The 566,638-nt window shown below is 50.7% G+C and overlaps 7 protein-coding genes across 14 annotated transcripts in view; 3 read left to right on the top strand and 4 right to left on the bottom strand.

Annotated features, from left to right (window-relative positions):
- Window positions 1–25,772: 25,772 nt before the first annotated feature.
- Chst3 (carbohydrate sulfotransferase 3) lies at window positions 25,773–28,124 on the bottom strand. Its single transcript, XM_038341163.1, has 2 exons — window positions 27,976–28,124; window positions 25,773–27,057 (listed from the first exon to the last, which is right to left on the bottom strand). The coding sequence occupies exons 1-2, from the start codon at window positions 28,122–28,124 to the stop codon at window positions 25,773–25,775; spliced, it is 1,434 nt and encodes a 477-aa protein (XP_038197091.1).
- Window positions 28,125–107,812: 79,688 nt separating this feature from the next.
- On the top strand, window positions 107,813–134,734 carry LOC119823016 (prosaposin). 3 transcript variants are annotated; one of them, XM_038342751.1, is made up of 15 exons: window positions 107,813–107,947; window positions 122,898–123,031; window positions 123,833–123,907; window positions 124,911–125,036; window positions 126,122–126,322; window positions 126,610–126,753; window positions 127,683–127,739; window positions 129,232–129,240; window positions 130,776–130,907; window positions 131,973–132,053; window positions 132,274–132,526; window positions 132,608–132,762; window positions 132,933–133,013; window positions 133,186–133,293; window positions 133,822–134,734. In XM_038342751.1, the coding sequence occupies exons 1-15, from the start codon at window positions 107,908–107,910 to the stop codon at window positions 133,855–133,857; spliced, it is 1,632 nt and encodes a 543-aa protein (XP_038198679.1). In that variant the 5' UTR covers window positions 107,813–107,907; the 3' UTR covers window positions 133,858–134,734. The 3 variants fall into 3 exon arrangements, with proteins under 3 accessions (XP_038198679.1, XP_038198680.1, XP_038198681.1); XM_038342752.1 differs by having other exon boundaries at window positions 129,235–129,240; XM_038342753.1 differs by lacking the exon at window positions 129,232–129,240.
- Window positions 134,735–134,882: 148 nt separating this feature from the next.
- Cdh23 (cadherin related 23) lies at window positions 134,883–466,242 on the bottom strand. Of its 5 annotated transcripts, XM_038342223.1 has the most exons (69): window positions 466,176–466,242; window positions 462,104–462,181; window positions 399,380–399,522; window positions 399,055–399,102; window positions 398,834–398,926; window positions 346,677–346,871; window positions 343,117–343,245; window positions 336,273–336,351; window positions 307,185–307,297; window positions 305,609–305,797; window positions 301,204–301,209; window positions 286,171–286,320; window positions 285,581–285,739; window positions 261,323–261,387; window positions 259,132–259,369; window positions 256,915–257,020; window positions 256,190–256,317; window positions 251,622–251,694; window positions 249,927–250,043; window positions 244,542–244,654; window positions 243,578–243,685; window positions 237,787–237,976; window positions 237,310–237,455; window positions 234,841–235,060; window positions 233,219–233,371; window positions 231,333–231,446; window positions 228,438–228,586; window positions 217,343–217,403; window positions 216,436–216,584; window positions 212,103–212,238; window positions 210,363–210,751; window positions 207,958–208,059; window positions 207,694–207,696; window positions 204,137–204,286; window positions 203,684–203,812; window positions 202,502–202,630; window positions 201,630–201,857; window positions 167,024–167,245; window positions 166,555–166,674; window positions 165,571–165,751; window positions 161,098–161,231; window positions 160,561–160,770; window positions 159,153–159,260; window positions 157,463–157,565; window positions 156,124–156,249; window positions 155,027–155,230; window positions 153,916–154,374; window positions 150,326–150,442; window positions 148,707–148,931; window positions 147,968–148,137; window positions 147,586–147,723; window positions 146,544–146,663; window positions 145,499–145,676; window positions 145,143–145,354; window positions 143,627–143,818; window positions 143,363–143,476; window positions 142,527–142,656; window positions 142,181–142,432; window positions 141,943–142,104; window positions 139,622–139,878; window positions 139,217–139,314; window positions 138,284–138,404; window positions 138,123–138,202; window positions 137,836–137,876; window positions 137,685–137,745; window positions 137,156–137,285; window positions 136,921–137,043; window positions 136,532–136,636; window positions 134,883–135,845 (listed from the first exon to the last, which is right to left on the bottom strand). In XM_038342223.1, exons 1-69 carry the CDS (start codon window positions 466,240–466,242, stop codon window positions 135,519–135,521), a joined length of 10,065 nt encoding a protein of 3,354 aa, XP_038198151.1. In that variant the 3' UTR covers window positions 134,883–135,518. The 5 variants fall into 5 exon arrangements, with proteins under 5 accessions (XP_038198151.1, XP_038198150.1, XP_038198153.1 ...); XM_038342222.1 differs by lacking the exon at window positions 301,204–301,209; XM_038342225.1 differs by lacking the exon at window positions 136,532–136,636 and having other exon boundaries at window positions 343,108–343,245.
- Window positions 171,632–197,108, top strand: Vsir (V-set immunoregulatory receptor). The gene is made up of 7 exons (XM_038342227.1): window positions 171,632–171,816; window positions 182,561–182,989; window positions 183,687–183,743; window positions 189,061–189,168; window positions 192,439–192,466; window positions 193,177–193,370; window positions 193,528–197,108. The coding sequence occupies exons 1-7, from the start codon at window positions 171,735–171,737 to the stop codon at window positions 193,563–193,565; spliced, it is 936 nt and encodes a 311-aa protein (XP_038198155.1). The 5' UTR covers window positions 171,632–171,734; the 3' UTR covers window positions 193,566–197,108.
- Window positions 225,479–225,865, top strand: C9H10orf105 (chromosome 9 C10orf105 homolog). The gene has a single exon (XM_038342228.1). It carries the CDS (start codon window positions 225,479–225,481, stop codon window positions 225,863–225,865), a length of 387 nt encoding a protein of 128 aa, XP_038198156.1.
- A 52,366-nt stretch (window positions 466,243–518,608) lies between the features above and the next one.
- On the bottom strand, window positions 518,609–552,350 carry Slc29a3 (solute carrier family 29 member 3). The gene is made up of 6 exons (XM_038342887.1): window positions 552,280–552,350; window positions 549,807–550,105; window positions 532,973–533,055; window positions 526,367–526,593; window positions 523,328–523,490; window positions 518,609–520,346 (listed from the first exon to the last, which is right to left on the bottom strand). Coding segments are annotated over exons 1-6 (1,437 nt in total). The 5' UTR covers window positions 552,281–552,350; the 3' UTR covers window positions 518,609–519,682.
- Window positions 552,351–560,130: 7,780 nt separating this feature from the next.
- The window catches only part of Unc5b (unc-5 netrin receptor B), a 67,777-nt gene continuing 61,269 nt past the window's right edge, over window positions 560,131–566,638 (bottom strand). For both annotated transcript variants that reach the window (XM_038342265.1, XM_038342264.1), the window contains 4 exons: window positions 565,404–565,553; window positions 564,544–564,708; window positions 563,356–563,537; window positions 560,131–561,432 (listed from right to left, as the gene is read on the bottom strand). In XM_038342265.1, coding sequence (XP_038198193.1) covers window positions 561,267–561,432; window positions 563,356–563,537; window positions 564,544–564,708; window positions 565,404–565,553 — 663 coding nt within the window. In that variant the 3' untranslated portion in view covers window positions 560,131–561,266. The remainder of the gene's footprint in view (window positions 561,433–563,355; window positions 563,538–564,543; window positions 564,709–565,403; window positions 565,554–566,638) is intronic.

The following is a 566,638-nucleotide window of genomic DNA, read 5'->3' on the forward strand; positions in this document are numbered from 1 at the left end:
ATACACTTTGCCAATGGGGTTGACAGATAAATCCAGTGCCAGCCCTTATCCTCTTGATGCCCACTCTTCAGGTACGGAGAAGGGGGCGCCAGAGACCAGAAGGTGAATCAGGGTCACCTGAGAGCCATGCAGACTGAGTCTGAACACCCGGGTCAGGTCACTGGAGGACAAGGCTAACGGAGACAAAAACAAGCCTGCCCATTTCCTGCTGGGAGCACCAATACTTTTTTTGCTCCACAAATAAATTTTATATTCAAATAAATACAGGCCAGCATGACGTCTTTTTCCCTTCTGAAGAAGAAAGATCATTTTTCCACCTCCAAAAGCTGAGCCCTCAGTCCCCACTCCATGGTGACATCCCACAGGGCAACCAGGGAGGAATTTTCATTCTCAGATGCAGGTGTGCCTGGGCCAGGCGCTAGCACACAGTGAGGCCACAGCATGTAATGAGGCAAGATCAGGGTTCTTCTCTCCTAAAGCCTTCCAACATGCACGCGCCTGGCTTCCTTCTGAAGCAATTCTGGAGGTGGGTTTTGATCCTGGGCTAGACTAATGGGCCATTGTAGAGGCAGAAGGTGTTGAGCCTGCTTTGTTCTGAATGACCCATGGGAGGTGACTCCATTTCTCAGCTCCCCACATCACCAGTAGGTGATCTGGAAGTGTGTGTGTGTGTGTGTGTGTGTGTGTGTGTGTGTGTGTGTATGTGTGTGTTTGGGTCTGCCTTAGTGATGTATATGTAGGTGCCCTGATATGTGTGTGCATAGATTTGGAGGCCAGAGGAGAACCTTAAGTGTCATTATTCAGAGCTATGCATTTTTTTTTATTTTTGAGACACAGTCTCTCATTGGCTTGCTAAGTAGGCTAGACTGGCTGGCCATCAAGCCCTGGGCATTGGCCTGTGCTCACCTCCCCAGCACTGGGGTTAGTGTACCACCATACATACCTGTTTGTAGAAACCATTTTCAGATGTATTTATTTTCTGTGTGAGTGTTTTGCCCATGTGTGTATGTGCACCACACCTGTGTTCAATACCCGAGGAGGTGAGAAGAAGGAAGTACTTGGATACCTTGGAACTAGAGTTTCAGATGTCAGGAGCCACGTGTGAAGGCTGGGAATGGAACCTAGTTCCTTTGCAAAGCGACAAGGGCTCTCAGCCACTGAGCCGTCTCTCCAGTCCCCACGCCCAGCCTGACCTGGGAGATTCTTTCAAGAGTGGGCACTTCTGGATGTTCACAACAGAATCCAAGAAGGTCTTCCGGGTTATCTGCATAACATAAGGCCTGGGGACAGGAAGAATATCCCCTCTGGGGAAGATGGCAGACCCGCTGCTCACTGACTTTGGAGAATAATGAAGACAGTGTCTCTTTCTAGAATCCAGGTTTGCTATAATAATTCAGAAGATTGGAAGCTGTCTGAGAACAGTGACTCTGGACTTGCACATGAACTGTAGGGAGCCAAACGGAGCTTGAACTCATGCCCGCCATACTCCAGTACCGAAGTCCTTGGCCTCTGTCCCAGGAGTCCTCTGTCCAGATAGGCCAGGAAGCTACATCAGGAAAATTTCCTGGCTTGTCAGCAGGGTCAAACCTCAGAGTCTCCATGGTTTTTTTGTTTGTGTTTTCTCTTTTATTTGAGACAAAGTCTGATGTAGCCCAGGCTAGCTTTGGACTCACTATGTAGTGCTGGGATTATAGGCATGTGCCACCATACCTGGTTTATCCAGTGCTGGGTATTGAATCCTAGGTCTCATGTGTGGCAGGCTGGCATTCTACAAACCTAGCCACATCCCATTCTATCCCTCTGTTTTGACATTTTTTTTCCTGGCTAGCCTGGAACCCGCTGTGTATACCAGGCTAGCCTCAAAATCTGTTTGCCTCTGAGTACTGGGATTAAAGATATGTACTAGCACACCCAGCTTTTTGGAGTTTTTTTGTTGTTGTGTTGTTTTTTTTCTGAGACAGGATCTCATGTTTTCTGAGACAGGATCTCATGATGTAACTCTGCCTATCCTAGGACTCACTGCATAGACCAGGCTGGCCTCAAACTCATGGAGATCCTCCTGCCTCTGCCTCCGAAGTGCTGGGATTAAAGGCGTACACCTGGCTTTTATTTATTTATTTACTCATTTATTTTTTAAAGTCAGGGTCTCAAACAGCCCTGGCCTGGAACTTGTGTTATCACTGAAGCTGGAACTCCCAGGTCCTCTTGCTTCCCCTTCCTGAGTTCTGGAATCACAGGCCTTACCCAGCGTCCCTTCCTCTGTTCTCAGTGTGTTTACCCTGTGGCTGTGAGGGTGAGAAGCAACACTTCCCGTCTGGGTTCTGGGCTAACGGCTGTCACCAGCGTACTCTGGTTCATTCTCTGTGGCTGGGAAAGTTGGTTGTGCACAAGCCACTCAGAATGGCCACTCCGGTGGCAGCACCGCCGCCTGGCCTTGGCTCTGGGGTTACAGTAGGACAGGCTTGCTCGGCCTAAGGCTAGTGCTTCAGGGTGCTCGGTGAACATCTTCACTGGCCACCCCGTGAGGCTTTGGAGGCTGTAATAGTCTATGTATCTTTCCAGACCTTTCTCTATGTATGTGTTGAGAGTGGATGGTCTGTTTTTATGTAAGTGACTTTTGACACACACATTGTTTTGCAATGCTGGTTTGTCATTTATTTTATGGATACCATCTAACGTCAGTGTGATTACCTTTAAAGAGTTACCATGTTTATTGCTCATAGTCTGTTTGCCTCAGAGTCTCGCTATGAGACTTTTATATAGTTTTATTATATTCTCTGGTCCTTGGTAACGACATGCTCAAATCACTGTAGGTATAACTCATACAATCCTAACTCCAGAATATTATTTTGGGAGGCTGGGATGGAGCTCAAGTGACAGAGGACTTGCATAACATAGAAGAAGCCCCGGGTTTAATCCCCAGCACTGTGTACATTGGACATGGTGGTGTGTGCCTAAAATCCCCGGAGGTGGAGACAGGAGGATGAGAAATTCAAGGTCATCTTTAGCTACGTAGCAGACTGGAGGCTGTATGAGACCTTGTATCAAAAAAATAAAAACAAAGTAAAAAAAAACCTCACTCCTCCCTCCAAGAGTATAATTCTTCATTAGTGACAAATGGGTATCCAGTCTCCAGAACAATTATGCCTTCATATAATTCATCCTGTCTTCCTTTAGAAAGATCTCACTTGATGCCCAGGCTAGCCCCTAACTCCTAAGCTAAACGATCTTCCTGCTTTAACCTCCCCAGTACTTAGGACTATGGAAGTGTGCCACCAAGCCTGGCTCCTCCTATCTTATTCTTTAACTTAAAAATATTATCTTTTAGGTCCAGAGAGAGGGCTCAATGGTTAAGAGCATTACTTTTTTTCCAGAGGACCCGAGTTCAATTCCCAGAACTTACATCAGGCAGCTCACAACTGTCTGTTACACCAGCTCCAGGAGATCTGATGCCCTCTGGCCTTCCACCAGCATACAAATAAGTAATAATTAAAATCAAAACAGAAAAAAATATATTTTAAAGATTTTATTTAATTTGTATGCATGCGTATACATGTGTCTACATGAGTTTGTATGTACTACATGCCTGCAATATTTCATGGAGGCCAGAAGAGGATGTTGGATCTCAAAGAACTAGAGTTCCAGGTGTCTATGAGCCACTGTTTGTGTCCTGGGAACTGATCTCAGACCCTCTGCAAGAATAGTAAGTACTTTTAAATGCTGAATCCTTCTCTCCAGCCCTTTATATTTTTATTTCAAATTATGTGTGGAGAAGGACATGTGTCAGTGTGGGTATGTTCCTGTGAGCATAGGCACCTGCAGAGGTACCTAAAGCAGGAGTTCCAGGCAGCTGTGAGATACATGATATGGATACTGGAAACCAAACTCAGGTCCTCTGCAAGAGCAGTAAGTGCTGTTAACCTGAACAGCCCTCCATACCCATCGCTATTTTGAACAGGATCTCACTATGTAATCACAGCTGTCCTGGAACTTGCTCTGTAGACCAGGCTGGCCTTAAACTCACAGAGATCCACTTGCCTATTGTGGAACAATTTTTTTATACACTGTGAAGGTGAGTTAATAAAGAACTAAATGGCCAATAGCTAGGCAGGAAGATGTTAGCCTGGACTTGCAGATAGGGAAAGAGCTCTTTGGGATGAAGAAGGGCGGCGTCTCCAGGAGACATGCAGAGAAGCAAGATGACATGCTGTGTTGAGAAAACGTACTTAGTCATGCATTAGAACATAGATAATAATATGGATTAATTTAAGTTGTAAGAGCTAGTTAGTAATAAACCTAAGCTATCAGTCGAGCTTTTATAACTAATAATAAATCTCTGTGTAGTTATTTGGGAGTGGGTTAGTGGGACAGAGCTAACTGGTGGAACAGAAAAATCTGCCCACACCTCTACCTCCTGAGTGCTTGGTTTAAGGTGTGCACTACCATGACTGGCCCCACTTTTTTCTTGATGGACACATTGTTCACTTCCAATTCTTTCTTTTTTTTTCTTTTTTTTTTTTTTTGGTTTTTCGAGACAGGGTTTCTCTGTGGCTTTGGAGCCTGTCCTGGAACTAGCTCTTGTAGACCAGGCTGGTCTCGAACTCACAGAGATCTGCCTGCCTCTGCCTCCCGAGTGCTGGGATTAAAGGCGTGCGCCACCACCGCCCGGCTCACTTCCAATTCTTGTTTGGGGTTTTTATTTTCTTTTTGTGTTCCTGGAGTCACACCCAAGGCTCTCACACTCTAGCCAGGCACTCTACCATGGAGCTCCATCTTGGGTTAATTCCATTTCCCCTCAAAATGAACACACAGATGGGCAGGTGGTGCGTGGGGTGGGGGCGAGACTTCTGCAGGACAGAAGTAAACCTGCTCCATTTTCAGACACATGAGTGGAGACCGGCGATGCTGCAGCTCCCCGGAGCCACACTAGACACCACAGCCCCACTCTCAGGCCCCCTCCTTCCTCTCTACTGTAAATCTCCACCTAGCAGGGTGGAAGAGGGGCTGCTGTCTGTCACATGTTACAAAGTAGTTAAGATCATTGTGGATTGGCTTTGCCAATGGGTAAAGATCGAAGTCCAGCCGAGTCCATGTAGGCCTGTCCCTTCTCCTATCAGGCCTGTTGACTGCAATACCCGCACATGTTCCTTAGGGCCCCTGGCAGGCTCTGTGTGGACCTACTGATGATGTTTTCATGGAAGGCATAGCTGAGATATTAAGATGTTACAGAAACGGTACAGTGGTGTAGAGACTTCATTGTGACATCAGACATAAGAGCAGAGCAAAGTCACCTGACTGCTCCCTAACCACCAACAGGCCAGTGCCACACTCCACTCTCCTGTCCTCCCAATAGCCACACAAGTGTCACACCATACAGACAAGACATAGCCTCAGAAAGCTCAGAGACTTGAGTCGGGCCCTGTGGCTATAAACAACACCCCATTGTTGGGAGCATTTGGAGTCCTGGCCTCCAGCTGCTCTTCCCTGCTAGAGATCTTTACTTTCCTTCTGATCTGAGTTACTGGAAGCTGTGTCAAAGTTGTTTACCAGCTCTGCTTCACGAGCACGTGTTGCCTTGGCCTTGAGGATCAGAGGATAAGGTTTTCACCTGTTGGCCCACCTGACTGTTGGGTATATAAGCCTCCATGGCACTATTGAATAAAGGGCTTCTTACCAGTGACTAGAGGTCCATGTTTATGTCTCTCTGTCTGTGTGTGTCTCTGTGTGTTTCAACCTCCAGCCCCTTGCCCGAAGCTCACGAACTGTATGGTAGGGCATAGAGCGCAGACAGGCGCTGTGTGCTGCACCCCATGGAACTCAAACCTACTTGTCTGACTTTGGTCTTCCGTCACCAAATGATTCTGAACATCTTAAGAACCACAGCCCCCTGGGAGGTTCTAACAAAAGGCTGGTGTCCTAATAAGAAAACAGACATAGTGTCAGCTCCCAGCACACATTTGTAGCCTGTTTCCTGCATGCTTGTGACGATGCACAGGGCTCTGTGATGGTTATTCAGCATCAACGGCATGCAGTGTGACCAGCTGCCTCACACTCTTCGCTGACACGCCTCCTCCACCGTGACATCCCACCAACTACGTGGGTTTTAAAGTTCCAGCTGAGGTCAAGTTGACACTAAGAACAGCCATTACACAAGCCCGCAAGCCAACCTGGTCTAAACAATCCCTTGCTGAGACTCCCTTTCCAGGTGGTCCTAGATGTGTCGTTAATAAAACTTAACAATCACAGGTGCAGAGAAGGCTCAGTGGGTAAGAGCACCACCCATTGGAGAGTACCTTCCAACCGTGAGCCAAGCAGGCCACTCCTTCCTTAAACCGCTTTGGTCTGGTATTTTCTCACAGCAGTAAGAAAAGTAGCTAATACAGAAAACTCAGGAGTGGGGTTGTTGCTGTGCTGAAAATGGCCATGCGGTTCTTAGGCCTTTGGAGCTGATTTGCGGGTAGAATATGGAAGGGTTTGGAGTTGCAGGCTAGAGAAACCCTAGAATATAGCAGAGTTTAATGAACCATTCTAGTGGTAGAATGCCGAAAAATGCAGACAGCAATATATTGATGTATGGGGTTTCAGAGGTGAGCAAGGGCTCTTTTGAGAACAGGGCTAGAGGTCACTGCTTCTGTTTGCATCCTGCCCGTGTTCTGAGAAACTAAAATGGGCCGAATTAGAAAAAAAAATTGTCTTATTTGATTGGCTAGGGAAATTTCAAGACCGAATTTGTATTTAGACTGACAAGCTGCTCACAGATGGCATCCAGGATAAAACAATACGGGTGAAGATGATCAGGTCTGACCCAGGGGTGGGCAAGGGTCACACACCCCAGCCTAAGCAGGGTACACATACCCTTCCTGCAAAAGGTTATGCTAGGGATGGGCATACAGCTGGGCGGTGGAGTGCTTGTCTAACACTTGCAGGGTTCTGGGTTCAATTCCTGGGCACCATAAACAGTAAGTCTCTTTAAAAAGGGAGCGTATACTAGGAGTGGAGACGGTTTGCTCAACAAGGGCCTCCCCCAGCACCCAGGTGTGGTGGGTGGAGAAGCAATGGCTGTTGCCACAGGCACTAGTGTGGAGCCATGGTATCTCTAATCAAGACACCACCCTGGGCAGCGGGGGAGAGTGGGACCAAGTTTCCTCTCGGCCCTACGTAAGGATGTGCAGCTTGAACCAGACCCACAGAGTTCATAAGGGGTGGAGAAAGTGCCAGGGTGTAGAAACAGAATGGCTCAGAGAGAATGACTAAGACTGTGGAGAGCCGAGTTAGTGCCTCCAACCATGCTCCTGTCCCCAACACTGATCTATCTTCAGGACATTGCGTTGTTGTCCTGCCCATTCCCTGGAAGAAGGTTTTGTTGTAGAGACGACACCATGCTAGCCCCTGAGTGTTCTCAAGATTTGAGAACCCACTTGAGAAACAGGAGAGTGGACCTGAAGGGGTAAGCATGGGAAATCGGTTTACAAAGGAAACAAAGGCTAGGTAGAGCTGTGGCGTTCACGGGAGCTTTATAGGTGGGTGAGGCATAGGTGCCATCCACCAGGATGATTGAAGAAAATCTGCAACAGCCTGTGCCTATAAATGTTAGAGTCAATGACAGGCGCTTCCAGAAGGTGGTGAGTTGGGACTCCTGACGCTGGAACAGTTACCTCCCTTGGTTGTTGGCTACGGACACCCTGGAGGCACCTAAGATAATAAAAGGCTGTTTTTATTGCTGTTGATTACATTCCATAATTGAATGCTGAGCCCCTATTGCTGAAGACAGCACATGCTTTGTCTAAGGCTAGGACTGAGCGGCCAGTGTCCCCTCCCTGCAGCCTCGCCTCGCGCCTGTAGTGCTGGAAGGTCTAAGATTGCCGGGGAAGAGTTACAGCCGGAAGTCCCAGTCGGCTACAGTTCCTGCATGCATCAGGATGGAAATGTCAACAAGATGGATCGCCTTGTACGAGCATGGCATGAGTAGATAGGACAATTTCTTGATTGGATTTAGGCCCACTACCTGAGGGAGATTCACATCGGGCGCTGGGAACTTAGAGAAAAGCCTGTACCCCGGGAAGTGATAGACTCTGGCGGGGAAGCAATGCCACTGCTTTGTTAAATGCTCTACTGACTGAGGTGCTTCCCCAAGCTTGTGTTTGCAGCCTGTGTCCGTTTGGGTGTTTTTTTTTTTCCACTTCCCCATTTTCTTCTCTTCCATTTGTGTTTGTAGCAGGAGGGTTACCACTGAGACTTGCCAACAACTGCACTCTGGATTTGGAGGGATAATGAGAGGGTGCAGGGCTTGGTACCTCACTGGAATTAGAGGAGAATATTTAGACATCTATGTCATTTCCTCCACAGCTCAGGGACCTTTTGGAAGGGGTGGGAGGATGGGAAGAGTGGAAGAGCTGGAGGAAGCTGCCACCCTGCCCATTAGCTCAACTGTGCCCACTTACAAACATCACAGCTGGGCTTGGGGACTGCCACCGTCCCTCAGAGAAGGAAGAGTCTTTGGTCCCTCACCTTGGGTATCCAGCCACAACTCCCACCCAGCTGTGTACAAGTCTGCCCCAATTGCATGTGGCCTCAAGTTCTGGGGAGGGGCTAGGGTACATGGGCCAGAGAAAACTAGAAGAGGGGGCTCTGTTCACACGCTAATGGGGGATCATCCAGATTGGGTGCAGACCAAAAGTCACCCATGCGTGTGTCCACCACTCCTCACCCACTGCTCTGCAAGTAAGCACAATAAGAACGTCAGCGCCCCAGAGTGAACTTCGGTACAATGATACTTCGGTTTTGTTAGGTCTTAAGGAAACCCTGGACAACTCAGGTGCCTAATACCATACCAGAGCAGATGCTGGCCACATCTGGATATCAGCAACAACCTGTTACAGGCTCATTCTGGCTGGCACACACCAGCCCCTGCCCTAAACTCTCCAGCCCAGGGAATGAGCTGGACCCCTTTAAAGCCCAGTTTCTCTTTCCTGTATAACCCAGCCATTTGGCTACGACTGTCTCTGGGGTTGCAGGTGCTCTCTTTGCTCCCTCTCTCTTCTCTCCCCGCCTCCCATGGCCATGTTCATTCTGGACCCTCCCATAGCCTCTGTCTACACTCTCCCTCGTAGCTACAGCGAACCTTCTCAACCACACCTGGGAGCATGACGTCCTCACTTTTATTTGTTCTTTCAGGTTTGTCCAGGGCCTCAGGCGGAGACGGTAGAGGAGGGAAGCAATGTTACCAACACCCGCTTCCCTTGCTTGGTCTGCACTGGAGTTTTCTAGGCCAGCTGTGAGCAGGAGGTTGGTTTGTGTTTTGTTTTTCCCTTCCTCCTGCTTAATTATATCAGCCTCGGGTTTTCTTGCCCCTGAGATGTTTCCTTCCTGGTTAGACTTTCTGTGGGTTTGGGGACCAAGGGACGGGTCTGACTGAAGTCACACGCAGAGGGGCCTGACTGTGGTTCAAGTGGTGAGCTTACGCCTGTGCGCACTGCCCGCCCTTCATCTTCTGAGCTTCACTGATAAGAATGTCTGGATCCCTAAATTCACATGTTGAGATGTAACTTCAAAAACAAGGGTGTAAGAGGCAGAGACTTCGCGGAGGGCAGCAGAATGGTGTTTGCATGATTAGGGTTTATGCCTAAGAGCCCCAGAGTGCTTGTCTGTCCCTCCCTCCTTGTGAGGACAGTACCTCTGAGCCAGGCCCACCGGGCTTCAGCCTCTCCCGACCCTGACTTTCTAGTCTGCCTACAGGGATGTTCCCCATGGCTTTCACTGTGACCACTGCCTTGCCAGCCCCTCCAACTCTTCTGTTGTCCATTGTTACTGTTTCTGGAACAGTGGGGCTCACAAAGCAAGAATGCAAAGCTCATGTGACCAGAAGTGCTATCCCTTTCCACTGTGTGGACTGGACACATGGTAAAACTGGGCCTTGGAGATGTCACTCAGAAAGTGACAATGCTGGGCTCCAACCTCTCTGTTTGTTATCCTCTCCTCTCCACCCCTTGTGGATTAAGGGAACCCTGACACAAGCCAACATTTCTCCTGAGAGCATTCCCTGAGTAGAGACAGTAGGTGAAGATGTTTAAGGAATTGAGTCAATGGACTCCGGGAGCAGGGAAAGACAGGGAGTAGATGGCAATAGCATCCACAGGCACACACAGGCGTCTCTGTTTGGAGTTGCTGTCTTTAAGTGGGGACAGGCGGGAGATGATGGCTAACTGCTCCCCCTTCCAGATCTAGCATGGTCTCTGCTCCCCGTTGCTACCCAGCTAGCGATGCTGGAAGACAGAAACCAGACCTGTGTTGGGACCGTGAGCAAATAGTTCATGTCCAGTGACTGTCCCAGAGCAAACAGTGAGTCCCATTTGGGAAGGGGAAGTAAATAAAGAGGGGAATCTTGGTTTCTCAAAGGTTTCAACATTAGCTTGGAAGCCTTGAAACGGATTCTGGTTTATTGAGCATTGGGAGTGGTTGTCTGGGATTTGGGTTTTGCCGGGAAGGAGCTGGCAAGGACTTCCAGGGCTTTCTTATCATTATGGGTAGGTAACGCCAGATCAGTGGTTCTCAACCTGTGGGTCACGACCCCTTTGGGGGTGGAATGTCCCTTTCACAGGGGTCACCTAAGACCACTGGAAAACACAGATTCCTTACAAAAACATTACAATTCATAACAGTAGCAAAATTACAGTCGTGGGAAGTAGCAACGAAATAATTTGATGGTTGGAGGTCACCACAACATGAGGAACTGTATTAAAGAGTCCCAGCCTGAGGAAGGTTGAGAACCACTGCTCTAGACATTCCATCCCGGAGAGGTTACATCACCTTGGGCAGAAAGTTACATTTATAGATTTGAGTTCACATTATCGTCTACTTAACCAAGTGTTAGGGATTAACTGTTGGTGTTGTGTTGCCCCAAAATTCGTGTAGAAATTCTGGGTCCCAGGAGCTTAGGAGGCAGTTCAGCAGATAGAGTCTAGCAAGCATGAAGCTCCAGGTTCAGTCCCTGGCACCACATAAAACAGGCATGGTATAAACCCAGCTCTGAGGAAGTAGAGGCAAGAGGATCAGAAAGTCAAGTTCATGGTCAACCATGGCTACAAAGCAAGGCTGGGCTAGGCTAAATGAGACCTTGTCTTAAAACAAAACAAAGCAAAACAAAAAACAAAAACCCAAAATAATTCAGTGTGTCTGTGCTACCGTCTTTCTACACTGATGCGTGGTCACCGTATATTGTGCTTGCCAGCTGTCTCTCCTGGAGAGTCCCCTGGGTAGGATGTGGCCAGCTTGCCCTTCCCCCATGTGACTGGGGTGTCCCTACCCCATGGTGAAGTCATTGTTCTCACCATCTGTTCTTTGTTCCTTCTTCCCATGGTGGCCTGCATCTATCTCCCTGCTGCCAGGCCCCAGATGGAACAGGGCCACTCTCTTTGAGCACCAGGGGGGTTTATGCTTATGCAGAGCTGGGGGTCAGTCCCTCCCAGAGCTGGCTTGCTAGGCAGAGGACCCTCAGACCCTGGGCTTTTTCATGGACCAATGAAAGTGACTTGTTTTGTGCCCAGTCCTAAGGAAGGGGGACTTGTGTGTCAAATGCTATGGAAGGAACCTTTTCTTTGGGAACCCAAGGATCAGGGGAGGCACTGGAGAGAAACTTAGCGCATCAGGGCACAATGGTCCTGAGAACTGAGAGCCGGGACAAGCGCTCAGTTCCAGTTCTCAGTCAAGACTCAGGGATTCAGAACTCCTTAAAGCTGATTGCTGGCCAATGAGAAAGAGAGAGAGAGAGAGAGAGAGAGAGAGAGAGAGAGAGAGAGAGAGAGAGATCTCTTGACATAGGAAAGGGGCTGAGTTCAGGCCCAGGTTGAGGATAATGGGTTTTAGTGAGCACTTGCCTGAGAACTGAACATCTGTGTTCCATGCTGGGGCAAGCAGCAGCCTTATCCTTCCCAGGCCTTGGTAGATGGGCTGGGTGGTTTTGTGTCAACTTGATATAAACTAAAGTCATCTTAGAAAAGGGAACCTCAGTTTAGAAAATGCCTCCATAACACCCTGCTGTAGAGCATTTTCTTAATTAGTGATTGATGTGGGGAGGGCCCAACCCATGGTGGGTGGTGCTATTCCTGGACTGGTGGTCCTGGGTTCTATAAGACAGCAGGCTGAGCAAGCCAGAGGGAGCAAGCTAGTAAGCAACATGGCCTCTGCATCAGCTCTTGCTTCCAGGTTCCTGCCCTGCTTGAGTTCCTGCCCTCACTGCTTTTTTTTTTTTAAGATTTATTTATTTCGTATGGATACTATGCTTTGCCTTCATGTATTATAGATGGTTGTGAGCCACCATGTGGTTGCTGGAACTTGAACTCAGGACCTCTGGAAGAGCAACCAGTGTTCTTAACCTCTGAGCCATCTCTCCAGCCCCTGCCCTCACTGCTTTTGATGATGAACTATTACATGGAGCTGTGAGTGAAATAAGCCCTTTCCTCCCCAAGCTGCTTTTGGTTGTGGTTTACCACAGCCATGGTATCCCCCACTGAAACAACAATGGTCGCTGTGAACATTCTGTATACTCTTTTTATTTATTCCCCTTTGGCTTTTTAAAAGTCAGCTTTCCTGATGTAGTCCAGGCTAGCCTGGACCTTGTGTGTCTCCTGCCTTTGCCTTCTAAGTATTGGGGTCACGGGCATGTACCTACTACATCTTCCTCTCTGGACACTTCTAAGCAACTTAAACCACACACTCTATTCTAGACCCCCCCCCCCAGGGTCCCTCTCTTAGGATAAGGGGAAGAGATGGGTTTCAAATCTGTAGAACCAGCTATATTAGTGAGTCCTCACAGTGCTAATACGGACCTGCTGGGTCAGAACCAGCTATATTAGTCCTCACAGCTGGGATGGGTCCAGCAATTGGGGTTTAACAAGCCTCTGGGGATAGGATAGTGTGAGAGCCAGAGGGAGATTTTAAAATGAAGCCAGGGAGTGGGGTTGGGGGAAGGGCTGGAGAGAAGGTTCAGTGCTTATAAGTGCCAGCTGCTCTTCCAAAGGACCCAGGTGTCAAACCCGGGTCCCAGCATCCACATGGCAACTCACAATTGTCTGTAACTCCAGTCTTAGGAAATATGACACCCTCTACTGGCCTCCAAGGGCGTTAAGCACACCTGTGGTGGCACAGACATACAGACAGGCAAAATGCCCATGCAAATCAAAATAAAATGAGTAAAAAAAATTTTAAATTAAAAAAACTAATGTAGCCAGGGCTAGCAAGCTGACTCGGGAGTTAAAGGCATTCACTGCCAAGCTTGGCAAACTGTTTTGATCTCAGGAGTTCATCCCACATGGTGGAAGGAAAAAAACTGATTCCTGTAAGTTATCCTCAGACGTACACACGAATGCCATGGTGCACACAACTACACACACACACACACACATACACACACAAATAGTGAGTAAGCAAATACTGGAGTAGTTCAGAAAGGTGGTTTTTTTTTTCTTTCTGTATTTTTAGACAGGGTCTCTCTGTACATAGGCTAGTCCAGGCTATCCCAGACCTTGCAATGATCCTCCTGCCTTGCCTCTGCTTCCCAAGTGCTAGACTTGCAGATGGAGCCACCTTGGTCTTGCTTGGTTTTAGACGCAGTCAAAGGAGAAGCATTGACTCTGGCATCTTCTTCAGCAGCCCCGAGCTCATCTCCTCCTGAGGGGGAGCAGCCTCACTCCCTGAGGGGAACAGTATGATCTTTGGACAGCTTTGCAAACATAAGGGAGAGCGAGGCCATAGCTGCCATTCTGTAAACATCCCCACACTGTTCTCTGTCCAGGCTCAGCTCTGGATGCCTGTCCCTATCCTCCCCCCTCTCGGCAAGCTACCCTGCCAGCAATTGTAAAACCTTGACAAAGCCCAGCTTTTGCCCTCAGCAGCATCTCAGCTCCATTCACACCATGTTCACGCCCTGCCAACCCTCTTCTTGGATTTTGGCGCCTTCCTGGTGCTGATTTAGGAGGAATTAATCTCTCACCCGGAGCAATAGACAAGGGGTGGACGTGGATGGCGTGGGAACTTCTAGGAATCAAGGCGTCATTTTGGTTGACTTCTCTTCAGTGTTCTCAGTCCAGCGCTTTCCCCTCCGCCCTTCCCGGGGCTCCTGCCAGCTACTTGGCCCTGTCTCGGGTCACTAGAATGTTATACTCACCCAGATGTTCCCAAGCAGATGGCTGCAGTGTCAAACCAGCGGGATGGCGAAGTCAGCTGCTACTCTCTGATTCTACTGCTTTTCCAGCATGTGTGTACCTGTGCTATAACCAGAGGTGACTCCTGGCATCTCTGGTGTCTAGCCCAGTCTACCCATCTCTACTTCTGTTTTTCTTTTTCTTTTCATATTTCTTTGAGATGGGACATAGCCCAGGATGTCCTTGAACTCCCTATGTAGCCAAGATCCTCATGCCTCTGCCTCCTAAATGCTGGGGTCAGAGGTGAACGCCACCACACCTGCTTTGTGGAGTGATGGGTACTGGACCTAGAATTTCAAGCATGCTAGGCAAACACTCTATCAACCGAGCTATGTCCGCAGCCCTCATCTCTATTTCTGAACACATGTCACATGTCACCACATGGGTGCTAGTTCTTCCCTTGGTTATGAATCACCTCCTCTTTCACATCCAACTCTTTGCCTCCCAGGGTTCTTGGTGACAGCACCACAGGCTTCCCCTTGGCTCCTTCTCAGTCTGTTGAGCTGAGAGAGATGTCTTGGATTTATTAAAATCAGCCCCACATTGGAGCCAGATGTCTTCCATAAAAGGGGCCACTGCCATGAGTGACGGGCTCTCTGCTCAACTATCCCGAGTCCCTTTCTGTTCTCATCTCCCTCCTGCTACAGTGTCTCTCCTCCCAAATCAAATGTGAAGTTACACATTTGCATTGGCTTCTGAGTCTCATGCTGGGGTCAGCCAGTGTTTACTGGGCTGTTCTTCTAAGCCTTCTCTATGGAAAGGTAGAAGAAGCTGGGATACCAAGGTGCTGGTAGATGTGGGCCAAACCTAGGAAGCCAGAGGTGGGTGCCAATCTTGTAGAGGAGAGCTGGTGGGGCCAATTTTTGTGTAATAGTTTGTATTCTGACAAACAAACCTTGCCTGGAAATCAGAAGGCAGAGCTAGCCACTAGTTAACTATAGAAGTCGGGCAGTGGTGGTACACACCTTTAATCCCATTACTTGGGGGGGGGGGCAGGATCTGGCCCCGTTTTGGATGCAGGAAGGAGACAGGAAGCAGCTAGAGGCTGCTCCCATTCTCTGACCTTCCTCAGTCAACTTTCTTTGAGACTGAGTGGGCAGAGGAGTAGGGAAAAGCCCACCCCAACTGCGTTTATTATGTTAGTAACTGTAACGGTAATTGGCCAGAATAGAGAGAGAAACGGTAAGGGATGTCACTGGGCAGCGTGGTGCAAAGACCTCTGTTAGGGCATCTTTGCCGCTTCCTCTCACCACATCAGACTATTGGGCTTAGTCAATATTGCCTCTGTTTTGTATTTCTGCAGAAACCTTGGGAGGTCTTAGCTGCTCAAGGATGGCTTTGAACCTGGACAGCCAGGCCCTAGAGTTATACTCTTCAGAGGAGTTTCCTCTTAAAAAGTCAAATGACTTTTGAAACAGGTCTCACTCTAGAGCCCACACTGCCTTGGAACGCACTAAGGAGGCAAGGATAGCCTCAAATTTGTAATGATCCTCCTGCCTCAGCAAAAACCATAATGTATGCAGCTTTGCTCTCTTGCTAACAGAGTCTCATATTTCATTCTCTTTTAAACAAGGTCTCAAGGGCTGGAGCAATGGCTTAGTGGCTAAGCACTTGCTCCTCTTCCAGAGGACTTGAGTTCAGTTCCTGATACCCAAGTTAGGTGGCTCTCAACTCCCTATAACTCCGGCTCCAAGGGATCCAAGGCCCTCTTCTGGCCTCAGTGGAACCTACAGGCATACGTTTGTTCAGACACATACACATATACATACATATAAATAAATCTTTGAGCCGGGTGGTGGTGGCGCGCATGCCTTAATCCTAGCACTTGGGAGGCAGAGGTGGGCGGATCTCCGTGAGTTCAAGGCCAGCCTGGTCTACAGAGTGAGTTCCAGGACAGCCATGACTACACACATAGAAAATCTGTCTCAAACAAAACAAAACAAAAAATAAGATCTTGAAATTTTTTTTGTATTTAAAAACTAATTTTACTATGCAGGGAACCCATAATGTGGGAAACCATAAGTCACTTAACCATCCTATTATTCAACACATAGTGGGGGCCCAATTTTCTTGACTGGGTGTTGACTTTGAAGCAGTTTCCTCCCGGGGTAGGGGGGAGGAGGCGCAGCCCCTGGCTCCCGAGCTACCAATGCGTTCATGGGAGATGTCCTGTATCAGACTGCCCAATGAGGGAAATCCACCAATGTCAACAGGACCTGCATTTATAATCATCTACACAAACGAGATCCCCCACGGGGAACAACAAACTCCCTGTCAAAGTTTCTATCAGTCCCTCTCTAGTGTACTGGATGGGCTGCGCAGTGTGAAGAAGGTGGCTTCCTGTAAGGTAGGCTGAGACCAGGGAATCTCGAGTGGTGACCTAGGCAGAGCTCTCCACCTGTCTTTGTGGTGCTGCTTCATCTGTACGATACCTAATAGGACCAAGGATGGTGTCTGCTGCACAGGGTAAGGTGAGGCTTAGACGCAATTATCATGCGCAAGTGATATCGACCATTATTACACTGGGGACCTGGCCGGAGGTGGGGAAGGAAGCCAGCATTTTTGTGGGGAAAGGTGTCCACCATCCCTGTTTCCATTGCCCTCTAAGGGGTCACATATGGCACCCCCTGGCTGTGCCAGCAGCTCCCACTGCTTCTGTGCCTCAGGCCCACCTGAGCTGTGCGGTGGGGAGAGCAGGACAGAGCGGGTGAGCTGCCCTTGAAGCCCCCCCCCCCCCGTGTCACTGAGGCTGGTGTGGGTTTTGCATTCAGTAGGTTCTCAATCAGGGTTTGTGGGACTGGACTGTACCTGTGGCTTCCTGCTTTGGTTCCAAGGAAATGGGGACCTCCTTTAAGGATGGTGACAATGTTCTAGAACCAATGTTGAAAACAGTCCATTATGAACAGCAGGAATACCATGATATGTAAATCTCATATTGCATGCACTTTATCACGGTGAAAGAAAGACAGGTACTTCTCCCAAGCACTTCTTGGTCTCTGTCACATCCATTCATCCATTCTGTTACTCATTCATTCATTCATTCACCCCCTGCCCTGACTGGTTGGGCACAGAGTGGACCCTGAGAATGAATAAAGTATTAGGTGCAGTCCCTCTGGGATTCCTGCGTCCATGGGCAAGTCCTGACATATGTTCTCTCAACCATCCCTCCATTTCCAACAGAATCAGGAAGCCATGGGATTGGAACCTAATGTGAAGGTGCCTGCCTCTTGGCAGGCAGGTCTCCAGGACCAAGGCAGGGAGAAAGGCTGTGCAGGGGGAGATGCTCTGGACAAGCCAGTTCATCCTTCCCTCTCCACACAGAGACAGAGACAGATGGCATCCCCCCCCCCCCCCCCCGGAAACCGCTTCAAAGTCAACACCCAGTCAAGAGAAAGAGAACATTTACAAAAGCTGAAGGAGAAATGGTGTCAATGAGAACAGGCTCTGTGTTACATCCTGGTTGTGGTTTTCAGTAACTACCTGCAGGGCAGGCATTCAGGCCTTTCCTACTCCGTGTGTATATTTGTATAATATGTGTGAATATGTATAGGCACATTTGCGTGTGTGTGTGTGTGTGTGTGTGTGTGTGTATTCATGCACGCATGTGTACACATGTCTACAAATGCTCTTGAAGGGCTGGGGCTGTCTTGGGGGTGTTCTTTTCAGCCTGAACACCCCCCCACTGTCATTCTCCTGCGCTCTTTCCCTCCCCCTCCCTTCCTCTCTCCCTTGCTGAGGCCTCTGCTGCTGAGGCTTTGGTTGTTCTTAGAAGGCACTGTGACACCATGGTCAGCAAAGGAGTCACTGGTGGTGACAGCAGGACTCCCGAGAATGTCCTCCATGTTAGTAACCTGCTCAGCTGTTTCAGTAAGGGCTCCTTTAAGGGCTATTTCAGACACCGTTTTCTCTGAAATAGCACCCTGATATGTTTATGCCCAGCCTACTTCTGAGCCTCCATGCTCTAGACTGGTCCCCACACATAGGAATTGACAAGCCAAGGACCAGAGGTTTGGGTGCCAGGAGATTTTACGTGGCAGGGGTGTAGGTGTCATGAACTCTGACCCACAGTGTTTCACGGCAACTCCCATCACAGTTATACCCCCAGTCCCTGTCCGAGGTTTTGATGAGGCACAAGGATGGGTGGGGCCCTTGAACATGACCCTGGGGTTTTTTTTATCCCCAGCCACTTCCCCACCACCATCTTTGTACCCCTGAGTCCTAATGCTTCTCTCTGGGGTGCCTAGAAACTGTTCTAGAGAATGCCAGGGTCTTAAAGTAGTTTTAAAATTTATTTACATGATTTTCCATGCCTTTTTATTGTACATATATCACAGGCGTGAAGATGCCTTCAGGGTCCAGAAGAGAGCATTGTATCCCCCGGAACTAGAGTTACAGGAAGTTGGGAGCTTCCTGATGTGGGTACTAGCAGGTAGGGAGGACCAAACCCAGGTCCTCTGCAAGAGCAGCAAGTACTCTTAAACACTGGGGGAAAAAAGTCATATGGGTATTTCACCCTTGATGGTTTTTTAGGCTAGAAAAAGGGACCAGGCATGGTGATGAATGCCTTTAATTCCAACACTAGAGAGGCAGAAGCAAACAGATCTCTGTGAGTTCAAAGCCAGTTTGGTCTACATAGTGAATTTCAAGCCATCTAGGGATACATAGTGGATCTCTCTCTCTCTCTCTCTCTCTTTCTCCCTCCCTTCTTCCCTCCCTCTTCTTCTCCCTCTCTCCTTTATAGGGGCCCAGTATGCATGAAGTTCTGGGTTTGATCCCCACATCACATATGCTAACATGGTGGTTCATGCCTGAAATCCCTGCACTCAGTAGTAAAGACAGAAGGATCAGAAGTTCAAGGTCATCCTCAACCATACAACAAATGCAGCGCCAGCCTGGGTTATGTGAGATGCTACCTCAAAAAGCCCAAAAGCGGTGTGAGCAGGCACAGTTCTGTGGAGGAATCCTTGATGTTGATCAAAGGAACTAGGTCTTTCTCAGCATCTTAGATAAACTAACACACTCAGTAATTTCTCAAGAGCAGCTGGGGGTGTGCTGGAGAGATGACTCAGCAATTAAGAGCATTGGCTGCTCTTCTAAAAGTCTTGTGTTCAATTCCCAGCAACCACATGGTGGCTCACAGCCATCTATAGTGGGATCTGATGCGCTCCTCTGACCTAAAGTCAATAGAGCACTCTTTTTTTTTTTTTTTTTTTTTTTTGTTTTTTTTGTTTTTTTTGTTTTTTTCGAGACAGGGTTTCTCTGCAGCTTTAGAGCCTGTCCTGGAGCTAGCTCTTGTAGACCAGGCTGGTCTCGAACTCACAGAGATCCGCCTGCCTCTGCCTCCCGAGTGCTGGGATTAAAGGTGTGTGCCACCACCGCCCGGCTAATAGAGCACTCTTAAATAAAATAAATAATCTTTAAAAAAAAAAGCAGCTGGGACACAACCCTAAATGTACCTGGGGACACGCTGCTTCAGGCTCCAGGCTAGACAGGTCCCAGATGATCCAGCGGCTTCCTCAGTCTTTGTAGGTAACCATCTCAGGACCTCATGGTACCCAAGTCTTGTGTTGATGGTTTGGGATGTAGGGCAAGAAGAGTCAAGAGCCCTGAATGGGGTGAGAGGAAGGAGACGGTGGGGTAGGGACCAGAAAGAGGCTTCCGGCTGTGCTGGTGGCAGAAGGTGGTGGGTGGGTGTCCAGACCTCTTTACTCTGTGATTAAACCAATTTATTTCTGTCGGGGTCATTTGTGGCAGGAAGCCCAGCCCAGATCAGATGGGTCAGTGCCCACCGTATTGAAAAGGGGATCATTCGTGATGGGTGTGATGGCGCAGGCTGGAATATTGAAGGCTAGGATGGAAATGCTTCCATTTACCAAGACTGGGACCAGGGAAAATACTGTGACTGGACATGAGTTTTAGGAGGCAGGGAGTTCCCATCAGTCCGCGCTGTGCCTCGCTGCTGCCATTTCTCCACTTCTGGAGCCTCTGCCCTCAGGGTTCAGCTTTTTCACCTCTGCCCAGCTGCCCCCTAGCTCCTAGACCCCAGCCCCCACCCCAGGTTGGTCTCCCTGTGACCCAACACGAACCTTCCCTTCTCCCTGGGGAAACATCCGTCTCATCCTGAAGCATCTTAGGCGACAAGAGGGCTTCCTATCCTTTGCATCCAGAGTGCTCTCAGATGCCCAGAGTTACAGTCATTACTTGGCATGTGGGGGTGGGAAGAAGTGGTGGGGCCCAGTGGGAGGTCCTCGGGTCTCTGAGAATGCACCTGAAAGGGACAGTGCGCCCCCGCCCTTTCCTCTTCTTTGATTTTCACGTCCTGGCCACGACGTAATGGTTTGGCCCATGGACTAAAATGTCCCCAACCCTGAACCCACACAAACCTTTTCACTTTATAAGCCAACTTCCTTAGCTGTGTGTGTTCTAGTAACAGGAAACTGACTGATACAGGGCTGGAATCTAGTTCACGCCAAGGCCACGATTGGCAGAGAAACACAGCTGCATCTTGAAGGGACTCCACGACACTGCTCAGCAGAAAGGGTTCTTAGCCTTTCTCTTCTCACGGGGCTGTTGCGGGTTTAGCAGTATCTTGGCATGCAAAAAGAGCCACCCTTTAACTGACTTTTAATTTCCTAACACGGCTTTGGGTGACAATGTTTGTGGGCAGTTACACATTTCACCCCCAAGAGAAAGTGAACCCAGGTGAGGTAAGTCCAAGGCCAGACTGTGACAAAGCTGGACCTTGTCACCAGGTCCTCTGACAGTGGGTCAATGTCCCTGTCCCTGCCCCGTAACATCTGAGTGTCTCAGACATCATGATTCCATCTGGCGCCACCGAGCAGGCTCACGAAACCTGCCATCCCGGGATCATAAATAACATTCTTCAGGCCCTGACACCTATATTCACCCACGTTCCTCGTGGGCTTCTGGCACTTGGGAGTGGGTGGGAAAGGGTCACGGTGTAAGTCACATGTTCCTCACCGCCTCGAATGGTGTTTCTTCTGTTCATTTTTATGGCTCAATTACTGCTGAGAACAAAAGCAAAGGATCGTGACAGAATTTACTGCATGTTCATTTTTAATTAAATAAGTCAGGCAGGCAAGCCACCAGGAGAAAGGTTTCACATTCTAGTCCATGAAGCAGACTCTGAACACAGTTATCAGCACTCAGACGAGAGCAATAGAACCGGGCTTTGGAAGATTATCTGCGGCCACAATGAGAACATTCGGGTCGGTGACAGAGAGGCTGGGGCTGTGTGCGGCCGCACCGGAGGCAGAACAGGATGTATCCCCCTACACACACATGTATGTACTCCTGAGCACACATGCACATGCCATGACCATACAGACATGTCCTGTACCATGTAGCCACAAGGCAGGGCACTGGGTCCAGGAACTGGCACAAAGGAAACATTTGTAGGACCCACCAGGAAGGGGAGGATGGTGGTGAGACACAGGGACTAGAATATCCAGGGGAGGTGGAGACCACACGGGAGGCAAAGTTCAAGCCCAAATACAGTGGAGGCAGGTGGCACGGATGCTCTGTTCGCCTGGTCAGAAGCTGACCCACAGCGAGGCCACGGTAAAGGAACACCGTATCTCTATCTTCAGGAATACGTAAGGAGTCTGTACCCACACAGTGACAAGGGCACAGGTCAAAGGATCTTGACACCTTTTTGTTTTGTTTTTGTTTTGTTTTTCGAGACAGGGTTTCTCTGTAGCTTTGGAACCTGTCCTGGAATTAGCTCTTGTAGACCAGAACTCACAAATAGCCTCTGCCTCCCGAGTGCTGGGATTAAAGGTGTGTGCCACCGCTGCTGCCAGGTATTAAGACACTGGAAGTTACAGGCTCTGCCTCGTACTTTTGAGGTAAGGCATGGTCTCACTGTTTCAGAGAATGTTTGGAGTTGGGAGGGGATGTGGCTATGCTCCGGGAACTCACTGCCTCCTCGCGTCTCGCTGAGCCAGGATCTTCACAAACAATACATCAGCTCCAGGCCCCCAGGTTAGTGAAGTTCAAGTTGGGAGGACCCATGTGGCTTCTTGGAAGTCTCTACCCCCCTCCCCCACGTCTGAGAACCATCTCTCTACTTTTGTGGTGGGACTAACAAGAGACTGCCTTGGGGATGCTCCTGCCCTCCAGAGTCCAGCACCTCTCAATGGACAAGCCCCTGGTCGACTGAAGCAGACTCTAGTGTGGAAGAGGACCAAGGGATTTGGGGGCATGGGAATCAAGCCATCTGCTACTCCCAACTCCTCCTACCCTCCCCTCTGGCTAGAGAATGGGTGCATCTTCCACCATGGGCCAGACACCAGCAATGATAAGAGTCACTGCGATAGGCCACCTGGATGCCCTTTGATCTTTGGGGTTAGATCAGCAGTTGTCACATCCCACCAACAAGGCCATTTCTCCATCTAGTGCTATGCTAAGAGCCCCTAAGTGTGATTCTAGCACAGCACCCAAAGAGATAGTTTTCTCTACATTGTCCTTCTCCAAAACTGAGGGTTTCCCCTGGATGGCTGAGCCTCAGGGGATGTTTCATGGCTATGTCCACCCACCCATCCACCTGCCTGAGTTGTTCTGTTGCTGCAGACAGCTGAGCAAAGGCAATACAGCAGAGGGCCCTCGTATTGTACTTCTGAACAATAAGAGACCTACAGAACCTCTTTATCATCCTGGGCTTCCATGAGCTGGTCCTGTCTCATCTTCTGCATGGTCCTCGGGTGTCCTAATGTGTGTGCGGCATGCGAATTGTTCCTATTATTAATGTTACTATTATTATTGGTACTTCTTGATTAGGGTACAATTTTCAGTCCCGGCAAATAACACTGTCTCTTCTTTCCACGAAATAAATAAAGTCAACTTGCAGTGCACACAGGATTGTCAACGTCCTGAGATGTCCCAAAGGTCCACTGTGGGCATCTGTCCTCAGGGAGCTGAGACACGGATGCCTTGGCCCCTGGGACAGGGAGAGGGAAGGAAACTCTCAGCTCAGCCCCTCCCACTTCCCATGTGCTGAGAAGGGAATGTGCTCTGCATGGGGGGCATGGAGAGAGGACCCCTGAGCATGCCCACAACATCATGTCCCCATCGAGTACCAAGAGCCGATGTCCCTTTGACCTCAAGCAGGAGCCAGGCTTCTACGCACTTGCTCTTAGATGATCAAAACCTATAGTAGAGACCGGCTGTTTGGGACCCAGCAACTGAGCAGGAAGGTCACAAACCCTACAAAATGGAGACTGTGCCGCCATTGTCCCTTCCCCACATCGGTACTAGCCATGCCTGCTTCCACACGACTACACGTTTGGTGTCTGCATGACTCACACAAGCTCAGTCCTGGGCTTTGACGGTGCCAGCTGTAGCAGTTGTCCAGAAATAGCAGAGTGGTAACCAACCCCCACTGTGGAAGTTCCGAGGCTAGCCTGAGTTCTGTGCCTCCACTTATACAGGGAGGGAAGAGCTTCTGCCTTGGGACACCTAGCCGCTCAGTCAAAGGCCTCTGAACCCGCCTCCCCCCATCTCCTTCCCTCGGCCACATGTTGGGGCTTTTAAGAGATTTTCAAAAAATCCATTCTGGAGCAAGGGTACAGGCTTCTCTGGATGCTCAGAGATGCTAGGCTGGGGTTTTAATTTTTTTCCTTGCAGAGTCTGACCTCGAAATCGATATGGAGCTGCACCTTGAACTTTTGGCTGCCAACCTCTACTTCCTGAGTGCTGGGGTTACAGGCATGTGCCAACATACCTAGCTAGTGTGGTGCATGGAACTGAAACCAGGGCGACGTACACAATAGATATACACTATAGAAGCTGGGCTACCCACCTAGGGCCCAATGGCAGCTTCTGAGAGTCATTCTACACGGAGTTCACACAGACATGCATGTAGGCCCCTAGGGGGCGCTGAGTGGCTCTGCTCCTCCTAGGGGAAGTCCCCTCCTTCTGGTTTAACCTTTACCAGGAACCAAGTGTTCCCTGCCAGTATCAGCCTCAATAAGCATGGAGGAATGCTCCTACAGAAACAAAGCCCCCTAACAGCCTTAAAACAAAAACAGAAACAAGCCATAAATAACTTAAAAAACCCAAATAAAATACCTACTCATCTTGAGTTGAGCATTCCTCTTTCCCAGAACCCTAAAGTAGACATTCCTTTTAGACACTAGCTGTAACCATGGCAACCCGAGGGCTGACCTCTGTCAGCTAGGAGGGAACTGGCAGGCTGCTGCTCAGGGAAGCTGAGTCCTGGTGTGGCTTCTTCCTGTGGAGCACTCTGAACTTTGGCTGGCTCTAGAAGGTGCTGGCTGGAAATAGTAGACCTATGAGCTGTCTTTTGCTTTCAGGGACCAAAGCTAGGCCTGCTGATTAGGCCTCAGGCAGTCTTCAAAAATGGGCGTGCTCCTGAGGAGTGATCAGGATGGAGCCTTTGGACGGCAGTCATGTGAAGGCTGGTCATGCCATCTCTAAAATATTTTGCCTCCCAGCTGTGGCATGTGGATGGGTCAGAGGAGGTAGCCATGGCAACCCCAGATGCTTAGCGGTGATTCAGAGACCAGCATTCCGTTCCAGCTCTAGTCAGGGCAAAAAAAAAGTATCACTGTCCCTGATTATGCCCCCTCTTCACATAACCCTAAAAATGTAACTTAAGGCTCCTGTTTAAATACGTGATACAGGAAAAACAAAAACAAAAAACAAAACAAACACTGCAAGCAAAAAGAATGGGGACACTTTTCTATATCAGTGTGTGAATGTGCATATGATTGTGTGTGTGTGTGTATATGTGTGTGAGAAAGAGAGAGTTTATGATGCTTTCTTGTCTCTGTGCTGAAAGTACACATGTTTTATTTTTCCTTATGTTTGTGGTGCTGGGGATCAAACCCAGGGCCCTGTGCACGAGAGGCACGAACTTTACCACTGAGCCACACCCCCAGCCTTGCTCTCTCTCTACATGCACTTTGGCTGATATTCTTGAGTAGCCAGAACAGCTAATCAAACCCCTTTGTATCAGTTGGTAAACAGCCATTGTCCCCTCAGGAGCTGCAAATGTCCCCTTCCTCACCCTAGGCCGCCCTCCTTCTTCTAAAGACTCAGCCAGATCCTAGGCTTTTCTGACTCAGAGCGGAAAAGGTTAACATTCAATAGAGTAGGAGATCTGAGTGAGTGGAGCGGGCCTACGCCCTTCTGGTTGTTAAATATTTGGACTCTGGCCCACACAGCCTACAGGCCTTTGTGTGCAGCATGTTTCTGTGACAGTGTGAGGCAGAGCCGGGGAGGTGTGTCCATACACAGGGACCAGCCTGGGTCTGCTTAGGACACTGCAGGTCATAAAGTGTGTGGGAATGACCAGTACCACCAAGGACACAGGGCACTGCTGTCCTCAGAGAAGCCCTGAAGTCCTAGCTGCGGCTGGGCTGGGAAAACTAGTTGGCCGAAGGCCTGCAGCTACAGCCAGGGCCTATACCCCCATCACCGTTCCCCATTCTGACTCTCTGCCAGGGCTGTGTTTCACTGCCAGGCTGGGTATGGGGGAAGCAGGGTCAGCATTTCATGAGAAGGGATTCCCAGGGTCCCAGGCATCCCTCACTACGTGACCCAGAAGGTGCCCCGCTCCTCCAGCAGGCTGATGGAGCGGTTAGTGAGCGAGGCGGCATCCCTGGCCAACTTGTAGCCAAAGAGGTGCATGGCCGGGCCGCAGGCAGCCTGCACCACCTGCGCCAACTTGAAGGGCATGCTAAAGCGCCACTTCTCAAACTGCTCAGAGGAGTTCTTCTGAGTCGAGTAGACGTCGCTGCTGTCACGGGCCGCTTGGGTGTTCTTCTGGATCCAGTCCTCCACCTGCGGGGTCAAGGGGATGCCGGCGAAGCCATACATCTCTCTGGCCTTTTGCAGTGGCCTGCGTGCGACGTCCTCATAGCGCACTAGCATGTAGCGCCCACGTAACCAGGCTGGCTGCCGCAAACCCAGCTCGGCTGACAGGCGGATGCTCTCACAGTTGCCCCGCAACCGCTGCACTTCATCCTCGCTTAGCGGGTCCTGCCCCTCTGTCAGCCACTTCTTCCAGCTCTCGTACTTGCCCGCGAAAGCCACCATGCGTGAGGCCAGCACGGCCCGGGGGTCGCGCACCAGCTGGATGACTCGCAGGTCCAGCCTCGGATCCTCTGCCAGTGGCTGCAGGAACTCCAGCTGACGGATGCGCACAGCCTTGAGGGCCATGTGGTCCTTACTGCGGCAGGCTTCAGCCGCCAAGGTCACATTGAGTGGCCCGCAGCGACGGTTCCTGCAGTGGTATTTCTCGAAGACCTTCTTGACGAAGGGTGTGCACACTGGATCCTCGCAGAGCGAGCGGCTGGATCCCCGGCGGAAGAGGAACTGAGTCAAGTGGTCCTCCGGAGGCGGGCTGATGAAGGGCTCCAGCACGTACAGGTCGCACAGCAACAGTTGCTTGAGGACATCGCGGTAGACGAGTGCTGAGCCCGCCGCGCTGGCGCCTCCCGGCTGGAAGGACACGGTGCGCTCGATGTGCCACAGTGGCTCGAAGAGGTAGAAGATATTGCCCTGCTGGTTGAAGAACTCGCCCACGAATGAGGAGCCGGTGCGGGTGGTGGCCATGAGGAGCACGTGGCGCCGGTGCCCTGCTGCAGCTTGGTGGGATGGTTTCTCTGCCGCAGGCTCCTGCCCCTGGGCCTCCATCGCTGGCTCCACGCCCAGCTGCAGGCTGAGATTGTGCAGGCGCCTCTGCAGCTGGGAGAAGTCAGAATCCAACTCGCTCAGGGACAAGAGAGATGCGTTTTCTGATAAAAGCAGGGTTGGGTCGGTGCTGTTGGCATCCGCCACAAATTGAGGGATCTGCTTCAGCTTGTCCGAGACCCTGAGCAGGAGTAAAGGGACAAGGTCTGTGACTGATTTGGGAGGCCAGCCCCTGTACTAGCCTAAACAGTTTTAGCTGGGTCTCTCCAGAGCATGCCTAGAGGCTAAGGATTGAGTGTGGTTTCTTTGGCATAAACCCAGGGGTGACTCAGTCGGGAAGCAAAGCAAGTTCATGACGGCTACATATGGGCCCACTTTCACTAAAGAACTCGGGCACTTTCCCCTCTGACGCTTCTTGCTTGTCTGGTGCAAGTCAGTAGCAGCTTCAGGAGAGTTAAGACATGCAGCAGGCATGAGCTGATTCATCTCCAGTCCTTACCCTACCCCTCCTTCGCTGAGGCTGTTCTGCAGGGCTTTGAATCTGGGAGATCAGGACTAAGAAATGGTTCTGTGTCTAGCAGGTTCACCTCACACAGAAATGCACTGCCAGTTGTCCAGGGTGGTTCTACCCACCAGAGTGACCCTAGCAGAAACTTGCTTCCCATGGGCTCACCTTCACTCATGACATCAAGACTTGAGGAGGGGATAGGCTGCTAAAGGGAGCCTCAGTGCTAGAATAAAAAAGTAGGCCATAATAGCAAAGGCCAAACATCAGCTATGTGGCCAGGCCCCGGGCAAAACGTGATTACATTTTTGCATGACTGTCTCCACAAGGTGGCATCCCTAGTCACAGACTAAAGAGAACTACCTCACCCAAGTGAAGTGTTTCACCTAAGCCCTTGCAGCTGGGAAAGGACCATAGGTGGGGTGGTGCCAGCCTAGGCTGCCCAACTCTCGCTACCGAACACATGATCTCAGCCTAAGACACAGGAGGGGCTGGTAGAAGGGATAAACTTCTTGGTCCCCTGAAAACCCCAGTGTCACCTCTGTCATCAGGCCCCTCACCTCGATAAAGAAGACCTGTGGTTGAGTTTCTTACCTGGATATGATTTTGTTTTCCTTTTCAATGAAGACAAAAACTATGAGCACAAATGCCAGAAACAAGGCATATTTGCCCCGGATCTTCAGACTGTGTACAAAGTCCTGGGGCAAAGTGAGTCCTTTCTCCATGGGGACAGGCGGTGCCATGGATCTCCTCAGGTTGGCAGATGGCACTCAGCTCAGGGCCATGGCTTGGCACCCAACTTGTCCTCTTCAGGTGGGGATACCCTCATCCTGTGGAGAGACAGGTACTCAGGGCTATATTCCCTTTTCTATTAAAAAGGCCCTCTATAAGAGGCTGGTCTGCACCTCTTTATCCACCTGCCCCAACCTACTAAGAGCTGGGATTAAAGGTGTATGCCACCACATCTGGTGGGGATTTCTTTAATAGGTTACATTTAAAGGTCAGAGGCCAGCACTCTGGAGGGAAGGCAAGAAGATTAAGAGTTCAAGGCCTGCTTCAGCTGCACAGTGCATTTGAAACCAGCCTTTTGTTTCTGCCTCCAAACAAACACACACCAAAAACGGGGACTGGAGACGTGGTTCAATGATTAAGAACACTCCATGCTCTTGCAGAGGACACAGGTTCAGTTCCCAGCACCCGTATGGCAGTTCACAGCCATCTACAACTCCAGTTCCAAGGGATCTGATGTCCTCTTTGCCTCCATGGCCACTGTATGGATATGGTGAACAGACATACAAGCAGGCAGAATGCTCACACATAAAATAAATCTTTTAAAAAAAAGCCCACGGTAAACAAAAAGCACAGCTTCCAGCAGTTGATACTCTATCCAATAAACATTGTTTATTTTCCCTTAAAAACAAGACAGCAATAAGACGCCCAAAACCTTAACAAGGAGCCAGGATGTGATAGTACAGACTTGAAAACCTAGGAAACTGAGGAAGGACTACTTTTTTTAATTCAATGCTAGTTTGAGTTACAGAGTTCTGCTGGGTCAGTCACCTACATAATGAGTATTATGAGTGAATGAACGAATGAATGGCAAACCCTTTTATCTACCCTGTTTCCCTGAGTTTCTCTGTTGCCCACAGAGGTGAAAGGCTTGCACAGTAAGCACCACACAGGATATTTAGATAAAGGAGAATTTAAGCCACTGGTCCCCACAGTTATAACGGAGCCATGGAGCTTCAGAATCCTGATCAGTTAATGACATCGCAGCTACCAGTGCCACGTGCTGTGATACTAGTGTAAACTAGCCTGCTGAGCTACCTGTCACACGAAAGCACAACACATGGCTGTGGCTTGGTTGGTCCAGTGTTTACATAACACAAAGGCCTGGGTTTTCGAGTCCCAACAATGCATAAAACCAGAAGGTGGTGACCTGTAATCCCAGCATCCAGGAGCTGGAGGCAGGAGGATCAAAAGTTACCTTTAGTTACAAAAAAAACCACAGTATGCTGTGCTGGGCTAGCTTGTAGGTCTTGTGTTTTCAAGAGTCTCTGGGTCGCACAAAGAGGCCCAAAGGAGCTGAGGCTTGTGGCTCAGTGGCAGAGCACTTACGGTAAGTGCTCATATAAAGGAGATGAACCGGGGGCATGACCCAGCTATCTTTTCACTCCGGAATCTAGTACCTTCGGCAGGATTTGTGGGTTGACTGGACCCGAGGGCCATAAATCTGCAATCCTAGCTACTCAGCTGGTAGAGGCGAGAGGGTTGCAAGTTCAAAGCCGGTCCCGGCAACTTAGTAAGACTGCACTTCAAAAACAAAAAGGGAAAAGAGGACAAGGAATGAAGCCCAGGGACAAAGCGCTTAGCATGCTGGAGTCTCAGGTTCGATCCCGGGCACAAGCAGAAACAGTCAGGTCTGGGGGTTGGGCTGCTCTGAGGGCAAGCTTCTAGCTTCTTCTCTCCCCTGTTTCCAGGGCCCTTTTCTATTTTGGAGTCGCTGGGCCAACTCTTCCACCCTCACGGCAGCACAGTGTTCCTGGGAGCTTCCGGGCACTGCCAGGAAGAAGGAAGGCACAACTGAGCAGAAGTGAATAGAGTGGCAGTCCTTCCCATTCCTGTGTAGCACTGGAAGCCCAAGGGCCAGGTAGCTGGGGAGAGGGAAGGATGTAGGTTTGGGGGGTTAGGTGAGAGGACCCCAAAGCCAGAAGTTCACAGGGTCCCGAAGGGGAGGGAGGGGGCCCAGATAGGGACTCACTCAGCAAAGGCTCAGGCAGAGCTTGCCCTGCAGGGTGGTAACATGGATAAAATTTTATGCTCCCTCCCTTCTAGGGCAGATAAACACATTGGGGTCCTGTGTCCCTTATGTGGCTGTAAGTCTGGGTTGCCTCCTCCAGCATCTCCTACTCCATAGCGCTCATCTCTCAAGTCTCCTTGGCAAAGCACCATTACAAGTCACCCCTCCAGCGTGTAATGGACAGTGGTGAAAGCTGCCAGGATCCCACGCCCAGCCCAGCTCAGCCTGGGCACAGCTCATGATAGGACAGTACCCTCTACCCAGATGGACAGCTCTCTGCCTGCTGGATGCAAACAGAGACAGTAAGAGAGGACGGAGTGCCGAGTTCCTCCATAGCAACTTCCATTTGGTGAAGGCCATTGTATGCTGGACCCTTGCTATATTGGGAGCCACCTGAAGGAGCAGCACCCAGGCTTCCCGTCTGGGAGATGGCGGTGGATATCGGCTGGGACCCATCCTCATTCACCACTCATGCCAATCAGCCACATGGTTCTCAAGAGTGTCATCCTCCTGCCTCATACCTTCCCCTGGCCTTTGCGTCTCCTTCTGCGATGACCTTTTCCCCTTAAATAACATCCTGGGAGGGTCCTCTGTCACCTCCAGTGTGAGGGTGACCCTTGCTGCATTTCATCCTGGAGGCTTCACTGCCTGCCCCTCCCTCCAGCCTATCTCTATTCCTCTCCTGCCCTCTGGCCATTCTCCGTTGAAGCGTCCTCTGGGATGGCCTGGGTACACTCTTCCTTCACTCTTTAGTTTCTCCTTAAGCAATGGCAGCCCCATTTCAGCATCTCACTCCTTTCTTCTGGACCATGAGCAAAAAAAAGTCTATGTCTTCTCGTTCCGGTTCCTGTACATATTCCTCTCCCAAACTCTTCTCTCCTCTAACACAAGGGGGCGCCTACGAGCACCTGAATTCAATCTCAGTGGGCACAACCGAGAAGTGGGGAGCATCTAGAACACCTAGCCCAGTACGCGGGTGTCTCTAGCTGCTGAAAACCCTCCAGAGTAGAACACAAGTCCTCCAAGGCCTTAAGGATGGGAGCCACATCTCACTCCCAGCCTCTGTGGGCATCATCCAGCCCCAACCCTTCCCGCTTCTCGCCACCTGGGAAGGCCTAGGCAGTGTAGAAAGTGGAAGAAGCCCCTCTCCCATGGGAATCAAGTTTAGGTTTCTCATTCACACAACTGACAAAATCAGTAAAAATTGCGACACGTTCAGGACTCGTTTTTCTAAGATATCTCAAATGAGAAATTTTAAACAACAAACATGCTACATTTGTTTAGAAACACAGGGCTGAAGGCTTCTACGACCTTATCCGCACTCCCACCCACCACAGACCCGAGCAACGCACCGCAGGAATGCCTTACAATTCCATTTCATTTACAAAAGAAAATTCCTTAAAATAAAAAAAAAGAACAAACCAAAAAAAAAAAAAAAATAAAACCTCCAGGCTTGGTGGCACAGGCCTTTAAACCAGAACTTGGGAGGCAGAGGCAAGTGGCTGAGTTCAAGGCCAGACTGACTTACAGAGCTAGTTCCAGGATAGCCAAGGCTACACAGAGAAACCCTGTCTCGAAAAACCACAAGAAGAAAGAGGAGGAGGAAGAATGTGGAGGAAAAAAAGAAAAAGAAAGGAAAAGAAGAAAAGAATACCACATCTTTTGGACACTATAGCATAAAGCCACGAAGTCTCACTAGTTGTTGAAACAACGCTGAACCTGTCCATGCTTAGACTTCATGTGTGCACTCACATGGTTTCTCACCTCTCCGTAATAAACCTAGTTCTGTCCCACACAGACTTGTCCTGAAATTATTTTTTCTGAGGGGTGGTCAGCAGCCCAGTGTCACCCCAGCGGAAGTTGTTAAGTGGGAGACATGAGTGAAGGGATGGATGGATGCCCTTCCAACAATACTCAGCCCGGCGCAAGATGCTCAGGCATTCTGTGTCTATAGGCAGTTCCGAGAGAAAGGAGAATGCTCGCTAGTTCCACGCGTGAGTGAAGCATGCGGGAGAGAACAGACTGGACATCTGCGGCGGGTGTGTGCTAGGATGTGGGGTAGGCGGACCAAGGGCAAAACGTCAGCCTTCATCCTCGAATTCTCATCTCCTGGGAGCCTTTATCTAAGCGTCCAACAGCTGTGTGCTCGTGAGGGGGAGGGTGGGAAAGCCCCATGGCAAATGTTGGGTCAGAAAGGGAGGGAGGCAGCTGGGTGGGCAAGCATTGCCAAGTAGGGCACCAGCTTCCCCACTCTCCTCAGGGGTCTTTCTGCTCCGGCCTCTCCCATGATTTGGCAAACCGCCTCACTGGAGAACTGGTTCCCCACATGGATGGCTTCCAGCCAGGCTCTTCCACTGAGACCCCGATGGATTGCAGTCCAGTCAGCCCTGCTTCCATCCTTTTGGAGGGGTCCCAGTTGTCAGGACACTGAGAACGAAGCTATGATAAGGGGCTGTGCCTTGCCAGACATTGCATCAGGTGCCAAGACTCCCCTCCTCTCTCTCTGGGACCCAGAGCACGGCAGAGACAGCCTCAGCTGTTCCGTGCCTGAACGCACAGCCTTTCCCAGTAGAAGGAGGGAGCTCCACAGGCGGAGAGGAAGGATTGACCACAAGAAGTATGTCCCCTAAGTGGGAAAGCCTTGAGTCCACTTATGGAGAACTGAAGGCTGATCTCTCTTAGCGGCCCAATTGAACGGTGAGCGGTCCCTGAATCCGTAGAGAGCAGAGACAAGGGGTGGCTCTTGGGACTCTTCCAAGCTGCTGGTCAATCAGGATGGAGAAAAGAAGTTACCTGTTTCTGATGAGCTGGGTTTGTCCATGCACTGACCTGTCCGGGCTAGACCCTATTTCATACCGAAGCATCTAGAGATGGCCTGGGAAGGTCACGCCCCTCCCTACCCCATCCCGGTGTCATGACTTTAGTTCTGTAAGAACAGTGTATGCTCAGAGGATGCTGGTGGTGATGTAAGTGAAGGAGGAAGAGAAGGAATGAAAGCAAGGATGGGAGGGCACATCCGGCCTAATCTCAGGGTCCCAGCATCCCGCATCCCATCTAGAATGCCAGCATCCCAGAACTGCAACAACCTAGCATCCCAGGGCTCCAGCTGCCTTCTCTATAATAAACACATTTCCCCAGGCACAGGGCATGCTTATAACCCCAGCACTTGGGAAGTGCAGGAGGTAAAATGACCAGGAGGTCAAGTGCACCCCCAACACACACAAATAAATCAATGTAAAAAAAAAAGAAAGAAAAAAAGAAAAAGACAAACAGAATGAGTCCATCTGTTATTTCTTATATGTGTGTCCAACCGCAGCCAAGACAGAAGAGCAGAACTAGTTAGTCAAAGGCAAAGGTGCCCATGGCCTTATAAGGCCTGTGGGCCTGAGTCATGGGGATCTAGAGAGCTAAGGGCTAGCCTGATAGAACGATGAGGTAACTCTGGTAAAATCAGCCCAAGGCACTCCTCCACCCTTCATGCCCATGCATGAAGTCGCAGTGGCTTGAAGCGCAAGGCCTGGAGAGCAGTCCCTTGCCCCACCCCGCTAGGCCTAGCAACCTGCAGCTAGCTAGCCAATGCGACATGGTGACTGGTGCCCAGGCTGCCTTCAGTCACACAGCAGACAGTCTGGGGAGCAGTCTGCTCCATTCGAAATGAACCCTGGACACCGGCCAGGCAAAGAAATGAAATGTTCCTCCAGAGGGAGTCAACTGCTACCCATGGGGCTCAAAACGCCGAGGCAGCTACAGAAGCACTGTTGACAATTCTCATGCCTTTCTATGGTGTTAGTAATTTGACAATCACATGCTTGCCTCACTCGGAAAAACTTTCGAGCTTCAAAAAAGGCATGCAGGATCATCGTACGGGCAGTATGAGAAAGGCAGGGATCGGGTTGGGGCCGTAGCTCAGTTGGTAGAGGACTTGTCTAATATGCATGAGGCCCCGGGTTCCAGCCATAGCACCCCATACAACTGGGCATTGCAGCATACACATGTGATCCTTGAGCCCTCAGAAGGTGGAGGCAGGAGGATCGAAAGTTCAAGATTATCTTCAGGCTACATAATGAATTTGGCCTTCGATATAGGAGACTTCATAAACAAAACAAAAATAAAAACCACACAACTAAGTAAACAAGACGGATGCCAAGTGCAGGAATGCCATCTGTCGTTCTTGCTACCCAGGAGGCAGAGGCAGAAGGATCACTTGTCTGTGTGCAGAGCATCAGTCGGAGAGATAACACGGGTTCTGGGGATGGATGCTGGCGGTGGTGGGGTCTGCATTTAATACTGGGAAACTGGGCATTTAAAGAGGTGGTTGCTTGTTTTAAAAAGTTTTATCTATTTTATTTTGTGTATGTGTATGAGTGTTTTGTTCGCACGGATGTATGTGTATCGGGTGCACGTCTAGTACCTGCAGAGGTCAGGAGAGAGTGTCATATTCCCTGGAACTGGAGCTACAGAGGGTTGTGAGTTGCTGAGTGGGTGGTAAGAAGTGAATCCAGGTCCTCTACAGCAGACAGTGCTTAATGACTGAGCCATCTCTTCTGCCCCTAGAAGTTGTGAGTTTTATGTTATGCTATGTATTATTATTATTATTATTATTATTATTATTATTATCATTATACTAATTAAGTATGTGGGCAATGGGGTACGAAGGACAAAGGAATCTGGGAGGATGCTGGTTCTTTCCTTGGACGGTGATCGTGGCTTCTAATGCCCACTACAGTAATCACAGCTCCTGGTTGTGGCAGGTCTCAGTACACATCTGTGGAATCAATGAATGAACTTGCGTGGTGTGTGGAACATCAGTTCCTGCTTTTGGTATGTGTCTTTTCTTCCTATGTGAACAGAGTGCTGGGCACCGGTAAGATGCCTGATTTGGGGCTGGGGATGTAGCCCAGTTGGCAGAGGGCCTAGTGTGCATGAAGCCCCGGGTTCTACCCCTGGCACCTCCTACAGCTGGGTGTGGTGGGACGCAGCTGCCATTTTCAGAACTTGGGAGGTGAGGCAGGAGGATTAGAAATGGAAAGTCACCCTCCTCTGCATAGCGAACCGAATGCCAGCCTGGGCTACATGGGATGGTATTAAAAAAAAAAAAAGAAGGCTTGGTGCTGGTATTGGCAAAAAGCTCAATGGAAGATGCTCACATTAGGTCACTGAAACAAAGAGACCCGAGGGTCTCCCGGTGGTCACAGTTACAGTCCGTTTGTTTTTGTTTGTTTGGTTGATTTTTATTTTATTTCATTTTTTAAAGAGTCATGGTGAATGTCATCTGTCACCCCAGCACCCAAGAGACTGAGGCAGGAGGATTTCTGTGAATTTAAGGCCAGCTGGGGCTACATAGTGAGATCCTATCTTAAAGCAAATATCATGAGCTGAGACAGAGAAGGCAGGGTGGGGGGGAGAAGTGATGCTGTGGTGGCTTTGAGCTTCTTGCTTTCGCTTGCTATCTTCTGAGTGTAGAGCCAGTCCACTAAAGGTGAGCTGGAAGGCAGAGCCCCTTCGCCCTCCCAGCTACAAGTAATTCCCTCTGGTTAGCAAAGAAAGCTTTCCCATCCTTTAGCATCCTTCTGTAGGATACCATGCCACGACAGCATACCAAATTCCAACTGTCCTCTTGCTCCTGCACGCCAGCCTTCCATGCAAGAACATACACCCTGCAGGCTCAGCGTCAAGCTCGTAAGACCACAGGCCCCAGGGTCACAAGAACCTCAAGGTTAAGAATGGTCAAAGCCTAGAAGTTTGCAAAAGCTGGGACAGAACACCAGCGGACAAGATGCTCACTTTATCCCTCTCTGTATCCCTTTCCACCGCTGGCCCTCACTTGGTATGTGTTTCCCTGAAGGAGAGAGACAACGCCTCAGAACGGCAGGGAAGATGGTTGCCAAGCCAGGCCGCCAACAGCTGGCACAGATCTCGACACGGCTAATTTTACGTCGCTACTCACATGCCTTTATATGCTTTTATGAATAACAGCCAACATTTTTTAAAAGTCTTGAGGCTTTCCCACAAATGGATTTTTGGGTTTGGAGAAATTTGGGGGCAAAGCCACTGGGGTGTGTCTTGATCATGAACACAATCTGCTTTGGATATTATAGCAGGGAACTTTGGTGTGCAGCTGCTAGAGAAAGCATGGGAGGGTAAATTGGAGGCATACTTGTATTAGTCAGGGTTCTCTAGAGGAACAGAACACACACACGTGTGCATTCACACACACATACATACCCCATTTATGGGATTTATATTAAAGTGCATATTAAAGTGGCTTACAGGCTATGGTCCAGCTAGTGCAGCAATGACTGCCTACCAACTGAAAGTCCAAGAATCCTGTAGTTGTTCAGTCCATGAGGCTGGGTGTCTCAGCTGGTCTTCAGTACACACTGAAATCCCAAAGAAGCAAGCTCTAATGCCAGTGAAGGAATAAATTTGTCAGTGAGAATAGGCAGGCAAAGAGCAAGAGCTTCTTTTTTCCGTGCTCTTTACATAGGCTGGCACCAGAAGGTGTGGCCCGGGTTAAAGATGGCTCTTCCTACCTCAAAATATCCAGGTTAAAAATGGGTCTTCCCACTTCAAATGATTTAATTATGGTAAGTTCCTCACAGGTGTATGCTTGGGTTTTAGTGAATTCCAGATGCTGTCAAGTGAACAACCAGGAATAGACATCACAACACTCGATGCCATTTCTTCACGTAGTCTGCAAAGAACAAGACATCCTGGGGTGTTCCGTGAGTGTGAAGTTCCAGAGACCCCACCCACACAGCTACGGCATTCACCCAGTCCCGTGTGCCACTCCCCATGGCCCTGCCTTGCTGGAAGTGAAGTGAAGACCACATGGCTGGCTCTGGTCTGTGGGATGTGGGCGGAAGTGATGTAGGCCACTTCAAGGCCTGGTCCTTAAAACAATTCCACACATTCCCCAGAGGCTGTGCTGAATGGCTGGCCATGTGTGTGGGTGGGCTTAGTTCAAGATAGAAGCAGCTGGATCCACACTGCTGTGGGAGAGCCAAATGTGCTTTCGCGGTGTCAAGGTATTCAGATTTGGGGTCTGACTGTTTCAGCAGCAGACCCTGTCCCTTTCCTGGCTAATACAAAGGATTGTCCCATAGTACTGATGAGGGTGTCCTTTTGGAAGTACTGTTTGGTCAAAACAACTTAATTTACATTATTATTATGGTTTATTATTATTATTATTATTGAAAGTGAGGACAGAACCAAGGGCCTTGCCCTTGCTAGACTGTACCACTAAACTACCCCCGGTCCATCATCATCATCATCATCATTATCATCATCATCATCATCATCATCGTTGTTGTTGTTGTCGTTATTGTGAGCCAGGGTCTCATAAAAGTATTGCAGTCTGGCTTAAAACTAGAAATATTGCCAAGGATGACCTTGAACTTCTGATCCTCTTGCCTCCACCTCTTAAGTGCTAGGATCCCCGCTGTGAGGCACCATACCTACTTTTACTAGTTTGTTGTGTTGGATATTTGTCTTCATTAGTTTCTATTGCTGCGAAGGGACACCATGACGATGGCAACTCTTACAAAGGAAAGCATTCCACTGGGGTTGCTTTCAGTTCAGAGATTTAGTCCATTATCATCATGGCGGGAAGCATGGTGGCATGCATGCAGACATGGTGCTGGAGAGGTAGTGGAGCGGTCTACATCTGGATCTGAAGGCAGCCGGAAGTGATGGTAGCACACTAGCTGGGCTTGAGCTTCTGAGACCTCAAAGTCCTAGTGACACACCTCCTCCAACAAAGCCACACCTCCTCCGAAAAGGCCACACTCCTAAGAGTGCCAGTGCCTATGGGGCCATTTTCATTCAAACTACCACAGCACCTCAAGTACTTTTTTTGTTATCACAAAGAGATACTGTGACCAAGGTAGCTTATAAAAGAAAGTATTTAATTTAGGAGCTTGCTTATATTTTAGAGGGTGAGTCCATAAACATCAGGGCAGGAAGCAAGGCAGCAGGCAAGCAGGTATGGTGTGGAGCAATAGCTAAGAGCTCACATTTTATCTGGAAGTTGGAGGAGAGGGAGAGTCTAACCGGGAATGGTATGCTTCTTCCAACAAGGCCACACCTCCTAATCCTTCCCAAACAATTCCACCAACTGTAGGCAAGGCATCCAAATATATGAACTTATGGGTTCCATTTTCATTCAAACCACCACACTGAGTATTGAACCCAGGGACCCATGCAAGCTAGGTAAGCACTCCACCAGCTGAGCTATATCCCCAGCCCCTATTATTTCTTGAGACAGTGTCCCACTTGAATGCCACAGTTCAGAATATACATACTCTTTGGTGTAGCTTAAATGTTGATGCCACTCCAAAATTCTTAAAGTTGAATTCCTAATGTACTAGTGTTAGAGATGACATCTTCAGAGTGGCTAGGTCAAGAAGGCAGCGTCCTTACACATAAAATTAGTGTCCTTGTAAAAGAGGTGTGAAGGAACTTAGTCACCCCTTCCGCCGTGTGAGGACATGGCATGAAGGTTTCATCTTGGACGTAGAGAATGAGCCCTTTATTTTATTAGTTGCTGGATAAGCTGGCACTTTGATTTTAAATTTTCCAACCTCTACAACCAAGTTTGACAACTTGCTGTTACTTTTAAGTCCCCCAAGCAATGACATCATGCTAGCTGCCCCAGGAGACTAACATACTGGCCCAGAAATTTCTAGTCTAGGAATGAAATTACAGCCAAACTCATATGGGTGACACTAGGGATACACGTGACAGGAAACAGCTTGCAACAGTGAAAGGGTCACTGACACCTTAATGCTTATCAATACCCTCTCTAATGCCCCACTCATTCGTTGCTCCTGGAGTTTTTCACGGTGTCCTTCATTAGCAACCTTTCAACTAGATATGCGTCTGTGCAGCGGCTGTATCGGAGGTGCACATGCTCAGGAGTCTCATGGAGGGAGAGGGGCAAGGGCTGGCCTTCCGTGAGGACACAGCTCTTCCTTTCCTGTTCTTCACCTTCATAGAGACAGCCCTGTTACAGGATTTTGAGGTAACTGCTCCGATGCTCAACTTTGATTGGGATATGGAATCACAGTGCCTGTCAAGGATTTTCCAGATTAGGCTTCACTGAGATGGAAAGTCCTACCCTAGATGCTGGCAGCACCATTCCGCGGGAATCCTGACTGAATCAAACGAGGAACACCCGGGCATGGTGGCACATGACTTTAATCCTAGCACTCAGGAGGAGGCAGAGGCTGAAGTATCTCTGTGAATTTGAGGTCAGCCTGGTCTACATCATGAGTTCCAAGACAGCCAGGGCTGTATAGTGAGACCTTGTCTTAAAAAACCAAAGGGGAAAGTGAGCTAAGCACAAAGATTCTTCACTTTCTGCTTCTTGACTGTAGAGGCCATAAGACTGCAGTGACCACTGGTCTCCTGCCTTCCCTGCTACGACAGACTGCCCCCGGAACTGTGAACACAGACAACCTTCCTGCTTCCTTAGACTGCTTTGGTCAGAGACAAGAAACCAATAACAGGGTTGCAGTGGAAATCAGCAAAGTGTGTATGAGGTGCTCAATATAGAGGAACCTGTATCCAGTTGGTTGTTATTGCTAGTCTAGACAGACGTCAGCCGGAGCCTGTCTGTCCTATAGCACCATTAGTCTGCATTCCTTGGTGTATTTTTCCCAGCTGGGCAGCAATTTACTGCAGGAGAGGGACATTAGCTGACTCACTCTGACTATTCCTAATTGGTCCAAACAATCTTTACATAACTGTAGCAGTTATTATTTCTCGTCAAGGGTTCAATGTTATTATTTTTGTCATTATTTTGGTCCAGATACTGCTGGACACACACATGGGTTTGATGCCTAGTGACATCTTCTGCAGCTAAGTCTCCCTCTGCCTCCCTTTTATAAGGACCCATGTGGTTCTATGTGGGGTCACCCAGCTAATCCAGGGCTCTTTGCCATCCCCAAATCCTTAAATGACATCTACAAAATCCCTTCTACCATGTAAGGTAACACATCCACAGAGGTTCGAATATGGACAAAACTATGTGGTGCTGAGGATTCATAGCTGCCTTCCACAAGCCCCTGCCTCTTTAAGCGGGGATACTGTGGTGATATGCTTAGCACGGTTTCAGTTAGGAGGCCCCAGGGGTGTTTAATCCCAGCTGAGTATAACAATCCTTTAGATGGCAGAGCCTAACACTGCCAGTGTCCCAAAGATCCACAGCGAGGAAGCGGGTGGCATTAGCTCCCTGAAGCCTGCGGGGCTACCAGAGTAGGCTCACTGTAAAAGCTCCAAATCCAGAGGGCAGCGATGCCCATTATCCCACACCTATTTAACACCAAACCTCAGGGCCCAGGAGTTTGTTCAATGAATACTTGTTGAGGCAGATGAACTGAACCATTCCTGGGCCCCCCTCAAGAGCATCCCTGGTTTAGATGAGAGGGGTCAGAGCCTAGAGAATGAAGAAGAAAGAGATCCTGTGGGCGGACAGAGGCAAAGGTCTCCAAGTTAACCTCACACCCAGCATTGACTGCCTGGGGGTGGGGGCAGGGCTGGTATCCTTTCTCCTCCCTGAAGTCCAATAGGAGTGAGGGGACCCGATCTAGCCATCAAGGGGCCATTGTTACTGGAACAGAGGAGGCTCTGTGCCCACTTAACGCTCCCCTCCAAGCGGAGCTGCTCCCAGCTGAGCTGGCTGCTAGTTTAGGGAATGAGGCTAGGGAGGGGCTCAGGGGACCCCACTCGGGACAATCATCCTCGGGCCGAGAGTTCCACAACCCTGTTTCGGAAGCAGACAGGCTTCAGTGCCAGGGAAATTTTCCAGAGAACACTGGAAAGCCTGGAGATGGCCAGTGAACCCCAGCAGACCCCAGTGGAGACAGAGGGAGCACCTCCCCACTGGGTAGTCACGCCTGACCTACCATCTCCCCCTAGAAAAACAGAAATGTGAAGCCACTGAGTAAATAGCGCCTTTCACAGCCTCTGGAAGGGCTTTCAGAAGACTGGGGCGGGGGCTTTATGTTCTGTGGGTTGGGGATTCGAGAAGCCGGTCACTCAGCCAGGGCTGGGCACAAGTGCTCTTTGCGTGAAGATTTCAGCGTTCTGCACTTTGCAGAAATGGCATGCGTAAGCTAGATTTTAGGTAGACCATGTTCAAGATGCTCAATGATAACAGGTCAGGCTGCCACCAGGGGCCACCTGAACAATCTGAGATCATCTTTCCCTCTTGTGTTAACCAACGTCTATTCTTAGCTGTTCCATAAAGCAAACCCAAGGGAGACTGCTGGCTAGAAGCAGTCCAGTAGAAAGCTGGATGCAGTGGCATACAACTGCAAGCCCAGAATGGAGACCAGCCTAGGTTAGATATGTAGAGTAAGTTCCAAGCCACCCTGAGCTACAGAACAAAACCGTCTCAAAGAGGCTGCCAGGCTGTGGTCACAGTGTCACCCCAGTGCCACACTCTGGGGTGTGCAAATCTCTGGGCCAGACCAGGGTTACCAGCAGAACTCTGGAGGTGGAATCTGGCAGGCTGCTCCTGTAGGTCGGAGGCAGGTCTGAAATACACTAACATCAAGATACTATTTCTTGTTCTCTCCTGCTAGGGTCATTTTTCAAGCTAAAGGATGCACAACCTATTTAACAAGTCAGGCAAGCCTGTGTCCTCCTTTTTCTCCTTCTTCCACGGAACAATATTGTATAAAACGGAAGACACCAGAGTGACTCGTGTGTTGTAAGGATGCACACGGGGTTCCTAAGACATCCATTTCAGTTACGCGTGTCTGTGCTGAGGGTTCAGTTAGAAAACCTCAAAAGTGCCAGACAGTGGTGGCACGCGCCTTTAATCCCAGCACTCGGGAGGCAGAGGCAGGAGGATCTGTGGGTTAGAGGCCAACCTGGTCTACAAGAGCTAGTTCCAGAAAAGTCTCCAAGGTTTTCGAGAAACCCTGTCTCGAAAAACAAACAAACAAACAAACAAATAAAATCATACTTTTCCTCATGCAGGGAAACCTTTCTGTCCTCTACCCACTGCCGTTGACCAGGTTGCTAGTGCTGGTCCGAATGGTTAATTAGTCACATGGGTAGCCACACTAGGGGTGATGCAGTATACTGGTTTCTATCTATGGCTTTTGAACTTGAACTCTTGCTAGGCATCTGCCATCATGATAAAGCGAATAAACTAGCCTCTCTTAAAACCTTTGTAAGGAGCTGCAGACAAAAGGAAGCTGTCGCCAAAGGCAAGCAGGCTGCCATTCCCTCTTCTTCATCGCCTGAACGAGAAACAGCGGTCCAGAGAAGTTAAGTGATCTGCCCAAGGTCACCTAGCTTAGAATCAAGGCCAGACCATGAAGGGTAAGGTCCCTTGGCTCTGGCTGGACATTCCTCCTTGACATGTTTATCTCTGTGTCCTCTGTGCTGATCATTTTCACTCTCAGAGGTAACGCCACACAGACCGTACGTGTCCGTAAGTAAAGACAGAAGCGAAGAAGGAAGCAGGGAGACAAAATGTGTCTAGTATGTTGTTGGACTCCACCTTGACACTCCACCCCCAAGATCAGACACGGAGGAGGGGGACAGCCTGGGAAGGGCCCACACCTCCCTTCCCTGTGCCTTGAATGCTCTTAGCTTGGGCCCCACAGAACAGTGCCCCCACCCCCACAGGCCACCTCTAAAGGCTCGGTGGAGATGTGTGCTTCCCCACCCCATAGGCTGCCCCTTAAACTTGAGGGAGCTCACCTCAGAACTCCGAAGCTTCAGCCACATGCAAAAAAAGAGGCAAAACTCTGGCCAAGGCCCTGAGGACTGATGATGGCTGAGCTGGGGTTTCTAGAACAGCACCCACTTAAATGTCAAGAGAGGACAGCCACCTGGTTACCCAGGCACTACCAGGAAAGCTGTGGGGGATGAGGTCATCTGTAGCCGAAGTGACCTAGCAGAGAACCAGGCCACCCCACTGGGAAGCCTGCTCCTCTAGGTTAGGAACGCACAGCTGAGCTTGAAGGGTGCCAAGGTCTTATTCTGTGGACGCCTTCCTTTCTGTCTGTTGTAGACGGCAATGTCTGTGTCAACCGACCTTTCCCCACGTGCACAGACTGTCTGCTTTTCCTGAACACTGCCTTTGCCTGGTAGGGTGGGGCTCCCAGACTTTTTGCTAACTGGATTCTTCATGTTAATTTTTATGTTTCCCTCTCCTGGATGCAGCAGGACACCTGTGTTTGAACACACCTTTCTCGGGGGCAAGAGAAAGGCTCTCATTTGCCTTGTGGGGATGAGTTGCCATTTTCCTGTAGCATTTTAATTTTATTTATACATGTGCGCGTGTGTGTGTGTATGTGTGTAAATAAGGAAAACTTTGGGAAGTTGGTTCTCTCCTGCAGCTATGGGTCCAACGATCCAACTCAGGTTGTCAAGTTTAGACTACATGAATTTTTGCCCTCTGACCCATTAAATGCCATTCTGTAGCAGTTTGTAGCTTTAGAGGCCCCCATAGATATCTAGGGCAGATCCCTTCTCCACCCAGGCCACCTGCTAACCTGGCCCTGACTCCATTTCTCTACAGAAGGGCTTGGAAACAAATTGCCTTCACCAAGGGCCTGACTATAACTACCCAGAATGCAGCACGGGACCATTGCACGCTCACCCAGAGTTCTGCCGGCCCAAAGCCTTTTGTGGTATCCCAACCTCTTCAGTGGCCAGGTCACTGTACCTCAACTCCAGTTCTGTGCAATTGGCACAGTTCCAGTAATTCGTCTCCAGGGGTTTCTGGGAAATGTCCCCCCTTCCCAACCTCACCAAGAATTGGGCTGTCAGGAGCCTCTCTTGGCTCCACCCTCTCCTGCCACTAGTCCCCTTGGGATTAAAGGTGGTAAAACCACCCAAGCCTGAGTCTCCCCTCCTCTCTGGCTCTGCTCAGTCATCACTCTGGAGTTTCTGGAGAACTGTCCCTATCCACGCTGAGAAATCTGGCTCTCTCTCTCTGTCTCTCTCTTTTGTTTTTCAATACCGGGTTTCACTGTGTAGCGCTAGCTGTCTTGGAACTCTCTCTGTAGCCCAGGCTGGCCTCAAACTCAGAGATGGGCCTACCTCTGCCTTCCGAGTGCAGAGATTAAAGGCGTGCACTGCCACCACCCAGTGCCTTCCCTTTTTAATAAACAAACCGTCTCCGCCTCCACCTCTATTCCCGTACTTCTGCTTGAGTTCACTGGGAATCCTACTCGGCGGTGCTCTCTGGACTCACACATGTATCAGCGACAAAAGTATCAGGTGTCGGGAGAGAGGATCAAATAGCCCATCACTGCCCTTTGTTAGGGGGTCATGTTGGTTCCTACCTCCAGGAAGAAAGTGACCCTCTGTCCTTGTGTATACAGAAAGGGGACTCAAGTCTCCTTCTCCCTCCTCCTTCCATCTGTGGGAGCTCAGCCAGAAATGTCTCCCTGTGTTGGTGTTCTCAGTAGGGAAACCAGGCTAACTGGGTCTCCCCTGCAAGGTGGTTGGAGGGTGTTACAGTGCCATTCTGTACGGAGCTGGCACAGACCCCTTCACCTAGCTTCTGGCTGAGGGCAACAGGAACAGAGCTTTGAGTCGCAGCAACAGCTGCAGCAGCCTGGCATCCTGCACCCACTGCCTGGGCAGAGGAAGCTGGCACCCCGCCCCAGTCTGACTCACATTCTTTTTCCAGGTCTGACCCACCAAACCCTGGACAGGCGCCCCTCTGACGCATGGAGAGGAGGATCAGCAATGGTTTAAGCAACCCTGTTGCCCAAACTCTCATATCCAGAGTTCCCATGACCAGAGAAGCCACTGCTCTGTGCCACTTCCTTCCTGGGTCCACAGTTTCTAGGACAGCGTACAGTGACCCATCCAGACATGGGAGCTGCCCCGGGTCTCATTGTTGGCATCCATAAAATGCTACTAGATTGAGGCACATAGAGCAGTTGGCCAAAGATGCTCAAACAAAGGTCTCTCAGACACTCAGCTGCATCCTTGGAAACAGGGGCTTGATTATCAGCTTCTCGCTCCCATCTGGGGCACAGCTTAGTGCTGGGCACAAGCCCCACTAGCTTTACTTTCTGAACACCGACTCCTAGGCTGGAGGTGTACTTCAGTAGGTAGAGAGATACAACTGGCACGCACAAGGTCCTGGGTTCAATTCCCAGCAACCTATAAACCCAGGTATGACGATCCACACTTGTAAGCCCAGCATTTGGGAGATGGAGCGAGAAATCCAAGGCCGTTTTTGGCTATATGGTGTTTGAGGCCAGCCTGGTGTCTCCAAAAAAGCAAACAACCAAGCACCAACTCTAATAGGAGACCAAGCATCTTTCTCAAGGAAAAGAGACTAGAAATTCAACACAGAGGTTAGGTACCACGATGCTGGTCTGGACTCCTCACAGCACTGAGGAAAGGTGGGGAGGTGGGAGACAGAATCTGGGAAGGGGAATGCAAGGCAGGTTGTGGCCCTGACAGCTGAGGGTGGATCCCCCCCCCATAGGACTACGGGCACTGAGGTCTCCAGGACCCAGGAAGGGCAGGCAGACAGGTGGGCAGCAGACAGAGCGACGCAGTGATGCAGTGATGTCAGGTTTTCCACCCAATGACTCAATGGCTCGTCCTGGGCTATGAATAGTGAGCTTTATTCTGTGGTCTGCAGGCCATCCTGCCCTCTGAGTTGTCCTGGCTTCTCTCCCTTGTCACCTTCCACCCTCCCTGCTGTGGGGACTCACAACTATAGCCTCTATACACTGGTCCTGGGCACAGCCTCAGGCTCCTCAGCCAGCCTCTCCAACTCCACTGTGAGGAGAGATCTAACCACAGATAAACCCAGGGAATCAGGTCTGTCTCTGAGTCCGCACGACTCGGCAGCCTCAGGTAGGCTACTCTGCCTCTCTCTGCCCTGGGGTTGGCTTGTCTGAGAAAGGGGACACTGCTTCCAGTCTTGATAGGTTGGACAGGGCTTCGTGAGCACATCAAGCATGTGGTATTCAGCAAAGTATGTTGTGCCAACTATGACATCTAAGGGCAGCAGATACAAATTCAGTGTACTTCCTAACTGCTTTCAAAGTACATACCCAGTCAGCAGCATAGCACAAAGATGTATACTGGGCGGGCAGGCAGGGATGGATGGATGGATGGAGAGATGGATGGATGGATGGATGGATGGATGGATGGATGGATGGAGAAGCCTCTCAAGGGTTTCATGTTTATCCTCAGAATCCTTGCCCAGATCCCACTGAGTAATAAATAGGTCATGTGTCTGAGGGTCCCCATTTTCCCTGCCATTCCCTGCCACTCCGACTTGCCATGACTCCCCTTGGCCTACTCCCTAGCAGGATCATTCTGGCCTGGAACATCCTATCATCTCTGCCAGCTGCTCCTTCAGAGTCCGACTTCACATCTATAGCCCTTGCCTTTTGTAATCAGACACCATATAGCATGTTCTTTGCATGCCCTGGGACAGTGCTCAGCAAGGGGACACAGATGACTAAGGCAGGACCATCCTGTCATCAGAGTCACTAACCAGCTGAGACCACTGGCCACAAAACTAACAGCCACCCATGCTATGGGACAGCGTGGACATGCAGGCTATATGATGGGGGCTACCCAGCCAGGCTCCCATGAGAGAGTGACATGCATGCTAAGGGGAAGGAAAGTTGGAATGGGGTGTCCTAGACAACCAAAAAGGCTATGTGCCCAGGAAATGAGGGGAGTTTGGAACTCTAGACAGATCAAGTACAGACAGAAACAGGAATGTTCCACAGATCACAGGCCATGGAAACCACCAATGACTCTGCATTATTGGAAAGACCCTGGGTACACGGAGGCCTTGGCCTGTCCTCTCCTCCTGGTGCAGATATTAGGCCCAAAATAGATGCTGTTTGATCTACAATGGGGTCATCCAGTGGCTGCCAGGTCAGACTCAGGGAAGTCAGTGACATGTGACACCACCTCCCTGGAGTCGGTTCCTCAGATGGAGCCTTAGGCACATTCCGGCCCCTTCCTCTGGATACAGCCACATCAGGACAAATACACACCAATGATGTCATGGTAGGGTAAAGATCTGCCAGCTTGCCAGCCATGGACGTGGATGGCACAGCCTGACGATGGCGGTGGTGTCAGTGACCAGCTCAGTGGGAAGCCAGTGAGGGCCTATGAGAAGGATCTGGTATGGTGTGGACATACCAACTGTTGCAGCTTCCAGTTCCTGTGGACCCTGCCCTCCGACATCAAAGCAAGGTGCAAAAGGAATTAGCCACAAGGGGAGTTAGCATTTGCAAATGGGCCAGAGGAAGTCCATTCATTCTCTGAGGAAATGATCTCTTCTTCTAGGAGTTTCTTCAGACTTGGGCATCTGCCCTTAGCACTCAGGCCTCTGGCTGTCTCCAGAGGGGAGCTGAAGACCACAGCCAGCCCAGCCAGCCCATGGGGTTGTGCTTTGAGCTGTGAAATTCTTTCCTGAAAATTAGCTCAGTCGCAGCTGCGGGGGCGCGGAGCATTTATTTGCAAAATGTTTCCTCAGCTAACACTGCTTTGGCTCAGGCATACTAGCACTTTCCAGGATCCTGCAGATGGTGAGGCAGCTGGAGAGGAAGGGAGACAGGGAAGCAGGGAGGAGAGTGTATGGGTGGGGCCAGTTCACAGGTAGAGTGGAGCTGGTTCAGGCATCTGGCTGTGGCCTGTATGAACACTAGGTACATACCAAAAGCCCATCATCCTGCGGAGGCTCTGGCACCATCTAATCTGTGGACCTGTGATCTCCTGTCTCTCTCTCTCTCTCTCTCTCTCTCTCTCTCTGTCCATCCGTTTATCCGTCCGTCTGTCTATCTGTGTATTTATCAATCTATCCATCCATCTGTCTATCCATCTATCTATCTCCAGGGTCTCATAGCCCAAACTAACTTCAGACTCTCTTTGTAGCCAAGGATGGCCTTGAACAACCCTGAGTCTCCTGCCTTTTCCTCCAGAGTGCTGGGATTACAGACATGTCCCATTATATCCAACTGTGAGCCTTCTTATGACCCAGAACTGTGCTCAGAAGTCCACTACGTAGATCAGATCAGTGGGAACAGGGTCTGCAGTCCCACCTGCCTCTGGCCTTGCAGACTTCCCTTGCCAAACTGGGAACTTCATGCAACCCTGTTTTTAAACTGCTGCTGAAGGAATTCCGCTAACTCTTGGAGGAATTCACTCCTGCATTGTTTGAGCTGCCCATGGGACAACAAGGTAGTCTTCCTAATAAATTCTAGTTGAGCGTCTAGCACAAGGAGCCGCTCCCATCCTGGAGCCTCAGGGCTCATCTAGTAGATTATATTGATCTGTTCACTGACATGTGAGATGACCTACATCCTCAGCTCTATAAACAGTTGGCATAGGGTGTGCCAGGAGAATGCCAGTAATAACACACATCTAGCATTCACTGTGTCCATTTCTAACCTCCATATACACTGGGACTCACAACAGTCAGCCACACTATTCCCAGTCCCTTCTTTTTTAAAAGATCTAATTATTTATTATATATACAGTGTTCTGCAGACCAGAAGAGGGCACCACATCTCATTACAAACAGTTGTGAGTCACCATATGGTTGCTGGGAACTGAACTCAGGACCTTCGGGAGAGCAGTCAATCCTCTTAACTTCTGAGCCATCTCTCTAGCCCCCCAGTTCCTTCTTATAGACCAAGAAAGAAAGGCCCCTGAAAGGGTTTAATAGCTAGCCCAAAGTGTTCTTAAATATCACATAGCTTGCCTTTTCAATGAACATGGCATTGAGTTTGTGGGTCTGGGTTTGTAGACATTTGTACCTACAAATGTTTTTGGAGAATATCCACATGTTTTGTATTTACCTAATATTTTGTATGTGGGGGCAAACCTGAGTGTGCGTGTATGTGTGCATGCATTTCTGCCCAGTGTGAAATACTGGTCTATATGTGGTTTGGGGGCCTACCAGCCCTTTCTCCCCACCAACTCTGCAGGATGGGTCTGGAGAAGGAGTTCACTGGGTAGAGTTTGCCCAGTGGGCGTGTAAGGCCCTGGGATCCACACCCAACACCAAAGGAGGGAAAGTCTACAGAATATGGAACCCAGCCCCTGACTCCCATCTCCAGCAGCCTGGTGGTGGCCATACTGAGCGCCTCAGGCAATGTCCCTCTCCCAGACTCTGGAAGTGTTGGATTTATAGACTAAGCTCACACTGCCACACATGAGGTGAAGATCCTGAGCACTAGGAAGCTGCCCTCACCTAGAGCCCACCTCCATTTCTGCGGGTGTATGAACTTTCACTTTATTAATAAGTTGCAGCTGCCCTCAGAGGGCCGGTGACCCATCTCAAAGACACAGAAGGTCCATTTAGAGCTTGCACTCTGTGAGGACATGGGTGACCCCATACCACCCGCCCACCCCCTGCAGACCCAGTTCTGGGACAATCTGGTCAATCCAGGCCATATACAAAGGAAGTGAGTACATGATCTCTCACGGTCTTTTCACAAGTGGGCCCCACCTTGGAGATATGTAACCCAAAAATAGCTTTGGTCCACCCACCCTGGAGCAATGTATAAGATGTCCCAAAGCCGCCAGCGTTCTCTACCCACCAAGGAGGTACCAGTCTTCCTCCAGACAGTGTACTCACCCGGATAGAATTGAGCTGTGGCCCCAGGCTATCCTTTCTCGCCCAAGTTCTGCCTGATCCCAGCCACCAGCATCTAGTCCAGCAGCACAGGACAGGCCTGGCCAAGATATGCTCCCTGGCTTTTAAAGCTCCCAGAAGTCAAGGGGGTAGGTATGGTGGGGCAGGGAGGGGCAGGCATAACCTTCCAACAGTCCGTGCTGGCCCCAGAGGTGGCTGTTTACTTGTGGCCACCAGCGGCGGCTGAGTGGGGAAATTGGTTTGTTGGCTTCCCACACTTCCTCCAGACTTCCCACAGAGCCCTCTTGGACCCCGGTGATGAATGGCCCAGAGTTTAGAGAAACCCTCACACAGTCATCTTTGTGAGACGCTAGCAGCACTCCGGAGGAGCCAGGCCTATGCTAGAAACTGATTGAGGAGATCCCCTGGCCAGCTCCTCCCTCCGCACTGGCTGGGGACCAGGAACAAGCAGCTAGAGTTGGGACAATGGAGACAGAAGGTGCCTGAGCCTGCAGAGACCCACACCCTGTTCCCCACCACACACACCCAGCTGTGGAATCTACAGATTTGGAGCAGGATAGGCGACTTCTTATCCTCTCCTCAGGTCTCAGAGAAGAAAGGATGATAAAAATCGGTGATTAAAATCGGTTTAAGTGCTGTTGCCGCATGACTTCCTGAGGCTGGAGGCTGCTCTACCTCTCTGATCCATCTCTCCCAGGTGAGATGCCCACGGTCCTTCCCAGCTTCACCCATCACTTGAAAACATTCCCAGCTCCCAGCTCCCTCATGTGTCAGGCACCGACATGGGGCTGAAGGTACAAGGACCAGTGGGATTCCCAGACATCCTCTCTCCGCCCAGCATGTTTGTCTATTCTGCCAAGGTGGGGCGGAAGGCTCCTGGTGCCCTGCAAACAGAACTTCACTGTTCTTGGACCTCACCCAGGGAGAGTCTGTTAGATGAGGGTGGGGGCAGATGTCAGCTGAGCTGTGTTCATTCAAAGCCTCTTGCATCCTTTTAAGGGTATCTACTTTTCCCATATCATGGGTCATATCAGAGGCTCTGAGTAGACAAAAATCCTGCCCCCGAAGGAGTGATCCTAACCCTCAGAAGTTGGAGGAACAGAACATTAGATATTCCCAAACCCCAGATGCCCAGCCTAGGCATCTGCAGGGAGGGCCAGAAGCAGTGTGGCAACAAGTTCCCAGTTCCTGAGTTTAGGCATCCGTTCTTGCTCCTCATGTCCCCTTGTGTCCAATGAGATTAGACAACGGCTACTCTGTGGGCCCTGTGCACACAAGCATAGCTGGGGACAGGGTGAGGCATTGCTGTCACCTTCCCTAGCTGCCTGGCTCTGCCCCACCTTCCCTTCTGACAGTCTGAAGACTCCAGCTCTGCAGGGCACAGGGTATGGTAGGAACAACAGCTAGGACCATGACCCCTTATGTTCACCAGGGAAATTATGGTGTGAGAATAATAATTTATGCTGTCAAGGGGCAAAGGGGAAGGAGTATAGTGACCCGCTTAAGAAGGCAGATGACTGACAGTTCAGCCAGGGGACAATTGTAAGGGACAGCTTTTGTCTCCATTGAGTGGTAGCTACTCACTTGAGTGGCAAATTGTCTTTCATGGGGTTACCGTACCATGCCCCTGCACTCATACCCAAACCTCCAGCTTCCTGACTCCTGAACCACATTGAAGAATCCAGGAACTGGGTACCACCCAGCCTTTGGTTTCCATGGCTCCACTGAGACTGGAAAAAGATAGATAGTCAGAGCCCACAGAACCAGGTTAGGAAATGTCACCGGTGTTTCTTCCTTGTTGTTATGGAGACCTATACAGACAGGCTGGCATGGTGAAGCCAGCACAATTCTGAAAACAGACTCTCCAGGTTCAAACCCCGGCTTGGTCTCTTACCAGCTGTGAGACTTTGAAAGATATCTAATTTTTCTGAGGCTTAGTTTCCATCTGTAAAAAAGGAGATGAAATGGAAATTCTAGAGGAGAGGAATGACTTAAGGGGACAGTGTCTGTGGGGCTCCAGAAGGCATGACAAAGGGGGCAAAAGGGTAGGAGAGGGGACCGGCTATTGTATTCTACCCAGAATTGGGCCAGCCAAGCACAACCTCCCTCCTTTTTCCTCTGGGACTACAGGCCTGGCATGACCCACGCACCTTGCTAATCCTGGCATCTAGGGCCCTGGAGCGTACATTGCTGCCAGTCAATATTGTTCAGGAACAGGAGTGGGAACTGACGCATTTCTTCCCAGTGACAGGCCAAGACCACCCATCCCCACATCTTTGTGAACCGTCAGTCCCAACTGCTGGCGGTCCCAGTTCCAGGAAAAAGGAATGTTTCTGGCCCTCTGGGGAACTCACGGCAGCTGCACAAGAACCGACTTGGATACCCAGTACAGGGACAGACCGTGATCACTCCCTCATCGCCACCAAGTCAAGGCCCTGCTGGAAGACACAGCTTCTACCAGACCTTTCTCCAGCCAGGCCAGCAGGAGCTAGCAGGGGTTGATGACCCAAATTCCACATGTCCTGGGGACTCCATCCCAGCATGTGCCCACCAGCCCCTTTTGGGGCTAACTCACCTGCCCCCGTGGTGAGGGCATGGGAGGACTAAAGGAATCCACTCATACTGTCCCTGGCAGAGTTCCCTGTCCCTGCCAAAGGCATCCCATTCCACCCCACTTAGCCTGAAATGGAATCTTCCTCTCCTTCTGGGCAGGGAGAGGTAACTGTGAGGCATAGTGGGACGCTTGGGTCACTTCCCCAAGGAGCCCATGTAGGGCTTCCCGCAGCCAGTCAGGCCTTTTCCTCTCTAGAAGAGCTAACTGGGCTCCACTCACACCAAGTCCACAATGCATTCATTACCGGTGCCATCACTCGTCTGGCAGGCACAGACTAAGACTGTGCCCTGCATTGCACTAGGCCCAAGAAGATTCTTGGGAAATGACAGGACACTATATACCCTGGTGTGAGGAACGATTACTCTTCCCAACAGGCCAGGTTTCACCCTGACTTTTGAGTCTCAGTTTAATTCATGGTCCCACATATATATAGCCCATAGCTGGGACCCCCGCCCCGCCCCTGGAAGTCCCTTCGAGGAAGCACATCCGCCGGGGATGGGGGTGGGGGTGGGGAGTGTGGAAGGGTCTCTGCTTCCTTGCAAGGCCCTGTCACGGCCACCACGCAGATGTCAGCCAGACGCAGCGCCAGCACGCAGCCTTTTCCTCACAGCCCAAAAGACCCCAGTCCAGAAGAACTCTTTAAAAAGTTTTCTGAATCACTGTCTCTGGTCTCCCCACCTTGGCTCCGGAAGGGCTGCGCACACGCAGACACCGAATTTCCACCCCGAGTCCGCCCCTGCTAGCCCCGGAGACAGCGGTGTCTGCTTCTTCCCTCCCCGTTCCGGGGCCTCAGTGGGTCCCAATCACGACTTTCCAAAGCCCGGGGAGTTAGTAGTCGCCTGCTGTGGTGTTTGGGGAGGGGAGCTCCCTTTCGCGGTGGAAGGAACTTCGGGGAGCAAAGAACTCAGCCTGGTTTAAAAGTCCCCAACCCTGCGCTCCCAGGAGCCTGCATTTCGGAGTTTGCAGGGTGGTCGGGGTGAAAGTGCTGAGATTCTCGCCTGTGGCTTGTGCCGTGACTCGGTGTGGGTACCAGGCAGATGGGAATCTGGAAGCAGGGAGCTATCCCCGCTCAAGGAACTCCCCTCCCACCCTCCGCCTGTCCCCTTCTCCCAAAGTTTGGCGCGCGTTCTGGGATGCGGTCGGCTCCAGGCTGGGGCCCAGGAGGCGGTACCGGGACGCGGGCGCCCCACTTACCCCGGCCGAGCCTCCTCCTCCCGGCGGGCGGATCAGATTCTCCGGAGGCCAGCGTCCAGCGCGGGCAGCATCCGCCCCAAACTGAGCCCTAGGCTCAGAAGATGCTGGGGCCGCGCTTCTAACAGCGCCCACTCTGCATCCCCGGCGAGTGCGCGGAGGGAGGCGCGGCCGGGCCGGTCCCCTCACTGCGCGGGAAGCGGCGCCAGGCGGGCGGTGTCCTAGCCGGCGAGTGATCGGCTCTGCCCACTACTCCGATCCCGCTAGCGGTCGGCGGCGGGCCCCTGATCCGCAGCCAAGGCTCCGGGAGTCCCGCGCCCCACCGCTTCGCTCCCCGCCTCACTCCACACGCGTACCCGGCAACTTGGGGACGTTCAGCCAAGTTGGCGTGGCCGCCCACCCGGCCTCTAAGAGAGGATGGAGGAGGCGGAGGACGCAGGGAGGAGGGAGGAGCCGAGAGGAAGGGCAGTAGCCTCCCCCCTCGCCCCCCGGGAGCCTCGCGCTCCACGACCCCTCTGCGGGCCTTTGTTCCAGACGTGGCCGCGTCCCCGGGGACTAGCCCGGGCTGCTCCTATCCCCCTCCTTGAGGACGAGGCTAGGTGGAGCTCTGAGTCCCAGGAAAGGGAGTTCAGGGAGAGGCTGCTTGGAGGGCTGCCCTGCTGTACCCCCAAGCTGTTGCCCACCCTCGGGGCTGAATGTAAGGATCTTCCTGTCCCTCTATGGCAGAGGAAGCTAAAGGACGCTCCCGGGGATTTCAGAAAGTCGCCGCACTCCTTCCTTGGGCAGCAACAGGTCAATGAAGCGCCCTTAGTGCTTTCTCACGTAGCCCCCGGGGCAAGATGCAGGAAGGGTCCTGGCCAAGATGCGCAGAGAGAAACTAGCACAGCAGCTACTTGTATTATCTTACGGGCCTTTTGGACTGCTGATACCCCTGAGGGTTTTTTTTTGGGGGGGGGGCTGTCGTCTCTGTGTTTTGGGCAGTGGTCAGTTGAGTAGAGAGTAGTGCTGAATCTGTACAAAGGCCAGTTTCGCTAAGACCGCTGTAAGGGGCTCCGAAATAGAACACAAGCGGAACCTCACTCAGGTTACATGATCCAATCCTGGTGATGTATTCTGTCCTTGATGCTGCCCTGCCCAGCTTTCTTCCCGGGATTTCACAGCCCTCTGCCTCTAGCTAAATTCAGGCCTAAGACAGCCCTCCTGACATTTCATGGGTTTTTGTAAGGTTTAGACAGAATGGGCAATTTTCTATAAAGGAGAAGTGAGAATACTAAATAAATAAATGAAAAAAAAAGAAAGAAAATTACAAATCTGTCCTTAGTCCTCCTTTGTCATGCTGAACATTAAGTCAGGGAAATAAGTTCACAGACTTGAGGCAGCAGATGAAGAGGCAGACAGAATGCAGTGAGACCCAGGCTAGTCCAGGACCTTTTGCTAGGGTCCTAACTAGAAGGCTGGTAGACTCTGCCAACCAGTTGGATAGCAGGGTGTCTGATCAAAGCGCCCCCCACTATGAGATGAGACTTCCAGTTTGCTCTCAGCAGAAAACCCTCACAGGCTGTCTGGGTTATGAGGTCATTTGGAGAGACATGAATTGGAGAAAATTCAGACCCAGCTCACTTCTGGGGGTCTCCCTGGCTCCCTTTCTCTGCATTGTTCCCTGATAAACATTGCTCGAAAGTCAGTCACCAAGATCTTCTACTGGTCTGTGGTAGTGTGTGTGTGTGTGTGTGTGCTGGCCTCACACAGAAAGCTTTCCCTTGGGGGGGGGACACAGGGAATTTATCACCCAGAAATTTGTGATATACCTGAGAGTACACAAAAGTCAAAAGTTAGAACGGTCAGCCTGGAGATGTAGCTTCGTTGATAGAGTGCTTGCTTAGCATGCCCAAAGCCGCGGGTCCCATCTCTAGTACCACATAAACGGGTGTGGTGGTTCGCACCTGGAAGCCCAGAATTTGGGAGATGGAGGCAGAAGAATCAGAAGTTCAAGGTCATTCCCTGCTATAGGGAGTTCAAGGTCAGCCTAGAATATATAAGACCCTGTTGCAAAATAATTTTTTTAAAGATAGAACTATGTCATCAGCTTATTATAGACAGAGCTATAACCAAGCCAGTGGTTCTCAACCTGTGGTCACGACCCCTTCGGGGGCCAAACGACCCTTTCCCAGGGGTCGCCTAAGACCAACAGAAGTATCAGCTGTTTATGTTATGATTCATAACAGTAGCAAAATTACAGTTATGAAGTAGCAACAAAAATAATTTTTGGTTGTGGGGTAAGCACAACATGAGGAACTGTATTAAAGGGTCACAGTAGTAGGAAGGCTGAGAACCACTGCTCTGAACAAATCCAAGTCATAAAGCATGGTACCTACTCAAGGCTGAGGAAAGGCATCAAGCACAAGACCCCGGAGGACCCCAGATACACCATTATGTGATAATGGGCTCTCTGAACCTACTGGGATGATCAAGAGATGTGAGAAGCACCAGGCTTTGGGGTAGTAGGGCAGCTGGTGCCTGGACTTCAGGGAAGGCCCCTGACTTGCCAGAGAGTGCAAAGGTCTTAAGCCAAGAGACTGAAAGCATCTTTATTCTAAAATACTCTTTAGGATCAGTATACAGTATCACTCAATTGAGGGAAGCCTCCCTTTCTCCCCTCCCCTCTTCTATCTTACAATTTGAAAAAAGGAAAGAACTAGCTAGGCATGGTGGCTTATATCTATAATCCCAGTGCTCAGAGGGCTGAGTCAGGAGCATTGCAGTGAGTTCCAGACCAGCTAAGTATGCAAAGCAAGACCTTGTATCAAATAAATACATAAATAATCAAAGCAAGTGGAACACATCTTGCAAGGCAGAGACGGGTGGATCTCCGTGAATTCGAGGACAGCCTGGTCTACATAGTAAGCTCCAGGACAGCCAAGGCTACATAGGAAGATCTTGTCTCAAAAAAAAAAAAATCAAAATAGTCTGGGCATATGGCAAAGAAGCTACATTGTCCCCTTTGAAAGAAGAGGTAATAGAGGTTCCATGAGGCACCACGCTTGAGGAAATCCCTGCTGCAGATGTCCTGGCTCAAAGAATGTAGGCTGCCAGTGGGTGGGTGCAATTAGGTGCCAGAGCATTTGCCTAGCACCTGCGAGGGCATAGGTTTCATCCCTAGTACTGCCAAACAGAGAGAAGTATAGGCACGGACCGATATGTGCTTTTAAAGTCTAGTAGTGTGGTGGGGCTTGGAACAGACGGCTCAGCTACTACTCAACAATGTCGTATAACAAGCACTCTCCAAATCATGGTGATATGTCACATCAGGTGTTGACTCTCCTCAGTCAGGTCTCTGGTTGCAGCTGGGTTCTGTTTCATGCAGGGAATGGCAGAACTTGGGACAGACTGGACTTCTGGGTGAGTTCAGGTCTCTGTTACATAGAATCTGCCTGGATCAGTGGCTGCACTGGGATATGTTCTTCTCAAATTGATAAAAAAAAAAAAAGAGTAGAAGGTGCATGAGAAAACACACGTGCACACCGAATGCTTCTGCCTGTGTCACTGGCTAAAGCAGAACCCACAGCCACACCGAATGGAACATCCCTAAACCTAAGGTAGAGTCTCTGTCCGGCCAGGCAGAAACCATAAAGCCAGGGGTACAGGAGGGAGACCAGTGGTCCAGGCTGCTATAGAAAAAGGGAGGAGTTGGGTGGGTGGGGTGGAAAGGGAGGAGGAAGAGGGAAATCGAGGCAAAGGAACAGCATACCTCAATAACCCTGCTAGTTTAAGAAAATATAAGATGGGCTGGGCATGGCAGCACACACCTTCAATTCTAAGAGGTGTGTGTATCTCTGTGAGTTCCAGGCCAGCCAGGGTTGCATACTAAGACTTCCAAGGAAGGGAAGGGAAGAGAGGAAGGGAGGGAGGGAGGGAGGGAGGAAGGGAGGGAAGGAGAGAGGGAGGGAGGGAGGAAGGAAGGAGACAGGAAATAAAGGAAGAATAGAAGAAAGAAAACACAAAGGACAGAAAAACATTGTATTTGGTGGGTAGTGTGGTTTATTTGTATGCTTGTATTTTGAAGCAGGGTTTTACTGTGCAGCCAAGCCTAGCCTAGAACACTGTAGACAGAGTAAACTGTCCTTGAACTCACAGAGATGCACCTGCTTTACCTTGAGGGCTGGAATTCAATGTGTGAGCTCCCTTGCCCAGCTCCCCTCCTTCTAGTTTTAGATTTTGTTTTGTCTGTTTGGTTTGGTTATTTTTTGAGTCAGGGTCTCACTATGTAGCCCTGATAGGCCTGGAACTCACCGTGTAGACCAGGCTGGCCTTGAGCTCACAGAGACAGGCCTGCCTCTGCTTTCCTAGTGATGCCTTTAAAAAAATAAAAGCAGGTTGCCGGGCGGTGGTGGCACATGCCTTTAATCCCAGCATTCGGGAGGCAGAGGCAGGCGGATCTCTGTGAGTTCGAGACCAGCCTGGTCTACAAGAGCTAGTTCCAGGACAGGCTCCAAAGCTACAGAGAAACCCTGTCTCGAAAAACCAAAATAATAATAATAATAATAATAATAATAATAATAATAATAATAATAATAATAAAATAAAAGCAGAAATAGGGAGACTTTATTCAGCAAAGGAAATCAACCCCGGCAGTGGGAATGGTCTAGTGAGCAGGGAAAAGCACATGTTCCAGAAGCTTGTGTGAGAGAGTCCCTAGCCCAGTTTAGCCTCAAATTTGCTATGTAGCTGAGACTGGCCACGAACTCTTCCTGCTTTTCCTCCCATACACCAACATGCCTAGATCTTGCTTGTGTTAGTATTCAGGCATCTGTACTGGCCTGCCCTTAGGGTCCTGACAGGATATGTCCTCAGCTGCAGCCACTAAGAGCGCCTCCTGTGCAGTCATTACCCTCCCTTTTAAAAGGCGGGCATTGCCCACCGCCCATCTCTTTGTCTCTAGGTCAGTCTGTTTCTCTCTCTCTTCTTTCCTCTTCTGCTGCTCCTGTCCCCAGAGGCTGGTCTCCCCAATCCTGTACCCCCTTTTTCCATTCTCTTTCCCTTAATAAAAAACAAAAACAGCCGGGCGGTGGTGGCGCACGCCTTTAATCCCAGCACTCGGAAGGCAGAGGCAGGCAGATCTCTGTGAGTTCGAGACCAGCCTGGTCTACAAGAGCTAGCTCCAGGACAGGCTCTAAAGCTGCAGAGAAACCCTGTCTCGAAAAAAACAAAAAACAAAAAACAAAAAGAAAACCAAAAAACAAAAACAACCACAACAAAAAACCTCCATGTGAGCTCTGTTTCATGGCGTCTTTCTCTCTCACGTTGCTTTTTAAATTACAACATTGGTTTCCTAACCGGGAGATGCTCTCCTGGCACTTCCTTCTGCCTACAGGCAGTTTGAGGCATGCTGGGATCCTGGAACCTGGTCCACATGAGACAGCTTTGCTTCTTAGGATGGCTGGGTCCTTTCATCTGGATTGGCATGACTGGTGAGCCCCTCCCTCTTCTCCACCTCTGGCTATTTCCCACGAGTGAGGACTCATCTCTTGAGCATGAGTTTTCTTCTTTTAGCCTCGTTAAGCCCTGGGACCAGGCAACCACACTCTTTCAGGCTCAGAGCCCTTGGCCACCACCCTTTGCATGAGGACTCACTGGGGAGCCTGTGCCTATCTCATTTCTCGGACCCTCAAGTCTTTCAGTGCCCCCCCCCCCCACCTTGAGCGGCTTGTGCCTTTCTCCTGATCCGTGCTTAATGAAATGTCATTGGATCTTGTTCTGCTTCACTCATGGGAAATAAGCCTACCAAAAATCTACTTCCCAGCACCTTATATCTTGATATTTTACGGGACCTTTGCAACATTCTGCCAGTGATCCCAATAGATGGAAGGAGGTATCACTCTTTTCCCCTACCCCTTTCCCCATCCCGCAATAAACCCCTTACACTAACTCTGTTGCATGAGGCACGTTTGCTCAGTGGCAGAACCCACCGGAAGGTATCACTTCACGATGGACCCTACCCATCTGCTCCACCCTCAGTAGATCTGCGCTCTTCCACCTGAAATAATTCTGCTGTCTCGTTAACTGGCGGCTTCCCCTTCTATTCAATATTGGCAATCGGGTCTCTGCTGGGGCTACCCGCCTCTGATCATTCCCCTTGATGCGAGGCTTCCTTTCTCGAGCACAGTCCACTCCTCGCCTTTGGCTTTTCTCCAAGTCCTGGTACCAGGCAACTGTGTCTCTCTCGGACTCAGAGCCCTTGGCCCCCGCTCTGTGTTTGAGGAATCGCTGAGTAGCCTGCACCACCTGGAAATCGACGGTCTCTGAATTCCTGGGATGTTAGGAATTGCAGGCCCTTGGGTTCTCTCTGCCTCTTCATGGGAACTGTGTCTTCGTTTATACCTCCTTGATCCCACTGGGATGTTTCTTAGAGACCCACTGACCGTTCCGAATCAGCTATTGTTGCAGAATTACCATCAGTTAGCCACAGCTGGAGGTGCAAGGCCATCAAACACGTCCGGGTGAGGCTGCGGTAATGGGAAAGGTGATGGGTAAGCCCTAGGGCGTCGACTTGGATCCACCTCGAACAGCATTTTGCCAGGTCCAAGTGGCCCCTGGTGGTTCCAGAGCCTGGACAGTGAAGTGAGACAGCCCGCTACTCCAGGACGTGACCAGCACCCCAGCTTTCCCGGGTCCGCCAAAGATGAACGATGCTTCCCTAGGTCAGCAAGAAGTAATCTCAAGAACATGGGGTCCTCATCCCCACCTCACCTGCTACCCCTTTCTAACTCCTCACCTTTTTATAATAAACAAAAAAGGGAGGAATATTATTATTCAGGCATCTGCACTGGCCTGCCCTTGGGGTCCTGACAGGACACAGCCTCAGCTGCAGCCACTAAGAGCAGCTCCTGTACACATTCGCTGTGTTCCCTTTTTAAAGGTAGGCCTTGCCCACCTCCCATCTCCTTGTCTCTCTCTCTCCCTCCTTTTCTCTTCTGCTGCCCCTGTCCCCAGAGGCCAGTCTCTCCCATCCCGTTCTCCCTTTTCCCATTCCCTTTAATAACTCCACCATGAGCTCTATCACTTGATGTCTTTCTCACCCTGGAGACAGGGTCCTGCTACGCAGTCCTCGCTGATCTAATACTCCTCAGCCCTGGCAGGCTCCCAAGTCTGTGACAATTCTTCTGCCTCAGCCTCTTGAGCGCTGGTGTTCCAGACGTCCCGCTACAGCCTGGCTAATGTCATTAAAGGAGTGACATCATCCAGTGTCTGGAAAATTCTATGGATGACAGACTCAGACTTTACAACCACCACCAGATAAAAACTGCAAGGGGGTGGGGGTCGGAGAGAGAGAAACAGGAAACAGATTAAAAGAGATGGTGGGGAGGAGATTTACAGGGCACTGTGTTGGGAAGCTGATCTTCATTTGTTCCTTTAATTTCAGTGCTAGGTCTTCCACAGGTCAGACAGGTAAGATGCCATTAATCTGCCTCCCCTTTAGTTTTCACTTTTTAAAATTAAAAATGAAAAGATTTTTTTTTTTTTTTTTTTTTTTTTTTTTTTTTTTTTTTTTTTTTTTTTTTTTTTGCTGGGCAGTAGTGGCGCATGCCCTTGATCCCAGCACCTGGGAGGCAGAGGCAGGGGGATCTCTGTGTGTTCAAGGCCAGCCTGGTCTACAGAGTGAGTTCCAGTACAGCCAGGGCTACAAAGAAGAAAAAAAGATTGTTAAAAAAAAAACTTTTAGAATTTTTATTTATGTATGACACATGTATGCAGAGTACCAAGGAGGCCAGAAGAGGGCGCCAGATCCCCTTCCAAGAGCTGGAGTTACGGCCCATTGCTGGTCACCTAACTACTGAGCTCTCTCTTGTGCCAGTTCCTCCACCAGACTTTAAAAAAAAATAATTCTTGCAGACGATTGGGGTTCAGTTCCAAGCACCCACATCACACATCTCACAACTTCCTGTTACTTCTGTTCCCCAGGATCTGATGCCCTCTTCTGGCCTTTGTGGGCTCCTGCATGCCTGTGGTGTACATAAACTCACACAGGCACATACACATAACTAATTATATTTACATATTTAGCGTGCATTATGTGCACACAAGCCACACCACCCGTGTAGAGATCAGATGGCCATTTAAGGCAATCTGTACTTTTTTCCACTGTGTGGGTTCTCGGGATCCAACTCGGGTCATCGAGGTTGGTGGCAAGCACCTTAACCCACTGAGCCATCCTGCTGGCTTACTGCTCTCCCTCCCCTGCTTTTCTTAATTTTAGAGACAGACTTACAGTGAGCTTCCCGGACTGGCTTTGAACTTGCCCTGTGATCCAGGCAGACCTTGAATGTGTGGTCCTCTTACCTCGGCCACCCTGCAGTTACAGTCTGTGGCACAATGAACTGTAAAGAATTCAAACTTCATAGCCCCTCTGGGGCCTCAATGTCCTCCTCTCCTGAGCAGATCTGAACACCCTGCCCAGGGGGTAGGGCCTGGATGGGAAAAGAATGTGCTTCTGTGTCAGAGTGGGGGTGATCTGAAAACCACACACACACACACACACACACACACACACACACACGCACGCATGTATGCATGCATGCATGCATCACCCAAGAGGCTTGAACTCAATGCCTTACTCACTACATGGTGTTTTACCTCTTAACCACATACTGGTCAGCTGACTCAAAAACGAGACAGTTACTTTTAAAGATCAAGCAACTAATTTGGCGGGCTGTAGCATCTGGTGGGGGTTTCACCCCTTTCAGGATGGATTACAAAGTGGATAGGTGGGATACTGCATGGTGATTCTGGTTTTGTAGAGTCCTTATCTTAGAAATTAGATCTGGAAATGCAGATGATGTGTGCCGCGGGCCATGTGTCCTTCCAAAGACTAGTTGGGGAGCTGTGGGTTTGTGTGGCTGAAACGCAACAGCCGTGTGGTGACTATTGCAGCCAAGGAAAGGTCCGCTCTCCTCACGAGACCACTCATTTGGTGTGTGCTTGAAATTTTCTTTAAGGATCCTAGGCATGGTATCCAACACCTGTAATCCTAGCACTATAGTAGAGACGGGAGGATCGGGAGTTCAGGACCAACCTTAACTACACAGTCAGTTTGAGGTTAGCCTGGTCTACCCGAGACCTTGTCTCAAAAAATAATGTTCTTCAAGCACTGGGGGCACAGCTCGGCAGTAGAGTACTTGGCTAGCACGCACGATATCCTGCATTCAGTCTTCAGAACGTCAGAAACTAAATGGGGAGCTGGGGGTATAGCTCAGTTGGTAGTGTGTGTCTAACACCCCAAAAGCCTGGGTTCAACCCCCAGGACCACACGAACTGGGTATGTCGGTGTACCCCTAAGATGCTAGCACCTGGAACGATGAGATGCTAAGAGTTCAAGGCCAGCCTTGGTACACGAGAGCTTTTTTCAAAACAAAATAAGCAAGCTCAAATTGCACTCGGGACTACTTTTTTGGGCTGAAGTGTGATGTTAGCTGGACCAAGAAGGAACTGTAGCGGAGGAGAGGGTTGTAGTTGTGGTTGTGTCTGCAGGGCATCCAGAATCCTTTTTTAAAAATCCATATCTCTTTATGTGCAAGTGTTCATTGCAGTGAGTCATCAGTCTGGTTCAAGGACCCTGGTTTCTGCTACGCTATCAATATTGGGCCCTCGCTGAGACTCCTCTTGGATATCCTGTTGCCCTGTGTTGTGGAGATCCTGCAGCTTTGTGTCTGCAGGACTGGGCTCCTTCACATGCTCCAGCAGATCACAGATGGAGAGGATGTAGGGGTGGGTCAACTCCTAACCCTGGTTCTAGGTCTGGGTAGTTGCAGGGTTGGTCAGCCCACCAGCTGTGCCCTGTCTTTACCACCAGGGTGTGCTCTCCAGCGTTGCCTCGGCTAGTTTACTCCTTGCAGCAGTGAGCAAGGGGCAGGGCCATGTCTCCTATTTTCACAGCCTCAGCATCAGCTCGCCCACATGTACACCTTCAGGACTAGCTCTACTGTGTTGCCCAGGCGAGGTGTATGACCTCAGGACCAGCTCTCCCACCTGCTATAGGCAGCGAGGGGCAGGGATGGGGGAGAGCGGCTCTCTCTTGCCCACACTACGATATGGCAGATGAGGGGCAGGGTAAGATCTGCCATGCTCACATTCTTCAGGGGGTTCACCCGCCACACACACACACACATACACACACACACACACACACACACACACACACACACCACCGTCAAGAGCGTCAGCTCTACTGTGCTGCCCAGGTGAGGTGCACTTTCCCGAGTGCTGCAGCTGGTGAGGAGGAGGGTCGGCCTTGGCCTTGCCCTCTACAGTTGGCATGGGCGAGTGGGGAGGTCTAGAATCCTTTTTTTAGCAGCACTGTGAGTGCAGAGTACAGAAGAATTGGTGTGAGCCGGACCATCTGCGGTCCCTTGGGTGGGAGGGGGTGGCGGTGGGGCCTGGGCTGGTTCGGATATAGGGAAGAAGAGGGAGAAGATGATTCTGAAAAGACAGGAAGTCCAGAACCAGGCCAGCTGCCCTTTCAAAACCGTAATATTGTTTATACTTTGAAAGTTCCAAGCTGGATGGGATGGCCCATACCTTTAACCGCTGAACTTGGGCCATCTTCAAGTGCAGTACACGCTCTTAACTACAGAACCATCTCCACAGCCTCTGTCTTTTCTGGTCTTTTGAGACACGGTGTCATGTAGCCCAGGCTGGCCTCAAATTCCCTATGTAACCAGGACAACTTTGAACTAAATTTCTTGCCCCTATCTCTCAAGTGTTAAAATTACAGGCCCGTGCCACCAGGCCCAGCTTCCAAGGCCATATCCTTAGCCATAGAAAATCTAAGCTCTTTTTGGGGAAAGTGGACCTAAGGATTCTCAAAGCATTGACATTTCTGGGAAATGGAGCTTCCAGGATGGGCTTACTTACTGAGGAGCCAGGAGGCAGGTAGGATGGGATAGGGGGGTGGGAGGGATTGACTTAGGGTATCTATTGCTGTGAAGAAACACCATGACCTAAGCAATTTGGGGAAGAAAGGGTTTATTTGGCTTTCGCTTCTGTATCATACTGTTCGTTGTTTAAGGAATTCAGGACAGGAACTCAAACAGGGCTAGAACTTGAGGCGGGAGCTGATGCAGAGGCCTTGGAAGGGTGTTACTTACTGGCTTGCTCAGCTCACAAGCCTGGGTGTCTTCAGTTGATCTTCAGTATGTGTTGGAATCCTGAAGAAGTAGGCTCTAATGCCAGTGAAAGAACCAACTGGCTAGGAAGGCAAGAACCAGCAGGCAAAGAGCAAAAGCTTCCTTCTACCATGCCTTTATATAGTGTTAGAAATTTTTCCTAACGCGAGCTCTCTGCCAACGCCAAAAATCCCAATCTAGCCAAATCCTAAAGAATATCCAGAAATTGCTCTCGGGTGGCCCCGAGGGGAACCGGGAAGCCGCAAACGTGACTGGTGGGGGGAGGAGGGACTGAACACCACACAGGGACTTTCCATGGAGTAGTTTAAATAGACTGGGGGAGCGGTCAAGGTTTGACAGGCTGCCTCATCTCTCCTCGGAGGGCGGGGCCTCCAAAAATGGAGGCCAGAGACCGGGACTTACATATGGGCCTCCTGCAGAATGTATGGCCCAGATTAGATCTGACTCAAAGATCTTGATTAAAGGTCTTTGAGATTAGAAGTATGTCTTTCTTTCTCAAAGATCTGGATTGAAAGTAGATCTTCCTACTTCAAATTAGGCAGAAATCCCTCACAGATGTGCCCTCCACTTTTGGGTTTTAGTTAATTCCATATGTAGTTAAGTTGACAGCCAAGAATAGCCACCCCAGGGGTGCAGGCTTAGAGGCCAGTTCTGCCCCTACTGGTTGCAGGTTTCTGGGACTCAGTTTCCCCACCTGTAAGATGTGTGAATAACAAATTCCACCCCAGAGACGAATGGCACATGATGCCTGACACAGAGACTGACAATGTTACTGTCCCCCCTTTGTGGTGACCCAGGGACAGAACTCCTTCAGAGATGCCATGAAAAACTTTCCTGGCAGAGATGCAGGCAGGTTTGGTGGTACCCGCTGTTGGGCATCCCTGGCTATGTGTTAGCTGGGGCTACCCCATTCTGCCCATAATGCTGTGCTTTCATGAGAGTCTTTTATGCAAAGACTCTGGTAAAGAGAGGACAAGACTTTGGGCAGAGGGAACAGCATAAGCAAAAGCACAGAGACAATGTTTGCTCATTCCTTCATCTAAACATCCTGGCTAAGTAATTCATGAGGCTCAGCACAAAGAATGAAGATATGTTATGTTTGTTCACAAATTGTTAAGAACTTCAAGACAACGGTGGGTAGAATATTAAACCAAGTGTGAGCTGGGTATTGTGGTGCACACTTTTTATCCCAGCACTTGGGAGGCAGAGGTAGGCAGATGTCTGTGAGTTCCAGGTCAGCCTAATTTACATAGTGAGTCCCAGGGCAGCCAGAGCTATATGGTGAAATGCTTTTCCCAAAAGACCAAAAGAAAATAAAAACAAAACAAAAAGGTGTGGACTCTTCTAATTCTGGAGCACAGGTTTCTCCTGATACCCCTGCCTCCCCCTTCAGAGAGTTGGCATTACAACTATGTACCATCACACCTGCTTCAGGGTTGAAACCAAGAGCCAGGTTGACTTGCCAGGAGCACCTCTACCTCTCTAACTTCCACCAACACCCTGCCTGGCAGCTGTTGGGGGAAAGCTTGCATCTTTCTACCCTCTCTGAATGTTTCTAGAATACTCCCCATGGGCAAACTTGTCCTCACATGGGATCCAGGCAGGCCATAGCCTGTCATGGCACTGTCTGGTTTCTTTTGACTTTATACTGTCCCCTGCCACTACTTCCCTGATTAGATGGATGCCTGACTCCCCCCACAGGGCCAAGTGAAACACTCGAGAGGCATCTCAGACAAAAAGATCCCAACTGAAGTTGGAAGCAAGTGAGTCTGGCCCAGCTCTGGCTCTGGCAGCTACAGAACTATGTGACTTCTTCAGCTCCTTCTCCCCACAGCAGAGAGATAGAACTGGGTGCTCTCTAAATCAGGTAGTGTGTTCCTCATGTCCAGAGACGGGAAGAAGCTCCCCTTAGGCAGTAGGGTGGGGCCCATAGTAGATAGTAAGCAAGTCTCACAGCATGTGCTGACTCCTGAATAGAGAAGTAATTCTCTAGTGCTGTGTACAATGCTCTTGTACACTATATAGATTTGTCACTTGTATTGGTTTAATAAAACACTGATTGGCCAGTAACCAGGCAGGAAGTATAGGTGGGGCTACCAGACTAAAAGAAACCTGGGAAGAGGAAAGGCAGAGACACAGTCACCAGCCAGACGCAGAGGAAGCAAGATGAGAATGCTGTAGTGAGAAAAGGTACCAAGCCATGTGGCTAAACATAGACAAGAATTATGGGTTAATTTAAGTTGTAAGAACTATTTAATAATAAGCCTGAGCTAATAGGTCAAACAGTTTATAATTAATATCAATCTCTGTGTTTCTTTGGGGCTGAATGGCCGTGAGACTGGATGGGACAGAAACTTCCTTCTTCACTCTAGATGGCCTCAGAGAGCCTACAGAGCTTGTCGCTGACAAAGTCTCCACAGCACCACTTCAGGTCCTTGCTTTTGTGCCCTTCTCGAGGCCCCCAGAGCAAACTTAGTCAATAGGACAACCCTGCCACTCAGGGACCACAAAGTACTCCCAGCCTCTTGCCAAAGTCAGTATGAACAGCATCCAAAGATACCATCCAAACAAGCCACAGAGACCATTGTTCTCAGAATGCCACAAGAATTGAATGGGAACCCTGCTGACTGTGGCCATATTTCTGGCACTGGAAGCCTGCCTTTGTTCTAAATGGTAGAAGAACGCCTACTTCCTTGACTGTGGAGGAGGAGGCCATGGTAGCAGGCCACATGGCAGTGGAACATGTTAAAAGGTCGTGAAGCCATGCTCAGACATAGCTCAGGCACAGATAGTTCCTTCCCATGCCTCACACTTGCGTGTCCTGACAAGAGCCAAGAGGAGGAGGCAAAGATGCCCAGGCTCTTCTGTAACTGACCCATGGGGGACTCTATGATGGAATGGCCTATGTTTAGATCCTGAGATGACCTTAGTGGGCTCTGCACCCTGAGCCCTTAAATGGGCATCTATATGTCTAGTGGGGATTATAGTCTAGGGGTGGCCAGGCATCCAAATACAGGGTTGCCAGAGAACTGGTGATTAGGGTGGAGAAAAATGACCATGGGTTGGCCAGCTGGCATGGCGCCTTTAATCCCAGCATGTGGGAGGCAGATGCAGGTGGATCTCTGTGAGTCCGAGGTCATCCTACAGGTCTAAAAGAGAGTTTCAGGATATCCAGTGATACACAGTAAAATGCCATATCAAACAAAACAAAGAAAAAAAACCACCCAAAATCCTGGGCCAAGTTCAGGAGGGGAAGGCGACATCTACATAGACATGGCTTCTACCATGCATGGGTGGCATGCTCTTCTGCATATTGCTCCACAGACAGTGCTTCTCAACCTGTGGGTCATGATCCCTTTTGGGGGGGGTGTCAAGAAAACCCCTTTCACAGGGGTCACATATCATATATACTGCATATCAGATACTTACATTACAATTCATAACAGTAGCAAAATTACAGTTATGAAGTAGCAACGAAAATAATTATGATGGAGGAGAGTTATCTGTCTATGTTACTTTCATTGGTTAATTAATAAAGAAAACTGCCTTGGCCCTTTAAGAGACAGAAAATTAGGTAGGCAGAGTAGACAGAACAGAATTGTGGTAACAAGGAAGCAGAGTTGGGGAGACACTTCAGGCAGTCGTCATAGTGAGTCGCCATGATTCTCCTCTCTGAGATGGACGTAGGTTAAGATCTCTCCTGGTAAGCCACACCTCGTGGTGCTACACGGATTACTAAATATGGGTTAAAGGAAGATGTGAGAATTAACCAATAAGAAGCTACAGATAATGGGCCAGGCAGTGTTTTAAAAGAATACAGTTTCCGTGTAATTATTTTGGGTAAAGCTAGCCGGGTGGCGGGACCAGCCCCGCCACTTCCTTCAACATAATTTTATGGTTGGGGCCACCACACATGAGGAACTATACTAAAGGGATGCAGCAGTAGGAAGATTGAGAACCATGACTCCAGACACAGATGACACAGCCACCCCCTCTTTTCCATCTCTGTCCTCCTGGGGCCTGTTCTCAGAGACCATCTGGACACACAATCTGCGCTCTCCATTTGTAAGGATTCTTTTTTTTTTTGTTTTTTTTTTTTTTTTTTTTTGCATCCTGGAAGGCAGAATAGCCTGCAGGATGGGGCTGTAGTTTTTGCAAAAATCTGGCTGGGGAGAAAATGAAGTCTCCTTCCCACAGAAGCCGGTGTTATCTCAGAAGAGACTCCCTGGGACTAACATCACCCACCTCTAGTGTGGGGAAATAGGAGAGGCAGCTGCCCTGGCTTGCCTTTGCTTACTGTGGGCTAGCGTCCCAGAGGCACTACTTGAATACAACAAGTCTCATGCTAAACATGGGTCCTGAGAGGTAACAAGCCACTCAAAGATGTCAACACAGGTCAGAGTCACTTCGGAAGAGAGAACCTCAACTGAGAAAATGCCCCCCTACCCATTTGCCTGTGGTGCATTTTCCAGACTGGCACTTGATGTGGGAGGGCCTAGTGTATTGTGGGTAGGGCTACCCTGGGCTGGTGGTCCTGGGTTCTATAAGAAAGCAGGCTGAGTAAGTCATGGGGAGCAAGCCAGTAGGCAGCACCCCTCCATGGCCTCTAAGTTCCTACCTCCAGGTTCTTGCTCTGCTGTAGTTCCTACCCTGACTTTCTTCACTGGTGTATTATTGCCTGGAGGTATTGCTGTTTGGTCATAGTGTTTCTCACAGCAATGGGAACCTAAATGAGACAGTAGCATTCACATACAGCTGCAATCGGGGAAAGATGTTGATGGAAGTTTCTGCCCTGCCAGGTCCCATGACTGTTCAGTCCCAAATAATCACATAGAGGCATATACTAATTATAAACTGTTTGGCCTATTGCTCAGGCTTACAACTAACTAGCTCTTACAACTTAAATTAAGACATAATTCTTGTCTGTGTTTAGCCATGTGACTTGGTACTTTTCTCAGTAAGGCATTTTCATCTTGCTTCCTCTGCTTCTGGTTTGCAACTGCGTCTCTGCCTTTCCTCTTCCCAGAATTCTTTGAGTCTGGTTGCCTCTGCCTATACTTCCTGCCTGGCTACTGGCCAACCAGCATTTTATTAAACCAACACAAGTGACAAATCTTTACAGTGTACAAGAGCATTATCACATAGCAGACAGAAGCATATAGCACTCAGGAGGCAGAGGCAAGCGGATCTTTGTGATTTTGAAACCAGCCTGGTCTACAAGAGCTAGTTCCAGGACAGGCTCCAAAGCTACAGAGAAACCCTGTCTCAAAAAACCAAAAAAAAAAAAAAAAAAAAAAAAAATGTCGACAAATCATAATGTAAGTATCTGATAAGCAGGATATATGACATGTGACCCCTGTGAAATGGTTGTTCAATCCCAGAAGGGGTCCCGACCCGCAGGTTAAGAGCCCCTGCTCTAGTGGGTCAGGTGAGAGAGTTACAACCTTTACGTTGTCTAGCGTGTCCAATTAGCTCTTGGGCCTGTTGTCTTTTACATGATTTTAATAAGCCCGTGTGATCTACACAGTTTCGATTAACCCCAATAAACTTATTTAACTCATCTCCCAGCTCCCTGTCTTGGTCCCAAGCAAGTTTCCTGACTGGATTTCATCGCCAGCGTCTCTGGTCTTGTGGGATCTGAACTCATCCCCCACCCTTGTCTTGAACAGGAGTGGCTTTGTGATTGCTTTCACTCTTGAGTATTTTGTTTGGGCTTCCCTGATGGCAGAGCCTGAGATGAGGACTGAGGGCAAGAGTTGGGGCTCGGGGTGGTGTTTTCAGGAAGCGGGGACAGAGGAGGGAGGAAACAGGAGAGGAGAATCAAACGGTAGTGATTGAAGTCAATGTGTCTCATACCGGAAGCATCCTATAATGGCCATTACTCAACGGAATCTGGGCTTTCAACATTGCCCCTACCCGCCTGAGCCCAGGCTGTTCCTGCCCGGGGGGTCATCAAGTGCCCTAGACTTGGAGAAAAGTCCGGGGACAGCGTGGTGGTTAGAAGAGAGTTGCCCACCTAGGCCCCTGTATCTGAATACTCGGTCCCCAGGTGGGAAGAATTAGGAGGTGTGGCCTTGTTGGAGGAGGTGCGTCACATGGGGGTGGGCTGTGAGTTTTAAAAAGCCTCTGCCATTCCAGGTAGTTTTCTCTGCCTCCTGCTTGTGAGACACATATGAGTCTCAGCTGCTGCCCCAGCATTATGCATGCCCGCCTGTGGTCATGCTCCCTAACAAGACCATCGTGGACTCTAACTCTCTGGAATTGTGAATCCCATTAAATGCTTTCTTTTCTTAGTAGCCTTACTCACGGTCTCTTCCCATCAGTGGGGAGGTAAAATGGGGAGGTATCTAAAGACAGGAAAGCCTTGTACAGTGAACTCTGCACAGTGAACTCAGCATCTACAGTCAGGGACACACGACAAAGGCCACAAACCCATCTGCCATGACAGGCGCCTTGGTGCCTCATTGTGTGTTCTATTGGAGGCAGAAGAACAAGCCTGCCCTTCCTTCCAGCCTAGCGCTTGCAAGGGTACCCAGGGACACCCCAGACTACCCAGCCTCGAGATCTATGCTGCCCACGCAGGTCTGGTCTCTCGGAGTGCATGCATCGAGGCTGTTTTCTTCTTGTTCCCAGAATTGGGTGGTGGAGGCAGGACATGTTGAACTGGGCTGGCGGAAGAAGAGCCTGTCAAGAGCAGGCAGCTGGGCCTTGTTGGTGGAGACTCAGCTCCGACACCAGGAAACCCCTGGGGGCTGGAGCGTTGCCGTGAGACCACAGTGTACTGTCCACAGCATTCTTTACAGGAAACCACCAAGCCTCTTGGGCCTAAGCAACGAGACTGGAGGATAAGTGGTCTGGGTCTGCTTTGTTTTCTGCAGTCACCGTAGTGAACAGACACAGGCTTCTTGGTTTTATGGGTTACACAACGCTAGAACCTTAAAGCAACGCAAGCCAGACTCTGACAGTTCTAGATGCTGGAACTCCCCAGGAGACTCTCTTGATGGAAGCAGAGGTATCCTGGGGCTTCCCTCTCGGGGAGAAGTGGTTCCTGATCTCTCCTAGTTTCTACAGGCCCCATGGCTCTGGTTCCCAGCCCTTCCTCCATCCCCAAAGCCAGGACTGTACATCTGCTGATATCAGCTGGAAAATACCAGGAAGGCCTATTAGTTCCATCTCGCAGCCACATGGCTGGCTCGGGAGCTCCACCTCACACTTTGGTCCTGAAGTCATCTTTTCTCCCCCAGCCATCAGACTGTCTCCAGCCGCTTCAACTTTCAGTGGTTTCCTGACTCCATCCTGACGTCAAAATCTATCCAGTCCAATCATCACGAAGAGGCATCCGAATCCCAGTGTTCCTGCAGCGTTTGCCACGGTAGCTAAGAAACAGGCCCCTAGGTTCAATCTCCAAGAACGCCTCCCCCTACAAAACACCCCAAACCTACCACCGCTACCACCACCTAAACAGAAAACCAAGCCACCCAAACCCAAACCTAGTTACACTGCACCCCGTAAATGTGTACAACTCTCATGTCTCAATACAAGACTGCCCAAGCTGGGTATGGTGTCACACACCTGTGCATCCTAGCTCCCAGGCTGAGGCAGAAGAAATGCCACGAGTTTGAGACCCACATGAGCTACAAGAGTGAGATGCTTTCTCAAAAAACTAAAACAAGGCACACAGCAGCAGAACAACCCCACAAACTGATTTAGTTTTAGTGAATGGTGGCAGAGATGAGTCAGCACTCATTGCTGATGTGGGGAGGTGATGGGATCTTTTCCTACCAAACCAGCCTCCTGGCTTCTCTTCTAGAGCCGTTCTCACCCCAAGGCCTTCCACCTTCCATCTTGAAGTTCCCTCGAGCCAGCTTTCCTTCCCTGCCAACCTGCTAAACAACCTTCTCTGCCCTCAGCATAAGTATTATTGCCCCCCAACACACACACACACACACACACACACACACACACACACACACACACACACACACCAGGTTTTAGCATGGGCTCTAACCAAACTTGGTCTCTTGATTTTTCTTAGAATTTTTTTTTGTTTTGTTTATTTTTTTTTTTGTGTGTGTGTTTGTTTTTCGAGACAGGGTTTCTCTGTGGCTTTGGAGCCTGTCCTGGAACTAGCTCTTGTAGACCAGGCTGGTCTCGAACTCACAAAGATCCGCCTGCCTCTGCCTCCCGAGTGCTGGGATTTCTTAGAGTGCTGGCTTTTCTTAGAATTTTTGTCTGTCTTACCAACTGGGTTAGAAGTCCCATTCCACTGGGCAGGGGTGGAGTACAGTTTTAATCCCAGCACTCAGGAGGCAGAGACAGGTAGACCAACCTAGTCTACAGAGCGAGTTCCAGGACAGGCTCCAAAGCTACAGGAAAACCCTGTCTCGAAAAACCAGATAAATTAAATAAATAAATAAATAAATAAATAAATAGAAAACTAGTTGAATAGTTGTTCCATTCCTTAAGAGACTAGGATAGCTCCTCTGTGGTTAGCAGCTGCTTCCTCTTCTTTTTCTTCTTTTGACACACTTTCTGTACCCTAAACTGGCCTCAAATTTCAGGTCATCCTCCTGCCTCAAAATCTCCAGTGCTGGAGCCGGGCGGTGGTGGCGCACGCCTTTAATCCCAGCACTCGGGAGGCAGAGGCAGGCGGATCTCTGTGAGTTCGAGGCCAGCCTGGTCTACAAGAGCTAGTTCCAGGACAGGCTCTAAAAAAAGCTGCAGAGAAACCCTGTCTCGAAAAACCAAAAAAAAAAAAAAAAAAAAAAATCTCCAGTGCTGGGATTGCAGACAGGAGCCAAGTTTGGCACTGTGCATTGGGTGGGTATCCCCGTAAGTTCTCTTGGTTATAAAGGTGAGTGATTTTATTAAGCACAGACCAAAGACCAAAGGGTTTAGTTCCTTAGATGTGCGGTTTCCCATAGCTAGGAACAGCCTTACTCAGGGGCGGCATCCACAAGCTTGCAGGGCTGCTGTACCTCGTTCGGCACCTCCTTAGACTCTGCGGGGTTGGGAGATGGGGAATCAGGGCTGCACCCCTTCCCAGAGCTGCTGTGGAAGCCAGAGAGGGTGCTCTTGCATCACCGCTTTGGGCGCTCACTCCGACTGAGTCCTTGCTCACCAGGCGTTGGGGAAGGATCAACGCAGACTATTGTGTTATCTGCCCTCTGGTGGTCAATATCAGAATAGCAAGCGGCACGTCTTCGCTTCTTCGCTGCTATGCTAAAAGTGTCCACCAGAGAGCAGCAGTGTCCTTAACACGCTCTCACAGGACGTGGTTCAACCCTACTACCAAGTTGTTTTTTGGTTTTTTTTTTTCCCCACAAGACAGCGTGGGACAGTTCGCACAAGCAGCACACGCACAGACACGACACTACACGGGATTCGAACTCGTCGACACACACACGCACCCACACGAGAGCCCTACACGATGAGCCACCGCGCGGCTCGCTTACCAAGTTGTTTTAAGATTGTCTCAGGTAACCAGAGCTAGCCTCCTACTCTCTACACAGCTGAAACTGGCCTTGAACTTCTGATTCTCCTGTTTCCATCTCCTAAGTGTTGATAGTATAGTCATATATCAGTATGCTGAACTATAACCCAGTTTTAAATTTGTATGTAGGTGTCTATGTATGTATGTATGTATGTCTATATGTATGTATGCATGGATGGATGAATGTATTACGTAAATGTGTGCATGTATGTATGTGTGTACGTATGCATGTCTGTCTGTATGTATATATGTGTATGCATGTGTGTATGTTTTGTGTGTATATGTGTGTGTATTATGTGTGTGTATATGGGAGGGAGTGTGAACTTGGATTGGTATGTATAATAAAAAAGATAGTTTGTTCTCTTTTTTAAATAAATAAATAAAGTAAACAAATAAATGAAAATATAAATGGGTCTCATGTATCTCAGGCTGGCCTCAAATCTGCTATGTTCCCAGGGTTGACCTCTAACTCCTGACTGTCTTGCTCCTCCCCCTTCCTAAGGGCTCTGGTCACAATCTACGCCCACCACATTCACACTTGGCTTTCAAATATTAATAATCATGGTTTGTCTGTTGGTTCTTTGTTTTGAGTGAAAATACTGCTCCCTAGACAGAAAATAAGTTCAGCTCTGACCTTCACCAGTCCCCAAGCCTGTCCTGGGGACTGTGGCCTTTCCCCACCTGGCTAGCCGTGCTTCAGTCGTGACTATCAAATCATTAGAAAAATCCCAATGAGAGGGCCGAGGTGTACACAGCTCAGGAGGAGAGCCTGCACACGGCATGAGCAAAGCCCTGGGTTCGAGCCGCAGCACCGCAGCACAGTAATATCAATAAACCATATGGAAACAGAGTGATGGAAACCGTCGTGTGGGCCGGGCTAGGGCTCAAGCGCTCGTAGGATGGATACCCCTCCCACTTACGTTGTGTATGTGAGGGTGCACGCACACCACAGCACTCTTGTGGCAGGCAGGATTGCAGCTGTGAAACCCTGAAAAGCAGACAGGAAACAAAGCCACTGTCACTTAAGAGTGTCCTCGGGGCCCAAGAGATGGAAGTTGTCTTAGTTCCCACTGTAAGCAGGAGTCTGGCCGCGGGGTCCCGCCAGCTGTTGGGCGGACCGTCCCCCCAAGTCCCATCACCGTCTCCATCAGACTAGCTGCGTCCCTTGCAGAGGACCGACCCAGCTGGCCTTGCCAATTCACTCCAAGAAAGAGGGCAGAGCAGCCAGATGTGCGCTATTCCGTTCTAATTGCCCTGCTTCTTAGGAAGAGGCCAGGGCGGGGACTCCGTGTAGGAAGCCATGAGCGTCGTCGGCATCCACGCCAGGCATCCAGTACAGCTGTTTTCAGGCTCCCCGGGTTCTTGCTCACAACCTGTCAGTAAGTAAGCTGAGTAGGTTCCTTAGTTCCCCAGAGTGAATTCTGGGGGAATCTACCTGTTTGTCCTCGGGACCTTAGGGGGAGGGCTAGACCTTGTCTGTATCTTCCATTGGGAAGGAACGTTCCATTGCCAGCCCTGGTTAAGGTCATAGCCTCATTTCCTGCTTGGTTCCATGAGCTTGACCCACAGTAGCCTCTGTGCCAATGAGTGTCGTCATGAAGAAAAGGCGTTTTGGTGGCACTGTGGGGGAGGGGCCTGGGGCCTCTAAGAGGTGGCCTAACTGTAGAATCAGACCCACAACTGAAGTTTGTTGTTTTGCTGTACGGGTGGATTGTTTATTTGGGGTTCTATTGTTGTTTTATTTTGTTCTGTTTTTGCTGTGTAGTCCACAGCGGCCTGGTACTCCCAGTATAGCCCAGTCCTCTTAGAGCTGGAGGCAATCCTCCTATCTCCTCCTGCCAGGTGCTGGAATTAGAGCATGCATTGCCACATCCAGCTCCGGTTTGGGGTTCTGTTTGCTGTTTTGTTTTAATAATTCATTTATGTATTATGTACACAGTGTTCTCCCTGTATGTCAGACAAGGGCACCAGATCTCATTATAGATGATTGTGAGTCACCCTATGGCTGCTGGGAATTGAACTCAGGACCTCTGGAAGAGCAGTCAGTGCTCTTAACCTCTGAGCCATCTCTCCAGCTCCAGCCCCACACTGGTTTTTTTTTTTTCAGTTTTTAAAAAACTACTTTTTAAAAAAGTCTCTCTCTCTCTCTCTCTCTCTCTCTCTCTCTCTCTCTCTGTGTGTGTGTGTGTGTGTGTGTGTGTGTGTGTGTGTGTGTGTAGCACATGTATGTAGGACTCCACAGAGACCAGAAGGTGGCAGCAGATTCCTTGGAACTGGACAAGGTCGTAAGCTGCTCTGTGGTTGTTATTGGAAAGCAAACAAGGGTCCTCTGCCTGTGCAGTGTGTGTTCTTCAGGGCTGTGCCATCCCTCTAGCCCATAAACACTATCCTACTGGGGGCCCAGGCTAGCCCTCAGTTCCCTAGGTTAGCCTTGAGCTTCTGGTCCTCCTGCCTTCACCTCCTGAGTATTGAGATTCCAAACAAGCACCACTATGCTTTGACAGCAACACAGAAAGCTTTGAATAAGGAATTAGTACAGGACCAGGGACACGGCTCAGTGGTTAAAGACTTTTGTCTCCGAGCCTGATATCCTGAGTTCCATCCTGGAGTCCACATGGTGGGAGCAGACGACCAACTCCCAACTCCCTCTGTAAATTAACTTCTGACCTCCACACAAGCACCCCCAACACACATACACACGCACACATGCACACACACTAAAACATTTTTTTAAAAAAGTAGATCGATGGGCATAGTGACATACATCCTGAATCCCAGCACTTGGGAGGCTGAGACAGGTAGATTTCTGTGAGTTCAGTCTGTTCTACACAGCAAGTTCCAGCACAGCCAGGACTACATAGTGACACCCTGTCTCAAAAAGAAACAAAAAAAAAAGGAAGAAGAAGTAAAACAATTATAGAAACCCACAGCCTATCAAAATGAGAACAAGAGATCGTATGGTTCCCAGTCACAACCGATCCATCCACAGCACACTCCTGCGCCTGCGCGGTGATCACCGTGGCAGACAGAGTGGAAAGACCATAAAAGCCAGAACATGAGGGAGTTTGCTGTGAGATTCTGTCTCCTAGAAACCTCAGAGCAGTTAAACCCATGACGTCTCACCAACTTGTCTGCCGAAACAAGACCTGTACAAGGAAGGGCGACGCCAATAGGTGTGTGAACATGGAAGGAGGAGTCCTCAATCCTAGACCCAGAATGGCAGGGACTGAGGAGCGCAGAGTGGGAGGAATGGTCTTCGAGGAAAAGACCCTTAACTGGTTACCTAATACCAGATGGTCAACCCAGAAATCACACTCATGTCACATCCTACTGACTGAGCAGGTTATATTTGTATGCTTAGGAATATATATGTAACCAGTTAAAGAAGAGCCCATAGGAGGAAATGATTTAATTAGGTTATAATTTTAAAAACTTATTGTAAAAAAAAAAAACAAAATCAAAGAATTCAGGCCCAGGAGCACACACCTGTAATCCCATCAGTAGGGAGGCGGGACAGGATTACAGAGTGTGGGCTAGTTCAGGCTACATAGAAAGTGTCTCTCACTCTGAGACACACAGTGAGATTCAGTCTGACATTAAAATGACGGGGTGGTGGGGTTATGACCCAATGGTTCAGAGCTGGTCCAGCGTGTGCAAAGCTCTGGGTTCAATCTCTAATAATGAAAGAAAAAAAATCAAAGCTAAGCATGCTGGCAGACACCTGTGATCAGCGCTCAGGGTGACCGGTCCAAGTTCAAGAACGGCTTTATCTACTCTGTGAGTTCCAGGCCAGCTAGGATTACAAAGAGGGATCCTGACTCAAAAAAAAGGTGTGTGTGTGTGTGTGTGTGTGTGTGTGTGTGTGTGTGTGTGTATACACTAGTCAGGCAAGGTGGTTTAAGTCTGTAATCCCATAGTACCTCAGAAGCTAACATAAGACAGTCAGAACTGAAGGCTAGCCTTAGCTATGTGAGATTTAGCTACCTGCCATTAAAAAGAAGTCAGTATGATGACCCAAATAATATAAAGAAAAAAAAAACAAATAACTGGCCATAAATGGAGAATCCTCTCAGTAGGTGAAGAGCCAGTCAGACTGCTCCACAGACTCAGGTACAGGTAAAAGTTTGTTTGTTTGCTTGTTTGTTGAGACAGGGCTTCTCTGTGTAACAGCCCTGACTTTCTTGGAACTCATTTTGTAGACCAGGCTGGCCTTGAACTCACAGGTATCAATTTGCCTCTGCTTCCCACATGAAGGGATTAAAGGTGTATGGCACCTATGCCCCACAACCTCTTTCCTTTTTAAATCATTACTGTATTAATTATCATATCTGTCTATTAGTGTGTGTGTGTGTGTGTGTGTGTGTGTGTGTGTCTGTGTCTGTGTGAACAATCTTGTGCTGGCTAGTTTTATGTCAACAAGCTGAGGTCATCTGAGAGGAGGGAGACCTCGATTAAGAAAATGTCTCCATAAGATCAGGCAAGCCTGTAGGACATTTTTCTTAAACAGTGATTGATAGGGAAGGACCCAGCCCGTTGTGGATGGTACCACCCTTGGACTGGTGATCCTGGGTTCTATAAGAAAGCAGGCTGAACAAGCTGGTAAGCAGCATCCTTCCATGGCCTCTGCATCAGTTCCTGCCTCTAGGTCCTGACTTCCTCCAGTGATGAACAGTGAGGTGTAAGTGGAAGCCCAATAAACCCTTTACCTCCCCAGTTTGCTTTTGGTCCTGGTGTCTCATCACAGCAATAATAGCCCTCACTAGGACAGTTCCGCGGCACACGGATGGAAGTTAGAAGGCAATTTTGTATGTGAGTTCCGAGGATGGAATTAAGTTCACCAGCCCGGTGTGGCAATTGACTTCACCTCGTGAGTCATCTTGATGACTTTGATTGTTTTTTTTTTTTGTTTGTTTTTGTTTTTGTTTTGTTTTGAGTCAGGGTCTTTCCACGTAGATCTGGCTTTCCAAGAACTCATAGTGTCACCCAAGCTGGCCTCCGAACGCATGTAAAACGCCAGGGTGTTTCCAACCTGGAACCTCAGAGCTGTGGCAGGCAGACCCGGGATGCCCTGCCTATTTAGCCGAAAAGAACAGCGAGTTCCAGATTCAGTGAGGGACCCTAGCTTAGCCAGATACGGAGGTGCATACCTGTAATCCCAGCACTTGGGAGAGAGACATGCAAGTGGGTTTCTGTGAGTTCAAAGCCAGCTTGGTCTACTTAGCTAGCTACAAGTTCAGGTCAGTCTGGGCTATAAAGTGAGACCTGGTCTCTAAGGGGAGGGGGACAGAAAAACAGGCTGAAATATATTCCTCAGGGTCATTGAGCTGTACTCTGTCTAGAACACGACCTGTCTTACCAGCCCCCTTTCCTTCCTCCTGCCTCTCCTCTGAGCCCTCTCTCCAGGTGGGGTGGGCGCCTCCACTGTCTTGGTCTCTCTGTCTTCCCATTGCAGGGAACTTATTTTCTTAAGATGGTCAGTAATAGGGTGCTTTACCTAGGTTGGGAGTTTTGCTTGTTTTTTGGAACCCAGGGCCTCATGTATGCTGGGCTAGTACCCCATCACTATGTACCTGCTTCATGCCTGCTTTCTTAGTCTTGAAGATTCCTTTTTTATTATTTATTTATTTACTTTTTCGAGACAGGGTTTCTCTGTAGCTTTGGAGACTGCCCTGGAACTCACTCCGTAGACCAGGCAGGCCTCAACCTTACAGAGATCTGCCTGCCTCTGCCTCCCGAGTGCTGGAATTAAAGGTGTGCGCCACCACCACCTGACCCCTTTTTTATTATTTTTGATTATCCGTATGTGTGTGTTCATGTAGACATGTGTAGGTGTCCATGATTCCCATGGAGCTGGAGTTACAGGTGGCCATGAGCCACTGAACATAGCTGCATAGAATACTTTTATTTTAATTAAAAAGATCTTTAGGGGCTGGAGAGATAGCTCAGCACTGACTGGCTGCTGTTGTATCCTGTTTTATTCCACGTCAGCTCTTTACTGATTAGGGGATTGAGAGTGGAGAGAGGAGACTCCTTCCAAGGTTTCATAGACACCAGCAGTACAAGCTGGCCCAAGCAGGATTGGTTCCTGCAGAAGAGGGCCTGAACAGTCGGAAAGAGGCGGCCCTTGGAGCAGATGGCTTCTTGGAACAGGTGGTCCCAGAAGGAGCTGCCCTGAGGACAGGAGTGGCATGTGTGAACGCACAGTATCCGAATGACCTGACCCTCAGCAGCTAGTGCTCCAGCTGCGGTGCTAGCTGGACAGTCACACCCTTCCCAAAGGTGCTAGCATACGTGTGACTTGGCCAACTCAGGGCCTGGGGGCCTGCCATCTAGGCTGTGAGGGTGCTTCCGCTCTGGCCAGGCTAACCCACCACCCTCTGGTCCCGTGGGTGAGGTTTCTCATCCTCTTTCTCATCAAACCTGCAGCGCAGGCGACTGGTGTTGCACACAGATGTAATTTCGAAAGCGGATGAGTATTGCAAAGGGCCACAGGGCCGGAGTCTTGTGCAATGTGGGTGGTGGAGGAGAGGGGTGGTAGTGGCCAGAAAGCATTGGAGTCGCTTCCCTAAGCACCCTGGGCCCCCGCTTACCCCAGCCTAACCGCTAAAAATGCCATGTGCGGGGAACGAAGGTCAGGCTGTGGCCTCAGTTTTTGCAGAGAGGGGATTCAGGTAGCAGCAGACAAAAGACTGAATGGTTAAGTTAGTCAGTTTAATTGATTGCCTGACTGATTTCTAGGATAGGGTTGCATGTGGCTGAGGCTAGTCACAACCCCTCTAGGTAGCTAAGCTGGCCCTGAACTGATCCTGCCGCCTTCACCTTCTGGGCACGCACGGTTTTAGGACATCGTGCCTCATTGTTCAGGGCTAGGGCCCGAATGAAGTACCTCTTGCACACCGGGCAAGCACTCCATAAGCTGAAATAAGTTTCTAACTCTATTTATTAATTATTTATTCATTCATTTGTTTGTCCATCTATCTATCTATCTATCTATCTATCTATCTATCTATCTATCTATCTATCGAGACAGGATTTCTCTGTGTAACAACCCTGGCTGTCCTGGAATTTGATTTGTAGACCAGGCTGTCCTTCTACTTACAGAAATCCCCCTGCCTCTGCCTTCCAAGTGCTGGGATTAAAGGCGTGTGCCACCACTACCTGGTCCTGTTTATTACTTATTGAGACTGAGACTCACTCTGTAGCCCAGGCTGCCTCAGCTTCTTTAGTATTGAGGCATCATATCCATCTGGAATTCTTGGTTTCTAGGGGACTCACCTCAGAGTGACTAGTCAAAGCATACCCTTGGCATACCTATGATCCATTTACAACAGAAATAGGTTTATTTTAAACAGAGCCTAGGGTTGCGCTCCTATAATCCCAACCCTCAGTAGGACAGAGAAGTCCAGGCTAGCCTGATCCATATGGCCAGATGCTGTCTCCAACAACAAGTTTTAAATATTCAATCAATTAAGGTAACAAAATATGAGATGCATCCAACTCTTTTTTCCTCTTCTTTCCTCTCTCTCTCTCTCTCTCTCTCTCTCTCTCTCTCTCTCTCTCTCACACACACACACACACACAATATTGCTCTCCATAGATGACAGCAAACTGCTGCAGTAATCTGTAGACTTTAAACGTTGGCCACACTTCAAACCTATCTGTAACCCTAGTTGCAGGGAAACTGATGCCTTCCCCTAACCTCTTGAGAATACAGGCACATACACACATGCATGTGTGTATACACACACACAGACTCACGCATGCACAATAGTGGTGCGCATTAACTAAAATAAATATATCTTCTTACCAAAGTTGGCCACCAACAGATTCTTTTTCGTGCAAGAGCACAACCCCCTCAAGCCGGCTCCTTAGACAAGCCCGTCAAGGACAGTGCCATGGCTGCGGCAGGTCCACTCTGAGGCCCGACTTTATCATTCCATTCAAATTCCCAGCATTTACAGCAAACGGGACCATCCTGGGGTCTGTTCTTCAATGGGGGGTATTGGGAGTGCAGGGAGGGTGGAGATGGGGCAGGCCAGAGCTGGGTCTTCCCCTTCTCTTTCCCTGTCTTCCAGAGAACTTTTGTTTAAACATCCATACATATCAAGCATACATTGCTTGCTTATCTCAGAAGCTCCCTGGTAGGAGAAACACATATGTGCTTATCACAGAGTTCTGTACCAGTTAAAAATAACAGGCCATAGGGCTGGGGCTCAGAGGCAGAGTACAGACCTAGGGCTTGATCCTCAGTTCACCCTCCAGGCCAAATGTGCGTATACACGAAAATATAGATAGACCAGATTGGTTACAAAAATAACCATTGTGAGACAGGTCTGGTAATCTAAGCACTCTAACCTAAGATGCCAAAGGCCCAGGAGGTCAAGGTTGTTCTTTTTGTTTTGTTTTGTTTTTGGTTTATTAAGACAGGGTTTCTCTGTAGCTTTGGAGCCTGTCCTGGAACTAGCTCTTGTAGACCAGGTTGGCCTCGAACTCACAGAGATCTGCCTGCCTCTGCCTCCTGAGTGCTGGGATTAAAGGCAGGCACCACCACCGCCCCAGCTCAAGGTGGTTCTTGAGAATGTAGGGTGAGTTCAAGAATACCTCAGACTACATGGGACCTCGTCTCAAAACTAAGCTAAATCCAAGTGTGATGCATGTCTGTGATCACAGCGCTCAGGAAGTGGAGGCAGAGGGTCAGAGTTCAAGAGTAGCCTTGGCTACATAGTGAATTTTAGGCCAGCCTGGGTTATGTGACAGCTTGTCTCAAAAAAAAAAAAATCGCAGGAGTTGGGGAGTTGACTCAGTAGTTAAGAACACTGGCTTTTCTTCCAGATGGTGCATGCCTTTAACCCCAGCACTGGGGAGGCAGACGCATGCAGATCTCTGAGTTCAAGGCCAGCATGGTCTACAGAATGAGTTCCATTGAGTTACAGAATGAGGGCTACATGGAGAAACCCTGTCTTAAAACAAAACAAAACAAAAAAACCCGCCAAAACTAAACCAAGACAAACAAGCAAACAGACGACAAAACCAACAACCATAAGGTTTTCTGTGTCCACAACGGCACATTAAGAGGGATGAAGCTGTTGTTTGTGAATGACTGGAGATCGATCCCACAATGGTTCAGGAACTAAGCGAGGGCCTTGGACTAGACAAATGCTCTCCCACTGAGCTACATCCCTAGCCTCCCTATGTAGCTCTGGCTTGCCTAATGAAACTTGCTATGTAGACCAGGCTGGTCTCTAACTCACAGAAATCCACCTGTCTCTGATTTCCAGGTACTGGTATTAAAAGCCACCACATCCAGTTAGATTTTTATTACAGTCGTGTGTGGTGTGTGTGTATGTGTGTGTAAGTACTTGTATGTGTCACCAAACTTGCAGAGACTGGAGAGTCTGAGAGTTGACTCTCCCCTTCTACAGTGTGGGTCCTGGGGACCTGAACCAAGGTCGTCAGGAATGGCTTGCTGAGCTACCTCACTGGCTCTGTCTCGATCCCCGCCCTCCCACCCTAGACTGGGTTTCTCTGTAGCTAGCTCTAGTAGACCAGGCTGGCCTCAAACTCACAGAGATCCACCTGCCTCTGCCTCCCAAGTGCTGGGATTAAAGGCACGTGCCACCATGCCCGGCTACTGTCTTGGTTTTTGGAGTTATTCTCTTAGCTTCAGACACATGGGCCACCCCTAGTCTTTGGCCATTCTCACTTCATGTCACCATAAACATTCCTGATGGCCCATTGCCTTAACCACTTGGACCTCATTCTTCACCATAGATATTTCTACACGGAGGCATTCTTGGCCTTGGGCCTCGGTATCTGCTTCCCACAGTGCAAAGGCTGGATTAAAGGGAAGTAGCGACTCTAGAAATTTAAAAAGCAAGGAGCAACCTGCAAGATTCCTGGTGCTTCTTGACAAATTGCCCTCTGTAAGGGTGAGTGAGGCTTGTCTGCACCACCCTGTGCATGCTAGCACCACCTCTACCTGCGAGGTCATTGTCACCTGCCTTCATGTTCTAGTAAGACCGGTTTGTTCTCTTAGGGATTCAACCCACCTCAGGGCCAGTTGAGGAAGTGATAACACTTATCTTTTGCTGGAACTGGAGCCAAATTCTTACCTTGGACCTGTTTTTCTGTAGCAACTTTGCCGCCCCCTCCCAACCCCCCCCACCTCCCCACCCCCTGCCGAACGCTGTTTGTCACAGGGTCCTGTTCCTGACCCAGACAAAGCGAAGACCCTGATCACTAGGGACCTGTTGAAGGGAGAGGTCAGTCCACCTTCCTGGTCAATCCAACTGAGCATTGGTCAGGAGAAGAGGAATTACAAAAGGTTGTAATTTTTACTCCTTAATTAAGCTTTTCTGTTTTTTAATTATTTTTCAAATAAAATTTACTTTTAAGAATCATATAAATGGGGTACAGTGGCATATGCCTATAACCGTAGCAACTGGGTTGCAAAACAGAAGGATTAGGATAACCTTGGTTATTTGGTTACGCAGTGATTTCTAGACCAACCTCTGTGACTTGAAGAAGCAACTAACCAGTCAGACCAACAAATGAGCTAGTGTGGAGGTGAGTGCCAGTAACCCTACTTAGCACCTTAGCATAAAAGCAGGAGGGGAGCATTGCTCCAAGTGGGGGGGCAGCCTGGGCTACATACCAAGACCCTGCTTCAAGGAAAGAAAGAAAGAAAGAAAGAAAGAAAGAAAGAAAGAAAGAAAGAAAGAAAGAAAGAAAGAAAGAAAGAAAGCGAGCGGTGGTGGCACATGCCTTTAGTTCCAGCACTGGGAAGTATGCAAATCTCTGCGAGTCCGAGGACAGCCTAGTCCACAGGGCAAGTTCCAGGACAACCAGGAAGGGGCACACAGAGAAATTCTGTCTCAAACAAACAAACACCCTTGTTGGTTAGAAAGGTGATTGTCTAACATGCATAAAGCCTGTGCTCTCTCTCTAGGACTGTGCAAGCCAGGCTTGCTGGTACATGCTTTTAATCATAGCAGTCTGGAGCCAGAGGAGGAGGGGGAGGAGAGGGAAAGGAGAGGGAGGAGGAAGAGGGGGAGAAGGAGGAGGGGGAGGAGGAGGGGGAGGAGGAGGAGTTCAAGGTCATCCCTCAGCAGTATGCAAGGTGGAGGCAGGTCCTCAAGGTGGAGGCGGGTCCTACTAAGAGACACTATCTGAATTATATACTTTTTCATATACATACATATGTAATACACATACATATATATATATATATACATACATACATATATATATATATATATATATATATATACATACATACCCTATATATAATTTAAAATGAAGACTCAGGGTTGCTTCTGCATCCTGGAAAGCCATGGGATTTGAAGAGTGGGTAAATGAATGCCGAAGTCAGGATCAGCTGCTCTATCTCTGTTTTTCATTTTCTATTTGACCATGAGGACATCATAAAGAGTCTACCGTACACTAAGCATGACTGGTGGATGGGGCTCCTAGGCTGGTGGCGAGGTCCTGCTCTGTTTGCATTGTTGGGTATCCCAACAAGTTGGGCATACGTCCTGTGCATTCGCTCACTGATGGGTACAGAGACTCTCATAAAGAGCAGGTGAGCTGGGTCTGTCTGTTTGTCTGACCATCCCTGTAATTCTGGCACTCAGGAGGCCAAGGCTGGGAGATTGCTGCAAGTTGGAGGCCAACCTGGGCTACATAGTGAGTTCAAGACCAGCCTAGACTACTTATTGAGACTGTCTCAAAAACAAACAAAAACAAAAAACAGAAGGGGCTGATTGAGGGTTCAGGTGTTCCAGGCCACGATTCCACAGCCCCTCTCTCTGTTTCTTCATGTCCTTGGTTATGGGGCAAATAAGGCCACCCAACCTGGCTGGAGCTGCCCTGCCCTGAACGCCCTGAACACCTGCTGCTGGACACCTAGCTGAGCACCTAGCGAGCATGGGACATTCTTGGAGAAGATCTATATCCTTGTCACTCAAGTATAGAAGGCCAGATAGCATGCTTGGATAGGATGGCAAGGTGACACCAAGGACAGAGGACAGGGGACAGACTCCCCACTATGGGCAGAGAGAGGCATAGAGGTCACGTGGGCCAAAATATCAGGGAGAAGCCACTGGAATGGTCATCTGGAGGAGGGACAAAGGGTGATCGTTTTAGGTGGAAGTGACCTGGGTTATGTGTTCAAATTTTTTTTTTTTTTTTTTTTTTTTTTTAGCTGAGGACTGAACCCAGGGCCTTGTGCTTGCTAGGCAAACTGTCTACCGCTGAGCTAAATCGCCAACCCCACATGCGTTCAGTTTTTACAAGGGTCACTGTAATAGCAGGGCAATCAGTTTTTCCCCCAGGATCTTTGGGAGCCTCTCAAGAGGCTAGGGTTTTATCTCAGTTAGTAAAGTGCTTGCCTGAAATGAACAAAGTCCTGGGTTCGACCCTAGTGATGAAGAGAGAGGGTGTGATGTAATATCCCAGAGCTGGGGAGGTGGAAGCATGAACATCAGGGGTTCAAAGTCATCCTTATCCTCAAAGGGAGTGTGAGCCAGTCTAGACACCTGAGATTCTGTCGCAAAACAAAACAAAAACAACAAACAAACCCCCAAACACTCTTGATGTGTTTCTACCATTGTTTTAAATTTGTAAGTGGAGCTGGGAGGGTCTCAGTGAGAAAAATGCTTGCAGTTCAGATAAGAGGATCTGAGTTCAGATTCCCAGCACCCACATTAAAACAGCAGCTAGAGCAGTAGCTGGCGTACCCCAAAACTGTGGTGCTGGGGGAGGCAGAGACAAGAGAATCGCTGGGGTTCACAGGCAGCCAAACCAGAGAACTCCAGGTTCAATGAGAGACCCTGTCTCAGAAATAAAGTGGAGAGGAATTGGAGAAGACCCCCCAATGTCAACCTCTAGCTTGCACACATGTGACCTCACAGACATGCACATACCACACCCATACCAACACATGGATGTGCAACTGACATGATCTGTGGCTTCTATGTTTGCTGTTTATGATTCTTCGGGTACATCTACAGATTAGGACTTGAATCCACGATTCAAGAAGCATGCCAACCTAGAAAAAACTCATTTTCCTTCAGAAAGTGGCTGGATCCATTTTTCAAATTAAAATATGTGGACTGGAGAGATGGGTCAGCGGTTAAGGCCGCTTGCTGCTCTTGCAGAGGACCCATGTCCTGTTCCTAGCACCATGGCACCATACATCAGTTCACAACCGTCAGTATCTCCAGTTCCAGTAGATCATATGCCCTTTCCTGGCCTCTGTGGGTACCAGCGCATGGCACACATACATGCAGGCAAAACGCTCATGTATAAAATAAAAATTTAAATTATGTTGTACATAATAATTTATATGTGCGTAATAAATATTATTTATTATTTGTATGAGTTTTTTTTGTGTTCATGTATATCTGTGTATCATGTTTGTACCTGGTACCCGCAGAGGCCAGAAGAGGACATCAGGTCTCCTGGAACTAAGTTACAGACAGTTGTGACCCAACATGTAGGTGCTGAGACTTGAACTCGGATCCTCTGGAAAAGCAGTCAGTGCTCTTAGTTGCAACTGGTGTTCTTAGCCACTGAGCCATCTCTCCTGCAGCCAATAAAGCTTTTTAAAATCTCAAAAGTATGTCCCTGACAGCCCTGTGACTTCTGAGAGGTGTATGGAGCAAATGTATGTGTCCCTTGCCTGTCCTCTGAAAGCCCACAGCTCTGACTGACTTTCAGTTGCAGGCAAGAGAGTGAGTGAGGTCTCTCCTGCATGAAGCAAGAGGACACAGGTGGAGAGAACATGGGACATGTGAAGGCCTCTATGCATTCTGGGGTAGAACCTTCATCCAGGCACCCCAATCCCAGACCAGGGAGGAAGTCAGGAGGTCAGCAAAACCACTGCTTTGAGAGAGCTGGTGGCCAGACGACTAGGGAGGGGACCATGTTACAGGGACCTGAATATCTACCATCTCCCTGTATTCTTCAGCTTGGTACTTCTTGAGAAAGGGCACCTACCTCAGCCTGGTGCTAAAGCAAAGGCCCAGGACCTTTCACAAGGTCAAACTTCACCCCTGAGCGTTGTGTGACTTTCACAAGCCACCTCATCTCTCTGGGGCTCATTAGGCTGGTAGGAAAAGCTAGCTCACCTTGTCTAGCCCTCACTGGGTTGTGCAGAGGGTGGTGTGATGGAGCCAGGGCCTAATGTTTGGCCTAGGAGAGTCACAGCCTGCCTCTGCCTCGGCTCTACCTACATCTCGAAGACTCCGAGACTCAGATGTTCAGAGGACTAAGAAAGAAGAACTCAGAGATGGCACTTGGCTGGCTGACGTGGCTACCACTCTGGCACTGCTTGAACGTCCCACAGCCCACTTGTGGGCATTTCCTTAATTGGTAATGTCGTTGAGCTCTGAGTCAAGTGGCCGCACATACAGGGCAAAAGAAAACCGAGTCCCTCACGCGTGGCACATCTGGCCCTGATTTCCTTATGGAGGCTCTGGATCATTCCAGGCTGACCCCTGAGGTCTTGCAGCTGAAGATCTCGTGGGGAAGACACAGGCCCACCGTGTCCCTGGAGCCCTGCCATATGCAGGGCTCATACAGGGTAGGAAACCTTTCCCAGCTCTAATCTGTGTGCCCACTTCTGGATGTGGGTGATACGGATCTAGGTGAAAGGGAGAGCCATCTACCCAGTTCACTCTGTGCTGGGAGCACTGAATTCAAGCTCCTGTCCCGGTGGCTGCTGGAGTTGTCCATGCCCATGTATAGTAGGGTGACGGCTTAGGCTGGTCTTAAGCCTTGATGGTTTTGGTTCTGCTTTCCTGGGTCACATTGGCAGTGCGTCCCTACCCTCACACCCACTCCTGGGACTACAGTTCACAGGACCATGACTTGGCTCCTTTTCTTACCAAGGGTGAGGTGACAGGTCTCCAACCCTGCGTTCACTGACCCCTGACCCACTAAGATGATGCCCAAGGCCCCTCACAAAAAGCATTCTAGGGGAAGGATAAGTTTCAAGGCCCCCCCCCATCTCAGGCTGGGTGTGTGTGACTCATTTGGTAGAGTGACTATCTAGTACGCATGAAGCCAGAGGTTTGGTCCTCAGTGCAATATAAATGCGGGGTTATGGCCCATGTCTGTAACCCCAGCGTTCGGGAGGTAGAGACAAGGGGATCAAGAATGCAGGAGCATCCTGAGTGTTGCATTCTGAGTCTGAGGCCAGCCTGGGCTACAAGAGACCTTGTCTATGAAAGAAACGAGGAAGAGAGGAAAGGAGGGAGGGGAGTCCTCCCATTTTTACCCTGGTCCCCCTGCATCTGGTCTCCAGAGGCCCACAGAAGGTAGAATTCAGCAGGGACAGTGAGCGTCAAGGACAATTGAGAGTGTGCTACCAAGTGAGCAGTCTCCCTCCAAGAGCCCCCACCTGCCTTCCAAAATGAAACCCTTTCTAGAAATGCAAGTTGCTCCCTGCCTAGGGTGAGCGTGGCTGCGGCAGGCAAGCTCCTGCCCTGCTAAGCATCCTATCCCTGGCTCTCAGAACAAAGCTTTCTCTTTCCTTCACAAAGCTCCTTAGAACTCCAAGATTAAAGGGAGTCGCAGGCTTAGGTTTTAAATAGATTATCACCAGGGCAAAACACTGCCCACAGTGCCAGGAAAATACTGTCCATGGTGCCAGGGACATAGAATCTGTCCCAGGTCTCTCCTGGCCTGGAGTAGCATCTGGCCTCTTCTAGGCCTGTTTGAGAGAGAGAGAGAGAGAGAGAGAGAGAGAGAGAGAGAGAGAGAGAGAGAGAGAGAGAGAGAGAGAGAGAGTCCAGTTGGGATGAGTGTGTTGACACACATACCTGCAATCTCAGCACTTGAGAGACAGAGATAGAAAGACCAAAAAGTCAATGTCATTCTTGGCTACAGAGTGAGTTCAAGGCCAGCCTGGGCTGACAAGATACTGTCTTAAACAAGTTTTAACCCTCTTTGAGGATCTGAAACTTTTAGGTGGATTTTTGTGTCCCATAAGACCTGTCTTCTCAGCTCTCCTCTGCCTCTACACCAGTACCTTCAGCCATTACTGGTTTTGTTGTTTGTTTGTTTTGTGGTAATTGTCTGGTTGGTGTCCCTTGAGACAGGGTTTTTCTGTGTGGTGATCCTCCTGCCTCAGTCCGCTGAGGGTTAGGATTGCAGACATGAGCCACCACTCCCCTTTCCTGAAAGTGGTGGCACTTGGCTGCGAGGCACAGACCCCGTGATCCTGTCCTGCTGACTCACTCATGGGCCACAAAGGGAAAGTCTGTGAAGGGCCCAGCCTCAGGGCTTGGCATGACCCCAGGCATATGACTGGGCCATTGCAGGTGGTGGCTTCTGAGTTTGTACTGTGAAGGGCGGTTTCCTCTCTCAGAGTTAGTGCCCAAGTTCTCCAAGATGAGGGGACACTTTTGCAAAGCCAGGGTGGGCCGGGAGTGTGTGTGTGTGTGTGTGTGTGTGTGTGTGTGTGTGTGTGTGTGTGTTACTTCCTCTCGACATTTCTTAAACTTTCTTGATTGATTTTTGTGTATTTGTCTTTTGGTCTATGTTGTCCAGTCTGTTCTCCAGGCTGAAGTACTCCTTCATCCTCTCTAGTTCGTAGGTGTGCACCACACACCTGGCTCGCTAGCTAAACTATCACTAGAAACACCTGCCTGTGGCCGGACAGTGGTGGCGCACGCCTTTAATCCCAGCACTCGGAAGGCAGGAGCAGGCGGATCTCTGAGTCTGAGGCCAGCCTGGTCTACAGAGTGAGTTCCAGGAAGGCCATAGCTACACAGAGAAACCCTGTCTCAAAGAAAGCTAAGAAAAAAAAGAAAGAAACATCGGCCTATGGTGATCATGAAGAAACAATCCTATTCAACTATTTTAGCCCTGTTGAGACCATTGGAACTCACCACTCCACTGACCTCAGGACTCTTTCTTAGATTTATTCATATATGTGTACATGTGTGTGTCTGAGTGTGCCTCTGTGTACCATATGCATGCCGGAGCCTGTGGATGTCAGAAGAGGGTACTGGGAGCCATTCTGCATTTGCTGGGAACCAAACTTGTATCTTCTCTGCATCTCTCTCGCTCCTAATCTCAGGATTTAAAAGGGAAACAGAAAACATCAGTGCTGGCTTCTGGGTAAAGTGGATCTGGGGTGAAGTCTTGGCCCCACGATTTCCTAGCTGTGTGTCACTGGGAAGTCACGTAGCTTCTCTGAGCCCCAAGTTCCTTATAGAAGGGAAATGACAACAGAACCCCCGGCCCTATTGTGCACGTCACATGTGCACTGGGTTGCTCTAAGTACCATATTTGCATTAACTCAGTCACTTAAAACAACATAATAAAGGAGGTACTTCTCTTGGCCCCATTTTATAGACGAGGAAATCCAAGCACAGAGAGACTGATGTCTTGTCAAGGTCACTCGGCAAGACCGTGGCAGCTCTGGTAAACAAGCTAGGCTATCTGACCTCAGCCTGGAAAAGCCTGTCATCTCTCACTGCCTTCCATTCATGGAGAATGCATGGGGGTTGGTTCCTCCCCTCCTTCCTGCCACGGCCGGAATGAAGCCATACAGTGCTCAGTTATATCAGGGACAGCCACTACCCAGGATACTGAGCTCTACAATAGACATGCTACCTGGGGGTTGGTGCTGGGTGGGGGCTTGGGGTGGGGTGCCTCTTCACAGTCCCATCAGTGATGGGAACAGGTTCCTCAGCTCAGCCATGATGAGCAGGATTGGGGGTCAGGCTGAGTCCCTACCACAGCCTCCTGGGGATGGGGATGGAGGAAGGCTCTGCCATCGTGAGCTGCAGAGGTGTCCCAGGTCCTCAGCAGCTGGGCAGGCGGGGAGGGGTTGCAGATGGCGAGGGGCATCCTCAAGTGGTCAGAAGACCAGAGGAAGCTGGAACCCAGAGGTCTAGCGCACAGGTACCATCGGCAGCTGCTACTGGGATGGCTGGTAGCTGGGAACTGGGTGGTCTCTCCTTCCTCCAGGGTTGACCCTACTGTCAGTGCAGCTACCTCAAGCCCCCCCTCCCTTGCCCCCAGCACAGGATGGGGTGACCTGACAGAGGTGCTGCAGGGTGGCTCTAGATTGGGGCACTGTCATGGGAGTTGGGATGAGGTAGGAGCACAGCTGTCCTGCAGAACGCTCATGCCATCACTGACCTCTGACCTCTTCCTGGGTTCTGACAAGTGTGTAGCAGACCCTGGGAGTGACATGCCTCCCCTAACCATCCTGAAGGTGCTGTTGTCCCCCTACTTTCTGGGTGGGAACACCGAGGCTTGGCTAGGTCCCCATATACCTGCAGTGGGTACAGCAAAGGTTGGATCTGGGATTTGTTTTTTTAGACAAGGTCTCTCTAAATCTTTCTGGCTGGCCTAGGACTCTGCTCTGTAGACCAGGCTGGCCTCAGACTCAGAGATTTTCCACCATTGCTTCCAGAGATTGAACTCAGGCTGTGGGACTTGTGTGGGAAGCATCTTTACCGACAAAGCCATCTCACCAGAACGTATTGAGCTAAAACTCACACACCGTCTAAGTCAGACATTTGTCGTTTTCTTGTGTATCTGTAGGAGGCTGGGAGCCTGGGCATGGAACCCAGGGCCCAACACAGTACTCTGCCCCTGAGCCACCTGCCAGGTCTCACAGTCAAACCCATGGAGGCCACAGTCCACTGCCTTTATGTTAAGTGCATTTCTACAGCTGTGTGGCCCTCACTGTGGTCAATCTGAGAACTTTTGTTTGCATGTATGTACATATGCATGTATGTATTTATTATTTTGAGACAGGGTTTCTCTGTGTAGCCCTGGCTCTCCTGGAACTCGCTCTGTAAACCAGGCTGGCCTTGAACTCACAGAGATCTGCCTGCCTCTGCCTCCTGAGTTTGGGGATTTAAGGTGTGTGCCAGGCTGAGAACTTTTTTTTTTTTTAAGAAAGTTCTCATGTTATAGCTCGTGTTGGCTCAGAAACTCACTTTGTAGGCCAGGCGAGGCTTTAGCTCCAGGCAGACAGGACTCCAGGGAGGGCAGGAGCCAACTCTGTGTGTGTGTCCATGTGTATCCCTGTGTCCGTGTGTGTGTTGAGAACAGATAACTATTATGCTCCGATGGAGCCCCTGAAGAAATCACACGCCGCCTGAAGCTCCCTGGCAAAGGACGCAGACAAGTGTCAGGAGTACGACCTTGGCTTCATTTTATTTTTCTCATTTTGGCCGAGAATATAAGAGAACAGATACCCATGTCGTAACTCCTCAGTACTGTTCCCAAGAGGAGGAGATAGATCTAATGCAAACACTCTAATGAATATTTACTTTAAATCTTTAACAACCAGTCCTCAGGACACAGGCCATGGTGCTGGAGGAATGATCTGGAAGACTCCAGCTGGGGCACGTGGCTGACTTAGAAGGGATGAGTGATTCGTGGGGATGAGCCAGCAAGAGGTGACGCGGGGAGCCAGCAGCTCTTTACAGCTGACTGGGGAGAATTTTCAAAACGACTGGGCCAGCTCTCTGGATAGCAGTTAAATAGCGGCCCAGGGTCCAGCCTCATTTCTTCTTCATGCTGCCTGGATTACAGATAGAACGGCAGGTGGCAAAGCCTTGTTGAGGCGGACAAATCAAGACGGAAGCTTGTTAGGTACGGTGGTGTACGCCTTTAGTTCCTGCACTCGGGAGGCAGAGATTGAGTTTGAGGCTAGCCTGGTCTACATAATGAGTTCCAGGCCAGCTACAGCTTCACAGAGAGACCCTGTCTCAGAAAAAAAGATGCTTGTTCCAGGTATTCAGGAGATGAAAGCAAGTAGATTACTTGATTTTAGCAGTTCAAGGCTGGCCTGGCCAGCGGGGTTTTGCCCCGTGTTCCCGTTTGACACTTTTTGGTTGTTGTTTGTTTTATCAGTGTCTCAGGTTCTCTAGCGTGGCCTGGAATTCACTGTGTAGCCAAGGGTGGACCTTTAACTTGGGATCCTCCTCTGGCTTTTACCTCTCAAGTGCCGGAATTACAAACCTGTACCATCAAACCAGGCTCTCCAGGCCAGTTTAAATTTACTACTTAGCCCAGGGTGGGTTTTTTTTTGTTTTTTTCTTTTTGTTTTTTGATTGATTTGTTTTGTTTTTTTGGTTTTTTGAGACAGGGTTTCTCTGTAGCTTTGGAACCTGTCCTGAAACTAGCTCTTGTAGACCAGACTGGCCTTGAACTCACAGAGACCTGCCTGCCTCTCCCTCCTGGGTGCTGGGATTAAATGCGTGCACCACCACCACCTGGCCAGGGTAGTTTTGTACATAGAGCAATCCCTCTGCCTCAGCCTCCCGAGTATGGGTATTATAGGTGTGTATCGTCGTGCCTTGTGTCTCCTTTCTCTTAAAAGGTAAACTAAAGGAGCTGGGAGACAGTTCTCTGGGTGAAGTGCTGGTTGTGCAAACACAAGGACCCGAGTTTGGATCTCTGGCACCCACGTAAAGGAGGGTGTGGCCTGTCTGTAAATCCAGCTCTGATAGACAGAGACATACGATCCTGGGGTCTGGCTGGTCAGCCAGTCCAGACAAAGCTGTGAACTCTGAGTTTCTTATTGAGACCTGGTCTCAATAAAGAAACAGGGTGGAGAAGAGATTGGGGAAAGCATCCAATGAAGAGTGGGTGTGCTTGCACACATGTGTGCATACACAGGGATGGATCTATCACACGCAACAAACCAACTGATTAAATACATAACAAGATAATTGGCTTTGGTAATCTGTGGAAAGGAGAAACTATTAGACATTGCATCTTCTCCAGACAAAATTTCATATGTCAGTGATCTCCCCCGGCCCTGGCCTCTCGAGGGCGGGATTGTCTGAAAATACTCTCCACCAGGCCTCACCAGGCCATGAAAACTTATCTGTTGGATTAATGGCTGAATGGACTAATCTGACCTTGAAAAAGGCTCCCGCACCTTCTGTGGCAATGAATTGCCCTTATGTGGGTACTTTTCTACTAATTGGTCAAGTAGTCAACCGGTGGTGCTGATAGGCTAGAAATAAAATAACCCCAAGTGCCTCCTTAGAAGAAGGCAGTGAACCGGAAGCAAGCCAAGACCTTTTGAGCTAAGCAAAGCTTCCTAGTTCAAGTGAGGGTAGACACTCTGTGTGTGTGTGTGTGTGTGTGTGTGTGTGTTTGTATGTGTAGATCAGGCTGACCTCAAACTTCACAGTGATCCTTCTGCTCCGAAGACAGGGAGGACAGGCCTTCTACACCAGCCCCACTAGAGAGTTACTATCTCGGTCCAGGCAATTTGGACGCAGAATAAGAACAGATAAAATGCCCAATGGGCTGAAATACTAAATAGAAATCTCCAGAAAACCTAAAGATTCAGAACCTTCTTGGTTCCAAAGACATAAAGCTCACATACTTCCAGCCCAAGAAAGTTTTATCAGTCCACTTCCCAGAGGACTAGGATAGGTGACACACTGGTGGCCAGAGGCTAGCCAGAAGATGTCTTCATAGGGTGTCATTACCTTGATGATGTTACCTTAGCCAAAAGCCTGAAGCCAGACACAGTGATGCATACCTATAATCCCAACATTTTAAGAGGTAGAGGCAGGAAGATCAGGAAGTTTAAGATTCTCAGATACATAGTAAGTTTGAGCCTGGGATACACGAGACCCTATCACAAGACAAAACAAGAACCAGAGGCCTGCAGGTGGTCATCATTGGTAGTGTGCTTGCCTAGCATGAACCAGGCTCTCGGTTCTGTCTCCAGTGCCTCATAAACCGGCCATAGTGGCATATCACAACACAAGGAGTTGGAGGCAGGAACACCAGAAGTTCAGGGTCACGCTTAACTTCACGGCTAGTTTAAGGCCAGCTCTAGATACATGGGACCCTGTCTCAAACATAATGGGGGTGGGTGGCAGATGGCTCATCAGGTAAAGGCATTTGCCTTGCGCGTCTGAAGATCTGAGTTCCATCCACAGGACCCGGGTGAAGGCAAAAGGGAAGAACCTGACTCCATGGAGTCAGGCCTTGACTGCCACACTTGTTATCCCTGCCCCACATCATACACAATAGTAATAAAATGAAGTTTAAAAAAATCTGGGATCAGTAAGATGGCTCAGCCGGTAAGGCACTGGCCTCCAAGACTTGACTACCTGCGTGGCAGAAGGAGAGAACCAGCTCCCAAAAGTTGTCCTGTGACCTCCTCATATGCCTCCTGACAAGTATACACCCATACCTATGCACACATACAACAAACACACCAACAGATGCTAAAACAAAATTTCACGTCTGACACAAAAGGTAGGCCAATTGCGAGGACCGGCCTGGTCACTTGAACAGAATCATCAGACTGGACAGCTGCCAGAAGGTTACACCAATGTAGTGATGAACTGCGGGCAGGCCTGCTTTTCATCCCGCCCAGCTCCCGGCCACCAGCTAGCTTTACACCCGAAATAACAACACACAATTAGTATTCATTTAAACACTGCTTGGCCCATTAGCTTCAGCCTCTTACTGGCTAACTCTCACATTTTGATTAACCCATATTTAGTAATGTGTGTAGCACCACGAGGGGTGGCTTACCGGGAAGATTCTAGTTTACGTCCATCTTGGGTCGGAGCTTCATTGCATCTGTCTCAGAGAGGAGAGGCACTACGATTGCCCGAGGCATCTGTCTCTCTTCCTTTTTCCCAGCATTCTGTTCTGTCTACTCCACCCACCTATATTCTAACCTATCAGGCCAAGCAGTTTCTTTATTAATTAACCAATGAAATCATCAGATAGATAGAAGACACACCTACATCACACCAAGGCACAGAGTGTGCTCAGAATGGTGCTCCCGGCACAGAGAGGGGCGTGGCAGCCTCAGACACAGGCCCTGGGGCACCTGTCTCTGATGCCTTCATGTCTTGGGCACTAAACATAGTGTTCAACCAAGTCACTCTGGATTGTGGAGACATCAAGCTGTAAACTGCAACAGCAACGATCCTGTGTCTGCCAGCTTGGTCAGCCTCTCTGAGACTCAACTTATCTGTAAAGTGGGAATGATCAAACCTCAGTTCAAAGGTTGGGCATCATGGGCTCAGAGCACTATGGCAATAGAAAGTCAGTTGGTTTTGTTCGTTTTTTTTGTCTTTTTTTTTTTTTGACTGAACCCTGTGCCATAGGGATTGACCCTGTGCCATAGGGATTGACCCTGTGCCATAGGGATTGACCCTGTGCCATAGGGATTGACCATGTACCATAGGGATAGAACCCTGTGCCATAGGGATTGAACCCTGTGCCAGACAATGGGAAAGCACTGCCTCTGAGCCACAGCCTTAGGTTTCTTTTTGCTTTTTATTTTGAAACAGGGTCTCACTAAATTCCTGGACTGGCCTTGAGCTTTCTCTGTCACTCAAAGAGGCTTTGAACTTGTGACCGTCCTGTATTAACCTCTGATATAGCTGGAGTGGTGTTCTGTGGTGTGTGTGTGTGTGTGTGTGAGAGAGAGAGAGAGAGAGAGAGAGAGAGAGAGAGAGAGAGAGAGAGAGAGAGAGAGAGAGATTAAGAGATTCATTATGTAGCTCTGGCTGGCCTGGTGTAGGTCTGTAGACCAAGATAGTCTTTAACTCACAGAGATCTGCCTGCCTTGCCTCCTAAGTGCTGGAATTAATGGCTTGTACCATGGCACCCAACTCTTGCTTGTTTATTTTATGTGTTCGCCTGCATGTGTGTTTGTGTACCATGTGCATGCCTGGTACCTGAGAAAGGCAGAAGAGGGTGTTAGATCCCCTGGAAGGCTAAAGATACAGAAGGTTGTGAGCCACCATGTGGGTGCTGGGACTCAAATCTGGGTCCTCTGGAAGAGCAACCAGCGCTTTTACACTCTGAGATGTATCTATAGGCCCTTGTGGGTGTCTGTGACAGGGTCTTAGGTAGCCCAGGCTAGCTTCAAACTTTCTAGTATCCAAGGATGACCTTGTGCTCCTGCCTTCACCTCCCCAGTTCTGGAAAAGCCACTGCCACCATGCCCTATTTTGTGGTGCTGAGGATTGACCCAGGATCTTGTGAATGTTTGGTGCAAACCTGATACCAACTGAACTTCATTTCCCATCTTTGTTTTGTCTTTTCTTTTTTTCTTTTCTTTCTTTCTTTTTTTTTTGTTGTTGTTGTTTTGTTTTTGCTATAGGGTCTTAACTTTGTTGCCTAGGCTGATAGGCTGACCTGGAATCTACTATGTAGCTCAGGCTGGCTTTGAACTGGTCTGAAAGTTCTTGCCTCTGCTCCTCAAGTTCAGGATTGCAAGTGTGAACCAGCATGCTGGGCTTAGTCCAAAGCTCTCAACAGCTTTATTTTTGACTCTACCTTTGGGCAATGCTTTGGCCTTCAGATTGGAATAATTGTCCCAATGGCTGGTTCTGCTGGCAGAGAAGGTCTGACCACGAAGAAAAAGTGAATAGGTAGACTCAATTATTTTCCTTCTCAAGTGGGGACAGAAATGTGCTAAGATAAATACAATAATTGACTGGTGGGGAGGAACTCGGAAGGCCCCTCCCCTCCCTGAGGACGTATAGGCCATTAATAGTTGTTGGGACAGCAAGAGACACTAGTAGGGTGCCCATGCTCCTATAAATAACCCTTGACCCCTGCTTGTCTAAGTAAACCTGATGAGACAGAGACACTGGCTCACACACATACAGACAAAACCCATGAAATCTGAAGGGAGACTAGATGGGAGGGAGGGCAAGGTGGAAGGAACACAATATGATCAAAATGCATTATATAGATGTAGGAAATTATCCAAAACAGTTTTAAGAGAGAAAAAAAGAACTTTAGGTTACTATTTTATTTTGCATTTATTATTATTATTATTATTTTGGTTTTTCAAGATGGTTTTTCTGTGGCTTTGGAGCCTGTCCTGGAACTAGCTCTTGTAGACCAGGCTGGCCTCGAACTACAGAGATCTACCTGCCTCTGCCTCCCAAGTGCTGGGATTAAAGGAGTGTACCACCACTGCCCAGCTTATTTTGTGTTTATTTTTAAGGGATGGGGGTCTTGTTATGTTGACTTCCAGAGCTTAAGCAACGCCCCTGCCTCAGCTTCCTATGTAGCTGGGATCACTGTCCAGTGGGTTACCTCTTTGGAGCAAGGATTAAGGTAGAAGAAAGTTCAGAATCTCGCTGACTCAAAGTGGTCCGTATGGGACATGGACCCCTCCCGATTTCTCCTGCTTTCTCAGAAGTTCCAGTCAGTAAGGTAGTTGGAGTTGATGACGCGGAGCTTCAGCTTGTAATTCCCCAGTGCTGATGCTTAGGTAAAACAATGGCCTGGTGCATGTTGCAAATTTGATGTTTTTGAGTTTGTTTGTTTATTTTAGACAAGTTCTCATGTAGTTCAGGTTGACCCGAACTCCTGTCTCCACGACTGGAGTGCTAGGATTACAGAGCATGTGCTCTGCCACACACAACATCAGTTTACCCCTCTGATGGTTCTCTCCTCTACCTTCCCGACTTCTAAGCCCTTGGGAAGTCCCACAGTGTAGAGACAGGGTCACAGACACATCTGGACAGAGCCCTGGTCTCCCATTCCTTCCAGGCTCAGGGACCATTTGGTCTCTTCTCATCAGCGTCTTCCTTCATCTGGTGAGCCCCAACCAGAGCCAAGTCTCTGAAAGCAGGGGCCTAACTGGAGGAAGAGCACAAACCTGAGGCTTGAGGTAGCTGGAGCTTCCCAGGTTGGAAGCAGGACGCTCGCACAGATGGAGGTACTGAGTGCAATTCTCAGAACTGCTCTCTGTCTTTATGTTTTTATGTTTAATTGGCTAAGTCGTCCCCATCTCAAAGGCATGGGGGTCATCCCGACATGCGCAGGAGGCCTGCACCCCTCTTGAAGGCTGTGCTTGAGCCTGGGTATTATTCCAGCAACGCACACCAGCCTCTTCTGACCTCCCTGACCTGCAGGCGCTCAGGAGTGACTCAGCAGCCCTTGCCTGCTTTGTACCGGCTGCTCCAGCACCCCGCCCTGCCTGTAGCTCTTAGTGGATGTTCTCAGGGGAGCAGCAGTGGGTAGACTTGGCAGGCTGACATATGACACTGGGGCAGAGCAACATCCTGGATCTACAGGGCCTTAAGGTGCCAAAATGGGACCTGTGCGTCAGGGGTGGATGGAGCTGAGGGCCTGCTGGGTGCTGACTTCCCAGGGTGGTAGGGTAAGAGAAATCTCCTTGTGTGATATTTCCACTCTGTCCCTAGTACACTGTCCCCATATATAGTTGGTGCAGTGATAACAAAATGTAAACGCTAGTGAGAAGCAGTGTTCAAGGAAACTTTCCTGAAGCACAGGAAAGGCTTCCCCAGCTGAGGATGTAGCTCAGTGGCAGAACCCTTGTCCAGTATGTGTGAGGTCCTGAGTTTAAACACTAAGAGGGAAAAAACGGGCAAGGGGGATTCATGAAAATTCAAAGTCAGCTTGGGTTACATAGCAGGTTTTCTTTCTCTCTCTCTCTCTCTCTCTCTCTCTCTCTCTCTCTCTCTCTCTCTCTCCCTTTTTTCTGAGACAGCACCTCCTTATGTAGTTCTGGCCGGCCTGGAATTTACTATATAGACCAGGCTGGCCTAGAATTCACAGAGATCTCCCCTCTGCCTCCTGAGTGCTGGGATTAAAGGTGTGGGCCACCACACCTGGCTACATAGCAGATTTTAGGCCAGCCAGGGCTACATTGCAGGATCTGTTCCAAGCCAGACCTCTGGGCTGATGATGTAACTCAGTGGGTACAGTGCTTACCTAGCATGCTAGAGGCCCTGGGGTTTGATCCCCAATACTGCACAAACTGGGAATGGTGGAGGCAGAGGACCGAAAAGTCATCCTCAGCTACATAGCAAGTTTGAAGCAAGCCTGGGCTGCATGAGACTCTCACAGAACAAAACAAAACACTAAACCAAAGCAAAGCAACAAGGACAAGAAAGGGAGGTGACAATATAAAGAAGATTTAAAAAATCTCTTTTTAAAAGCCTGGATGGATTGGCTGCTGTTTAATATTGAATCCCTTCCTTCCTGTGTCTTTGACCAGAATGACGTCTTGTGACTGTGAGGGAGGATGGGAAATGTAGTTTTACTGTAGATGCTGCTGTACCAGGTTAAAGGGTTTCTGAGGATAGCTGACTGTCAAGTTCAAGGAGCAGAGGTGAATGATAATGGAATAGAACAGCCATGAAGAGTGTGACAGCTTCTGGTATTACCATGAGAGGTTGTTGATGAACCAGCATTATAGACAAAAATGGATGCAGGCAGAAAAACTAGACGCTGAAAGCTGTGGGGTGCTTGCTTGGTGTTGGGGTACTTGCCCAGTGTTTAATAGGAAGAGGCATCCTTGAGATGGCTAAGCCCATATTTAGTGACATATAAGGTCTCCAGGTCACAAAGGAAGGCCAATACAGCCAAAGAGAGTTAGGCTGGGATCCTAACTGAGGAAGAGAGAGCCTGTCCCTGGGACACTTCCAGGGGAAGGGACCTCAGGGATGAGAAGGCTCAAGGCGGCAGTTTGGAAAAGTGGTGCTATGGGCCCATTGCTGTGGCTTGGGGTGTCTGGTGGCAGTAGTGGCAGCCCTCTGGGAATCTGCCATATAAAACCAAAATTTACCCAGGTGGTGGTGGAACAAGCCTTTAATCCCAGCACTCAGGAGACAGAGCCAGAGGAATCTCTCTCTGAGTTTGAGGCCAGCAAGTCCTAGAGCTGTTACACAGAGAAACCCTGTTTCAGAAACAAACAAACAAACAAAACAAAACAAAACAAAAAACACCAGGAACTCTGTTGCCATTGTGGCTCACGGTTCTTGGGCAAAATATCTTTTCAGTTCCCTGCAAACTTTAGCTTCTAGGAGATGGTGGTAGGGATGTTTTCTTTTTAGACTTGCATTTCCTTATACATGTATTCATCTATTTTTTCCTCTCAATCCCTGGATGAGTGGTTTGTGTATGAGCTAATATAGTAAGGTCACTGTACTGTTTCCAGATCTCGGTTCCTCTCCTCGCTGAACAAACCACACTTTTATGAGGCTGGCATGGTTTCTCACCCACCTGTAGTCCTAACACTTGAAGAACAGAAACAGGAGGATGATAAATTCCGGGCTAGCCCGGTCCACATAAGGAGATCCTATTTCAAACCCACAGAAGGTAGTATGGCAGGCATGGTTCCTTGTTGTGAGGCTTCGGGATTGGGGGAGGCCAGTTCCTCTGGGCAGCCTGCGAAGTCTGGGAGTGCTTGACTCTACCATAGAACTTTGGGGTCCTGCTTTGCCAGTTGTCCTTGGATCCTGATTCCCTTGCAGGCTGGCTGTGCACCAGTCTTGCTGCTTCTGCCTCCCTCTTGAAGTCTGGTTCTGCACATTGTTCTCAGCAGCCCAGTTTCTTTATCACCTCAGTGTTCTTTGGCCATTGGGCTTTTTCCTGGTTCCATGCCTCTCATAAGGAACCCTTTGTGAATATTGCTAATAAGTACTTCCCTGGAGGTTCCTAGAACAGTATAACCAGGGCCCAGGGGTTCATAGCTCTCAATGCCTATGTAGAGATCAAGAGGATTCTTTATTTGTTTATTTAACTTACTATTTTGGGGCTTAAATTTTTACTTTTTATTGTTGTGTGTATGCTGTATTGGGAAAAGGTGCATGCCATGGTGTTTGTGGAGGTCAGAGGACAATTTTATGGGTTCGTTTTCATCCTCCATCTTGAACTCTGGTTGGTTATTGTTGGTAAGCAATTACTGATGGAGTCATCTTGCTGGGCCTATTTTTTTTTTAATTAAAATGTTCATTATGTTCAATATATTTGTCTGAACAGTGGTGGCGCACGCCTATAATCCCAGTACTTGGGAGGCGGAGACAGGCAGATCTCTGTGAACTCAAGGCCAACCTGGTCTACAAGAGCTAGTTCTAGGACAGCCAGGACTGTTACACAGAGAAACCCTGTCTTGAAAAACAAAACATTCAATATATTTAGCAAAAGAGTACACGTGTGTGTGTTCATACAAATGCAATATTCCTGTGGAAGTCAGAACACAAATTTGAGAATCAGTTTTTTTTTTTCTTCCACCAAATGGGCCCCGGAAATTGAATTAGGTCCTCAAGCTTGGGACAAACACTCATTAAGCCATTTCAGTGCCCCCTCCCACTTTGAGATAACCATCTTTGAACTCCTGATCCTTCTGCCTCCACCTTCCAAGTTCTGGGCTTAAAGAAGTGCCTCACCATGTCTGGCTCTAAGAGGGCTTTTATAAATGATTTAGGTACCTGCTGATTTGGCAAAAAAAAAAAAAAGTGGTAATTCCCTCATCGTGTATACACATGTACACACATCTTTCTTGAGATGGTGTCTCCTCTGTCCTAGGCTGGTTTCAAATGTGGTGTGTAGCAGAGAATGACCTTGAATAGTCTGATTGGCTTGCCTATTCAGCACGGAGCTACTGTGTTCTGTGCCAGCAAATCTCCCAGCTCTCTTCAGCTGCTCAGGGTCCTGCTCAGTGCCCACTTCCCCACTTCGCTCCCCAGGGGAAGTGGGAGCTGCTAGCAGGAACTGCAGAAGGGAATTCAGAGGCCTGAGAGCAGACTACAGGCCATTAGGGCAGGGCTGGGTTCCTGAGTCAAGTTTCCTCTGTCAGGAGACCTGCTTGCAGACAAGATTGTCGCCCAAAGTGCTGTGATCACTGATGGCTGTCTTTTTCTCCCCAGGCCTTATTTTACATAATACAATGAAGGAAGGGACTGATATCTTCTAAGGGCCCATGCCAATGTGCTAAGAGGCCTCTCCTCACGTTGTCTGGGTGTGTGTGTCTCATTCCGCTCAGTCCCAGGGTCAGTTACCGAAAACTGTGAGTGGGTTTGTTGGGCCATCTTAGACTTTCCTTACCTGGGCTGGAATGTGGTGGGGAGGGCTGGATAGGGTGGGGAGGGCTGGAATGTGGTGGTGGTGGTGGTGGTGGAGGGCTGGATAGGGTGAGGCGGCCTCTGCTACTGTAATCCTCAGAGGCTGTCTCCAATTCTGGCTCACTTCCCGTTCCCTTTTCTAGTGGCGGTAACTTCCCTACCTTTTTATGCTTCTGAAAAAAAATCACATTTACTTATTATATTATTTGTGTGTATAGGCACACATGTGTCACATCTGTCTGAGGTCAGAGGACAACTTGCAGGAGCTGACTCTCTTCTTCTATCCTGTCGGTCCCAGGGTCTGAACTCAGGTTTCCAGGCTTGGCAGCAAGCACCTTTACCCACTGAGGCTATCTTGCCTGGTCCACCGTTATTTAACAAAATGCTATTAGACTACACTAATTATAATAATGAGTTTCATGATGACATTTCCATGTTTGTATATGATGCATTTGGCCACATTCACCCCACCTAGTCCCCAACCTGGTGATCTCCTCTTCTATGTAGTCCCCTTCCATGCCTCTGTGTGTGTGTGAGACCCACTGAGTTTCATGAGGAACATGGGTGCTTCTATGAAGAAAAGGCTTCTAAACTCCATAAAAAATATTACTTAAATGCTCGTTCTTTGCAGCACCATACTGGTTGCTCTAGAGCCGCTGCCTTACAAATTACCACCCAATGTTCTGCCTGTGCTCCTTTTCATAAGACACCCATTGCAGGAGTTAATCCTCGTGGCTTTAAACCGAATGGCATTTGGTAGATGGATGTTACCCACCTACCCTTAGCTGGAAAGCTGAAATACATACATGTTTCAGTAGATACTTGCTCTAAAGTAGTTTTTGTTTTGCTGCATAGTGAAGAGAAAATTAAAGATGTATAGCCCTTTATTCAATAGCACCACGGAGGCTTATATACCCAACAGTCAAGTGGGTCAACAGGTGAAAACCTTATCCTCTGATCCTCAAGGCCAAGGCAACATGTGCTAGTGAAGCAGAGCTGGTAAACAACTTTGACACAGCCTTTAGTAACTCAGATCAGAAGGAAAGTAAAGATCGCTAGTAGCAAAGAGCAGCTGGAGGCTAGGACTCCAAATGGTCCCAACAGGTGCTAGCTACATGAGCGTGGACACCTTACCAGTGACTACACCACCCAAGAAAACATCTCCCCCTCTGCCAGCAGCCACTATTGACCTATAGATCCTCAGGAAGGGATGGGACCCCACGAGTCCCCTCCCTTCTTTGTTTTTTTGACCAAAGGGTCTCCCTCTAGTTCCTACTGACCTTGAATTTACTCGTAGCTCAGGCTGGCCTGAATTTGTGATGGTCCTCCTATCTCAGGCTGGGGTTACAAGCTTGAAACACTGTGCTTGGATTCTTCTTTTTTGTTTTTTTGAAACGGGGTCTTAAAACCTGTAGCCAGGTTGGCCTGGTACTCTAGATCTTCCTGCCTTGGTCTCCCAAGTGCTGGGATCACAAGCATCATCTACCAGGCCAGCTTGGTAGGGACTTTGTTTTTTTTTTTGTTTTTTTTGTTTTTTTGAGACAGAGCCTCACTGTGTAGCCCTGGCTGACCTGGGACTTGCTCTGCAGTACAGGCTAGCTTTGAACACACAGAGATCTACCTGCCTCTCTGTCTTCCAAGGGCTGGGATTAAAGGCCTGCGCTCCCTACCCCAGCTAATAATAAAAACATTTTTTAAAAATTTATTTATTTATTATATATACAGTGTTCTGTCTGCATGTATGCCTGCACGTCAGAAGAGGGTACCACCAGATTTCATTACAAACAGTTGTGAGCCACCCTGTGGTTGCTGGGAATTGAACTCAGGACCTCTGGAAGAGCAGTCAGTGCTCTTAACCTCTGAGCCATCTCTCCAGCCCCTAATAAAAACATTTAAAGATCTATTTTGTTGCCAATACCGTGCATGACTGCAGGTGTACAAGAGGCATCAGATCTGCTTGGAGTTGGAGTTCCAAGTGGTTGTGACACCCCTCTCAGTCCCCACCATGGGTGCTGGGAATTGAATGCCAGTCCTCTGGAAGAGCAGCAAGGGTTCTTAGTAGCTGATTTTTCCCACCACCAACCACTCCAAACCAATTTTTATAATATTATTCTTTTGTTTTTTGAGACAGAGTCTTGCTATGTGGCTTAAAGATCCTGGAAATCCTCCTGCCTCAGTCTCCCCAGTGCTAGGAATACAAGCACAGGGTGCCACACCCAGCATGAATTCTTGTCTTCATCTTCCATCAGTCATGAGTCCCTGTTATGAAGCATTTATTCTTCCTCTAAGCCACACAAGCCTCCTGAAGATAAATTTTATTTTATTCTTTTACTGCTTTCTCGTTCAGACTTCTATGCCCACCCACCCCCACTTCTCTAGACAGGGTTTCTCTGTAGCTTTGGGAGCCTGTCCTGGAACTAGCTCTTGTAGACCAGGCTGGCCTCGAACTCACAGAGAGATCCGCCTACCTCTGCCTCCCAAGTGCTGGGATTAAAGGTGTGCACCACCACTGCCTGGCTCCCCACCTTCTCTTGACACTGATTCAGAGACCTTGGAGTCTACCTTGCAATCTATCACCCTAAAGTTCACAAGTAAAGGCTTCTTTCGTTTACCATTTTCTGAGTCTGGATTGATTGACAACTACAGAATGGTGGGTGGTGAATTTGAATCCTGAGTGTAAGGACTTCAGTAAATCTGTAACCTGATTGCTCTTGATTCTCTCCTGTAAAAATGGGAAGAGTCCTACTAATTGGGGGCTGGAGATGTATCATCTCAGTTGGCAGAGTGCTTGCCTAGCATGCATGGAGCTCTGGGTTTGGTTTGTAGCGCCAGATAAAACAACTACGGTGGCATCTGTGATCCTAGCACTCAGGAGGCAAAGGCAGGAGGATCAGGAGTTGGAGGTGGCAGATGGCTACATAATGAGGTTTGAGGTCAGCCTGGGATACATGAATCTTCAGCCACACAGCCAGTTTTAGGCCTCCTTGTGGACTACAGGAGACCCTATCTCAATAAAACCAACAACCACTATACAAGAAAGAAAAAGGTTGAGGCACAGGGTCACAGGTTCAGGGGCTTCCTGGAGAACTTGGTGGGACCCTATCTCAAAATAAAAACTAGGGAGTGGGCTAGGGGGCTAGGGGTGGAGGGATGGGGAGAATACAGCTCAGAGGTAGAACATCTGGCTAGCAAGTATAAGGCCTTGGGTTCAATACCCGGGACTGCCAACAAAATCAGCTCCCCCCCAAACATTGCTCTGAGGGGTTGAGGCTGGAGGATTGAAGTTGTGGATTCCAGGTCTGTCTGGGCAACACAGTGAAATGGTGGCCAGCAAGGCCATAGTGACACTGGGTCTCAAAATTAAATAGTGTCCTTCAAAGGGGGAAAACACAGACTCTTAAGATGTTAGGGGCCCCGCAAACTGCAGTTCAGTGCTTGGTACTGTCCCGGGGCTGGATTCCTCACACGGAAAAGGCAAAAAGACACGTTAGTTACTAACCGTAGAACTCCTAACCTTGATTTAGTCACCAGATATGGCTTTCCTTTTCCCACCTCAGCCCCGCCTTGCCAGGCCAGGCCCTCACCAGGCCCTCTCCGCACCCTCCCTCCCCGCAGGCGCGCTGCGCGACGCTGAGTCAGGCTGCGCCCAGTTGGGGCGGGGCCCGCGCATGCGCACTGGCGTCCGCGTCGGGGCTGGGGGTAGATTTATAGCCGCCCGATCAGCTGACGATCTGCATTGCAGCCTGCGGAGTGCAGCGGCGCCATGTACGCTCTGGCCGTCTTCGCGAGCCTTCTGGTCACCGGTGAGCTTGGGCGGTACTCGCTCTGGTGGAGAGGAACGCTGTAGTGTGTCCCCTGAGTCCAGGTTGCTGGGCAGTCCGGCCGAAACGGGCCTCGCCCTCGGCTCGCTTCCTGAGACGCGCTTGGCGAGGCCGCGCAGTGCGCAGGCGCAGGCCGGGGCCCGTGTCTGAGGGGACCTGGTCCCGAGTCCCTGAAAATTCGAGTGGGCAGATGGGGGAGGCGGCGTGTCCCTTGTGTATGTGTGTGTGGTGTGTGTGTGTGTGCGCGCAGGCTTTTGCCCAAGGCCTTGCGGGTGGCCTCGCTTCTCCCTGGGGTGGGTGGGAGAGGGTGGGAATCGGGGTGACCTCTCCCTTCCCCCACCGCCTTGTCCCTGTCCTGGCGCTTGTGAGAGACATGGCCTGAAGCCTGGTTCTGCAGGCCAGGTTGGCTCGTGACCTCTGCCTCAGACTGCACGGTGTGGGGATTGCAAGAAGCTCCTGTGTGTCTGCTTTTGCCTGTGTTTGACATGTGTGTGAATTCCGGAGCATAGTAGGTCTTGGGGGGGGGGGGCGTTGTGTGGTCCCCATTGCATTGAGCCTCTTATTTTTGCTGTTTGATCTGGCGAAACCATTGGCCAGCCTTTATTTTGTTGTGTGAGAGCTGGGCACAGAAGTTGGGTTTCTAAAATGGAACCGATGGTTTTGTTAAAAAGCACTGCAGGTTACCATGGCAGCACCAAGGGACCCACTGCATCACCTTGATTCTAGGTGAGGCCGCCTGGTTCGCTGTGGCGGATCTTTCCCTTACGTCTTGCCGTACCTGGCCTCATTTCAATCGTGTTGCGCAGACAGCTGTGAATTGAGATTTTAACCCCTACAGAGGGGCTCATCTCAAATTGGCATTTTCAGGTCATAGCCCGCCAAAGGAAGTAAACAACTATAGCCCCCAACTTCAGGGTCTGCTTATTTGTAACTAGTCAGTGGAGGAGGGGGCTCTTTCTAAGACAGGGTCTGGTTAAGTACCCCAGAGTGGCTTTAAAATTTCTTGGGGACGACAGTGTCTTATGTAGCCCATGCTGGCCTTGAACTTGCTACACAGCTGAGAATTACCTTGAACTCGTGATCCTCCTGCCTCCACCTAAGTGAGGGGGAATTACCTGTGCTTAAAAGAATAAAGTTTTGATCAGGTTAGGGTAGTGAACACTTGTGATCTTAGCATTTGGAAGGCTAGATGGGAGGATCTTGAATTAGAGGCTAGCCTGTGCTACACAAATTTCAAGGCTAGTCTGGGCTATGTATTGAGATTGTGTTGCAAGAAAATGAAAAGAAATGCATTTGATCTTGTTGGCATTGAGTCATCCCTATCCCTCGTGAGTTCTGATTCACCCACACCACCAAAAACAGACTTCTTTTTTTCTCTTTCTGCAGTATGGGGCATTGTGAACTTGGACCCTCCGACCAAGTCACACTACAGCCCTTAATTGTTTTCCTTGGAAAACTAAAATCTATTTCTAATGCATATGTAGTTTACCTGCCCTGGTTAACTAGGTCCTGTCTTCACTGAGCACTTAGGTTTGAAGGGCCTTGGTCTAACTGCAGGCTCTTCCTGTAGCCAAGGTCACACTGATAACTGGAAGAATGCTAGCTTGAGTACTCTCCACCGAGTTGTCGGTAAAGCCCGGGGTGACTCTTGCCCGTGTGTGCTCGCTGAGGCTCTCAGGGCCTGTGGGTTCAGTGTAGTGCAGGGTGCCAATCAGGCTCTGGAGAGAGTTCTTGGCTTGCGCTTTAATGACATCCTGAGTGCTTAGTGTTGCAGGTCCTGTCCAATCTTCACAAAAGCCTGGAGGTACTGACGCCTGTACCGACGCCTATTTTGGGCTACTCTTCACCATGCTTCCAGCTTTCCTGCCTTTCCCACCTAGACAGAAAGTAGAGATGTGCTAAAAGAATTGAAGGCTAGTTTAACCTCTTCATAGGGAATGAGGAAAGGTGCCCAGACTTAAGCTGTAGGCTGTTGTCTGGAGGATGTGAGACTATGTCTCTTTACATGTTCCATTAGCAGGACTGTTCAGGTACCACAGCAGGTGCTCGATGTTAGGCCTGACCTCGGTTCCATTTTCAGGCTCCACATGGTCGAGGGAGAGTGAGCCCTGACTCCTACTGGTTTTCTTTGATCTCATTCTTCAGAGCACAGGTGCACATGCATACACACACACAATTTTTAAAAATATATAAAGAATAAAAACAAACAAAAAAAAAACCCTGTGCTGGCTGTAATTTTCATGCATTCGCTCTCCAGAATGGTGACATGGTGCCAGGGTCAGCCTAACCAGCACCCGGGCATCATTAGCTATCTGCAGTGGCAGCCCCTGAATCCGCTCGTGCTGTGTCTGGGTCTACTTGCAGGAAACAGCTCTGCTCCCTCCAGTGTCCGGGAATCTTAGTGTCAGGATGTCCAGTGGGGGTTCGCTCCAGTGGGAACAGGTGGGTCAGGGTTGGTGAGCAAGGTGCTGGCAGGGGAGAGATTCTCTCGCCAAAGCTAAGATGCCATTGCCGCTGTCGCTTGGGCTGTGGCTAACCCCTTAGTGTCTGTACACACAGAGGCTGTGTATTGTAGCCTAGCCTGCTTAAGTTATAAGTAGCAACAGGAACCCCCAGTTTCACCTGCTGATTATGCCGAGTAAATCCTGTTTAGCAAAAGGTAGCTTTTTTTTTTTTTTTTTTTTAGGCAGGTTCCTGCTTGTAGGCTACTGTGCAGCACAGGTTAACCTTGAACGTAATCCTCCTGTTTCACAGGCCGGAGTGCTGGCTGGAATTACAGGTGTGAGCCACCATGCCTAGCCTCTGTCATTTTTGTGTTTGGGTGTGTGTTTGTGTGGTGTGGGGGTATGGGTACCTCTTCAAGGCCAGGGGAGGCCGACGGCATACTTTCTCATACTTCTTTATCCACGAGAGTCCAGGTCTCTCACTGAACCTGAGAGCTCAGCTGGCAGCCAGCAAGCCCCAGGCATCCTTCTGTGTCCGCCCCCACGGTGCTTAGGTGAGGGTGTGTGACCGCGCTCGGTTTATGTGGGTGCTAGAGATCTGAACTCAGGCCCTGAGGCTTGTGCAGCAGAACTGCTGAGCCGTCTCCCCAGCCCATCTTGTCAGGTTTTTGATGTATATTTGACAGGTTGTTTTGAAGTGTATTGGCTTTGAGTTGGAGGGAATTGTCTAGCTCAGGGAAGGGGAACCTAGCTTGTATTTTTTTCTTTCACTCAAGGGCCTTAGAAGCTTGGCAAGCACCTTAGACTCTTAACCCTATCCCTCTATTTTCTTACGTAAAACTGGAATGTCCAAGCTATTGGCAGGATCTGAAATGGACAGGAAGAGGAAGGGCAGGTTGTTGCTCTGTGGGGTTGGGACACTACTGGAAGTCCCTAAGGCCAAGGCCTGCTTCTTGGATAATGGCTGGCCTTTTTTGACATGAACTCTAGAGTATTGGCTCTAAGCCTTGTACTCCATTGCAAGAAGTTACAGATCTGATACACCCCCCCGCCCCCCCCCCCCCCACACAACTGGGGGTTGAACTCAGGGTTTCCTCTCTTGTCCTAGGTATTCTGGATTTGCTTAGAAAAAGAATAGAAGATCACTGATTGCATTGATTGCATTGACCCGCCTGCTTGTTTTTGTTCTTAGTCCTGGGGAACTGAATTCCGGACTTTGCAAGTTAAGCACCTACTCTCCCATTGAGCCACACCTCTAGCTCAATTTTTTTTTTTTAAAGAAAAGGTTTATTTTATGTGTGTGGGTATTTTGCCTGCATGTATATGTATGTCCCCAGGAACTGGAGTTACAGACAGTTCTGAGCTACCAAGTGGATGCTGGGAATTCAACCCCCGTCCTCTCTCTCGAGATGCAGCCAGTGCTCTTAACCTCTCAGCCATCCTTCCCACTTCCTTCAGCTCAATGTTAATTTAAAAAGCTTTTTGAGACAGGGTTGTTTTATTGTCCTGGAACTCACGATGTAGACCAGGTTCTCCTTGAACTCAGAGATTCAGCCCCCTCTGCCTCTGCCTTCTGAGTGCTGAGACTGATGGCCCCGCTCAGGCCTTGAACTCAGAACCTCCTTTTTGGTCTTGTTCTGCCTCTGTCTTCCTGGTCCTGAGGTTTTGGGTGTGTGTTGATCACTGTGTCTTGTTTCAAATTACACTGTTTTATTTATTAACTTAATTGGTGGTGGTACTAGTGATGGAAGCCAGGACCTTGTGATTGTTTGCTAGGCAAGCACTTTACTAGTGAGCTAGATCCCCAGCTGCTCTCAACTTAAGACGGTGGGCACAGCAGGGCGTAGTACCATGAGCCTTTAATCACAGCACTTGGGAGGCAGAGGCAGGTGGATATCTGTGAGTTTGAGGCCAATCTGGTCCATGTGGAGTTCCAGGCCAGCCAGGGCTGCATAGAGAGACCCTTTAATTAATCTCAGCATTCAGGAGCACAAGGGCAGAGCTCTTGTGAGTTTGAGTTCATCCTGATCTACATCGTGAAACTTGGTCTCAAAACAAAACCAACAGTGGTTAAGTGGTTAAGGTGGGGGTGGAGACTTTGACCATTGTAAAAGCACTAGTTACTTTATTTATTCCTTTTTTTTTTTTTCCCAGATCCAGTGAAGTTCCATAATAATCCTTTGGAGTCTAGGTTTTTGAGAGAGGGTTTTGCCATCTTGGCTGGCCTGGAATTTGTTAGGAATTTGTTGCCATCTTCCTGCCTCTGCCTCCCAGGCTGGGATTATAGGTAGTCCAGGCTGGGTGCGGGGCGAAGTGTTGTCTCGCTGTCAGCACTGTGACCTTAGGCCAGGCACTTGATGTCCTGATTTCTTCATATGCCTCCTGGCATCCATTGCTACTCCCTCGCCGCAGTGCCCCAAGCATTTAATGAATTTTTGAGGCTCCACACTGATAAGCACGATATCCGTTTTTTTTTTTTGTTTGTTTTGTTTTTTTTTTTTTTGTTTTTTTTTTTTTTTTTTTAATCTTTGTCCCACCAGCATGGAAACCCTCCTCTGCCCTTGGCTTGGCGATTTCCATGGCGTCTTTTCATATCAAGGGTTGCTGTGTAGATTATTTAAACAAATTTAAAAGACTTATTAAAAATGTGTATTGGGAATAATTATGGAGTTAGTAAAATAAGTAGGGTAGTTGGGGTTTGGCTACCAGGCCAGCCTTTAACGCTCCAACATCAGTGGATCCCAACTGCTTTTAGAGTAAACACTTGCATGTAGACCTGTTGTCAGTAACTGTGGATCTTGGGGGAAGTCTGTTTTAAGTCCCGAGCCTGGCATTATTCCCCATACATGATGTCAGTACGCTGTTGGAATTAAGTAATAATAACTACATACAGAAAGCAGGTTCAAGGGCTAGCCGGGAACCATGTGTCCCCACTGCCATCTCCCTGCCCCACTCAGTGCACACTGTGTCCCTTCTCCCTCTTCTCAGAACCTCACACATAGAACTATACCCGCAGAGCTACCGTTTTTCCTTTCCCCTTCTTTAACAGAAATGGTAGTATGTGGGCTGTTTTTGCTTCTTGGTCTTTTTAGACATGCAGAGAAGCGGGAGGGGAGTTTTGACCCCATGGATTTATTCAGTGACCAGCTTAAGAAATGGTCTCCTCTGCCAATAACTCTAGCCTGGGTGCCAATCATACACTGAAGCAGAACCCTCTGCCCTATGTGGTCTGTTTGTTTTGATCTCATTCATGAGACAGCATCTCACATTCACCCCGGCTTCCTTGTAACTCACTGTGCTGCCCAGATTGGTCTGGAAGTATTGGTAATCCTGCCTCAGCAGAGCGAGTCACTTCTGTTCTCCAAGGCTTTTGATTTATGAACCAGTTACAGAGGCAGTGTAGCCAGTTCCTGAAACCTTTGACCTAGCTTATTTTTTTCTACCACTTGTATGCACTGGTTTGTTTTTGGCTTAAGCAACAGGAATTTATTTCTTATAAATAATTTGCTTCTCCCTGGAGGGATCTCTCTCTGGCTTGCAGTTTGCTTTGCTATTATAGGGTGGGTGGGCAGGTTGGGGCTGGGGAAGACACTAACTTACTGACCAGACTGCAAACTTGGAAGATTTTTACCAAGTTCCCCAATAGTCTCATTTCCCGTTCCAGTATTCCTGTCCAGTTATCATGTCCCCTAGCTGGTTAACAGTGGTCAGGTGGCATTGGTGGTGGTAAGATGGCTCAGATTTGAGTCTGATCCCCAGGACTCATATAGTGGAAGGGGAGACTGACTTGCAAGTTATCTGACCTCCACTCGTCTGCACAGAGAGTAAGTTAAGTTAAATCCTTTTTTTTTTTTTTTTTTTTTTTTAAAGTGTACGTGACCTTGTGGGTCCTTCCTAGAACATATTCCCTAGAAATAACGTCCCTCTGTGCCTTCATGTCTGCTCAGGTATATGGCCTTAGTGTTCCCGCTGCGCTGCCTGAACTAGACTCCCACCCCAAACTCGGCCCTGAAGCTCTTCCGGCTTAATGGCAAGCTACTCACGTGTGCAGCTTATACCACAGTGCTCGGCATTGTCAGGGGGCAGTGTGGGTGGGAAAGGATGAAGACTGAGGTCAGTGTGCATGAAACTGAGTGCTGATAGTGCCAGAGAGGGCCATGAGATGGGTCAGCAGGTAAAGGCGCTTGCCACCAAGCCTGCGCTACCTGAGTTCCGTCCCTGGGACTCAGGTGGTGGGAGGAAGAGAACTGACTAGTTGTCCCTTAGCTTCTGCGTGTGTGCAGTGATGAGAGTCTCTGCATGCACATAGAAATAAGCAGATGTGATGAGGGCTGGAGAAATGGCTCAGTGCTTAAGAGCACTGGCTGCTTTTGCAGAGCACCTAAATCTTGATTCCCAGCGTCCCCCCACCCACCCGGGGGGGCAGCTCACCACTGGCTGTAACTCCGTTCCTGGGAGCTGGGTAGTCTTTTTTGGGCTTCACTGGTACTTTTCTCACACATACATATAAGTAAAATAATCTTTAAAAAATGTAATTAAGAATAGTGTTAAATCTAATTAGCTTTCTCAGTGCTCAGGTGGAACCCAGCGGCTCTCAGATTAGACTGTTAGAGACAGGGTCTTTGTGTGTGGTTATTGCTGACCTCAGGCTGATGGCAGTTCTCCTCCAGCTTTCCTCGTGCTGGAGTTACAGCTCTTCTCCACCGTACCTGGGCTGTCTGCTTCTCTGTCTTGTCCCTCCTGGAGTCCTGCTAAGCAATCAGTCGCCCTACCGATGAGCTACATTTCCAGCTCTTTTATTTTGAGACAGGGTCTCAGGAAGTGTGGCAGTTTGAACTCCTAGTTCTGTAGCCTTGCCAGGCCTTGGATTTGTGACCTTCTTGCCTCAGCCTTCTGAATAGCTGGGATTATAGGTCAGCGTCCTCATGCTGGGTGTATCCAGTCTTTATCAGGATTAAGTGGAGCAGTTTATGTTCTGAAGTTGACATTGAGACATTGTTTCTGGGAGCTGACAAACCCAGTGTGACTCTCTGGGCTCAGATGAAATATACTTTCACAGTAGTTTGTGGTCAGGCTGGAGGGACACCCCCGCCAATGCCTGTGGGAGATGGTTTTTCTGTGGGTTGTAGGACCCAGAGGCAAGATGAACCTGAAAAGGGAACCAGCTATAATTTGGGGAAGTGACATTTCCCCACCCTTCCAGAAACTGGTGGTTCTCTGTGAGTGTCAGGGTTTTGATTTGAGTGGGCAGTGCAGGGAGGCCTCTGCTACCAGACTGGAGCGATGCCTGAGAATGGCACCGTGAGACCTGTCATTGTGCTTGCTAATAACAGAAAAAACTAATTAGAAACTTTTATTCTTAAAGACTTAGTATCTGGACAGCTGCGCGTAGCTGTGCGGAGACCTGCGGAACACGTGTGACCAGGGCGGCGGGTCAACAGGCGGTGCAGCGGCAGGTTAACGGCATAGACACAGAAAATAAACAAAGCTATATTAAAGGAGAGAGGGAGAGAGGAAAAGAGAGAGAGAAAGAGAGAGGGGGGGCGCGTGTGCACACGCAAAAAGGGGGCAGTGAGAAGAGAGAGGGAAGAGAGAAGATTCAGGATGACTCCAAGAGACCAGAGGTCGCTGGGAGTGGGCGTGGAAAGGGGCGGGGACCAAAAGAATAACAGAAACCCTAGGACCCCCTTATGTGTAGAAGTCACTGCAGACTCCAGAGAGCTTGTGGATTATTGTTATTAATAATTCCTGTGGATTATTGGTGTCCGTGTCGCTCCCTTTACCCTTCGGGTATGTTTGTGTGTGTGTGTCACTCTGTGTGTTTCTGGGTAAAGAATGAGGGCTTGTGCATGCTAGGCAAGTGCTTAACCACCGAGCCCTGTTCCCCTCCCCCATAACCACGACACCTGGCTGGTGTTATTTAACACACAGCTGCTGCTGTGTTGGGTCTGCTGAGCCACATGTCAGATACTTCTGGAAAAAAGAATTGATGTGAGGAGCTTGCGGTATTCCCCCTACCGTACCTCTTTGGGGTCTCTGGGACCTGCATTTTAAGCCTACACCTTGAACAACTGAGGGGCATGGGCTGCAGCCAGAATATCCAGTCCTTCCAGAGGTAACTTTCTACTCAAGGCAGATTGGCTTAGGTCCTCGTGATGGCAGTGGCAGAGCTGAGCAGCCAGCCTGAATGCTGGCTAAAATGTTAGTTTTCAATCAAAAGAATCCCAGAGTGAAGTTGTAGGTGGCTTGCTTGTGTCCGAGACCTTTGCTCTCTGGGAAGCCACACAGGTCAAGTTCAGATCACAGCATTTGCCCATTGGTAGGGTGTGCCTGGTGTGTCATCTCCAGTGTCCAGGCTGCATGGCCCAGTGTGCAGGGGTCCGTGCTGGTGAGTGAGGCTGACTGAGTCTGTTTCCTAACCTGGACTTGCTGGGCCAGCAGTGGAGCATTGCCATGAATGACCAGCTCTCCTGAGGTTCTAGAACCGTGCTGCTGTGCCTCTGGGCCTGCCTCTATCTTCTCCCTGGGCTGAGCCTGGGCTGTCCTTCAGGACAGGGTGTGGTGATCTTATCTAAGTATATGGAAGTTTGCCTCCTCAGCACCTGCTGTGTAACTACTTGAAGAACCTTGTCAGAATCGGTTTGTTTTGAGTGGAGGTCTCACAAAGCCAGGATGGGCAAATCAGTAAAGCTCTGGAAGCAGACTCTGTAAGGAGACAATTACATGTCATGCCAGTGAAGGCCTCTGGAAGCCTAGCCAAGTGGGGAGACAGGCGCTGCAGTGTATCCACTTCCCTGAGAAGTGTCCCTAAAGGGAACCTAGGGCAACACTGGCTCTCCTATTAGTTTCTAAGCAACTTAACTGTTGCCATGGTGATGCATTCCCCAGGCACTAAAAGCAGTAAGCTGTGGAATGCAGTTGCTCAGGCAGACTGAGCATTTTCCTCTTACTCTTTTGGTAACCAGATTCAAATGATATTAGCACAGGTTACATTAATTGTTAAAAGGAAGGGCACAAGGATGGTCCAAATATAGAGGCTATTCAGTGAACAACAGATAGGTGCATGTTCTAGGCAAGATGGTTGCATTGTATCCATGGTTTGCAGAGCCCCTGTGGAGGCACGCCTGATGAGTGACAGACTCAGATGCCCTGGTAAACAGCAGCTGATGAGCATGTGCACCAGTAGGGTTTAGTTTTGACCGCAGCAAACAGACCTAGAATTAGAGCTGCTGCAGTCTGGTAGAAGGGGGTATCAGTCATCGCTCAGCCTGGTGGTCTAGCTCTGCCTCTCCTAGGAGACCTCCGAGACAGACCCTCAGCTTCACGCTTTGCATCTTTGCGGTCTGGCCCTTTTTTCCTTCATGTTCCAAGATGGCTGACAAGGTTCTAACCAGTGCATCTAAGTTTCATGAAAGATGTAATGGCCTCTCCAGACCCTGCTGCAGAGGAGATTGCATAGTCCCTCATCCTGGCATCGGTGTGAGAAGGGAGAAGGGAGATGGATGTGGGGAGTGGCTCATCTTCTGTACAGAATAGTAGCTGTTGAACCAGTTGTAAGTGTTATTCTGATTTAAAATGGTTTCATGCTGAATTGTAAACACTAGAACATGAACAACTTTCCCTTTGGTTCTCCCCTTTGTTCCTCCCCCCACGGTTTATACTTGGCCACATAGATCTCAGAATTTTCCAGGTACCAGAGACCCCGTGTGCTCCCTAATTTCATCTTCACAGAGGCCCACAGATGGTTTCTATCTTTACAGATGATTGACATGAGTAAGTTATCAGGGTTAATATACAGTCAGGCTGGGGGTTCGATTCTGGTTGATCTCGGCTGTAGTCCTTGCCCTTTGAGAAGAGAAGGCTGTGTAGAAGAAGTAGGGCAAATGTTTCTACATGTGATGGGTTGCCAGACTGGGTGATGGCTCAGCAGGCATGAGGACCTGAGTTTGATCCCTAGAACCCACAAGCCACATAAAATGGTGTCTAACCCCAGCACCGGGGAGGCAGAGACAGGTGGATCCTGGGGCTTTCGGGTCAGTTGTGGTGATATAATATGTGATCCTATTGAGATCCCATGTCAAAAAACTAGGTGGATGGCTCCTGAGGAATAACACTTAAGACTGAACTCTACACATACATGCATGTGTACTTGTGACATGCACATACATGTGCACAAAATAAAGAATAAGTTCCAGGTATGTGTTCCAAACAATGTCTGGCGTAGGGAGTTCCTTGGAGGGTAATTAGCTGGTGGCTACTGCCCAGTGTTACAGTTCACAATGCATTGTAACTGCAGTGTTTGCTCTTCGCATGGCTCCCTTTGTTCTGACTTGTGGTGCAGAACTTGTTTAGCTCCTAGAGAAACCAGAACTGTTTTCTTGGCTCCTGGCAGGTGTCCTGGGGCTCACTCCCCTTGCTTGACTCCTGGGACTTGGGGTCAGTAGCTAACAGCCTACGAGATGGTTGGCCTACAGCTGTCCAGGTCTCTGCTCTCCCATGTCCCTGATAAATGTCCAGTGGACCGAGAGAACAGCTTCTGTCCAGCTGTGTGATGTGAGCCCTCTGTTCTGATCAGGAGAGTGGGTCACCAGGAGGTCCTGCTGCTGTCAGTGCTGCAGGTGATTACAGTGGCACCCGCTGTTGTGTGACGGCACTAGAACACCCCATGTGCAGACTTGAGGAGGCCAAGCTCTCCAGGGCACATGACTAGACGCGAGCTCCAGTGCTAGGCCACGCCAGCCAGGCTGAGATGCGCTGCTGGTGACAGTCCCCGAGGGATGAGGGTGGTGGTTGTGGTGAGCTCGGGCAGTTGGGGTGTTTGTGTATGATAAGATCATCTTGACTCTTCAGTCACCTGACATCAGAAGCTTTGGTTTAATGGCGCACACACAAGCTTGGGAGAACAGTAGCTTGCTTAAGGCTGTCTGCATAGGAAGTGGCAGAACTAGACCGGGAGGCGGGTCATGTTCTGTGCCATGTCTAATTAAATGTTGCTCAGTGCATGGGATGAATCTAAGGAATCCTAGTTTGAAGCTTTAAATCCTTTAAGATATCTCAAGAGTGCCCAGGCCACACAGGACTCTGAGCAATCCTTGCCTCCCAGCCTTCTGTTTTATTTGTATATATAGGGTGGAGTGTGGCAGGCGGTAGGTGTACATGTACCATGGTGTGAGTGTGGAGGTCAGACGTCAACTTGTGGGGGTTCTCCCTGTCACACAGGTCCCAGGGATCTGACTCAGGTTGCCAGGCTTGGCAGCACACATATCTTGTCCATTGAGCCATCTTGTTAATTCATTTTATTTTGTAGACAGGATCTTGTTAAATACCAGTTGACTTCCATAATCCCTCTGTCTCAGCCTCCCACATGTTGGACTTTCAGGTGCAGACCACTACACCTAACTTCTGAGTGTTTCTTAAAGAATAAAAACACCTCCCCCAACCCCTCCCATTTGTGTGTAGACACACATACCACATGTGCAAATTGTGAGTGTCAGTTTTTTCTACCATTTGGGTTCCAGGGGTCGAACTTAGGTCATCAGGCTTGGCAAGTGAGTACCTTTACCCGCTGAGCCGTCTCACCAGCTCTCCGGGAGTGTTTTGAGTCTGGCATCAGGCTGGACTCCCATCAGCCATTCTTTTTTCTTTTTTTCTTTTTTTTTTTTGGTTTTTTCGAGACAGGGTTTCTCTGCAGCTTTTTTAGAGCCTGTCCTGGAGCTAGCTCTTGTAGACCAGGCTGGCCTCGAACTCACAGAGATCCGCCTGCCTCTGCCTCCCGAGTGCTGGGATTCCATCAGCCATTCTTAATACCATATGATTCTGTTGATATCTAGTTTTATCTTAGATTATTTTATTATTATGTTGTTTGTCAGAACTGGAAATTGAGCCTGGCTCCCACCTCTACTAGGCAAGCACCCTGTTTGCCATCTTAGGCACTTTTTGTTTTGTTTGAGACAAGGTCTCACTATAGCCCTGGCTAGCCAGAGAACCACCTGCCTCCTGGTGCTGGGGTTAAAGCTGAAACCAGGTATGGTGGCTTACCTCTTCCCCTCAGCACTAGAGCGGCTGAGGCAGGAAGATGGGAGTTTGAGGCCGGCCTGGGCTACAAATGGAAGCCTTATCTCAGAAGAGTAAGGCGTGGGGGGGTGGGGGGAGACAACAGTGCGCTCCTCTTCCCTCCCCCGAGGACAACTTCTCCAGCCAGGGCTTTGACTCCGGTGCCAGACCCTTGACTTGAAGTATGGTTTAACTTGGGCCTGCTGAGTGCTGTTCATGTCTGTAAGGACATGCATAACAGCAGGTTGAACCAGGACCCGCTAGGAGCTCAGGCAAACAGTCTGAGAACTTTCTTAGAGGTTGTTAACCAACCACCCCAGAGGGAAGTTGATTTTTAAGGACAGGCTGTGGGAGACTGAGAATGGAGGCCAAAACATTGCCTGGGAACATATTTTTGGGAAATAACTGGACAGAAAGTGGTTTGGGGTAATTACTTGAAAAAGATTTAGTTTTGTTTTTGATTATGTGTATGTATGTATATGAGTATAAGTGCCCACGGAGGCCAGAAGAATGAGCTCTTCTGGAGCTGGAGTTATAGGTATTAATTCAGGTCCTCTGCAAGAGCAGTCTATGTTCTCAACCGCTGAGCCATCTCTCCACCCCGGGTTATTTGGTTATTGATGAATACCCTGGGACTGGGTGTCACTGCTAACACGGCAGCCCGGGCCTTTCCTTGGTGTGTCCATGTTGTGTTAGTGGCCCTCTGCCTTTAATTTCTCAGTGTTCTGGGGTCTGGAAACAGCTCCACTCCCCTGTCATAGGCAGGGCAGCCTCACCTTTTTGAAAGCCACCATGCATGTCTCTGAGATATTTTCCCTGCTCTCCTCCCTTGTGGGTCCTGGAGCCAAATCACAGCCTCCCCCCCCATTATTTTCGCTCTCTGAGACAAGATCTCAAACAAAACAAGTCTTAGAGCTCAGATAAACCATTCTCTTTCCTCCTCCTCCTCCTCCTCCTTAGTGTGGGGTGTGTGGGCATGTCATCGTGCCTCGGTTTTCTTATTTAAATTTCCAGTGAGATGCTCTGCTGTCTGTGTCCCCTTTTTCACTTCTGCATCCTTAGGTCTTGTGGTTAAAGTGCAGATGTGAACCTGCTTATTCTGTGGCCTCACGTCCCTAGCCACTGCTGGAACGTTGCTCATAGCGTGGACTCCTGTCCTGGGGACAGGTCGTTTGATAGTGTGCTCAGGGATCGAATAAGATGCTGTGTGTTACCTGGGTCAGTGCTCCTTTCAGACCTCAGCCTCCTGGTCAGAACAGACAGCGTCATGATGGAGCATGGTTTCTATGTCAAGTTCCTAGAGGGCAAAGCAACCTCAGGGTTTGGTTTGTCTGTGGCTTGGGCTTGTGATAGCAGTCGGTTCAGCAAGTCCCTGGTGACGGTGGGGGAAATAGGCAGTGCAAGCAGTCAGCTGTCCCACTGGCCCTGCCTTCCTGGTCTACTAGCATTTGAGCTTGCCGGCTTCTGGTTCCCCATGTGCCTGCCACTGTGCAGTCCTTTACCCAGAGACCCAGTTGGTACCTTCCTTTCCTCACTGGGGAGCACCAGACCATGTATTCTTGTGTTTGGGAACATTGTTTTCCTGTAGCCCAGACTGGTCTGGAACCCAGAGCAGGTCTCTCAGGCAATGTGTATAGCTTAGCTTCTAGGAACCCTTTGCCTTATGACCCCCACTCCCCGTTTTCAGTCTGGCTTGGTCTCTCTCTCTCTCTCTCTCTCTCTCTCTCTCTCTCTCTCTCTCTCTCTCTTTGTGTGTGTGTGTGTGTATAGGCAGGAGGGCGGGCAGCAGATTCATGGTTCATGTGATAGTATCTGAAGAGATGAATATCATCAGGTGAACCTGCTTCAACTGTTGAAGGAACCTTAGTGAAGCTTATGGATGCAGTGATGGAGCATATCATTCATTCCCTTAGTCTTTAGGAAGCGCCTGCTCATGGATCCGTGTGTGCCCACGTGTTTGTGGAATGTAGGCAGGTGGCTCTGTCCAAGGTGAAACAGTGTCCCTGAGGGCTATGGGGTTTTCTTGTTTACTTAGGCCAAGTATCTCCAAGGTTGGTCCTCCTGCTAGCCCATCTTCCTTTGTGTCTGATAAAATCTCTGCATTGATTTTCTTTTTGTTTTGAGATATCTGATTGTGTAGCTCAGGCTGGCCCCAAACTCACCATCCCCTACCTCCTGAGTGCTGGGATTGCAATAATCAGATTTTGATTTTGGGGACTCGAAAACCTGATACTGTTTCTAATAGGTAGACAAGACAAATGTGTCCTATTAGTCCATGACTAAGGACAGGTTCTCTACCTGGCCAGCCATTTGTGTGACGCTAGTGAGGGCCAAGTGACTGCTCAGCCGGCAGGCAGGGCAGGTCCTCAGCGCTGTGGACGTATGTACCAGGCTTGTTGGAAAGGGGCCCCTCCTCATATTGTTTCTCCCTTTAGCTCTGACCTCCCCTGTCCAAGACCCGAAGATATGTGCTGGGGGCTCAGCAGTGCTGTGCAGAGACCTGAAGACGGCAGTGGATTGTGGGGCCTTGAAGCACTGCCAGCAGATGGTGTGGAGCAAGCCCACAGCGGTGAGTGCCAGCCTCATACTCCCCTCTGTGGCCTCTCAGTTCTGGTTCTGTCCTGCGTACCTCAGAGTCCCATCCCTTAGGCACCTTGTCTCGTGGTGGTCCTCCACTCCCTGTGGGCCTTCCTCAGGCCTACTCCCCTTCCCAGGTGAGGAGCTGGTGGGCTGTGATGCAGGCACACAGACATACCCAGCCTTCATTGTTCATCTCAGGACGCTCAGACTCCATCTGCTCACCGTCCCTCATCCCTCAACCAGGCGGACCACTGACTGAGCCCCAAGACCCTGCTGTAGCTATGCCATTTATTCCCAGCCATAACTGCACTAGGGAAGATGACGATAAATGAAGCATGTGAATGTAGGGCTCTGGGAAATGGATGGAGAAGGGCAGACTTCCCATGCATTCTTATTCAGGGACCAAGCACAGAGTAATGGGGCTCTTACTGGCTTGTGCTGGGACATGTGGGTGGCACAGGCTCAATTTGACTTAGTGGAGTTTGGGTTTGAACTTGTCAGGGCTGATCACTCACTTTTAGCAAGAGAAGAAAACTTGATTGAACATTGCCCAATCACCCAGTAGAAAATCGTCGTGTGGCCAGGACTTTACCTGGATCTCATTTGCTTTCAGTCCTATTTTGAGTATTGCTTCCCCTTAGTGAGTTTCATGTGCATTGAGTGAGGACCGTGGAACCTGCTGGATGGATAGCATGGCAGTGATTTAGGGCAGCACCGTGGGAGTGGGAGAGGAGGGGTTTGTTGGGTGATTGTGTTCAGAACTGTCTCTGTTACGTTCTTTTCCTCTTAGAAATCCCTCCCATGTGACATATGCAAAACCGTCGTGACTGAGGCTGGGAACTTGCTAAAGAATAATTCCACTCAGGTGAGCTGTGGTGGAGCAGGGTGGGTGTGGGCTGTGGCTGGAGGCTGAGTGTCTTTGGGGACATCTGTCTGTGACTCTGGGCTCCAGAGAGGAGTGTTATTGGCCCAGAGGCGGCAAGCACTGACATGCCGGGCCTTACAGGACTCACTAAATCTGGCAGCGTGAGTTTGTTTTGCTCTTAAATGTTTTATTTTTAATTTTTAAAGAGTTTTTAAATATATTTTTCTCTTATGTGTGAGTGTTTTGCCTGCATGTGTATATTTGTGCCATCTATATGCCTGGTGCTCACAGGTCAAAAGAAGGCATAGAACCCCCTGGAACTGGAGCTGCAGGTGGCTGTGAGCCAACATGTGGGTGTTGAGACCCGAACCCCAAACCCAGGTCCTCTCAAGAGCCGCACTTGCTCTTAACTGTTAAGCCATCTCTCCTCTTTATTGATTTATTTTTATTTTAGGCTATGCAGAGAACTATCTATGCAGAGCAGGCTGCCCTTAAACTAAGATATGCCTGTCTCTGCCTCCTGATTGCTGGGATTAAAGGCTGTACAGTACCAGCTGTTGTGTTAAGGCAGAGTCTTACTAGGTAGCCCAGGCTTTCCTTGAACTTTGAACTTGCTGTCTTTTGCCATAGCTGTCTGAGTGTTGGAATTGTAGGAATATACCACCACACCCAGCTTTAACACATCAATTGTTGGTGTACATATGATGAATGGGTTTACTTATCTATGTGGGCTGCTGTTGACTTTGGGTGTCTACCTCTCTCTTCATTTATTTCACTAAAAAACGGGCTTGTCTTTTCAGCTAGAATGTCTGGCCAGCTACCCCTTGGGATCTGCCTGTTTTTATAAGCATGCATATCCCTGCCTCCCCAGCACTGGGTTTGAGGTGTACTTGCCAACTCTGACTTTTATGTATATGGATACTGAGGATCTAAACCCAGGCCTTCGTGATTGTTGCTGGTCACCGATGAAGGACCTTTTGCCTTGTGCTGTGTCCCCTTGTAGGAGGAGATCCTTCGTTACCTGGAGAAGACCTGTGAGTGGATCCATGACTCCAGCCTGTCGACCTCGTGCAAGGAGGCAGTTGATTCTTACCTGCCCGTCATCCTGGACATGATTAAGGGGGAGATGGTAGGTGATCAGGGAGGGCCCAGAGCAGAGGTGCTGAAAAGGGAAGTGAGTTCATGGCTTTGCTTTTCTCCTGCAGCTCTTCACAGGGCTCCTTGCCTGGAGTAGCTACGGCATGGTGGCTTTCCTGTCTGCTTTGCTGGGGCCAGGGTGCCTTGAACTCTCGCATGCTCTCGATAGATAGATCAGTAATTCTTGTCAGGCCTCTTTCTAGAGCAAGCGCAGGGCTTCACCTCTGTGCGTGTAGACTTGAGGAATAATCCTGGGGATGCAGTGTGGGGACAGCTGCTGAGGCGGTCACTGTCACAGTGTGTGTGAGTGTGTGTGCCCAAGCTGGGTGCCAGAAACTTGTCAGCAGTGAACCAGGAGCTAGTTTTGTGGAATTTGAAAGGCCTTCAGGAAGGAGAGGTGCTGAAGAAGCCAGCCACTAGGGCTAAGAGTGCCAAAGATGGAACCAAGGTTTTGTGAGGAAGGTGGGCAGGCGACACAGAGCCTTCTATGTCCCATGGCAAGACACCCAGGAAGGACATTACAGCATTCATTACTGGAGGTGTGGTGAGGATAGTGGAGATGGAGAGAAACACATCGCATTTAAAGAATGAATAGACCAGCCATAAGCCTTATTCCTGGAGTAGCAATACAGAGCCTGCAGGGCTGGGAACATCTTCTGGGTCTCTGGGGAGTAGGCTGGATGGGATAGAATTGGGTGTAAACTGGAGATGTTCCTGAGGTGGTCATGAGTATAGTTACAGTAAGGGATGAGAATTTGAGCCATGTGGAAGGTGTTTGAAACCAGTGGATTTTGTGTTAGCGTGCAGCTTGTGAGTGGACGGTGGCCATTATTCAGTCGTTGACCTTCCTCTGTCAGTGGCTCATCTTCCTTTATGGAAGAGCTGATAGTGAGCAGCAGCGACCTTTTGGGGATGCGAGGCCTCTGGGGTAGGATCTTTGGTAACCTTCCTACTTGTCCTAAGTACAATGAGTGGTGTGATGTTCTTTTAGTGGACTTGAGGGAGGAACTGACTAGATGGCAGCAGGCTTCTCTTGCTCTGTGGTGCGGGCTTTCAGCTGTCTCTTCTCCATTCCAGAGCAACCCCGGGGAAGTGTGTGCTGCGCTCAACCTGTGCCAGTCTCTCCAGAAGTACTTGGCTGAGCAAAACTACCAGAAACAGCTTGAGTCCAACAAGATCCCAGAGGTGGACATGGCCAGGGTGGTTGCCCCCTTCATGGCCAATGTCCCTCTCCTGCTGTACCCTCAGGATCAGCCCCACAGCCAGCCCCAACCCAAGGTTAGCTGAAGGCGGGTGGAGTCAGGGTGAGCGCAGTGGGAGCATCATACACAGTGCTGAACAGAACTTCTCTGTCTGTCCCTTGACTCTGTAGTTTCTAAAGAATGGGATATTTTAACCATGCAAAGATTCCCACCCCTTTCTGAAGCACAGCCTCCCACTTCAGGCCATGCCCCACTGCCAGTCTCACGTAGTACTGATAGCAGAACGAGGGACCCACAGGTTATACGCCTGGCTCACAGTCAGATGTGACATTCTCCCAGAGCTTGCTGCTGGTCTCTTTGTAGGCCAACGAGGATGTCTGCCAGGACTGTGTGAAGATGGTGACTGACATCCAGACTGCAGTGAGGACCAATGCCACCTTTGTCCAGGGCTTCGTGGAGCACGTCAAGGAGGAGTGTGACCGCCTGGGGCCAGGCATGGCTGACATGGTGAGCCTCTGCTTCCCACACTTTGGTTGTGTTCTGGGCTAAGGTGGGAGTAAGTAGTGACTACCGCACTGGCTCTGAGGGTGTGGTGCTTCGGAGTTTCTCTTTTCTCACTGTCTTAGCGGGGTGTAGATTGATTGTGGTTAGGTGAGTCGGAACTGGAAGAAAATCACTTTGGTAAAGCTGGTGTGTTTTTTTTCTTTGTTTTTTCCTTTTCTGTCACCATATATATTAGAAACACTAGAACCATTTTAATTTTTGTTATTTTAAAAAGTAGGGGTGTGTGTGTGTGTGCCACAGCATACGTACGGCTGTCAGAAGACAACCTGTGGAGTTGGTTGTGGGTCCTCAGGGACAGAACTCAGTTTGTCAGGCTTCGTGGCCTTGCCTTTACCCACTGAGTCCTCTTACCAGCTCTAGAACCTGCTTTTAAAAGCGTGGCTGTGGTCTGTGAATGAGGCTTGTAGTTCTTCCAGGAAGTGGGCCACCTGATAGCAACTTGCAGGATGGCAGGCTATTCGATTCTGTGGCCTCAGAACCCACTTAGTATCCTCAGAGGTCCCGAATGGCTTTGGAAGGTTCTTACCAGTGTCTTACAGCTGCATTCTCTAGGTTGCTAACAATGGTGACTCTGACCTTGGGGCATTTAGACAGACAGACACTGAGGACTCCAAGGTCCTTTTTTTTTTTTTTTTTTTTTTTAAATAGGAGGTAGAATAACCAAATTGCTGTATTTATCTTAGTTAATCTTGAGTAGACACTTAGATCTATTCTGGGAATTTTTCCTTGTGAGAGCAGGTTTCTCTGTGTAGCTCAGGCTGGCCTCAGCCCCTGGTTGCAGGGATTATAGTCCTGTCGCTGTCTTTAAGTCACCATTTGGCACTGTTGAAAGGCCATTTGGATGGTGACGAGCTGAACCCTTCTCTCTGCAGTGCAAGAACTACGTCGACCAGTATTCTCAAGTTGCCGTCCAGATGATGATGCACATGGTAGGTGGCCAGGGGCTTCTGGTTGGCATTCTCATGGGGCTGCTCCGTGCTTTAGGATCCTCCCTTTCCACTCGTGGGCCAAAGTAAACTCTCTTTATCCAGCAAACTCCCTACTCATGTCCCAGCCCATCTTCCTGCCAGCACAGTCTTCCTTAGCCGATGTGACCCTGGACTGCCCTGTTAGCTGCCCTAGTTGCCTGGGACCTGCTAGTCTGTGCATGCGTGAGCTGGCCATTAGATTGCTAGTATCTGGCTGAACGCTGTGATCTGTAGGAGTATTGTGGCCTGCCACTAAACCAGGGTGGGAGGATTCAAAGGGCAGCTGTGTTGTGTCCAGGGAAGTAGGGTTAATTATAGTTGCTGCTCAGTTACCCAGCTTCCAATGGCATCTGATGATGTCCAGGTGTTTGTTCATTGCCTGTGAGAGGTGGGAAACATGGGGCATGGGAGACAAACTATTGTCAGACCCCAGGGAGCAGGAAGGAGTTGGCTCTATTCTAACTGGTAGAGCTGGGGCGGGGGTTATGCACCTGTCTTAACTCTCAAGGACTGCTGTGAGTCCCTCCTTATTCATGCTTGAACATAAGCCCTTTCCTACTTTGTGTGCGTTACCACCCAGCTGCTGCACTGACCTGCTCCAGAGCAGTCCTTCTTGCCCAGTGGCTCGTTTACGAGCATTGCTCATTCCCTGCATAGTAAAAACATCTAAAGCTAGCTTATAAAGACCTCCATGGTAAAGATAAACCTTTGATGTGAAGTGACCGGGCGAAGTTCTTCCTTCCGGGCAACTTCAGTCATCATTATATAGTATGGGGAAAAAACGTTTTTATATATTAAATATTAAATCATTTGAGTTTTGAAAACAAATCAGTGAAATATATTTTATATGCCATGTTAGTTTTACTTGCTTTTTTTCCCTAAAAATATTGATCTTTTTTGGGGGGGGCGGGAGGATATAGTTTCATTTGCTTTTTTCTCTAAAAATAATGGTCTCATTTTGTAGCTCGGCCTGCCTTTACCTCCCAACTGCTGGGATTAAAGGCGTGTACCATCATGCCCAGCTGGTCATTACCCTTGTATTCAGCCACAAAGGACATAATTTATACGACCATTTCTCTGACCTTTGGCTTTGGAACATGAGCTTCCTTACAGCCATGTATATGCACCCATCCCGGTTTGTCACTTAGGATAACTGAAGCTGGAATTTCTAACCAAAGCCCACATACCCACCTTCCAGACTGGCATCTGGCCTGAGCTGATGGAGGCCCTTTCCAGGGGCAGTTTACACCAGCTGCATGGCATGGCCTGTCCCTGGAGGACTGGGCTAGCTTCCTGTGCCCCATCTTTCCCTTACTGCCAGATGTTGCCCTTCCCCTTTATGACATCCTTATGCCTGAGTAACTGCTTGATTGTTGTTTTAATTTTTCTTAACTGTTGTATCCTTTCCTTTCTCTTATTTTCACCTCCGATTTCCTGTTTTTTTGTTCAACAGCAGGATCAGGTATGTGATGAGAATTTGCTTGTGGTAGTGGTCTGCTGCTTCTAGTTGTTGGCTCTTCTGTTTGTTTTTTTTCTTTTTTCTTTTGGTCTGGCTTGGTGAGCTCTGACAGGTAGCACGAAGGATCTCCCCATACTAGGACACCCTTCCTCCCTGAGACTGAGCATTTTGGGTCATGGTGCTTAACTCCCCCTTTTGGAGGGCCAGAGGGTGGTGAAGCTAGCAGGGCCTATGCTCAGGTCAGCACCAGTACGCATGCTGTTGCCAGGGTAGCGATGGCGATAACTTAGCTTTCTTCAGTGAAGGCACCAGTCCTTCACAGTGGGTGGCATTGCATGACTTGGTGCTGTTTTCCTAATTCCAGAAATGCTTCTGCACGAGCAAACTAGTTGCAGACATGTGGCTTTACTTGCTGGATGGAGAGACTTAGGCTTGTACGTGGTCTCTCAATTGTGACTTCTACCCTTTAAGGAATGGGTCATGGGGCCTCACTGGGTAGCTTGCTGTGGGCATCAGTGTTGAGCCATTGCCCTTTTGGGTCTGTTCTGAATATTGCCTGCAGGCTTTAGGATTTGAGTTTTAGATGCTGGAAGGCATTTTGAATCTCACAGGAAAGGACTAAAAATTGAAATGCCTGAATTTTTATTTATGCTGCCTCAGAGAGATGGGCCCCCTAAATCTTGGCACACACCCTCAGCCCAAAAAAAAAAAAAAAAAAAAGCTTTTGTACCTTTAGTCTCATTCTGACCCCATCTCCTAATCTTAAGACATGTTAAAGACAGGGACTTTAGGACAGACACGTGGCCTTAGTTCTCTAGCATCTGTTGTACAGGTGGACCATGGCCATGGTCTAGCTTTCAGCATCCCTGCTCCCATGCTGGGCTCAGAGCAGAGTGCTGGCTGTAGTTGGTTCACACAATACACAGGGTCTGTAGATGGGGCTTGCTCTGGGCTTTGGCAGTGTGTCGGAATATTCATACATGGTTCTCTGGCTTGGTCTCTAGATGGTGAGGGGATCTGTGTGAAGCCCTTGTGACTGGAGATGCCTCATCAGCTTGGGTCCTGGGCTCTCACATGTACTGTGTGCAGTTGTGAACATAGAAAAAAAAAAGCCGGCATTTCTTCCCCTTAATGCACTGTTTTAAATGGTGCTGTCTCTGAAGGGGATCCATGTGGTTTTAATTGATACATTGGGCTTTCTGTGAGATCCTGGGCCTCGTGGTTCCCTCTAGAGAACTTATCTCAGACAGTGAGCTGGGACAAGTATGTAGCCCAGCCATCCTTGGGGGTACAAAACATGCTAAAAGGCTCTTCTGTAGCCTTGAGTAGAGCAGCAGAGGCTGAGGGCCGCCTCCTCCAGGTGGAGCTGGGGTCCTGGCACTGCCCTTTATCTGGAGTCCTTTGGATTGAATCTGAAAGCTCAGCCTGAGGGGGAGGAGTCAGCTTTCTGCCAGGGTCGTAGCACCCTGACCTTGGTGTCTAAGGGAGGGGATTTGAGGGTAGCAGGCACAGCTGGCTGACAGTGACTCTTTCTTCAGCAACCCAAGGAAATTTGCGCTCTGGTTGGCTTTTGTGATGAGGTCAAGAAAGTACCAATGAAGACTTTGGTCCCTGCCAGTGAGGCCATGAAGAACACCTTCCCTGCCCTGGAACTGATGGACTCCTATGAGGTACCTTCGATCACTGCTGTGTGCTCCCGGAGCCCATACCCTCCCCTTCCTTGTTGTCATGCCCTCTCAATCACAAATTGAGAGCTGGGGGATACTCCTATTCTTCAGCTGCTTGAGGGCCTGGCTCCAAGCTAACCATTCCACGTGTACTTTCTGGGTCCTGTCTCCAGAGCCACAGTATAAACTGGAGGCTCCCCGAACACATGTCCTCGGGTAGAAGCTTCTTTGGCCTTGTTGCCTGTGTGTGTATGTACATAGGCAATATTGTGTCCTTAGAACCCCTCCTTGGCTAGAGTATCCTGCTCCATGCTATAAGTCTGCATTGAACATGACTGTGGGTCAGGTAGTATTTTGGGATACTCTGTCCATGGGACCCTTTCTGCCTGCTCAGGACCTGACACCTTCATGCACAGCATGTACACACTCTTCTGATCCAGGAATACCTATGTTGTCTGGCCACCAGCTGTTCCCTGTCCTGTCTCCTCTGTGTGTCAATGTGTGGCCACAGGAGAGATGGCAAGGCTTCTCCAGTAAGGGAATTATCTGGGTACCACTCCCTCGCCCTTCCCTGACCCCAGTTCCCAGAGAGAAGGCAGTCATCTGAATTAAGAATTCCAGTCTTTGGAATAAATGCCTGTTGGACAGCAGAGATGAAACTCAGCAGCTACAGAAGCCCCCTGCCAGCACTATATTACTAGAGGTGGATTCCGGAAATTAAGAGCTTACATTGACTTCTAAATAGGCAGACACCAAATTTGTTCACACCGCCATCTATTTCTCTTGCCTGAACATAGGGTAGTGGGTGATGAAGCATTCAGGGGAAGTGTTCCAGGAACGAAAGGGCTGCTGTGTGGTTTTGGGGGTAGAGGGAGTTATAGAAGGTTGAGGAAAGGGATGGGTTTCCCCACCCTGTAGTTAGGGCATTGTACTGAAGAAGCCACCATCACATTGCATTCGGTAGGCAGTGGCCATTGTTGAGGTTACTGGCTGCCCTCTTTGCCATTCTGTGGCAGGAATATGCCTCAGGAGGTTCAGTCTCAGCCTTAAAACATTCTCTCTTCACAGGCTCAAAACATTATTTTCTGCAAGGCTTGTCATCTTGTGATGGAGAAGTTGTCTACACTAGTGGCTAACAATGCCACTGAGGTATGCTTGCTTCCGTCTTGCGTGGGGTCCACTTGCTGTATTCCAGAGTCAAAAGATGCCCATGGGACATGGTCTCCTGACAAATGTTTGCTTCAGCACCCTGTGCATTAGCCAGTGTGCTCCAGGGGAGGGATCCCACTGTTGGTCTGTTCCCTAGTGGGTCTAGGGTCTCGTCTTCCTCGCTAGCTCCAGTCTGATGCCATCTTTTCGTCTGTTGCAGGGACTAATAATTCAGGCTGTGGGCAAAGCCTGCACACTGCTCCCTGCTCCCTCTTCCACCAAGTGCAAGGAGGTGGTGGAAACATTTGGCCCCTCTCTGCTGGACATCCTTCTGCGTCAGATGAGCTCGAGCTTCTTGTGTGGTGCGGTCCACCTCTGTTCCGGCAACCCTGATTCAGTGGAGACACTTGAGCAGCCCGCAGTGCCCATTATGCCCGCACTGCCCAAACAGCCCAAACAACCTGCTTTGCGCGGTAGGTCCAGGGCACATAGAGGGGCAAGGGGGCCGGTTAAGGAGAGCTCTGCCAATACTGAGCCCTGTGTCCTTTGTGTAGCACATGTACCTCAGAAGACCGGTGGGTTCTGTGAGGTGTGCAAGAAACTGGTCACCTATTTGGAACACAACCTGGAGAAAAACAGCACCAAGGAGGAGATACTGGCTGCACTTGAGAAGGGCTGCAGCTTTCTGCCTGACCCCTACCAGAAGGAGGTGACTGGGCATGGCTGTTCCCTAATGTCCCTTCTAACTTCAGGGGGTCCTGTGTGCTCTAGGCTTGAGGCTGGGAGGCAGCAAAGAACCTAGGCTCGTGAGGTCAGTCCCCCAGAATGTCTACCTGCATGGGTACAGCCAAACCCAACCCATGTCCCTTTCCTTGGCAGTGTGATGACTTTGTGGCTGAATATGAGCCCCTGCTGGTGGAAATCCTGGTGCAAGTGATGGATCCTTCTTTTGTGTGTTCGGTAAGCCTCACCAGGAGCCTGGCCATGTAGCAGCATGGATGTTGTCTAGCAGGGGCGGAATGGGGTCAGGGAGCACGATAGCCAGGCTGCTGTCAGATTCTGGGACTCCTTTAATCTCAGCCCTGAAGGGGCTCGGCTGGGCAGCTCATTTTCTTTTGTGTTTATCAAACAGAAAATTGGGGCTTGCCCTTCTGCCACTAAACTGCTGCTGGGAACTGAGAAGTGTGTCTGGGGCCCTAGCTACTGGTGTCAGAACATGGAGACTGCAGCCCGGTGCAATGTGAGTGTCCTAGACTGCCTTCTGGAGAGCCACAGCCCTCAGTGCTCTTGTCAAGGGGTGGATACGTGGGTACTTACGTGACATGGTAGCTAGCAGTCAGAGGATAAGTTTGTGGAGTTATCTTCTCCCTCCATTGCATAGTTCCAGGGATCAGGCTTTTGGATTAGGCTTGCATGCTCTTACCCACTGAGCCATCAGTGTCCTCTAGTATTGTTTCTCCCTTGTTTCACACGTGATCACTAGGATTGTACCAAACCTGTAGGACCCAGAGCCTCTCTGCACAAGTCCTCGTAGGTCCCAAGGGACCCAACATGAGCTTTGACTTAAGGGCACTCCAAAGGTGTTTATGAGCAGGGGTTGGGGGAGGCTGGCTCTGAGGACCACAGGTTCTCTTTTGATTGTGTCCTAGGTTTTCAGCATCTGTGACTTGAACAAAGTGAGGTTACATTTTGGAGTGATGCTGATGTGCATGTGACCCATGAATGTTTCGTCTTGTGCAGCCTAACCTGTCTCCTTCTCTCCTCCCAGGCTGTCGACCATTGCAAACGCCATGTGTGGAACTAGTTTTCCGGCTTGCAGAAGTGCAGTCTACCTGTGGGTCTAGCATAATGAACACACAGATCTATTTGACTTAATTCTAAATAGGACCCCCCCTTTGTCCTTCCTCCATCTTGTAGCATTGCTGTCATGTGAGAGGTGCTGACAGCCCCTTTCAGTGTCCCCTTTCTGAGGACACTCAGGGATCAGCCCTCCAGCTGCCCTTTCACCCGTCTACTGGAGGGGGGTGGTAAGCCAGAGGGCAGGAGCATCTTCTGAGCCCTGACTAATTGTATGGGGATGGGGCTCTTACGGCCACCTCCTACCTTGAAGAGGGAGCTGCTCCCCTTCCTGTGGTACCAAGGAGTTTCTATGGATAATTAGAAACACAGAATAATCAGGTCTTTAGGATGATGAAATTGCCGTTGTCATAGCACAGAGATTTCAGAAGCACCTGCAGGTGGCTTGCTTGGGATGTTGCTGTCTAGGTCAGCCTTACCCCTCTGCTTTCCTGTATTCCCCCGTCTGCCTTGTTTGGGGTTCTGCGGGCTAGGGTGGGGAGGGGAAATTGCTGAATGTAACTTGCCCATGTGGGTCTGGCCTTTTTTTGTTGTGTGAGGCCCGGGAACAGTGTCGTCTGCCCAGCTGTCGGGCCCTGCATGCCCCTTTGCTACCTTGTAGCTCTTGTTGAATTGCCCTTTCGCCACCTCATAGTGGATGAAGCATCTGCCTGGCAGCAGGTGATGAACTGAGGGGTCCCCATGTAGAGTAGGTACCGTCTGTTGAAGAGCCTCCAGTTGCCAGGAGACAGCCAGCAGGATGGGCATGGGCAGCTGAATGGACCTAGATTTTAATTTGTTTTGCACTAAAGTTTCTGTGACTTATTAAAGTTCTGTTAACCAGATCTGGGCTTGTTTCTTTGACACCTCAGCCAGAGACATGTGGGTTCTGAGTCCACTGCCCCTGCCCCTTATAGCCACTCCTGGCCAAGAGGCCCCTCCCATCCCCCAGAACCTCATACGTCACCAGAGTCAGTGCATTGCTGGTTCCACGTGAGTCGCTTTTCTTTTTAAACAGAGCATTCCAGAAACTTTCATTGAGTATCAGTTAAACAAAACCTGGAGGAAATCTTGAGGGAATAACTTAATTTAGAAATACACACAAACACTCTACATTCGGAACCCAAGGGAACATCGGTCATGTCTCTCAACGAAGCACGTCAAGAAGACAGGGAGATGGGACGGGTACTGGGTTGCTGACATCAACCTGGTGTGTGCAGGGCAGGGAGCCACTTGGATGTCCAGCAGGCCAAAGTCTAGTGGGACCTGAACTGAGGCAGGGGTGTGCCGGCAGAGTTGTCGCGTCTGTGCGGGACCTCTGCCCCGTTGTGGTTGCATAGGGAGGGTCTGCGCTGGTCCTCAGTCTCTGGGGGCTCCCCCAGCGACCCTCCTTACCTTGTCCTTAGACACTTAGCATTTTTAAAGTTAAGTTTTCTTAAAAAAATAACCGATTTTATGAAGGTAGAGATCAGATGCTGAACCAGTATCTGGCAGGAGGCCGATCTGAACAGCCGTGCAGGCTGTCAGGGCCAGCCCAAGGTCGTTCACGAAGGCTGGACTGGGCAGAGAGTTGGCCATGCTCCCGCCCTGGAGGGTAGTGGGTGGGCTGCTCAGCAGCGAGGCTCTACATCACAGCTCTGTGATTTCCAGGGGGCTCTCCATGATCACGTCTCGAAGCTTGTGCAGAGGGGTGGACTTGGCTGACTCTGTGCGGGCGTTGCGCTCAAAGGCCACTGCCTCTGAGGCTGTCAGAGTCTCCAGCGAGCGGTCCAGCCCCTTCTGGTCATCCTCCGGCAAGCTATTGAGGTCAGTGGCCAGCAGGGTACCTGTGCTGCCGTGCACCATGTGGATTCCGTCTGGGCCCTTGAGCTCCATGGGTGGCTTGTGGCGGAAACGGAGGCTGCCCTGGCCTGGGCTGTGGTCCCCTGGCTCCTCCTCCAGCTCAGTGTGGATCAGCTGCAAAAGGTGGGACAACCTTATGGATACAGAAACCACAGAGGGCTGTGCCTAAGGTTTGAGTAGGTGACTCCAGAGCTGTACTGGCTGTAACTGCTGCTTCACTGTCTCCTCTAATGGATCCACTCAGCAGGCCTGCCAGCCTTCTCAAATGGAGGGCAGAAGCTGGATATTAAAAGGGTTACCACATATCATCAAATGCATCAATCTGTGGTGTCTGGGTTTGTAACGAAGTTGACTTTAAGCATGGCCAGGTAGAACCTCCCCAGAAGTGGGAGGAGCACATTGGCTCCGCCCAGGCTTCTGTCCCTGTTGGTAACACACACTGGTGAAAGCCAGTGTAACTCAATCTCTAGTTGCTGGAATAGTAGCTAATGTAGGACTACTTGGCCCCTTTGACTCATTTCTTAAAGTGAAGATCCCTTAGTAGGTGGTTTGGGGTTCTTGGGTGGAAAGATCCCAGAGTCCAGACAGTACAACCTTCTTACTGAATTCTGGAGCCACCTCTAGCACCAGCCTTTGGGCTTGACTGTGAGGTGAGAGAGGGGAGGGGGAGAGGAAGAGGAGCAGAGATAGAGAACTCTCCAGTGTCAGGGTGGTAGAGTGTGGGAAAGCAGCAGCATCCCCAGGAATGGGGCACAGCACACTGGCACACAGACCCCCCACTCCCGAGGCTACCTCGCTACCTCGGAGATGGAGGAATGGCAGGAGGAGGCTTTTTGCACCATCCGTTGTGCAAAGAGTTTTTTGAGCCGTAGGTAATCCTCCAGGACCACCTTCAGCAGCGAGCCCTGAGGGAAGGAGAGGGTTAACTCTCCACTTAGGCTGGCACCTGCCTTACCCCCCTTGCACACACTCCCGTGGCAGTGAGGGGGGCACAGGTGTCCAGCCCTAGAGCAGAGAACATGGGAGGAGAACACGATCACTGGCCAGCCTTTGAGACACCACAGACCTCACTAGTCCAGACTCCCTTCAGTCCTGATACAAGGCAGGTCCAGATAAACCTACAGTTTCTATCTCCCTGCATCCTTAACATTCAGATTCTGGTTACAGGATTGCACAAGGAAGGGCTCACCTTAATAGGCCCCTCTCGAATGATCTGGCCCAGCTTGGCAATGTTGTCATATTCTTGGATGGCTGCACGCAGGTATCTGTCATCATCAGGTTTGACTGCTGCCGGCTCACGCCCAAAAGTCCCCTGGAGAGAGGGAGCATTGGCTGGAGCCAAGAGGTTGACATCACATGCAGACAGCAGAGGGGACCACCCTCCAAGGTCTCCAGCTTGATCACAGGCTGCTACCCTGGCTCACATGGGTGCGGGTGGGGCTGTTCCACAGATCTGCAATCTCACTCAGGTTCTCAGGCAGGTCATCCTCATGCTCAGCCTGCGCAGCCAGCTCCAGGTTCCGGCAGAAAGGGTCCAGCCACACAGGGTTGGCTCTGCAGTTGGGGAGTGGGACAGGGTGGGCAAGATGCCTATAATTATAGCTTTGCTTCTAAGACCCGCCCATTTCCTTGGCCAGCCATGGTGCCTCCCACAGGTCTGCATAAGAACTCTGCCATGGTACCTGTGGCTACATCCTTCTATCCTAGGATCCTGCTAGAGCCAGGACTGCACACCAGTCTGGGTCAGCTTTGTCAGGGAAGCCTTACCCACTCCCTATGCCCCTTGTAATCTAGACCCGGACAGCACATTTCTGAGAGTGCAGAGAAGTGACTAGCCCACTAGGGGGTGCCCACACTCCATGTTTCAGCCAGTGGCTGCTACAGATACTTCTCACTAGCTGGGGACTGCGGGGATCTCCAAAGGGGATCCACAGACTTGAGGAGCCCACACACCCGTCAAAGGAGTATTTGTTGGTATTGGGCATGTCCATGATGTCAATGAAGCCACGGTTCCCTGCAGGGAGAGGATTTGAGTGAGGAGGGAAAGAGTCCAACCAATAGGAGCACCTGGCCGCCTTACCGGGGGCCCCCAGTCTTCGCTCACCTGCAGAACCAGCCACAATGGCCTTGAGCTTCCTCTTGTGTCTGGAGAGAAAGAGGGGGAGTGGGGAAAAGAGGAGGAGAGGGAGAGGGGAGGAGAGGGAAGAGTAGAGGGGGAAAAGAGAGAAGGGGAGATAGGAGAGGAAGGGGAGGGGAGGGGAGGGGAAAGGGAGAGAGAGTCAATCAGGGAATCTGTCCTGCTATCCCTGGTCATTGGCCCTGTCTGCCTTGGTGCCTGCTGACCAGGAGACCTTGACCACTCTGGTTCAGGCCAGAGGTGGAGTCACTCACACGGTCCTGTAGTACCAGTTCATGAGGACGAAGAGCATGGCAGCCAAGAAGAGAAGGATGGCTAGGACAATGATGGCCATCTGTGGAGACAGCAGGCCAGCCATCAGCAGGCAGATTCGGGGGCACGGCCCAGACCCCAGGGACTGGCCCAGCAAGGTTACCTGCAGGGCAGACATGTCATCCGGCAGTCGGACAGAGATGGCAGGCTGCACGTCCAGGACATTGTAGTTCCGGAAGAGGTTCCGCAGCTGCTCCTTGTTCTCATCGATCATCTGGATGACCCTGCACAAGGGCCGCAGTCTCTGCTCCATCTCTGCCACCCACTGCCTCCAAGAGGCCACCACCCTCCACCCTGGGGGCAGTGTGCTCCACTCCCACCAGTTCACATTCTGCTCTGAAGCTTCGCAAGAGAAAAGCCACCTAGCTGGGAGAGCTTAGCGTCTTACAGGCCCCCCAAGCCTGTGTCCAAGAGAAAAGCCACCTAGCTGGGAGAGCTTAGCGTCTTACAGGGCCCCCAGGCCTGTGTCCAAGGTCTTAATGGACTCCAAATGGACACTTTAATGGACAAGAAGTGTGTCATGATTTCAATAGGAAAGGCACCAATAAGCTTATTGATTTGAATGCCTGGTCACCAGGGAGCAGAACTATTAGGAGGTGTGGCCTTCTTGTTGGAAAGAGTGTGTCACTGAGTAAAGGTGGGCATTGAAGTTTCAGGTGTTCAAGCCGGGTCTCTCTGTCTGCTGCCTGTGGATCTGGATGTAGACTCACAGCTACCTCCCCAGCACCATGTCTGCCCTTGTGCCACCATGCTTCCCACTGCGACAACCATGGGCTAAATCTCTGAACCGTAAGCCAGCCCCAACTCAATGTTTTCACTCATAGAGTTTCCACTATCATGGTGTCTCTTCACAGAAACCCTAAGTCAGAGAGTGAGGCCCAGAAGGATGAGCATAGCTCTTGGTGTCTCTTATTCTTCCCCAGCTCTGACCATGCACAGAGGCCAATAGCAGAGTTCCTGTCTCCTTTGGAGGTTCCTATCCCTCAAAACAGGCAGGCAGGCCAGGCACTCCCCCCCCGCCCCCACACACACCTACCTGTCCACATCCAGAATGCGGTTGGTGTCCCGGTTCACCACGTGAATGAGTAACTCTGTCTGCGCAAAGTTCACCCGCCCCTTCTTGTCCACGTGGAACTGGGGGAGAAGGGAGTTTGTGGGGTCAAGCTTATATAGTGGAGAGGAGGGGATGGGAATGGGATGGGCAGGCATCTTGCAGGAGCCCATCCAGCATATCTGATAAGACCTATCACTACCAAGTCTCCCTGATGTGGGCACTAACTTCTACACAGGGCTCATTCCTAATTAGCCTTATTTATAGATAAGGGGATGGAACCCCCAGGCCTGGGACCATCCCTCAAAGCCATGAGGATATGAAGTGACTAAGAAGAGATCTCATCTGCCCCTTCTCTTTCCACTGCTCAGTCCCAGGGCCCCGGGGCACCTGCACATCATCAGTGTTGACAATGGCGCCGGTGATGTTGGAGAGCAGGCGGATAAACTCCTCCTCAAAGCCACGCACACGGTCTGGGATCTCATTGATGACTATCTTAACACGCTGGTCGTCCCTCAGGATATAAATGCCGATGATGGCAGTATCATTGTGACCAGCCAGGTCTCGGGCCACAATGTCTACCACAAAATATCCAGGACTGTAGGCCATGAAGAGATCAAAGGTACGTAGGATGCCATCGACACTCCCTGTGAAAGAATCCGGGGGGATGGCACAGCTCAGGGGCTACACACTGATGCTGAACCCCATCCCCTATGCCCACATCCTTGGGAAGAGGTCATTTTTTCACCCCCTCACCCTGAGTACTGGGGTTATGGGCATATGTCACCATGCCTGGCTGAAATCCCCTTATTTTAATGATTACTCCAAGTTTTTGTTTAAACACTTCATTTTAAATAAAATAACTGCAGTCTCTCCTGTCCAAAAACGATTACCAATTCTGAGATCCATAGAGCAGTGGTCCTCAACCTTCCTAATGCTGTGACCCCTTTAATACAGTTCCTCAGGTTGTGGTGACCCCCAACCATACAATTATCTCATTGCTATTCCATAACTGTAATTTTGCTACTGTTAGGAGTCTTGACGTAGATATGTGACATGCAGATGGTCTTCGGCGACCCCTGTGAGGGGGTTGCTCGACCCCCAGAGGGGTTTTGACCCACAGGTGGAGAACCCCTGTACTAGCCACATGTACTTCAGAATCCCACAAACACAACAGAGACACCTGGAGATGGCACAGCCTAGATGATTGTGAGAAAGACAGGCCTGGAGTTAAAACCTGCTGCTTTCTATCTGGCGGCTAGCTCCCTCACTTCTCTGCAACCGGGTTTATTAAAGAGCAGCGAGGGCTGGGATCATAGCTCAATGGCGGTGCCTGCCCATCACACCCAAGGCCCTGGGTTCAATTCCTGGCTTCACATTAAAGAAAGGCAGTGAGAGTACAGGGAAAGGGGCTGGCATCCGGCTATATAACTCGAGCAGGTGGGATCTAAACTAGACCTTGAAGGACAAAGGAGGCATATCAGGCACGAGGGAGGTTGGGATGGCATCGAGGAAGTAGAAAGGCAGAAGGGTCAGGGCCTAGGGGCAGATGGAGTAGACTAGCCAAGGCAGTTTGGCTTATCCGGAGACAGCCCATATGGATGGTGGAGGGCTATGAGGCCAGAAGCAGGGACTAGAAGGAAGACATGGGAGCCCTGGGTCTCAGGCCAAGTCTTCCTGGCAGTCAAGGCTGACACACAGATGAGGAGCCCATGTAAGGTGGGAGAGTAATGGGTGCCTTGCAGGCCCTGCCCCATAGTATCTTGCCCGTACACACAGGGAAAAGCTCTAGCAATGTGTACATTCATAGCTGGGCTGCCAGCTCCCTGGAGTGCCTTGCCCGATGCCTGACATACAAGAGAAGGGGGACAAATGCAAAGATGGGGAGCATCGTGGAAAAGGGGATGGGGAAGGGGTGGATGACAGAGAAAGGGAGGGGTAGTTGGGTAGATGAATGGGTGGACAAGAAGATGAGAAAAGCAAGAGGACTTAGATGCAGCTCGGTGATAGAGCTTGCCCAGTCTGCATGAAGCTCTGGGTTTCATCCCTAGCACTGTGTAAAATAGGAGTGTGACCCCAGTACTTGGGAGGTAGAGACGGGAAGATCAGGCACACGAGATTTTTTTTCTTTTTTTTTTTTTTTTTTTAATTGAGACAGGGTCTCACTATATGGCATTGGCTGTCCTGGAACTCAATACCTAGACAAGGTTGGCCTCAAACTCACAAAGATCTGTCTGCTTCTGTCTGCTGGAATTAAAGGCATGCACCACTGTGTCTGGCTCAAAATTATATAGAGATCTCAAAGCTGGCTGGTCTACACAAGACCCTGCCATTTAAAAAAGTAAAATAAAAAACAAGGCTGGCGAGATGACTCAGTGGGTAAAGGCACTTGCCACCAAGCCTGATGACCTGCTTTTGATTTCTGGGGACTCACAGAGTGAAGGAGAGAACCAATTCCTTCATGTTGTCTTCCGACTTCTCTGCATGAGTTCTGTGGGCACGTACCCCCGCAAATAAATAAAAATGTACCCCCCCACACACACACATAGAAAAAGAGTTCATGTACAGATGAAGGGACAAATAGGTAAAGAACAGACAGAATAGCAGAAACGGGTGGGCGGACAGAAGGGCTGACGTGGATGACCACCTAGGACTGTGCCAAACAGACTCCATCTCAGGACTGAAGTCCATGCACTGACTGGGGCTCCTACCCATGGTGAAGACCTGGCCCACATCCTCAGAGTCGTTGGCAAGGGCCCGGAAGTAGTGGATAGCCAGAATGCCGTAGAAGACCAGGCTGTTGTTGCCAATATCCGCATCCAGGGCCAGCACCTGGATCAACTCCGAGCCGACCTTGGCATCGGTGGCCACTCCTGTGGGAACAGGCAGGCCACGTAAATGTCAGGGAAGGAGCCACCCACGCCCTCAGGCCCCGGCTGGTCCCTGCACCTGCGGTGTACTCAGCCTTGGTGAAGCGCGGCGGCTGGTCATTGACGTCCTCCAGCACAACGCGCACCTCCTGCAGGGTGAGATCAGTCAGCAGATCGAGGGCTGGGGAGGGTCCTCGGGGAGGGGTCCAGCTGTGGTTGCTGGACGCTTTGACAATGAAGGAGAAGACGGCTTCCTTTTCCCGATCTAGGTCTCTGAGCACCAGCAGGCGCCCGTCAGGTTGCAGGTGGAAGTTCTTGTCCTCGTTACCAGCTGTGGGCAGACGGGGCACAGGGTGAGTGGAGGGGCACTCAGAGGCCTCTGCAAACCCGGGGCCGATGGGGCACTGGCTCCATTGACCCCCCACCTGCAATGAAGTAGTACACGATAGCATTGGGACCCTCATCTGCGTCCACAGCGCCTGTCACGTTGCCCACCAGGGTACCACGGGGTGAGTGTTCGGGCACAGTCAGCAGCTGATACTGGGGGCTTCCCTTCTATAAGAGAGGAAGTAGTTACAGGAGGCACAAGCTCCAGCTCTGGCCAGAGGACCTTGGGTATCGGCTTTGTGGGTTTGAGGATTTTGTTGCCTAGAGAGTAAGCAGAATTACTATAACCTCCGTGAGGACAGGATTTAACCTCTAGTTTATCCCCAGGGTCTACGTCCCAACAAGCGTTCTCTTATGCGCATGCACACAGCCTCTATTGGACACCCATCCATATATGTATGTATGTATGTACGTACGTATGTATGTATGTATGTATGTATGTATGTATGTACGTATGTACGTATGTGTGTGTGTATGTATGTATGTACAAATACACAGACACTACCAAACTCGTACCATTCAGTTTTGCTGTCCACTTTTGAGTTTTGACTCAAGACTCCAAAGTCATTTTCATGCTGTGTGCATGCACACATATGATGAACATGCCTATATGTGCATCCAAAGGCAAAGGTGTTGGACATTTTTCCTTTTTGGATCACTAAGTGAGGCCTTGCATTAGTGCCCAACTTTGAATGCCCTAGGGGTTTGAGGGAAGCACTGTTTCTGTAGTCAGGAAATCTAGACGGAGGCTCACTGTGTGCTAACCAGATGTGTATCAGGGCAGAGTACAGGCATGTGTGGATGGGCATGTGTGGGTTCACAGATGGTGAGACCCTGTGGGGGTGTCACTGCCACAGGGGATGGGTAAGCTCACAGGAGGCCTCACGAAGAGGGGCTCATTGTCATCGATGTCTTCCAGGGCCACCTGCAATGGCTGCATCGTCTCGTATGGCACTGGCTGGCCCAGGTCACTGGCCACCAAGATGAGCTGGAGGTGAGGGAGCCCAGTCAGAGGGGAAAGATAGGGTTGGAGGTTGGCTTAGGGCCCCAAGGAAGCTCAGTGGAACAAGTCTCCCTGAGGTGGTCCAGCAGCAACCCACATACCCGACCCCCTCCCGACTTCAGCCCCTCCCCTTACACTGTACACTGCCTGCTTCTCGCGATCCAGGCGCTGAGCCGTCTGGATGAGCCCGCTAACTGGGTCGATGGTGAAGTACTCCCAGTCGCGGTTGCCTGCTGTCTTTAGGAAGCTGTATCGCACTGCCCCGTTGAGTCCTTCATCCTTGTCGGTGGCATAGACCTCATACACATTGGAACGTAGAGGGATCTCCTGTGGGGGTCATGGGAGGGGGTACCTGGGCATGAAAAACCCCAGAGCCAGTACCCTGGTGAGCTCTTAAATCCTTCGTTTCCTCATTTCTCCAAGCCTCAAGGGCCTGCGTTCTTTTAAGATTTGTCTATGACATGGAAGACTGTAGTCATTTGCTGGCCCCGCCCTCAGGGTGCCCCAGCAAGAACATGGTTCTTGACTGTTACAAAACTCTCAGCGCAGCCTGGCTTCATTGTTTTCTCATTGTTTATAATAAGTAGAAGCTCCAAGTGGCAGTCATCTGGATCTCCCCAACTACAAAGCCCTTGAAGAGAAAGCTTAGCAAACAGAGCCTTTGGTGCGGAAAAGAATTAGATTATTATTAATTTATGTACCATTTCCCGTCACAAAAAAAGATTTGAAGCGATTGACAGGAATATATGAATTTAAATGAGATTGAACGAGTTATAAAAAAAAATAGGGTAAAAGAAGAATATAATTAGCATAAGATAGAAGTGCCCCAATTCTCTGGCAGGGTCATTTGAGGGGGTTACGCCACTGTGAGCTCCCTAGTGGGCAAAGCGAAAAGGACCAATGTATCACAACACCAGGCCCAGTGTTCCCCAGAGCTTAGTCTTGAGATCATTTTCTCCCACAGGACCTCAAAAGGCAGACGACTAGATGACCTCAGCATTGGTGTTCTGAGATAAGGGATTTGCTTGAGTCTGTGGGGCAAATTGGGTCAAGCCAGAGATATCCCAATTATACCACCAAGGACCACTGACTGGGGCCTTAGGGTGGAAGGGACGAGCAGAAGACAATGCATTTCCCCTAACTGGATCAGCCATCTAGCTAGACTAACTGGCGTTAGACCAAAGAATGAGAAAACCCGAGCTGTGCATTTTGGTATCAGCAGGACCAGTAGACAGACGGAAGGGCCCTGTGTTTATTTTGAACTATGTCTGGGGGAAGTGGGTGGCAGGAGACCAGATACTCCCTGGTAGAGTCGACGAGCAAGAGATGATGTGTGTCCTATTATTAGGTCCATTCTCAGATGGAAACAAGACTTGCAGAAGGCACTTGCTCAAGGTCATTGCTTGAGCAGCCAAAGAGTTACGCTTGCACCTAGATCCTTTCCTGGCACCACCTACAGAACTACCCAACCCTCAAGATCTTCTTTGAGTGGCACTGGGCAAGTCCGCTCTCCTTGTGTGGACTCAGTTCCCACACTCTCACAGTGGCAGTCTCTACTCTGCCAGATGGTGAACGCAGGATGGTTGCAGTCAGTGGGCTGAAAGTGGGAACTGAGCGTCAGAGAGAACACTGGCCCCAGGATCAGGAATACCTCTTTGATGTGCAGGATAGTACCATTGGGTGGACGCACAAAGACAGGGCGGTTGTCATTGACATCGATGACCTCCACCAGAAGCATGGTGGTGCCCCAGAGGGGGGGCTCTCCACCATCCGTGGCCACGACAGTCAGGTTGAACCTCTCATAGGACTGGAGTGGCCGCTGCGTGGTCACCAGGCCAGAGTCCATGTCCACGGAGAAAGCCTCTGGCAGTGGGAGAGAACAAGGGAACGGCCTCACTGAGATGGCCTTCCTGTCTCCTCCTCCTCCTTGCCCCAGGACTGTAGACATGGCAGCTTGCCCCTCCCCACCCTCTAAGCCCTCCTGGGCATCAAGGGAAGGCCATATACCCATTCCAGGGCCCTCGAGAGAGTAGGTCAGTTGCCCATTGGAGCCCTCATCCTGGTCAGTGGCTAGCATGGTAATGACCGAGGTGCCCGCTGGTTCATTCTCGTACACACTCGTGCTGAACTGCGGTTTGGAGAACTGAGGCCGGCAGTCATTGACATCGAGTACTCGGATCACCACCTGGGGAGGCCACAAGACAGTGAAGGGGCTTCCTTGGGAGACCCCATCCCACAAGGGCAAAGTGGAGTAGGGGAGGGACAGGGCACTATGACCGTGGAAGGCATTACCATTTAATTAAGTAAATTACTTTATGTTTTGAGACAGGGTCTTAAATGGGCTCTCCTGGAACTTGCTATGTAGACCAGGCTGGCCTCAAACTCACAGAGTTCCTCTTGCCCCTGCCTCTCAACTGGTGGGATTAAAGGCGTGTGCAACCACAACCATCTGTATTTTTACTTTTTGAGCCAGGGTCTTAGGCTGGGGGTATAGCTTGGTTGATAGAGTGCTGGTCTCTTTGTAGTTAGGTATTCATGAGGTTCTGGGCTCATCTCCAGCCCTTCATCCACTAGGCCCGGCTGTACAGCGCAATAAGCCTAGCAATTGGGAGGTAGAGGCAGGAGGATCAGGAGTTCAAGGTCACCCTCAGCTGCATGAATCTTAAGCTACCTTGGGATACATAAGAACCTGGAGTCACAGCATCTCCAAGGTTGAGGCAGGGAAGGCCTCTTGTATGAGGACGACATAAGGTACACAGTGAGACTTTGTCTCAAAAACTGAAAAAATAAATAAAAAGGAGCCATAAGTAGTTTTCACTACCGTACTGTTTTGTTGGGACTGGACCGTGAAGACACACAAGTGCCTTCTGCGTCACACCTAGGTGTACTAGGCTGTTCATGCGACATTTGGGGATGAGAGGCTTCTCCCAGACAGTCAACCTCATTTCTTTCCTGGCAGTTGGGGGGTGGTGGCCTTGTTCCCACTCAGAACAGTCAGTCATTCTCTATGGACTTAGTTTGCTGCTCCCTGCTCTAGGCTGCTGTTCCTCACCTGCACCGAGTTCTCTCGACGGTTACTGGCCACATCCCCTGGGTTGTCTTTGGCCAAGGCAGTTAGGATATAGTGGTCCTTCTTCTCCCGGTCCAGAGAGGACAGCACATAGATGTCACCCTAGTTGGAAGAGGAGGCTTTCAGGCGATTCATCAGTTTGATGTGTTTGCTTAGCATCTACTATGGACAGACACTATTAGAGTCTGGAGGTCATGCTGGGGGGGGGGGGGGGGGTGACCTCTCGTCTCCATGATGCCCGCGTTCTTGCCCTTACTATTGTGTTCTATTTGAGATGGAGTGATCACCCAGGCTGCAGCCAACTGCCTGACCAGCATCTAGCATAGAGTATCTACTCTGATAACAGGCACTGTTCTTAATGCCAGGCACCATACCCGAGTGCTCACACTAAGCAGGGTAAACCCTCCTGAAGGGAATGCACACAGAGAAACAGGAGGGCAACTCCTGGAACCTGGGGAGGCTCGCTGAACAGCCCTGCGCTTTGCGAGGCTGTCTCCTCACCTTGCAAACAGCAGCTCCTGGACCAAGAGGCAGACGCTTGGGCCCCCATCCCATCTTTTCCTGGGAATTTCTACTCTCACGGAAGGCTGAGACTCATGGGGACTTGTGGGTCCCGCCCTTTGGAGCACTTTGCTTCTCTCCATGAAGTACGGGGTCGTGCATACAGCAGATGTTCTAACAACACGCCCAGTTCCCACGGCACGCCTCATGTGACACTTTCAAGAAGTGGTCCCTGGGACTTGTTTCAAGTTTTGGGGCACATCCTGTCACACCAAAGGGCCAGTTCCTAAAGCTGGTGGCCACTTCCTCCCATTTGTACTAGGATATAAGGGGCTGCAGGCTTAACAACACCTGGGACTCTGCAGAGAGTTTGCTGTCCTTAGATAAAGCAACCTGAAGTCTAAAAATGTGTAGGAGACAGGACCCAGAAACGGGGATGTGGGGGGTGCTTTTGGTGACTCTTTAGAGCAGGACTCCGGGCTTTCCCACTCCCAGGGTTAGACCCTCCCAACGGCCTACTTACAGTGTTGGGGTGGATGGCAAACTTGCCCTCTCCATCACCCAGGCTATATTCGATGAGGGCAAAGTTGCCCGAGTCGGCATCGGAAGCAGTGACCCTCAGAATGACTGTGCCCACAGCCACATCCTCAAAAATGGCCTCCTACAGAGAGGGAGGGAGGGGAGAGGTGAGGAGGGGAAAAGGAAGAGGGGAGTATGGTCATCCCTGGAGCCTATGCCCTGCTTAATAATTCCCTGATTGCCATGGTGTTCTGGGGTAGCACGCTGCTCATGTATTTAGCATTCCTGAGCTTCATGGGGGAGGGGGCAAGGAGGAGCAGAAGGCACACCAAAGACCCCAAGGACTAGGTATAGATCTTGACCCTCACGTTGGTCTGGCCACCCACCTGGTAGGAGGGCTGGTCAAAGATGGGGTTGTTGTCATTAATGTCCACAATTTCCAGGTAGACAGGGATCTCAGCTGCGCGGGGTGGGGACCCATTGTCCGAGGCCCTCACTGTGAAGTTAAGCCAGTGCACCTCTTCATAGTCCACTGTCCGGTTGGCGATGACCTTCCCTGAGACACAGAGGCACCACCGATGAGGTGTGGCCACTCTTCATCCTGGGCTCTCTAGACTTTGGGAAAGATCTGGGGCTCTGAGGGGAGGAGGGGCTCCTGGCAAGGAGCATGAATAGGTAACACTGCCCATCGCAGGACAGAGATGGAGGAGAGACTGTCCTCGGTTGTCCTTCTCAACGAAGAGCTAAGAAAGCTCCCTGTAGTCACTGGAATGGGTACCTGTAACCCCAAGGCAACCCTGAGGTACCTCCGTGTCTAAGACCCCATTCCCAAGGGGATATGCTCATAGGAGCTTGGGTGGTAGAAATGGTAGAGGGGGCTCTCTAGGGTTCTGACAGATACCTGTGGGCCTGCGTCCAAGCCAGGACTAGAAAATTCTATCTGCTGCTGGGAGCATCAGAAAAGGATTGGCATGCCAACCATCTTGAATCTGGCCTAGGCCACCACAGGACAGGGGTAGGGGTGGGGCCCCAACTAGATATTGAGAAGTGAGTCACAGTCCCTCTGGGGGCTAACAGGCATGGGTATGCATCCCCTACCCTCGCTCTCGGAGACCCCCCACCTACCTGCGGAAGAGTCTTCAAGCTGGACGTAGCCTGGGGGTGTGAGGTCCAGCAGGGTATAGGTGATCAGCCCATTGAGGCCCTTGTCAGGGTCAACGGCAGCCACAGCAATGAGTGTGGTACCCGGGGTGGCCCCCTCCAGGACCCGCTCTGTGTAGTAGGTGATCCCAAAGGGCTTGAACTGGGGTGTGTTGTCATTGACATCCAGGATGTTGACCGTGAGCTTGGCTGGGGTGCAGGTGGGAGGGAATACCAGGCATAGATCTGTGTTCCACCCTGGTGCCCGCTGCTCCCTTCCCAGCTCTACTGCTCTTTCTTCCCCCCAGCCTATGGCTGCCAAGCTCAGAGGAGAGCAATGTCTCATGTTATTTTATGTGTATGAGATTCCATGCTCGTGTGTGGTGGTGGTGAAGGTGTATATATGTACACATGCATATGTGTATACATTTGTATGGAGGTCAGAGGTCAACCTTAGTGGCTCTTCAGATCTGTCACTTGCCTCGAACTCACCAAGTAGGCTAAAGTGGCTGGTTAGGAACAGTTCAGGGATCTGCCTGTTTTCACCTCCCCAGTCCTGGGATTACAGGTATGTGTTACTGTGCCTAGATTTATTTTAAGCGGGGTGGGGAGGGTGTTTTCGAGATAGGGTTTCCCTGTGTAGCTCTGGCTGTCCTAGGACTTGCTCTAGGACTGGTCTCAAACTCAGAGATCTGCCTGCCTTTGCCTTCCGAGTGCTGGGATTAAGGGTACGGGCCACCACCGCCAGGCTAATGCCTGGAATGCTGTGTGGGTCTTAGGATCAAACTTTCCCTCTGATCTGATCACCGTTCTTCCATAAGAGGAGGGATTTGTATTCTACCAATGGGCTGGGGGCTCTGATGTGGCCTTTGTTCTTTTTGTGGCCACAGTTTTCCAACTAACTTTGAGAGCTAGGATGAAGATGGTTTCTGGCTATTCCTTTGATCCAGCCTTCCCTAGCCCCTCTGAATGATCCCCGCCCTCAGCAGAAGCAGCCTGGGCCTCTGACCTTAAAATCTCAGGGTAAGAGATAAACACACTTCCCTCTGAAACACTTGGGCCTCCAGGCTGAGAAGATAAGCAGCTCAAGCCACCCCAACAACTGTCCTTGTCTTCTGACAGTAGAATGAGACTACCCCATCCCTACGTTTTCCACTGCCCCCTCTGCCTAGCCCAACCATTCCAGCCCATAATAGCTTCCCAGCACGTGCCTCTTCTCTGTCACTGAGCCTGCCCCCCACTGTGGTCTGTGGCCTTGAGTCCCCTTCTTTAGCTCTTTGCTTCCGGCCCTGACCCCATGGCTTCCTATCAGATCACAGTTCCTGCTCCTATTCTAGCCACACCTTGGATTCCAATATTACACTGACACCATCCCCCCTCCCCCTCAGAGTCTAGAGGTTCAGATCCCACACATTTAGGGGCACAGTCACCTTGTGTTCCAAGGTGGTTGTCACTATCCTAAGGTACCCCAACTCCTCAGTAGCCCTGGCAGCTGAGTCCTGGGATTCACCTCCTTACAGCCAGACTTACACTTGGTTTCTAGCCCCTCCCAACCCTCAGATAGCTCTGAGTGGCCCATAAGAGATACTAGCAAGGCATCTTACCATTTGGCACACTGACGGCACGCTCTGGGAGGTCGCTGGCGTTGTCAATCACTGAGAGCGTGACCTCATAGGTAGCAACCAGCTCGCGGTTCAGGGGAGACTTCACCATCACAGACCCTGTGGGCCGGACCAAGTCAGATTCTGCTAGAAGGGGAACCCCATGAAGTCTGGGCTCAAAGCCCCTGCCCTACCACACCCAAATCCTGATAAAGGGCACTAGTCCCTGATGGACCAGGAGACCTGTAGCTGGGATGGCCTATATGTAGCCACTCAAAGAAACTGGGACCCTTTAGTTGATGCTGGTGACCTTTCCTCTCCTTATTGACAAAAGGGGCAAGTATAGCACCACCACAGAGGTTCCAGGGAATCAGAAAAATAAAATGAGACTCTACCAATGAAGTACTTAGAACTTTGCCTGGCACATAAAAGTTCTATGTGATCTTTGAAAATAAAAAAAAAATAACAGCATGATGCAGAACAGCGTTCTGCAACAGCATGAATGTTCTTGGTCCTGCTAAAGAATACACTAAAAAATTGCTGAGGTGAGCCATGCCTAGGAGTGCATATCTGCCATCCCAGCCATGGGAGGCTGAGGCAGGAGGCTTCAAAAACCAAAGCAAGCTGAGCATGGTGGTGCATGCCTGTAATACCAGCTACTCAACAGAGTAAAATAGGGAGCTGGAGAGGTGGCTCATTAGTTAAGAGCACTGGCTGCTCGTCCAGAGGACCCGGGTTTTATTCCCAGCACACACATGGTGGCTCACAAGCATATGTAACTCCAGTTCCAGGGGATCCAACATCCTCTTCTGGTCTCCATGGATATTACATGCACTCAGTGCACAGACACATAAGCAGGCAAAACACCAGTGCACACAAAATAAAAATTTAAGAAACAAATTAAGAAACAGAGTCATTAATTTTTTTAAAAAATGAAACAGAAGTCCAAGATAACTTATCTTAAAATATCTATCTTAAAATAAAAAAAAATGTTAAATATCAGGGCTGGGAATACAGTTTAGTGATGAGCACTTGTTTAGCTTGCCTAGCATACATAGGAAAGGCCTGGTCAATAGTCAGTACCAGAAAAAAAAAAAGTAGATTTTATGCTTTATGTCACAGTTTCACAAATGCTTATATTCCAAAGAAGATCTCCTGGCATCTGGAATGAGTACAACTACCCTAGGGGGACAGGCTAGAGACCCTAGGCATGCCCCTTTGTCCTAAGTATAATGTGACATGGTGCTGATTACAGGACAGGAGTATCTATGTTGATGACAACAGGTTCCTTCTCTTCCCTGATATCTCCCAGAGTCCCCAGCTGCTCCATAAACCAGAGAGAAACTCTTCAGAAGTTCTGGTTTTGCTGGACAGTCAATCTTGTTGGGGCCTTTTTGCCTGTTGGGGCCCGAGTGGCTCATCCTGGTCTCCCCTCATTGGCCCTAGACCAAGATCTCCTCTCTCTTAGCTACCAGGGTCTTACGATACCCTTCCCCCTTGGCAGACCCCCTGCTGGGTTGCTGTCCTCCACAGGTCCCCAGCCATGGGTGGTCACTTACCCTGGGTGGCCGCCTCCTCCTCCTCCTCTTCCTACTCTCGCTCCCCGTCCCCCGGGCTGGGGAGCGAGGTTGGGGAGAGGGCAGCTGCGTTCAGTCTGCAAAGGCTGGGCACGGCCTGGGCCGGCCCCCAGGGCAGGAAGGGTTGGGGTATGAGGCATGGAGGAAGGCAGTGGGGGTGAAGCAGAGAGGAGATGAGGTGGGAAATGACAGAACAGAGCTCAAACCTGTAGGCCTGCCAGCCGTGAGGGAGAAAGAGAGGGTTAACATTGGTTAGTTCAAGGGTGTAGCGAGGAGGGACAGGGCAGGGTGTGGGGGTGGGGTGGTGGCTGTTGGCCAGGGCAGGAGAGGCTAGGATGGCAGAAGGGGTAGAGGGGAAGGGGTGAGAACCCAGCTGAAGTGGAGGGGTTGGAGGATCTGGGAAGAAAGTGTAGGGAAGCCGAGCAAGGGAACTGGGGGCCATGGGGAAGGTGGACAGAGAAGACACTGGAAAGAAAAAATAGAGAGAAAAAGAATCAGTGGAAGGTAGCGGGAACAAGGCAGAGAAAAGTTGGGGGAAGCATGCTATCCAGGGAAGCAGGGGTGGGGTGGCTCTCCATGGTCCTGACAGACCAGCTGGGAACCGCTTTGACCTAGCCCAGACTAGCACAGGATACTACATATTTCAGCAACTTTTCCTTGGGCTTCAAGGGTTATATACTCCCCCCCCCCTTTTTTCTTTTTCTTTTTGGTTGGAAATACAGGTGAGATTGATCCCACTCTGGCCCACTGCATGCTCTGACTGTAGGCATTTCTTTTGGTTTTCATACCTACCCCCAATTCCCTCACACCCCTCCTCTCTCCGACAGAGTGTGCATGTGGTCTATGTGTGTTGAGACTGAGGGTGTAGCTCAGTTGTAGGGTACTGGCGCAGCATGCAGGAGGCCCTGGGTTTTACCCCTCCCATTCTTTGTACAACAGTCATCTCTCTTGGGAGGTAGAAGAAAGAGAATCAAAGTTCTAGGTCATTTTTGTCCATATTACAAGTTCGAGGCCAGCCTAGGCTGCATGAGACCCCATCTCCAACATAAATAAAGTATTCCCAAAAACCATTTTGTTCCTTACAGTTATGCAAATGCTGCCGTGGTATGTAGCTCACTCTACATTTTACTCTTAACAGCAAGCACCTATGACGAAGACACCCCTCACTCTCCATTGCTGTGTGCCCAGCCAATGTCTGCTGCCGCCTGGTATCCCATGGTGTGAGCTCACCACTCTTCCCCCTCTATGCTGCTAGGTCCTGAGGTCTGAACACTCTGATTGCTGCCTGATGGGGACCCTGGTCTGGACTCTACAGCAGTGCAGGAATACCAATGTCCCCATATCACCATCATGACAACAGCACACTGATGTCTACTCGCTATCTATGGGACACTGTGTCGCCTCACTATACATTTCTTCCAATAACAATGATTTTTAGCATTTGTCACTGCCATGCTAATTTTTATGACACTCCATATAAGACTCATGCCCTTCCCTGACTCCCCAGAGGACCAAAACCACTCAACTGTTGGACAAACAGCAAACTGTCAAAATTATAGTAAGCTGGATAAACCACAAAAGATAAAATCATGATTCTGTTTTTATGATAATGGAAGATAAGGGCACAGACATAATTTATAGAAGATTTAAATGCACCCATCAAAGGTGTTTGGCCAAATCTCCTTATTAAGGAAATATGTGCTATTACTGTTTTCCATTTGAACTACAAACACTGAAACTCTGTAATAGCAAATGCCAGCACGGATGTGGGGAGATGGGCACTTCTGCAACACTGTAGGGTGAAGGAGCCAGAAAGGGCTGAGCAGCTTGTCAAGGAGATGGACGGCAGAGGCGAGAGGGAGGGAGGCAGCAGAGGAGCAAGGAAAGGAAGAGGGGTGGAGAAAAAGACAAGAGCACAAAGGGAATGGCAGAGAAAGAGAAGAGGAGGGGAGGGAGACAGAGGGAGGGAGCTAGGATTCTGGGTCCGGGTCAGGAGAGCTAACGCCATTCTCGTACCTGTATTGATATTCACGGCAAAAGCATCTTCCTGGTCAGGCACCAGGCGGTCAGTGTCGTCCTTAGCCACGATGCTGATGATGTGATACTCCAGTTTGGGGTTGAGGTCAAAGTCGATAGCAGTGACGTTGGCAATGACGGTGCCTGGCTCTGCAGATTCCAGCACACTCACTGTCTGGATGGGGTTGAGGAATTCAGGGCGGGAGTCATTGATGTCATCAATCAGGATGGTGATGATGGCTGTGCCTGACAGGGGGACAGTGCCCCGGTCAGTGGCCACCACTGTCAACCTGTAGGACTCCTGTTCTTCTCTGTCGATGGTGGCATTGCCAACACGGATGACTCCGGTGGCTGGGTGGATGAGGAAGCGGTCCTGAGCCCCGGCTTCTATTCGGTAGACCAGCTCCCCGTTGAGGCCACTGTCCTCATCTGTGGCTGTGACTTGAAGGACTGAGAATCCTGCGGGAAGGAATTGGGGAGTAGGTGAGCATTGGGGCCTCTTCTAGAAAGATCAGGGCCTTTTGCTCATTGTGTGGTGTATGTGTATGTGTACATGCGTGTATACGTACATGCCTGTGCATACATGGGAGGATGCCAGACATCATCTTCCATCAATCTCTGCCTTATTTCTTTGAGACAGGGTCTCTCACTGAACCTGGAACTAGACTGGTACCCACTAAGCTCCAGTGATCCTCCTGTCTCCACTGGTACCCACAGCCATGCCCAGTGTTATTTGTGGGTGAGGGATTTGAACTCAGATCTTCATGTTTGCTGAGCAGGCATCCTTATCCTTGGAGCCATCTCTCCACAGCCCAGAACCCTTTATTGATGCTGCAAAAGAGACCTCTCCTCACCAGTCTTGACAGCACATATCACAGTGGTGGCCTCATGTTTCAGAATGTTCATATTATTCCAGGCAACATGTAGCTCCAAACATCCCCCCCCCTTCTTCCCATTAAACTGGATTATGATGAGAATGCTTCTGAATCTATGCTGGTTTAACAGGCAGGCTTAGATGGGCACCACCTTGTAATCCCATCACCACATAACCTCACTTGTGCTCACCTGAGCCTATAAGCCCACACCCCTGCCAATCAGATCCTGGCAGTACCTGGAGGGCAGTTCTCCAGTAGGTGGACAGTGTAAGCGGCAGGACTGAAGGTGGGCCAGTTGTCATTGTCATCTAGGATAGTGACAAGCAGGTGGGCGGTGCCGTTGAGTAGTCCAGCATCCTCAGCTAACAGCAGCAGCTCCAGGAGAGGGGGCGAGAAGGCCTCCCGGTCGATGACGACCCCAGACCTCACAGTCACCATGCCTGGTACCCAGCACCACCAGCCAGGGAGATGTACAGGGTAAGGGATGCAGTGGATAAAGAGAAGAGCCACCATAGCAGGGATAGAGGGGAAAGACACGGTGACTTCTATTTCCTGAAGGTTCAGTTATCCACATCCAGGGGGCACCCATGTTTGCCACGGTTGTCCCTCCTTGGTGGCCTCTGCAGTTCTCAGGGGTCCTGTCTGCTGGGAGTGACCAGGGTAGAGGATTGATCTGCCCATAGAGAGACAGCTCCATAGAGAGACATGTTCCTTAGAGTGACATGCTCTGTAAATATCCGTCACTAGACTAGCCTCCTGTCCTGACCAAACTGTCGGGACATGGCTCTGGGGAGCGAACAGGAGTACTACTTTGGCTATTTCTGGCTGATCAGGGGGTGTTTCTGTCTAGGACACAGGGCATACAGAGAGAAGATGGGGGTTGTTTGCTCAGGCCAAGAGTCTATGCAGCAAGAGGTCCCTAAAGTTGCCTCCACGCTTCTTCTTGGGTTCTCCCACTGAGACTCCTGGGGGAGTCTCCATCCGGTTGCAGTGTGGGTTGTGGGCTATGAGGAACAGGGTCCATACTAAGGAAGAGCCCAAGAGCAGAGGTTCTCAATCTTCCTAATGCTATGACCCTTTCATACAGTTCCTCATATTGTGGTGAACCCTAACCATGAAATTATTTTCGTTGCTACTTCCTAACTGTAATTTTGCTACTGTTATCAATCGTCATGCAAATATCTGTGTTTTCCAATAGTCTCGGGTGACCCCTGTGAAAGGGTGGTTCACTCCCAAAGGGGTCTCAACCCACAGGTTGAGAACTGCTGTCCCAGGCCCGAGGATGGGCCAGTCCCATCCCAGGTTGACTGGAAAGCTTCAGCTCCGTCCTTACCTGTGCTGTTGTGGATATCAAAGAGGTCGCTGTGAGCACCCAGCAGCTGGTAAGTGACTATGGCGTATATATCCTCGTCAGCATCCAGGGCCAGGATAGGCCCATTGAGCACCGTGAGGGGTGTCCCTGAGCCAGAGGAGAGGAGTCACCACAAGCCAGCCTGGTCCCTGCCCTCCCCCCTCCCTGTCCGTGTCCCCCATGACCATGGCTGACAATGGATGAGAGGGGAAGAAGGGGAGGTGGGCAGGGAGCGGGTAGGGAGGCCCTGGGGCGGGCCTGCGGCAGCCTTGGCAGACTGAACGCAGATGCCTGGGAGCGGCCTCAAAGCTCTGCTGGGGAGAAAACACAAGAGCGGTGAGCAAGCCCCTCTGGCCTGCCTATAGCCATGCCTACTTCCCAGCAGCCTTTGAGGCTGGCCACTCCACTGGAGGATCTAGGGGGCTCCCTGGTGTCCCCTCCATGTGTGAGTCTTGTCTGTCCACATGCAAGCAGGTGTTGCTCTATTATAAGGTCAGACTGTACATGGCTATAAACACACATAGTATGTGGGCCTCTGAGTTCATGTGGTAGTGGTTACAAGGACACTGAGAACATTTAAGCTTAGGAGCCCCGGGTTGTGCCCTTGTCTCTCTCTCCTGACGGGCACACTTGCCACGAGTACATCATAGGGCCACCTACATGCCTACGTGTGTCTGTGCCCACGTGTAACTCCACACACATGCCTTGAGGTGGCAGCATACTGGTAAATGCGTGGACGTGTACACCAGCAGATTTAGAAGCCACGTCCACACAGAGGTGACATCCACTCAGAGACAGTACTATCTCACTTATCTCTCCTTCCTGATTCAAAATCAAGGTCTGGGGTGGGGGTAGAGAAGGGTAAGAGGATCTCCTGGAGGCATCAAAGGGAGACAAGGTTAACTAGTGCTGTGCGGACGGTAAGGGCTATGCTGACTAGCTAGGATCCTTGAGCCCACCTCTGATGCCCAATTCCAGGGTTTCTACCCTACATGACTGGGGAACAGGAAAGGTGGGTCCATCAGTCCTCGGCATTCTTTTCACCTTGGATTCCTCTCTCTGAGGGATAGTGAGGCTGCTTTCAGGTCACTCCAGGGTGATCAATATCAATGACTACTCTCATCTCTCCCAAACAGACTAGTGGCCTCATTAGCAGCCCCAGCCCCTGAGCCTTGGAGCTACATACTCCCCTCTGGCACCCTTCTGCACCCCGAGTTCTTTGTCCAGCTCTGGCCCCAGGCACACAGTGCATCCTCAGCCCCCATGGTCCCAGCGGCGTTGCTTGTACAGTAAGAGTTCCCTGAGCGGGCCCAGCACCTACCAGCAGGAGAGTTCTCCATCACCTCTGCCTGGTACGTGCCCTCAGTGAAGAGAGGGTGATTGTCATTTTCGTCAGCCAGACGGACCAGCAGTAAGTCAAAATCCTGTGATGGGCAGAGCAAGAGAGGATGAATGCTGTGTTTTGGACGGAGACCACGCTGAGAGATGGGGGACTGAAAATGCGTCAAGCAGGGATCTAGAGTTCTAGTCTTCTCTTTGTTGGCTGCTCACTGGGTGATCCTGGCAAGATGCCTTTCCCCGATTGGCCTGTCTCCACTTTCCACTCTGATCAATAAGAATCTTAATTGGTTTATGGAAATGGTATGTGGTTGTGGGCCAGTGTGGGTGAAGAAGGTCCTTAGCCACCTACACTGCCTGCTGATTAGGATTTTAGGTTGGATGGTGAGCCCCGGCTTTCAGACCTTCACATCTACCTGATGTTGGCCCAAGTTCACCCATGCTCTCATACCAAGCTGTGCCTCAGACTTATATCCTCCTGGTGCCCCTGAATATGACTCAGCAGCACCAGGATGAGGGCACAGAGAAAGTAACCCTTGCTTTGAAGCTCTGTGACGGACTTGAGGGTAAGATGGCAGCTTAGAAGCCACATTGGACAAGCAACTCATTATATTTAGGGAAACAAAAGAAACAGGAATAGCTGATCACTCTGCCAGCTGATTCTCCTGTCTCCATAGTCCACTTGATTATTGCATCCAAACAACTACCCTAACCACAACCCACACAACTGCCACCACTGCCACAGGCACTGTGGACACGGCAGATCAACCTTCAGTACTTCCATGAGATTTACGGAATTGACACTAGGGCTCCCTGAGATGGCTGCCACTGGGACAGTTTTCTGTGCCAGCAGGGAACCCTGTTCAACAACCACAGACAGCCTACAGATCAATCTCCTTAGCGAATACAAATGCAAACTTCAACACTTGCAAACCTAAACAAAAGACACATTCACGATGATCAACACGATCAAGCTGGTTTCCTTCCAGAGATGATGGGATGGTTCAACATACATTAATCCACAAATGCAATCCATCACATGAATGGACTCAGAGCCAGAGAAGTCATATGATCATCTCCACAGATACGGATGTGACGAAATGACATCTCTTCATGATAAAATCAACCATCTTATCATGGATGAGAGAGGGGCTCACAGGGGACTGTTGCCAGAGGTGGGAGTGTTTTTTTCTTCAGTGGTGTAGCCACTGGCAAGTTGTTTGTACTCCAGTTCACAAACCAGATGGGGAAACTGAGGTACTAAGGTACTTAGAACCTTCAAGTGCAGGCCTGAGTCCCGTGGGCATGCACACCCATCTGTGGTTTGGGGAAGGGGTGTCATCTGGCATTGGCTGAGTGTTGGCCCTGGGCCAGGCTCTGTATTGAGGACTTAGGGACACAGCGTTGAAGACAAAAGGGAGTCTGAGAAAAATGAATTGGCTCCAGCACATACCTGTGGACAGGAGAACTCAGATCTGAAGCCAGCATTTGCTAAGGCAGATGTGCGCTTTTAAGCCTCTGGCAGGCTGCCACCCTCTCTCCAAAGGAGAGGTGCCTCTCACTCTTACAACTCTCTCACACACTCTGCTTTTCTCTTCTTCCCCTCCCTCCCTCGTTCCTTCTCTTCTCTCCATCTCTCACCCCCATCCACCCTCAGTCTCTCGTAGCCTTACCTTCCTGGCTATGCGTGGGTTCTCCGGGTTGTCCTTCACAGAAACTGTCAGTCTGTATTCTGGGATGCGCTCTCGGTCCAGGGGCCGGTTGACAGTGACGATCCCTGTCTGGGATGTGCCTGGCTGGTTAGATGAGCTGGCAGCTCCCCACACCCCCAGAAGCCCACGCTCTGCCCACAGTTCCTAGGTGGCTGGGAGTACCTTCCCCAGAGTGCCTAGCAGAAAAGGGCCACAGGAGGGCACGAGGATCTTTCCAGGGTGAGGGTAGGTCAGTGATACTAAGTTCTTGACATCCCCAAAGAGGGGACCTTCCAAGGACCCTGGATGTCAACAGTCTACACACTCTCCAAAAGGCCAGGAAAGAAATTCAGGTGAACGGTGAACTGGCTCAACTAATTACAGTTTAGGGTTCACGTGTGCCCAGAAGCCGCCTTTGGGGTTGGTGGCTGATGGAGACCAGAAAACAGCTGTCCAACAAAGCCAAAGGGGGCTGCTGTCCTGGACTGGGCCGCTCACTTAGACTGGGTTCCTGTATTGTGCACCACACTCCACATGAGTAGTGCTGGGTCAGGGAAACTGTGTGCTGGTGGACACAGGAGACCCTCCCTGGTGCCTGTGAACACAGCTACAACCAAATGACGGCCTTATTGACAAAGGATGAGGCCAATTCAGTTTCTAATGCCTCCCTTAAGCTGTTTAATGAATGCTGATGGGGTGCCTCTACTGGCTGGAATTCCCACAACCTGTTCTGGCTCTAAGAGGTGACTTTGTTTTTTTTTTTTTTTGTTGTTGTTGTTATTGTTTTTTGAGACAGGGTTTCTCTGTGTTGCTTTGGAACATGTTCTGGAACTAGCTCTTGTAGACCAGATTGGTCTCAAACTCAGAGATCTGTCTGCCTCTGCCTCCCGAGTGCTGGGATTAAAGGTGTGATTAAAGCCCGGCTTGAGTTTATTTTGAGCAGATTTTTCATCATACTTTGTTGTCTTTCTTATTTATTTATTATTTATTTATTTATTTATTTATTTATTTATTTATTTATTTATTTATTTATAGGCAGGGTCTCTTATAGCACAGACTGACTTCAAACTCACTATGGAGCAAGGATGACCCTGAACTCCTAATCTCCTTGCTGCTATTCCCCAGGTGCTAGGATTATAGATGTAACACCGCACCAAGTGGAGGCTTGCTTTTTGAGTCAGGGTTCTTATGAATCCCAGACTAGCCTTGCACTCACAGCAATCCTCCTGCTCAGCATGGCAAAGGCTGGCCAGGATTTGGGTGCACACTACCACTCATGGCTTCTCTCTTCGCTTTAGAACTGCGGCTGCTCCAGCCCTGGGGTCTGGACCCAGGAACTCCTCTCCTCGGTGAGCCTTTAGTAGGAAGTACGTGGGGGCCCCGACCCTACCGTGGCATTGATGAAGAAGGCCCGCTCTCGGTTGCCGGCAGTGATGTTGAAGGTGAGGAGGGCATTGCAGCCGCTGTCGGCGTCGCTGGCCAGGATGTGGGCAACGAAGCTCGAGACAGGGCTGTTCTCGCTGATGGTGACGTTCATGGGAAGGTTCAGCAGCACCGGGTCATTGTCGTTGATGTCCAGCACGCGGATTCCCACCAGCATCTGGGGGAAGGGAAGAGTCAGGGGTGGAGTGACAGCAGAGGAAGAGGGGACAGAGACAGAGACAGAGGAAGGTTGTGGAGGGAGGGGAAGATGGAAGAAGGAAAACAGTCGAGCAGAAGGGGAGGAGAATGTACGCAGTGGCAGGTTGGGATCAGGGCCAGAGGTCTAACAGGAAAAAACAATCTCTTCAGAGGGGATTAGAGGGGAGAGTCCCGGAGAGCCAAGGACCCCAAGACTAAGGCGTCTCTGGTTTCGTGGGGCCAAGGGAGTCAGTTTGCGGGCATTCAGTGTACAACAATGGATGCCATGGAACTGGGCCAGACTTACCGTGGAGCTGAGAGGCGGTACCCCTCTGTCTCGGGCACAGATGGTCAGGTTGTAGAAGGCAATGGTCTCCCGGTCCAGCTCCACATCCTTTCGGACCCTTAGCACACCCTCCACGGGAGAAATCACGAACTCCCCTGGAAGCCATCAAAATAGGCCTGTGTTAGCTTGTTCCAACGGAGAGCCCCCTTCCTTCAACCAGCCTTCCTCATGAATGCCAGGGCCAGCTGAGGTATGCGCCCTCCTGAGGCCCCTTATGGGCATAATGGGAGCGTGGCCCTGATAGCCACATGTGTATGTAATTTGTGACCAATCAGCTTCCCTCCCCGGGCCTCGAGCTGGTCAGAGGGTGACCCAGGTGTGATAGTTATGTTGAAAAGCAGGGGTGAGATTTCTTTGTTTTTCTCTGTTTTGAGGCAAAGTTTCACATAGTCCAGGCTGACCCTGAATTCCTGACCCTTATGCCTCAACGTCCCAAGTGCTGGGATTCCGGGAATGTGCCACCACCTCTGGCTTACGGGGCTTCCATCCTACGCTACACACTCTCCCTGGCTCCTTATGGTCAGAAACTCACAAGGGTATTTTAAGCACTTTGGAAAGTGTGTTCTAGACGGGTTAGAAAAAAAAAGCCCAAGGTGAGCTGTAATGGCGTCTGGAGGCTGAGGTCACGCCTGGGCTGTGTCACAGCAGAACGTTACGCAAGTGTCTAGGTGGGCCGACACACAGGAACCAAAGAAGAGCTCGGCCACCTGACCTTTACTTTATGCAAATAACATCATCGGTATTGCAGAGCTGGCTGTTTGTTTCTTCCTAGAAATCTCTTTCCTTTTGCTATAGGTTTTTGTTCTGTGACCACACTTCCTCCCTTGGTGTAGGAACATGGCTGAGAAGTTGGAGCACTTGCCACACAAGCATGAGGACCGGAGTTCGGGTCCTCAGAAACCCCTGGAAAGGCCAGGAGGCTGTGTTGTCCCACCTGCAATTCCAGCCTCAGAAGGCAGAGACAGGAGGTCCCCTAGCACAGGCTGGCCAGCATATTGGCAAGTTCTGGGTTTGATTGACAGAGCCTGCCTCAATGAATAAGGTGGCAGATGGCTGGAGGCTGATTCCTGGCATCGCCTTCAGGCCTCTGCATGCGTGTGCACACGTGCACACGTACACACACCCACGCACTAGAAAGGGAAGCCCCCTCCCAGTTCCTTTGTCTCAGAGTTCTTTGTCTGGTGGAGATAAGGACCTGGAATCACCCTGGGCTGGGACGGTCAGCCTGCTGTCTCTAGTCTCCCCAGCCTCCACTGCTAGCAAATACGACTTCCCAGGTAGGAAGTCTTGTGAGAAGGGAATGCACCTTCTCTGCCATAAAGGAGTGCTATTGCTGTGAGCTCCAGCTAGCAGGTTGGTAGGATGAGGGGCCCTGGTTAGCCCCTGTCTGGAGCCCCCAGCTGGAACTCGGGGAGATTTTCCAGGCTTGTGGCAATGCCATTTTTAACCCTGAGGTTCAGATCTGGACCCAGCTGAGGGGCCAGGTACTAGTGTCTAACGCAAGAACTCAGATTCGCAGATTCTGGCCTACCCTGTGGCTTGCGCTCTTTAGAGAATGAAGCTAAGGAGGCAGATAACAGTGTCCTCTGTGCTTTCAGTGTGGTAACGGCAGAACTGAGGTTTGAGTCCGCTAGGACTCGGAGGCTTTTTAGATAACACGCCTCAGGACTAGAAGTTTGGGAGAGAGTGGGGTGGGGGGACAGGGATGTGAGGACTGAAGGGAGCCAGTGGAGGAAGTGGGCGCCTCTGTGGAAATGGAGAAGGGTTTGGGGCTCTGGTGAGAACCTGAGGAATGGGTCATTTCTCCTCTGTACATGCTTCCAGGAACTGAGCTGGGGAGAAAGCCATCCCTCTTCCTTTTGGCTTTTCCTTGAAACAGGGTCTCATGCTATAACCCAGGTTTACCTGGAATTGGTGGCAACCCCCTGCCTCAGTGCTGTAATACAAGTATGACCCACCACCCAGCCTTTTCTCTTCCTCTTAGCACTTGGGGCCCAGGCCCACAGTAGAGATCATTGCTTGGCAAAGATAGAGGCCTAAGCACTCTGGTGGCTTTCTTTTTGGCCTATCTCTCACGACCTACGGCACTGCCACCTGTCTCCAGCTTCTGCCACAACAGCCCTGCTACCCGCCTACAACTGGGATTTCCCACCAGCTCTTCCACTCCCAGGCTCCCTAAGCTCCCTGGCTCCACTCCTGCCTAAGGCTGAGGAAGCTGTAGAAGCAGGATTTCCTGTGCTTTTGGCTCCAAGAGCTCCAAAGCATGGGGATTCCCTTTCTTGGGGTTTCCCAGCCCTGTTGACACCCTGCTATGTGCTGGCAAATGGCTTCCCTTCACACTGGCAAAGGCAGGGGAGACCTGATCACCCTGAAAGGCTTGGGGGAACAGACCTGGAGTAGTAGTGGAAGTCTGGCTAGACTCCCCCAGTTAGATATTAGTCTCCTCAGCAACTAGCCCTGGCCAGAACTCCTGACCGCCCCCATCCCACACACTGGGAGACAAGAGGCCACAACCTTCTGCCCAGTTGTGTCTGGGCTACAGTCTGATTCTTCCCAAGGCTTGCCTTGATTGACCCATCTGGAAAATGGGCTCCCAGATAGGCATCCTCTCAGATTGGGCTGGCAACAAAGCAACTCTTAATATAGGAGGGGGATCCTGAAAGGGAGGTCCAATGTTCTCTGGGGGACTGAGATCTTGCAAGGAAGATAGAGAGGTGGGCAAGGCCTCCTAGGACGGCTTGGTCAGAGGTGTAACTGGGAGGTACCAAGTGGGAGGAAGGGTTGGTGGTAAAAGTTCAAGTAGGGATAGCATGTTTCCCAATTCTTTTCCCCCAAGAATTGATGAGGATTGTAAGTGCAAAGGTCCTGAGGTCTGAGCATCTCTGGTAGGCTCAAGGAACTGCAAAAAGACTGTGTCTAGTGGGAGTCTGCATAAGAGAACGAGGGGAAGGAGATGCTTTCTGTATGGCTTTGAGGACCACTGGAAGGACCTGGCACTTCCCCAGTGAGGTAGACACCCCGGGGCCTTTGAGAATGGGAGGGACAGGACTTGACAACGGTCTTAAGGAGTTCACCATGGTTCCTATGCCTGGGACCTTTCGGAGTGAAAGTGGGGGGGTCAGTTGAGAGCCGAGCCACAAACACGTGGGCTAGAGATTGGGTAGGTGACCTGGGGTGGGGAGCAGGCCCTGCAGGCTCAGGCTGCAGTGACCTTTGTGCTGAGTGGCCTGGGTGTGTCCCTTTATCTGCTGTCGGGACACAGACACAGCTGGAGTCTGTCTACATTTCAGTTTCCAAGATGAGTCCTGGGTCGGGGAGTGGTGAGGGGATTGAGTGAGGGAGGGAGAGATAGAGATAGAGATAGAGAGCACCTGAGTCAAGTCACATCCCTCCCTTAAAGCACCATAGCGTCTACCTCATTCTGTAAATACCAAGAGTCAAGATGGCATCACTTCTTCGCCTCCTCTTCTTGCTCAAGTTCACACCAGACACAGGGCCTTTTTGACAATCCCATCATCCTTCCACGCAAGCTTGGACCTCAGGGCCTTTGGGCTGGATGTTCTCTCTGAGTGTCTATTCCCCCACATGCCCACTTGGCTCATTTCTCTTCTGTGTCCCCTGGCATCTGACCAGCACATAGTAAGCCCTTATGAATAGTCCTGGAATACTCCACTAGAAAGCAGGATATTTTTACAAATATTTGATATCTGCTTTGGGTCTTCAGAATGGGGAGTCTGGCACCCCATGTGGGTGACTAGTGACTGCTACAGCCTCTGCCTCTTCCCCACTACAGTGAGGCCCCCTTCTTCCATGGAAGTTTTTGTTTTGTTTTGATTGATTAACCATGCCCCTGAAATTCCTGCTTTAGCTAACACATGTCTTGAGAGAAAGTGTTCTTTCAGGCTCTGGCCTCTGAGCCAGGTTGGCAGCCATGCTAGCTATGTAGGCCTTTTGGTTTTTACGGTTTGGGGGTTTTTGTTTTTAAAGACAGGAGTATCTTTGTCTGGTATTGAACTCAACTCATAGAGATCCACTTGCCTCTACTTTCTGAGTGCTGGAATTAAAAGCATGGGTCACCATGCCCAGCTGTGTAGGCTTTTGTTGGGTGTCAGAGACAGGTATTCAGAGAAGCCCAGTGCTCCCCAAATGTATACCCTGGGTTCTGGGGTCCTGAGGGACATGTGGCGAGGAGGCTTGCCTTCCTCCATCTGGGTGTTTCCCTAGAGAGCTATGACTCTCCAAGGCTACCAGCCTGTGCCCCACATGCCATGGCGTTCTCCTCATAGCCCTGTGACAAAGGCATGTGTAACTGAGGCCCAGAGAGGGAAGGTCACACAGAGGTTGGTGGACTGTGTGGCAGACTCCCTCACCCCAGCCCTGAGCAGGTGAAGGAAGGTCATGCCCGCCCCACTGACTAGCGCAGGCCCCACTTACCCAGTGGGTCTCCAGCCACAACACTGTACTCCACCTGCCCATTGGGACCCGAGTCCCGGTCGTGGGCCAGGAACGTCCACACTCTGGGCCCTGGCTGGCCCTCAGTGACATCAAATGGTCCTTCATAGTCTCGAGGGAAAGTGGGCACGTTGTCATTGATGTCATTCACATTCACAAGCACCTGAGACAGCAAGCAGCTTAGCCAGGATTGGCCCCAGACGCCTGGGGAACCTCAGCAATTGTACCATCTGGTGCCCATAGCCATGGGCTAAGGTGGGTGCTGTACAGAGTAACAGGGTGGGGGGCAGCTAAACGGTGCGTGTGTGGGGTCTGCTTCAAGTCACCACATACATTTGTGTGTGTGTGGTGGTGGTGGTTCTGGGAATCGAACTCATGACCTCGCACATGATAGGCAAGTACTCTACCACTGACCTTCACCCCAGGCCTTGGGGGGTGGGGGGACACAGAGTCTTTCTACATAGCCTGGGCTGGTCTTGAACTTGTACTTCTCCTATCTCTACTCTCTGTGTATCTTTATGAGCATGACCGATTGACACTACCACCATGGCCTCTCACATGGCTCCCTTTGCTCCTCCTGTATCCTGAACCATACCTTTCGTTCATGAGGAAACAGAAGCTCAGGAAGGTTAAGAGATTTGTCCAGGTTCACAAAGCCAGGAAGTGAAAGAGCAGGGACCTGAGTCACTATTAGCTGGACCAGAAGGCATGCTTTTCCCATAAGGGGTGGGGGTGGGGCACGCAGGTATTTTCACTCATGTGCTAGACACAGTCACAGAGAAGCTAAGTGACTACCTCACGGTAACACAGCAAGTCTGGACAGGCTGCTGAGCTGGCCATGAGCCCTTGCATTCAGGCACTTCCTCCCAATAGGCATTTCTCCTCCTTCCCCTTCTGCCATGGAGCCCCCTGGGTCCTCTCTGTTCTCCTTCATCTCCACATTGGGGTTGTATTTCACCTACATACCGTGGTAGTGGAGGTTAGGCGGTGGGACAAGATAGGACACTGGTCTGTGGCAGTGACAATCAGGGTGTAGCGGCCATGACTGATTTCATAGTCTAGCTCCTTAGCAGCAGTAATGACACCCTGGGGACACAGGAAGTACAAGGGGAGGGGTGATGAGTGATGGCCCTGGGCCACTCTGGATTATACCAAGTAATCCCTGACATCCTAGCCACAATTGCTGTGTCTGTGCCTACGACAGACAGCACTAATCAATAACAGCACAACTGAAGGCAGATAGGTCCTATCCACTAAAATTGCCCCCCCCCATCGTGCTGTCCTCTCATGCTGCCCCCACCCGTCACTCCGTCACCTGGCACTCCAATTTCCTTTTAGTCTATGTTTGCTCCTTATGCCTTATGACATCACCAAGATTCCCACCAAGCCCCAGAGAGACTTTGCCCCGTCTTGGACCCCACCCCCAGCTGCTGACCGTGTGTCTGTTGATCCGGAAGGTATTGATGATGTTGCCTCCTACGATGGCATAGGTGACTGTGCCATTCGGCCCCTCATCCAGGTCCAGTGCCTGGATGGTGATAAGGCTGGTGTTGACTGTATCCGGGCCCTCATCCAGCACCACCTCATACTGTGGCTGCTGGAACACAGGTGCATTATCATTCTCGTCCACGATGGTCACGTACACATGGGTGGTGGCCTGGAGAGAAGAGCATGGTCAGGCACCTTGGTTATGGGAGCCAGAGAGGATCAAGGTGGATCCAGATGGCTATTTGGGTTAAATTCACTCAGCGTGATCCATTATAGGTTCCAATATAGGGAAGACAAGAAGAGAGATGGGTTGGGGAGGAAGTCACAGATAAAGCTCAGAGGCTTTGTACTCTTCTGTGCCCTGACCCAGAATAAAACACACGTGTATGCGTGTGTTGTGGTGAGCATTTGCTGAAAGCAGTCAACAGATTAAAAGCAACATTCTCTCTCTCCTCTCTCTCTCTCTCTCTCTCTCTCTCTCTCTCTCTCTCTCTCTCTCTCTCTCACACACACACACACACACACACACACACCAGGTAGTCACAGACAAGATGTAAGATACACAGGCACAACAGATAGGTACCAGGGCCTGACCAGATACACACCAGATACCAGACAGGCCAACAACCACAACTACAGACACACAGACAGCCCACAGAGAGAAGTGGGGAATTCAAATTTGGGCTCTCTCTTGGTCAACTTCTTCAAGAGCAAAGCTAGTTTTCATCCCTTAATGTGACATAGACACATTTGGCCACTCCCTCTGAGGTTTCTTTAAGCCATGCGCCCAATCAGGAACCTGGAGACAGGAACTAAAGCAGAGACCACGGAGGAATGCTGCTTACTGGCTGGGTCAGTTTGCTTTCTTATATAGCCCAGGCCCAAATGGTAGCCCCCCCCCCGCCCACCCATAAGCTGGGCTGGGCAAGAAATTGCCCCACGGGGATGGAGAGATGGCTCAGTAGTTAAGAGCACTGTCTGCTCTTCTAAAGGTCCTGAGTTCAATTCCCAGCAACCACATGGTGGTTCACAACCATCTGTAATGAGATCTAGTGCCCTCTTCTGGCCAGCAGGCATGCATACAGGCAGAATACTATATACACAATAAATAGATCACAAAGATTAAAACAAGAAGAAAAGAAATTGCCCCACACGCTGCCTACAGGCATCTGACATAGGCGATCCCTCAACTGAGGTTGCCTCTTCCCAGATGATTCTAGCTGTGTCCAGTTGATAGAAAACTAACCAGCCCAATCGTTAATCTGAATCTAGGATCACCTAAGAGACAGACTTCTGGGCGTATCTATGAATTTCTATATGGGATTGAGATGGGAGAGCCGGCTCTAACTGGGGGCGGCACCATTCCATGAGTCGGGGCCCTGGACTGACTAATAAAGAGAAAGGGAGCTGAGCACCACCATCTGTCTCTGCTTACGAACTGTGGATGTGAGCAATGGCCGCAATATGAGCAGCCGCCTTAACCCCCTACTGACACAACTTCCTAGTCATGGAAAGCAAATCCGTACAGGAGCCTCTAAAATACCCAAAGCTCAGCATTTCTCCTTTAAGTTGTTCTTTCAGAAGGTGTGTGTGTGTGTGTGCGCGCGCGCGCGCGTGTACACACACAGGCATATGCATGTTCAAGTGTGTGTGGCAGGAGAGGTCCCTAGTAATTCTCCATCACAATTATTTTTTTAGCACTAAAACTAAATATTTATTCATCAGTTAGTTTTTCAAGACAGGGTTTCCTTGTGTAGCCCTGGCTATCCTGGAACTCACTCTATAGACCAGGCTGGCCTAGAACTTGGAAGTCCTCCTGCTTCTGCCTTCCGTGTGCTAGGACTAAAGATGTGCACCGCCCCCGCTCTGCGGTGATTTGGGTCTTAATTGAAATACATCATTAGCAATAAATTATCAAAAGTTGGATGAATTTATAAGTGAATTGAACAATACAAAGTAAACACCTTCCAGTTTTACTTCCTGTGCATGTAGATGTTTAAAACACAGATGCCTGGGGCTCACCATTGAGTCATTGCTCTAGCCCCTTCACCTTATTTTTTTTTTGAGATGTAGTCTCTCATTAAACCTGGAGCTTGGGCAGGGAGTGGTGGTGCGTGCCTTTAATTCCAGCTTTTGGGAGGCAGCTGTGCGCGGATCTCTGCATTCAAGGTCAGGCTAGTTTACAAGAGCTAGTTCCAGGACAGGCTCCAAAGCTACAAAGAAACCCTGTCTTAAAAAACAAACAAACAAAAAACCAAAAACAAAACAAAAAACCTGGCACTCACCCGTTAGGGCAAAGAGCCCCAAGGATCCTCTTGTCTCTGTGTCCCCAGTGCTGGGATTACAAGTATCAGGTGTTTTCTTTTGGGACACCAATCAGCTAATAATGGAGACTCATTAGTTTGGAACACTTGGCCTCAGTTTAGCTCTTTTCTGGCTAGCTCTTGTAATTTAAGCCTGTTTCTCCTTAACGACCATTTGCCTCGGGGTCTTTTACTTTTTCTTACTTTCTTGCTGTCCTTCGCCTGACTCACGGACAGCTGCCTGGCTTCTGGCCCTGGGCATGCCCCTCATTCTCTCCTCTTTTCCTCTTTTCTCCATCTTCCTTCTTCTTTCTCTCCAGCCTAGATTTCTCCTCTTACTTATCCTCTCTGCCCACCAGCCCAACCTATCCTTTTCCTGCCTCGCTATTGGCCGTTCAGGTCTTTATTAGACCGCGGCACAAACATATTCCTTAGAATAAACAAATGCAGCGCATCTTTGCCTAGTTAAAGTAATATTCGATCACAAGTATAGGGACAGGCCACCACATCCCACTTCTTAGGGTGGGTCCTTCCAGGTCCTCATGCTATGTGACAAGCACTTTACCAACTGGGCCGTCTGCCCAGCCCTCCCTCGAGGATTTTGGTCTCAGCTATATAAAAGTGATAAACCATCACTGGGTGTTACTGTGAAGTACGGAGGCTGGAAGAACCGCAGAGAGAGCTGGGTGAGGGGAAGTGAGCAGGCCACCGCCATGGACACACGGAAGACAGGTGGTATGAACAGGGCCATCCACACAACATGGCTGCAGACTTTTTTTTTTCTCTCAGTGCATCTGGCCCTGGAACTACGTGCACAGGGATCCCACCATCCTGATCCCTGACACTATGCTTGTTCTGTCCTCTATCCTTTAGCCAGGGACCACGAGGAGGTCAACATTCTCCTCGGCACTCACCACAGGTCCCCATCGGTCATATCTCTTCAGGCAGTGTCTACGTTCAGGTCTGCCACTCAGGAGGCCAAGCAGTAAACAGTCTTTTCATGTCTGTCCTGTCGAAGGCACTCAATCATAGTGGGAAGCTGGGCCTGTGTTGGACAGGCCTGCAATAGTCAGATACTTGAGAGGCTCTGATCACAAGTTCGAGACTGCCCTGTGCAACTTACTGAGACGTTGGACGAGAGAGGAAGAAAAGGGTGGTGATCCAGTTTGGCGGCAGAATACTTGCCTAGCATGTGTGAGTCCTGGGTCCAATGCCAGCACCAAAAATAGGGTGAATATGAGGATCACTGGGAGCTGGGATACCCCTCAGTTGATAGAGTACTTGCCTAGAATGTATGACTCTCTGTGTCTGACTCAAAACACAGGGCATGATAGCACATACCTGTAATCCCTGCACTCAGGAGGTAGAGGTAGAAGAATTAGAAGTTCATAGGAAGGTCAAGGCTAGTCTGAGCTTATGAGAATCTATATCTATATATCTATAGAGGGCAGAGGGCGCGGAGTTCTGCACTACTATAATCCCAGCATGCGATAGGTGGAGGTCGGAGAATCTTGAGGCCAGCCTGAGCTACACAGCAACGCCCTGCCTTAAAAAGCTAAAGCCCTAAAAACCACAAACCCCCAACACAAACAAAACACAAACCAAACAAAAATAAGCAACCACTTGTAAATTAAATTAAAAAAAAAACAGAATGAAGTGAGTCTAAGGATAACTGGGCACCAGTGGGCAAAGCCCTGGGGTAAAGAGCTATGGGGCATGCCAACAGATGTGGCTGCCCGTCCTGAATTGGGAAGTTCTAGCCTGGTGAATGCCTTGCTGCGTTTCAGGTGTGTTTGCATGCAGGCACAGGTGTACCAGGGTATACTCAACTGCAGTGCATACAAGCGCAGAGAAGGCCAAGCTCCCTCCCACTTGCTGAACTCACTGTAGACTACAGATTTCACTTATCCATCCTTACACCCACACACCCACCCATTCCTTCCTTCCTTCTTCCTTCTGCAGCAGGAACTTAACCCTGGATTTGCTGGAGCCAGTAGAAACAAAGTTCCGGCCTCCAGACTGTGCGAACTGTAAATCAGGCCGGGTTAGACTGGGATTCATTCCTTAGTGTGCATGGTATGCATGCATAATCTCTGAAAAGCACCGAGAGAGACAGTAGAAAGGTCTTTACAGAGGGAAGCGGCTGGTTGGACACTTGCCACGTCTATCTACTTGGAGACACAGTACCGTCCGCCGCCCCTCGGGGGCGCTGCTGGGCGGGGAGCTGGCGAGGGTTACGCACGCACTCACTCAGGCAGGCGGTGTGTACAGCAGGATCCCTGCACTCCCGGAGCCCCGCTTGCTCCACGCGCACCCCAGCAGTCTGTGTCTGCTTTTGCTCGGCTCGACGGCGACATGGGTGTCCCCACGGTCCCAGAGGCCTGCGGCTTGCGCTGTGGGACCCTGCTCCTCGCTCTTTTCCTTACTGCATCTAGAGGTAAAGTCTGCTGGCGGCGGGGCGCAGGGGAAGAGTGCCTGGGAGTACAGCCGGGTAGGGTGGAGGGACCCAGGCAGGATGGGAGTGCCCTGAATCCCCTCAGCCTGCGGTGATCCCCACCCTACCGCTGCTCTGGGGCTGCTGGGACAGCCTAGCAGGGTGTAGTGGTGGCCGAGCACATCTGTCGGGTGCTAACAGCTGCCAAAACTGCAGGCAAAGGTGTCTCTAGGGGACTGCCTGAGACACTTCCCTGCCCAGAGAGCCCAGAGCAGGGGTCATGAAGAGCTTCTGCAAGGCAGGAAAGGGACGTGGAGAGAGTCACCCTGCTTCTTTAGTGGTTGTTGACTGGCTTTTGACACCTGGGGAATCTCCCTGGCTTCCTGCTCCACAGTCTCAGAGGGCTTGGGGGGTGTGGTGCTGTAACCCAGTACCCCTTCCCTTTGACACTCTTGGATGAGTTTTGATGGGCACTCCCAGATCTGGGCAGTTTTGTCTCTTGCTCTGTACTGAAATTCTGATGACCCATTTGGGTGATCAGTGAGTCTTGCCATTTAGCCAAATTGCTGCTGAGCAGCCAGTATGGAGTACTGGGGAAGACACTCCCTGAAGAACCACACACAGGGAGGTGTCACTTCCAAAATCCAGCGTCCCAGTTTTTACCTTGTCCCAGGACACAGATGTTCCCCAGAGCCTGGTCCTTACTTGCCCAGAGCAGAAGAGCTTAAAGAACAAGGGGGTATTCTGATAGGTGGCCAAGTGGTAGCCAAGGGTGTCCCTTGGAGACTGCCTGCCCCATCCTTCCCTGCTCAGAAAATCCAGGGCACAAGTAGCTTCTGCAAGCTGGAGAAAGGGTCAGTCGTGTCCGGGTGGAGGTGGTGGGCTCGCCAGAGGGAACCAATGGACCGATCAGAAAAGAAAGTAGAAAGTTGACATAAGGAAAGGGAGGAGAGACAGAGAACTTCTTATCAACACTGGGAGGCAGGCCTGGACCTCTGATAAGGAAGAAGGCACCCACACCCTACAGACAGAATAATATGAGCCCTGGCCTGGATGCTCCCTGACACTCAAAGGGAGAGACTGAGGCAGGGATGGGGTGGTACAGGCCCAGCACTAAGGTCAAGGCTCCTTGAACGGTATGGCTTTCAGGAATGGGGGACAGCGGCTGGCAGGAAGACCAGTACTGTATATACTGAAGGCTACCATCTTCCCCTCAAGTGACTCCCCGAGGCCCACTTTCTTGCCCCAATTTGGGGAACTAAGTCCCAGAGATTCCGAGTAGAGGGGCACAACTTGCAGAACATTCAGCAGCAAAGAGGCCCTGAGGGGAGCTGGGAATCCGCACCCTACTGTGCCTCCAAACCCAGAAGACTGCACAGCCATGGCTTTTGGCTACTCAGTCTACTTGGTGAGCTGAGGGCCACCTCCCCATGGTTCACCTCAGGGAGGTCATTAGGGTTCTGGGTGGTTTTCAGGAAAGGGATGAAGGAGTATTTTAGTCTGGAGCTGCTCTGACCTCAGTGCTGGCTATAACCTCGGTTCTAAACACAATCATGCATCCTTTTCTTTCCTATAGCAGACATGGTGGTCAGAAGGTGTGGGGGCTGAGGACACTCACCACTCGGCTGAGGTGCTGGGTTCCCTTGGGCAGAATGGCATTTGGGGCAGGGTGAAATGGGAGTCTGCGGAGGGGGCAGGGGACGGACTTCAGGAGGTCAGAGCTTAGGAGGCACTTGGAGCACACAGAACACACTCCTTTCCTAGCCTGTCATGGGCTGAGATGGGGGTGGAGGGAGTGGGGGTTGGGGTTGCCCTGGGAGTCAGGAGCCAGCAGCCCCCAGGTGGTACAGGATCTCTTCTGCACAGCTTTCCTAAGGTTTGAGGAAGTTACTACCTTGCCTGTCCCCAGTCTGACCCAGGAGCCCCTTTCACACAGGCACTGGTGTGGGAGACTGGCAGTTGTCTTCCCTTTCATGGTAAACAAGGCTGCAAAGCCCTATTGAGTAAACTCAGTGCTGCAAGCCTCTGACCGGTAGTGGTCAGCTCTTAGGAAATCTAAGCCCAGCAGCCTGAGACTAGAGATGGCCATGCTATGGGATGCCCATGGGCCAGAAACTCCTATGAGTACTGAGCTAGGCTGGCTGCAAGGCAGCGCTTCCCTGATGTGGATCTAGGAAAGGGGTACCAGATGAAAGCTACAGGATACTACAGGATCTTAGGCCCAAGCAGGAGAAACAGAGGGTTCTCAGGGCCCATGTGGCCTGTTGGTACTGGCTGAGTCTTGAACTTGAGGTCCTAGGTTCAAAGGCAACTATTGGCCTTTGCCAAAAATTAGTACTGGCTTTGACACCTATGGATCCCTTTTGAAGGACTGGTTGGACCATGGCCTTCCTGATGTTTAAGCAAGGGGTTTGGGGTATAGCTGCATGGCAGAACTTCCTCCAGCTCTAGCTTAACTGTGTCATAGTCAGACCTGTGTTCAAATCTTAACTTTCCTTCTGTGAGCTGGGCAAGCTTCTTAGTATCTTTGATCAAGTCTCCATCTATACTACAGGGCAATGATCCACCCTCCCTTAGACACAGCTGTGTGAAGGAGCCGATGGGCGAAGCTTCCCATGATGCCTGGTCTTTGTGATGTTGGTAGTGGGTCCTCTCCTGGTTTCTGGGGACTCCATTCCAGTGGCTTTCTGAGTTTTTACTGCCTACAGAGCCCCCAATGAGCGTCCAGGACATAGGAGGCAATGGGAAAATATCACTGGGAATTTATTTCCTAGACTCCTAATGCCTGAAGAATGCCCAGGTTGGTCTAGATACCCGTCTGGACCAAGAGTCTGAAATGGCCAGGTACCTTTAATCCCAGCAATTGGGAGGCAGAGGCAGGCGGATCTTTGTGAGTCTGAGGCCAGCCTGGTCTACAGGAGCTAGTTCCAGGACAGGCTCCAAAGCTACAGAGAAACCCTGTCTCAAAAAACCAAAACAACAACAACAAAAGAGTCTGAATGGCCATGGGGTGCCTGTGGTTTTCTTCCTAAGTCCTCTAGAGATGAGGCCACAACAGCCAGCCTGGCCTAGGGTGGGCTTATCTGTGGGCTTTCTCTCACATTCCGTTTGCATATTCAGCCCATTCTCTGTTGACCACCTCCAGAGCAAAGCAAGGGCCATCAGTCATTCAGTCATGAACTTGCTGTGTTCGGCTACAAACCAAGCCCTCCCACCGGCCTTTCTATCTAGGGTCTCAGCTTCTAAAGGAGGCCCCCCGGGGCCAGTCCTGCCTGAGCTACTCCCTCACCATGGGGCCCCAAGCACACACCTCCCCCAACCGAGCCATGAACAGGCTGGGTGACATATAGTTGCAGAAGGCCGCTGCTCTCCGGGGAGGGTAATTCCCCTTGGTGCATTCTGGGTCCGTTTGCTCATCACCTGTACGTAATATCTGACGAACATTTACCTACTTGTTTTTCCTTTAAATCTACACTTTTCTTTAAAGTAAAAATTTTAAAGGACATTTTAAGTCAGTGTCACGAAGTGGAAAGCTGGTGTCATCGGCCACAAATAGAACATATAAAAGAACCCCACTGGCAAGCCAAATAAGGGAATTAAACGTTAGTTGGAAACTTAAGCTGAACCAGACTCAGCATGTAAAGCCTGTTGCTGTTTCTTTGTAGAAATAAATTAAGTAAAAATTTAAAAAAAAAAGGACATTTTGATGATATAGTGGCATCAGCTCTGACTTTCTCTTTGATAGAATCGGGGCTAAGAGAAGACTGAACGGGGACCAAATGTCTCTCTTTATGATTCCGTGTTCTTTAATGTAAAATCAAAAGTAAAACTACTTGAGTTATTAATGCTGCCAGGCAAACTAAGCCCTCATTGGCTAGGTCAGCTGTCCATCTGTGGGAAGGAGGTGGAGCCAATCTCTGGTTGCCTCTGGTTTCTAGAGACAACATCTGCTCCCAGAGGCTGGGGTTAGAATTCTGTACACAACATATTCTCTTTGAGACTGTAGACAGGTTTCTTTTGTGTTTTGGCTTCCTAACCCAAGCTCCTATTTCCACAGGCTTGGGAATTAACTAAATAACAAGTCCGTATCTGTGTGCTTAGAACAATCCTACCAAGGGAGCCCCTTGCATGGATGGAATCAGATCTTAGGAAGTCCCCGTGGTTGTAGCGGCCATGAGGTTGAGTCCTCCTCGGAGAGGCCTTGAGTCAGGGTTGGAATCCTTCAGAGGAGTCTTCCCAAGCCAGGGCCTTGGCCCACTGCCCACACCACTCCCCAGGAGGCACAGTGACTAGGGCCTCTATCCCTGGATGCAGGCCGTTTTCCCAAGGTGCTGGAAGTGTGGCTTCCTCCCATAGAGCCCTGCTTCCCCTTCCCAGCCTCCTTGGTCCATGTGAATGGACACTTCCTGCTGGGGCAGGGATCAATAAACACATCTGAGATACCCTTTGTCCTCCCTAGCTAGACAACCCTCTGCACAGACTTGCTGGCTTCAGCCTGCAGCCTTCACCCTGGGGCACTTCCTCTGGGTTTGGATTGGACCCTGCCTCTGTTTCCCTCCTACTGTAATGATATAGCCCAGCCTTTCCCTTCAGGCACCTGGAGACCATCTGGGAAATGGAGCCTCTGAGCTGGGACCTGTTCCCATGCCTGGGAGGCCAGAGCTCCCATCTCTCTCCTCAGTTTAAGACTAGCAACTGTAGACAGTCAAATAATTGTTTACTTGGCAAGCTAACAGCTGGACAGACCTCAGCTGTCTGAGTGGGGCTTTCCTGACCTGACCAATCAAGCTCCAAAACTTTGGACCCACCTCCAAAACTTCTGTGGGGGGGTTGCCTTGGTGACTGTGGGTAAAGCTAGCTCCTGTCAAGAAAAAAATATAATACAAAAGCTTGTCCACACCCACACACACCCATCCCCTGTACGCCCACAGAGCCTGGTGTGTGGCAAGAGGTGACGGCCTCAAAAACAAGACCGGAGGGAGAGGATGCCGAGGAAGAGTGCCTTTGAAACTTTCCGGCAGAGGCTGTGCTCTGTCGTCTGTAGCTGGATGCCATGGCTAGGAAAGGCAGCCAGGGCTGTTCCCTTGGGGAGCCCTGAGCTCCACAGCCTCTGCCTTGAGCCCGACTCATGTTAAGATCTTGCTAAATATTTGTGGAATGAAAGAATGTTCTGGTTTGGGTCCGAAGAGTAGAAGAAACAGTTGTTCTGAGTCTAGGGGTCAGCTTGGGGTCAGCTGAAAGATGAAATGTGGGCTCCACCCACCCTGGGAGGGTGGTTGGAAGGAGAGCTCTTCCTGTCTGCCTGCTGAAGGTGTGTGTCTCAGCTCAGTCACAGGAGCCTCAAGCAACTCACTCTGTTTCTCCAGGCAGTTTATCTTGAAAAGGAGGATGAGCATCTGCCTGTTATGCAGCGCTCAGAAGGCAGCAGCAAGAGGATCAGAAGTTCAAGGCCAGCCTGGGCTACGTGGAGTTTTAGACTAGGAGTTTCATAGCCAAAAGCTTTCTCAAAAACCCAAAAACCAACCAACTAACCCCTAAGACCCAGTCGAACAAGAAACCCGACAAAAGTACAAATAATAGCAATAATTCTTTAAGACCTGAAATACACGGAATAGGGGATTATACCCACATTAGAATAAAGTGCCTAACATATAAGAAGTGGACCTTGCCGGGCAATGGCGGTGCACGCCTTTAATCCCAGCACTCGGGAGGCAGAGAGAGGCAGGCGGATCTCTGTGAGTTTGAGGCCAGCCTGGTCTACAAGAGCTAGTTCCAGGACAGGCTCCAAAGCTACAGAGAAACCCTGTTTCAAAAAACCAAAAAAAAAAAAAAAAAAAAAAGAGTGGACTTGAGGGGCCTATAGAGATGGTTTGGGGTTAAGAGTACTTGTTGCTTTTCCCGGGGGCTTGGGTTTAGTTCCCAGCATTCTTCACACCAGACAGCTGACAACTGTCTATAATCTCAGCTCCAGCTCTGGCCTTTGTGGATACCTGCATTCATGTGTACATACACACACACACACACACACACACACACACACACACACCTATCATGCTATTCTGCGCACACACAATTAAAAACAATAAAAGTAAAAAGAAGTGGACCTGAGAGCAGAGCTGAAGGGCTTCCGACACGGGACTCTCTCAAGGGCAGCTACATAGGTCCACATAGCAAAGGCCTAGCCCAGGAGGCCCCAGGGCCCAGGAATCTTGCTGTTTAGGACAGAGTGATAGCAGTCCCCAGATCCGAAATTTTCCTAGCTCACACAGAATCCCTCCTGCATGTACAGGGTGGTCTTACTCAGTGGCAAATAGGACAAGGTGAGGGCTCAGGGGACCTGTCCCCAAAGGCCGTGTTCCTCACTGGTACACGGTCAGGCCAGGGCTTGAGACACTTTCCTGTCTCATGTGAACTTGGCTACCCTAGAGTCAGGAGCTTTCCTCCCCACCCACTTTCCTGGTCTCTGACAATAACCCAGGTGGCCTAAGGGCTCTGCAGCGGACATTGAGCAACATCCTCCCGACAAGTAATTATAATTCCAGTCGGGCTGCACGAGGCCCAAGAGTGTGTGTGTATACGCAGGTATGTGCCCAGGCCCTACTGCATGCCCGTGTGCTGTTTTCTGTGTGCCAGAGTGTTTCCCCAGGGACCTGCTCTGAGCTTCAGACATGAGGGATGTTTCTGGCCCCACTGTTCAGGACAAACCCCGTCTTTTCTGCCCACTCTTACCTGACCTTCAAGCCTAAAATAGGAACACCCTCCAACCTAACCCCAATCCAAGGATGCTTCTCCAGCCCTCTAACTCAGGAAGAGGTTTTGGTGATCTTGGGAATGAGAAGTCAGCGTGGATGGGTGGGGTGGAGCCAAGCCCCTCCCCCTAATCTCCTGCACTCTCTGAACCCTGCTCTCTTTTCTTCATGGCCCCTTGTAAATGAAATGGATCCTTTCCCCCTGCTCTGGTGCAGACCTGAGCAGGAAGTACCACTGCCTGGGCTCTGACAGCTCTCATCTTGGCACCCCTCCCCCCCGCTGCCACGTCTCCCCGCAATTCAGGGGACACTCATGCCACACGTGAGTCCCCCCTCATCCACGCCTTTGGCCTCTAAGTGTCTTGCCATTTGTCCTGTGTCCCTGAGCCATTGCAGGCCTGCACCTCTGGTCTTCTCTGCTCTGCCTGCCCTCCTGATAGCCCCCAGGGGATGTGCGCTAGGCAAATGCTGAAGAACTGAATTTGGCTGCCTGGATGGTGGTGGCTCCCAAGCTGGAGGTATTGAGCAGAGGAGAAAGAAGGCTGGGGTTGCAGCTGTGTGGCTGCAGGGGTAGGGCAGAGGTATGGCTCCCTCTGTGGATGCCTGGGGAAAACAATTTCCTTAGGTAGCCCCCTCCTGTATCTGGCAGAGCCAGGGTTTAGCGGCCATATGCAGTCTATACAGGCCTGTAAGGGAAACTCTGGGTAGGTGTGGATAAAACCAGAGACCTAGCCAGCTGTTCACTGTTTCAAAGAGAAACTGGGAGTTAAAATTTTCCTATTAAATCCCCACTTAAAATTATTTTATGGGTATGGAAGTTTTGTCTGCATATATATGTTTACTATATACATGCTTCATGTCAGAGGAGGCCAGAAGAGGGCATCAGATCCCCCGGGGACTGGAGTTAGAGATAGTTGTGAGCTACCATGTGAGTGTTGGGAATTCAACCCATGTCCTCTGGAAGAACAACCAGTACTGTTAATTATTGAGCAAACTCTCCAGAGCCATGAATCCATGCCTTTTTAAATGTTAGCAATTCCAAACAATAATAACAACAACAGAACCCTACTTTAAGAATTAGATGCAAAGTCTGAAGGCTGGAGGGGAGTTCCCGGCTTGCGACAGTACACACACCTGGATTGAAGTTAGTCTCCAGCGGTCCCTTGCCGTGGGATGGCGAGCAAGCAAGACCCTGTCTCTGGAGTTGGTCTCCTCACTAACGAAGGGGGAAGAATCCAACCCTCCTCTCCTGGGCCGTCACATGCAACACAGACTCCTGGGCATAGTCACTGCTTCTCCGTGTTCTGGGAAGTGTGTTTTACACGAGGTCTCCAGAATCTCTGCAAACTTCAGCCAAACCACTTTCCCTTCCTGGGCCTGCCACTGCCTGAAAAGGAGATGGTATCTCCCCAAAGAAGGTTTGAGATCTGCACTCACCTTGACAACAGCATTCCAGAAATCTCTTTTGTGTCTGAGCAGAGCTGGGGGTTGGCTCTGGAATGTCTGTCTGTCTTCCTTACCTCGTAGGCCTAACGCTCCTCCCCTACGGGCATTCTTTGGGGCCATGCAATCATTGTCCCCCTCATACTTTCTTGTACATACACAAGCCCTTCAGTACTAGATCATCAGCTGCTACTTGTCTTTCAGACTTTTGTGGTGAAGGGTTTGAAGCCAGCTTCTCCATTCCGTTGGATTTTGGCCCCTGTCCTCGGAAGTGTTTCTTGAATAACAGAGAGAACACTTTGAGGACACTCGTGCGAATGATTCCTGTCCAGGCCTCAACACCCACTTTTTCTCTTGATGTTTTTATTTTTGTCTTCCAGTAAGCCTGACGCTCAGCCTGATGACTCAGTGTCACTGGACTCCAGGGTGTCCTGGTTCAACTCCAGAAGTCACGCCAGGCTGCTGCCTTTTGCACTGGGCTGGGCTGTGAGAACTTTAGGGGATCCCAGCTTGGTACCAATGGTCCTGGGCTCTGAGAGCAGGGAGGGAGCCTCAGAAGAGGAGGTCCAGGTGGTACCTCTGGATGGGGCAGAGAGAGAGAGAGAGAGAGAGAGACAGCAACAGAGACAGAGAGAGTTTGTGTGCGCACATGTGGATGCAAGTGTATGGAGGTCAGAGGACACCCTCAGGTGTCACTATGCACCTTGTAGAACATTTACGTACTTATTTTGTGTGTGGGTGCATGTGTGTGTATGTGCACTTCATGGCATATGTGTGGAGGCAAAGGACTACTTGCAGGAACTGGAATTGTTTTTCTCCTTCCATCATGTAGATTGAACTCCAGTCATTAAACTTGGTGGCAGGGGCTGGAGAGATGGCTCAGTGGTTAAGAGCACTGGCTGCTCTTCCAGAGGTCCTGAGTTCAATTCCCAGCAACCACATGGTGGCTCACAACCATCTGTAATGAGATCTGGCACCCTCCTCTGGCGTGCGAGCATACATGGAGGCAGAATGTTGTATACATAATAAATAAACTTAGTGGCAGGTGTCCCTCCTACCTTTTCGGACAGGGTCTCTCATTGCTCTGGAACATCATCAAGTCCAGGCTGGCTGGCCAGCAAGTTCTCGGCATCCACCTCTTTCTACCTCCCATCTCGCCATCACTGGAATTACAGGCCCGTTCTAAGGTTCTAGGGATCCAAACCTAGGGCCTCATGTTTTGGAGGCGAACATTTTTCTGACTGAGCGAGGACTCCGGCCCTCCATTCATACGCTCTCTGTATTCTAAACCCTCTTCCCCTGACCACCAGATCACCTGCAGTCCCTGCAACATGAATGAGAAGCAAAGCAATGCTAAGGTGTGCTGACCAGAGCCCCTCTCATGTCAGAGCCCTCTGCACCCCACCTTTCTTCTCCCAGCCTGTGCTGTAGCGAATGCCATTCTCTTCACAGGGGTGGTGGTGGGGGAACAGGCTCACATAGTTAGGGAGTGGAGCAGGGGCTCTGGCTCAGATTCTGGTCTCAAAAAACTGGGTCCAGGCTGGGGATGTGGCTCGGTGCATGAAGCCCTGGGTGTGAGACCCTGTGCTGGGCTGGTGGCACATGTCTAAAACCTCACCATCTGAGAGGTAGAGAGAGGAAGATTAGCTCAGGGTCATCTTCAGATACATAGTATGTCTGGGGCCAACCCAGGATACATTAGCCCCTGTCTAAAAAACAACAAAACAAAAACAACAACAAAAAACATGCCTTCATGCTTCATCAGGTTGAGCAACAGAGGAACTGGGGGTTGAGATGGGGCAAGAGGATTTTTTATGTGCTTAGGGAAGATGGATGAGGTGCATGGATGAGGGCCTGTCATGTATCCCTGTCCCTCAGATGCTCTGAGTGTCCCTGCTTTCCTACTATCATGCCTAGGTAGAAGTGCTCACTTGTGAAGTCTCATTCAAAGTCCAAAGACCCATCCCTTTTTCCAGAAGGGCCACGCCTGTCCCTGGAAGGGCATTTCTTCCCTCCCAAGTCTCTGAAACCCAGACACTGGCTGGCCTCTGCCCACAGGGTCATGAGCGCAGGTTTGTCTGTTCAGTTGGGTCACTGGCTCCCAAGTAGAGACATGGTACCTGGCACTGGCCCTGTCCATGCAGGTATTGGTTAGTGCTCAGTGAGGAGGAACTGGAAGAAGGTGTGGCCTGGCTGAGGAGTCGGGGTGAGCAGAAGATGTTGGTACTCTCTAGGAGCATGGCCAAAGACTAAGATCATTCATTCTTCTTTGGACCTCCTTCCTATGCAGGGGAGAAATGTCCAAGGTGGAGCCATTGCCTGCAATGGGGCTGGAACCAAGGTTCATGTTCTACTTGGAAGAAGGCCCTATCTTGGCTGGCTAGTTTGTTCTTTGGCTCAAGTCCCTCCTCTGCCCCCATCTTCTCCCCTTCCTCCCGTGAAGGTTGGAATGGAGCGTGTATTAAGCAAGGAGCCAAGGCTCAGGAGGTCAGTGAACTTTCCCAGGGTGTCAACTACAGCTGGGGAGTGACTGACAGAGGCTTTCCTCTGAGCAGGTCTGGCGGCGGGCTTCAAGGTCACCACCCCGTATTCTCTGTACGTGTGTCCTGAAGGGCAGAACGTCACCCTCACCTGCAGGATCCTGGGCTCTGTGCCCAAAGGGCACGATACGACCTTCTACAAGATATGGTACCTCAGCTCACGAAGTGAGGTTCAAGTGTGCAAAGAACATCGGCCCATACGCAACTTCACGGCCCAGCACCTTCGTCCACACCATGGAAGCCACCAGACAGCCAATGCCAGCCACGACCAGGCTCAGGCCCATGGGCTTGAGTTAGTTTTCGACCACCACGGTAACTTCTCAATTACCATACGCCATGTGACCCTGCAGGACAGTGGCGTCTACTGTTGCCAGGTGTTAGAAATCAAGCACCACCACCTAGACCAACGGTTCTACGGGTACATGGAGCTGCAGGTACAGACAGGTGAGCGTTCTGTACAAATACCTATGGCTGGGGGTGTGGGGAGGAGGTGTCTGCATCTCTGCCACGTGACTATGAGACTGTGGGTGGCGTGGCCCTCAAGGGTATGTTGGCTGTGTAAGGAGTGGGTGCAGACACGTGATTACCTTGTGTGTGCCTCTTTTTGTGGCAGAGTGACCTTTTCATGTGAGAGGGTAGCATTTCTGCTCCTGAGAAAATGTAGGCCATAGGGCGGCTGACCGTGTACTTAGTTTGAGTTGATCATGGCTAAATGGCTGTGAGGTGTGTATATTCTCAACTGTGAGGTGTGTATCTTCTCAACTGGGCCTGTCTGCCCAGTTGAGAATGCAAGACCTGACTGAATCGAGATGTACCAGTAGGTACCCATTTGCCTTAGAAGGTGGCATGAGAACATCCAGGGTAAGAAAATGCGCGCGCGCGTGCGCGTGCGCACGTGTGTGTGTGTGTGTGTGTGTGTGTGTGTGCATGTGTGTGTGTATGCCTGTGTGTGCGTGCATGCTCATATGCTCACACTTGCATGTGTTCACACATGCATAGGTGTACAGACTCCAGGGGCCAGTATTGCCAGGCACGCATTAGCATGGATTCCTATGACAAGAGAGGAGTCGCTAGCCTGGACCAACCTCCATGACCCCACGAGCCTCACACTTGCCTAATAGCCCTCTCTTTGTTCCCACAGGCAAAGACTCACCATCGACGTGCACCGCATACCCGTCTAACGAGCAGGAGAGTGACAGTAAGGATGGCCACCCCTGTCTCTTCTGGGCACTCTGTTCTTTCTGTACTGACCGTGGGCCTGGACCCTGTTCTGGACTCTCACCTCGGGACCATACGCCCACAGACCCCATTCTCTCTGCTGCTTCTTCTATTCTCCTTCTCCTTCTTGACTGTGGCCCCAGAAGCCCCAGCCCCTGCCACTGCTTGCTCTGTGAAGCACGGATTGCCATTCCCACTTGGCAGAGGTGACACATGCTCACACTTCCCAGTTGCACAGCAGGCCTGTGACTGTAGCCTGTCCAGTTCTGTTCACAGTCCTTCTTCTGTGCACGTGGAAGGGGACTGGGCATGCAGCGTGCAGGGCAGCCCCGGTGCTGGCCGAGAGAGAGCTGGAAGGCTCTGCTCTCAGGGAGGCTGGGCACATAGAGGTCTGTTGGCGAATGCCCTGTGGCATATACAGTAGGCAAGGGGACATGTCTTAGAGTGCCCTCCACTTCCACAAAAAGAGGGCTGTGATTTATAGATTCATCAGGCATAGGCATCTAGTGTGATCTAGCTCTTGCTTAGGCTCTGGAGGGGCAGAAGGGAAAACCCTGACCCTGACCTCATGCATGAGGGTTTGAGCCAGCCGAACAACAGCCTTGCGTGAAGCCTCAAAGACCAAAGCAACTTTCTAGTCAAATTACACATATTTTCAAACCAACCATCAACCCCACCATGTACAAAACTGAGTGAGAGCCAGCCACACCAGTGTGGCAGGGAGGCCTTTGGTTCACGCCCTTCTGCTACACACTGCTGAGCTCCAGTGTGTCCTCAGCACCAAGCCGCGGTGCTGTCCTCACTTCCCCTCTGAGCATCCTCTTCCTTCCCACCAAAGAGTTCACACTGTGTGCCCACATGTATGTGTTTGAGGGACAGAGCGGTGGGGCATGGGCGATGGTCACTTCCCCATGGCTCCTTCACTCTGAGCAATCACCCCAGCCCCGCTTCTTCCTCAAGAATCTCTTTGCAAACTGCTACTTCTGCTACTGCCCGGCATGTCGTGGGGATGAGGGTTCAGGCAGGTCGTGGCTGACCTGGAACTTGCTATGTAGAACAGATTTGCAGCAAATCCTCCTGCCTTTGCCTATGGAGTTCTGGGATTTCAGGTGTGAACCCCTACACCCGACTTCAACGGGACTTTGTGGAAAGAAGCCGTATGTTTTCAGTCTTGGGGGAACAGAGACACAAGATGGTAGAGGGGAGAGCGCTGGAGAAGTGTGAAGTGGACAGGCCAAGGAGGTTGGGGACTTTCCTAGTCCCGAGACTCTAGAAGAAAAACGCAAGGGGGGAGGTGGAAGTGTAAACTTGCCCTCCAAGGTGGTTCACCCTTCTTTTCCACACATCTCCGCCCTTGGGTTTCGATGTCTTAAACCCTTGCCAATTCTTGGAGCTGTGACATTGCTTTCTGGCTCCGGCTTCCTTGAGCTATTGTCCAGTGAAGTGTCTTGTTGGGGACCAAAAGAACATGCTCCATCCCACTGTGGTTATTGAGGGCAGGGGGTGACTGGTGACCTCGGATGTCCCCTTCCACATTCCTGGTTCATGCAGTCTCCACACTGGCCACTAAACCTGAGTTGGTTCCTGGGTAGACACTTGGGAGTGTGTGTGGAGTCTGGGGAGCACTACCGCTTTCTGCATCGCTTCTCTATGGAGGAACGGGACTACCTGCGTCATGTTACGTCATCTAAGCACATGTCACCTAGGACATGGGATGGGAACCGCGTTGTGTCTCAGGTCCAGGGAGCTGGAGAACAAAACAGCAGGGAGGGGGTGAAGACTGCGATGAGCACTCAGCCACCAGTCTGCAAGGGTAGCTCCATCACCACGGAGGGGTGGGTACCGATTTCCTCTTGACGCACAGTAGGCCTAACATCCCAAGGCAACTCGTCCGTCCCTGTGCTAAGGGATGGGAACTGATGGTACACACAGGTGGGTTTCTGAACCCATTTCTAGAATCGTTGCCTGGCCACCCATGCCATTGCTAAACAGGCCCCAGGGCCAGCTGCTAAGCACGATTCCCTGTCCTTCATTAACTCTGGAAGGCCCCAACCTCAACTCTCATACACAAGCGCTCAACCGCGGCACTCGCTGGGCCTGTTAATGATGCTTCCAGGCAAGCTCTTTGTTTTTCCCCTTTTCTAATTCCAGTCTGAGTAGCTAAATGCTACCCTGTAGAGAGTAGAGCTTAGATTAAACCAGGACCAAGTCCAAGAGCGTTTCAGGTAAGAGGAAGTGTTGGGGAGAGGAAGGAGCCTGCCCAAGGTGTGGGCTGACATTTCGAGGCATTGCCGAGGGGCTGTGGATTTCCCCTGAGATCGGGACAGGGTGGGGCAGCCCGTCTCTGTACCCTTCCCATCCTGTATACAGCAGGATATGCCAGATGCTTTCCTTAGCCTCATTTGCACACACCCACAGGGTACCTGGCAGGCCCCGAATGTAGACTGAGCAAGCTGGGCCTTCCCATCCTGCCTACTCTGAGAGGACCTGGCACATGCCGTGGGGGTGGTTTTGGCAACTACTTCCGCCAGTATCTCATCCCCTTCCCAGGAAGAGCATGGCTCCAGATGGTGACTAAGCTTTCTCTGCAATGGGTGCCACCTTGGAGTAAAGGCAACCGCAGTCGGGGTGGCTTTATAAAGATGTCCTAAGCCTCTGGGGTGCAGCCGGGCCTGCATACATACCTCTAGAGCCTGCCCCAACAGTAGCCTGGACAAGCCCAGCGTATAAGGAAACAGGCTCTGGAAGTGAAACCAAAGAAACTGTAGAGGGCAGGATTGCCACTTGCAGACAAGAGGGTCAGGCAGGGAGGTCCTGGCCAAATCTCCAAGGCAGGTTGTGAGCACCTGGCTAAGTGCACCACGCGTTGCTTAGTAACTGTGGGATGAGAGAAGAGTGCTTCTGCAGCCAGCTTCTCAGGTTGCCCACAGTAAGGTCCTTGGATGGGGTTTAGCCACATTGAATGGCATGAATTATGGACCGTTTTCACTTTCAATATTCCGTGTTCAGATGCAGCCGCATTAAAACCGGCAGGGATGCCGCTTTCCTGTGGATTGGAACGTCCTTTGAAATTCGCCTAGCAATTGGTACTGTTTCCATACCAATGGGTACTTCTGAAGTGCCTGCCAATGGTCTGCTCGGTTCCATACACCTCACTGCGAGCCCATTTATGCTTCCACATTGCTTAGCCTGACAGTGGGATCAAAATGGCCTTTGTTCCCAAATAAAGTGCAGAGACAGCAAACGGACCACGGCACATCCGGCTCCTAGAGCTCTCTAGAGGTGAACCCGATACTGTGACAAGAGATCCTAGCCATGCTTTGGCAGAGAGAAAGGCTCAAATTGGGAAGGAAATGGCCTTACTCTAGTTGTGGTTCCAAGGGCTCGTCTGTTCCCAGCTAAACTCCTGGAGTCAGCAGACGGACTGAAATAAACCAACCCCCTACGATATGGGGCTCATGCAGTGCCATGGCCCTTTCCGAGATGATTTTGCAACAGCCTAGGAGAAAATACGCACAGGATGGTCTGTGGCTCAGTGCTTTGATGCTAAGTGCTTAGGTCCAGATGTACTGCCCGGGAGAGCAGAAATCTGAGCCCAAGGATTCTTTGTTGCAGTATGAGGACTGTTGAAAATGGAAGTAAACGTCCCCACCAGACAGGGATGTTTCCATCCATTTGGGACAAGTTGTATATAACAGAGCCCTGGGAAGAATGAAGTGGGTCTCTGTGTAGACAGGGAGATATCCAAACTATGTTTGGGGGTCGGGAGAACATTCTGTGTTCCCGTAAGGTAAGACCAGATCTAGATAGAGGAGGACTGTGGGCTGTGAGGGGCTCCAGGTTGAGGGGAAGGAAGAGACTTTTTTAAAAATGTGTTTACATTTCTGTGTGTGCATGTGTGTTATGTGGACATGCAGAACCAGAGGTTGACGTTGGGTATCTTCCTTAATTGCTCGCTGCTTAAGTTTTTGAGTTAGGCTAAACTGGCTGACCAGTGATTCCCACAGATTCTCCCATCTCCACAGACCCCGACCACCACCTCAGTTGACAGCTACATGTGACCATACCTGGCTTTTAAAAAAGGTTCAGGTGACCGTGCTTGAAAAGCAACCACTTTACCGACTGAGCCATTTTTCTAGCCCCTTTGTTTTTGGCTATTTAAAGATTTTTTTTTTTAAAGGACATTTCTCTAGTCTTCCTGTCTCGAGTGCCGGGAATGGAATTCAGGGGCTATGCACACTAGCCAAATGCTACACCCCTAGCCCAATTCTCTAATTCTTGTGGCAAATTTTATTCTCTTGTAACTGGTGTGTGCGCACATGTGCATGCGTGATCATGGGGTCAAGCTTCCAGGGTTCTCACCCTAGAAAGATCAAAGATCCTCTCAAAGGATGGGTGAGGGTTTGTTTTTATTTTTTGAGGCAGGGTTTTTCTATGTAGTCCTGACTGCTAGAACTCACTCTGTAGACCAGGCTGGCCTTGAACTCACTGAGATCCACCTGCCTCTGCCTTCTGAGTGCAAAGTGGAATTAAAGGCGTGCACCATCATGCCTGGTAAGGCTGGAGTATTCTGTCTTCATTGCAGTAAGACATTCATCTTTAAAAGCAAATGGGGTGGGGGATACAGGGCTGTCTCTGAAAGGAGGTCACTAGATGTTCCTGGCTTCTTCAGGTAACTAAGGGTATGGATATGGGACCCGGATGCCTGGGCCTCTCATCCTGTCTGCTCTGAAACCATGGGTGTGGTTTGGACAACTACTTTTTTAAAAAACATTTATTTATTATGTATACATACAGCTATGCCAGAAGAGGGCACCAGATCTCATTACAGATGGTTATGAGCCATCATGTGGTTGCTGGGAATTGAACTCAGGACCTCTGGAAGAACAGCCAGTGTTCTTAACCTCTGAGCCATCTCTCCAGTCCTGGCAATTACTTCTTCCAGTGCCTCATCATCTTCCTATGAAGAGCCTGACTCCAGATGGAGACTAAGCTTTCTCTGCAATGGGTGCCCCTTGTAATAAAGGGAACTGCAGTCAAGGTGGCTTTACAAAGGTGCCCTAAGCCTTTGGGGGTAGCCGGGCCCACATGCATACCTCCAGAGTCTGTACCCACAGAGCTTGGGACTCTTCCCACAAATGCTGTGTGGATTCCATTCCTGCCCAGCTCCCTTCTCCCATCTAATAGAATCTGACCACCTCTGCGTGTGTGTGTGTGTGTGTGTCATTCTGTGACTCAGTTTCCCTACAGGAGAAGTGAGAAGGGGACCCTCATGTCTGCTGCTTTTGTCCTCCCAGGTATCACAGCTGCCGCCCTGGCCACGGGTGCCTGCATCGTGGGGATCCTCTGCCTGCCGCTCATCCTGCTGCTGGTCTATAAGCAGAGGCAGGTGGCCTCTCACCGCCGTAAGTACCTTAGGCCGGGATGGTGATGGGGTTTCCTGGCTGCGAGGCCAGGGAAGGCATGGGACATGAGGGTTGCACAGGCCTTTCCCACTTTTTTTTTTTTTTTTTTTGCACCCCTGCAAGGAGCCGACTCTGGCTGAGAGAGAAGGGCACCTACATATGCCTTTCCTTCTGGTCCTGATGTCTGCCAGCGGCTTCGGTGCCCAGGCAGGGCTGGCTTGGCACTCCATATGAATGAGTAGGGAACCACACTGAATGACAGGGCTAGCTCAAACTGGTTTATAAGGATGCTGCCACTCTGAGATCTCTTAGAGACCTGCTTGTGTCTCTGGGTGGGTTTGTTTTGTAATGAGCAGCAGTTGCTGGGATAGAAACAAGTTTTGGGATGTGAGAACGAGCCGAGCTTTCAGCTGGAGCTTCAGTTGTCCCTTTCCTTCCACAGACACAAGCTCAGACTCTGCACGTTAACTAGCCGAATGCCATAAGACATTGGGAACGCAGAGCTGAGGTGGCCCCCAGTTGCTGGGGTCACCCTGCCAGGCACTGTGCCAAGTAGGCACATCTGTGATTCACTTATTCACCACAGCACCCCAAATAGGGGCCATTGCTGTCCTCATTTTACAGATGGACAAATCGAGGCTAAGGGGCAAGGGGGGGGGGTGTCCCTGACCTGCCCGGGATGGGGGGGGGCGTTCCCTGACTTGCCTAACGAAACCCACTGCAAATAAACGGCGGAGCCAGGCTTCAAGTTCATGGCCACAAACACCAGTCTCATCCCTTTTCTGGGTGACAAGGCCCCTTGTATGCCCCAGACTCTCCTATGAGCCTTGTTCAGCCGACATTCTCTGAGGGGTGGGAGCCCGGTGGGTAGGGGGAGCTCTGTTCTTGCACTTCCTCCCTCTGCCTAGCTGCAGAAGGTAATTGAGGGAAGACTATTGTCACCAGGTCACACCAGATTTCCTCTGCCCTCCCCTTCACCTCTCAATCAGCCTGCCATCCCCTTACCCTCTTTCCTGGAGGCCCCCAGTGAGCCCCTGTGGGCTGTGGCCACCTCACCCTTCCTCTCAGAAGGTTTCTTCCAGTTTTAAACCTACTACAGCCTGCCCGTGGGCATCCCTAAAGGGGCAGCATGGAGCACGTGACAGATTACAGTGAAGGAGGAACCCAGGGCTCTGGAAGGGGAGAAATGGCAGAGGGGGCAGCCGGGGAGATACCGAGTTAGGCTAGGTTCCGGATGGATTCCCAGGTGCTTTCTGTTTTCTCTTCCCTTTGCCCAGACCACGGCAGTGTCTGGTCACGTGGTCAGATGGTCACATGGTCAGATGGGACCAAGAACTGGGAAGCAGACCCTTCTGGGCTGGCAGCTACAAGTGTGCTGGGAGCTTCATGCAGCCTTTCTTGGGCCTGATCTTTCTTGCAGGGCATCTACAGGGTTCCCATTGTGCTCGTGGGACCTAGTGGAACAGAGATGGCTGGAGGAAAGATTGAAGTGCGTGTGTGTGTGTGTGTGTGTGTGTGTGCGTGTGTGTGTGTGCGTGTGTGTGTGTGCGTGCGTGTGTGTGCCCATGTGATGTGTGTTACCATTCATGTGGGGTTCTGAAGACACAGGCGCCATTCACTTATACCATATACCTTCAGTCTAAACACTGGCTTCCAACTTCCCATCTGTCCCAGGAAAGCGTGTGACCTGAACTTAGAGACTAGCCCTGTGATGACAATGGGCTAGTTGAGTGCCTGTGGAGAACAGCCTTGTCCTGTAGCATGCTCCTGTCCCAGAGTAAGGATGTCTCACGTACAGTAATAGGAAAGGGGACAATAATTTTTTTTTTTAAAGATTTATTTATTTATTATGTATACAACATTCCTTCCCTGTATGCTTGCATGCCAGAAGAGGGCACCAGATCTCATTATAGATGGTTGTGAGCCACCATGTGGTTGCTGGGAATTGAACTCAGGACCTCTGGAAGAGCAGTCAGTGCTCTTAACCTTTGAGCCATTTCTCCAGCCCCCATGGGGACAATAATTTATCTCCTAGCACGCGCCTTTAATCCCAGCCCTCGCGAGGCAGAGGCAGGCAGATCTCTGAGGTCAACCTGTTCTACATAGTGAGTTTCAGGGCAGCCAGAACTACATAGTGAGACCCTGTCTTGAAAAAAACAAAAAACAAAAAAACCCAAAATTATCTTCTAAAGCAGATACTTCCAAGTCTCTTCTCTGCCTCCGAATGGAAGTCCCCAAATCCATCCTGTGACTTCTGACTTACAACAGAAACACATGTCAGAAGTGTTAATGCCTAGACAAACAGAGCTCTGAAGGACAGGCCGTGGTGTCTGGGGAGTCACTGATCCATACAGACCCCAGAGTAGCAGCTTGTGGGTGTTGGGAACCAGAAGCAACCAGCAAGCCTCAGCACTCGGGCTGCAGAAGGCCAGCAGCAGGTTAGCTCCTAGGACATGGTGCACTCTGGGCAGAAAGCTCCTGAGTGCTGGGCTGGGGGCTGGGTTGCCTGGAGACGGGCAGCTCGGCATCCCTCAGCTCTAAAGTGGAGGTCTCCATCTTTACCCCAGAGCAAAGTGGTAAGGACGGGCTTGGCCCACGCAGCCTGACACGCAGAGTCACTCTGTCAGCAGAAGTGACCTAGATTTCAGGAACTTTGTGCAACTTCCCTGTGTTTGTCTTGCCGATGCCCCTCCCCCAGGCCATTTCCCCATGCAAACCTCCTCCTATAAGAAGGATCTGTGAGAGGCTGTGGGGAGCTGCAAGGAAAGAGGGAAGTTAGTGTCTTTGCATTTGGATGATGGGCAGTTTTAGGGGGACCCCAAGGATGGTAGTGGCTTGTGGGGGAGAAAATGACAGAAAGGATAGGATGTGATGGAGAGATCGAGGAAAGAACGGACCTTCTAATCTTAGGAGCTGACCTTGAACCCTCTACCCAACAAGCTGTGACTTAAGACCAGAGAGGCAAACTTCCTGATAGGAAGTGATTGTCAGCACATGTGGGGACTTGGCCTTTGGCTGAAACTTAGATTCTCAAGTTGTGACATTGTCAGGCTGCAGGGAAAAGTGTAAGCCTGGGGCCAAACATCATCCCACATGTGGAAAAGGCAGACGTATTCCACTGGTACACAAAGGCATCTGCGCCTTGCGTCCACCTGCTAGACAGACACATGGAACTCGGGACTCTTCAGGGAAACGTACGGGCTCCTAGTGCAGGGGGTGGGGCCTGCAGAAGGCTTCCTTCCTGTGACCAGCTTTTCTGTCTCTCTGTAGGTGCCCAGGAGTTGGTGACGATGGACAGGTAAGGCCCACAGTGACTTTGAGAAACTTTCTGGGACCCAGACATCAGGAAAGGGGTGTTTCTGTGTGACATGGGGCCCCGGCTCAGCAAGACACAGTTGATCAGAGCAGCATCTGGCACATGTGGCCTGGTGGGCTGCTCTGTGTGCCACCTTTACCCCTGCTAGGCCCTGATTGGAAAGTGCTTGGAAGTGCTTTAGTGGGCACCTTTGGGTCTCAGTGGCCACCCTGGCTGAGGATGAGCAGGAGCAGAAGTAGTTGGCTAGGGCAGACATTACAAATGCATAGGAGACCCATGACCCAGGCCCAGCCCAATGCACGGGGGATGGCTTGGTTGTGCTCGGCATTCCACAAGAAAGCTCTCAGGCTGAGCAGGCATGAACAAGTCGATGGCTGCTCTGAGGGAGAGGGATCAGAGACGGACAGTCAAGACAATGTTATCTGTGCTTGGGCCTTGGGCTGGCTTGGATGGGTTTTAGAAATTAGTCACCTCCAGAAGCTTGGTCCCTGTCCTACAATGTGTTTGAAGGAGACAGCATCTCAGATATGCCAAAGGAGGGTCTACCAGTGATCCTACTAGAACCTTGGAGTTGAAAGGCTTTCACAGGCCACCCCTGTCCCAGCTAGAAAGAGAAGAAAATAAAGGGGAGGCAGGGAGGATAGAAGTTCTCTGAGTGGCACTGACCACCCCTAATTCTGCTTCTCTGGCAGCAACGCCCAAGGTATCGAAAACCCAGGCTTTGAGAACACCCCACCCTTCCAGGGGATGCCCGAGGCAAAGACCAGACCCCCACTGTCCTATGTGGCCCAGCGGCAACCTTCAGAATCAGGACGGCATCTGCTCTCTGACCCCGGCACACCTCTGTCTCCTCCAGGCCCTGGGGATGTCTTCTTTCCATCCCTAGGTGAGTGTCACCAGATTTTACAGTACCCTGACTAATAAACATTAGAACTGCAGGCTCTGCAGGGCCCCCCCAACATTGGGGAGTCTTCATGGTGCAGAATTGAACAAGGGGATGCAGGCACCTCCCCATATTCACTTCTTTGTCCTATCTTTTACAGATCCAGTCCCTGACTCCCCTAACTCTGAAGTCATCTAAACCAGCTTGGGGACCACGGACAACGGTACCTGGATTAGGGGCAGGTGCATTTGCTCTATGGCTGGCCTTTTAAACAGACCTTTAGGCAGTGACCCCAGCCTCCCCTCTCCTGATCTGAGTCTAGAATTTGCTTTACAAGATGCATGGACCCTCCAGGCTACCACTTCTGGATGTTACATGGGGTTGGGGCGGGGTGGGGAGAAGATGCTGGAATGCTCATTGCTGTTCTCAAGATCTCGGGATGCCCAGTGCTCCCTAGAGACTTCACATTGCCAGCACAGATGCCAAATGACTTAAGAAGTCCCAGAGTGTCCGGCTTGGTAGCAGCCTTTCTTCATGGGAACCAGCGGCCCAGATGGGATGAGGTAACCACCTTGCCACCCTCTGAGGCAAGGGACACAAGCTATCAGAGACTCCTGCCCCACTGTGGATGTTGGTTGACCTGCTGTTTTGTCTGAGGATGCTCTGTTGGCTTGACTCTATCCCCCAGACTCTGGAGCGTGGCTTGCCTATGCCCCATGAGGGGATCTTCCTCAACAGCCTGCCAGCCATTTGAGGGTCTGTCAACAGTTTAAGTGACTCTGGGCTCTCATGGCCTGTATGGCAGTCCACAGAGTTCAGTGGTCAGAGGCTCTGAAACAGGAAGTACATGTTGTGTCCATTGCCACTGTGTCTTGAGCCACGTCGTACACGAAGGGTGGTGAGGGCAGATGGGGAAGGTGGGATACCGGCCTTCCTGTCCTCATCACCGAGCAGTGGGGCAATGACAAAGGTGACCTCCATGATGTCCTATCTATACTGGGCCACTTCTTGGTGTGAAAGAGATGCTATTAAAAACAGTACGTGGCAACAGCTGTACACAGCAAAGAGGGAATGGTTTGCATTAGCTTTAAGGCCCTGGGGATAGCAGGTGCAGGGAGGGCGCGGGATGGGGGCATCTAGGGCCTGGGGATCCTTCCAACCCTGACCACTGATCTTCAGGGTGACCTGCAGGCACATAAAAGAGCTTGTCCCTGATCTGATCTTGCTTTTGGTTCCTATCTCCATGGTCTGGCTTGACCCAGGCACACAAGGAGAATCCTTCATGAAGGATTTAAAGCATGAACAGGAAAGACAGTCCCTTTGAGGTAGAAACTGCGCAGCTGATGTCTGAGAGTGAGAAGGGGTGAGGCTGGGCAAATCGCCCTTCAGCCTCCAGTGGGATGGTAGCCCCATCAATGGAAAAGCTGCAATCCCCCCCCTCTTCCTGCAGCCTCCCCTGGCAGGAGTGAACTGGGCCTGGGTAGGAAAGCTCATACCCAGGGCCTGTGGGCAGGAAGAAACCCACTTCTTGCCTGCGGACAAATGGGTAGGGGTACAGAGAACAGTTCCAGGCTGGATCACAGCAGTAAGCTACCTGCTGGGAACTCGGACAGGTTGTCTGGTAAGGTCCAAGAGCATAGGCCCCTGTGGGATGCCAGCTATGTCTGGGGCTTGGAGTTCCTGAAGGCTCTGTATCATCGCAGGAGTGTTGGGGTAGTCAGGACACCAAAGCCATGACTCCTCTTTTGTCCCCAGGGTCCCCTCTTCCACCCCATCTGTTGCTGTAGACTCTATGCAGTTACTATAGATAGAGTGTGTTGTTCTTTTGGCCTTTGGGGCACCAGGCTGGAGTGGGGGAAGTGCCAGCTGTTTTGGGGCCTCTGTCAAAGAAAAAAAACCTCACACACACACACATCAGCTATAAGATGAGTATAGCCTGTCCCCTGGAGGAGGCTGGCCTGTCTCCAGCCCCAAGCTTCAGACCTTGCCACCCAGATGTCTTCTAAGAATTTGACTTTCGAGCCCCTGTCTGGCTGCTGCTCTGTAGAAAGGGGAGGAGCCCCCCAACCTCCCCAGCAGAACAGCCACTCACTTCCTGCCCAGCTTCAGCTTCCTTCTGCAGGGCTCTAGTCTCTTAGCTTCTGGACCCTGCAAGCGCAGGCACGTCAGCTTCATGGTTTCCTGTTTTTGATGCAGTTTTTGTGTGGTCCAGGCTCTGTCTACATCCATGAACTTGGGTCCTACCACCTGGCTGCTGCTGTGGAGGGGCAGGGTCTGGGGGTTGGGAATGGAGATGTCCTGCCCTGTGGGGGGAGGGGGAATTGCGTGGTGATGAGACGCAGTGGGAAACTGAGCTTCCAGGAGGAGGAAGGAGCCCTGTAGTCTTCCAAGCCATATTGGACTCCTGGTATTAGCAGGAGCCTAGGAAGAGAAGTCATATGTTCTGAAGAACTAATTCATCCTTAGGAGGTATATCAGAAATCAGGGGGTGCTTTGCCTGTCTCTAGAAAAGCTCTCCTTGGGATTGGGATGGGAGGAACCAGTAGGAAAGGTTTCTGATGCAGCAAGGACGTCTTGATGAGCCAAAGGACCACTATTGGCTGTTGTAGACCCAGCAGGCCCTGCTGGAGTACTACAGTGTGTCTCAAATCAGCTTCTCCAAAGAGCAGTCCTGGGGCTACCCTGCTTCTGTCTGACCAGTATTTTCCCTGTATGAGGTAGCTGAGAGCCTGGGCAGAGGCTGGTCCTTCAGGAACTGCTCCCCTCAGGAATGCCTTGGAGGAGGCAGCTAGGCTGAGGACTGCAGAGGGCTGGTCATCTTTGATAATCTCGGTCCTGGTAATAGGCTACCTCCTGGAAAATGGTTTCCTGAGTGTGAGCTGGAGCAGCACCCCAAGGCTGACCTGGCTATAGTGGGAGCCTCAGGGAACTAAAATAGGCAAAAGAGGAACTGGGGGTGCCAAGTAGGAGAGTGGGAGGCACAAGTCCCTTGAAAAAAAAAAAAAAAACAGCCCAGCTGAGTGCCAGTCCCAGACCATAGAGAGCATGAACCATGTGGCCCATGCCCTGCATGGGCGCTCCTTTCCCTTGACACTTTTCCTTGCCCACAATGAATGTGAGTCCTGGAAGGGCAGGGAGTAACAACAGTTTGAGGCTGCCTGGGGAACTGATAGCTGATACACAATCCTTGGGTAACTGAGCTGAATCAGGACCCCAGGATTATACTCTGGGGACCTAGCTTTGTCTGGGCCTGCTAGGATCTCCATAATGGCATTACGGCTTTGAGCTCGTGATGCCAAGGGATAAACATTTCACTGGGTTTCGTGGTTCTGATCTGTTGGTGTGGCTTCTGGGAATATATGGTAGGAGGAATTGAGATGTGATGATACAGCCGATCATAGTGCTAAGATTGATTACTAATGCCTACCTTGGATACAGGAAAAGGAAGTAGCAGTATGGATGCCAGTTCTTAATCTTTTTTTGTTAAAATATGCTTCCCAAAAGATTTTTATGTGTGTTTTTGCTTATTTGACATCAACTGAAAGTCTTTTTTGTGTGCATGTATATGAAGGATGCATGAATATATGTTTATGTGTATGTTTATGGAAGAAGGAAATCACCATTGGGCATCTTCCTCCATTCCTCTGCAATGTTTGTTTTTTTTAAAGATTTATTTACTTTATGAATGTTTTACCTAAATGCATGTATATGCATCATGTGTATGCCTGTTGGATCCCTTGGAACTAGAGTTATAAATACTTATGAGCTACCATATGAATGCTGGGAATCAAACCCGGATCCTTTGCAAGAGCAACAAATTAAAAGATAGATTTTAATTACTGAACTATCTTTCCATCCCTATCATTTTATTTTTGGTATATATTTAAATATTTTATGTGCGTGGGTTTTTGCCTGCATGTATGTATGAGCACCATATGTGTGCCCGGTGCCTGTGGAGGCCGAGGAGGGGAACATTGGATCTATCGGAAATGGAGTTATTGACAGCTGTGAGCTGCCATGTGGGTGGAATCAACCTGGGTCCTCTGGAAACAGAGCAAGTGCTCTTAACTACTGAGCCATCTCTTCTAGGGCCTCTGCTTTATTTTTGACAGACTCTTCAGTGAATGCGGAGCTCACCAATAGGCTGGGTGGACTGAGCAGTAAGCTGTATGGATCTGCCTGTCTCTGAACCCTGCCCACCTCTACCTCCACCCTACCCCCATGAACTGCTAGGGTCACAGACCACATGCAGTCATGTCTGTGAATACTGGGGATCTGAACTCGGGTCTTCATGCTTATGTGACAAGCACTGTATCTACTGAGCTACCCCACCAATAGTCTTTACTGTCCCTTTTAATGCAGAAGGAAATGGTGGTTCTGAAAGGCTTCTCCTGTGTGGCTGGTGGGAGTACTGGTGGCTCTCATTGCCTCTCAGGCCTGTCCCCCCTCCCTTCATTGAATCAAACAGCCTTCTTGCCCAGGACCTGCTATTGCCCTCAGCTTGTGCACACTGGGCTCCTGAGAGGTGAACCTGAACCCACAAGTTTGTGGTTCCAGTTCATTCCATTCCAGAAATATATTCTTATTTACGCTTTGTCTTCTCTGGCCTTCTCATGACCCAGAGGACCTGTGCTAATGTGTAGGCTCCTTCTATACCACTTGTCACCCCCTTCCTGCCTCCTGACCTCCAAGCCAAATGACTTTTGGTGGACACTGGGGGCCCATGCACTAGACATGTTGGCATCAGGGGAAAGGTAAGGGACCAGAGCTCCGTCTGACCACTAAGTCCCAGAAACTCAGCCAGCTTTGTGTACAGCATCTGGGGAGTGGCAGAATGCCTCTCAACCAGTAAGGTGAGCTACGGCTGGAGCTTTAATGACGGCACATCCTATTGCTCTCTGACAGCGTATTTGATAGACTGTTTTAAAAAAAAGTCAAGGTGAAAGGCCAGGGGCTGGGTTCCTCTTGCTGACCTGGGGCAGTTCTGCCTTCCTGATGTGAACACAGGGAAATACCCAAGCTGGGGGCAGAGGTATTGCCGGTAAAACTGGGGTCCTTATTGCAGAGGCTTGCTTTAAAGAATGTAATGAGCTCTAGGGCAGCGTTCCCACCTCACGGCCCACCTTGGAGCCTCCGCCAGGGGTGTGGGTTTTCTCTCTAGTAACCCGAGCAGTCAGGGTTATCTGCGAATGTATTTCCTGCTTCTGGCTGCCATTCGTAGGTCAAAAAGGGCACCTTCTCTCCTAAATCTCCTGCCAGAGTACCTCAGGGCCAGGGCCTCCTCTTTGCCTTCCGTCCTTCCTCACTGGACCCAGCCCTTCCTCCTGCAGGGGCCCCTTGATTGCCACTTGGGCCTTGCCATAGTCCTGCCTTTCCTGCCCATGGCTTGGAGCTAACAGAGGTCCCAAGCAATACAATGATTTCCTCTGGCCGGGTGGCAGGCCATTGTGTGGCCGGCCTAGGACTGGCCAGGATGGCCCTTGCAGCCCAGCTGTCCCTGGCCTGGGTGATACAGGGTAAAGGCTGCGGATAGGAATGTCCGGCTTTGGGAAGCGAGGGGATGTTACCCAGGGAAGGAAAAAGGAGAAGGGGTGTGGACACAGGGGTTCCTCTGGGATATGGGGACTTTCTTGGCAGCCGATTCCTAAACCCTGTGCTACAAATAATATCTGTGAAATGACTCAACGGGCAAAGACACTTGGAGACAAGCCTGATGATCTGAGTTCAAAACCCCAGAACCCACATGGTAGAAGGAGAGAACTGATTTTGATAAGCTGGCCTATGATTTTCACATGCATGCGGTGACAGGTGTGCACCTGTGCGAACACACATGCCCCTCCCCTCACAAAATAAAAAATAAAAATAAATAAACATTTTTAAAATGATGATATGACCTAGATAGTCTTACTGATCTCTGGCTCTGAGCTCCGAGCACTGGGTCACATCATGCCCAGGGTGTCAATTTTGTCCTATGTCCTTCCCCCAGACTGTCTGTCTGTGGTGTCCTAGCCTGTGGCATGGCCTTGCTGCTGCAGACTTAAAGGATGAATCAGCTCTCCCAGATAAAACAGCTAAGAAGAATGTACAGTCAGAGGTCTTGTCTGAGGCTGAACACTGCCCAGGGCTGACCTGCAACTGTGGGGCCCACCTCTTGCCTCTGTCTGGGAGGATGCTCAAACCGTATCATGGGTTTGCTTAGTAATTCCACCAGACTGGCAGGCAGAGGGAACCATTGACCCCATCTCCAGGCACAGGGGAGGATTTTGTGCTTGTCTCTCAGATTCTGCCCCTGAGGTCAATGTAGCTTTTCCATGAGGTGACTACAGGGATTTCAAGTCACAGGGCTAGGGATATGGCTCAGTTGGTGGAGTACCCCCACAACATCTATTCACTCACAAATCATGGGATCAGTCCCCAGCACTGTATAAACCGGGACATGGTGATACACACTTAAAATCTCAGCTTTCTCAGGAAGTGGAGGCAGGAGGACCAGAAGTTCAAGACCATTATCAGCTGTATTCTGAGTTTGGACCAACCTAGCCTACATGAAAACTTATCAAGATGCTGATCAAATAACAGAGCTCTTTCTTCAATGCCAAGAAGCCAGGACACCCCCAAAGAATGGATTTTCCCACTTCATCTATTTCTCCCTTGATTCTTCCACTTAGCACCAGCTTTCTTTCAAACCAAGAAGTCCAAGAAATACCAACTGTTACCGAGCACAAAATCAATCTTGCAATTATTGAGGCTGTATATGTGAAAGAATGTAACTGACTTTTGACTCTGTAGCTGAAGATCTGGTACTTGTAGCCAAATGTATCACTGAAGATGAGACTGAAACTGCATCCTTCCACGACATCACAAAAACAATACTCCCCCACCCCCAGTTACCCATGTCCTTTTGAGCTCACTAGCATGACTGCCTAAGCTAGCAGACACCAAGCTGCCCTGGAAGTGAGGTTAGGAGGCAGGGCGGAGTGAGTCTTGTTTCCTACTTCAAAATGTGATGAGTGTTCTTGAGGCAGCTGGCCCATTTCCTACCCCCTTGTCAGAGTTACTCCAGATGAATGCCATCCTGGACCTGCTATGTCCTCCCGCAGGGCCATTGATACCGCGGGTACCTAGACATCTCTTGGGGGTCAAGAGCAACTAAGTAAAACGTATCCAATCTTCACCTTCATTGAGGCCACACTCTGTGTAGTGTGACTTGCTCTGGCCAAGAGAAAGTCACAGAGGAATCCTGTGCCAGCTCAAGTCTGGCAATCACCGGGCCTTGTATGTATCCTGTGCTCTTTTCCTTCTTGTGCCTTCGGAACAGGCATAGGTTTGCTAGTTAGAGGAGCCGTCCCTGTCACCTTCGATGGATGCCAGTCGACCCCCAGAAGTACAGCCTTACCGGCTGACATGCAGCAGCATGCACAGGAAAGGAACCCCAGCTGAGATCAGAACTGCCTGGCTGAGCTTGGTCTATACCACCTGCCTGCAGATCAAGGCCCTGCTTCACGCCAGCCCTGAGTTTGATCTGCCTCATTATGGGAGAGATGGCAGACGCGATTCTCCCCGCATCTTCCATGTTTACCAAGCCCTTGTGCCAACCCGAGCTAATTCAGTTTCCCAAAACACCAGCTCTGCAGATCTTATCTGCCTTTATAGGTAACAAAGGTGAGGTTCTGGCAGGCTCTGACTGGCCAGCTTTCAAGGTCGCAAGTCACAGGTCACTCACTCCTCCAGCATGTGCCCTGTCTCCAGCCAGTCTACCGGCCATGCCTCCTTCCCCAACTCCGCAAACCGCATAGCCGTGAGCATCATATAATCATGGGCTGTGGCCCTGGCCGCCCAAGCATCAGACAGGACTATAGCCGTCAGGCTTTCCTACCTCCAGTGTTGTGACAGCACCATGCCAGTGTGCAGAGAGAGGGCCAGAGGGCTGCACTGCCTTACGGTTGAGTGTGGCCCTGCAGTGCACAGTTTGCTCACCAGTTCCTCTTACTCCCTGGCCAAGGCCTGATGTCAGGCTCATCTGATAGCATCATTTAGTGAGACCAGAGGATGGGCAGAAACCCAGAGCAGTGCAGACTAGAGAGACTCAGCCCCCTGCTTGGCATTCACCTGCCTGGTGAGGCTCCTGGGCTGTGAACTAAAGGCCTACAACCTAGGAGGTATCAATAGTTTGAGGGCTACGCAGGGCTTCAGCCCTGTTCTTTGGCTTCTCACACACAGGGATCAGCGATCAGCACTATCCCATCCACCTCCATTGCTTACCGACAGTGTGGGGGTGCCCTCATCCTCCACAGTGACCACCAGATGGTAGAAATTCTGGCGTTCCCGATCAGGTGGGGCAGGCCGTGTGGCAATCTCACCACTGATACGGTCCATGCGGAAAGTCATATCCTCGTTGCCCTCGGTGATGTAATAGGACAGGACACTGTTGATCCCAATGTCACGGTCAGTGGCTCTCACCTGAACCACAGAGGTGCCTCCGCCCACATTCTGGCAGGAAAGCAGAAAGTGGTTATCCCAGACTCACAGCCTTCAAGGGATATCCTTGCCCTGCTCCTGGCGCCTCAAGGCTTCACTTGGGACCCCTGGAAGCTCTGCTTTGTGTCCCCTGGGGGCAAGGATGAGGTGACAGGATGCTGGTAGACAATGTGCTTTGGACACCTCCTACAGGACAGGTCCTGGGTGAGAGCCCCTTGGTTTTGGTCCAGACTTGCAAGCTCAGATAGGATGCTCACACTTATATATGGGAAAAACTTCAGGTGCAGGGGAAAGATGCATGCACAGCCACACAGTCAATCAGAGGCTAGTGTGGGTATCTGCCCTGAGAGTGGGGCTCTAGCTTAAACCACCTTCCTTCATGAGCTGCTCCTGGCACTATGCCCAGCAAGGCTTAGAAAATGTCTTCTTGCAGTCAACCAGCCTTAGTGCCAGGTAATAAATATGTTTGTTTGAAAAAGAAGCTATTACAGGGTCTCTGCTTCTACCACAAAAATATAATGAAGGGCTGAGGATTAGGGCTGCATCTATTTCTGTTCTGAGGAATGAGGGACCAGTGGGCCAGGCAGACGTTTAAATGGGTGTCTCGTGGTCAGCTTTTGTCCATGGTCCACTCTGGGTATCTGGAGTATCTTTACCTCATTCACGCTGACGTTGTATCCAAAGGGGCTCTCAATCACTGGAGGGTTATCATTGACATCCAGAACGGTCACCTGTAGGATGTGTTCTTTCTTCCGTGGAGGGGTGCCACGGTCGGAAGCCACAACCTGTGGGGCAAAAGAGGAGGGGGTTCACAGTCAGGACTATGGAGCTCAAAGGCTGTCCCTTTGATAGGGAGGACCCGAGAGAGCCAAGAGACTCACTGATTCATCTTGGTCCTATGCCTGTCACTAAGCTTTCCTCTTCTGCTTATGCTGCAGACAACCCTTGCCTATGTCTTGCCAGGTTCATTTGGCATCTGACTACAGTGTGAAGAACCAGCACTTCCTGACCTGCCTGTGTTTTGGGCTCTGTTAGCCCCTTGACCTTGGGTCTGAGATAGGATTCAAGCCTTCTGTCATTCCAAGGTGGCACCTGGTGCAGAGAGAGGCCTGGAATTTTTTTTTTTTTTTTTTTTTGCAATCCTCTGGAGTTTTGACCACCTGCTGAGCCTATCCTGGGGGACTTCAGTGCGGCCTTGATGGTCTCTAGGTACTCAACCTCTGCCGAGGAGCAGTGCGGACACAGAGATTCAGTGACAGCTCCAGTCAGTGTGTCATTCACTCTGCAGCAGAAGCAGGCCAGGTAGGGTTCTTTGGCCTATTGCATATGTGGGGAAACTGAGGTCTAGCCAGAAGAAATAATTTGCCCAAGGGTCTACCATGTTCTTAACAGGGTCAAAGTCCCCGTGATTCCACTAGGCATTCTCCTGGCTGTTTTTGTTTGTTTTACTTTACTTATTTATTTTTAAGACAGAGTCTCATGTAGCTCAGAGTGGTCTCAAATTTATGAGAATATCTTGAGAATAGCCTTGAAGTCCTGATCCTCTGGCCTCCACTACCTCCTGAGGGCTGGGATTAGAGGTGGGTACCAAATACCACCATGTCTGGCTCTTCTGACTCTTTTGATAGGGCTAGGCACCTCAGCTGCTTCTGCTGGGAACAGAAGCATGGCTCAGGTCACCTTCTCCCATCAACCTTACTGTGGTTAGCCTTGTATGGGCCACATGTCCCATATCACTTGGTGACAGCAAGGAAACTGACCACCCAGCTATTGTGTGAGGTGGGCTCCCTCCTGAGTGCTTGGCTGCAGCAGTCCAGGAAAAGCCAATGGGTGCTCACCTTGAGGATGTAGTGGTCCAGTTCCTCCCTGTCCAGGGCTTTAGCCACAAACACTTCACCAATGGAGTCATTGCTGGTGACAATCTCAAAAGCCCCAGCAATGTTACCGGAAGCCAGGGAGAAGACCACCTATGGGAGGAGAGAAGGGGCAGGGAAGAGAGATGGCTGGTCAGGCTCAAGAGACTGCCTGGTCTCTATGCCAATTATTCTTCCGCTCTACTGGGTGCTGGAAGAAAGAGAGAATGCTGAGGAAAGGGATCAGGCCCAGCAAGGCTGGATGTGCCTGGCAGGTATGTCCAGGGGATGTTAGCAGAGCAGCCTGGGAGCCTAGAGAATAGGTCTGAATCTCACCACTTAAATCCCCCTTCCTGCTTGGTGACAGGAGTGGCTCAGACGTCCCCAAAGAAGTAGGAAACACCCTATAGCCTGGGTAGACCCTGGCTTGGTGCCCACCTGTCCATTGCTGCCAGCATCAGGGTCCCGAGCCTTGACAGTGGCTACTCGCTGGCCCACAGGGCAGTCCTCAGGCACACTGATGGCCGAGTCAGAGGTGAAGTCAAAGCGCGGGCTGTTGTCGTTCTCATCCAGCACAGTGATGTAGACCTGGGGACAGACACCCTCAGCTGCTTGCCTCTGTCCCCAAGATGTCCTTAGACCATGAGGTCAGCAGGGACCTTCAGCAAGCATTCAAGCCCAGACCCATCCTAGCTGCTAGCTTCTCCGAGCAATATGTGTGTGTGTGTGTTCACGTGCAGGCATGTGTATGGTGCACACTTAGCACCAGGGCCAGGGCAGGGACAGCTGGGAAGCTGGGTTCTGGCTCATGGGAACAAAGGCTGGGAATACCTCTCTTGGCACTGGTATCACTTCCTGTTTTTCAGGAGAATTAAGGAGTTCAGATTTTTATATGAAATGAGCCAATGAGTCACAGAAAGGAAAATCAAGTCCAGGCTGGTTAAAACACAGCTGCTGGCCAGCTTCTGGCCTCCTCATTAAAGGGAGAGGGCTAGGTCAGGAGCAGGGAGCTACTGTGACCTAGCGGTCCCAGTGGGGAGGGAAGCTCCATGAAATTGCATATTCTTTCAAGTCTATGGTCTGGACCTCGGGTGGACAAGGGCACCTTGAGCAAGAAGAGAGATGGCGCACTGTGGGTGTGGCCACGAGCCCTGAGAAGACCACAGGCCACAGAGACTACAAAGGCTGCTATGCTTGTCACGCTGACTGCCAGGGACAGGTTGGGAGGTGGCCTAGGAACCCCAGGCAAGGCCTCCTCAGGCTGCTCCACCCCAGGCTAGTCCTTATCATCCTGATTGGGGCAGTGACTTCCGGATCCCATATCTGTCTTTTGGTGTGCACAGCGCTCGCGGTCCTTGTGGGCCCTTTCCATCCTACAGAACGAACTCACTGTCCCCTCTCTCTGAGGCAGGCTGCCTTTCTTGGTTTCAGCCACACCCCACCATGTCATCATGCAGCTGTCAGGACCCAGGGAGAGCTGGGTCACCTCCTCCATTTCTGGCTGTGTGAGTTTGGACACGGTTATTCAACCTCTCTGGCTTTCCATTCTCTCAGCGGAAAACTTTCGAAACAAGAACACGCGCTACACTGGATGCCAGAAGCAGGAAGTGAGAAAATACAGGTGCGGGTGGTGTATAGTAATCTCTGTTGTCCCTCCTTCCTGTCTGATGGACGCTCAGTCTTTTCCCCAATCAGTCCGTCCTTGCCTATCAGGGAGTATTCTGCATCCGCTAAGCAAGCAAGCTGATATGGGAAATGGAAATGGTGATACCCAATGTCCTGTGCTCAGGGCAAAACCCAGCAGAGAAAACTGCTGTGGTTGGACCTTCAAATTCTTTGGCCAGCCGAGGTCCTCACACCATATAGCCTGAGTACATCCTGTTCTCTCTGCCAAAAAAAAACCCAAAAACCCTTTTCTTTGTTGGCTTCATTAACTCATTCTGCAGAGCTCAGCTTGAGTGGCCTTCAGCAAGCCTACCTGGGTTCCCTGACATATTACAAAGCATATATTAAGTCACAGGGATGCTGTGACTGGGGTTTTTGCCTCAATCTAGTTCATGCTGTGCAGGCAGGGTTAGATCTGCGCTGGGTTTCTGACATGGCTGCTACTCTGATCTCTTAGTGGTGGATGTGAGAGCGGGTGGTGGATGGGAAGGGAGCCAGCCTTGGTGAGTGAGAAGAGATGGGGCCTTCTCCAGCTCCCTGTGTCAGAACCTCATTTTTTTTCCCTGCCCATCCCCCAGCACCCAAGTGTGTAACTCAGGAGCTCCTAGAACTGAATCTTCCTTCCTGCCCCTCCCCCATTGCTGGGGCAGGGAGGAGTCAGGTGGAGGTGAGCTGTGGTTTGGCTCCTGGCTTCAGAGAGGAAACTGTACCACCTTTAAAGGCCTTCTCCTGCACCTACACCCTAGTGTCTCACACAGTGTGGGGCCAACTGGGCTGTGTATCTGGGGCATGAGGAGAGCAGATAGCTGAGTGGGAGAGAATGCATGAAGTACTTGCCAGCCACATCAGACAAAGGGGTACCTGGACACCAGAGTGACATCACATTCTCATGGGATACCCAGCCATCCCAGCCTCCATTCCCTGAACCTTCACCACCACTGAGGGCTGAAGGGCAGCTGGACCCACAGTACTGAGGATGATGTTAAGGTCTGCTCAGAGCCTCCACCTATACCCCGCAGGTCTCAGGCCATCCTGCTGGGAGATTTAGGACCTGGGACTCCTGCCTGCTGCCCCAGGGGTAGAAGAGAGGCAGCTGTGTGGGGATCAAATCCCCATTCACTCCTGAGTGCCACCCCAGGCCCAGTTCATCAGGGGCTTTTTCCCACACCTTTGACTATAGTAGTCACTGTACCCAAGGGCCTCAGCCCAGAGTCCTGGTAATGGGGCTCACCCAGCTTACCCTGTAACCATAGCTACCATCTCAGGTACTCCCTGGGCTCTGGCCCTGAGCATCCTCCTTCACCTCCCCCTCCTAAGATCTGCCACCCCTGCTGAGGAGGACAGGGATACTGGAAGGATCCCCCAGTTAGGGGTTCCCCCCAGTTAGGGAGGGAAGGGAAGCCCAGAAGTTAGGCAGCTTTCTTTGTCACATAGATACTGAGGGGGTCTCGGTGTCCCTACCTGTGCATGTTCCAGGTATTTCTTTGTTATCACACTTCCATCTTATGGTCCCATAGGGACTAGATAGAACATGGAGAACAGAGCTTGGGATGGGGAAGAGGATGGGATGGGGAGGTCCTGAAGGGTCTGAGCAGAACGCCTGCTGGAGATGTCCATGTGCTTCTCGTTTTCATTTTACAATGATGGATTGGTTCAGTGTGTGTTTGGGGGTAGCTGGATGGGAGCAGGTGGATGGGAGTGAGCACAGATGTGGGCCACGGCATTTGTGTGGAGGTCAGAGGACGACTTGGGATTGGCTCTATCCTTCTACCACGTGGGTCCCAGGATCATACTCAGGTCATCAGGCTTGGTTGCTGTGGGCAATGGTCTGGTACCCTGTAAAGATCTGTCATTTGTATTGCTTTAATCAAACGCTGATTGGCCAGTAGCCAGGCAGGAAGTATAGGCCAGGCAACCAGGCAGGAAGCATAGGTGGGGCAAGGAGAACAGGAGAATTCTGGGAAGAGGAAAGGCTTAGTCTGCAGTCGTCACCCAGACACAGAGGAACCAAGATGAGAATGCCTCCCTGATAAAAGATACCAAGCCACACAGACAAGAATAATGGCTTAATGTACCAGATAAGAGTTAGTTAGTAAGAAAGTCTGAGCTAATAGGCCAACCAGTTTATAATTAATGTAGGCCTCTGTGTTTCTTTGGGACCGGACGACTGCAGGACCAGGGGGGAACGAAACCTCTGTCCCCACTTGGAGGCAATCACCTTTACTTGTGGTAGCATCTTGCCAGCCCTCCACCCTACAGACCCTATTTCTGGGGAAGGTGGGAGGGTCTGTGCACCAGCAGTGCTGTGAGGCAGTTCATGGGCAACTCACCTTCTGTAGGCAGCACGAACAGGAGATAGAAGGGAGAGAAAGGCAGAGTCAGAAGGTTATTGGCTGGACTGATACACTCCCCCACCGCCCATGAGGTCTGTGGCCCATGCTACCATCTCATCTGACCAAGGTCTCAGCCCAGGTGTCTGGCTGCAGGATGGTCCTGGACCCCGCCCTTGCCCCAGCTATGTGTTAGGGGCTGGAGAGACTCTGGGCCTGGACAGGGTTGCAGTTGAGTGGGGTTCTCACCCAGGACCCACTCACCACAGTAGAGTCCACCTTGGGGCCACCGTCATCTGCTACCACTGTCAATGTGTAGAAGTCACCTTTCTCCCTGTCAACCAAGCCTTTGACCGTGATCACACCCTGTGGGGGATGGAGGCAAACATCATAGTGACATCAGACAGCAGTTCCATGCTCAGCTGGATTCTGCCATCTTCTCCCACCCCACTCTGCCGGCCATGTTTCATTTCATTGGCCCCGGCCCTATTTTCCCATGAGGCTGTTGGCTGAGATCCCATTGCATTTGCATCCCATCCAGATGCCTGCCATCTCCTCTATAAGGTTTCCTACCTCCTAGCCAAATAGGTCCTCTCTAGGTAGAGGGCCCAGCAGTACCCATCAGCCCACCATGACCCTTTCCCCACATCTTCTCCGACTACTCAGATTCACATAGTTTTTATGCTCTCTTCCATTCCCTGTCTGAGAGCCCTTGTTTAGCTAATGTTCCCAGTCTTTCCAGGGGCAAGGCCTGTCATGTTGCAGACACTGAGCGACTCTCATCCACCTTGACCAGGGCAAACAGCACACGGGCAGGCTGCTGCATCAGCTCCACACTAGTTCAAAAGGTCGGTTCTGCATGTGGAAGAGGCTGGCCTGACTCTGCTGGAACTCTGTGCACAGCAAGACTGCCTTTCAGGAAGCCTAGGAGGTTGACGGTACTGCCCTTCTGCACTGTGATGGTCCAGGGTGCCAAGTTGTGGCCCCCCATCAGACTGGCCAGCAGGGATTCATATGTTGCCTACAGTCAAAGAAGGGATTCTAGAGAAAGGCTCATTAAAACAAAGGGGACTAACTAGCTCAGGATAGCTACTGAAGAGATAGAAAGGAGTTAGACCCGAGTTTCCCAATAGACAAAGTGAAAAGGGAGGTAAGACTCCTTGTATAATGGTAGGTTAGAAAATAAGACAGAATGCACGACCCCTTAGAATATCCTGGTACTAGGAGCATCTAGGGAGAGGAGAGGAATGGAGACGGCATAACAGAGACTGTGCCTTCATGCTGGAGCCTTCAGAAAATCCCATGGGAAAGCATCTGGACTGATAAATATTCGTAGGTCCTTGGGTCCTTTATTTATTTATTTATTTATTTATTTATTTATTTATTTATTTATGTCTTTTAGAGACAGGGGCTTGCCATGGAGCCTGGGCTGCTCTGGATGTCTATATCCTTCTGCCTCAGCCTCCTGAGAACTGAGATTACAGGTGTCCTTCCGGGGACAGGGTTGTGCCTGGAGGGCACCCAGAAGCACCCAGAGCTTGCCTTATGTATCTCTCAGTCTGCTCATATGAATCCTCTGGAACAGCCTCCGAATTGGCCATAGGAAGGAAGGAAGATATTTCTGACGCGGCTGTAAACAGTTACCTGAACTTCAGAAGGGGTCCTGGGAACTCTTATTGCAGGCTGTAGTGATATTTTATTTGCGCTTTTTTTTAAAAAAAAAAAAAAAAAAAAAAAAAAGCTTGCCTGAAGATCTGAGACTAAAACAGCCCCACTAGCCAGCCTTACAGACCAGGCAGTGGTGACACACACCTTTAACTCCAGTAGCCACACTAGTTTGCCACAGAAACCAGGTAGTACTGGTGCACACCTCTAATCCCAGTACTAGAGAGGAATATAAGACAGGAGGAGACAGTTCTCACACACAGTCTCATTCTGAGACTCCTGGAGGCAGGATCGCCATTTCTGACTGACGTAGAGTAAGAGCCAGTGACTGACTGGCTGTTTTGCTCTTCTGACTTTCAGGTTGAACCCCAATTTCTGTCTCTGGTTTTTTATTAATCGTACTACAGCAGGTTAGTCAGGGAACACAGTAAATGGCTGGTGGCCTGCACCTGAAGTGAGGCAGACTGGCAGCCATCATTACCTCCCCCCCACAGATCCCACTCAGTGGAGCTGCTCCGACTTGACCCAGTGGGCAGCAAGAACCTAGAGTGAGGGGATCCCTATACATTTTGGTACCCAAAGAAGTAGCCTATGGCTGTGTGAATTTAGCAGGGAAAGTGTCTGGCTTTTCCTATTGTAACTTCCGTTGCTTAATAACAAGGGTGCCAGACTGCTTGGCTTTCAATATAGCGCCTTAAAATACTAGAAGAAATAAATGTACCACCAGGATGTTTATCTTAAGGAGCGTGCCGTGCATCCAGAAGGAGCTCAATAAATGCACACTGTGACGGGGCGGTGGTGATGCACACCTTTTACCCCAGCACTCAGGAGGCAGAGGCAGGCAGATTCTCTGTGAGTTCGATGCCAACCTGGTCTACAAGAGCTAGTGCTAGGACACGTACGACTGTTACACAGAGAAACCCTGTCTCAGAAAACAAAACAAAACAACAACAAAAAAAGCACACCGTGTTGGGAGAGCCCTGCCGTCCTACATGCCTCCTTACCGTGACGGCATCTATCCTGAAGAGGGCTTTGGCCTGGGCACTGGTATAGGCATCAAAGCGGTAGGTGATTTGGTTGAGGTTATCGATGGAATAGGCTTGAACCCGCACAATCTCCGTGCCCAGAGCAAGGTTCTCCATGATGACTGCCTCGTAGGAGGCATTGGAGAACTGAACAGCCTCATCCAGCTCATTGAGAAGCGTCACATAGACGCTGCAGAAACCCTGATTGAAGGGGGGCGCGCGGTCTGTGGCGGACACATTCATCAGGTAGCTGGTCTTGGTCTCGTAGTCCAGATAGTCCACTGTCACGATGAGTCCTGTGCTCTCGTCAATCTCAAACTTGCCCTCGGCGCCAGACAGGATGCGGTAGTTCACCAGGCCACCGTCCCCTGCGAAAAGATACAAACTATGTAGGCCCAGATGGGGGTGGGGCTGCCCTGTGGCTTCTTCAGTTGTCTACACCAGGGGCTATTCCTGAGAGACCTTGGCTGTTCCCTCCTCCCACCCCCAGTATACATTATCCCGAAAGTTGTAACAGAGGAGGGAGCAGAGGTCAAGGCAGATGACAAGGCCCAGTACACTGATGACCCCCTCTGGGGCTTGATATTGGCACTTGATATTGGAGATGTGTCAGAGGGAGTTGGCTCTGCTCCTAGAACCTCAAAATTTAAGTTCAGACACCTGTCTTGACTGTTTGGAAAGGCAGGCATCTTGTAGCGAAGTTTTGATCTAAAAGCATTAGATACCCTCAGAGCAGTCAAGCCTTCATTTGGTTCCTTGGTGAAAGAGACTCTTGGTGCCAAGGAGTTGCCCATCCCCATCTACACACTACTGGTCAAGCAGGAGGCAGGCAGTTTGGGAAGGTAGGCAAGGAGACAGGCACAAAGCCAGTCAGCTAGGCAAGAGCATCCAGGACTTTTACCAGCTTCTCAAAGGGTTACCAGAAGAGACCTCAGCAACACACAGTGCCCCTGACCCTGTGCTGACGTCCATTCAGAGACTGGCTCAGCTAAGAAGCCTTAGAACTATGTCCCTGTCACTCATCCTGGGTGGCAGGTAATCTCCAAAGCTGAGGGGGCATGGGGACTATTGGGGTAGTCAGTTAGAGGCTTGGTCTGCAGCCAGAGTATCAGAGGTGGCTTGGGAGCCTCTTTTGGTGGCGGTGGAGTGGGGAAGAGCCCTCTCCTAACTGGACGCAGGCTCAATAGAGAGGACGCAGTATCCTGGAATCCTCTCCCCTTTACTTTTTACACTGATTGCTGTGGCCACTTCCAGGGCTTGGGAACCTCTGCCAGGTTGGGGCTGCCTTCAAAGCAGATCAGTTCCCTACAGGAAGGATGGCTGTGAGGAGACTTGCAAGTACCAGTCTCTGGGCATCCCCTGTGCAGCAGAGGGTGGCAGCTGCATAGAGGCATAGGCCTAGGCTAGCTTTATGTTATGACTTTGTTACTTTCCTCAGCCCTTTCTGGGTCCACGCCAAAGGCTAGCACTGGGCTGCTAGGTCCTGGGATGACCAATCTGGATGGACAATACGTTCCACTCTCCTCTGCCCATCAGAGGTTGGATAACTTCCCAGACTCCAATCTTCTCTGGCCTGGGCATTTGGAAGGAGTGAATAACACCCAAGGAGCTCCTCCTGAGCCCGAGTATGGCTCCCTGGAGCCTAAGGATGACAGAACCCCTTGGGCAACTGGAGGGTCACTCTGAGACATAGCACCCCTGCCCACCTCACCGCCTTACCAGTGTCTCTGTCGGTGGCTCGGACGACGATGACCGAGGTGCCGATGCCTGCCGTCTCTCGAAGGCCCAGGCGGTTGTACTGTTGCTGTGTGAACACGGGGGGCTCATCGTTGACATCCTCCACATACACGATCACCTGGAGGGACGAGCCAGGGCTCAGCTCCAGGAGAGTGGAGGCTGGCAACCCACAGTATGGTTCCTGCTCCCTCTGGCCCAGTTGAGGACGCCCTCTGGAGGCCCTGGCACTGTCTTATTTCCCCCTGAACCTGGTTCCTCCAACAGGACCTAGCACATGGTGCCAGACACCTTTTAGTTCTGGAGGAACGGGTGACTATCAGTGACACTTTGGGGTAGTCAAGATTCTCTAGTACAAAATGGTAATTCACTAACGGCTCATGCCACACTGCTCCTGAGGTGGTTAGCAAGACAAAATATGCCAAGTGTGGTAGTGTGAATGTATCGAACCCCTATAAGCTCATAGGGAGTGGCACTATTAGGAGGCACGGCCTGGTTGGAGTAAGTGTGTCACTGTGGGGGCAGACTTTGAGGTCACCAATGCTCAAGCTATGCCCAGTGTGGACACAGACTCTTGTTGCCTATGGATCAAGATGTAGAACTCTCAGCTCTTTTTCCAGCACCATGTCTACCTGTACGTCTCCATGTTCCACCAAGATAATAATGAACTAAGTCTCTGACATGGTAAGCCAGCCCAATGAAATAAATGTTTTCCTTTATAAGAATTCTGTGGTCATGGTGTCTCTTCACAGCAATAGAAACTGTAACTAAGGCACCAGGCCCATGGAAATGCCAGACAGTAAGTGTGGTGGTTTGAATGAGAATGGCCCCCAAAGGCTCATGTGTTTGGGTGTTTGGTTTCCAGCTGCTGGAAATGTTTGGGAAGGATCAGGAGGTGTGGCCTTGTTGGAGGAGGTATGGCCTTGTTGGAGGAGATGTGTCACTGGGAGTGAACTTTTAGTTCTCTCTTCTCCTTATGTATCAGATGAAAGCTATCAGCCTGCCGCCATGTTTCCTGCCATGATGATCAAGGACTCTAGCCCTTTGAATCATTAGTCCTCAAATAAAATGCTTTCTTTTATAAGTGGTCTTGGTCATAGTGTTTTGTCACGGCAATGGAAAAGTAACTAACTCTACCCAAAGATCAAAATGCATCTAGGTCAGACACAGGAAAAAATGCGGTGTCAGCAAGAGCAGAAGTCATCATGCTTGGGGCCTTACGACCCTCACACAATCTTCGATGATTTCAGGCCAGATAACTGTGTTGGGAGAACTGATCCCTGGCTCCTTCTAGGGACACTTCTCCCTACCCATGGGGGTTTCCTGGTCCCCCCTCCTGCTTTCCTGTGGACAGCACAGGTCACAGTAGTCAGTGGCAAGGACAGAAGTGGCGTGGGCAAGATGGCCTCAGAGCACCTGCCTTTGGCACTTTGACTATATTGATAGCTGCCTCTGGGATTATCCCAACACACACACACACACACACACACACACACACACACACACACACCACGCCACACACAAACACACCACACCACACACACACACACCACACACACACACCACAAACACACACACCACACACACAAACACACTACACCACACACACACACACCACACACACACACACCATAAACACACAACACACACACACACACACACACACACACACACACACACACCCCTCCGGGGTTAACAGGGAATTTACTCAGGGTGGGTAGGGTGGCAAAGCAAGGGAAGTATGTGGTGAATGGGGAGGTTCACAGAGGGTTCCCTACTTCATTGCCTTGAGGTTCCACAGCCTGCCATGCTCGCGGTCTTCACGTCCAGACATCAAGAATCTACTATGCAAATGACAGTGTCTCTACCACAGAGCACAGCTTTAGTAGGGAACCTTCTAAATTTGGCTTCGCCCACAATTTGTTGCAGAAGATCTTGGGTGTGGTGGCTGTGGTAGGAATTTGCACAGACGATTTTCGGGAACTCCATGTAAACAGAAACAAACCCTCTAGCTTTCAAAACTCCAAGCCCTCCCTTTCTGGAGTCTGCTTGACTGTGACTTCTGGGGACCACGGGAAAGAAACTGCCAACCTGACAGTACGCAAGGAACAGGAGGGAGGTGGCGTGTAAGCTTAGCTACATGTAGCCAGGCTTTCGATGGTTCTGACTGCGTTTTTAGCAGTAAGTAGAGAGAGGAGTAAAGATGGTGTGTGGTTTGTGAACCCGAGAGACACAGCTGAACAGGAAATATAGGCCATCTGAATTCTTGCTGAACAGGAGGAAGCTGCCAGCTGCCTCACAGAACCAGACTGCTTTCTGACCAGAGTGTGTGCACAGAGCTGCCATTCCCTCCAACAGGGACAAGAGGGCAGGTGCATGTATACACTTGTGCATGTGGGCATGCATAGACCATGTGTGCCCAGAGATGCCCAACAGCTCACCTTGCTTCCTGGCCCTCCAGGGACTGTCTCTAGCCCCTAAAGCGGGGATGACAGCCTGCATGGCAAAGCTAGAGTCTTCACATTGCCATCAAAGGTTCCTGGCTTTCCTGGGTCTCTTAGTGGCATGGAGGTTCTATATGGAAAGGGCCATCAAATCTCCAAGTTGGGAGACAGCACCTGAATTCTTAAAGTTTACTCCTTGGGGACGAGGCTGTAGCTCCTGTCAGGGCTCTGGAGAGCCTTCTTGGGCACTGTGGTCCAGAGATTAGTATAATATAGAGGTTATGACAATAGTCTAGGCCACCTGCCTGGGGGGTAAAGCCTGGCTCCACCCATACTGCTGTGGAATCCTAACCCTAATCAAGTTGGCTAATTCCTCTTAGCCTCAGTTTCTCATCTGCAGAACGGATGTGATGCAAGACCTATCTCAAAACTGGTCTGATTTCTTATTCCTCTGGGTCTTGAAGACAGGAGCACATAAGGGGCCTGTGGCTGTGGTTTAGGGACCTCACCCCTGTGGTAGTACACGGTCTGCCTTTGATCTCTTTTACACCCAGGGGTGTTGCAAAGAATCTGGTTTAACAACAAGGTTGGTGGCAAAAAATGACATGTAGCAGCCGCAATGATCAGGCACCAGGAGGAGGCTCCTGGGGAGGTGAGGAACCACAGAGGGGGCTGTGGTCGGGAAGCCTGAAATGCAGGGGTCCAGCCTGAACCTCATTGATGTCAGCCACTCTGTTACCTGAAGAGATCCTGCCAAGGGAAGACACAGTCACAGGCATGCTCATGGATAAGAGCATGTCATGTGAGGGACACTACTGTCAGGACTTCCTGACATCATGTCTGCACCACGCCTGTGTCAGCCACCATGATCTGTAGGATCCAATGGATCTGATCCCCTCTGCCATGTCCACTTGGACTGGTATTCATTCACTCAGGGTAGCTTGTTGGGAACCAACTTTCTCTCCCACCTCCTCCAAAGTGAGAGCAGAAACTGGGGGAATCTAGCTTTGGTCCCACTCTGACAGATCTGCATGGGTCCCAGTTCCTGTTTGGAGATGTCCATCATGGGCATGTGGGGAAGTGTCCCCTGAGTGAGTTGAGTGACAGCTGGCTGGGTATATTCTGCTAGGTGTCTCCAGTTTCAGGAAACAGCAGGTACTGGCAGGCTGATAAATCCAGCTGATTTAGCCACACTCATGTCTGGGTAGAAGTCCCTGCCTGCTCTATTCCCAACTCCGTCCTATTCATGACAGGGACCTTGGCTCTCATTCACTTCCTATGGCCTTAAGGGGCAGGGCCTATGGGCTGCTGTGTGTGTGTGTGTGTGTGTGTGTGTGTGTGTGTGTGTATGTGTGTATGGAGGGTGAGGAGGACTGAACATAAATAGCACAGACAGGAGGCAGATGTGTGTTTGTGTGTCCATTAGAGAAGGTCCCTTGACCTCAGCTGCCTAGTGAGGGTGGGTACAAGGAATGCAGTATTTTAGGAGCAGTTTCAAGAGAAGGAACATTGATTTGGACCCAAAATACATAGTCACAAGCCCTGTTTCTGCCTCTAGATAGCTCTCTGTGTCTCTCTTTCCTCATGTTGGCATCTAGTCCTCCTCGCTTATGTCTATGAGGTTTCCTCAATGCATTGTGCAGAGCTGGGTGGATATAAAGAATAGATTGGTGAGGAGCCCTCTTTCTTCCCTTAGGACAGCCATAAGTATCATGGATCCCCTTCGTCAGCTGGAGAAACTGAGGTACAGAATAAAAGGACAAATCCAAGATCCCTGACTGGGCTGGGCCCTTGGTATCCTCACCAAACTCCTTGTCCAAGATGTCAGTCAGTACCAAAACCTGTCCCCACCACGCCACCACAGGTGGTCTCACCCTGACAGTGCTCCGCATGGGGCCTAGGTCATGGTTGTAGGCCTCCACCATCAGCACATGGGAGGAGTTCCGCTCTCTGTCCAGGGGCCGAGGGCCTCGCATCAGGAGCCCGCTGCTGATGTGGATCCGGAAGTTGTTGCCATGGTTACCTGCATGGAAGGACACATGAGATGCATGAGCTGGACTAAGAGGAGGATTACCTATAAGATGGAGGGTAGTGAGTGCCAGGCCCTAAGGCATGTAGCACCTGCTCACAGGACTTAGGAACTTGGCTGAAGCCCACAATAGCCTAACAGAGGGGCGCATGGGCCTACCTCTTCCTTATATGAAACCTAGGGCCTTACAAGGCCTTAACCCTCATCTCCATGCCTCCACTTCCCTTAGGGAAGCTTCAGGAAATTTCAGAAGGGTCTTGGACCCAAGCCCTACTGTCTGTGGGTGAGGAATCTAGGGTACAGCGAATTCAACTGGGTTGGGTTGCTACCCATGATCTTGGTTTCTCTCCAAAGACACACTTATCCAGTCAGCCCCTGGAGTTCATCACCCTTGATCCTAGAAGCCAGCAGATGAGTGGGCTTCATGCTCTGGATGCAGTGAGTGACTCAGGAAAGGGCTCCGGATTCTAGTTGGCCCAAGGACAGTGAATCAACAATGAGTTTCCCTGGATTCCCCTCCATCACGGTGACAACCTTGGGACCACTGTAGCATATGGAGATCTTAGAAACATGGCCAGTGTGCTGCCCTTTGCTTAGAATATATTTAACTTGGTGTAAGCAATCAGAAAATCCACTTCCTTCCTGGGCTCCAGACTGTGGATACAATGCTTGGGCATCAGCTCTGGTCAGTCAAAGAGAGATATTGTCTTAGGGAAGCGGCCATCCCTCCTGTCCTGTGGCAGCCCACTCACCATGGAGAATGCGGTACCAGACACGCCCAAACTCGCCCTCATCTGCATCCGTGGCTTTCAGCTGAAGGAGAAGAGACAGTGGGGGTTATTCCTAGTTCCAAGGCGGGGGCGGGGATCTGTTTTTGCATATCCTCTAACCCCAAACATAGGTGTGCATCCTTTTTATCGTCCACAAGGACACCCTACTATCTATGGTTTATGCTGGCACCAGGACCACCTATCCTATCCCCTCTTCATGGGGTACAGGGGCGCATGTGAGATATTTCATCATCCCCCTCTGGCCCAGGCTGGAAGAGGCCACTCCATGCCTCTATGATCCCCTACCTATGAGGCTTGTGATATCTTAGGACCATCACTTGGGTGACTGTGAAGAAGCTGTGTCTCTGAAGAGCCTACCCTAGCACGGGTGAAGATGTTTAAAAGCTGCATCCCTGGAGCTCCCTGACCACCCTGCAGAGAGTTCTCCTGAAGAACTTCCTGGGATCTGTAAATAAACTGTTGCTTCACCAAGGTAGCATTGGGTTGAATCATTTGTTTTTTCATCAGTGTTCTATCCGGGGTGAAGAGATGTTTGTATATATCTCCCTGGGGAAAGCCTGGCAACAGAGTTGGTATCTATTCCGATCTGAATATGAAATGTGCCTCCCACCTCCAGGTTCTTGTGTTTGAATACTTATCCCCGAGATGGTGGAAACTTTAGGGGGCGGTGCCATGTCCTGGGGGAAGTGGATCACTGGGGGACTGGACTTGAGGCTTTATAGCCTGGCTCTACTTCTGATTCACTCTGCCTTCCCAGTGTAGACGCAGTGTGACTGGCCAGTTTCAGTCACCACGCCTTCCCTGCCTGCTGCCTTGATGGACTGAAACTGTAAAGCAAAATATGCCCTTTACCCCTAAGAAGCTCTCGTTAGGGTACTTTCTTAAAGCAATGGGAAAGTAACTAAGACATTACCCGTACAGGGACCAGCAGACCAGATCTGCCACGGTGCTAAGATGGACCTCGGAGGCTGATCCATCTGAGGGGGCACTGGAAGCCTTTGCAACATGCAACTGCAGTTCAGATGTCTGTCCAAAAAGAACTTGCCTGTGTAAGGGAGGGATTACGATAGGAAAGTGGCATGTGGATGCTTTCGATCTGGGAGGAAAGATGCTGAAAGGGGAGAACGAGATGGAGGTGTTAGCCTGCTGCCTCCTACGGATGGCAGGATGCAAGGGAGAAAGAACGCAAGTTAGAGCTGCCATCAATAGGTTTCCTGGGAGGCAAGGACTTGGGACCCAAAGAAGGGACAGGAGACTAAGGAGGAGTGACATGGAAGGGAGAGAAAATGCTCCTCAGTCAAATCTTTAATACAGAGAAATTGGGGGGGAATAGATGGTCCAGCATACAGGCAGAGGCCTTAATTAAGGCCCAGCATGTTAGACCATGAATCGGGAAAGACTTGCTTATTATTATTTTTGTATGTATGCATGCGGGTATGCCACGAGTGTGTGAGTGCCTGCAGAGTTCGGAAGAAGAGGGTGTTGGATCCTGGGAGCAACCAGACATGGGTGCTAGGGAACAAATATCGGGCTTCTAGAAAGCAGTGAGTACTCTTAACCACAAGGCCATCTCTCAAGCCTCAGGGGAAAGACGTTTATACAAGGAATAAAAGAGTCTCTCTGTCTTATGCGTGAGGCCATGGGACACAGAGGCGGATGGGGACGGCCTGAGTTGTGTGGAAATAAGAAACTAAGCGATATAAACACTCTTCCTCCTTGAGCTGAACACGGCATAGACCGAGACAACAGGAGGAAAACAAGTCCCTCAGACAAGCCAATAGGGACCGTTGGTTATGCCTCAGATCTTCGTGGCTGGCAGAGACTGGAGGACAAAGAGGAATGACAGACATTGCTAAGGGAATGACTAGGCATGTGAGAGGTGGTGACTAATGGCCAGTTTGTGGCTTTGAGTTCTGTGTTTACCCAGAGAGTTACAAAAGAAGTTGATTTTCCTAGGGACAGGTTTGGGGCTTTAGTGTCTCTGCTGAGCTCCCTGGTGGAGTATGACCTTTACAATGTAGGAAAAGCTCTGGGGGATCTAAACGATTTAGACCAACGTGTAAACTGGCTCTGTAAGGCATTAAAGAAAGGATGAGGGGATGACAGAGGGCCAGAAGGCTATCTCCAGGTCACTCAAAGAGCAAATGCGGAAAGATTTGTGTTGAGCCAAATGCACCAGGGAAGGGATCAACGGAAGGGCAGATGCTGCGCCAGAGAGCTTCTAGAAGGCTTCATGGGAGAGGAGCAAATGGCAGAGTTGAAATAGGTGAAGAAGATAAGACCGTCCAATGAATGGGCGCCTATCCTCTCAGAATAAGCTGTACACATTTCCCCCTTCAAGAAAGGGCACTGGGCTGGAGTGGTGGCATATGCCTGCAATGCCAGTATAGCATGCAAGACCTGGAGGATTGGCGTAATTTTAAAGCTAGCCTGGTCTACGTAGTAGGTACTAGCCTGGACTGTAGGAGATTCTGTATCAAAAACCTCATGGAGATTGGGGGCCCCTTTTAGTAACCCGGTGTTGCCAACGGACAGTGGCCATGGTACTGATACTGAGCCAGAGAGTCAGTCATCTGGCAGGCATGGCAGATGACAGCATGGACACCATTCGCCCTCCACTGCCCGTTCAGCCAAGAGGCCCAAGCTTATCAAGGCCATCATGGGCAGGGAAATACATGGCAACCCCATGGCAGAGCCCCAAGATGAGGCCCTAGGGTGGCTTATGGAGAATGATTGTGCATTCTGGAGGGACAGATAGGGTACCGCCCCCACCCATGATGTGGTGTCTAATATCTTTTTTTTTTTGAGGAAACAATTGACAATAGTGACAAGATCTTCCCATGATGCATTGGACCTTGCTAGCTTTTTTTTTTTTTTTTTTTTTTGGGTTTCCCCCTCGCTGCTACACCACACAGCCAGTGGTACATGTTTATAGTGGATAACCATAGGTCTCCAGAGATCATGCCCAGCCTCTGTGAAAAGGTCTCGTTGCTGAATGCCAATCCTGAGTGTCTTACAGATTTGGAAAAGCGTCTGGAATAGCAATAAACACAGCAGCGAAGGAGTCTGAGCAAAGCTATACCACACGGGTGGAAATGGGCATGCCCAGAAGCCATAAGGTTATTGATGAATGATCCCAGTGCATGAACACAGGGAGGTCCCCGAGATCCTCCACATGGGAGGCTCTTGTGGCTGTTGTGGGTTGGACACTGGCATCAGGTAGGAAATTCTTATTGTTGGAGATACTGAACACTTCGGTGGAAGAAAGCAAGCTAGAGCAGAGCTGGGAGCTCCCTCCCCTTTGCCTGACTTCTATAGAGCTGGAAGGCACTGTGTAGGCTGTTAAGAGAAAGGTCACAGTCCTATCGCTATGAACTCTCTATGGGCTACAGGCTAGGCCAAAATGTGCCCTCTGGAGTAATAGTGGCATGACTGTTAGAGGTGCTTTTCCTTTTTTTTTTTTTTTTTTTTTTTTTTGGTTTTTCGAGACAGGGTTTCTCTGCAGCTTTTTTAGAGCCTGTCCTGGAACTAGCTCTTGTAGACCAGGCTGGCCTCGAACTCACAGAGATCCGCCTGTCTCTGCCTCCCGAGTGCTGGGATTAAAGGCGTGCGCCACCACCACCCGGCTTAGAGGTGCTTTTCTATTGGATTTAAGGCCCAGGCCACAAGACAGAACTCATATTTGGTACCATATATAAATCATGAAAAACCTCGTGACTGGGGAGATCACAGGCCTTCATAGCAAGGCCACAGCTGTTGTTCTGTTCAATGGATGTGATGTTCTTGTCAAATTGCCTTCCAGGCATTTATATTATATTTTACAGATTACTGCTGTTGCTATCCTTGAGCAGGAAAACTTTTTTTTTTTTATAGTGAACAGTAATTACCGAAAAGACTCTTGGGTGGAGCTGCTGAAAAATTAGTCAGGAAGCTACATCTTTGGTAGTCATCATCCATGCTGGGGTGAGCTTTTTGATGACGCAACTGTTTTTGAGTCTGTTTTGGCACTCAAAAGCTGTACTGCAAACTTTACTATCCTCACTCACTGGACACACTTCGAGAAAGGAGAACCGAGGAGGGGTTCTCCTTGCAAAGATCAAGTTGGCAGAAAGACAGGGGGCCGGGGGGTTTCATGTGGCAAGGGCTCTTGTCCTTTAATTAGGGAGACACTGGCTTCCTACCCAGCACTAACTCATTGGATAACTGGAGTTTGGGCTTCAGGAGTAATTCCTCCAGCTGTTCTTGGCTGGCTGGCAGCAGGGAATCCAGAAGCTGGGTTTGCCGCAAGCTCCTGGGCCCCCAGAGTCACTTGTCACCTGTTGGGAGGGGCCATGTTGGGTCACCAAGGCTCTCTCCGTGTTTCATAGTACACTGGAAGGCTCTTGTCCATGTCAGGGGAGGGAGACAAGGCTTTGTTTTGTAGCGAAGGGCTATAGGCCTTAGATGTAGCCGTGACTGCTATCGTGTTTACAAGCCTCTGGTAGAAACGCTGCACAAAACTCGGGCCCCCTAAGCAGGCAGCTGGTTGCCAGGGAGGTTTGGGATTCTTGGAAGAAAGGAGGGTTGTGGGGGAGGGTTGGCGAGAAACTGGTACTCCACTCAAACTGTAAATGGCCTGTCCTTGGCCATCCCTCGGTCCAGCATTTTGAAATTTGAAAAATGCTCCTTGCCCTCACTTCTGCAGCCAGACATCTTAAAAGGGACACTCTTCTGAGAATCCAGGAAAGACAGGGCCTAGGGACCCTGCAGGGGAGGTCTTGGGGGGCAAGGCTCCGGGGCCCATCACTCCTTCTGCTGTCTCTCTGCTAACAGACCCTCTCCCTGGTAACCTGGGGGCTGGCAGGCATTGAATAGTCGACCATACCATTCAAATTTCCAAGGGGGATGGTGGGAGCCCCAGGCCCAAGAGGCAGTTAAACACAACCCTTGCTGTCATTAGCAGTTATACACGTGAGAGGGCTCCAAGGAGACAGGCTGGAGCGAGCCACACAAGAGGGCTCCCCTCTCCTTCTTCCCACTCAGTTGCCATCCCTACTTCCCAGTTGTCCCCTCCCCTAGGCATGCCAGGACTCTCCCAACGAAACCAGGCTCAGCTGAAGAAACGGGGAGAAAGCCTGCCCTGTTGCAGGCGGATAATACAGTCGGCTGGTACACCTTGGACCTCCTGGGACAGCTGAGTGACCACACCACTGAGAATACAGACCTCCAAGGGTAGGCCTGAGACCAATAACGAGGGACTGTAGAGAAAGCCAAAGAAAGAAGTAGGGAAGACCTTTACTGGGAAGTGGGGAGGACATGAAGGTGTGCTCAGATTTGGGGAGTCCTTCTATTGTTCTGAGAAAGGAAATAAGGCCCAGTAGAGGGGAATGACTAAGTCAAGGTCACACTTTCTCTGTGGGGTTCTAAGGAAAGTAAGAGAGTTCTAGGCAGGGCTTGAGGAGAGGGGCATTCAGTGGAGGGCTCTAGTAGGAAGGGGGCTCTGTGCTTGGGCTGCAGGTCCTCTAGAATCAGTGTTCTTGCTGGCTGGCAGCAGGAAAACCAGCAGCCAGGTTTGCCTCAAGCACCTCAGATTCACGAGCTACCACGAGAGTGGCTCAGATGCTGAGGCAGAAGAGGCCCTGGGCTATTGCCTCACGGCTTCTCTGGGTTCTGTGCTAGTAGGATGGAGGCCTTTCCCAGCTGGGACTGCCCTTTCCTTACTGGGGCCAAGTGCTGAGAGCCAAGGGACAGCTAGTTTCTCTCCACGGGGGATGGCAGTGGGTATGCCCCATCCCTACTCCAGCTCAGACTCCAGGAAGGGCTGATCCGTAGATGCTGTCTACTCAGAGGGCTTTCCAGGCTCAAGGCCTGAAGGGTGGAGGCCCTGAGCAGTTAGACAAGCATCAGAATTTCCAGCGTGGAGAAGCTTCAAGGGCTGGGAGGGGTTGGGGTAAGAGATGGGAGGTAGGTGGGTGGAGAGTACCGGATGCCCTCAGTCAGCTGTGCCCAGGAGCCAGGAGTTAGGTCCGGGAGTTGCTGGTGAGTGTCTGTATGGGACAAGGGCTGTAGGGGCTAAGCGGTCAGGGTGGCCATGCTCTGTGATTCCCTATGGCTGAAGCAGGACTTCAGCATAACTGAGCCTCCCCTGTGGTCCTGGTTTTGGTGCCAGAGCCTGAGGGAGAGGCCAAGTAATGTGGGAAGGAGGAAGCCGCCCTCCATCTGCCTCAGGTGAGGTTCTAAGATCAGAGTCCTGTTTGGATCTTTGGATTTTTCTCTACCGGGTTGTGCAATGCAAAAGGCGTAGCTGCTGGCCTGTCAGCTGGACAGAGGCCGTGTGTGTATTTTTATTGGCCTGGGGAGCACATCCAGCATTTGAAAATTGATTTAAAAACTTTTGGAATCAAATTTATCTGGCATTTTGTAATACCTGTCTTTCTTCTGTGCTTCAGCCAATATTTAAATAGCAGGGATTTTTGCCTTAAAAAAAAAACCCCAAAATGTTTCTTGCCTCAGTTGAGAAGCCTGAAGAGCCTTGCAAAAAATTCTGTGTCCCCAAGGGCCAGCCCAGGCTGTGGGGGCAGCTAGGGCCCTTTTTGGAATTGTCTATCTAGCTTCTTTGGCCATGCATTACCTGCACCGAGGCTCTGGAATTATTATTACCAGCTACTACTAGTCATCCAGTTTAGCCTGGTCCTCTGTCTATGAGGACAGTCTGCAGCATTCCCCACAGAGGATGGATACCCTGAAGGCATAATGGAAATGCCTAGAAGGTGAACAATGTCACAGGGCAGGTTTCTGGCTACACTCTGTTAGTTCTTTGGGTTTATATTTCCCGTGTGTCTGAGTGACGCAGAGAGGGTTGGGAGCCTAGTGGGGGTAGGCACGGGACCAGGAGTCAGAACGTCTGGTCTTTCTCCTCTTTGCTTGCCTATGTGGCCTTGGGTTTGGCCTCTCATGCTGAGCCTTGGCTTCCCTGGGAGCAGGTTAGGCTGCATCAGGAAATAGAAACAGAAGTACTCATGGATCCAGGCAGGTGGAATAGGTATGTGGTGGGCATAAGGGAGTGTGGCCAGCTGGGGCCAGTGACTTCTGTAAAGGGGACATCAGAGCAGCAACTAGTGAGATTATAATATGGAAAGAGAAGCTAGGCACTCAGATGTCTATCTATCTATCTATCTATCTATCTATCTATCTATCTATCTATCTACCTACCTACCTACCTATCTATCTACCTACCTACCTACCTACCTACCTATCTATCTACCTACCTACCTACCTACCTATCTATCCATCCATCTATCATCTATCTATCTATCTATCTATCTATCTATCTATCTATCTATCTATCTATCTATCTATCTATCTACCTACCTACCTACCTATCCATCCATCCATCCATCCATCCATCCATCCATCCATCCATCCACCTACCTACCCATCCATCCATCCATCCATCCATCCATCCATCCATCCATCCATGTATGTCTCACATAGCTCAAGGTGGTCTCAAATCTCCTAAGTAACGAAGACTGGCCTTGAACTCCTATTCTCCCCCCCTCCCCAGAGTGCTGGGATTACAGGCATGCACCATTACACCTGATTTGTAAATCTCATTTTAAAAATAGTCACAGATAAATTAAAAACACACCAATCAACCACCAAAACACACGTGTGGGCCCCTGGTCTACAGCCTTGGCCTTAGGCCACTGCGAGGGTCCCCACCAGTCCACCACAGCATCTTACACTCTGACTTGTTCTTGATCCGTAAAGTGGCTTCCTGATAGAGTTGGGCTTAGATTTGTGTTTTTAGGCTTAAGTCTGTATGGTAATTTCCGAGAACTGATTATAAAATGCCAGAAAGCTTTCAATACACTATGCTCTTCATGGCTGCACAGCAGGGCTATAGCAGATAGAAGCCCCCGGTTCAAGACCCAGCCCTATCACTAACCAGCTTACTAACTGTGCCTCTCTGGGCCTTGCTGTACTGTGTGACAAGAAGATCATGAGAGCATGACCAACTGCTCAGCCCTCACTGGTGTGCTCCAGGTGAGTCTCTCCTTCCCCTGCCTGGGATGCAGTTGCTTTGCCCTCATTCTCTGTCCTGCCCTTGCAGGCACCATGAGCACAGGGGGCTCCAGCCTCCCCAGCCCTCCAACCTTCCTTACGACTCCGGCGTCTTCCGGGACTTACACCCAGGCTGCCGACCCTGTACCGGTTCTTATCGCCCTGGCCTGCATTTTTCTGCTGTTGGCCTCTTGCCTGCTATTCATGATGCTGTGCAAGCCCACTGCACTGGACCCTGGCCGTCAAGGGGCTCGGGAATACATGCCACATCACCCAGGGAGCCCCAGCGAGCCCAGGCTCCGGCTCTGGAAGCGCCTGGGCTCGCTACGCCGATCTCTGCACAGCTTCCGGCGAGGCAGGCCTGCTACCCAGCAGTGTCCTCTGCCGGGCCTTGATGACCAGCGAGGTGGCTGTGACTTCACTGAAGCCACCGAGATGTGATACAGTGGCCATCTATATATAGGCCCACCCAAGACCCCTGATGGCTGCCTCTGATGGAGCCTGGCATTGTAGGCTGTAGGACAATGATACGCTAGACCCCTATATCACCCCAGTGTTTCCCTGTGTGTCCAGCCCATGTCCTTTCCAGGAGACTCTGGTGGCCCCTACTTCTGCTTGCTAGCAGACCCGTGGCTCAAAATACCCACAGGTCTTTAGACCTTTACTCTGTGGCCCTGAGGTATAACTTGGGGATACTGCAGCATCCCCTTTTGAAAGCAAGGTATCTACTGATCCCAGGGATACCATCCCCTGCCCTTCCAGAAACCTTGCCCATCTTCTGAAGACCCAGCTGAGAGCAGCTGCTAAAAGGCCCAGACACCTTAAAAAGTGGGATATTTGCCTACTCTGAGTCTACATTAGCTTGTATTTGTGCTAACCTAATACCCCAGGGAAAACAACCCAGGGATCCCTTTGTTGACCTTTGCGCCCCTTCTTGTGGATCTGGTTAGTTGCCAGCTAGGGGACTGGCAAGTGTCAAATCATGAGCCTGGGAACCCCCTTTGTGGCCTCCTGTCAGGACAAATTAGGAGGACTTGAAGATGTCAGCTTACAGAAGAAGTTTCCTATACGCCAAGTGCGGTAGTTCACACTTGTACTCCCAGCATGCAATAGGCTGAGGCAAAAGGATTGTTCAAGACCGCCTGGCTACAACATAAAATCCTGATTCAAATGAAATCGAAACAAGTCAGACAATCAAACAAAAATGAGGCTGTTGTTCAAGGCTAGGTGGAGGCTGTGTCACCGTGGCAGGAAGCTGGCCACTGCCAGTACTGGAAGGACCCCATCACAGGGCTGTTCCCCACCCCGCTATGACCCAGAGTGAAGTCACGCAATATTCCCAAGGACTAAGTGCTGGTTTTGCCCTTCTCCAGATCCAAAGCCCCGACTGGTTTCCCTTGCCCACTAGATGTATCCATTCTACGGTGTGCAGCAGGATCTAGGCAGTAGCTGCAATTTATCTTTCTAGCCTCACCCTGACCAGACACCTATGGCAACTGAACGATCTGTCTTCCCTGACTATGGTTGAAGCTATACTGGCACCTGCATTGTGAAGCCTTCTTTGTTTTGCAATAGAACTGCCCTTCCGTCTGGAGCTCCTCTGGTCTCTCATCTGTCTCAGGGAGGCCAGCAGCATGCAGAGTCTTGTCTGTCTCCTTTCCTACAAGCCTGGGAACTGCAGGGAGCGACATCTTGTCCCAGCACCCACTGCATCCCCAAGGCGGTAGGTATCTGGTGTGAGCCTGACCCACACCAATGGCCTAATGTCCCCTGTGATATCCCTAAAGGAAAGTGGCTCTCCAAGCATGCTATGGAGGTTAGGTCACTGTGCCTTCCTCCTGCATCCTTATGACAAGGTAGAGGTACCTTTGCAGGGCACTTCTATGGCCTGGGGGAAAAAAGTGTCCTGAGACCCTGAACATCTGAGAAGTAGATAGACCAGCCCCATGTCACTCAGGGACTCCAGGATGCAAACCCAAGTCTTACATACATAGAATCCAGGATTTCAGGACCAGGAAGCAATCTAGCTTCTCCCCAAAGGACTTTGAACACCCCCTTGCCTCTTTACCCTACCTGAAGCATCTTAGGCTAGACTCCCCCACGGCCTGCTATGCCCTATGTTGGGGGGCGGTGTTACAGGTTTTGGGGTGCCTATGAGATGGAGATAGCAGGTGCTAAGTTAGGGTGGTGTTCCATTGCTTCCTGGGTGGGGGCTCTGGTTTCTTTCTTAGCTGAGGCCAGGGACTGGGTGAGGAACCATTTTCTCCCTCTCTCTGGGAGCCAGCCGCCGGTTTCTTACATGTCTCTGGCCTTTGTGGACTCTATTGAAGTCAGCTTTCTGTTCCTTTCTTGACCATCCCCAGTCCCCCCCCCCCTTCCCTCCTTCCTGAGCTAGGGAATGGGCCATAGCAGCAGGCCCATCTTTGTTGAGTTTGGCTTACTCTTGGGTTGTGCAGAAAACACTGAGGTTGATGAAGTGGGTCATTCAGTCCCTGTTTCTCCCCCAGCAACTAAGTACCACCCCCCCCGTGTGTGTGTGTGTGTGTGTGTGTGTGTGTGTGTGTGTGTATGACACTCTCACACACATACATACGCTTCATTTTCAGGGTCAACTCCCTCTGGGCCTCTTAGCTGTGACTCCTACTCTGGGCCAAGGAGCGCTGTCTTCTTTGGCCTGCTTTCTTCCAAGAGGGGAGCCTGGCCAAGACGCAGTGAAAGCCTCTCTGTCTGGCCTTGTTGAGCCCTGGCTCTCTCTCCTTGAGTCCTTTCCAGGAAAGAGTTACTTTTCCCTCCCAGATGCTCTGAAAGGCTCTGGGGGAAGCTAAGGCGAGCCAGGGCCCTGTCCTCAGCTCACACAGAAAGGAGGAGGGACCATGCATTCCTTTTCTTGAAGTGCAAGCTACTTCCAGGCCACCCTAGACGGCCGCTGTCGCTACGGCTTATGATATGATGCTCCTGAGCCAGTGCCCTCAGGGCTGAGCACAGCCCAGTCTGTCCCCAGTCTGCCACCTACCTGCACGATGCTGTGACCCTCTGGGATATCTTCTGGGACGCTGGCTTCATAGCTGCTTTGCAGAAAGATGGGACGGTTGTCATTCACATCCAGAACGGTGACAAACACGGTGGCCGTACCTGTGCGTCGCTTGCCTACAGGGCCATTGTCTGTGGGAGGTGAAGAGAACAGGCATTAGAAGCCTGACACTCCAGGCAATCAACCAGAATTACACAGACCTACACCAGCCTCAAGGGATAGTGGCTCATCGCCCTTCCAGATGATCAGCAACACTTAACAATACCCAGGGATGGCCTAATGCCACGTCACAGATAAACCTCTCTGGCTCATTCAGTTCCCACAACAGCCTGGGGAAGTTGGCAGGATTCTCTCTCCCAATTCACAGCAGAGCTAAGCAAGGCTCTGAAGAAGGTGGGATGAACGGTCAGATTTCCAGGAACCTATACACCCTGGTCATGTCATAAAAGGGACTTTTGGAGATGTAATTATGCTAGGGATCTTGAAGGGAGGCCAGTCCCATTATCCATTTACCCAGGGATTAAGTATCCTTGGAAGACACAGTGGGTACCTGTCGTCCCTAATGGGAAGCCAAGGCTGGGAAATTGTGAGAGACCAGTCATTTGAGTGCCGCCTCTCTCAAAACATAACCACCAACAAAGAGAAAGTCAGGCAAAGATGGGGCCACAAGCCAAGGGACCCTGCGGCCACCAGACATGGAGAAGAGCAAGGAGGGATTCTGTGGAGGGACTGTGGCTCTGCCAACACCTTGATTTTGAACTTCTGGAACCAGAGACACCACAGCTGTGTTCTTTTAAGTCACCACAGTTGCATTGATTTGTCCCAGTAAGGCTGGGACCCACACAGATGAGGAGACACAATGCTGCCTGCTGTTCAAGTCAGGGTGCAGTGAGGGGCAAGGGAACAGGGTAAGACACTGGGTCAGCCACCTCAAGGGCTGGGGTTTGCTGCTCCAGTCACAGATGATGGGCAAAATGTGGGCCCAGGGACACCGGGCTTCTGATTTCTCAAAGAGACTGAACATCCGAACTTTGGAATAAAGGCTTTTTAAAAAAATGTCCCCCACTAAGTATCATTGTTCCTTATTAGACATCGGGCTGGCCAGGCCAGCAGGCCTACAGGATGAGCTTAGCTCTCAAGCCTAAGGTATGCTGGGACTCTTCAGGAGCCAGCCAGGGTGGAGAGCGGTGACACAGGTGTCATGGCCCCACCTGGGAAAGCTTCCGAAGTCCTCCCCAGAAGATGACACTCCCGCCAGAGCTGTATGTCCCAACCAGGACACTCAGCCCAAGGGGCAGCAGGGGAGTATGGTTGGTTGGGGACCGATGGTTTTTCTTTCTAGTTGAGCACATTATGGGTCATTGACCACAGGGTGGTCCCTTTTACTCCTCTAGGTTCCTCCCTTTCATCCCAAAGGCCCTGCCTCAGCTGAAGATGCTGAGCTAGGAAACCTTCATGGATGATGGGACCAGAGCCCCGTGCTTCTGCCAGTTCAAGCCACGGCTGGCTCCAGTCGGGTGATGGCCCTCCAAAAGGCACTATGTTCCCAGGCTGCAGTCAGGATGGGCAGAGAACAGAGCAGGGCATGGCTGAGCTGGGTGGGACATATCTCACTCCTGCTCACCCAGTGCTCTCCACAAACACTATAGAGGGGGCTCCTGGGAGGACCGAGAGCCACTGGGAGGGGGGAACACGTCTCCCCATATCCGTCTCCCCTCCAGAACCCTCGGGGACTTCCTACTTATTAGAGAGCAAAGGCAAAGTTTTTAACTCAAGATTTAGATCTCCACATCTTTCTTCCCTATCTGATTATAGCCTTTCTTTCTAGAGTCTGCTAGACCTTGGGCAGGTGGCTAGCATGTACTGTGGGACACATATGCATGCAAGCCCCCCACACATGCATTCATATGCACAAACACACACAAAGACATGCACACGTGCATGTGTACACACAGAGACATACACAAACACATACATGCGTACAGACACAGATATGCATGCATATACACACACACATTATAGCTCTCCTGTCTGCCAGGCAGCACACCCTGCCCTTTGCAGGGAAGACTACACCTGACTGTCCCCTTGATGTTGAAATCTCGGGTGGGATACCCTCCCGGTGGGATACCCTCCCCGCCCCATCACCCTGTCTGTAGCACTAGAGATGAACAACTTACAGGCATAACTGGGAACACCTCACCTCCCTAGCCACAATGAGGTGCCCAGCAACCAGCACAGACCCGATGGAACTAACCACAGCTAGCCTAAAGGCTGAAGCTGGGAGAAGGCTTCTCTACAGCTATATTTGAATCTGGGAGGATGTTGAACTGGGGTGGCTGTCACGAATGGCCATGATGGTTCATTGAATGACACAATTAATACACAGGGGCAGAACAACCAAGGCAGGGAGACCAAGGTCCAGTGTTGCCCCCTAGTTCTGACCAGTCGCTGCCCATTTATTTTAATTTTGGGTTGTTTAAGAAAAGTCTCATGTAGCCTAGGCTGGTCGCAAACTGGTTGTGCTGTTGAGAATGGTTCTGAACTCTTGATCCTTCTGTCCACACCTGTACTAGGATCACAGGTATGTGCCATCAAGCATGGATGCACGATGCTCATACGTCACCTGTCTACCCTTCTGCATTGTTCCAGCATTGCAGCAATGAGTCTACTTAGTGGCCTGCATGTGGCCTTACCCTTCTTAGCACTTGGGAGCAGAGGACGGCAACCACCCACCCCACAGTGCCCAGTGATACTATGAGTGTGGTGGGGCTTCCTTCACTGGCCTGAAGGCAGAGTTTGGGCCCCAAGCCTGGTTCCCCAATGTGCACTTTGCCTAGGATAACGGTACAGACAATACACAGGGCAGCTAGCCCTTACCGATGGCCTCCAGCACGAGCGTGTATGAAGCAGTGGTCTCACGGTCCAGGCCGACGACGGTTCTCACCACAGCATCCCGGTAGCCTACACTGAACTTCCCGTCCACATTCCCCCCTGCAGACAGAAGTGAAGGAAGATTTAAGTTGGGCAGCAGAGCTCTACATGGGACAAAGGGAGGCATTGTGACTCTGTCCCTAACCGGGGACCTGCACAGGACTCTTCAAAGGATACTATTAACTTCTTACAGGTGGAGGGCGCAGCCTAAATGACTGGAAGCCTAAGTGTTCAGCATCTGTTGTGCACCACAGTGTACCAGGTACTCCAATTATGGACCAGTTCATCTAACCTCCACTTGATCTGAGGGAGGTTCTGTGCCCTGTCCTGGCATCTTCCTGAATGTTAGCTCTAGAGCTTGGGTCCTGCCCATATTGCCCTAGCCTTTCTTTCAAAGGAGACTGAGCAGCTGACTTGGGTAAAGGCTTTTACTTGTGGCCAAGGACTGACTTTGGGGTAGGGCTTTCGTATCTCCCAGGACCCTCATCTTCGGGTATAGAGAGGGGTTAAGGACTACAGCTCTCTAGGCAGGGACTCTTGGAGGACTGGAATGGAACAGAGGGGCAAGTGGACCGGAGACAGGTGAGGCTTGGTAGCCCTGGATGGTGATCCCCTTGTGGGGTGGAGTCAGGGGAGGGCTCTCTGGGACCAGTGAGAGAGAGAGAAGCAGCCAGAGTGAGCTGGTTGTAGTACAGCACTCTAGACAGCAGAGGGGGCTGTTGCACTGTGCTTGGAACAAGTGGGGAGGCTCTATTGGTTTCAGAGATTGGAGATCCAGGAGGGCTCAAGGCCAGTGAGCAGGAACGGTCACTTCGCCGCTCCTGGGAAATCTTTCTCTTTATATGGTTTGCACCTGAGGGAAAGCGCTGGCAGTCAGCTTTCAGACTCCTCACAGTCTAACATGTCTTCTGCGATGGACAGAATCTAGTTCTGCATGGGGCAGGGAGGAAATAAGTGGCAGTTAAGTGTTAGCAGCAGAACCGATGCCATGTGGGAGTCTCGTTAACCGTGGCTTCCAGGAACCATCTTTGGGACAGGAGGTGAGCATGAGTAAGAAAGGAGGGAAGGGCCTGGGAGGGAGAGCCTGGGAGCTGAAAAGTCAGTCACTGTGGCTACAGAAAGCCATGAGTGACATGTAAGCCCAGGATCCCGTACTGCTGAGGCGAGGTGTCAGGGAGGGCACTGTGTCCACTGTACATGTGTTCGGGTTCGTGTGCACAGGTGTCGTATATATGTGACAGGGACCCAGGCAGCTCAGAAGCACAAAGAAGGTGGCTAGGGGAGGGCTGACGGACGGGGAGGGCTCGTCCCACCTGCCCTGTATCCTAGGGCATGTCAGGTGGGCCACAGCATTGAGAAACGCTGAGAAACGGTTCTAGCTCATGAGATGATGACCACAGAGCGTGTTTATCGTACCCAACAGGTTCCACTACTGTGGCAGGTTCTCTTTCCCCAGAGAGCCAGGCCAGGATCTCATCAGCTTTCATCACAACATGGTGGTAGCTGCCAAACATGTTCCAGCCCAAACTAATCCATTTAGGGAATTTTCAAACAATCTGCCTCTCAAAAGATAGGCGTTCTCAGGGAAAGATGAAACCACATTCCTGCAGTGACTGCCTTCTCACCCTGAAGTGGGGTGAAGGGACACCCCAGTCAACACTGTCCCCTCTGCTTACCCCCTCCCCTCTACACCTTCAGTCTTGAAGCTCCCTGAGAACCAGGAGCGAGTCCTTGGGGGAGGCATGAGGGTAGAGGTCCATGCCTCCTTTTCACGCTTCTGTCCCCACCTGGTCCCGGTCCCTGTCAGGAGGGCGGGGCAGCAGGGGAACTACCTGTGATGAAATAGCTGAGCTCTGCATTGAGGCCCACGTCATTGTCTGTGCAGTTCAGCCAGACCACACGGAACTCGCGGGGGACATCCTCAGACACGGACACATTGTATACAGCAGGGAAGAAGGTGGGTGTCTCATCGTTCACGTCCAACACTGAAAGCAGAAGAGACACTAGGCTAGGCCTTGCAGCAAAAGATTTCCAAAGGGGTCATGGGCTCCAGGTGACATCTGTGTCAATGCTGCCTGGTTATGAGCCCAGGGGTCCTGTATGATGGCTGAGCTGGAAAGGTCCAAGCTGAGTGGCGCTGGCACACACACCATCCCCGACTATCATATAGGCGTGATAAGACCAGTATGTCTTTAACAACAACAACAACAGCAACAATAATAATTACAATGACACTAAGGGTTTCTCATTCAGTCCACAGCCACCCCCATGGTGTCATTCTGAGGTAGGCATCACCAGCCACATTGTACATGGGAGGACAGAAGCTCAGAGCAGTTGAGTAACTTCTCTGCTGTCACACAGTGATAGAGGGGAAGGGCTGTGGTCTTAGACAGAGCTACCCCAGTTTACTCCCAGGGCAAGAATCCAGCTCCGAGGGGTTTCCTTCCTAGAAATTTAATTTCTCTTGAATGTTTGTATGTCTAGCTTTTCACACGGGCCCCCACTTTCCTGAGCATATGGGGTTTAGGGTGATCCTTACAAGTGAGACGACTTCCCTGTTCTCTGTAGTGTCATCAGGAGAAGTGACAGGCCATTGTCACTCTCTGTGGATTTCCTGAGCTCGGGAGAGAGGTTCTTTGGAGGGGTCCTCTTTGAAAAGGGGATGCACTCCCTATTGATTATTTGGTAGAGAAATGGGTCCCCGAGCTGACTCCCGGCATCTACTAGGGAGTCTTGTATCAACAGACAGGCGAGCAGCTGGCTCTGAGATGCTTGCAGTCCCTTTCTCTGTTAAGGAGGACCAGGCTGTGTGTCCGCGTTAGGTCAGCCACCTGTCTGCTTCCCTACATCCTCTGGGTGGAGGACCAGGAGGGCCAGGCTAGGCTAAGTCCTGCTCGTACTTCCTCAGGTCCTTCCTGCCTCTACTCACACTCTGTCAATGTCTCCATCTTTCTCAGGGCTAAAGACCTTGTAGATGCGGGATTGTATTCCTTCATATAAGGTGAGCACAATGGCACTTAGCCCCAAGGGGTGAAGAATCTGGGAGTGGAGGCTCCTAACTAACTTCTTCCCACCATAGCCATACCCTTCCATCAGAAGTCCTACGGTTCCATGCCCACAGAATGGGGAATCTCCTTTACCTCGGAGAAAACACTGGCTTTTTGAAGATGACAGCCTGCTGGGAACCCTGGGGCCCCAGGGTTAGCTTTGGCCCTCTCTGTAGATGCTGTGATGGGAAATTAGGAGGGATGGAGGCCTTGGTGGGGTTCTGGGCTTTGAGGCAGTGGTCAGGTAGGGACAAAGCTCAACTAGCATCTTGGACATAGCAGAGACAATCAGGACGGGGCTGTTTGGCTTCCCACTGGAGCAGGTAGGTACCCTATGGATAGTGTAGGGCTGGTAGTAAGTGATGGTACTGTCCCAGACCCTGCTCCTAGCAGGAGGCATCCCTCACCGCGGATGGTGAGCGTGCTGGTGGAGCTCTTGGTAGGTGTGCCCGCGTCGCTGGCCACCACCCGCAGCTGGTACTCGGCAATGCGCTCACGGTCCAACTCGGCTGTGGTCGTGACCACACCACTGGTGCTGTTGATGACAAAGTCCATGCGGGGCAAGCCCACCTGCATGCGATAGGCCACCAGCCCATTCAGGCCCTCGTCCAGATCGACGGCCACCACCTGGGGGAAGGAGAGGCTACATGAGGGGGTGATGCCAGGCTGAATGCTTTCCTGGGAGTAACTTCTCCTTTCCTACCAACCAGAGCTTAGTTCATCAAACACACTTGATCCCCTGTGAACCTCGGGCTGGCCACTGTCCCCTGGGCAGCCTCCATTGGGCAGGATGTCAGGACTGGAACCTTCTCAGATTATCTCCAATGAAAATGCACTAAGTGAGACCAGGGTGGAAGGATTTACTAGGACCAGATCCAGGCCCCCAAGTTTGGCTCTTCAAGACCTGCTATCTTTTTAGGAAGCCCTTCCAGGCTGTCAGCAGGCCCTGGGATCCACCTTGCCACGGTTCAGAGCCTTCCTTTATCCTCCAGAATTTGCGATGCCGACTGGCAGTATCACTCAGCCTAAAGACCCTTTTATCTCCTGGGCCTTGGCTTTGCAGCCTCCAGAGTCAGATCCCCTCTCCGCTTTATGAGTCAAAATAGAGATAAGAGTAGAAAGATATCAAGACTTTTCTCTAAAGCCACATGACGACTTCCTGTTGTATACTTCATCTGTGGTTAAGCCAGGCAAAGCCCCTCCCAGGGTCCCACATTGTTCTCACTGGCAATTCCAGCCCTGGTCAGTGAGCTCCCCAGCACAAGACCCCAGAACAACTAGAATGTCACAGGATCACACCTGAGAACTTGTATGTACGACCATAGGGAAAACGAGAGCTTTGTGGTTTGAGCAAGACAATGGCCCCATTTAGTGCAGAGAATGAACAAGGCTTTGCCATGCTTTTTGAATGCCTTACAGAATGGTGGGGGGGGGGGCTCAGCTTTGACTTTAGGTGGGTATAATCCCTGAAGAAAGTCCTTATACACATTCAGCAGGAGTTCTTTCTTGGTTGAGGTCCTAGGAGGGGCTGGGGGGCACACAGCTTAAGTAGGAGGAACCTCTTCCTGAGTCTGAGGTGTCCCTGTCATATTTTCCCATTTCCTGTAGCCCTCCCTCCCCGTGGCACTGAACGACTCCTGTAAAGTCTGCCCAGGAGGCTTCTCTTTCCCTCCGCTCCTGGAGCCAACCCTGCCTCCCACTTCCAAGATTGGTTATTCTCTTGCTCCTACATCCTTTGGGGATTTCTCCTTGGGGATTGGCTGCTTTTGGTGGAGGTGGAGGCTCCCCCTGCTGGGATCTTGGGAGAATGTCCCCATTTTTCAGGAATCAAACATCTTATCAATCTCCTCTTAGAGGGCAGGCACAGAGAGCCAGTAGGCATGGCCAAGGTCTTGTATTCTGGTGTCCTAAAAAACAGCCCTGCCTTCTTAGAATGGGGACAAGTGACCCCACTGTCTCATGCATAAGCCATACCACATACAACAAACTCCACAGCTGCTGTGGGTTCCCTGCTGCATATCCTCAGCATAGCCAGGCAGGTGCTACAGCTATTCCAGCCCGCAAGCGAGAAGATCTGAGACTCAGAGGGGTTGAAGAAATGTCCTCTGGGTCACACAGCAATAGTGGTAGAATTGGAGTGTACACACATATTGCTTGGACTCCAGTACCTTTCTTAGGAGGCCTGGGGTTGGAACCCCAGGGCCTCGCTCATGCTAGGAAAGTCCCACCCCAGCTCAAAAGGCCACAGTCTTAACCTTGAAGCTTTTGCAGAGTTCCTAAGATGTTCCTGGTAGGACATCACAGCCTCTGAATCCGTGTCTTCAGGGCCTCCCAGAACAGAAGGGTGACAGGCCAGGGAGAGATGCCCTACTTCTCCTGGGCCATGGGAAGTTGGGAAGACTTTTCAAAGCTTCCTTCCCAGTGGGAGGACTCTCGTTTCTGTGCAGAGCCACTTAGGGGCTCACAGGAGGAGGGGGCTCTTATAGAGGTATGCTGAGCCATACGTCTGACGCTTTGTTCTAGAAGCTTGAAGCATTGGAGTCTGAGGCCAGACCCCCAAATGCTGGGGCACTTTCTGGGTCAGATCCCCAGAATTCTATCCACCCTCCTGATTTCTGTTCCTGCCTGATCCCGCTCCTCATCCTCGTCTGTGACACAGTACCTCTGTCTCTCCAAATCTGACTGTTCTTCCAGACTTAGCTCAAGGTTCTGTCCCCAGGGGTCTCCCAGACCATCTCAGCACCAGGTGTCCCAGGCTGCTTGGCTTACATACTGCTAGGGGTCTTGATTGGTATCCCTTGCCCTGATAAAAATGCTTAGCATGGAGCACACAGGGACTCGTGGCCCACAGGGGTTGGTGAGTGAGCAACACTTACTTGGTAGACAGAGACCCCTGCTGGGGTGCCCTCCAGAACCTCAGCTACAAAAGGCAGGTTCTGGAAGGTGGGGTCATTGTCATTGAGATCCAAGAGGTTCACAAAGACTGTGGCGCTGCTGGTGGCCTTCAGAGGGGGTCTGCCACCTGGAAGGACAAGGAGGAAGGAGGCAGGGACGAAAAGATGGGTGTAAGAGAAAAATGATGAAGAAAGGGAGGCATATACACACCCCTCTTCCCGTCCCAGGTGTCCCTGCAAGGAGGGGTTGGAGCCATGTGTTCCTTCCCAACCCCTCCCTACTGCAGGGTGCCATGGCGGGGGTCACATCTGGGATGTATACACCATTTTATTCTTAGTGGTGAGATAACCCTCCTTAGTGGGCTCCAGGACCCCGAGGACCACCCACAGGGGCATCCCCAAAGGTCAAGAGCCTCTGCCTATGGGGGAGCTCAGAGGTGGTGGTGCTGTAGTCCGTACAGTCGGTGACAGAGACAATGATCTTGCGCATGAGCTCCGCCTCCACGGGGTCGGGGTTCTCTCGGTCCAGCATGACGTGGGTGGTACGGATCTTGCCTGTGGTGCTGTTCAGACTATAGAACTTATTGGGGGGCTGGATGCTGTACACCAGGGTGCCATTCTCCCCCAGATCTGGGTCCACAGCCACCACCTGCCCAGGAAGGAACAGACCTTTTACTGAGTTACATCGAAGTCCCTGGCCCAGGTCCAGGAGCAGGAAGTGGGCTCTCTTGACAGGAACAGGAAGTGGGGAGGGGTATGAGATATATCAGTAACAAAATCTGGGTTCTCTGGCATCTTCATCCGTCAGCCAACTCTATGGAAGCCCCTTTCTTATTCAAGTCTGGCTGCCCCATGTATAAAAGAGGGAGGGAGGCTGGGGATGTGGTTTAGTCGGTAGAGTACCTGCCTAGTGTGCTCGCAGCCCTGGCTGGGTTCCTTTCTCAGTACCACATACCCTGATGATGGTGGTACCCACTGATTTCCTAGGACTCAGGAGTTGGAAGCAGGGGGATCAGAAGTTCTAGGCTTGGGAGCAGGGAAAGGCTGGAAACCTTTGTTGAGCTTTGGGGAGGATCTGAGTTGTGGGATCTGGGTCTGTCATCACAAGGCCCTTTCTCTCTCCCTCCGGCACTCCTGATGGTGGAGGATTTGAGAAGCACTGGGCCTCTGTGACACCAAAGCCTGGGCAGGGAGCCATGAGCTGAGTCCCAGTTTGGAGGGAAAAACAGCCTAGAGATGCATGAGCCAGACTCAAGGTCACATAGCATCAGCCTTGGGGTAACCTTGTTAGCTCTCTGGGAGTCTCCCACAGTCCTGAGACAGCAGTGGCTCTCATCCCTCAATCCACCATCCCTCTGTGTTGCAGAACCATGACGACATCAGAGGTGGACAGGATCGTGGTGGAGTAGGGGGTGGGGAGGGAGAAAGGATGGCTGTAGTCCCAGGGGCTGCATCAGGACAATGTCATTAACTTCACGACACGGGGGCAATGACAGCCAGGGCTGGTCAGCTCCTCCATCTCACTTGGTGTGAGCTTTTATGCTCTGGCAGCAGAATTTGTCCCTGCTCTGGCTTAATCCCCAGCCGAGGTGTCTCTGGGGTCACTAGACCAGAACAGATAGATATCTGGCCAGGGGCTCCACATGTCACCATCTCTGGGAGCCAGGGAGAGAGGCTTACAGGGCAGTTCCTTTTCCAGTGAGATCTTCAGCATGGGCATCTCATACCGGACTCGCCTTACCCTGCACTCTCCCAGCCCTGTAGTAGCAGAGGGGTGAAAAGGGGTCCCCACCTTCCGGTCCTTGATTCTTTCACTGTCTTGTGACCATACCGCCTCCTGTCTCCAGTCCCCATAGTGGGGCCCCTCCATCCTGTTTTACAATAGGGGACAGTTCATTCCAAGGCATAATCCAAGCCAGGCTGCATGGAGTTGCCGAGAGACAGAGAAAGCACGTGTCCCTTGTGTTTGTGTGTGTCTCTACAGTTACAGGAGGGTCAGGCCTCTTTTTCTCCATTTCCTTTTTCCCTTGGATTTCCCAGACTTGGAGCCAAAACAACCCACATCAGAATGGGAGGTCAGTTTCATAGTGAGGAAGACACTCCCCTGCAGAGGATGTTCAGGTGGCTGCCCCATGCCCTGGTTGGGAGTAGGCACAGGCCTTGGCCTCTCAGCCACTCTCTGGTCACAGGGTGGGTAGGGGGGCCTGGGAGAGGGCAGAGGCTAAGACCCTGCCTGGAGGCTCCCACTGGGCAAGCCCGTGGGCTCCCGCCACTTCCCCTCATTTATTCCCCATTCCACGCTTGTCATTTTTCTCTCACCTGACGGGGAATAATTCTCTCTCTCCCTCTTCTTTATTTTGCTGGAGGGCGTTGAAAGGCTCTAAATCAATGCCCATCAGCAGGTCCTTGAAGGAGGCCACAGAGGCAGCGGGGAGAGTGGGGCCCAAGCTCATTGCGGGGGGGGGGGGAGGGAGAGAAGAGAGAGCCATCTAACTTAGAGTGTGTGCATCGGGAAGACCCTTGGAGCCCACATGTCCGGCATACTGAGGCCCAGAGAGGCACACACTCTGCTAGATCTGAGGGCACTGAGCAAAGGAACACACGGGTACAAGTTCATCTGCCACCGACTCTTGAAAAATCCTTAGTTTTCATCAAGTTGGGCTCTGGAGCCATGGCTGGTGCTTATGCTAGAGTGGCCCTTGGGAGGGTCCCAGGCCACCAACGGATTCTCCAGATGAGGAAGAACCAGCCCAGGCACAGAGCTGGAGGCTGACTGAGGATGAGGCAAACCTCACCAACCCAGTGGCTAGGCACAGCAAACTGCAAGTATCTGAGATCTACTGCTTAGGCGTACTACGGTCTGCCTCACTATGCCCCACAGTGACCCTGACCAGGAGACTGCGTGGAGAAGCAACTGCTGAGAGTGGCAGCTGCCAGGTCCTAAAGCTTCCGATATCCTGATTAATTACAACCTGACACTGGGGGCTGGGGTGATGGCCCGGCAGGCAAAGCAGTCACTACTCAAGCCTGATGACCTGAGTGCAGATACTCAGGTAAACCCACATAAAACGTTGGCAGCCAAAGCTTGTGATGCCAGCACTCTTGGGGCAAAATGGATGCAGAGACAGGAGATCCCTAGAATCCCGTGCACTGGAGAGTGCAGTGTGAATGACAGGAGACCCTGATCTCAGCATGTAAGCCCACACTCACATACAGGAACACACGCCACACACATACACAACACAAATGCATACCCCACAGAATCTGCGCACAGCAATCTCAGGTGGAGACTCTTACTAGCCCCACGTTCTAGGTAATTGGAGTGGACACAGAGAGGGACAGTCACTTGTTTAAGATGAGCTGACTACTTACGGTATTGCTGGGATTAGAACCCAGATTCATTGCTACCAGAGCCTGCCCAGTTACCCACTAAGCTAGTGTCTTCCTTATAAGCAGGTAATTTAACAGATACTGGACTGTTCAACTGGAGTGTGGAACTTCTCAGAAGGAACCACTTTGGAGGGGGAGGGGCACAGTTAGCCTTCCTCAGAGGTGGCATGTTAAGTTGGGACAGATAGAGGGGGCAGGTGTGGCAGAGGTCAGGAAACAGAGCCTTGTCGGGGGCTGTGCCAGTGCTCAGCCAGGGAGAGGTGTGTAGGAAACAGAAAGGTCAGGGTGTGCGCAACATGCATGTGCGTGTGTGCACTCACACATGTGCATGTGTATATGCACTTATGCAAATATGTATGTTAATATATGGGAATGCAGAAGTACGTGTGTGCATATGTATACATGTGTTTTTGTTAGTGTGTGTGTGTGTGCACATGTATGTGCATGCATGTGGTGGGTGTCAGGAGGTAGGTCAAAAGGCAGGCCAGTCCCACTGATATCACCTCCTCCTTATTGCTACCTGGTCCCTTTGTCAACCATTTTCTCATATAGTCACCTTTCTTCTGCCTAGCCACAGCCCTGCCTCACCTGGGCTGCAGGAGACCCAAGGCCCTGGGGCCTTCCTAAAGGATTTGCTGTGCACCCACAGGTATGTTTCAGGGGTACAAAACTTAAAGAATTGCTATGGTGATTTCCTCTTGCAATGACTCTCTATGACCAACCTGAGTAATGTATAAGCCACTTGATTTCTTGGCATGCATCATATACAGCTGGGCATTCTACCAAGTCTGGAACACTCTTAATTCTAGAGAATCTAACCTAGAATTCATCTTTCCATGTAATTAAATGTCTACAAACCCTACATTTCTTAATTATAAAAGCTGCATATTACATTTGGCAGCTATTTAATATAACAAGTTTTTAATTTTGATTTTACTCTTTTCTTCCTGAGGACCTTGGGGCTGCATCTCTGTGTCTGTTATGCTGTCTGGGGGCATACACATCTGTCTGTCTGTTCAAGGTAACCATGGATGGTCCTGTAGGCTCCATGTGTGCGTGCGTGCGCCTGTGTGTGTGTGTGTGTGTGTGTGTGTGTGTGTGTGTAGGATATTTGTCCTGCTCTCTTGCTCTCTGCCACGTTCCCCTAAGACAGGGGTTTTTCACTGGAGTTAGAGCTAGGCTGATGGCCAGCAAGCTCCCGCAATTCTGTATCTAGCTGTCACAGTGCTGGGGTTACAGGCATGTGAGTATAAAGCCACACCCAGATTTTTATGAGTATTGGGATTTGAACTTGGGTCCTCATGCTCACAAAGCAGGTACTCTCACCACCAAGCTATCTCTCCAGCCTGGCCCTCGCTTTTACACTGTGTAAGATGGGAGCCAGTGGTGAGTCTGAGCCGAGGGTGACATGGGCCTAGCACAAAGCCCATGCTCACTGAAGGTTTCTGCAGTCTCCCCTAGAGCTACCTCCCTCACTTGCCTCTCAATTTCCTTTAGGGGGAACTTCACAGAAACACAAGTACAGACAGGTGTTCCACAGAAACTCTTAGGATCCCGAATTGAGAACTCTGAGGAAGTAGTTTCAAGCCAGCACCAGGATGTCCACAAGGTGGCAGCAGAGAGTGCCAGCGGGACCCAGCGCCCTAGAGGCCCATGCGAGAACCCCAGCTAGAGGTTTCTAACTGTAGCCCTGGCAGTCAGGCTTTGAAAACCCATTCATTTATTCTAAACCACCCACCCTGCCCTGCTGTACGCGATTCTCTGGGAGCGGACATGGTGCTCCAGCTGAAGGCCTCTCAGATCTTGCTCATGGGGAAGCACTAAGCAGGCGATGGCCACATTCCCCTTCCCTCTTTGTCCTTCTCTCCAGTTTTCTGTCCTCTCTACCTGGTCCAGATAGACCTTGGCACTTCAGGATCTAGCTAGTGAGAAGGTTGAACACTGAAGATTGAGCCAGGGCCCCAGGCCGCCTGTGTGTAGGTAGGGTAGATTCTCAGAACCTGATGAGAAGGTTACTAACCCTGCCCCAGTCTACCTGACTCTCCAGTTCTTCAGGACCTGGGCCTCTGCCAGGTATCCTGTGAGCCCACAGGAGGACAGGGGCTGGGTCAGGTAGTTTCTAAGTCCTTATTGAAAAACCTTCAGGCTTGAGTTCAAGTCCCAGTGCCATCTCTTACTAGCTCAAGGGCCTTGAGCTCTGGCTCCTGCTGCCAGGGGAGGGTATCACAAAGATGAGAGAGAATTCATGAGGCACCCTTGGGGTCGTGTAGGACGGGACAGGTGTTCAATCAACAGAGCTACCAAGAGCTGTCAGAATTCATGTCCGATGAAGGACTGGCTGGGTGGCAGCTGGTTAGACATTTGGGGACCAGCCTTCCTAAATGAGGTTAAATGGGGTTCAGAGGTGGCGGGAAGAAAGGCTTACAACTGTGAATCTGAGTTTTGGGTAGAGCAAGCCGTGGGCGGGGGGTGGAGGGGTAGGATAGGCTCTGCCAGTCTTCAGCTGTTTGTTTGTTTTTTTTTTTCAAACCAGATTCTATTCTGGGTCCCAGTGTCTCTGGCTATGTTACCCTTTCCCACTTAAAGTCATATGCTGAACTCAGCAGCTACACATAGGACAGACAGGTGAATGCCTGGCATCCTCTGCCAGAGGATCCCTGGGGTGAGCTTCAACCCCCTGCTGAGGCAGCCCCGGGAGCTGACAAGGGCCAGAGCTAACCAGGCCAATGGCTGTAGTGACTCCATCATAAAGGACATGGGCTGGCTCAGAATGAAACCCTAAGCTCAGGAGTCCCTGTGGCAGGCCAGGGGATCACAGTAGAAATGCATCCATCCTGGCGCAAGCTGTGTCTCTACTTACCGTGGTCACGTCAGAGTCCGGAGGGGTCATCTCCACCAGGTTGATGTAGTAGGGAGCATCCTTCCAGGTAGGGTGGTTGTCATTGATGTCCAGGAGGGTAACGTTTACCTGTGGGCCACAGGGAGTGTTGTGGTCCGCTAAGGCCAACGAGAGCAAGGGCAGGATTTGGATACTCAAGGGTCTTAGTTCTAATAGCTCTGCCATTCTGAGTGTTTCAAGGAGAGTCTAGATTGTCAGGGACAAAGTGGACCTAGGTCCCTGCCTGAGGAGGAAGCTTAGGTGCTGTCCTACGACGGGGCAGAGAATGAATGTGGTGTCTGTTGTGACCCAGGCTTCTCTCACCCACCTGGTCTCAATAAAGGTGACACCCAGTCGGGGATCTGAGAGAATCCCTTGAGCCCCCCAGTCTCAGCCACAAACCAAGTGATTTCTGTGCTCACGTGCCACCGGTAAATTATTTACGGGCTGGACTGGGATTCCTATGAGCAGGGCTGGCCTCTACAGAGGTGCACATGGCAGGGCTTGCTGTAACAGCTCCAACCAAGTGATGCCAACTCCAGCCCAGATCCTCTGGCCTGGCGAGAATGGGGCAGCTTCCCAGTGTGGGTGAGGACCATGGGGCAAGGTGAAGAAAGGGGCTTCCAGGATGAGCCCAAGGCAGACATGAGGAAGCGGGGAAGATGTGGCTAGAGCAATGGGTCACCACCGCCATTCTTCCCCTCCTAGGGGTCCCCTGTGCCCCTCACTTTCTCCATCATCCCTTCTGCCACCAGGAACTCACTTAGCCTCCCACCCCCTGCCAACTTTCTCCCTCCTCCTTGAGGCTCCTTTGTAGTGTGGAGGCCTTGATGGGCTTCTGGGCCTCCCCTGAGGGCTAGCGAGTGGCACGGTATGCAGAGGCCTGAGGCAACCTGAAGGCAAGCAGGGAGGAAGGCCCTGGCCAGCAGGGGAGGGAAGTACTCACGGTGGCAATGCCAGTTTTCTGGTTGTGGCCCACACCCCCATCCACGGCCCGCACAATGAGGATGTATTCAGATTTGGTCTCTCGGTCCAGTAGAGATGTGGTGGTGATTTCTCCTATTGGACAGAGAGGGAGATGAGTGACATGGTGTGTAGGCGTGGGTGGTGGGTGGTTGGGGGACAGGGAGAAGGAAGTAGACTTGGAGGCATACTTGCAAGCTGCAGCTGGCCACAGTTATGGCAGCCGCGGCCACAGCCTCTGCAACTGCAGTGGGCCCATCTGTGTGCCTGAGAGGGCAGAACACTTATGTTTTAGAGGGGACCCAAGAGCTGGGCAACAGTACCCCGTAACGGGGCAGCTCTGCAGGTATGGGACAGGGCCTCACAGAGTAGGAGGGCCACTTAGCCCCAGACCCATTCACAGGACACCTGCGGCTTAGGTTTGACGTTATTTTTTTTTTCTGGCTTTATCAGCTCAATCTTGTCACTTCAGTCCCCTGTGCCTCAGTTTCCACACCTGCCCAAAAGAAAACCTATGACAGGACAATTTTACAGCAGGGCCATTGTGGGGGTTATTCATTTAGTCAATGTCATGAAAACCCCAGAAGAGCTCCAGGCTCTATCTAGGGAGAAAGCCACCGGGACCAGTGGCAGGAGGGAGACGCTCAGGCTGGAGGTCACACGTGGTTTAGCTCGTGGCTAAAACAGGAGTGGGCATGCAAACCTACAGTGTGCGCGCCAACAGGGTTCTGAGTTAACAGTCATGATGTACTTTCCCAGTTACCCCAGCCACGGTCTAATAATATCATCTGTATTTTTTTTATAGTGTGCAAACACGTTATTAACAGACACATTCAAAATAAACTACAACTTCTGTCAGTTGCTTTTGGCCTTTCTTTGTTCTCCGGCATCACTGGGATACTGCTGCTACCTTGGTAGTCTTTTATTTTCTTTTGGTGTGTGCGTACATATGCATGTGTTCTCATGGTGAAGGTACTAAATGACAGCCCTGAATGCTGCTTCCCCATCCACCTTGGTTTTAGAAGCAGGATCTCCCACGGAGACACAGGACTAACTGATTAGACTAGGCTGGGTGGCTAGTGATCCCCGAGGATCCATTTGTCTCTGTCCCCCCAGTGCTGGGATGACAAGCACATGCCACTGTGCCTGGCATTTTTATGTTGGTTCTGGGAATTGAACTCAGGTCCTCACATTGTGCAACAAGCACTTGACCAACTGAGTTGCCTATCTCCCAGCCTGTCGGTAATCGTATACTAGCAGGTGTTTGACAAACAGCTCCCCAAAGGAAACAGAAGCCACTTATTGATTTCAGTGGTATAAATACTTCCCCCAGGGTCATACGAAGTCACTAACTCCATGGCCTTGACTGTGGCATTCCCAGAGCAGCTGTGAACCAGCAGATCGGAGCACATCACTGTGACCTGGCCATGCCCCAGTCGACGGCGCTGCAGGGGATGGCGTCTACTTTGAGAACAAAGACCCAGATTTGAATTCTCTTAGAGCCTTCCTGGGATGGGTGTCCCCGGGGAGGAGACTGAACCTCTTTGAGACTCAGTTTCTTTCTCATCTCTCAGAAGGTGCTCAAACGCCTTCCGGTCAGAGCTGTTGCAAAGATAAAGGGCAAGGCTAGGGAACAGCTCCATGGGTGAAGTAACTGCAGCACAAGCCTGACAGCCGAGTTTAATCCCCAGGACCCATGTTAACGCCTGGTGTAGCAGCATGTATTTGGAAACCCAAAGCTTTGGGGAAGGCAGAGACAGGAGGATCCCTGGAGCTCACTGGCCAGTCAGGGTGGCTGAATCAATGAGCTCCAGGTTCCCAGGTTCAGTGAGGGACCCTGTCTCAAAAGGAACTAGAGGTGAAACTCCCACTGTTCAGAAACTGATCATTTCCTTCCGGTAGACCAGTGGTTCTCAACCTTCCTGATGCTGCGGCCCTTTAATATGGTTCCTTACACTGTGGTAACCCCCAACCATGAAATTATTTAGTTGCTACTTCATAACTGTAATTTTGCTATTGCTAAGAATTGTAATGTAGATATCTGATATGGTGGGTATCTGATACTCAACCTCCAAAGGGGTCATGACCCACAGGTTGAGAACTGATACAATAGACTGAAAGAGTTTCCCAAGGCAGGTGGGGACTTACATGGTACCCATCTTTTTGTTCCTATTGTCTGAGCTGTGTGACATGGGGCAAGCTACTTAACATCTCTGTGCTTGGTTCCTTCTATCCTAAAACAAGGGCATTGGGAGAGCTGGTTCCGCAAGCCCCCCTCACACTGCTATTCCCCCCTCCCCCCCCGACACAGTCACCTGTCCTGGGTTGAGCAGGGAGCCAGGGTTGGAGGACAGGGCAATGAAGGTGCCACAGCCAGAGACCATAGACTGGCTAAGGTCTGCCAAGGGAGCTACGCTCCTCACTGGGTGGTATCAATTAATGAATGGGTAGGGCTAGGAACAATTTAATCTGTACAAAGTTTTAAACATGAACTTGTATTCATGATAGATGGCTTTTCACATCTGGGAAATTAGATTCAATTAAGGCCACCACTGTGTAGCAGGCCTGGCTAATACGACCAAGAACCTCAGGGGAAAACGTTCCCACCTTTGGGAAGAGCACATGCTAAGGCAGCAGAAAATGTCAGGGTCCTCACCATAGGCCCTAGGGTGGAGCTGGAGTCTCCAACCTGCTGCGGGTTGTGGATGGGTGGCAAGATATAGTTCAAATACAGCTCTATGGACCCCAAAATTTAACATTTGAGCTCTGGGGTCAGCTGGTCAAGCACTGAGAGACCTCAGTCAAATTTTTAGCTAGGCTCTGCCTCCGTTTCCTCATCTGGAAAATTTAGGGGTGATGCTGGAAGAGAAATGAGCTCGTGCTGGACAGTTGGTGCTGATCACAATCCCAGAGAACCCAGACAACAATGAGGACCCTAAGAGAGACATACATGGATCTAATCTACATGGGAAGTAGAAAAAGACAAGATCTCCTGAGTAAATTGGGAGCATGGGGATCATGGGAGAGAGGGTAGAAGGGGAGGGGAGAGGAAGGGAGGGGAGCAGAGAAAAACGTATAGCTCAAAATCAGTAAGAAAATAAATGGTGCTGAGATACCATCTGTAGGTTCCATATCTGCAGATTAAACTCTCCGTGGATCAAAAATACTCTAAAAATCGTGTCTGGATCAAGCACGGAGGGACTCTTTTTTTCTTGTCACTATTCCTCACACAATATGGTGTGTCACAGTTTGTTTGTTTGTTTGTTTTGTGAGATGGAGGCCTCTTGTGGCTAGGGTGGCCTGGGGCTTGCTATGTAGCTGAGGATGACTTTGAACTCTGATCTTCCTGCCTCTACCTCCTGAGTTCTATTTTACAGGCCCATGCCACCCCACCTGGAATGGAACCCATGGCTTCATGTGTAGTAGGCAGGCACTCTACCAACTGAGGCATCTCTAGCTCTGGGACAGGTGTGTGTGTGTGTGTGTGTGTGTGTGTGTGTGTGTGTGCGCGCGCGCGCGCACACACACACGCACGCACACCCTCAAATGTGGTTGTGCATGTCTCACTGCAAACTTATGGAGAGAGCAAGTTTGGGTGTCAGTCCTGACTTGCCACCTTGTTTGAGACAAGATCTCTAGTTTGCCGCTGTGTAGCCCGGGCTGGCTCGTCTGTAAACTATATTTTCCAATCTTTGTCTACAATCTCCAAGCAGTAGCACTAAGCTTACAGACACACATTACTGCACCTGGCTCTTTGTGGGTTCTGGGGATGTGAACCTACATTCTCACATGGACAGCAACCACTTCACCACGGTAACATCGTCCCAGCCCTGTGCTGGCTTTTTACACAGTACGTACATCATATGTGGTGTTCTTAGTGATTGAGATGACTTAAGGGTGCTGAGGGTATGTGTGGGCTGTATGCAAACCCTGTACCATTTTTCCCTGAAGGAGGGCAACACTTTGCTGTCCCTGGGATTCATGAAACCCACCCTGTGCGGATTCTGAGGCATGACTGTTGCTTCTAGAAATGTGGTTTGCCAAGGAGAACACTCTGAGATTAGGAGGAAGGCCCAGGGTGGAAGGAGAGACTCATGTGACTCCTCTCCTTGTCCCTGTACACAGCAACACCAGTCATCTGCTTCCAGAGCTTTGAGAATAAGGGCACAGAGGAGTTGTAAGGCCAACCTTGATCCAGGAGTCATGGACAACAGAAGGTCCTGCTGGGATACTGACTACCTGTGGCAGGGATGGGAATATCCCTGGAGTTTTTGCTCCATACCCAGGGTAACCTGTTGCTGAGGGGTGACCACTAGGCAGGGACTCTGCTCCCAGGTTTTATAGCAGTGAGGTTTTCCCTGCCTGCTCTGGCCAAGGTATTGTGTGTGAGGATGACAGATTCATCTTTAGGGCCTAGCTTGTCAGAGTCAGAGTCACTTTGTACAATGTCCCTTGTATGCTTTCTCCTTTTTTCAGTGAAAGTGGACCCACAACATGGAAGGAACCTGGGTTTAGAATTGTCATGTGAAAGGCTATCCACTGAACATCTGCCCACACTGTGGTATGTTCCCACTGTTCTGAGTCCCTGTGAGTCTGGGATAGACCTGTTGGCATATAGAGTTCCCTTAAACTTACAGAAATAAGCCCCTAGGAGAAAGTGATCTGCATGCCCATGCAGCTGACCTGGACCCCAAGATGACCACACTTTATTCTTCCTATATTCCAGCACCTTCCAAATGAGTACAAGGGGCCCCCAATTCTCCCTAGGCATGGCTGAACAGCCTGGGCTCTTGTCTTTTTCACCTACTTCCCCTCTGAGCTTCCAGGAGGAGAGGAAGTTAGTGAGAGCTGTACAAAGAGTCTTAGAGTTACCCAGGATGAACAGGGAGCTACAGAAGGGAGCCCCAGATGAATATACAAAAGAAAATAACAGCAGTGATTTTTGTCCTGTACTTCTACAGGCTGATTTGGGGTGGGTTCATTATACTAACCATCTAGTGGACACAACAGCTCAAAAGTGATACTGGAGTGTATGAAGAGGAGCCCAGGTTTAAGACCCAAGTGGGCAGCCAACACAGAGGATACTCGGGGATAGCACATGTCCCTGAAGAGTGGCATGTGTCAGCTATTTGGAAAACAAACAACTCTAGACACTCTTTACCCTTGCGAGGCAAGGTTTGGTGGTCATGTTTGTGGTGAGATTGCTTCAGGTAAGATGGGTGATTAACACTGAAGGGAATGTCTCAGAGGTAAAATCAAAGCCTATTTGCTCTTAGCAGAATGGGAAGAGACCGCAGTCCCTGACTGGCCCAGGAAGGGCAGCCTGGCAGAACAGAGCAGCAGGTCTGGGGTGTGGGGTGGTGCTCACCAGAGCGGGCGTTGATGCGGAACTGCGAGGACCCTTCCAGTGAGTAGATGATGGATTCCTGCCCATACTCCCGTGAGCGGTCCAGATCCGTGGCATTTAGGAACAGCACTGTGGCTCCTTTAGGAAGACAGAGAGGTAGGAGGTTGCTCTTCTGACCCCCAATCCCTGGAGTCACATCCCAGACCCCCTAGGGGCCAAGCCTCAAGGAACTGGAGAGCATGATAGATGGGGTGTCCCAGGGCTGAGTGGACTCAGGTCTCCACAGAGGTGAGATGGGTTTGGGATAGGGTCCTCTCCTCCCCCAGACACATGGCCCAGCCTCCAACAGCCCAAATTGCTTTCTGACCTTGCCCGGCTGTCTGCGGATCAAGCCCACCCAGATCTACCAGCTTTCAAAGAAACCAAGTGCCCAATTAAATTATTCTACGTTTACTATACCCAATTTTGGTCCTTTTTAAAAAAATCTTATTCATAGCAGAATTTATACAAGACTTTATTTTCTCGTTAATGTCCAGTGAAGACCTTTGCCTTTCACTTCTTTTCCCTCTACCTAGGATCCTGGGTTTAGAGAGGGGTTGCCTATCCCTGCAGTCCTGGCCAGACCCCACAAGTGACTTGTGGTATGCTCACCTAGGCTCTGGGCTACAGCACCCTCCTGCTCTAGGGAGCAGTCAGAGGTTGTGTAAAACCTCTGTGGCTCCCAGAGTCCCTCAGCCACTTCCTCTGCAGATAATCCAACAAGGGTCTGCCTGTGTGGCTTCCGGGAATGCTCCCTGAGAGAAGTATACAGGTGCCAGGTACTGGTGGCAGCTAGGAGGACTAGCAAGCCGTCTCCATGGAGAGGATGGATCAGTCAGGCCCCTCCAGGAGGCCAGGCCTTCATGTGTGCTCTTTGGTTCCAGGGAAATGGAGTTAGAAAGAGAGTTGGCATCATATTCAAAGACCTTTGCCGAATGCCCAGGAGGATAGGGCTTTATCCTCTTGGCCTTTAGCATGGATAATCTTTAGGGGATGCTGGATACAGGAATGTGGGGGTGGGCACAGCCTGCCACCCAAGTCACTCATCTTCAGACACTAGAAAGATACCTGGAGGTTCTGCTTAGATCCTGAAACTTGGAAATGCAACCCCAGCTCCAGCTATATCGATTTCAACTGTCTCTAAGTTCAGCTGCCCTGGATACTCAGGACATCCCCTCCTCTACATCGCTGCTCAGAAATCTCTGTGGTATGCATGTTCCCCGAGGACAGCACACTTGGAGGGGAAGGAGAAGCTGTCAGCCTGCCCCAAGGAAAGGAACCCACACATGGAGCTTGTGGCGCTAGCTCACGCTGGGTCTTCCATTCTTGGGCTTATATAGAAAATCCTTCAAGGCCACCCTTCAAAATCACCCCACCAAAAGTCATGGCTCCTGGGACCTGCCTCATGGTACCAAGTTTCCAAACTCAGATTCTTTCATCAAGACTGTATAATTAATCATCTGTTATTCTCGTCCCGCTGAACTGGCTGCAGGTGAAGACAACTCAATGCCCAATGGAGGCTCTGCACATGGTAGTAGCAATAACCAGACGTCCCCAAAGACAGCCCTGATTTGTCATAGAGGCCTGGGAAGTTGACAAGGCTGTAAGTCTCACAAACACATGTACCAAGGCTGCAGCTGCCTGTTTAAGGGCTTTCTGCCCTCACCCCAGCCATACCTGCCATGATGTTCTCCACCACAGAAACGAAGTAGGCAGGCTTGCTGAAGGTAGGGGGGTTGTCATTCTCATCCTGGAAGGGAAGCACACAGATCCATCAGTGTGTCTCGGAGGTACCTGGCCAACTGTCCAAAGTGGGAACCAAGGGGTCTGTTTGGGCTGGCTGGCGTCAACAGTGGCTAGGGATTGTGAAGGCCAGCAGTCCCTCTGGCGGGTCATGCTGAAGGAAACTGAACAATATGCTAGGGTTGGGAAGGAATAGTATGGGATCCAGAGACAGGTACTAAATAGGACAGCAATCAGCTCGCCCACAGCTCCCTGTCTCCTGCCTTCCAGCTGCACTCCAAGCTTGCTCCAGAACATGCTCCCATGCTTCCATGCAGTGTCCACTTGACCCTCCCTCCCAGGTGAGTCAAGACATAGAGAAAGGGTCTAGAAACTCTGCTAAGATGAAGGGAAAGGGCTGGAGAGATGGTTCAGTGGCTAAGAGCACTAGCTGCTCTTCCAGAGGGCCCAGCTTCAATTCCAGCATCACAACTATCTAGAACTTTGGTTCCAGTGAAGCTGATGCCTTTTCTTGGCTTCTACAGGCACTAGGCACACATAGACATTCATGCAGGCAACACACCCATTCACATAAAAAAATTTAAATTAAAAAGTGAGGGGGAAAGGCAAGTTGACACCAAAGACGCTAAAGTGTGCAGGGGTGGGCAGTGTTGAGACTATTCCCAGAGTCGAGGCTCCAGCCCTAGACTGACTGTAAACGGGGTTAGACAGACACCCCGATTACCCATGAACACCAGTTTCCCACCCTCTGTCCCCACCTGGCCTGCAGTCTGGCACCTGCCAGTTCTGGAGCATGTCTTCCTCTGGCCCACCCTGCGGTGGCTAGAGTTCGGGGGGGGGGGGCCTGGTTGCGGGGACTGGACCAGGTAGGAATGAGCCCTGCTGGGAACCAGAGCCAGGTGCAGCCCACAGCTCCTCCACTAGCTCCCTAAACTCCTCCATCAGAGGAGCGAGCCTTCCTGCCTTCGAGACTCTCACCATAGCCAGCGACTTCTGCAATCGCTCACCAAGAATTCCTCCCAGTTGCCCTCTTCACTGAAGACTGTCTAGCTCCCTTGGCTCCATGCTTCCCTCCTCAGCTCAATAGAGCGGTGAGAAGCTCAGGAGCTGGCTGAGTGCTCCTCTCCTGTCCCCCCCACATCGCAATGTTCAGTGGGTCCCGTGACTAGATCCTCAGAGCTCAGGGAATGGGGAGGGAGGTGTGAGGACTCTTTCTGAACTCTTTTGCTACAATTCCTTCTGCATGAGCAAGCCAGGGAGGGATGGGACAAAAGCTGCCTGGCTCTCCTCTCCTTGGGACTATAGACAACCTCAGCCTGCTGCATGGCGAGTTCCCAGAATCGATGGGAACTCAATGTCTTCCCAAATCCGTCCACTATTCTGTCCTGCATACAGGTTCACTCTCTTCCCAAAAAACTGGGAGCCTCGGGGCTCTCCTGACATCCAGTGTCCCCACAGGCCACTTGGGAGTCACCCAGGCTCCTGGCGAGGGCTCAAGTGCTTTGGGTGCACACATACATTGAGACTTCTGCTCGGCTGCATTAAGCAATGCCGAGAATGTCAGCGACAGAGCACAAGGCAGAAACTTATTAGCGGTGATATTTCCCTGGATTCTGGCGCTGCACTCGCTATTAGTTCTAATTCAGTGGCTCCCTCTATAAAAGCTTATTGTCCCCTAATGGGAAATCTACAAACCGAGTTTGACTTCTTTATTAAAAACCAACAAGCAGCGGACGAGAAGGAATCACCTGGCTCCTCTCACCTGCCCCTCCTTGCCCAAGCCTGAAGGTGTTCCATCGCCTCTCCCCATGGAAGCCTGCATGGGAAGACCTCCGCCAATTATTCAATGAAAGCTATTTCTGTTATTTTTTTTTCCAGGCAAGAGAAAATCCTTTTGGCCAAGGGAGGAGGCAGCTTAGCAGAGTGACAGCTACTTAAGAATCACCCACGTGCAAAATCTAGCCGAAGGCGGTGACCTTTTCAAGTGTGGTCCTTAGACACGAGTGACTACGCTGTCCAAACGCCCTGCCTGGGAGTCAGAGCCCGTTCTCTCAGAGCCACAGGGGCACCTGTCTTTGTTGTTGGCTGCTCCCGCTGTCAGATGGTTGGGGTGCAGACTCCTGAGGGCTCTACTGACAGTATCAGGGGGAGTAAAAGAGGGGACCCCTCTGTTCAGCTGGGGCTCACTCGCTTGCCTAATGGAGAGTGGATGCCCCAACATGGAGCGTCCCCTGCCTGGGATTGGGGTAGGAAGGCTGTTACTCAAACTTTCATTCAGCATGGAAAAAAGGCTAGCCCAGTTCTTGGCCTTCCACTTCCTGTTAGCTCTGGTCCCCAAGAGGGGCTGAGGCAAGAAGAGAAAGAGGCCATGTCAGGTCTCTTCAGTGAGTCTCAGACAGCAGAGTAGAGTCTGGGTTAGCCTGGTGATGCCTACTGTGGCCCCTTAACAGGAAGCAGCAACAGTCCACAGTCCATCCCAGCAGGGGGTCACAAGAGGGCAGAGTTTTGGCCCTCATCAGGACCACTAGGTGAGAACTGCGCTTTGTTTACTCTATTTTGGTTTATTGAGATAGGGTATCAATTTATAGCCCAGGCTAGCCTGGAATCGACTATGTAGTACAGGCTGGTCTTGAACTCATGACTATTCTCCTGCCTTAGCTTTTCAGGTTATAGGCATGAGCTCTAAGAACCACACTTTATTTGATAAGACACCACTGGCTCAGTTAATCCTATTCACGGGGTAGGGGTGGGGTCTCTGAAGAGTACTGGGCTCAGTGGGTGAGGATGCCTTAATCTCCCCAGCCTGTGACAATGGAGAGAAAAAATGTCAGGTCAGCTGTTCCTCAGGTGTGGGTTCACTTCCAGCTTGGTCACTGGTAAGCATAAGGAAGCAGGGGCATTTCTCTCCACTGACCTCGGCTTCCTCTGCCAAGGGCCTAGAAGAAACTGTACAACAGGAAGTGTACAAACACTTGGGGATGTGGCCCCACAGTATCTGTCACTCCTTTCTGTTCCCCAGGCTTCATGTGCCTCAGATGCAGACAGAATGCATAACAGGGGATGGTGGGTGGGAGAGAAGTCTGGGTGGGTCAAAGGTCAATGTGGGTCAATGTGTGACTCTGAGGAGGGCCGGGTTGGTGATTATGATCAAGATGGGGAAACTAAGGCCAGGCTGGGAGGCATGGTCGGGGTCAGGCCATGTGATGAGCGCTAGACGGGGTCATCACTACTGGGGCACATTCTGGCTCTTTAGTGCTACCCCGTTGGGTTAAGGCAGAAGGTTGTGGGTTCAAGATAAGCCAGTGTTATAGGACTCCCACGAGACCCCACTTCTCCTTTGTCATTCTCTGAGGTAAAATCCTGACCCTCTGAATGTCCCTGAGCTGTCCCTATCTCTGCATAGACCCCTTCCCGGTTACCCCAGCATCCTACTCCCATGTGCCCACCCCCGGAAGCTTTCTCAAGCACCACTGTGAGTTCTCATCACCTCAACTCCACCCTAGTCAGTCAGGAAGTAGTGTCTCTTGTCCTGACGAGACTTGTCTGCTAGGAAGCTGGTCCCAGCCTCAGGCTGATTAAAGGACTGGTGTGAGGCTGCCCCAGAGGCTGCCTGGAGCTGGCTGTGACAGGAAGGTCAGCTGCAAGCAGGCTGTGGGGAGCTTCCTGAGCTGGTGTCCCACACACCCTCCACCTGGTATGTCCCAGCTGATAGCCTGATTGAATTCTCCAGAGTGCTAGCAATCCCACCCACGTTCACCCACCCTCTGTTGCAAACAGGGAGGGGCCAGGCCAGTGTGTGCTCAGGTGTGTGTTGGGGAGTGGGGTCCCAGGAGAAGACCTGTGGGCTCTGCTGTCAGGCCATGCTGTGTCCCCAGCGTGGCTGGGGGAGCGGCACATGGCAAATGAGCCAGTGCGGAGATGGATTCAGGCACTGATAATTTCAGACAGGAAAGCGCTGAGGTGTGTTTGATATTCATGTCAGACAGGCAGCGGATTGCGCTCAGGCCCCTTTCTATATCCAGAGAACGAGAAGAGAGAGAGAGAGAGAGAGAGAGAGAGAGAGAGAGAGAGAGAGAGAGAGAGAGAGAGAGAGAGAGGGAGGGAGGGAGGGAGGGAGGGATAAAGGAAGAGGGGCAAAGAGGGACAGGGAAGAGGAACAGCGACCTTCCTATCATTCCCTTGGACTCCATGGAATGTGACTTCTGAGGAAGGGGTCATCCACCATCCCCCTCTTTATCTCCCCAGAGTGGATCACAAGGCTTCATGCAGAGTCAAAGCAGGGCCATTCATCTCTCACTGAACTCCAGGGCCTTAGGTCTCTCTGGCCACACGCACAGCCGCCACTGCAGCTGAAGCAATGGTACAACGTGCTGGGAGCAGGATTTAGGACAGTTGCAACCGTGGGGACACAGCCCTTTACCAACAGGCAGAGGTGAGGCCTCCAAGAAGCATTCGCCAGTCCTTACCCTGGAAATGAAAGGTCAGTGTCCCTGGATACTTACAAACACCTCAATAGTGACAGGGACGGTGCTGTAGAGAGGCGGGCTGCCAGCATCCTTGGCCATGACTGTTAGGTATATCAGTCCATTGGGTATTTGTTCGTAATCCAGTGGGCGGCTCACGCTGATCACTGGAACAGCAGGAACAAGGGCCTTAGCAAGCAGAGTCCAGCTGCCTGTGTGCAGAGTCTACCCTTGGGTCCTGAACCTTCCTTGGTTTAGTGACTGCCAGCGCTAGGCTCTGTGCTGAGCACACCTACTGGTCACTATTGTGTTAACTAGGCAACTTTGCCATCAATCCTCTGGACGCCATAGAACATTGCTGCCGGGGAAGAGACCTCCATTTCCTATTTCTTTAGATGGAGACTAGGCCCTCAATGAAAGGCTGGGAGGTAGCCACACAGACCTGCCCACAGGACAGTGAGGTTCATCCAATGTGCCTCCTCCATGTACTCTAGCCACCTCAGGCTTCCCGCTGTACCTGCACGGTTGGCCATGGGCCTAACTAAGGTGCAGAGAATGGTCTGCCTGGTGTGCGCTAGCTCTTGGCTTTGGGGAGATATGACTTCTGGCCACATCCTACTCCAGCCACAGGGGCCCAGCAGCTTCCAGAAAAGTGCAGGGTGTATGGGGGTTGTAGGGTGTCCCCACCCTTGAAGGGGCCATGACTGCAAGGGGCCCACCATCCCTCTTCCCAGCTGGGCCCTTTACCCTGTCCCCCCTCGCACCTCCATAGCCTTCATAGACGCTGATGTCGAAGTAGCTGCCGAAGGCAGACGCGTTGACGATGCTGTAGGTAATCTGGTTGTTGGGAGGGGAGTCTTCATCTGTTGCCTGGAAGGAACGGGGCAACACAGCCCGGTGAGCTCACCAAAGATGTGGGGCCAGGACAGTGTGGTGGAGAGGCAACCCGGCTCCTCTTGGCTCTTCTTTGGATGGTATAGTTCAAGTCACCTGCTGGCCCAGGACCTCAGGGACCTTCTTATTCCTCAAAAGGAACCCACTCTCTGGCTCCTGGCAAAACTCTGTTCCCTCCACTTGTGGGCACAAAGGTGGGCTGGAAAATGGAGCTGGCTCTCCCAGGGGATGCCTGGCATATCAATGTCCCATATTCTCTGTTCCAGCCCCAACACCTCACATCACAGATGGCCCCCCAGAGTTAAGACTGCTACGACTGCTATTCAGTTTGTCCCCAAAAGTTCATGTGTTAATGGCTTGGTCCTCAGGGTGGGCAGCATTAAGAGGTAGTGGAACTTTTGAGGGGTGGGGCCTTGTGGGAGGTGGTTATGGGATTGGAGGTTCTGCCACCAGCATGGATTAATGTAGTTTTGAGGGACCCTGATCAAGATCAAGTTACTATAGGAAAGGAATGCCTGACCTTGAATCTGTCCTGTTTCCTATTCAGCTGTGTGAGCTTCCTCGCCTGATCCACTCACGATGCTGTCCACAACACTGTGAGGGAGCCAAGGGGCCCTAAGCAGAGGTCCAATTGATGGGCACACACAGCACTTCGCTTCCTTTATAAAGTATGCAGCCTCCACTACTGTGCTTCAGCAACAGAAAACAGATCAAGACTGGGGTCTTTGGGTATCCTGCTAGTGCCCTCATGCCCATTGTAAGTTCTTATAATTACTGCTTGCAATTAGTCCGTCGGCCTTATGTGTGCAGGGCCCTCTGGCTCTTGAGTGCAGCAGCATGCCTGGCTTGGTGCACAGTCGGTTCCTATTAAATGCTTGTTGCTTGTAAGTAAGAAGGGAAGCAAATACTCAGAAAGGGACCAGGGACTCTTATTCCTTTGACTGTGGGGACCTCTTTCTAGAGTGTCTCTGACTCTAGAGACCCTTCAGGGCTTTCCAGCGTGCTGGCTATACCTGGGGCCGAGTCAAAGGGAAGGGCGGGGGTCTTTGGGGAAATCGTGGCAGGCTAGGTGGCTCACATCTTTTGTGTACCCATGCCCACTCTTCACCCCTGCCTTCATCGCCGTTTGTTTCAAAAACAAGCTCCAAGGGGAGGGCCTGGGTCCTGTCACTTTGGATCTGAGGATGGGGAAACGGTGAGGGGATGTGAAGTCTCTGGTTAGAGATCACTGCTGTGCGTTAGGGACTTGCTGCAAGGGACTTAGGCAGAACAGAGCCTCATTTTAGGTGGGCCCTGCTCTCTCCCCACAGGCTGTGCCTTCCCTGCCCATTTCTCCCTTTCTTCTCCTTTTGTGGTTTCTGTGGCTACTTTATGTGTGTGTGTACATTCTCAAGTATGTGTGTGCACATGTGTGCAGATACATGTGTACCTGGGTAGAAGCCAGAAGTTGACATAATGTGTCTTCTTCACTGATTTTTTGCCTTATCTTTTGGGAGAGGGTCTCTCTTTCTCCACCCACCCTCTTGTTTTTTTCAGACAGGGTTTTTCTGTGTAACTATCCTGACTGTCCTGGGACTCACTCTGTAGACCAGGCTGACCTCAGACTCACAGAGATCCACCTGCCTCTGCCTCCTGAATGCTGGAATTAAAGGCATGCGCCACCACCTCCCAGTGAGGGTCTCTCTCTGAAATTGGACCTTGCCAATCAGCTAACATGGATCCTCCTGTCTCCCCTCCTCCGCACCGGGATCACAGGTGTGATTCAGTTTTGACAGGGAAGTTCAGGACTGAACTCAGGTCCTCACATTTGATGGCAGGCCCTTTCCTACTGAGCCATCCTACCACACTAATGGTGGTCTTGCAACGGGACTGACACCCCACCCTATGGCCTTGAAAGGGGCATGGGGGATGTCTTTAGGCTAAATGGCCTGACATCTGGGTTGAGGCAAACATGCTGAATGTATCCCTTCTGGGTCTCTAGGGGCAGGAGATGATGCTCAGAGGAGCTCCAGGCACGTTGATGGGAGTCTGGTACCACCTGCAAGAACTCAGAAGGAGATAGCAACCGCAGGGCTCCTGGGCCTTACCCTGAGCCGCACCAGCTGCGTGACAGATGGCTCATTCTCCCTCAGAGCACCCACATAGGCATCCTTCTGGAAGGTGGGCACATTGTCATTGACATCCAACACATTGATCCGGACCCGGCCTGTGGTCTCCTCACCACCTCCATCCCGGGCGATGACAGTCAAGGTGAAGCGCTGGATAAGTTCATAGTCCAGCCGAGCTATGAGCACGATGAGCCCCATGTCCTTGTCCAGCGAGAACCTGTGTCAGAGAGGGAGGAAGGAGAGGATGCCAGAATTAAAGCAAGTTGTGGATGAGCTCCAGTGGGGGCCAAGGACTAGGTGACAGGCCCCTCTCTGTGAGGGGGAGCTTTGTCCATTGGGCGTGTTTAGATAACAGAGAACTGGGGATACAAATTCTGCCGTCTGTTAGTTGGAGAAGGGTGCTGGGTCCTCTTTTGGAGCTGATACTGTCATTTGCTGGAGGGATCAAGCCTTTGGGAAGAGGCTGGTAGGAGTGTTCTGGGGATCATGAGGGTCAGTGAGACCAACCCTCCAGCTATCGCCTTTAAGGGTGCCCTTTAGAGTTCCACAAGAGCTGCCAGGACCACGTGTGTGCTCTGCCTGTCCAGCAGCTGCCAGCATTTAAGCCTGGAAGGCTGCTTGGGGAAACCCTGGGTCCAGAGATGGGAAGAGAGGAGAGAGTCAGGATGACCAGGCCCCAGGACCACTGGGCTCCTGAGATACTGCCCTGTGCATCCAGCCATTGCAGTACGTCTACCTAGTGTTGGGGCCTCTGTCGCAGAGTGTCCAGCAATACCAGTGACACCTAATAGGGTCCCAGTTTCTCCTTGATCATCCATAGACTGTCTGGGCTGTTAATGCTAGTTCACAGCGAGACTGCCTCACTTGCTTGGGATTCTAAATATATGTGACTATTCTCTCTCTCTCTCTCTCTCTCTCTCTCTCTCTCTCTCTCTCTCTCTCTCTCTCTCTCTCTCTCTCTCTCTCTCTCTCTCTCTCTCTGTGTGTGTGTGTGTGTGTGTGTGTGTGTATGTATAATAGTGTGTGTGCAAGTGTACTTGTTTACACATGTGTATGGAAGGGCTCCACTTTTTTTTTTTTTTCTGACAGGGTCTCTCACTGACCCAGAACTCAGGCTGTCTGGTCTGTGAGCCCCACAGGGCATCCTCCTGTCTCTCCCTCCTCTGGTTTTACAAGCATGTACAACCATACCTGGCTTTTTCACATGGGTTCCAGGGGGATCGAACTCAGATCCCCATACTTGCATGGTAAGTACCTTCCTGACCGAGGTGTCACCCAAGTCTTAGGATGCTTATTCTCAGCAGCGGACCTGCCCTGTGGCTTCAACTAGGCCTTTGAACATGTTCGATTGGCAGGCCTTCCCGGCCTCTGATAAACTGATGGCAAGAGGCAGACCAGGTCTAGATGTATTACCGCCATGTGCAGGGAAGCACAGAGACAAGCGGTCCATCTTGGAGCTGCTGTATGCCAAGAGTCACCCTCCTGGTAGCGGCCATGTGTCCTGGTGGCAGAGGCCATGTATAGAGGCCTAGCCCTGATGCCTACCAGCTGTGTGAATTTTTCTAAGTCACCCAGCCTCCTGGAGCTGCGATTCCTGTCCCATGGAAGCAAGGAGAGTGCTGAGGACTGAACTCCCTATCAGTGACAAGGGACAATCCAGGACCCAGGCCAATGCACGGTGAGTGTTTGACAGAGAATCTGGTGCACAGTGGGGCCTCAAATGTCCTCTCTGGCCTCTGGTGGCAGGAGGAGCAGTGTTCAAACTTCTGGGCCTCATAGATGCCTGCTTCTCTACTCCCAAAGCTATGTTCAGAGAAACCCTGTACCAGAGAGCTTAGGGGCTTAGCCAACTGGTTCCAGCTAGAGCCAGATAAACAATCTCGCTTGAGAGCAGTGGTTCTGAACCAGTGGGCTGCAACCCCTTTGGGGATTGGATATCAGATATTTATACTACGGTTTATAACAATATCAAACTTATGAAGTAGAAGTAAAATTAATTTTTTGGTTGGGGGTCACCATGAGGAACTGTATTGAAAGGTCGCAGCGTTAGGAAGGTTGAGAACTACTGTTCTAGGGTCCAGATTCTCGGAGCTCCCCTGTGCACAGGGCAGTTTGCTGGACTCTATGGGTCGTCAGAAGCTGCTGCCAAGAGGCTGGGGCAGGAACTCACCTGTCAGGGTCATCACTGAAGAAGTAGTTGACTTCCCCAAAGGTGCCCACATCATTGTCAGTTGCCTGGAGTGGTAAAAGGGGAGACGGTGAGTGGCAGGCCAGGGAAGGGCTCAGGCCACCCATGTCCCTTCGCTGTGCCTCCTGTGGCCCAGGCAAATTGCCCAGATCCTGTGCTGTTCAGCAATGTGGTCACTGGCCACAGGCGACTTGTCAAGTCACATGGGGGAGCACAGTCCTTCTAGAAGGCTTTGGTGGCTGGGGTCATTGGCTTCTGTTTCACCCTGGACATGGCTGCAATCTGAAGATGCCGTCCAGCTTCTCCTTCCCTCTCCCCTCCTCCTCTCTTCTGCCTTGCAGATTCAGTAAGTCCTCCCCATGGGTAGGCACTGTCCTCGACCTGAACTCTGGCCCCTTCCTAGGCTAATGCTTTGGAGATGGCTAGCTGTGGCTTGCCCCCAGGTACCAGTTGGCTGGGCTGACCTTGGGGCTCACTTACACTGGCTTTATTCTCAGGCTTCTCTCCAAGATGGTATGTGAATAGAGACTGTAGCTAAAAATACGTTTTAATGCCCCTCCGCTCAATATTTTCTGAGGTTCTTTTTTAAAAGCTCCCAGATTCTATGAAATCTATTAAATTCTACGTTCTTTATAATAAACCTGAATTTTCATGAGAAGCTAATGTGTGCTTGGTATATCCAGTTCCGGAAGGCAGATAGATGAATAATATATTTCTATCCCAAATGAATGAAATGAAAAATATGTTTATACCCAGAGAATTAAGACCTTAGTTAACCAGAAAATGTGGCTATTCATAAAGATGCCATTTCTGAGGGCTCTGGGCTGCCTGTTTTCAGGGCACTGCCTCCTGCGCCCAGTTTCCACAGCGATGGTCCTAGAGTCTATACAGACAGCTGCTCTTCCCCACCCCCGCATCCTCCACCATGATCCCAGCCAGGTTCAGAGCCGGGTTAAGCTCCTCAGTGTATATGCTGTGCTGAGTTAATACAGAAGCAGACACTGACTCCCCAGGGCCTCCCCTGCCTGAGCCACTCCTCATAACAACTGCAACGACTAGAGACTTAGTGCCGCCCCCACACAGAGATGCCATTCTTATACCAAACCCAAATGACAGATGGGGAAGCTGAGGCACCACAGAAGTCCATCGTTTACCCAAGTATCACAGCTTGAAACAAAGCTCACTTTGTATCCCATGCCCTTGGCTGCTGAGCAAAGTCCTCTAACCCCAGAGGAGCACTGTTCCAGAAGGAAAGGAGCCTGGGTGTTCCAGGGCAGAGGCGACCACAGCGCTCCTGGTGATACCTTTGTTCTCCCTTCCAGAGGTGGAGAAAGGAGGATCGGGAAAACTTCATGCCCTTCATTTCTAAGTTCCAGGGGCAACGCAGCATCCAGGTATCACCAGATGCCAGCACTGTTTCTGTGTCCGAGGAAAAACTGATACCACATCATGGAGTCCTTTGGTGGGGGCAGGAGTGGGTAGAGACACAAGATGGCCCCTACAGAACCAAACAGCATCCTCCTCTGTTTGAGGAGAGGGTTGGTGATACTGCAGAGTGGGGCCTCCATCCGCTGGGCTCTGGCTGGCACAGTGCCTGGCACACAGAAAAGGCATGTGTTCCCTGGTGCCAAGAAAGGAATGGGCGCCATCTAGCAAGAAAAGGAATGTGGGGCGGGAAACATGAAGAGAGAGGGAAGGAGAAAGGAACGATGGTCAGTCATGCTTGTCAGCATGACTGGATCTGGGAGCAAATAAAAGACAAGCTGCTGGGCACACAGGTGAGGGATTTTCCTGAGCGGGTTATTTGAAGTGGGAAGACACGTGCTAGATGTGGGAGGTACGCCACACAAAAGGAGCTGGAAGAGGAAGCTTCAACTTGGCCTGTTTGCCTTCACTCTTGAGGGGAAGTTCCTCTACTTCAACGTTGCTGCTATTGTTGCTGTTGGTGGTGGCGGTTCCTTCACTGATAGCAGAACCCAGTCTCTTCAGGCTTCCAAGTAGACTGAAAACCAGCAGCTCTCCAGGGATCCTCTAGACCTTTAGGGCTAGGGACTGCTGAGGCACCCAGCCTTGTAGAATGAGCAGCCACTGGGTTCTCGGCTTCACCATGTACAACAGCCACGGTTGAACTACCCAGACCTTGTCACGTAATCCAATCTAATAAATTGCCCTTCAGTACATATTCATTCTATTGGTCCTGTTCCTGATGGAGGACTCTCATTGGTTAATAAAGAAACTGCCTTGGCTTTTTGATAAGGCAGGATTTAGATAGGTGGAGTAGACAGAACAGAATGCTGGGAAGAAGGGAAGAAGTTAGTCAGACGCCGTGCCTCTCCTCTCTGAGACAGTTGCCACGGAAGCCAGCCACCAGGTCAGACATGCTGAATCTTTCCTGGTAAGCCACCACTTTGTGGTGCTACACAGATTATTAGAAATGGGTTAATCAAGATGTGAGAGCTAACCAATAAGAGGCTGAAACTAATGGGCCAGGCAGTGTTTAAATGAATACAGTTCATGTGTTGTTTTTTCCGGGGCTAAGCTAGCTGTGCGGGAGCCGGGTGGGATGAAAAGCAGGTCTGCCCGCAGCTCCTTCTACATGTTCCCCCGACTAATGCAAATGATTTAAAAGGCACTCAAAGGGAGGGGAGTCACCCACATAGGAGAAGGGCAAAGCGACCCAGCAGCCACACAACACATCCCTGCCTTGAAAGAAGATCCATGTAGGTCTGGGTACTTGCCCTTCACTCTTTGGGGGCCCCTAAAGACTTGCACATAAACTGTTGAGACAGGAGGAACTGCTGAGCTCCCCTAGTCCAGCATCTTCTCTCTGGAGTTTGGGTCTAGAGCAGTTGAGGCCCAGGGGAGTCTAGTGGTGAGACCCCGGGGATCAGCTGAGATCATCTTAATGTAGGCGCTGGCCTCTTGCCCTAAGGCATCCCCTCCCTTCCCTGTGTGGGCTGGACTCAGCATAGATTCCAAAGAGCTTGGTTGGTCCCTGGGGTCCTCTCACAGTCTGCTCAGGCCACCAAGGCTGACAAGGGAACCTTTGTGAGCCCTTTGGTGTCACCATCTAATGATTGTGTGAAATATGTAGGCCAGGATCAAGGTATCAGCCAGCATTTATTTCTCGACTGTACGAAGCCAAGGTGAGGTCAAGAACTCTGTGCCTTACGAGATGGGGAGGGGAGGGGTTTCCAGCCTGTCTAGTTTATGTAGTTTATGCAGCCACCTCCAGTTCAGGCTGGGCCACAGACAATTCCAAGGATGGCATAGGCTGTGTTGCCTATATATATATAGGTCAGGCTTAGGGCTCTTCTCTGGCTTGTCTTACTGGCTCCTGCTCTCCCTGAACCCAGCCTTGATTAATGCTTTAACCTGCAGCCCTTTTTAGCCTGGGCACCCCGATGCAGCGTGAGGACAGGCTGGCAGATGTACTTGAAGCCTAGCCTGTAGATGTACTTGAGGCCTGTAGAAGTACTTGTGTATCTGTCTATAGGTACATCTGTGCCCATCTGCACAGTGTAGAATAATAAATGAACCTGTGTGTCTGTGTGTGTATATTTGTATATGTACAGGTGTATATGTATATACAGGTATGCATATGTATATGTGTGTGTTTGTGTATGTGTATATATGTATGCATGTTTATGGGATATGTATGTGTGTGGATGTGCACACATATGTACATGCATGTGTCTGTGTGTATATCTGTGTATTAATATGTATATATGTATTTGTGTGAATGTGTATGTATGAGTATATGTGTGAATTATGTGTTCATGCATATCTATGTGTGCCTATAAGTACATATGTGTTTATGTGTATATGTGTATGTTTCTGGAGTAAGTACACAGGCATGTCTGTGTGTATATGTGTCTGTATGTATATGTGTGTTCATGTGTTTGTTTCTATGTGTGTATATGAGTTCTTGGAACATGTGCACACACATGTTTGTGTATGTAGAGACCAGAAGTCAATCTCAGGCATTTTTCCTCTGGAACCATCCACCTTGCTTGAGACAGGGTCTCTCACTGGGACCTGGGGCTTACTGATCCGATGAGACTGGCTGGCCAGTGAGCCTAGGGATGCTGTCCCTACCTCCTGGGGCTGGGATTACAAGCAGGTGCCACCACACTTGGCCTTTTATAGCGGTGCTGGGAGTTGACCTCAGATCCTCATGCCTGTGCAGTTAGCACTTGACTGGCCGAACCATCCTCCCAGCGCTATTAGCTCCTTTAATTTTGACCACATCCCTACAAGGTGGGTAACTGTAACCCATCCCCCATTTGGCTTCACTATCAGATGTCCCCAAATGCAGATGCATTGAAGGCTTGGTCTCTAACTGGGCATGCTCTTTTGTGAGGTTGTAGAGACTTTGGGAGGGTAGCCTAGAGAGAGGAAGTAGGTCACAGGGAGCGGGTCCTTGGAGTATATTGCTCCTGGCCCTTTCCTGTCATTTTCTTGTGTGCATCCTTCAAATACCGAAGGACCACATCCAGCACACACTGCTGTCACCAGGATGTTCTGTCCAAGGGCATGAGACCAAATGACCATGGGCTGAACTCTCTGAAGCCATGAGCCAAAATAGATCCTCTGTTCCCTCAACTTGTCCTGTCAGGCATTTTGGTCTCTGTTATAGAAAAGCAACTTTTACCAATGATTAAACAGAAGTTACCTGTCTTCATGCCCCCATTTAAATCCATCTGGTGCCTTGAGGGACACAGGACCCCTGAGTGCTACCCTCAGGGCTGGACATCCAGCGCTCTACTGCCCATCTGCCACCGAGAACAGTCAGGCAGCTGCCTGCCTGCCTCCATCCTGCCCAGCTCCGACTGCTTGAGAGCACCCAGTAAGTTGTCCTCTTCCCCAGACTTGCCCACAGCAGTTCTCTGAAGTTTATGGCCAGAGCAAGTGACAGACAGGCCATGGCTCACATCAGGACATGGCCAAAGGCCTGTAGATAGAGAATATAATCCTCTCCAGATACAAGCACCCTCTTTCCTGCCACAGTCTAGAAACGAGTACATGGATATCCTGCAGGAGACTCCTGTGGCCTCTGGGTTAGGTAGGTGACTACGGGGATGATGGAGAGGTGGTATAGTTGGCCGCACAGGTGTCTCAGATTGACCTGGCTGCCCCAGGAAACCCTGGTCTCCAGGTGAATACCTCAACAAGTCTCCAGTACCTGTTTCTGGCACTTAGGTCAAGGCCACCATCCCATCTTGTCCTCCCTGGATGCTGGGTTGACACTCACATACGGACAGAGACATACTAGTACATTATACCAGCTGTCAAGGTTCGTGAAGGGCCGTAGGGGCAAGACATAAATCCGATGGCCAAAATGACTGCTCTCCACAGGCACTAGAGAGATGGCTCAGCAGTTAACAGCACTAGCAAGCGCTTCATGGAGCTTGCTGCTGAGCAATCAGCATGGCTTCACTGGCAACTCACTGCCCACTGTTTTGTATACTGACAGAGCAGAAGTCCAGTATGCTAGCCCTTTGACAAAATGTATGACTTCACTTCATGGTGAAAGACTCTGAGTTCTATGTAAGCAACGCAGGCTCTTCTAGAGGACCTGAGTTTGGTTTCCAGCACCCACATCAGGTAGCTCACAATGGCCTGTAACCCCAGTTCCAGGGAGTCTAATGCCATCTTCTAACATCTGTAGGTATCTGTACAAATATAACACATACACACACACACACACACACACGAATAAATGATCTTTAAAAAATAACTGTCCTTTTCTGCTAAAAACAAAACAAAAACAAACAAACAAACAGGACAGCTACTGGCTGTGCATAGCAGGGCACCCAGACCTGGAGACTCAGAACATCTTTGCCTTCCCACCAGGCTTTCCACAGACTAGAAGGAATTAAGGTAGGTCACTATTTGTCTCCATGGTCAGTACCTGCTTCCAGGGCTAAGCACCTGTCTCTATAGCCAGTTCACGTCTCCTTGGTCAGCTTCTGACCCCATGGTCAGCACCTCGCGGCCAGCACCTGTCCCTGTGGTCAGCACCTGCCCTGGGTTTAGCACTTGCCCCTATGGTCAGCACCTGTCCCACATGCCTCCCCTAGGGGGACAGAGTCGTGGCTGGGGTGCCTAGATGCCTGGTTTCGGAGGCATCTCCCCAACCTTGTCCTGCACAGCTTCCCCGGCAGAGCGCATTTGGCATTTGATCTGCATGATTGTGCCCACGGTGCTTATTTTCGTGATGGACAATGCCAGCACAAGTGTAATTTTCTGCTGTGGACAAAGAGGAAAAAAATAAATACACATGGGGAGAAAATTCCAAAGGTTAAGACAAGGTGAGTGGAGGGGCGGGGGATGGTCCCCAGATTGGTCAGAAATGCTGGTCCCTACTCAGTACTTCAATGGGAGGGGTGGTACACCTTGTGGGTTTTTTTTTTTTTTAATGAACATTTCACTAAAGGCCACAAATTTTACAAATATTTTTCATGCTTTTATCCCATCTTCCCAATAGCTCTGTGGGACCCTCCATTCTATAGAGAAAAGAGGGGCCCAGGGCTCTGTGAGGTCAACTAACTTATCCAAGGTCACACAGCCATAGTACAGGGATATGAACCAGACAGCAGTAGCCTGAGCTTCTAACCACGTGCCTTCCTGGTCCTGCAAATAGAGGGTGGGGGTCTGGGCGCTCCGGGTCTAAAGGAGCCAGGTGGCCCCTACAGGCAGGGTTTTCCTCCCATCTCAGCAGCTCTGTTCCTGCTCTGGTGTCCCTTCAGCCTTGACTAAGAGGAGCTAGCTAGGCTAGCACAGGCTTGGCTCTTCCAAGATTCATCCCCTCAGGCAGGGCCTTCCACTGCCTCCCAAAGAAGGTTCCCAGCTCTGCCAAAGTTTGAGCTTTGTCTGTATGGGTGTCTTAGGCCCACTTGAAGGGAGGGGTGGTGTGGTGTGGTCTCTATCCTGACTCCTGACATCTCATTTGAGGGTTGGGGCATCTTAGTGAAAACAGGTAACCTCTGACCTACCTAATTCTCCATATCCAGCCCCCGCCTGTGTCTGTGGGTCCAGCACTCATGTCAGGCCCAGCATCCTAGAGGGATTCCCAGGTCTTCCCATGAGCTCCCTGAAAATGCCTTCTTACCCACCTAGTCTTTGCAATGAACCTTTTCCACCACCCCCCCTCCTCTAGGCTGCTCTGTAGCAAATGTCCTAGCCCAGGATACCTGTCCTGCCATTCTCTCCTCACACCGCCCTACACAGCTGCCCCTGTACCTCCCTGTGGGCCCTTAACTTGGCCTTGCTCGTGTTCATCTTCTATTTCTGAGCCTTAAACCCCACTGACTCCCACTGCTCACATCGCCCTAGGTGGGCTTTCTCTGGACCTCCTTCCAGACACAGCCCCACCCTTCCTGGATGCTGGACTTGGCTATCTGACTCGTTTCCTGTTGGGACATCTGTATCCACGCCAACCCCTCAATCCCTTTAGGGAGACTAAAAACTGTCCTTCACTATACCCTTTCCCTTTCTGCATCTCCCTAAGTCTTTATATGAACACACGCTCCTCTTTCTCTCTCCTCCCCGATCCCGAATCTCGAATAGACCCACTTCCCAGTAACCTAACTTTCCCTTGTATATACTTCCAGAAATTTCTTTTTCTGTCTGGTGCAGGCAGGCAGAGTTCCCAGGTTGCAAACACAGAAACACACAGATCATCCACACCTTCCTCTTCAACTTCAAGGGCTCCCTGCCAGCCCCTGTGGTCCTCTCCCCACCTCTCCCAGCCACCTGGACATCTCTCCCAGCAGGCCTGTAGGCACATGCGCAGTGGCTCCTCACGCAGTACCTGCACTCTGGTCACGCATGCACATCCGGACTCCCTGCACGTGTGTGCAGGGCCTTCCGCTCTGAAGCACGGCAGGCCCAGCTGCCAGGCTACCTTGCAGGCAGCACTGGGTCCCAGCAACTTAGCAGGCGTCGAGGGCAGTTCTGCTCCCGTGCTCAGAGCTGCAGAGAAGGGCACCAGGCACAATTTGTTCAGGAAACAATAGCAATGTGTGACATGTCATAAGGATTGATGGAGCAGAAATTTACATGGCAGAATGCATTTTTAAACAGCTCCACCGAGCCCCGGTGCTGCACCGTCATCCTTTTCACATTCATCATCGACCAGGCCCTTGCAGCAGCCCTTCCAACCAAGTGCAAGTGGAGGGGCTCTGCCGAGAAATTGGGAGTGGGGGCTAGAGAGGCTGGCATCGGTGGGAGGAAGCTCCACCAATGGGCCCTGAGAGTATAGAGCTTTCAATGTGCCCATCTCCCTCCCACCAGGGCTGCAGACAACCATTCTAGGTGGGAAGTTATAGCCAGGGACATCCAGGCTCTTAGTGCTTCCAGAGTAATGTAGAGTACATTGGGAAATTTCTATCTCCACTCAACTGAAGTGGGATTGAAGATGAGGCCAGAGTGGCCATGTGGTGGGCAGGGGTCAAGGATGGCAGGATGTTGCTACTCTGAGTGCCTCCCGGGGGTGGAGAAGAGCTACTGATCGTGGCTCTGGGGAGTGTTAGGATTTGGAGGGATCAGATGATGGGTGGTCCAGGAGCAGTGGAACAGGGAAAATGGCAGGCAGGCTGTGGGTGAAGAGGAAAGAGACATACTCAAGGAAGTCTCTGTGCTTGGTCTGGGCTGAGTCTGTAGGAAGTCTGGAACAGGGTGTGCTGCTGAGAAGGAGGGGTGAGCCAGCAGAAGGAGGAGAGGGGAGAAGAGGGAGCATGGAGGCATCACAGGAAGATAAGAAAAAGGAGGTGAGAAGGAGACGCCCCCATCATAACATCCACTCTGAGCCTCAGTTTCCTTATCTGTGAACTAGGGACAAGAGCAGTAGGGCTGCTCTTGCGGGGCCATGGACTGATGAAGGCAACTGATGGAGGGTATTTTCTGCTGTATCTGGCACACAGGGACCACTTTCCATGTAAAGTGGACATTGATGTTTGTTTGTTTGTTCTGTCTTATTTTACAGCCTGTCTTACGTAAGCCAGGCTGGCTTCAAACTTGCTACGTAGCCAAGAGTGACCTTGACCTTCTGATCCTCTGGCCTCAACTCCTTGAGAGTTGGGCTTACAGGCATGCACAGCCACATCTGGCGTATGCAGTGCTGGGGACTGAACCGAGGACTTTGCATCTACTAGGCAGCCAAGTTTCATCCCTACCACTCCCCACCCCAGGTCTCAGCACATTTTCTGCATCCTCTGCACAGGTGCTCCTGGTGAATATCCTCAGCCAAACCTCCCGGGTTCCCGGGCTGCACAACAGAAGCCGGGTCAAGGTGAAGGAGACATGGTGCCCACCCTGCTGGATTATCAAGATGTTGGTCCTGCAGACTAGAAGGAAGGCTAGCAGGATGCTCTCGAGGCATTGGGCTGACTTGTCTGTTGTAGATGTGGTGGTGTTTTTGGGTAACGGTGCTCGTTGCTTTATTTCCCTTTATTTTAAAATCCGGAAATAAAAATTGATGGGGAGCAAATTGCTCTGGCCAGCAGCTCTGAACTTAAAGGAGTAGCCGTGGGGGAAGCAATTATGCCGTGTTAAAGGCTGTCAGGGGGACAGGAGCACAGTATGCCAGGGAACAAGAGTCCCAGGGACTCTTGTTCGTGGTGGGGGTGGGGTGGGGGCGGCAGCTCAAAGGCAGAGGAATAACCAAGTATGTGGGCCTGGTGACGTATGGAACACTTGTCTTTAACAACTTGACATCACCCTTATAAGGTAAGGGACACTTGTCTTTAACAACTTGACATCACCCCTATAAGGTAAGGGGTCCCAGATGAAAATCTCTGCTGCTGGTGGCTGCCTGCCAGAGCAGCGCTCCATCCTGATCAGTTCTTAAGGGTCTCAGCGCTGCTCTGAGTAATGCAGATATGTTGACACTCAGGCTCAGCTAACATGGTTCTCACCTTAGAGATGAGGCAAGTGAGGCTCAGAGAGATTAAGCAAGGCACTGAAGTCACACAGCGCTGCTGAGATTCTGCTATGGGGCAGACACCAAAGGTTTGCATAAGGAATTTCATCGTTTTTGCACGTGTGTGTGTGTGTGTGTGTGTGTGTTTTTTAAGACAGAAAAATAGGTTTGTCGGGTACATTACAAGAGGCAGCAGGCTGGACAGTAACAGAGACACAATATTTCTGTATCGTGTGCGTGTGTGTGCAAGTATGTGCATGTGTGTGCACATGTGCGGAGGATGGAGGGCCACCTTGAGTGTTGTCACTCAGGAGTGTTTCCTGCCCTTGAGACAAGGTTTCTCACGAGGATTTGCCAGATTGGCGAGGCTGGTTGGCAGCCTAGAGAGACACAAGAATCCTCCCTACCTCCCCTGCAGCAGCACTAGGGTCACGTGGCTTTTTCTATGGGGGTGCTAGGGATCCCCAACCCGTCTACTTTTAAAAACACTCTCAGCGATTATAGTTTTAGACAAGAGATGGTGGACTGTTTCTGTGTTAGGCACACTCAAGTGAGCCTGTTTCTCATTGTCTCCCCATTATCACATCTGTGTTTCAGGTGAGTGGCTGAGGCCTGAAGAGACATGTTAAAGTCAGTGGACTGCAGTGGCAGAGCCAGAATTTGAACTTGAACTATCAGAGGTCCCGTCTCACTCAGAGGAGTCACTCCCTGTCCCGTGCCTCAGTTTCTCTCACTGTGTCAGGAAGGGGCTCTTTCTAGCCCTGTCTGGGGTGTCTATTGCTCTGGTCTTGCTGGTCTAAGTGGCTCAGCCTTCCCAGTCACAATTCAACATGAACCTGCCTGATCACCTGAGCCCCAGCTACACAGGACAAGCGAGGACACTGGAAAGAGCCAGAAGCAGTAGAGACTCTTACCATGCAACTGATACCACTGGGGGTATAGAACATGGTGGGGAGAACAGACCCACTGTGGCTGGAGGTTAGGAGTCCAAGGACAGCGTGACAAAGAGAGGTGGGGTGAGATCCTACAGGAATGAGAGGTCCCTGAAGGGTGGGGAAGGCTTTTCAGGTAGGTTGAGGTGAGTCTAGCTAAAGAGGCCATGGTCCTGGGATAGACAGTGCAAGATGGGGTTGGGGTGAGATGGATGGTGGGGGTGGGGTGGGGCATGTGGAAAAGCTATGAAAAGCCTGCTTTGGAAGGTCTACTAGATCCCGTGGCCAGCCCCAGCGTCCTCGGTACAACATATTATCCAGTTGTCCATTTTGCTATCTGTAAGTCACGATTGAGGAGGATGGAATATGCCAACGGGCTGCCCCTCAAGACATGTCCATGTCCTTACCCCAAGGGCATGTGACCTTGGAAAAATGACTTTGGCAGGTGTAACTAAGATAAGGATGATGTCATAGTGGGTTTTAAATCCAATGACAAGTGTCCTTGTGAGATGCACTCGGAGAAGCAAGAAGAACCAATGCAGATAGAGGTGGAGGTTAGGGTTGCCTGGGTTTTAGAGATTAGAAGAGACTCCACACCGGAAGCCTGTGGAAGGCTTACCCTGACACCCACATACTTTGACAGGAGCTAAGGAGGAAGGCTGGCTAGTTCCTGAGACCTGCCTGCTGAAGGCCACAGGTAAGACTGCAATCTTGGTGGCAGAGTTGAGCTCCAGAGCCACCCAGGTGGAACCAGTGGTCCGACAAGCCTCCCAGGGTCCCAGCATCAGACACAGACTCCCCGAGACAAGGCCCGATGCCCTATATGACTTAGGACTTCTCAGTGAGCCTCCATGACCCCAGGCAGAGGGCAACAGCCCTGCAAAGGGCCAATCCCAGGACAGGACACCCTCGTCTCTTTCACATCACTGGTGACATCAGTACCACAGTTTCCGGGAATCAGCTCTTGTGCTGAGTGGCAGGGTCAAGGGTACAGAGTCCAAGAACTGCACTCACAGCCCCTTCCCAGAGGAGGTGCCTCAGGCACCACATCCCATCCCATGTGTCCAAAAGGCATCTCCTAAGTGTCCAATGGCATCAGAAGCCACAGAGCCACTAGCCACGGCTCTGAGCTCATCTCTGGACCCCTGGTACTACTTTATCCTAGGACCTGTCTGCCTCTCTGCCTCTCTGCCTCTCTGTCTGTGGGCTTTTGTTTAGAGGAAGATGCTAGAATGACAGGGGAAGTCACCTCTTCAGAAGCCGCCCTCACTTTCTATGAATCAGCACTCCTGGTCCCTGAGCTGGGATAGAGCGTGGCTTCCATGCTCTAATTTCCCAGAATGGTTGTGCTCTTGTTCCTGGGGCACTTGTGGGTGCCGGGTGCCACTTCTCTGGGTCTTCTGACAAGCAAGTCGCCTGCCCTCCACGTTTGTTTCCAGTGTGTCTTCTGGGGGGAGGTTGACCTAGGACAGAGCCCTCAGGCTGGATGGGGACATGGCAGCATGCTTGCTGCGTTCTTAGGTCCCCCAGCTACAGCGTGGCTCAGGGTTCTACAACCAGCAAACAGAAAGAGCAAAAGCTGAGCCCCGATCTGTCTGGCTTTCACATACACGTGGAGAAGAAGAAAAAGGAGGAGGAGGAAGAAGAATCGAGAAACCCCTTTCAGTCCCCCTGTAGGACCTTCCTTTATGTACTTAGGTTTGAAGAAGATGTGACTGAGTGACTTCTTTTCTTTTCTCTTTTTCTTTTTCTTTTCAATCGCATCTGATCACCAAGGAAAGCAAACGGAACGCAGAAAGCCACTTTCCTGGGGACACGGAGGGGGACTGGCTGGGGAGGGCGAGGCATCTGTAATCAGAAGGACTTGGACCTCTCCACGGCTGTTATCAAGCTGGGATTATGTGGTAGAGGAGAGGTGTGGGGACAGACACACATCTGAAGCTGAGTTAAGAGGGACTGCATGTACCCAGGAGATGGGACAGAAGAGAAAAGACAGTCCAATCAACCCCCTGGAGTAGCCTCCCCAGCGCTACAGCTTGCTCACCAGGGTCTCCTCCCCGAATCATCCACAGCCCTGCCCCCACCTCTACGGGGGCCCTACTGGTGACTGGCAGCTTTTAGACTAGTCGGAAGGTGCAGAAGGGTACCTGGATGGTGGGGGAGGGGACTGCCCTCTCTCCAAGGTGATTTGCCCCTGTGCCTGCTGTCATTGGTGGGTGCTGATTGGGCCAACACATGTTGTCGCTAATGAACATATCGATTGTACATTCTCTCGTTGGCTCGCTAAATGGCAAGCCTCACATCTGACGGATTAAATACCCACCCGATTGCCTGCCTGACATCTCCATCACTCCACCTGCCAGGCCCTAATGAATTTCACAATCCCACATGATGCGAGAAATTAAGGTCAAGGTTCATGGCTGGGATTGTGTATCTCCCCTGAGATATCTGAGCTTAGCAGGGTCTGTAGCCCCAGTCCTTAACTCTCCTGGGCTTTTAACCCAGGATACACGGGGGGCGGGCGGGGGGGAATGATGTCTCCTTGTGCCTGTTAGGGATCAAGAAGTAGTCCTGTCCTAGGCTCAGAACCTTTGAGCTTCCCCACTCCCATCGCCCTTTCCCATTCAGCTCCCAGAAGAGCCTAAAAGCTCGGAGACGGACACTGTTTTAACCCTGGCCTCAGAGACAGAGGGCTCAGTGGATTCTCATTTTGCAGATACTGAGAGAAGATGACTAAGAGCAAAATGTCCCTGATCATTCAACCAGTAGAAGGCCCCGATCTTCTAATTCTGGGTTTTAAGGACTTATGGCACACAGTGGGAGCCCACGGGGGACTTCCGTCTAGTCTGGGTTCTCTGATGGTAGGAAGGAAGGTGGCTGGCAGGTAAAGGCACCGACTCTGAGTTCTGCTGGAAAGCCGGGAAACAGAGATCCACTTTGGGTCTGTTCTACAAGGTGACAGTCATCTCATGGTCCCATGAGAGGGGTGTGTGTGTGTACATGTTCATGTGTACATGTATGCATACGGAGGCCAGAGGTCAACCTCAGTTGTCATTCTTGGAGGGGGGACTCAAAAACCTGTTTATTGAGACAGTCTTTCACTGGCCTGGGATTGTGAAGTAGGCTGGACTGGCTGGCCAGTGTGGTTCAGATCTGTCAATCTCTGCTTCCCCACAGCCCTTAGCTGACCCCAGGCTAGGTTTATAACCATGGGCCACTACACCTGGCTTTTTTACCCCTCCCCCACAGTTCTGGGGTCCTTATACTCCCAGAGGAAGCATCATTGAGCCATTTCCCCAGCCTAGCCCTAGGTTTTGCCAGGTTCACAGGGAGGGTCCAGGCACCTCCAAGAGTTCTGTGATGCTCACTGAAGGGAAGGCTATCTATACCCTAGAGACATAAGCTCAGACTGCCAGCCACAGCGGGGTGGCCATTTGGCACTAGCTTCCCCATCTATAAAACAAGGAGGCTTATAGGCTGTCACAAATGGGGATATGACGGGTTGATGCACACAAAAGATGCATCCCGTGGCACAGGTGACTTCATGTTTAAGCCAAGTTCCTCCTCTGTTCCAGGCACTGTGCTGAGCTCTCGGCTTGCATTACGTCATTGCGTCCTTACAACAGATCTATAAGAAAAAAGCATCACTGGGCAGTGGTGGCACACACCTTTAATCCCGGTGCTTGGGAGGCAGAGGTAGGTGGATCTCTGAGTTCGAGGCCAGCCTGGTTCACAATGTGTTTCAAGAATACAGGGATACACAGAGAAACCAAAAAAAAAAAAAAAGGTGTTGAAAGTGTTTTTCCCCCTCACTCTCCAGGAAAGGAAACTGAGGTTATTTGACAGAGACTAGATATCCAAGCCCTCCCCACCTGCTTATCAAATTAATAGAAACCATGCCTTTTTCTCTCTCTCTCCCTCTTTAAGGTGGTACAATACTAACAGGAAAGACAATGTTCCAGGCCCCCCGTGCAGGTAAATATTGCCACCTGACCCGCTTTGGGACAATAAAATGAAAACAGAAGTTTTCAAAGTTATTTCTAGGAACTCTGAATAGAGAAGGGGAGGGGGGCTCAAGAGACGGCTCAGCAGAGGACCAGTCTTAGTGCTCATGTCTGGCAGCACAAAACTGTCAGTAAATACATCTCCAGAGGGTCTGACACCCTCTTCTGGTCTCCGCAGGCACCACCCCCTATACAGGTGCAATGTGGAGGAGGGGAAGTGCTTTCTTCACTTCCTCCTATAATTTAAAATATAGATGTGATAGCTGAGGTTCTAGCAAGAATTTTGGATCATGAAGGTGAGGGTTACAAACCACACATGATATGGAAGAGTACTTGAGGGAGCCACCGGAGGCTCTGCCCCGTCTATATAAGAGATGAACGCACTTCAGTCTGGTATAAACAATTGTTGGGGCTTCCTGCTGCTGGCTAGACTAGTCTTTGTTGGTACAAGGTCAATGCCATTCCAAGTCACAGCCCCGAAGTAGCAGGCTTAGGATAAAGTTGGTGTCCGAAGACTGGATGGAAATCTGTCACCAACACCGCCATCAGATGGCAGAGCAGGGGCGGTGCACTTGGGTCAATCCCCAGTGACTGCTCATGAAGTCAGTCTAGTGTAGGTGTGCCCAGCTGGTGGCCCACAGGTTGCACATGGTCTGGGATATCTATGAATGTGGCTCTTTAAAATGTGATGAGATTTTGTGTGTGTGTGTGTGTGTGTGTGTCTGTGTGTGTGTGTGTGTGTGTGTGTGTATGACTTTTCTCTCTGCAATTTGATTGTGTGTTTTTTAGGCACGAATTTCATAGATAAAACATCATGTCACAATCTCATGCAGCATAAATACAAGCATGTTTCTGTAACTCACTGGCTGAAAATTGGACACTCCTAGATTTAAACTGTGCCCCCCCCAAAACTCTTCCTCATTCAAATGAACCCAAAGAAGAAAAAGGGTGGACATTAGATTCTAGTGGGTCTTGAGTACATTATTTTCCCCAAAACTATGGGTATTAGCAATAAAATAGAAAATGCTATTAGAACGTGTAGTCACATCCTAGGGTCATGAGGGTAAACAAGATCATGTGGCACATGCTTTTAAGCCCAGCCATTGGAGGCAGAGCTCAGAGAACAGATTGTGAATTCAAGTCTGTTTGGTCCACATAGTGAGTTCCAGGTCAACCAGAGCTATATAGGGAGATTCATCTCAAAAATAATTAAATAGATAAATAAAATAATAAAGAATAAAATAAAACAAAGCAATGAAGTTTGAAAAACATTAGGTAAGCCAGCACCTAAAAGACTGTGATCTACCCTAGAGATGAGTTGGCAGGATGCATGTCTCCTACCCCTCCCACAGCCGCCCCGAGCCCACAGACCAGGTCCACTTCCCACATCTGTCCGCCCCTCTCCGGCACTTCATCTACCCCAGACATCCCTCCAGCTGCTGTACAGACAGACTCAGCTGGGGCCCTGTTGGCTCTCCTTGCCCAGTACTCTAGTTACCCCAGCCCAGGCTGGGAACCTTCCGCAGCACCTAGCCCAGGCTGCCTTGGCACCGGCCTTTGGTTTGCAGTATTTATGAACTTGCTCCAGCCCTGGCCACTTTTACAGCAATTCTCTCTCCCGTTGCCCAGGGGGGTCCATTTTCCTTGCTCCAGTGTCCTTAGCGCGATTGCCTGAGCAGGAGCAATCAGTGGTCAGCTTATGGAAGGGTGACTTTTGAGCCGAAGCTCTAGGTGCGGGAGGGGACTGTCTGGGGGCAGGTGATCACAAGTCGGCATGCGAGGCTTAGAGAGCATATGACCTAGTCCTTCCATTTTCCAGAAGAGGACACCAAGGTCCCTGGCGAGGGACTGCTCCCGGTCATCCGTGGGTAAGCCTACTTTTGCAAGACTTGGACAACTACACCAGCCCTGGTTAGGAAGGAGAGGAGTGGGGTGGAGGGCTTGGGGCCATTAAACTAGAGCTACAGTCTTGGCTTGGCTTCTCTGGAGCTGGCTGCCCTGATGGGCTACCTGCTTCCCTGGACCTGTGTCTTCTGCACAATAGTTACAGAAGAGATGAGGTGCTCGAGAGTCACCGAACTCCGGGGATCCAATCACTGGGCCTGAGATGCTACTGAGTATCTCTTGGCTTTAACATCGGGGCAGAGGTCGATGGCCATCAGCATCTCCCCAAACTGAGACTGGTGGGTTCTGGGGACACCCGTGACAGAAGCTGTGCAGCCCTGCCGAGCCTGACAGTTATAGGTCGCTTTTACTTGGTAAAAATCAATGCGCTGAGAAGCTGCTGATTCTCTGAAAACTATCAGAGCTTACACAAGCCAGGATGGTGCACTTCAAGGGCAGAGGTAGGTGTGTGTGTGTGTGTGTGTGTGTGTGTGTGTGTGTGTGTTGGGGGGGTGTCCTGGCTTAATACTACAACTCAGCCCAGGAGCTAGATACTTCTCTGGACTCCCTTCTCCCTTCCTCTTCTCCTGCAAACACAGCCCCACTCCATCCAGAACTCTCCAGAGCACCTGTCCTACCTTGCACTCCATCCTATTTTAGTTTTAGGGTGGATATTTAGATTAAGGAGACAAACACAGGCCAGAAGCACTGAGGCCTGACAGCCAGAGGAACTCCTACCTGTCAATCACTGTCAGCAGCTCAGCCTCCTCGGCTCAGCTCCCCCCACCAAAAAATATTCTAACAGGAAGACTAGACATGAACCCTGAGCCCACCGAGGGGTTCCCAGAGACGGCCTTAGGCATCCCCCAAATGGAGGGACATTGTGTCAACAAAGGCTTCCAGGCCAGCTTGGGAGCAGGGGCCGGTGACCTGCTATTTCCTATTTTTCTCCTTTCCTCCTCCTCTCTCTCCCTCTCCCCCTCCCCAGTCTGCAGATAAAGAATTCAATTTTCTTTTAAACGGTGGGGAAATTGGAAGAGATTTTGTTCTGTTTAAGCACAGCTGGAGTCTCAGGTCTCTAGGGCTTTGAGAACAAGGAGGTCAATTAAGATGCCAGTGGTAAGGGGTGGCAGGAGGTGGGGGAGGGGGAGGATGAATCAGGATGGGCCTGTGGGAAGGCCCACTGAGGGAAGGGGGCAGATTCTAGGCTAACATAGCAGGGCTGTCTTCCCAAAGTTGACCCCCCCCCCCGTCTTCTGGGAGATTCTGTAAACTATCCAGATGGGGCCTACCCCATTGGGTTAAGTAAGCATCTCCCCAACTAATAATTCATGTTGTGATTTCTACTGACAGCTTTATGCAATGGTAGAATCAAGTCAAACCAGAGTTATCAGAAACAGGGAGAGGAGCTGTTTTCAAAAGCCGGGGACAGATTGTGGACACCTTGGACGGACACTAGGACCTCTCTAGGATCGCTTGCTCATGGAGGCCCTGGGCTGTGACCCTGAGGAGACCCCCTCATACCGCTAGGGTAGGAACTCTGGTCTGCCGTTGCACAGAGGATGAATCCAGAACCAAGGCAGTCAGAAGTCTGCCCTAGGAGCCTGCTGGGAGAAGGCAGTAAGACTACCGCCCTGTCTGTGGGCACCATGGGACACTTTCTCCAGGTGAGCCCTTTGAAGGTTCCTGCCAGTTGAAGGAGGGAGACACTGAGGTGGGTAAAATTGGCTGTTCTGGAGAGGATGGTGGAACCCAGACCTCAGGAGAGCTGGGGGAGGGGGATCATGTAGAGAGAAGGCCCTTGCCTCTGATCCCCCTCCCCATCCAGGCTGCAGAATGGGCACCCTCACTTCTCATTCTGCTCTCCAGTAGCTTGTACTCCACCTTCTGCCCCACCTCCCGCCACCTCTGTCCCCTGCCTTGGTTTCTGTCCTTCACCTTGCCTCTCTGAAGCCCTGCCTGACCTGGGAGGCAGCCTAAGAAGATGCCCAGGTGACTCTGTCCTTAGGCTGAATGGGAAGCTAAGTCCTAGACAGGGGACAAGGGTAGCCTAGGATCACATAGAATGTCAATGCCTGACTTATGGAGTATCCAGCATGGATAAGGATTCAAACTTTCAAACTAAAAAAGAAAAAAAAAAGCCATTGGCTCATTGACTGACTGAGTGATCTAAGTGCACTATTTACTTTTACCTTTTCTGTGCCTCAGTTTCCCCATGGGGACTTTGGTCATCCTCTGTCCTGTCACGTGCCTCCAGCAAGTTACCCTAGATCCCACAGACACTCACCCAGGACTCAAACCCATTGTGTGCCGTGGCCCCAGCTTAAGACACCTGCCAAGGAGCAGGAGCGAGTCTGGGGAAGAGGGATGAAGGATGGAAGGAGAGATGGGTGTGTGCCGGGTACCCGGGAGAGCCTGGTTGCAGAGGTATTGAATGCCAACCCAGGCCCAGAGTGCTTAAACTCAGCTGCCAGTGAGTGTCCAGGGCAGTGGTCCTCAACCTTTCTAATGCTGCATTTTTTTTTTTACTACAGTTCCTCATGTTGTGGTGATCCCCTAACCTTAAAATTATTTTCATTGCTACTTCATAACTATAATGTTGCTATAATGTTATGGATTGTAACATAAATATCTGCTACTTCCGAAGGTCTTTGGCGACCCCATGGGAAGGGTCATTCAGACGCAAAGGGATTGTGACCCACAGGTTAAACCATTGGTCTAGAGCCAGTGGAGATGTCCTGCTTCTCCAGGAGCGTCCATTGTGGAAGTGAACCCTACCGGTGGATCACCAGCCTCTGAGATTTCCACATCTCTGACCTCAGAATCCATGAGCGTGATGATGTAGCACCAGCCGAGTTTGAGTGATTTCTAATGTGGCAATCAGCACAGAAAAAAGCTCTGTGTGAACAGAGGGCGTAGCCCGTGCACAGCGCGGGCACCAAGTGAGTGTTTGTCTGAGGACTGGCTGGCAGATGCAGGAGTGGGTGAAAGCTGTGGAGAGCCCCTGAGTTTCTTTAAGTGGGGAATCAGACAACTCCTGCAGCCAGGGCAAGCTCCTGTGATGAGCAGGGCCCTTTGGCTCCTGCTGCGTGGGCCCTGCTCAAACAGCAGGAAGAATGTTAGGTTAAGGCAGCACAGGGACCTTTGAAGTTCAGGTTCCCGAGCAACTGCACAGGCCCTACCCCCTGCAGCCCCTGCTCTCCTCTTCCAGGGGTCTTGTTCTGTCCCATTGGCTGGCTCTGCTATCCTCCTCTGGGTTTGGCGACTTGAGGCTGGATCCTGCAGTTGACATAGTCAGGAGCTCAGTCCCTGTGCCAAGGGAGGAGAGCTGGAACCCAGGAAGTCAGAGTTGGAGGCGGGGCAGGTGGAGGTCCAGAGACTCAGAGTGTGGGAGCCTGCACTTTCAAGCTGCTGGGGCATCTGAGGTTGACAATCACAGCACCAACAATCACAGCTGTCACTCACCCAGGGCCTTTAAGGCACTCCGTGCTCAAGCTGACCAATCTCTTATTAAAAAATTACTTCTTTCTATGTGTAGGAGGGGTGTTTTTCCTGTATGTATATCTATGCCTCGCATGCATGGCTGATGTCCATGGAGGCCACAAGAGGGCATCAGATCCCCTGGAACTGGAGTTACAGACAGGTGTGAGCTGCCATATGGGTACTGGGAGTCGAACCCAACCTGGAAGAGCAGTCAGTGCTCTTAACCACTGAGCCATCTCTCCAGCTCTGTCCTATTGGTTCATCACCTCCATAGTACATTCTGGAATCTAGAGGACCAGGGCACGGCTAGGTACCTGCATCGGGTCAAAGTTCAGCCAACAGCAAAGCAAGAACAGGAACCTAGGTCTCTGGTTTCAGAGCCTTTTTCTTGGCCAGCATCCTCCTGCAGAAGCCGAGATAGTAGGAGGTCCTCACTGAGGTTGTGGAGCAATGTGCCCTACTCCTGGGATAGAGGGATGGGAAGGACCTGGGATAGTTTTAGGGAGCACCCTCTAAGGCAGAAGCAAGGGGTGGCTTTCTCAGATCTCCTGTCTGGGTTCTTAAGTCCACTTGCTTGGGTTTAATGGGGGGGGGTGAGGTAGGAGCAGGCAGCCCCCGAACCTGCAGGCTGGGGTGCCCAGTAGTCACAGAGCTGGGAGCCAGGCCTTGCCGCTGATAGGAGAGGCACACTGACTGTATTAGAGCATTTCTGTACTGAACTGAAGTTGGCTCCACCAAGGCCAGCCTGGGGCAATGACGTCACTTCCCCTTTCCCTTTGGGCATCAGTGGTTTCTGTTAGCTGCGGGGAAGAGGCAGAGAAGAGGACAAAGAGCATAGGGGCTCTGTGTTGACTGGTGGGGTGGAAAGGCCAGCTTGATGGGGGAGAATCTGGTTAGTTCTGGCCTTAGGATGTCTAGACCATGGGTCTTTCCCCCAAGCCGATGGTGCCTGAGGTTTTTGAGGGTCCATGTGGGGTGACCCAGCAGCCTGTTCTCTGGGATCTGCAGAGTCCTCTTTGGCTCCTTTCTGTCCTCAGCCCTGGATGCTGCTGAAGGGACTCAGTGGTCTAGCACAGTCCCTCTGTGGCTTGCCTTTACTCAATATCTGAAGTTGCCTAGGAGCTTTGGGGCCCTGAACAAGCCACTTAACCCCATCCCCCAGCCTCACTTCCTCATCTGGAGAATGGCAATTACAGGAGATACCTAACAGGTAGGAAATGATGGCCACATGATGCGTGGGTTACAGTGGGACAGTAAGAGACAGTAAGGAAGACATAGGTCTTGGTCTTCAAGGGCCATCCCAGTCATCCCTATCATTCCCTGTCTCCAGCACAAGTGCTCTGGGCACTAGGTCTGGCTGCAACCCCAGCCACACTCAACCCATTTTTTCCTCCTCAGGTGATATGCTGAACAGGGAAGCGCTCTTGAGGGATGACCCAAACAAGCAACCAGAGCTGGGCTCAAGGTCATAGTTTGACCTCTAGGTCCTTACCACTCCAACTCCTTGCCGTGGAAATTACTGGGCTCTGTAAACTTCTCAACCTGTGCTATAAATTCCAGCCAGCAGAGACATGAGAGATCGGGCTCCACTGGTCCATCTGTGATGCCCAGGCTGGTCATGACAGCCAGCTTCCCCTGGCCACTGTCATGCAATCACTCCCCCAACCACAGAAACAGAGCTGTGGCTGGGTGGGGGGCTGGGCGAGCCCCTTGCCGCAGGCTCCACTCAGCCTGCGGTGCAAATTAAAACATCTTCCTTTCTCTTTATAATTTTTTTTCCTGACACAACTGCCCATGAAACATTTTAATAACACCGTGGAAAAGGTCAGAGAGAAGGAATTTCACAGTCTCTGAGCAGGCAGCTGTAACTGTGGCCCCTTCTGACACAGACAGGGGAAAGACAAGACCTGGATCTAAAAGGAAGAGTGATCCACATGGCTAGAGTCTGAGGGGTGGAGATGGGAGGCCAGAGAGGGCACAGTGTGGGATATGGCCAGGAATCCTGCTGCCTGCTGGGAGCTAGGCAGCACCTTGGGGTGAGTGGCTCTCCAGTAGTCAGGCAGGAGAATGAGCAGAACTAGAGACGGAGATAGGAAGGTCTATGGCAGGGTCAGGCCTACGAACGCTCTGAATGCATCCAACTTGAGGGGCTCAATTCATGTTCTCCCGAGGCTGGCCATACTCCTCAGCTCGCACCGCACCTCAATCTCAGCCCTGCTCCACAGGTGTTCCAACCCTCCCACCAGCTACAGCAGTGGTTCTCAACCTGTGGGTCTAACGGCCCTCTCGTCGGGGCTGCATATCAGATAGCCTGCGTATCAGATATTTACATTATGGTTCACAACCGCAGCAAAGTTACAGTTATGAAGTAGCAATGAAATAGTTTTTTTTAAAGCAAAGGTACATTTAGTTTGCACGTACAATAATTCTTGTAGTGATCAAACCATGGTGGGGGGGGGGTCACTACACCAGAAAGAACTGTATTAAAGGGTGACAGCATTAGGAAGGTTAAGAAGCAATGATCTACAGGAATGTCTAATGCAAACAGAATTCTCCTCCCAGCAAGGACTCCAGGAATGAGTGCCCTGATAGCATCAGGCCTGGACTACATGCTAGAACTCTTGGTCACATGTCCTTGACCTGTATGGATATGATCACTGTTACCTCCCTGGTTCCTTTATCATAGATTGTTTGGCACCCTTCCCCCTGACAGTCCTTGGTGTCGGGGAGACATGCATCCCCTTTGAGTCCTGGAGCCTTTCATACATCTTGTTGGGTAGGGCCTCGGAGGTGAAGAGAGAGTCCAGGAGCCCAAGGCGATGAGTGATATATTGCTGAGGTACTGCGGTGAAGGCTGGGGGAGTCCCGGGCTGGGAAACAGTGGATTCAGAGAACAGCCATAGCAGACTCGTGGTTTCCGTATGACGGCCTGACTAGCTAAACATCTGTTTGAAATATTAATAACTGTCAGATGGAAAGGCCTGGGGGCCTTGAGTTTCTCCAGACCATCTGTCTACAGAGTAAACACACTTCGGGGTGGGGGCCTGCAATGGCAGGCGACATCCGCTTGGAACAAGACATGGCAGCGAGGCCCCTGTGGGCTTCTCACGCGCAAGCACCGGGATGTGGTAACAACATTTATTGAGTACCTATGCTGGGTCAGACTCTGAGCTTACAGAGTAGCATCTACCAGATTGATCTGCACAGTAACCAATTCAAATTTATGATAGATGCCCCCTTTTGCATTGCCAGGCCATATAATCTGAACAGAACCAATTCCTATGCCCTGGGTCCACTAAGGGAAGTGTAACCCATAGCTGGCATGTCAGAATCAGATAGGTGGTACCAGGATGATACCTGTACTGAGCTTAGTTCTGGGGTAGTGGTTGAAGCTATTGAAAAAACTTATTTCCCCCCCACTAGCATTAATAAACTAGTAAGAAATCTGGAGGAGCCACTGCAAAAAAGCTGAGCTGTTGCTAATGACAGATTATTGTTTATATGAACACCTGGATAGAGCCATGCCTGGACTCACTTCTACCTTTAAGTTACACGACCGAATGCTTTCTTGGCTGAACTGTATGAGAGTTTCTGCCTCTTGCAGTCAAGAGCCTTGAACGGCATAGACACAGTAACTACAGGTGGGGATGAGCGCTTGGCAAAGGCCAAAGACATCTGAACATCAACGAATCTGCTGGACTCAGACAGGAAGGGTCACTGTCCTCAGAGATGGCCAGCACACAGTCCACTGGTTAGACAGAATTTCTAGGGCTCCTGGATCATCTGGCATGCATGACTTTCAAGAAAAAGAAAAAAAAAAAAACCAAAGTATCTTCCTATCTTATCACCCCATAGTCTGATCTATTTCTATTTTCCCTGTTTCAGGGGGAGTCTGGACACTGTTATTCACCAACCAACAGTCTCCAGGTACTTGGGGGCACCTGAAACCCAGATGCTCAGTGTCCCTGGGAACATCCAAGAGCTTATGGCCACTGTGGATGTGGAGACTTACCAGGACTGTCAGCACAGAGGTCCCCACGGTGATGTTCTCGTACAGGCTGACATTGTAGAGAGGCTGGCTGAAGATGGGCCGATTGTCGTTTTCATTGATGAGGGTAATCTTCACTTTGGCATAGCCCACGTGGTCAGGTACACTCTCATTGGCAAAGAGCTAGGGGAGCAGAGTAGGGCCGCGTGAGCTCCCATGCATCTCTGGAGTCTTTGTTGTCTCCCATAAAACTGTTCTACGTTTAGGCTGGGTCTAACCCTGAGTATCTGCTAGAGTCAAGGCCCATACTAGCTGTGTTCAATGAATCCTTCTGCAGGGCCTTCTTCAGGGAGGAAGGGGTGTGGGTACTGGGTTGGCCAACATGGGCCACAGGGACACCAGAGGTGGGTCTGGTGAATTAGCCCCATATTCCCGGACATATCCTTGCCTTCCTTGAGGATTTAGCCCCTGCCATCTCTGTTGCTTCTCTGGGACAGAACGTTAGGGAGATCGGAAGCACTGGGAGGTAGGACTTAAGGGGATCCTACCCCATCCTCTCCAGCCTCCCCTTCAACCTCCCCAGGTAGCCCAAGGATGTGCTGAAGGGGGCTTACGTCAAAGTCATAGCGGTCCACGGTCTCATAGTCCAGGGGGATTGCCACTCGGATGCGGATGTCTGCTTTCCCTTGGACGGAGGTGGGGGAGATGATGAAATGGTGCGAGTTGTTGCCCACCAGGTAGACCTCGAACATGCTGTTCAGACCCTGGGGAGAGTGGAGAAGCCCATCGGAAAGGGTGTAGAAGGGGTTGGAGCCAGAATGGAGAAACAGAGGGTGTTGGAGGTTGAGGCCAGCAACACTGCCTTGTAGCGCAGCACAGGCTGGGGAGGGTCTTCCTGCCCCATCTCTCTGAGTCCTGCCCTTCCCTTGGATGAAGCTGGCCAGCTCCATCTCCACCTCAGCTCCTCACTTAAGGAGCCTCCTTGGTTCTGTCATCCTGTCACATCCTAAGTGTACCTCTCCACGTCTATTCCATTTCCCACCTCCTGGCCATTTCTCAACTGTGGGGTGCCAAAGAGGGAGAGGAATCTGCCAACATTAAAACCCAAGGGAAGAGTTGGAAAGATGGCTCATTGCCGAGAGGGTAAAAATGAGCTTGCCATCAAGCCCGAAGACATGAGTTCGGTTCCCAGGACCCACAGAAGGAGAGCACTGACTCTTGCAAGTTGTCCTCTGACTTCCACACACAAGTCGAGGCCACATGCAGGCCTGCCTCCCCATTACAAACTAAATAAATAAAGTGCAAAATTAAAACAAAATAGAAGACCCAGGAGGAGATGAAATAAGTCGTGGAAAGAAAGAAAAAATGAGGTGACTAGAATGGGTTGGGACTGGAGAGGACAGGACAAATGTGTTAGAAAGAACACTGGGCTGCTATATATGACATGGAAATAACCCGGGGAACTGGGTGACAAAGAACATCGCCATGTGCCTCACTCCCTGGAGACCCATTGCTAGGGCTGCTGCATCAGCAGCTCTAGTCCATTGCTTTAGGGCTCAGGGTGTAGCCTTTCTGTCCACCTCAGGGTTTTTACCCTGGTCACCTTTCCCTGAGGGCTTCATACATACAAGGGAAGATGGCTATGGCTCAAGAAGGGGTGTGCTTAGAACCACATAATCTCCATCTTTTCCAGCTTGGGAGATGGGGGGTGAATGTGGGTGGAGCCAGCTGACTGAGTCTGGCCTTTCCCTCTCCAAGGGGTGTGCCCCCACCAGGAGTATCTGTCTGGCCCTGGCTACAGGTGTCCAGTGATCACCATTCTGAGATGAGATTCTGGCTCTTATGTAGCCCATCCATCTAATGGGACACCCAAGAAGACAGTGCCCCTTGTGGTTGAACACAGGGCTGCAGTGTAATCTTGTTTTCCCAGGGGACCTGGGAGTTGGGGGAGCTCCCTTCTGCAAGCTCTTCAAGGTTAAGAGGGGATGACCAGGCATCTTCGGCCCCAGAAGCCTTTCCATGCTGAGCTGGCCTGGTCCCCCACTGCCAGGCAGGAATTCTGAGGAACTATAGAAGTCAGAGATCAGGCACCTGCACCCCCTAGAGTTTTCCACCTATCCACCAGGGGGTGGGAATCTCACCTGACTAGCCAGATAAGGTACTATCAGTTCTCAGAGCCAGGGGCAACTGTGCCTGTCACTGGGATAGGGATTATGGACAGGATACAGCCCCTTTCAGCCTATTCTGGGGTCAAGGCAGGTTGTAGGGGACACTCCAGAGCCCCAAGCCCAGAACAGCTTCTTAGAGACTACTGTATGGCTACTCTGAGTCTCTTGGGTTGAAGAATGTTAGGGTCTCTCTGGCAGGATCCATTCCATCAGCTGGAGGGGACCAATTAAATGCCTGAAAGGACACTAATAGCCAAAGGCAATGGAGTGTGACAGTTCTAAACAGGTGACAAGGATGCTCTCTCCCCCTGAACCCTGGACTCTTGGCCACAGCATTCACAGACCTGAGAAGGTGGCGATATCTGAGGTGTGTCTGCTGGGGTGGAGGGAGGTTCTTTGTGATGCCCCGCCCCTCCCCGAGGCCTCCCTGCCCTTCAAGGCTCACTTACCAAGTTCTGTCAGTGGGAAAGGTCAAAGAGGCGGAGACAAGGAGGAGCCACAGGTAGGAAAGAAGGAAACAGAAAAAAAAGTGAATCACTGGTCAGGGTGAAGGAGAGGGGCTGAAAGGGATCCTGGGATCCGAGCCTGTGATTCAGGTCTAGAAGCGTGAGGCCTCAGAATCCACAGCTGAGGCAGGGGTGCTGGAGGAGAGAGGAAAGAGGGTGGAGCACACGCCTGGGGCGATGCAGGGGAGGGGAGGTCCCAGGAGGGCGTGTTCCTCTCCTGCTCTCCTCCAGTCCAGGTGACACTAGGGTTGAACTGTGAGGTGAGGGGCCATGGCCCCCACATTCTGCTTCCAGAAGCCTGGAGAGAAACACCGTAGAAGCCAGCCCTCGCCTCTGCCATCTTTTTATTTTCCTAACATTCAGGAGGGAGAGGAGGAAGCCAGAAACTTGGAAAATGGTCCTCATTGTTTCATGTCACTCCCAGAGATGGGCCCTCACCCTGTTCTTAGGTCCCTGTCCCAGGAGGCCCATGCTGTGAGGTGGATCTCCTTATGCACAGACACTGCTGCCTCCCGTTTGACACATACAGAAGCATGTGGTTCCTTCCTCCCTCAGCTCCACCTTGGTGATGGCCCCAACCATATTCAGGAGCCCCTGCTGGCTGGGATGGCAGCAGGCAGCTTTGACGGCCTCCTGCCAGGCAGGGCTCTCAGCACTTGGGAAGTACAAAGAGCTGCTTTGTCCCAACACCCATGCGTTTGTCTGCCTATGGGTGTTTGCTAGTGTAGTGTGTGTGTGTGTGTGTGTGTGTGTGTGTGTGTGTGTGTGCAGTTGAGCCTCTTCACATGAGTGCAGAGTCCAGAGGTCAACCACAGGTGTCTTTCCTCCATTGCTCTCCAACTTGAGTTTTTGAGGCAGGTCCATTCATTGACCCTGAAACATATCAACTGGACTAGGCTGGCTGGCTGGCTTCAGGAATCCAGCTAGCTCCCTCTCTCTCCCACCCCTATGCTGGGGTCACAGGTGCATGCCACCACGCCTAGCTGTCTTTGCATGTGGGTTCTAAGGACTTGAACTCAGGTCCTCGTGTTTGCCCAGCAGGCACCTTACTAGCAGAACTATTGCCCAGTCCTTCCTCAGTTCTCTTGAAGGCTGCAGAGTGTCCCCCATTGCACTGTCAGTCCCCTTTGTGGTAGTCTTCAACATGCTATGTAGCTGAGGATGATCTTGAATTCCTACCTTCTACCTCCTAAATTCTGGGATTACACACATGTAATGTATGCAAGGTAAAGCACCATGCCCGGTTTATTCGGTTTATTCGGTGCTGGAGATGGAACCCAAAGCTTCCTGCCAGGCAAGCCAAGCACTCTACCAGCTGAGCTGCAGCCTTGGTTCCCTTTTGTTCTATTTTCATTCCATCTAGGCCTCTGGGGCTATGGGATTGGATTGTCCACATTCAGGACCAGTCTCCTCTCCTTGATTCTCTCTGGAGACTATCACAGACACATCCAGGAGTGGCTTTCTCAGAGTATGGTACTGGTCCCCACAGCATTGCCACTGCCATCTCTTGGCTGCTGGTTAGAAAGACACATTTGTTGTGGAAACTGCTTTAACTATGTAAAGTTGTGTTACTTTGTTTATGCTATGGAATGGACTATTTAACTATGTGCTACATTTGTTTCTGCTGCCTTGTTAAGGATGTAAAGATGTGTTACATCTGTTTCACCTTACCTGCCCAAGGTACCTGATTGGTCTAATAAAAAGCTGAGTGGCTAATAGCTAGGCAGGAGAGGGATAGGCTGGGCTGGTGGGCAGACAGAATAACTAGGAGAAGAAATCTCGGCTAGAAAGAAAAGGGAGGAGGAGGAGGAGGAGGAGAGAACAAGGGAGAAAAAGAGGGACATGCCTGGGGTCAGAAGGAAGCCAGGCAGCTTTCAGCCAGACATGGAGACAGCAGGAAAGTAAGATATAAAGAAAGAAAGAAAGAAAGAAAGAAAGAAAGAAAGAAAGAAAGAAAGAAAGAAAGAAAGAAAGAAAGAAAGAAAGGAAGAAAGAAAGAAAGAAGGGTAAAAAGCCCGGAGGCAAAACATAGATAAAGAGAAACAGATTAAAATAAAAGCTAGCAGAATAAAATAAGGCTGAACATTCAAAACTAATGTCTCCATGTCATAATTTAGGAGCTGGTTGGTAGCCCAAAAGAATAAGCCTAGACATCTGTGGGCCACATACTCCTAGTTGATTGAACCAGAGACTCAGTACCATGTTGTACCAGTAACCCATCACAGTGTATGACAGCACGTGAGAGTCACTGGGAACCAGCCAACACTAAGGAAGGAGCAAGCGCGCATTAATTAGGATGATGTGCAAGATGGGACAGAGGAGCAGAGAAGGTGGCAGAACCACATGGAGATGGGGTGCCCCATGGCTGAGGCCAACCATGGGAACTGAAGAGCCCTTGGAAGGATGACGTGAGCTCTGCAGAGCACAGTGCTTGTGTAAACCCTCAGGGCAGCTCCCAAGTCAGTCCCCACTCTTTTGGAGCATGCATGTGTACGTGCAGGTATGGGTGCATGTGTGTGTGTGTATGGGTGTGGAGGTCGGAGATCCATCTCAGGTTTCATCCTCAGGTGTCTCGGGTCAACCTTGTTTTCTGACACAGGCTTACTAAGATCTGGGGCTGACCAATGTGTCTAAATTGGTAAGGCTGGCTGGCCAGGGAGCCTCAGGGTACTGTCTCTATCTTCACAGCTCTACAGATTTTAATCATGTGCTACCATGCCTAGCTTTGAGGTGGGAGCTGGGGAATCAAACTCAAGTCCTCACATTTATGTGGCAGGCGCCTTACTAACTTGGCCATCTTCCCAGTCCCTTCTCTGGCCTCTCGATGTCTCCTCTGTGGGTCTCAGATCCTAAGGTCTGTCCTCTCCTGGATCTGGCCCCAGAGGTTCTGGCCTGACCCCTCAGTTGTCAGGACCCTGTGTGCTTCTGACCCCAGGTTTCCCAGGATCACTCCGAACCATCCCCAAAAGCTCAGCCGGGCCCTTCTAGAGGGCCAGTTCCTGCCAGGCCCAAGCTGGGATCTCCTCTGCTGAGTTTGGGAAACTCATCTTGTTTGCTTAGTAGCTGCAAAACTTTTAACTACAGCCTTGGCCTGGGAGCCTTTTGTCTCAACAGCTTTCAATTTTTTGCCCCAACATGTATGACACATGCCTGTGTGACATCAGCATCTGTCCAGCCCCTCTACAAGGGCCATAGAGGACAGCTATTCAAGATACACAGTCATCAAGGAAGCTTTCAAATTCCTAGCTCCCACCCTCGGGTGTATGCTAAGCTGGCGTATGGGGGAGCACAGCTGTCCCCTTTCCCAAACCACAAGTGGCAACGACAGGGAGGGGTCCTCTCTCCCTGGTGAGCTGGGGCCTCCTCTTCACACTTGCCTCTCTCTGGGGCTGCCATCCTGCTGCTTGAGGTGGCAGGAGGAATTTCCAGAGCTGTTAAGGGATGGTTTTGTTGGAAAGAGAGATAAAAAGGACATCAAAGGGGAGCCCAGTAGGTGTGGAGAGGAGCCTGGGGGGCGGGGGATTAAATCCTACTCCAGCTGTGAGAGGTGATCCGAAGGCTGATTGGTGGGGCTGCGCTAGTCCCTAAGGTGAGCTACAGCCAGCTCCCAAGGCCAGGGAGCCAGTGACTGCTGGCTGGAGACCTCTCCAAGGCTCGGGTTTTATGTATCTTCTCCTGGAGGGGCTGCACACTGAATCATTCCCAGTCCCCTGCTGGCTTTCCCCAATTGCTCTTGTTGACTGGAGCCTTCCTGCCCCCTGCAGAGGACAGTCCCTTATCTGCTGGCTGCCAGAAGAGGAGGCCAGGACAGTTCCCCTAACCTCACCCCCACCTACAGCTTCTGGAAGGGGAGGGCGGCAAGGAGTGGTCAGAGAAGGCCCTGCCCTATCTCCTTGCTCCTGGGTCCAAGATCTGTTACCGTGGTCTCCTGGTCAAGTGCTAGTCTTAGTTTGTCATAGAGCGGGATGTGTTATCATGCACTGGGCCCTCTGCAAATGCTGGTTCTTGAGGGCTCCCAGAGGAGAGGAACAGGAGACCTGCAGTGGGTGTGACCATGCACCAAGTATCCTCTGTTGAGTATCATCCATTCCTCTGCAGTACCTTGGTTCTCAGAGTGAGGACCATCTCAGTGTACGTCCCTACCCATGCCCAGGCCTCCTCCAGGGTCTGAGACCTGCAGAGCAGTCCCTTGGCCAAGCACACGTGTCCTGTTAAGGTGACTCAGTAGACTCTTTGCTCTCTGTTGTTTGTCATTGGCAGTGCCAGGCCAGTGACCTGGTGGGGTGACACAGGGGGTGAGGCTCAGTCTCTCTGGAATCTTGGTTTCTCTGTTACAGGAAATGGCTTTCTCTTTATGGACCCCAACAGAACCTCAGTCAAGACTACCATAAAGGTCCCTCCTTTTAAAAAGTAACCTTAAAATTGGGGGAAAGCTATAGCCCACTTTTACCATAAGAATCTAGATCCAATTCTATTAAACTATTAAAACTATTAAACAACTTAGTGCCCAAATTCAAGCTTCGGTCACACCCTCATGAATAAGCCTCCAGACAGTGGTTTTTTATTAAGGAGATAAAATTCAAAACCCACTTCTATCATCCCTGGCCTAAACACCAACAGTATGTCCTATTTCTGACCAAGGTGATAATAAAACTCTCAACTTTTAGGGCTCCAATCCCTAAACTTCCTTACCAGTTTCTACCTCCTGTCCTCAACTTATCCATCTGTGGAGGGGGTACAGTGGGGCTCGCCCTCTCTGACAGGTGAACTGTGTCCTCTTCCCCAAGACAAGTGACTCCTGGGGAGTTCCATGGGCTGGTAAGGGTCATTTAATTTGTGCTGAGATGAAGGATAAGGAATTAGGGTACAGGCAGGGTCCCCATAGTCATTGCTATGCTCTTTAGAATGCTGTCCAGAACTCAGACCTGGCACAGAAGAGTCCTGCGACCACAAATCCAGTGGGAAACACTAAATCGTAGAGATGGTTAAAACCAGAGCTAGGGAGATGGCTCAGGGAGTAAAGTGCTCGCTTTGCAAGCCTGAAGTCCTGAGTTCGAGCCCCAGCACTCGTGAAAATACCAGGTGCAGAGTGCATCTGAAATGTTACCAGAGACGACAGAAGGATTTCTGGGGCTTGCTGGCCAACAGACCCAGCAGAACTGTGAGCTGAAAATCAACGAGAGAGTCTGTCTAAAAAAAGCAAGGTGAAGAGACAGGTTAACCTCTGTCTTCAACATACATGCTTCTACACATACATACACACACCACAAAGAAAGCTAAAACACCCTGAGGAGTCGGACTTGAGCCCAGGCTCAAACACCGCCCGCTTCAGTTTTGTATTTTCTCATCTGCAAAATGGGGGAAGTGCTATTCACCCAACAGACCACTGAGGGCACACTGTGACATCCTGGTAGTTGCCTGGACAGGTATTCCTCCAAGAGAGTCATCTCTGTAGTTCCAGTAGGGGTAGGGTGTGAGGAGAGGCACCCCCTAGAAGGGCTGAATTGAGACCTTGGCCAGGGATGGGAGGGGCAGGCAGAGGAGGACCCGCAATGGGATGTGTGTAGGGGTACAGGGACCATCCACTCCCTCTCAGCAAGGACTGCACGGTTCTCTACTCTTGCTTTTTGTCGAGCTCATCCGTGCTATTGAGTGGCAGAAAATCAAAGCTGACAAGATGTGTTCTTTATCGCTCCTTTGTCCATCCTTCCACTTAATTAATCCCAATCAGACATGGTGAAGTGGCCTTGGCAGGGCCCCATTTCCCTTAGAGTCAGCCGCTTCTCCCTTGTACTGCTCTACCTAAACACCAGTCCCTGCCTGCCTCAAGCCACTGTCTTGCACCCACTGCACCCAGGCTGCCTATTTGGGTGACAAAGTCCAGGAGACAGTAGAGGACCCCCAACTGTCTCCAGCTCCCCTTGGGGACCACATAGGTAACTGTCTCCCATGGTCAGTAGTTGGGTCCCACTGCCCTTTCCTGAGTTCTAGGTCTGCCTGGTCCCCAGCAGTTCAGAGAGTCCCTTTCTCTCTGCACAGAGACAAGCTACTGCCTTGCTTCTGGCTCTCCTCTCACCCTAAGACCTGCCTTCCCAGTCTGGGCCTCTGAGCAGCCAGGACTAAAGCTGGGAATGTGTCTCCTCTGGAGCCACCACCCACTGCCGGATGAAGAAAGATATCTTTCCTCCTGCCTCAGTTTCCCAGACTGTAACATGGTACTCTTGCCTCGGGGACTTCTGCACACTTGGGAATTACTTAATATCCAAGAGCTGAAAGATTTCCGCCTACCCTTCCTTTCTTTCTTTTTTCTTTCTTTTCCTTCCTTCATTTTTAAAAAAATATTTATAAGTATTCTGTCTGCATGTATGCCTGCAGGCCATAAATGGGCACCTAGTCTCATTACAGATGGTTGTGACACCATGTGGTTGCTGGGAATTGAACTCAGGACCTTTGGAAGAGCACACAGCGCTCATAACCACTGAGTCATCTTTCCAGCCCCACCCCACCTTTCTTTCTCTCTCTGCTCCCCGCTGTGCCCCTTTGCTAATCCTTCCTTTACTTCCAGTCTGAAACTGTGAACACTTAGTGTTACACATTAAAACCCCACTCTCAAAGGAGGGCAGATCTTTGGGAGGTAATTTGTGTGTGTGGGTAGCATCTTTCGGAATAGGATGCCAGGTTTTGATGACACTTAATGAAAGGAACCCCAGAGCCATCCTTGCCCTGTCTGTCAACACAGGAACACAGGCAGAAGTTGACTACCTACAAACTAGGAAGTGTCTCTTGCCACACAACCTAATCCTCCATGTCCTTGGGCTTAGACTCTCCTGCCTCTACACAGAGGCAAGGGAGCCCCTTTGTTATTCTAGACCAGATGGACAAGACTCCCTCTTTCCTTCTATTTCTCCTCTTTCTCTTCTCCCCTGCATACACCCCCACACCCTGCACTACTCTCGCCGCCCCAGGTTATCCATCGAATTCCACACACGCCTGCACAGATGGGATCAATCCGAGGCAGCCTTGCCTTCAGCTTATCTCTGCTCCAAATGATTGATTTTCCCTCTTTAAGAGTAATTTGCTGGCGAATTCCACGTATTGGAAAGGAGAAAAAAAAAATGTCCTGTGAAATCTAATTCAACCCGACTGGCAGCTGGCACTTTCAAGGAAGAACACTAGAGAACCATCATGTTCTCCCTGGATGGGTGTACCGTTGTGGAAGGTGGCAGGTGCTTTTCACCTGTGCAAGCACACCTCCCTCCGCCTGCCCCAGCGCTTCTGGTAGTCGTAATGTACTTCCATGGAGGCCAGTGGAGGTGTGTTTGAATTAACAGCTTCCATTTTGTAGCCCATGGCCAAGTGCATTGTGGGAATCTCCCAAAGCCTAGCTACAGTCCTAGCCTTCAGTCTATTGCCTCGAGGCTTCCTTCCTTCCTTCATCCATTTCCCTTTTCATTCTAATTTGTCTGCCTCAGTTTCTCCACCCTGGCCATGAGTTGCCTGTCAGGCTGAATCAGAGATGTCTTTCTGTTGTATGAAAACTATATGCTTGCTCATTTATGACAGTGATGTCATTTGGTCTAGAAGCCCCCATGGGTGTTGTTGATGCTGGCTCCTCTCAGCTCATCTCTTCTGGGGGGGATGGTGGGAACATCTTCAATACTTCATAAATTAACATGCAGTATAATTAACATTTTTTGTTCCACAGTTCTATGGATAACAATACATGTATAGATTCCTGTCTGACCACTAAGCTAAAATAATTTTACTCATCCCACTCTGTAAAAATCCTGCCTTTTCCTACTTCTTTGTAGCCCCGGCCATCATCAACCATTGAGCTCCTCTGCTCTTTGGGAATGCCATTAAGTCATGTAGACTCATGTGACTCTATTATCTGGTACCCAGCTCCTCTCAGGACAATGCCCTTGGATACACCTGATTCTCCCTTATGCTACCATCTGTATCTTGTGTGTGTGTGTGTGTATGTGTGTGTACATGTGTATGTGTGTAGGACCACATCAGGTGTCCTCAACTGCTTTTTAATTTTAATTTTAAAGTGTCCTCAACACTTTAATTTTTGAGATACAAGCTCTCACTGTACCTGGAGTTTATTAATTCAGATAGGCTCTGGAGACTTCCTGTCTCTGCTTCTTCAGTGCTGGGATTGTGTAAGTGCTCCTCCTTAAACACAGAGGCGTGCTCCTGCCTCAGAGTTGTGCCCTCAGGCTGTGTTTTGCCTAGAATATCCTTCCACTCAGTGTTTCCACTTCAGAGGTCTGTCTTTTAGTGACATCTTAGTAGCGAGGTCTCTCCTAAGAGCTCCTTCCCTTAGATCATCTCCAACATCACTCACTCACTCACTTTCTTTGGAGACGGAATTTTCCCATCCTCAGCTGGCCTTGAAGTTGCTAACTTGTAAGGTATCGGAGGATGGCCTTGAACTTCTGACCCTCCTAACTTGTAAGCTAGCAGAGGATGGCCTTGAACTTCTGACCCTCCTGCTTCCTCCTCACAAGTGCCAGGATTGCGGGTGTGTACCTGTGTACCCTCACTCCCGCTTTATGCAGCACTGGGGACTGAACCCAGGGCTTTCTACGTGCAAGGCAAGCACTCTACCCACCGAGCTATGACCCCAGCCTCAGCTTCCTTTTCTCTAAGTTTTCTTTTCACTACTGAAAAAGCATGCTGCTTTTCCTCTTTACTCATTTGTTTAGCAATGCTGGGGATTGAACTCAGGGCCTCACACATCCTAGGCGGTCTCTCTGGCTCAATGGCATCCCAGCACTTAATTTTTTTTTTTTTTTAAATTAGAGCCAAGGTCCTGGTTGACTTAAGACTCACAACTTCCCTGCCTTGACCTCCCTGAGAGCTGAACAACAGGCACGTGCCACCTGCCTGCCCTGTTCAGTTCTTTAGTCCCCCACTTTGAGCAGCAATTTCGGGTGTTGAGATGAGCAATGTGAATGAAGTGGGCAGGCAGAGGATCATGGGAAAAAGGCATTATGGTCTAGTGTGAATGGGCCTTAGAGAACGGGCGCCATGATAGGCGTGAACCAGGCCACAGACAGTCTAAGCGCGGTGGACAGGATTTGCCAGCTTCTTCTGTTCCCACAGCAGCTTTCAGAAGACCAAGTGCTGTCTTAGGGGTGCACGTTTTCAGATAAAATGAATGCCAGTACTTCCCACTGAGTCCTGCTTAGGTTTGGGTCTGGAGGATCATGGGAAGAGGGTCTGCCTGGGAAACAGATAAAGGCAACAAGTCAACAGACTCAACACGACAGACAGATGAGCACCTGCTGTAGCCCAGGGAACTTGGGCGGGCAATGGCAGGGCCCAGGGACACTGACACCAGAGCTGCCAAATGGGTTTATGGCCCACCCCCACTCCCACTAGGCAGGAACCAGTGCCGATCACAAGCTAATTACATTCACGATGACACTACATGAGGAGGTATCTGAGTCATACCAGGCCACCCCTCTGGTCCTTAGGGAGGCTGGAGCTCTGCCAGCTGGGAGGAATCACACAGTGGGGATGCAAGGATTGCAGTCAAAGCCAGGAAAATCCCAGTAATCACAATCACAGCAAGAAGAGCCTCCACAAAGGCAACTGGGGAGAAATTAATGGGAAATGCAGACGGGGCTGTCCTGCTCCTGAGGCATCCCTTCTAGAGCAGATAGGCATTGGAGGCAACAGATATTTTCCTGGAGAGCCTCAATCTTGGGGGAGGGACCAGGACATGTAAGCAGAAGTTGCTGCCTCTGTTTCTCCCTGGACCAGAGGCCTCTCCCTGTTCCTTCTCATAGCTGGGTGAATGACAGAGGACCCTGGAGGCATCACTTCTCCCTTCCTTCATGGTTTGTAGAAGTGGTCTAGGGGTGAGTGATTTCCAGCTACATCTTAGTTACTTGCCTAGCAGGGTTGAGGAGGGGATAGGTGACTAAACAATGCCATAAACTCCCAGTGAAAACCACTGCCCACTGGCAGCCTGGCCTCACACCCCTTTGCTTTGCTCCTAGAGTTTGGCTTAAAAAAAAAAAAAAGTGACTTAGACAATTGAATTCAGGGTAGCTGTGGTTACTTTCCAAAGGGGCAAGGATGGGGAGGCACTATACTTACAGGGCCTAGAGGAACAGTGGTCTGAGTGGCAGATACTCAGCTGAATGTGTGACAGGGGCCAAGAGCCTTGGTTCTACCCAGGGCTGCAGAGGCACCTGGCTCAAAATGCTTACTGGACTCAAACCTCAGAAAGCCAGCCTTGTCAAAACAAACAAAAATAAAAACCCAAACAAAACCCTGGTAGGAGTAGGGCTGGAGGTGGGGGGAGGGAGGGAGGAGGGAGGAAGGTTGCAGATAGTGGCAGAGGCTTGCTTATCCTCTTTTTATGCTGCGGATCCTCTGGAAGCCTGCAGAAGCCCACTGGTCTCCTAAGAGTTCCTTTTTCTTTTTTGACAGGATCTCTATCGTTTGGAGTGTTGGGGCTTGATCCCAGGGCCTCGTGCATGTTAGTCAGGTACTCTACCAACAGAGCCACACCCCTACCTCTCAGGATGCTTTTTTTTTTTTTTTTTTTTTTTTTTTGGTTTTTCGAGACAGGGTTTCTCTGTGGCTTTGGAGCCTGTCCTGGAACTAGCTCTTGTAGACCAGGCTGGTCTCGAACTCACAGAGATCCGCCTGCCTCTGCCTCCCGAGTGCTGGGATTAAAGGCGTGCGCCACCACCGCCTGGCTCAGGATGCTTTTAATTGCATAAGATAAACTACAGGGTACACCAAGTCAACTGGCGACTTTGAAACAGTTATCCAAGTACTGTTCAAGGGGCAGTGTGGTCATACATATGCTTTGGAATTCGTTCAGCCAGGATTTCAGAGGCAGGGCTGCCATTAGGCTGTGATTTCAAATCAGGGTCAGGTGCAAATAGGATACTGAGGTTCCTGGGATAAAGTGATAAGAAAATATCAGAGGTTTTGCTGAGGTCAAAAAGTCACAGACCCTGCATCTAGGCCCATAGCAAAAAAAAAAACAAAAAACAAAACAACAACAACAACAACAACAAGAACAAAAACAAACAAACAAACAAAAAAACCAGGAGGCGCTGACATTAGTGAAAATAAAACAAAGGCTTTTCTTCATTTCCGGTCCAGGTGCCTTAGAGGGCCGGTGGGCTGCCTGCCCCTATAGCATTGAAACTCCTGGACCAGAAGGCAGAGTTCCAGAGGTGACAGAGGAAGCACATAGTAAGAACACAGCCTTCACGGTCGTCTAAGTGGGGAAGGTGCTGAGGAACGCGGCCTGTGCAAACCCACTCACAGGAGCAAACTGAGTGTAGATAAACACAAGGCTGGGCTGCTGACAGGCCGAGAACACACATGGAATGGAAAATCAGGGCGATGAATAAACATAGCCCCTGAGATTAGCAGGTGAACCATCTTCCATGCCCCCTCCCAATCCCTCACCAACGCAGCATCCTGGAATATTCTCCCCGCCATCCTCTTTCCTTGATTACAGGGTGGTGATGCCTTTTCCTTGGGCAGGTGGGTAATTTGGCGTCTTTTTTCCCCTCCCTTATGCCCCTCAAACAAATTAATCGTGTCGTTTGCCTGAAATAAGAACACATTTCTGCCAGATGTGTCCCTGGTCACCTATCTGGCACAGGGCCCCTTTTCTTTCCCCAGCCCCTCTTGCCAGCCATGAGGAGCTGGGGGGTGGGGGCACTGTGGGCCAAGTATTTGAACTGGTTTACACGGGGTGTTTCAGCCCAAACTCTGACTGAATTCTTACCCCTGTATTCCCCAGGGGCACTCTGCTGCTGGAGGCCACCTGCCTCTAGTAGAGGACCTGAGGACAGAGGTTCTTGTCTTTCTTTGAAGTCCGGGCAGAGCCCACCCTCTCCCTTTTCTGCCTTCTTTAACTACATGGCCCCACTCACTTCTGGTTGTGACGTCCTTGCCATGTCCCCAGCAGCAGTGCAAAGGTGGACAGCAACTGAGTTTGGGGAAGCAGGGTTGGGGAGAACGGGGCAGCCGTATCTCCAAATAAAGAGCCCTATCTGGTGATATACCCTGGAAGGCACCAAATGTAGGACAGGGGTCGCCTGGGAGGGGTAAGTAGGGGAGAGCCAGAGGGCCCAGGTCCAGCTAAGATGGGAGGATATGTGATGTGGGGCACCGGAAGCTGCCACATCCTGGCTTCCTCTGACTTCTCTCAGTGGAGGCAGTACTCAGGTCCCTGGATTGGAGCTGAGTGTGGTGGGGGCTTTGCCTGAGATCTCAAGTTCAAGGCCAACACCAACTCCACAGTAAGACTGTCTCAAGACAAACTTCTGGGTGTGTCTGTGAGGGAGTTTCTGGATTAGCTTAACGGAGGTGTGAGGATGCCCACTCATTGTGGGCAGCACTGACCTACTGATTGAGACCTTGGACAGAAAAGGAAAAAAGAGTTAAGCACCAGCTTTCATCCCTCTTGCTTCCTGGCACAGTGACCATTTCCTGAGGCTCCTTCCATATAAACCCCTGCCCTGTCTCCTTTAACTGTGAGCCACAACAAACCTTTGGCTAAATTGCTTCACTTGTCATGTGTAGTAATTCAGGGCCTGACGGTTCTGATAGGGTGCTGAGGGCCACTGTCCTCTGAAGAGCAGATCTGCACTGCAGGAGCTCTGGGCTGGCTTGGAGGACCCGCCCACTCCTATCCTCCTAGCCACTGAGAAGCAGAGGTAAGAGGGTCCCTGTTTCCAGGCCAGCTGGGTTGGTTACCTAATAAGATTCTGTAAGATTTTTTGTTGAACACACACACACACACACACACACACACACACACACACACACACACAGGGTCTTTTGGACAAACTGAAGAAAAGAGCTGGTCATGAGCTACTGTCAATTTCCACGTGGGTGAACTGGCAAGGTCCCACAAAAGTAGAGTAGGCAAGACAGCATCCAGGAGGACTAGGTGAAATAGGGGCAGTGGGGGTGGTCTCACCAAATTCTTCTGTCAGTTTGACTCCTCCTCCTCCTCCTCCCCCCAGAGGAGAATGCCCACACAGACAGCCTCCTGGAGTCTGTGTGGGGAGGTAAAGGGAAGCTGTAGACTTCCAAGGAGCATTGAGCTGAGGGAGAGGCCTGAGGCTGCAGGCTAGCCCACAGAGGACTGTCCTGGAGAAAGCCTGGGGCTGGGAGTGAGCAGACACCTCCCTGCTTATCTACTGTGGCACCCCTAGAGCTCTGGGGGTGGGGCGCTTGAAACCATAGCGGCCGCAAGAGTGAGGCAGCCACAGCCTTTAATTTGAAGCAGAGATGGGTCCGCACCAAGGCTGACTTCCGGGCTCCTGCCTTCCTTCTCCAGGTTCTCACCCCCACACCTGCATCCCAACCATCTATTTGCTTCTCAACTGTCACACAGGACAAAAGGCAGCCGCTGCTGACTCCAGCCCACTGCAGCTCTTTCTTCCCTGCCTTCCTTGAGTTTTCTAGAACCTGGCAAAGGTGAAGAAATCACCTGGAGACTAACGCTGGGACTCCTTGAGGCTAGCCAGGGCCCGTTTCTAGCCCCTGGGCTATGGGGCACGGCGCACTGGAACCTGAGGGGCAGCGATAGCTTATGCTAAATCTTGGATCTGGAGGCACTGGAGGTACCTCTAGCCTTTCTGTGATAAATTAACATCCTAAGTAGGAACCACTGCCACAAAGTTCCCACAGAGGTTCCCTGCTTTCTGTTCCCCTTTCTGTTTTTGTGGTCACTCTACTGCCCCACAGTAGACTGCTGAGGTCAGCCCACCCCAGGTAGCCTCTGGGACCTAGCCTGGAAGAAGTCCATCTTCTGACCATCCTTAGCATCTGTTGGGCAGATACTGAGCAATGCATGTCTCTATCCATAGAGCTCTGGATAGACTGTGAGACATGATGGTCTGCTCATCAAACCCATTTTGGTCATGGCCTATGCATCTTGCATCCTGTAGATCCTACAACATTCAGACCCACCAGCGGGACTGCCAGTCAGGGTTTGGGTTGGCTGTCACACTCATCACCATGTGACCACCACTGTGGGGACAGCCCAAGACTGCCTACAGTTCTTTAGCACCTGTGACAAGAGGCCTGACCTCTCCTCCTGCGTTCAGATTTGCTCACTTTGGACAGAAAGTTGGCTTAGCCAGTAGGAGTGCTTGTCACTAAGGTTGATGGCCTGAGTTCAAGTCTTGGAACCTATATTGTGGAAGGAGAGAACTGACTCCCCATTGTTGACCTCTGATTTATAGATGTAGGCCAGTGCACCCCATTCCCACCAAATAAATAAATAGTCAAATAATTTGTTTCGTGAATAACATTTTTCTGCCACAAACCCAAAGTCACCTTGAACCCAGACATCAATGCTAACACACCCAAGAATGCAGCAGGATAGTGGCTCAGACAGTTGCCTGGTTTGTTACAAAGAATAGTTTGTTCCTGATTCTGGATACTATGTTGTAGCCTGTGACTCCTCTTCCAGCCTATGTGCTTGAGCTCTTAAGCCTGGGTCACATGTTCTTCCTTGGTACCAGCGTTCTCTGGCCAGACCTGAGTCCCTTGGGGTTCTGAGGGTAGCAAGAGAGACGGTGCGGAGCAGCCATGCAGAAGTGAGGCTTGTGCCCCACTCACTGAGGGCTGAGCCTGGTTACAGGTGGAGCCTAACAGAGACAGGAGGGTGGCCTGATGGCCCTGGAAAGTTTCTGGGCTGCCTGTCCTTGTTAGTCCTCTCGGTGTGTCACCCGGCCCTGAAAGAGCAGAACCTTGAGTGGAGGCAAATCCTTACTATCAGAGACATGGTCACCTCTGTGGAGAATAATGATAGAGCAGAAGAGCACCTGGATGCCCGCTGTGCCCCTAGCCTCAGGGCTTACCACTGTCTATGCTAGGTGGGGAGGTTACTAAAGGCAGGTTGAGATCCAACACCCACACATCATGCATTAGTTAAATTGTCCTTGTCAACTTGGTAGGATTTACTGAATAAACAGGAGAAAGTGAGCTGAGTGCCCGCATTCATCTTTCTGCTTCCTGGCCTCAGACACCACGTGGCTTAGTTGCCTCCCTCTTGTAGCCAGTCTGCTGGGCCCTCAAACTGTGAGCCGAAATAACCCTTCTTCTTTCAGTTGTTTATGTCTGGATTTTGTCAAAGGCAGAAAACCAGTATGACATCCTGGCAGACACGGCAGGCAGGCAGGCTTGTAGCCTGCTGAGACCCTCGGGGTGAGGGTGGCCTTGATGACTCCCTGACATCTGGGAGGGTCAGGGCTCTCTGCAACAGAGAGTTGCAGCTTGGGGAACAGTGAGGGTGGCCGGGGTCATCATGGCAGGCTTAGGGCCAAGTCCTGTGCATGCTCCTTCTTCCTCTGCTGGGATCACAACCTCTGGGACAGACGTGGGGTTAGCTGTTTTCCCTTGTTCTGAAGCCCTCAGGCAGTAAGGTGGGGGCCTGAGACTCCCTCTGGCTGGCCAGTCAGTGGCAAGCAGGCCAAGGGCATTCTGGGCTTCAGTGCAAGAGGAGTTGGTCTCTACCCTATGGCTGTCCCTCATCTTCCTGAACCTGTCTAAGAACTGCTGATTGAGTTGGCTAAGGCTCATCCAGAGCAGGACTCCCAGCTGGTAACCTGTCAGAATGAGCTTGTGCCTTAGGGCTAATTTGTTACTACAGCAGAGTTGGACAGATACAGTATTATTCTTTCTTCCTAAACACATGAGCAGGGGAGGCTCTGATAGGATCATTAACGCCCCCTAGGCTACAGAGCTAGTCAATGGGGGCTTACCCTCAGGTCCATTGGGCAAAAAGCCCATGCTGCCTCCAAAATCAAGTGTAAGCATCCTGCCTGAGTCCCAGCTCTCTTGCTTCTACCCCAGCCCAAACCTTGCATTGCCTATGTGGGTCACAACCTGCTCTGCGGTCTGTTTGCAAGTTCTTGCCCCTGGGTCTCTATGGGGCACGAGTGTTCCTGCATGCTTTGGCTCAGTTTAAGACCTCTCTCCTCAGAGAGCCTTCCTGATCCTCTAGCCCAGGGACCCCTCTCCAGCTGATCACTCATGGCCTATGATCCCTGGGCCTTGGATGCTACACAGGTACGGGTGTTTCTTGTTCCTTAGGTATCACTTTTTCCCAGAAACCTAGAAAGGACTTTATTCTGAGGCTCTCATGCATAGTACGTGTGCATGCACGTGTGTGTGTGTGTGTGTTGTGGGAGTGCACTGTAGACACTTCTGACATTCCAGGGGGTACTGGATGAAACACTAGAATATGAGAAAATGCTAGAACTGCTTTTCAGCATCCTTAAGCAATAGGAGTTGGCAAGATGAGGGTGCCAGGTCCCCATGTGAGAAATGGGTAACTATTACACTAAAAGAAGGAGTCAGCCTGCTTGTTGATATATATGGGGGAGAGGCAAGGTCTCAAGTAGCCCAGGCTGGCCTTGGATTCACTGTATAGTCAAGTATGACCGCTGAACTTTTGATCTACCTTCTTTTACTTCCTGACACCTAGGCTTATGGGCATGTATGACCACACCCAGATTATGTGGTACTAGTCACTGAACCTGGGGACTGGTGTGTGCTCGGTGAGTATTACACCAGCTAGGCCACATCTCTAAGCTGTCTCCGCTTTTAGAAACACTTACACTTTCGTTGCAGCTATTTAAAATAGCCATACTCCAGGCCACTTGGAACTGGGACCCTTTATACTTGTTCCCAGTAATCAGAAGAGGCTCAATATGTGTTTTGCTTATCTCCGATTGGTTAGGATGAATGACTCAGCAGGAGATGGAAGTGGGACACACACACACACACACACACACACACGGAGCTAGATACCCATATAGCTTGGTCCTGGTGAGTGTGTCTAGCTGGGAACAGCCAACAGGAGCTGGTGAGATGAGGGTAGCAGGCCCCGTGGGAAAGGGCTAACTATTACACTAAAAGCAGGAATCAATTTTTATACAGCCTCTCAACCCTAGGTGCAAACATCCCAGGCAGGGACACAAGGCGACAGAGTGTGTGACACACACTTCAGGTTGATGTATGTTTAGAAAAATAGCTATTTTAATGTATGCATTATAACATCCATTTTGAATCAGTCTAGTGGCTAAGGATACATACACCCTGTGTATGTGTGTGTATGTGCATGCGTGCATGCATGTGTGTATGTAGTCACACATTGAAAGTGTGAGCACGGATGTTCTCCCAGGGCTTAGATGACAGCCTATAACAGCATAGAGACTACCACACAGCAGGGGAGGGCGCACAGTAATGACTGTTTCTATTTCTCCGCTGAGGACCCAAAATCCCAGAGACTCCTGATACCCATCCTAGTGCTGCACAAAGCAGTCAGAGTGGCGAATGCAGATGAGCCACGTGTTCCAGCAACTCACCTCGTCCTTGTCCACCACCTGGATGAAGAGAGGGAGGGCAAAGCCGACCTGTGCCAGCTCAGTAATGGCCACACTGTACTCAGAGCTGTTGAACTCTGGGGCGTTATCATTGATGTCAATCACCAGGATGTTGAAGGTTGTGGTGACTGTGGCATCTGACGGGGTTCGGTCATCATTCAGCTCAGTGCCCTGCAGACACAGGAAGGCATCACAAAAACAGCTGTTACCCATTCAGGATGTGCTCGGCACTAGATCACGTATATTGGTGTGAATTAGCCCATTAAATCCCCACCACGGTCCTAGGAAGACAGTTCCATCTTCTGCATTCCATGTTACAGGTAAGGGCATCGAGGCTCAGAGAGGTGAGGGCATTAGTGTCAGGGAGAGTGGCCTGAGTAGATCTCAAACTCAGGCAATGGGGTTCTAGAACTGTCTAGGAGGTGGCCAGGAGGATCGGACAGATTTCACAGTGACCGAGGGGAGCAGGGAGAGACCACTCAGCTCGGCAGATGTTATAATCAGGGCTTCTGCTTTGTAATACCCACAGATCGAGACTGACGGACTGTGGTCCTAACATCACCTGCTCTGAGTTCTGAGTGAGATGCAGGAAGGATCTAGATGTCTGGAGGTCCAGAGCCCCAGGTCTCAAAGCACCATTTCCTAGTTCTGATCCCAGACACTGCTCCAGACACTCTAAGGGAGAGCTGGGTAGTGTCTGCCACCACCCCCGGAGATAAAAGTGTCCAGGCCAACTGGCACGTTCAGCTAACATTTTGTTAAAGGTGTGAACCCTGAACTCTGGGGCCCAAGTGAGGTGGAGGTGGAACTGGGTGAAGGGGTGGGCTCTCTTCCTCTTTCTCTTCCCTTGGCCTCCTTGGGATGAAGCAAAATATGAAGAAGGCCAGGGATCGGGGTGTATGTGTAGCTAGGAGTATGTGAGGGACACTGTTTACATGTCCCCCTGGCAGACTCATCCCTGCACCCAGGAGAGGGGAAAGAGCTGGTGAACCACCAGAGCCAAGAGGCCCATAGCTGCCTCAGGACTTCTCAAGGCCAAGGGGGTCCAGGCAAGGCCAGCCTGTGCCCATCCCTTCCATGCAGATCTTTCTCAGGGCCTCTTGCCTATCTTAGTCCCTTCTGCCACTGCTATCTGCCTGGGGCTTGGCAGCCCTTGTACCCTCCCCACCAGGATGCACTCCCTAAATAGCCTTCCCAGGGAACGGCTCAGCAAGCCATTGATTTCAATTAAAACTGGCCATGAGTGGCAGGTAGCAGCAAGGGACAACAATGCTGGCACCTCTTTCTCCACTTCCAGGTAGAGACCCCAAGCTCCTAGCCCTTCTTCTACAGCCTGCTGTTTGCTAAGCTGGGGTAGCATCACCCCTAGAAGGGATATAGATGTTCCAGCTGGTGCAGACATTGTAGCGTGTGTGAAGTGCCAGGCAGCCAGGCATTTACAACCCCAGTCCCCTTTGGACTGTTCTCCAGTCCCCTCCCGACTGTCCTCTGAACTGCCAGGGATGGCCTCAGGCTCCACAGTGGTCTAGAAGGTGTGGTATCCGCCCAGGGTTCTCACCTTCACTGTCAGGATGAAGCCATGACTGTACAGGGGGTTCTCCCGATCCAGCAGGCCATTCAGGGTAAGAGCCCCACTGATGTAGTCCAGAGCAAAAATGCTGTTGGTATTTCCTGCAAGACAGAATCCCAGAGCCATGAGAGGCCGGCAGAGAGGTGTAGAGCCAAGGCATACACTCCTCTGCAGGGGGTCAAATTTAGTAGACTCCGGCAAGGGTAGACAGCCTTGAATCAGAAACAGATTACAGTACCCTCCCGGGGCTCCATCTTGCCTTCTCTGACCCAGTCAAAAAGCCTCCTTTCGGTGCTGGCAAATATAACAACTGAATATTATTTTTCTTTTTAAAAAATGTTTTTGAGGCAGGGTCTCAGGTGTCCTAGGTTGACCTTGAATTCCCTATGTAGCCAAAGATGGCCTTGATTTCTGCTTCCACATCTGGAGCGCCGGAATACAGGGTGTGCCGCAACTGGTACATGCAGTGCTGGGGACCAAAGACAGGATTCACGCATGCTAGGCAAGCACTCTGACTGGGCCATGTCAGGCCTCGTTTTCCTTTAGAACAGAGCCTTCCAAAGAGGGCAGAATCCAGGCATGAGACGATAGACATGCTGGGTTCTTTTGTGGTCATTTTTCATGTAAAATTATTATTTTATTATTATCATCATCATTATCATCATCATCACCATTCAATCTGTAGGTATAGTCATACATATCATGGTGTGCATGTGGAGGTCAGGGGACAAGTTCGTGAAGTCGGTTCTTTCTGCCTTTACGTGGGTTCTGGGGACCGAACTCAGCTAGTCGGGCTCGTCAGGCAAGAGCCTTTGCCCGTTGAGCCATCTCACTGCCCCAGTTTGTGCTCATTCTATGGTTCTATTCTAGTCTATTCTGGTCTGTTCATTCTATCCTGCCTTCTTATGGCAACGGTACGAGGGCTTACTTTTTTTGTTGTTAAATGATGAATATGTTAAAACATAATTCAATTTTAAGAAATATTCTAAGTACTTACTAAATTGGAGACACTTATTTAAACTACTCACAGAAATTATACATGAACAACTCTGGCCTCCTGCCGAGGCCCCGAAGCCTCTATCCCTCCCCTGCCAACTGGGCTTCCTACTTCTGTGCTTCTGCGCTTTAAACCACCCTCCCTTCTCCACCACATACCTCGGCTTCCTTGGGCTCTGCACATGCTCCTTCCTGCTCTGGTCTCATTCCCTGGCTTCTTCTTTGCCCTTCATCTCCCATCCTTCCTACCCAGCCGTCCTCCCTGCCCTTTCTCCTCCAGCAGGGATATGCTGATGGTCCAGCCTGCTCTCTCTGCCCCACAGGCTATGGTCCCTCTCTTGGCTTCTCTGTGTGCCTCTCCTTTGCCTGCCCAGGCTATGAACTTCCAGGAGATGAAGACTTTCCACAATTGTCCACTATGATAGCACACGTTGGCACATTCTTGTAGCAGGTTCTGTATGGGTGTCTAAGGCCACCCGGGACAGCCTTGGGGGACTGCTGTCCACTCCTTATGCCCCTGCAGCCAGGGTGTGGTCTTCATTAACCAGTTGGTCTATTTATTCACAGACCTGCTGTATCCACTCTCAGTTCTGCAGTCCCTAGGACAGGCCATCCTGTGGACAGGCCTGAGCTTGGCTTTGTGGGCTCAGCTGTCTACAAGCCAGGGATTCAGGCTGAATGAAGCTGCAGCCTAGGGGGATCATGTATCACTCTTCCCCAAACCAGGCCCCTGAGGGCATAGCAGGTCACACTGTTCGCAGAAGAGAATGCTGAAGCGGGAAAGCAGCCAGCTCGGAAGAGGAGCATCAATGCCCCCTGTGCGGTCCTGGACCACTTACCTAACCCCTCGGTGCCTCAATTTCCTTCTATAAACAAGGATAATACCAGCATCTACATTGTGAGGATGAAATAAAGAGATGTGTTGCCTTGGGATGCTGTTGTGAGCTGGGCATGGGGTACGGGAAGGACCAGGGTGAGCATTGGCCGTCCCTGACTCTGATTGAGGGAAACAAGTAATACCTAAGCTTTCAATACACATGGAGTCCAAAGTGACCGTGGACGTGGTGGCACTTCCCTGTGCTTTCCCATACCCACTCCAAGGAACCAAGAATGGAAAGGCTTAGGTGAGATCGCGTCTCCTTCTAACTTTAAGGTTGCGGGACTGGGGTTGTTCCCAGCCTGCTCATGCAGACAGCCAGGAGTCCCTCCAGTTCTGTCAGCCGCTGTAGGACTGTGGATCCCTTTGGGCTTTCTGTGGATTTGAAATCTGGACCTGGCTTCAGTTCTGCACGTGTATTCCCGCGTGCCTCTGCCGAAGGTTCCTCTGACAGAGCAGGCTGATGGGTGTGTACATGTTTGTGTAAAGAGGACTACCATATAAAGGAAACACAGACAGGGGCTATAGCAGAGGAGTTTGCTACAGGAAATGAGGAACTATGTGCTCCCATTCATTCATTCATTCATTTATTCATTCATTCATAGACCCTCAAGTTCTCACTAATTCTTTCATTCATCCACTCAAAGGACTACATGCTCATTCATTCATTCACCCATTCATAGTACTGTATGCCCTCACTCATTTTTTTCATAGGATTGTATGCACTCATTCATTCTTTCTTGGCTTGCTTCTGCTTTGTGTTAGGGGCCCGGTCCTGGGAGGAGCAGTCTTAACCAGGTCCTCCTAGCACAGCTGACCAGACAGGACTGGGGTGGGATGAAGCCTGGGTTACGGGGTTCTTGGAGGGGGCTGGCCCTCCCCTGTTCCTGCACAACTCACATAGCCTCTGGCATCCCTAGGCCCCCATGGCCAGCATCCCATCATTCCAGATTTTCATATCCATTTATTCTTTCCAATAAAGGAGCCTGTGAAATGTTTAACTAAATGTGATCCAATTTTGATCTTTGTGAGATTTCACCATAAATCATTCAGAAACCAAGAAGGCCCCTCGCTGAACAACTTGCTTAAGGTTTAGGTTGGGGAAATAGGGCTACTGAATCCAGTACATTCAAATGAATCCCCTCATCCAGTACCTACCCCTCTCTGTTCTTGGTCACACTACCTTCTGAATCTAAGACACACCTCTCCCAACCTCAGCACCTTCCCCACAAGTTTATTGACAAATACTGCTAACTGGGTACACCCAAATAAACTTGGGAGACCTTCCCCAATACACACTCGCAAACACACACACACACACACACACACACACACACAAACACCCCCACCCCACACACACACACTTTTTATAGCTCTGTGCAATTATCTTCCAAGATCCCAGGACCAGCAGGCAAACCCAGCTACATCCAGCGAGCTGCCAAGGCCACCTGAGTGAGGCGCTCACTTGGCTGCTGCCATCGTCACCATGGCAACGGCAGCATTTGCTAGGATGCTATGGGGCTTGGGCACTGACTTGAAGTGAGCCCTGTGGAGGAAAGGTCAAGGGCATGCTCATTAATTAGCTCATTCAGGTAGCCCCTTCAAGTCCATACTTGAGCCCTGACAATGGGTGAGGTACAGGATCATTGGCAAGGAGTTCTGCCTTCCGTCTACAACAAGGACTGTCCTTCATGGTACCATCACACTGTTGACAGGAGGAGCTCTCAAGGGGCTTGGGCTCTAGAGGAAAAGTGGTAGAATAGAGGAGGTTGCCATCATGCACTCCGGGGACTTACCATACTGGCTTAACTCAGTTCCAACAATAGCTGTGGGACCTTAGTCACGTTTCATAGCAGATAAGTATCTCTATTTCCTAGGTTGCAAAATGGAGAGAATAGTGGTCCTGCCGAGGGACCAGCTACTGAGGGTTGCTATGGGGTATGATAAATTAAGACACTGCCCAGACTACTGGAAGCATCCACAAATGCCAGCTGTCCATATGGCACTACGATGGCTGTTGTGATTCCTGTTCAGTACTGGGCACCATCCAGTAGGGCCCTTTGCCTATCCCTGTTTGCCCAATGGGGACACACTCTTGATGGCAAATTTCACATCCAAGGCATGTGTTGACAGGTTGGTTGCCATGAGGAAGAGGCTTTGACCAGATCCCCCAGATCCACAGGGCATCACATCCCAGCTCTAGCCTCTGTCCCTGCTATCACTTGCTTCCAGGGACTATGAGCTCAGCACGTGTGTGTGCACGCACATGCACGCACATGCATATGCGCGGGCGTGCGTGCGCGTACACACACAAACACACACACACACATCCCTTTTTATCCAAGTTCCACGGGGTCTAGAGGACTCAGGTCACCCATTCAGTCCCACTGCTGAACAGGAAGGAAACTGTCTCCCTTGTCAACATGTCCCAAGTGAGGGGTACCCCTGGCATGGGTGAGGCTCTGGGATAAGAGAAGGGTTAAACCCTGAGGAATCTGGATTCTAGTGACTGTCAATCTAAATATCACAAGAGAAGAATGTATCACTGTGGGTCCCTCTGGCTTTTGAGGGGATAGCCACCCCTTTAGGAGCTTTGGAAATCTGAGAAGACATGACTCACCTCTCCACACAGAGGAAAAAGTTGGGGCCGGGAGACACAGACTTTGGTCTCCAATGTGTTAAACAGTGACAGTGGCTCAAAGAACATGTGCCCTTCACCAGGCATGGAGCTGGCCTCACTGCTATTTCCTATCCTTCACTGCCACCACCCCTGCCACCCTATGAAGAGACACCCCACTGTTTGTGAGAGGAAGAAAGCTCTGGTATGAAATACCTTGCTCCATGTACCTAACCAGCCCAGCTCATGTATGTGACTCTTCTCACATGAGCCTGACACAGACAGTACCCGCCTTGTGCCCAGCCACGTGTGAGGGGACAAAGACAAAGACAAAGCAAAAGAGGTCATCATCATTCAGAGTGAGGGGTCTCTGACGTCATTCTGGAGTCCCGGGAGGCAAAGGACCAGAATGATCATTTTCAAAGGGTGATATACAAATGTCCAATGGGCCCACGGAAAAATACCGAGCACCTCTGGCCAGCCAGGGAATCTGAGCCCGGCCACAGCCAGCTGCTCCCTCACTCTAGTTAGAATGGTCACACAATACCAAGTGGTGACGAGGAAGTGGAGAGAAAGGGAACTCACACACACTGCTGGGGGCACAGACCAGTACAGTCATTATGGAAAACAGCGTGAAGGGCCCTTTACAAGCTAAAACTAGAACCGCCATAGGACCTAGCAGGCTACTGCGTACACCTGAAAGAGATGGGATTAGTTTGTCCATGAGAAGACCTGTACATAGCTAAAGCAGCACTGCCCACAACAGCTGTGATGTGGGATCAATCTGTGTCCTTTGCTGATGAGCAGACAAAGAAGACTGCATAGACAATTGAATACTATACAGCCATAAGAAGATAAAATTCTACTGGGGAGGGGTGGCTGTATTAAGTAAACTAAGTTAGGCATAGGAAGCCACACACAGCATGATCCCAGTCAAATATGGGACCTAGAAAAGTCGGTCTCCAAGTCAAACGTAGAACAGGAATTACCAGAGAGGAGAAGGCTGTGGGGAGGGAAGACAGCAAGAGGCTGGCTAAGGATACAAAGTTAATGTGTTGGGAAGGATACTATGGTGTCCTATTGCCCAACAGGGTGACTATGGTTTAACAAAAATGCAGCTGTGCATTTCAAAAGAGCCAGAGGAGGGAATGTTGAGTATTTCTACCATGAAGGAACGGTAAGTGCTCAGGGTGATATATATGTTAATTTCCCCTGATTTGATGATGATTATCAACAGGGTTTATGTGTTGCAAAGCATCACACTGTATACCAAAAATATGTGTAATTGCTGTCAGTTAAAAAATAAAGAAAATCTTAGATTAAATTAAAAAAAAAAAAAGAACTTACTTCCTTGAAAGTTCTATCTTAAATCCAGCCATAGTAGGGCTGGAGGGCCAAGGCTGGCCTTAGAGGGTTGCTAGTACCACGGTGGTGTGACAGACATTGAGTATTGGAGACTTATGGACTGGCAGGGATGGCGTCTGTGGACCTACTGGGGACATGCAGTGATACTAAAAAGACGCCAGTGACGGTTGGAAGACTTAGGTAGACAGCCAGCCTCCAGTGCCAGGTGCCCTGAGGCAAGAAGGGGGTGCCCCTGCGAAAGATACCAGCGGATATGCAGAGGGACTCTTTAAGCTGAGGATCCATCAAAGTCACCCATAGGGAGGGTCTTTGGCAGGGAAGGAGGGATCCTGAGAGCCAGGTGTGAAAGGCAGGCAAGAGGTGGAGTGTCCACTAGAGGGAACAGTGGAGCGGAGCAGGGACCTTGGTGGGATTGCAGAAGGGAGGTAGGGAGGAGGAAAAGAGAGGGGGTAAAAGGCACAGAAGAAGGCAAGCAACTCATTTGGGGTAAGCCTCCTCGGCCCAGGGGAGTACCCTCACCCCCCTCTTCCCATTCGTCACAGGCTGGTGACTTCCTTTTCACTCCACACCTGCCTGTCCATGCCAAATCTCATCAGCCCCTCGCTGTCCCTCATCTCGTCTACAGCATCTTGACCCACACTGCCAGGTCCTGGTAGAAAGCAGTTTCGTGAGCAGTTGATGGAGCGTGTAGGAACACAGGCCAATGACTCCGAATTGCCTTGTCTGCTCTGCTGGGCTAACAGCCCTGCGCCAGCTCTCTCAACTCATGCCCTCTGCTCTGAATAAAAGGAAAGGCTAGGGTCCCACCCTGCCTCCGTCCCTCTCATGGCCTGCCATGGAAGCTGAACTGCACCTCCTAACCAGAGCCCAGACAGTCTGGCTGGCCTGCTCGGAATTGTCCAGGCACTTTCCTGGGCCGGGGTGTTTCATCTCTTGGGGTCCCCAGAGAGGTACTCGGTACACATTTGCTAGCTGGCCTGATGTAGTCTTCCTCCCGCAGCAGTGATCAGAGAAAGGGGTGATCAAAGCTCAGAAAGTGGGGTATCCCTGGCATCTAGCCCTGGGCTGAGCCTTGGGGCAGGAAAAAAAAGTTGTTACATGTGGTTCACTTGTAACCATCAACAGGACTAAAAATAATCAAGGGCCAAAGGCATGGCTGTTACTCATGAGGTGAAAGGGTTTGGGGGTGTCTCCTAAGGGTCTCGTTCATGCTCTGTTCTGTCAGGTATAGCCACCAAGCAGCCATGTGAGTGACCATAGCCCCTTAGCCCCTGAGCCTGAGCCGCTGGGCCCCAGGCAGCCTTGGCCTGCAGGCCCATTGCTGCTCACTGGAGCCCTGTCATTCTGGCTGCTATAGAATTTTATCACCGTATAATGAAAACTGCAGGTCCTTCTGAGACACGGGCTTTGGGCAAGATAGCTTATGAATTAAAAATTGCTATTCATCTGCCTGCTGACAAAAGGGGCTGTAGTCCTGGGTGGCACATGGGTCAGGTGGCATTCAACAGTTCCGAGACTAGCATATGGCAACCAGGGGCATGGGCTATCCCTGCCGTCAGCTGGGAGGGGACCAACTGATATCTTGCTGCCCCTCCCAAGGGTCCTGGGGTGGGAGTGGGAGAGGCCTCGTTTCCCGAGCCTTCCTTGAAGCTACCTGGGATAGGATCCTGATCTCAGCAGGTCTTGCAGCAGGGAGGGGGATGTTGGCTTATGTGTATTTATGTCCCAGCTCAAATGTCACTTCACAGCGTAGTGGCCATCACCCCCCCTCCCATAGCCCATCGCTATTCTGTCTTCTTCCTATTGCTTCCGAAATGCTTCTTTATTGATCTCTCTTTTTCCCTTCTCTTTTTTTTCCCTTTGTGGGTTTCTTCTCACTGTTTTTCTCACAGGAAGGTAACCACTGAAGGGCAGGGACTAGTTAAAGGCTCAGGTGACATACAGTTGCTAACCAATAAATGCTTGCTTTTTTCTTGGACAGGTTTTCACTGCGTATCCCAGCTTGACTCTAAATCCGCAGTCATTCTCTATAGCACACCTGGCTCAAGAAAGGTTGTGGGATACAGGAAATGAAAATGTGATCCGAAAAAAAAAAAAAAAAAAAAAAAAGAAAATGTGATCCAACCTAGGTGTCCAGGGAGAGGGGACTGGTCAAACAAGACGCAAAATTCAGCAAGGCGCTGAAAGTGCTCGAAGAGTTGCAAGTAACTTGACACGAGGATTTAAGACGTGAGAAAAAGTCAGGCCCATCATGGTCACGCGGAACATTTTTGTTTAAAAAAAAATACATGGGCAGAAAAGGAACGACCCCCAACAGGTGTTAATATCCCTCATCGATGCTGGGTAGTGGCTGGGACCAGCTGAGCTGCCATGGGGGATGTCCCGTGATCTGTCCCCCAGACAGCTCCTTCCTCACAGGAGACAAAGTCACCAAAACACTACCAAATGCCCCTGGGGGTGGAATCCCCCTGCTTCAGAACCTTAGCTTTAGAATCACTCTAACCTTTCCTCAGTTTATCGGAATGACATTTGCTTTAAAAAGAGAGTCGTTTTGAGTCCCTTTAAAAGGCAATCGCGAGGTTCTGCCATTAGGCAGAGATACTGGCGCACATCTTCAATGCAACTAGAGCGCTGAATTTCCTACTTTGGAATGGCATATTTTTACATAATATGTAGTATGTATTGTCCCTCCAGATGAAAAGTTCCTGCTGCTTGATGGAGTGCACCTCCAGCACCCATGCTGGTGTCAGAGGAGGGTGATTCTGCAAGCTGAATTCTCCTTGTCACCGCATAGCCACTGAATTTGAGGCCGAAGGCAGGGATACTCCTGCCCTGGCCCCTACACCATCACTCAGTGAAGGGGAAGCGGTGAGGCCTCTTGCCTTCATGTGACTCCCAGGTGATGGGGAGGAAGCAGGACCTAGGCCTGCTGAGCCCCCACCTCCACCCTTGTTAGGTTTGGGGGACAGGAACTTCCTGCAGCAAGAGGTGGGGGACAGAGTTGGGTCTAGGTGAGAGGAGAGGGGAGGGAGAAAGGAAGGTGGGGAGTGGGGAGTCCTGGGAGGAGAGGAATCTGTCACCAGCAGGCAGCAGCCTTGGATGCCAGATATGTGGCAATGGGTAGCAAGAAGTGTCCCTCCAAGGCATGGAAGAAGGGAGACCTGCTAGGGACGGGGACAGGAACTGGGAACAGTGATGGAAGACCACTAGTGAAGGACAGAAAGTGCCACGGGCCCACATGTGTTTGACAAAGTTCTAAGTACTTCATGCATCCTTGTCAGTCAGGTTTTATGGACACTCCTGATGGTGGCCGGTCACCGTCCTTACTGCCCTGTCATCATCATCCCCATAATGACTGTCACACACACGGCATAGAGAGATCACATGATTTCCAGAAGTCACACTGTGAGCAAGCGGCAGAGCCGGAGTCAGGACCACCCTGAAGGCATTTTCATCCCTCTCTCAGGGTTCTGTGTTCTGCCTGGGACAGCACGTTCTGTCCCACTAGGTCCTCAGCCTTCTCCCATCAGGCCCGTGCAGCCACCCTGTCTATTGGATAAAGACTGAGGTCCATTCAGGTGAATGACACCTCAAAGACACATGCTGACTGAGGGACACATCGGGCTTAGAACCTAGTGTCTCGGATTTTAAACAGTTCTCCTGGCTGTTAGGGTGACACTTGTCTTGTGTGGGACAGTCCCTGCCAATCACGAAGAGGAGGCAGGGAGGAGAAAGGTGGGGGCTGAAGGTCCTCTGGACTCCCCCTTGCCCTCTGAGCCCAGTGGAGGCATGCAGAAAACCCCACCTCCCTCATCTGGGGTCCCATCCGGGGCCATAGGGGGAGTCATCCCCCCCCCAGAGGCTGTGAATTTTCTGCCTCAGGCCCACATAATTCTCCCACAGCGTGGTGCCCAGGACAGGTCTGGCCTTAGGGAGATTTACTGCTCAGATAAAGCCATCTTGAGTCCAGCATAAGCAGCACTGGTTTTTGATGATCTGAAAGGCCTTGCCCAGGCCTGCGAGGGGAAAGAGGGATGCGAGGATGATTGGGAGGAGGAGTGGGAGGAGGAGTGACACTTAAGAAAACAAAGAGGGCCATGAGCAGATACCCAAGATGACAAAAGCTTTAGAGGGGGACCATGTTGTCTGTCACCCCCAGAAGCCTGTCCCTAGTCCTCTGATGTCTCTCCGTGCCTGTAATGGGGATGTGGGAAAGCCAGGGTAATGGTCTTGAGGACTGAGCTTCTGAGGGAGTGTGTGTGCCAGGGACTACCCACCACACAGCGTGTGGGGGCACAGGCACTGGGCCAAGGAGGGATGGGGATCTTTCTCAGAACACCCATCATGTAGTGCAGAAGATCCCCTCTGTCCCCCAGAAGGACAGGTACAAGGACAAAAGTGACTGGCAAAAGGGTCTGGGTGTGAGTGAGCTTGGGGTCTGCATTCAGGACTGGGTATGAGCGAGCTTGGGTCTGTGTTCAGGACTGGGTATGAGCCAGCTTGGGGTCTGTGTTCAGGACTGGGTATGAGCGAGCTTGGGTCTGTGTTCAGGACTGGGTATGAGCCAGCTTGGGGTCTGCATTCAGGACTGGGTGTGAGCCAGCTTGGGGTCTGTGTTCAGGACTGGATGTGAGCCAGCTTGGGGTCTGCATTCAGGACTGGGTGTGAGCCAGCTTGGGGTCTGCATTCAAGACTGGGTGTGAGCCAGCTTGGGGTCTGTGTTCAGGACTGGATGTGAGCCAGCTTGGGGTCTGCATTCAGGACTGGGTGTGAGCCAGCTTGGGGTCTGCATTCAAGACTGGGTGTGAGCCAGCTTGGGGTCTGCATTCAGGACTGGGTATGAGCCAGCTTGGGGTCTGCATTCAGGACTGGGTATGAGCAAGCCTGGGGTCTGCGTTCAGGTCTGGGTATGAGCGAGCTTGGGTCTGTGTTCAGGTCTGGGTATGAGCGAGCTTGGGTCTGTGTTCAGGACTGGGTATGAGTGAGTTTGGGATCTGCATTCGGGTCTGGCTATGAGTGAGCCTGGGGTCTGCGTTCAGGTCTGGGTATGAGTGAACTTGGGGTGTACATTCAGGTCTGCATAAGAGTGAGCTTGGGATGCTGTTCAGGTCTTCCAATTTCTGGACTCTCAGGGACTTGGTTTTCTCTTTGAGGGAGGATGAAACCCCTATTCACAGAACTGTTTGGGGGTTCGGTGACAAAGGATCTAAGATACTTCACAAACTGTGAGGTGCTGAACCCACATCAGATGTGTGCTGGTCAAAGATGGCAGGCAGGAGCCTTGGGCAAGAGGAATCAGATAGACTTTGGTTCAGTGGGGTGGACTGGGGGGGAGGCTTGCAATGCCAGTTAGAGGGGTCACTGAGGGTTACGGGATGAAGTGGTTTGCACTGCTTACCCATCATGTAGTTCCTGTCTTATTTCCAGAGCCTGCCATATAGTCTAATGTTGGCTGCTGCCATGACCACACACATGCAGTTCCGGCATGTGGGGGTGTGGCATGTGACCACGTGATACTTACAAGGGGCAGGCGATAGCCCCTTGGAGTCTTAGTTTTCTAACTTGCCCACTAAAGCTGGTATTACACTTGTCCCCTGGGTGGCTGGGGTTCAGAGCAGGCACAGAGAAATAGCTCCCTGCTCTGCCTAGACCACCACCCCTGCCCTCCCCATTGTCTTCCCCAAGGAAGTGTGTGCCAGCCCCGCTGGCCACATAGTCCTCCCCTGAGGATCCAAGTTCTAGAGGGGAATGACTTTCAAATCTGCAGAAGGAGAATCCATCCACACACCTTGAGCTGGGTAATTTATGAATCAAATTGTGCTCCATCAGGGCCCTGCAGCCCAGAAATAGATGTGGCCAGATGAGGTTCATGGAGCTAGCCCCCGTAACAGTTATCTTCATAGATGCAGGCCATCAGCTGGCAGGGCTGATCACCAGCTAACCTTCAGAATCTCCGAGGGACGGCAGAGTCCCCTCAGCCTGAGCTACGCTTGAGGCCTGAAGGAAGGACAAAGGTCTGCCTGGGGCGCATGGGATAGCTGGTGACTCTGGGCAAGACACTATGCTTCTCTGGGCTTTAAGGCCCTCCCCTATTGTAAATGGGGCTCTTTGATGGCAGGGTTCATCCAATGAATTCATAGTCTCTCTCACGCCCCCTCCCTTCAGGCTTTCACCCAGCCCAGACTGATTTCAAAACTCCTTATGCTGCTGAAATTTGAACCCACAATCTTGGCTGCAAAGAGTATATGCCTTCCCCTACCCTACCTGGAGATTCATCTTAGAAACATGGAAAATCTGCACCAGGAAGGACACAGTTTGGGCCTGGCCTGTTCTCTGATGGGGGTGTTGGGTCTGGCCAGTGACCCAGAGCTTAACATCAAAGTGATGCTTCTGGTCCAGAATGACAGAGGAAAAAACAACACATCGAGTAAGTTCAGATCCAGGCAGCAAGAGGGAGACACCAAAGGTCTTGGCTTCTTAGGATCATGAGTCAGAATCATCAAGCATACAAGGAAAAGATTTGTCTATTGGGAAGGAATCCCTTGTCTGAAAGCAGAAAGGTCGGGGATTGCCCAAAACTCTGATGCTGGGAAGCTTGAGTGAAACCATCCATGCAGAGGTCCTAAGGTCAGCTTTAGGGGATGCTGGACAGCGGTTGCCACTGTAGGACTTATCAGAGCCTTGAGTACCTGTGAGGTGTTATGACTCACTGGACAAGGCTGTTAGGATTCAATGTCTTTCCAACAGAACAGGCCAAAAATTCCTTTAGCAAAGGCTAAGCTGCTGGTCTGGGAAGATTGTTGAGAGGCCTGAAGCTGCAAGAGGCCACTCCCACAGATCCACTCTAGAAGCATCCCTGATCACCGAAGTCAGGTGTGCCAAGCATAAGAGGCAAACGTAGATGGGAGCCTAGAGCCTATCTGTTTCAGAGTTTCCTTGGATCAGAGACGGGGAGTTACTTAGCCATAGTTGCACAGTAAGGCAGAGGCAGATCTTAGCACACATGAATGGACTTGTGTACAGCTCAGGTTGGAGGCAGAAGCCACAGGTCATACATGGATTCCAGATCAGGGATGAGTTACCTGGAAACTTTGTGGGCTATGCACAGAGACTAGAGACAAGAACAGCAATGCCCAGTTCGCCCTCTGTCTAGTTCAACCAGCATGACTATTTGATGGTCTTATTTATTTTAAAGTTGTCTTCGTGGCCTAGTATGATTAGCCCAAATGGCAGTTGATCTTTACTTGAGACAAGGTCTCGTGGAGCCCATGCTGGTCCTGAACTCCATTTGTAGTCGAGGATAACTTTGAGCTTCTGATCCTCCTGCCTCCGCCTCTCACGTGCCGCGATCACAGGCACACACCACTACACCTGTTCTATACGGTACTAGAGATCAAAGCCGGGGCTTCGTGCATGCCAGGCAAGCCCTTATCTTTGACTACTACAGATGAAGACTCAAAACACAAGCCGGCATGCCAGCATGCCACCATCCCATGTGGGTGACTCTTCTGGGACTCTGAAACATGCTCCACATTCAAGCTGGGGTTTATCTTTGGAGCTATGTAATCATTAAGGGCTTCCCTGCAGTCCCCAGAGGCCTCTGAGGATATGGACAAGAACAAAGCAGACCTTTGACCCCTGCCATGTTTCATGGCTTAAGGAACAAAAGAGCAAATAGGACCTGAAGCCAGTGTGGCACGGTCTACGCATCACCAGTGGCGCATAAGATGGCATCTCAAGATATTTAATAGCCAATGCTCCCCTGTGAACCTGGCCTGCTCCTGTGATGAGGGAGGGTCAGGGGTCCTTGGCTGGGGCTAGATGGGGTGAACAGGCAGCAGGATACCCTGTCTTAAGAGCCCTGTTCTAAATCGCCCTTGTCTTGCTTTAAGAGACGCGGCCCTAAGTCACAGTCACATGGTGTCCCCAGCCCCTGGCTCAGTGCCCCAGGCCATGAAGACACTGGGGAAATGCTTGATGAATGAGCCCAGCTAGACAGGGAGGGACAGGCGTCCCAAGATGCTCCCGTCCCTGGCAGCAGGCAACTTCTGCTGAGCAAGCGGGAACTGGGCTGTACACGGCCATCTTTCTGTTTCTGGCAGGGGTGAACCTCAGCAGTGGATAGCAGAGCATCTTCCCAAAGACTCTGGCTGCTTCAGATGGGGAGGGACATGGAGCGGAATTTAGGACCCTTCCCAACTCCAGGGCCTCCAGCTTCCTTTCTTCTCTTGGTGTGAATGGCAGGGCCTGACCTCTTGGAAGGAGGACTCTGGGAACTCTTCTGCACTGGGGGCCTAACAGCATCCTCTTCTAAGCTTTGTGGACAGACATCCCCAGAGAGAAAAGGGCTCAAAGGTCACTGCTGTGGCATCTTTGGGGTAGCTTTGTAAGCTTTAGAGTAGTGGTGGTTCTCAACCTTCCTAACTCTGCAACCCTTTAATACAGTTCCTCATGTCATGGCAACCACGAAATTATTACATTGCTACTTCATAAGTGTAATTTTGCTACTGTTATGAATTGTTATGTAAATATATGATATGCAGAATATCTGATATGAGACCCCCAAAAGGGATGCTACCCACAAGTTGAGAACCACTGCTCTAGACCTACAGTGTCCTCAGAAAATACCAAATTTGTCCCTGCCTTGTAGAGAAAGCTGTGGCAGAGCCAGGGCCCACACGACCCCAGTCCAGGCTGGGCTCTCCAACCACATCACAGACTTCTGCCTGGATGTGCTCCAGTTCTGCCAGCCCTTAACTAGACAGTGCCATCTATAACAGCTCAGTCTGGGGAAGATGGAAGATGACTTATGGCTTCAATTTCCAGGGGTTGGGGAGCGGGCCTCAGGAAGGAACCAGCTTTATCCACCATGTTTGGTCCATGTAATTGGGCTACTAAGTTGGTGAGGGTTACACGGATGTCCTCACATACCTGTAGACAGAGACATGCAGACACATAACCATAGACACACACATATACACAGACACAGAGAGACACATAGGCACACCCACAGACATACATAGAGACACAGACAGATACACACACTACCTAGAAGTCTATGTGTTATACAGAATGACCATAGCATCCCAAAGTGCCCAATAAGCCAGTAGTAGAACCCACAAACCAGAGGCAACTATATTAGTCCCTGGTGCTGTGTCCCCTCTTCCTAGGGCTTGGAGGGTCAGTTATTATCAACCCTAGCAATGCCTTCCTCTCCCCCATCTTTGGCAGAGCCCTGAGACTACATTGGGGCTCTGGGCATTCCCATTAGGACCTGCAGCTTCACTGACAGAACAGGTGAAGACTGCGAAGGGAAGAAGTAATGAAGTGCCCAGCTAGGAAGCAAAGCTGCTCCCCTGCCCTCACAGCCCATTTTCCTGCCTGTGTCTTGGGAGGTCTGGGTGTGAGGCTGGCCGGGTGCCGGTGGTAGTGCTGGTGGTGGGACAGAGAAGGGCCAGAGGAGAGGAGAAGCCCAGAGGAGAGCAGAAGCCCAGAGGAGAGCAGAAGCCCAGAGCCTGCTTCTTTCTCCACCACCCAGGCCTCTCGCTAGCCTGTGATCAATCTCCCCAGCCGAGGGGAACTCCCCTAAATGAACTCCCGTGTCCAGTGCCTGCGCTCCAGCAAGTGACTAGTTTTGCCGGGAGATGAAAGATGACTGGGCCGTGTTCCCAGGACGGAGGCGATCTCCATAAATCTGCCAGCGTTCTGGGATTACTTTGTGGGATTAATTATCTGTCCTTCAAACAAAGACCTGACCTCAGCGACCAAACGTCCCCAACCTGGGAAGAAGTTCTGTATGGCACAGAGACAAGGCTGGAGCGGGCAGGGCAAGCCTGGTTTTTCCTACTTGGTTCCTTCCTGCCCAGCATAGCCAGACAACCTGGTTCACACGGCCTTTCTTGGCCCACCCTAGGCCTTCTGTTTGCTTCGTGGGCTAACCCAGGGCCACCCTAGCCTCATCTCCTCCCCTGGAAACCCTCCCACTGCCCAGGTTCACAGTTAGTGGGCAGAATTGAGACTGGCTGGAAGCCAGCTCAGTATCTACCACTTGATCAAACAACTGACTTTGAGGGGGTTTTTGTTTTGTATTGTGTTTTTCGCTATCTGTAAAATGGGAATAATGCAGGCAAGGCCTGCATAGGCAAGATTGCCTGACATTCCAACAAGGCAGGAGGCCTGAGAAAGACGAAGAGGCTTGGGACCCTTAGAGACCTGGATTTTGTGGTCTCGTCCGCTATCATCACAGAATCTTTCTGATCTGAATCTCCTCATCTGTGGAAGGAGGCACTCTGGCACTCACGGAGGGCCTGCGAGACGACTCAGCAGGTCAAAGTGCTGGCCACATAAATCTGCTGGCCCAAGTTCAATCCCTGGGACCCACATAAAGGCAGAATGGGAGAACAGAACACACAACGTTGAGCAGACAACACAAGCTGGGTGGTCAGGGAAGGCTTCTTGGCAGAAGGGAATGTGAAGAGAGGTAGGTCCTTGAGGAGGGAGGGGCTATGTGGGCCAGGCAGAATGACAGGACGGCAAGGCTCCACCCTGCTCTTTTGAGCGCCCTACTTTGAAGACAGGCAACAGAACTATCACCCCTTCTCTAGGTGTGGCTCGCTTGGGAGACTTGCGGGTGGTAATTCACAGACCACTTCCAGGCACCAGGCTCTGTCTACGCCTATCCCCCTTTGAGCTGGGCTTTTCACCTTCTGCAGAAGCCATTTGCTGAGGTCTCACAGGAGGATGACCTTCGAGCCATGATTTGAAGCTGGACTTGTTTGATCTAAAGTCCTGACTTGATGGTTGTACCTCTGTGTCCCAGTGCCAGGATCACTGCTTGGGGAAGCTCAGTCAGTCATTTGGCCTGGAAGTGCCATTCCCATTGCTCCAGGTGGGGTCAAGGCAGGGGCAGTGCCTATAGATCTGGACTTTTTGACCCAAGTGCTCATGGGGCAGTCAGAGGGTGAGGCCAGGGCTCTGGATTCTGTAGATGTGGGATGGAAGAGAAACTTGCCAGGGAGACAGGTATTCATCGAGTTAAGGTCTTTCAATCAAACCCAGAGCTTGCTAGTCTCTCTAGCCATTTTCTTCTGGGGATTGCCTGTCTCTACCTTCCGAGGCTAGAATTACAGATGGGTTTCTGTGCCCACCCGGTACTGGCATGAGTTTGGGGTGGGTTTAAGCTCTCTGGTTCTCACGTTTGCACAACAAGCACTTCAACTGCTGAACCATCTTCCCAGCTTCTCAGTAGCCCACATTTAAATCCTAGCTCTGTCATTTATAAGTGGAGTGGCCTAGGGCAAGTTACTTAGGCACTCTGGGCTTGGTTATCCCATCTGTAAAGTGGGTACAGGGATAGTGTCTCCCTCCTCTAGGTGCTGAGGACTATGTGACTTGCCTGGAGCAGGCACAAAGTCACATGTTGGGAAAGGCATTCCTGGAGGGTTTTCCCTTCACTCATGGCCCCTGCTCCCTTCTCCATAGGACCCGTTCCAGCACCTTGCTACACGCAGCTCTGAGTATGCATGCATTCTCACTAAATGCCATCACTTATAATTTCCCTCTTTTTTCTATCTTAGAGGAATAAAATATCTTGTCCCTTCCCATTTCTTTTATGACTCAACACTTGGTTTTAAATATTTATCTATTTTGCTGTAGGTACACCTATTAAGTTAAATCATAAGAAAGAGCTGACATTCAACCATTTCTGAACTACAAAAGTAGCAGTTTTATGTGCTTCCACCTACTAGCATGTGGCTCCTTACTAATTTGGAATATTCTTCACTGCAGGGCTTGGAAAACCATCTCCGTAAAATGCTACAGGAAATCCCTTAGCCTTCACAAGCCAAGAGGCAAAATTGGGGACATTATATTAGTTCCACTTTAACAAGAAAGAGAAGCAATTTCTGAAAAAAAATCCAATGAATTCGAAATATAATAATTGAGTAGTGTCTTCAACTGCAAGCCTGCCGAGGAGAGGGATGGAATTGGGGGTGGGGAGGGGACATGGGAACCACTTTGCTTAACTGAGGGCCTTCAAGCATCTTCGTGACCTACAGATCAACAGCAAACAGACTCCCACCTTTAAAGTGCTGTCTTGGCCTGCAGGCTTGTGCAATATGCGCAAAGGGAGGACTTGGCCCCCTTGTCACTGCGGAACTGAGAAACTGAGGAAGGCCATTAGAGCTGCCTTTTGCACATCGCTAATTTCTCCAGATTAGTTTCAGATTCTCCAGAGCTCCCACAGGTCACGGGGATTTCCCACCCCAGGGAGATCATTTGCCTGCTTTTCTAATGGACTCCCCCAAGTTTGCTTTGCTGGTTTACGGGGATTCATCATGTATTCCGTCCACGAGTCCCTTGTTGGCTTTAATTGCTGGAGAAACCGTCTCCCCTTCTGCCACTTGCTGTTGACTTTGCTCACACATTCCTACGGAATTGACTGCCTTAGATGTTCACCCATTTTTCTTCTGGGGGCCTATGCTGCTTGGGTGCCAACAAGTTCTTTCCTGCCACAAGGTCACGAAGATATACTCCCCTGCTTTCTTTTATGAGTTTTGTATTTCTCCTTTCACACTGAGGTCTTTAATCCATCCAGAGTCCACCTTGGTACATGGTGTATGCTGGGAAATCTGGCTTTATTTTTTTTTCCCAGTTAGGGAACTAGTTTCCTCGATGCCAGTCACAAACAAGTCACCCTTTCTTTGCTGATTTGTGGCACCACCTATGTCATCTATCAAGTGCCCGTGCTAGCACCTGAGTCAGCTTCTGCAAGCTCCACTCTGTCTCACAGGCCCAGCCATCTATCTTTAAGATGCCCTATGTGGACTGAGCACGGTAGCATGTGCCTATAATCCCAGCACTCAAAGGTTTAGGCAGGAGGACAGATACGAGTGCAAGGCTACATAGTGAGACCCCATTCCTGGGAATTGGGATAAAGTAGAGTATGCCAGAGGAAGACATTCAACATGGTCTTTGGGTTCACATACATACATGGAAAGGGGAAAAGGAAACACATTTGGTGTCCCCATTCCTAATCCCAGGAGATACAAATAAGAAGAAAGCATCCTTTGGGTGCCTGTAAGATCCTCTCAGCAAGTGCCCCCACCTCTCTGAGCACCCCAACTTCTGCCGGGTTCAGCTAGATAAGGGAATAATCCCAGCTTCTGGTCCTCAAGATGCTTCACCTTGCCTTCTCCTTCCCTAACCTGCAGCCAGCCCAGTGGGTCTGTCTCTCCCTTAGTCATCCCTCACTTCCTGGGACATCTTTGCCACCTAAACTTCTGTCACTCAGCCTCATCTGGAGTGCCAACATTCCACATCCCGCAGTGGCTTTTGGACAAAGACCCTGTCCATATGGGGCTGGTATTCCTCAGTACTTGCTCTGTACCCGGCACTGTCCTAAGCACTTCACACGCACAGATGTGACCCTCAAGAGTCCCCACGAGTCCTTCTTCGTGTCTAGATGATGAAGGGCCTGGGAGACAAAAGCTATGTTTATATGCTGATCTCCCAAGCCCCACTCTTTTGAGTGTCCCACCAGCCTCAGCCTGGCCTGTGTACAACCTATATTATTTTTCTTTACTTCAACTCTATGTTTCTCTTTCAAGAGTCACTCTGAAGGAGACTATGTAAGAAAGTGCTACAAACAGCTAGCTGGTCAACCCCACCAGAGGTGACCGGAAGACGTGGGGTCCATGGTGGCCTCTGTAGGAGCATGTGTTATTTTCTAAGGCCCAGCCTGTTCTGTTCTCTTGGCTCTAGAGGGATCTGAACCAAGGCTAAGAGGCGTTATAGACATGAGCACCCAAACAGACCTTCTCTGGAGCGGAACTGACAGAAATAGAAACTGAAGGAAATCAAGAAGAGAATAAACGGCTCACCACGCAAGTCAGAGGCATTTCACACCCCATGTGTCTGCAAGCCCTGCCACTGGCCATCAGCTCTGGGGACAATGTAAGTCACAGCTAGGGAGTTAGCATCGGTGTAATCCCAAGGTCCTTGCCAGGACCCTAACCACCCTCAGCTTCCTCTGGTCCCAGGGAGGACTTCCGATGGCCACACTGTAGATCCAGTGAGGTCTTTTAGGCATTATTGAGTCACACCTAGACAATAAGTCTCAATACCTCAAACCCTCATTTGTCAAGCAGTCCTGTGATTCTCAACTAAATGGCTCTTGCTGACATTTAAGAATCAAACCATCACCGGGGGACAAGTCGCAAGGCCTTTTAAAACAACACTTGACCAGCGTCATTATCACAAAGGGCACTTCTAGCTTACGCTTCTGGGCTCCAGAGCGTGCCACTGGTCAGGTCCTTTAAAGTATGATATCTTTATGTCCTCCCAGAAGGAGGGGCGGCAGGACCAGGCAGCTGGACCACCACAGGAGTCATTGGATCCCACCTGCCTGTTTCCATAACAAAAGCAGCCCCTTCAGGGGCCCTAGGGCGGTGCACAGCCAGCAGAATGTGGATGCTGGAGGAGAAATTCATTCTGTGCTGGTGTTTGCTCGTTTCAATCAATGTCTGGAAGTATCTGCTTGGGAATCTCTGTCTCCAGATATTGGTCAAATATTTGAATGGGGAGCAGCGAGTTAATTGCCTTAGCTAGAGCACTTGACAGTGAGGGAGATACGGAGGTGAAATGGGGCCTGGCAGGAAGCCTGGGGGTGGAGCCCAGATTCCCACAAGGGAATAAGGGAAGGGGGTAGGGGACACAGACATGGTAGGTGTGTTTAGGGAAGCGCTGTGCAGGATAAGGAGTTGGGGACAGTGCCCAGAGCCCACCTGCTGGTTTCAAAGCCAGTTCTACTCCTTGTCCTGTGACCTTGTATGACCTAGACTCAGTGTCTCCATCTGAAAGGGGAACAATAATCACACCTCATGGTGATATAGGAGGATTCAAACAATAGTCGCACCTCATGGTGATATAGGAGGACTCAAAGGTCAGGCAGGTAAACTTGGAACTTGTTCTCAAGCACCCATGAGGTGTTACCTATTGTCCCGATGTCACTACCCTTAGTTCACTAGATGATTTCCCAATGTGAGCCCTAGTCTGCACGAGGGCGCTAGGGCTGAAGGAAGAAGAATCCCCCGAAATGCATGTCCATACCCTACCCTCTGGCAGGCAGCAATTTCCCCCTTCAGTCCCTCTATCCAGAGGAGTGTCCCAGAAGGACTGGCTTTCCTAAATTCCAGAAGTAGTTCTTGTAGAAGCCATGTTGCTGGCTTGCGGCGAGCTGCCTGCGCTGTGGGTCTCTCCAGGTCTTCCCTGGATGTGCCTGGTGGATAGGGACACTGGGGCTAATGGAGAGATGTCTTCTCCGTCTCTGTGCCCCTCTTTCTTTTCCAATGGCTTTAAAGCACAGACTTGACAGGACAGATGGGGCAGGGAGAGAGGTGTGGGACCTGGTGGCCTTGTTTGGCTCGACAGAGGGGAGGACTTCAGGGTCCCAGCACATAGGGCTCTAAGTTGTGACTATGTGGGGTCAAGCTCCAAGTGCAGGGTGTGGGAGGAACTCACCCCCATTTCTACTCATAATTTACTGCGGCTTCAGGATCATGGGGAGGCCAGAAACACAAGGCCATTCCTGTGCCTACAAAGGTTCTGACGGTAGGAACAATAAGTCACCCTCTTCAAGCAGGGGACAATCTGACAAAGGAGGGCAGGAACAAAAAGCCAAAGAACACACACAGCCACCCACAGGCACTTCTAAAACTCTAGGTGAGGATTTATAGAGAGCCAATGTCAGGTTATACAGGGAGGGAGGAGGGCATGGGCCCATGAAGTCTGCTGGTTTTTAAAAATATTTTTAAGGATCATTTATTATGTATACAGTGTTCTGACTGCATGTATGACCAGAAGAGGACCCCAGATCTAATTACAGATGGTTGTGAGCCACCATGTGGGTGCTGGGAATTGAACTCAGGACCTTTGGCAGAGCAGCCAGTGCGCTTAACCTCTGACCCATCACTCCGGCCCAAAGTCTGTGTTTTTGAGGAACCCAGAAATGATTTTTTTCTTTTCTTTCTTTCTTTTTTAAAGACCAGGCTTGCCTTGAACTCACAGAGATCCACCTGCCTCTGCCGTCTGACTGCTAGGATTAAAAATGTGTGCCACCCATGCCCAGCTGCTGCTGCTTCAGCAGTCCCGTGTGTCCCAAGCTGACCTGGAGCGCACCATGTAGCTGAGACTGACCATGAATTTCTGATCCTCCTGCCTCCACCTCTCACAATGGAACGCAGTTGCTGGGATTAGCAGTGTGCACCAGCATGCCTGGTTTATCTGGAAGGATCTGGGGGCTTCATGAATACTAGGCAAACAGTCACCTGAGCCACATCTTTAGTCCCTTCTCCCCAGGCTGAGGGAACTGTTTCTTGTAGGTGCTTACCAACTGGACTGCCATTTTCTTATCTCTGATGTTGTTGATAGATAATATTTCTTGAATGCCTACCATGCACCAGGCACACACGATTTATGTTTGGGGAGTTGCCCTACACGGACTCCTTTAGCCCCAGCAATCACCCGGCTAACATTCTCATCCCACAGACTCTGAGATGGAGGCTCTCCTGCTCAAGGTCATCGGGTATTTGAGTCCAGGCCGACTGTGGGTAGATCTGTGGCTACGGGATCCTCTCTCTCCCCAGAGGTCTGGTCCCACAGTAGGCTCATAATAAATAATGATGACAACCACGCTGGCAGCCACATAGGGGCAGATGTCAATCCCTTTGGCTCCCCAGCAAAGTCATGAATCACAGATACCCTGGGTAGGAGGTGGCTGACTGGCTGAGCAACTGTAACTCCATCTGGTAGCTTACCCTTCTCGCAAGGCACCCCAGGGGGCCCCCACCTGCAGCCCCAATCCCATCCCCTCCACTTCAGCTAAGCTGAGCCCAGGGACTCAAGAACAGTGATGAGGGAGCTGTGGATGACTTGGGGCTTAATATCTTTGTAACCATATTGCAAAAGGGCAGGACTGAGCGGGAGCCTTACGCTTAATCTTTCTCTTTTATTGCTTTTTCTCTTGTATGATTTAACCTTGCACCAGGTATCAAGCTAGATAAATAAAAACTTTTATTTCAGATTAGCCCCAGCTGGGGGCTGCCTTGAAGGCTGAACAGTCATTCAAGGCATCTGATGAGAAGGGAGCTGGGAGCTGGGTTGCCTAGCAGGGCTCATCCCAAGTTCAAAGGCTCCTAGGGATATCAGATCAGGGACCTTTTCTGAGGTGGATGCAGCAAGGCTCTGATTAGTGCCTAGAGCCCGAGAAGGGGGAGGCATGCCGGGACGCAGTCTTCGGGTGTGTCTGTCACCTGTTACGCACTCCTCACAGTACAGTTTCATTCTGAGGGTGTCACCTAGCTGAGCCACACTGCCTTCACTGATCTATTCGTACTAAAACGGGAGTTCACAAGGACAATGATGCCAGCTCTCCATTCCAAGTTGGGGCTGAGAATGGGGCCTGGCACATGGTAGCTACTCAGTTAATACCCAGCGGTGAGCTAAACAACTGAATCCTAACTTGCAAGCTCTCTCTGCACTTAGACCATAGACTGACAAGATTGCTTGGTGTCTACGGCGAAAAGATGAGAGTTTTGGAAGCAAGAAACCTTTTGGTTTGAATCCTGGGCATGTGCATAAATGGGCTTCATATAGTCTTGCACACTTTAATGTCTTTTTCTCTAGAAGGGCTCTAGCTAGCACATCCCTGCTGGATAAGAGACGATGCCATGACCAAGGCCAGGTGTCCCCCATGTGCAGAGAGGCAGACAAGAGGGTCAAGGCAGTGTGGATTATAACAGCAAAATCCCAAGTTTGCACAGACGGAATCATATGCAGTAGTGGAGATGAGCAACTGACCTCACGCCAGCAACATGTGAGGATTCAGAATAGAGTGGAAGATGCATGTCTCCAAAGCACAAGACTTTAAAAATGAAGCCCGTGTATGCCTTTAATCCCAGCACTCGGGAAGCAGAGGCAGGCAGATCTCTGTGAGTTCGAGGCCAGCCTGGTCTACAAGAGCTAGTTCCAGGACAGGCTCCAAAGCTGCAAAGAAACCCTGTCTCAAAAAACCAAAAAATAAAAAAAGAATAAAGTCCAAAGACAACTACGTCCAAATAGTGTGTGATGTATACAGATGGGCCATTTTCCCAAAGCAAGGGGATGAGAAAGAGGTGGATTGGAAGATGTGGCCCTGCTGACCCGAAGGGAGGGAAGTGGTGGCTGAGAGAGGATCACACAGGCAGATGTAAGGTTCAAGTAGTGGCCTGGCCTTCACAGAGCTGGTGGGCTCTCAGGTGTCCATGATATCACTAAAAGCAAGAATGAGCTCGGCATAGTGGCACATGCCTTTAATTCCAGCACTCAGGAGGCAGAAGCAGTTGGAATCCTGGGAGTTTGAGGCCAGACTGGTCCACAAAGTTCCAGGAAAACCACAGCTATATAACAGAGAGACCTTGTCTCAAAAACAAAAAAGTCAAGAATAAAATAAAACAGCCATACATGAACCAATATTGACAACGAGCAAAGAATTCTGCTTAAATCAATTCTGAGGTATGCCGAGTTAAAGAAGGGAAAGCCTAAATGACATGGTGGATAGTTTTATAATCCTCCCAAGACACACAAGGCCTTGGGAGTTCATTCAAAGATGAGGACAATAAGCACCAGGAGCCAAAGGAGAGAAACAAGCAAACCACTGTGGGGGTGGGTGGAGAAGATGAGGATCTCCCATCATACCCCACTGCTGCAGCCACCTCAGCCAGGACTGTGTCAGAAGTAGCTCCCACCGTGAACTATCAAATTAAAGGGTCCATGACTTCATTCCTGTCCAGTGGGGCAAACAGACTCAAGAGCCAGCAGTGGGGGTAGTCTGAGGATGTGTCCATAAGATAGCAAGCACCTGGGAGGCCACTGTCCCCTAAGGAAGGGACATAAGGTGCAGAAAGGAGGATCTCAGACTGTCCTTGCCATGAAATTTTTGTGAAGTCCCCCTGACTTGTGAGAGTCACAGGCAGGGAGCAAATGGCAGGCTGCCGTTTCCTGGCCAAGGGACTCCTGGGTTCTCTGTAAGGACAGGGGGCTCTTGCATACCCAGATAGCGATAAAGATCGTTTGCCGCAGAGTTGGTACCCAGAGCATCACCAGAAGGGACTGCTGGTGGAAAGGTGGCCCTGAGAGGGGAGAGGGAAGCAGCCTGTGGATCTCTGGGCTTCACCCGAAGGAATGGAGGACGGCGCAACATGCTGTCATCGTTTTGATACTGGGGAAACAAGGCACTGTGAATGGCGCACAGTGTGCTTAGATAATTCAATTCACCGTTCCCAACCCAGAGGCTATGTCCCTAACTACTGTCAAGAAAGAGAACCAGAGAACGCTGACAGGCCGAGCCTGGGATAGCACACGACAGTGCATTCCCTGCAGCTGTGGCTAGAGAGACAGACAGCTTTTCCATAGACAACAGCCAGCAGAGAGCAAGGCAAAAAATCCCCAGAGGCCCATCATTGCATTGTGCTCAGCAGGTGATGTCTGCCTGGGTGAGGGACAGGGTGCTCTCATTCGGGTGCTGATGTGGGTCAAGGGTGGACACTCACGGTTGTAAACAGGGCTGCTAACCTTAAAGCTTTCCGCTTAGGCCTCCAGCAGGGCTCAGTAAGAGAAGTGTGTGCATGTGTTTCCCCTCCTTTACTTGTATTCTCTGTTTTCACATTATCACTAGGGCCTGCTCACACCTGTTTAACCTTATCGTGGTGGGGCTGTGAAGCTACCTTGGTGGACTGTTAATGAACTAATATTCAGTATTCATGTCTTCCAATTCCGATCAGATGACAGCCTACCCTGGGAGGCCCTAGTCTGACCAGCCAGCCATGCCCAGGAACCCACTTTCTTTTTCCTTCGTGCCCTCAACCATCAGCCCTGTTACCTCTCTCTGATCTGTCCTCCATGTCTCCTCAGCCAAGCCCCCATAGGTCAGCTACATGCTAGGCCTGAAGTCTGGAGCTTCCGGGTACCCACTGTGCCCCCACAAGCCAGAAGCTGGGTGTGTTAGTCAGATTTCCAAGGTAATTCTACTTCTGCGTTTTCTCTTCCTAGAGGGAGGAAAACACATAGCAGCTTAATCACAGGGGCTTTGATGTGTGCTGCTGGATGGTCTCCCACGACGACGGCTGCCCCGGCAGGCTGTGGCCAGGGGCCTGACATAGCTGCTGTTGTATACGTGTGTGGGTTCATAAAGGCAGACTATAAATAACTATTCCCCCATGTGTAGGAAATGCACACTTGCATATGTGCATCAATTTTTCCTCCTAAACAATCTATTTTCAAAAACATATCTCATCTGATAGCAAATCCGGGAAGGAGCCCAGCACCTCGCTGCCCTCCACTATTGTGCCTGGCACGTCCCCTGTGTGGCCCTGCAGATGAGGTGGATGTGCTGTAAGGTGACGGGTGAAGGGTCGGGACCGGCATACTTCTCATTTTTTTTTTTTTATTATTTATGACTACTCCTTCCTAAGCAGTCTTCTTTTCTCTCTGTTCCCCGTCTGCCCTGCTTCACCCCGATGAGTCCCTGGAGACCCTTGATCCTAATTGCCTCCCGGATGTGTAACTTCAATACCACACCTGTATGTATGTAATTCACACATAAAGAGTAAGCTTTGTTTCTCCCTCCTAAGTAGGAAACTTCACGGCCTTGGTTCACGACATCGCCTGTGGAGCACACGTGCAGAGCTTCGCATGGTAAGGTCCTCAGTGTCACCTGTCCCCACCCACAGCTCCTAACTCAGCAGGTTTAGAGGGGCCCGGATTTCACATCTCCAGCAATTTCTTGGGTGATGCCAATGCCGCTGGTCTGGGGGCCTCTGTTGTCATAGATACTGAGTGTTCTTTGGAGCCCATGAGCTGGGGCTCGATGCCTGCTCTGCCAGTCTTTCCCTGTCTAGAAATGGATTAATGTCTGTCTCTCCTTCATTGACTCTTAGGAAGGAGAACTTGTGGTCAGCCAGACCAGTTGGGGTTCTCCTCTCCTCAGTCGTTGGTGTGTGTGTGTGTGTGTGTGTGTGTGCACACGCGCACACACACAGAGAGCAGATAGGGAAAGAGATACCAACTGCTGTAAGAGATCCGGCCTCTTTTCCTTCTGTCTTTAAATTTTGTTTTCTTACCATCCCTCCTTTCCTTGCTCCCTCTCTCCCTCCCTTCCTTCTTTTTTTTTTTCCAATTATTTTATTTTTGCAGCAGAGCCTCATGTAGCCCAGGCTAGCCTCAAACTCACCCATCTGTTAAGCAGCCAAGGATGACCTCCAACCTTTCTGCTCCTTCCGCCTCCAGCGAGTGCTGATATCAGAGGTGTGTACCAGCATGGCCAGTTTTATGTAGCACTGGAAGGCTAAGAGAACATCCAACTAACTGTGCTACATCCACAGCCCTAGGGTTCTTAACCTCATCTTATAGGTTAACACCATCAAGCCTGCAACAAGTCAAACATCCTTCAGAAATACAACTCTGGCCGGAAGCAAAGCATGTCCTCAAACCCACCAGTTTGGATGCTCGGTCCAGGGCTCTACATGGGGAAGACAGCATTTCTTGCAGTAGGACTGTCCTGTTGGAGGAGGGATGTGGCTAGGCTACTCAGACTTCAGGCTGGGATAGGAGCCCTTAAAGGCCTTTGTAGCCTGACATGGGGAGGATGATGCCCTGGTGCCCAGGATGGCAAGCACAGGAAGACATGGGGCTCATGCCAAGTCCTTGGTGGGAAAGAACCTTGTCATTCTTAAGGCTCAGTGTGGTCATGAGGGGCTGGGAACAAATTGATGGTGATGGAGCCATAACTTACCACGGAAGGCCTCTTTGTTCTCGGCAAAACAAAGAGATCATTAGTAGTGGGGAGAGCACTTGTGGGCCAACATAAATCCCCTTGCTTGTGGCTGATAAACAGCCCCAAGGGGACAGGGCCTCAGGTGTGGATGGGTTAACTGCATGCTCCGGATCTGAGCCTGTGTGTACCTGGTTGGGGCAGGTGGGTCTTGACATAAACTCAGAGCCCTTACAACCAGCCCAGGCTGCTGAGGCGCCTGAGGCTCAGGTGGCCCCCAGGACCCGAGAACAACAATCATTGCATGAGTATACACCAGGGTCTACTCTGGGCTGGTTCCTGTCCTGGGCACCAGAATGGAAACATGGTAGAAGGCATCAGAGGGATTCAGGGATGCAAGTACCAATTCCTACAGATGCTCAACCCAGACTGGCTGCATCTGCTCTCCTTTGGGGCTCATTGGGCTTACAATGCTTATCACAGGAGCAAGTCACATGATCTATAAACCACTTTGACGCAAGTACTCTTTCTGTTCCTAACGTATGAGTGACAAGTAAGAGAGGGACCCAACCAACACAGCCGGCTCTGAGAGCCTCCCTCCTCCCTCTGGATCCCCATGCCTTTCTCTTTTTTGGGAAATACTCTGACCACGTCACTTTCTTTGCTTGGAGTGCAGGCTGGGATGGCATGACTTTCTCCTCCTCCTAATCTGTCTGGCTTGCCTGAATTAACCAGGATGACCCTTCAGAGACTCTGCACTGGACAGGGACACTATGAGTGGGTGTGCATGGAGTAGGGACGGAGCCAGTGTTTACGAGTGGGGATAACTTAGCCCCTGGACAGCGCCTCAGAGCTGTCATGGGGTGGTCTCTGGGTGAGGCATGCCTGAGCTGGGCATCTTCTCATGCAGAGCCATCAATTAAGTCAGGTGCTATTCTCCACGGCCAAGGGATCTATTGGTTGGGAGGGGGCCACGGTGTCTCCCGCCGTGATACCCTTGTGCTACCTGAATGCCTGTCAGTTGGAAGTGTGACTAGAACATGAAATCAGACAGGAGCAGTTCTATTTGTTCCAAAGTGATGTAAAAATTGCCACCTTTTCACCAAATAAGAACAGAAATCCCAGCGCACCGAAGGAGGTGAGATAAGGGTCACCACATTCCAGGCTCAGAGCCCCAGAAGACCCGCGGCTTCAGACCTTGGACGGTAGCACACATTCCTCTTCCCAGGGCCCCCAGACACCACAGCCTTTTAACCCCGTTCCTCCCTTTTAAGTCTGTTCCCTTCCTTTGCAAGGACTGTAACTAGAGACAGGTCTGAAAAGCCATTCCATGTAGTCCACGGCTCTTTGAGCCTGAGCCCCCAGCAGCAGTGGCTCTCTTGGGATATGTGACAAACACCGCAGACTTGGGCTTACCTGAGACAATTGTGTAGCCAATCCCCCGGGGTCTCCCTTTATCCTGGTCCACAGCAGTGATCACCCGAACAGTAGTGCCCTGGTTGGGAGAGAGAAGGGACTTGAGTTCAGTCGCCTGCATTCCAGACTGCTACCTTTCTTTGTAGGTGTCCTAGCATTCTTACTTCCCCTCCCCAGGCCAACTCCCAACTACAGAGCTTACCCAGGAAGTGGGTACCACATGACATTGCTCCTGACTCCAGGGACTTTGTCTTCAGCCCCCATTCCCTCACAACATTGATGGTCAAGGGACTGGGAGCTGAGGGAGTCAGGAAAGGGAGTATGGACTTTCTCCTCCCAGAGCAAAGGGTTAAGGACAGGCAATAGACGGACAGTTGCTGTACACATCTGGGGGTAATGAGACGGACAGATGCACAAGGAAGGGTGGGTATCCACCTAGTCCACCCGGAGGAGCCTGGAAAGGGTTGTCCAGATGGCAGCCTTTAGGACGGATTGCAAGGAATTAGCAGGAGTTCTTCGAGGAAAGAAGAAGAAAGGGAAAACGCCCCAGGGAGAAGGTACAAGACAGGCCAGGGCTTGTCTGTGTGTTCTTCTAGGAAGGGATGCTGGTAAATAACCGTTCACTGATGGCAGTCCATTGAATGAACAAATAAATGTACGCAAGGAATTGACCTCATCATCACCATGGCCACCACTTGCTGAGCTGTCCTTTGCCAGGAGCAATTGCCACGCCCCTCTCCAGGCTCCCTCACACCACTGTGTAGGTTGGCTGTCCCTGTCCACCCTGTACCTGAGGGTTATGTCCTAGAAGGTTTCCCTGGGTGATGGACAGTTAGATAGGCCCTGCCTCCATCTTTTGGGGGGGGTGGAAGTATCCTCCCAGTACTGACAAGTCTAAAAGGGGCTCTGTGGCCTTGTCTGCATCTCCCTCATTCACCTTCCCCTTCCCCCACTCACCCTGAGGGGCAAAAGCACGTCCTCCCAGTCCTCCCAAGCTAGCTGTGAAGATACAGCAGGAGCCGCAGCCTCCTCCCCCAGACAGCACTGCTCTTCCCAAATGCCTTTCCAGCCTCCCTTAGCTTAGAGTGCAGAAGATGGAATGCCTCCAAGCTCCCTGAGGGAATGTGGGAATATCTCAGGATGTGTGCACAGGCCAGGCCATATGGCAAGCAGGCCCAGCCCCTTCTTCGTCCTCTCACCCAGGGAGCAAGAGTTCTGGTTGGCTCCTCTGGACTTGTTAAGGAGTTGAATAGGCTATGAGAAGAACCAAGTGGCCACACTGAAAAGCACACCTTCCTAGGCACAGAGGGTTGCTTTAAATGCTGGCCCAATGAACTCAGGTGCCCCAGCAGCCCAATGTCCTAAAACCTGGCCCTTTTCCACAGCTGAAAAAAACAGAGGCAGAAAGCTGAGAGACTCCTGGAGATCCCAGAGCAGGGAGTGAGTGAACGGGGAGCCAGCCTCATATCTAAACGCTCTGGCTCTAATGTTCCTGTCCACCAGGTACAGAGGCAGCTGCAGGGTTCTGCTATAATAATGCTAATGTCATTTCCGAATGTCACTGCTCTGTGTCAGGAACTATTCTGAGCACTGGCTCCTGTGGAATTTGGAAATGCCGACATGCCAGCCATCCCTGGAGATGCCATGTGTTCTGGATTGATCAGCGGCCAAGGGGTGGTCACTCAGTAGACTGATCACTTCACCCTCCCAAGCTTCCTCTCATGGAGCCTGGGGGGGAGGGGCTGACTCATGGCTACATGGAGGCCACAGGGAAGCCCAACTCTATACTTGAAGGACCTACATAGCTTCCCCCATCATCCCACTGAAGGCTCTTTTGGGGGACCTGCCCACCCAGAGGGTTCACTATTCATCAGGGGAGGCCTGGTCTGTCCCCAGAGGTGGTCCTAAAGGAATACAACTATCTTGAATCTTCAACTTCCTGAACTGGCTTTCTAGACATGGGACTTACCTGCCAGGGTGGCTAAGCTCAGAGGTCACTACAGCCCCAGGGCAGAGTTACTAAACAATACACTTAAGGGACAGATAGATAGATAGATAGATAGATAGATAGATAGATAGATAGATAGATAGATAGCCCTATCCCAGGTCGGTGGGGCTGGGTTCAAGGGGACAGGGTAAGGCAGTTTTTGCTGGTTTTTTTCAGAGACGTCTGTGACCCAAAAGCCCCTCGGTCCTCAGAGCCTCATGGGTGCCATCTGCATGGGCATTCAGACCTGGGATGGCAATCAGGGGATGGGTGGGGGAACACAGCAGAACTGGCTATTTGGGACATGAGGAAGAGGGGTCATTCTCCCAGACAAAGTTGGACCCAAGCCTCTGCCGAGCAAGCTCTGCCAGGCTCTCAATCAGGCTCGGGGTTTCATCTCTTTTTGGGTAAATAAATCCACTTTTAATAAAACTCTGAGCTTTTAATACAAGTGCAGACAGAAGGCCTGGAAACGTTATGAGAAGGAATTAACAAGGAGGTATGGGGGCTCTGGGGAGCCCACGGCTCTTGTTTCAGAGTCTCGGTGATTATATTTTCAATATACTGCAACTTATTTCCAAAGACGAGGAATGGGGAGGAAGTGTAGTGTGCCAGCACAGAGCTGGGCCTCCCAAGGATGAGTCCTCACCTACAGCTTGTGGCTCTGTGGGAGGCAAAGTCCCTGGGGGCACGACCAGGAGGGTGAGTGGGAGTTCCTGCTCCAGCTAGAGGGCTGAAGACAGGCCTCTGCTGAGTGATTCTTCCCTTTCCCAGGCACTCAGGTTGTGAGGAGGAGAAGGTGACCTTCTGGGAAGCAAGGTGACAGGTGACAGGCTTGCTAGGTCCTGACTCCTTGTAACAAGAGAAGCAGGGGTGGTTAAGGGTTTGAGTTCTGTAACTTTAGATATCCTACGTCTTAGTTTTCCATCTATAAAATGGGTATAAGAGGCTCCACTGTCCAGCAACGGATCTGTATATTCACACATATGAGCATGCGCATGAACACACACACACACACACACACACACACACACAGAAGAAATATAAAGAACACTATAAATTTGGCCCTAGAGAGCTGCTGTGGATACCTAATGAAACCCTGGGTGCCTTGCCTGGGACTATGCATACATTTGCAAACAATTCCAACTAGTTTGGACCTGCGACATTTCACATGATAAGTTCTATTCTCTAGCTAAGGAGTTTTCTCTACATTTGAACAGCTGGTACCCCACGAGGAAGAGCCAGTTAAGTGAGCATCTCCTGGGTACCAACCATGTGCCAGGCATGATGGGTATGCGGAGATTCTCCTGACCCCTCCCCCGCAGAGGAGGACATATTCCTGTAGCTTTTAGGAATTTGCTTAAGCTCACCAGGTGTGATGGGTAGGCAGAGTGTCAGTAACTGGGAAAAGGAAGGTTAAACTTGGAACGCGACGCCCGCTCTAGCAGAGATTGGAGGACCAGGACTCTGACTGGTGGGCAGGAAGTGGGGCATGAGCTGGGACTTCACTAGAAGGAACCAGGTCTCTACCCTCTGTGGCCTGTCCCCAGGGAAGTGGCTGCAGCGGGGACCAGACTGGACCGGTGCTAGGTCTCAGAGACCACTACCAATCTCATTCTCTGCAAGCTTAGCTGGGACACCCCAGCCCCCACTTCTCTGATGCGATTAAGGGACTCGAAAGGTGACATGCAGTTTGCTTTGGAGGTGTGGGGAGGGGAGTTAACTGGGGTGGGGGCTGGCTGGTGGGGACAGCTGGGGACTTCCGACGACGAGAGCTGCCACAGCAGATTCTGAGGCAGAAAATCCTATTTCTCAGTCCTTAATTCCAGTCAATTCCAGTCAAAGAGCTGATAGGCATCACCGGCAGTAATTTGTGCAGGTCTATCTGCTCTTTTCACCTTCTGTCGGCCCCTCACTGACGGGCAGGCCGACATGCTGCCGTTCGAGTGAGGAAATTAAAATTTGATGCAATAATCCCAAATAAGAAGGATTTTATTAGGTAATATATACACTTTAGATGAAGCTTGCTAGCCTGATACACTGATAGAGGGAGGCATACATGCTGGGAACCACAGATAAAGAGGGGGAGCCCCGAGGGTGGGGCAGGGTCTTGACATAGCCCCAGGAAGCAGCAGAGATAGCACCGGGCATGAGGTATGCCTGGGTTTTCCAGTCTGGGATATTGAACAGGCCATGCTGCATCCCAGCCCCAGCCCAGTGAAGGAATTGGGTGTGTTGAAATCAGCCCATCACACTAAAGGGACACGGAGATCCAGATCAAGGCTGGGAACTGATTAGCAGCCTGGAGACATCGGGCCTAGAGCATGTGGGAACTGGCTTGGAGGAGAAAGGCTCTAGGGGATGGGAAAGTGGGGATTCCTCTTCCAGCAAAGAACTAAGAGAAGCAGATCCATGCAAATGCTATGGGGCTGGTCAATGCCCAGAGAGGCTGGAACCCAGCTCACTGCTTGGTCTGTCTTCCTCTACTGGGCCACAACCCTTGTGAAAGGTACTTATCATGCTCTCACAGTGTAGGTGCATTTGCTCCACCAAACTGGCAGACCAACGGGCAACACAACCACAAAAAGAAATGTTAAGATCTCTGAGATAAAGAAGACAATCACATGACAAGCAGCAGAGGGACAGTGGGTATGAAGGAAGACACACATCTGGTCTCCTCCATGGAATCCTCTAGAAAAGAGGGCATAGATTACTTAGCCCAGAACCTGACATACAGGACACCTAATAAATACCTGGGAGATGGGTCCGAGGCTGTAGGAGTGAATGAGTGCACGCAGGGACAGAGGAAAACTCTGATATCCAACATAGACACCTGTGTAGGTTATGAAGACATTGCCACGGGAACTCAGAAGATGCTTGGGTCAAAGACACAAACACAGTCTTGTGACTATCTCACGAAGCAAGGGCTAAATACCTCATCTCATGGCTAATGGACACAAGGAGTCATCAGCCACCCCAGTTTGATGTCTGTGAGAATGGGTTCTTTCGGGAACCCCCTGCCTTGCCCCATTTCTGTGTAAAGAGCGGTGTGGCTTCTCAGGGTTCCTCTGGGGACCCAGCCACTGTGGTGCCAGCATGCGCCAATCAAGTTGGCTTTAAGCATATTCCCCACACCCTCTCCTGGACACAGTGTTGTGGGGAGACCCGAGAGTATCCCGAGCCGATGTTCCAGAGACAGGATCTGGATCACTCAGCCTATGCTCCTATACGAACATTACAAGAGAGATGGGATAAATTATGTAGCTTAGAAGTCAGTTGGATTGCAGTGGGGAGGGGTGTCTAACTCTGAGACGAGTGAGAGACACACCAGGGAGAGGGGAGCTGGGAACTGACGGTCGGGGGTCTCTGTGTTGGTAACGAAAGCAAGTAAAAGGGTGAGCTGAGTGACAGAGCAAGAGGGCCGAGATGACCAGAGCCTGAGTTCGTTCGTTCGCTCATTCATTCATTCATTCATTCACTCCATAGATGCTTCTCAAATCCCACTACACCACATCAATCAAAGACCACCTCTGCTGGACCTTGATACCAGGCAAGCATGGCAGCAGACGCTTTCAAGCTCTGAACACTCAGAATGAGAAGCCCAGAGCTAGAGACAGGTGGCAGGCCTGGAATTGTCTGAAGATGGCAGTCAGGTATGACCTAAGGCTGAGACGCGGGACTGGTAATGTTGGGTTTGGTAGCAGAAAGGAAGGAGAAGTCCCTGGATACGGGTAGACTGAGCACATGAAGCCTGGACTTCGGAAGCTGCTACCCTGATGTACCTAGAACACTGAGAACGGGAGTAGTGAGCCTGAGATGACACCGTCTGTTCTCCAAGCAGCTCCATACACCCATAGCAGCAAGAGGATAAGCATCCTGCTGGCAACTCTTCATTCCTATCTGGCCCCCAAAGCAAGGGACCAAATGCCAGCTCCACACCTTTGGTGCCAAGGATGCCTGTAGCTAGAACAACCATAGCACCCAAACAGGGATAACTACCCTAGCTGAACTGGCTTAGGAACTCTGTTCATACCTACCCTCCCTCATGTTTGGAGCTTTGAGCAGTGCAGGGGGCAGGATAAGGCTCTGAGTATCTCCAGTCTTCAAGGGTCCCCCTCACTTTCCCTTTGAGCTAAGCCCTTCCTTTCTTTTCACAAACACTCCCCCAAGATGCATGTTGAAGCGTCTGTCTGGGGATGCGCCTCACTGCCATTCATCAGCCCACAGCAAGAATTCCCCTCCAGTCTGCAGAAGATCGAGGTGGCTACCACAGCAGTGACAATCACCCATATTTTAGCTAGGACCCCAGCCAGGCAGGCCCCTGTGGAGTGTACCATGGCCTATTTGTGTGTACTGAGACCTTCACTGGATCGGGGCCAGCTGTTTAGTCCCAGAGGAACAAAAGGATAGGCCTGTGACATAAATACAAAATCAGACGTCTCCCCTGAAACCTGACCTTGAGGGCCCCCAAAGAAGGAGTCATTACGGAGGGCAGATGGCTCCAAGAGTTCTAAAGAATAGCTTGGACCTGAGAGAGGAGCCTCACAATAGAAGGAAGCTGTGTCATTGTGTGTGATGCTCGTGGCCAAGGCGGGCAGCAGGTCTGTGGAGAACATGACCAAGCAGCAAGGAGGTCTGGCTGAGCCTAGATCCACATCCACCCCCAGAACAGGCTGGAGTACTCATGGGTATCAGTGCTCATGAATCAGTTCCCCTATGGTCAGTCATACGTAGCTCTTTGTCTGCGTATGAGAGATGGAAGATAGCGTAATGCACAAAGTAACTGGAGTCTCCACTGTCCCTCACAGGGACTAGAGGCAGGGAAAGGCTACCACTGGGGCTGCGGGCAGGGCTTACCGGAGGAGAATGCTCATAGATGTTGGTGCTGTAGGGCAGGTTGATGAAGATGGGGTCCATGTCTTGCACATCCGTGATGATGATGGCCAGGTTGGCTAATGTAGACAGGGGTCTGGTCTTGTCTTGATCCTTGGAAGACACAGAGAGAAAGAGATTGAGAGGACACAGTGTTGGGTTAGAAGGGCGCTGTGAGCGCACATGCATACATGCATACATGCACAGGGTGGTGGTGGTGTGTGATCCCTGTGTTTACAAATACACACATGAACTCTACACTCCTACAGGGAGTCTCAAAAGCACTAAGGCTCTTTGGCCATCCCTGAGATGTTCAAGAAAATGGAAACAGGACATCCTGGAGAGCAGCTGGTGTTACATCAGGACTTGGGCTGAGGCTGATCTGTTGATCGCAGGGCTGTTGGTCTAGGACTAGTTCTCCTGAAAGCCAGGTGGGTGGGGCCACTAGCTTGGATAGGAATAGTGCTGTTCTTAGCACCTTTGTCTTGTTCATCTAGGGCCCATGGCCCCCATCTCAGGACAGAGGACACTAAGATGGGGCCCCTCATCTACAGGAAAGGTTCCTCTGACTCTGCTAGGCATTTGCCAGGCAGTAACTTTTCCAGTCAAACCAGCAGGGGGAGCTCCAGGGCTCATACCGTCTGGGGGCCTCCTCCAAGCAGTACTGAGAGAAGTCAGGAAGGCCACGCATGGCCCCGGGGACAGGGCAGGCAATATTAAGCCACTATACTCAGAAACCTGGTCCTATGAAGCCCACTAAGAAAGGAACAATAAAGCCTGTGTTCTAAGACCCTACATGTTCAGCAGACAGAGGTCTGTGTAACGTCCCAGCACACCAGTCAGCAAGGCCCAATGATAACAAGGGCAGTCATGTCTGCCTGCTTAGTCCTCACCCCACTCACTCATGTGCCTTGCCTTATGTATTATTGTCACATGTTAGGCTTTTAGATGGACACACACAGAGACAAAGAGACAGACTGAGAGAGACAGATGAGAGAGAGAGACAGAGACAAAGAGACAGAGACAGAAAGGGATTTATCCACAGTCACACTGCTAAGGAAGTAGCCAGGACCCACACACAAGTCATTTCACATAGAAACATCTGCCTTTAACAACCTTGACTTGGGGCCTCCCATCAGCCAGTCTCCAGCTTGCAAGACAAACGTCCATATCACTTTTGAGAAATGAATGGCTCCAGGGAATGACCCCGGTGGCCCTTGGGCTAAGGAATTCTGCTGGGACTTGAGGACTAACTGCCTCAATCCAGTTAACTTGGCCTCAGTTTCACTGGGCCGTTCCTCACATTACACGAAGCCTCACACCAGCCTCTGCCCTCCACAGATGGCGCTGTGGATCCTGTGGAGGGAAAGGCTGTCCCTGGTTGTTCCTCATAGACCCCAGAGACAGTCAAGGAGGGCACAGGAGAACTGCCGAGGATGGGAGAGATGAAAGCCGTGTGTATACACCCACCCACCCCCCAACACGAAGCACCAAGTATGGGGTGTGGTGCACAGTACCTAGCCAGGAGTCTGAAAGACCACATAGCATGAAGGGGAGTCCCCGGGAGAACTGATCTCTTGGGTAGGAGATACTGTGGTTTTGGCTTGCTACTACCAGATTTTTACCAGGTACCAGGTAGCCAGCCTGGTACTTGATATCCTTATCCCACCCTTGTGGCTGCATCCTGTTCTTTCTGTAGTTGTGTTATATAGGCCATGCTGGACTCTATGACAGGGAAGGAGGGATGAATGAAGTTATATCTGGCTCCCAGAAATGGCCCTGGGATCTGTGGTTCTCTTTTCTTCTGTTGGAACACATGCAGAACCACCATGGCTATTCACCAGCACCAGGAACTCCTGGTAACAGCTTGTCCAGGAACTAAATGGGAGGCTGTATCATCCTGGCCCAGCTCAGGGCCTGACTGTTGGTAGATTACCAGCAATCTCGCTGTATTTATCCTCCCAGTACAAGCCTGGCCCCTGGATGGACCTGGCCACCATACTCCTGCTCGTGCTCTGGTCTAATCCTACATCCCAAAGCCATTCGTGTGCTGGGTAGAGATTACCCCACAGGACGGATCCATGGGGAAAGGGAGCAGGCCCAGGTGTGTACACGGGATGGGGTGACAGGGAAGGAGGAGGGGAGGGACACAAATGCTGCTAGTGGGTGTACCCCAAAAGGGGACCCCAGACTTATAACTCTCCTCCACTCCCAAGTCGGTTTTATTTTATTTTTTTATTCAGACTTCTTCCTAGGAAACTAATATGTAATTAGGAGAGAAAATAGAAATTCTTGGCAGGGACCTCCCAGAGAATCAGGCAAGAAGTTGGCTTTTCCTGGCTCTAGGAGTCTCTTCAAGTCTTAGCCAAGACTGAATGAAAAGTTCTATCTTTTTCAAAACTCAACCTAAGCCAGATGCAGGGAACTAGGATGTCAGCTGCCATGTGGAGTCTGGGGTTGGCTGTTTACCCTGCAGTCACATGGTGTTAAAGCCAAGGGTCCCCTCTGAAGGCTCACGGGGCCAGCGGCAGGTGCCCTCTCTGCATCAATAGGGATCCTGGCTTGGGTGCCCTCTTTAGAGCAGTAGGGGGCAAGACTTGGTACTATGGAGGCCAGTGGACCGTGGAGGAAGAAAGGGTTCCATGACTTCTTTGCTCTTAGCCTGAGCTCTGCAAACAGATCCAAGGGACAACAGAGTATTGGGGGTCACTTCTAGCTTTGCAGGCTACTGAAAAGACAGTTGTGCTCCCAGGGGGTTGCTGGAATGAGGACACAGGGCTAGGAGCCTTCTTAAGATACGGCTGACTTAACCCTCAGCCCCTCACAATAGCTAGCACCAAAGGCCCAGGTGCATGCTGGGAACTCAGACTCCTGGCCATGGAGCTCGGCAGCCAGAGCCCAAAGTCAGACAAAGCTTTGGATTCTCATTTCCCCTCTCTTAATCAAAGTCTCAGTGTTGTCATCCACAAAATGGGCTGAACGCTCCTCCTCTATCCTGAACTGGCCCATCTTGCAATTCCCTGCGACTGGGCAGGAGGCTTGGCACAGTGGGCATTCCTTGGTGGGGAAGCATTACCACACTATGGGGTTTTGGTCAGAGGTCTGGACTGCTCTGCCCTTGCTTGCTGGGTAGTGTCAGGGCACATCTGTGTTGACAACCCTGATCTGTTTCCCAGAGGCCCCTGCACTGACTGTCCTAAGGAGGTTGCCAGGGCAAGCTAAGCAACTGTCTTCATGGGTGACTTGGGTGAACCACTGAATCTCCCCTCTGCCTCAGTCTTCCTGTTGGTATCTGTAGGATGGGCGTCTCAACCACACTCATGAGGTAGGGATGTCTGAAGGTTAATGGAAAGTCTATTTGGGCTCCGAGGACAATGCCAGGGACACGGTAGCACCACCAGCTTACTATCGCCACCGTCACCAGATTCTTTACCGTAAATCCTCGAGGGGCACGGAGCTAAATCAAGTCTCCTTGGAATATCCTGTTTCCTTCTAGATGAGAAGAAGCAAATGGTAGGCACTGGAGGCCCAGGGCGGTGACTCACCGTGGCGTTGACTGTGAGCTGGTACGCCTGCGTGACCTCGTAGTCCAGCTCCCGGATCACGGTGACGATGCCTCGGGCGCTGTCGATGGCAAAGAACTGAGATGGGGGCTGGAAGGAGTAGAGGACGCTGCCGCCGGCACCCAGGTCAGGATCGGTGGCGTTGACGATGAAGATGGGCGTCCCCACTGGTGTGTTCTGAGTGAGAGCAAAGTAAATAAGAGGTTGAGTCTCACTTCACCTGAAGCAGCTGCTCCCGTCAGCCGCCATTCCTCCCGCCCTGCAAAGGCCATTAACCGTGCCCCTGCAGCCAACCGAACCCAGCCTGTCATTTCCATTCTAAGCGGGTTCGGAGGAATGTAAAATGCATGATTTCTTTCTTCCCCTTTTTGATGGCCTCCTGGTGGCTGTAAGAGCACTGGGCCCCAAAGACGGCCTGCTTATCCCAGAGTCCTGGAAGAGGGGCCTTTCGGTCCCCAAACCCATTTCTTGGTGGATCCGCTTCCTTCGTCCAGAGCCCCTTGGCTGCTCAAGCTGCAGCAGATTGCCCTGGAGGGTGACTAGGAACCTGCCTGTGGGAATCTGCCAAGGGCAAGGAAGACTGGGAGGTGTGTACCTGGATTGGGCTGGGGGGGGGGGGGAGGGAGGCTTGGAGGCTCCAAGGGGAGGGGCCTCCCCTGCCATCCTGTCAGCTGAGTATCTGTAGTTGCCTAGCTGACTCTGCCTCCAAGGAGCATTCCAGGATGCTGTAACTCTTGTTCTATCATTCATGTAAGCCTTGTCCCTTTCTGACTCAGGGTGGCGGGTGAAGGCCACTTCCTCACGAGGCTGGGATGGGGCTTCCACATTCCCCAGGAAGTTTTTTTTTTTTTTTTTTTTTTTTTTAAAGATTTATTTATTTATTTATTATGTATACAACATTCTGCCTCCATGCCAGAAGAGGGCACCAGATCTCATTACAGATGGTTGTGAGCCACCATGCAGTTGCTGGGAATTGAACTCAAGACCTTTGGAAGAGCAGGCGGTGCTCTTAACCACTGAGCCATCTCTCCAGTCCCAGTTTATATGCCACGCCCTGTAACTCACCACCCTGGCCTGTGGGCCTCAGCCAGTTCTCACCCTCCCTCACAGCCTGCAGTTCCATTGGCCTCAGAGGGTGCCTGGCACGCAGACTAGACAGTGAACAGTCCCGCGAGCACACGGTCAGACCTCGGCAGCACTAAGTGGTTATATTCTGAGCGTCTGCTATATTGCCTGCCCCTGTCCACCCCTGTCTCCACAGTGTCTGTTCATCACTGGCCGCATGGATTTCTCTATACTGTAGAAAGTCTGGACACACTGTAGGAAAGACACTTGAAGGAGGCCCTTTGCAGGGAGGGGAAGGTGAAAACCACCAGTTATACCTACTTGCCGCAGCACTGGTATGGGGCACAGGGGGCAACTTGTCCAAAGCCACACAGCGAGGAAATGGGCAAGCGAGCAAGGCCTTGGGTTCAAGTGCTGCTGATTCCAAGCACGTGATCTCAACCTCTACAACCAAGGCTGTCCTAGAACCATGGAATTGGCTCTTTCGGGCCAACCAGTGCTTCTGGAGAGCCCAGCTTCTGAGTTGCTATGGTCCTACCAGAGCTGGCCAATTCTCCTCCATTGATGGCCTAGTATGGGGCTGACGGGACATCCCCTAACACTCTGCTGATGGGAACAGAAGACTGGCAGTGGGAAGCCTCTCCCCTGGTCACCATTTGTAGATCCCCAGTACCCTTGGCACAGAACACCCCACACAGACTGGCCCTGGATTGTCCTTCATGCATTATTTCCTAGTTGCATGGAGCCATTTGTACTGCTCCAACCCAGCAGCTCCCTTGCACCCTCCACTAGTTCTGCCCTCTCCCCATCTTGTCTCCATGAAGCTAATCTGTTGGGAGTACAGTGGACAAGAGGTAGCATTTCTGGCATAGCCAGAACACCAACTGGAATTCCAGCCTCACTGTGTGTCTCTGGGTCAGTCACCTAAACTCTCTGTTCCTTAATCCCCTTTCTGTATGCTAATGTTAATGCTATCTTATTGGGTTAGTGGGAAGAGGGCAGACCTACAGCTCACTAGCGTAAACTCTCCAACATCTACATGTCCAGAAGGTAGATGCTATGACTGTCTCATCAGATCACCTACTAGAACTGTACAGACAGGTCACCACAGGGCAGGGCAGGGCAGGGCAGGGTAGGGTAGGGCAGGGAGGTCTCAGGAAATACAGTAAGCATTAAAAACACTGTGCTGGCATTCCCTGTCTGCCTTCCCTGCCTCTGCACCACAGGGTAGCCTGCTCTGTGTCCACCCCCCCCCACCCCCACCCCAGACCTCAGTTCCCTTGCTTGCTGGCTTCCTGATAGACTGTACCAATTGGGAGTGGGGGTAGGGCTGACAGGAGCTGGGGAGGGGGAGGAGAAAAGCCTGAGTGCAAGGTCCCACCCCTTTTCCCATGAGCCCCTGCAGTAGGCGGTACCTCTCTCCATGGCCAGCCGTGGGTGCTTCAACAGTCCTTATCTTCCTCCACTCCTGCCTACCTGCTTGGATCCTCCATGTCCCTCAAAGATCCCATGTTGAAGGCTTGCTCCCTAGCCTGAGGTGCTGCTGGAGGCAGCAGAGCATCTAGGAAGAGGGGCCCTCCTGGAGGAAGTTAGGTACTGCCCCCCTCCCTCTCTCCTTCTCTCCCTCTCTCCTTTCCCTTCTCCTTCTCCCTGTTTCTTGATTGCCATGAAGTGAGCACCTTGCTCAGTCCATCCTTCCCACCATGATAGTCTACATCACTATAGGCCCACAGCAATAGAACCAAACAGCTATGGGCAGAAACCTCTTAGGCTGTGAACCCCAATACACCTTCCCTTCTTTTAAGTCAGTTTCTTTCTTCTCTCTCTTCATGTGCACGTATGTCTGCCCATGTGGTCATGCTCACATGCATACACATGAGTGTGGGTGTGCATGCATGTGTGCACGGAAGTACAGAGGTTGGTACTGGTGCCTTCATCAGTCACTTCCTATTTTTTTTTTTTTAAGACTAGATCTCTCGCAGGACCTGGAGCTGATGGTTTCAGCTAGACTGACTGGCTGACTCATGAACCCTAAGGATCCTCCTGCCTCTGCCTCCCTGGCCCCAGAGTTACAGCCATGTGCCACATTTGTTGTTGTTGTTGTTTTGTTGTTTTTTTTTTAGTTTTATTTTTACTTTTTATTGTTGTTGTTCTTGCTGCTGGGAACCAAACTCAGTCCTTGTGCATATTCAGGAGCCATTTCTCCAGCCATCTTAAAATGATTTCTTTGGGTCTTTTGTCTCAGCCCTGGAAAGTGACTAATACACTACCCCCCTTGAAAGTGGGCATTTCCCAGACATGCCTTCACTGAAGCTATCTAAGAAGATCTCTTTCCTTTGGACCCTCATGATCACAGTCACCTGTAAATCTGTAGCTAGAAGATCAAGCTCCCCTGGTACAGGGTTCCATAAAGACAGCCTCCACCGTGATGCTCCCTCAGCCTCCAGTTCCATGCCCTAACCACTCCCCTCTAAAGCACACACATGCCCAGATATGTTTTAGAGACGCAGGCCTCGTGCAGGATACAGCTCAGCTCAGCAATACGGCCCCATCAGACGTCACTAGAGGCTCCATCCCAGAGGGATGAGGACATTTCGCCTGTCCACACTTCATGGTCTAGGACAAACTCTTAGGCTCTGTGAACATCGGGTCTCTGGAGTCAGGCGTGAGGCCCAGAGGACACTGGAGATGGGGACTAGAAGGCCCATTTGTGCCCAACGTTGGGGACAGTGTCTCACACAGTGAAAACCCATTTGATTTCTGCATAACTTAGGATAGGTTTTAAATGACCCTGGCAAAGAGCCATTCATAAACTTAGAAGGGAAGACATTGGGCAGAAAGAGTGCTGACTTCCCGCATTTCGGATCCCGGGCCCCATGCTCTACCAAGGATCAGCACACACACTAGAGCCTCTCCAGTGCCAGCTGCTGCTCTAAGGGATGCACAGATGGTGACACAGGCCTGCCTTCTCAGCACAAGCAGATTCTCGGGGGCCAGGCACATCTGGTCCCTGTAGACAGTGGAACTTGGAGGCTCAGAGCAGGAACCTGGAGTCAGACCCCCAAATTCACAACCCAGGTAATGTATCAACTGTTTAACCCCTTTTGATTTCCAGGTCCTCGTGTGTAAAATGGAACCGTTAATGGCACAGCCTCTCGGGGACGATGTGGGAAAGAATTACACAGGATGAGGTGGGAATAATAGGATATGCATCTTACAGGAGACATGCAGCAACACTCAACAAACGGTCACTGCGCAGCCCTGTTATTCTAGCAGTGAAATGGCATCCCAGGCATGGGGAGATGAGACCCCATGTAAAAGGAGGAGAGCCTACGGATGAATTTCTTCACCATGAAATTGGACAGGTACCTTTGGTATGGAGAGACGGCTCAGTGAGAAGAGGCACTCGCTGCCATGCCTGATGGCTTGAGTCTGACTTCTGGGACTCACACAGTAGAAGGAGAAAGCTAACTCCCACAGGAGGTCCGTGTGTGTGTGTGTGTGTGTGTGTGTGTGTGTGTGTGTGTGTGCATGTGTGTACAGGCAAATAAATGTAGTATTTCTTTTCAATTCAAGTAGAGAACCTGTCCATGTATTGGTTCCTTGTTTCTGCAACAAACAAGCCTGGGAAATATTCCCAAGGGACCCTGCAGGGGGTGTAGAGCCTATAAGAGGAAGAGAGAGTTGGGCCTAAGATGAGGGGTAAGCTGAGGCCGGGGACGTCCCTAAACCAAAAGGCCAGTTCTGACTATGGACCATTCTGGATGCAGGGGCTTCAAGAGGAGATCCTCTGGGCCAGGCCACTCATTTGACAGATGAGAGAAGTGAGCCCAGGGAGGTATTATGTTCTGCCCTAGGCTAGCCGTGGCTCCTGATGGGTGATCCAGGTCTCACCATGGCTCCTGACAGGCGGCTGCAAACCAAATGTTTTGGTTCTTATACAGCTTTCCTCAACCTCCCACAGAAGCCAACGTGCCTCCTCATCCACCCTCCTTCCTCAGCTCCGCTCAAGAGATGAGCCAGGTCACGCGCCAAGCAACTTCAGACCCAGGATCTATTTGATTGGTGCCAGAGTAACCACCTGACCTGCATAGGCCAATCAGATAAGGTTATGGAAATTAAATCAATTTGCTAAGGGAAACAGCATCCACTCAGGGGTGGGATGGGCACTGGGACAGGTCCATGTGCAGTGAGGGGAATATCCATCTAGGGGAGGGAGGAGGTGAGGCTCCCTGGGTCCTCTCTACACTGATCCTCACACACCCCTTTGGCTGCTGCTGTGTGGGACCTGACATGTGAGGTGTTTCTCGCGGACACCTTTTTGCTTCTGTGGGTCTTAGCTCTTTGCTCCCATTTGACACCTCTAGAACATGCCTTAAACATGTGCTAGGGCTCCTTATTCCCAAACAACACCACAGGCTCCCCCACTTCTCCTGCTGGCATCCTTCCCCGTCAGTGCCCACAGTCAGCATAGAAATCTAAATACCTGGCCACCGTTCCCTGGTCACAGCTCGGCCAGGGCTTGCTGGACGTGACTCAGAGGCTCCAACACTCACTCGCTGACTATCCCTTCTGAATGTACAGATCAACACAGATCACTGCAATGATTCACACGGCTGTGGCAGGTGACAGAATGAGCAAGAAACAGCCCGATCACGCACTTGTCACAGTCAACCCGGAGTGACGCTTCTATAGCCCTTGTCCCTTTCAAATCTCAGGCTGCCCCTTTCAGCAAATGGCCATACCACATAGGTCACAGGCAGGGCAGGCCTCCGCCTCCTCCAGCCCCCCATTTAAGCTCCACATCACTTGCGATGGGCCGGCTGTAAATGGGCCACCCTGTGCAATTCTGAGACAAATAAATCTTGTTGCTACTCCTTGGGGTGACAAGGGAATAGACTCTGGGAAAGTTCTGCCGTGCTCGGGATCTTGTTCGTTAATAATAATGATGAATGGCTTGCTTCTCCCATGCAGGCTGAGCTACATTCTACTCCAGGCTTCTCTGGAGGTGGCTTAGGGTGCTCACTGGAACAGAGTAGGGTGGGGGGCTGTACACTGCCAGGGAGAGAGGCGGGGGAGGGGACAATGCATGGAAGGTTGGAGCTAAAGAGAGGAGAGAGTGATGAGAGAGAAAGCCAAACAGACACAAAGAAAAGTGGGATGGGGCAGGGAAAGGACAGCTGGGACCCAAAGGAAAAAGGGAATCAGAAGGGAAGAATGTCCTGGAGGAGCCGGGGCCAGGACACAGTTGTTGGGACAGAAATCAAAGGCACAAGGAGACACTATGGAGGGAAAGTTGTAAACAAAGGAAATGAACTGAGAAAGTATCTGGCTAGAGAAAAGCATTAGTAGAAATGCTTGCCCAGCATGCAGAACCCTGGGTTCGATCCCCAGCACTGAGAACATCAGCTGTGGTGGTGCACACTAGGAATCTAGGCACCGAGGAGGTTGAGGCAAGGGGATCAGAGGTTCAAAACCAGCCTGGGCTATGTGAGACCCTGTCTCAAAAAAAAAAAAGACAGCCACTTTTTTTTTTTTTTTAAGGGCAGAAAGACAAGTGGGAGAAAGAACTGGCAGCTCGCGGATCACACTTCTCACGATCATGGGGCCCCTCCCCGGCTAGATGAATTCTGTACCCTTGACCAAATCCAGACAAACCCGCAACCATCTCTGCTTAGGTGCTATCTCTAAAGGCATTATTAATATTTATGGAATGCTTGCTAGATGCAGCTACAGTCTTTAATATCTTATTATAGAGCCTGTTAGGAAATGCATTAGTAATAAATTCCCAGCAGATGGAGTTCTGACAAGGTGCAGGTGGCTTGGTGGATCTGAGCTGGGAGAAGACCCTTCTTGAACACGTGTGAGCCACTCAGAGGCTAGGAGCCATCCCTCGGGTAGGGCGGAGGAGAAGAGAGAGGTTAGCTGGGGATGCAGCCTGGTGAGAGCTGGTCTAGGTTAGAGGAGACAGGACTGATGGACACTTTAACCCTGGAGGAATTCCAGAAGCAACAGGGTACCTTGAGTTCCTTGTACTTTCTCAGATGACAAGAAAGCTCCTAGTACAACAGGAAGGATGACTGCCTAGTTCTCGGGGCCAGGGAGGCACCTGTGTTTTGGGGTTCCATGGATTGCCTCGGCAAGGTGCCACTTCCAGAGGTCTTGATGACATTCTTATTGTCACCTATTGACTACGGAGGGGAAGGAATAGGGTCTATAGGACAATAGGGTCTAGAGGACATGCATTGTAGTCCTGGTTCATATAGATCAGAAGTATGGAAGTCAGGAAGGGCAGGTGGAAATGGCCAATTGAAGGAGCATGAAGGAGCAGGGACAGGTGTATACCTGGTCTCTCTGGAGCTCTCTGGGGTTTCATTATGGTCAAGGCAGGGCACTCTTAGGCAGGCACAAACCTGCATGTGTAGATCTGTGGCCCATCCCTATGAAAAAAAGCTAGGAGAACTCATTTCATGACATCTCTTCTCCTGATCACTGTCTGTTCTCTCTTCTCAGGGGGTGGCACATGTTCAACCTGATGTTGCTGGAAGACTCTTCCCTGGGATGGCACCCCAAGTGGTCAGATCTTTCCAGAAGATTCATACAACTCTGAGCCCTGCTTTGCAGCATGTATTGCCTTTGCAGGAAGCCAGATAGACGGCCACAAACATGCTTACTGAACAGCCACTAGCTCCTGATTGCAACCTGCAGGAGTGGCTCTGGAGTTCTCCCCAGACCTCTCTTGCTGCCATGTGCCTTGGCCCCTTTACAGTTTTTAGGCTGTCTCTTGTCTGTAGAAGGCGCGAGACAGATATTGTTGAAGAGTCAGGGTCTTTCCAGCAAACATGGCAGACGCAACACATTCATTTATGTCTGTTTTGGTCCCAGCCCCTCACCAAGATGACTTAAAGCAAATTAAAAATGCATTAAGTCCACAAGGGCAAAGAGAACAGTAGAGGGGACCACAGCACACGAGAGATGCCAATGAAGCTGTGGAAACTGGAAACAGATGGTTGTCTTAGGAGGCCAGGAGGTTGTGTCTAGAAAAGCCCAGGACCCGCGAAGTTCACATTACACCGTAGGTGAGGGACTGTGTAGGGCTGAGGATGGGACTGGAGGCAGAAGTCTTTTGGACCCAAATGAGGTTGGGTCCCCAGTTCTTGCAGCAGATCACAGGTCCCTTTCTAGATGGCTTTGTTAAGGGACTCCAGACTGCAGGCTGGGAGCTGGGGCAAGGACTTGAGACCTGTCCAAAAAAAAAAAAAACAAAAACAAAAAACCCAAAAACCCCTCAACTGATCCAATATAGGAGGAAGGTAAGGAATTCCTTTTAACATACTAAGAAGTGATCAATTATGCTAGAATATTTAAGGACAAGGAAATGATCGGCTCGTGGAACACAAAGTAAGCAAATAGGAGAAGTGAATGAATTCTAGGAACAGGGACTGGAGGCAGGACCCTTGGGATCTGACTCTATTCTTCTCACTTCTAGTCCTAGCCTGAGCTGTTAGTGTGATTAGATGCTGGAGGCTTCATCCTGTCTCAGCTCAGCTTCTGGTTTCCGGGAAAATGGAGGTTCCATCTGCGGACTATCACCTTTAAGTCAGTTGGCTGAAATGGAGAAACCTAGAGACAACTGTCTCTGCACATCTGGGTTATGCTCTTGCTGCTCTATGACCCTCTGCCTGACTCCATTCTTGGTGGCTGTAGGACATCAGTGGGCATATATGAAACCTCGGTTTTCCCAACCAGGAAATGGGTATAATAATCTCTGTGCCACCTTCAGCGTAGCTGAGGTTGAGATGGGAAAAGCTGAAATGGTTGCAGAGTCCATGCTTTCTGGGTATCAGCAGAAGGCTCAGAATGCATCAGGATTTCAGATTTCCACATTAAGAGTGTACAACTCGTTAGGTCCATGAAAATGCATTCAGACTTGAAGTTTGCAACACTCCTGGTCCTGAAAAGTTTGGATGTGGGATACTCTTATGTGGTGAATGAAATGTTCAAGAATCAAGGTTTCCTGGGGGTTTGAGTGGGTGCTGGGGACCCTGACCACCCATCATGGGTAAAGCCTGGGGTTCTATATGCCTGGCACCACGAACAAACACACCAAATGCTATCAAAGGCCCTAACAAAACCTTCACACCCTCCTACAGAGTCAGAAAATTCCAAGATAAGAATCCAGGGTGTCTGTGTGTGTGTGTGTCCACTGGGAGTCGTGCTAACAAATGACCTCAAGTCCAGGGATTGGACCCGGAGGCTGGAGCTGCAGGTGGTCCCGAGACCTCGTAGATTTTGGATGCACGGAGTCTCCTAGAAGTTTTTGTTGTTTTGTTTTGTTTGTTTGTTTTTCTAGCCTTTCATGGATCTGGGGGGAGGGCAGCTTCCATCTGTGGAGGATTTCCTGCATGGGGCTCTAAGTGTGTCATCTCAGTTCACACAGCAGCTGGGTGGCAGACTGTGTTATCCCTCCATCCTTTGGATTCCAGAGCAGTGTGACATTGCTCACACCCCAGCGGGCTGCTCTACAGCTTAAGCTTTTAATCATCATACGGCCACTGTCCCTAGTGCCCAGGAGCAGGGTGTGATGGACAAAGGGACCTTGGGAAACTAGGACCCATGATGCCATTTTGGCTCAGTACCAGGGAATGCCAGTGCCGGTCAGTGGCGCCACGGAAATGACTTAGGTCATTTTAAGGACCCAGATTCGTAAGTGACAAGTGTCAGTGTTCTTTGCGGGGAGTACCTGGATGAGTAAATGGCTAGGACCCATCAGGCTCATTCGTCCATCTGTCCTGGACAGGTTTAGAAAACAAGGGGGAAGACTGCCTTGGTCATTCCTTACCTTTCCAGCTAAGAAATGGTGAGCTCATGAAAAAAGTCCTTGTGGGAGAAAATACAGAATGTGGGGCTATGAAGGAGTTGTGGTAGGAGCCCCAGCTGCACACTTTGTGCACTCTAGGGATGCTGGACAGACTCTCTGGTTCTCAGGTTCCTAACAGTGGGATGCACACAATAAGATTATTGTCCCTTATGGGAAACACCACGGAAAGGGCTCCGTGTGCAGTAGGTGTCTAAGGAAGATTAGGCTCTGACAACCTGGGGCAGGCATGGGGGTGAAGAGTGGCCACCTGGGCAGACAAATGGTCTGTATAGTCTAGATCTATAAAGTGTTCTGCAAATGTCACTTCTAGTGGGGAGGGTTGGATCCTGAAGCCTGAGGTTCCTGCCCTGTTCTCAGCAGAGATGCATTCATCCCCCTCTATCTCCAACCCAAAGGGGCTCCATCTCCCAGCCCTAAGCCTTATTCCTTCCCTTGATGATGGGTTGTGCTAAACAAATGAATATGTAAATTTCCTTAGGGCAGGCCTTACAGCTCAGGCAGCTATTGCTAATGAATGGATTGGAATAAGGAGACAGCAACAGTTCTCAGCCTCCCTCCTGCCTCTCCCCTCTGGCTCCTCCCTCTCCTGTGCTCCACAAAAGAACCGAGAAGAGTACCCAGATGGAGAGGTGGGTGCAAAAGCAGCAGAGGCTGGATGGGAGCAAGGATGGCATAGGGTGCTGTGGCTTGTTCCCCTCCCACTCCTATGGGTACAGCTACCGCCCTTCAGATGGTGAGAGGCTGTCACTTAGTACCTGGAGAGCACCTGGATGGACAGAGCCAGAGGCAGGAGGGGTGTAGGGGACAGCAAGTAGGTTTCACAGAGGCTGAAGGCTTACCGAGAACTGGTTGGCATTGACCCTGAACCAGGCAGAATAGGGTGACCAAGAAATTCACTGGGTCCTGGGGACTATGGGAAGGTGGTTTAAGTCTTAATAGGTGGAGAGAAATTGGAAACCTGGCATGGTGGCACACACCTGTAATCCCAGCACTCAGGAAGTGTAGGCAGGAGGATCAGGAGTTCAAGGCGTTTTTACCTACATAGGAAGTTCAAGACCAGCCTGGACTTCAGGGTACCCTGTCTTGAGAGGGAGAAAAAATGACTTGAGAAGATACCTATACCCAGAACTGGTTGGCACTAGCTGGGGATTTCTGAGATGGTACCAGTGTCGAACCACCACCAGCCTCTGTCTCATACATTTTTCAGAGAATCCTGCGTGGCACCAGGGCAGAGAACAGACCCTGGCTCAGGAATGTCAAGACTCAAGCAAAGGGGCCCTGGCCGTCGTCACTCAGGTGGTCACTGGAGAGCTCAAATTACCTGGCCTTCTCTTACCCTGTCCGAACAAGGATGGAAGGTGGCTTGCCCAACTGCTCATCAGTCTTAGCTTCTTGGGGATGGGTGTGGACCATGACCCAGAGCCAGAGCGCTGAGGATCTGGACTGTGTGGCCCCCAAGTGTAGTCCTAGACAAGGTACAGTCACACCCTTCCTGCAGCAAACGGGAGGTACCCTTGCTGGAAAGTGACTTCCATCATCAGATACACAAGGGCTGCAGGTTCTGAAGGGGGAAATCACCAGCCATCTTCTTCTCTTTCCTTTTTTCTTTTCTTTTCTTTTCTTTTTTTTTTTTTTTTTTTGGTTTTTTGAGACAAGGTTTCTCTGCAGCTTTTTTTAGAGCCTGTCCTGGATCTCTGTGACTTCTCTTTCCTTTTTAAAGAGCCTTCCTTTCTACAGGCATATGTGACACTCTCAGGGATGGAATAAAACAGATTCTGGTGTTCCACTCTGCCAGAGGGGCTCACCCTATACCAAGCTTAGAGGGCACTGTCTCACAAGGGGCCATCCATAAAGGAAGAACTCAGACAGCAAAAGGCACCACAGGCCAAGACGCAAAGAAGCCTGGTGTCCTGTGAGTCAGTCTCCTTAACTCGCTGATGGATATCACAATCCCTAGGGATGGGTCCTGCAGACAAAAGAATTCTGCATTATCTAGTTTAGACTGGCTGATATCTAGTGACCAACTTCATCACTGCCAGGGATTGGCAGCCTTGGGTTCTATGGCTTGCCTGGAGGTGGCCAGAATACCCTCTCACCTAAAGAACTTATACATTCTAAAGGCTGAGATGGTAGGGCCTCTGTCTCTGATGTCTTGGGCAAGTCAGGGCCTGTGAAAGGCATAGGGCAGTGGCTAGCTCCTTATTAACCATGGTCGGCTGGACTCCTCCACTGGCTTCAGGCACACTCAGAGGCCCTATCCCATGTAGACTACAGATGGCCTCCAGACAGACCCCAAGAAAAGATGGAGGCCCAGAAACGTCACTCAGAAGTGGTCCTTGGACATGCACTGCCTCATGAACTGAGTAGGGAAGGTAACTCCACAATGGGTCGAACTGACCAGCCACCTGGTCCAATTCGAAAAAGTTCCAAGGCCTCTTCTACCCCACCTACAGTTAAGGATGCAAAGACATCTCTATGAGATGTCCTCCCATCCTTCCTCCTTTTTGTCACCACAGCGAGTGGTGACACACAGCAGCTCCCAGGCTGGTACTCTGTCCACAGGAAATGGGAGAGCTTGGGATAGAAGTTGCTGCCTTTCATTAAATGGAGTGCTAACACCATGAATTTCAAATGAAACCCAGATGAAGAGGACCCTGGCAGCCTCACCTCCATTTGATATTAATTGGGCGACACTTTGCTTTAATGGTACATTAATTAATGCAGAATCTGCATGGAAGTCCGCGTGACACTCACATTAATACAAATGAATTCATTACCATCGGTGTTATTACAAGAAATGACAAATAAATCTGTAACAGTGGGACCCTTCAAATAATAATCACGAATCATTAGGTCTGGGCTCCGCTCTGTTCCTTGGTACTGGCTTGCAGATGCATGTGTGTATGTTCTATACTTTTGTGTTGGGGGCTTGCAGGAGGGTGCTGAAGGGTTGGCTCGTGACTCTCATCCCTCCCCCAACCTACAAGGTCTTTCTTTTTTTTTTTCCAAAGAGCTTACCCCCAGATAGGGAGTCCCTCCCATGTCAGGAATGAAACTGAGGTTGGCCCTGCAAAACTCCATCTTGTCCAATGTATACACTCTGCCCTGAGTTTAGGAGAGTGGGGAGGGAGTAGCAATAATGGGTGCCCTCAGGTGCACCTGGGTAGGGTTTCCCATAGTGAGTCTTGTCTTAATGTCGCACCCCAAAACTTCAGATGCCTTGGGTCCAGTAAGCAGCACTGGTATTAAATTATAAATGCTTTTTGGTCCTCAGCACACTTCTCTGGAAAAGAGAACTATTCAGGGAGGTCAAGGGACTGACACCCAGCTCCGCAGAATTGAAGCCATGCTTGGGATACAGCTCTGCGTTAGTATACAGCTTCCAAAGCTCCAAGTCATTGCAAGAGAAGTTCCTTGCTGCACCTGGCCAAGATTAGCACCCTAGGGACAGCAGGAAATAGCTGGCTACACATGACAGTTCCATCCAACTCTCCACTCCCTTGCTTGGTGCTTCATTTGGGACCCCAGAAGCTGCCACAGCTGCCCTCTCCCTAGTTGCCCCTCACACCCTCAGACTGCCCTAAAGTCATGGTCAAAACCATTTTTAATTCTCTGGGGGTTAATAAGCAAGGCTCTCAAGAAACCACAATGAGCAAGATCCTAAGAAACCAGCTTGGAAGAAAGAGCAGCACTGGCCTGAGTACTTAGGATGGAGCTGACATTCCAAATAGCTGGCACACAGGTTGCCTCTCCTCCATTGCATACTCAAGGAAGACTGTTCCCAGTGAGTCCCAGTACCAGACTTCAGAACTCCCAACCGGGCACATCAAGCTGCTACCGTCAAAAGGTTAGAGTGGCCAAGTGATTTCAAAGTTGCTTGGTACCTGTTTTCAGAAGCCTCTGCTCCCAATAGAGGCCTTTGAAATGAGAACCAGTCTCCTCTAGTAGGGATGCCTGAGAGCACTTCAGCTCGGTGGCCAAGGGACTGTCACTAAATGACCTCCCTTGGAGGCCAGCTCTCAAAGTCTGGAATTCTCTAGCATAACTGGATTGTTCCTCTCCTGTGAAAATCCACCTGCCACAGCATGTTGACTTTTGACTAACAGTCAAAGTAACACGGAGACCAAATCCAGCATTCCCACCCTCGGGCCTCTACTGACACATCCTATCCATGGGCCCTGCCTGATGACCTGCCCTCGGCCTTCTTCCTCAGACACTGCTGCTCTATAGATGAGATCCTGGCTCACTTCACTGAGAGGCTACAGTCCAAGGTTGGGTGTGTGTGTGTGGGGGGGGGATGGGCTCCAGCTCCCTCTTCCGTCCACGGTCTCCTTCATTCACACTGGCACCAAATGGACCGATTAATCACCTAACATTGTTAACTGTACTAATTACACTCATTCTGGAAACTTGTGGAACAATTATTTACTGTCTCTGCCTCCTGAGCTATCAATTATGGTGATTGCAGGCAGTCTGTCACTCTCGGAGAAGACAGCAGTGGCCCCTCTAACCTCGGAGCTGGCTTCTCAAGAACTCCTGGAGGGCTTTGCCTGGAGTCAGGGTACAGCCTGCAGGGGACTTTTCAAGGAGACAGGCCTGGCCATTTCAAGTCAGGTGAGTGAAACGCCACTCCTGAATGAAGTCTATTAGAACACGGTGCTTCCTGCTTGAAGATGAAGCCTAGGTAGAACTCGGGAGACTATATACTCTACCCTGCATCTCCATGGATGTACACGGTGCCTTCCCTGGCCTGGGTCAGTATCACAACCCAAAGATCTATGGGAAGGCTATTTGCACATGGTCCATGCTGGATTTTCTCAGGCTCCCCAGTATGGGGATCCCCAATAGAGGGCTCTGGCTTCTATCCAGCCTGCTCTATTAACAGGTCTAAGATTCTGTCCCCCAGAACTTGTTAAGCAGAGGACAGTGCATCTAGCCAGACAGGACTGTTGCTACATGAAGCAGACAATGGAGTCGTGTGCAGGGAAGGGAGCAGGTTTCTGCCCTCTATTGCCACTGGCCTGAGCACTGACCCACAGGCTGTCTTCACCCAATATACAAGGATCGCCTGTCCCTACAAACTGCCTGGCCACAGCGTGTGATGTGAGGCACAGGGCTGTCGCACTTACTCAGGCACATAGCAGGCTCCTGCAGGCTGTGGTTCCCTGTCCCCTGGGCTCCCTCCCCCATCCCAGCCCTCCCACTGCCCCTAGCACACACTGCCAAACATCAGGACTGAAAGCACTTAGAGCCAACTGCTGGGCCCAAATCTATTGCTGTGCAGAGAAATGCACTCCATCACCGCGCGGTTGACAAGCTCCAGGTGGGCTGGAGAGGCCGCAGAGCCTTCCCTAGACTGTTGCCCCTCTCCTCCGGTGGGTAGGAGAGAGGCCGAGGGGCTCCTAGCCCTGACCACAGCAGCCAAGGGAACTCCAATTCCAGGGAGGCCCTTGGGTCTCAAACCAACCATCTTGATACCTGAACATGGGTATCAAGGACACTTTAGACTCTACATACCTATGAAGTTAGCTACAGATCTGCCCTGGAAATTGCATCCTTGGCTCTGTGAGTGCTGAGACAATTGTACTGTATACAGCTGTAAGGCCGGAGACCAGAGCTGATTTCCTCGTTCTCTGCTCTTCGACCTCTCCCACCCTCAAATCTTTTCTATGCCATAGCAAGTGATTCCTTACTAGCGCCCCTTCTTCCTGGTTTTAATCTGGTTTCCGTTGCTGTGACAAAATACCTGTGTCTGTATACTTTATAATAAAAAAGAAGTTCACCTGGCTCATAATTCAGAGGTTAAAATTCCAAGATGGGCAGTCCATTTGTTCAGCCGCTTGTGGGGATTTCTTGGCCATATCACAACAGAGTGGATTAAGAGTAGGCAAAAGCAGCTGAGTGTAGAAAAGTCCAATGCATGGAGAACAAAGGTCCAAGACCTGGGGAACAACCTTAATGATAACCTGCTCTAGTACTCAGCATGGGGACCAGAATCCACTGCTTCCCATGGTGGAATCCAGGGCACATATCCTTCCACCACCAGACCCCTCTTTCTAGAAGGTTCCACCCTTCAACACTGCCCCATTGGAGCTCAAGCTTCCAGGACAACAGGCTTCCTTCGGGGTCAATCTCAGACCATGTGCACATTCTAGCGTCCTCAGTTCTCCATGTTGTGTCCTAAGGATTTTGCCCACTGAGCCATCTCCTCCCCTCTCCTGAAAAACCATCCTTTCTTAACGGCAGGCAAGCCAGACAACAGCCTTTGACTCTTCTCTCGAGTTTCTCCCTTCTATTAATCCCATAAACATTGACTGCACAGTAGAAGGGCACCCACCGGACCGACTCTCGTGGGGCAGGCCAAGCAGCAAGTCTGCAGGCACCAGTCTCTCCCCCGTCCTAAGATCTAGCCTGAAAGAAGCTGAAGCTGAACAGTGGCCCCTACATTCTCCACCACTGAGATCTGACATCTGCTGGTCTTGCTTATGTTCCCTGCCTAGAACGTGTTCCTCCTGTGTTTATCCAGTCATCTGACATATCATTACCGAACCCCTGGTATGTGTCAGCTGATGCTCAAGGGCAGGGGTGCAAGGAAAATGTCTGTCACCTTTCACGTTCTACTGAGCTGGAATCCCTTGATTTCCCCGAAGCGGGCTGGGCTTGCTCCTGCCATGGGCCTGAGAGCGCCTGCCCTGCGCTGTTGCCACCTGATCACCAGGGCATCTCTCACTCTGCTCTGCTGAAGAATCAAGGCTGAACGAGGCGCACTAACACTTCACAGCCGCCTGGGGCCACCACAGCCCAAACACGTTCTTGGCCTGAGACAGTGACTTTCTCATTTCCAACTTGGCTGCACAGATCCGGGCTGAGAGACACTGGAGACAGCGGGGCCAGTGGCTGACGTGAACGGAGAGAAGTGACTCTGTCTGAAAGTCATGGTCTCAGTAGGGTGGGTCTTTGGGATCAGACGTGGAGAGGGGTTACAGCGTGGAAGATGGGGTCTACTCGCCTCAAGTGTGAGGACTCTACGGCCATCCTTCACAGGGCCAGATGTCCTTGAACATGTGATAGGCACGCCGCCACCTCAATCTGATCATTGCATATGGTGTTTGTGTGTTATAATGCCACATTATAGCCCAGAAACATGGGCAACCACTATGTGTCAAGTCAACAATGTTTATATTGGAAGGGGCTGGAGAAATAGCTTAGTGGTTAAGAATATTTACAGCTACTAACAGAGGACCTGAGTTTGGTTCACAGCACCTACATCAGGTGTTTCACAAGAACCTGCAGCTACAGCTCCTACAGACCTGATGCATTCTTCTTGCCTCTGTGGACAACTGTTTACACATGTTCATACCTACACAGTACATTCACATTAAATATAAATAAATTACACAATATAACACAACATACACACATGCCATGCACTCAAAAAAAAAAAAAGTTGCGTCAAGAAGTGTTTGAGGGCAAAGACACACCAGCCTTGTGCAGTTTGGGCCCTGTGCTGGTTTGGTTTTTATAAACTTGATATGAATGAGAGTCATTGGGAAGAGAAGAGCTTCAGCTGGGGAACTGTCTTCATCAGATTGGCCTATAGAAGTCTGGGGGTGCATTCTTGGGAGGGCCTAGCCCACTGTGGGTGATGCTACCCTTGAGCAGGTGGTCTTGTGAAGCTTAAAAAGCAAGGCTGAGCAGGCCACAGAGAGCAAGCCAATAAGCAGCATCTCTCGATGGTCTCTTTCAATTCCTGCCTCGGTGTTCCTGCCTCGGTGTTCCTGCCTCGGTGTTCCTGCCTCGGTGTTCCTGCCTTGGTGTTCCTGCCTTGGCCTCCCTCAGTGACAGATGTAAGCTGCACGATAAAATAAGCCCCTCCCTCCCAAGTCACTTTGGGTCACAGTGTTGATCACAGCATTTTCACACTGTTTATCACAGGTGTTTATCACACCAATATCAAGGTGAACTAGGACAGCCCTGGTACATCTCTTGGGTCCATACCACCTGTATGTCCTTCCGATGTTGCGTGACACTCCAGGGAGCTCAAGGCGAGCTTTGAAATAACTGCCACTCCATGACAGTGTGCTCGGGGAAGCTCCTGTGTCTGCCACATTGGGGCTGCTTAGGGCCCTGGGCTGTGCTGTGGAGCCAAATCCCTCTTCCAGTAGCCTGTAGGGCACTGGTGGGTTTCCTTTCCCACTGTCATAGCCAGAGGGACAGCCCTGATGCTACACCTGGCTCTGGCCCCAGGCTTATCCCATTGTGAACACATATGAGACCCAAGCTCTCCTGGGCCACCCCTAGGTCTAAATCTATCCATAAAATGACCATTTAACTGTGAAGAAATTGGAGTAGCCACTTGATGGGGTCCTATCTGGCTATGACAGTAAAAGGGCTGAGGTTTCTTTGAAGATAGAGAGGCATGAGACAGGCCTATGTCCTCACCCTGGGCACCTGCCACCAGTGTTCTTTGCTTCATTGGCTTCCTTAGTAAAGTAGCCCCTGCTTCCCAGACTGTGGGAGGGAGGGCTGGGGATGCAGAGCAACCCAAGATGGTGCATCTGCGACTCCGGACTAGGGTGGGCCTGCCACTCCTCTTCTCTACCCTTGTTCCTAATGGGTTAACTAACACTCTTCCCCCCTCCCCCCAGTATTCTCATTCTCTCAGCTGGAAGGAAGAAAAGTGGGCGTGGGCAGGCTCTGCCCAGGCCCTGATTGCTGCCTGCCCAGCCCTAGTCGGCTCTCATCTCTCAGTCTCCTCCACTCTGCCTGCCCCTGCCAGGCTAGGAGTGATTGGGACCCCTCCTGCTCCGGCTGATTAGGCCTCATTTCACCGGCCTGTTCCCACCTCTGTCTGGAACCTTCCTCTGTTATTAAGGTTGTTTGCCGTCCACTCTCCTGGTCCACTGGATGAGGTGAGCTTATTCGATTTGATTTCTCCCCCACTTTTCTCTTTTCCCTCTACTTCTGGCCGCGTTGCTCCTGTTTCCAGTGAGTCACACAGCCCGGAGCTCAGCAAAAAACTAGGAAAATTAACTCCAAAAGCTTCAGAGTAAAAAATAACTATAATAAGGCCAGGTGACTAATAAAAGCTTCATCGAATGTGGTTTTGATTAAAAGATGATTCTTCCACCTCAGCCCTACCTCAGCCTGAAAAGGCACGCCTGCCTTTAAGGCAGCAGTTGCCTGAATGATGGGAAGTTCCTCCTCCTCCTCCTCCTCCTCCTCCTCCTCCTCCTCCTCCTCCTCCTCCTCCTTCTCCTCCTCCTCCTCCTCTTCCTCCTCCTCCTCTTCCTCTTCCTCCTCCTCCTATGTGGTTTTTCCTCAGTCCTTTTACCCAGTCAGGACCCCTCTCCCAAGATGCCTAGAGACCCATCTGACATTCACTCCCCTTTCAGGACCCAGTTGCTTAGTAGGGATCATGACCAGGAAGATGTAGTTCTTAGCATCCACGAGTGCCGCCCCTCCCCATGTGTGGTATAGTAATCAACGGGGTGCTGACAACCAACTGGCTGCACCCTGGGCCCTACACTGCACCTTGGGGATGAAGGTAACTGCAAGTCCTCATGCCAGAGTCTAGTGTCCCATCTATCCAATGGGAGGACCTTTTTCCTTGCCAGCTGTGGCCTGGAGAGTTAAGGACCCGCAGTCCAATTCAGGCTACTGAATAGAGGCAAGCTGTTCCGCTGGGATGTTAAAGCCAAGTCACTTATAAGATGTTGGTGGCCCAGCACGGGGGAGTGAAATCTCAGATTGGCTCAGAGACCACTGAGAAGAGAGAGCACTGGTCATCCGGGAACCTAACAATTGTGCAGCTGGCCAGGGCCCTTGCCACCCACACCAGGGAAGCTGGACCCTGAGGGAAGTCTGTAATAACATATTTCTTACAGGCTCTCTGGGGAATTGAATTCCAGAGAGGGCCAAACTATAGCTCCTGCTGGGCCAGAGGTGGGAACCCTGTTCCAGGAAGTGGGGACAGGGGCTGCTGGACTCTTTGCATACTGGACCAGGTGTTTAGGTCCCAGGCCTCAACGCCCTTCCGTGGACAGGGCCTCAGGAGGAGATTTTCCTGACTCAGGCTGCCACAGCTCTCCACTCACCACCCTTGTGCTGCAATAAGCCTGGTGCCCTATGGCAACCTTGGCCTTGAGTGGCAGCTTCTGCAGACTCACGCGCCTCTCCCTAAACCCCTCCAAGCCGCCTAGGCAAGCAACCCGCTCAGAGCCGCCAGCATCCCTAAAGAGGCTGAGTTCGCAAACTGAACGAACTCTGCCTTCGCCTCCCCTTAGAGGGGCGAAGGGAACTGAAGTGTGGCGGCCTGGAGTCTGGCCCGGCTGCTCCGTTTCATTCACTATTCCCAGCCTCACTGGAGGCACTGGGCTGTGGAGGGAGAAGTCGAGTGCTTTTCAATTTCACGCCAGGTATCAGTGGCCAGGCCTTGGCTGGTCTTATCTCCCTGGCCTCCTGCCCAGGTGGGCATCCGCTGAGCTTGGCTTCGCTGTAAAGCCCACAGCAAGGCTTCTCGAGGGCAGGACTTGCGGTCAAAGGAACTCTGGAACACTCTGGCATCTACTGGCAGGTGGGTGCAAGGCCCCCGTTTGGCTGTGGGAGGTGGTAGCCTTGGGACTGTCTGTCTGTGCACATTAGGACACTAAAGATAGAGGCTCAAGGGATAATCAGGGTCACGGTGGGTTGGGACTCTTAGGGGCGGAAGATTCCTACAATGACTTTATCCTCAGTCTTCCTTTGCTTTGTTTCCCACGTGAGGAAGCGGATGGCCCCGGAGGAAGCGGATGCCCCTGGAGAAATATGTGACAGAACTGGATCCAGCCCCACACCCTGGGGACAGGATCCCAAGATGTCACCACTAGGTGAAAAGGTCCACTAATCATCGCTACATAACTACATAGACACTTCAGAGGGTCTTCACCTGCTGAGAGACCCCAAGCTGCAACACCCCTCCCTGCTGCAGGGAGGCAAGATGCTTCCCTCTCACAGTCTCGCTTTTCTTATCTGGAAAATGGGAAGCAGGAAGAGTATTAAGTGCAATATCCTTACTGATCAAGATTAGGTGCCAGGGAGATGGCCCAGCAAGCAAATGTGCTTGCTGCACGACTCTGATGACCTGAGTTCGAGCCCCAGAACAACTAGGTGTAGAAGGAGAGAACAGATGCCTGGAAGTTATTTTCGGGTCCCCACACCACTAAAATAAAAGTATCTGGGATGAGAAAACTGTGGTTGAAGTTGAAGCTTCATGTTCATGCAAGCCATTAACTAAGAATCGTTTCTACATGTTTCAGTGTGTTGTGGGAAATATGGGAAGACTGTCTCATACACAGAGCATGGCAACTGTATAATATTCAAGCTTGGCATCTGTGACCTGGCCTTGGAGGCCACCCAGGCTTGTTCATCTTTCTGGTGTGTCCAATCCTGGGATGCCAAGATATGATGTAATCTCCAAAGTTCATATGCAAGACCCACTCAATTGAGTTACCAAAAAAACAAAAACAAAAAACAAAACAAAACAAGAAACTTCTCATCATGTGTTAGTAAGTCTGCAGTTACACCTTGGGCCACATTTGTTGTTCTCCTTGATCACAAGGGGCTGTATCCGGTGTGTGGGTCCCAGGATAGACATAGCTGTATCATATACTGTCTATAGCTGCTTCCGTGTAGCCAGGAAGCTTAATGGTGCAATAGAGACCCAAGGAGAATCCTAACTACTTAATAGGTGGTCTTTTGTAGAAAGGTCCATTAACCTTTAAGCTGGGTTCAGGTTCCAAGACCCAGAAGGAAACAGGATGAAGAAATAATTGCTGGGTGTTTATTATTATTATTATTACATGTATATAAGAGAGTCCCAGGAAAAATGTGGGGCCCCACCTAAACTCCCATGGGGGTACCTCAATATCTGTAGCAAACAGACATCGTCCCAAATGCCTACAACTTGGTGTGTCCAGCTCAGAGCCAGGGGTCTAAGCTTGCCTTGCCAAAGTGTCTGCTCCTACAGGTCTGCGGGCTCCCTGCCCAGCTGGCTGGGGCTTGAGTGTGTTGTCGATAAGCGGGTGTCGGCGTGGCTGGAGGAGAGGAATCAGAGCGGGTAATTGCTGCGTGAAGATGACAGCACAGCGATTTATCCACCCCAAACCAGGCTCCCGCATACCAAGAGGCAACCTGCAGCTGAGAATCGATACCACCCCAGAGGAGGGATTATTAGGGACAGAAGGGGGCTGGAAGGATCCATACGAGCTTGATGACTGTCTATTTCCAACGAGGCTGCAAGCTGCATGCGAAGTGTGGGCTCACGAGCGGTTGCTCTGTGGCAGGGAAAGCCAGGCTGGAGGAAGCTGTGGGGGCCTCCTCTGAACCCACTTCCTGACAACTAAGGGCTAGAGCGGGAACTAAGGTCTCAAGAGTCAGGCTCAGGGACAGAAAAATGGGAACCCCATGATGTAGGACCTTGTTCACGCCCAGCGTCATCTCAGTTCCCTGGCCCAGTGAGGCCGTGGAGGATGTGAAGTTTCTCAGTAATGTGAGGTTAATAGCCTCGGGAGAGCTGGGAATTCCTGGGTATGGCCACAGCCATCACGGGCTGCGGAAGATAGTGGAGGCTTCAGTTCTTATAGTCTTTCCTATCCCATTTGGGACTTCCTCTTCTGCCATTGCCCATAGAGGGAATAGGTGAAATTGGAGATATTGTGTCCCCATTATCTTCTGGGGGACAAGTGCAGAACTTCTTGGGGTAGTGGGAACCAGATCAGTGCATCAACAAGAGCCTATGTGTGGACATGTGTGGGGGATACCAGCTGCTGTCACTCCCCCAAGGACCAGCAGCTCCGAGCCTCGGGTGTTGGGATAGAGCGGACATTCTCTGACCGTGGTCTAGAAAGCATGTGCACATTTTGTGCCATGGGGTGTGAAAAGAGCTGCTGCCTGCTCTCCTCTGGGTAGGCGGGTGGATTTCCCCAGTGTAGGTCCTGGGGCCCAGAAAAATACATACTTTGGTCTTTCAGAGAGCCTCAGTCCTTACACCTTACCCCACCACCTGGAGGCAAATCCCATCCCCTTGTGACTTGAATCTGAGGCTGTGAGTGCCCCCAACCCCAGTCCTCTATGAGTAGTCAATCCCATGCTGCCCTCTCAAGACTCCCAGACACATAGGAAAGAAGAGGTCCAGAGTTCCAACCAGGATCCTGGAAGAAAGTGTTAGGAAGCCAAGGACACCTGCCCTTCCCCTATGTGCATCCTGTCCTGCAGAGTGGAGAAGGAAGAAAGGGTGGGGTGAGCAGAGAGGGAGAAGGAGAAGAGGCTGAAGAAAGACAGACAAAGAGGAAGGGTCAGAGAACAGGTGGATGGAAGAAGGAGAGAAAGAGAGACCAAGTAGGGAGAAAAAAAAGTGGTGGAGGGGGGAGGGAGAAACAAGAAGGGAAGGGCAGGAGGAGGTGGAGAGCCTGAGGGTTTGAACCTGTGTATTCTCCAGGTAGAGGCTCTAGGTGTGAGAAAGTGGGGAGGGAGGATGGCTTGTGGTCCAAGCCTCAGGAGATGCAGATGCAGACATGGTTTGGAGATGAGGATAAAGGGTGCTGTTGCACTCTGGTTCAGCATCACTTAGTTCCTTAGGCTTGGCGTATGCCTATAGGTCACTGCAAGGGCAGAAGGGGTGGGTGCTGAGTCTAGGAGCGTGGCTTGCTTTGCTTGGTTACTAGCACTGAAGTGATACTCTGGGGTTGCTTCCCTGCTTGGGGAAGCTTGGGGTCCAAGCTGCAGGCAATCTAGGCATACAAGCATCCAGATCTGTCCTAGAGGCCCCACACAGCAGTGTGCTTACTCTGAGATCCTAGCTGGGATGCCAGGGAGCAGACAGAATCTGCTATCTGTAGGTCAAGGCCACTCATTTGCCCCACTAGCTGGGAAGAGAGTCACAGTGCCAAGCAGGCAGGGAGAGAGCATGGCATGGGGAGAGCCACTCACCCCTCTACTTGGGGCTTAGGTCTGGACCAGAGGGGTCAATTCCTGGGATCTCCCTAGATCACCCAGAGGCAGCAACCCATCTTCTCAGGGTCACTCAGCCTGGTGCTTTTGATCTGGGATTCCAATGTGTCTCTTGGTTCTCATTCTGCTCTTGATGAATGGGGGAGTCAGTGGGTCATCCCCCCAAGCCTTATAGTAGCCCAGCTCCAGGAGCCTGTGCCCTGCCAACCTGCCCAGACTACAGCGAGGCTTCGGTACAGCGGGGCAGGCAGTATATGTTGGTGCACTTCAGGAACACAAATGCATTCCTTTAAAGAAAAGCAAACACAAACAGAGATGACTGATTGCCAACTCCCGGGAGCTTATCGCACATCGCACATCCCCACCGAGCAGGGAGTTTTTGTAGCTGCCTGTCATTTGCTAGAAAGCATTCACCTTACCGTCAGACAGCCCCGATGCCCTAGCAGGTATACTGCTTTGCTACCATCAGATTAATCCAAGAATCAGAAAGAAACAACTGTGTTGAACATGACAGAACCGCAAGAAGGAAGACAGTTTGGGGCCAGTGTCCTACCCAGCACGCATCCCTGAATGTCAAACGTCTCTTGTCTGGGCCTCAGTTTCCCTAGATGTGATAGGCAGGGTAAATGAGGGGATTAGTGGTCAAGGTTCAGGGATTCTCTGGAAATGGTTATGATATAATCAGAGGGATAACTGGGTGTCAGGCTGGCACTATTCCCCGCTTCCTGTCAGCTCATCGGGAAGACTGGTGGCAAGTTATGAGAACCTTCTGGAAGGCACGAAAAGGTCATAGTTGAGGGTTCACATTCCTTGCATTTGAAAAAGGACTCACTTATCACTTCCTCCCCAAGCAACATGGCCCTGTGGTGACCTCACGGGGGTGAGTGGGAAGTGACACCGCCAGGCTTCTCTCCTTCCTGCCTTGCCGCGTGTAACTGTGACCTTGCCTTTGGGCTTCAGTGGCTCCCGTCTGAAAACGGGCCCAGGGACAAAGCTGAGTGCTCCACCACACTTAAGAGAATCCGGGGGGAAAACGAACCTACGTGCTTCTTGGACACCTATTTCACATGAGACCCCCCCAAACTGCCCATGAGCTTGGATTCCAGCTCTGCTATAGACCAGGAGACGGGGATTTCTAGTTTTAATGTCTGTGCATGGAGGTGATGTCAGTGCATGGAGGTGGTGTGTGTGCACGGAGGTGGTGTGTGTGCATGGAGGTGATGTCTGTGCACAGAGGTGGTGTGTGTGTGCATGGAGGTGATGTCTGTGCATGGAGGTGGTGTGTGTGCACGGAGATGGTGTGTGTGCACGGAGGTGGTGTATGTACATGGAGGCGATGTATGTACACACAGAGGTGTTGTGTGTGCATGGAGGTAATGTATATGCACGGAGGTGATGTCTTTGCACGGAGGCAATGTATGTGCATGGAGGTGGTGTGTGTGCACGGAGACAATGTCTGTGCACGGAGGTAATGTTTGTGCATGGAGGTGACAGGCCAGTGTCAGGTGGCTTCCTCACACTTTTGGGTGTTTTTTGAGACAGGGCCCTTTACTTAACCCTGAGTGCAATAATTTGACTTGAATGGCAGGCTAGGGCATCCCAGGATTCTTCCTGTTTCTGCCTCCCCGTGGCTGGGGTTGCAAGCACGAGCCATGGCACCTGGGCCTTTTCATGGGTTCTGTGAATTGAATTCAGGTCTTCAAGCTTGTTTGACAGGCACTTTACCAAATGAGCTCTCTCCCCAGCTCTCCGGGAATGAAATACTTCTTGCCCCCAGTCTCCTCATTTTTATGTGCCACAACAAGACACCCTTCGTCTCAAGCATTGGGACATGCGAAGTCAGCGCAGGGCTGTTCACGGTACGGCCATCCGTGGATCTTGTGTGGGATTCTGGGGTCTGGGGTGGGGTCTGGGGTGGCACCAATGAACAACAGGGTCAGCTTTCCCTGGATCTTTGCTGGGGAGTCAAAAAAAACCCTGTGGGGTTAAAGCCTGAGCCTGGGAGAAGCCCACAAGTTCCACTCATTAGTAGCTTCTACAGAGACAGTCTGATTGAGGAGAGAGGGGAAGGGACAATTACCTTGATGACACTCAGTTTTCTAAGGAAATATAAAGAGCCACTTGGCAGAAGCAAAGCCATTACCAGTTTTATCCTCCTCAGTCTTGGTGACACCAGGAGGGGACAAATCCCTCAGATTAATGTGCTTTCTTGCACTGTGACTTTTGGGAGGGGTTTTGGTGACATTCTGCTAGCTTACAAAAATGCAAATGGAGTGACTGTCCCTCCCCACTGTGTCGTCGTCCGTCAGACCCCTGATAGATCATGTCCCTGGCTCTCTGCTGTGTTTATTACTACTAATGACTTTCTCGTTACGATTTGGCTCTGAAACATAACCGATAGTTCCAGGAGAAATCCTATTATTTTCACACATTATTCAATTAGAGAGCCGAGCAGCTCTTGGGGGGGGGGGGTCAGAGCTGTGAGCTCCAAAGTGGGGGAGCACTTGTCCCTTGTTCCCACCACAGGCCCTCAACTGTGGAAGCCATGAAAGCTGGAGAGGCGGGATGGCTCTTTTCAAGGAAGGATTGCCAAAGGGGACAATAAGGCTTCTACCAGCACAGATACAAACATATACCCAAACTGACCTGACTCATTCCAAAGGTTCTGGAAACTTCCAGACCAGCAGGGGGTCCCTAGGACTCAGGGCATGGCCAGAGTACTCACCCCATATTTTCAGTGGTCACCCCAACCCTGACTGCCACCCACTTTAGCTGTACTCTAAAGAGCCCCTCCCATCACCTCCACCCATATGCTACAGGCCCCTCTGCCTCCTTCACCTCCAAATCCCTTTCCCATCGTATATCTGCCTGCCTGTCCCACTGGCCTTTCGGGCAGAAGAATAGCTTATTGGAATTGGATTTGTTTCTGTCATCAATTCTACCCTTCCCCAATATGAATCTGTAGCTCCATCCCAAACTAGCTACAAGACAGAGCCATGTGGTGTCATCCACTTGTAAGCCGACCAATACCCACATGTTACAAAGCTGTGGCAGCCAGTCCCATGTAGGAATCAAGGACTTTGGCTAAATGCATGTGTTCATTCTCTGTGATTATATGGACTACCTTAGGCTGACCATGTCTGTCAGGTAACCAGCACGTCACAGTTTCCCGAGAGAACTGTCTACTCAGCATGTCTGGGCAATGACCATGTACAGACATGATATCACTTTATTGGCATATAGAATAAGGCCTGGCACTACCCCCATGTGACAGAGGTTATAGCAAAAAAATCTGATTCTTCCAGTTCTCGGTACAGACTAGGTCCCAAAGGAGCTTTGGAAATACTCTTTACCAACTCCCGGGTAGACCACAAGCCAGGTCTCCTGCAGAGCTCTGAATAGTAAGAACCCATTAACACGGATGTCTGTCCATCAAAGAAGCTCTCTGCAGAGGCGACCGATGTCCCATATCCGGATGCCTCACACGCACCCTGCTAGCTGCTCATCCCTGGGACAAGCTCCGGGGTGGTGGGTTCCAAGCTCACCTTGCTCCCGGCAGAAGACGGCAAGCTGATTGGGAATGCAGAGCGGGCATAGAAAGAGAGATGGGGGCCATAATTTGTACAGTGTCTTTGAGCCCGAGCAGAGGTTATAAGTGCTATCCACCCGCCCCCTCCGGCCTGCCCTTCCTTCAGTCTCACGCTGTCTTTCTCTCGCTTCATAAATTCTCAGCTTCGAGCCATAAAAAGTGCAATGAGCAGTCTGGATGGAGGAGACCGGCCATGGAGCAGGCAGCCAGCCACATTTCCCCAGAGAGCTCCAGTGGACACGGGCCAGCTCAGAGGAAGCCAGGCCCTGAGGGCCCTCTCCTGAGAGTCTGCATGGGCGGAAGGGACACGGGGATCTTCCCACATCTGGCCAGGCACTGCTAACTTCTCTGGTTAGAAGGGCCTCTCCTCTGCCTGACTAACTTGGGCAGGGCCTCTGGGCTCCAAGAGTTTATGGCAAGCAAATCCAGGAGGTACCAGAGCTGAGTCACTTACTCGGTCCAAGCATACCTTTGGGACTGAGTCTATGTCCACACCTGCTCTGGCCTCAGTGTCCAGGTGTCACCATCAGAGCAACAGAATAAGCTTTGAATGGTCCCTGGGGGGGTCCTAACATTTCCATCAGCTGTTCCTGTCTTCTTGGTTACTTAGCTCTCAGGCTGATGGTAGAGGTGGAATTTGCACAGAAGTAGAGATACACATGCCTGTCAGACCATCTTCTGAACCAGAGGAATAAAGAGTGACCCATGGAAAAGCCAGTATCCTATGTGGTGGCACACACCTCTCTTCCCAGTGCTCAGGAAGCTGAGTCAGGAGGATCACAGATTCCAGGGAACATGGGGCTTATATAGAGAGGCTTTGTCTCCAATGAATAAATGCAAGCATGTATACACGAACCAGGCTCAGAGAGGTTTCAATGCAAATCCTTTCATCTCTATATAAACAATAGCCAACCGGATCGGGCAAAGGCAGGGGCACCAGAGTGGTGGAGAGTTTTCTTCCATGAAAGATGGCACTTGCATGGTTGCTAGGGACAGCCACGATCCTATCTGAGATAGAGGCAGGAAGTGAAGACAACCACCCGGGCCTCAGGACCTGCTCTGTGGATAGTACAGGAGCCAGCATGACCCAGATTCAATCTGAGATGATAGACACTTGCCCCCAAATGTTATGGATCTGGGGTGGACTGGAAATGTGACGGCCACTTGAAAGGAGCCAGTGGGAGGTGGCGATAGTCATGCATCTGGGGTGGGGAAGAGATTGGGCATCTCAGAGCGGAGGGACGCACAGTGCCTCGAGGGACAGCCTGACACACTTAGGAAAGGCACTGGAAACATGGGGCTGTTTATCATAAAATCGGTAAAGAAAATAGAGTGCTTAAAATTCAGACCCTGGCTGGGAATGAGGTGGGGACAGTAGGAGCATCAAAGGAAAGTCTTTCCAAAACCTCAGGAAAGAAAAAATGATGCAGGGAGCAGGAAGTGGGACACAGGGCCTTTTCCAAACCAGGGAGATACAGATTTAGCCCTCTAATGAGGAGAGGGGTCAGGGCAGAGAGAATTCTCAGCGGCTTGCCACCCTCTATTTACTGGGATAGGTCCCGGAAACCCCGAGTGGACAAGCGAAGAGATCCTGGGAAGAACAACAGAGATGGCTCAACTCCATGTATTTTCCCACATACAAACCAATGATGTTTAATTCATAAATCAGGTAAAACGAGATTAACAGGAAAAGAATACAATGGAAAAACCGACGTAGTGAGTGAATTTAGGGTAACTTGGACACAGCACTGTGGTAGGACAGTAACTGATCAGACTACTGAGATAATTACATAACTGACGGGCAGGGCAGGTAGCGTATAGAACAGGAATATGCTGGGTGAAGGTGACTGATGCCCCAGCTGGACAGTTTATGATTTTATCACATTTCTCAGAAGAGGACACTGCTCAATATTGAGGTGCTTTCGTTTTATAATTTTTCATTGAGTATTTGAGCTTGTGGGTGGCTGGTCATTGCCAAAGCCGTACAAGCTTCCCACGGGCAAGACAAGATTGGTGTGTCTGTTTCCCTCCCTCTGCCACTCCCTCCTCTGCCATCTCTTCCATCCCGTGCTGCTTTGTAAACAACCGAGAATGTTCTGAAGCTGGGCTCACCGCGGGCTAGGGTGAAGTCCTACCGTTACCCTGGGACACTGGTTCCTCCCTCTAAGTTCTCGGCATTGGTGACCTGGCCAAGTACCTCCTACCTCTGCAGTTCCAGTCTGGATTGCCCAAGGTGGGTCTAGCAGCCTTGGTTTCACAGCTGTGTGGATGCCTACCTACCTCCCTCACTGGGAAAGATTCCTGCAAAGGGGGGGGGGGGGCTGTGTTTTGTGTTGTAGTAAGTGTGGTAGTTTAAATGAGAATGACTACCATAGGCTTATACATTTGAAGACTTGGGCTCCAATTGGTGGAATAATTTGGGAAGGATTAGTAGGTGTGGCCCTGTTGGAGAAGGTGTCTCACAGGGTGGGGGTGGGGGTAGGCTTTGGGGCTTCAAAAGCCCATGTCATTTCCAGTGTGTTTTCTCTCTCTCTCTCTCTCTCTCTCTCTCTCTCTCTCTCTCTCTCTCTCTCGCTCATGGATCAGATGTGAGTTCTCAGTTGCTGTTTCAGTACCATGCCTGCCTGTTACCATGCTCCCTGCTAGGATGGTCATGGACTCACCCTATGAAACTCTAAGCCTCCATGAAATGCTTCTTCTATTAGTTGTCTTGGTTGTGGTAAAAGCAATAGAAAAGTAGGAGTTAAGTTTTGGTTGATTTTATTGCCTATGAAGTACAGCTGGCTAGGTGTGGATGAGACCCCAGGAGAGGTCAAAGGGCATTCATGTCCTCCTAGGGCACAAGGGGAAGCTAGGGTCAGGTGGTGGAGTGGAGTGTGTCTGTCTCAGCACTTGGGAGACTAAGCAGGAGGATCCTTGGGAGTTTGGAGGATCCCTGGGAGTTTGGGGCCAGTCCAGGTTTCCAAGTGAGTTCTAGGCCAGTCAGACCTCTACTGTGAGACCTTGTCTCAAAAGAGGAGGAAGGGTTAGTGAGGTGGCCCAGTGGGTAAAGCCACTTGCTGCAGTCCCAACCACCTGAGTTCAATCCATGGATTCCGCATGGTGGAAGGAGAGAATCAATTCCTACAAATTGTCTTTTGACCTCCACATGGATGCCCATACCTACCCACCAACCCACTCCACATTAGATGCAGGTAAAAAAAAAAAATGAAAGCAGGAGACAGAAGATGTGTGAGTTTACACTGAATGATCTCCAATGTCACCTGACTGAGGCCAGGGAACGGACTGAGTTCAGAAGGCAGGTGGTACTGGAGCACACACAGCAGGCCCTCTGAGTAGGCAGTGCAAAGCATCTGTGCACCAGGATAAGGATGTCACCCAGAAGACGGTGGGACATGAGGGGAGCATCATGAGTGACAGATAGTAAGCCAGCATACAGGCCTAACAAAGTCACCCCTTCTGGTCTGAGCACTCCAGTCCTTAGAGTAAGAAAAGCTCAGGGCTGGTCTCAAAGCCAGGTCCTCCGAGTCTCCGTCTAGGACCCAGGTGACCCTCAGGACTGTGGTAATGCACAGAACCACGCTGAGGCTCTACCTTCCAGGCTGAGAATCCAGAGGGTTAAACTCACCTCACAGGGTGTCACGTGCTCTCCAACACCCTTTGTCTGACACCCATTCCCCCAGAGAAGGGCTTGTCATTGCCCCAGCTGGACTGCTCTCCGTGGTCATTATGGTCCATGAGCTCAGCTGCTTTGGTCGCAGGCAGTGTCTGGCCTCTGCGGCCACCACAGTGGGAGCTGGCAGGAGAGTTTCCCTCAGAGGCTGATGAGCTGTGATGAACTGAGGAAGTGTGACAGCTACCGGGAACAAGCTCATCAATTAGAGCCCTCTCGCCCAAGGGCTTCTGGGAAGGGATGCTGCTGCGGAGGGGGTGAGACTAGCTGAGCGAGACTTCCTAGGTCCTCTAGCTCCAGCGGACTTCAGTTCCACAGAGGATCACCAACTCTCCCTCCTGCTTTCCTGGTGGCATCTGCCTTTGGGTGTGTCCACTCTCAGAAAGAAACCCTCTCTCTGAGCAGCTGGCTTGAAGTCTCCCTAGAACTAGGAATTTTCTCAATACGATGAGAATATTTGAGAGCCGAGTCTGTGCACAGATGGGAAAATGGACACTGTTCCCCTCTTTGCCTCTGAACCTCACACTCAGTGGCTGGGACATGCAGGAAATCTTAGTTCAAAGGGGCTGGCCTTGAAGTATCAAGCTGAGGTGGAACCAGGCCAAGTATAGGAAATGCATGCAGGTTCTTTATATACACACAGGAAGTGTCAGTGTGGGTATTGTGGGCGGGGAGGAGAACCAGGGCATTGGGTGGCATATAGAGGCTCCTTGATCCTTAGCTCTAGCTTTTCCCCTCAGGCAGGAGGGTGAGCTTCAACCACTGTCCCCAGGGGCAGGGCTAATGGGCGCAGACAAAATATTTTCTATGGATCTAGAGGGTCACTATCTATGGCAAAGACCATACATAACTTAGATGAATCCTTTTAAGAAATATTCTTACGTTTACAGTGTGTGTGTGTGTGTGTGTGTGTGTGTGTGTGTGTGTGTGTACATCATCGCACATGTGTGGCAGACAGAGATTGCAGTAAGAGTTGGTTTTCTCCTACAGTGTGGGCCCTGGGGTTCTAACTCAAGCTTCAGTCTTGGTGGAAAGCATTTTACCCACTAAGGCACTGTGCCAGCCCGAGATAACTCTGAATTGCCTATGCTTTATGACAAGGGGCAAACCGGCGTTTAGAATTGAAGAAATACAGTTATTCTGGAGACACATTGGTATTGGCAGAGTGTGGAATGTGGAAGCCCTGAATCAGCCCTGAATCATGAACAGGAGATGCTGGTATTAGGGCCTCAGGAAAAGAAAAAGAAAATAAACAAACAAACAAAAAAAAACAACGGCTTGCCTAGCAAAAAGATGGAGGTGAAGGCTAAGAGTCTACTCAGCAAGGGCCATGAGAGAAGTCTTGTCTCAAGGTCTCCTTATTCTTTACAAGCAAGTCACCAGAGGGCCAGCTGCTGACACACCTGTGCCAATAGACCCAAGGAGGAGATTCTACCCAGTGATGACCCTGGAGGCTGCTGACAGACAGCCTTGGCTGCCCAGTAGGGTGCTGAGGGCAGGGAGGCATGCTCTCTCCCTCTTTCCTTATCTCAAACTCATGTACCTCCTGCCTCAGCTCAGCTCATAGCTGGGATCATAGGCACAGGTCACCATGGTCAAGCTAAGAGGAATTATCTCATAATGTAGAGATGTCTGAGCGTGTCTGGTGACCTCAGGGATCAAGAATGCCATTTCCCAGCTATGGGTTCGGGTGAGGTACTACTTTATCATGTACAGTTCAGAGTGTGCTAGTTTCCTGTGTGATACTAGGCAGCCCCGCAACATCTCTGGGCCTCTGGTTCCTTCTATGCAAGATGGGAAAGGGACACATCTTTCTCCCAGAGGATCAAGGAGCGAAAGGAGCTAGAAAGGGCTGGGCTCAGTTCCAGACCCATGTGACATGTTTGGCCAACAGCAAGTATATGTGTGATTCCATTTTCCGGGGTAGTGGTCGGGGAACAAGAGATGGAAACGAGAGATGATGGGCTGTTGGAACAGAAGGAGGAAGGTGCAATGATGACCACACCCCAGCCTTGCACACCTGTGTACACTACTGACATCAATAAACAAGACCCATTCCTCTTGCCCCTGGCAGAGTGGCCTAAGGGAAAGAAGAACCAGGGCCAGGTCAGGAGTGTAACATGGATTCAAAGCCCATCTTTCCACGGCGACATGGCTTCTGCCTGCTGAGCGGTCCTGCCAAGCCTGTGGCTCCAGTGGGGAAGGGGGCCCAAGCTCAGCTGGGCCACTCAGCAGAGTCAGGAGAGCTGAGCCTCTCTGTCCTCATTGGACCTGGCTACCTGCCAGGGGAGCTCTGTTCACCAAGAGCCTGGTCGGTAGAGATAAGCGCCAAGTCCTGGCCTGGGCCGGCTCCTTGCTTATGAGGAAGCTCATATTAATGGCCCCCCTCACTTCAGCCTGGTGGCAGTTAATATCCCAGCAGGAAGACAGTCTAAGTGTGTATGAGGGGGTGCGGCTGAGGGAGATGACTGACTGGAGCATCTTGTTCTTTAGGGAGCTTCCCTCCCCTCAGCAGGAACTTGCAGCCCCTCCTGTCCTTCTGTCTCAAGCTCAGCTCTATAAGCTGGGAACGGGCAATGGTCGCAAAGTGCTACATAGTTGCCTCGGCCGCTTTCTTTCTTGTACAGCACCCTGGCTGACTTCAGACAATGGAGACAATGGTGATGGTGAACTTCTGGTCCTCCTGCCTCCACCTCTCCCAGGCGTTGAGCTTATGGGAGTGGGATGCCATGCCTGGTTTATGTGGCACTGAAGCTATTGAACTCAGGGTTTCGTGCATGAGCACTCTACCAACTGAACCACACCCATGCCCAGAAAGAATCCTGGGAGAGAAACTCGGTGCACTTGAGTCTCTTTCTTGGACTTCCACATTTTGCCTTCAGACATGAGGCAGTGGATTGAGGATGTCTTTGTATGCAGCCTCAGTTTACCCAGTAAGTAGCAGGAAGCACAGTTTTAAGCACAGAGTAATGACTGTACTTCCCTGGCACATGGCCCCTTGTTTAGAGCACTACCAGCACAACCACGCAAGGACATCTTGCTCAGGAATAGGCTCCTGTCACAGTGGGTGGCTCCCTCACAGCTGAGCCCTGGTCACTCTTACTCTGCCCATGGCCTGATGGCTTCTTAGAGTCTTAGTCCTCAAAGTGAGAAAGGAAGACCAGCGGCATTGGCATCCACGAGAGCTTGGAAGCCCCGCAGAACCACAGGCCCTGTCTCAGACTTATAGAACCAGAGAGCGGATGTCAACAAGGTGCCTGGGTTGAGTCACAGGGGCATAACATTTGGCTTAGAAACACACTGTGTTGTCTAAACACTAAAGGATGTGGGGTACAACTTGGGGGAGATCCAGAAAGCAGAGAGAGCCAGCCCAGTAGGGTCAAGAGGACCTGGCTCTGTGGCAGTACACTTGCCTAGAATCTGCCAGGGAGGGGCTGGGGCGTGACTCAGAGGGACAGTGCTTTCCTGGAATCTACCTGGGATGGGTTAGGGTGTGGCTCACAGTAGAGAACCTACTTAGAGGTTGAGGGCTCAGCTCAGCAGTAGAGTGCTTGCCTAGAACTTACCTAGAAGAGTCCAGAAGTGTGACTCAGCAATGGGGCACTTGCTTAACATCCCCAGAAGCTCTGAGTTCCAACTCCAAAACAGAAAGACTTGGAGGGTGGGGGGTATGGGTAAAAGGGATAGGTTCTATGAGAAAAGGAAGTGATGGGGAGGGTGTGGGGACACAGGCAGAGCCCAGCCTCCCAAGACCTAGCACTGGGGATGTCCTATTTGTCCCAGTCCATGGGAGCCCTAGCTGTCTGCTCCTAGTGGGCAGAGAGGCCTGGCCTCGCAGCCCCAAATCCCAAAACTCAGGGCCCTCCTTGTACACAGTCCTGTTTCTACACGGAACTTTCATCAGGATCCCCAGGCTGGTGGGGAGGCCCGGCACCTCAATCACTCCTATCGCGCTGGTTGCAGGAAGAGAATAGCTTTCAGCTCAATTACCCTCACATTGCAATATCATAACGCTCCAATGAGGCTTTTTAACCAAAAACAAAAAAGCCGTGTCTGCTGCAGGCCGGCTGCGAGGCCAGCCGTGCAGAAGGGGTGGACCTGCCCGGATGACAGCCCCTACCAGGCCCTGTGGATTACGGTACCAGAAAGGACTTGTTCTGAGCACCAGGTGAGTCCAGAGTACCCCAAAGTCCTGGACCTCAACTTACCAACATGGGCCCTGCTCCTGTTCATTGGCTGCTGGGATACGACTGACCCATGACCTTTGTTGGGGTAAGAACACTAAACCCCAAGTCCTAAGAAGCCCTACAGGGTGACACAACTCAGAATGATTGTCTGTGTCTTAGTGCTGGTAGCCATCACCTCCTGGGTAACAGAGTGCCACGCGATGCCTTGCCCTGGCAGTGGCAAGTCAGGACTGGAGAGAAGAGTCGTAGTCTGCTGTCATTCTGTTTCTTATAGCCATAGCCAAAACGGTCACCCTGTTTTCTAGATGGTTAAGCTTAAGCAGAGGCCCAAGATGTAAGGGCCAAAGACACATGGAAAAATCCCCAGTGCTATCTCAGGGAATCAGCAGCAAGATCGGCTCCTCTACTCCTTGGGTGTTGTCTTAATTATGTCTTAGACACCATGACCAAGGCAACTCTTAAAAAAAGAAAGCATTTAATTGGAAGCTAGTTTCAGAGGTTTAGTCCATCATCATGGCAGGCAGCATGGTCACACAGACACACACACACACACACACACAGACACACACACACACACACATTGAGCTACATCCTAATCCACAGGTCACAGGAAGAGAGAAAACTGGGTCTGGTTGGGTTTTTGAAACTTCAAAGCCCACCCCCAGGGACACACTTCCTCCAACAAAGCCCCACCTACTCCAAGAAGGCCACACCTCCTAATCCTTCTCTAGTGCCACACCCTGATGATTAAGCACTCAAATATAGAGCCTATGGGGGCCATTCTTACTCAAATCACCACAAGGATCACACAAGGGTCCCTAAGCCCCGCCTCAGCTTCTACAGCACTCGCTGTGGCAGGTGAGCCCTGTTCTTGATTGCAGAGAGGAATCTTTTGTAGGTTTGTGACCTCCCCCATTCCAAGATAAGAGGATCAGGGCCAGTAAAGCTCAATTGCTGGCCTGGGAGTTCAGGCCAGAATTCACAGCAGACCTGTGCCAATTTGAGTGTGTTTATCTCTGCCTCCTTCACAAGGGGCAGACATTTCCAAGTCTTGCTGGTCGGGGAGGAACAGGGTCCATCTGAACACTGTTCTCTTGGACTGGATATTCTGGCTGCAAGCCATGCCGTTTCCGTGACTCCCCAGAAAAGCACAACAGTCAGTGTGTGTGTTTCAGGCACATCATACCATAGCAGCCTCTGACGAGCCCTGTTCTAAAGAGGAGGCCGGCCACTTTCCCAATCAGCCAAGGCTCGTCTGCCTGGCCAGCACACTGCTAATGGCCTTGCTGGCCACGTCCCCTCCCTTCCTCCTCCTACCCTCCTGCTGGCTGCAGCCGATTTGTTCATGATTTAATGCTCTGGGGCACTGACCCGTGAGGGAGACACTGGGACAGAAGGAGGCAGGGCGGACACCCAGTGAGGTGTGTGCAAGCATGTGTGCGTGCTGGCGCAGGCAGAACAGTCTCTCCAGGAACATACAGCCAGAAGGGCTCTTTAGGACTGGGGGAGGCATCTAGCACCCCAGTCCTGGAGGAAAGGCTCTAAGGAAGGTTTGGGGGACCCCAGCTCCAAGACCCTGGCTATCTCTGCAGGTTTTCTGAGGATCCCAGGCATGGTCCCCTGATGTGGCATGATCTACATGCCACTGCCTAGACCCATGACCCACAAGAAATAGTAAGTTGTTCTAGATCCCAGTTCTGCTGTGTGATATAAGTGATTAACTTGGTCTCTCTGGGGACAGGTCCCCATCTTACAGATGGGATAACCCTAAACCTATTGCTATGACCTTAGAGAATGATGATCTCTAAGAGGTTCCCAGGCTGCTGCTGCTGCTGCTGCTGCTGCTGCTGCTGCTGGCTAGTAGCAGAACCTTTCGAAGGCTAGTGGCAGGTCCATAGGTTATTGGAGGTGCACCCTCAACAAGGCTCAGGGGAACCCAGCCTCTCTTCTTTCCATTCCTGGTGATACATGTAATAGCTTGTTCTCATCATTGGCATCTACCATGTACCATGACATGATACAGACCAGGGGCAGCCCTTGCCAAGCCTGAAGTATGCCATGTGGGCACTGGATCCCAATGCTAACAGCACAATAAACCTTGCCTTACTTCACAGGAGCACTGTCGGGCACTATGCTGAAGAAGCCAGAAGCTGACTGATACCCCCACGCCATCAGCTGGCTGTGACAGGAACGTGAATGAGTGAGGGGCATCCTCCATCCTCATTACTGCCATTCAACCTTCCCTATTCTCAGGACTCCTAGGCTTGGTCCTTGCAGATTGTAAGATGGACTTATCTCCAAGCAGCTGGTAAGTCTCAATGTTCCATATGTGAGGCAAGTCATAAGAACAGAGGCAATGGTCCACAGAGCCCCACTCTTCCTTCCTCAAAGAGAGGGACCCTGTGGATGGAGGCCTTTCCATCTCTGGGGACTCTACAGACCTCCGGAACAAACTACAGATGAGGGACCCAGCAGGACGCGGGGGTCCCTATCTCTGCAGGAGGTGGCTCTGTGTTCAGCAGGAAGGGGCCCTGGGCCTGCTGCTCACCAGGGTTTATACTGTCTCTGAAGCTGCTACAGACAGGGCCAACCTCCCAAGCTTAGGTACAGCTGCTGTGTAAAGCTCTGTCACCCAGAGGAAGGTGTGCTTGGGATCAGCCCCTACAGGGGCGACAAGAGCAGGGGAGCCAGGAAAAGGTGGCACAAAGTGGGGCCAGCAGCAGACTGCTCAACTGCCCACTTTGCCCTTCCCTCAACAACCTGAGAGTTAAGCTCCACTTGGTAGCTACTTGGTCCTAAGGTCGTAGGTCTCTGTTTCTGTTTTACAGGGTGTCATTGCAGTTACAGAGTAACCCTACCAGAATCTCCTGGAGGTCAGGGACCATGTCATTCATCTCCTTCCTGCTATTCCACCTTCAGAGCCTCTCTTGTGCCTATGGCCTATGGCTGCTGTAACAAATTATTACAGACTTAGTGACCTAAAGTAGCACAGATTTCTCACCTTTGAGTTCCAGAGTTCGGGACCCAGAGTGAGTCTGACTGGACTAAAATCAGAGTGTGGGAAGGGTGCTGGGAAGGCCTCAGGAGGCTCTCAGCCCTGCCTTTTAGTTTCTGGTAGGCTTGAATCCCATAGCTCATGTCTGTATCCATCTTTTTAATTTATATATATATAAATTAAATATATATATATAAATTATATATATGTGTGTATGTATATATATATATACATATACACACACACACACACACATATATGTTTCTCTCTGTAGCTTTGGAGCCTGTCCTGGAACTAGATCTTGTAGACCAGGCTGGCCTCGAACTCACAGAGATCTGCCTGCCTCTGCCTCCCGAGTGTTGGGATTAAAGGCATGTACCACCACTGCCCGGCTATAATTGTTTTATATATATATTTTAACTAAGGTTCAAGGTATTAGACATCACTACGGTATTTCAACACTTCCATCTTTAAAGTCGGCAACATGACAACCCTCCCCCCATCTTGTCTGACCATTCCCTAGAGACAACATGGGGCCATGCCATCAGCAAATCCCTGTGGCCAGGTGAGGTAATAAGGGCACTGGGGGAGTCATCATTTAGCCTACCACATCTTTAAATTATGCCTGTTCTTTTGAATGAGGCATCCTCCCGTTGACCACCTCGGCCAGTTCTGAACTCAGATGAAACCAGGCAGAATTCAACAAGTTTAGGGGCTAGAGCACTAGGGGCAGAGATTGAGTCATATTCTCTCTCTCTCTCTCTCTCTCTCTCTCTCTCTCTCTCTCTCTCTCTCTCTCTCTCTTCCACACACACATATACACAACACACACTACATTCACAAATGTGTTGATTTGGGGGACCTGAAGGTGTTAGGCATGGAACCCAAGGCCTTGCTCATCTTAGGCAGGTGTTCCACCATGGTGCTCCATCTCCAACTGGAAGAGACAGGCTGCCACCCATCCAAGGGACTCGAACTTGGATGGATTAGAGGGATGGGGAATGAAGGAGTAAGCCCCACTCCCCTCCGCTGCCCTGCACTGGGGACTCACTGCACCAGCCTCGTTCCATCAGGCTCTGCAAAGCCCCACACTTCAGGATTTATTTCCTCAGCCACCGGCACCGCCCCGGTCGCCTGCGGCCCGCTGGAAATGTCTGTAATCGCGGCACACTTTAGGCATTACTTCCACACCATTTAGGGTCTTCCGCCCCAGTGATTGCTGACGCGCCGCCTCCATCTCCATCTTTGGGGCTGTGGTTGGTACAATTCTTTTAGGGTTTGCTAGCCCCTGGGTTTGGAAGACCTGATGGTTTGGGGGGAGGTGAGGCATGAGACAATGCCTTACAAGAATTAATTCCCCTGTCCTCCACCTGCCCCAGCCCTGACCAGCAAAGAAAGAAAGAAAAAAAAAACCCATTCCAACCTCTAAGAAACCTTTAAAGATTTTTGTGTTTTCTCATGCGGGCCAGAGATGGGGCTGCCGATATGAACGGCCACTTGGAAGGAGGCAGAACACAATGAACTCATCTCAAAGAATCCTAAGCACATACCCTCTCCCCCTTCCACCTTCAGACTAAGGCTGTTCCCTGGAGACAGCAAAACCCTTACAACTGACCCCAAACCCAGTGTGGATGCTGCAGAGACAAGATGCATGCAGACTGGTCTTGGCACAGAAAAACTGTGAGAGTCAGGGTTAGCTGTGTGACCTTGGACAAGTTGCTTGTCCTCTCTGGGTTTCCCTAACTAGATCACTGGGAATCTGCCTCTCACACAGGATGTCTTTGAGGCTTCTTTCCTCTCTTCCGCCTTCCTCTTTAATCCCTGTACTCCATCAGTTTCCTGCTCAGCTCAAGGTACCTGCAGAGGTGTCCTAGGCTAGGAAAGAGTGTCTAGGCCCCTCTAGGCAGACATCTCCATCCAATGCCCATGGGACTCACAGACAACAAACACTCCAGGGTGCAGCTGCTGATGCTGCACTCAGCATTCAAGTTTTTCTCCTGTTCTGGGGACTCTCAATAGAGTGTCCCTCCCCATTGTGGGGTGCAGCCTTCCAGCAGAGGCTTGGCTGCCTGCTCCCAGGGTTTGGGGCAGCAATAAGAACATGATGGAAGACCACACATAGCCTGTAATTTCAGTACTTGGAAGGCTGAAGGCGGATAGAGTTTTGAGTTTAAGGCCCGGCCCTATCTACAACAAAACCAATCCCTAAAGGGTATATATACAATCACAACCACAGGCAACAGAACTGTGTGCCTTAGAAACAAGGTCACCTGAAGGGAGGAGAAGTGTTGGGAGAGCTGCAAGGTGCTGGCCAGCCTGGTTTTTGACCCAGGGGCATTTACACAAACGCTTGCCTTGGTAAGCACTCCAGCGGGGAAGGCAGCCATTGCATCTTTGCGCAGCTACATCAGTAACACATTGACTCAGAACATACCAGTCAGTAACCTGCGCCATTCCCGTGAGGTCTCCCCGCCATAGATGTCAACACTGGCCCTGCTTCTGTTGCTATAACCAAACAGCTGAGGGTGGAGAACATTATAAAGTAAAAAGGTTGTTTATGCTCACGGGTCTGGCCCAAGGTCAAAAGCCCACTTATGGGGTGGTCCCTTGGGAGCTGCACAGGGCTCCTATGGAGACACAGCGCATGCACACCTATGTGCGTGTGTGAATGGCTCCTCTACTGTCCTGTTTCCGAGAAGCCACAAGGACTTAACTCTGGCTCCACCCTGATGACCCCACAGAAGCTAGTTACTACCTTTCAAGTCTCCCTTCATGAACACTTAGGGTCCCCTCTGGCTCTCTCGAATGTCAACTTTTGAGAGGCTGCCCTCTGTGGGGGTACAGGCCCAGGATGAGTGGTCCTATTTAATAATGACAAGAGCTCTGAATGAGCAATGTGGCCCCGAGTGAGATCTTCACCCCTTTCTGGTCAGGAGGTGCCTCATTGACTCGCTGAGGGAGCCCACCTGAGTTTATAGGCAGGTGGCCATGACAGGAAGGTCCGTCTACTGGCCTGAGTCTGAACCACCCCATGGAAAGGCTGGGTCAAGCTCAGGAGGCAGAGTCCAAGCAGGCTGGAAACTGGGGTGGGGGCAGTGCAAAAGCACCCCAAGAGCAGGACAAGAGAAGTGTCTGAGGCTGGATTCTGGTGGCTACTGCTGAAGGTAAGGGATGGCTGGGACCAGCCTCTCTTGCAGCCGGGATCAGATTTTCTTGCTGCATTGTTCTAGGGAGGAAGCATAACTTTGGGCAAATGACTGACAGAGGACAAGCTGCCCACCTGCAGGCTGTATCTTGGAAAGGGCACAGATAATGACCACACAGTGAGAAAGGACAAGCACAGCCTTGTTTCGGGATGCCATCCCAACTTACAATCTTAAGCCAAATCGGCTTTCTGCGATTCAGTGCCACTGTGAAGGTAACACCGTGCTGGGCTACCCTAGGGTTATAGAAAGCAGTGGGCAGCGAGAAGGGACCTCTGTGCCATCTTCCTCTCTCTGGGGCAAGCCTTGGAGAAGGTACAGCCCAAGACTGTGCTCTCTCCATCAAGGACGTGACCTGGCCTGCAGCCCTCCTCAATCCCTGTCCTGGGGAGGAGGGCTGGTGATGGATGAAGGAGGGAACAAGCAGGGATTATTCTATTGTACCTAGTGATTATGCCGGGGGTGCTATCTCCCCGCGGCATTATCTCATCTGGAGAGAAGAGTGGGCTTTTTAATAGATGGACAGGCAGCTTCCACTTAAGGTTATTATAAAGAGAGAAAGCCCAGTCCCTCCCGCTTCAGGCAAGCACCACAAAGTTACAAAGTAATTAAAGGCTGCTGGGGAATCAGAGAAATTATACTAATTCCATCCGCAGAAAGCCTGCGAGAGTGCTGTCCCCTCCTGGTAGGAAACAAGGAGGGTCAGGCGACTGGCAAAACCATCAAAACAGCCCATTGTGCTGTGGGGCTCAATGTCACGGGGGCTGTGGGCCTGTCCCTGCACTGTTTTGACAATACTTGTTAGGATAAGTGGAAGCCAAGGGCTGAGATTAAGTCCCATACCCTAGGGGACAGATAGAATGTGGCTCCTGGAGGTTTACCAGCAGACTGTGCACCTCCATGCTGTCCCAGGCCCCGACTCTGGCATCTGGGGGGTATCACTGCCTCCTCTTCCTGGGGACACAGAGCCTGCCTCTGGCAGGGAACAGGCTTCAGGACACAGGTTCTCTAAGTTGCTTCCCAGAGACTCTTCTTTGACTATCTTGGGTCCTCAGAACTTTGTCCCTGACCAAGTGGCCTTGAACAAGACTTTGACCCTGTGTAGAAATACCGACCACCTACAGAATGTGTGGACGGGTGTCACCCAGAGGGACAGGAGTCTATAGGAAAAGAGCATATTCTAGTTACTTCTCCATAGCCAGGGCCGTTTTGCCCCTGCCATGTCTTTTTGTGCATGCCATTTCACATTGATAAGACTTTATGTTTATTTATGTATATGTGTCCATGTGAACATGTGTCATGTGTGTGCAGGTGCCTGAAGAGATCAGAGGAGGGTGTCAGATCCCCTAGAACTGGCATGATGGGTGTTTGGTTGTGAGCTGCCTGATGAAGGTGCTGGGAACCAATCTCAAAGCAAGTATTTTGAATCGCTGAGCTATCTAGGAGGCTTGGGTGTTTTATGAGCTTTAATGCTTTAAAAATGTACTATTATTTAAAGGGGATAGGTACACACTTATCATGGTGTGCATGGGGAGGGGGGTTGTCATTCATCCCTGATATCTACTGACCAGTCTAAAGCAATGGAGCCTGCCTGGAGCATTTTCTCCATTTCCAGGAAACCTCCTGAGTTCTGGTACTTTCACAATCAGAGTTACAGTCAAGGGCCACCCTTGTGCCTCCACTGAACTTTTTATAACTCCATGCTGACCAGCTTTACAGATGAAGACGCTGAGACTCTGCGTGGTGATAAGACCACCCAGTGTGGAGTAAGAACTTGTATGTGTGGCTCTATCACAGAGCACCCAGCAGGGACCCAAGCTGTGTGTCACAGTCAGACACAGGTCCTCCCGATGCAGAAAGCCATATCTGCTCTTGGTTGTAGACTCCTGGGACCCAGGATTTCCTAAGCCAGCCCCACCCAGGTCTTCCACTGCAGGAGAAGGCAAGGTAGGAGATCTCGTGGAGAGGGGGAGGAGACCATTAAAGGGTCAGGGAGCCACGAGACAACAGCTGGACTCTGGGAACAGGGCATCAGACTGCAGCCATCCTCTCCTTCCGTATCAAAGGTCAGTACTGAACGGGTGAGAAGCAGTAAAAGATGTCCTGGCACGTACCCGAGCAGCCCTGGTGCCTGCGAGCTGGCTGCTCTTGGCTCTACCAAGTCCCTGCTTCATGGTAATGGAATGGGTCTTGCAGCCACTGCCAGACCCTTCTATGAGCCCAAAGACTCCCAGATAGAACTGACCAAGAAACTGATCAGAACGTTACTGTCTTTAAAACCAAATAGTAATTTTAATGCTATCTGGCTCCCTGCATCATGTGGTGCTCTCTTTCCTTATGCAGAGGGTACAGAAAGGGTGTCTATGAACCTGGCCACATCCCACATAAACAAGTGCATGGGTCTTGGGGGATCAGGGTCCTCAACTTCATTTCCCTGTACAGAAGGTAGAGCAAGGAACCTCTGAGTGTATGGCTGGGTCCAGCTCCCTGGGCTCAGTTCTGGGGCCCACTGTTGTCCTTCCTGGTAGCTAAGCAGGACGAGTTGGCTAAGACAGGATGGAGGCAAGCCCGTGGGGGAGACGGTCACCTACTTCTCACCTGCACTGCTACCTGACAGCTGGAACAGCCGCAGCCTCTAGGTATCTACTAGCCCACAAGCCCAAGCGGCATCACAAGGGTTATTGCTGGGTCCCCAAGCTGCAGGAGGACACAGTGGGGCTGAGCACCATTGCACAGACCTGGCAGCAGGCTCTGGGTGAACCTGCCACAAGACCCCATTGATCTGTGCATTAAGTATGAAGACAATTTGACGTGTGCGGGGTAAACCAAGACACAAGGCACAGTAGTGTTCTTGGCCCCTTCCCCTAGTCTGGTTGAATCAGGATCCCATCCCAGCAGACTGCAACCAATCACAAGCAGGCACCAGGCAAGCACACACAAGGATGCTGTGAGTGGGTGGTGCTGAAAGTCCTTGCAGGAGTGGGTTGCTGCTGGAAAGGGTGAGGCAGACTGCATATGTGCACAGGAGAAGGACAGTGCTATAGACAGTGGTATTGTAGCAGTGATTTCACTTGGGGACTTGGAGAGAAGTCAGCAGGCAGATTCATCTTGGCCTCAGTTTCCACGGTCTATTAATGTGAAACTCAAGTCTTCTCTTACCCAGGGCTGCCGTGAGGATGAAAGGATAGCGAGAGTTCCCAGAGAAAGATGCATCGTGGTGCGTGTACACATTTGTGCGCATGTGTGAGTTCACAAGCCCTGGCACATGTACGAAGGTTGGGGGATACCCTCAGGTGTCAGTCCTTATCTTCTACCTTGAGACAGTCTAGCCGGTCCTGTCTCTGCCTCCCATCCCACTGTAGGAGTGCTGGGTTACAGGTACATTCTACTATGCCCAGGTTTACATGGGATCTAGGGATTCAAATTCAGGTATTCAAGTTTGCGCGGCCAAGTGCCTTACTCACAGAGCCTTCCGTCTCCCAAGACCTAGATGGGAGTATTTAAATGATCGATTTCACTCCCTCTCTCCCCCTTCCCCCCCCCCCCCCCTCTCTCTCTCTCACACACACACACACACACACACACGCACGCACGCACGCACGCACGCACGTACACACCTCCTCGGAACTGGTGGTAGCTGGATACACAAGGGGCAAGTCTCCTGCTAACCCACTGCTTGCCGTCTTGGCTGCCACGGGCTGTGGCATGCATGTCTGTTGAGAGCAGGGAGTCCCAGGGATCTGTCACTGTGCTGACAGAGGGAGGAGACGAAAGCCACGAGTTAGAGGGTGGGGGAGAGCCTTGGGGCATTGAGATATCGCAGGCTGCCGTCTTGGGGAGCCAGCTGCCCCACTGTGGCCAGCCGAGTCCCAGGCCAAGATGATTTATCGTTCTCTTTCCTCCAGATCAATAGGCCACTGGCTACAGATGCAGAGGAGGCTGCAGGCACTGTGGCCCCGACATATAAATTAATACAGCCTGTCATGGGGCTGCCTCCCCTGGCGTGGGGGAGACGACACTATCGTGAGTAAAGCTGACACCTTAGAGGGTATGGCAACACGTGCCGCGAGGATCCCTACCCCCACTTCTCCTGCAACCTGAGGATGCAGTTCATAAATCATTCACCACTAACTTGCACGCTGAAGGTACACTGGGGTACTAAGAAGTTGGCCTTCTTGGCTCCTCGCGTGCCCTGGGCTCATATAGTCACCACCTCACAGCTCTCCACATGCTCCAGGGACTGGCAGGCACCAGAGACTGCCAGCTTGGAACTCAACGATTTTGAAACGCAGGAAGAAATGAGGAGTAGGGTATGAATAGGATCCCATCCCAGGACAGTGCCATGACTGCTACTCACATCTATATGAGCTCCATAGAGGAGCCTCCACCTTGGGAAGACCCTCTGACTGGCAAAGCCCCTACATAAACTCTCCTTTCATCTTCATGAGTGCTACCAGACAGAGCGGTGGCACAGCCCTGCCCATTGCGAGGGTCACCCACAACGAGACATTCGCTGGGCACCATGTATATATGTCAGGCCCTGCACTGGTGCTCAGCAGGCCTAGATGACCAAGCCTCATCCTTGCTCTACCGGTAGAGACAGATATACAGATGGTAAAGGTCAGAACCACAGCCATGTACCAGACACACGTTCAACCTGGTGCCCATGCCGAGGCACTCTGCATGCCCACCGCCATTTCATTGGGCTGCAACAAGAATGAAAGTGTTTCCATTCTGTACATGGAATAGAAGCGGCTGCTGCAAGAGAAGACCAAATCTGGCTCCTCTTAAGGTCCTTTTCTTAGCTAAGGCCCGTTCTGAGCCTTTCTGTCCTCAGCTGCACATCTAGAATGGGAACAGCGAGAATGACCATTCTGGAAGTGGCAGCGTGTTCCTAGTGTGGTGGTTTGACTACGAATGCCCCCTAGAGGCTCTTCTATTTGAACGCTCGGTTCCCAGTTGGTGGAACTGTTTGGGAAGAGCTGGGAGGTGTGGCCTTGTTGGAGGAGGTGTGTCATTGGGCACAGGCTTTAAGGTTTCAAAAGCCCATGCCATTCCCAGCTAGTCCTTTCTGCCTCCTACTGGGGGGTCAGGATGAGAGCTCTCACCTACTCTAGCACCATGCCTGCCTGCCTACTGCCTTGCTCCCTGCCATGATGACCACGGGACTCACTTAACTGCCTCAGTTACTGTTCTATTGCTGTGCTAAGACACCATGACTAAGACAACGTATAGAAGAAAGCATTTAGTAGAGGCTTACGGTTTCAGAAGGTGAGTCCAATATCATCATGAGTTGCCTTGGTCATGGTGTCTCAGCACAGCAATAGAAAATCAACCAAGGCAGCTTTCATTAGCTGAAGGCCGCCCCTCTGTCCCATCTACATACAAGGTCCAGGCAATGAGTAATGGTCCTCTGTACTTATTAAGTGACAAGAACAGGTCCCCCAGTAGGACCCCAGGCTGCTCTTGGTAAGGGCCCTCCTTGAGCTCCTGGATCTCTTTTACCTCTTCCCTGGCCTCTTCACTTCACAACGGGTCACCTGAAGCCACAGCTGACAAATATCTCTGTGGGATCCAAGTGCCACAGAGACCTAAGCCTAGGGAACCTACCTTCAGCCTGGCTTTGTCTCTATCTGTCTCTTTGAGGTATCTTGGGGACTTGTAAGGGGCCTACGCTCCTAGCCTGCAGCTACCATCTTGTCTCGGCAGGGCCTCCAGTCTAGTTTAGAATTTGCCTTCTTTTGGAAATTCCAGTACATAAAAAAGATAGCAAAGGATTCCAGGAAATGCATGGTATTAGTTGCCTACCCTAAGGAACTCCTATGCATCCTACTAGGACCCAGCACATACAGCTCTCATGCTTCCTTTGGGCTGCACACACAAAGAAGCCATAACATTTAACAACAGGAGGCACAGTCAAGAGCAAGCGCACTGGTCTCTCCCTTTAGAAAATGGCTTCCCCTGAGAATGTAGATCTCAACCTATTCAGCAGCATTAGGCTAAGAACGTCTCTTACCTACATTAACACAAGTCTAACAATCCTATTGGTGACAAGCATTGTCATTCATCTTCTAGAGAAGATGACAGAGGTCCAAGCTGGGCCTGAGGGGGCAGGCCTGTAATTCTAGCTCTTTGGGAACCTGAGGCAGGGGATAGTGTGGTCAAGGCCGGCCTGGGTCACTTGGTGAGACTATTTCAAAATCAAAGGGAAAGGGGTCTGGCTGTGTGTCAGCATTAGGGCACTTTGCACATGTGCAAAGCCCCTTTAATCAGACAGACAGACAGACAGACAGAGACAAAGGGGGTGCATGGATGGATGAGAATGAATATGAATGAAGAGAGCAAGTCACTCATTGAAATCAGCATAATTGGACAGTGGGGACATCTACTCCCCACCCCCTGCATGTCCAAGTCATCCAAGGTCCCCCCTCCCATGCCCAATCCATCAAAGGGTCCCACCCAGGATCTGTTCAATAAATGTCTTCCATCTTCACAGAAAAAAGCAGACTGAAGATCAGGCTGCACAGATCCAACCTGTGCTTTGAAGGCTGAGTTGGACTTTAATGAGTTAGCAAGGTAAGTGTGGGAATAGAGAAAGACAGGAGGGCAGACTAAACGCGCTGAAGCAGTCCTCGGGTGGACAGGAGGATTCAGCCGCGTGAGGTAGAAGGTGTGTTGTGACCAGATGGATAAAAGCCAGAGCTGTCCAGCTGAGGAAGCTCCACTTGTGTGAACATCAAGGACACCGTGTCCCTGAGACTCCAGGGAACCCTCGACGGCTTGTCCCGGAAGCCACCAACCCTTCTGGACTTCTAATCTCACACCTACCCTCCTGCCCAAATAATACCCAGGCATCAGGGTCACCTCCCCTGGCACCCTGAAGGACTGAGAACTGGCCTCCAGAGAGGAACAGGCTAGGCAGTGGTGAAGGTCAGCAAGGCGAGCCAGGCCCCTCGCCGAGGTAGTGGAGCAGTGCCGCTGGGTACAGACACAGGAAAACACGTTTGAGCAAATTGGCAGGCCATAAAAGTCTATTACAGCAAATCAAACAGCAGTCAGCGTGACAGCCATTAGGCTGAAATGAATACACGGGGGCTTAATGAGGTCTGTCGAGGCTGGCTTGGTGAATTAAGTTGCCAATTCTAGCCGGATTTCCCCTTTCTTTACGGACTTGAAAGCATCCGCGCTCCCTCGTTAGAGCTTCGACAAGTGAATTGCGGGGCCTTTTGCCCTGATAAAATGGATAATTACACAGAGAGCCGCTTAGCGAGGGGAGGAGGGTGGGCAGAAGGGAAGACAGCACAAACACAAACACACACCTGTCTGCTTTCTCCTGGCAGAGAGGCTGAACCCTTAGGGCCACCAGGCATAGGGCTACGCAGACTTGGGGAGTGAGCCCTGGCTTAAGTGTCTCCCACCCCACTATTTCTGACCTCAGGGATTGAGGTCCCCATGGGCATCATGGACTGCTGAAGGTTTTCATACCAGGCAACTGCTCTCAGCATCTTTCAGAAACCCTCATGGTCAGCCTGTAAAGTTCTCCAAACCTAGCAGGGCTCACTGTCACCATCCTGCAGATTTCTGGCCTCCCCCCATGTGGTGGCACAGGCCTGTAATGTGTTTGAGGCCAGCCTCGGCAAGACCTTCATAAGACCATATCCAAAATAAAAATTTAAAAGGATGGACAGAGCTCAGCAATGGGTCACTGTCTTGCCTAAGCGTGGCTAGGCCCAGGGACCCATACATATACAAAATCAGATCCCTAGACCAGCTCTCCTTGATCTACTGAGGCAGAAACACGGGATGGGGAGAAACCTCTGAATAGTCACCCAAGATACTCTGCTGGGGCACTTGAGGACCCCCTGGTTCATCACAGTTCTAAACCACGGTGCTGGGTGTCTGGAGGTACATGGCTCTCCTGCATCTCCTTGCAAGCCTACATGCATGGGAGCTAGTACATCCTTGGGAAGGCAGGGGAGTGACAGTGTGTCAGCATCACACTATCCTGGCCCCACAGACTAGTTAATCATCAAAGCCCAGGTTTAGGGACATTGCCTTTAGGAAGGTAAGGAATTTGGTACAGGGACTTAAATGCTCATAGAGGACCTGTGTAGATAGATGGAAGCAGTCTAGGAATTTTTCCACCATCCCTCAAGCACAAGGGACTCCTGGAAAGTAAAGAGCATCACCTGCTAGGCTCTACCCTTAGATTCTTAATAGGAAATGTACTGGTCAGTCCCCTAGCTGGGCAGCTGTATCCCCCTCCCCACTCCACACACACCAAGTCAGTACATAGGCCATGGTATATATAAAGTCAGTTTGCATGACAAGGACCAGAGACTAGGTCCCTTGCCTCCACTGTCCTTCCTCTGACTGCTGTCACCTCCTCCAGGAAGCCCTGGGAAGTCCCAGACACTCTGGAAGTTACTAGGCACTCCCGCCCAGCAGGGTCTGTGGTTTGCCTACTCCTCCCTTCACCCCATCACCACGGTCTTCAGTTTCACCCTGCTCCCATTCAAGGGCCTCTTCCATTGAGCTTGCCTCTCCAACGGACCATGGTACATCCAGGATACCTTTAATGCATGCAGAGAACTATGGTCTCCATTCCAGGCCAGGGGCCAGTGCCTGTGCTGGTGCCCCAGCTGGGGTTTGAGCCAAGTAGCTCAGTTCCAGCTCAGGTGACCACACCAGGCCCAGGCTGGGCCATGCCAAGATGACTGGGCCTCCATCTAGCTGATACCATATGCCCTGGACACACTGAGCAGCCCCAAAGCCAGCATCAAGTAACAGGCCACAGAGTGGCCATAGGTGTCTACTCACAAGCAAATGAATTGGACAGGCCTTCCTCCAGCACTGTGGGCTCTCTGGAGCAGCCCTCCTCAACAGGTATCTATCACCCTTCTTCATTCTTAGGTGACAGGGAAGACTAGGCCCAGAGGGGTTAAAGACAAGGCATGGGCAGGGGTGTGTCCTGGGGCTATTTGCCATGAGCCCTGACACTCTTTCTGTAGCTTCTCGGGCCTGAGAACGAGCTACACAGAACCATGCCATACTGGACAATCTTTGCTAATTAAATGAACAACAGTGGAAGCCAAGAGGCTTGGAGGACCCCAGGGGTGGGGTTTCCAGTAGGGATGTATCCTGCAGGTTGCATTTCTACAGGATGAGAGAGGAAAGAGCTGGCCTGCAGACCAAGGGCTGGGAAGGAGGGACAGGACTTCTTGTCCTCTTATCACTGCTGTTGCCTCCCATTCCCTCTCCAGGGAGGACAGAGGACAGCCGGGCCTGCCAGGATGGCAGCTGAGCAATGGGCACAAGGCTCATTAACTCCGAGCCATGCCCTTGGCTTCCGAGTCCAGGCTTGGAGTGCAGGCTGGCACGCAGAGCCCCTTAATTGAATTAGGGGCATTTCCAAGTGAGCGAGAGCCAGAAGCCAAGCCGCTGTCCTCAGGCACGTCAGGGTACTGTGCCCCCATGCTGATGAATGTGGACCCTCTCTCCTGCCATCCTGTCCTGGGAACCACTGGACAGTCCCAGTTTTACAGCTGCCCTCCTAGCCTCCAACTGGCACAAGTGTTAGGACCCTTGGCTCACCATTGAGTGCTGAGGGCCAGAACCTCTGGCTTGTGAGAGAAGATCCCTTCACCATTTAGGAGTCTTAGGTGCCTCAGAAGTTAGGGTCAAAGTTACAGCTGTGATGTTGGGCAAGTCCCTCTCCCACTTAAGCCTAGGGAATACTCTTGCCTCTTTTTGTTTCCCAGTGACCGATGGCACGAAGGAGTTAGGATTCAAGTGTCTGATGCCAGCCTGCTTGTCCAGAGGACTATATCTCCCATAATTTTTACCCCAGCTCCTGCCCCAGCTAGAGCCCTGAGGGCAGGCTTAGGGGACACTCAGTTAAAAGCTCTCTACCAGTCTCAGCCAGGGTCTTCTCCCAGCTAATGGCCAGCCACTGTGGTGAGGGACAACAAGCGAAGAGAGCCCTGGTACCGTCGGGAGCCAGCTTATTAACGAACCGTTTGTAATGCAATAATTTGTACTTCTCAATTACCAGCGATGGCTTGATTTTACACGCATGCACTCATGCAAACACAGTCAGAGTACACAGAACAGAAGCTCCCGGGAAAGGCAGGCCAGACCACACAGCTAGGGACATGCAAATTTCCCAGTCCCGAAGGGGACCTGATTCTGGCCAAAGCAAGTAGTTCTGGGGTAAGGACTGCCTGTATGCCTTGTCCCACAGCAGGCTGCAGATGGAAGGAAGAAGGCATTAATACTTGCTTCTCCCAGTTCCTGTTCCATTACCAACCCCAGATGGGGGTGAGATCTGCCAGGGCAGGCCTGGGGCTCTACTCGCTGGCCTAGTCATTCTTTCAACCACAGGATGGGTAGCTCTCATTGGTCCCAAGTGGAATCCGGGCTAGAGCGTGAGCCAGGGGCAAAGCATCTACTTGTACTCAGAGATCACTATACCTGCCACCCAGCTGGACTGGAGAACAGCTGTGGTCCCAGGCACCATCATCCCAGTTTCCCACACATGACCTAGACAGTCCTTACCTCGGGGATGCGCACACTGTAGGGCTGGTTGTGGAACGTGGGGGCGTTGTCATTCACATCTCCAACTTGGATATTCACCTTCCGTGTGATCACCTGGGGAGAGATGTGCTGGGCTCAATACTGTCCCTCCCCTCGGGCCTCTTCGCACCCACGCAGCCCAGGGACCCACATAAGTCCAGGATCAGCCCTCATAGGGCTATCGGGTCTCGAGGGACACTCACCCCTTGGTGATCACTCACGGAGAACTCCACTGTGAACTCAGACTTAGTCTAAAAGAAGAGAGAACAGGGTTATAGATGACCTCATGGTCAACTTTCTTCTTGCTCATCCAATGCTTCTCCTGAGTCTGAGAACCCTCATCCAACCCACTCCAGCCAGGTCCAAGACAACCCTGGAAGAGAGCTACCGCTAAGACAAATGGTCCCAGCAGAGGTAGGATAGGACCTTGGAAGAAGACTCCACCCCAAAGATGCTGTGCCACCTTCTTCCACTGTCTGCCCCCGCTCCTCCAGGAAAGGACCGAGACTATGGAGTCATGTGCCATACCTCTCTGTCCAGAGGCTGCCGGAGCCACACCACACCAGTGTCAGGTTCCACTGCAAAGAAGCGAGAGGCCTCCTCCCCAGACACACCAAACACCAAAGGGTCATTGTCCATGTCTCGGGCCAGCAACTGGGTCACAGAAGAACCTGGAGCGGTTGAACATGAGAGGGGAGGACAGTTCAGAGGTCAGGCTCGCTTCTTCCCATCTTGCTCAGATGACAGAGCAGCCTTCAGGGCACGGCCATCTCATAAGCTTCCAAGTCTTCCAGAGGCCAACAGTCATCCCCAACCACCTAAGCATCATTGGACTGCAACCCACGCTCTCCACTTCTGTCCTGGCCCACCTGTCGCAGGGTGCACACAGTTGTAACACAGGGTGTGAAACGGACAGCTGTGACCTTTACAACTGTAACACCGAGACCTCTCCCGGGTGGGTTCAGATACGAGCAGACCTCCAATATTTCAATTCTTATGTCCCAAGTTGTGTGCATAAGTCAGCCCTAGCCAATCAAAGGGTCCCCTCTCTCCCATTATGATGATTGGCTAGTATGTGACTCAAACTAGCCAACCAAAGCCAATTCCAGGGCTTGTGCTCTCATTCCATTGGGTTATTGACTGGGTCAGTTTGGCACCTATGAGAGAAGCCCATCTGAGGGCAAGGCTGCCAAGAAAGCTAGCAGAGCTTATAGACATGGTGATGATCATTCCCGCAGGGCTCATACTGGCTCAGTCCTCTGGATGTCTCAGCTATAGGCACTGATGACCACACCCTTCCCTGCTTGTTTTATTCCTACTTCTGTTGAGTTGGGTTTCCAACTTCTGCGAATAGAAGCATCTTTTGTTTGTTTGTTTTTCGAGACAGGGTTTCTCTGTAGCTTTGGAGCCTGTCCTGGAACTCATTTTGTAGATCAGGCTGGCCTCAAACTCACAGAGATCCACCTGCTTCTGCCTCCCAAGTGCTGGATTCTGGCACAAGTGTGAAGTCCTCAAAGCTCCAGGGTGGCTGGGATAGCTGGTCACCTTAGCCCCAGGAGGCCCTCAAGTCCCTAGGAGCTGGGGGTGAGGGTGGAGACCTCTGTAAGGAAGATCTAGCACCTCAGAGCCTTGGCTTGGGCAACTCCCTTCTTTTAAAAGGGTTCAGCTGAACCTGAAAAATGGAACAGGCACTGTCCGTTCCCCAAATAACGGCATTCGTATTTAACCAACAGCCTCAAAGAGCAAAGGGAGGGAAAGGAAGGAAGGGAGGGAGGGAGGGAGGGAGGGAGGGAGGGAGGGAGGGAGGGAGGGAGGGAGAAAGGAAAGAAGGAAGGAAGGAAGGAAGGAAGGAAGGAAGGAAGGAAGGAAGGAAGAAAGAAAGAGAGGAAGGAAAGAAAGAAAGAAGGAAGAAAGGAAGGGAGGGAGGAAGGGAGGGAGGGAGGGAGGGAGGGAGGAAGGAAGGAAGGAAGGAAGGAAGGAAGGAAGGAAAGAAAGAAAAAAGGAAGAAAGGGAGGGAGGAAGGGAGGGAGAGAGGGAGGGAGGGAGGGAGAGAGGGAGGGAAGGAGGGGAGGGAGGGAGGAAGGAAAGAAGGAAGGAAGGAAGAAAGGAAGGAAAGGAGGGAGGGAGGGAGGGAGGGAAGAAGGAAGGAAAGAAGGAAGGGAGGGAGGGAGGGAGGGAAGGACGGAGGGAGGAAGGGAGGGAGGGAGGGAGGGAAGGACGGAGGGAGGGAGGCGGGCGGGCTGTGTGTCTGTGACTCAGGAGTTTCTTCAGGAGGAAGAGCAGCTCTAAGTCAACAGTGACCACCAATGCTTGCAAACCCGGAACAAAGGCAGGCAAGGAGCTCCGTGCGCCATAGTGTCTGCCTCAGAGCTTTTGAGGCAATAGCCAGTGATGTCATTATTTCCCACAGCCTCATGGTTAGCAGACGGCAGAGCTGCACCCCATAGGCCAACCTAGAGATTCTGTTCTTCCACGGTGAGCAAGAATTCCACAGAAATGTTGCTGCCAGGCCCTAACCAGGATCCCCAAATAGAAGGTTTTTTTTGGGGGGGGGGGGATCCATGCACTTAAATTTACTCATTCAGTCCTTCCATAATTTTGTCTGGTGGTAATTATTGTACCCATTTTATAGATGAGGACACTGAGATTCAGGGAAGGAACATAACCTCTCCCATGTCAAAAGGCAGGGGCAGGAGGCATGTGCGGCAATGAAGGTGAGAGGCAAGAAGGGCATTGAGAGATGAGAGAGGCATAGAGCAAAGTCAGAATAGCTTGGCGTCAGCTTTCCCATCTTACAGAGGAAGAAGCCAGACGCAGGAAGCAAACACCCAGTTAGACAGTGAGTGTTACGAAGCATGTGACCCCGTCTCTGAAAGCCTACATGCCAACCTCGATGCCTTTTTTGCCTGTCAGAAGGGTGGAGTGTGTGAAAGTCACAGGTAAGTCAACCTCAACTTCCCAAAGACCTGATATCCAAATGACGAGGGTCAATTGAGAGCTGAGTGGACCATACAATGCACTCTAAAAATAAATACTCTAAAACTGTGCACACATCTCCAGCCAAGACTCCTGGTTTCCATAAATATACATACATCATATCTATATATCTCTCTATACAATGTAGGTAGGTAGATAGATACATAGATATAGATAGATAGATACATGCATACATACATCACCTTTCTGTTGTCAGATTTGGGAAACAAAGAGCTGCTTTTCAGGTCTTGGACCATTCCCACTGGAGACAAGAGCCCCCATCATGTGCCCTGGCCCGCCACAATATAAAGGTGTACAGCCTGTAGTCCTCAGAAAATAGGCCTCACCTGCCAGCCCCATCCTGACCCAGGTGGAAGGCTCAGTGAGGATACACTCTGGCTGGCCAAGGGGATTGTGGGAAGACCACATCAGCCCTGCAGCCAAGGTCGTGTGACTGAACCTGATATCCCAAATGGCTTTCCCAGGCCTGACACTCAGGTCCTCCCAGGGAGGGAGGCGCTGGGCAGGATAGGGATGGGACCATCAGCTGCTGTCACCCACCCTGTAATTTCCTGGACTTTTATCCATTTTCTCCTCAATTATGTGCTGCTCAAAATGGTCTTTTGTGGCTTCCTCACGGGCTCTTTCCAGCTCACGCCTTCTTGGTGTCCCAGGTAATTGCTAGTGGCCTTTTCTAAGCGTACTAATTAAAGGTGCTGATTTAATATTATATTTAAGACAAGACACCCTACAGTTTTCCAGCTGGGCACCTCCTCCCCCACCCAGTGTTCTAGGCTGCTCTGCACAAGTGGCCAGAGCTGGCTCCTCTGAAAAGCAAGTCAGCCGTCCCACCAGCAATCTCTGGCCAGACCGTCCCTCCAGAAATCAGGTCTGTCTGTGGGACTCAGCTCCAGCCCAGGGCCCCGGGATCACCCCTTGTAGTATAACCATCCCTGGATGTGAGACCCTGCAGTGCACAGGTCCCACAGGGTTTGGTCCCCACCTTAAAATGATAGCATCTTGGATGCAGAATGCTTGGTGTGATTTAAAGCAAAAATTATCTGGTGGGCTCAGGATGCAGATCAGCTGACAGAACGCTTGCTTGTCTATATGCACAAGGCGTGGGTCCATCCCTGGCACAGCACAAACTAAGTGCGGTGATGCAGGCCTGCAACCCTGCACCTGGGAGGTGGACAGAGGCAGATTGGGAGGTCAAGGTCATCCCTGGCTACAAGGTGGATCTGTGCTACATGAAACCCTGTCTCTTCTATCCATGAGCAAGGTAACTACCTCACAAAATTCAGCATCTTCTAAGTGTGCAATCTGGTACCTTCTGGGGCATCCACAGTGCTGGGCAACCATCTTCCAGCATCCGTGAAGGAAACTGTACCATCACAAAGCCACTTCGTTGTCTCTGGCTTCTGCACATCCACTTTCATCTCTAGGACTTGTCTGCCCTGGACGTTCGTGTCAACAGAACCACAGTCTATGACCCTGTGCGTGACTCTTGCTTAGCATCACCTGTAAGGCTGGTCCAAGCAGTACCTGTGCCAGAGTTCTGCTCCTTTGGATGGCTGGTTATCTTCTCATGTGGCTCTCACACATCCCATTCATATGTTCTGCGGTCCACAGAGGTTCCGGTTATTTCCCACTTAGGGCTGTGAATACTGCAGCTATGGACATCTATATATTAGATACTTTTCAGATTCTCATTTTAAATTGTTTTTTTTTTTTTACATGTTTAGGAGTAGGTTTGCTTGGCTGTAGAGACATTCTACGTTTAATGTACTGAGGGATCATCAAGTGGTTTTGTACAGTGCCTGCACTTTTCTATTTTCCCACCAGCAGTGGATGAAGCTGGAGTTCTTGTTTGTGGTACAGTGTCCAGGGATTCACCGGCATGGAGGGTTCTGGTGATGGTGTGAAAGGGGCTGGGGAGATGTCCACAACAGCTACAATGGTGTTGTGTCTCCCTCAGTGCCACACACACACACACACACACACACACACACACACACACACACACACCAGTCTAGCCTCCAGTGGTCAGATTCCATGATTTCCACCAGGGTCAGCCCATGCTGTTCACAGGCCAGAAGGACCAGGGAACTTATACCCCTGGTCTTGGGACTCAGTGGCTGGCTATAGGAAATGATGGATAAAGAGGAGAGGTGGTGGGGCTGGAGATATGGCTTAGAGGTTAAGAGCACTGGCTGCTCTTCCAGAGATCCTGAGTTCAATTCCCAGCAACCACATGATGGCTCACTACCATCTGTAATGAGCTCTGGTGCCCTCTTCTGTCAGGTAGGCACTCATGCAGGCAGAACGCTGTATACATAATAAATAAATTAAACTTTAAAAAAAGGATGAGAGGTGGTGGACATGCATCCCAGTTCTGTTGGCCCCAGTTCTCTTGGCTCTCAGCGGCACACCTCTGAGGTGAAAACCCTCACCGTATGTGGGTACCAAGCTCCTGAACTTCTAGCCTTCAGAAGAGCAAGCTAACTGCCCCGTCCTTCTTTATAAGCTAGCCAGCCTCTGGTAATCTATTACAGCAGCAGAAATTCCATCGTCCCTTCCTCAGATTCTCACCCCTTTCCTAAGGCTCCTGGGAGCTCCTCCCTAGCCATCCACTTGCCTTTAAGTACTCATCACAAGATCTATTTCTGGGGGGAAAAAACCAACCTCAAAGACTGTGTGTCTGAGTTATGGGGGGGGGGTGCTTGCTACTGCCAGACCCTGCTGGCCCAGCTGGCTAGTGAGGTGCTAAAGTCACAACCCCCTAGACAGTGCCCCCACCCTCTCCTCTTTAGGAGACTGATATGCAGTCAGGTGTAGAAGTCCCGGTGTGGTTTATTGCAGGCCCATATTCAAATATTTAACAATGGGTGCAGTACAGGAATCTACCAATCAGAGCAGACGCTGGCTATAAACAACGGAACTCTGAATGCTGCCGGTAAGTCAGCCTGGTTTATGGCTCCCGCTTTAGATGCAGAGGGGGACCGCTCCAGGCCTGGCATGATTTAATGGCTCAGACTCAGGCCTCCTAGCTCAATCAGTGCAGCCAGGGGAGTCTCTGCATTTGGCCTAGCATCCTACTGAGCCAGCCATCTCCACCCTGTGCTGAGCCAGACTGGGGTTCTGCCTAACCTCAGGGTGGAAGGGCTTTAAAGACTTCACGGCAAACCCATATCCATGGCAGTTGTCATGATGGTCAAGAGGTGGAACAGCCCAAAGAGCCATGGATGGATGGCTAAGCAAAACACAGCCTAGGCAGCCAATGGATCATCGGGTTCTGAGAAGGAAGGAGATGCTGACACTTGCTCCAGCATGGATGAACCTTGAGATGTTGTGCTAAACGAAATAAGCTAGTCACACAATGACAAATAATACACAATCCTAGTTCTCCCAAGCACCTCACGAAACAGAATGTCAATGTTCAGAGGCTGGGAAGGGCAGAGGAGGGGGACTCACTGTTTTATAGGCACAGAAGTGCAAGCTTCAAGATGAGGGCTGCATACACAGTCTACCAAACTGCAGTCTTCACACTGACAAGGCGATAAATTATACGCTGTGCATACTTTAAATTTACATTTTTCTCCTATTTTCATGGGTGTGTTTATGCACGTCTGCATGTGTGAGGACATATGTGGACACAGGTGCACATGTATGCCATGTATGTTGGAAGCCTATGGTTGGTATCAGGAATCATTCTCCATCCCTCTTCCACCTTATTCACTGTGATGGAGTCCGTCAATCAAACCCTCGGTTCTCAGAGTCCGCCAATCAAATCCTCAGTTCTCAGATATGACTAGTCTCGCTTTGCTGGGGAATGCAGTCTCTGCCTTCTAAGGCTACAATTACAAGAAGGCCACCATGCCTACCTGGCAAGGGGGTCTGGGGCCCCAAACTCAGGCCCTTATGTTTATTCAGCAAGCCACTGAGCCATCTCCCCAGCTCACAAGATTTTAAAGGTAAATAAAGAATCAAATTATCCTGCAGTTCTAGTAGATCTTCCCCAAGATACCAAAGGGTCGTGCTCTCTGTCCCCATTACTTTCGACTGCTCTTGAGTGAGCCAAGATCATGGCAGTGCTCCACCTGGGAGCACCACCACCTGATGTCACCCATGCCCAGGCTCAATGATCACCTTTCAGCATCTGTTGAGCTCACAGGGCTTTGCTCAAATACTTTGTCACCCAGTATATCCACCCCAAAGGGTGCCAAGTCTCTCTGTTCTCACAGTTTCCCATCTCTGTGTGCTCATTGGCCTTGTTGGCTGACAATCTCAAGGGCATGCCTGTCAGCTCCAGGGGAGCAGCAGTCTGGCTGTCCCATTCCCTAGGCCCAATAAGCTACTGGATTCCCAAGTCACTCAGCAGAATCTTGAACATGTCCCACCATGTTCAGGAGAGGTGAGGAGAGTGAGAGGATCCCCTCCTCTGGCCTGGACCTTCAAGCCATGGTGAGAAGAGAGTGAGGACAGTCAGATCCCAATTACTACACTAACGGGCAGGAGAGCACAAGATGAATCACACCCAACAAAGCCCTAATCAGCAGTACTTTCCTGGGATGCTGGAACTGATGTCCACACAGCTGAGAGGCTAGCCTCCTACACACTGGCCTTGGATTCTCTCTTAAGGGCAGTGCAATCTCTCCTGTCACTCAAGCGTCCTGCCCTGGGACAGTCTACCATGTCTAAGAGGTAGGGATTCCCTAAGCAGGCAGCTAGGGGCTGTTGGGAAGTACAGAGCTGGGGACATGTCCTCTACTGTGGCCTCAGCCCCTCTGCAGCCAGTTGCATCTGCCTCCCAGGCAAGGGGCGGACAATCACAGCTTCCCGAGTCCCTGCTGGGTCCCTGCTGACGGCCCAGATGACTGTTATTACTGTTATTGTTGTTATCTGCACGGAAGGGAAGGGCTGCAGATCTCTGCCTGCCTGGTGAGGGGAGGGGCAGAAACTCAAGTCAGTGGCAAGCTGCAAGCCTTTAGGTTTTTATCTAGGAGAAGACTGAAATTCATGCACATTCCCAAAGTTGGGGCAGGGGCTGTAGAATGAACACGGGTTATGAATGCCCTCTGCCTTATTGAAGCACTGGCCAGAAGCCATCTGTGATTGTCCCTACAGCATTCAAACTTAAGTTTTCTTGTCATGTTCAATGCTTTCCCAAGCCAGGTACAACCCCCCCACACACACACACTCCAGCCCCCTTAGCCAATCACATTTCCACTGAACTGTGGGTCAGCTTGCCAGGCTACTGCCAGCTTTCTTGAGCACACTGTGGCCCACATGTCCCACGATATACCTCTGAGATCTCACACAGTCTCTATCTACCCCAAGCTGTCTTCTCTGCCATCAGCTTCTCTGGTTCTGTGCTCCCAGATCCATTACTCTCAGCTCCGTGCAACAAGAAATAGGCCATTGCCTTTGGATGTAGAGACCAGTGCTCTAGGACAGGTTAGCAAAGTTCCTTCTATCACCCAGAACTCCTCCGTCTATTACTGTAGCCCAGCCAGCTAGCCAGACCCAATCCTTTCCCATGCAGACATTACTAATCAACCACCACCCACTACAGTCAACTGCAGAATCCTTCACAACACTGGGCTCCATGCAGTCACTCTAATCAACCTTAGAAGACATAGGAAAGCCAATCTCTTGCGATCTGTGACCTGCAGTGACTTTACATCAGCTCTCCACTGTCTCTCACCATCCAGGGACCAAGGCTCTTAGTGATCTGCTTCTACCAGGCTCAGGGCAGTTAGAAAGGGCAGAGTCAAGAGAGGAGTATAGAGGTCACCTCAGAAATCGATTATGGTGAAAGCAGAAGCCATAGACCCCCTCTTACCTTGCCGATGGAAGAGCAAACTGGGAAGTTAATCTGAACCATGGCAGCTGAGCCTAAGCAGGCGCAATTCCAGGACCATGGTTATAATGAGGGCCTTCTGAGAATATTTATGTCACCCCTGTGTCACTAGTGGCCAAAAGAGCTGCTCTGAAGCTCCCACCCACTCACCCTATACAAACACACACACACACACACACACACACACACACACACACACGAGAGAGAGAGAGAGAGAGAGAGAGAGAGAGAGAGAGAGAGAGAGAGAGAAAGGAACCCAGCCAGCTCCCTCACTGGCCTTGGTCTCTGCTAGAGTCACAGCTGCTGCTCCCCACCTCCTGGGTCGGGACACCCCTCAGAGCCAGCTGGCCTTGTAGCTTGTGGTCTCATTTGTCTCCCTCCGGGATCAGACAGCCTATTAAGTACCTTCACTTCATTTGTCTCAGCTTTCCCTCCCCTCTCTGCCACAGTCAGGCTTCCCCTCTGCTCACCTCTGGAATTCTGAACTTGGTTTGACCTCAGGGCTTTTTGTTAAACCCTATCTCTGCCCACCTGGGAAGCTGGAGGACCATAGAGGGGCCTGAGACCAGACCTCCCTCCTTGCTAAGCTAAAGCTGCCCAGCTTACCCTGGAAGGCCCACCCTGCAGTCCCCAGCAGAAATCCTCACCTCCGGTAGAGGAACCAGCCCCGTGTCTAGAGGCCTCCGGCCACCTCCACTCCCAGAAGCAGCTCTCCTGAAACTGCCCACACCAGTAAGGAAGGAGAGCCGCACTTGCTGCCTATGGGAAGAAGGCATGCTCACACCAGGCTTCGTGCTCAAGAGGCACGCACTTCTGATGCTAGCCCTACATAGAAGGGTCACACCTGCTCTGCTGCTGTCAAGAAAACCAAGGTTCAGGGAGGCAAAGTGACCTAGCTTCAGGGGCGTGAGGGCTTGGACTAGGGACAAAAGGCCCAGTAGATGCTTTGGGAGCCGGGCTGCCTCCAGGATTCCCTGCATTAAGACAGAGCCAGAGGGGGATTGATTCCATTCAGACGGTCTGGTTCCCACTCAGCCACTGAGCGGTTCCTCCTTCACTAACACCAAGAGAGACCTAAAGGTGGGGGGGGGGGGATCATACTGGTCCTTGGGGAGGACAGAAACGAAGCACAGAGTTGAGAGTCGTCTGCCCACAGCAGCCCCAGGGTGGAAGAGCACAAGGTGGACTGCCTCATAGTTTGATAAGGAAGAGGCTTTGATTGAACACCTGACTTCAGTAGGGGCTGTTGACACCTGCCACACATTCCAATTCTTGATGGGCCCAACGAAGTCACAAAGGAAACAGGGCTGGGCGGCTCAGCGACAAGCACACTGACACTCACATTGGTCCTCAGGCTCCCATGTACTTTTTGTATCCCACAATATAGTCATAGTCAGTTAACATGTCTACCCTACTGGCTGGTTGATCACATCTCATGCCATGTCAACATGGGTGCTTGACATTGGGAGACAGACCCCACGGGTGACCCTCCCCTATTTCAGAGGTGCATCACCTGGCTGTCATGCCCAGGGAACAGGGAGACTGGCTTATCTCTTTATCTTGTCTGGAAGGAGCAGGTAGAGCATAAGATGACCATGAAGAAAGGAATGCTAGAATGTTCTGTCCGACCTTCTCAAGTCCTTGCAGTTCCAAGGCCCTCGGGAATGTGTACAGGGGATGGGAGAGCAGGGAATGGAGTCCTTTCTTAAGGCCAGAGAGCCAAGCAGTAGTTACCAGATTTAATAACAATGATAAGAGCGGGCTATTTTTCCCCTTCTCCTGAAACTTTTCAATTCATTGAACTGTTCAATTAACTTTACAAAAGGAAATGTGGAAAAATGACGGCAAATTGAACTTGACATTATCATTAAAATAAACAGAGCACTGCGGGGCCCGTTAAAGGCTGGCAAAGATAGTCTAAACACGGGTGGCAGGTTCAAGCTGGCTCCTTCCTGCTCAGAGGCCACCCTGCTGATGGTGGGCCAGCAGGAGCTCAGGACAGAGTTCCCACTCACAGTCCTCACACCTAGGATCGAGGCTGCGGCCATGGAACCCTCACTGATACCCTGAAGTGTGGCCACCAGAGAGGGTGCTCGGGGCTAGGTAGATTCTGGAGCCCCACCCTCCAAGCACCAGGTCAAACTAAGTTTATGAAGACCAGCCTATCAGGCAGCAGTTGGTTCCAGACTCACTGGCATATCAAAACCACCTGGAGTCAAATAATGCCTGTGTATGTCCCATAGCTCTGAGGGTAGAGTCATGGTAGGGGCAAAGACTGGGTGCTAGAGGAATCAGGGGAAGCACTTCCACTGGGGAGTTGTGCTGGGAGGGGGGCACAGCCTTACATGGTGTTTCCATTTGTCCCACAGGGAGGCCAGCCTCTCAGCTGTCTCTACATCTTCATTCTTGTAGGTGGGTCTCTAGCCACAGTGAGGCACCCAGACCAATCCAATCCACAGGAATGGCAAAAATGTATATGTGTGTTTAATCTGTGCTCCTGATTGTGTCCAAACTTTTCCAAACCACCTGGCTTTAACATAGTAACTCTTGACCTGATTCCATTTTAGCATCACTTGGGGGAGTGTTTGCAAGGGGGCAGCCCAGGCCCCACCTGCCAACGGTTTGGTGCATTAACCCCTGGGTGACTCCCTCAGGGTAACACAAAAACCTTCCAAGTACAGGGAGCCTCGGAGACACTAGGAGTGTGTGTTTAGAGCAGTGGTCTTTGCAGAGCTTCTAGATGCATCTCTAACAAACTCCCAGGCAAAACAAAGGGTGCTGGTCCCGGACTATGACTCTAAGAACCCCTGGACTACCAGTCTCATGGGCCAAAGGCTCAATTGTTTCTTGGAGGCAATTTGGTTCTCAGAAATGTATACCTTACTGCATGGCTTCCTTGACCTTTGCCCTTTAGCCCCAGCTTCTCCTCACCTCTCCACAGCAGAAGAGACAAGACATGTGCATCCAGGTGCAGGTAAGACACCTCCCCCGACCCTTCCCCTGCTGGGGAACCAGAGGAGGGCCCCCCAGAAATCACCTCATTTCAGAGGAGACCCGTAATTACCCACGATGATCACGGAACCATTCATTCTGCCCTAAAATTAATACATCACGTTGAGAATGATCTCGCACTAATTTATCACAAGATTTATGAAACTTGCACTTTTTCTAATGAGATTTATGCAAATGCCGCTCTTGCTGCTGTTTGTGTTTTTAAAAGTTTTGACAGGGAAGAGAAGGTCCAGCGCATTTGGGGGTGGTCCTGCCCTGTCTCAGGGGCTCTGATATGGAGGCGGGGGCTCCACGGCAGTCCATGCTCATCTAAGGCACAGGCGAACCACCCTGAGCCATTCCCAGTCCCCTCCCAACCCCAGCACGCCCTTTATCCACCTATCTCTGGGCCCCCATCCTTATTTGGTTCATTTGCTGCTCAGGGGAGGATCTTTACAGGTGAGAAGCTGAGTCTCTCTCCCAATCAGGGGACTTCAGGGTGCTCAGATGAGACAAACAACTAAAGCTACGAGCATCCTCAGGTGATGGTGGAGCCCATGTAGCAGGGCAGGCACCCAGGACACGGGGAGCAAGGTGGCGCTCCCTCTTGGGTGCTGTTCCTGTGTGGGCAGAAGTTCAGCATGTCGTAAGAGTTGATATGCCTTGGGACCCTCCCTCACCCTAGTCCGGACTTTGCCACTATTTATTAAGCACCTCCCTTATGCCAAGCACTCTGCACAAACCACCTCACCGAGTGCTCACCCCTAGACACGAGAAGGACACATTCCCGCACTCAGAGAAAGGGAACAGATTTAGCATCTTGCCCAAGATCACACAGCTAGGAAGAGGTGGAGTCAACACAAACCTAGGCCGAGCTGATCCTAAAGACAATGTTCTTATCCAGTCTGAAGGACTGTGGTGGTGCATGCCTTTAATCCCAGCACTCTGGAGGCAGAGGCAGGTGGAGCTCTGTGAGTTTGAGGGCAGCCTGGTCTACAAAGCAAGTTTCAGAACAGCCAGGGCTACACTGAGAAACCCTGTCTTGAAACAAACAAACTTATCCAGTCAGAGCCCCAGTGACTGTGCAGTTATCAAAAACATAGATTAAAGCAGGACAGTAAGGCTAAGTGTGGAGAGCCACACATGTCTGAATCCCAGGACCTGGGATTGTGAGCTGACTAACCTGGGCTATATAGTGAGATCCTGCCTTAACAGAAACAGAGGGCAAAGAGCATAACGAGTCACAGAGCACTCACTGAGCATGTGCAAGGCTCTGGATTTGATTCTTGGCACCATTATTAATAAATCAATAAACAGATAAAAAATGCATGCATGTGGGAAACCATCTTCAAAGGCTCTGAATGACTAAAAGTCCTACAACTAAATACATACATGACATTCCAAGTTCATACAAAGGATAGGTCTGGCGAGGCCCTTTCTCGGGGACAATGTGTTCGCGTTTGCATACTGAAATTGGTTCTAAGGTGTTTCCTTCATCACTCCAAGAAGGAATGGAGACAATAGAGGAAGCAAACGTATCTGTGCCTTAATCGCACGTGAAGGGGAAAGACCAAACGTTCCCTGAAAAGTAAGAGCACACCCATTTCTGCCCCTTCCTTAGGTCCTGCTGGGGACAGTGCATCTCTCGAGGATGCTGCTCAGGGTGATGTGTTCAATGATGTGCCCAGGAAGGGCTGAAGGATGAGTCGCCCCAACATGAGGAGGCAGGTACATATATAATAGATCTTATGAATATTCCATGCAAGTCATTATAATTAAAAAAAGATTTCGTGCTTAAAGGAATGCTTCCTAAAAGTGTATTTCACGAATCATTAATTCCTTGGGAGGCTCACGGGTACTCCATGAGAAAAAAAAAATGTTCCTTGGTCAGAAAGATGTAGAGAACATTGCATTAGAAAAATAACCTGGGGCCAGCGAGATAGCTGAAGCAGGCTGGCTGCCAAGCCTGGTGACCCAAGTTTGATCCCCAGGATCCACAGAGTGGAAGGAGAGAACCAATTCTCAGAGGCTGTCTCTTGGCCTCCACATAAGCACCATAGCACTGTGTGCCCTCCCACCAATAAATAAACATTTTAAAGGATTTTAATGAAAAAAGAGTCTAAACAGGATTCTTCCCATTATTACACTAATACTCAATGTTAAAGGGGTGGGGAGGAGAAGATGCAGCTTTCCCAAGATCATTTGGACGAGAAATGCTTTCTTTCCTCTAATGTCATCTCAAAGGACACAGATGGTTTAAGAAAGATGGTCTGAGAAAATACTGGACCAGAAGCTTCCCTGACTATTGGTTTCAGGCATATCTTTCCTGAAAATGGAGACACCAGGATGCGGCTGAATTAGACAAAGGAGTGGTTGGACAAACGACTTGAAGGATTGATGGATGGGTGGATGAATGAGTAAATGGGTAGATGGATGGGTGTAAGAGTGGTTGGACGCATGAATGGGCGAAAAAAGGGTAGGCGAATGGATTCATGGATGGGAAGGTGGGGATTGGTGGTGGGTGGATAGTAGATGGATAGATGAACGGGATGGATGGATGAGAATAGGTGTGTGAACGGGTAGGTGAGTGATGGGTGGATGAGGAGGTGCATGGGTGGAGAGGTAGATGGCTGGGTGAATGGGTAGAGGAATGATGGGCGGATGGAGAGATGGGTGGCTGGATGAGTGAATGGGTGTGTGGATGGGTAGATGGATAGATAGATGTGTGGATGGGTGGATAAGGAGGCAAACAGATGAGCAAAGAAGAAATGCACCTCTCTTCTCATCTTACGGACCCATCAGAATCTCTGCCATGGAGGGACAGTGAGTAAAGACTCATTGACCATTCCCAAGATGTCTCCCTACCAGGAGACCACTCCCTGTTCCATGACTTGGGAACCTTGGCCCTCTAACTAGGTGGCCAGGTGGGGGCAGGCTGGAGTTGCTGTTTTACTCAAGCCAAAACCTGAGGGTCTAGGTCCGGATCACACCAAGTCTGTGCTTGAGGCCCCAGCACAGACAGACCTAGCCACGAATCCCAGGTCTCATCAAGCCTCCAGACCTCCACACCAAGGGGCCCCTCTGGCAGGCATACTCAAGAGAGGACGAGACCACACTTGGGTGTAGTTGGGCCTAGATTCTACTCCTGGTCTGTCTGTGCAGCCTGCACAAGTTGTTCCACGTCACTGGCCTTGTTCCTGCCTCCTCAGAAGCTGCCACAGAAAATGACAGAATGACAGACACCATGTTCCAGCAACTAAGAGGGACCTTCTCTTGTGTATGTTTGAATAAATCCATGTATGCATGTATGAAGGGGTGTGCTTGTCCAGGCAGTCACATGTTGAGGTCAGAGATTGAACCCGGGATGTCTTTTTAAACACTCCCCTGCCTTATTTTTGAGACAGAGTCCAAAGCTTCAGCTAGACTGCCTTGCCAGGAAGCAAGATCTGCCTGCTTCTGTTCCCCAGTGTCGGGATTGCAGTCACATGTTACCATGCCCAGTTTGGGTGCTGGGAATCCAAATTTAGCTCTTCATGCTTGCATAGTTAGGACTTTACCCCAGAGGGGCTTCTTGGTCACCACAACAGGCTATAAGGGCTGTTTTCCAGCAAAGTTCTCACCCTGTGTCTCCCACCTGACTCCCAGCACCCCAAGGACAGGCACTGTGACCTCTGCTCTCTGCTGCATCTCTAAAGATTAGAGCAATGCTTAGCAGAGATCAGTCATGAGGCCAGTGTCCCCCCAACACATCAAAGAATGAACGAACACATAAATTCATTGACAAATTAACAATCACAGGATGATAGGACCCAGGGGACCACAGGGCTGGAGTTCTGTGATTCTAAAAGCCCTGCCAGACCTCCATCCACCCCCAGCCCTTCTAGGACACAGGAATAGCCTCAAGGGGCACCGGGAGGGCTAAGGGGAGAAAGCAAGAACAGCTTTCCTAGCACCCGAGCTGCCTGGTGTCTTGCTCACTGACCGTTCCCCGAATGATATATGCTTCTTTTTTTAGGCTGAGGACAATTTCTGGAACCCTTTTCCATTGGGGTTCGTCTCCATCCTTCCAGCACCATGTAGAACTGAGAACTCCAAGATCCCACACCATGGAAACCGTGACTATGGTTGGGCAGGAGACTGAGACAGGGAAGTGAAGGACTAAAGTCAATGAACACAGAACCACCGAGACATGGCCCTTCACCTTGGTGCCCATACACATCACCATGGGGTTCAGAGCCCTCATTCTTTTCCCCATGGAACCTCAGTGCTCTGAAACCATAGTTCCGCTGTAGGGTTAGCTTTAACCATGGGGCTCTGGGCCCCATGTCGCCTTCTTCATTCCTCTCCTGAAGCCTGTGGATGCCTCAAGAGGCTGCCACAAAGCTCTCTGTCCTTCACTGCAGGCAGCATAGAGCATCAGTGGCCCCAGTGACATCGCTCCTCACCCCCATCAAGAATAGGTTCTTGGGAAAACAATCTTTCTCTACCTGTTCGGTGTATGCAGGAAGCATTAGCTACTTGGACACCCTCCTGCCATGTAGCTTGAACACTAATCCCATGTGACATTCTTGGACACTGTTCCTGCCATGTGACGCCCTCTTCCATAAAGGAGAGGTGGATGCTCCATCTCGAACTCCCTATCCTCCTGAACAGCGAGAAATAAACTTCTGTGCTTTAAAAATGACCCGGTCTCAGGAATTCTATCGTAGCAACACAAGCCAGACTGAGATGGGGGGAGGGGGATGACTTTGCACCAGACACCTTGCTTCTTGGTCCTTCATTTTCCTGCTCAGTAAATGGTGGGCACGCTGCTGTGAGGATCGTGCACAAAGCACTTGAAGAGCATCTAATGCAGAACACACGTCTGCATTCAACAAGTGGTGACGATTAATATTGTTCTCAAAGTGAACCACACAGATGCCACTGCAGCTTTTCCGAATATGGGCTCTTCCTAACGAGCCCACATTATGTAACCTTGGCTCCCCGCACGGTCGATCGGATAGCGCTGGAAGTCACTTGGCCTCTCTGGGCCTCTGTGATATGATGAACTTCCATTACCAGCTCATCCACCCGTCACTCTTTCCCTACTTGATCGTTCATTCATCAATTAAGGGGAATGAAGCATCTGTCGGGTGGCTTCAGTGCGTGTGTCCGACAGAAAAAACAGACAGGGAGATGCAGCGAAGGTACTATATAAGAGAGGCTGGAGAGATGGCTCAGGGCTTAAGAGCATTTGCTGCTTTGGCAGAGGACCCAAGCTCAGTTTCCAGCACCCTCATGGTGGGTCACAGCCAAATGTAACTCCAGTTCCAGGGGTCCATTGCCCCCTTCTGGACATCTTGGGCACTGCATGCATATGGTACACAGACATACACACAGGCAAAATTCTCATATGCATAAGATAAAAATAAATACTCTTTTAAAGTCCTGAATGGAGCAGAAAGGGACTCCTTGCTCTCAAAGGGGACATCATTTAAATAGTCTTTGAGTTCTGGTCTGGCTCAAAACCACCAAGTAAGATAATTCATAGAGATAAATGAATTGATAAGAAAAATGAGGAAGGTTGCATTAGTTATATCCCTTGCCCTGCTACCAAATACTTGACAAGAACCCACTTAAGGGAGGGGCTGTTTAAAAAGGGACACAGTTCATCACAGGGTAAAGGAACGGAGACAAGAGCATGAGGCAGCTGGTCACATGTCCACAGTTCAGAAACAGGGCATTAGCAGAAAGTCTGGTCAGGCTACAGAGCTTCATGCAAGGCCGGCTCTCAGTGACCCGTTCCTCCAGCCACAGTCCCTCTCCTGATCCAAAGCAGCGCCACCAGCTGGGGGATGAGTGTTCACACATTCGTACCTAAGGAGGACATTTCACATTTAAGCCTCAGCAAACACTCAGGCCAAAGACTAAGGGAGAGAAGACACATAGAGAGGACAGGCCGTGTACTGAACTGACCAGCCTGTGTGATCTATTTCACAAAGCCTCTAGGCTGGTGCATAAGAAATGAGAAAGAGCAAAGGAAGAGAATGCAGGCTATTTTCACAGGAGATGGGAAGGAGGGGAGGGAGGCCGAGCTGAGGCTGACATGGCTCTCTGTAGCTCTCACCAGGGCCAGCCAGGCATGGACAACTGGATAACTGAGGTGGCAGAGCCCACCTTCAACATGTCTGCCATCTGGAGGCACAGACGGACTCAGAGAGCAATGAAGACCGTGCTATTGTGAAGCCATGCTGAACTCCAGGACCTACAAGGTTGCTGCCACTCTGGGAATGAGAACAGCCATGGTCACCTGCAAGACAGCCTCAAAAGACCAGGCCCACTAACATCCTCAAGGCCAGTGTGCATGGGGCCCCTCTCCTCCCCAAGGATGTACAAGAGATTTAAAATCTCTTGCAGAAAAAAAAAAATAAATAAATAAATAAAAAAGCCGGGCGGTGGTGGCGCACGCCTTTAATCCCAGCACTCGGGAGGCAGAGGCAGGCGGATCTCTGTGAGTTCGAGACCAGCATGGTCTACAAGAGCTAGCTCCAGGAAAGGCTCTAAAGCTGCAGAGAAACTCTGTCTCGAAAATAAATAAATAAATAAATAAATAAATAAATAAATAAATAAAATCTCTTGCAGGAGGGAGGGTATTCTTCAGTGGAGGAGCTGCCGGTAAGTTTCCCCGTGCTCAGTAAACAGCCCTGTACCCACATTCCTGAGAGTAACCACAGGAAAGACACCGGTTCACCAAGCAAGAACCACTTCCTTGTGGGTTACTAGCCTCTACCTGGATGCTTCCTTATGTCTTACTGCCTAAATGCTGCATATAGTTCTGTGTGTATCTTTCTGGAACATGTTTATGTTATGCATAGATAAGGGAACATGAAAATGTGTGCACCTGCATGCATGCAGTTGTGTGCGTATTTCTATACACTGTGTTTCTATGAGCAGCATGGTGGTCTAGCGTCCTCCACTGGACTATCTCTGACTACAGGTTTTACAGATGTGAGAGAGACAAGGCATATGAATGTGGGCTGGGAGGATCTGTTGTAATCAAAGAGAGAGGACCATCCCAGGCAGGCGGACAGGTGTTCTAGGTCCATCTTGAGGAGATGAGTGAGGGCTAGTTCCACTAACAGAGAGGATACACAACACAATTGTCACCCAAGTTCACCCCTCCTCGCCAGCGACAGTCTGTACCGAATTAGTGGTTGGAAAGGCAGAGGACCTGACCCTCTGTCTTGATGTCCCCCATCCCAGAACTCCCCAGAGGATCAGCAGACACCCTTGTTGCGGCTCCATTCCTGCCTCTGCTCAGCCATGCCCCTCTTGCTGATACACCCCACACCTCTTCTCGGTCCTCATTCCAGAGCATCTTTCTGGACAGACTGGTCTAAGATGTGGTCCTGTTGGAGTGGACACGACAGGTTACTGTCCAACTGTATTCCTGATCGCTATGGGATGGAGCCTATGTCCTGAGCTTATTTCTGGGTATAAACGAAGGCTGTGGCACCTGCAGCACCCTGCTGAGGGCTGGCACAAACAGCCTGAGGAAACCTTTAGAATCAGGGAGATCACTGGACAGCACGCTGCCCGCCCGTACCCGAGCCTCTGACCTTCAGTTTCACACAGACTTCTGCTTGGTGCTCCCCTGACCAGTGCTGTGGAAGCACTGCTGGCCCCTCTGCCCAACTTTACTCTCTGAACTCCAGCCCCTTCTCCAGGAAGCCATCCATGATGACCACAGCCTCTTCCACTTCCCTCTCCTCTGTACTCTCAGGAGCACTGGGCCTCCACCACACCAACTGCTAAGCTAGTGATTCCCGCCAAAATGTCCCTTAAGAAGGGGGACATGTACCTCTGTTGACAAAGGCCCAAAGAAGCAACCCCAAAGATGGACTAACGCAAAACCTTGCATTTAATAGTCTACTCATTTTCATTCATTCATTCATTCATTCATTTTCATTCATTCACTTACTCAAGGTGTTTTCACTGAGCATCTAATGGTAACAGGACAGGCATGATTCTGGTCTTTAGTGAGCTGGCATAGTCGCAAATGATTTTTGAAAAGCTATGTAAATCCTGAATTATATTCCATCGTATAGTTATATTGACTTTAAAATAGTCTTTCTGTTTCATCATCAAATAGCATCTGTCCTCTAGGAATAGAAACCAGGCTTCATTGTGGCTTCTCGGTTGCCAGTTTGGTCCAAGAACCTTAGCAGAAGACACATGGAGTCAGGGCATCTTGAGAACAGGATGCCAGCTGAGAGCCACAGAGCCCCCAGACCTGATGCTGCTCAGCACCCATGCCTTTGATTAGACAGTATAGGAGCCTTTAGGCCACAGAGGATAACCTTTCAGCCTCAGGAGAGAGATGGGGCTTCCAGCAAGCCTTCTTGCATACCACAGCCAATGAGGTGGCAGGAGAGTCTGCTGGGGGCAGGAAGTAAGGTTTACTTGAATGAAAGGTACCCCCCCCCCCGCGCGTGCGCAAGAAAAGCTTCATTGTATTATCACTGCAGCTGCTTGTGATGTCAGAAGGTCAAAGGTTGACACAGGAAGGACCTGGGAAAAGGCCAAGCCCAGGTTCCTGACAGTCATTGTCTTAGGGTTTCTATTGCTATGATAAAACACAACGACCAAAAGCAAGTTGGGGAGGAAAGGGTTCATTTTGGCTTAATGTTTATAGTCTATCATCCAGGAACTCACTTAAAGCAGGAACCTGGATACAAGAACTGAAACAGAAGCCATGGAGGAATGCTGCTTTTAGGCTTGCTCCAATGACTTTGCTAAACCTGCTTTCCTACAAACTCAGGTCCCCTTTCTGAAGAGTGGCACCGCCCACAGTGAGCTGGGCTGCCCCACATCTATCATCAGTTAAGAAAATGTCCCGCAGACTTGCCCTACAGGCCAATCTGGTGAAGGCATTTTCTCAGCTGAGGTTCCAAATGACTCTAGCTTGGGTCAAGTTGACATAAAATGAGTCAGCACTGTCATTTGTCCAGTGGATCAACTGATTCCAGGAGTTGCTAACACACAGATCTCTCTTGGTAAGAAAAAAAAAGTCCTGATTTGTACCCAAGTACATATCTGATTCAGCTCTTGGGGAGTGCAAGGACTTGGGTGTGTGAGAATCCCTCTTTACAGATGGGGAGTCTGTCCATGCACAAGGAATCAACCCCAGTCTTGATAAACCCAACTGGGGACAGAAGGGACCACACTCAGCAGGATAAAATATATAAAGCAGAAACTGGTGAGAGATCATGGGAAAGATCTCTCACCTTGTGAGATCAGAATCAAGGCAAGACTGCCTCCCCAGCCCATGTTAATAGGTGATACAAGGAGTGGTCCCAAGGTGTCCCCCAAGGGCACCAAGCAGGAAGTGGCAGAGGGCTTTGTGTGTGTATGTTCCAACCGAGCAATTGTTGCTTTACATGGTCCCCAAATTAGATCCTGACCATACCTCCTCCCACGTAGGTACACTTAGCTGACTGTTCTCCAGAAGGCGGTGCAGACAGAGGACCTATTGTGACCACTTGAGTTCCCCAGGGGCCAACAGGTCTGGCCAGCATCTCTGCTGTCTTGCCCTACCTGACCAGACCTTTTGCACCCAGAGGAGATGATCTTGTGAGACTGCAATCTCACCTCCCTCCCCAGCTTCCTGCTCACTGCCCCTTCCTCCCGCTCCCCTGAGAGATGGGTGAGGAGAGGAGAAGATGCTTGGCAGGTGTCTTGCAAGCACCCCGGCCCCGTCTGCTTATCTGTGTCCCTGCCACCTCGCCACGGCAAATTGCTTGTTGATAAATGAGGCTATTTAAGAGCGAGTGATGCCGGCATTACAGTTATTAATGAGGACGACGTGGAGAGATGTTTAAGAGCGACCCAACTGTTCCTGCATCCTCCCACCTGTGAGTAATGGAACCATGGAGTCTCGGGGTCCTTGCCCCCCTCCCCAGGAATATACTTTGGGACATTGTGGCTCCGGGTGTTAAGGACAAGGAAAGGGTCCCCAAACTGGATTTTATAGTATTGCTCTGGCTGGAGGACAAGGTTTAGCACCTTGTTCTGGGAGCTGAGGCAATGAGGAAGGAGAATGTATATGCAAGGTCATAAGAGGGAGGGATGTATGTGCCTGCATGTGTTACCAATGGGGAGACCACAAACACAAGCAAGGTGCATGTGTGTACCAATCAGGCAATTTTTGCTTCATATGGTCCCAGAATTAGAGCTTGACGACACCTCCCTCACATGTAGGATGGATGTGGAAGAGCCTAGAGAAGATAAAGTCAACCAATCCACAGAAAGTGGCCAGGGGATGGGGAAGGTTCTAGAATGGGTGGGCATCTCTCCTTTTCCATCACTGCAGTTATGAAGGTCAACCTCCCTGTAGGCACGAGGGCTGGGGAGACAGTGCCAGGGGGATGATTAGTGAATAGCAATGCCTATTTAAGTGAAGGATGCTGGGAACAGAGCAAGAGGGACTATCAAAGAGACTTGGGATGAGAGGTTGAGATCCAGCTGATACACTCCATAACAACTACCACATGGGTAGATAAAGAGCTACTGCGAGGTGGACACCCCACCTCTGTGCCCCAGCATGCTCCCCTGGGAACAGAGTGTCTGTGGCTTCAGGTTGGATCCTCCTAGACAGTTGAGTCAGTGTACCAGCCCCAAGAACAACTTCAGCATCTGAGCAGCACTGAGTCCTGAGGCAGCCCTGGCATGGAGGGGGTAGCTCCAGAAGGCTACAGTCTGTGAGTAACTGGGAAAATGTGGAGTAGTTTTGGAATGCCAGGTCCCATTCCAGTCAACCCCAGGACAGGTATACAGTTCCCGTGAGTGCAGCTGAAGATACCATCCACTTGAGGGCCTGTGCGCTGAGCCTCAGGGGATCAATTCCTGCTTGAGATGCGCTTCCAGTGGGAAAGCTGCCTCTGTGTAGATGAAACGACACTTTCTGTTGCCTGGAAACACTTCCATGTGGCTCTCTTTGGAGTTAACTGTCAGAAAACATGGGGCCAAATGTAATGCCCAAAGGTTGTAATCTGCTCCTACCTAAATCCCTCTACTTCCTCCACACACATAGGGTATTTTATCTTCTCCTGTGCTTCAGTCCCCCTTCAGGAAAGATCTGAAATGAACAAGGAGCCCAGCACCCTTAACTCTTCCACTGCTAGCCAACCTGCCTCTCTGTGCTTCCCTGCATTGGGACTATCAGTGTCCCTCTGGGAAGGGGAGCCTCTTCCTCAGCACTCGTTCTCCACTATGGTCCAGGGCACAGATTTCGTAAAGCCAGACACTTGTAGCATTAGTGCAACTTGTGGCAGAGAGAAGAAAGTATTAACAGACTATCTTAGGGTAGCTGCCTGGGCAGGTCGGGAGGGGTGGAGCTGCAAGGGATTCTGGGATTGAAGTCCTTCGTGTTAAGGATTCTAGGAAGGAGAACTGACATCGGAAGAAATAGAAAACTGCAAAGAGAGAGGGGATGGAAGGGAGTGAAAGAAAGAAGGAAAGGAACTCCAAAAGAGGGAGAGGGAGGGATTAAAAAGATGAGAAGAGGGCTCTGGCAGGGAGTCTTTTGCCTAGAAATTTAGCAGCTGCTTGTGAGGGGCCCTTAGCATGGGGATGCCAGCATGTGACCTGGTCCTATTTCAAAGGCTCTTGTTCAGTTCTAGTTTCTCTGTGGAGGAGGGTAGGAAGGGAGCCCCACCCATGCAGCCCCTAACATTGCCCCCACAGTGCATTTTTGGATATCCCTCTGCACAGGCTGAGCATAATAGCTGGGAAACCCTGCAGGTCACTTGCTGGGAGCTGGTAGGAGCTTTATATCTCATGCAGGCTCAGGTCCACAGGCAATGCTAGGATCTGGCTGCCCCAAAGGCCCATCATAACCTGCTAGGCTCAGCCCAGGCAGTAGGAGAGAGACCCTGAGTCTGATGCTCAGGGTAAAGCTTTTTTCCCCAGTGGCTTCTTGCAGCCTCCCAACCCAGTCTTAAAGCTTCCTCCTGCCCTGTATTTTAGACCCAGGGCAGTGGTAACCAGATCACTTGTTGCACCACAGTGCAGAGAGACAGAAGCCCAGGGCCTGACTTAGGCCATGGGGGCCCCCAGTTGCCTTGGTTTAATCTAACCCAAGTCCCCAAAAGAAGTACCATGCAATGCTCTCTTGAGTCTTGACTCCCTTCCTTGAAATCATAGTGACCTCTGCCCCCCAAGCATACTCCCCTTCTTCTCTTCGGCTCTGACTCTAAGGCTGTTGGTGTGAACATTGGGTTGTCTACTGTCAACTGCATCAAGTTAAAACCCAGTCATCCTCATCCTCTCCTGGTGCTCTGCAGCCCCTAGAGCAGTGCTGTGGGCTTCCTGAGACATCTACGTTTATCAGAGACATCCTCCGAAGGGTCCTTAGGCTAGGGATGGGTCTAGGTTACTCAGGAGAGGCTACTGCATCCACACACATACCCAAGCTCTGACCTCCAGCAGAGAAAAAGGGGCAGACTCAGGATCACTACTGGAGAATGAGGGAGATTGTGGTGGACTCCCTGGGGGAGTCTGAGATCCCTCTCTGTCAACACCAATCCCAGGCCAGAGCTCCCAAGCAACTTACCCGTGGATTTTCATAAAGCCAATGTGGATGTCTCTAAAGCGGATTCCCTACCTATTTATAGAGGGCCCCCAGGAACATCATTCCCTGACCAGGTCCCCCAAACCGGAGCCTGGGAGCCATCCCTGGGTCTGTCATCTCACTCACATGCCACTCCACCAGCTAGCGATTGGCCAGTGCTGTTGGGTGTGTCGAAGTGCACGCTCATCCGGGCCTTGTCCCTGACAGCAGGCCTCTGGAGCATCCTTGGACCTCGCCTTCTTCACAAGGCATCTGGGTGACATGGTCTTGCTTCAGTCAGTATACCCAGTGTCTTGTTCACCTTGCTCCGGAAGGAAGTCTCCCTTATATGTGGTGGTATTGACCACTGTGACAAAGAACCTGTCTGCGTCTTTTTCTTTGTCCTGGGATTTTAACAGGTGGTGGAGTTTGGGGTGGGTGGGTGAACTGATTAATTTGCCAAAGGAAACTTCAAAGAATCCCATCATCCAGGCTGTGGCATGGGTTTTAGCCCAGTTTATAATGACAACTGTGAGCAGATCATACAACAGAAAGCTTTGAAAAACTTGCAGATTACCCAGAAAAAAAAAATTTAAAGCCAGGAAAATCAGAGCCAAGGAAAATTTGTCTGCTAAACAGTCAGTCAGGTGCCACTAAAAAGAAACAAGTATTTTTTTATCAGAACAACAAAGAAAATGCAGGTGGGCATCTCAGAGTTGGCCAGACCCTGTCCATCACAGGCTGAAAGGTACAAAGATTTTTTTTAATGTGTATATAGGGGTGGGGCATGAGCACATGTGAGTGCACTTGCCTGAGAAGTCCAGAAGAGGGCGACAGATCCCCTTGGGACTAGAGTTATGGATAATCGTGAGCCGCCTTTTGTGAGTGCTGGGAACCAAACTTGGCTATTTTGCAAACACAGTCTGTTCTTTTACCCAGTGAGCCATCTCTGCAGACCAGGTCTAAAGAGTTTAACTTATTTTAAAGACTTTCCTTGCAGAAGGGTGCTCTGTGGCACACTGCTTGCTTGCCCAGGGTCGCCCAGGGGAATGCTGAAGTTGCGGATGGACATGGTGTCAAGCTGGGTGACAGAGGGAAGCACACTGTGGTGGACTAAGATAGTTCACAGGAGGCCAGAAAGACTGAATAGCAATGGGCATGGAGGCAAAGGAAGGTGGGGGCACTCCTGGCGGATGGCTGCAGGCACACATTCCCTGAGGTATGAGGTATGGGGACAGGTAAAGGGCCTGTCCACAAAACTGTGAGTGGCAGGAGTGGGAGGGCAAGCTATTCAGCCACAAGTGGGAAGACCAAGTGGCCCACAGGCCCTGTAGATGGGCTGAAGAAGTTTCGTGAGTTTTAAAGAAGCTAAAAATATAGATTGGAAATAAGAAAGCATCTTCAACAAATGGTGCTGGCATAACTGGATATCAACATGTAGAAGAATGAAAAGAGATCCATATCTATCACCGTGCACAAAAACTTAAGTCCAAATGGATCCAAGACCTCAACAAAAAAACATCCACACCGAACCTCATAGAAGAGAAAGTGGGAAGTACACTTGAACACATTGGCACAGGAGACCTATATATAACCCCAGTAGCACAGACGCTGGGAGCAACATTTAATAAATGGGACCTCCTGAAACTCAGAAGCTTCTGTAAAGTGAAGGACACGGTCAACAAGGAAAAATGGCAGCCTACAGAATAGGAAAAAATCTTCACCAACCCCACACTGGACAGAGGATTGATCTCCAAAATATGCAAAGAATTCAAGAAACTTGACATCCAAAAAACAAATAATCCAATGAAAAAAAATGGGGTACAGGCCTAAAAAGAGAACTTTCAACAGACGAGTCTCAAAGGACTGAAAGACATTTAAGAAAATGCTCAACATCCTTAGCCATCAGAGAAATGCAAATCAAAACAACTCTGAGATTCCATCTTACACCTGTCAGAATGACCAAGATCAAAAATACTGATGACAGCTTATGCTGGAGAGGATGTGGGGTAAGGGAACGTTCCTCCATTGCTGGTAGGAGTGCAAACTTGTACAGCCCCTTTGACTATCAGTATGACGATTTCTCAGAAAATTAGGAAACAATCTACCTCAAGACCCAACAATACTGCTGTTGGGTATATACCCAATAGTACCACAAGGACAAGTGCTCAACCATATTCATAGCAGCATTATTTATAATAAGGAGAACCTGGAAACCTAGATGCCCATCAATTGAAGAATGGATAAAGAAAATGTGGTACATTTACACAATGGAGTACTTCACAGTGGCAAAAAATAATAATAATGACATCTTAAAATTTGCAGGCAAATGGATGGATCTAGAAAAAACCATATTGAGTGAGGTAACCCAGACCCAGAAAGACAAATATAATATGTATTCACTCATAAGTGGTTTTTACACACAGAGCAAAGAAAAAGCAGCCTACAGGCCACAACTCCGAAACTAGACAACAAAGAGAAACATACGTGGATCTAATCTACATAGGAAGGTGAAAAAGACAAGATCTCCTGAGTAAATTGAGAGCCTGGGGGTCACGGGAGAGGGTAGAAAAGGAGAGGGAAGGAAAGGAGGGAAGTAGAGAAAACATATAACAATAAAAAACAAAAAATAAGAAAGAAATTTTGTGGTTTTTTAATTTAGTGGGGGGTGTATACATGATGGAGGAGCACATGTGTGGAGTGTGGAGGTCAGAGGAAAATGTCATGGAGACAGTTCTCCCCTTCTACATTCAAAGGGGTCCAGGAATCAAACTCAGATCACTAGGCAGATGTGGCAAGCAGGCACACCCACTGCGGCCCTCACCCACTGTGACCCTCCCCCACTGCAGCCCTCGCCCACTGTGGCCCTCCCCTCGCCCACTGAGCCATCCCACCAGTCTGGGAAGTTCTAACTTTGTTCTGTTGGCCATGGAGAATGATAAAAAGATTTCAAAGTAAGGGAGGAACCCATTTCACTTATCCTGTAAAATTGATTCCTCTGGCAGCTCTCTAGCAGAGATCAGGCAGTGAGGGATGGACACAGAAGGTCACTTTTATCCTGGAACTCACTCTGGTAGACTGGTAAAGGCTTTCTGGGACGCTGTGCACAGAAGAGAAATAAGCAGCACCACGATCGACTAGTGATGTCTGCCCAGGCACAGGATTTTTTTTTTTTTTTAAGTGATTTGAGTGTCAGGATTTGCTGATTCTGTGTTAAGCAGAGATGGTTAAGAGTGAAGCAGAAAAAGAGAAAGGCTGTTTGAGAGACATTTTGGAAACAGAAGATCCAGTGGTTTTTAAAAAAAATGGCTAAGGGCAAGAGCATTGGCCTGCAAAGTTCTGGCTGGGCAGCTGGTAGATTTTTAGAAGCTAGAGAGCAAGCAGATTTGTCTTTGAACCTGGATTTGAGATGCCTGGTGCCGAGGCCTGGGAGATGGGTGACAGCCATGTGCAGAGCTCTGGGGAAAGAGAACGCCCTCTCTCAAGTTGGTTCTTGCATATGGCAGCAGAAATGAGGCCACAGGAGAGACAAGCCCAGAGAAAGGTTGTGCAGGATGTAGGCAGGGGACCAAAGTCAGAGGTCTGAGAGCCTAAGGAGCAGGTGAGAGCAGGGGTCACATTTCCCTCTGAGCTTCTAACCTGGCCACCGGCTGTGTGACCTCAGTCATCCTTCCCCTCTTTAAGTGCTGAACTCATCGTCTGTACAGGGAGAGCGCTGAAGTGGAGGTTTCACACCACTTCAGATACAAGTTTAATGTCATTGGAGGCCCACACTTGGTGATAGCCAGGGCCAGGAGTAAAGAGCAAGGATGGAGGTCCCCTACATAGGTGTGTGCCTACATAATATCACCCCTTTGTCAAAGATCCAGTCACCAATTCCAGCATCCTGTATCTTTGATGGGAAGCGAAGAAAATGTCGGTCACTCAGTAGATGCATCTTCAACAGACTCTCCCACTTGGGTGTGGTCCCATCAAGAGACTAGCATCCAAGGGTCTGGAAGCAGCTTGGACGTTACAGGGAGCCATGGGCAACCAGAGAGGTGTGATCTCAAAGATCATCTCAAACACTCACTGCATTGTAGAAACGGAGGCCCCAGAGAGGGCAGCCAGGCCAACTGAGAAACACAGCAAGTTGGAGATGAGCAAGAGGTGGAGACGCCAGAGCTTGCCCTGAGTTCCCAATCTGAAGGCTATTTCTTCCCCACCCACCTCCAGGACCAAGGCACAAAAAGGCATCCCATGCATCCAGCCTCTGCCTGCCGTTCAGCCTCCACGCAAGGCCCATTATGCCAGCACCCCTGACAGTCATCCCACCTCCCGACATCAGCCAGTTTGCCAGACCCTTTCCCTTTACAACCTACCCCGGAGCCTGCCACTGCCTCAGACAAAGCCAGTGGGGGCAGGGACCCACAGGTGACTGATGGGTCCTGCACAGTTTGTACTTGTCACGTGGCATACAGAATGACAGACCTTGGGAACCGGGCATTAATGCAGAAGATTTATAGTCAAATCTGTCACGCCTGAAGGCACTTCCCCCAAACTTGGCTCGGCCTGAAGGTCGCTTTTCAGAGGTGATAAGTGCAGAAAAAGACGTCCTCGCCTGCCCAACCCTCCAAAGCCCTCCCTTCCCCCAGTCCAGGACTTGTGCTGTACAGCTGGAACTGAGAGGATAGGGACAGGAGTTCTCCCACGCACAGAGTTCCCTCCCTATGTGGCCTTTCTTTGATTCCCCAGTGGCATTCAGGCACCAAGAAGGTCAGAGGGAGGAGGGCAGAGGGGACCCTGTTCAGCACAGGGGGTTGGGGTATCTTAGCAAAGTGGCCTGTGACCGAGCTAGATCGCTCAGACCAGGACCTGATCCCAGCCCAAGCTGACAGTGGTAGTGACCCCCTAAGGCCTGGGGGCACAAGAGACCTGCCTAATATTTCTTGTAGGGGGACAGAGGCCCACTTGCTCATCCACTATTTACCCAGAACCTCCTAAAATCTTTCTGGGAGGCAACCTCAGTCTGCAGATAGGGAAAGAGATTCAGAAAGAATCCAGGTTTGTTCATTCACTGAGCTATTCCTGGTACCTCACTGTGAGCTGGGCCTGGCAGCTTGGTTCTTGCCTCTGTGCCAGCTGTTGGCAAAGCCCTGGGCAGGGTTACTGGGAGGGGAGTATGAGGTCAATTCCCCCAAGGGGAAAGACACTGTCTAATAGAGCAAGATTAGCAATGAAGCCCATTGAGGCACAGGAGAAAGGGAGAGGCCTTACCTATGCTTTGATTTGCTATCATGATTCCCCCAAGACATTAGGCTATTTTCTCCAGAACACTGAGACATAGACCAACTGGTTTTGAGTAGCCAGAACCCGGCCCCTTCTCACCACTCAATACCAGCCTCTAATTAACTCCTAAGCATGTGTCCAGTGAGTCCAGACTCTAGGGGAGGGGGGAAAGGCTCCAAAGGCTTCTTGGTGGAAGCAGAAAAGGCAATGAGATACAGGCAATGCTTCTGCCAGGATATGGTCCCAACAGGAAGGAATTCTCCAGGGGAGCTCAGAACCCAAACTCAGGATTGGTGCGGTGCACACTGATCCCTCTCGGGGGGGGGGGGGCTTTCTTCAGGCAGAGGCCATCAGACCCTCTGCAGAGCAAGCCAGCCAGGACAGTTCAAAGGAGCAGAAACACTGGCAGCTGGTGGTTCCTACACCATGGCCAGGGGGCAGGGAGGTGGCGGGCACCAGCATCCTGGACTTGGGAACCTGGCCCAAGAACGGTGCTGTTCCTGGGTTACAGATGAGCTAAATTAGCTGTGACACTCATTAGCGGCAGCTCCTAATTAGTGAAAATTAATATTGGCTTTGATAAAGACGTCGGCGCCAGATTTCCAAGGCAGCGGCATTATCGACCTTGACAGCCTGGCTAACGATGGGGTAAGTGGAGGTGCCAGGGGGCCTGGCAGCAGGTGAAGAGTCACAGAGTAGGTAGAGCTCCCTCCTGCAGCTTCCTGACCCTTCAACAGTCATTCCACAGGGCCCCACCCCCACCAGAGCCTTTGAGCAGGTGGCACTAGAATCATTACCGCTGACATCGCTTTGGCTCTCCTGAGCCTCGGGCAGCGGAGCCACCGTGTTTACACGGACTTGTGGAAATGCATACTTTGCTCTCCACCTCACAGACCAGGGGCGCTGAGGCTGAGGGAAGATACATAATCGGTGCTGAGACATCTGGATTTGGACCTGGATATTCGGACACTGCGTTTCTGCTCTACGGCCTCAGTACCACCTGCTTTCCCCTGGACCTCCTCGGCACAGGTGACCGGGAGGCAGACTCCATGATCCGCTCAGCACCTCGCACATAATGGCGCATCAGTGAAAGCATGCAAGCTTGCAGACAGTCCAGTGAAGATACTTTTGTTTTTTTTTCAGCGTGTCCCTGCTTTCTCTTTCACTATTGCCCGCTGCCTATTTCATGCCGTGGAGAATGTGTGCCGAATTCAGCTGAAGATTAAGAAGTCAAGCATCTGTTTTCCGAAGTGAAGACTATTCAATATGACGACAGTTTCCAAGGGTGATCCTTAAATTTCCAGAATCACACCACGAGCTTTCCATTTATTTTAATAAATACAAAGATGTGGGGGAAAAAAGAAGCCAAGCACCACTCTGCAAACTGCCCATGACAAACTTCCAGACTGCTCTAGAGCAATGTCCAGGGCCCAGGAGTATCCAGGACCACCAGAAACAACACATCTTCCCAGGCGGGCATAGAGACCTGGAACTCATAGCTCACCTGAGCCTCAGCTATACGGTTACCAAGTGACTAGCTCTAGGGCCCAGCCCCTTAGGCCACTTGGGAGGTGACTGGCGGATGTGGCTTCTCTTTACCCAGTTCACATTCCCTAGCCAGAGACCCAGCCTGGGGTAATGAGAAGTAACAAATATATCTATTTTTAATCCAAATAAAGGAAAATATGTTTGCCACCATGGAGTTTATAAAAATAACAATGCATTATTTGGGCATTAATAACAGTAAAGATGTCAAACTGTCAGATAAGAAGTTAATCTCATTCAGAGAACAATTAAAGATGCTATTATTCCACCACCTGGGGCCATTCGGCTTTTACCACTCAGCGGGCTTAATAGATAAAGGGGGCAGGCACAGAGCACAGGGAGTTCCTGGCACTGCCATTCTGTCCTGCCTGCCATTCACTGCCAACCTGAAAACTGCTCCCTTGATGTCCCCCATTCAAGGACTCGAGCCTTGCATGCGTAAATTGTATAGATGTTCACGGTGGCTTTATTTGGAGAAGCCCTGAATTAGGAGAAACCCAAATGTCACTGTGGATGGTGGCACATAACGACAACCCCAGTATTCACAAGGTAGAGGTAAGAGGGTCAAGACTTTAAAGTCATTCTCAGTCACACAGCAAGTTCAAGGCCAGGCTGGCTTACAGGTTCAGCTATATGAGACCCTGTCTCAAATAAAATGAAGAGGAGAAAGAGAGGAAGAGGTAAAGGAAGGGGAGAAGAGGGAGGAGGAAGAGGAGAGAAAAAAAGAAAAATAGGCGAGGGAGATGGCAGAGTTAAGTAAGCCCTACAAGTATGAGGTCCGGAGTCGAGATCCCTAGCTCCCCTGTAGGGATGAATTGTTGACCTGCCCAACGGTATGAATGAACCTCAAAACAATTATTCAATTATGCAAAATGAAAGCCTGAAATAACTTTCCATCTACTGAGCTTCTGAGGAAACAAGCTACAGTATTGGAGGTGGGGAAGAGCCACTTGATTGGGGAGGAAGGAGTCAAAGGAAGAGTAGACACCCTAGGTGTGACAGAGGAGTTCACTGTCTTTATTGTGGTGGTGGCTTCAGTGACATCTATGCAAGTGTCAAAATTTATTTATCATATCCACTAACTCATGGCTTATTGTGTTTTAATAATGTTACAGTAGAAACATTGTTTTAACGTGAATGGCAATAAAGAAAGTGAGAATGTGGAAGAGGGAAAGAGGGGAGCTGAGGAAGCTGTGAGTTTGAGAGTACAGGGCAGGCTTAGGGCTCCTGGGAGACAAGAGGCTATCATAGCTCCCTCAGACCACATAAATAAAAGGCCCTGGGCATCAGCAGTGTGGGGAGCAGGTCTGACTAGGGAGCTAGGGGTAGCAAGGTCAGCCCTGAGCTAAGCTGTCTGCCCACCTCAGGGCACAGGTCTCATATACTTAGACCTAGTATTCCAGTAAAGAAAGAGAAAGTTACCATCCACCACCATGAGGAAGTAGGGGACCACAGCTCTTTTTAGTGGATGCTGAGCATCCACACGGGCTTCCCAGATACACCTCCAAGGGCCATGGCCTGATCACAGTTGGCCTGATCTGGTGGCTAAGGAGCTGGGAAAGGATGTGGAGACAGTAGGAGCCACTAAAGCTCTAGACATAAATACCATGAGGGGGACTGCAGCAAAGACCCTGTGTTCGCTATCTGCACATGCCTGATGCTCACTAATACCTAGGCTCAACTCTAAGGTTAAGCATTTGGCCTAAGGGTCCCCACATGGGGACCCCCTACTTTCTGCCATAATTCTCATCTCAAACCCTCCCATCCAGCTGGACCCATTGTCAGTCACTCTCCCCTAGGCTCACAACTGTTCTCCGATTCTTTAATACGTGGTTTCTTGAACTTGGCTCACGCACAACCCCATTTTATACAATACATGTTTATATTACCTCAGATATACGGGTATATAAAGTGCTGTACAAACACATATTGATAATAAATCATAAGTTTTTCAAGCAATTCTTTGACAAGCACTCCTTTTCACTACTTATTAAAGATGAAAGAAATTTCACCTACTAACAAGAGGATATGCTTGCTTACTTTTACAAAAATAATGGAATCTTGGTTGGATATTTGGTGTTGTGGGCCGTGGGGCATCTTTGGTGTTTTGACTTGTGTTTTGGTGTGTTGACTCATGTTCTGATTTCACTGCCATCAGCGTAGGGAAGGCTGCTTTACATAAACTCATAGCACAAAACGGCAGAACTACGTTTAGGGACATTTCAGAATTTAATTGGAAATTCTACCCTAATTCCAAACCAGAATTCGCTGAGTGATTTTCTATGAAACCCAAGTCAGCGACTCTAAGAGCAGTTTTTAAAAGCATACCATTCTAACACAATCCGATTCAAAGGCACACTAATTTGATACTTGCATGCTGAAGAATAATGGTTGGAAAATAAGAAAAGCCTCCGCTTCCCATAATTAAACCGTTACATTTCTATAAGAGTGGAAAGTTTTGTCTGCAAAGGGAAATCACTGTCGCTCGAAATACACCATAGTCTCAAATCAGAGCCTAGGTATTTCGGGCAACATTCATTGACATCGTGTGGGGAGATGGCATGCACGGTGCAGAGTACGTACTTTGTGCTCAAACCCAAGGCTTCAGTGATGTCATGTGATGGTCATGTGATAGAACACAGAAGCACCTTCTATTCACGACATGTTTAATTCTGAATTTGTCTTTGATCACTGAGTTTCCAGAAAACTTTTACTGTTGCTGGTGTTTTTCCACAGCCACCCCACTCAGTTGTGTGGTGTGGGAATGGGTTGTAACCACCATAAGTATCTGGGGCTTGGAGTCACTCCCTATACAGACACTGCCATTTCTCCTCTATCTATCTATTCTAACATTTATCCACTGTTTTTATTCAACAAATATCCATTAAGAAAGTCTTCCCTTGAGAACCAAGACCTCAGGGGGGTACCTGGGTCACAGCACGGAAACCAGAAGGCTCATGCTCTCTGGAGCTGGATAGAGGGATATAGGAGTGAGTTGTCTGCAAAGACTTCAGGGAAAGACCCAGAAAGAAGGACCAGCAAGAGCAAAGGCCCTGGGGTGAGAATATCCTTGGCTCACACCAAGGCTGGGTGCTAACACACAGCAATCAGGAGGGGGAGTCAGAACTGGGTGGCAGCAGGACCAGGAGCCTTACAGCATGGTTTGGGCTTTATTCTAAGTGGTCTAACTGCAGTGCTGTGCTGTGCTGTGCTGTGCTGTGCTGTGCTGTGCTGTGCTGTGCTGTGCTATTTCTTCTGGTTCCTTGCTCCAAGGGTCCCTTTTCCTGTGCCTACCTGACCCTTCTTAGCTTGCCATAGAATATACCACAACTAGCCCCAGTAGCTCAGTTAGTTGAGAACTTAGATGCCCAGAACCTAGGAATGGGGCAGAATGCCAACAAAATGCTGACAGTGTCCACTCAGATCATGTAGTTCCCAGAGGACTCTCAGGATCCCTGGGAGACACACAGTCAAGACCCACGATGTACATTACCAAGATAGCACCTGCCCCCAGACTCCTGCCTATAGAACCATCCAGACATGAAAAACAGGAGTCCTTGGGGACCAGTCCCTTCTCTGCTGCCCACACTGCCAAGGAAGCCTGCCCTTTGCAAAAGCCACAGAAAGACAGTTGGGTTCTGGAGGCACTGGGTAAGAGCAGTGTGCACAGGAGCATAGGTACACATGGATGTGCCCTGGGCACAGGCCCTTGCATTCCCATGTGTGTACATGGATTGCCAGCTTCCTGGCTTTTCTTCACCCCAGCCACTCCTGGTGAACCTCAAGTTTGGCTTTAAAGTACCATAGCTGCAGGAGCAGGTGGTGGTCTGGGCTTCACTGCAGAGCTAGGGGAGTGAGGGATGGTAGGGGGGCAAGGGCCAGAGTGACCAACGGGACTTGTTCTATCCCACTATGTTTGCTGAGAGGGAAGCAGTAAGGTCTACCTCCAGCCCACATACATCACCAAACAGGGGAGGCAGCTCGCCACTGAGATGGGACACAGGGCCAAGCAGGACCCAAGTGAAGAGGGACTGATGAGCTTCAGGGCTGGGGACAGGGTGTGAGGTGTTGCCGGATGTGCAGAGCAACTCTAAAGCTCAGTTCATCCATCTACAAAGGGAGGGGACCACAGCAGCCCAAATGCTGAAGATACCTCTTCTAAGCATGGCAAATTTTCACTCTGGCCCTGGGCATCGGTCGGTCACCTTCTTCTCCCAGTTCACAGAAGAGGAAGGCCAAGCCCAGAGAGTCTAATAAGGACACACTGGAGGGAGGTGGCAGAGACAGCTTTTGAGTACCTACAGTCAGCAGCCATGCTATCACTACTATGCTGTATGATTTTACCACCTAGACTCACAGATACTGGGGGACTCACTGAAGTACAGTCTAAGCTGCACCATCCGTGGTTGCTGTGCTATAACTACTATGTTGTACAACCTCCCTATCTAGCCTCACAGGTTCTAAGAAACTTACTGAAGTACAGTCTAAGCTGCACCATCCGTGGTTCTGAATCCGTGGGGTCTTCAGGCCAATAGCATCAACATCACCCAGACCACAGCAGAAATGCATGTCCCCATGTCCCATCTCACACCTGCTAAAACTGCACTCCCCAAATCCCAGGGATGGGGCCCAGCCATCTGTTCTAAACAGATTTCTTTAAGGTCTAACAACTACAGGATTCACCTACAGATTGCTGTGGTTCTAGTTCACACCGTTTTGTTTGCACATTTAACATGCTGAGCCTAGGCAAGTGCTTTTCACAGCCCAGCGCCCACCCACCCTTCAAGGGAACTCCAAAATGCTTAGACCTGTCTGCCGTGTGCCTGGCACATCTGCTCATGGCCCCTTTGAGAACCTGAAGCCTGTGACCTAAAAGTAAAGATCACTCCCATAGAGCTGGTCTTTTCCTCCCTCCGATTTCTGCGTTATCATCAATAGCAGCCTTCAAGGTGGTGTGCAGCCCTGAGTATGTGCATGTACGTACACACACACACAGACACACACACACACACACGAGCCCATATGCAGCCTTGTCAGGTAAAGATGCTTCACGTGGGTCTCTGAAAACATAGAGAGGCACAGCCTGAGATAAAGGGAGGCCACACGATTTGACTGGATACAACGCAGGGGACAGAAGTGTGCTTGGAAGCAGGACAGACACATTAGCACACACATCGATGGGAACACACATATGTACAGGAACACACATATGTACATGCACAGGGGTGGGTGCTTCATCATCAGGGACAGCACGAGAGGTGAGTGGCAGCCAGCCCTCTGGCCTTCCCAGACCCATCCCGCTGCTTTTGCTTCCATCTGCCACCATGGCCAGTCCAGCTGACCAGCAAGGCTAGTTGACGCAGTCAAGCTACCACCTCCGGTGCCACCCACTCCTCCACCCTCAGGAGGAAAATGATGACTTTCAGGGAGGCGGGTTTTTTTTTCCTTTTGTGTTTTTTTCCTCTCCCTTCATTCAGCACCCGGCACTAATTTATGACTATTTTTCCAACTGCACTGAAGTGCGAGGGTAATGGCTTTCAGCGGCTTGCTTCCTCCGCCTGTCACTCACGGTGGCTACCTGACAGGACTGCAGACAATGTTCCCATCATAGCCCCTGCCTCTCCCAGGGCAGCAGAGAATTCATAGTGGCCGTGGGAAGAGTTATTTCATTCCGGGATGGAGCATCAGGTAAACAGCTGTAGAGATTCACAGCCAGCAGGTCTGCCTCGGACCAAGGGCGAGCACCTTGCCCACAGCTACCCTGAGCCCTAGCTGGGGGTTGGAGGTTTGTGTCACTGACTCTAGGCCCTCTGTCTCCATCACCCAGGCCACTCAACCTCTTGGCCTTATCTAGGTTGTGTTATCTCTTCCCATGCCACTGGTAGAAAGTGTTCTTTGTCTTTAGGGCCAGAGAGAGGACTGCCAGGCTCAGGGTATGGTAGCCAGAGCCCGAGTGTTCCTGCGAAGGTCAACTATCTCCCGGATTGGTGACTTGGGCATGCTGCCAAGTTTTAGGCTCTTATTTCAAAACCAGACACTCCATGCCCAAGTGTTCAGAGTAATGGAAACACCGTATGTACACTGTCTGACACAGTTGCCACAGGACCCAAGTGGTGTCTGAGAACTTGGAAGGTGGCCAATGGAAACAAGAAAGTGACTTTTCTGGGCTTTTTATTTCACTGCGATCAATTTGCTTATAAATAATCGCACATGGCCAGTAGCCACTTGCTGTAGTTTAGATCAGGAACTTTTCCCAGATGCACGTGTGTTAGAGGCTTGATCTCCAGCACACAGGGCTATTGGGAAGTGTGGAAACTTCGAGAAACCATTGCAAGGATATGCACTCATGGGAAATATGGAGCCCCAGGCTCTTTTCTCTTCTCAGTTACTCCCTGGCCATGAGATGAGCACCCTTAGTCTAACATGTGCTTCCCACAGCGATATGCTGCTCTTCCAGAGGACCTGGGTTTGATTCTCAGCACCTACATGCCAGCTCATAACTCAAGTTCCAGGGTATCTGATGCCCTCTTCTGGCTTCCAAGGATACTGCATGCACATGGTGCCCAGACATATATGCAGGCAAACATGTGCGCGCGCAAGGACACACACACACACACACACGAGTAAATAAATAAAAATTTAAAAATAAACCTGTTTTTCATACAGTGTGTTTATCTGAGGCATCTCTGATGTAGGGAGAGCTGACTGGCACAGCACGGTATCACACTGTCCCCTTGTGCTCAAAGTATCTCATGCCAACAACATGGAGGCCAGCTCTGGCAGCCACATGCACAGGGGTGGCAAAGGTTGGGTGAGAAGAGGAACATAAAGACTTGGCACCTATGCAGGAGTGATGGCTAGTACATATGTCAACTTGACAAGATCTAGAATCACCTAGAAGACAAACCTCTGGGCATCTTTGCATGGAGTCTCTACAACGGGTTCATTATAGTGGTAACATTCACCCAAATGGGAGGTACCATTCAATGGGTTGAGATCCCTCATTGAATAGAGGATAAAATTAGCTGAGCATTGTCCCCCCCCTCTTTCTCTCTCCCTCCCTCCCTCCCTCCCTTCCTGACTGTGGAGACAATGTTACAATGTGACCAGCTGCCTTGGGCTCCAGCCATGTGCCCCTCTCTGCCCTGATGGACTGTATCTCTTCAGACTGTGAACCAGAATAAATTCTCCCTTAAGTAACCTTGGTCAGACATTTTATTGCAACAACAGGAACAGTAACTAATACAGTGACCCTCCATAATGCCAGCTCCTGTTAACTCTACAGGACACAGAAGGGCTGGAGGAAGGAGGATTTGAATTCAGGAATGTTAGAATGCAAGGGGACTTTAAGTGACTCCATTTTCTGTCATTAATTTTTATTTTAACTAGAAAGAGGAGCTAGCTGCCACATGACACATGACAACACATGGCCAAGAATTAAGAGAGGCCTGTTGCCCTGCAATACCAAACTCTGCTCTCTCCATCCCCAAAGCACTCAGCCCACTCAGTACCACCCAGAGGAGCATTTTGGTTTTTTGTTTTGTTTTGTTCTTCGAGACATGGTTTCTCTAAATAGCCCTGGCTATGTGGAACTCACTTTATTGACCAGGCTGGCCTCGAACTTGCAGATCCACCCGCTTCTATTTCCCAACTGCTGGGATTAAAGGTGTGCGCCAGCACGCCTGGTCAGGAGAGCTTTTGGAAGGCTCAGACATAGCAGACCTGGGCCAGAATTACTTTTAGATGAGACTAGTACTCAGCACAGACACCTGGGGGGCTCCAGAGCCTAAGCACCCAGACAAAATAGCAGGTCTAATGGGACTAGGACCCATCTGACCATCTAGGTCCCTGCTGCCTGACCACCATAGATCTCAGTGCCGCTTCCAGTGTTAGTAGTTCTATGACCACAGCAGGTATGTGGCTCCTCTTCTGCCCACAGAAACATAAATACCCACCTGACAAGTTAGTGATCTGTGGTTGACAGATCACAGCCCTGAATGAAGGGACAGAGAATGGGAGGTTGGCAGCCCCAATTCAGGCAAAGCAGGCCCGCTACCATCAAGGTACATTTGGCCTCGGGGTTCCTCCTCTTGCAGACACCCCGGGGCTTCACCTATCCAGCCACTTGGTCACAGACAGTCAATGTCCAAATCTATGACAGAGGAAAGAGGCAGGAGAGAGGGAGGAGAGAGCAGCCTCCTTCATCCTTCACAATCCTCCCATGGTCTCCACCCTCTCAGCCGTACACACAGATGCTGAGAAGAGCACCAGCCTGGGTGAGAAGAGCGGGGAAGCAGGGGGTAGCCCCGCCCTCCCACCCCACCATCCCTTTAATGAACGTAGAGCTAGGCAGAATATTATTTCAGGAGAAAGGTGTCATTTTCTGCCAGGAAGTGGGTGGGGGCGGGGAAGCTGAGATTTAGCAGCCTTCACAGTGTGCCAGGATCTGTGCCGGGCATGTGTCATGTGTCACCGTCCATATGTCAGCACCGTGAGTGAGGGCACCAGGCTGAGGCAGGGATGAGCCCCTTTGGGGGTCTTGGCAGTCTGTCTTTTCTATACAACTCCTGATCTAATTTCAGAACACGCTACTTTTCAAACAGACCAAGATATTTACGTTCGGGGGCTGAAAGGCAATGCCATTCTGTTGCCTGATTTCTCCAGCCCACCACGTAGATGCGCCAAGCTAAGAGTGTGAACATAGCTTCCAACAGAGCCATTTTCATCTTCCGTGGAGTCAGGGGAGGGCATCTTCATTCTCTTAAACTTGGGAGGGGGGAGACTGTTCACCCCGGGATCCTAGCTTTCTGGGTCAGAGGCCCTGTCTTGAAGAGCACACATGTACACATGCGCGCACGTGCGCACGCGCACACACACACCTCACCTCCACCTCTTTCTCTTCCTGAGAAAGAGGCTTTGTGAGACCAGTGAAGACTTGGCGCTGTTGCCACCTACATGGCTTCTGGTCTGTAGCAATGCTCTGCATAAGGGGAGGGGACATCTCCAGCTAGGACAGAGACAACCATCCCAACCACCCAGCACGTCACAGTCATTATATCACCCCAACATCATAACACGCCGGGAACCACACACAACAGCCCCACTGCACAGTCAAGAAGACTGAGGCTCTCACAATTTATGGCTGAATGCACCACAGAGTGCTTAGCCAGGAGCTGTGGCCATGGTGTGGATATAGACTCAGAAGATGAGGTTCCCAGCTTTAGAAGCCACCACCCTCTCTATGACATTCCACTTCCACACAATCCACAGATTCCTTGGGACTCCCTTGGTGACAGGTGTCAGTAGGGGCACCTGAAGAAGGAAGCGGCTCTCTGCACCTTAATTGACTATAAATTGCCCCCGTGCGTTTAATGAAGGCTGTCAGGAGTGATTATGGACTGTTGGGTGACCACTCTGTAAACACAGGAGGCGAGGCTGTGGTGAGCCGTGCTAACCATCCTCGAATCATCTCTCCAGCATCCTTCCTCAATGACACATCTGGTACCCGGAAGGTACTCCAGCTGAGCGAAAGTCAGCAATCTGTCCCAAGCAGGAGGCTTGCAAGACTGTGAGACAGGCAGACAGGCCCCAGGGATCCCATACCATGCTTTAAAGGCAACGATTCTCAACCTTCCTAAGGCCGTCACCCTTTAATACAGTTCTTCATGGCCTGGTGACCCTCAGTCATGAAACGATTTTCATTGCTACTTCATAACTGCAACTTTGTTACTGTTATGAATCATCAAGTAAATATCTGTGTTTTCCAATGGTCTTAGGTAACCCCTGTGAAAGGGTCATCTGAACCCCAAAGAGGTCACAACACACAAGTTGAGAACCAGTGCTCTAAGGGGCAAATGCTGCCCAGGGCTGAGAGTCAACCAGGCTGGCCAAGGCAGGACTCTGCCAAGGGGAGCAGCATGGCCAACACAGTAGCCCAGGTGGGGTCTGTACCCCTCCACACAACAGCAACATTAGCTAGGAACAGAGAGTCCCAGACCCAACCAGATCTTCTAAGTCAAAAACGAGGGGTCAGGACTGCTATCTCTACAGCAAAGTGGAAGGAGGGGGGTCTTAAGCCTCCTCTGTCAGACCTGCTGGGCACAGGCAAGGGATACATCGACAGAGGCCTGTTGTGCCTAGATTATAGGATAGGGAAACTGAGGCAGCCTTCACAGGGCCACACGGCAGGAAAGAAACTACTACTTCAGACTGAAGCCCTCATTCTGGGGTCAGACCGCCAGGTCCCTGAAGCTGGCAGGTAGTCCTCTCAGACTCTCTCTGGATCACAGGATGGGGATCAGCTCTGTTGGAAATGCCACAAGAGTGGCTTTCAACCCCAGACCACATTCTGTCCTGAGGCAAGGCACAGGAAGGAGTGTGGGTCATGGAGGGGACCTGGACTGCCACAGATGGCAGCACCACGCCCTTGAGGTCTCTGCACGTCCCTGTCTCGCTATGAGAAGCTCTACCACCTGTACCATGCTTCTATGTCTGCAGGCCACTTATCCACTTTCCCCACACACCCCGTCCTCAGAAAATTCATCTAGCCAAAGTCTGTGGTGGGCTGGATGAGTGGGTTCTTAGGCTGGGACAGATGCTGAAATCACTGCTCACAGCACCAGCTCCACTATGGGCCATGCCTATTTCTGGTCACAGGGACACTGGGCAGGGAAGGGAGCCATGTATGATTTGCTGTTATGGGCCCTGTCCTCAAAGAAGTCACAACTTTCTCAACAGTTTCCTAAAATGCAGAGGGCTGTGGGGGTTCAGGAACTGTGGCTGATTGGAGAACATAGTCAGGTGACCCTGGTTGAGTTGGCCTCGTTCCCCTGCCCTCAGGCCACTGTGTGTCATCTCCCTGACAGTGCCCCAAGTACCTGTGTATCCAAATCTCTGTTCTTCCAGGGAATGCACCAACTTGCAGAGGTGGCGTCCTTAGCAATGAGGTTGGACTAACCACAGTGGACAGTATCAGAAAACACCAATGCACCTGCAGGCTCTGGCCTGCTCCCTCTGTGGTAGCCAGAGGCCAGAGGCAACCACTGCTCCACCTCACATCTGGGACAGCACAGGTGAGAAGCAGAGCTGAGAGGAGTTGGGTGGGGCAGCCATCACACTGTAAGGAGACTAGAAGCAGCTTGCTGGCCCAGGTCAGACAAGCAGAGTACACAGGCCTCATTGGTTCTGCCTACCAGAGACCACAAGAGACAGATGTTCCCTGTCTCTCAGGCCTGAGTTATCCACAGTGCAGTTTCTCCCAAGAGCTCCCAGAGGCATGGCAGAGTAGTCCCAGCGCCAAACAAGCCCACCTCCCCGTCTCATTCAAGGGCACCACACATGTATCTTGAATTACCTGGCCAAGGGTTAACTCACAGTTGTCAAAGGAGATCAACTACACCACTGCACATGGTCCAGCAGCTCAGAAGCCCGGAGAAGGTAGCCCAGGCAGTACTATGACACGAGGCATGCCTCTCTATCGACCAATGGCATAGGGGACCAAGATTGAAGGCCCCTGCCCCCTCTGTCTACTGTGGCATGAAGGTGAATGAGGAAGAGGCCATAGCAGGGCGCAGGGTGGGCACCCTGCTTGGAGAAAGCTGGGACCTCCTTTATGCCCACTCTAACCTCTTCCAAAGACTGCAGGGAACCGGCCGCCTAGGGAGAGCTGGACTGTGTCTAGTTAGGTCACTCACTGACGTGTGTCGTCGACAAGTGCTCTGGCCTCAGTTTCCTCATCTGTACCATAGGCTTCATAGCCACCTCTTCCACAGGGTGCTACGCAGACAGAATGGGCAAGGCAGGGCGAAAGTTCTCAGCACAAAGTCTAGACATCCCTGGGAGGGAGGAGGGAGGTGACATCGGTCCCCAGGAGGAGCAGGCCCCAAGGACTGGGCATCACCAAGGTCAGCAGAACAGATTCCAGGATGGGCCTCTGTGGGCTTACACAGCTATCCTGTGAAGAGGATATCCAGGGAAGCGGGGAACTGTGGAGCAGACTGCAGACGACAGGGGTCTCAGATGAGGAAGGATGGGCTGGGGGTGAATCTCACTGCTGGGGGAGACACAAAACTGTTGCCCCACTGCAACAGACATAGGATGACAGGGAGTTGTTTCGGGGGCTTTCCTGCTCTTGCCAGGAACCTCAGGCAGTGGGAATGTCCCTTTTAGAAATCATGCATGAAGCCAAACCAGAGGGCTCTGGCCTCAGCTATAATCCCTACCCGCAGCTATGAATCGCCATTTGGAGAAGAACTGACCAACAATAAAGATGGCAGTAATAATGGCGGCTGTTATTCTTTTTCCATATAGGTCCTCCCTATGCGCCAAAGCCTTCCAGATACCTAGGAGACGCAGTGGAATCCTGCCCCACGTTCTCTAATGGAGTAAACTGAGTCAGAGAGAAGTAAAGACCTGGTGGCACAATCCATCTTTGCTGAAGATGCGCTGTGGAGGAGGGGGGCTTTGAAAGACAAATTTCTCAGTTAAAACAGCACCCACTCCACACCGCGATTTCATTTCTAAAGCTGTATCTTAAGCTCATTGCAGAATTGTCCAAGCAAGTGAGATCCTTCCCAGCTCCAGTTAGGGAAACTGAGGCTCAGAGAAGGTAAGGACCTTGTTTGTGGTCACACAGCTAAGAAGCAACAGAGCTGAGATTTGAATCCAGGCCCCCAGCCTCCACTTCTGGATCTCGGGATGTAGAGCTCAGGTCTGGAAGGAGAGGAGGGCAAAGGCACCAGATAAAGAGCTTTGGGGACAGTTTTCCCGGACACTGGTCTGTTTCTGGTCAAGGGCTGACTGTCAGGCACATGTCCCTGGAGGCTCATAAAGCACCGTAGGGATGAGAACAGAGATGACAGGTTCAAAGTCGCCTCTGCCTGCCTGGGTCTCGGCCGCCAGCTGGAGGGTTTCAGCTCCTGTAAATTATACCTCCGCCAGTTCCCTAGAGCCCAAGTGTTCCCGGCCCTCTGCAAGCTCAGCGCATTCTCACCAATAGCCAAGCTCATCTCCAGCTCTCATTCCCACAGAGAGACCCAAGGGCCTGTAACCTAACAAACCTCCTCTCCCCCAGGCCATTACACAGAGTGTGGCTGACTCCAAGGGGTGTGGCCAACAAGAACGCTCATCTTTCAAGGGTCCGAAGGCCTGATGGCCCAGAAATCAGAAGTCCCTAAGTTCACATTGCTGCATGGACAAAGCCAGAGCCCAGGGTCTTTGCAAGACTCTCCCCACGGGGAGTGGCCCTACACTTGCTCAACCACTGAGCCTCATTTCAGGGTAATGGGCTCAGAGAGGATCCTACCAATCCTGTGGGGCAGCAGAGAGGAAAGTAGAAGCCCAACCCTGGCATTATCTGAGGAGCTGTGGACACCTAGCAGGTTTCCACATCTGTTAGAGAAAATATAATAGCACGGGCGCCTGTCGCTCTTGGTGAGGTCATGTAAGCCACATAGCTATGAGACTCAAGTACTAAACAGTCACCGTATTTGTTTCTCTCTCTCTCTCTCTCTCTCTCTCTCTCTCTCTCTCTCTCTCTCTCTCTCTCTCTCTCTCTCTCTCTCTCTCATCACAACAGCTCAATCTCCCATCTAACACCCAACTGGCCCTCTGGTGACCGGCCTGTCTGTTCACCTTCTGCAATGCCCCTCCTGTGGCTTCAGCTGACCAGGCCCCAGCAAGCCCTCATTGCCACGTCCCCTGGATAAATTCCCCCCTTCTCAGGGCATTAGCATTACTTTGAAACGCATGGCTCCCTGGAGTGAGCTGGTCACTTATTATGGGGTAGGGGGACATCTATCCTCTAAGCCAGGGATTCTTAAAAGCCAAGACTCACACAGAATCTGAGAGGGGTAGTTTAAGTGCACAGGGCTGGGACTCTGGCCACACCAGGGTCAAGTCCAACTCCATCCTGCACACGTCATGTGGCCTTGTGTATGGTAACTCCTCTGAGCCTCTGCCTCTTCATCTACATAACGGGGTATGAGTCTGATACTCGAGGCTTGCTATACAAAGCCGGTGGAGCGGTATATTTCTAGACAAAGCCATGTGTAATAAGAGATAGCTTCCACTTCCCCAGTCATCTGTGATCTGCGTCCCTTGCCTCCACCCCCAGCACAGCCTGGCACAGGTGCTGAGTGTGTGCCGTTCGCAGCCTGCCCACACGACAGGTGGCCATCATCGTTATCATTAGTATTATTACAGTGGCATCCTAAACACCTGCCCCTTCCCTTCTCCCACCCCCTCCCCATGGGCAGTGCACAGCCATGGTGGCCACCAGCTCCAGGTGTGCTGGTCTAGAGCCTGCTAGGAGTAGCTGTACCCCTCAGGTCCCCATGAGGCCAGTGATTCTTGTCTCACACCTCTGTGGGAGTTCGGGGCTATCCTGGGGAAGAGAAAGGTTGTAGGAGTGGTAGGCCTTCTCTCAGATTCTACTGCTCACCCCCCTCTCCCAGAAGAAAGAGGGACATCCTCCAAGGGGTCAAAAGACCCCAGGCCCAGAGGTCTTGGGTTTCAAGATCTGGTCACCTGTATAGGCAGGACAGACTTCCTTCCTCCCTTCCTGCCAACCACAAGAGCCTGTGGGGAAACTCCAACTGCTTCTGCTCAAGGGCTCAGTCCCCAGGGCAGAGAAGCAATGGTTTTGGAGCCCTTTTTTTGAGAACTACAAGTCCCAAGCCACACCAATTCTGCAGCCCAGAATTCTGCTGCTCCCCGAGACCTGGTCCTCTCTACATTGTCAGAGCAGACCACAGCCACCAGTGACTCCCAGGGACCTGGGACGAGCTCTCTTCTTGCTTGCCTCTCTCTGCACTGCTGAAAAGTAACTGAGCAGAACGGTGATTTCCAAACTGCCCTAAGGAGGTCCTAATAAGGACTAACCTATGGACCAGGGATAGCTATGAACGCAGCCCAACGTGAAACTGCAAATGTACAAAAGACATTATAAGATTTACTGGAGGGAAGCCGAGGGGGCGGATCGCGCGCGGGCGCCCGCAGACGGCTTTCAATGGCGGGTGTCTGTACCTGGCTACTGGGACGCACGATGGCTCTTCTTAAACAATAGAATCCTAGAACAAGGAGAGCTGCTTGGCCTGCAAGGGGACCTGAAAGTCTGCAGGAGGATCCATCGTTCTTTGGGGTGAGTGAGGAGTGAGTGCCCGAACCGCGGCAGCTGCCCGGTGAGGGACCACCGACTCTCCACAACTCCCCCTGCCACCAGCACACTTCCTGCTCTTCCTGCAGGGGTTATTCTCCCCGGATACCGCCTCTCTCTTCCTGTCCCTTCCCAGCTTGCACCCAGAATCCTCCCCCCCTCCCCCTGCCTCATCCTCCCGTCTTTGGGGCCACAAAATCCCACAGCTCAGCCTGTTTGGGCTCTGGGGACCTGGAATTGAGTGCACCCAGGCCGGTGGGAGGTCCCCTCCTTCATTTGACTGCCCGGAGCAAGGTAGGCCTTTGTCTGAGAGCTGCTTGGCCTGCAAGGGGACCTGAAAGTCTGCAGGAGGATCCATCGTTCTTTGGGGTGAGTGAGGAGTGAGTGCCCGAACCGCGGCAGCTGCCCTGTGAGGGACCACCAACTCTCCACAACTCCCCCTGCCACCAGCACACTTCCTGCTCTTCCTGCAGGGGTTATTCTCCCCGGATACTGCCTCTCTCTTCCTGTCCCTTCCCAGCTTGCACCCAGAATCCTCCCCCCCTCCCCCTGCCTCATCCTCCCGTCTTTGGGGCCACAAAATCCCACAGCTCAGCCTGTTTGGGCTCTGGGGACCTGGAATTGAGTGCACCCAGGCCGGTGGGAGGTCCCCTCCTTCATTTGACTGCCCGGAGCAAGGTAGGCCTTTGTCTGAGAGCTGCTTGGCCTGCAAGGGGACCTGAAAATCTGCAGGAGGATCCATCGTTCTTTGGGGTGAGTGAGGAGTGAGTGCCCGAACCGCGGCAGCTGCCCGGAGAGGGACCACCGACTCTCCACAACCCCCCCTGCCACCAGCACACTTCCTGCTCTTCCTGCAGGGGTTATTCTCCCCGGATACCGCCTCTCTCTCCCTGTCCCTTCCCAGCTTGCACCCAGAATCCTCCCCCCCTCCCCCTTCCTCATCCTCCCGTCTTTGGGGCCACAAAATCCCACAGCTCAGCCTGTTTGGGCTCTGGGGACCTGGAATTGAGTGCACCCAGGCCGGTGGGAGGTCCCCTCCTTCATTTGACTGCCCGGAGCAAGGTAGGCCTTTGTCTGAGAGCTGCTTGGCCTGCAAGGGGACCTGAAAGTCTGCAGGAGGATCCATCGTTCTTTGGGGTGAGTGAGGAGTGAGTGCCCGAACCGCGGCAGCTGCCCTGTGAGGGACCACTAACTCTCCACAACTCCCCCTGCCACCAGCACACTTCCTGCTCTTCCTGCAGGGGTTATTCTCCCCGGATACTGCCTCTCTCTTCCTGTCCCTTCCCAGCTTGCACCCAGAATCCTCTCCCCCTCCCCCTGCCTCATCCTCCCGTCTTTGGGGCCACAAAATCCCACAGCTCAGCCTGTTTGGGCTCTGGGGACCTGGAATTGAGTGCACCCAGGCCGGTGGGAGGTCCCCTCCTTCATTTGACTGCCCGGAGCAAGGTAGGCCTTTGTCTGAGAGCTGCTTGGCCTGCAAGGGGACCTGAAAATCTGCAGGAGGATCCATCGTTCTTTGGGGTGAGTGAGGAGTGAGTGCCCGAACCGCGGCAGCTGCCCGGAGAGGGACCACCGACTCTCCACAACCCCCCCTGCCACCAGCACACTTCCTGCTCTTCCTGCAGGGGCTATTCTCCCCGGATACTGCCTCTCTCTCCCTGTCCCTTCCCAGCTTGCACCCAGAATCCTCCCCCCCTCCCCCTTCCTCATCCTCCCGTCTTTGGGGCCACAAAATCCCACAGCTCAGCCTGTTTGGGCTCTGGGGACCTGGAATTGAGTGCACCCAGGCCGGTGGGAGGTCCCCTCCTTCATTTGACTGCCCGGAGCAAGGTAGGCCTTTGTCTGAGAGCTGCTTGGCCTGCAAGGGGACCTGAAAGTCTGCAGGAGGATCCATCGTTCTTTGGGGTGAGTGAGGAGTGAGTGCCCGAACCTCGGCAGCTGCCCGGTGAGGGACCACCGACTCTCCACAACTCCCCCTGCCACCAGCACACTTCCTGCTCTTCCTGCAGGGGTTATTCTCCCCGGATACCGCCTCTCTCTCCCTGTCCCTTCCCAGCTTGCACCCAGAATCCTCCCCCCCCTCCCCCTTCCTCATCCTCCCGTCTTTGGGGCCACAAAATCCCACAGCTCAGCCTGTTTGGGCTCTGGGGACCTGGAATTGAGTGCTCCCAGGCCGGTGGGAGGTCCCCTCCTTCATTTGACTGCCCGGAGCAAGGTAGGCCTTTGTCTGAGAGCTGCTTGGCCTGCAAGGGGACCTCACAGTCTGCAGAAGGATCCATCATTCTTTGGGGTGAGTGAGGAGTGAGTGCCCGAACCGCGGCAGCTGCCCGGTGAGGGACCACCGACTCTCCACAACTCCCCCTGCCACCAGCACACTTCCTGCTCTTCCTGCAGGGGTTATTCTCCCCGGATACTGCCTCTCTCTCCCTGTCCCTTCCCAGCTTGCACCCAGAATCCTCCCCCCCTCCCCCTGCCTCATCCTCCCGTCTTTGGGGCCACAAAATCCCACAGCTCAGCCTGTTTGGGCTCTGGGGACCTGGAATTGAGTGCACCCAGGCCGGTGGGAGGTCCCCTCCTGCATTTGACTGCCCGGAGCAAGGTAGGCCTTTGTCTGAGAGCTGCTTGGCCTGCAAGGGGACCTGACAGTCTGCAGGAGGATCCATCATTCTTTGGGGAGGATCCATCATTCTTTGGGGACACCAAACACCTCCGCGCTCCTTTTGAAGGAAGAGATGGGCAGGCGCCAATGCAGGAGCTCCTCCAACAACATGAAAGGCAACATGACATCACCACAAGCCAGACATCCCGAAACAACAAGAATTGAACACCCTACCCCAGAAGATATAGAAGAAACCGACATTAAACAGTACTTTATAAAAATAATAGAGGACCTTAAACAGGAGGTAAAAAACTGCCATAAAGAAATGGAGATGACAAACAAAAAGGTAGACGAAATAAATAAATCTCTCAAAGATACCCAAGAAAAACAAGAAAAACAAGAAAAAGCAATCAAACAGGTAAGGGAAACAGTACAAGACCTGATAAATGAAATGGAGGTATTGAAGAAAACACAATCTGAGGGACGACTGGAAATGGAAACTCTGAGTAAACGAACAGAAACTTCAGAGACAAGTATTTCCAACCGAATACAAGAGATGGAAGAAAGAATCTCGGACTCTGAAGATACTATAGAAGAAATAAACTCACAGATTAAAGAACTAAACAAATCTAACAAATTCTTAACACAAAACATTCAGGAAATCTGGGACAACCATGAAAAGACCAAACCTAAGAATAATTGGGGTAGAAGAAGGAGAAGAATTACAACTCAAAGGCCCAGAAAACATATTCAACAAAATTATAGAAGAAAACTTCCCCAACCTAAAGAAGGATGTTCCTATGAAGGTACAAGAAGCCTACAGAACACCAAATAGACTGGATCAAAAGAAAGCATCCCCACGCCATATAATAATCAAAACACAAAACATACAGAATAAAGAACAGATATTAAGAGCTGCAAAGGAAAAAGGTCAAGTAACATATAAAGGGAAACCTATCAGAATTACACCTGATTTCTCAATGGAAACCATGAAAGCCAGAAGAGCTTGGATAGATGTGCTACAGACACTTAGGGAACATGGATGCAAGCCTAGACTATTATACCCAGCAAAGCTTGCATTCACCATTGATGGAGAAAACAAGATATTCCAGGACAAAAAACAGATTTAAACAATACGCAGCCACAAATCCAGCCTTGCAGAAAGTAATAGAAGGAAAATCACAAACCAAGGAGTCCAACAACGCCGACAATAACTCAGGCATCTAGCGACCCTTCACCAGCACAACTAGAAGAAGGGAAACACACAAACTGTACTACTAAAAATGACTGAAGTTAACAACCACTGGTCATTAATATCACTTAATATCAATGGACTCAATTCACCTATAAAAAGGCACAGGCTAAGAGACTGGATACGAAAACAGAATCCAACATTTTGCTGTTTACAAGAAACACACCTCAACCACAAAGACAGGCACCTACTCAGAGTAAAGGGTTGGGAAAAGGTTTATCAAGCAAATGGCCCTAAGAAACAAGCGGGTGTGGCCATACTAATTTCCAACAAAGTTGACTTCAAACTAAAATCAATCAGAAGAGATGGAAAGGGACACTTTATACTCATAACAGGAAAAATCCTTCAGAATGAAGTCTCAATCCTGAATATCTATGCCCCTAATATAAAAGCTCCCACTTATGTAAAAGAAACACTTCTAGAACTCAAGGCAGCCATCAAACCACACACACTAATAGTTGGAGACTTCAACACTCCTCTCTCACCAATGGACAGGTCAATCAGACAGAAACCTAACAGAGAATTGAAAGACTTAATGGAGGTAATGAACCAAATGGACTTAACAGACATCTATAGAACATTCCACCCAAATAGGAAAGAATATACCTTCTTCTCTGCGGCTCATGGAACCTTTTCGAAAATTGACCATATACTTGGTAACAAAGCAAACTTCCACAGTTACAAAAAAATATTAGTAACCACCTGTGTCTTATCGGATCACCATGGATTAAAATTAGAATTCAACAACAATGCTACCCCCAGAAGGCCCACAAACTCATGGAAACTGAACAGTCAACTACTGACCCACACCTGGGTCAAGGAAGAAATAAAGAAAGAAATTAAAGTCTTTCTTGAATTTAATGAAAACAAAGACACAACATACTCAAACCTATGGGACACAATGAAAGCAGTGCTAAGAGGAAAGTTCATAGCACTAAGTGCCCACTTAAAGAAAACGGAGAAAGCACTCATTGGTGACTTAACAGCACACCTGAAAGCTCTGGAAAAAAAAGAAGCAGACTCACCTAGGAGAAGTAGAAGACTGGAAATAATCAAACTGAGGGCAGAAATCAACAAAATAGAAACACAGAAAACAATCCAAAGAATCAATGAAACAAGAAGCTGGTTCTTGGAGAAAATCAACAAGATTGACAAACCCTTAGCCAATCTAATCAAACGGCAGAGGGAGAACACGCAAATTAACAAGATCAGAAATGAAAAGGGGGACACAACCACAGACACAGAGGAAATTCAGAAAATCATTAGATCTTACTACAAAAGCCTGTATGCCACAAAATTGGAAAATGTAAAAGAAATGGACAGTTTTTTAGATAAATACCATATACCAAAGTTAAACCAGGACCAGGTAAATGCTCTAAATCGTCCTGTTAGTCGCGAAGAATTAGAAACTGTTATCAGAAATCTCCCTACCAAAAAGAGCCCAGGACCAGATGGTTTCAATGCGGAATTCTACCAGAACTTCCAAGAAGACCTAATACCTATACTCCTTAAGGTATTTCATAATATAGAAACACAAGAGTCACTGCCAAATTCCTTCTATGAAGCTACAGTTACCCTGATACCTAAACCACACAAAGACTCAACCAAGAAAGAGAATTACAGGCCAATCTCACTCATGAACATGGACGCAAAAATTCTCAATAAAATACTGGCAAACCGAATCCAAGAACACATTAGAAAAATTATCCATTACGATCAAGTAGGCTTCATCCCAGAGATGCAGGGCTGGTTCAACATACGAAAATCTATTAATGTAATCCATCATATAAACAAACTGAAGGAAAAAAACCATATGGTCATCTCATTAGATGCTGAAAAAGCATTTGACAAAATTCAGCACCCTTTTATGATAAAGGTCTTGGAGAGATTAGGGATACAAGGGTCATTCCTAAATATAATAAAAGCTATTTACAGCAAACCGACAGCTAACATCAAATTAAACGGAGAGAAACTCAAGGCTATCCCACTAAATTCAGGAACACGACAAGGCTGTCCACTCTCTCCTTATCTCTTCAATATAGTGCTTGAAGTTCTAGCAATAGCAATAAGACAACATAAGGGAATCAAGGGGATCCAATTTGGAAAGGAAGAAGTTAAACTTTCATTATTTGCAGATGATATGATAGTATACATAAGCGACCCCAAAAACTCCACCAAAGAACTCCTACAGCTGATAAACTCCTTCAGTAACGTGGCAGGATACAAGATCAACTCCAAAAAATCAGTCGCCCTCCTATACACAAAGGATAAGGAAGCAGAGAGGGAAATCAGAGAAGTATCACCTTCACAATAGCCACAAATAGCATAAGATATCTGGGAGTATCGCTAACCAAGGAAGTGAAGGATTTATATGACAAGAACTTTAAGTCTTTGAAGAAAGAAATTGAAGAGGATACCAGAAAATGGAAGGATCTCCCCTGCTCGTGGATTGGGAGGATCAACATAGTAAAAATGGCAATTCTACCAAAAGCTATCTATAGATTCAATGCAATCCCAATCAAGGTCCCATTAAAATTCTTCACAGAGATTGAGAAGACAATAATCAACTTTATATGGAAAAACAAGAAACCCAGGATAGCCAAAAAAATCTTATACAATAAAGGTACTTCTGGAGGCATTACCATCCCTGACTTCAAACTCTATTACAGAGCTACAGTATTGAAAACGGCTTGGTATTGGCATAAGAACAGAGAAGTTGACCAATGGAATCGTATAGAAGACCCGGATCTTAAACCACAAACCTATGAACACCTGATTTTTGATAAAGGAGCCAAAAGTACACAATGGAAAAAAGAGGGCATCTTCAACAAATGGTGCTGGCATAACTGGATGTCAACCTGTAGAAGAATGAAAGTAGATCCATATCTATCACCATGCACAAAACTCAAGTCCAAATGGATTAAAGACCTCAATATTAATTTGAACACATTGAGATTGATAGAGGAGAAAGTGGGAAGTACTCTACAACAAATGGGCACAGGGAACCGTTTCCTATGCATAACCCCAGCTGCACAGACTTTAAGGGCAACATTGAATAAATGGGACCTCCTGAAGTTGAGCAGCTTCTGTAAAGCAAAGGACATTGTCACTAAGACACAAAGGCAGCCTACTGACTGGGAAAAGATCTTCACCAACCCTGCAACTGACAAAGGTCTGATCTCTAAAATATATAAGGAACTCAAGAGACTAGACGGTAAAATGCCAATTAACCCAATTAAAAAATGGGGCGATGAACTGAACAGAGAATTCTCAACAGAAGAAGTTCGAATGGCCAAAAGACACTTAAGGTCATGCTCAACCTCCCTAGCTATCAGGGAAATGCAAATCAAAACAACTTTGAGATATCATCTCACACCTGTCAGATTGGCTAAAATCCAAAACACCAATAATAACCTTTGCTGGAGAGGTTGTGGGGTAAGGGGCACACTCATCCATTGCTGGTGGGAATGCAAACTTGTGCAACCACTTTGGAAAGCAGTGTGGTGGTTTCTCAGGAAATTCGGGATCAACCTACCCCAGGACCCAGCAATTCCACTATTGGGAATCTACCCAAGAGATGCCCAATCATACAACAAAAGCATATGCTCATCTATGTTCATAGCAGCATTATTTGTAATAGCCAGATCCTGGAGACAGCCTAGATGCCCTTCAGTGGAAGAATGGATGAAGAAAATGTGGAATATATACATGCTAGAATACTACTCAGCGGTAAAAAACAATGACATCTTGAATTTTGCAGGCAAATGGATGGAAATAGAAAACACTATTCTGAGTGAGGTAACCCAGACCCATAAAGATGAACATGGGATGTACTCACTCATATTCGGTTTCTAGCCATGATTATAGGACATCGAGCCTATAAGTTTGGGATCCTTGAGAAGATAATAAGAAGGTGAACTCCCAAAAAAGATATAGTAATCCTCCTGGATATTGGAAGTAGACACGATCGCCAGGCAAAATTGGGAACTTGAGGGTTGGGCAAGACTGGGCCAAGGGAAGATGGGGAGAGAAAAGTGTGAAGGGGAGAGCGGGGGGAGCTCGGAGGAATGGGGTGCTTGGGATATAGGAAGGGTGGATATGAGAGCAGTGAAGCATATATCTGAATTTAAGGAGCTACCTGAGGGTTGTCAAGAGACTTGACCCTAGAGGGGTTCCCAGGTTTCCAGGGAGACGCCCCCAGTTAGTTCCTTGGGCAGCTGAGGAGAGGGAGCCTGAAAAGGCCAGTTCCTATAGCCATACTGATGAATTTCTTGCATATCACCATAGAACCTCCACCTGACGATAGATGAAGAAAATGACAGAGCCCCACCTTGTAGCACCGGACTGAGCTCCCAAGGTCCTGATGAGGAGCAGAAGGAGAGAGAACATGAGAAAGAAAGTCAGGACCGTGAGGGAACCTCCAGCTGGCGACAGATGGGGAAGGTGACTGAGCCCCACATTGGAGCACTGGACTGAGCTCCCAAGGTCCCGATGAGGAGCAGAAGGAGCGAGAACATGAGGGAGAAAGTCAGGAACGAGAGGGGTGCGTTCACTCATGGAGACGGTGGGACAGAACTAATGGGAGATCACCAACTCCAGTTGGAATGGGACTGATGGATCATGCGACCAACCCGTCTCTCTGAGTGTGGCCAACAGCGGGGGCTGACTGAGAAGCAAAGGACAATGGCTCTGGGCTCTGATTCTTCTTCATGGACGGGCTCTGTGGGAGCCTTCTCAGCTTGGTCGATCACCTTCCTGGACCTGGGGGGAGTTGGGAGGACCTTGGTCTTAGCATAGAGTGGGGAACCCTGATGGCTCCTTGGCCTTGAGAGGGAGGGAGGGGAGGTATGGGTGGAGGGGAGGGGAGGGAAGGGGGAGAAGGAGGGGAGAGAAAGGGGAGAAGGAGGGGAGGGAGGGGGGAGGAGGAGGGAAGGAGATGGAAATTTTTAAATATAAAAAAAATAAACCATGAGAAAAAAATAAAAATAAAAAAAAAATAAATAAAAAAAAAAAAAAGAAAAAAAAAAAAAAAAAAAAAAGATTTACTTTTGTGATTTCTTTTCTTGTTTGTAACTTAATTGTGCCATTCTTGAGTGCGAACCTTGTAGATGACAGCGAGGAACCTCTGCTGGGAGTTCACCGTGGCCTCTGGGCCTGGGTTAGAGTGGATACACAGTCCAGGCTGGGAGTACCGCTCTCTGCCCCTGACCTGAACTTCCATCAAAGCCCATTGTTCTTCCTTAACACTAACACATGTTAGACTAGATGTTTTCTCTCTTTCTGCCTACTCCCCCTGAACAGCTCACTCCTTTGGGACAGGGATATTTATCTGTCTTTTGTGAACCTCGGACCTTGCAACAGCACCCAAAAAATGGAAACTATTCAAGGGAAAGTCTGGTGTGTGTGTGTGTGTGTGTGTGTGTGTGTGTGTGTGTGTGTTACAGATATCCAAGGCTCCCGGGCAAGAGTCAATTTGCCCAAGTATTACCACAGCTAAAACACAAATTTAAGATAAATTATATTGCCTGCAGGAAAAGAGGGAATTTTCCTTTACTGGGCAAGCTGGTAAAAATGTAAACACACTTAATCGTTAACAGCATCATCGCAATGTTCTGTCCCTGTTTTCCATAATTGTATCATATTTGTGCAAGACGTTAATGGCAAGAGAAACTGGATGATGGGGACTCTCGAAACTTTTCCGGCAGCTTTCCTCCACACTTAACATAATGACAAAAATAAAGTTTAAAAAAAAAAGCCAGGCATGGGGGTATATGCCTTTAATCCCAGCACTTGGGAGACAGAAGTACACGGAGCTCTGTGAGTTCAAGGCTAGCCTGGCCTACATAGTGAGTTGCGGGCTAGCCATAGCTATATAGTGAGACATTGTCTCAATAAATAAATAAATATAAAATAAAATTATAGCTCTTGGCCTAAGGTGGTGTTCCCACCACTGGGGAGATGATCCACTGCTGATAACAACATGGTCTTGGGGGTTATCCCAAGACCACAAATCAATGCGATATACAGTGGTCCTCTGCAGCCAGACATGGTGGCTCGAATCTGTAAGCCTAGCACCCTGGAGGCTGAAGCCCGGAGGGGTTGCTATAAGCTCAAGACCAGCCTGAGTCAACATAGAACCCCAAATTAATAAATAAAGAATAAAATAAAATGTTCCTGTCTCTCTATGTGGTCTAGTGCCTACTGCTATTTCGGCCCACCCCCCCCCACACACACACACAGCATTGGCTTGGTCAACTGTATGGGCTGCCTGGGCCAAGAGTGATAAAATAGCTCACTGTGATGGTTATGCCCACTTAGACAGATTGTCCCCCTCACTCCCCAGACTAGGTCCGGGGCTGCAGTCAATCTTGAGAGGCCTCGAGCCTTCCTGTGACATGGACCATCATGGCATCTTCCTGGATGGTGCCTACAAAGATCCTCACACATAATGGTTCCGGCCTCACTTTCTCCATCTGTAAAGTGGGACCGTGTTGACTGAAGCAGTGATGACAGAACTGTCCCTCTAAGGGCTCCTGGGTTCCCAGTGATCCTTCTGAGGAGTCCTCAGGCAGGGTGAGGGTGGGAATTTAAAAAATCTAGGCTCTTAGCCCCTAACTCAGGTGAGGCCCAACCTTCATGTCAGCATCCTGCCCACCCTAGTCTCTTAACTGCTGTCACTCACAGGGTCACTGCCTCTGTGCTAACTGCCAGCAGCAAGGCCGAAGCCACATACAGCACATGCCCCTCAGACTGTCAGGGCCTGGCAGCCCCTCACATCCATCTACCCTGCAGGTCCAGCAGTTTGCCTAGCTGCCCTCACTGAGAGAGTCCACAGCCCCACGAAGGCCTGCGTCAGTCCTCAGGAACTGTCCGGGGCAGCAAAAAGAAATAATGGTCTCCCTGTGGCTGCCCTCCCTCTCCTGAGAGATGTTTGTCTGCCCCTTTAAAGAGCCACAGGAAGGTGGCCCAGCAAGAAGGGAGAGCCCCTTCACAGTCCTAAAGGCCCATACTTGTCCCAGAATGCTCTCTCTCTCTGCACAAGCTCCTTCTCCACTGTCCTGTGTCCCAGCTCATATTCTGGTCCCTCCATCCCAGCCAGCCGTGCTATCACCCCCTCCTCTCCCACCACTCCCTGGGAGATGTCAAGAGTGGCAGGCAGGCATAAGCTCCTCCATGTGTAAGACCGCTGCAGCAGGGTCTGCCCACCTGAAAATTGCTTTCCCCAGGTCCAGACAAAACAGCTGGGCATTGATGGAGTTTGCAGAAAAATTAATCAGTGCCAACTGTCAGCAGTGCCAGGCGCCGCCTGGGTCCGCTCCATCCTAATGCCTCCCGAGCTCCCACCTTAATGGCTCCTGACAAGACTAATTTCCTCATGCAGGTGATTAGCGTAGGCATTATCACCTTCGCTGTGACTCAAGACACTTTGGGGGTGCTGAGGGGCTGCCTGGGAAAGTCAGCTCCCTGTGAATCCGCTCTGGTGACAAATGGAGGGATGGGGAGCTGAGGGAAAAGAGCTGGCCAGATGCTCAACGGTCATCCATTCACTCATTCATCCTTTCTCCCCTCACAGGCACCCCCGGCCCACCCTGAGCGGGGCCCCGCGCTTGGCGAAAGGCAGCTGCGAAGCAGAGATAACGAGACATCTGGGGGGGGCTTATGGCGAATCCATGAGGGGGTCACACAGCTAAAGTGCTTTAACAAGAGTCTGCAGGAGGCCAGGAGTCAATACGCCACAGCAAATGCCACCGCTCCACAATCTCATACCGTACCTAAATACTAAAATGATCATTAATCGTCATGCTGATATTAATAAAATTAACATGTAAACACTAATAACCCTGTGGGGAGCTACACACAAAGTGCGGGGACAAAAGCCCCTAGGTGCTGAACAGAGCCAAATAACAAAGCTGACGGGCATGAGAGAGGGGAGGCCAGGGTCCACTGGGACTGATGGCCTGGGGAGTGAGCAGGGATTCACCAGGCAGAGAAAGGAACCAGCACTGGAGGAACAGCCTCTACGAAAGCTTAGCAATAGGGCACGTTATGCAGTTCTGGGTTCCAAGCAGTCGGCTATGGCCAAAAAGCAGGTATCTGAGGGGAGAGGGGAAGTGGGCGGTGGCAGACACTTTTACTCCTTCCTTGGGATGCTTCGGGCTGTGGGCACTTATAGGATGGAGATAATCACACAGTTCAGGGCCTGAGCTCTGAAGGTAGCAGTCAATATATGTGGCTCTGCTCCCTCTAGACCTCACCAGGAGCTAGGTAGGTTGGGTCTTTCCAAGCCTAGCTGGGTCCCTCCCTGGACTAGCCATGCTCTATGTCCCAAGGGTTTTGGCAAATATGCTACATGCAGCTCCATCAGGCAGCTGGGAAGATAAAAATCGCCATCTTGACGTGACGTGGGTCGGACCATTCAAACGCACAGGCACGTTTAGCGTCTGTGCAATCTGGGGGAAGGCTCTCCTGGGCCCACTCTCTGAACAACTATCTCCACTATCACTGACACACACTGTCAGGGAAGCTATGCCTGAGGCCCTGTGAGGAAGCCAGTCACAGCCTCAGCCTTGGAAGATCCTCACACTGACTTGAAGACACAGATATTCCTAAGACATTCCAAGTTCCAGGCATATGCCAGGCCCAGGGTGAGGGTGTGGAGACATAGACTTAGCCCTGTCCACCTGCAAGCATCCATAATCCAAGACAGGAGAGAAGTGAACAGCCATGCTTGTCGCCGAGAGGGTAACCAGGCACAAGAGAAAGCCTGCCACTCTGCCTGGAGGGACCCAGGAAGGGGACCGAGAAGGGACCATAAGTCACAGGAAAGTAGATGGGGAAAATGATGCAAGAACTGAGTCCCAGGTCTTCCAATGTGGAGAGGTGGAGCTGATGCATAGGAACCAGCAGAGGTGGAGGAAAGAAGCCAGCGAAGATGGGAGAGGATTCCTGCAGACCAAGAGTTAGCCACAAATTCAGCAGCATAGAGAGAGGGTGAGGGTGATATTTATTTTATTCTTTGAGCAGGATTTTGAATTTCCTCCTGTCTCAGTATCCCAAGTACTGGGGCAGTGAGTCTACCCCACCAGACTTGGCTCATTGCTGATCTTAGCACCATCCATATGGGGTACCTAGGGTAGACTTTTAAGGCAAGCTGGAATCAGCAACCATCTCTCACTTCAGGTACCTGATGTCTGTTCATGGCCCACAGCCGGTCCCAGGTATACTTGATGGTCACTGACCTGACCAAAAATGGAGCCATAGATCTGTCCTGGCCCCCATCCCTCTGCCCAGGCCCTGATACCCGAGACTGATGTTCACATCTACAGCACGGCCCACACAGACAGGGGCCCTGCTGTGGGAAATGGGGCTGTGTGGACAAGCCAGAGCAAGGCTGATCTACTTAATGACTTCATTTGGCTCCTGTCTTCTCTGGCTAGGAGATGGTCTTCAAAAAGACAATCAGGCAGAGGGAACAGGAGCCCGGAATGGCAGAGATAGCAATAACACGTGGCTCCCACACTCTGCCCTCCCACCCCATTCCCCTGCCACATGCCACTCGGAAATTGAGGCCAGAGGATAAAACACTGGGCAGGTAGCAGGCCGATCTCTAACCCTGGGGAGAGCATTACCAGAAACTACACAACAAAAGAGCCCTTTGCCCAGCCCTTTGTCAGATACCCTAAAGGGAGGCTGGCTTTGTTTTCTAATGAATTGATACATAAAAACCCTTAGAGCACTGCTTGAGACTTAGTACTTGTGGCTGTTAAAAGAACAACTTCTACCTACATCCTGAACATTCCATTATCCTTGTGGGGTTTTTTGTTGTTTGTTTTTGTTTTATTTTGCTTTGTTTTGTTTGAAGGCTTCAGCAGATAGAATTAGACCAGTGGATAACAGTCTGGGGAAGTAGGTTTCATATCATTATTAAGAAGGAAATTTTGTTCCTGAATTTTTCCATGGAGGAACCTTGTGGGATCGCAAGCCCCATCCCTAGGGGTCTGAGTCAAAGCCACATAGCATAACCCAGAAGCAGACAGCCCAGCTGCCCCCAGCTCTGGCAGTGGGAGAGCTGACATTCAACCTGGCTTGGGCTCTGGCATTGTCCTGCTCGCCAGAACCAGCTTTTCTGGTGTGTTTAACAGTCACTTGCAGGCCTCTGGTTGGCAGACAGCCTCAGACACCATTGCTGGGCCATGCAGAGCTTTGCCTCCAGGGATACGACATTCTAGGTGTGAAAGTGAAGCTTTGGGGTTAGTGATGTTTGAAATAAGTTCATTCCCGAGTCCCGTGAAGGGGATAGTCCATCACCCATTTTCAGACTGGCATACAGATTGAGAGAGGAGGCAGTTGAAAGCGATCAGACATCAAAGTCAAGTCCTTAGGGTGTTTCCCTTTCCACATAGAAAGCAAGGGCCAGGCCCCCGTACGCATGTCTACCACATCCATGGGATGCCACACCTATCCTGTGAACAGCTCAGGCCATATGAGTGCCAAAATTCTACAGGAGACTAGGCCTGCCTTATCACAGACCCTAGAAACAGGCACAGCCAGACCACATTCCATTAGTCCCAACTTCCCAATATCTTCTCACTGAAATAGAGATAAGAAATAGAGAACCAGAGGAGAATGAATTTGTACCCAAGGTCACAAAGTTAAAGACCAAAATCTTGGCTTCTGACTTCTAGGTTAAAGCCCTGTTGTTCAGATCCTTGAACAAAAGAAAGGGGAAAGTAAAAAAGTTGCTGGTACCCTTCCTAAGAGAGAACATCAGAACTGTTCCTAAGCTCCCCAGAGCCAGGATTGATACCACAGCACTAGACAGCCATTCCTGCGGTGGCTGCCAAGAGTAGCCTTCAAGGGGCTCCAGTGCTTGGGAGGGGCTCCCAGGAACTAATCAATGCTGGGATTTGCAGAAGACAAGCCAGGGCTGCAGCCAAAGGTAACAGGAATGGGGCCCATTGGACGGCTCCTGATGGACCTGCAGCCTAGGACTCCTTACCGTCAGTGCCCACTCTGTCTGCTCTCATCCTCCTTGAACAGTGGGGCTTCTGGGCATGCCAAACGATCATGACCCTGCAGAGTGACAGGCAGAACGCAGCCAGCCCTGCTCCCTCAGGAGGTCCCTTTGCCTTTCTCAGCTGGCACCAGAATCAGTTAGTAGCTGGTCACCCCTCAGCGTCTGCTGTCAGCCGTGTCAATGCATACTCTCCACCACAGAGGACTGCCCACTGTGGGCGAGGTGACAGGAGCAGGTTCAAAAGCCAGCCACAGAAAACAGTATGTGAAGGCAAGGGACGGACCTCCCTCGCACTTCTGCCCTACCTCCTTTCATCACCCTGGGGACCACACCAGACATTCGCTCAGTCTTGGTCACCCAGGGCCCTGATTTCTTCAATCTGCTTGACACCCCTCTGTGGCTGTAGCATTCAGGGCTGGCACAGACAATCATCTAGGTATATATCTAACACAAGGAGAAACAGCAAGAATGGAAGGGACCGGAAGTCTTAAGGGGGATCCACACTGCAGGCCACTTGTGCATTTGCTGCTGTGCCATGTCCAATCTGCAGGGCATGGCCCCCGTGCAGCTCATGCAGCTAAGGGCAGCTGTGAATGGGGCTCAACATAAAACCGTAACACTTCCTAAAAACATTAACAGATTATTCTTGTCTTTGTGTTTGTGTGATTCAACCACGTGGTTTTGAAGCTTGAACTTTATAGACGATGCAGTTACTTTGCAATGGCAAAAGCTTGGACATGCTGGGACTAGACACATGTTCTAGGGTGTACACCATCTTGCTCACACCAGTCTGTGCTGGCTAGTTTTGTGTTGATTTGACACAAGCTACAGTCATCTAAGAGGAGGGATCCTCAGTTAAGAAAATGCCTCTGTAAGATCAGGCTGCAGGCATCTCCATAGGGCATTTTCTTAGTTAATGATTGATGGGGAAGAGCCCAGCCAGTTGTGGGTGGTGCCCTCCTTGGACTGATGCTTCTGGGTTCTATAAGAAAGCAGGCTGAGCAAGTCAGTAAGCAGCACTCCTCCATGACCTCTGCATCAGCTCCTGCCTCCAGGTTCCTGCCCTGTTTGAGTTCCTGTCCTAACTTCCTTTGATGATGAACTGTGATGTGGATTCGTAAGCCAAATAAACCCTTTTGTCCTCAAGTTGCTTTGGTCATGGTGTTTCGTCACAGCAATAGTGACCCAGACTAAGGCCCAGCCCATACCAGAACTGTATGAGTGACAGGCCAAATGGACACACCCTCAAAATATTACAAACATGTGACATATCCAAGGACTACAAACTTCCCCACCAAGCCCTGAGGAAATCAAGCAACTCCGTGGGATCCTCAAGGGACTCACAGACAATACCCCCACACCGTGAAAGGGGGCTAAGCCTTTGGTAGTCACAGGCACAGCTACAGATGAGCACCCACAATCCAATCTCATTTTCTGACAAGCTTCAGGGTTCCTGGAGCTCAACTGGGGCCTTGGAGCTGTAAGCAGAGACATCAGTCTACCGCTGTTAGAGCCATACCAGGAAGTCACACACAACAGACTTGTGATGAAGTAACTGAATCGGGGTCCAGGAGGGGCACTGGATGCTCAAAGTCACCTACATCTAATGACAAAACCCAGCAAGCTCATTTCAGAAAATTATATCATCACAGAGAAAGCACAAAGGGCCAGGAAACAAAGACACCTGCTGCCTTCTTCAAGTACCTACAAAGGCTTGAAACAGAACAGAAATGAGGCATTCTACAGGATGAAACTAGTCCCAAATGGGAAAGCGGCAGTGGGGGCAGTAGTAAGCCATGTTACTTAGAACACCCCTCAGCTCGAATGGGCTACTAGGAGGAGGGGTAGTGAGGGTCCTGACCCCTCCCTCGGCATCCAAACACGAGGAACATTCCAAGGCAGGCTGGAGGTGATCGCACCCTCCAAGATCCCTTCCACTTATGAAAGGTCCATCACCCTATATTACCCAAGCTCCCACCAGCCCAGGTACCAACTCACCCACAGGTGTGTCCTCACTGATCAGCAGGTACGTGTCAAAGAAGTGATTGATGAAGAACGGCAGTCGGTTCACCTGGCCTGCAAGTCAGAGGACAAGGGTGTCAGCCTGGTGGCCCCCGCCAGCTTTCTGTATCCTACTGGGTGACACAGAGTGAATGTGGGCCACATCAGCTTCCCAAGATGGGCAGCTCCATCACAAGTGGTTGCCAGGCACTGGCCCTAGCATGAAATGCATACAAGACTTTTAAAGTGTTGCCTCCCCACCCAAATTTGTGGATACCATCTTAGCTAACCTTTAATATTGATGACACATTTGGAATATTGTTTGTAATATCTTAGATGAATTAAAAGATATTCTTAAAACGAATCCCACCATTTCTCTTTACTTTTCTAATACGGCTCCTACAAATCCCAAGCTCACACCCATGGGCTATGGTAGATTTCCACCGGGCAGCACGGCTTGAAGTAGAACTTACGTGGGCTCTAGAGGGTCAAGGGCTTGGCTGCTCGTGGTCACCCTGGCATCCACGGCAGGGCCTGGTGTTTAGAAAGCCCTCAGAGCGTGTTTGTTGTGGGAAGAATAACAGTGACAGTAGTGGCAGCCACTATCTCTGGAACTGCTTCTCCGTGCCAGTCCCTCATTTCACCGCACTCCAGTAACAGAAAGCCAGGTGTGAAATGAGGTGGGCCAGAGCATCTCGGTCTATACGGCACCCGGACATCAAAACGTGCCCTGTTAACCAAGGGGCACTCTGACAACACCATGTGTGGTGGGGGCTGGGAAGAGTCAGGTGACATGTGCTCCGACTGGGGGACTTCACAAAGCCCCTAGCAAGCCTCCCCCATGGCTGGCTTCTCCAGTTCTCCGCTTCTTCCTGGGGACTTCAGTAGGCTGAGGGGACACTTACCCACAGTCACTGAAAACTGGGGGACCAGGTCAGTTTCTGTAGTGCAGCCCCTGCTACAGGGGCTCCTACAGAGAGCTCCAGGGGCCGAGAAGGGGCAGGGACAACTCCCTCATTCTCTTTTCTACTGACCTGGGTGCCCTTAAACTCATGCCAGGCTCCCAGAGGGTGAGAACCTGACATCAGAGAGGGAACTGGGGACATGCAGGAGATTGGGCATCTCTTTCTCCTCCTGCTTAGACAGCCAGACTGTGCTTGTTTCTGGCTCTCAGACGCTCTGGCCTCACTTTTCCTGGCCAGCACTGGCCACTTCACTTCCTAAATTTCAAGCTTCACCTCATTTCTGTGTCTCTTCTTCCAGGAAGCCCTCCCTGAACTATCCCAGATGTGCACATGCACATGTGTGTCCCTCCCTGAACCATCCCAGATGTGCATACGCACCTGCACACGTATCCACACTCACATAGACACCTCAGATGTACACTAGCACCTGCATACACGTCCACGCTCACATAGACTCCTCAGATGTATGCACACACCTAAACACATGTGTCCATGCTCACAGCAGCAGTCTCGGGAAATGTTGGTAAAATGGCACCTTGTCTTTTTTGAAACCTCCTTGTCCTACATCTAGGCACAAGACTTCCCGTGCCTCAGTTTACTTGTGTGTAAAATAGCAATTACAACAGGGCTTACTTCAAAGCTAACCTGGGGATTCAATGAGATTACATACATAAGGTGCCCTGTGCTATGCCTAACACACAGCAAGCTTTAATAAGTGGTAGCTATCATTAACCCTGGCATGAATAAAAGTGTTGTCCAGAGGGGAAGGACTCTGAGACCTGCTGCAGGCCTTGGGGTTTGACATAAGGAAGCAGAAGGCCCTGGGCACCCCAAGAATGCAATAGTGGGCTAGGATTGTGGGTGGAAAATTAGTGACAAGGGAAACCTTGTCTGTAGCAGCTTGATTTATTTCTAAATTTTCTTTCATAGACCTCCTGGTACCCAGGGATGCCATGTGTAAGATTCTTCATACCTAGCACCCAGGCGCTAGGCTGGAGGAGGATTAGAGAAGGCTTGCTTGGGCCTTTGTCCAATCAGAGAGCAGAGGGAACCATGGGGTCTATGGGGACAAGGATGGGGAAGGGGCAGGAGGCTATAGCCTCCTGACAGACTGAGAGGGTATAACATTGTTGAGGGCCTATCTCACCTCTGCCTCCAAGGGATGGACAAACAGTTCATTCTGGGGAGCCAGAACCCCAACAGGGGAGGGCCATGTGATATAGTCTGGATATAAGAGAAGGGCTAGCAAAGGAAGATGAGTGGCAAGGGAAATGGGAAGCCCCACATTCTTCATCACCAACCCGCCAGGGTCCGCACCAGCCACCCGCCACACTAAAGGAACAACTTCAGCCACTTAGCACGCTTAGATGTGGTCAGCAAAGATAGCCAGCACCCAGGCAGATCACTTAGGCTTTGCCATAGGATTTGCTGGGTGGCCTCAGGCCACTTGGTATGCTTCTCTGTTTTCTGTGCTCCACAAGAGAGACAGTGCTACTAACAGCAGGGTGAGCATCTAGCGAGCATTCATCCAGTACCCGATGTACCAGTCAGAGGGCTTGATGTTCATATATTGATTCACAGGATTGACCTGTGTTGCCCCTGAACTATAGACAAAGAAAAGTGCAGTCTAGGGAGGTTCAGAAGCCTTCCCAAGGGAGCCCAGGGGCAGAGAGTAAAGTCTGCGTTCAGAACACCTGAAGTCTTTGAAAGCTCAAGGGAGACAGTCATCTCCCTGAGCAAGCTAGAACAAACCTGCTATACAGTTACATGTGTGGCTTTTAACAGGCAGACCGCTAGGGCAGCAGAGTAGCTCAGAGAGTCCCATAGAGGCAGAGACAAGGGTTCTGGCTCCTGCATGGATCAGACCAGGAGGGGTGGTCATCTGATTAAAAATAAGCAAACAAACTCAGGTTGGATGACCTTGGGCCATCCACAGCCTCTCCTCTGTAAAAGGTCCTGAGACTGTGTCCTCTCTGTCTCTAAGAGTCTGTGAGGCTAGGATGAAGTCCTAAGCTGTTTGGATGGGAGTGAGCTCCCCACAGCTGGAGGCATTCAAGTAGGAAATGGGGACGAGGAGAGGAAACGATGCTAGCAAAACTCCAACAAGCGTGAGGCAGCACTCTGTCCTCCAGAGCCCCACAGCTCCCTGGAGGGAAGCAGCAGAGAGGGGCCCCATGGGAATGTGTTTGCCTGTGTCGCCAGGCACGTGGTGCCCATAGCTGTCCTCTGAGGACACCCTGGCCCTGGGAGACACTGTGCACAGCATGCCTGTGGTCCTGGCCTTCCTTCAGTGCAGCTTCCCAGTTCCTTACTGTCTGCTGCCTGGAGGCAAGGACAAGGTGCCTGGGTCTTCTTGGTGGGCACCAGTGGTACTAGGAGGGGAGATTCCAGAAGAAGGATTGTTCTGAGCTATATGTGTGCTCAGGCCACCCACGGGCATTCTGACCACCCACACCCCACCCCTGTCCAGGATGCCTTTTCCCCTCCACCCCCTCTAGAATGACTATCAGTCCTCAAAGGCAAAAATAAACAGCTTTCTCTGCTGGCCAGGTGGCAACTACCTGCAGCCCGGTGACTCTTTTCCCTCTGAGGAACTTCTCTAGGGCCAGGGATGTCCCTATGAGCACAGCCTGCACAGCTCGCTGTGTATTAACCCTTCATATCCTTCTCCTACTGGACTGAGCCCCCTGCATATGAGCTGACGCCCCCGCTCCCTAGAGGTAGCATGCTATGCACACAACATCATGCAGCAGGTGTTAAAACATAGCTGGGACACTGAGCAGACCTGTGACCCCTTTCCACAGCCCAGGAGAAGGACAGTTCATGGTCACAGATCATGGAATCTAAGAATTTCTCAAGGCTCCTCCATGGCTTCCTGGGACCCAGGCTCTGGGGACAGCCAGTATTTTCAGCCCTCTGCAAACTGCAGGAGGCAACCTGAGGCCTAGAGAGGGACGTGTGTCTTCAGTCACGTGGCAAAACATGGTCTCTGGGGTCCGAGAGCTTTAAAGTCAGGCTACTTGTCTGAGCAACCTCCAGTGCAGCCTCCCCAGCGCTGGCTGGTATTAGCAGAGAGACTTACAGAGAGGGTAAGAGGGACTTACCCCAGGATCCAGACACCAACATTAGAAGCCAGAGCACAGCACAGGAAGTAGCAATGGGGCACCTCATGGTTCCTGGGAATACAAACAAGGAAAAGAAAGAGGGTGTGAGATGCAAACTTCTGGAACTCCAGAATCCCATTTCTGAGGTCCAGGAGAGCAAAGCCTGGGATGGGAACAGGGAACAGCTCCCATGAGGAGACAGTCGAGGCCACCCACTCTCAGCCTAGTCCAGGTCTGAGTATATCAAGTGGTCCGAGAGTCCTTGGGACCACTTTTCCAAGATGGATGTGACAGGCAAAACTCATTGCAGACATAAAGGACTTGCTGGAGACACATTCAAGGTTCAATGTATCAAAGGACAGACTGCCACCTCTGCCATCTGAACCCATATCCTGCAGAACAGCAGAACACTTGGGAATGGGGTCGAGTGTGGTGTTAACCAGGAAGATGAGGCCTGGCAAGTTCATCAAACCGCCCAGACCCCAGCATCCTTATTCCAGGTTCTCATGTCCATCACATTGTCTCCTAATCAGGGAGGATGAGAGGAAACTCAGGGCATGGTGTCTGTGGTGGTGGTCTGAATGAAAATGGCCCCCATAGGCCCATAGGACAAGGTACTATTAGTATCTGTGGCTTTATTGGAATAGTTTGTGACCTTGTTGGAGGAAGTGTGTCACTGGGGGTGGGCTCTGAGGTTTCAGAAGCTCAAGTCAGGCCCAGTGTCACTTTCTCTTCCTGCTGTCTGCCAGTCTGGGTGTAGAACTCTCAGCTGTAGAAGGTTCTTCTTTCTATGTGTTGCTTTCATTGGTCAAATAAAGAAACTGCCATGGCCTTTTGATAGGGCAGAAACTTAGATAGGCGGGGAGACAGCACTGAATGCTGGGAGGAAGAAGGCAGAGTCAGAGATTGCCACCATGGAGCCAGCCGCCAGGTCAGACATGCTGAATCTTTCCCGATTAGCCATGACCACATGGTGACATACAGATTATTAGAAATGGGTTGAATAAAGATGTGAGAGTTGGCCAATAAGAAATTAGAGCTAATAGCCAGGCAGTAATTTAATTAATACAATTTCCGTGTGGTTATTTCCGAGGTTAAGCTAGCCAGGCAGATGGGAGCTGGGCGGCGGGACGCAGCCCACTCCTCCTCCACACTACACTCAGCTACCTCTCCAGCACCATGTCTGCCACATGCCACCATGCTTCCTGCCATTACAATGATGGGCTGCACCTCTGAAACTATGTCACCTGCAATGCCTTTATCAGAGTTGTTGTGGTCACGGTGTCTCTTCACAGCAATGGAGCATGAACTACAACAGTGTCCAAGAGAGAATACCCTGACAAACCTCTGGGAGCCTGGGACTGAGCTCTGGAAAGATGCAGGCTCAATGAGGAAGGCCCTATCCCTGAAGGAGGCTGATGGTAGGCCACCCCTTCCCACTCATCAAGCAGGGTCATGGTCCCTCCACATCAGGGACCCAGGATGAGATCTCCCTAACGGCCTACATCCATCTCTCCACAAAGTGAGCCTGGGAGTGTGGAACATGGCCGGCATCCTTCTGTATGTACCCACTGGGTGTCTTGTTTAAAGACCTCCCCGCCCCTGGCTCATAAGACAGCTCTCAGCCACACAGCACCTTACTCCCACCAGTAAGTGTAGTCAGCACTGGCCCACAGTAGATGGTTCGCGTCCGCCATCAGTGACTGCCTAGGCGAATGAGGAACTAGCTGGCCCTTAACAGGATTTTGTCTGCCAATATTGGGGGCCAATTCACCAATTCAGCCCTGGCAGGGATGGTTTCTGTCTCTCAGCCCATGTCCTGAGCAGAGAGTGAGGTGACTCCCACAGATATTACAACCAATGACATGAGACAGCCCATGGAGCAGTTTTGTCATAGCTCTTGTGTGCACTTAAAACATCCTAATTACAGAAGAAAACGGCCACCGGGCTGCATTTCATAACGATATGGTCTCTTCTTCATTCCTCAGCACTTCCGCCTCTGTGAGTTTCCACATGTTCACAGCCCACCTCAGGGGCTCAAGGGCTGGAGAGCTCACAGGATGAACAGGGAAGGGAAAGGAGAAAGCTGCTGGATTGGTGGAAGGGGTTCAGCTGTGGGAAAGCAGCCCCGGCTAATGGTTCGGTCGAGTGGGGGAGGGGAAGAGCTTCTGACGTAGTAAAAAGTTCGGAAGCTGGACTTCTATATGAACCGAACACTTAAATATCGGTAGATAATTCAATTCCCGAGAAGCACTTTGTACGCCAAGCATGCTCCATCCAACAAGCAGAGCGGGCACTGACCTGGCGGTCTTCCCACCAAGCCCTCTCTCTTCCTCCATTACGTTCCCACCCTGTACTTGCTTGAGTCTCTGTAGTGGCTGCTGATCTCTGCAGCAACTTGCAGGCCACAGGGTGTGGTAGAGAGTTTGCCTACCTAGAATCTGCTAGTGAGGGGCTGGAGTGTGGCTCATGGGTAGAGTGTCTGCCAAGAATCCACCAGTGAGGGGCAGGGGTGGGGCTCGGAGGCAGAGTGCTTACAGAGAATCTGCTAAGAAGGGGTTGAAGTGTGGCTCAGAGGTAGAGGACTTGCCTAGAATCCACCAGTGAGGGGCTGGAGTGTGGCTCACAGGTAGAATGTCGGCCTGAAATCCACCAGGGAGGTTCTGAGGGTGTGTAGCTCAGCTCTTATCCAGAATCTTCCAGTCAGGGGGAGCTAGGGGTATGGTCAGCAGTAAAGAGCCTTCCTGGAGCCTGTCACTGAGGAGCTGGTGGCTCTGTGGTAAAGCACCTAGCTAGCATATGAAGGGACCCCAGTTTCATCTCTAGCCCTAAAGAAAAAAAAATTTTTTTAAATTAAAATTTAAAAGTCATCTGTTTTTCTCCCGCCATGACATTCACAGACAACCCTCTAGGCCCATGTGACTTAGACCTGCCTCCTTTAGGAGCTAAAAATAGCATGGTAGGGCTTTCCTTCAACAGAGAGAGCTGTCCCCTCTGACATGTGTCTGGATTCTGGCGAGGCTACTGTGGGTTTTTCTCTCCGTGTGACTGTGTTAGGGCTCTGCTATTCAGTGACCAGGGCATTGTAGGGTCAGTTAAACACAGACCCCAAGTGTGTACGTCGGTCTTCATTTGATGTCACCAGATTCCCTTCTGGGACCAGTGGCAGCCATTCACCATCCCTCCTGCGGTGTACGGTAGGGCCCAGGTGCCCAACTGCAAGCCATCCCTCTTTTTAAATGGCTGCCAATCGGACATGTGAAAAAAAAAAAAAAAAAACGGCACGACATCCTCACTTCCATTTGCATTTCCCTAACTACTACTGGTGAGGTTGAACACGATGCCTTTTTCTAAACATCCGCGCCACTTCCCATCTGTTATCTCAAATTATCCTATCGGGTCGCGAAGAGAAGCCAGGCAGCATTGTGTACCATATCCCTGATTTACAATTGGAGAAACCAAGGCACGGAGCAATCGAGTGACGATCTGACACCCCGTGGTGAGTGACTGTCTTTAGGAAGGAAAAGAATCTGCAGCCCTCTGCCGTACCAAACCAGATGTTAGGGGAATTAAACATCTGTTAGGAGCATCACCCAGAAATAGCTGGGGAATTCACGCCACGCTGCCGGGAGCAGCGGGAAGTTCGTGGCGCACACAAGGAGGAAGGAAGGAAAAAAAAAAGGAACATTCATTAGAGGATTCTGCCAGCCAGGGCTTTCTACGGGCAGTCCCTTTACTCAGACTTTCCAAATATCTTAAGTTATTCTGGTCTCCATTCTACAGATGATAAAATTGTGACTAAAGAAAAGTCACCCTGGGGTGGGGAGTCGGGCTGGTATACCATCATACTGTGCTCTGGGACTTCCTTTTCTTACAGGTATTGTTTCTTTGGGGGGGACAGTGTGACTGTATGCATAGGTGTGCTCACACTTCACCCTCCGGACTATCTTCCCAGCCCTGTTTTGCTTTGTTCTTTTCAGGCAGGCTTGCTCTTTAGCCAAGAATGACCTTGAACCCACAAACCTACCTCTGCCTCCAGAGAGCTGAGTTTACAGGGATGCATTACAAACCCAAACTGGTTTCCTTACAAATGAGACGGTGGGCCCCTCCCTGCAGAAACACCTGTGTTCAGAAGGAGGTGTTTCTACCCAAGGGGAGCTACCTAACATAGTTCACAGGCCTGTATGATGCTTGCCCCATCCCACAGGGCCAGGTCAAGGTCACTGAAGCATTCTGGGTTCCAACCTCCCTCTGTTGATGTCTGTCCATCTCCTTCTCTTCTCAGACCATCAAACTGGCTCAGTGCCCCAGCTGTCAGTCAAGGGAGACCAAACACATCCCACGCTCTGAAGGCTTCCATTCTCAGTCTCTCTATCCCTAGTAGGAGACCATGGTCCAGACCCTAACCTCATAGCTTCCAAAGAATGAAGGCAAGCAGCCCGGCTGGAACTGGTCCATACTGGTCTTTAGTGGTCCCTGAAGCCCCAGACTTCATTCTTCTTTGGCCCCACCCCTTTGGCAATTTATATTTTACAGACGAGATAGCGCAAGATCATCTAGGCCACGGGCAGTGTGCAGAGGCTGCAGCCTGGCTCACAGATGGCCATTTGGACGGACACTGCCTTCTCCCGCTGCAGTGGTGGCCGGGACTCCCCTGGGAAAGCCTAGCCTTGCAGTGCTCTGGGCCACAGCAGCTCCCCAGCCTCCTGGCCCTCCCTTTTCACATAGCTTGGCCCAGTAGTTTTCTCTGGTCGCAAGTGCCCAACCTGGAGATGTGGCCAGTGTATCCCCTCACCTCTCCACACAAGCCCAGAAAATAGGTACACCCCTCATGCTGGGCTTCCTGCCTAGGTCTGCAAGTTGCCAGAAACATGTACACGCAGGTTCACAGTCAGTGACCTCCCAGGTCTTTCAGGTATCTGGCTTAACAATCCTGCACACACACAGAAAAGCTTTCGGAAACTTCCCAAACAACTCCACTGCCAAGGAGACACAGGGCCAGGTCCTACAACCTTATGGCCACCCATCCTTGTGCCAACCTCGCACCAAGCCCCATGGATGAGCAGGGGTCAGAGCATGGCTCTAGACATACGCTAGGACAAATAAGAGCCACCATCATAAAGGATCCCAAGATACCTAAGAGAGCTACACAAATGCCCAAGTTCCATGATGCTAATGTCCAGTGTGTGTGTGTGTGTGTGTGTGTGTGTGTGTGTGTGTGTGTGTGTGTGTGTGGTGTGCCAGACATTCTACACACTGGGGCTCGGAGAGGTTAAATAACTTGAGTGAGGTTGCACAGTTAGTAAGTGATTGGGTCTGGAGTTGAACCCCATTCTGAAGGCCAGCATTGTCACTCCTGATCTCAGACCCCAGATGTCCTGAGTTCAGATGTACCTTGGGTGATGCAGTGGAGGGTAACAGGCAAGATTCTGCATCTGCTGGACAGGCCATTGAATCAGATTTTGGTCCTAATATCTCAAAGCCTAGGCCAGTAGGGAGACCAGAAAGAGGGGCTGAGCTACGGTTGGCAGAGGGAACACTGTGCATGACCGTACTGGAGTGACCTATTGCACACCAGGCGTTGTGCCGACTCCAGGGTACAGGAAAGAAAGGTCCAGCCCCTGCCTGGGGCAGCTGATGCTCCACCGAAGGGCTCGGCACAATCAGAGTTGTGGGAGGGGGGGGAGGTGTTCTGTTAGGAGCAGGGAGGAGGAGAGAGAAAAGAACAGGACAGGAACCTTCTGAGGGGTGAGAATTCCCTGAGGGTCACTGAGACATGGATATATGAGGAAGCAGGGGAATGAGCCATGTGGACATCTGAGGGGAAAAGGTTCAAGCAGGAGCCTATGCAAAGGTCTTGGGGTAGGAACGTGGCTAGCTAGCATGGCTGAGGAAGAGGAAGGGCTAGCATGACCTATTCGAAAGTACACAATGAAGGATGATGCAGGCGATAAGGGCAGGGAGGTCACAGCCATCACGGACACCTTGAGCACTGCTGGCTGTGTGGCTTGGATTTTGAAACAGCCCCTCAGCTGCTGAGTGGAAAGTGCATGTGGGCACCAGGGTGGGAGGAAGCTGACTGGGGAGGAGAAAACTAGCAGGGATGCAGGCCAGAGCTAATGCGAGTGCCCAGCAGGGGACAGGTGTGACACATGTCATAGTATGGGCTTTATCCCAGCAAAAGCAGGTGGGGGGGCTTCCTTTCAGAGATGACATACCTCTCTACTAGGAAGAAGTAAGCATGGTGACTCTGGCCGAAGCACCAGGAAGGCAGAGACCCAAGGCCAAGGAGGCTACAGTGAAGCCACCAAGAGGCAAGGACCAGCACACAGAATGGGCCTGCTGAGCTGGCCCCAGCTGCTGATGAGCAGGTCACAATGCTGAGTAGGTAGCCGGCTGGGATGATGATCCATGGATCTAGCCCTCCACAGACTCCTAAGATGGAGCATTATTGGAGGAGGGGGGTGATGGAGGACTCCCATTGGCTAATAAAGAAACTGCCTGGCCCATTTGATTGGCCAGCCTTTAGGTGGGCGGAGTAGACAGAACAGGAAGAAAGAAGTGAGGTAGGTGGCTCAGTCAAATGCTACGCCTCTCCTAAGTTAGACAGAGACAGACGGCTGTGCCTCTCCTCAGAGAGAAGCCAGACGCGATGAAGCTCCAGCCCAAGATGGACGTACGCTAGAATCTACCTGGTAAGGCACCACTTTGTGGTGCTACACAGATTATTAGATATGGGTTAGTCAAGATGTGAGTAAGAGGCTGAAACTAAGGGCCAGGCAGTGTTTAAAAGAATACAATTTGTGTGTCGTCATTTTGGGGCACAAGCTAGCTGGTGGCCGAGAGCCGGGCGGCAGGAAGCCGCCCGCAGCTTATCACTACAAGGGGGTAAAGAGGAGGGGTGGGAGCTAGCTGGAGGAAGAAGGACACAGGGGTGGGGGTCGGGGTCTCCCCTGAGGCTCTATCTCAGCCTGGACTTTCCCCATATCTCCTTTTTCTCTGTCTTGTCCACTAAGAAGTAAAGAACAGCACATCCCTCTGTCGAGATATTCTGCTAGGCACGTGGAGCTAAGTAGCCATGGGCCAGGTTCTGAGTCAAATTGAACCTTCCTCTTTAAGTTGTTAAGTTTAGTGCTTGTGGCAGTGACAAAATAAGGCAAACAAACAAAATGAAGGAACAAACAAAAGCCTATAAACTGCTCAGGGAGTGGCGGCCGTCCACACCTCTCTACCTATGGTAAGCCCAGCCATACCACCTTCCTGCTTCAGAGGGAGCTGGTCAGGAGGGCATGCCACACCCTAAAAGTGGGGCACCCATACATGCAGAACGGTCAACACCAGGCCTCAGAGACAAAATGCAGGCCTGCAAAATGGCCCCAGGTGAGGACTAACCGAGCATGTGTCTCCTCAGCTGAGAACTAATACTTAGAAAAAAAAGCATGTCTCTGGGTACTGTTCACATACCACATACATGCATACACACACACTTCCATGCGTATGCACATCAACATGTATGTTGATGTGCATACACATGTATCCACACATACACAAACAGAGGCTGGGCTCTGTGACTTTCAAGGAGAGTGCCTAAAATATGCTCATTGTCCAGGTGGAGACCCCAGCCTGACCCTAAAGGCTTCCCTATCCTATCTCACTCCATTGTCCGGGCAGGAGGAAGCCACATTCCTTGCCAATCTGAAGGGATCTTTCCACACACCTACAGACCCCTAACAATGCCAGAGGAAGGCCCTGCAGCCTGGCTTCCCAGACTGGCTGCTCCTTGCCGAGTTGACAGCTGGCCACATCCCCATCCTTTGGGAAACAGACCCCGTTCCCAGGCAGGATGACCACCACAAGCAGTTCCCATTTTTCCCCTGAGCAAGAGTGAAGGACCCACCACTTTCTGGCAAGAGGCAGTATCCCCTCATCCCAGCAAACACGAGGAAAGGCTAGCAGAGCAGAGGGAGGGAAAGGGCAGAGGGGGGCATCTGAGCAGCGTTTTGCTTTCTTGGGAGGGAGAGATTTTCACAGCAGGGTGCCACGATTTAGTTGGAACTGTTATGAATTCCCATAAAATCAGACGCACTCAACTTTGAATGGCAACATGCTGCTGAAATCAAACACAATGCAGGGGCTAGCCACGTCACCACACACCAAGAGGCTTGAACATGCACGGCGCCTGCCGATGACACTCTTAGACCACTCGTGGACTAGCCACTGCTTGTCACCCTCGGCCACACTTCAAAGTCCACAGTGTCTAGGCCAATGGGACAGAAAGGAGGGGTACAGTCACCCTATTCTGACCTTGCATCTTTCCCAAAACTCTCATTAAGTGACATTGGAGAGGTTGGGAACCAGCAGAGGTAGAGGGCTATCACCTGAGACCTCAGGGCAAGGGTGCAACAGGGGCCTAGCATCTTCCAAAGGAGGCTTTGAGTCCTCCATCTACGCTTCTTCAAAAGGACATTGGAAAAAAACATACACTGTGCTCTTCTTGCAAGCAATCTACATAGCGAGTAACTATGAAAAAAATAGACAGAGCAGGAAGCCAGTGCCCCCGCCAGCTAAGTCACATGTCTCCTTCCCCAGGGCTCCCTGAAGTATGGCCTGAAAAGGACATGGCATACACATTCCTCACTCTCATAACAAAAGAAAAAAATAAAAAGAGGAGGCCTGTGATCTTAGAGGGTAAAAGCACTTAACAACCTGAGTCCAATCCCCAGATCCCATGGTGGGAGCAGAGAAACCACTCCCATGGGTTGTCCTTTGAAATTCACGGACGTGCCGTAGCACACATACACAACAACATTCTGACGACATAGAAGGGTTAGAGTACCTACTATGCCATCCTGAAGACCTGAACTCACTGCCTCCTCCCGCCCCCCACCTGGAACCACATTTCTTTTCAAACAGCCAGGCATGGTGACATGCACTTGTAATCTCAGCAGTGGCAACACAGACACACAAGAATCCCTGGGGCTCACTGTCCGCTCAGCTAGCCTAATTGTGACCTCTGGGCTAAAGAGAGATGCTGTCTCAAACAAAACAAAACTAAGTGGACGAGATCTGAGGAATGACACCTGAAGCTGATCTCTGGTATCACATGTTACATACATGTATGCATATACACTTGATAAAAATAAATAAAACCACATAGTGTCCACATTCTACTCCTGGAGGGACAGATGGGTGGGTGGGTAGATGGACGGATTTAGAGACAGAGTCTTGCTTTAACGCTCAGGCTGGCTTTGAACTCCTGGACTCCGGTTCTCCCACCTCAGCCTTCCCAATAACTGAGAGAACAGGTGCAGTTACCCTGGAGAGTGGTGACATCATGCTGTTCAGCAGTTGAGGGTATCTGATGCACACACACATTTTTTTTTTAATTTAAAGAGTAGGAAAACCTTGCCCACACTAAATCAAGGGGAAATTCAAAGTATTAGGCTAAGGGCAATGAGGCAGACACAATAGGGCATCTGACCTTATGATCCCTCTCACATAAGCCACTTGGGCCTGTCAAGATCATAGGAAGCTTAAGGATGGTGCCGGGTGCTGAGGAGGGGAGAATGAGGCACAGCTTCAGTTTCACATGATGGAAAGTTCCAGATGATGGACGGTCATGAAACTGTCCAATGGCACTGAGTGCCACAGAACTGGGCACTTTAAATGGCCAAAATGGTCAACTTGATGTTATATGTATTTCATGGCAATAGAGATGTAACACAAAAGCAGGGCATGTGGATAACACGAGCATTTCTCATGCTGCTACTTTTAAAAAGGTAGCTCAGGAGACATCAGGGTCCATAGATGGCATGCCCATTTCACACACGCATACATTGACCCCTGCTGGGATGAACTGGAGCCTGGAAATCAGCCAGTGTGGGTGGAGCATGCTAGGACTTCTGTGAAGATGGTCTGTCTTTAAAAGCAACCTTTGACTCATTAAGAGGAAAAGCATCCTAATTAGCCTAACTACCCAAAGGATGGCATGTGTTCCTGAGTAGATGTGAGCTTCCTGTCCCTAGAGATATGTAAGCTGTGGCTGAAGGTCCGTAAGGGGGTCACACCGGCAATACACATCTCCCCACACACACCTCCCTGTGCTCCGCCTCCTGTCTCTTTATATGAGTCACTTTCTCCCTGCCATCTCGAAACCACTTTCTAACCTTTGCTAAGGACAAGGATATCTTTTTTTTAAATACTCAATTTAAAAAAAAATTTCACATGTGTATGAGCAATACACAAATCATAATTCTTAAAAATAACAAATTGCAGGCCAGAGTAATCATAAGTAAATTGATATTGATAAATAAGCTTTTCTCCAGAGCAGTAGGTGGTTTATTTTAATCTAATGAGTTTTGTATTTTCTCAGCTTTCAGATGCCATGATGAAGGGCTGTCTGCAATAGAATTACGACGCTCTCCAAAATATTGTAATTTAATGCCTCATTTTGTCAAGACTTTCTGGAAAATGAGATTTGTTCCCAGTGAGGAATTTTACTTGGCTTTCCCCCACGTGCCCCCACCCACCTCCCAAGGCATAAGGGTGCTCCTTGGGTTGAGCTGGGGGAAAATGAAGGTGAAGAGGCAGGCAGTAGGACAAGGGACCAGGCAGAGAGACACCACAGGACCATTCCTGGCTGGACAGAGCCTCTGGATAGCTGTGTTGTGTCCCCCGCCTACTCTGTACCCTCCGCCACCCTGTGAGGAAGGACATTGGGCAGGCCTCCCTTTTTTCATAAGGTGCTAAAAAGGGCTCGTCTGGGGGTCGGCAGAAGTGGATAAGGACCCAGAGATTCCTACAGAGAGGAGAAAAAAACCCACAGGAGGGGAGGAGTGACCACAGAAGGAAACAAAGCTGTCTCTTGGAATGTCTCCTAGGACAGTGCACTCAACAACAACACCCCAGCTAGCCTGGTATTCTGTAAGTACATTACTGATGCCTTGAGGAAACTTCTAGAAGGAGTCAGTACCAAGAACTACAGAGAACAGAAGATCAAGAGGCTGATAAGCAGCCAAACTCACAAGGAACACATCCTGTTTCCCACTGGGTGTGTGAGCCTGAGTGGACAGCTGTAGTGCCCAGTGCCTCGGTTTCCCTTGTCTCCAGGATAGGGTTGTTGGAGACCAAATGAGCCATTGCTCTTCCTGTCCTGCACACAGCCTCACACGAGCAAGCACACATCAACCACTGGAGTAGTACTCTTGTCACCAACATCACAGCCATGGTCATTATTTTTGCCATCATCAAGTCGACACCGTCACTCTTGTCATCATTATTGACAGATATTGTCACTATCATCAATATCATTGTTGTCATTCACCACCATCGCCATTGTCAGCATAATCCTTTCACCATCGCTACCCCCATCATGGTCATCATTGCCATCATCATCACTGTGGTCACCATCATCCATCACCATCCTCTTCACTACAATCATTAGTTGTCATAGTTACACCTCTTTGCCACCATCATCATTGTCTTCAATATCATCATCATTAATATTATCATTCGTGTGTGTGTGTGTGTGTGTGTGTGTGTGTAGCACGCCTGCACACATGTACTAGTGGAAAGGACTTTAAAAGCCAGAGTTTGATGTCTCTCTAGATTCTTTTGAAAGTCCTTTGAGTTTTACAAGTGCCCCACTCAGTATCCAGAAGTAAATTTAAGGGTTGAGGAGATGGCTCAGTTGGGAAGGTGCCTCCCGCATAGGATGAGGAGCCAAGTTCAAATACCAGCATCCATCATAAAAGCTGAATCTATGGCAGATCCCAGAGCCCACTTGCCAACTAGCTGAACCAAATTCAGGGGAGACCCTGTCCCAAAATATAAGGTGGAGAGGGGCGGAGAGATATCTCAGAGGGCAGGAGAACTTCTATAGCATGAGGACTTGTGTTTGGATCCCAGCACCCATGTGACAAGAAGGTAAAATCTCAATGCACCTGTAACCCCAGCACTAGGTGAGATTTCTGGCACAGGCTAGCTGATAGCCTACTTATCAAACAGAAGTTCCAGGTTCAGGGAGAGACACTGCCTCAAACGAGTAAGGAAAAAGTGACAGATGTGAACACTAATGACCTCCTATGACATCCAGGAGTGTTGTGTATGCATATGCAGCACACCACACACTTGCTCATATCACACTCACAGGCGTTCACATACACATCACAATACATACACAGAAGAAGATAAAATAGAGAGTAATTAAGGGAGATATCCAACACCGATGTCTAGTCTCCACATTCGTGTGCACACAGCCACATAAACAGGGGCATGCAGCACACACAGTAAATAAATAAATTTGAACAATAAAATATGTCATTCGATGTTGCAAAAGAGACCACCCAAATGGCAAATCTCCTCCCCTAATAGAACCCACTCTGCCTTCTAGATGCTTCTGTTCCCTTTTGGACTTCTGGTCTCCACAGTCACACCATTAACCTCTTGGAGCAGGTCGGTCATTCACTTGACAAACTCTCTCTGAGTCTCAGCCACAAGCTGGACTGAGGCTTAGCAAATGTCAGGACTACCTATGCCACAGCTGGTATGAGTGACTGTTATGGGAATTCATTCAGCCAATAGCTTTTAGGTACCAGCCCTTAGAGTGTGGTCTGAGGGGCTATGTGTGGATGGATAAATGCAGAGAAGAAGCATGCTTGCTCTCATGGGAGGTTAGAGCAGAAGCAAGCCTATGCAGTTGTTCACATCTCCCCGGGACAGAGCTTCCACCTTGTCCGGTATTCTGTGAGTCTGTGTTTTCCCTTTGAGTCCCATTTCCTTCGTATCAACACGATACAGACAATCTGTAACTCTCGCAATACCTCTCGCTTTAAGTGACATTTGCCCTCAGCTGCAGGACCTGGAGGTGGGTCAAGGGCTGATGGTGATAGTGGTGGTGATGACCGTGGTGGCAAGGATGATATGATATGGTGATGGTAATGGTGGCGGTGATGATGGTGGTGACTATGGTGATGGTGAGGATGATGGTGACAAAGATGACGGTAGGCATGGTGGGGATAATAACAGTGGTGGCAACTGTCCTTTCTTGGGCTTAATGAAGAATTAAAAACTACATGATAAATTCCAAAAATAAGAGCCAAGCTAGTGGTGCACGCTTGAGAGGCAGAGGCAGGAGGATCTCAGTGAGTTCAAGGCCAGCCTCACATACATAGAGAGTGCCAAGTCAGTCAGGGTTACCTAGTGAGACCTTCTCTCAAGAAGAAAAAAAAATCCAAAAATGAATAACATAATAACTTTAAGTCAAGGTCTGAAGAGATAGGCTTGACAGGAAATTAGATACAGCTGAAGAGAAGACACGCAAACTGGAAACAGTTGAGTGGGAAATAGCTAGAATGAAGCACAAACAAGAAAAAACAGATGGAATGTTGGTTCTCAAAAACAGCTTAAGAGATACATGGGATACGATAGGACCTAAGTCTCAAAGGAAGAAGAGAAGAAACCAGAAGGAGAGAATATGGAGGACTCGTTAGCTGACACTCTTCTGATACAGATCAAAGATATCAAGCTACGGGTGAAAGACACGCAGTGTACATAAGTAATCAAACTCCGATTGCTAAAAACAATGGCAAAAGAAAAAAAATTTTAAAAGGGAACAGTCAGAAAACTTCACATTAAATTTAAAGGTGCTAAAATTTAAGAGATGACTTGTTAAAAAAAAAAGAAAATATGGGAGCCAGAAAACACTAAATTGGAAATAATTTCACTGAAAATTTAATACTCAGTAAAATGTCCCCTGAAAGTGAATGGGTAATGAATACATTGTGGTATGAACAACAGCAGATTGGCAGGGAAAAGGGAGGGCTTCTGAAATGAAAAATTTATTCCTAAGAAAATGTAAGTGGCTGGCAAAATGGCTCAGAGGTCAAGACTGCTTGCTGCTCTATCAAAGGACCTGAGTTCAGCTTCCAGTACCTACATCAGCTGGCTTACAAAAGCCCATAGCCCGAGTTCCCAGGATTTAGAACTCACTTATAGCATCTGTGGGCACCTGTATACACACACACACACACACACACACACACACACACACACACACACACACACACGCACACACACATGCACACATATGCATGCACATGTACACGCACACATGTGCACACAACATGCACATGCGCGTGCACACACACACTAAATCTTTTAAATGAAAAACAAAGATGGAAACATGAAGTGTGAGACTTCATTTCAAAAATTAAAAGAACAATGAAACAAGAAAAAAATGAAGAATAAAGAACTTCAGACTGAATAATAATAAAAATATTTTTATAATGTAAAATACACGCACAACTGAAGTCTGTGCCTGCTGGGTACACACCTGCTGCCACCTGATCCCCATCTCAGAGACACTTGTACAGCCATGTCTACCCACCATTCACAACAGCGAGAAAATGGAACCTGCCCAGCTGTCCATCAGCACCCAGAGGGGTAAGAAAAATGTAATCCATACACATGACATTTTATCAGTCACAAAGAAAACAAGATCCCAGCATTTCCAGGAAAATGGACTGAACTAGAAATTATCATATTAAGTGAAGTGTGACCCAGCCTCAGAAAGATAACAACTGTATGTTCTCCCTCTACCTGTATGGGAGGGGGTATAGGTCACCAGACTAGAAAGAGAACTATGAGGGGGGTATGGGGCTTATGGGAGGGGAGAGTAACATTTGTGGCATGAAATCAGAAGAGGGGTGCAGTGCGGGGGGGGGGAGAAAGAGCAATAAAAACCAAGTCTGTATGAAAGTGACTGGTGAAACCTGAGACTTTGTATGCCAAGTTTTAAAAATAAAAATAAATTAATAAGAGTAATTAACAGCTAGGTGTGGTAGCCAGGCAGAGGTGGCACAGGCCTTGAGACGCAGGGACAGGCGAAACTCTGAGTTTGAGGCCAACCTGATCTACAGAGAGTGCCAGGACAATCAGGGCTACTTAGAGAAATCCAAACAAAACAAAACAAACAAACAACAACAAAGAGCTGGGTGTGGTGACTCACACCTTTAATTCCAGCACTTGGGAGGCAGAGGTGGGCAGATCTCTGTGAGTTCGAGGCCAGCCTGGTCTACAAAAGCAAGTTCTAGTACAGCAGGACTACATAGAGAGACCCTGTCTTGGGAAGGGAGAGACAGAGGGAGGGAGGGAGGGAGGGAGGGAGGGAGGGAGGGAGGGAGGGAGGGAGGGAGGGAGGGAGGGAAGGAGGGAAAAAGAAAGAACCACCCCCCCCTCAAAAAAAGAAGAAAAAAAAGAATTGTGTGATGAATAAAGCAATAGAGGGAAAACTGGAACTTTAAAAAAATCACCAAAGAGCATTTAAACCCAAAGGAAAATAACGATGTAATAAAAACGGGAAGATGGAGCCAGTGAGGTGGATCATCAGGGAAAGGCGCCTGCCAACGAGCCTGAAAACTCTTCTTTGATTTCTGGGACATACACAGTGCAAGGAGAGAACTGACTCTTGCAAGTTGTCCTCTGACCTCTATGCTTGAGTCACAGCATAGCGCCCACACATGTATACAAATAATAAATAAATGCAAAGTGTGTGCGTGTGTGTGTTCTGCGAATATCTTAAATGGAAATGGAGCAAAAACTCAAAAGACAAAGACAGACCAGATTTCAAAACAACTACATTCTTTACAGAACATGCATTGGGCTGGAGAGACGGGATGTCTTAAGCAGTTAAGAGTCTTGCGTTCAATTCCCAGTACCAACATAGAGGCTCACAACCATCCGTAACTACAGTTCCAGGAAATCCAAGACCCTCTTCTGGCCTCTGCAGGCACCAGGCATGCAATGCAGTACACAGACATATTCACACAAAACACCCATACACATAAAATACATACAAACATACATACATACAAACATACATACATACATACATACATACATACATACATAAAATGATGCATAAACAAGGAACAAGAGCTGATTTCCCAGACCCACAGGGGGAGGGAAAGAATCTGTCCTCTGACCTCCACAGACACACACACACACACACACACACACTCACACACACACACAATAAATAAAGTGGAATAGGAGGACCATGAGATGCCTTTGCTGTCAACTGACTTGAAAAGTGAATGATAAAGTGTTCTCATAAGATACAATCAAAACTAAAACTGACACACAAAATGCTAAAATCCTAACGGTATTGTGACGCTAAGAATTGAGAACTACGGTTTATAATCTTCCTGACAAGAAGGAAGCCTAAGTCCACACAGCTGCCCACCGAGCCACTCGGCTGGTAAGGAGAACACAGCACACAAACCTTCCTAGAGTTCCCAGGAAAACAGGAAGAGGCAGGAACAGTTCCCGCCAGATCATAAACCAGGGATCTGATACTGCGACCCGATAGGGAAAGTCAGAGCACAAGAAAGGGAAATCCAGGGGCACATCTGGAAATAAAATCAAACCCAACGTGGCTAACTGCAGAGTCATGCAGGACACGGTCATCCAGAACTGTTGGAGCTAGTCAGTGATAGAGAGAGACTGGGAAAAGTGTGTGAGTGTGTGTGTGTGTGTGTGTGTGTGTGTGTGTATGGTATGTTTGTGTGTCTCTGTATGTGCCTTTGTGTGTGTACATGTGTATGTGCATGGTGTATGTCTGTGTGTATGTGTGTATGTGTGAATGTGTGTATGTGTGAATGTGTTGTATATCTGTGTGTTTCTGTCTCTGTGTACGTACATGGGTGAGTGTGTATATGTGTGTATGTCTGCATTTATTCCAGGAATAAAAGATAGGCTAACTTCTGAAAATCCAACATTATAATTCTCTACACTGTCAGAAGAAAGAAGAAATTTTATAGTAACGTGTCAACAGACACAATAATGCATGGGAAAGAATAATGTACAACCCAGGCATGGTGGTGCATGTCTTTAATCCCAGTACTCAAGAGGCAGAGGCAGGTGAATCTCTAAATTCAAAGCCAGCCTGGTCTATATAGTGAGTTCCAAACCAGCCAGAGTTTCAAAGGGAAACCCTATCTCAAAAAAACAAAAACAAAAAGTTCTTAGCAAAAGAAACAGAAAATGTCACACATGCAAAGTATCTTTAGCTAATGTTGTATTCAGGAGTGAAGGACTGGCCACACCATGGTAGTGCATGCCTTTAATCCCAGCACTTGGAAGGCAAAGAGAGGCAGGTGGATCTCTGAGTTGGAGGCCAGCTTGGTCTACAGAGCGAGTTCCAGGACAGCCAGGGCTACACAGAGAAACCCTGTGTAGAAAAAAAAATGAGTGAGGGATCGGGAGCTTTTTCTCTGAGAGCGGGAACAAAGTAGGGGTGTCTGCTACTGCCACTTATACTCAATAGAACCGCTGAAGGTTCTTGATAAGAGGTAAGAGAGATGGCTCAGTTTTTAGGAGGGGGTGGTTCTTTCTTTTTCCCTCCCTCCCTCCTTCCCTCCCTCCCTCCCTCCTTCCCTCCCTCTCTCCCTCCTCCCCCTCCCCCTCTCCCTCCCTCTCTCCCTCTGTCCCTTCCCAAGACAGGGTCTCTCTATGTAGTCCTGCTGTACTAGAACTTGCTATTTAGGAGAAAATCGTCTTAATTTTGTGAATGGTGTCAACAAGAAAGCTACAGCAAACACCACAATAGCAAACAACAAAAGCTTTGCCCTTGGTGCCAGAAGTAAATTGAAACAAGACACTCACTACCACTGCCATTCAGTCTAATGCTGAAAGCCTCTGCCATCGCAATAAGATAAGAAAAAAGTCTCCAATAGCATGATATAAAAATCTTATTTCTACAGAAAACATGGTCACGTACCCTAAATTATTTTAAAATTTTGTAGATAAACTGTCAGAACTAATAAAGAAACATAACAATGTTTATAAGATATGGGCCAATATTTTTTTAATCAATCATACTTCTATGACAAATAGGTGATTGGATATAAGAAAATATCACTTACAACAGTACTTAAAATCATAAAACACATGGAAATAAATCTCATAAAAGTAAGAGATCTACAGACTCCTAAATGCACTCCTGAAAGAAATGTATTAAGACATGGATAAATGGTGAGGTGCATCTTGTTAATGGATCGGAAAACTCAATATTGCAAAGATGTCGATTCTCCTCGATGCAGTTGCAATCAAAATCTCAGCAGGGTTTTTGTGGAATGTTCAAAAGCTGACTCTAATAGTTATATGGAAATGCACAGAGTCAAAAATAAACAATAGTCTTAAAGAGAAATAGAACTGAAGGATTCACACTATCAGGCACCAAGCCAGCGTTAGAGAGCTGTCAGAACCACACCATGGATGTGTATTGACTCAGGAGAGAGCATTCTAAGAGAACTGCACATGCATTATTACCTGCACCAAAAGACACACATGTGCACACACACTCACACATGCACACACCTTCACAACAATCCTTTTTTGTGATAGCTCAGTTTCAAATCATTGGCCATCCGCTAGCATGTTAAACTATGTTGCCGTCATACTGCAGAGAAACAGAAGCGAGCTGGCACACACAAGAGGAATCTCACCAATAGGTGCGGTGCGTTAGAACATGGAAGCCAAGGCAGGGTGTGATTCCATTTATCTTAGTTGAAATGAATGTGGCGTGAGAAGTCAGAATCAGTGTGGCTAGGAGGAACGGTGGGGACGTGCCCTCTAGTGATCGGGTTCCTGGGTCTGGGTGGTGCTGATAGGAAGTGGCTGCTTTGTGGAGCTCAGGCTGCACATGTGTGATTCCCACACTTCTCTGTGCGTTACACATTATTTTAAAAATGGAAAAGGTCCTGGCTCACTTGGCCCCAACATCAATACTCTAATCACAGACATGGCCTGTCTCACTTCTGTCTCTTCACCAAGGGAATCATGGGGCTTTTCTCGGCTTGGGCAAAGGAAGTGGCCTCCCCCATCCAGGACAAGACTCTCCTGAAAGATGAAATGAAAGATTCTTTCTTTCATTTTCATTTTTTGGAGACGGGGTTCCTCTGTGTAAACCTCTGGCTGTCCTAGAATTCGCTCTGTAGACCATGCTGGCCTCAAACTCAAACTCACAGAGAGATTTGTCTGGCTCTACCTGCTGAGTGCTGGGATTAAAGTCATGTGACACCACCTCCTGGCTTAGAGGTTTTTTAAATGAGTGCCTATTCTCTCTCTCTCTCTCTCTCTCTCTCTCTCTCTCTCTCTCTCTCTCTCTCTCTCTCTCTCTCTCTCTCTGTGTGTGTGTGTGTGTGTGTGTGTGTGTGTCCCATTGGTGTTTTGCCATTGGTGTCGGGTCCCCTGGAACTCAAGTTACAATTGTGAGCTGCCATGTGGGTGCTGGGAATTGAACCTGAGTCCTCTGGAAGACCAGTCAGGGCTATTAACCGCTGAGCCATCTCTCCAGCCCAACTTAGAGCCTTTCTTAAGGGTAAACGGTAACTCAGCAGCCCCAGGTAGCATGCTTGCGTTGTCTCTCAGAAGTCAGCATCGCCATAATGAAAATAGCATATGCTCAGTGCTGTCTGTATGGCAGGTACTCTTTCTAAGCATTTTATACAATGTACGTAATTTTATCCTCCCAATAATTCCCTGAATTGGGCACTGGCATTTCCATCTTTTGACCAGAAAACAGAAGGACAGAGTGATTAGTGAACTTAGTGAACCCAGTCTTTCACAGTGGGTGAGCAAGGATTGCATTTGGGTGTCTGACTTCCAGACTGACACAATCCCTTTGTTTAAATATGGCACCTGCTCACACTCACCCAAGCCAAACAGCAGGCTGTCTCTCCCAAGCAGGTCACTGGAGCTGTACCACCCTTTAGAGGCCTAGTTCCAAGACGAGAAGCCATAAGGTAGGCCCCAGTCAGTGGGGCTAGGTCCAAAGCCTAGTGATGCAGGCTGAGAGGCTATGGAGCTGTGGGGAGATGTCCCTTGCCAAACCTGGGGGTGAGGGTATCAGGGCTTCCCCAGCTTCAGGCCCCTGCTACTGAAGGGACTGCGAACAGAGGCAAAAGTAGGTTCCAGAGAACCCTATCTCACCCCCAGGCACTTGCTGGGAGCCCTTTGCTCTCTACCTAGGCCATTTCAGCAAGAGAAAGCCCGGGCCAAAGCACACAGGAAGGCAGACACATGTTCACAGACAAGCACAGATGACAAGGGCCCCAGGCCAATGCCAGAGAAGAGCGTGGTTAGCACACTTGGAATAGGGGTGTTCACCTTGCCTTCTCCCATATCCCAGTGTCACCTGCGACACCCTGGCCCCTGCATGGTGGCTCCCAGAGAAGCTGTGAAACACGCAGGTGCAACCAGGTCACCTAGTTAACAGCCTCCCTCCCCGCTGTATTATTCATAGGCTCCCTTCTTCCGGCCAAGCTCCAGTTTCCAACAGCCCTCAGGCAACGTGGACCTGGCTTGGCGGGGGTCAGCCACGCTGCTCTAGCTTGTAGCACCCCACCTTCACACCTCACACCCTGCCCTTCCTTTCCTGTAACAGCTTCCAGGACACTTCAGGTGAGGTGGGAGCTCTGGGGTCAGAGAAGAAGGGCAAAAGAGGGAACTTTTAGCTGAGTGAGCTGCACGACGCTAAAGCCTCCAAAAAGAGATACGTCATACATACACACAGAGAGGGAGGGAGGAAGAACTGTCCCAAATACAGGATTCCAAATGAGCACCAAGGTCAGGACCACAGTATGTCTATCTCTGTAATCTTTTGTTGATTTTTGTTTGTTTGTTTGTTTGTTTTTGAAATAGGGCCTTTCGTGTAACCCTTGGCTGGTCCTGAATTTGAAAACCTATGTTAGAATTATGGGTGCAAACCAGAATGTCTGGCCCATTCTTATTTTGAGTATGCATATAGTTCCCTGCAAACAAGTGGTGCTTAATAAATATTTGCTGATGCAAACGCCTTATGAAACGGTGGGATGTCAAAATGAGGCACGGAACCATCGGGAAGACACTGCTCTTTGGGTGGGGAGGTGGTCATGCTGCGACACATGGTGGCCTATCCACATCACCAAATCAGTGGTAGTCAATAAAAGTGATAGACAGATGGACCTCACAGGGATCACACAGGTCATCATTGGTTCTGCCAAGCTCTTTTGTGTATCTTGTGGGGATCTTGGTCTCTAGACCAAGGAAGGTTTGCCACTTGCAGGTTTTAGGGTTTGGTTTTTTGTTTTGGTTTGTTTTTTTTTCCAGTTTAACAGATGAGAAATGAGGGTCCTAAGAATTAAGTTTTGAGTCAGCAGCAAATATGTCGCCGATATCTCTGTGCGTATGCTAAGGGGACTGGCGTGGGAGGGAGTGGCTTCCCCCGACATCCTGTGTACTTCAATGCCTCAGAGTCACTGTGCAGCTGCCCATGCCATCAAGCCTGAGGACAAACCTGCTTGGCCATGAGTACTGAGGGAGCCATGAGCCAGTCTGCTCCACAGCAGGGGCCAGGGTGGAGTGAGGGACAACAGCAGCAACAGCTCCTGCTCAAACCTTCAACTTACAGACAGCTCTGAGGTGCCATCAGGAGGTAACCCTGGCTGTTGCTTCTTAGATGCTGAGATGGCCACCTAGCTTACCCTAGGACTGTCTGAGCCACTCTCCCTGTTGGCTCTCTTAAATTCCTTACAGATATTGGAGACATTTATATATCCCATCTCATCTTGATGGCAGGAAAGGGGGCGACCCAAACATCAGCCCCAGCTCTGTTCCTGCTTCTCTGTGTCTCTAGGTTGTGTTTTTTTGTCCATTTTGAACTGCTTCCATCTACTTGGCCTCAGACTGTGGGCTCTGCCCTCAATAATGGGCAGAGTTAGTCAAGGAGTTCCAGAGCCTTGGCAGAATTCTGCCTCAGTACCTGCTAACTATGTGACTTTGGACAAAGTGCACAACCTCTCTGTGCAGTCCATCTCTCATCTGGTGGAAAATAGATAACGCTGTAGGTCTTACGCCTTAGGATTGCCATAAGGTTTCAGCGAGGCTAAGTATTGGACCTGGTACACAGTACGTGACTAATAAATGTGCCTTCTCATCTGACACCCTTTAAGTCCATGTCACAGGTCACAAACTGGCCACTCACAGGCCTATGTTATATGTTCCCCTAGGATGGGGCCACTGAGGCACCAGGGCCTAAAACTGCACATAGCATCAAGCCTGGACTCATTAAATATCTGCCAAATAAATAAATGGCCTCTTGGTGTTTAAAATACTTTAACTATTTGGTAACATTTGCAATTGGGCGGGTTTTTTCTTTATCACTTCTAAGCTTGTTTTTTTGTATTCTTTGAAAGAACGTGGGGGTCCCAGCAGCCTAAGAGATGCTCTGCCAGCTGCCAGAAATCAAGGCAGACGGCAACAGCAGTGCCACCCCCGTTTTGGCATGGTGAGCACATAGAGTACACCCCACACCTGCCCAGCATCCTGAATCCCAAATGCACCTGAAGGTTACCCGCTTAGCCCAGTGTTGAACACAAGAAAAGCCACACACAGGGAGAGTTGCCCCATGCATCTGCCAACAATGACTTCTTGAACCCCCAAACCTACTTTAGCCCCCAGTCCAGCAGAGAAGGGAGGGCCTTATGATTTGCTCAGTGCCCCCAAGACACCTCAGCACCCAAGCCATGACATACTAGACCTCTGCCAAACAGGACCAACAACCCCCCACCAATGTTCCATGGTGCCTCTCAGTGTCCCAGGCCGCCTAATGTCCTGCTTGGAAATGCCTGTCTTAGTTTGCTTTCTACTGCTATGATGAATACCATGACCAAAAGCAACCTGGGGAGGAAAGGGTTTACTCCAGCTTACAACTTGTAGTGCATCCTGAAGGGAAGTAGGGGCAGGAACTAAAGCAGAGGCCATTGAGGAGTGCTGCTTTCTGGTTTGCTTACGAGCTACAGGGACAGGATGCCACCAGGAAGTCAGCACTCAGGAGATGAAGATGGAGATGGGCTATCAAAGTCATTCACAAACTTCCCATGAAAAGAGATTATCATAAACTTGACACGGTGATTATTTGTGGAAACGGTAACATCTGCGGATCATGTAGACATAAAATTCACTATCTTTGTTTCTTTCTTTCTTCTTTCTTTTTGAGACAGGATGGTAAGTATCTCAGGCTAGCCTTAAACTTCAGATTTTCCTGCCTTTACCTCCTAAATGCTGAGATTACAGGTGTGAGTCACCATGCCTATCTTATGTGGTGTCGAGGATAAAACTGCACGCCTTTAATCCCAGTACACTGGAGGCAAAGGCAGGCGGATCTCTGTGCGTTCGAGGCCTGCCTGGTCTACAAAGCTAGTTCTAAAACAGCCAGAGCTGTTTCACAGAGAAAACAAAAAACAAAAAACCCTGCACTCTACCCACCGAGGCACATCCTTAACCCTCTTTTAAACTTTGCCAAAGTGGTTGGTAGACAGTAGACAGTGGCGCTGATGGCCTACGCTATTTTTCTGTCAGACAGGGTGCTGTAGGTATTCAGTTAGAGGCCTCGGAAATTAGCTAGAGCTGGTATGTGTTCAGAACCAGCTGGTGGGCTGAATGGATGCCTCCCAGCTATGAGGGTGGGGGCTACAGAACCCTAGAAGTTCCCCCTGGCTTTCTAGACAAAGCCCACCATTGCATCTGTCACTAAGACACAGTCCACATCCCATAGTAGGGCAAAGGGGTCTCCGAGTCTTGTACTACTGACTCTCTAGACATGACCTCAGAACTCTCCCAGCCACAGTAAAGAGGGGAGGTACCTACTTCCCAGAGTCAGGGCCTCCTGGGGACTCAAGATGAAGATCTAGGCTAGCCTGGGGCAGGATGGTTACCTCTCTCTGTCTCTCTCTGTCTCTGTCTCTCTGTCTCTCTCTCTCTCTCTCTCTCTCTCTCTCTCTCTCTCTCTCTCTCTCTCTCTCTCTCTCTCTCTCTCAGAACAAAGGACAGAAAAAAAGTATATAAGCCAAAAGACTCCCTTGGACTTGGACTGTCCCCAGGAAAGGACAGGGCTCCCACACTGAGAGATAAGACAAACCCCACATCCCTGAGGATGTGACACTGGTGGGCCCAGACAGGTATTCCTGCTGTCCTCTTTGTTTTCTCTCTCCCCTCCCCTGCCTGTGTGCCTTCCTCTACGTCACTCTGTCTTTCTGGTTTTCACCAGCTCCCAAATTACAGCATTCTTTCAGAAACAGACAATCAAGGTGGCTCGCAGGCCCTTGTCACAAATGGCATCTCAGGTCCTCTCCAAATGGAAGATGGCCTTTAAGGAGGAAGGCAACATAGCTAACAGCATGTCCAAGGAGCTGGGAGGGAGAGGGCAGGGGAAGAGCCAGCAGAGGTGAGTACGAGGTTGACACTCTCCCAGTCTCTCAAAATGATAAGAAGCTGGCGGGGGGGGGGGGGGGGAGCTGTGATACAGGGCCCAGACCTCCTAGGGCCCACTAGGATAAAGAAAACAGGACTCTACCCTCAGATGTCCACGGACCAAGCTCAGTTTCAAGGCTATGGCTTAGCCTCAGTCTTCCCACCTATAAAATGGCAGGACGAGTTGGTACCCAGAATGCTTCAGCTCTTCAGTCCAGGTCACAAATGCATGTGGCAAAAGTGGCCAGGGGGTGGTAGGCATGGTGGAGAGCTGAGAGCTGCAGGCTTACTCCCATCAAATAGGAAACTACAGACCCAGGGTGAAGTTACAGCATTTGGGACTTCCAAAAGGGTACAGGATAGGTTAGGAGGGGCAGGAGGAAGCCCAAAGCCTGAAGGCATTGTTCCTCTATCTGGGTTTGCAAAGGTGCACAGACCCACCTGTGAAACCCACTATTGCTATTGTGGATAGGCTGGCCTCCAAGCAGAGATTCTGCCCTGAAATAACAGTTCAAGGACACAAGGCACGGTGGCACACCCCTATAACTCCACAAGTAAAATGGTGGAGGCAGAAGGATTAGATGCTGAAGGCCAGCCTGGGCTGAATAGTTTCAGAGTAGCCTGTCTAGGGGCTGGGCTCTATGGCAACTCTCAGCTCCTACCCTTTGTCCTCAGCTACACACAGAGATACAATTGTGACTTGCAACTCTCAGCTTCTACCCTTTGTCCTCAGCTACACACACAGATACAATTGTGACTTGCAACTCTCAGCTCCTACCCATCGTCCTCAGCTACACACACAAAGATACAATTGTGACTTGCAATTCTCAGCTCCTACCCATCGTCCTCAGCTACACACACAGATACAATGTTACTAGTTCTAATCAGAGCATTGAAGGTCTAGACTTCTATGTGAAACTGCAGACTCTAACTTTCCAAGCGTTAAGTCCAAGTGAAAAACTATAACACCACACATACAGTACACACACACATACACACACACACACACACACACACACACACAAATGCATCTTCAAGCACAACTCAATTCATGAGCTTCTCAGGTCATCAAGCTCCAAAAATCAAGGGCCATCTCACCTCTATGTGTCTCACCCACAATCAAGTCACATCAAAGAGGCTAAAAAGAAACTGCTCTTTCTATGTACATCAAAGGCCAGACTTCTCCTAGTTTGCAGATGCAGACTTACTGATGCTCACAGGAAGTCTATGGGCAGATGGAAATTATTCCCACTGTACAGATGAGAAAGCCAAGGCCTGAACAATGTTAGGTGCCATACCAGGCACTGTTTCAGCTTAGTCCCTACAGCTCCTGCAGGTTGCGCATCATCATCCTGGTCCCAACCCACACTTGAATGGGGTTCAGAATACATACAAAAATGAATGCCAGACTTGAGCTGCACAACACAGCCCAAGGCCACATGCCTTGTGCTGAGCAAGACAGAACCCAGGCGTAAAGAGCTAAGGCCATCTCTAGTGACCACAGGAGGAGCAGCAGTGCCCGCCCCCCACCCCACAGGGCTGAGTCAGATCAGATTCCACAGTGAAAGCCTAGAAGCCAGGTCCTTGTGGCTACTTCTTAAATACGCCAGCCTCTTGCTGACACTGGGAGCAGGGGGGGGGGTGAATGGGGGCTGTGGGTGGGGGAGTGGATGGTAGGGGTAGAAGTGGGGTAGTATGCATTTTCTGCTCTATGAGACTCCACAAGGCTACTTCCAGAGCAAATCCAAATGAAGATGGTCCATAAATATTCTCATGTTTTCTGAATTGACTTTTTTGTAGCATATATATAGATATATATTGTATCATATATATCTATATCTATATATAAATATATTTCACTGTTGCTGAGGACTTTCAGATCAAGTTCTAGAAATTTCCAGTTCCTTGGGTGTACCTTTTGTGTCCCAGTCATGATGTTCCCAGGGGAGCTGTTGAATAGCTGCCTCTTAACTGGTGATTCTTCTCTCTTTTTCTTTTGAGACAGAGTATCTTGTAGCCCAGCTGACCTCAAACCCCTATATAATTGAGGATGACCTTGAACTCCCGATCCTCCTGCCTTCACCTGCTGAGTGCTGGGATTACTGATGTGCACCACCACATCTTATGCAGTGCTGGGGATCAAACCCCGGGTCTCGTGCATGCCAGGCAAGTACTCTACCAACTGGGCTCTATCTTCAGCTAGCTGTCCTTTTGCAATGGACCCTGTGCTCTTCAGTCCCCGCCACTTCCTATTGGCTCATAGTTGTCTTTGCTCTACTTATTTTCTAAAAGTATTTTTTAATGTTTTCATATTTATTTAGTGTGAGATGTGTGTGTATGTGTGTGTGTGTGCGTGTGTGTGTGGTGTAATGTAGTCACATTTGTGCACTCATGCAATAACTTTCATGTTGGGTCTCTCCTTCCACCTCATGGGTTCCAACAGGCTTGTCAGCAAGCACCTTTATCCCCAGAGCAGTCCCACCAGCCTCTTTGTTTTCTGTGTTTGAAAGAGGAACTTTCTATGCATGGTCTTGTGCTTGGCAATCTCCCTGCCTCAGCCCCACAAGAACTAGGATTACAGGCATTTGTAACACCGTGGTGTTCCCCACACTACTCATATCTGCGTCCTAGACCCTTGGAGTGCGTGAGCTGGAGATCTCAGCTCAAAAAGTACACACCCACATTCAGCAGATGGGCAGGCACCATTAGCCACCTATCCCAAAAGGAGCTAACCCAAACAGTGCAGACCAGTTACAAGCCCAGCAAACACGAAGGCGAGAGAAGGCTGAAGGACAATCAGGTCAGCCAGTGCCCACCAGAATCACACCACACCACTGGCCCCTCACCACCTGAGCAGCAGCCCTGAGGAGGGGGGCGGGGCACAGAGGGAAGATGGGGCCTGGGCCCTCCATGAGGAATCACAGAGCCAGAGGCCAGAGAGATGCAGACTAGAGAGGAACTCCCAAGGAAAGGCAACATGAGAGGAGGGATGGAAGAAGAGAGGGGGAAAGGGAGAAAAGATGGCCTGGAGAGGCAGCTCTACTCACAACTCCACCCCAGTCAGGAAGGCTTTAGAACAGGCGGCACCTGCAGCCAGAATCACCCATGAGACCTTCAGAAGCGTGGCTTTTTCCAACAAGAAACAAGATGCTCCCAGCCCGTGGGGTCCACCTTGACCTTGTTCACCCACTAATGATAAACAGGGTTGACCCAGTGCCAGGAGGAGCCAGATTCCAGATTTAAAAAAAAAACAAAAACAAAAAAACTATAATTGAATAAGAAACAAGTTCCAGAGCAATTGAGTTCATTTTTAAAACAACCTTTACACATGAGAGCAATGAATTTCTTCAACATGAGAGCCCAAGAATATTAGGCTAAACACTAAAAAAAAAAAATCCACTTTTTTGAGATGGACGAGGAGTCGCCAGCACCTTATGGTCCTGCTCTACAAGGCCTCTGACTGTGCCAGTTGGTGACCTCCAAGCCAACCTACGCAATGACAGAGCCTGCACTGCTCCCGGCAGAGGGCGGCACAGCAAAGACAGGGCTGAGGTGCACGTGGTGTCCTCTCACCTGTGACACCATTAGCCCTTTCAGGCCTTTGACCTCAGCTTCAGAGGGCAGGGGCTGGGAAACACATGCCATCATGCCCACCATGAGCCTTGCTTGGTGCTAGGGACCTTCCCTGGGACGGTAGAAGTGAGACCACAAGCCGAGTGGAGAAAAAGCTTCATCTACACCCTTCCCTCTGCTCCCTCCCCACCGTGGGCTAAAGAAGCAGCCACTCACTGAGAAGCATTAGTGGGACAGTTGAGATTGGAGACTGTTGCTCAGTTCCTCTGCCTAAGGACAGCATCCACCCACCCCAGATACCTTAGAGGTGTAGACTATGCATCCAGTTTCCGGAAATCTGCCCACCTCCTCCTGGCCACAGCAAACGTACAGCGATGCATTGTGCTGCGTAGAAAGCCAGAATGCCCTCTACATCTGTTCAAAGCCCTCCAAACACAGACACTCTTGTGGCATCTGCAGGTACGGCCCCAGGGGCTGCCCAACCCTAACACAGGTATCCAGGGCAGGACTCCCTCCACATTTCAGTCCTATGGTCTGGAAGGTTCTGTGCACCACAGCAGAAACTTAACAGTGTATCAACTACTCATGGGCCTTAGAAAATCCAAGGCCCGATCTGGGGAGGGTGGGGTGGGAGTCTAGAGAAGCTGCAGTTCTCACAGGCTGTCCTGATGCGGGTGCTAGCCCACGGGCCACACTCGGGCAGCAAGGTTCTCTTGGCCTTCACCTCCTGGGTGAACCATTTGGAATCTACACTTGAGCAAAGTGGCCTTCATAGTGCTGAATTGGAAAGAATGAGGCAGACATGGTGGGGTGACAGGTACGGTGGCTTGTGGGGAAGGGGAGGGGCAAATGAGAGATAACCCCAACTGTCTGTGGCCATAACCTCCAGGCAGCCATTTATTGAACAGCTGTGAGGGGCCCAGCTAAGGAAAGCAGAGACAGACGTGACTATGGGGACCCAGCCAAAGCCAAAATGCCAGCTCCGGGCCACCACCCCTAATGCTTGCCTCTAGCACCTGGGTGCTGTTCACACCAGCGATTGGTAATGCCTTTGCAGATCACCAGGTGCTCTCTCTACCAGGTGGGCCTCTGCAGTTCCTACAGCCAAGGTGCCCCTGGCCCACCCCTCCTTGGTAGAGTGACATCTGGTCCTACCACCCCCATAGGTGCTGGCCGCATTGCGCCTACCCCTGCACCAGGAGCCAAGCGTTCCTTCCAGCAGCTCCTGCCACCGTGGGCTGACTCATCACCACCTCGCACCTGGCCCCAACCGTGCTCCGCAAGCCCACCCCCGCTCACAGCGTGATTCTTCGCAGGGCAAGGATCTGGCTCCTGCAGGCCCGCAAATAATCCTCATTTCCCCCCCCCAACCCCCACCCCAGGTTATTTCAAAATCCAGATTGGGGTGGCAGGCACTTGCTAAGGGGCTGGATGAGGGGATAGTGTCAAAGTCTGCTTTGGATAAGACTGCCAAGTGTGCAGAATGGGCGTGTCCGCTTTCCGGAGTGTGTGAACGTGTTACTACTCTTGTAAGGCTAATTTCTACCAAGGTGTGATAACGCCGGGGCTGGGGCCGGGGTCGCAGTGGCCAAGGGCACCAGATCTCCGTCTTGCCTCTCGGAGGCAGTGGCTCTCCGTGCTAGCTCTGGGCAAGAAGGAATGAGTGCCTGTCGGGTGGCCAGCAGGCCACCACCCTAGAATGTGCGGGATCTGTACGATATCCGGTCTGACCTGAGGGGGACAACAGGAACAGTGCTCCCGGGGCCAGCTCTGGGGACAAATAGTACATTGTCCAAAGTCGACCAACCCCGGGACCAGGGAAGCGAAGCGCGAGCAGCACGCGGCTCCCAGCGCTGCTACGGACGCTTCTGCTTAGAGCCACCAATACTGGGAAGGTGGCAGAAGTCCCCTAGGGTCTCCTGTGGGACTGGGAAGGTGAGCGGTGAGGAGGTATACGTGACTTCAGATTCCTCCAGTGCCCTTGCCCACCCTGAGGTGGAGGTGCCACACCCCACCTTCCCGGGGACTCCAAATAAGGACCCTGAGTTCAGAGGGGACAGGATGGTTCCCAACACTTTCTCTAACCCTATCTAGACCCAGACCCTCTCGAATGCGTGAAGAGCGAAGCCCGCGAATGTCGCGGTCCCAGGAACAGGGCTTCGGGTGGCGCGCGTCTTGCCAAGGCCAACAAGCAGGAAATTGGAGTTCCCGGGAATCAAAGTTGCCGCGCGTCCGGTCGCGGGCTGGAACCGGGCGCAGGACAGAGGGAAGACCCAAGCGACAGCCGCGCGACGGCTGTCCCGGGAACAAGTGGCTTTGCCTGCTGCGGTAACCGCCCGCAACACTAACTTTGGTGGCACGCAGCAGGCTATCGGCTTAGGGGAAGGCGAGGGGATAGGGAAAGGAAGGGCGGCGAGAGGCTCCCGGTACCGTGTGCGCAGGTGAAGCGGCGTTGCTCCGCGCCTCGAATCTGCTCTCCACCGGCTCGGACCCCACGTCCTGGCCACCGCCGCGTTTCGCTGCCGGCGCGAAGGCCGCTCCGGGATCCACTCGGGCCACCCGATCCCCGCTAGCTGCTTGCTGGCTGCAACTTCAGACGCGCAGCGAGCTCGGAAAAGGCTCGCCCCACACAGCCAGGGACACGGTGCCAGCGTACTCCATACCCTGGGCCCGGTCCTTCTTACGCAGCTCAGCGCTCGGTAGCCGTGGGACGCGTTCCCGGATCGTGCATCGTGTCTTGCTTGGAGCCGCAGCCGCTGCTCAAGTCCGCGATCAACTTTCCCTCGCTCCTCCGCCCCGCGCGGCCCCGCGCCAGTCCCCGCCTCCTGACGCGCCGCGCTCCCCTAGCCGCGCCCGAGCTCCGCCCGCCCGCGTCCGCGCGCCGTACCTCGCTCACTGGACCCCTATGCCCGCTGCTCGCTGGGCAGCTATCCCGACCCCATCAGGGCACCCAGATGGAAAAGTGCCTGCTCCAGCTGAGCTGTCCTCTATGGATGCCATGGCACCTAGTGGAATTCCCCCCAAGAGACTGGAGGGAGCCCACAGAAGCGAGCCTTGGGTGCGTGCCCGAGCCGGACTTGGGGGTCTGCAGTTTTGCACAACCACAGCCCCCCACCCCAGCTGCTCCCAGCAAAGGCCTTGGGGCTGCCACGCTCGCGGGAAGCAGAAAAGCGCACCGCCTATGTGAGCCCGCGCCATCTGTTGGCTTTAAGCGCCCCCTTTCTGCTCCAGGAGTCGTTGAAAGGTTCCTCTGGTTCTTGGTGCTGCTGGCCACATCTGGGCTTCCATCACAAGCCCCTCTGAAACTAGGGGCCCTGAGTCGGAGACACCCTAGAGGTCCCCAGGCACCCACACCCAATAGATACCCCTCTGTAGCAACTCTGATTGAAGGACGGTTCCCAAGCCTTCTTGCAAGCCTAGAAGCCCTCGAAGCCTTGGACAGCAGGATTGACTGGGAAAACCTGGAGGTCTTTACTCCCCCAGCTAAATGAACCTGTCCCTCAACAGGCTAGCTTATTGGCAACCGCTGCCTGGAGCCAGGGTCTAGGCCCAGACTTTCTGGGCCTCAGCTCCTTTCGCTTTCAACACAGCTTTCGACTGGATCCTGAGGTTAGCCCAGGTTTCTTGGCAGAAAGGCTGCTTCGGGAAGGCCAGGGATTGGCCAGAGGATGGAGACAGGAATTGCAACAGAGCAACTCTGAATCTAGAGTGCCAGTCCTTTAGCATTCATTCACTCCATTCATTCATTCACTCATTCGTTCATTCATATTGACTAACATATGCTGGCTCCTGAAAAAGGCTGAGTATGGCTGCATACCTCCGGGAAACCCTCTAAAGAGGTACCAGTTCAGGGAAGCACATAAACAGATAACATTACAGCCAGAATCTCAACACCTCCCTGATTCTCCCAAAGAGTCAAGGACAAAGTCCCAGAAAGCAGCCCCAGGTGCTCACTGGATAAGGCTGCACGGAAGAGCCAGTCAATAGCACCTGGGAGAGGAGAGCCAGTCAACACGGGCAGGGTAGAAAGCAGAGTGCTAGGCAGGAGAAACAGCACGTGCAGATGCCCTGTGGAGGGAAAAAGCTGCTGTACAGAGGAAGGCTAGAGACACCGGTACACAGAGCAGGGAGGGTTCGCACATGCTGAAGGCAGAGGATAGACGGTGGGCGTGCGGGCCTTCATCTCTAGTTTTGTTGTTCTGCGGTGATATGGGTTAAACCTTTGCACATGCTGGACAAATGATCTGCCAGCCAGGGGTTAGTCTTTATCCTAAGAGTAATACTTAAAGGCAGATCCCTTGTGGGGAAGGGAGTGCCAAGTTCTGATCCACCTTGTTGCTGGGAAAAGGGAGCAACTGACAGCTTCACTAACAACATTCACCAGGGCTGAGCAGTGGCTGAGCAGTGAAGAGCGCTTGCTCCTCTTTCAGATGGCCAGTGTTCGGCTCCCACCACCCACCACCCACATCAGACACTCCGTGACTCATCCTGTGACTCCAGCTCCAGGAGATCCAGTGCCCTCTTCTAACGTGCCCAAACCCACACACAGATGCAGACACATAAATAACAATAGCTGTCAAATGCTGTAACCCCACGCGCTCTAGCACAAGGATCACATGGCTGCCCACTGGCCTAATCTATTCCATCACCTTAGTTTGTAAATAAAGTTTTATTAACACTAACATCCAAGGGCTATGCAGACAAGTCTGTTTGTTCAGGATTCCCTTCATGCTGCGTGGATGGCAAATCCAAATCCCTGGCTCTCCAGATCAAAAAAAAAAAAAAAAAAAAAAAAACCAAAAAACAAAAAACCAAACAGGTGCACCTCTGTGGCTCTAGATGCTGAGGTGTCTGAGAACACATGTATATACACATGAATGCATATACACACACAACTCAAGACTGACGGAGGCTATAACGGGTGAGTGTCTAGGAGAATCCATGTCCCCAGCTCAAGTGGGGGGCAGCGAATGATGGCAAGGACTGGTGCTGGCTTCTGAGGGGACTTTCAGGAGACTGCCTCTCTGGGAAGGACAGCAGGATCGCGCCCCCCATGAGTGGCAGTGGTTGTAGCTCTACTGACAGAGTAGAGCCAGGCATGCCACTGAGCAGATAAGCTGGGGCGATGCTCTTGGGCATCCTGGCTCAGCTTTAGATAAATTAGGAGTCAGGGGACCTGAGCTCCAATGTCCGGTCAGTTGGATGCTGTGAGGTGGGACAATGGACCTCGGTGGCCTCATGCTTTCATTCATAAAATGAACTTACTCTCCATGTGTCCACGCCTAAACCTTTCTGGTTTGTTGCCATCCTATTTGTGGTTAAACCCAGGGTCTTGCATGTGCTAGGTGGGTACTCTGTCACTGAGCTATTTCCCAAGCCCCTTCAGGATCTTTTTCAACTATGACTTCCCAAACTGTCTGTGGCCAATTTACATGCAAATAAAACATGATCAAACTCCAGGAAATCATCACCTTTTCAGAAGTAGGACGTCACACTTCTTCTCATGAGGCCTCTTGGGCACCTACATTTTTATTTCCCAAGTGGCTGTCATGTGCTCCCCCTATGCCAAAAGCAAGGCTGTGAGTCAGGGTGTGGTCAGTCTACAGTCTAGTCTGAAGTACAGAACAGACTAAGAGCAAACGTTTGTTCTGCAGTGGGAGACCTGGGAATTCCAAGGGCTAAGGAGGTACCATAGAGTTCAATGGCTGTGAGAAGTGCTTCAAACCCTGGGCTGGAGGAAGGGAAGTGAGGAAGTGGGGAAGGGGAAAAGCTGAGTCCAGCTGAATGTGGTGGCACCTATAGGCTTAGCACTCAGGAGACTGAAGCAGGAAAATTATAAGTTGAGCACAGCCAGGAAGAATGTTCTGGTGGCAGGAACATCGTGTGCAAAGGCCTGGAGGTGAGCATGTGGACTCTCCTGGGGGGTGGGGTGATGACAGCTGTGTTCACCCTGGGGTGAGTTCTGAGGACGATGCAGCCAAAAGTAGGGCAGACTCAGAGCCGGGGAGGAGTACTCAGAATAAACACCCTGGCCAGTGTGGCCCAGTGTCCTTCTAGTGAGCATGAAGAATGTGGCCCCAGTGACCTGGCTGTTGTCTTTAAAATTCAAGAGGAGAAAAGCAAAGGCAGAGGGGCCATGCTGGTTGCCTCACGCCTGAACATCTTGCCCAGGCTTCTCCTATAGCCATCTCTCTCCTCTGCATCAGCAGCCAGCTAGCCTCCGAGCCAGAGAGGGGAGGACAGAATGTGCGCTGCTCCAGGTGGCCCCAGGCTGGCTTCCTGGATAGTGGCACATATCCCATCCAGGCGTGTGTTTTTTTATTGGGAAATCAAAAGCAGAGCCTCTACATACTACATACTACATACTACATACTACATGCATGCTACCACTGAGCTACATCCCCAGCTTGCTGCAGTGTGTGTGTGTGCCTCTCATGCACAGCAGATGCCCAGTGGTCTTGCAGACACTCCAGCATGAGGTAAGGAAGAGGGAGAGAAGGGGAGGGGGAAAGGCAAAGAGGAAGAAGTGGGAGTAGGGATGGGGGGGTAGGAAAGGAGGGAAGAGTGGAGCAGGGGAGGGGAGAAGTGAAAATCAGGCAGGAAGAAGAAGGGAACAATAAAGGAAAGGAAGGAGGAAGGAATAAGGATGGAGAGGGAGAGGTGGGGGATGAGAGAGGAGGGATGGATTGAGGACAAAGACAGCAAGGAAAAGAAGGGGAGGGAGAGACAGGGAAAGGGGAGAGGAAGGAACGGGAGGGACACTGGATGGAGGAAGGAAAGAAGGAACGAGATGAAATCTGTTGTTCTAGTCCATTGAGTCTCCAGGGTTGGATGGGATGGGCCCTTGGCATAGAGGCCTTCAAATTCCTTTTGTGCCACACAGCTGCCCCGGAGGAGTAAGGGAGGCAAACCCCACTAGTCTACCACACAGTGGACCTGGGCCTTAGCCATCTTGCCTGGGCCAACAGTAAATGGGCACGGGTCCCTGACCACCACCCTAAACTGTAGTTCAGGTAAAAAAGTAAAAATCTACATGAAAGCTCTCCGTAAGCAAAATGCTAAACAGCCTCCCCTCTGCTTCAGGGCCACCACCATTGCGAGCCCCTGAAGCCACCCCTCCTCTGGATCCTGTCACGCTTCCCTTTCCACCTCACCACAGACATTATTTTCTGTCCCTCCTCTTACTGTCACCCCTCAGCTGGCAAGATCCCATTTGCTGCTTCCTGTTGGGTCCCCAGACTGTGTCCCTCTCCCGGGGCCCCTGCCACCATAAAGCAGGCAGACACGTGTGTGCCTGTGCCGGCTTTGTGGGCCCACAGCGCCGGGCGCAGCTGGAGCAACTGAGCTCTCAAAGAAGCAGGTTTGGGAGGGTGCCACATAGGGCGGGGCACCCAGCTGCAGCACACCGGTCCCCCAGGAGGCCCCTAAGGTGTGGGGTTCCCTGGGCCCAACCCTGGAGGCTCCCCATCCACTCTATGGCCTCCGAGTTGGGCTCTTTCCCTTCATTCTGCCCCATTCCCATTCCCCGGCCCATCACTTATTTATAAGGTGTTCATAGCAAAATGAATGACAAAAAGTTAGAAGCTAATTAAAGCTGGCACGGATTGGCACACGAGGCCATGAATTATTCATGGGCACAGAATGGCGCTCAGTGGCTAGGACTGGCACCAAGTGCCCCGGGCACTCATGGAAAGGAAGGGAGCTCCACCTTGGCCGCCTCATACATGCTTCTCCTCTGAGGGCCTTGAAACCCAGACCTGTGCCTTTGCCAAGAGTAACTGGAACCCTTATTCCCATCCCTCCACCCCAGAGGGTACCTTGTCTGTCTTTGCCCACCCCAGCATTCCATGCTGGGAGAGACATCAACATCAAGACATCAACGCAGGCCAGACTCACTCCGAGGAAGTCCACACGTGCCTAGTTCTGCAAGCCCAGAGCCAGGGCCACCTCCGTGCAGCGGGGGAAGGCTGTTATATCAAACGCCAGGATGGGTGGAGAAGGTTTGAACTCCGGCCAGTTAATGACTGACAGGGTATCAGAATGGAAGACCCCACTCAAGGCCATGAACTCCATCCCAAACCCCAGGCTGTACTCACAGGGGGAGAACCTGAGGCCCAGAGAGGGACGAGTTCTATATCAAGCTGCACAGCCAATAAAATGCTAATGATGGAGAGTGGATTTTGTGCTGGGCATGGCTCCCAGTGCTGTGTGTGGATTTTCTCATTCAATGCTCACCAGATAAAGACACTGATAGATGAGGGAACAGAGGCAGCATGGGAACAGAAAGGCAGTTTACCCGAGGCTGCAGAGCTAATGAGAGTCACAGTCTGGGTTACACTGCACTGGAGATGACTCCAGGCTCTTGCCCAATGGGCCCTGGTCCTTACTTCATTGGCCTTTAGACATTCCTGAAGGTGGGATAGAGGGGTTGCCATAGGAACAGAACTTCAGATCCAGTCATCCTGAGCTGCCTTCTCCGCCTTCCTGAAAGCTCCCCCATGGGAAAGGCCCTGGGATCAGGAGGATGGGTTCTGACCATCAGAGTGGGAGTTCTGGTTCTAACCTATGATTCTGACTGAATACACAGCCTAACCCTTGAGCGCCCCGGTACTCCTTTGTACAATGGAACTGATAACTGTCTAGCCTGGAGTTGGGAGGGGTTATTAGTAACTTTTCTCACTGTTGTGACAAAATTCCAAACTAGAAAGAAGGGTTTATGTCGGCTGGAAGGTTGACAGTACAGTCCATCAAGTTGAGGAAGTCATGGCGGTGGAGCCGGGGGCCGTGTGGTGTCCACAATGCTCCACTCGCTGTCTCCTTTCCATCATCCGGGACCTGCCATGAGAGGGTGCCGTTCACGTTTTGAGTGCACCTCCCACTTCAATTAACCTCTCCAATAAACTCCCTCACAGACGTGGAGACGTGTTTCCATGGTGATATCCAAATTAGCCATCATAGTGTGATGCGTTTGTTTGGAATCACGGCTCTGACTCTTCCTTCACTTACCTCTCTGCCTCAGTCTGCCCGGCTGTAAAATGGTGATATGGTAGCAGAGCCGATATGAAGATGATGGAACTGGGGGGTTATAAAGTGGCATTCAGCATATATAGCAAGTGCTCATGAAACTGAAACCATGACCACCAGTTGTCTCGGGACTGGAGAACTTTGCACCTTCCGGTCCCCAGGGGTAGGACACAGAGAAGCCCGTGCACTGTGGACAGGTCAGAAAATAACAGGTCTCTCAGCTGCCAAGCCTGGGCCTGGATGCTTGTCTTTTTACACTCAGGAGACAGGAATATATTCCCAACACTATCACTTCAGACACAAACGGCTGCTCTCGAACGAGTGTGTTCCTTTCCAAAGATTGTTCTACGTGCATATGGAAATATTCAGTGTTTAGCTGGGAGCAGGGACTGGAGAGAGGAATCCATCACGGCACACTTCTGTCCTTTTGACTTTTGAACCATATGAATAGCTCAGATTTGAAAACAAACATAAAGGATGAGCCCCAGGCAGAAGGAAAGTGGTCCCGGATGGAAACATGGATGCTTATGAAAGAAACGGGAGCAACGCAGACCGAGATGCTAGTGAACACCAAAGACCTTGGGTGTAAAAAAAAAAAAAAAAAAAACTGATGTCTAAAAAGGAAGAATTTGAGGTCATGTGACCATAGGCTATGAGTCAGGAAGAGGGTGCAAGATTTGGGCTGTTTTGAAGTTCCTCTGCTGTCTAAGACATTAGTAAGAAGGTGACTGTATGATCACACTAGTAACTCAGAGGATTCTCTTGTCTCTTGCTCTCCCTGAAGGGACAGTAATTCAAAGGATTGCTAAGCAGCCAGCAGAGGGGGAGTGGGATCATGAAGTGCTTACACACAGACACACACACACACACACACACACACACGAGCATGTGCTGAAATTTGAAAGAATAGTTGTTTATAAATACAGTCACATCGTACACATCATCCTAGAACTCACTTTTGTTTTGTTTGGCTTTTTTCCTCTCAGAATACATACTATATCTTTATCCCCAATGTCACACAGAGAATCTGCCCCTTTGTTATGTCTGCATGTATTCCGGGGAAGGACAGCAATGATAAAATATCGACCTGCCAGTCTCTGGGGGAGTTCAGATCTGCAGTGCAGGGCGCCACCTAGAGACGGAGCGCTGCACAGCACTCCCGGGAGGCTGGGTGAAGAGCTGGCTTTTAAGGGAAGTCCCACAGGAGGAACATTCAAATTCCCACAGAAACCCGAACTCAAACCACACCCTTCTGGTGTCCCCAGCACCACCGGTCCTTCACCCTCTTCCCTTATCACCAGCCTCCCTGATCCTAGCCTCACTGGGTCCGTCTCTAGCTCTGTCTCCAAATATGAAGTGAAGATCACCTAAGGCACTCTGATTTGGGGACTGGCTGTCTGGACACTTAGGTTCGCTCTCTGCCCAGTCACTAGTCAGCTGTGTGACTCTGGGCAAGCTGATGCCCTTCTCTGGGCTTCAGCTATTTCTCTTCTTACATCGGCTAGCAGAGAGGAGAGGTCTGACTGTAAACTGCAGCCGTGCCAATTACAGTCAATGAACTTTTGTGTGCCTCAGTTGCACATCAAGAAAATGGGTCAACGACTCATTTACTTACTTACTTTCTCCCATCAACCAAACAAGGGCTTGGTTCCCAGGGATTCCTCCTAAAAATACTCCTGACAGTTCCTACAGCTCATACTCTGACTGTGGACCCTGGACCAGCCAGAAGCTCTGGTTGATGGGACAGTGTTTCGGGGAGGCCTCCATGCCATCTTAGAGTCCCTTCCTACCTCACACGGATGGATGCCTGTGGACATGGTCAGTGCATGTCTCCTAGGATTTGCCATCTGCAACCACAGCAGCTGGTGGTGGCCACACCCGACTGAATTCCGGGATGCAATTCTGGGAAACTAGAAGCAGATGCCCTGAGCTCTGACCCATTCCAGACCCAAGCAGAGGAAGGAGCAACCACAGACTCCCTGCAGCATAAGGGTCAGCTGAGGCAGGGGCCTACCTCTTCATCCCCAGAGACATGCAAACCGGCATTGGGACGGCTCCAGCTTTGAGACTACAGGTGTTGTGTTTCTCTGCAGGAGCCTCCATTTCCTTATTTGTAAGATGTGGGTGTGTATAACCCCTGGCCTCTCTCTCTGGCTGTGAGAGAGAGGTTCTGAGATTCCTTCATCGATGGTGCAGTCCTCCAGGGTGGGTATGTAGCAGGTTGGTACAGCACTTGACTAGCACATACAAAGTCCTAGGTTCCATCCTCCGTGCCACATAAACCTGAAATGCTGTCACACGCCTGTAATCCCTGGGAAGTGATAGCAGGAGGATCATGAGTCCGAGGACCGCCTTTGCTACATAGTGAGTTTGAAGCCAGCTTGGGCTACATGAGAGCCTGTCTCAAAAACAAACTGACAAAAATCAACGCCACCCATCCAGACTTAGAGTTGTCTTGTGCCTAAAGTCTGTCCTTACTGGTGCCCTGGGCACAGGATAGACAAGGGCTATCTGCTGAGGTTATCACAGAGGACACAATGGGCATCTTACATTCCAACCCTCCCGCATTTGCAGGGGACAAAGGCGGGAAGAAGGGACTGGTGCCTAGGTGAACAACATCTCAGCCTCTTGCACCTTCATTTACCTCCTTGTGAGAATGGTTACCAGGCTTCTCTGGAGCCCTGCGTGGTGTGTGCACATCACGCATGCATAGCATGCAAACTTTTAGCAAACTCAGATGCAGGCACTGTCTTGGTTTTATAGAAAATTGAGGCTCAGGAAACCTAAGTGGAGGAATCTGGATTCAAACCCAGCCATGGGCTCATTGGTTGCTAGGGGGCCATGCCTGGCCCTTATCACATTCCATCTGACTTAACCCCACCACCACGTATGCCAGTTAGCTATTGCATCCCAAGTTTACAGGAGAGGAAACTGAGCTTCTGGAAGGGAAAGGAGGCTCCGGGTCCTTTCCCGCCTTCCTGATGGATGCCTTGGGAGTCAAACAGATTACAGTAATCAGCTAATGCCTGCGTGGGGCTCGGAGATGAAAAGCTCTCATTGAAAGTGCTAAGTATGATGATTAAGTGGGAAGGTGGAATTAGCCTCGCAGGGGGAGCTGGCTGCAGCCACAGGAGAGGATTAGCCACTCGCTGCGAGTTTGAGAAGATACAGGTGGGCAGAGGAGGGGACGGGTCTCCAGAATGAGAGACTCTAGGGACCTGGGACCAATGGTGGAAGCAAGCATTGACAGGGGTGGCAGTCACAGAACAGAGTGGGCCCTCGGTTCTTCATACACTCACTTATTCACCTCGCTAGCCTGTAACTACTGAGGACTTAGTGGTTCTTAGCTACTCTGCTAGGTGCCGGGAGAGAGCCAAGAGCAACACAGAAAGCTCTGGAGAGTCTCCCAGCCTCGTGGAGGAGACTGACATTCTAATCATGTATCATGAAAGTGTTGCTCCTTTTTAAATTTTCTGACGGTATTGTGAGCTTTTGGATTCTTAAGGACGATTTTTAGGGTCATTTCAAGGATACAGCAAAATTGAAAGTACAGAGACTTCCCAATGTCACCCACCATCCACCCCCAACCCATGCCCACACAGTGCCCACCTATCAATACCCGCCATCAGTGACACATAGGCCACAGCTGATGGCGCTGTGGTGGCACATCATTATCACCCCAGCCCGTGGCTGACAGCTCTGGCACTCCGGGTGCTGGCACCCTGGGTGGTCTGTGTTCTGTGGGTTTGGAAAAATGCATTTATGGCATGCGTGTAAGCTTATGTGTTACGAGGCCTTATTTTTAAAGGTTATACATAGCAGGATATTTGGAAGCAAAAATAGGAGGCATCCATAGCAAGGGATGGGAGTGCAAAGGCTAGACACATAACAGCGTTAGCTGTTTGGTTGAAGCTGGGTCACAGGTATATGCCGCTCACCACGCTACCTTATTTTTTCTTTTGTAAATGCTTCACGCTTTCCACGGTAAAAGTTTAAAATGAAAATCCACAAACCTGCGTATAGTAGCATTTGCCTGTGATCCCAGCACCTGGGGAACTGGGGAAAGAAGATTCATTGCCCATAAGTTTGAGGTCAGCTGGGTTACAATATGAAGACTCTGTTCTGCGTATTTTTAAAAATTAAAAACAAAAAAACAGAGGCAGGGCTGGGGTTGTAGCTCAGTGGTAGAATGTTTGCCTAACACATACAAGGCCCTGGGTTCTAGCCTCAATGCTGCAAAAACCTTCTTGCGAAGAAATACTTGCCTGCATAGTGTCACAAAGGAAAAGTGAGCACCATGACGACTGTTAAAAGGACTCTTTCACCTAGGGCATCAGGGCCAGCTTTTAGTAAAGTGTATCCTTGGGTGTCCTGGTGTCAGCCACGTCTCTTTCTGTCTCTTCTCTTCCCCCATGCACGGGGTGGTGGCGTCCTGGAGGGAGGACCTACCTTTTGGGCACCATAAGCAGCTCAGGCAGACGGGAGTAGCTCTGATTGCCCTCTTTGGACAGGTGATGGAGGGAGGCCTCAATTGTCGGCCTCTTACGGCACACACCTGTGAGGATGCGTGCCCAACCCATCTCCCACAAGCAACCTTGTGGAAGGCAGGAGGATTCTCCCGTTACAGATGAGAAAAATGAGTCTTATTTGTCTTAGCTCAAATGGAAAGAGTGAAAGCAACCCCAAGATGACTCCTGGAACCCTAAATCCCAAAGGGGGAGCATACCCAGCCTGCTGCTCTCAAGTGTCTGGGGCAGAAAGCAGTATGTTCTCTCCAAATGCCTGAAACTCAGGCTTGGAAACTTGTGTCTGGGTCTCCTATGAATGGTATCTGCCACATCCAGGAATCATTTACATGAACAAGTGTGGTAGTCTGAATGTAATTGGCCCCCATAGTCTCACAGGGAGTGGCACTACCAGGAGGTATGGACGTGTCGGAGTAGGTGTGGTCTTGTTGGAGGAAGTGTATTACTGTGGGGGTGGGCTTTGAGGTCTCATACATGCTCAAGCTACCCCAAGTGTCATACTCTACTTCCTGTTGCCTTCTGATGAAGGTATAGCCAGCGTATGTCTGCCTGAACACCGCCAAGCTCCCCATCACGATGATAATGGACTGAACCTCTGAACTGTAAGAGAGCCACCTCAATTGAAGATTTTCTTTGTAAAAGTTTGTGGTCAAGGTCTCTTCACAGCAACAGAAACCCTAACAAGACAACATGCATGCATAAAAATGATACATAACAAAATCTACCTTGTACACAAACTTTAATAAGGGGGAAAGAACCATTTGCATTTATAAGTGAATATTTCCACTCCCTTGTTTTACTTACATTCACTTTTTATAAAAACAAAACCTATGAACATGGGCTGGAGGGATGGCTCAGTGGGGGCTTACCACCAAGTCTGATGACCTAAGTTTGATCAACGCAGGACCTAAGCTGTGGAAGGAGTGAACTGATTCACCTGAGTTGTCCTCTGACCTGCACACTCATGCAATGGTACATACACATCCTCTCCCCCATAAAATAAATGTAAAATCCCTGTGTATCATTAATAGAGGATCAATAGCACCTATCGTAAACAGAAAGCAAGAAACCTTAGAAAGACACATAACACTATGTTCAGTTCCAGTGAGCAAGATCTTGACCTGGGTTTACTCCCTTAAAAAAAAAGAATCTAGACCCGTGAGATAGGTCAGTTGGTAAAATACTTGTTGTGCATGCTTGAAGACTTGAGTTCAATCCTCAGAACCCATGTTTTTGTTGTTTAAAACAACAACAACAACAACAACAGTCGGGCAGTGGCTATGCTGTTGTTTAAAACAAACAAGTCAGGCAGTGGCATGCACCTTTAATCCCAGTACTCAGGAGGCAGAGGCAGGTGAATCTCTGAGTTCGAGGCCAGCCTGATCTACAGAGTGAGTTCCAGGACAGCCAGGGCTACACAGAGAAACCCTGTCTCAAAAAACAAAAGCAAATAATAAGTTGGTATGGTGGTGTGCATTATAATCCCAGCACTGGTGAGGGGCAGGGGAGAGGGGAGCAAAAATAGGCAGATCCCAGGGACTAGTGGCCAGAATCACTGATCCTCAAGCCAATGAGATATCCACTCTGCTTCAGAGAAGTGGGGGAAGAACACAGATATTTAAGAAGGGGCCTGAAGAGCTAGAACGGGAAGCTGAACGTTTCTCCTGTGGATAATTCAGACATTGAAAAACAAGCCACCATCTCCATGCGATGATGCTATGATTCTGGGTTTAGTTCTTTCCCAGGAGTCACTCGGGCACAAGTAGATGCTGACTCTCTGTGCAGAGAAATAGTGACCAGAATAGCCATTGACCAGTCCAGTTCTCACATCCACGTTCCAGCATCTCCCGTGGTTCTCTTAGCCCCGTGCATCTAATGAGAACTATGGGACGCACCCCAGTGAGTTCATCACAGACATCTCACTTAACCCCACACCACCTTGCTTGTCATCAGAGCCACCTCAGGTATCTCAGGTACAGAGGAGATGGTCCACAGAATTTGATGGGCACCTGTGAGATATTGTAGCTCATGTCTGTCACCCCAGCACTTGGAAGATGAGTCAGGAGGATTTCTATGAATTCTAGGCCAGGGCTGGAGCAAGAGGCTGTCTCAACAAACAGACTAGTATGTGACAGGCCCCCAAAGCCGTTCACCTGCCTCTGCTGCATCTTCAAGAACCCAGGGAGGAAGTCACTGTTCCCATCAGGCTTTCTTGGGCAAATCACTCAACTTCCAGAGCAGAGTCTGTGTTTCCAAAGGGGTGTCCAAAGAGGGAGAAGATGCTGGGGAAGGGTTCATATGTGCAGTAGGATGTGGGTAATGGTGCTATGGGTTGAGGAAGTTCAGGAGATCTAGGTTCTGCTTAGAAGGGACCCCCACCATGTGTGATGAAGTCATTGGCTGATATCTTCCACCCACTGACCTTCCCCCTCACCGAACACCACCCCCCGCCCCTCCCCACCCCAGTGGAGATGAGGGCTGGCAGGGACCAAGTAGCAGCACTCCGGCTTTCCTGTTGGATACACAAATAACAGGATGGTACCAGGGGCTTTTTTTCTCAGTGTCATTGAGCCTCCTGTGTCAGCCAACACAAAGGAACTTTGTTCTCTTTCTGTGAATGAACTCAGATACCACTAAAAGGCAAATGGCAGTCAGTCATAGCCAAGGGAGATCTACAGTCTCTGCCCACCATGGGCCTTGGATGTCCCTAGAGCAGCCGTTCTCAACCTATGGATCAAGACCCTTTGGAGGTCGAACAACCCTTTCTCTGGGGTCACATATCAGATCTCCTACATCTCAGACATTTACATCACGATTCATAACAGTTCTAAAATTACAGTGATGAATTAGCAACGAAAATAATTTTATGGTTGTGGGGGATCACAACATGAAGAACTGTATTAAAGGGCTGCAGCATTAGGAAGGTTGAGAACCACTGACCTAGAGGAAAAGAAGCATTCGAGGAAGAGAAGAAAGGTTTTGCAAAAGTCTCGGCTAATCTCCAGTAATCCTGGATACGCTCTCTAACAAGGTCCAGCTCTGCACATCTGGAAAGGGCAGAGAGGAAAATGACCAAGAGGGAACAAGAACTGTGCCTGCCTCCAAGGGAGAAGAACTGAAACCTCTGGTAATGCAAAGATTTTCAGAATACAGACAAGAGTACACACAGAAGCCTCTGGAGCGGTGGACCCCACCGTGTGACTCACAAGGCCTGTGGCACTCGTGCCTCCTCCTGACACACAGGCCCTGAGAACAAGCTAGAAGGCTGAGTTTGTTTAAATATTCTCTGGCTTCTCAGAGCTCAGTTCTGTATCTAGAAGGGTCTCTTAGGCATACTCATGGATGTCCCAACCTACTCCACCCATCCCCAGACCTTCCCCATGCCTGGGAGAGCCCTGCACAGCCTGCCCATAGGGATATACGTATAGGACAAGGCCTGCTCGGGCCCTCATCACAAGTTCACACCTTTGGCGAGGGACTCAGGTGTCTCAGGGCCCTAGAGTATGCTGCAGCATGGGAGAGGGTGGTGGGTTCCAGGCTGTCATGTCCCTTTGGTCCTACAACTCTGTCCAGGGGATAAGATACAACTATCTCTGAGGGCCTGTGTTAATTTTATCTTCTCGTTGCTGTGATCAAATGCTTGACAAAAAGGTACATTAAGGAAGTGCTGATGTTGGCTTCTGGCTTGAGGAGATACAGTCCACCCTGCTGAGGAAGGGATGGCTGCAGGAATGGGAGGCAACTAGTCTTAGTGCTGCTGTAGTCAGGAAATAGAACTGAATGCTGGTGCCCAGCTCACTTTCTCCTTCGTATCCAGTCCCCAGCTTAGGGGATGGTGTCGCCCACTCTCGGGATGCCTCTTCCCTTCTCAGGGGAGACTTCCTCAAATCCTTCTCACAGAGGTGCGTCTCTTAGGTGAGTCCAAATCCAGCAAAACTGACGATGAAGATGAACCCTGTGACCACAACATGAACTAGAAAAGCCTTATACACTTTGTAGTTCATTAGATGTCCTGACATGATCAGAATTTTCAAGTATGCAAGACTAATAATCCAAGATCTTGGGGCTTCAGAGAGGTTGGTGACTCATCCAGCATCCCCAAATTCTAAACTTCCCTGATTTTCACATTTCCAGAATCAAGGTGGCTGAGCTTTATCCACAGGGTGGAAGGAGTGTGGGGGGGGGGCGGGGGAAGGAGTGGATCATCTCCCACCTCCTCACAACAGCCAAGCCCTAAACTGGCATCAACTGGCCTGGCATGTTGGGAGCACCTGACCTTCCACTCTGTCCCTGGGAGTTTAATAAGCAGAAGGCGAGCTCCAGACATCTCTTTTCAGAAAGCAGACTTTGAAGAAGCGAGGCCAGACTTCTGCATTTTTAGTCCACGGGACATTATTAGAAACTGCAGAAGGTTTGGTTTCTGTTTCAGAGAGTGTTTGCTAAATGGCGATGGCTCATTTCCCTCTTTGAGTCTCAGCAAAGACTCAGCAAAATGAGAAACACTGAGCCTCACCTCAGCAGCTAATGAGCTCCACAGAGCAGGTAAGAGGTGTGACCCTCTCACGGCAGGAGGTGGCCCTGCACCCCGCCCGCCCTGAGTTCCAGCAATGCCTGCCAGGAGTGAGATCACAGCTCGGCATCTAGACTTGCCCCTCAATCCTCACCCTTCCTCAGCCCCCTCCCTCAGGCTTCAGGTGAGAGGGGAACAGGTGGAAGGGTGCTGTGGAGAAGAAAAGCCATGGGGCATGGCACATAGAGAGGCAGGACTTGGCAGTTGGAATTCAGAGGCCACCCGGAGTCTGTGATTGTGTCTGCAGAAGGCTGGCTGGGCCTGAATACATCCGCTCCTTCAAGGACTTTCCAGGTGAGCCCTCAGCCAGAACAGGAGCAGATGAAGTCTTTTCACTCCCTCCCGGTCCAGGGGCAAACTCCTGACAAGCCCTCATCCATCTTTTGGAGTACGGTGGTTCTCCTCAGGCAGCATTAGTGACACCCGGAAACTCGTCATCCCACCTGTGCTATGAGATGGGGCCCTGAGGGTGGATGAGACCCTCTGTATTCTAGCAAGTGCTTCTGAGGCTTCTGATGAGACCTGCTGCTGTGGGAACGGCCACAGACTGGAGGCCAGCAGCCTGGGCTTCAACCTCGACTGCCTCCGCTGCCTCCAGCTGCATGCCTGTGGCTCCACTTTGGCTCCTCTGAAGTGTCCGTGCTAATGCTTGCTCTGAGTGGGACTCAGTAACTGACAGTTCCTTGTTTCTCAGACATCAAACCAAACAGGTGACTTCAAACAGGCCACGGGGGTACCTCCCAGACTCTTTCAGATTCAAAGCTTCTGCCTGTGCCAGAGCAGCTTCCTACAGCGTGTGGGAGGTGACTGGATCTTAGCATTTGGCCAGAACTGAAACTTTTAGATTTGCTTCACCCTCTAGTTTCCCTAGAGAGCATCCTCCTAGCTTTGAGAGCAGAGAGCAGACTCACTCTCCCATGATGTCACCTGCCAGCCCTGCCAGTCAAGGCTCTGGACCTAGGTCATTGCCTTGTCTCCATTGTTCCTCCTTATGGAACCAGTGCTGAGGAGGACAAGTGACCCTTTAGCCTGGGTGACCAGCCATGTGTGGATCAACTCAATCTTTACAAAAAGCCATGGAGACAGCCACACAAGGAGCCAGAGCTACCAAGGTGTGTCCAATGTCATTGAACAACTGGAATGAGCCAGGCTCAAAGTCATTCTTGAGCAGAAGCCTAGCCACATAGGTTACAGGAGCTTGGTGCCCAGGACACTGGTACTGTGCTCCATCATTGACTTTTTTTTTATGATCTGGTGAAAGCCGTGATGCCTATCCCAAGAGAGGCAAAGGCACTCAAAGGTTATGTGCCCATAACCACAGGGGTTCCATGGCTTCCTCATCCCACCCAGGAACCCCAGATTAAGACCCGAATGAGGCAGGAAGGACACGTGATGCCCAGGGTACTAGAGTGCTCTGTCCCCCGGAACATACTTTCCCCAGCAAGAATGAACTTTCTAAACATTCCAACAGTGGCATCAAATGGGGACCAAGTATTTAAGCATCTGAACCTATTGGGGACTTGTCATTCAAACCACTACACTCCACCCCTTGGGCCTCACAGAGCTCAGAGCCACATCACCGTGCAGTCTTTACTGTTCAGCAGGGTGCTGCCACTTCAGCCAGGAGCTTGCCTGATAGCCATTACTGCATCAGCATCACCCAGGAACGCTCTAATACCCAGGCCTTCTATAACCCAACCCCCACCTCTTTTTCTCCCTGAAGCATCACTAGAATTGCTTCTAAAGGTGTGCTTGTGACAATATAGGACTTTTCTACCATGTCCTACAAAACTCTCTTTGCCCCTACTCCTAGCCCAGTTCTTATGAATATGTGTATGTGAGTGTTCACGTGTGTGTGTGTGTGTGTGTGTGTGTGTGTGTCTGTGTGTATGGATGCTGTGAGCATGTGTGCATGTGGGCCGGGGGGCAACCTTGAAACCATCCATTTTCCTCTTTGAGAGACAGAGTCACTCACTGGCCTGGAACTTGCCGCATAGGTTAGCTTGGTTGGCGTGTGGACCCTGTGGACCTACCGGTTTCGGTTTCTGCCTCCTTGGTGCTAGGATGACAAATGTTCTGGGGGAGGGAGGCCCGCGTTGTCGAACTCAGGTCCTTGTGTTCACACGGTAAGCCCTTTACCCACTGAGTTTACCTCCCTGCGACCCAGAGCCCGGAATAAAAGTACCCAGCTGTGCAGCACCTCATTTCCGGTGCCCATTTCTGCCTCTGCCTACTCACATAAAAACAAACAAACCGCGGCGTGGACTTAGGGGCTTCTGAATGATAGAAAGATATGCCTTACCATTCTGGAGGCCAGGTTAGTCCGACACCAAGGCTGTGGAGGTTTCGTCCTGGTGTCTGCTCCCCGCTTCGCCGATGACCATCTTCTTCCATGATCCTCGCTGGAGAGGATGGGGGCTCTCCTGGGCTTCTTTCCATCAGCCACGGATCCCATTCATGAGGACTCCACCTTCATTAGGCAATCACCTTTGAGATTCCCAACCTCCTGATACCAGTGAATTGGGGGTTAGGGTTTCCATCTATGAATAGGGGCCACGTTCCGTCTAGGGCACCAAGTGCTAGTCTGATGTGGTCTGTGCATGACCATCGTCTTACAATGGCTGTGCAAGAGACTTCACGACAGTCACAGTGACAAATTGAGAAACAAGAGGTAGACATTGAACTGGCCCACCATCACATGGCCAGGAAGAGGAGAGAGTCCAGTCCACTGGACTGGACGATAGCCCAAGCTCTTGTCCTGAGGATGGAGACCTGAGGATGGGGACCTGGTTTTTTGTTGTTTTTTTGTTTTGTTTTGTTTTAAGGATACCTGTGCTCTTGGTGTGGACAACCATTTCCTAGCTTAGGCTTAGCAATGTGAAGGAGGCAGCTTCTCTGCGGGTCAGAATGAGCGGCAGCTCAGCTCCCAGGTCCCCTGACTCCAGGCTGAGTGTGTCTGGGAGGCAGACCCAGAATTAGATGTGTTGGCATAGACAGCTGCCATCAAGGCCTGGAGCCGGGCGGGGGTGAGTACTGTGCATTGGGCAGACTATGGCCACCCAGAAGGAAGTTGCTGAGCATGCAACAAGCTGACTAAGCAGCAAAAAGTGGAAGAAAACCAAGTTTGCTGGGGGCTGAGAACATGTCATCTTTGCCACCATCATTTGGAGTCAAGCTCAGAGCAGGCTAATTTGTGGTCACCGTCTGAGGCAAAGGGTACTCATATGTTCATATATATATATATATATATATATATATAAAATATATCACGTGGCCGAGGCTGGGGTGGGAGCAGGGAGCTGTGTACCTGCTGACAGTGCCTGTAACATGTGCTGCCATGTCCAGTATGTGGGGGTGGGAAGTGGGCACGTCACACTGTCACTGTCATGGGACTGACTGCTGCCCTCGCTTTAGAGACAATGAATCGAGATACAGGATGGCTGACTTGCACTCTACTGAGAATAAGACTTCTTGACACCCACACTGTTTCCCACGTTCCACTGCCCATGCTGGAGTGACAGACACAGCAGTGGCTGGTATGGTGGAGGAAGGGCACACGGGAGAAAACGGGCCAGGGCCTTAGCAATCTCAGATCCTTTGTCCAGCAAGTAGATGAGGATGTGCTCTGGGCTGGGGCAAGATTGAAGCGGGCCCCTGGCCAGCAGGGATCTAACCAGCTCATCTCTCAATTCAACTTAGTCAGCAGTAGGCCAGGGTTCTGAGCAATATATCCAGATGGCAGAAAATAGCAAAGAGCAACGGACATAAAGATCCAAGGAGGCAAAGGCAAGCATCGTGCTTAAATGCTCAACAGGCAGTTAGGTCTACTGCTTGCGAGGCTGAGGCAGAAGAATCTTGAGTTTGTAGCCAAGCTGGGCTTCATAGTACACCCTCTCAAGGACACAAAACCAGAACCATGGAGAAAGTTCAAGCTGAACCAGGAGAGAGAGAGAGAGAGAGAGAGAGAGAGAGAGAGAGAGAGAGAGAGAGAGAGAGAGGGAGGGAGGGAGGGAGGGAGGGAGGGAGGGAGGGAGGGAGGGAGGGAGGGAGGGAGGGAGGGAGAGAGAGAGAGCAAGAAAGAAGGGTGGGTAAGGACTTATGAGTCTAGGAAGAACTAGGTTTGATTTTGATTTTCAACTATGCTATTTCTTAGCTGAGTGACTCTGGAAAGCTGCTTAATCTCTCTGAGCGTTACTGAGTTCATCTACAGCTCCAGACAGAGGACCTACATAGAAGAATCCCCCTCTAGAGCAAGATCCTTACATTCCTGAATATCCGAACTACTTACCCAAGGACACTGTGGTCAGAAGACTCAAGACTGGGAGGAAGGCAGCTAAACCCATGCGCCGCTCACAGCCTGAAGTCCTGTGTCTGCCCCTGCCTGGAACTGCGCTTTTCTTTCCTCTCTGAGAAGGATGGCTCTTTGGGAATATACCCACTCAGGTGAGTCCCAAGGAGATAACCTTGCCAGCCTAGCAGACACTTCTCCCCTACACCCAGGGTGGGCATGGATTCATCCCTCTGTCTGGACACTGTCAAACCACAGTTGACACCACCTTCCCATCCACTCAGATGCTACCCTTGTCCCTGAGAGCTACCACTTCACCAGAGCATGGAAAGAGCAGTCCACCCCTGACATACACACACACACACACACACACACACACACACAGACCCCACACACATGCTGCTGTTTTGCTTTAACCATATGGCCCACTTCTAGCACACCCAATGTTGGGGTGAGTCACCAGCTAGACCCACATCCCAAACCATCCACAGCACACAGCATTACACAGGCCAGGGAATGGGGGTAGACAGGGGAAGGGGAGATGGAAGGTAAGTTTTTTTTTCCTTTGTTTTGATGTGGGATTCCCCTCTGTATGCTGTGAATAGCACTGGGGGGAAAAACTGTCTTGGGCCTGCACAGGGAATAGAGGTAGGCAGGGAAAACTAAACTGATTTCTGGGAGACAGAAGGAGGAGTTAGTGAGAAGCCATGTAGCCCCACTGGAGACAGATGCTAGAACTTTACCTGGTAAGCCACAGCCACGTGGTGATACACAGATGAATAGAAATGGGTTAAATTAAGATGTAAGAGGTAGCCAATAAGAAGTTAGAGCTAATGGGCCAAGCAGTGATTTAATTAATAGTTTCTGTGTGGTTATTTCAGGAGTCTGGGCAGCCAGGAAACGAACAAGCGGCCTTCTTACTACATTTGTTTTGTTTTTTACTAGGTTCAAATTTAGAAACCCCCTCAAGGGTGTCTTCTCCCATCCTTCAGCTGGAGTGGGAGTGTGAAGCAGATGACAGCAGGGAACATAAGCTGATGCCACTGGGAGGGATTACAATGCCTCCCACTTAATCAGCATCTACAGGACTCCCCAGCCCATGCTCCTCCATCGGCTCGTGGCTCAGAGAGTAACCATGACTGGGGATGAGCTCTCCTCTGTCTGCAGGAACCTTGAGAAAGGACACTTGGTCTGCTGAAGTGTCCTGATCCCCAAGCCAGAGGAATTCCCCCAGAGGAATGGCTTCTCAGACAGATGATTCTCAGAATCATCTGTCAGACCAGTACTCAGCATCCATGCCATTCCACACATATCGAATGTGAGGGGACATGGTCTCCTGGGTGGGGTGACAGAGTCTGGAGGGCCTCTTCTGAGACTGCCCCAACTGCAACTGCCGGGAACTGAACCAGAACAAAGCAACCCCACTTTCTGCTGAGCAAGGGTCAGCACTGCACTGACATCTGGAAACCTACGACAGCAAACGTGGCCCAGCTGGGCAACACCTTAGGCAGGACCTCTTCCTGCCCACCCTCTGGTAGTTGTATGATCTTTAGGATGTGCAGAGGGTGGGTGAGTGGCGGAGGGAGTCCCTGCCTCTCTCCTGAGGTCACAGCTGTCTGAACCTGTTGCCCCAAGCAAGGTCACAAGCCTATACTCTAGTAGGGCTTGCTGCTAGCCTCCTCTGGCTCAGCATGGAAGGGCCTCCCTCTTACTGGTTCTTCAATAGGATGATGGTTGATCTCCATTGTCTATGATACTGGACTTAGAATTGCCGTGGAAGCACACATATCTGCTAGGATGTTTCTGGAGGAATACAACTAAGAAGGGAAGACCTGCCCTACCTAGATGTGGGCAGCATAGTTCCAACCCGTGGACCAAGGTCTGGACTGTGCACACAAGGTGATCAGCCAGCCACTTCCACATCTACTTCTGTGCCTTTTCCACCCTGATGACAGGGACTGTGTCCCTTAGACTGTGAGCCAGCAGAAACCCTTCCTTCCTTAAGCTGCTTTAGTTGGGTATTTTGTTACAGCAACAGGGAAAGGTAGTGCGCCCCAAGCACTTGGGGGTTCTTGAACCTATCCCTACATCCCTCCAAATCATCCAATCTTTGCACACTCTTTTCTGCCAAGACCTCAACTGATGGAGACATCAACAAAGCTCACATTGAGAACCCCAGTATTTATTATGCCCTTGAACCAAGAGACTGTTAAAAAGACTTCCCCTGCCCTAAATAGGCTGCAGAGTCACATGGTCCTCATCTGGGGACCAGCCTAACAGGCCCAGTCCCCGGCACAGAGAGAATTCAGGAGACCAGGCCTCAAGCAGGGAGGGTTAGGAAGCCCACCTTGTGGGGATTTCCAGATGGTTGGTCAACTTTCAACCACGGAGCCTGGGGATCAGCACATGCGTGGGCCCTAAGTCTGAGCACTGGCCATTGCAGAAGGGACCTCAAATCCAGGAGTCTCTTTCAGTATAGGGACCACTAAAGATTCTCTCCCACCCTATTGTCAGTTGGAAAGAATGAGACTGGGTTCTGACCTATGACAGCACCGGTTAGACACTTCTTAATAAGAAGTTAGGCTACTTATTAGCCACAAAGGTAACATACCCCCTCTTTACAACTGTTTGGTTTTGTTTTGTTGTGTTGTTTGTTTCTGAGACAGTGTCTCATGTAGCCCAGTTTGGCCCCAAACTCCCCCTGTTGCTGAGGATGACCATGAACTTCTGACCCTCCTGCTTCCACCCCTCAAGTGCTGGGATTACAGGCTTTCACTAACACGTCCAGTTTATGTAGTGCTGGGGATGGGAGTCAGGGCTCTGTGAATGCTAAACAAGCACTGTATCCTAGCTACAACTGTATCCTTCAAATGGCTCTGGAGTGTTCTCTTAAAGTGTTTGGAATGTCTCAGGGTTTGTTTTAGCTTACTTCTTGAGATAGGGTTTCACTGTATAGCCAGACTGGCCTTGAACTCGCAGCAATCCTCCAGCTCAGCCTCCTGAATGCTGAGATTACAGGTACGAGCCACCATGCTGGTCTATGTCTGGAATGCCATCCTGTGCAAGGATGTGGCTCAAAAGCACCCTTAGAGAAAGGCAGCCTGAGTGGGCTCTACTCTGCACCAAACGAAACACCAGCCCTTTGCTTAACACCATCTGAGACATCGGCTTGCCCTGTGCATCTGTCTCCCAAGGACCCAAGCCTCACGCAGTACCCACATTCTTGCTGCCCCTCCTAAATAAAGTGTTCAAGCAGGGCTGCACAGGCAGAACCCAGCATCAAGCCCACACACATATAGAAAGACATCACCACACCGGTGGCCTCAGCCAGCTCCCGGGGCACGATCTTGGGCCCGTAGATGAGAACCAGTGTGCTGAGGTAGCCATTGCTGAGCCCCAGCAGGCAGGTGAAGAGCACCGGGTAGATGTCGGACTGGAAAAGCACCACGGTCAGGTGTGATCGCGGCTGGTAGTTACAGAGCAGGAAGAGGGGCACGAGGCAGACACGCAACAGTGCCAGTCCGGGGAGCACCTTGCTCCGAGGACCTGGTACCTGGATCCAGGCTGTGACCTGTCGGCCACAGAGGTCGGCAAAGTTGAAAAGGAGGAAGACGGTGAGGGGCACAAAAAACTTGGAGGTCCACGGAGAGCCGGTGCCCTTGTGCATGGACTGGATGTTGGTGGAGATGGCAGGGAAGATGAGGGCAGTGACAAAGTAGAGGAAGACAGTACAGAACCCAAGGCCAGCCGTCTTCTTCAGGATAGGTCCCAGGGGTGGCGTGTGTACCATGTGTACCACTCTTGACCCAGGGCCCACCGAGGAGGCGCCGGGAGTGTCCTGTGATGGGTCGTCTTCACCAGAAACCACATGGACTGGGGCAAGGGGCCTCATGTAGTACCTGTAAAGGGACAGTGACAGTCAGTGGGTCACCACAGAGCCCATCATTCAGCAACTCCAGGGACACAGAAGGGGAGGCCTGGGAATCTGCTTAACCACTGCGGGACTCAGAATAGCCCTCAGAGACCCAGCAGGCAAAGCCTAAGCCCTGGGAGTCTCTCGTCCAGAATCTCACAACGTGAAATGGAAGGGACAGGTTGTTAGAGGTGGCCTGTGTTCTCTCTGGCCAGCCTGCCGGACTGGACAACAGTCAGAGGTGGTGACCATACCATGAACAGGGGCAGGAAACTACCCAGGATCACTGCACAGTGAGTGGAGGCCCCAGCCTGGTTTTGTTTTATGTTGGAAAGGAGAGGTTTAAGTAAATTAAAAATTAAAAAAAAAATCAGAACTAGCTGGGTGGTGGTGGCACACGCTTTAGTTTGAGGCCAGCCTGGTCTGTAAGAGCTAGTGCCAGGACAGTCAGGGCTGTTACACAGAGAAACAATGTCTCAAAAAAGAAAAAGACAGAAAGAAAAAAATCAGAAATATAAAATGTAAGCAGAGTGTGATGACTCAGGCCTGCAGTCCTGGCACTTGGGAGGCAGAGGCAGAAGGATTGCAGTGAGTCTGGGACCCGTCTAAGTTACACAATGAGCTCCTGTCTCCAAACCAAACAACTAAAATGGTGTGGCGGAGGGGTACCAGGGGTGTGGAGTGTGGGTATGTGGCTCAGTGAGTAGGGTGCTTGCTCAGCATCTGTGAGGCCCTAGGTTTGATCCACAGGACCACGTAAACCAGACAAGGTAGCTCATATGTAATCCTGGCACGTAAGAAGTAGAGGCAGATGAGACGGAAATTCAAAGTCATTCTTAGCTACACAGTGGGTTGAAGCCAGCCTAGGCTACACAGTCCATTCCAGGGTAGCCACAGAATGAAAGCCTGTCTCAAAAAATAAGCAAAATACCCCTCCCCAAACAAATCTTTGAGAAATTTTGCACACGTACACACACACACACACACACACACACACACACATGCACATGTGTGTGCACATACACAGATGGTGGACACATACACAGATTTCTGAACATGGAGTCCAGCTATACAGATCTTAAGACCTCAGCCATAGTGCCCAACTAAATTTACAAATAACACACACAACAGCCTAGGTCACGCATCCTAGTCCTCAAAGCACATACCCATCACAGTTTGAGGAACACTAACTTGTGACCATCCTGTCACACGCAGGGCTCTATGCCCTCCTTCTGTCCTTGCACACAGCTTAGCGTACACTTAATTGCTTCCCTACAGATGACTTTCAGGTTGATCCAGCCTTTCAGGACTGCCAGTCCCCAGGGCAGAGTGTAATCTACACACACACACACACACACACACACCGGGACACACATTCCCTAGCATTTTGGTGGGGTATTTCTAGAAAAGACCAGTGGATTTAAAGGTTTGCACTTTTAACCTATATTGTGGATGGAGAGAAGAAACTTCTTTAAGTCCTCTGATTTCCCTATGTGCAACATGGTACACACCACACACACACACACACACACACACACACACACACACACACGCACACACACACACGCACGTGCACGCACATAAAAAGGACATGTTTCAATGGCTGTAACATATACCTTATAGAACCCAGTGCCGCCAACCCAGGGATAGCACCACCTACAATGGGCTGGGCCCTCCCTGTCAATCACTAATTAAGAAAATGCCTTACTGCTGGATCCTATGGAAGCATTTTCTCAACTGAGGTCTCCTCTTTTCAGATAACTCTAGCTTATGTCAAGTTGACATAAGACTAGCCAACACAGGAGGACTGGAAGCCGAAGCCAGGGTTCCCAGCTCATAGCTGAGAGCAGCTGACCCAGTGGTGGGGTCATCTGTGTGACTCTGAGCTCGTTGGCGGCTCCTGGACCCGCACTGGGAGCCCCCATGAAGTCAATATAAGCCTCTAAGTTCAACCCTCTACAAGTCCCAGTCCATGTGTGAGTTTCTACAAACAGGATTCCTGGCCCAGGTTTAATCAGCAAGGTATAGATGCTTTAGGAACAGCAGGGTCCCAGGAGGCCCAGCTGGATGGTTTTCGGTCTGCCCAGGTGGACTGATAAACACCTTCTGGTGGAGGTAGTACTGGGGTGTAATGAAAGCAGGGGCTGTGGGGACTCTCGAGGTGTCATTCCACTCAGGAACAAAGGAATGAATCAAGAGACCCTCAAGGCCATACTACCACCCTGGGAAAAGTCCTAAGGTTAACTATCACAAGTAGGGCTGCTTGATCATCCATCCTTTACCTCCTAAGTGTTAGGATAACAAACAAGTATGGGCCACCATGCCTGGTGTGTGTGTGGGGCTGGGGATCGAACCCAGGGTTTTATGCTTTCAAGGCCAGCACTCTACCAACTTAGTTCCAATTCTCAGTCCCAGCTTCAGTTTTCGAGAGCAGCAGAAAACACAAAAGACACGGGCACAACTTGTGAGAAACCGGGGAGCCCGCCGGGAATGAGCTGAAGGTAGAAGTCTGGAGTCCTGTTCACCCTGGCCCTACTACCTCCTGCCTCCCTGACCCCTGACCTCCTAACTTGCACATGGAAATATTAATAACCATGGGGTTAAGAGAAATAGGAATGCGTGAGTGTAAATGAGATAGACAAACTCCGCTAGGCTGTACCTCCTGCTGGAGCAGGGGGTGATGGCGGAGGGTGCATTCAGTGCATCCATTACTCATTTTTCTTGCCCAGTCCCACCTCCACTGCATAAAGTCTTCCCGAACCCCAAGCTTGCTAGCCCTAGGGGTTCAGAGGTGTGATCAAAGCCAGCATTTCCACCCAAGATCAACTCACTGACCCTGGAACCAAATTCTTACATGCTTCAGCCCTCTTAAAACTCACAGTCCTGGGGAACAGGCAACCCATGAGGACAGGGCCCTACAGTCCCATTGAATGACCAGATGTGGAGGGCAGGGCAGAGGGCTCTCACCTGACATACTCCAGCCGGGGCAGCAGAAGGTAGAGCCACACGCACAGCCCGAGGAAGACTGCTGCCGTGAGAAAGAAGGCAAGGGCGCTGTCCCGCACATCACTGGACGCCGCCAGGTCCACAAGGGAGGCCACCGCACTGACCGTCCCTCCCATGGCTCCTCCTGTGGAGAGCAAGAGGACATCACAATAGGCTCAGGAAGACACATGGCCTCTGAAGACACACACACACACACACACACACACACACACACACACACACACTGAAAACACCCTGGTGCTCACAGCATCTGAAGCTGGATGGGAGGTTGGGAATGGGGGTAGAGGTGGGGAGTCCCCGCAGCCTGAGTTCCAGAGCTTTGGACAGTGGGCGAGTGTTTCTGTCCACCTTACTGCAGCTCCCACACTGCAGGAACTGCCCTTAGTTCCAACAGACAATTCTTCCAACTTCCTCCAGATAGTTTCTACCAGCCCAAGTGGGGCTGGAAGTCGGAACTTGAGACCAGGCAAAACACGCAAACTAGCAGAGTGATCAAGGGAACTCACACTTAAATCAGAACCCAATCCCTGTTTGACCCTTCAGCCTGTGTGCTCTCTGACAAACCTCTTGACCTCTCTGTGCCTCAGCTTTGCTCCTCTGTAAGTGGGAGTGTTTTGAGTGCTCACCCCTTAGGACTGCTCCAAAGATTAAAAGGATTATTCCATGTTAAACAGAGTCTGAGCAGACAGGAGCCAAACACCAACTAAATCTTCAGATTCCCAATTAACTGTTCGGCTATTCCCATCTTTCCCACATCAAAGCAGCAGCAGCAGCAATGGAGTAAACCCTTTGCCAGCGGGGGGAGGGGGTGCCCACTTTGGAGAAGCTGTAATCCCCACCTGGGAGCTCTGGAAGAAGCAGGGTTAGCTCAGAGAGCCGCTCGGTGGACGCCGGAGGAAGAGATCTTAACAGCCCCACTGACTGATTCCCTCTCCCTTCCAACTTGAATCTACAATATTATCGGCGGCAGCCACAAACCGGGCCTCCGGGAGCTCATCCCTCATGACTCCCGCTATCTCATCAGTTATGGAAATACATGCAAATGAGAGCTTTGAAAAAAAAAAAAAAAACCAAACCACCAGCACAAAACAAATGAATTGTTCCTCAGATGCCAACATGCACAGAATTCACAGATGGGCTCCTCTGGACAAAAAGCCAAGTGGGGCTTGGGGCCACAGGGAGACTGAGGCACCTCGGCTGGTCCAGGGTGCTGGCCTGGTTGTTGCCAGTGAGGGCTGCACACATTACCCTCCTCCAGGGCTGACATCTCAGCCCAAATTTCACCTACCATTTTTAGTTAAGACAGAGTCTCACTATGTAGCCCAGCCTGGCCTGATACATTCTTCCTGCCTCGGTCTATAATGTACTGGGGTTATAGGTGTGTGTCACCATACCTAGCATCCCCCACTTTTCCAAAAATAGACTCAAAAAAAATAATAATTTCCAGGAGACACTCTTCTCTGGAGCTCTACAGGTGGACACGAGGGGCCACTTGTCCTTGCTTGTGTCCAGCAGGGCTGAAGCGGAATTGAAGGGCTCCAACAGAAGGGAGGCAGATGAGCAGATAGGAGCCTCTTTTTGAGGCCAGTGGTGACAGAGGGATTAGAATTTGATGGCCGGTCTGCTCAGCCCAGACCTGCCTTTCTGGAAGCAATGCCAGGAGCATGTTGACTATACTCAGAAAACTCAATGACAAGTTCATTTTTATTTTCTTTTAGGCCCAAGGGTTTCCTGGGATAGAAACGAAGCCTAATCCTATATCAAAAATGGCAAGCAGACGGAGCTCATATCTCGACTCTGATCCAAAGAGAGTAATTGCCTCAAGTGCTGGCTTGAGAGGGAATTAGAGGCTCTGGAGGAAAGATAGGGATCTATTAGTGATGTCTGGCACTGGTATAGAGCAGGGAGGGGATATGCGCTTGTCAAGGTGCCTGTCATCCCTGCCACATGCTACCTGGCATATTAACTAATAGACACAGTCCTGCACATCGTGCAATTCTCAGGTAGGCAAGTGCTTAAAGCAGTCTTCTGAATACCAGGGACATAAGGGGACAGAGAAAAGAGCAGCCTCCAGGCTTGCTGTAGGGGACAGTGGTCTTTGCATAAAGCAGGTGCTAACTGACCCAGTTCTGTTTACCTTGTGGTGCCATCTAGGTGAATGATAAAACTGCGAAGGTCCCATAACAGGCTTAGCATCCACTTGCAGACTTTACCTAGAGAGATGCCCCAAGTCAGGGCCCAAGCAAGCCACGGCATGGCACTGGGGAACCAGGAGCATAGTCACTAGGCTATCGGCTCTGATAGGACATAGTCTGGTCCATCTTCCCGCCCCTGGCAGGGGGTGGAGCCTCCATAAAACTAGAAAGGAAAGAAAGACAGAAAAGAGGGAGAAAGGAAAAGGAGGGGAGAGGAAAAACTAAAGGGAAGGAAAAGGGACAAGGAAGGAGGAAAGATGGGAGGGAAGAAAGAAGGGAAGGCTGGTTTCAGAAATGATGCTTTGGAGGTACAGGGTACTTCCATCATGTCTGTGATCTTATCTCCCATCTACCCACTCTTGGGCTGGCAAGACTTTTATACCTTCCAGGGAGCCACAGAGACCCATCTGGAGTCTAGATGGGCCAAGGGCTGTGGAAGTTGTTCCCCATATGGCTTCCATTGTTACATCAAAATGAAATGTTGTCCGGGTCTTCTCTGATGCTCGCGCTGCGTGCAACCTGGACCTATGCCACAAGATACCCCAGGCAAACACGGTGAGGACCACAAGGAGTGCCACCCAGCCCAGGCCCTTAATTGAGCCACTCCTGTGGACAGAGTGGAGCAGTGGAGAGCCAACTGTCTTCTTAATCCACTGTCCAAGCTGCAGGCTGAGCAGAATGAACAACTCTCAGCTATCGTCTCTGGGATCGTTTGCTTGGTGACACTAAGAAAACAAAGTGGACCCAGGACACCTTTCCTTTTCCAGAAGGGCCACTGTGGCCTCCTCTCACGCTGGGCTCTCACCTGATATCAACGCCTGGGCATTCCTCATGGGAAATGAGCCCGTCAGACCATACACGCTGCTGTTGAAGATGGTGGAGGAGCCGCTGACGATGGCCATGCACGCGATGGTGACACCGAAGAAGCCTCGGGTCCAGGAGGAGGTATCCACCTTCACCAGCACAATCATAACCACAAAGATGGCCAGGGAGACGGACAGCGAGGCCAGAACACGGACATTCACCGGGACCCTGGGAAGAGGACCAGAAGTGGTGGGAGGTGGTTGGACTCCCCTCAGGGCTCTACATGGGTCAGCTGGTGAGTCACAAGTGAGAAGGGGTGAGCCTTACAGGTTGGTGAGGCTCAAGATTAAGACACCTGGCAAGACGCCACATTTCCGTCTTCAAAACTATCCTCCCGTTAGACCCATCTAGCGTTTAAACTGCACAGCCACCCCGCTGCCTTCTCCAAATTTGGCAGCAGGCAAGGGAAGAGGTTCACCATCGTTGATGTCACAGAACTTGGCTTGTGCCCAATTTTCTCCTAAATGTTCTCCACACTCCACCTCAGTCACCTCCCACCCCAGCTCCGTGAGTCTAATGCCCCTCACACCCCACCTCAGTCACCTCCCAGCTCTGTGAGATAGGCATACTCAGTCCCCTTCCCTGTTCACAGGTAAGGAAGCTGAGCTCAGAAAAGTTAGGAGCTGGCTCAAGGTCACTCAGTTGGGGGCCCCAGGAGCTCGCCTAAGGCTTCTTCTAAAAAGTTTTAGCTGGGTCAGCAGCTGCTGAGACCACACCCTCACAGTCCAGAGCCAGGGCCCCATGCTTTCCATAAAAGCACTACCCTGCACCCAAGCCAAGTACTCCAGCTACATCCCCAGCTCACCGACCCGGAAGAAGGGCAGGGATGGGGACCATCGGAGATGGCTGTGCAGGTCTCCACTGTAACAGAGAGAACACCATCCCAAGGCTGTCTAAACCATCATCAGATTAGAATAAATTGTTAAGTCTGATCAGATGTTCAGTTTCATTCCCCACTAGCCAGAGAGAAAGTGGGGGCTGAGAGAAAAGCCAGATTCGATACAGAGATGTTCTCTGGATTAAAACAATAGCAATCAAATTCAACTTATAAGGTAGAGACAAACAGGTCTGTGCACACAACCAGGTGGGAAGTGATTTGCATGGAGGAAGGAAAGTGTGATTACAAGGAGCTCCTGCCCCTGGCTGATGCTACTTCTGGATCCAGAGAGGCAGCTCAGAGCTGGAGGGAGAATGGGACCACCCACCCCATCCCCCTTCATGTGAGGAAGGACACAGAGGGAGTCCCCAGAAGCTGGGGTGGGATCTTAGGTGAACTTGGCTCCAGCCCAGGCTCTTCTGTGACCCTGTGTCTTGATGACTGTCTTACACACAGGAACTGGGTGATGACTGCATTCCTGGAGCACATCCACACACACCAGGGCGACAGGACTCAGTGCACCCCAGTACTAGATACTCTGGCAGGAGGGCTGGTGGCATCTCAGAGCACAGCTGAGGGGCCTCAAGGAAGAGGGCACGTAGACACTAGAGTCTGGTTGAGCCTTGTCAAGAGGAGTTGGAGACAGGCAGAACCCCAACCTGCATGTAAGCATCCCATCTACCTCATGAGCCAGGCCTTAATCTTCTGAGGGGGCAGGCACATGGTGGGTTTGCAGGCTTGCCTGCCAGCATCTCTTCTCTGGGAGAAAGTATTTCTTTGTGCCAGCGTGATGGAGGTGGTGGGCTATGCCACCCACACCAGTCAGATTCAAAGAACAGTCATTGATCCTGACTACCCCAAGTGGTCCACGCAGCTCAGTCAATCCTTCCTGGGATGGTACCATGGACCACGCTAAGTAACTGCTTGGGCGTGTGTGTCCCACTGCTGGTTGCCTACCCCTATGAAGATGCACAGAGCCCCAGGACCATGGGAAAAGGAAGATTCCCTGGACCCAGCTATGCCTGAGGGCAAATCTGACTTTAACTTTCAGTAAGAGAACAAATGACTACTTCCTGTTTGCCATTCATTCCTGCACGCACCTACCCACTAACACAGAGACATCAGGGTTCCAGGGAGGGGACAACACAGCCTAAGATTCCAGAGACACTTCCAGGACACAATGGCTGGGGTTAATTGGACATGAGACAACTGACTTCCCAAGAGCAGCCTATAGCCAATGGCTGGTGAGATTGGTAGATACCCATCCTAGTTCCCCTTGGGGGTCAGGGAGGGCTCCCTTAGATTCCAGAGGGCTCTGGTGGCTCTTCTGTGGGGCTGTTGACAAGGCCTCCTCTCCTGGTTACTTTCTTGCTTTCTCCACATTCACCCCCAAATTTACTACATGCTCGAATTTTTCCTTGTTTTGGTGCCTGCTTTTGGGAAACTTCTAGCCTTTATAACCACTAGGGCCCCATACTAGGGTGCCTCTTAGACTCTGTGGAGCTTCAGACAAAGTAGGGCTGGAGGGAGGGCCAGGTGGAGTGGCTGGACCCCTGGAGCCCACAAAAGGCCAAGCCTCAGATGGGATGCTCAAGGTGACCCTCCACACTTACCTGCCCCACAGAGCCCCACCTTCCTGGCATAAGAAGTAAGTCACTTACCCACCTACAAGGCAGGAGCTAGCACACTGCCTGGCTTTGTCACGGATTGGATTTGCTGTGAGACCTGGGACAAACATTCCCTCCCTCTGCTCCTTCCCTCCTCATCTCCAAAGTGAGGTTGGCCTTAGGTGATCTGAGGGCCTGACTGAAGAAATCTACTTGGTGACACCTTGGGACACCAAACAGTTTTCAGTGATTCCTGGGGACACCTGGTGAGGACTGCTGGAGGCAAAGATTGACCACAGAGGGAGGAGGTGTAAAGCAAGCAATTGCCCCAGCTACACCTCCCTCTCCTGCCTCGTCCCTGAAGTTATGGTGATAAAGTCCTATGGGGTGCCTGGGGTTTCTGCAGAAATGGGTGGCTTCTTACTCAGCCTCCTCCCCACCCCCCAAGAAGAGCAAACAGCAATTTCACCCACTGGACTGCCCAGGGTTCCTTATCTCTCTAGGTCCTGCCTAAGCAACTAACAGCAGAGCCCCCAAGTCCTCAGAAGACTCATGGGACAATTCCCAATGTCCTAGCACTGGATGCCATGAAGCTGGAGGCCAGCCTTACATACACGATGGGGCACACTGCCTTTCCTCCTGCAGGGCGGGTGGCTTGGAATAGAAGCCTCTGGAATTCTAGGGTCGTCTATGCAAGTGCTGGGTTAGCCTGGTGTTCTACTCTAGGTATGAGGCAGTCTGAGAGGCCACAACACCCCATGATGCTGGAGGAGGGTCGCCCATCCCCACTTCACTCCCTCGCCAGTGAGTGCTCAGACCCCAGGGGATTGATTTCTTCCAAAATGTAAATCTAGCTCATCTGTATTTATAAAGCTGCAGATTTAACATAATAAAACACTTGGCGATTATGGATGAGCCAGTCAGAGAAGCCAGAGTGCTCCAGGAGGGAGGGAAGGAGATGTTTCAATCTCCCACTTTAAATAAAAAGCAGCTTCGCCCTAAACTGTCCTTGGCAGCTGGCAACAAGTGAGGCTGGAGAGCTGCTCCCCCAGGGCCCTCAAATGTAGCCTGAAGCCTGGGCTAGGGAACCTGTGGAACTACTTTCCTGCCCAGCCCTCACCTAACCACCCTCCCCCACCTGCCTAGCAGCCTGAGGCCTGGCCCAGGGGGCTGCAATGCTGGGAACTAAGCACTCACAGGTAGCTGACAGGGAAAGGAGATCCCTCTAGAAAGGGAGCCCTGCTCTAGCCTCAGTGACCAAGTGACCGAGGTGGTCCCCTGAGTGGGCAGTTTTCCTTTAAGCAGGGCCACTGATTGGCTGACTGGCTATTAGGAGTGGATGTCATACACGCCAAGATCCCAACAGGAACTTTCCACTGTTACTGCAAGTGCTCTTGTCTTTGTTTTTTTTGTTTTGTTTCTGTTTTTTGTTTTCCGTTTTTTCTTTTCCGAGACAGGTTTCCTCTGTGTAACATCTCTGGCTGTCCAGGAACTCCGTAGATCAGGCTGGCCTTGAACTCAGAGATTCACCAGCTTCTGCCTCCCCAGTGCTGAGATTAAAGGTGTGTGCCATCACCAGCTGGCACTCTTGCCTTTCCTGCCTTCTTCTGACCCCTTCCTCTCCACTCTCTGGGCACTGTCAAGAATTCCACTCTGTCTTCAGTAGCCAGCAGTGCTGAGGAAACACCCAAGTCAGCTCTTAGCCACAAGAGCAGGAGATAGACACTGGCCAGCTAGGACAGAAACCCCAGCACAGCCACTCTGAGAGTAGTATCCTTGCTGGAAGCCAGGAGAGGTTTTGGTCCTTGGTCCCTTGCTACCTTAAGGCCTTGCCTGGAAGCTATTCTTGAAGATTTCACTGGAACAAAGGAGAGATACCCAAACACCTCATGGATGAGCCAACTGGACTGATCAGTTCCTTCCACTTCCCATGCTCATTGCATTTTCTGCCTTAAATCCTTCATGGAGCCCCACACTGGCAGCTTCATGGGACCGTATTTCCTGGGACCCCCTCCTGCTACGCAGGAGTTCTGACCTCTGTCCCGAAAGCTCTTGTCTACTTATCTATATCTTTCTTTCTAAAAACTATCCTCTGTGGTGTGTGAATTTCATCGTATTAGCAACTCAAGAACCCAAAAGCCACTGGCTTTGGTAGCTGTGAGGCTGGTCCTTGAGTTTTCTGCAGCCTCTTTCTGCCCCACCCCACCTAAGTTCACTGAGAGCTCAGAAAGGCTCTGTTGAACTCAAGGATACTTCCAAATTTTCCCTGATCATTTATACCCCCAAAGACTGTGTGTCTGAAGTCTAGGGACCTAGTGGGGAGACCTCTGCTGGTAGCCCTAGGGGCTGGAAGGTGAGGCCAAGTTCTTCCCCCTCTCACAAACTACACCTTAGAGCAGTGGTTCTCAACCTGTGGGTCAAGACCCTTTTGGTGGTTGAACAGTCCTTTCATGGTGGCTGTCTAAGACCATCAAAAAAAACCCACAGATACTTGTATTAAGATTAATAACTGTAGTTGGGCAGTGGTGGCACATGCCTTTAATCCCAGTACTCGTGAGACAGAGGCAGGTGGATCTCTTTGAGTTCGAGGACAGCCTGCTTTACAAAGCTAGTTCCAGGACAGCCAGAACTGTTATGCAGAGAAACCCTGTCTTGAAAAATCAACAGTAATATTAATAATAATGAGTAATAATAAAAACACTGATTAATTATATTATTATTATTATCAATCATTCTTATTTTGTATGGTTAGCGTCACCACAACACGAGGAACTATATTAAAGGGTCACAGCATTAGGAAGGTTGAGAACTGTTTTAGAGGGATATCGTTTCCTTGACACTCCCTCCATGGGTATATAGGGGTCTCTGTTTCCTTGAAACACAAGTGGCTTTGTGACAGCCCTGACCAGTTGAGTGTGACAAAAGGAACACTGTGTGGCTTGTCCCTGGCTTTCACGGAACGTTGGCTCTTCAGCCACAATGGGAACAGTCTTTGACCCCATGTGAGCAAGCCAATGAGGACAGACAGACAGGGAGGTGGGAAAGGACAAGCATCTCCACCTTGTGCTGTCTGACTGCATCAGCATGTTCCAGCTTAGCCTGGCTGCATCCAGAACCTCAGGTAACAAAAGAAACTAACTACTGTTACTGTTGCAAACCACTGATTATGGGTCTGAATCTACTATATGACTGTACCCTATACTATTAGTTTTGAAAGACTGCTCTGTACACAGGCTTAGAAAACACACAGGGTGCATTCTGCTCTTGCCTCCTGTGCCCAGAGCAGACATTACTAATCAATCCCAGCACCCTTGCTAAGGTCAGATCTGCCTTAGAATGCTTTTCAGCAGGAGATCCAAGAACTGACGGACCAGAGCTGAATAAATTTGTCACCATGGATCTGAAGCTTCTATGAAACATGTTCAAGGGTAACCCAGAATTTTGGACCACAGTGAGGCCATGATTATTGCCTAGAGGTAGCTTCAGGAAAATGCCAATAAGGTACTAGTACTGTTGCCACTGTCAGGTCAAACTGAGACTAGACAGGAAGGGACAGCCAGGAGAGGCTATGGGCCATACCAACTAACTTTTCTCTCAAATAAGTCCTTCTTCCATGGTCTACACAGAGCCTTTCTGAATCATTACCTGCGAGATGCCACTGTGAATAGGGGACTCACTGGATGGTATCATCAACATATTACAGAGTAGGTAGGGCAGGCACTGTTAGCATCTAGCTGCTCTTGGAGCCTGTAGAAGAACAGTTTCCTCAGGCTTTGGCCTACAGCAAGCCACACAGTGTCCTGACCGCAAGGGCCTATGGCCCTATAGGTCTCTCAAAGGGAGCTGGCCCTTACCTAGGTGTCACTATAAGTGGCTGTAAATGAGCACTGACCCCTGATTGGAGCCCCTGGCACCTGCTGCAATCTGTAAACTGCACGGCAAGGATAAACTGTCTGCCTCCAATTTGAGGGACCACCATTTAAGATGAAAACTCCTGCTGTAGAACAGAGGGGCATGAAGGAGGCAGGGGGTGAAGGCCGGGGGAGGGAGGATGGTGACCTACCTGTTGACAAGCAGGAAGTTGGCCACGAGGCAAAGCAGGGAGGGTACAGTGGAGGCAACTGCCAGGTAGCTCTCAAAGTAGTTCTAGAAACACACAAGGAAAAAGGCTGCTTATCACTCAGGGGCACTGAGGGCATGAGGGAGGGCTGCTTTCCTGTCCCCAGACACCTAGGAGCCATGGCAAAGTCCACCCAACGCCATGTGGTTCCACCCCATCTCCAACCTGACAGTCATTCAACCCATAGCAGTCAATGATCGCTGTGCTACCTTAGCTGCGCTAAGTGCTGAAGTCACAGGGAAGGCTTTGACGCTCTCCTCCTCTCCTTCCAGTGCTCCACTTGCCCCACCCACAGACTGGATCATGGGAGTGAGGCTCAATAGAGAGTTAAATAGGAAAGCCCACCCTATTAATCTTGTTGGCCCTTTGACAGAATGTAGTAACCTGCCTCTCAGCTTCTTTAGACAACCTCAGGCCTGGGAGATTCAGCTCTCCCAAGGCTACTGAAGAAAGTCAGAAGGGTAAGTACCTCCGAGATTACCCAGGAGAAAGGACAGTCCTCAGGGAGGTGGAGACTATTCACCCAGTACAGGATCAGGGACCTGCCTGGTCACAGCAGTCTGGGACTCAGGGCTACAGACTAGCCTAATACAAATTGAATGCATCTCTCAAAACCCCCAAAGCTGCCCTCTCTTTGGGAGAGACTTGATTGTGTGACTATTATCTCTGAGCATCCCCAACTTCTCAAACAACCACAGCAAGCTGTGAGGGAGGGGCGGGCAGTGGCCCTGGTTTCCACCCCCAGTACTACTGGGAGTGGATTATGAAGGAAGAGAGGGAGAGAAAGAGAGGGAGGGAGGGAAGAAGGGAGAGAAAGAGGCAGAAGAAGGGAGGGAAGGAGGGAAAGAGGAAGAAAGAATGGGAGGTAGGAAAGGAGGGAAAAGGGGACGGAGGGAAGGAAGGAGAAAAGCCAGTCAAGGGTTGACTATCTTGCTTTGGTCGTGAACCCCAGATGAGCTTTGAGCTGCAGGAAGGGCTTACGGATATTAAGCATTTGCTGTGTACCGAACAGGAGGGATTTAAATGGATTACACCATTTGACTCTAAGCAAACAAAAAGAAGCATCGAATATTCCACTCTGGAGTGCTTAAGAAATGTGATGCCCAACTCACAACTGAGGAAACAGACCACAGGAGCCAAGTGCAAAGAACAGCGTGTGTAAAGCCTCATCCTGTCTACGGGAGGATGGAGGAATCCAAGATGTGCTTCTCGCCCCTCAGGAACACAGCACATCCCACTGGGAGTAACAGGAGGAGTGTGAAGGCTTTTTCACAGCCCCAACCCCAGAGAGCTGTGAGAATTTCCTGCTAAGTTGTACAGTTGCTGCTGCTTGACAAACCAGAAGCGAGGTGAGTCGCAAGGCGTTCCAGAGAGGAAGTGGGCCCTACCTTGGAGAAAGTGGAAACTGATGGGTGTGAGGAGAGGTCCCAGGGGAGGTGGGGCTGTGGTCGGGCCTTGACAGAGGATCTGACTGCGCAGACAAAGATGAAAGGCATAAATGTCCTGGGTACATCCTAGTCTTCAGCACTGACCCTCTGAGGTCCCTTTGAAGGCTGCAGAGGGCTTTGTGCTCTTTGGAAGGGGGCACTCTGACTGTAAGGTGACAGCCTTGAAATTAAAATGATAATCGCAGCTCATCAGCCATGAGCCTTAGAAATAGCCTTCTGCCTCTGAGGTGCCCCTTCATTGTCCCCGTCCTGATGGGCTCAGCAGAGCCTGCCCTGGGCTGGGCAGTCAGTCAATTACCTCCTGACACACTGGCTGAGTCCACGTGAGGCCAGGCAGGCAGAAGAGGGAAAGGAGAGAACAAGGGACAAAGGCCAGATGAGAGCTGGTGGGCAAGTCGAGAACCCCTACCCCTAGCAGGCCCCCTTCATCCCTTGACCAGACCTGGAAGTATGCCCACATGAGGTGAAGAACCCGGTTCACTTTTTCCACGTATGCTCAGCATCCCTGGGTATATTAGGGACGGGGATTTTCCGCGTAACTGAATAGCTGGTAGCTGAGCTGAAGGCTGTGCCTTTTAAGGTTGGTTGGAAAGCTTTTCAACACCAGGACAACTGCATTGTTAAATTTCAAACCCCAGACAAACAGCTGAGGTGCCTATTAACATATCAAAGCGGACCTGACCTCCAGGTTCTTCCAACACCCCAGGGTCCCTACCTGGTATAACCCACCCTCTACCCTGAATTCTCCAGTCCAGGGGCTGGGCTGCCTTTCCCCAGAGGCTCTTCCCTATATAATCCAGACATTTTGGTTACAAAGATGCTTTTTGTATCATTGGCCTCCTGGCTGCTGCACCTGGTTCCCCTTTCTCCCCTTCCCTCTCCCTTCTCCCTACATGGCCCAGCTCAATCTGGTCATGTCCACTGTGGACTCTCCCAGACATCTCTGACTCTGTTAGGTGAGCACTCTACCAGTGAACTACAGTCCCGGCTCTCTTTATTTTGAGACACCGTCTCACCAAGTTGCCCAGGCTGTCTTTGAACCCACTCAACAATCCAAGCAAGCCTTGAACTTTTGGTCCTGTCTCAGCGTCCTAAGCAGCTGGGATTACGGGCCCAGCCTGGTGGCAGACATTTAAGATGGCTCTATAACTTCCACCTGGGGCATTCACAGCCGGGTGTGACCCGTTGATCAATCATGGACTTCTGCCCAAGAGAAGTAAATGTGACAGGCATACATGACTGAGTGTCCAACAGTACGAGATGATGTCATGCTAAACTCTCCATCTCCTCGACTGGGAACACCGGTCTCTCCAGCCTCACGGTCCCATCTCTCTGTGGAAATGCACTGCTCTCCAGGAAGGATACTTGATATATGTGCTACCCAGGCCTTTGCACTGTCTGTCCAGGTTGGGCCCTTTAGCTGTGCATGGGTCCCGGTAAGGGTGTTGGGGGTAGGGTGTTGAGTCAATGCCCCAGAGTTAGCTCTGACCGATGAGAGGCAAGACATGAAAAGGGTTATACTTCCCACCCTAACTGTGATTCTGAAATGTGATGCAGTTGCCATGGCTTCTAGGGAGACAGTCCATGTACCTGGGTAGTAGCTGCGTGTGTGGCTAAGCTGTAGCCAGCTCTAGGGTCCTGAAGCCTGTGTTTGTTCTCTGTACCTGTCTCATGTCCTTGCCCCTCACTCTGACCCCTAGCAGAATCCCCGCCAAAGGTTGGCTATGTGATGGAGGCCAAGCTTTGGCCAAGCCCTGTAGAGCGGTGTGGTACTGGTGCTGTTCCTACAGACTACTGAAGACTGGAAGGCCAGGTGGGTTTCATGGGACAGCAGGTAGAAGACAATGACAAAGCAGAAGGGCAGGCTGGACCCCAAGCACCAGACCTGAACCTAGTGGGCCACCCTAGGCACTCAGTCAGGGCTGGGCATCTGCTGTCCATCCCAACAGCGCCTTTTAACGCATCCTTTGCTGGTGTCCCAGCGCCATATGCAGGACAGCACAGTGCACATGTGCACGGCTCCCTTTGGGGGTCTAGAAAAGCACACACTACAGTGGCACAAGAGACACGCTATGGTAAACACAGAAGGAGGTGTCCAGGGCCTTCCCGTAGAATCTGTCTGGGTGGCAGCTGGAAAGACTGGGGTAGTGTGTCCACAGACAGGGAATAAGGGGGAGGTGGAGAGAAAGGGGACTCAGCATGAGGTAATGTCTTACTCTGCTCCGTTCCCTCTGGGAGCCAACCTGAGGCCTTGCTGCCCTCAGCGGGGCACACTGCCAGGATTCTAGACAGCCATGCTCTCGGGGTGCTCATGCCAGAAGGGTCCTCAGTCCTACTCTGAGTGCCCAAAGCCAGAGTGAAGTGAGAGCCGCTCTGAGGAAGCAAGAGGCAGAGTTCCGCCCCGGGATGCCTGATCTGACCGCAAGCACACCATCACCTCCTAGGTTGTCTGCATCCTATAGACTAGGTTCAGGAAGGGCTCACCGGCAGACTGTGGAGGCAGTGACATCAAAGGCTACCTCAGCACCCCTGGTGACTAGAGGAGGCAGGGGAAAGCCACTCAGAACATCTGAACAATCGCCCACACAGCCCTTTGTTCATATTACAGCCTGTCAGCGCAAGGCAGGCCTAGAACAGGCCCCATTCTAAACATAAGAAGCCCACAGCTGGAATGAAGGAGATGGCTCAGTGGCTAAATTCCCATCTCCTAGTTAGGGTTACTATTGCTGTCATAAACACCATAACCAAAAGCAACACAGTGGACGAAAGGGTGTGATTCGTCTTTCAACGCTTAGGTCACAGTCCATGGCTGAGGGGCAACACGGCAGGAACTCAAGGCAGGAACGGACTCCTTATGGTTTGCTCAGGCTACTGTCTTATGCTAGCCATGACCGCCTACTCAGGGGTGACACTGACCCTGGTGAGCTGGGCCCTCCCACACCAATCACTAAGAAAAATGTCCCCCATAGTTTGCTTGCATGCAATCTGATGGAGGCATTGTCTCAATTGAGATGATTCCCCTTTCTCACTCTAGCTTATGTGGAACTGACAAAAAGAAGAAAGAAAGAAAAGAAAGAAAGAAAGAAAGAAAGAAAGAAAGAAAGAAAGAAAGAAAGAAAGAAAGAAAGGGAGGGAGGGAGGGAGGGAGGGAGGGAGGGAGGGAGGGAGGGAGGGAGGGAGGGAGGGAGGGAGAGTCAGAATGCAGGCAAAGGCAAAGCTGGGTCAGGAGCACATGTCTGCAATCCTACAGCTTGGGGGTGGGGGGTGCGGGTGATAGACACGGACTTCTCACAGGCCAGCTGGCCTGGCACATTCAGGAATGAACAGCAAAGAGACAGTGACTCAACCAAGGTAGAAGACGAGGAGGCCAACAACCAAAGTTGTCCACTGATCTTCACACTTAACCCCGGTGGGTAAATTTCAGAGAGGCACACCTGATGCTGGTGGTAGACCTTCTCACCTAAGACCTGTGGGGACACCTGCCATTTGACTCTGTAATCAGGGTGCCTCCTCCCCACCGTTGCACGAGTCCATGCTCCATCTCCCACCTCAGTGGCTGAGACAAGCTTCCAAGTGGCTCTTGGGGCACATCAGTGCAAGCCACGTTTCTTCTCCAGGCATTATCATACTTTTCTGTCCAAGGCAGCAAATGTTGGGATTTGTTTGATACGTCTTCTCTCTGTTGGTGGGGTGGCCAGGAGCGAGGGGATGTGAGAATTGTCTCGTCCCCTCCTCTTTGTTCCCCGTGGGCCGATAGCTCTAAGCAATGTTAAAAAGAAAAGCCTTGCCTTTTTTGACCACAAGGATGGATAGACGTGGCCAGTGGTTAAACAGAGACCACATTAAAGAGGACAGATGGTACGGGCTGGGGCGGGGCTCAGAGGCAGCGTGCATGTCTGGCACATGTGAGGCCCTGAACTCCATACCCAGCATTACGAAACAATGACAAACCAGAGGTAGCATGGTGAGCAGCAGTGGGCAGATTTCCAAGCCTCTTCCTGATGGGGTCGGCCCCCCAAAGCCTCCCAGTCCCAGGTAGGTGTGCCAGCACAGAACCCGGACTATAAACAGAACCTAGCCACGGGTGCCTGGTAGCAGCAGCCTCTCAAGGGCCCCTGAGTGTGAACAGGCCACTCTGGGTCAGGGCAGGGGGTATGTGCTTCACTTGCAGTGCAATAAGGAAAACCATTTTCATCTGCTGTGCTCCGGTGTGAACCCTAGGAACCAGAGAACCACTCTTCAAGTGAAACTTAAAAGCCTAGCCAAGCCAGTCAGCCAGATGTGAGGCCATTTCCAGCAGAGAACTTCCTCCAGCCGCCTCGCTGAGAGGCCCCGTACTAAGCGGCTCTTCTGGAAGAATCTGATTCTGGGCTCAGGGTCCAGGTAAAGAGGTTTCTCCGGGCAGGGAGGCCCCTGAAATGAGCCTGTTTATCTCTGGCAGGCCTTGGATAAGCTTCCTCTCCTCGGAATGCCATTAGGACCCTTTGATATGAGCGGAGTACATTAGTCACGAGCCACAGTAGCCTCCAAGTCTGCCACTGAACAGTTCTGTGTGGCCCCCACCTCCAGCCTGCAGTGGAGGAGGCAGCTGGGCTCCTGCAGGGTAAGAAAAGTGATTCCAGCCTGGGGGTGGTAGATCAGGGCAGCCAAGCATTACCTGGATCACAAGGCCATGAAATTAGCAGCAGTGAGCAGGCTGCAGCCAAGAACGATTGGCCATGCAGGCGCATGCCTTCGACTCTATGGCTCCACGGCCTGCGATGTTAAGGATGTATCCTCATCCTGGTATAGTCAGCTCCAGTCGGAACAAGGTAAGAGGTAAACAGATGGAAGGCATTGGCTTCCTGCACTCCTGAGGTCCCCTGAGAGATATGGGGAAGTTTTAGAGGCTATGCCATCTCCAAAAACCAGATAGGAGGCCAGGTCCCCAGAGGCTGGCTGGTGGGGGGAGGGGAGTGGGGATCCCAAGGAGAGAACAAAGCTGAAGTTGGAATAAGATAGGGGCGCCTCAAAACACTTAAGTCAGTCCATCAGAGCCACCACAGGTCCCTAAGTATGGGGAACCCCCATCAGATGGTTCTCCCAGCCCTGGGTCTCTTGACCCTTTGGGCCATCTCCAGAGCAAGGTGCACTGAGAACAAATCTCGCTCTCCAAAAGGCAAAGCCTCCTCAGCCCTCCATCTTTGTTCATACTTTCTGGTCCCTTCCAGAAGGTTAGCAGAACTCCAGGGGGCTTCTGGAAGGTGTCCCCACTTTTCCTGTCTGCACAGAGTCAGGAGCACTCCCTCTTCCTTTCCCATCATAAGGGAGCACTCCTTTTCGCCCCCTGCCAGAAGGAAGCACTGCTCTTCCTCCCCCTGAAAGGAGGAGGGCTCCACCTTAGCCCATGCTGACTGAATCACTGCACCAAGACTGCCTGACTCAGCTGCACTTTCTCCTCCAGGGTTGGCTGGCTCTTCCTTCTCTGTGGGTCAAGAGCAAAAAAAAAAAAAAAAAAAAAAAAAAAAGCACTTTGACTTCACTGGTCCTCCCTTCAGGACTCCTAGAAAGCCTTGACTCTGCCCTCCCTGTGGAGAGCTCTGTCTGCCTTCCTCCTTGGCTGCCCTGGGAGACTGTTCCTACCTAGGGTCCCAGGGTCCACACAGCCTGCAGCCCCAAGCCAGGTCTCCATCCTCATCCTCCTGGTATCACATGCCATGCCTTCCACAGAGGGTCTAAGAGGGTAGTCTTGGACCCCCAGAATGACCCCTGATTTGGAAAGGAAGTCTTGGATCTGCCTGAAGTGAAGGAAGGTGAACCCCGTACCCAAAGCATGGGGTACACATGAAAAGAGAGGGTGAGCACATGGAGGTGGGGGGCCGACACAGGATTGCTGGGGGTCCGAGGCCCCCAGAGGCTGCAGGATATGAGGACTGCTCTTTCCAGGAGCCTTGGCTCCTGCCTCCCAGTTTGACAGGCTGTTGAGTTACTGAGAAACACCTGCCTCATCTGTTGGCATCCACATACACCTCCCAGCCCCGTACAACCCGATCTGTGCCCAGGCCTGTATCACCAACACAGGTTGGTGAGGAGCAGTCCTAGGGTAAAGTGTGGCTCGCACCTTTCTGTAAACATGAGGATACAGTCCCTCCTGTCATTACTGCCTGAGATGGCAGCTTTACTGAGCATCCTGGGGCCCTGGAAGCCTGAAGTATTTGATCTCTGGTCCTCACAGGCCAGGCTAGTCACAACTCATTTTGTATACATGCACACACGAATGACATGTGTTCTTCAGGTATGTGCACTTACTTATGTGTATTTGTGAATGTGGAGGTCGAAGGTCAACGCCAGATGTCTTCTTTGGCTGTGTCCATCTTATTCTTTGAGACGGGGCCTCTCACTAATCCCGGAGCTCACTGCTTTGGCTAGACTGGCTGGCTTGCAAGCTCCAGGGATCTTCGCATCTCTACCCGTCCCCAATGGTGGCATTAAATATACACACTGCTCATGCAGGCTTTTGCATATGGGTGCTGGGGATCTGAACTCGGGTCCTCATGCTTATACGGTACGCGCTTTAGCCACTGAGCCATGTCTCCAGCCCTCTTCTCTTTACTCTTAAAGATGGCCATGAAGCCCCCAGTCACCAACACAGAAACCGAGGCGGCTAGCTCTCCTAAACCAGGGTCCCCCTGCCTCGGGCTGAGGAGAGAAACAGCCGTGTTCTTTCTGACAATCCTGTACCCCCACCCATCAAGCCTTCCCAAGGCCCCAGAGGACAAGCCAACATCTTTGCTGTTCCTCTTTCTATTCCTCCTACACCGAAACCAGCTAGCCAAACAGTGGCTCTGGGGGCCCACGGAAGGAAGGGCCAAAGAAAAAGGATCCTGAGAAACACACACACTCACTAGTGACAGTCACTGCGAGTGTCCAAGTCTGCCTGTTTCTCTTTCCCTTAAGCCATGGGGACACAGAATGGTGACCTTCTTAGGAAACTCCCTAGTACCCATCTAGCCATGCCTGCACAGGGCAGCTTCTGGAGCTCCTCAGTGGGGCCCAGGTATCAGTCAGGGACAAGAGCCACGCTTGAGACATAGCAGTTCAGGATGTGCCGCCACTGGAGGGGCCTCTCTGCTAGCCTTGCCAGGTGCTTCCTCCCACATGAATGGCGGTTTCATTGAGGCAACAAACTTCTCTGAAGATTCATGTGGTGCCAGAGCTCCAGGTTGTGAGTGGATTAGGTGTGCACACATGTGGCGCGCGCATGCACGCACGCACACACACACACACACACACACACACACACACACACACACACACACCAGTGACAGTCTAGTGGAAACCCAGGCCCTCCACTGCCCCTGCAGAACTTTCTCAGCCAGGGTTTACCCTTAAGAAAAGTGTTCCGGGCTCGTGCAAGGGCTCCAATTAGCTTTGCTCTCAGCTTACCCTCATGGATCGACCACATTAAAAAAGACACCGACAGACAGCCAGGCTACCTTCTAGCATGCTGGGGAGATAATCTCTGGATTCTAAGGTGGGAAGAAATAAAATCAAAGATAGAGAAAGAGAGGGAGAGATGGATGGGCCTGGGTGACAGTATAGGCGGAGAAGAATAGTGAGCTGGTGGGGAGAAAATCAAAAAGGAACAGGAGCTAGGGAGGTGGCCAGAGACATGACTGACAGCGCTTCAAGCGAAGCGGAAGAGCTGAAACAGAAGGGGGAGCCATCACAGTGTTGCACACTGGGAACCTTGCTCTGGCCAGACTGTGGTTAGCAACAGAGGGTAGACAAGAAACCTAAAAAATGGCTCATTTTTGGTTGTTGAGTCTACAGATGGCTTCAGCGGCCATCCACACCAGCCAAGTGATGAGAGGCGGCTGACCCTCATGCCTGATGGCCACCTACCCACACTCTATGGCAGACAGCTCGAGTTCCTTACAGCCCACTGACCACTGCTCTCTCTTTTCAAGGCATGGTAGGGCTCAGGCAGGGCTTTAATTCACTTTGGTGTGTGTGTAGGGGTGGAGAGTAGCACCGTTATTTGGGATTGTACTTTTAAAAAGTTCTTGACCAAACAGGCTACCTCTCCTCCATTCTGGAAAGAAATCCATGTCACACTAAAATCTGCCTATCTCTAGGACACCAGTGTTCCTATACTGGGGATAGTCTTGCAGGTCTGGTCCCCCTGGCAGCTGACCACATCTGCACCCTGGGAAGCAAGTCTGCAGGATAGGGCTGGGACACACTAGGTACCCCAGCACTGATGGGGGCTGCAGCCCCACTCATTTGAGCAGCCACCAGCACATTCCTTCAGCCTCTACCCACCTCTGGGAGCAGAGGACACATGTCCTCACACCTCACAATGGCAGGAGGCGTCTTACGTTACAGGCTACAGCCCATGACAGGCTGGGAAGCAAAGGGACGGGTCCAGGCCAGAGTTCCATCTTACTCTATTTTCCTTTTTGCTACCTGTCTTTCATACTACAGGTGAGCTGTACCATTTCCTGGGGCCCTTTCCTTTGCCCACCCTCTTTTTTTTTTTTTTTTTTTTTTTTTTTTTTTTTTTTTTTGATTTTTTCGAGACAGGGTTTCCCTGTAGTTTCTAGAGCCTGTCCTGGACCTAGCTCTTGTAGACCAGGCTGGTCTCGAACTCACAGAGATCCGCCTGCCTCTGCCTCCCGAGTGCTGGGATTAAAGGCGTGCGCCACCACCGCCCGGCTGCCCACCCTCTTATTCTCATAAAAAAATAAAGTATTTAAAGTATTTGTGTGCGTGTGTGTGTGTGTGTGCGCGTGCACACGTGTGTGCGAAAGAGAAAGAGAACACCGCATGTATGCCTGGAGGCCAGAAGAGGGTGTTGGATCCCCTGGAACAGGAGTTACAGATGGTTGTGAGCCAGCACGTGGGGTGCTGGGAACTATATCTGAGTCCTCTGCAAGAGTAGCCAGTGTTCTTAACCTGTGAGCCAACTCTCCCTCAGCTCCAACAAGGTCCTGCTCCTGTTAACTCAGTAAACACCCCCAGCAGGCTGTCTAGATGCCATCTCCACTCCCCACTGGCCCAGGGTCAAATCCAAGGGCAGACTATCCTCATCCGGCCTGGCTTACACGGTTGCCTGTTCTATACTACTCCTTACACCTGCATGCAGAGAGGGGCTTTACTTACCCAATTGCTCAATTCACATTTTACTGGGGCTTGAACCTGGGACCTCTCATACACTAGGCAAATACTCTACCCCTTAGTTCATCCCCCAGCTCTCTTTTTGCCTCCTGAGGAACTGGGATTGCATATAGGCCTACACCAGCCACCAGAAGGAGTCGTGTGTTCACATGCAGACACCACTTGCTGGAAATGCAGCTTTGTTGCAGACACTGGCTTTGCCAGGTGGTGCGAATATCATGGTCAGAAGAAGTGGAAACACTTTAAAATGCAGACCCAGAGAGCCCAGGAGTTAATGAGGGTGACACACAGGATCCTCGGCTTAGTCCCAGCTGTCATGTATGTGTTACTGGGTGAGAAGTCTTTGCCTCTATTCAGTGTGGTGATGTCCCCTGTGCAAGGACCGAGAGATTATGCCTACGAAGCCTCTGCCTGGCTCAGGATCCTGCTAAACATCACAGAACTAATGGTCAACTTGGTGATCTTAGCCAAAGGCTCAGTAAAGACTGCTTCTGTGGCCCCACTTCTTTGCAAAGCCTGGGGAGGTTCCTGGGCCAGTCCAGGTCTCGCAGAGGTTCATAGTAGCGGGGAGGGGTGACGCACATGCCTTTCCTTTTCAAGGCTTCCTATCATCTTGATTTTGCATCCCCCTCAAATGACTCCTATTTTTTTGTTTGTTTGTTTGTTTTGTTTTTTTGTTTTTTGTTTTTTGAGACAGGGTTTCTCTGTAGCTTTGGAGCCTGTCCTGGAACTAGCTCTTGTAAACCAGACTGGCCTCAATCTCACAGAGCTCCGCCTGCCTCTGCCTACCGGGTGCTGGGATTAAAGGCACGCACCACCACTGCCTGGCAATGACTCCTATCTTGGGGTCCCACAGGTCCCACTGTTCCTGTCCCTAAGCCCTGGAGACAGGAAGAAGACTGTGCAGCCCTCTTCCCGGTCACACTCCTGGTGAGCATCTCCCAGAGACAGTGGAAAAGACCCAAGCCCATCCCTGGCTGACGTGTGGCTTGGGGACAACACAGACACACTGAAGAATCAACCAAGCTTAATGACCTTCCATTCGCCAAGCCTCCCCAACCAGCCACCTGCCCCCATGCTCTGTAAGGGCTCTGTCAGTCCCCACCCCGGCTCTCTGCTATAGGGAAGGTCATTCCTTGGACTTCCGGGTAGGATTGCTCTAATTCTCCGAGCAGGAAACAGGCTTCCCACTGCCAGGTTTGGCAACTTGATTGGCACTAGAGGAAGTCCTTTGAGATGGCTTCCTGGAGTCTCCGGTGCTCCAGCCACGGCCCAATTAATGACAGTTGCTTTTCACCCCAGGGTGCCCTCTGACTTTGATCCTGGTGTGGGTAAACCTCGTCCACAAAGCCGGGTATGTGTGTGCCCAGGTGAGTCAGAACTGGGTGGGTGGGTAGTTTATCGCAGCTGCCTGGTGACTCCACGGTGGCCGGATGGTGACAAGACAGGACACAGTTATTGCAGGGACTCTGCTGGTCTCCAGCTTGATCTAAATCTCGGTTCTGACACTTGCTAGCAAATGACCTTGGGCTGGAGGCCTCAGACCTGGGAGCACCTCAGTTACCCCATCTGGAAACTGGGGACAAAACACTTATTTACCAGAATAGCGTGTGGGTGACAGATGGGTAAGTCACAGCGTGGGTGGGTGCAAGCATCATGGCAGGGACTTGGAGGCAGTCAGCAGATCTCCAACAAGCCCTCTGATAACCCAGCCTCCAGTTCCTCTTTTAGAAGCCATTTCATCCTGGTTCCTTTTAACCCTTCCCCTCTGGAGTCGGGTGCCTCCTCTTAGTTATATGGGGTAGCTCCCAGATTGTGCTATCCTGTGGCTAGGCAATACGGACTGGACTAGTAGGTGTAAATACTGGAATGGGACGCCCTAGGTTCCTCCATCTGCTGAGCCAGGTAAACCTGGCCTTCCCTAGGGAGAAACCTCATTTAACATCTATGCCAATCCATCCGAAAGGTGGGCCACGGTGACTCCAGATCCGTTTCCCTACAGTGTGAGCCCTCCCTTAAATCAGGGTATCACTTTCCTCCTTAACCATGTGATAACCAATGCCACACATCCTTGACGTATTGCCACGTGCCAGGCGCCTGCCAGATGCTTACCAGTGTGCGTCCTGAGAGTTGTCAGCGCAGTGGGAGGGCAATCCTCCTGGTTAAGTGGATCCTACATCCCTTACTATGTAGGAACATTGGGCTATGGTCACCAAAGTTCGGCTCAACACCCTGGCTTTCATGGTGAGGCCCTGACGGGGAAGCATTGGTGTTCTAAGGATGCAGATGTGAACCTGTGGCCTAAAAGGAGGCTCGGGGATTCCCAGGGAACACCCACGGACTTGAGTGATTGCTCTCCCATCTGGGACACAAAAGGGGCTGATTTTGCTGTTCTTGGACTAGAAGAGTCCATCCAGTCTGCAGCAGGGGCTGAGAACAACTGAGGGGTCCTCCCAGCGGGAAGGACCACCCCCAACACACACACACACACACACACACACACACACACACACTCAGACACAGAGGGGACCCTGACAGCCGGGGACCAGGGGCAGAGCCCAAGGGCAGAGCTCAGGTCCCTGGGTTTCACGAGTCAGAAGAAAAAGTAGCCAGGCCACATGCCTGCACAGCCTCCTACATACCACTCCCGGAGCGTGTCCACTTTTGTGACCGTCTACCCACCCAAATTCCCCACTGCAAATCTCTCCAGCCCTGCCTTGCTGTGTGATCTTGGGCAGGTCCCCTAACCTGCCAGAGCTTCTGACTTTCTGTCTCCAAAGAGGTTATTCAGATATTCCAAGGACAGAAGAGAAAGTCCCTGTCACCGCTGCTGGCCTGGTGGGTCTAGGAAACCCGAGCCCTCACGGCACCCCTCAGCTACCCTTTCACATCCATTCATTTATTTTTGCACTGATAGTCTTGGTGCAGCTGCCCCTGAACCCATGGGCTTTATCTGAGGCTCTTATTCCAGAGAACAAAGAGGAGAGGACAGGGAAGGCAGAAGAAAGCTCTCTAAACCATCTCCAGACCTGCCGGAGACAAGAGGAAATGAGCCCTGGGGTGGGAGATGGCCCCAAATGGTGACACAATGGGGAGGGCTGTCCACATTCCTTTTGGGACAAATTCCTCCACCTTAGCAACACACCAGAGGAAGGTTAAGAGGGGACAAGCTGTCTCCCTGACTCTCGGTGACCCTCAGGACACAGGGCAGACTGGGGCAAGATTGGAAGGGAGCAGGAGGGAACTGGCTGGCAGCGGGTGGCACAAATAGGAGGCAAAGAAAAAGAGCCCTGTCAAATGCAGACAGGCCCCCAGCACGCTTGCTTCCCCAGCCTGGCCCATGAATCGAGGGGGTGACAGGTCTCTCATCTCCGATGCCAAGAGCCAGGAGCTGCGGGCAGCAGGCAGGTACTAGGCCTGCACCTGCCAGCGCTCGAGCGCTGCAATAAAGTATCATAGCGGGACCTGGAATGCTAAGTGCCTGCAGCTGGGAGGGATTGGGAGCACCGTGGCCTTTCTCTGGCAGGCCTGAGGATGGATGGAGGGGGAGGGACAGGTGCGCACACAGCAGAGCCCTGCCCTGGGGAGACATACAGATGGACAGTCAGGCAGAGAGGTTCTGGAGGAAGTCTAGTAGGCAGTTTCAGTTGCGGAGGGCTGCAGAAAGCTGACGGCTTGTGTCACTAGTCCATAAAAGAACGAGGCCAATCTCAAATGATGCCAGAGATGCTGTTCATGCAACACCTGGGACGGCGGTGCCAGGCTTTATCCCGTGACGTGTAATAATGGGTCTCATTGCCACAGCTACCCTAGGAGGGCAGTATAACCAGTATATACATAAGGAACCAGAGAGTACAGGGCCCAGAGCCAACAGAGGTCACATCCTGGGGGAGCTTCCTAAAGGCCACCGTTCCCATCAGTCACCTGTGTGAATATGTAAGCCCTGACTCCAGGACCTGGGTGGAACGAGCCTGTCGCCAACAAGTTCTCAGGGTGCGCCTGGTCCCACAGTTCCATGTGAGGGGCAGTAGGACTCTAAACCACCATGGTCTGTCCCTAAGAGCTTTTCAGGTACACATGCGCAATGACAGTCCTTCTCCAGACCCTGGAGCCACCTATGAATCCACAGGCATGTAGAAATGGTAGGCGGGGTGAGGGGTATGTAGCAGTCAGTGTCATTTGAAACCTTATAAAAGGCCAGGGTCCCTTCTCAGCCTTCAGCCACATCAGTGAGAATCCCTGGGCTACGTGTCATGGGAGGTTCTAGAAGTGGCTCCAGGCATGTGTGCCGTGGAGCCTAGGAGTGATGCTCAGAGAGAGCTCATTCCTTGTCTGACTTGTGGCATACAAAGCTGAGGCATGTTCTAGAGGGCTGGCCAAGGACTCAGAAGGGCTTCCAAAGAGAGACATGAGCCACCTCTGGGGCCACCGGAGGGGTTGGATGGGGTCTGCTAGCACATTCCTTCTTGTCCCTGAGGGACCCACAGAGGAGGAGCACAAGGCTCAGCACTGTCAGCCTCCTGTGCTGGCATGCTAAGAACTAGCTCTGCCCCCACGCGTGTTGCAGGCGAAAAGAACCAGGCCTCCCAGGCCCGGAACCACTACAGAACCACTCTTAACAGACTCCTTTACTAGGTACAGTCAGGCTCCTGAGCCCTCCTCCCTTACTAGGCATCGACCTCGGACCATATGATGGTGCAGCTTTCCTTAGAGGATGACATAGCCACGGCCAGCATGGAGGGAAGGTTGCTGTGGTGACCTCCACATGATCTGACTCAAGGTAGAAAAATAAGACAAAGGACTCTGAAAGCCAGTGCCTCCTTCTTGGGGCAGTCCCTGCTCACACTTCAAATCCCTCTGCTCCAGGCCACAGTGGCCTGAGTATGTCCCCAAGACTTCACTCCCCTTAGGACATAGGTGGCATATGGTCTGAGTGTCCCCCAAACTTTCCTATACAGAGATACATTCCTCACCTGGAGGAAGTAAGAAGATGGAAACTGAATCCATCTAGGATGTTTAGAGGGGATTATGGTTAGTCATGGGATGGCACCCTACAGTTGCCTTCTGGTGGCTTTATGAGAAGAGGGAGAGGATCAGGCTCACATACGCCCATCACAAGACGCCTTGTGTCACCTGAAGATGACGCGCCTAACGAGAAAGTCATCACCGGACACAGTCTCTCAACAGAGGGCTGTAACCAAGAGTCAAAGCAATCTTCCTTTCTTCAGAATGGTCATCACTCACCTGACTAGTGGGACTTTGATCCCAGTCATGGTGAACAGACTGGTACACTCTGTCTCCCCTAGCTATAGGGCCTCTAGTTTACAAGGGTGTTACAAAACAATGTTACAAAACTATGCTTAGACAGCTCGCTCTCTCTCTCTCTCTCTCTCTCTCTCTCTCTCTCTCTCTTTCTGTGTGTGTGTGTGTGTGTGTGTGTGTGTGTGTGACACACACAGGACACGTTAAGGGGTGTGAAGCTTTGGTTTTAAGCGCTAAGAAACACAAAAAGACTACATTTCCCAGCCTTCTCTGTAGATGACAGAGCCACGTGATTTAGTTTGGACCAATAAGATGTAAAGAGGAGGAAGTGTTCTTACAAGCAACAGGGCGTCCCTCCTTTCTCTCTTCCTATAGATGCCACAATGAATGGAGCTTCAGCAGTCATCTTGGACTATGAGGTGACCCTGAATGTGAGCACTAGCGTGGGGAAGCAACCCACCTGCCCAAAGTTGATTGTGACAGAAAAAAATGACCTCCTCTTGCTTTAGCTACTGCTATTTGAAATTTTCTGGAACCCACAGCTGACTTAATGCTGTAAGAGTCGTACCTTTAATTCCCAGAGGCAAAGATTCCTTCCGTATCCTCATACGTACCATTACACACGGTATAGAACCATCCTGTCCATCCTCCCACAGACAATGGCAGACAATCTGAAGTATGGATTGGGTCTGCCCATCTCCATCCCTTCAGCCTCAGGAGGTAACGATGAGGCCTGGGTACCACACAGTACAGGGCCTAGAGCCCAGTGGATTCTTTCTACTGCGCCCACCCAGACTCTGCACCAACAACACCCATATTATCAGCATATAAAGGTGCTCCCTCCAGCATCCCTAAGGATGGCCTGGCTCCAGATTACCTGCTCCCCTGGGGAGGAAAATGGCTCTTACCAGGATGTCCGTGTCCTCAGAGTCCCTCCCTGAGGCCAGGCGGGAGCAGTTGCGGAGCTTAAATGCCCAGTACTCCTTGGCAGTTACAAAAAAGTTCCAGGGCAGTAGGCTCCCAATTCCCAGGCAGAAGAAGATGATGTAGGCGCCATTGAAGCGGTCCTCCGGCCTCTGCAGGCCAGGAGCTGGGTAGTCTAGTAGTTTCCCCAGCAGAGCTTCCTGGTCAGCTTTGCGAGGGCTGCTCAAGGCTCTGTAGGTAGCGTTTGAGCTGTGATATACATTATCCTCAGAGGCAGCGGCCACTGTGGGAGCAGAGAGAGACGCAGAAGGGGCAAGTTAGCAAGCACTGAGGCTGGACACTGGCTTATCCTAGAAGACATCTCTAGCCCAGGCTAGGTCTACCCTGTCCTTGAAGTCTGGCAGGAGAGCTCCAGGTTTTAGGACCAGGAAGAAAGATACGTCAGACTAGAAGAAGGACAGACTATCAGAACTTGTAGTGACTGCAGAGGTCATCTCAACTATGCAAGGACAGCACAGGCGATGATGCATAAGTATGGGACAAGTGGCATGAACACCCTTGCAGGTACAAAATTGAGGCAAACGGTGCAGAAGGGCAAGCCTGGGTTAAAGGCATTCACATAGGAATCAGAACCCTTGATGGGCAAAGAATGAGACCCCAGCTCTTCTACCTTATGCAAAAAGATACGCCGGGGGGGGGGGGGTGGGACCACACACACACACACACACACACGCTTTTTTACATATGCTCAACATACCATGGAAGACACACAGGGGTGTTCCAACAGAGGGTGTCTTTGGAGGGAGACGGGGACAAGGAGGAAGCCTCACTGTTAATTCTTATTTTTTGTGCCATTTGAATTTGGGCAATGTATATTAGCTGTTCAACCATTAAACTGGGCCAGGAATAATGGCACATACACGCCTATAACTCAGTGGGACTCTGGAGGTGGAGGCAGGAAGATCAGGATTCAAGGTCAGCCTCTGCTACGTAGAGAGTTCAAGAGTTAACCTGGACTAAATGAGACCCTACCTCACAAAGAAACACACTGTACTTCAGCACGCCATGGTTACACCTAACACGTGAGCCATGACAGCCAGGTGCTAGGTACTACCTACAGGTAAGAAGTTTGAGGCTCAGAAAGATCAAGTCACTTGCCTAGGTCACAGTGGCATGAAATGATATAGACAGGCAGTCTGCGTGTCTTCCCCCCCCCCCCCCCCGGGATTCCTCAACTCCTCTCCCAGGGATGGTCTAGGAATGCGACTCTGCTGGTTCCAAGTCCCAGCAGCCCTCCCTCTGAAGGCATCCCGTAGCAAGGAGCTATGAGCAGAGAAGGCCCAAGGGGACCATCATTAACACTGCTGAACGAATGGACTCTGTAGGACCCAGACATCACCCTGGATTGCTTGCTGCAGCTGCGCGCTGGAGCAGGCAGGCAGGAGGTTCTACAGGGTTCTGTCAGGGTGAGTAGGGCCCCTCTTACAGCCTTGAGTCACGTGGAGATCAAAGATGACCCATCTAACCAGACAGAGTATGCATGGAAGCACACACACACACACACACACACACACACACGCATGCACACATGAGCACGCTTAAGAACACTTGTTCTTTCAAAGGACGTGAGTTCAGATCCCAGCACCCAAGGCAGGTGGCTCAACTACTTGTAACTCCAGTTCTAGGCAATTCAATGCCCTCTCCTAGTTTTTGTGGGCACCTGAAAGAACTTGCGCATACTCACACAAAGACACACGTATATACACTTAATTATTTTTAAATGTCAAAGATAAACATGAACCGCAGAAGCCACCAGAGAACTGGCAAGGGGCCGTTCCCAGAAGTTCAGGCTAGGAGGGTAGGTGCAGGGCCCAGTGCGGGTGACCCAGACCCACACAGGGCTGGAGCCCCTTCTCAGCTGCGGTGTCTATTCATCAAGGACCATTCAGCCTTGACCAAGCATCTGAAGTTGCCAGGGATCCTCTCTAACCGGGTCACCGGCGGTGCAGCAGACTGAGCAAAACCTTATTACTCTTTATAAAAGGTAGCTGTGGCTTCGGATGAACAGAGAAAGACAAAGAAAGGAGGGGAGGCCAAGAGCTTCCCCAGGCCAGGCTACCCCTGCCCCTGCCTAGAGTCCTGGGGTAAGGGCCAGTCAGAGCTGGAAAGGGTGAGAGTCTGGAGACAGAAAAGATCCCTGGCCAGTTCGAGTGCCTCGATGACTCCTGAGGGCACAGGCTGGGGATGAAGAGCTGAAGAGCGAGCCTGACAGCAGGCTGGGACAAGTTCCCTCGGCAGAGGCAGCTGTGACACCCGATTTGGACCCACAAAGCCTTCTGGATCCTTCAGGCTGACCTGTCCCCACACGCAGGACCAGAGAGTGAAGCGGGGAGACCACGTTCAGCCTCGGAAGGGGGAGATCCAGCCAAACATGAGGGCCGCCGCGCCCGCACTTACTGTCGCTGTCGCTGCTACCTCCACCAGGTCCCGGGAGCCGGGCCTCTGCGACTAGGGCTCAGCCAGGCCGGGCTCCACCCTTGCCCTCCCACTCTCCCTCCCCTCCTCAGCTCTCTCCGCCCCGGGCTCCCAGCGCTTCCGGGTTTGCCGACGCCTCCCTCTGGGCCCCTCCCCACACGCGCGCCCCCGCCTGGCGCACGGCCGCAATTGCAGGCGTCCAGTTGGAAAGAGCAGAAAGTGAGTCTCTGGGCCAGGTCCCGCCCTGCACCCCTGTTAGCACCCTCCCAGGGGAGGGGCTGGGGTTCCGGGCCACCTCAGCTACATAGTAAGCTTGATACCAACCCAGGCTACTGGAGCCACATGTGCACACCTAGGTATATCCATGCACACTCATATACATATGTATGCTTGTACACACATGCATACATGCATGCACACACACATCACATGCATGTTCATATATACACATGTACACACACTCACATATACATACAGGGGTGAGGCTCAAAAATTAGCATATCTCAAAACATCCTCAAGTGCAAGACAAAGAAGTGGGGACCAGAACAAGGCCCTGTGGGAGGGCACCAGCCAGCACGCTCCAGACCACCCCAGGCACATCCCATACAAGGCACAGAGTGGGTAAGGGGGCTTCAGGATCAGGAAAAATCAGCAAACAAGAAGGTAACCTGTACAGTTCTCCTTGTCTCCCTGTGTCGTTTACTGTAATCAAACCCTGAGTAAAACCAACTTGGGAAGGAAGGGGTTAATTTCACCTTAGTGTTCCACTGAGAGAAGTCAGAGCAGAAACTAAGGCAGGATGCTGAAAGCAGGACCCAAAGCAGAACCCAAGAAGGAACTTCAGCTTACAGGACTTGCTCTCAGTGTCTTGCTCAGGTGTGTGTGTGTGTGTGTGTGTGTGTGTGTGTGTTTGAGACAGGGTTTCTCTGTGTGGCCCTGTCTATCCTGGAACTCACTTTGTAGACCAGGTTGGCCACGAACTCACAGAGAGCCGCCTGCCTCTGTCTCTCAAGTGCTGGGATTAAAGGCGTGCACCACCACCGCCTGGCTTCAGTCTTATTTCTTTTTTTTTAATATTTATTTATTATGTATACAATGCTCTGTCTGTGTGTATGCCTGCAGGTCAGAAGAGGGCACCAGACCTCATAACAGATGGTTGTGAGCCACCATGTGGTTGCTGGGAATTGAACTCAGGACCTTTGGAAGAGCAGGCAGTGCTCTTAACTGCTGAGCCATCTCTCCAGCCCCAGTCTTATTTCTTATACAGTTGAAAACCACTCACTCAGAATGGAATGGACCCTCCACATCAATCATTAATCAAGATCATTGCACCTAAAGCCTTTGTTTTTGTTTTTTTAACCATATGGTCTTTTTCCCAAACTGGCCAACATGTAGAGAATAAGAGACTGTGGAAGGGTTCAGCCCTAAAAGAAGCATCTAATACCACACCCTTCCCTCTCAGGAGAGACTCAGGGGTCACTGAAAAGGGGTAGAAAGATTGTAAGAGGCAGAAGTGGCAAATGACTGTAGGGAAACAGAGTTTGGAGGCACAACAGGGAAGCTGCACATACGAACACACAGGGGTTGTTATAGCAGGCACAAGACTCACGTAAACTTAAGCCAGACAAAAATCCCATCGTGGAGGGGGATGGTGGTCAGAAGGTAGGGCAATTCCACTCCTACCGGAAGCGCTGCTAGGAGAGAGAGAGAGAGAGAGAGAGAGAGAGACAGAGAGAGAGAGAGAGAGAGAGAGAGAGAGAGAGAGAGAGAGAGAGAGAGAGAGAGAGAGAGAGGAGTCAGTGTTCCTTCAGGATCTGACTTATAGGTTGACCACTCTCAGGGCAGGCACTACACAGGAGAATTTAGACAACAGACATTGAACTCCATCAGGAGGACCGGGGGGCGGAAAGCACATGAGCCAGGGAGTACAGCAAATTGGGTAGATAGGGAGTTGGAGATGAGTAAGATCAAAACACATTCTATAATATTCTTTAAAAAGTAACACAATTGTTAAAAATTTAAACTCACGAAAGAAATTGTGTATACACATTACCAACAAAGTTAGTTGATACTTTGTCCCCAAAGCAAAGCAAAACGGATAGGGTCTCCCTATGTAGTCCTTCTTACTGTCTCACAGGTGGTAGGAGTACCTTCTTTGGACTCAGCCTGGCAAGCGCAAGCTCGTCTGTGGGGATTTACTGGTAAGTGCTGCCATCTTGTGGCCACTTTCCTGCCACTGCGCAAGCTCCTGGTTTAGGCTCACCAGAGTTCCTGGGCTCCCAGATGGAAAACACTCCTACAATAACTAGTTCTAATCCAAGTCCCTCCCCAAGCTGACTTAAGTCACCTCTCCTTGCTATGTGCTGGCTCATCCGCTCCCTCAGAAAGTTCTGACCTTTACAGAACTCCAGCCCTTAAATCCTCTGTCCCTGCTCCATACGCGGGAGCCCACTTTACTTTCATCCTGAGCTTACTTAGAGCCTGAGGTCTTAGTAACCACCCTGAACGCCCATATCTCTGTTTCCCTGGTGCCACTTTGGGCGGCAACTCTGGGCAGCTCACTTCGACCCGGTTTACAGTGTCGCTGGAGACCCAACAGCAGTCTGGTGGGTCCGCGCGAATCCATGACCACCAAACCAAGCCGGAGCTTTCCAGTGTTCCCCACACACCTCAACTCCTCTTTCACCTGCCTCAAACTGCAGTGCCATATCCCACCAGCATGGACTGTCTGCCCATCCTCGCTTTATAGAAAAGACCAAAATCACCAGGGGTGTTCACCCTGCCCTGTATCCCTACCCCACTTCTACATTTACAATGAGGAAGTTTCTCTACCACTGCCTACCCTGCCCCACTCAGGAGCCTCTTGGACTCTCTCCCTCCCTCCCTCCCTCTCCCTCCCTCCCTCCCTCTCCCTCCCTCCCTCCCTCCCTCCCTCCCTCCCTCCCTCCCTCCCTCCCTCCCTCTCTCTCTCTCTCTCTCTCCTTTCTGATCTCTCGTGCCCCAGCTCCCTAGGGAAGTGTAATCCACATAGAGATCTGTATTCAGTGTTTGTGAATGAATGCAGATCATAACAACCCCACCAGCCTCATCCAGTCTGTATTAGCTAGCTTTCCAGCTGCTGTGCTAAGATACTGTGCAGAAGGAACTTGATGGAGGCCTTTTCTTGGTTCGCAGTTTGCTGGCTCCACAGCCCATCATGGGGGTGGGGAAATCTTGGGAGGAAGAGCAGAGTTGAGGCAGCTGGTCGCACGACATGCCTGATGGGGCAGAGTAAAATGAAGGCTGCCCAGCCAGGGACCCCAGTCCATGGGACGGTACCTACCACATTGGTACCAACCAACCAAAGCTGGCTTTCCCACTTCCATTATTCTAGACAACCTTCACAGACAGCCTTGCTTGTGTCTTCTGTCAGGACTCAGGGTTAACTATCACACAGCAGGGTAATGCTTGTGCCCCGGAAATTCTTCATTTCTGCTCACTATAGCTAAAATTAATGCCCTTTACACTCTGCAGAGTAAAGTGTTTATTAACCCATGGGCGGTGCCCAGCAAGCTCAACCGTCTCTGTCTTGTGGTCTCGGCGGCATCGCCAGGTTCAAAGGCTGAGGTGCCAATTGCCTTCCTCACCTCTTGGTGTGTCTGACTCAGGATGGTCCTGGCCGTCGCCGAAAGCTGACTGCAGTACTACCTAGGCTTCGCTTCATTACGGTGATGGCCTCTGAGGGTGATAACCTTTTCGGGACCCAGGAATTATCCAGGGTGGAGTCTCACGAGGCTGACCTCCAGCTCACTTATATAAACAAGGACGGCCCCTGGGCTCTCCATCCTCCTGTACTTGGGATTGCGGTTGTTCGCCCCCATACCTGGCTAATCTTCATCTCTAGGTGGAGGAGTATCCTGGTCATTTTGGAAGGAAATCACAGCAGACAGAGATACTGTGTCATAGAGACTGCAAGACACCCCCGTGCTACAGCCCCTGCTAGGTCTTGTGTTACTACTCTGTAGCTTAGTTCTACAGTGTTGGGGAACTCACTTTGATGCCCCCTTTTCTCGTTGCCACAGCTGCTGTTGTTTCTGTCAGGTGCCCCTTCCCACCATTCCTTGCCCAACCCCTCTCCAAGTTTGCCTCCACCTACAAACATTCAATCAAGGTCAGTCCTAGTCTTTAGAAGGACAGCCTCTGGGGTCACCAGATAACTCAGTGGGTAAGAGGTGGGGGAACGTATGTAAATGGTGTCCTCTGACCCCCACGCTGTGGTACGTGTATGCTCTTTCTCATCCACATTAAAAATAAATACATATATTTAAAAGAAGGGTCTCAAATTCTAGTTGGTTTCCTTTTCCTTTTTTTTTTTTTTTTTGGATAATTCATCACCATTTGCTTCCAATGGAGATTTCTGTGATCCAGCGCTAAGTCTCATTGCTATTCCCATTTCATACCAGAGGAGGGCGCTTCGGGGAGGCCTGGAGAAAAGCATGCCAAGCTCCCTCCCTGGGTTGCCGTCAGATCCTTCCAGATTCTAACCGCATCGGTTTTTAGGCGCCACCTAGTGGTTGCTTTCTTTTCTTTTTAAATAATTTATTTTTATCTTCACCGGTGTTTTTGCCTGCATGTATGTTTGTGAGGGCGTCAGCTCTTAGAGTTACAGACAGTTGCTAGCTGCCATGTGGGTGCTGGGAACTGAACACGGATCCTCTGGAAGCCATCTCTCCAGCCCCCGTGGCTGCTTTCTCACTGTCCCTGGGGTGCATTGGCTCCATGGTGTAGAATGTGGCTTAGCCATAGTACCCAGGGACAGGCGTTCCAGGAAGCTCTGAGAACCTTTCCTTCACGTCCAAGTCCACACCAAGCCCTATGGCCCCTATTCTGCTGTGGCTCCACAGCATCTGTGCAGTTTTGCCAAAGTGGAGAACAGGCTGTTAAGAAGAGGGCAAGTAAGACCTCCTCCCACCCCTGGGAACTGCTGCAGCAGCGGCTTCTCTTGCTCCCTATTTAGAGACACTGCGGCTTTAACCACAGTCTAGGTACTAAGTTTTGAGGCCTTTGTGATCTAGAGTTAATGGTGACTTGGGAGAGCCATTTGTCCTTGCTGCTTTCTCATGCTGCCAATCACTGGGCCTCACAACCCTGGCCCAGGACCACACTGTCTCCACCCACTAACCCCAAGACAAGCACTCTCTCTCAAGGCAAGATGGACCCCCACCCCCGTGTACCATCTGTGGATTTCACCGTTTTACACTACGCATTGCCCAGCCTGGCTCACTCCCCATGCCCCACCCCACCCACCCCAGGACACATCCACCTGCCTGTCAGAATAATACACTCCCCTTGAATTTCCAGACCACAGACCTTCACCCCGTGGCAGCTTCTGGGGCCTAGAAACTCGCTGAACATGGCTGCCCCAGATCTTGGCTGCCCGGGGAAGTGAAAGCAGGCCAAGTGGAAGCGTACGCACACAAGTTCACTGTCTGCCCTGCCTCCCTACCAGACCATGGACACTCAGAGGACCCACGGCTTTCTCTTTTCTTATTAACTGCTCATCTTGGATCTGCCTTAAAGGCTTTCCATGCTGGGATGGCCCCAGAGCCAGCCACAGGTGCTGGGGTCCAGAGCTGGCAAGGCCCATTGGAAACTTGATGTCTGCAGACACCAAGGGTCTTACCACGGGGACAGTAAGAGCAACCACTAGGCGGCGCCACCCTTAAAGGTGTGGTGGGCATCGTGATCCTCCACAAGGCCCAGAACAGGCTGGGAACTGCCAACCAGACACAACTCACAGGGTGAGGCGTGAGATCCACAGGGTGATGGGGATCCATTTAAATGGAGGTAACTAGTAGTCATGAAGATTAAAAAATGCACCCCTCCGCCTGCATACCTGCCCATCTACGACAACTGCCACATGTCCATTGATTTCATCAGCAGGAATCACCTGCTGGGAGAACACAGGATGCTGTCTGTCATCTGTGTGGGATGCTGCCACCCTCCTCCTTAGATGGGGAATCTGCCCAGGCTGTAAACAGCTCAGCTGTGCCTGGCAGCCAACCACACAATGAGTGTATTCACTTCACTTGTCCTGCCCGCACAGCATCCACACAACCCCAGGTTGGCAACAGTGAACAGACACTCTCCCCACCCAGCATCGGTTGGGATGCAGATGGGTGCTGGTCTTAGTCCATCAGCCCTCCCACCTGGGCTCTGGGTTTTAAGCCCTGGCTGGAGAGCAGGGCAAGGCCCAAGCCCTTCATGAGGTCCTAACCTGCTGTGTAGCTGTCGGCAAGCCCCATTCCCTCGAACCATTTTCCCTCTGTAAGGTGAGGCTGTTGAGCTGGACCAAGGGTTGGAGCTCTGAACTGCTGTGGAATTATGGAAAGAACGAGACAAGTCACACCCAACTGCCGTTAAAAGACCAAGAAGACATCAGACCAAGACCTGGATTTTTTTTAATTAGACTAGGAAATATAATTTATTTCATAAAAATTAATCTTGTTACAAGAAGAATGCTAAAGGCTATTTACAGGTTGTTTACAGAATGAACAGGTGGGGCTGGGACCATCCCCGGCATATTGGAATCCAGGGACAGAGCCCTGCATCCAAGGTCCCGGCCACCCGCCCTCTGAGGGTGAGTGGAGGGGGCCGACTCAGATGCCTGGGAGCTTCAAGATGGGGACCAGAGTGCCCTGGAAGTCCAGGGATGAGGAGGGTCCCCATCCCTCAGGAGGTGTCTGGCCAGGGCTCAGAATCATGGGCCCCAGAAGAGGGCGGGAGAGGCACATAGGAGATACGCTGACTGACCCTGTGACTCGGAAACAGCAAACAGGCATGCCCACCTCCAGCGGCACAAGCCTGGGCACAGAGGCCATGTCCACAAATGGGAACAGGAGTGTGCGTTCTGGGAGGGGTGCCTTGATGTGCCCAAGTTGAAAAGCACAGGCATGCACACACACACACACACACACACACACGACACACACACGCACACATATGCTTGCAAGCACACATATACCCTGCAGGATCCCGCAACACCAAGCTGTCCAGGGACGGGAGGAGGAGGGTCCAGCTCATTGGAGGCAGGAATGGAAAACCCAACCCAACAGCCCTGGCTCAGTCCATAGCTGGCAGATATTACCTGGGTTGCTGCTACCAAACTGCCCACTTGGAGTCCTGTCCCAGGCTCCCGCTAACTGGGACCCGCTCACCAAGTGATCCCACTAGTGCCCAGGCAGGCAGGTTTCTGAGGATGGGCAAGGGAAGGCATACAGACCACAATCAACTTTTCTCTACTTGATTCCTTTCTGAAGCCCAGAAAAGGATGAGACCCCAAGGGGCCTCATGGAGCTTCGAGGATAAAAAGGAGCCCAGAGATGGCAGTTACATGCCTGAAGTCACACAGCACGGCTAGAACTTGGTTTCTGGTCTTGTCTCCCAGGGTGCAGATGGACAGAGGCCCCTTCTGTGCATGGGCTAACAGTGACCAGCAAGGATGGGCATCTTTGGCAGGAAAAGTTCAGAGTCACCGTCTGAGACAGTATTTACCTAGGTGCTAGGGGCGCGTTGGTCTCAGTCTGAGACCCACCTCAGGAGCCGCAGCAGAGAAGCCAGGACACAGATGCTTGCTGGGTCTGTGACCGTGAAACCTGTTTCCCCTCAGAAGCCCCAACTTTCCAGGCCCAGGATGTGCCCAGACTGGTCTCAATGGCAGTTCAGGAACAGGCCATGGCCAAGAGTGAAGATGTCTACTTAGTAAGGCTACCTTCGTATCTCCTGACCCCAGCAGGAGAGTGAATGGGTGAACCAAGGACAAGAGGTGCGGGGGGGTGGGGGTGGGGTGGGGGGTGGGGACCAGCCAGCGCCAGCCTAGACACAAGGCCATCCAGCCCGAGAGAGAACCTGGAGGACCCCTCCCTCTCTGCAGGAGCCTCACCTCTCGGCCACATTACTAAACCAGGATGGTAAAACAGACCTGAGCAGTCTTCCCAGGTCACAGCAGGCCTGGGCCTTCAGCTGGAGTTTCGGAAACCCAGAAGGCCATAGAAGGGCATCTGCCTGGGGCACTAGAAGATGGGAGAACCACCAGGCCCCAGCTGGTGCTTCTGATTTTAGAACTCAATGTCATGGCTAAAATCCTGTATCATCTCCCTGCACAGCCAGGGAAACTGAGGCCTTGTCAGAATTTAGCCCACAATGGATTCATGATTCGCAATGCATTTCCCTGACCACAGCCATGCACACACGCATTTGTGCAAACACATGCCCATGAATGCACTCATCTGTAGCCCAAGTCACAAGCATACCCACTCTTAACCACACTGGAGAATAAAAGTCCCCCCGCCCCCTCTTCTTTTCTTACTTTTTTGTTTGTTAGTATTCTTTTTTTTAAAAAAAGGACCTATCCAAGTATCTGGATAATAAATCATTTGCGTTTCCTAAGAAACTGTTTTTGTTTTTTTTTTTTTTCCCTTGTGGGTTTTGCTGACTTCTAAAGCATTCATTCATTCATTCATTCATCCATTCATTCTTCCTTTCTTCTTTTCGTTTCTTGTGGACAGAAGACAGCAGTTTGTCTGAGCTGAACTCAACTTTCATAGAGGACCAGGGATAGAAGAGAGGTCCCTAGCCAAGGACAATGTGGTGAACACAGAACTGAAACCTGTGAACCACCAAAGTCACAGGGCTGAGGGTAGTGGGTTGTGAAGGGGGAAAGCCTCTGGCCTTAGGCTGCCCCAGAGGCCTCAGCCCATCCCAGTGCGAGCCAGGAAACGATGGGGCAAGGATCCCGGCCTCTCAGCAGTAGAACACAGAGGTTTTCTAAGGCTGGTGGTGGTCTGAGGGTTGCGGCAGGGAGGGAGGTGGGGGACCATTCCAGCTGTGAGCCAGGGACGGCAGAGGCTGGACACCCCCACGGCGGCGAGGCTGCTAGGCCTCCTTGCACTGTCTCAGACTGGTCCCCGCTTGCCTGTGGTCACAAGCACTCAGCAGTCCCCATCAGTTGCCATGGCCACCAGCATCTCGCTCTTGCCCATCTCCTCCAAGGCACTGGCCAGGCTGTTGAGGTCCCCATCATCTTGCTGCAGGGCTTCCCAGAGGTCCAAGATTACGCCCGTGGGACTAGTTTTGGTGGCGAAGTAATTCAAGTACCTGTTGGAAGGAAAGAGAAACGTTGGCTTCCCTGAGGTGATCAGCCTTTGAGTTGGGAAGGTCCAGGTGGTGGAAGACTGTAGGCTCCAGAGTCTTGGGTCTAAATCCTATGTCCTCTGAGTGTAGGCTGTGCAGCCCTACGCAAATCAGGGCACTCTCTGATAAGACTGATCCCGTCTCCAAAAGAGGAACCACGTCAGTTATCCCCTGTTAGAGCCTGGGAATACAGCCTTCCTGAAAAGGCTCACGGATGGACAGCCTGATCGCCTTCACGCAGTGTTAGAGGTGGGACTTTGAGCAAGGGCCGGGGTCATGAGCTTCTACATTCAACCACAGATAAACCCACAGAGGAGCTCAACATCAGAATGAGGGCTGGCAAAACAGTTCTGTGGGTAAATGGGAAGACTCGAGCTCAAAGCCCTGGTACTGACATAAAAGTCACATGCATACCATAAATGTCTATAATTCCTGTGGTCCCTTCAGGAAGATGGGAAGCAGAGACAGGGGTGGCAGCTCCTGGGGTTAGCCTGGCACACACGGCAGAAGAACAAAGAGACCCTATCTCAAACACAGTGAAAGGTGGGGCCTGACACCCAAGGTTGCCCCCTGACCTCCACACATGCTCTATGCAGTATGTTACATACACACATGTTCTAAACACACGCATGTGACATCTAAATAAGTGGTTGGCAGAAGGTAGGGCATGGTGGGAGAGAACGGTCACTGGTATGTGTCTTGCCCTGGCCCTTCCAGTCTACTTCTGAGGTGACACTGCGCCATCATAGTGAACCCTCTTGCCACAGTGCTTAGCTTTGCTCTGACCTGCAGCACTGGCAAAAGCTGAGCAAGGACCAAAGCCTCTGGAAGTGTGGACCGAGATCCATCTTGACCCCTTTAAACTGCCCAATGAACTCCACAGTGATGAAGAGTTGTCTCCCACATCCTTTCACACTGCTGGAAAGGCCCGAGCTCTCCCAAACCACCCTCATGTGGTTCATCAACATCATGGAAAAATGCTGGGACCTGAAAGACCTTCCAGGCTGGCAGGTCACACTCTTTTCTGACATTCACTTTTATTCTGGGCCTGATCCTACAGGACAAGCTCCTCTGAGGGTAGGAGCAGAGTTGTCTTTCTACTCCTACTTTCTGGTAACTAGTTGTTTTTAATTTTAACATGTGTACATGTGTATGTGCATGTGTGTGTGCGCATGCGTGTGTCTGTGTGTGTGTGTGTGTGTGTGTGCAGGCCAGAGGACAATCTCCTGTGTCATCCTTAGGAACACCCTGCACCTCATTTGAGGCAGGGTCTCTTACTAGCCTGGAGTTCACTATTCAGACTGCCTGGCTAGCACTTCCCAGGGATTGTCTCCACAGTGTTGGGATTGTTTGTACATGTGTGTTAGCACTCCTGGCGTTTTGACGTGGGTTCTGGGGCTTGAACTCAGGTCCTCAGGTTTATGAAGTAAGCGCTTCACCGACTGAGCCATCTTTTATACCTGCTCAAGGCCATGGATAAGAATTTCTAGTAAGTGACCATTTAACATTTTTACCACGTATATCTGGCATTCAGAGTTTCCTAAAAAGAGCCTGGGCACCGAGGCACTGGTGATGAACGACCACGACTCCCTGGTGTCAGGGCTGGGTCTGCCCCTGGTACGGGCAGGGAAGTGTTTGCCTACACCATGGAAGAGAGCAGGACTTGAAGAGTGGTGGTGTCACTTGAAAACCTACCTGGCTCACAGGTCTACTCTCTGAGAGGGACAGTGACCTCAGACTCAATGCATGCAAACCCAGCTGTGGATCTGTCACTGATTACCGCACAAGGGGAACTGAGTTTTGGTCTGCTGGGATTACGCACTCCCGCTGCCCTGCCAGACCTTGAGGACGAGGGCAATAGGGGTGACTGTGGCTTAGGATGCTCACCGGTCCATCGACAGTTTCTGGGCCAACAGCCGCCAGTCGTTGCCCCGGGAGCTAGGGGCATCAAGGCTGTTGCAGATCTTCTGGCGGATGGACAGTGGTATCTTGAAGGCATAGGGTCCCAGCTGGGTGGTGACGGCATTGCCGGGGGCAGAGCAGAGTGCATCCAGGGAGCCAGCAGGTGTCTGGAAGAGAAGGGGTGAGAGTGAAGGAGCCACAGTGCTGGGCAGGAGCTCACCCAGTCTCCTGCCCGGATAGGGGCTTAAGGGCCGAGGCTGTAGCTAGAGTGCTCGCCTAACTCTAGTGTAGAGCCCTGGGCTCTTTACTCAGCTCCATCTCCTCTAGGCTCTCTCTAGCCACCCACTTCTGCTGGGCAAGGGTTGCTTGCTGCATGCTGGGTGTGATCTTGCTTGGGATCAGCCTGGGTACATGCTGACTTAAGTCTTGGGAGGAGGACGCCCCAGGAGTCATAGCCTAACCAATGAAGACCAGCTTTGATACAGGTGGAAAATAGAACCTAGAGAGGACAGGTGACCTACCTGGGGCAGAGCTGGCTGTGTGGAGTGCTTTCTACTACGCTGGTCACCTTAGGAGTCCTGGCTTTGTCAAGAGGTTGGGAGTCACAGGCCAGTCTTTACCTTGGCCAGGTTCAAAGTCAGCCTCACCTGGTGGTCATGTATAGTGTACTGATACTCTCTTCCCTACGACCTTTTATCTGTCTGTCTGTCTGTCTGTCTGTCTATTCATTCATTTATTTTTGAGGGGGGTCTCATGTAGCCCAGGCTGTCCTCAAACTCACAATGTAGCTGAAGATGACCTTGGATCCTCTTGCCTCTACATCCTGAGTGTTGGGATTATGGGTGAACACCACCATGCTTGGTGTATCTGATAGTGGAGCCCAAAGCATCATGCATGATATGGAAGCACTCTGACAAGTGAGCTATAGCCCTAGCCTTGAGACTCTCGTCTTGCACAAGGGGACCACCATAACCAACTTGCGGGTGTGCCAACTTCATATGGTAATAAATGTCACGTGAGCAGTGCTCAGCAAGGGATGGTTGCTTGCTCAGGGTGAGCAGGTTCCTTTTGTGATTTGAGTGGGGGGAAAAAAGGAATCTTTATGGGAGATGCTGGGGAGTGAGGTGCTTGTGTGCCAGAGCCTCAGTCCCCCGGGCTGTCACCGACCCTCACCTCGGCCAGCGTGGTGTGCACCTGGAAGATCTGGCCTTCCCCTTCCACCTGCCGCACGCAGACCTTACAGGTGAACTCGGTGGAAGCCAGGCTGTGCCTCTCCAGGGTGAAAGTGCAGTGCAGGGCTTTCTGGCTGCCGTTCCAGATGTGGTAGAAGGGAATCTCCTGTAAGAGAGGCAGGCGTTCAGGGCGGGTGAGACTGGGTATTTGCCAGAAGTAGGTGGGGACCAGTCTCAGGGAAGGCTGGGCCTCTGGGGGCAGCTCGAGTCTCTGTATGAAATGGTTTTAGGGTAGGGAAAGCTGGCTAGCTACATGGTGCTGATCCACTGGTTCTGGGAGGGAGTTGAGAAAAGGGCCTGTGTGAGGAGAAGACAGGAGTGTGTGCGTGCATGTATGTGTGTGCATGTGTGTGTGTATGATGTATATGTATATATGTATATATGTATATATTTCAGGGCACATACACAAGCTGGAGCATGGAGCACCTAGAACTTCAATGGTGGCATATACTGCAAGATGGGACAGAGGAACACAAGTGCCAGAGACAAGCAGAATCAATCTGCAAGGCTTGATCTGTTTAGATGGGTCTGGCCCCAGATCAGAAACTTGCAGTATAAAGGGCCTGAAGGAGGACGTGGGGGTGCTGGGCATGGGTATTTGTGTCGGGAGAGATGTAAGAGGGGCTGAAGATGTGGCTATCAGTGGCACAGAATTTAGGGTATGAAGAAGGCTGGAAACCTGAAGGACAATAGAGTGGGGGAGACAGGACAGGGCTAAGGGACCTGGGAAACAGTGTCTGCTTCACTACAAAGGGTGGAGTTGGGGGTTCCTCCCTGCCCCTCCCCAGGCCCAGTGCTCACCTGGTACTTGGCCAGTAGCTTGCTCCTCCAGTGGGCATGGGGGATGTCATGGAGGGAAAGGCGCAGGTTGTGGTAACTATCCTTGAAGAGCAGAGGCTTGGGCTCCTCCACCAAGTAGCCGCCCAGAGTACGCTCCAGCTCCAGCACCTCCTGTTGATGGGGCAATGGGAGGGGCTTGTTACCTGTGGACTATGGGTCTTTTATACTGCAAGCCACTAGTCTGGGGCCAAACCCATCTGATCTAATTAAAAAGGTGTTTTGGATGAATGTGGGGGGCAGATACACAAGTGGATGAATGGAAAATGAGTGGCTGGGTGGGTGGACAGACAGACAGACAGACAGGCTTCCAGGCTATGGTAGATAAACAGATAACTAGCAAACTGGATGGATGATATATGAATGGACAGATAGAGGGATAGACAGATACGTCTAGAGAACATAAATGTGGGTACCAGGAGATTGGAAGGAGAATTAGATGTACAGGTAGGATACTTTCTAAGTAGATGGATGGATGCACACAAAAATGAGCAGACCGATCGAATGGATCACTGGATGGATGTGTGGGTTAGGCGGGTAAACAGATAAACAGATGGCTACACAAATGAGTAGGTATATGAATAGAAGAATATTTGGAAGGACAGATACATGAATGAGGAGGTGGATAGCGGCCGGGTGGCCAAGGCTGTTTACCAACGAAGTGTACTGGAAGATGAGAAAAACGGTAGGTGGACAGATGGGGCTGGACCAAGTAAAGAATGCAGTCGGGCCAGAATGTGGCAACTTCCCTGTTGGATATCTGGCCAGGATGAACACTAGCCAGCATCAATACCACCAGATCCAGCTGCAGGGGATTGCCCGCAGTGCCTACCCCTTTTGAAGGCCTCTTGGAATGTTAGGGTAGTACAGTCCCCACAGGAGATATTCCTTCTCCCACAGGGCCTTTTCATCTATGTTGCATCAGTCTCCAGAACGGAGTCTGAGAAAGCCACAAGAGACTCAGAGACAGCGCGACTAGAAGAGACCCCAGCTCAAAGCCGGGGCAGGGAAGGCATCAGTCTGTCCAGTCTGTCAGAAAGACCTGTGAGGCTTCTGGAGGGCTACTACAAGAATGGAGAAGAAAGCCAGCTCTACATTCTCCAGTATCATGCTAGCATGAGACTGATGACCTGGGAATGGGACAGAGTTTGGAGAGGAAGGGACAGTGGCTTTGAGACATGTATGACAGGCGATACCCA

The sequence above is a fragment of the Arvicola amphibius genome, chromosome 9 (assembly GCF_903992535.2).
Source record: "Arvicola amphibius chromosome 9, mArvAmp1.2, whole genome shotgun sequence".
Taxonomy (NCBI): Eukaryota; Metazoa; Chordata; class Mammalia; order Rodentia; family Cricetidae; genus Arvicola; species Arvicola amphibius.

What these genes read in the sequence shown, in the direction of transcription:
- Vsir (XM_038342227.1), top strand. Translation starts at nt 171,735, where the DNA reads ATGGGTGTCCCCACGGTCCCAGAGGCCTGCGGCTTGCGCTGTGGGACC. An exon ending in TTTCCTTACTGCATCTAGAG is followed by an intron (nt 171,817 to 182,560) that starts GTAAAGTCTGCT and finishes TCCTCTGAGCAG; the next exon opens with GTCTGGCGGCGGGCTTCAAG. An exon ending in TAACGAGCAGGAGAGTGACA is followed by an intron (nt 183,744 to 189,060) that starts GTAAGGATGGCC and finishes TTGTCCTCCCAG; the next exon opens with GTATCACAGCTGCCGCCCTG.
- Cdh23 (XM_038342223.1), bottom strand. Translation starts at nt 466,242, where the DNA reads ATGAGGTGCCCCATTGCTACTTCCTGTGCTGTGCTCTGGCTTCTAATG. An exon ending in CTGTCACTATTGAGGTGTTT is followed by an intron (nt 251,695 to 256,189) that starts GTAAGTATCCAG and finishes CTTCCCTTCCAG; the next exon opens with GATGAGAATGACAACCCCCC. An exon ending in GTCGAGAGAACTCGGTGCAG is followed by an intron (nt 145,677 to 146,543) that starts GTGAGGAACAGC and finishes TGGCCTCCCCAG; the next exon opens with GTGGTGATCCGAGTACTCGA.
- LOC119823016 (XM_038342751.1), top strand. Translation starts at nt 107,908, where the DNA reads ATGTACGCTCTGGCCGTCTTCGCGAGCCTTCTGGTCACCG. An exon ending in CGCGAGCCTTCTGGTCACCG is followed by an intron (nt 107,948 to 122,897) that starts GTGAGCTTGGGC and finishes TTCTCCCTTTAG; the next exon opens with CTCTGACCTCCCCTGTCCAA. An exon ending in ATCCTTCTTTTGTGTGTTCG is followed by an intron (nt 133,014 to 133,185) that starts GTAAGCCTCACC and finishes TTTATCAAACAG; the next exon opens with AAAATTGGGGCTTGCCCTTC.
- C9H10orf105 (XM_038342228.1), top strand. Translation starts at nt 225,479, where the DNA reads ATGAGCACAGGGGGCTCCAGCCTCCCCAGCCCTCCAACCTTCCTTACG.
- Slc29a3 (XM_038342887.1), bottom strand. An exon ending in CTGAGGACACGGACATCCTG is followed by an intron (nt 533,056 to 549,806) that starts GTAAGAGCCATT and finishes GTGTGTTTCTAG; the next exon opens with AACTACTTTGAGAGCTACCT. An exon ending in CCCCGGCTGGAGTATGTCAG is followed by an intron (nt 520,347 to 523,327) that starts GTGAGAGCCCTC and finishes GTCCCTTTACAG; the next exon opens with GTACTACATGAGGCCCCTTG.
- Chst3 (XM_038341163.1), bottom strand. Translation starts at nt 28,124, where the DNA reads ATGGCACCGCCTGTCCCCATGGAGAAAGGACTCACTTTGCCCCAGGAC. An exon ending in GAAAACAAAATCATATCCAG is followed by an intron (nt 27,058 to 27,975) that starts GTAAGAAACTCA and finishes ACTCCTGCTCAG; the next exon opens with GGTCTCGGACAAGCTGAAGC.